The sequence below is a fragment of the Hemicordylus capensis genome, chromosome 2, assembly GCF_027244095.1.
Source record: "Hemicordylus capensis ecotype Gifberg chromosome 2, rHemCap1.1.pri, whole genome shotgun sequence".
In the NCBI taxonomy this organism is placed as follows: Eukaryota; Metazoa; Chordata; class Lepidosauria; order Squamata; family Cordylidae; genus Hemicordylus; species Hemicordylus capensis.
The window spans coordinates 386823142-387387055 of NC_069658.1; the positions used below are offsets into that span (position 1 = coordinate 386823142).

At 43.9% G+C, this 563914-nt stretch overlaps 6 protein-coding genes, 2 long non-coding RNA genes and 1 other non-coding gene across 53 annotated transcripts; 4 read left to right on the forward strand and 5 right to left on the reverse strand.

The window, feature by feature from the left end:
* The first annotated feature begins 599 nt into the window (after positions 1 to 599).
* MYOCD (myocardin) lies at positions 600 to 307086 on the forward strand. 24 transcript variants are annotated; one of them, XM_053288183.1, is made up of 15 exons: positions 600 to 1126; positions 164438 to 164537; positions 167246 to 167483; positions 274743 to 274808; positions 281750 to 281805; positions 286100 to 286175; positions 287205 to 287366; positions 289523 to 289698; positions 292105 to 292230; positions 293823 to 294091; positions 295401 to 295554; positions 296265 to 297218; positions 299746 to 299859; positions 301154 to 301211; positions 304407 to 307086. In XM_053288183.1, the coding sequence occupies exons 3-15, from the start codon at positions 167333 to 167335 to the stop codon at positions 304976 to 304978; spliced, it is 2934 nt and encodes a 977-aa protein (XP_053144158.1). In that variant the 5' UTR covers positions 600 to 1126; positions 164438 to 164537; positions 167246 to 167332; the 3' UTR covers positions 304979 to 307086. The 24 variants fall into 24 exon arrangements, with proteins under 24 accessions (XP_053144158.1, XP_053144159.1, XP_053144156.1 ...); XM_053288184.1 differs by having other exon boundaries at positions 600 to 1061; XM_053288207.1 differs by lacking the exons at positions 600 to 1126; positions 164438 to 164537 and adding exons at positions 203156 to 203262; positions 285847 to 285975 and having other exon boundaries at positions 167346 to 167483.
* LOC128341739 (uncharacterized) lies at positions 203264 to 226869 on the reverse strand. The gene is made up of 3 exons (XR_008314532.1): positions 226777 to 226869; positions 225696 to 225778; positions 203264 to 203532 (listed from the first exon to the last, which is right to left on the reverse strand). It is a non-coding gene; the product is annotated as an uncharacterized LOC128341739 (long non-coding RNA).
* A 798-nt stretch (positions 307087 to 307884) lies between the features above and the next one.
* MAP2K4 (mitogen-activated protein kinase kinase 4) lies at positions 307885 to 386536 on the reverse strand. Of its 14 annotated transcripts, none has more exons than XM_053288208.1 (14): positions 385945 to 386398; positions 381602 to 381664; positions 376211 to 376243; positions 363434 to 363536; positions 355943 to 356038; positions 338425 to 338599; positions 330129 to 330248; positions 327384 to 327503; positions 325495 to 325546; positions 323600 to 323727; positions 318977 to 319054; positions 316820 to 316968; positions 311989 to 312034; positions 307885 to 310319 (listed from the first exon to the last, which is right to left on the reverse strand). In XM_053288208.1, the coding sequence occupies exons 1-14, from the start codon at positions 386024 to 386026 to the stop codon at positions 310206 to 310208; spliced, it is 1359 nt and encodes a 452-aa protein (XP_053144183.1). In that variant the 5' UTR covers positions 386027 to 386398; the 3' UTR covers positions 307885 to 310205. The 14 variants fall into 14 exon arrangements, with proteins under 14 accessions (XP_053144183.1, XP_053144197.1, XP_053144189.1 ...); XM_053288222.1 differs by lacking the exon at positions 381602 to 381664 and adding an exon at positions 378834 to 378943 and having other exon boundaries at positions 385945 to 386377; XM_053288214.1 differs by lacking the exon at positions 385945 to 386398 and adding an exon at positions 384909 to 384939.
* A 3674-nt stretch (positions 386537 to 390210) lies between these two features.
* TMEM220 (transmembrane protein 220) lies at positions 390211 to 400758 on the forward strand. Of its 2 annotated transcripts, XM_053301766.1 has the most exons (6): positions 390211 to 390779; positions 393856 to 393885; positions 394406 to 394466; positions 395679 to 395802; positions 397233 to 397292; positions 400235 to 400758. In XM_053301766.1, the coding sequence occupies exons 1-6, from the start codon at positions 390636 to 390638 to the stop codon at positions 400362 to 400364; spliced, it is 549 nt and encodes a 182-aa protein (XP_053157741.1). In that variant the 5' UTR covers positions 390211 to 390635; the 3' UTR covers positions 400365 to 400758. The 2 variants fall into 2 exon arrangements, with proteins under 2 accessions (XP_053157741.1, XP_053157742.1); XM_053301767.1 differs by lacking the exon at positions 393856 to 393885 and having other exon boundaries at positions 390212 to 390779.
* Positions 400759 to 417512: 16754 nt separating this feature from the next.
* On the reverse strand, positions 417513 to 430795 carry ADPRM (ADP-ribose/CDP-alcohol diphosphatase, manganese dependent). Of its 2 annotated transcripts, none has more exons than XM_053292619.1 (4): positions 430657 to 430795; positions 426032 to 426677; positions 419031 to 419147; positions 417513 to 418177 (listed from the first exon to the last, which is right to left on the reverse strand). In XM_053292619.1, exons 2-4 carry the CDS (start codon positions 426657 to 426659, stop codon positions 417756 to 417758), a joined length of 1167 nt encoding a protein of 388 aa, XP_053148594.1. In that variant the 5' UTR covers positions 426660 to 426677; positions 430657 to 430795; the 3' UTR covers positions 417513 to 417755. The 2 variants fall into 2 exon arrangements, with proteins under 2 accessions (XP_053148594.1, XP_053148595.1); XM_053292620.1 differs by lacking the exon at positions 430657 to 430795 and adding an exon at positions 430533 to 430578.
* LOC128343488 (protein SCO1 homolog, mitochondrial) lies at positions 430671 to 442427 on the forward strand. Of its 5 annotated transcripts, none has more exons than XM_053292622.1 (6): positions 430671 to 431271; positions 431868 to 431958; positions 434852 to 435049; positions 437462 to 437554; positions 437705 to 437820; positions 439895 to 440004. In XM_053292622.1, exons 1-6 carry the CDS (start codon positions 431059 to 431061, stop codon positions 439919 to 439921), a joined length of 738 nt encoding a protein of 245 aa, XP_053148597.1. In that variant the 5' UTR covers positions 430671 to 431058; the 3' UTR covers positions 439922 to 440004. The 5 variants fall into 5 exon arrangements, with proteins under 5 accessions (XP_053148597.1, XP_053148596.1, XP_053148598.1 ...); XM_053292621.1 differs by lacking the exon at positions 439895 to 440004 and adding an exon at positions 441584 to 442427 and having other exon boundaries at positions 430677 to 431271; XM_053292623.1 differs by lacking the exon at positions 439895 to 440004 and adding an exon at positions 441584 to 442427 and having other exon boundaries at positions 430680 to 431271; positions 431865 to 431958.
* A 21902-nt stretch (positions 442428 to 464329) lies between these two features.
* LOC128343480 (myosin-3) lies at positions 464330 to 500485 on the forward strand. The gene is made up of 41 exons (XM_053292611.1): positions 464330 to 464399; positions 464722 to 464772; positions 466729 to 466940; positions 467582 to 467725; positions 467933 to 468089; positions 468325 to 468352; positions 468459 to 468573; positions 470303 to 470395; positions 471159 to 471222; positions 471300 to 471398; positions 471640 to 471743; positions 471828 to 471966; positions 472496 to 472614; positions 475202 to 475351; positions 475813 to 475983; positions 476391 to 476700; positions 476866 to 476942; positions 478055 to 478142; positions 478238 to 478355; positions 478796 to 478919; positions 479002 to 479138; positions 479652 to 479907; positions 482246 to 482488; positions 482834 to 483010; positions 483828 to 483973; positions 484064 to 484154; positions 484515 to 484904; positions 485037 to 485163; positions 488025 to 488143; positions 489390 to 489586; positions 491350 to 491533; positions 492986 to 493151; positions 494338 to 494462; positions 494933 to 495241; positions 495329 to 495532; positions 495875 to 496000; positions 497321 to 497491; positions 497586 to 497690; positions 497777 to 497872; positions 497994 to 498131; positions 500337 to 500485. Exons 3-41 carry the CDS (start codon positions 466737 to 466739, stop codon positions 500358 to 500360), a joined length of 5835 nt encoding a protein of 1944 aa, XP_053148586.1. The 5' UTR covers positions 464330 to 464399; positions 464722 to 464772; positions 466729 to 466736; the 3' UTR covers positions 500361 to 500485.
* LOC128343490 (uncharacterized) lies at positions 464382 to 521473 on the reverse strand. Of its 3 annotated transcripts, none has more exons than XR_008315564.1 (6): positions 521363 to 521473; positions 520745 to 520850; positions 517585 to 517643; positions 501812 to 501893; positions 474940 to 475103; positions 464382 to 464748 (listed from the first exon to the last, which is right to left on the reverse strand). It is a non-coding gene; the product is annotated as an uncharacterized LOC128343490 (long non-coding RNA). The 3 variants fall into 3 exon arrangements; XR_008315563.1 differs by lacking the exon at positions 474940 to 475103 and adding an exon at positions 501567 to 501667; XR_008315562.1 differs by lacking the exon at positions 474940 to 475103.
* Positions 505261 to 505333, reverse strand: TRNAR-CCU (transfer RNA arginine (anticodon CCU)). The gene has a single exon. It is a non-coding gene; the product is annotated as a tRNA-Arg (tRNA).
* Positions 521474 to 563914: the final 42441 nt, after the last annotated feature.

Consider the following 563914-nt stretch of genomic DNA (forward strand, 5'->3'; position numbering starts at 1 on the left):
CACAGACATAAAAGCGCACAAGAAAAATGCGCTCACGGAGCATTGCTCACATGGAAAAATGCCCACACGGAAAAATGCCCACATATATACTACGCTCCAATGCAAGAATTTTTCCATGTGGGCATTTTTCCATGTGGGCAACTTTCCATGTGGGCATTTTTCCGTGTGAGCAATGCTCTGTGTGTGCATTTTTCTTGTGCGCTTTTATGACAGGGGTGGGTGGGTTTCTGCACGCAATTTTCTTGTGGGCTTTTTTCATGTGCGTTTTTCCCCCATAGAACCCCATCTATTCTGGCCTCACCACTGTTCCCTCTAACAGAGATCCTCAGATATTGTTGACTACAACTCCCATAATTCCCAGCCAAAGGCCACTGCAGCAGGGGATGCTGGCAGTTGTAGTGAACAACAGCTGGGGATCCCTGTGGGAACAGTGGGCCCCACTATGGTTCCCTTTTGCCATATGAATGTGTGGGAGGTCAGCCTGGGCTTGTCTTAGAGAGCAGCTTGCTTACAGGTGTGATGATATATGGCCCTGTAACTTTAAGATCTATGTTGGTAACCACCCACTTCCTGTCCTGTCTAAGCAGAGAGGCCCTACTTTCCTTTGCTTCCTCCAGTCAGCTTTTTGAGTTAGCCTCATTGCAAGCAAGGCAGCTGCCTGCTACTGCGTTCTCATGTGTCTGTCTGATCCTTCATCATGAGAACAACCTTCTAGGAAGCCAGATCACTAATGTGACGGCCTCCTCAGGCCACAAATAACAGCACTGTAACAGGACTGTGGTTTCCCTGTTCCCAATTCCAGATGACCACTCACAGTCCTTGAAGAAATCCCTCTTGCAGACATGCCAGAAGAAAGGATTTTAGGTGCTGCCATCTGAACAGAAAATGCCTTGTTGTGTCCCTGGCATATGGGCTGGTTGATAAATTTTAGTCTTCCAAAGGCACATAATCTCTGCTCTGGAGTTTCCTCACTACCCTCCACCACCCAGGGAAGTATGAGGCCTACGACCGTTCCAGTTGTGGTATTGCTTTCCAGCTTCACAGCCTGTGCAAGGATCAAGGTAAAGCTACGTTCTTGGCAGCAGAGTTGCTGGATTGTTCCAGTCCCTTGTGGCTGCAGGATTAGGTGAGCAGCCAAGGAGCAGAAGCTGATGTAGGTCTGTGTGCGAACTCCCCCTCCCTCTTCCTCCTGCAATTGTTTGCTGGCCTTGAACTGTTTGTGTTGGATCGTGAACACTGTAAACAACTTTTAAATAACAACAACAACACAACACAACTGCTGGGACTTAAGGGGGAAGGGAAGAGCAATATTTGAATCAGTTGTCAAGCCCACGATGAAAGAGATCTGTTCTGACACAAGCCTATTCGTGTTGAGCAGGTGGCTCGTGGAGGGGGCTCCTGGTTTCGTTGGTAAGGGTCTGGGGCTCCATCTGTTCTAGGACTCATCTAGAATTAGTCCCATAGCCTCTTTAATTCCAAGGCTCTGCACTGGATCATATGCAATAGAAAATAAGTTAGTTCCTCTAAGTATGTACAGAGTGCCATTCATAACCGGGACACAGTTCATTGCCACAGTTAGTTCCCATGTAGGAAGAATGCTATCTAGCGCAGACTTCCAGACAAGCCTGAGACCCAGCACCTTTCATTTGTTGTTGTTAGCATTTCTAGGTCTGTGTTGTTAGCATTTTTAGGCCGTTCATCTTTTGACCTTAAGGTGGTATACAGAGAATGAAAACATCAGTCAGCAACATTAAAACACTTAAAGTAAACTTAATTGCTGCTAGAACTGACACAGGGGCAAATAAAACAATGAGGCTGTTCTCACGAGCAGCCAAGCCTGGGCTTGGCGGCCTGTGAGAATCCTGCGCCGAAACCCAACAAATGTGCCCTTAATCCAGCTGCCGGGGTCATGTGTCAGCGCAAGTTACTTGCAGCTCATGCTGACACAGAGACAGGCACAAAAAGCGCCTGTCCCCTGGGGGAATCCTCTAGGGCCCTGTGCTCAGTGCACTGTGAGAGGCTGGGAAAACGGGTTCCAGCCTCAGAGCAATCCACCCTGCTCTGTGCTGCATGGGGATCGTGTGGGAGCACGCTTTGCACTCACACCAAGCAAAAAGTGACTATCTGAGCGGGATGGCATGGTTTGCGAAGGCGTCCTCCTGCCTGGTAGGTTGTGTGAATGGCCCCAATATTTGCAACAGTGGCTAAAAGGTTGTCTCAAAAATCTGTCATGGTCCAAATGCTTGAGGACACCTGCTGTCAAGTCTCCCCAAAAGGCAATTCTGGTTTTGATACAGAAGCAAGACTAAGAACTTAAAAGTAGGGGTACTGATTAGAATGCTGGTCTAAGACCAGGGAGACTTGGGTTCATAATCCAAATTCAGCCACAAAGCTCACTAGGTGACCTTGGCACAATCACTGGCTGATATCCAGACTGAGTTCCTCAGTAGTAGTAGTACCCAGGACTGGAGTTAGTAACTCCTGAGTAACTCCAAGTTACTCTAAAGGATGTCTAAATTTCAGTAGGACCTCTAGTAAATTTAGTCAGGATGTCAGGTACTATCCCTCTTACTTTTAATGCAACATAGAATTTGAAATGCAACATAGATTTGAAATGCCTTAGGCTACATCCTAAGCCCGTTTACTAGGGAGTAAATCTCACAGAATGCAGTTTGTTTCTGAGTAAACATGCTTAGGCTCAGCCTGCACATGCCTTGTTTCTAGGATTTTTATTTTATGTATAGTATTGTGTGTGTGTGTGTGTGTGTGATAGCCTCAGCAATTCTCCAGGAAATATTCCCTGTTCTGTTCATGAATACATATTTGTGTGCTTGTTTATAAACAACATTATAAAAATAGGGAGAGAAATGTCAGCATATAACATCATTTTCCCATAATTAAAAGATGTTTTAGAGCAGAAAAATGTCCATTTTAGGTGCAGGGGACACCGATCGTATAAATAAACCGTAAAGATAAACATGAATATGGTTACCTCGTTGTTCGCATGCGCCTGTACACCCCGCTTTGAAACAGGCTCCCACACTATAAATTTAAATAGCACAAAACAAACGAATTCTCCAAATGCTATTTATACTGGCAGTATGGCCAATGATGTCATTGTCGTAGCAATCACAAATTTGTTTTCTTGCAGTAAATGTGATGGCTTTTCCCATTAATCGTTTAGTATTGGTCATGTTCTGTGCAAGACTTTACAACCAGCTCATGTTCTGCTTTGGCTGGCCACTCTCTGGGTCCTGTTCTCATCGCCTCGCTTCACCCTGAGACTCTCCTTGTGCCAGCTTTTCCGCCACAGCCAGGCCTTCTGGCAGTTTGCCACGTGATAACCAGTTGACAAGCTTGATACCCATTCATAGTAGGGAGAATTTGCACTGATTAGAGTGGCACACATCAGGTGCAAAGGAAATCGGGGCGGGGGGGGGAGTTGTCTGGAAGTTGCTCTAGAAATGTCCACAGTCCATTCCAGAACAGCCTTGACTGAAGCCTGAAAGGTAGACGCTGCACAGTTCCGCCTTTCTAAGCCTCCATGTTGTCTCTGTGCTTTGCTGAGAAAGGCCGTTGTAGTGGATGGGCTCCACCGCTAATGCGGCTGTCTTAATTCACAGTTACCACAATAGGCAATAATAGTATCTGAGTGACTTAGAATAATATTTGGAAGAATTCATCTTAACTATATTAGTCTGTTAAGCTTTGAAATCTTTACAAGGTCCTTAATTCCAGAGACACTGCTCAGCCTCGTGTGCCAGAGGTTTTGCAATCTGGTGACATGCAGGCAGCAGGGGCCTCGCTGGGACCTATCCTACCATCTTTGTAACTGTTCAGAAACTATTTAATGCTGAAAATCTGTTTCTGTTTAAACAGAAACGCTCACTGTAGTGTTCTGAAACCCCAGCTTTGTGGTGTCCCTGTTTTGCTGTGCAGTGTTTGGGTCATTCTCGGCTTGGCATGTTCTTGGAATTATGAGATGTTGCACTGGCTCATTGTTTTTAAATTTCAAACATATTTGCAAGGCTTTTTAGGAAAAAAAATGCTGTAATTATTTAAAGCAACAAGGAAAATGCCTTCTAGTAAAGATATGATCCAGATTCTATTGTACTGTGGAACAAAAACCACAGATGAACAGTCATGCCTGCTACATTATGTGCTTAGTTCAATACCAATTGATTCCTTAAAGAAGGAGAAAATCATTTGGTACCAGATTCCACTCCCTTCCTCCTATAATGTGTGGCTACTGTCCCAATTCACTACTTATAAAGGACCTTCCAATGTTAGGCAGCCAGGGAAACAGGGGAAAAAAAATCATTGTGCATCTTTTATGATGTGTTTTGATTTTGCATTTGTTTTCATGCGTTTTTTAAAATGCATATTACACATATATTTTATTATTTATTCCTGGGAGGTATATACTGCTTTTCAAGATTTCACTTTGTAGTTTCCAGGAATTTTTTTTTTTTAAAGTCACAGATCCTAAAAACAAGCAGCAAGACAGTTAAAAATATAGTTAAATAGTTAAAAATAAAAATAAAATAAAAACTAACACCACCAACCAAGCCCTTACAGTGAAGCCACAAAATTATAAAAGGTGGCCAAAATGTTGTGTTCTTCCAGGGGTCATTAATGCAAAATAAATGTTTTAATAAACCACTCAAAAGAAAACAGCAATGCCAAGCCTTCTAGTGAGGAGGGAACAAACAATTTGGGTGCTACATCCGAGAATGTTGAGTTTCATGTATTTTGCTGAACAAAGCCTCGATGGGTGAGGAACCTTCAATAAAGCTTGCAGAGATCTTAACATATGGGGCGGTCATTCCAAAGACAGGGTTTGTAGGGCTTTAACGGTCTAACCAGTACTTTCGTTTGAACCTGGATCCTCGAACCAAACCAGCAACCAGTGCAAGTCAACTAAAAGAGCTCTGCACCATCCCCTGTTAACAAGCTGGCATCTACATTTTGCACCAGTTGAAGTTGCCAAACTGTATTCAAGGGCATCCCAATGGAGCTCATTACGGTAGTCAAAATGGTTTAGCAAATGTTTGCCTAGCAACTTATTGCACTATTCTTTCCTTATGATGATCCAGTTTCACATGGAACCCTGCTATGAGATGACTGCAAAAGCTGCCTTATGGGGCAAGGCTACAGCATCTGAGCCTGGTGCATTTTAGTTTAGAAAAGAGGCAACTACGGGGAGACATGGTAGAGGTTTATAAAATTATGCATGGAGTAGAAAGAGTGGACAGAGAGAAATATTTCTCCCTCTCACAACATTTAGAACCAGGGATCATTCCATGAAACTTAAGGCTGGGAATTTTAGGACCAACAAAAGGAAGTACTTTTTCATACAGAACATAATTAATCTATGGAATTCTCTGCCATGGGGTGTGGTGATGGCCACTAGCTTGGATGACTTTACAAGGGGCTTAGACAAATTCATGGGGGGACAGGTTTATCAGTGGCTACTAGTTTGATGGCCATAGGCCTCCTCCAGCCTCAGAGGCAAGATGCCTCTAACAACTGTTGCAATATCAGGAGAGAGCGAGCATGCCCTCACCTCTTGCCTATGGGCTTCTTGGAGGCATCTGTTGGGCCACTGTGGGAAACAGGATGCTGGACTAGATATGAATATGATGAATATATATAGATAGGCCTTGGGCATTATCCAGCAGGGCTGTTTTTATGTTCTTCCCTCACCTTGACAAAAAACACTATGCGAATCGACCTTCAAAAACCTTGATTCCAGAAGTCAATAGAGTAGACAATTGGTAAAATTCTATGAGACTTTTCAGGGATATTCCTACTTGGGAAGAGGGTGTTGAACTGGAGAAAGGTTTGGGAGCAACATGAAGAAGAAACAAGGCCAAGAGAATAATATGCTTATTTAGCATGTGTACAACAAACTTCAAGTGCTCAAAGCACTTAATATACATCCTCTCTCATAACATTCCAGGTTGACCAGCATTCCCATATTGCAGATGGATGGGAGGCTTAAAGAATTGTGACTTGTCACCTACATGAGTTCCTAGACTAGTAGAAGTAAGATTTGAACTAGGAATTTCCCAGCTTAGTCACTCTGCCCCCCACCAGAGTTTCAGGAGGAAGGTGCTATCACTTCTTCTCACTGCTTTATCCACAACCAGCAAATAGACTTAGACTTTTGATTATGAGTTGTTTCAAACATGATTTGTCAGGTATCAGTTACCTAGAGTGCTGATGTAAATGCTGCGGAGACCAAATAGTTGTGGCTATAGCTTATGCTCAAGAAGCTAGATCCCAGCAGGACTAACATGTATTATGAATTAGTTTTACCAAATGAGATAAACTTCTAGAAGACAGAGGGATGAAAGAAAGAAAGAAAGAAAGAGGAGGAAAAATGACTGTGACTTTGCTACGATGTCTGTGCATGAATATTTTTACCCTGAAGGAATGCAGATGCATTTTTGCTCCCTTAGAGCACAGTTTTCAGCAGACCAGCAATGATGCACTGTACACAGACCATATTAAAACACAGTGTTCTCCCAAGAGTTTTCCACAGCATTTTCTTCTAAGTACTTGTTTTGTAATGGGCATTTTATTTGTTTTTGCAAAGACCTTAAATAGTACATGTCTTGGTTCAGGAAAATCAATGTGCTGTTCCTTTATGAGCTGGAATGAATTTTATTAAAAGGCTCTTTATTTAGGAAAAAAATGTGTGCTTAGTCCAGATCACCTCTTTTCAGTATGATATATTGTCTAGTAAGGGCAGAAAAAGAAGCAGTTTAGGGTGTGTCAGTAATGAGCATTCCCTGGTGTTGCATTAGGTGGCAATCAGCATTTCTAGTTCTCAAAATGGCCACCATGAGAATGGCTGTTCTGTATATAATATGTTGAGTGGATTGCTCCAGTTGTGTAGCCGGTTTCTGCTCTGCTATCAGATGTCCCAAAAATTACTGCTGGTGTTGTGATTCAATGTGATCAGTGCAATTATACCTATTATAACTGTCACCAGGAGCAGCTACCATGCACAGTCTGTCAGGGAGCTTCCAGACTGCAGTTGTAAGGTGTAGAAAAGACCCTACGTTTTCTAAAACACATCCAGTTGTTGTACAAGCAGTATGACTATGGGATGAGCAACACGCCCCCCCTTCTGAAAACTCACAGATCACCAGTCAGTCTGACCTAAAGAAACTTCCTTCTTGGATCCAGCAATATGAAAACAGATTCTGTACCTGTAAGAAAGACCTGTCAATGGCACATCTCAAGATAAAGATTTTGTAGCATGTTAACAGCTGTCTAAACCCACTTTATTCCAGTTCCAGATTATGCTCTTTGGAAGCATGAAAATTCCTCATACAAAATGCCTAAAAGATTGAGCTATGTTTTAAAGATTGCCATGCTCACAGGCTCATCATTACTCTAGAGAGACAGTTCGAGAGTCTTTTCTATTCTATGGAAGAATGTCTAGGAACACACCACCTTGTTTAAGGAAACCATAAGGATAAACATGCTTATCTGTATCTTGCATTAAACAAAACAGAAATAGACAGTTCTTTACTGGTTTCAAAGATGAAACTGACTTTTATGAGAACTTTCAATCAGAAATCACTTGTACAGCGCACATAAATTAAAATCCAGTATACTGAAAAAGGCAGAAAGCCATTCAGCACTTGCACATTATGCTACACAAGCCTGTAATGAAAACAAGAACAGGCACATCACAGCTGCCAATTCAAGGCTGGGATTGTGTAAATAGCTGAAACTTTTCACAGAGGTTGTAAATTGCAAGCCATGGAACACTTTCCAGGAATAACAACTTGCTTTTCCAAATTACAGTTGTTCACTTTCAAAGTGGCCTGTCTTTCTCACTCTCCCTTTCTCCCTTCTTTTCCAAGGGTAGGATGCTCTGCTCTCACAGTTCCCTGTTTTATATTTCCCTGTGAATTTCCTCTAGAAAGTTCAATAAAGAAGTTGTAGCTCTGCAGTTAATGCCAGGACCCAAAGCACTGTCCTGGGATTTTTTTTGGTTCTTAGCCTATCATATGAGGTTTAGTGACTATTTTCCACTGTGCTTTCAATACTATTAATTTTTAACCTGATACATTTCTAAGGGCCCGGTCATGACAAATTGTTCATGTTGTGGAAAAACTATTCCTGGATCAGGCTTTTGGTGGGCATCCACAGGAATGTTGTTCAGGGTGGTAATGAGATGGGCAAAAGAAATCAATAAAAATAAAATTAGATATAAATATAGATACACATGCGCGCGCACACACACTCACACACAAATATATGCATACAATATGTAAATGGAAATCTAAATGCATAAAAGGCCATGAGTCTGGGAGAGGGGCTGCCTCTTGTTCCCCCCCCTCTAGTGGACACACACAGTTTGAATATTCCTGGATAATAAATAGGAGAAGCTTTTGATATACTAGAGAACTAGTATATCAAGAAGGCTAGGCAAAAACCTTTCTTCTTGGGCGCTTTCCAGATTAGACCCTGCAAAGGGGTCATGTCGGATCTTGGAAGTGTGCTTTCACACTTCCTGCGTTGTGGCACTGCGGTCCCTAGCTGGACAGCAGGGTGCCGTTCACATTGCCAATGCCCTGTCTCAAACTTAATTGCTGCGGTGTAGAGCTAGGACGTCATATATCTGGCATAAGGAAGTTGCTGTTTTGGGGGGGTTGTTAGTCGCTGCGAGACTGCTCTCCTTACTGTTTGTGTTTTCAATGTGACTTGCCCGACTGGAGGCATTTTGCTGCTGTTGAGCAGTTAGTCTGGAAAGCGCCCTAGCATCTCTTTGCAGATTAGTTTTTATATGAAGGAGCTCAGGCAAACCCCCCTACCTGCAGTCTAAAATGGTAGAATCCAGGTTTACCATGTGATAAGCTATATGTATAGACTAGGCTTGCTCAACTTAGTCCCTCCTGCAGATGATGTCCTACAACTCCCGTAATTCCTGACTATTGGCCACTGTGGCTGGGGACTATGGGAGCTGTAGTATAAAAAACAGCTGGGGGCCAAAGTTGAGCAGGCCTGGTATAGCCTAAGCCTCGATAAGATAAGCTTTGACAGAGTTGGGCTACAAGATCAGCTCGGAGCTTTTTTGCATTCTTTGCTAGTTAAATATGATGAACAAGATTTCCAAGAGGCCACCTGCAGGCCAACTAAAGATGATTTAATTCACATGCACCTGCAATGGCCAGGGCAACCATGACACATGAAAACATGACTGCCTGGGAATCCTGAAAGTGAATGCAGTAACACAAGGCTTACCACAAGACTGGAGACTACAGACAATCACCTTCCCTTATAGTTCGAGCCACCAACTAGCAGGTTTTAAAGTGGTTAGCATGTGGTTTCCAGTTGTCTCTTCTCACTCCTGAAGTTATTCCAGTGAGAGTACCTGATCTCAGCCGATTGTTTGGATAGTACACTCTTGCTAAGAAAGATATAGAGATGAATCATGTCTTAATGCAGAAGGAGAACAGGATGGCCTTTGGGTCCTTTCCAGTCCTGCTGTCCTGTGATTATGATAACAAGGTTTGATTAACAGCTAACCTGTTTGCGTCTTGTGGCACAGCCACAGTGCTTTCTGCTGCTCTAGATAGATCTTGTCTTGGGTTGCTTGAGGGTAAAACAGTCATCTGGAAAATGCATTCTCGTGCGCATTTCCACGCCTATGCCCAGTGGTTTAACATCAGGTCCCAGGAATGCTTCCCCTCTGCATTGCAGGTTTTCAGGGGGTAAAGATGTTTCTATTTAATGTGGGTTGCTTTGCCCCTCCAGAAGGATTTCACAAATAGTTGGTTTATTGTGTCAATTGCTGCCCTTTGTGAAGAGGAAAAGCAGCATCTGGAGAACATAATGGGTTCTTGGCAGAGCTGTTTCTGGGAGGCCTCTACGTCACCTCAGCCTAGCGTGGCAATGCGCTCTGGCTCCCCACAGCCTTGCTATGGAGATTGGGAAGCTGTACCTGGGGGCATGATTTGATGGCTGAAGCCAAGCCACTGCAGGAGGCAGGAGTTGCTGGCGCTAAGCCGTAGCATAAGAGTACAGGCTATTGTGTGGTGACCTGCGGCCAAACGGATACCATGCTATGCTCTTGGTGAAAAACAAAGGAGCACGGGGCTGGAAAGCACTGGCTTAGCCTCTGTGAAGAGGGGCTGCCAGACCTCTCCTGTATCCCCAAGTTGGTGCAGGTTGGGAGTTTGGGATTTCCATCCGGATGTGCTCCAGAGAAGGAGGTAATGGACTTGTGGCAGGGGTGGGGGTGGCACTGGTATGGGCAGCAGTTCCCTTCCACTTGAAATGAGGATGGAGGGGATTTGCAGGACTCCCAGAAAGGGGCTGGACTGCTGGGAATGGGGCATCAGGATGTCATTTAATCCAGGCTAGTTCAGGGTATATATAGGAACTAGGGATGTGCACGAACTGTGGTTCGAACTGCGGCCCAAGCACATTTTGGGAGTGGGGCCCAGGAGCTTTAAGAAAAAGGAGAGCAGGTCTTTACCTGCTCTCTGCCACCCCATGCATCTTCTTGCTGGGATGGCGTGCATCCCAAGAAGTCCCACATGGCATCAGCACACACATGGCGCCCTGCCTGCTGATGCAGCGTGGGGCTTCTTGGGACATGCACCGCCCCAGCAGGAAGCTGTGTGGGGTGACGGAGAGCAGGTAAGGACCTGCTCTCCTCTTTCTTAAAGCTCCTGGGCCACACTCCCAAAATGTGCATGGGCCACAGTTGGTTCGTGCACATTCCTAATAGGAACACAGGAAGCTGCCTTATACCGAGTCAGACTGTTGGTCCATCTAGCTCAGTATTGTCTACACAGACTGGCAGCGGCTTCTCCAAGGTTTCAGGCAGGAATCTCTCTCAGCCCTATCTTGAAGATGCCCAGGAGGGAACATAGAACCTTATCTTCCTAGAGTGGCCCCATCCTGAAAGGGAGTATCTTATAGTGCTTATATGTGGTCTCCTATTCAAATGCAAACCAGACCCTGCTTAGAAAAGGAGACAATTCATGCATGCTACCACAAGGCCAGCTCTCCTTGGCTAAAATGAGTCAAGGGGTGAGACTCTGACCAGCTTCTATAAGGAGGCATTCCTTGTGCACTAGTTAAAAGGTAGCAGTCATTTGGTAAATGGTCTGTCAAGTGGTCAGATGCAAAGGGGGATGGATACTCTGCATATAATGGATGTGCAGAAGAATGGTTGTTGGCAGGTGCAGCTTCCCATGCAGGAGTGAGGAAAGCTACTCTTGCTTCAAAATGCCTTCGTTTTCTATGTTCCTTATTGTATTCCTATCCTACCCTAACCCTAAAGAGTCAGGGTGGTAGATATGGCCCCTGCCCCCATGTGACATCATGGTTGCTGCGCTGTCACCAGAGTGCCGTCCATATTTCAGATGCCTTGATTTGGGTTTTATTGATGCGTTTTGGCCCTATAACATCGTAAAACTGTTGCCGGAAAGTGCTGTGTTTTTCCATTGTACAGAGGCTTGCCCCGTGTTTGATGTGTTGTAGTACAATATGGTCTGGACAGCAGGAGTGGAGCCAGGCTGGCGGTGGCCCGTGTGCAGCGGCGGAGGCGCCCCTTGGCCTCGCTTCCGCATCCGACGTCAGATACAGGTGTGTGGTCTCCCTTCCAAATGGGGCCGCACGGCCCCATTTGGAAAGGAGATTGAACTGTACTACTTTGAACAGCGCGGGCCGGAAGCTGTTCCAGCCACGCTGCCAGTGCAATGTGGGCTGATCTCTCTCCTAAAAGGGGCTGCGTGGCCCCGTTTGGGAGGGAGAGCGATCAGCCCTGCTGCATTGGCAGCGGGGCCAGGAGCGGCTTTCCCTGCCTTTAAGGCCAGGAGAGTCACCCTGGGCATGCTGCCAGTGCAGCATGGGCCGATTTCGGCTCCAAATAGGGCCACGCAGCCCCTTTTGGGACCGAAATAACGCCCCCGCATCTGATGTCAGATGTGGGGTGTGTGTCTGGGGCCACGCTCGTCCAATGGTGACTCCGCCCCTGCAGGACAGTTCACTTGGATTTGCTGATTTTTACAGCTCTTTCCACCCATTCCTGAAAAAATGTTGCTGTTCCTGTAAAAATGTTTTTTTTTTTTCATTTTTCAATGCAAGTTCTTGGGCAAGGGTGCAATCTGCAAGGGTGCAACTCGTTTCTCATTTGCTTTGGTTTTGATCGCTCATGTTTTTCATTAAGATTTTTTTTTTTACACATTCACACTGTGAATTTGCTGGCTCATTCAGCAGATCAAGGATCTGTTGATATGTAAAACCACACAATATATTTTGCTTAATATATTGTCTCCTCTCGGTTTTTCATTTCTGCCTTCGGCCCTAGGTTTTGGTCACATTTGTCTCTGGAATTTGATATGTAAAGTTTTTTTGTTTTGTTTTTTTAAACCACAAATATATCTAATGTATTTCTGCTCCATTTCATTTCTGCTTTCGGCCTTGGCTTTTGATTCCAATGGTCTCATGCCCCACATGTTTGTTGCTTCTGCTTGCACAAAGGAGAAAGTTGTTGCACCTTTGCACAAAAGCACTGAGAAATGTTTTGTTTTTTAAAAGCATTCGTCATGTCAGCAGCCCTCCCCCCTCCGCAACCCCATTGGCTGGAAATGGAGGAGGAGGAGGGTGCAGTGAATGCAATCCAGGTGGAATATGGACATCTCCTGGCTGGAAAATCCACTGCAGTGGTGGGCAATACGGGCAGCCAAAACTCTGTCACATTGCATGGAAAACTGCATCAAAGCCGCTGTGCTTGCGGTTTCAAACCACTGCCTAGTTCCACTGAACTTTGCAACACTTTAACTATTGCAAATCTCAAAGTCCAGAAAATGCCCTGGTTAAATGCCAGGCTTGCATGGTGCCAATCCAATATTTTCTGGCATCTAACAACTGGAAATCAGGAGTACAGACAACGTGTAAACCTCCCTATTCCAGGCCCGGCAGCTTTGCACTGGTTGCGAGAACCTGCCCTATGTGAGAGTAGGGACTCACAGATGGTCTTTGGATGTATCACCTCATATTGGTATGAAACAGAAAGCCTGCACTTTAGGCAGTGGCTTCAATCTTAACCCATGTGGATAGGGATCTGAAATATACCAGGCTGGCTAGCTAAAATCATTGAAGCATGCAAGGCAGGGCTTCTCAAACTTGGGTCCCGAGAAGTTGTTGGATTTCAGCTTCCATTGCCCCAGCTGGGCTATTGTGGCTGGGGATTATGGGAGTTGTAATCCAACATCGGAGGATCCACGTTTGAGAACCCCTGATGTGATGAGATTGTAGTTTTTCTGAGGACCAAGTTTTATGGAATGATCTTTGTATGAGTTTCTGTTTCTTAAGAGACTTCACTACCACCCAACCATCACCCAAAGCAAGTAGCAGCCAAGTAATTGGAAACAGGCTTCATCCATTTAGCAGCATCAGCAGAATGGGTGCTACGTACCTAGAATTTAGGCAGATAATTTCAGATCCTCAAGAAAAGTACTTTACGATGTTCAGTGTTAATGTCCAGAATTTTGTACTTGATAAGGCAAACGTGGAGTCTTCAACTACAGAAATCAGGCTATGTATGAAGAAGAAGGATGAGAATTGTGCCTGTAGAGATGAAGTAAATTTACAAGAGAAAAGTTTCTTGGGATCAAGCATCCTATGATAACATTTCTTAGAGCTTCATGTTCATTATAAACTGTTTTTCTGTTTCTTTAGCAAAAAGGTTTTCAGCCTTTAGGCCATTACAGTCCAGGCCCAGCTCTGAAGTGTTAGCCATGACAATTTCCTCTTTCTGTTGTTGATCTCCTTTTGCTAGATCTTCCTGCTGCACCCTTTCTGCCTTTGTATTCTGCTAGTTTCTCTGTGGTATTGAACAGTCACAGCACTTGTCATACACTGACAGCTGATCCTGGGTGGCTTGCAAAGCATTAAGGGACAGCAGATATTGATAAGCAGCAGGCTGGCGACCTCTAGAGTCTCCTTGTGAAAAACATATCTACAGAGGGGAGCCGCAGAGTTTGCTGCTTTGTGCCTACATAGATTCCAGTTTCGGTAGTGGCAAATAACATAAGTAATTGTCAATTTAGCATCCAAAGGGCTTATTTAATTTGTGCTACTTAAAAATTAGGCTGAACTGGTCCAGAGTAAGGTAGCCAGTTGCTGGATGGGAAGTTCCATCCGCTCCCCTGCCCAGCAGTAAATAATAGACCTCTGCCGCATATTAGCATGTAACTGAAGCCTGGTCTATACATGCATCAGAATGAGATGGTAGAGACCTGGAGCAGGGTTTCTTAATCTTGGGCCCCCAGTTATTGTTGGACTACAACTCCCAGAATCCCCAGACATTGCCTTTGTGGCTGGGGATTCTGGGAGTTGTAGTCCAACAACATCTGGGGGCCTAAGGTTAAGAAACCCTGTCCTGGAGCATTCCCAGATGGGGCTTTTAATTTGCATCTTTACCAGAATGAAGGATGTGCATTCACATATCAGCCAGATGTACCCTGAAGTCCATGCGGCATATCAGAGAGCACTCCATACACAATTCAGGTTTTCCCCTCTGTATTGGAGCCTAGCTTGATTTATGTCCAGGGTAAAAAAATAAAATCAACTTTTTGCATCAGAGTATCTTATATGCCCCAAACTTGCAATCAATCCATGTAATGCCTACTATCTGGGAAAGCTCCTGGGGTGGTTGAGTAGGAATCTCCATGTGATCCCTTTTTGAAAAATCTCCATGTGAGAGAAAAAAAGAACAGTACCTCGCTGCAAGTAAAAAAAAACAACTAGCATTTTAGGCAAAAAGATTCTAACCCTGTTTGTGCTTTGCTGTGCTAGAGATCTACCTCCAGTGAAGTGTATATAGGGGATTTTTTTTTTTTTAAGAAGTGATCCCTCATCTTCTGTCTGAAGTGCTACAATCCATTCTACCATCACCCCTGTAGAATCCAGAGGAAAGAGTTGTGGTATGCAAAGACAAGACTGTGGAGTTGAATCAGGAAGATTAACGGTTTAATGAGGAAAATATTATTTACATAGAGGCAAATGCAGACTGCTTTTCAGTGCTCTTGCTGCTGGCTGTTTGTTAGCCCCACCTCTACTCCAGGACTGGAATGAAGTAACTAAAGCAACATTCAAAAGCTGGCCTGGATCTTTCATTTTGGACAACCAAAAACCTCAACCCCTAGGACCAGAGCGCCTTGTTTCCACCTCATTCTGTGCCATGTCCAGACCTTAAGGCCTACACATGCAGCAGAATGCAGTGGGGACGAGATGGCAAAAAGGAAGAGGAAGTGGAGTACACTGTACCCCTTCAGACCGCAGGTGGAGGATACCATTTTTTAAAAAAGTTTCCTCACATTAAAAAAAAGCACACTAGCAATTAAGAAGGGAGGGAAACCCTAGCATTTCATGGAGAGAGGTTCTAGTCTAGCCCTTTGCCTGCTGTGCTTATTTTCTGGGTGCAGGAGATCTTTAACACAGGGGAACATGCAAAATGTGAACCTCCTTATTTGCAGTTTGAAGTGGTCCAGTCGTTCCTGCCCCCTTGTTCTGTTGACTAGACTTAAGCCTCCTTAAAGCACACTCACACCCAGATACATATTGTTGGATGTATGGATTTTTAAAGCAACAGAACTGCCTCCCCTTTGGTAATGAATGGCATGTGAGCAGAAAACCAGTTGGGGAAATTAAATATTTCCTGCTTAGCAAAGCTATTGGATGGGATTGGACTACGTGTGTGCCACACTGAGAGGAACCAGTGAGACTTGGACATTGCAGAACATCTTAAACGGACAACTGGTGCGGGAGGAAATTATGCTTGGGAACCTCTAGTTTAGATAACACCATCCATCATGAGAGCGTATGAGGAATGCTAGGGATTGAACTCGAGACCTTCAGCCATAGCTACCACTGAGCTATTGCCTCTCAAGGAATGCTTCATTTTTATGTTGTCATTGAGGTGGGCTTGTAAGAGAAACAGAAATATAAAGGAAGCTAGCGTCTCTCTGTGAGGAGAATCTAAGACTGTTATGACAAATGACAGTCAAAGGCAAGAGGAACTTCAGCGCCCCAGGGAGAGAAACTGGTCTGGCCCATAAGAATGACGGTCCGTGGCGTACTTTCTAATCAAGTGACTGGATAATGTGGGATGGATATGGGGAAATCCTGCCTTCCTGGCAATAAGATCTGTGAGTCTGTGGAGTAATCTCCCAGGGGATGGCGAGGAATCCCCGTTGCGTAGTTTAAAATTGGATTGGGGCTTGGGAATCTGTTGCAAGGGGGAAATGGCTGATGCTGTGTCTGTGTGAAAATCTAGCTGATTTGGAAAAGAAATGTTTACTAGACTGGCATGTATTTTTTTATCACTTGGGGGTGGTTTTGTTTGAGGATGAGAACTTTGGGTCAGGGAAATCAGTTCTAATGGGCAAAGTTCACTTCAGATGGAACTTCAGTGACTTTTGAAGCGTTATGTCAGGCAAGAACACAAGACTAGCCTTGTTATTCAGAAGGAATGACAGTTTGTTTAGCTCAGCATCCTCTCTCTCACCATGGTTAGTCAATGCAGTCTACATACCTAGCAAGTGTGAACTATATTATTTCCAGAAATGTGGGGGTGGGGGGGAGAAGAGGGGGGATAACAGCAAAATCAACATTAGTATCCTAGCTGTAGTCAGTATGTTACATGCAGGACACACTTGGGTTCCAAGACGTGGTCTGAGGGCCCATGATACAAGCACCGTGCTGATGGCAAGCAGGTCTAGGTCTGGTCAGTGCCTGGATGGGAACTGAATGCATGCCATCTGGAGTTCCATGATGGAAGAATATAAATGATCATAAACAAGTCAAATAAAATATTGCACAACTAAACAAACTGCCAAGGTTGCAGAAAAGCTCTGCACTTACAAAACTTTCCCAACACTGTTCTGTGGTGGGCTGGTCCCTCAGACTATCTTGACAACAATTCATGAGCAGAGCTGATGTATATTGAGTTCAGTTTGAGTGTTGTTTTTTCAAATGTTGATACAATGAGGAGCCACTGAAGTTTGTCACCCATCTCTCTCCAAAACTACATCCCGGCGAGCAAGTTCCTCTTTATGTTGAATAGGATCATCTTGTGAACACACATTTTACAGCTCTAAGAGACCCAAGACTTGTAACCATTTGGACTAACAGCCATTGATAACCTTATCCTTCATGAATTAATCCATTTTATTTGTATAGCTATCCCTTTATTAAATGTTTTGCACAGCGGCAAATGAATGTAACATGGATGTACATGGATGTAAGTTCTGAGTATTGTATGTGTGCAATTAATAAAACTAAGCAGCAAAGTAACAGGAAAAAGAAGGGAGTGGGAAAGGGATAAATTCCATAGGAATTTACTAAACTTCCAGAAGGGCAGACTGGGCAGTCCAAGCTCCAGTGTTACCTCCCAACAGGATTAGCAGACTCCTTCATGCTATGTCCTGAATGCCTGCTCTAATTGCTCCTTGTCTTAAGGATGCAATTATTAGACCACTTCTGAAGAAGCCTGCCTTGGATCCCTCAGAGTTGAGCAACTACAGGCCTGTCTCCAACCTTCCATGGCTGGGCAAGGTGATTGAGAGGATGGTGGCCTCCCAGCTCCAGACAGTATTAGAGGAAAATGATTATCCATTTCAGACTGGCTTTGGGGTGGAGACTGCCTTGGTTGGCCTGATGGATGATCTCCACTTGGGAATTGACAGAGGGAGTGTGATTCTGTTGGTCTTTTTGGACCTCTTTGCAGCTTTCGATACTTTCGACCATAGTATCCTTCTGGAGTGTCTGAGGGGGTTGGGAGTGGGGGGCACTACTTTGCAGTGGTTCCGTACCTACCTCTTGGGCAGGAACCCCTGGAGACAGTTGTTCTTCAAAATCGGAACTTTTGTATGGTGTGCCTCAGGGCTCCATATAGTCTCCGATGTTGCTTAACATCTACATGAAACTGCTGGGATAGATCATCAGGAGATTTGGTGCAGGGTGCTATCATCAGTATGCTGATAACACCCAAATCTATTTCTCCATGTCAACATCATTAGGAGAGGGCATAACCTCCCTAAATGCCTGCCTGGAGGCGGTGATGGGCTGGATGAGGGATAATAAACTGAGACTGAATCCAGAGAAGATGGAGTTACTCATTGTGCGGGGTCGGAACTCGGGAGATGAGTTTGATCTGCCAGGTCTGGATGGGGTCACACTTCCCCAGAAGGAACAGGTACGCAGTCTGAGGGTTCTTGTGGACCCAAGCCTCTCCCTGGTGTTCGAGGTTGAGGCAGTGGCCAGAAGTGCCTTCTATCAGATTTGGCTGATACACCAGCTGCGTCCATTTCTTGAGATAAGTGACCTCAGAACAGTGGTACATATGCTGGTAACCTCCAGACTGGATTTCTGCAATGCACTCTATGTGGGACTGCCTTTGTATGCCGTCCGGAAACTACAGTTGGTCCAGAATGCAGCAGTCAGGTTGGTCTCTGGGTGATCTTGGAGAGACATATTATTGCTGTATTTGAAGAGCTACACTGGCTGCCAATAAGTTTCCAGGCAAAATACAAGGTGCTGGTTATAACCTATAAAGCCCTAAACAGCTTGGGCCCTGGGTAATTAAGAGAACGTCTTCTTCGTCATGAACCCCACTGCCCATTGAGATCATCAGGAGGGGTCTGTCTGTAGTTGCTACCAGTGGCTATTTAGGGACGGGCCTTCTCCACTGCTGCCTACAAGCTTTGGAACATGCTCCCTGCTGAAAGAAGAGCCTCCCCTTCTCTGACAACTTTTAAAAAATATTTAAAGATGCATCTGTTCTTCTGGGCTTTTAATTAACTACTGTTTTAATAGTTTTAACATTTTTTAAAAATATTGTTTTAAAATTTTAAATTATTGGCATTTTTAAATTTTTTTCTGTTGTCGTCTGTCTATCTATATAAATCTCTAAGGCGTATCTGTGGCTAATCCCATGTGTGGCAGCTCTCGCTTGAAGCACCGTGGTGATTTGGCAGGAGATTCCATATGCAGATAGGGAGGAGGAGCCTGTGCGAGCAGAAGCACCATGGTGATTGGGCAGTAGGGATTCCATATGCAGATAGGGAGGAGGATCCTGTGATGGTTAATGTGAGTTGGAATGCAACTGTTACTGGTCGGAAGATGTTCTTGATTGTAGAGGAGAGGAATCTATATCAAAGGATAGTGGGCAGGGGTCTTCGAAGAGAGGGGCTGTGAGGGAGGAAAGAGCCCCTTCAGGAGAAGGAGGTTGCCGCTGTGTGAATTAGATGACGAAAGAAGATGAACAAGATCTGTTAACTCAGGAAGGGAGAGAGAGGGAAAAAGAAAAAGAAAGGAGAAGAAAGGAGAGGAAGAAAGACAGAGGGGAAGAGTGTGGAGGAGAGAGAAAGAGACAAAAAGAAGGGAGGGGAAGAGAGAAAGAGAGAGAAGGAAGGGCAAGGGGAACGAGCCATGGCAGTGCCTATTGGCAACAAGGAAGGGCCCAGTCAACCACTGCTGCTTTTGGGGGCTACCAAGGCCATTGGTGGAGGGATGCCGGCCAACAAGGGATGGGCCCGGGCCTGTCAGTGTCCTGAAGGGAACGAGCGGCCATGGCAGCAAGGAAAGACCCAGTCAACCACTGCTGCTCCTGTGGAGAAGAGCAGGAGTGGGGCTTGGGTGAGGGTGGTGAGGTCTCTGGGGATAGGGGGCTGCAGCTTGGCCAATAGGCACCACAATGCTGCAGCTGTGACCAAGAAGGGTGAAGGAGATGGAAGCAATGGGATGGAGGAGCAGGAGATCTCTGAGGTGAGGGGGGCTGTGGCAGGGAGTGAGGGAAGCAATGAAGTACTAGCATGCAGATGCTCTGCGCGGGTTAAGCTTGTTTATTTTGGTTTAACTAATGTTTTAACCTTTTCTGTTGTCATTTATTTTGCGTTGTTGTAAACCCCCCAGAGACATAAGTTTTGGGTGCTATAAAATATGTTAAATAAATAAGGTATGTATCTTTTGCTTTCTGACTGATTCACACGTGGCACTCTCAGACTTTCACAACTTGTTTTAAAAGTCCTGGGGGTGGGGCGGAATAAGTATTTCAAAATGGTTTCTCTTCTGTGTTTATAAACATTTTCTCCTTCTTCAGTAGAACATTTCGTACATATTTGCAACATGCACATAGTTGTGGACGGGGTATAGCAAGTTAGGAGTGAGCCCTGGGACAAAATATGAACAAAAGGGTGGTGACAAAAAGACAAAAGAGTGGGCCCTGGGGCAAAAGATGTGAAGACAGACTCCTGCCCCCACCCTTCTTCAGAAAGGCAGGAAGGTAAGAGCAAGCTGTCACCCAGCTGGAGAGCCCTCTCCCTCAGGGGCCCAGGGAAATCCACCCCCTCTTCAATTATAGCTGTGCCCTTGGTTGTAGAAGACAAGAGCACAACTCAGTGGCAAGGCACGTGCTTTACATGAAGAAGGTCCCAGGTCCAACCCCTTTCATTTCTAGGTAGGGCTAAGAAAGACCTGGTAAAGCTGCATCCAGTCAGGGTCGCTGAGCCAGAAGGGCCCATGGCCTGACTCAGAAAAAGGCGTCTTCATATACTCCTGTCTCCATGCTTATGCCTAAAGTTGCCAGTCTCAGCCCAGAGAACATGTATACTCTTTCAAATGCCCCAAGGCAGATGAACCAGCTTTGGCTTCTCCTACCTGTTCCGGTGGTGTGCCCTCTCACCTGCTTTTTGGCATACTTGAAAGTCCAACCCATTACAGCACGTAAGTGAGGAAGATCTAGGACGAGGAAAGGAGAGGCAGGAGGAATCAACATGGCTGCATCATATGGGAGCCAACATAGTGTTGGACTAGGACTGGGAAGACCTGAGTTCGAATCCCCATTCAACCATGAAACTCACTGGGTGACTCTGGGCCAGTCATGTATCTCTTAGCCTAACCTACCTCACAGGGTTGCTAGCTAGCTAGCTACCTAAATAAATAAATAATAATAAAAAAATCTGTCTATCTTCCATGGCATCAGGGACTGCAAGGGCATCTACACGATTGGGTGGAAATCTGGCAACCCTGCCTAAGCCTAAGTGGGTCGATGTCTTCTTAAACATTTGGCAGCTGTCGTGTAATTGTTCTTTTGGACCAAGGCACGAACCCCTGGCTTGCTCCTCCCTGCTTCCTCTGGAGGGCAGTGATATTTGGTCAGGAAACAGTGTGCATTGCACAGATGCAGGATAGTGGACAAGCCATCCTTCTGAAGTGGGGAACGTGTGTGTGTGTGTGTGTGTGTGTGTGTGTGTGTGTGTGTGAATGGTGCCGTATTATGCCGATTACCAGCACTGGCCTCTGGGTATGGGGTGGATGGAATCTGCCTGGCTGGCTGCTGCCACTGGGGCTCCTCTTGCTCGCTTTCTCCTTTGGAAACCAAGACTCCGCTAGACCTTCCAGATTTAAAAATAGACCCTTTGCTTATGGAAAATTAAGGATGGATAAGCGGCTCCGCAGGATGCCTCTTTGCTTCTAATTATATTGTAAATCAATTGCTGTGTTAAAGAAAGAATCCTGGCAGGCAGCTCCATCCTCGGTGCAAGAGGAGCCTTTGTAACTTAAACAAGATGCTTTGGCAAATCCTTCAAGCCTGATTTTCATCAATGGGAGAGCAGGGGAGCAACTGGATGATATACCAGGTAGGCTTCTGAGTTGCCTGTGGCCCTCTAGGTTGTGGACCTGCAGTGCTAGATTTCAGAGAGTCATGTGGTCTGCTTATCATTGCAGGCACAGGAAAGCCACAGCCACAGGCATAGGTTTTGGGGAAAGCTGCTCAAGCCTCTGCCATGGCCATCATTAAACAGACAGAGAAAAAGATTGGAAACGCAGAAATGCTATCCAGAGAGAACATAAGAACAGCCCTGCTGGATCAGGACCAAGGCCCATCTAGCCCAGCATCCTGTTGCACACAGTGGCCCACCAGATGCCTCCAAGAAGCCCACAGGCAGGAGGTGAGGGCTTGCCCCCTCTCCTGGTGTTGCTCCCCTGTAACTGATATTTAGTGGCATCTTGCCTCTGAGGCTGGAAGTGGCCTATAGCCACCAGACCAGTAGCCATTCGTAGACCTTTCCTCCATGACTTTGTTTAAGCCCCTTTTAAAGCAACCCAAGAGAGTGGCCATCACCACATCCCATGGCAAGAATTCCATAGCTTAATTATGTACTGTACGAAGAAGTACTTCCTTTTGTCTTTCCTAAATTTCCTGTCCTTCAGTTTCATGGGATGACCCCTGTTTCTAGTGTTGTGAGAGAGGGAGAAGAATTTCTCTCTGTCCACTCTCTCTACTCAATGCATACTTTTATACACCTCTATCATGTCTCTCCACGGTTGCTTCTTTTCCAAACTAAAGAGCCCCAGATGCCCTTATGAGCCCCAGCCCTGCTCATAAGGAAGGTGCTCCAAGCCTCTGATCATCTTGGTTGTCCTCTTCTTCATCTTTTCCAGTTCTTCAATATCCTTCTTAAGATATGGTGACCAGAACTGAACACAGTACTCCAAATGTGGCTGCACCACAGATCTGTATAAGGATATTATAACACTAGTATTTTTATTTTCAGTCCCCTTCTTAATGATCCCTAGAATGGAATCTGCCTTTTTCACAGCTGCCATGTACCTAGTCGACACTTTCAGTGAGCTGTCCACCATGACCCCAAGATCTCTCTCCTGGTCAGTCACCAACAGCTCAGATCCCATCCGTGTATGTGAGAAGTTGGGGTTTTTTTGCCCCAATATGCATCACTTTACATTGGTTTACATTGAATTGCATTTGCCATTTTGATGCCCACTTACTAAATTTGCAGAGATCTTTTTGGAGCGCCTTACAATCTGTTGTAGATTTAACTACCCTGAATAGTTTAGTGTCATCTGTGAATTTGGCCACTTTGCTGGTTACCTCAACTTCTAGATCATTTATGAACAAGTTAACAAGCACTGGTCCTAGTACAGATCCTTGGGGGATCCCACTTCTTACTTCCCTTCATTGTGAAAACTGTCCATTTATTCCTACCCCCTGGATATGATTTCCCCTACACTGTGACCTCCAGCACCTGCACATGAAGCAGTGTGGTGATGCAATCCCACTTAGCAGGGAAACTTGTGTGACTAAAGCAACTGTATAGATTGAACATGTGGATTGTTTCCACATGTTTGGCACCTTCCATCCTGGTGGGCCACCATTTGTGAAAGATCCGTGTGCTTCACCCTGGCCATGTGGCTGCTTTATTCATGTATGTTCCTCAACAGTGTGGGATAATACTACAGGGAAGCAGCTCCCATATTGCTGTGGGTGCATGTGGGTGCGGGGCTCTTCATCCATTCAAGGAGCAGCAATTACCAATAAAAGGAAAATAGAGCTGTAATACATCACTGTGTGCAGGGCCAATTAAATGAGCATCTGTCTCAAAGGGAAGTGTGCTAAGGTTTGAGCTCTTGCTTCTGCCATGATACAGGTTGGCTGTATCGTGTCTGTGGGTGGTCATCGTGTTATAAATCTAAATGCACACGTCGTGGGACATAATCCTTTAGACTATTCAAAGATGACATCATCATCAGGCAGGGTGAACTGAAGGGGGGCGAGTTCTGTGTCATCTCCCCACCCCCTCCTTATCAGGGAGCCCTCTTCTGGTTGAGAGGGCAGATTTGTGTAGCTGCAAGTTGCTGGATAAATGCAGAAACTGCCTGGAAGTGAATGGAAAAAGTGAAGTGTTTTGCTCCTCCAAGCAGACGACTCAAGCAGACTAAAGTACAGAAAGCTCTTTGCATTCTCAAACCATTAATAAATTCCTCACTCATCTCAATCTAAACAACTGTACAAAGGTTCACATTTGTCAGAAACTGGCTAATCCAGGAGAAAGCAGGCAGCTGCCAGCATTAGTTTGGGCTTCCTTCCATTCAGCGAGGCCCAGCATCTGCAGTCGGCATCGCTGGGCATCGCTGGGGCCCCTGCACTGACAGGGTGGGTGCCCACACTGCTGAAACCATGCCTGCCATGCTGCTGCTCCTTCCCCCCCTCTCCACCACTGCTGCCTGCTTACCCATTCTTGTTCTCCCACGACTGCAGCTCCTCTTCTCTGCGGCAGCACTAAACTGGGCTGACTGGAGGGGGATGAGAGGATGTGAAGTGGGATGGGAGTGGGCGTAGGCTAGCGTGGTCCAGTGTATGGCTCTGGAGAAGCCCCCTTAGAGGTAGCAGCAGCAGCAGTAGTGAGCTTGGGAGGGGAAGGGTCTAACAGGTCTTGAAGAGCCCTGTGTGAGTGAGCAAGTGAGGAGTTCTTGGAGGTTCCGTTCAGTGCTGCCCTTCCCCTCTCACCTGTCTTGCTCTTGCTCTTTCCATTTTGCCTGCTGCTTGGTGTCTGGGCTCTCTACTAGTCACTGCTCACATTTCTGAGCCCACTGAGGAGGACCCAGCACTACAGCGCTCTTGCCTGGACACATAAAAACGTGCTGGCTCTGCATTCAACACAGAGGAGCATAAAGTTATTCAGCACACGGTGAAAAGATGGGTTTGGTACAGTCAGGTCTGGCCCCACACTACACTTTTGGGTATTTCGTTGCTTCTGCATTTTCTCCAGAGGCCGTTGCTTTTGTCATTCCACCACAGCTTCTAAAGATCTCCTCCAAATACATTACCCACTCTTTTGTGCCTGGAGTGCATAATTATATTCTTACATTTTCATCAAATCCCACCTCAAAGGAAATGACATCTTCAAATTACTACTCTGACTTTATTTACTTCGTATAGCTGCATTTGCTTACAGTTGTATTGTTTCTGTATCCTTGTATTTCCCTTCCCACCTAGGATAGTTTTTCTACTCTTTTCCTAAGAGCTTATGAAATATGTAGTGCTAGACTGAGATAGAGTTCCAGACTGTATCAGTCCTGTTCTATTCTGTTTTAAATCCGCCTCTGTTCAATAATTTTTTAAAAAAATACCCACCCACCCCCGTAGTAAACTAGCATGTAAAGAAGAAAGGGTTAGGGTATCCCCGATACACTAGCTTTTCCATGTGGATGGATTGTATTTGTTTGATTGATATCCCACTTTTCAACCATCAGATTTTCAAAGCAATCGGCAACATTTTCAAATGAAGCCCCCCACCGCCCACCCTCTCCTGATATGGAGCTTCATTCTGCTGTAGCTCATCCCTTTCCAACATCTTACAATAATACTTAGTGTTTGTATAGCACATTTTGAGTGTGGCAAAGTGTTTTACATGAACTACCTTGCTGTAATCTAACCCTGTAAAGTAAGTAAGTATCCCCATATTGTAGCGAAGCGAGTGGCTTCCTAAGGGCCACCCAGTGAGATCATGGCAAAGGTGAAATTTGAACCAGGGAAGTACTAATGTACAGATCAGTTTCTTAGCCACTATGTAATGAAAACTGTCCAGTCAACCCATCAAGGGTTGACAGGACCTATCCTGTCCCCACCATTTTGTAACTGATTAAAGAAAAACCCCACTATTACCCTCCCAGATCTACACATCTGTGCAATCTATCTGCTGCATGTCTTTCTCTGTGCCAACTGTGGTTGTGAAAGTGCAGCTGAGTGGATTGGGAAGCCAGTAGCAAGGCCATAAATGTGACCAGAAATAGCAGCCATACCATCCTAGTTCCTCCTGTCCACGTTACAGACTAGAGTGTGTGGGGGAAAATACCTTAAAACAAGAAAAGCTGGAGGGAAAGTGTTCAAAAGAGCTGACCAATAATACCGGTTATGTTTGCCCTTGGGCAACCAGAATGTAGAGCTAGGGACTCAGCAATGTTTGGGTGCTTTCCTGTGCACTTTTCACTTTCGCTTCCACCTGATGATATATATCTGAGTTCAGATGGCCACATCGTTTCTTATTAAAAATATTTAAATACACATTTCCAGCAAAAAAACATTCTCAAAGCAGTTTAGACAGCAAATAGTATGAGAAAATGGCTCCCTCTCCCCAAAGATCTCACAATCTGAAAAACACACACACACACACACACACACACACACACACACACACACACACACAAATCATAGACAATAGCCACTGAGACAGACCATGCTCGGCTGAATAGCAACATTTACTCTTCCCTGCTAAATAGAAGAGGGCTACCACTTTTTAAAAGTTGCCTCTTTGCTTGGTTAGCAGGGGTTATTCAGAAAATCAGTGTAACGTGAAATCTTCCTACACTGCATATAAAGTAAAAGTACAGATTTACAAAAACCTTTTCAGGTTATTTGTGGTCTTCACCAATTCACATTATTGTGTATTTGCAGGGGTGTAGCTATCATTGAGAGGATGGATTCAAAGAACTTAGCGCGCCTCCCCCCCCAGCTCCTGAGGGTCCCCCAGATCCACCCCTCCCTATTTTCTTCATTATCTCCCTCACTCCGAGGGCCCACTGGGGAGAGGGGTGAACACAGGCCCTCTCTCCCCTAGCTACACCCCTGTGTATTTGTATAGTGGCATCCACGTACACAATGCTTTATAAACAATGAGAGGACAGGTCTTTTTCCTGAGAGGCTTGCAAACTAGATATCAACACAAGGGGAATAACAGAGGCAAAAAGAGAAATAGAGGCAGGAGTAAGCAGGAAAATAATGTGCTTGAGCTTGCTCAGAATAGGAAATGGGGACTAAAGTGTTGTGTCAAAGCTTCATGGAAAAGGTGGATTTTAAGAAGCAGTCGGAAGGAAAGAAGAGAGCAGGTATCATGCTTTGAACAGGTGGGAGTGGTAGAGTTGGAAAAGCAAAGATCACAGGGAAGAGAGTTTCAGGATATGAGACCTGCAAGGTAGAAAGGGACAAGGCCATAGAGGGCTTTGAAGGTATAGACTAGGATGGGGTGGGCAAACTCAGCCCTCTAGCTGTTGTTAAACTACAACTTGCATCACCCCCAGCCATAATTTATTGTGGCTCGGATGATGGGAGTTGTAGTTCAACAGCAGCTGGAGGGCCAGGTTTGCTCACTCCTAGACTAGGAGCTTGTGCTAGATCTAGGAGTGGCCAGAGTGATGAGAAATGAATGATTTTAGCAGTGGGGTGGCATTCTAGAGTGCAAAGGAAAAAACCATTCTAAGCAAATATCTGGTTTCTAAGAATCATTCTGAGCAAAGACAATGATCCTTTCCTACTGCTACAGATGTGAAGCTCAGACATCAACAGAAGAGAATGGATACTTGGTTTGTCAGAAACACAATGGCCGAATTTGGACATAACACAAAACCGGAGTTACACAGGGCAGAGGTTGGAACTCCTTTACATCCGAATGCTTGCAACCATGGTTTCGCAGTAAAGCAACCTGTGGTTTGCCGCACCAAACTCCAATTTGAGCCTTCAGTTTGACCACTGAGATTGCTGAAGCATATGTTTGGATGCGGATGGTGCCATAATTGTGGTTCCAAACAGTTTTTGAAACGGCAAAAATACAGGCAGCAGTGCAGATCCGCCTAGCATAGTGTTCACTCCATTTCTGCAGTGCTTCTAGCTGGCCACCTCTCTGAGCACCAGCCCTGTCCCTCTTGTCTCTAATGCAGCAATCCAGTTGCTCGGCAACAGAGATGCTGCCACTTCCCATCCCAAGCTGGTCAGCCTGTCAAGCGGCAAAGTCACACAGGAGCATTTATTTATTGTTAAATGTATATACCGCCTTTCAGTAAAACAATCCCAAGGCAGTTTACAAAAAATTAAAGAGCATTCCCTCTTCCCACTCTGTCCCGTGCTTCCCCCCCCACCCCCGGCAAGCAGGAGGAAAAGGGGACAGATGACAGGACAGGCATTAAGTGCTTCACTCCCCGAGAATAAAGCGGCAATGATGTATGTTCACAAGCACAAACACTCCTATATGGTGCAAAGGGTTTACAGCGTCTAGGCCTGGTTGCTAGGATAGATGACATCACGGTCAGACCACAAACCAAACTGTGTAATTGGCTACAGTTTCTCACATGGGAATCAATTAAATTAAGAATTGGCTTTTCCCTCTCTTTTGGGAGGAGGGGTTTTTCTTCTTTTGTGAGTTTTCTTTGGAGGTTTGGAGGAGAAGAGAAGGTAATGAAGTGTCTCTCTGTCTCTCTCCCTGACGCCTTACTCAGCTTGAACTGAAAAGGTGACTTGGAGGCCTGTGGAGTATAACAGCCCCAAGAATCAGGATAAAATGTATAGTAGGTAATTGTAATCACTTTGTATTAGCTTATTCTTTTTTTCTCTGTATTGCCTGGGTATCTTAATAAGCTGAGGCCTATTTTTCTCCCCCCTACCCATTTGTTCCAATTTATGTCCTATTTTAATAATAAAGCTTTTTGAATTGTTAATACTATTTCATGAGTGCTCAGTGGGGAAAGGTGGGCCCCCAGTCACATGCCTCCCAAGTCCTAGGCTGAAGGGGCCACAGTTTTCTAATATATTTCTCCCACATTACAGTTTCAGGTCTTTGGTGAAACTATGAGGGAGACTGGGTATTCTTTTTAACTTCCCAGGTTGTGAGCAGGTGGTGGCAGCAGTATACCAGTCAGGGCCTGCCCAGAAGGTTCTGGGGGATCGGAACACCACACACACTACAATTCCAGGTGGCAAAATAAGTAAGGCACCGCATTACAGTGCAGGGACGGAAACATATGGAACATAGGAAGCTTCCATATACTGAGTCAGACCATTGGTCCATCTAGCTCTGTATTGTCTACACGGACTGGCAGCGGCTTCTCCAAGGTTGCAGGCAGGAGTCTCTCTCAGCCCTATCTTGGAGATGCCAGGGAGGGAACTTGGAACCTTCTGCTCTTCCCAGAGTGGCTTCATCCCCTGAGGGGAATATCTTGCAGTGCTCACACGTCAAGTCTCCCATTCATATGCAACCAGGGCAGACCCTGCTTAGCTAAGGGGACAAGTCATGCTTGCTACCCCAAGACCAGCTCTCCTCTGGTGGGGGCAGGGATCCTGGATCATGTTTAAAAGGCAGCCCCAACCAGTGATTCTTTTTACCCCCCACCAACCAGGTATTATTGAACAGCCATTCTCTATTTTTTGCACAAAAAGGTTGGGGATGGGGGACCCAGCCCCTTCCCCTTAAGGGTACCAGTGTGGCCCCTAGGCTTACTCCTGAGAAGGGCCAGGAAGCAGCATCAACATTGCTCCAGTGAAAGGAGCAATTCGACATCTGTGATGACGATGGATGCTGATCCTGAGCAGACCTCTCACTCATTGAGTGTAAAGCCATGGGGATACCCCCTCATGACTCATGAGAAGAACTGACTGTGGGGACAGGGGTGTTAGGCAGAATTGCTAATATTGGGTAAAAACAAAAACCGTTCTCCCACGGACTGGTATTTCACAAGTGTGTCAGGCCAAGGGGGCTCTATCAAACCTCGTTGCTCTGTGCAGGAAAGTCATAGGCATGGGTACCCCGGTTACTAGTCTTCCTGTCTTGGCAACTGCTACTCACCAAGTAGCTGTCAAAGCATGCCCCCTGCCAGCCCGTCTGCCCAAATGGACATATGCATTCTTGCTTGTGCCCCAAAATGGTAGCCCCGCTCTCCTGGGGTTGCTGGAAATTGGGGCTCTCCTCTCTCACGATTCTACACAGTGGCAGATCTGTATATGGTGCAACGCCAGTCTGAACCCGGAAATTTTGAATGGGAGTAAAGATCCGTCCCTGTACCTGGTGTTCCCCCTGTCCACACAGGAGGATAGACTCTTGACACATGGAGCGTCCCAATCTCCTTTAGGTTTATACAAGACTTCACAGGGGAGGAGGGGGGTTGCAGTGCAAAAGTTATATCATTAACCAGAGAGAGGGGGCCCCATGCAAGTGGGCCCCCCTTCTTTGTGTTAGCTCAACTCATGAGCATGCAGTCCCAACAGAAGACTGAAGATGTTTAACCCAATGGTCCTCCCCAGTAGACTGGCTCACTCATGAGAATACTAGCCCACTGCCAGCAAGCTTCCAGGGGAGCAGGAGTGTGGTTTGGTCTGCATGAACTGCTTTGCTGGGGTGAGCCCTTGCAAGAGCATCCTAGGTCATGGCAGGACAGACCCCCCCCCCCGGATCCTTTGCCTGCCCTCATATACATATCTCTTCCTAGGAAGTAATCATGTTCCCTTCCCTTTCCCTAGCAACAGAAAAATAGTGCCCCCCCCCAGATTCCCCCCCAAATCATGCCTGTGCGGGACAGTTTTGTTTTGTGGCTCTCAGGAGTCAGGCATTGCAATTGCTTTCAGAAGAAGCACTGGCATGGCATAGCATGGCATTTAAAGGCATTCAAATGCCCTTTCCCTGCTGAAGGCAGGCAGACCATTCTAAAAAGGTACAATCATGCTCGGTACGCCCCCTTGAAGAGCGTGGCCAATGGTAGCTACTCTTGTAATGTGCTGATGCTTTGCCTGCAGTCTGGTGATGGAGCACTATGCCCACAAATGCTATGGAGCCTGCTTGGATTGGCCCCAGCGGACCAGGAAGAGGGAGGTGCTCCCCTCTCCTGAACGCAGAGGTTGCCAGACGAACGTCTGCAATGTGATTTACAGCTTCAAACTGAAACCGCGGGTTCATCAACCTCCGGTTTCACGTTACGTGTGAATGTGGCCCATATTTCTTTAGGGATTGTCCTGGACTGGGTTTGCCCTCCTATATATAAAGAGAATTCCTCCATTCATGATCAGGAGATTGTTTGAGCCAATGATAGCTTACCCCCTGCCCTTGGCAAATAACAGCAATGCCCTCCCCAACCCATTCAGGACCATAATGGGAAGGAGAAGATTAAAACACCCTCCTCCTTCCACTGTGGTCTCAATTACCAATCATAGTGAGACCCCATCATGGTCTTGGGGGGGGGCGGCGGCATTGGGTATTCTGACCAATCATGTGGAAAAAGTGCAGACTTCCAAAGCATCTGTTCAAAATGATGCTTGTTTGGTTTGGAATCATGCAAAATGGCTTTTCCAGCAAAATGTTGGGGGAGGGTGGGATTACTCATGTCTCATGTTTATCAGAATAGTATGCAATACATGAGCTGAGTATGCACTGAGGGAAACATGCATTTTCTAAGGAGAGCTAGACCCTATGTAATATCTCCTGTACTGGCAATCTCTTTCAGTCAAGGACTGTTGCAAATGGTGTCATTCTTTTTCAGCCAGCCTATAACCAGGGGAGAATCGGGGTGGGGGAAAATCCTGGAACACTGAGTCTATTTGAGTCTATTTGTTTCTTGTGGAGTGCCATAGGACTGGGCGGAACCTCAAGGGTCATCCGTTCCAAATCTCCGCCACTCAGGCAGGATTAATTGTACCTAAACCTTCCTTGACAAATGTTTGGAGATTTATCTTGTTCAGAACACTGCTCTTCTTGCCTTCATGTGACAGTTTTCCATTGTCTTGCTTGGAGCATTTCCCTGGCTTTGTATAGACTGAATATTAATTACACCAGATTTGGGTGCAAATATTTGGCTGCAGAATGTGAAGGCAATTGTGCAGAGACGGAGGGTTCTTCATATGTGACACTAAGAATCTCATTTTCAGCTTCTCCCATAGATATCACTCTGGAATTTTGGTAGAGCAGAACTGATTCGTTCGGTTCTTTTGGGGTGGAACGTAATGGTTCAGCTCATCTCTACAAATAAGATAAATCTAGCAATGACACTTTCTATAGACCTATACATCATAGCACTACGTTACAGACTTTTCCTTCAAACGAAGGGTATACGAATGGATCACTGCAAGCAATGGTGTGTATGTTTTGTACAGAGTGTATGTATCTCTAGGATTTTCAGTGTACTAAATCATGTGACTGGAGGAGAAAGACAAATGTCACACAGATGAACTGATACTAAATGGCCCTGGGAGTAGAATAACCTTGGTGACATGTTCTACCCCGCTTTTGTCTTTCCCACGCAGTGCAAAAATGACACAGTCTTCTCTCTCTCTCTCTCTCTCTCTCTCTCTCTCTCTCTCTCTCTCTCTCTCTCTCTCTCTCTCACTGTTGTGAGGAGCATGAAATCCAGGCTCCTTCTGATCTGCTGGGCATTAAAGGATTCAAAGGCTATGTGGATGGGGGTATTTTTGCCCATCCAAAGCTGTGAGTCATCATTCCAGGGAAGCCAAATGCTTATTTGCAATATATTGATGTCATTTGTGTATAGCAGATAAGATTATTCATTCTGTATGAAATGAAAACAGCCAGTTGTTCTCCGCCTAACTGCTGTGTGAACAGAATGGATCTCCAATCCAGAATAAAACTGTCATAACTAAACATTTGCCTCCCCCAATAAGTGAGCTTTAGTAATAAAGCAGACTCTGCTTGCCTTAATATGGCAAGCAGAGCAGGGTAAATATGGAACAGAAAGAAAATCAGAAATTAGAGATGACCATGACAGCAACACACATATGCGGGTAGTGTTATTTAGTGTTAAAACATTTCCCATCTCATGAAAGGATAGTGAAAACTCTCTAGGATTAAACACACACACCACCCCAGAAATATTCACTTCTCTATTAAATATAAAACTACTCTTCAAGATTAGCATTAAAACATATATTATTGTTAAAAACCAAAAGGCAAAACACCTAACTGAAACGGTAATATTTTGTTTCAGCTGTCAGGATGTCAAGTTCTGGGTTTTGTCCTGTCCCCTGCCCCCCGCAGAAATGAAAGTTGCTGGGTATTGCAGATTTTTCTTCTATTATTTTGAATTAAAAAAAAAATGCAAAATAGAACTGTCAAGAAATATCACAATCTCTAATCTAATAATACTCAGACAATAGTATCAGTATAGTCCTAGATACAAAGATCCAGAGAATACACATACCATAAGAAATGAGAAAAAACCCACCATGCTGTGCAGCAGAAGAGATATTTCAAAATAGCCACTCACAAAACTAACTTACTCATAGCACTGTGAGCCTCTTTTGGATGTTCATTGACTTGGCCTAAGGTTGCTGAATTAATCATTGTTGTAAGGAATTGTCCCTTTCAGACTTTACTTTGTGTTATCCTTTTCATAGAGAGCAACAGTATTTCTAATGGTGGTGGGATTGGGGTCTGAATCCTGCCTTAGCCTTGGGCATATACTATTTCTGGTCTTTGTCTCTCAAATTGGGAACCCTTTGCATCTATGAAGAAGGGTAGGATGCTACCTGGAAAATAGCTGACTAAAAACATCACAGTGAGAGGCTCTTCTAGTATCTATTTGTAAACTCCTATTTGTTGTCATTTTCCTGTTAGGGTGGACATAATAATAACCACCAGTGGTCCTGCAGTCAATGATGCCATGTTTTTTGGCTGGAAAGCACAATAGAGACTACACAGAGCAGTCCAAGACATTTTGCTGCCTCAGTTGAAGAACAATATCACACCACACACACACACACCACACACACACACACACACACACACACACACACACACACACACACAAATCTGGGGGTGGATGCTCAGCATTTTCAGGCCATGCTGCTGAGGCAATGGCAGAAACATGTGAGAGTACTCTCAGACTATGCCACCACTCCAGGCAGTGGCAGCTAGTGGGGAAAGAGGGAAAAGAAGAGATGTGTACCCAGGGGCGTAGCTAGGGGAGAGGGGGCCCTTGTTCATCCCTCTCTCTGGCGGCTCCCCAGAGTGAGGGAGATAAAGAAGAAAATAGGGATGGATGGAACTGGAGGGCCCTCAGGAGCTGTGTTCTTGAAGCCTTTCGCTCAATTATAGCTACACCCCTGTGTGTACCAACAACAAGATGAGGTTGGGAAACTGAACAGCATGCCCTAGTGGGTGATGAAGGGTAGTGTCAGAAGACAGGCTTGTGGGATTTGTGGTTAGAGACCAGTTGGGGACTGGTGCTTGCAGCCTCCTTTTCCCCTCCGTGAACCTAAACCTATGGCAACCATCTCACCCTGCCTCATGGAAGGGCCACCCCTGAAACTGCATAAGGTCATTACAACCTTCTGTTTTATAAGCATGTGTTCTCATAATCTGTGATGTTTGCAGTTTCCTTCCTTCCTTCCTTTGCAAAATTGTCTTGACAATTGTTGTATTCTATCTAGTTATCTTTTGTGTTTTGTTGTTTGAATGTTTGTCCCAATGGGGATCCTGTAGAGAGTGTGAGGGGTGGAGTCAGAAAGGAAAAGGGAGGGAAATGAGAAGGAGAAAATTGAGTTGTTGCTGAATAAACGTTTAGTTTAATTGAAGTAAGTTTTCTTTGTGTATATGAGGGAAGCAGCTATAAAACAACAATGAAAGCAAACCAGACACTGATTTGCAATGCAAATTCAGGTTGTGCCTACACTTGTGCAATTTTTCATCTAACATACTTTGATGTGTATCCAACCAGCATGATTCTTACTGTGTGACATACATGCCGCACTTCTGTCTGTGTTACAGACATGGGCATTGCTGTGTCAGCAAAGCTAGAAACTATCAGGAGAGGTGTAAGTGAAGCATGGTCACATGCTACACTATTCCTGCTTTAACATGAACCATCTGCTGTACTTCCTTCTTCAGCCTATGTGGGATCATGACACATGTAGACATTGTCTATGGATTTGTTTATACATTACATTCCAGGATCTGATTTTCTGACCCACAAAATCAACAGGTGTTGGTTGTATGCTTTCTGTTACATGTAGCTATTAAATAAGAGTGGAAAGTGCCAAAGCCTCTGTAGTGTCTGCTGTTCAATGCATTGTATGTCCCAGCCAGGGCTTGGTTTGTCTAAGGGCGGCTCAGTTCAGGAATCTTTTTTCAGCACCAGCACTGAATTTTGGAAAATAAATATGTGAAGTAACAATAAAGAAAATGAGTTCTAAGCATTCACAGAGTGCCTTTTTCTTAGTGGGTTACAATGTGTTACAATGGCTCAAACATCATGTCATCCTAACAAGCTTGGGCTTCAGCACTCCTGTTTTAGAAACTAAGCACTGCAGATGTGCACAGAATGCCATTTGCGTTCCGTTCCAAGCTCGGAACAGAACGCAAATGCCTGGAACGTTCTGTCGGAATGAATCAGTCAAGCCAGAGCAAGCACAAAATGAGCTCAGAACACTCGAAATGTTTCAAGCGCCATTTTGAAGTCCAAAATGGTGATCAGAACATTCCGACTCAGAACGTAGTCATTCTGTTCTGAGCTCAGACAGGCCTTTCATTTGAAGGACATTCTGTTCTGAGCTCGGAACCCTTGAAACAGCCCATTCTTCTTCTTCTTCTTCTACTACTACTACTACTACTACTGATATTTATATACCGCTCTTCAACAAAATGGTCAAAGTGGTTCACATAGGAAAATTAAAAATACATAAATAAGATGGCTCCCTGTCCCTAAAGGGCTCACAATCTAAAAAACAAAACAAACACATAAGGCAGACACCGGCAACAGCCACAGGAGAGATGCTATGCTGGGGCTGGATAGGGCCAGTTGCTCTCCCGGCTAAATCTTAGAGAATCACCGCTTTAAAAGATGCCTCTTTGCTCAATTAACAGGGGTTAGACGCTCAGAACATTCTGCAAATCCCTACTAAGCACTGTCCCCAACTGAATGTATTTAGTTCCCTTTTTTCCTGACAATATGTGCCAGTTGTGGGTCTTAGCTAGTAGAATTCTGACTTTCATTATGGTTGATCTTATAGCTCTTCTAGAATCTAGTCTTGTACGTTTGAGATCTAAATTTTCATGAAATATGAAAAATTATTTGATGTGCTCTGAACAGCTGCCTCCTACTGAGCCAGAATATTTATTTGAATTTTTATCCCACTCTTCCAAGGAACTTGGAGCTGCTTAAGTGGCTCCCTCCCCATTTTATCTTCACAACAAGCCTGTAAGGTAGATTAGGCTGAGTGTGTGTGACTGGCCCAAGGTCACTCAATGAGCCAGGTCTCACGATCCGTGAAACCCGGTTTCTTCGGGTGAGCGGGGAGATCGGGCTAAGCCCGCTCTCCCTGCTCACGAGCAGAGAGGGAGCCCTGGGCAGCTGGATCAGCCACCCACACGATTACCGGCTCTGAGACGGAGCTGGCGGGGGCTGGGGAGCTCGGGGGCCGTGTGGTCCCTGCAAGCCCCAGTATGCCCTGCGCAAGTGCACAGGGCATACTGGGGAGACCGCCGATCTGGGAGGCAGCTTTTCGCCTCCCGGCTGGGGGTCTACTCGTGTATAGACGCAGCGCGAAGGCGCACCGCGGCTACTCATGATTGTAAAAAGCAGGTTGGCGAAGCGCTCGCTTCGCCAACCTGCTTTTTACCAGGGGTTCCAGAGCGGGTTACCCACTCTAGAACCACCGGGCTCGCAGCCGAGCCCGGTGGTTCTGACGATTAATAATAATTGGGCTGGGCTCTCCTAGCCCGATTTTTGTTAATCGTGAGAATAGCCCCAAAGAGTTTCATGGCTAAGTGGGGTTTGAACCTGGGTGCCTCAAGTCCTGGTCTGACTACTACACCATTGGTTCATCTAGTCCAGTATTTCTTCCTTTGATTAGCAGCAGCTCTTCAAGTTCTTCGGTTTGTCTCCTTTGACTGGCAGCACGGCAGCCTTTCAAGGTATCAGGTTGTTCTCAGCCCTGTTATTTGGAATCAATTGTGGAGAAACCAGCAACTGAGTCCGGGTTCTTCTGCATGTAAAGCATATGCGCTACCTCAGAACAACAGCCCTTCCCCTGTTAATACTTCCAGCATTCTGTAGTGGGCCATGCTGGCTGCTGGAGCTCACAGAGCTGACTAATTAGCTCCACTTGCTCTCCACTCCATTATGATGATCTGTTTTCTCCCATAATGTAGAACAAGGGTGCTTAGTTTTATATGACCAATGCTTATTGGGTTTTAGCTATTTAAATGTATAATGCTGGAAAATATGACACACCAATAGCCCCATAGGCTTGTATGTGGCACTGAAATTACTCACCATAAACCCATCCTTTTTAATGTCATTGTGTCATGATTTTCTGGTACCGAGCTACAGTGTGGCCCTATAGCATTTTGAACATGAGTCAGGGAAACTTGGACTCAGTTCCTTGCTCGTCCACAAAGCTCACTTAGGACAGTTTCTAGAATTTGGCCTAACTGGTTGCAGGTTGGTATAAGTGCAAAATTGAACAACCTCAGCTTCTTGAAGGTGGCGGGATACAGATATGTGAGAAACGCAGATATAATAAGTAATGGTTTGGATGTGGCAACACTGAATGGGGTGAATGACACATCGAGTCTGGGAATCCAGTGTCTTCATTGCTAACATACAAAGGCTTTCCCTCCCAACCTGGGGTCCTCAGATGTGGTTGGATTGCAGCTCCCATCATCTCAGCCACAATGGTCTTTGGGAAGCCCTGCCCTAGAGATCACACTAGATCGCCTTCTGCCCCATTGAACGCCCTGCAATGTCATTGATAATTCTTACTCCCCATTTCCTACAGAAGACATCCTACAGCATTATGAAACTTTGGTCAGAGTCCAGCAATCTGTGTTAGCTGACATTGCAGGCAGGAACTTTTGCTCTTTCTTGGAAAATATGGCTCAGTGAGACCTAGCCTTTGCTTCCTTCTTTCCATCCCCAACCAATCTGTAGTTTTAATAGAAAGCCCAGAGTTACCCATTGGCACTATAAAGCCTTGTCCCAAATAAATTTCCCTCGAGATAGAGGATGTGAAAGGATACTTTGCAAGGGAAGGAGTGATTATGTCTTAGCCCCCACCCCCACCCCACCCCACCGTGTGTGTGTGTCTATGATTCTTTGCAATATCTATTCTAAGGGTCTCCCATGCCAGACTCCCTGGGAAGGAGTGGAGGCCTTGCCTCCCTGGGCTGCTGGAATTCCCGGGAGACCTTATGGATATACACACAGTGTTCCAGAGGTTCCGGTGGACGCAGATGTTAACAGGATAAGATGCATTCACTCCCTCCCATGTTTCTTGCTTTCAGTTCTTGGTGGCATTTTGGAGTAGGGTTGTCGCCATCAGAAAAAGAAAAGTGGGCAGAATAATCTGAACAAAACTAGCATATACTGTAATTTTTGATTTCAATAAGATTCTTTTAAAATTCGTATGAAAAGGTTTACAGTCCTAGATTGAAATCTTAGTATTCTATTGGTCACACAGAACTACAAATTGCACAAAGCAAACCTTTAACTCAGGGGTATCAGACTCAATTGGAAGGTGGGCCAGATTGGATTCTAATGCATCTCCAGGGGCCTTCACCCACCTTACGCGCATTCTCACACCTGCCTTGCACTGCCTTCCCTTTCACTCATGCATGCAAGGAAAGTTGCTTCTTGCCACTTTCTTTCTTCATGTCTTCATCTTCCTCCTTCTCCATTTCTCTCTTGCTCTGTTCCTTCCTTTCCTCCCCCGCCCAGCCCTCCACTCACTCAGAGGAAGGCAGCTTTAGCCACCAGCTATTTTTGCCCCCCCTGATTTCTCTCATTCTCTTCCTTTCTTCCTCCTCCTCTTCTTCCCTCCCTCACCCTCCTGTCTTCCTTTAACACCTTTTTCTTCTGCACCCTCTTTCTTCTGTCTTTGTCCTCCTCCATCTCTCTCTCTCCCTCCCTCCCTTCCTCTCTTGCCCGCCTGTTTTCCTTCTGTCCCTCTTTCTCTTACTCTCTTCCTTCCTTCCTCCTCTCCACTTCCTCCCTTGCCCTCCACTCATTCCTTGCACCCAGACCCAAGGAGACGCGGAGACAATTGCTGTGGTGTAATCGGCCAATTTTTATTGAGGCTTAGATGTACTGTGCCTTCCAAGAGGTGGACTGTTGCCGGCGCAGGCGCGCTGCCAGCTCAGCTCTTCCAGCCCTGCCCCCGGAAGCGGCAGGGGCCAATGGGAGCCGGCTCCCAGTCCCCGCGTGCTCCCGAGTGAAAGGGGGCTGGGGGCAAATCAGCCGCGCCGCCAGAGGTGGTGGTGGGCGGCTTGCTTCTGCCTCAATCCTATGCACACTGAAGAGACTCGAGGATGCAGGAGTAGGGATGTGCAATTCGCTTCACACATGAATTGATTAACGGATTCAACTGCGAAACAAATCGCCCCTTAAATGAAGGGGCTGATTCGAGATCAAATCAACCCCAATTTGGTGCAAATCAATTTGTGCAATGTGTGCGGCTGTTTTGGCAGGCATTCCCCCCCCTTGCTGATTGGTTTTCTGGCACTGGCTTCTGATCGGCTTGAAATATCCTTGCTTCTTGGTTGGCTTGTTGTCATTCAAATCAAGTGTTGGCATGGGCAACTGTGTCCCCATTGGCTGGGAAGAGGGAGGAGGGAGGGGAAACACGTTTGGAGGGAATTTCAAAATGTATTAAAAGCGACTGTGAGGCAGAGAGAGCCCTTAGATCAGGAGAGGAAGAAGGAATCAAGGAAGGCTTGATTTTGTGGTTTCTTTTCTTTTCTCAGCACTGAGTATAATGCTGTGCTATTGCTTGCTGCTATAATTATCTGGTTTTGTGGATCTCAGATTGACAAAGGGTACCTTCCTTCCTTCCTTCCTTGAGCTGTGGTTTGGTCTGTTTGTGAGATGGTGTGTGGTGAGAAATACACAGTGGCAGCTCAGCTCTATGTGTCTCTGTGTTATATTTCTTGGTGATTGCTCTAATGACCTCCATGTCTGGTCTTGACTAATTAGTGCTTTGCTCACTGCTCTGGTCTGCTCTACTATCTTGCTTGCTGCTGAAGGTGCTGCTGTTGCAAGTAGGATGGAGTCATAATTGTGTGTGAGAGAGTAACTTGTGCCAGTGATGTTACTGCAGTGCAGGCACTGTGACTGGCAGTGGATTCTGGGTCAGTGATTCTTTATGGGCCATCTTTGGACTGTGTATTTGGCACAATGTGTTGTTCTGTGTTGGGAGGGACTGTGCGTGCTGCTTCTGTTCTGGAGTGTTATTTTTGAAGGCAGAGTTGCAAAATGTGTGTACTGCACTCTACTTGTTTCACCCATGGGGAACAATGGGGAACTCGAATTATCCCATTGTTCCCCATGGGTAGGTCCTACAGACCCAAAGTTGATACAGCATGTTGGGTGCTACCTAGCACACAACCCACAAAAGAAATGGGCGAGTGGAAAATTTCTAATTTTTTTGTAACCTTAAGCTCCATAGGGCTTTTTGGAAAAGTTTTTTTTTAAAAAATTACCTGCTTGCCTGTTTCTTTTGTGGGTTGGGTGCTAGGCAGCAACCACCATGCCCTACCACCCAACCCACTTTGGTGCCCCTAGGACCAACCCATGGGGAACAATGGAGTGATTCGAGTTCCCTGTTGTTCCCTAAGGGTGAATCACAGATTGTTTTGTGAATTTTCAATTTGATTTGTCGAACTGGCTGGCAATGTCTGGCAGGTTTGATGAATTGATTCAAATCTTTGCAATTTGATTTGAGGTTGAATTGAAGAGCAAAAAATGATTTGTGCATGCCTCTATGCAGGAGGGAGGAGTCTGGTGACAGTGCAGGAGGAAAGAGAAATTCTTCCTTCCGAGTTTGGGGTGGGGGAAGAGAGGAAAGCTGGTAGTGGCGGCGGCAGTAGCAGGAATGAAGAAACAAACAAACAAACAGGCGAACTGGCCAGCTGCAACAAGTGGGGAGCAATGCCGCCACTTCAGCATTTAGCAGGGGCGGGGGGAAGGAAATGTGGTCGGCCAGGGTTGACACACAGCTGTTTGGGGACCAGAAAAATAAGCTCCATGGGCCGGATATGGCATGCAGGCTGGCAGTTTGACAGCCCTTCATTAGCTGGTCCAACTATTATTCAGATTGCTAGAAGCACAACCATTCAAGTCCCAGGTACACTTCAACAAGCTGAGTGTTTAAGAAAAATAATATTCTTGAGTTTGAATATGGTGATCATGGTTTTTGGAGAATTTCTTCTTTTTCTTCTTCTGTATTACATCTCCAGAATTCCCCCCCCCCCGCCCATTCTTTTCAGCAATCAGTGGCAGAAAAATAAATATTTTACTTTCTTCTTGTCTAAATTATTAAATTATAGGCAAGATGGGGTAAACTGAGAGCTCATCCCTTTTTTACACATCAGGAAACATGTTCTCACGTTGTATGGCATGCCTCTCTGAGAAGCTTCAGATAGTCACCTGCTCCGGCAAAGATAGCCTATGCATGAAAACATCTCTCTGGAGGTCTCATATATGCAAATGCATGTTGTGTGTAGAGTATCCCCTATGTCTGGCAACTGATTAGGGTGCCTGTGTGACACTCATCACAAGTGCAATGCTGAGCTGGTGATCAGCCCCATCAACTCTGACAGCCTTATTTATTTAAGATATTTATATCCCACCCCTCCAGTTCAATACCACCTGGGGTGGCTCGGAAAAATGGTAGAACAGTCAAAATGGTAAGACATAATAAAACAACATAATACTATTAAAATAAGTCAAATAAGTAAAAACAGGACCCCAAAAATTATAATGTTAAAAATAAAAAAAGTAGACACCCACTAAATCGTAAAAAGCCTCACTAAAAAGAAGGGTTTTCGGATGCTTTTTAGAAACCCTGAAGGAAGGAGAATGGCAAAGCTCTTCCAGGAGGGCATTCCACAGCCAAGGGGCCACAACTGAAAAGGCTCTGTCTCTAGTTCCTGAAAACCAAATCTCAGTCAGTGGCAGGGTGGTGAGCAAGGCCTGAAATGCTGAACAAAGGGCCCTGGCACGTTCATATGGGCCGAGAGAGCGAGCGAGAGAGAGCAAGCGAGCAGTATATACAGTACATCTGATAGATAAATTATAGATAAATAAATAAAATAAAATATGGACGAATGCAGTCCAACAGATAGACAAATACTAGATTACTTATTGGATGGACAGCCAGAGGGATTGAATCCAGACATCTCTTTTCCTTCTCCTAATCTATTCAGCAGGGAGTAGAGATCTATGTGCTGTTGAAGCACTGGATCAGGACTTAAAGGAGCGTGTATCTGATTCAAAAGTTGAAGATAACCATTTGGAGACAGAGAGCTCCAAACTTGGATCAGACAACTTTCAGCACTTGGGAGGGAGAATGGAGTATTTTCATCCCTGGTGGCATTGTGCTATGATTGCTGTTTTATAAGAGCCGCACTGAGATCAGGAGGTCTCGTGGCCTTGTTTGTGATGTATCAGAGGATTTTTTTTTTTAATGGACCTGCATGTGCTGCTTTTCAGCATCAGATGTAATGTTTAATCCCATTTAATAACAATAAAAGTCTCCTTCACAGGCACATGCTGGAAAAATGGGACAGATTTTACTAAAAACAATGAATGTGAGCAGTTCATGGTCTTCTCACGTTACACAGAGATTTATCCGATCTCTTGCATAATTTAATCTTTGCATCTGTGGGACCACAAATGTTTTACATTTCTAACATTTATGGGCAGACATAGAAAACATCTGTGCGGGCCCAACACAATAAAACATCTGGAAGACGTCTCTGCCTTTTTATGACACATGTAGCATGATCTTTTGTCTGGAACAAGTGTGCTGCTCCCACTAGTAGCTTTATGTGTTCCTTACTGGCATTCTTCTTGGGCTGAATGAGCACTGAACAGAGCTCCCAAATCAACCTGCCCCTCAAAGGAGAAGTATGTTAAAAACCAGCAGAACAGACAATAAAGGGGTGTTCCCCCCCCACTCCCAGTAGTACACAAAAGTGATTGCAGAAGCAGATGATATACAAATGATCTAACTTACATTACTACTGCCGTTTAACATTTATTTCTTGGCCAGCTGTTTGCTGAGGCACTATACATTACATAGAAATGATGTGTGGTCCTTGCCCAGAAGGATAACAAGTTGGAGATATGGATTAACAGGGGCTCCACAGGCAATTGTAGAAGGCAGCATTCCTGCAAAGGCCTGAATGGTTACATCCCCATTTGTCACATGCCTATCGGCATTTGGAAATCCCCAAACCAGGAGATTAACAGACCCGTCTGAACCATGAATACTTAGAAGTATGTTCTGCTGATTTCAGTGGGGCATCCTAGTATACATGATTAGGGATGTGCGAAACGTTTCGGATACAAAACGTTTTGTACCCAAAACAGCCTGTTTCGGGTGTTTTGTAGACAAAACAAAACACCCACTTTCCAGATCCAAAAGTTTTGTATACAAAACAAAACGTCCCTGTTTCGGCTACAAAACATTTTGTTGTTTCGGACCTCCATTTTGTGGTGATCTCTGAGTCAGTCTCCATTTTGTGTTTGACATCTCTTTGAATTTCCCACCCTTCCAGCCTTCTGATCAGTGACCTAAATCATGGGCTGACCTGCTGACAATTCCCTCCTTGTTCCTCATTGGCTCTTTTGCTTCTTCCCACTCTTTACTGACCCCACATTGGCCGGGGAAGGGTTGCTAACCTATGGGGTGCTGGGTTCTGCTGTTTCTGTGGTGTTCTGAGTGTAGATTCTCTGGTAGCATATGAGAGTGGATTCTTGTTTTTCACTGAAAATCTCATATGCTACCAGAGAATCTACAATGAATACCTCAGAAACAACAAAACCCCCAAGGGCTTGTGGGTGTGGGGGTGGTTGGCACCCTATGTGCACTACACAACCCCTCGCTCTGGGCAACCCCAGTGCCCCCCAAGTGGAATTATGGGGCTGCTGAAACCTCAATTATTCCCCATGGGAGAAATCTTAAAGACACGTAAACTTCAACAAATCACAAAAGATCAGCCCTTTGCCCAATTCCTTTGAAAGAATTCTGGAAGTTTCCTTGCCCCCATTGGGCACTACCACTCCCAACACTTTGCTCTGGGCCATCCCTTTCCCCTTGATTTGAAGTGATACATTTGCTGGAATCCCCATTATTCCCTATGGGAAAATTCTTAAAGATGTGTAAACTTTTAAAAAATCAACAACAAAATCAGCCCTTTGCCTAATTTCTTTGAAATTTGTGTGGTAGCTTCCACCCATTGGACACTACCACCACCACCCACTCTTTTTGCCCTGGGACCCTTTTTAAAAATCCAAATCGATTCGGATTCAGAAAATTTGGCTACAAAACAAAACAGGGCTGATTCGGATTCAGAAAATTTGGGTACAAAACAAAACGGAGATGTTTCAATTTGGATACAAATCGAAACAAGAAAATTCCAAAATGCACACCCCTAGATTATGTTGGCAGCCTAATGGCCACTTCACACCTTCACCAAAGTATTAATCCTGAACCTGCTCACACGCCTCATTACTGGTACAATGTTTGGGTTGGGTGGTTTTTCTTAAATGTAAACTGATTGATGTAAAATTGATTATAGAAAATGGTGTAGAAATATATTAACTTAAATTATGCATGTACTGGTGTTTTTTGGGTGTGTTTTTTGTGGTTTTTTTACTATCTTTACTACTTCATACCAGCCAGCATGTCCCTATTTTCCCATTCACCTGAATGGGGAAATAGAGACATGTTGACAGGTATGCTACTTCCCCTTTATTTGTGTGGGAAGGGTTGCATTGCATGTGAGGCTGGCATATGTACATACCCATGTATATGTTCTGTCATACCATATGTGTGTGTGAGAGAGAGAGAGACAGAGAGAGATAATTGAACCTCCAGCTTCTTTATTTTCAAAGCCACCCCTCATTTGGCTCATATTTATGAGTCTTATCCTGAAAGAAACACAGAACTTCATTCAAAGGCACTGACCCAAGCTGGTGTTTGACTTGCTGGGTTCTTGAATGGAAATGACCTGCCTTGGAGTTTGGCTGTCCTCTTACTTGGACTCTGCTGTGCCAGTCTGCTGAGTCATGGCACCAAGATAACAGCATGGCCCAAACACACAGGAGTTCCAATGCTCTTCTTTTCCAGAGTTAACGTATTTCATAGAGAGCCTTTCAAGGAAAAGGGTGGCAACCAGCACATGGGTTAGTTAAGCAAATTAATAACAGCAGGAGAGATGGAGGTTATGCAAACAAAGATTAGAGGAGAAGAGTGGAGCTTCAGTGCCTTTCTCCTTTCCTGCTATCTAGGCAAAAGGTGATATCTAAGCACTCACCCTCTTCCATCCTCCTCTGTGGAATACAAATATGACACATATTTATATAGAGGATAGATGTAGCTCATCCACCTAATGGTGCAGCGGGGAAATGGCTTGCTTAGCAAGCCAGAAGTTACCAGTTTGAATCCCCACTGGTATGTTTCCCAGGCAATAGGAAACCCCTATATTGGGCAGCAGCGATATAGGAAGATGCTGAAAGGCATCATCTCATACTGTGCAGGAGGAGGCAATGGTAAACCCCTCCTGTATTCTACCAAAAGAAAACCATAAGGCTCTGTGGTCGCCAGGAGTCAATACTGACTCGATGGCACACTTTACCTTTAGGTGTAGCTCAGGGAGCTAGACCCATGCTCCTTATCTCTGTCCTTTACAGCCAGTACGATTACAGTGGCAATTTAGCTAGGGGAGGGGTGTGTGTCTGAAATGAATCACTGTCCCTTCAATAGATGAAATGATAAATAGTGGAGCAGGGAAGTGGCTGGTCACCCAGGTGCACCTCAGCGTAGTAATCAATCACTGCTGTAATGATAATGCATCTTTTGCTTTTCTGTTTCACTTCCCACCAAAACCAGCAACATCTGTTCAAAAATATGCCACTGCCCTAAAATGTCCTAAAATGATATCCATGTTGTGTGTAGACAGAGTGAATAGCAGAGATGAATGAGCTTCCCAGGATCTCATCAGATAGACTTGAAAATGAGCAGATTTATTTCTCAAACAATCAGAAATTGCTCAGTTCCTTATCTGAGCCCATTCAATGCTCAAAAAGCAGCCTTCTGGTAAAGACAGAGACCAGTGTCTCGCTTGCTTAGCTCTGAAGCTTGTTTTAGGGGTGCACTGATGCACTAGGGAATATGGGGTGGTGGAGGAGGAGGAAAGTCACTCCCTCACAGGGGTCCCTCAAGGTCAGTGTAGTTTTACAGCTTTCCTTTAACTGTGTGTATGTGTGCTTTAATAAAGCCAAGGATAAAAGTATTTACATAGAATACAGTAAATGCCACTTAAAAATAATAATAAAAGTCCATTCAACTCACAAGAGGAGGGGGAAATGTGACTGATCTAGTGTTCGGCCTCCTGCTGAGGATGTTTATTATGAATATGGTGACACACTGGGCCTGACCTGGGCTCACACACAGCAGTCACATTTTAAAAAATGGTACATCTGTCTTCACCCTTAGACGTGACCTATCACTTTTTAATTTTATCTACCACCTCCTACTTCTGTTTTATTCAGGTCACTTTCAACTAACATACTACAGAATGTTTATTTCTTCACTGAACTTTCCTAAGCAATGAGTAATTAAAATAAGCAAAATTTTCAAGAGCGAAAAGCCACTTCAGACCAGATCAGAGTGTCTTTGCGAGACATGATACAAATGGGGGTAGATGGAGGGGGGAAATGACTTTTTAGAATTAAATATGGCAGTTTTGAATGCTGTAGAACGTGTTGCTTTTAACATGCATATAAACACAGGATCAGGTTATTGAAAAAGCCAATATAGCTCCACTGGCTTGAATTACAGCATGGATTAGTGTGGGATGGGGGAAGTATAGTAAGAACCGAAGCAAGTAGGAGGAGTTCAAATTCTGTATATTTCAAAGGTTCTAGTGCTGGATTCTGTTGCAGCTAGCGTCCTTTCCAAAGTTTCACCAAGCTACTGTCCACATCCAAAACCTTCATATACAGCTCATGGCTCACTACTGATTTCCCCTATTTCCAGATCCAGGGTGCAGATTTCAAGCCAGTCATGTTAAAGCTGAACCCTTTAGCATGTCAATCCTTCTTCAAAAGTAGTGCTTTGTGTAGTGTATTCTGCGATTCTGTACACAAATAGATTTAAGTACTGGGTGTAGAAGCAGCATCCTGATCATGCCAGCTTTTCAGTTAGCCCCACCCCACAACATCAAGTTTCTAGCCTTTATGGTCATAAATATGAGTTTGAAAATGTATGGCCAATGTTTAGTCCAAGGCTGGCCTTCATGCCTGGAACTATATATCTATATATCTATATATCTATATATCTATATCTATATCTATATACACACACACACACACACACACACACACACACACACACATTTCATTTCATTTCTATACCCCGCTTCCAAAAGTGACTCAGGGCGGTTCACACAAAAAAATAACAAATAAATAAGATAAAGAAAATGGATCCCTGTCCCCAAAGGGCTCACAATCTAAAAAGAAACATAAGATAGACACCAGCAACAGTCACTGGACGTACTGTGCTGGGGGTGGATAGGGCCAGTTACTCTCCCCCTGCTAGATAAAGAAAATCACCGCATTAAAAGGTGCCTCTTTGCCAAGTTAGCATGTTGTTTATATGTGTGAACACATGCACACTCTAAGAGGAATAGTTCCATTTTATGAGCTACACTTTCAAAGGTTGCCTTAAAAAACCAAATTGCTATAAAGAATGAAACATTTATGACTAGAAGAACTTTGGGGCTTTTCTGGAAAATTGAATGAGCAGCTTCTCATTACCCACATGATGTTGGAGGAATGTGAAAGGAGAGATTTGCGAGGCGGGCCCACCTCGATTTCTGGTCATAAGAACCTGGTTGTTTGGGGCGATGTCAGGTTGGCATTGTGCCAACCTGGAATTTAGCAGAAATGGGTAATCTAGGATTTGATTTAGGGTTGCTGATTTCTGTTGAATATCAGATTGGCAAACATCACCTGTTCTCTCCACTGTCACTAACCACAATCTAGTTAACAAGAACATCACCTGAGAACTCCTTAGTGTGCATTCAGTTTAAATTAGGTCCATATTTGCCCCTCCCCTCCTTCCTGAAGAAATGATAGATTCAAGGTCTGAAATACTCTGTAATGTCACAAGGCCTCTGAGTTAAAAACATGTTGCCAAGTCATTGTGGGTTTTATTATTAAAGCATGAAATTTGCCAGCGTGTGAGGGAATGACCTAATAAAGATCTTCCTGATAAGGGACCAGTGCCAGCTTATGTTCTGCTGGCAATGGCAGGCGTTTTAGTATCTTCATCACAAAGGGCAAACAATATCTGATGGGTTGGACATACAAGGGATGAATTCTTGGTTTTGCTTCATTGTGATCTCAGTAGAAGTTTGACATTTCTCCCAATCACATGCCAACCATCACCGTGCTTCAGTCCCTTTTCACCCTAAGCAACAGGGGCAGTTGTCCCATGAGGTGGGATGGGGTGGTTGTCAAAAGTGATGAATTTTGGGGGCACCCTGGGAACAGGGATGCCCCCTACCATCTCCTTCTGCCACCCCCACCACTGGAGCAGCTCTTTGAGGGGTGGTGACACAGCCCCTACTTTCCAAAAAGCCACCCCAAGACTGTCCTTTGCTGCTGCCGCTGCAACCACCTCCTCCAACATCGACTCCACCTCCTCCTCCTTCTCCTGGTCCTGTGTGTGGCAGTAATCTGGCCACCCTGTAGGGAAATCTAGGATGATAGCTCACAAAAGACCAAACTGGGTAGCAGAAGCGAAACACAGCTCGGAAATATCTCTCTCTCTCTGGCTCAGACTGAAAGCTGTTGACACTAGGGATGACATACGTTGCCTTCCAGCGGCTAACTGCAAGCTGTAGGCGTGCTTTATAGTTCAAGCTGATAACTCTCAGCTGGCAGGGATTCAAGGCTTATCAGCCCTCTGCAAGAGGTGCTTATTTCTCCTGATTGATTCTAGCTGTGCCTGCTGCCTTGTGACCCGTCTCTGCTGTGGAGTCAATGGGGGTTGCCTGCACAGCTCATCCTCCTGTTCGTCAGTCCCTGTCTCTGCTGCCTCAGACTGCTGCGCCTGCTCTGAGACATCAACTGGACCTGCCTCAGCCGTCTCTTGGGAACTGACAGCCAGACTCTGCCCCTCAGGCACCCCTGCATCAGCTGAAGGGCTGTCAGCATCCCTTTCTTCCTCGCTATCAGAGAGCGAGGGCGTGACAGTGTACACCTTCCCACACCAAGTTAGTAACAAAAAGAAGAAGTGATGGAACGGCAGTCAAGTACAGTATATGCCGTTTAGAGTGCCTTTTATAACCTACTACCCTTTTGTAATTTCCTCTTTCTTTTTATACTATCTTGTCAGCAGTGCATGCTGAAAGCAGTGGGGGATGTGCCACGCTAGGCTGCAGTGATGGCAAGTGTTGCTGCAGAGGAGGAGGAGGAGGAGGAGGAGGAAGAGGAAGAGGAGGGTATGAGTGTTCATCTTCATTTGTATGCACACCTAGGGAAGCAGCAACCATTACAAAAAAAAACAAGAGATGTGTAGAGGGAAGGTGGCATTGGCACCCTGCACATTGAAGTCTTGGGCCACTACTGAGCGATATAGCAGCAAATAGATATAGTGGTCAACTTGGCCAGCGGAATATGGACAGCCTGTATTTGTCATCTTGCAAGTTGGCTTTCATCAGGAATTGAAAGTCTGAAGCCAAGTGGGAGATAAACAGAAGCTTCTTTAATGTACTTCTAGAAATAGCTGATGCCTTCTTGAATGTGTCTCAACACAAATGTGTTAAAAAGAAAAAACCTGTCATTCAATCACACAAAATTGTGTGGATGTGTGTAAGGCTGTTCGCAAACACTGTAGAGCCACACTGGTGATTCAGTGGGAAAAGGCAATCTCTCTCTCTCTCTCCATCAGAAAATGCTCCTCCTTGCACATAGAAAACTCGCATGTTAGAGATAAGGCTATTCTAGAACACTAAGGTTTCCAGGAAGCAGAAGGTAATTGTCTAGAAACTGTTTTGCTTTGGGCTGCTCCTGGGTCATTGCAGGGACCTTTGGGAGAAAGCCCATTTGCCAGTGGAGAGGGCAGAAAGAGAAGTTGGTGTATAGTTTTCATGGTCAAGAGAATCACATGGCAGCTCCTCCTTCTCCTGTTCTCCCCACCAGCCTCTGGGAGCATCCCTTAGAGGCTCCATGTTGACACAGGGGCCTGTGGGGCACACTCCAATTTTTAGATGAGGGATGGTGCCAGGGAAAGCAGTGGTGGTGCAAGTTCCTAACTGCTTCGTGCTACCAGTACTGGGGGCATCCAGAGGACAGTCAGCCTGGCCAGATTGGCTTTCTGAAGGGTGTGGGCTCCTGGCCAACGCCTTCCCCTGCCCTTGCCGTGGAAGTGGACAGTAGCAGAACTTCTGCCATTGTTCTTTACACCACTGTTGGAGGAAACTAATGTTTGAAGTGTGCTGAAGGTCTATCTCTACATTTATATTAGGCAATGAATTCAGATATAGAATCCTCTTATGCAAGTTGGTTTTTCGGAGTGGTGGTTCTTTTGTGTGTGGGGGGTGTCATTTGTATAACGATAGGAATTGTCTGTTGTTTACAGATCAGTCTTCACTACTGTTATTAGCAAAAGGAGATCATGTCATGAAAAGAAACCTGGAACCAGATTGTGTTGCGTTCTTCCTTGAATTAATATTTTAGCAAGTATTCCCAAATGGCACAGGACAGCGAGAGAGATCTTTGAAAATATTTTTGTACCGTTTCATGGCATCCAAATGGATTGACATGGTTTTAAAGATAGTTAAGGAATACAAAAGAACAAACATTTAATTAAAGAATAACCTTGCTGGTATGGTTTAAACCCAGCAACAATTGCTATCTGCAAAACATCAGTAAGGGGGGGAATTGCACGCGGTGTTTATAATGCTTGCTGTAGTTGTTAGGACATTGGTTGGTGCTGGCTTCTTATCTTAAAATCTTTATTTGGACATGCCTTAAGACTGTGGCAAATTTTATGCTTTTCATCCTAAGACCCACAAGCCTTTCACAAATCTGTGCAGTCTTATAAACCAATAATAATTCTTTCCAGCAACAAACAGGCTTTTCCTTATTTCATTTCTTCTGCCCTAAAATGTTGGGCTAGACATATGGGATATACTTCTGCACTGGCCGCTTTAATTATATAGTCATATGCCTATTCTTTTACTATCGTCATCTGTACAAGGATCTAGAGAAGGAACAATGTCAATGGCTTTTGTGGGGGTGGAGAGGGAGGTTGCAAAGGATGCTTCAAACAGGTACATAGACTGATTCAGGCACATTTCAAAACCTCTAGTTTTGCCTGAGAGTGTGTTGCTTTACTTTCCCACCAGGTCCATCTGTCTGTCTATCACAAACCTCTGACACTGATTTGCTAACAAATCATGTTAGAGTAACCTGATAGCTTTCTTTGGTAAAATACATAGCTTAGTAGACAGAAAGTACAGTTGACGTAACATACCTAGATTTTAGCAAGGATTTGACTTAGGGCGAGCTAGATGTGCACACAAACATGTCTGTAGAGGCATGCTCTGGACCTGAAGTGCCCCTTTTAAAATTAAAAACAGCCATGCGGGCCTCCAGAGTTGAGCAGGACCACATAAAGGGGGGGGGGAGAGAGATTAACTGTCTCACCTCTTATTGTTTTCCTCCTGAAAATTGTCTCTCCAAAGCAACTATTTGCCCTCATCCTAAAATAACCTGAAAAATGTGGACTAGAAGCAGTTTTTCTAACTGTGTGTGTGTGTGTGTGTGTGTCTGTGTGTGTGTATGTGTGTGATTGTCCTTGACCAGCTGACAACTATCTAGCAATAGTACTGCTGAAAAGGACTCGCCATCTCCTTTCCCTTTCTCTGTTTTGCCTCATTGCGTCAAATTTTAAACCGTGTGCTCTCCAGAGAAGGGACCTTTCCTCTTGCATGTTGTGAAGTGCCATATGAATGAATAGTGCTATTTAAAATGGGAACAACAACAGAATGTGTATTGACCAGATGTTATCCTGGCAGAAAAGACCAGTGTCCTTTCCAAATCAGGGGGAGCAAATGGGACCACTGTGTTTAGCACTGGTACAAACCTCATTTTGAGTGTTGTATTCAGTCCCTGCTGTTCAAGATGTATGTTGACAAATGGGAAGATTCACAGGATAGCTATGAGAATGACAAATTGTCAAAGACCTTTGGAAAAAAAATTAAAGCTTACGCATCAACTGTGTATTTAGACTGTTGCTGTAAACCACCTCAAGCTTGTGGAGAAATGGGATACAAATGCAATAAACAAATAAAACAAATGAAGAAACCAACTTGGTTGCAGATAGTTTTGCAAAGCCCAGTTGCTCTGTCCATATTTCTCACTTGCTCTGTCCCTTCTTTCACCCACCCTTATAACTTGTCCATTTCCTTCCCTGCTGTGTATGCTAAAGATTATGTCATGTAGACCAGTCAGTGTGGCTGGTCAGTGCTAGACCAGGAATTACCAACCTTTGATGCTCCAGCTATTTGAACTACAGCTCCCATCACCCCTAGGCACAATAAATTGTAGCTGGGAATGATTGTAGTTCATCAACAGCTGGAGTACCAAGGTTGGGAACCCCTGTGCTAGGCTAATGCTGGGGAGACCTGGGGAGACCTATTCTGTGATGGAGTTTGCTGAGTGGTTTGGGGCTATTCGCTGTCTGTCAGCCAAACCTATCTTACAGGGTTGTTGTGAGGGTAGGACCACTTGCATACTCACAAGGGGGATGAGATAAAAGTGTTTGAAAACAGGGGTGGAAATGTAGGGAAAGTTTTTAAATCCACCATTGGAATGTGAAGTGGTTATTTTAATTTGCATTAATAACTGTCACTATAGAACTGTGGGAGTAGTAGTTATTCCCTAATGAATTAATCCCTAACAGAGGAGTATGATATTGTGTATGCATCCTGTCGCCATCATATAGTCTTGAAGAAAATGGAATGGAGCAATGAATAAATGGATTTCTTCTTGTCAGATTTTTTTCCCCACCATCAGGGGTCATTATAGCAGAGGACTGCATCCGTGAGTATGGCTTCCTCTATTCTGTAATACTCCTGGCATTTGATTTTGGGACCTGCCTCAATGATTTGCATTCAGGAGTAGATCTAAAAGAAAAATAGTATTATTTTAATCAAATTAGTGCTCACAGCAATGCCGTTCAAAGTGACTTGGAAAGTAATGGTTTGTGATGGAAGCACCTTTCTGCCGTCGGTGCTGTGAAGTATTAAATCGTGTCAGAAGGCCTATTTTGAACAGCTTCAAACGCTTTGGGCTGCTCGAAGAGTTTCTCGATTTCCAAAACATAGCCAGCCAGTTCATACAGGCTTCTTTGCAAAATCTTTGCAAAGAGAATAGCATTTGAATGTGTAGCATACATTGCCGGTCCTTCCAGAAGGAATCTCTTGATCCGGCTCCGTGTGATTTGGCCTGTTTGTTTCAGTGGGGATCTGATGCCTTTGGCATGGCTGGGCCAACACATTTTTTTTCTTGTTGCTGAACCCAGCTATGTTGATAATGGGAAAGCATGATTGCCTACATTTTGTATGTAGGCAATCTGCTACATAAACGGAGATACATATGCATGAGATATTTGACATCATATTCCCTCTAGTGAGAAGGCAAATAGATCCAAGAATCCTGCTTAATAAAAGGGAGTCCCTCTGCAAAATTATTTGATTTGTGTTTTTCATATTGTTACAATCTAGCATTTACTGTGTAACAGAGGCATATCTAGGGAAAATAGCGCCTAGGGCAAACACTGAAATTGCGCCCCCTGTCCAAACATCTGACACCCATCTTTCAAATAACTTTACCATAATATAAACTCAAAAATACAAGTCAAGCTTGTTAATCTTTTAGCAGTGGATGTAGCCAGACCAAAAAATGCTGGAAAACTACAAATTTCAGTATGCTGGGGCTCATGAAATACCCAAATACTATGTGGAGGTATACTTGGAAAACTAAACAGAAGTGCCTGTCTAATTCTCTACTATGCATTGTAGCATCACTGTTATATAAGTTTTAAAAATAAATGGAGAATTTGACTTTTCCCAGATATTCTGAAAATAATTAAAGGATATGCAGAGTAAACTGTGTCACTGCTTGGAATATGTTCTAGTATTTCAGAAAGACAGTTAAAATGAGAGAAAGAGAGCAAGAAATTCCCAGTGGGCCTTAATACTAAGGATTTCACACTGATTCAAAGAAAAACTCACCATTAACAGCCATATGATTAAGACATCACATTTAACTCACTTATCACAAGAAGCAAAGTAACATAGGAACATAGGAAGCTGCCATATACTGAGTCAGACCATAGGTCCATCTCGCTCAGTATTGTCTACACAGACTGTCAGCGGCATCTCCATGGTTGCAGGCAGGAATCTCTCTCAGCCCTATCTTGGAGAAGCCAGGGAGGGAACTTGGAGCCTAGATGCTCTTCCCAGAGCAGCTCCATCCCCTAAGGGGAATATCTTATAGCGCTCACACTTCTAGTCTCCCTTTCGTATGCAACCAGGGCAGATCCCGCTTAGCTTAAGGGGACAAGTCATGCTTGCTACCACAAGACCTGCTCTCTTCCCATTTCTCTCTTCTCATTTTGTAAGAACAAATGAATTCAATCCTAGCTCATAAGCTTCATCTCAGTATTCACAAGCCCTGATTCTCTGTACATAGTGCCAAACTAAATGTGTGTACAGTGACTTGTTTTATATTAAATTTAAAAATTATTATTTTTAATCTGTAGCCCCTTCAGGGGGCTTCCCCATAGGGGGGTCCTGAAAAGGTTCCCCCTCCCCCCACTAGCCTCAAGGGCCTCGCAGGGACCATTTGAGCATGTGCAGTGGCCATTTTTTAAAATAAGATTTTTTTAAAAAAAATAGCCGCTGAAAACAAAATAGCCACATGCTCAAATGGCCTCTGCAAGGCCTGGCATGGCGTAGGGCCTCACAGAGTCCATTTGAGCATGCGTGGTGGCCATTTTGTTTTCGGTGGCCATTTTTTAATTTGAAAAAATGGTGCCCCCCCTTCAAGTGGCACCCGGGGCACGTGCCCTGCCTGCTTTTCCCTTTTCCCCTGCTGTGTAATACACATTACCTGTATCTTTATTATTCAAAACTCCTACTGATTCAAAAACATGATGCATCGTGGAAGGGGTCTTCTATAGTTTCAAAACTGCTAATATTGTATGTATCCCATGTTATTCCACCCTTCCTTCTAGGAGCTCAGGGTGGTGTACATGGTTCTATCCTCTCCCTCCTTTTATCCTCATAACAACCTTGTGAAGTAGGGAGAGGCAGTGACTGGCTTCAGGATTTGAACTCAGGCTTTGTACTCCTAGTGCAAAACTCTAACCACTTTACCATACAGGCTCTCGCATGTTCAGTACCCCAATCTTTGACTCCTCTTAACTGTTCAGAAATAACATATTTTGCTGTATTTGTACAGTTAACATGAGTGTACAATAATTGTTGATTGTACAGTTTATGCATGGCATAGCTATCTGTGTTTTCCTAAACTGCCTTATGTGCTAATTGTATATTTGCTTTAGCAGTTGCTGTTTCTAGGAAGGCTGTCCTTTGCGTGTTTTGGAGGGCTTTGTGATAAACAGTCTGTTTGACTTAGAAGGGATGAAAGTGCATGTAGTTAACTTAGATCCATAAAGGTAGATAGATGGATCCATACACATTTTCTCACAGTGAAGTGATTATTTGGTACCAAGCTTCAAAATCCATCCAGCACAATAATGTTGACTCATGATTTAAGCATGCGGTAATGAACTACTCTCAAAAGTGGGAATTAGGAGATTTCCATGAGATAACTGCAAAATGTTGCTTTGTGATGGGAGAACTGGTCCTGTGAATATACTGAAATAAATGATTTAAGCTAGCATGCCCCAAAGACCAATATATAGAATTAATTTCACAAGCACCAGATGGGATAAAATCTTGTCATAACTACAGTGGCTTCCACTCTGTCCTCAAAATAAAGATTAAGGGAAGCAGTTATGGTTCATGTGTTTAAGTGGGTGCCTGTATAATTGAATTTCATGCTCATTATTTCCCTCTGAAGTGGTGTACACAGGCAGTCATTTGAGAGGAGGAAAGGAGCTGCCTAGGCATATTGTGAGGTTGTCCAGTTGTAACTGACAGGTCTCCTTTGAGACCATGAGCAATATGGAAAGTCCACAGGAAAAGAGGACTAAGCAAAGGTCCCTTCTGGTGTAATCGCTCCCTCCCCCTGAGAGTTTGGCAATGTTGCATTTGTGTGTCAACTAATGACCCTGATTTCTGTCCTTCCTGAAGGTTTTTAAGTATTGCTTATTAGCTTGGGTAAAGAAGCTTATGCAGCCTCATCTGAAAACTGTTTTGTCAGCACAAGGATTAATTGTAATTAATGATCAAAGCACAGCGGTGCCTTTGTAATTACAGAGGGCCTAGGGCTGAGTCAGGATCTGTTCAAAAGTATCTTCCAGGGACCCCCAAGCATGTCGTATATCCAGGGCCAGCAGATGTGCCAAGAGGAAATGTAGTTTCTGCTAGGGCCTAACCTCTCCTTGTTGTGCTTATTTTGCTACTGCTGCTAAGATATTTCCAAAGACCAAACAGAAGGCAAACACCATCATAATACTCTCTCTGCTAATATGGCAGTTCCTTATGAGCAAGGAGAGGCTTTCTAGTGGAATGCTTGAGAGGGAGGCTGATTGGTGTGTATCTGCTATCCGGTTCAGAGACCCTACTTTGGCAGTGGCAGGAGTGGAAGATTCAGCCTCAGTCTGAAGGTTCAGCTAGGTGAGAGTTGATTATGTTAGTGTAGGTAGGGGCAGCTGCCTAGGGCTGGCCAGAGGCTTTGAAAGTGAAATCTGGACAACTGTGAGAACCAAGTGGACTTTGTTGGGCCTTGGAAGTGAGCTAGGGTGTATGGGAAAGTTGTTGTTCAGGGCAAGCACTGAGTGGAGTGGAAGAGAAGGAAGGTCAGCAGACCATAGGGAAAGAGAGGCCAAAGATCCAAAATTGCTTGAAAAGTCTGCAAAAGGGAGCCAGCATAAACAATCCAGTAACACATTTCTGAAGAGCTGATGTCAGACAGTATGACCACCAATCTGTTTTGTCATGTTTGAATCATTTGAGGTCATAGAAACCAAAAACTGTCATAGAACCAAAGCCATTTGAGGTCATACACCAAAAACTGTGTTCTATCCAGATTTGGGAGCTGTGTGGGTGCCCAATTTTCTCTTGTGTGAAAGCACGGTAGGAGAGAAACCTAGGTAGAAGTGATTCACCCAGTTCAGATGTAACACAGAACTGGACCTTCAGTTCCGCGCCTCCTCCCCCCACTTTCCTATCTGCGTTGGGGAGAGAAGCCTCTCTGCAGTCAGCAAGACTGTAGAGAGGCAGAGGAGCTGGCTGTGTGGACTTCCTTCTTAACAGAAGGACAGCCCGCACAGCCAGTCGGGCCAGAGTGAAGGAGGAGGTTCCTCCCTCAACTCTGGTTCCATGGGGCCAAAACTGTGATGCCAGTGTTCAGATGTGACGCTGGCACTGCAGAAATGGAGTTTGTGGAGGCGAAACTGCACTCAAAGGTTCAGAGTGGAGTTTGACAAGGGAAATCACAGGTTGCTTTTCCCCCGCAAACTCCATTTGCCTACATTCAGATGTTTGGGTTGGAAAATTGGAGGTAAAGAGATCTCCAGTTTTCTGTTACATCTGAACCGGGCCATTGTGTGGAAATAAGGTAGGAGGAAAAGCTACCCAAGTTTTCCTCCTGCTTTGCTTCCACACAACCCAAAATTGTGCACACAGCTTTTTGATTGGTGGAACACAGTTTTTGATTGTTTTAATGACCTCACTATTTATCATATCTATTAGTCTTTAAGATGACTCAGGACTTTTTTTTTTTAACATTTGCTATAAAAGGCTAACACTGTAACTCATCTGGAATTTGTCCTAACAGCCAAGCAAGATTAACATTTAAATAATTAAACTATTAAATCCAATCACAAAGCTCAGCCCATCTTCAGGCTGGGCTAAGTTTTACAATAAATCAGATGAGAGTAGCTCTTATAAACAAAAGTGATCAAAAAGATGAACATTTTCTGCTCACTTTTAAACTATAGCAGTATGATATCCTCTAATGTTTTTGTTTGTTTGTTTGTTTAGGATGCTTATTGGCTGCTCTTCAGCCAAAGCTTTCAGAGCAGCTTACAAAAGATAAAAACAATAAAAATACAATTAAACTGCAAGTAACTATGTTCTACTTTCTAAATTCATGTGTACCAAGCGTTGATCTGATCTTGAGTCCCACATGGGCCTTCACTATAGGATCTTCTTAAGTGAGAGTTATGCGAGACAGAGAGTGAGGAGCAAAATGTTAGGTTGCCTTCTAAACAATTAAAATATTGGCACCAGTTGAGGGTGCCTGCAAAGGCCTATGCCCAGACATTACCACTCTCAAACGTTTGTGTGAGCAATTATCCAAGATTAAATGGAGCATCCATCTGCCAAGGCAGTATATCTTGGAAAAAGGAGGATGAACAACTGGTGATAGCTTGTGAGCATCCAGATATCTGAACGGCTATTGCTGGAAACAGAATGCTGGGTTAGAGGATCATTGTTCTGTTCCAGCAAGGCAATTATCATATTATTTGATTTTATTGTTTAATTTCATTGCATTTATATACTGCCCATCCCAAAACACCCATAGTCCAGTTAAAGAAGTGAGCCAAAGACAGACACTACATAGGAAGCTGCCATATATTGAGTCAGATGATAGGTCCATCTAGCTCAGTATTGTCTCCACAGACTGGCAGCGGCTTCTCCAAGGTTGCAGGCGGGAATCTCTCTCAGCCTTATCTCAGAGATGCCAGGGAATGAACTTGGAACCTAGATGCTCTCCCCAGAGCAGCTCCATTCCCTGAGGGGAATATCTCACAGTGCTCACACATCAAGTCTCCCATTCATGTGCAACCAGGGTAGACCCTGCTTAGCTAAGGGGACCAGTCATGCTTGCTACCACAAGACCAGCATGGGAAGCCTTGCTGATTTATACATTTCCTTCTTCTTGATGCTCCCCTTCGCAGGGCCTTTGTAGTGGAAGAGCATCTGCTTTGCCCCCAGGTTCAATCCCTGGCATCTCCAGAGAAGGCTGGGAAAGACTCCTGCTGAAACCTTGGGGAGCAGCTGCCAGTCAGTGTAGACAACACTGACAGTGGTTTAAGGAGGGCAGTGGTGCCCTCCCCAACCCGGTGGCACCTCTTCTTCTTGGCGGCATGCAGCTGGCAATGCCCCTTCCCCTGTGTGGCAGCAGCCTCCTGACAGAGCAGCCCAGGGTGGGCTACCCTGCTCCCGCCACTCAGCTGGCCACCGGGCATGCATGGCAGCCATCTGAGTGGCCAGCAAGGCAGCTGAGTGCTGTGCCGACCACTCAGCTGGCTGTTGCCGCAGGGGAAGGGCAGCCTACCCTGGTCAGCCTACTTCGGGCTGCTGGACGGGGCAGGGGCACTGCTGGGTGCCCGCAGTGGCAGCAGGGGAGAAGGGGCACCATGAAGCGGCCCCACTGGCAGCTGCGCATGGGTTCCTTGGCACTGATCTGTGCGCAATTACCGCTCTACCCCTGAATACTGAGCAAGATGGACCAAGGGTCTGACTCAGTATAGGGCAGCTCCCTATGTTCCTAAGCGTGGGAATAGTGTGTCCAGGTTGTTGTCTGATTCACTTTACTAATGCAGAATGTACTAACTAATGGGGACTGCACAAACCACAGTTGAATGGCAATGATGTCATATTTACATCTCTTTTTCTGTCAAGGATATAGATGTTTTTCTTCAACAGAGTCAGGGGTGTAACTATCATAGGGCAAGGGGAGACAGTTGTCTGGGGGCCCACTGCCTTGGGGGGGCCCCCAGAGGCAAGTCACATGACTGACTCCCCCAGCCGCGCACCCGCCCGGGCTTCCTTCAGTTGTGTTCATCCTCCGAATCTGATGTGGGTGTTAAGACCTGGAGCTACCAGAACAGCATGTCTTTCTCTAGTACCATGAAATGACTTGCATCGTCCACAATTTACAAAACCTTAAAAAAAATAATTTAGGTTGATGTGCTATTGTGGCACATAGGGGAGAGAGAGAGAGAGAGAGAGAGAGAGAGAGAGAGAGATTTTACTATGCTTTTTGTTACCACTATTCAGCCTCATTTAAGATTTCTTTACTTTATGAGTTGAGCTTCAGTGAGAGAGGGGCGGCATTTTAAAATCTTGTCTCCACTCCAACCTTGCTACGCCCCTGAACAGAGTCCATTGAAATTGGGATAATTCTGCATAGCAGCCAATACTGTAGTGTAGTCAACTTGCCTTGTTAGCCGTTTGGTTTGGGAGTTCTCATAGTACAGGAACATGTTTCCTGAGATTCTTAAAAACCGGTGCAAATGGGTCACCACTTCACTTCAACAGGGCAGCAGATACAGGTGGGGCATCACAGTGATCCAATTAATGGTTGGCTTGCCCATGTGCCCCTTGAAACAATCCAATTGTCAAGAAAAGCGGGGGCAGAATTGGGTATGGGGCAAAATTCAGAACCAAAGGGGTGGAAGTCAAAATGTCCTGAGATTAACCATCTCTGCCTGTTTGCCTGGAGGGATGGCGGGGGCTGGGGGAAGGAAAATGCTGGAGAAACAAGGCTATTTGTGGCAAACTTGCAGCCCTCGACTTATTTATCTCTGTTTATGCAGAGTGGCTGGTTGCTGCTAGAGTTCAAGAGGGAATGGGCTGGGTGGCAGTTGAGTCTGTCTCTCTCCCTTCTTTTCTCTTTGCTAAGCTGAGCATACATCATGTCAGAACTTTTTACAACAACCCTGTAAGATCGACAATTATTATCACCCCCTTATTGCCGATAGGGGATGGGCAGACTGAAATAGTGGTTACCTACCTTATATATTCATGATTTATTCATGAATAAATCCATGAAGGCAAGATTTGAAATAGGGACTTCTAGTTCACAGTCCAGGATCTTATCCTCTCCATTGTGCCAACTCTGTCATGCAAGTGAAGCACCATCATGATGATTTATCATGCATAACTGTCAAGACTGTGCACTGTTACTATAGAAAACAGATAGTGTGGGATAACTAGTACTTTTAATAGGAAGCAAATACTTTGGGGGTGTAAAGAATTTATGAGACTGTCCAGCACCACGGCTCTTGACTTGGAATTTCCCAATAAACCAGGTTGGTTGGGTTTTTACTGCAGAAAGAAAATTGGAATGGATTTTGACTGTCCTGGAAAATAAGAACATATTGTCCCAAGCCCAATAATAAATTGTTCCCCAAGATTTTGAACCTTAGTCAACTTCTTGAATCCAATGATGGACATTTTCAGTGTCCTGTGTGCTGCTTTAATTGAGTGCCGTAGCATTATCTCCCTTCTCATTACAGGATATCCATCTCAGAATCCAGCACACTTCACTACCAACAGCATATTTTTTCCTATATCTCCTGTGTCTGCAGTCTACCTAACCATTGCCAGTTCTTCCCCCAGCTGTGTCACAAAGTGATTTGTCTCTCTCGCCATGCTTACAACTTGCAAATATTTGCCAGCTGGTATCATGTCCCTTCTTAGTTGTCACTTGGGCAGGCTGTAAATATTTAGCTTTAAGATTTTCCCCTCATCAACTACCTCCTCTTGCCTCTGAATTCCCTTTGAATTTCCCACAGTCCCTCCTGGCACCATCGTGCCCAGTTCTGCATGCAGCAAGCTGGCTCTGTTGAAACATAAGGCCCACAGTCAAGGCTCAAAGGAGACTCTCAGGACTCCGCTGTATTTAATTTGCCCTGTTCTGGCTGTCACTTGTCTTTATTGCTGCTCTGCCTGTTTTTGCCACATAAACCACTGGACTTCCCTCTGCCCTGAAAACCATTATCCCTAATCATGTGACGTGAGACCTTGGGTTAGGGTGGTATAAAAATGTGCTGAATGAATGAATGTGCGAGATCCAATTGTCATCATTCAATGGTAAAGCGAATGCACTCTGCAGATGCTCAGATGCATTCTATCCCTTTATCAGTGATACTGCTTTCTAGGGATGATCCTTGAATAATAACAGATTCTAGGATTAAGCTCGGGCTCAGTGTAAGCCCTGGCATAAACTAATGGCTGAACGGAAGGCCATGAGTTTGTGTTCCTTAGAGAAGACTGTGCATTCCAGCTAACGAAAGAGGAAGCCAAGCTTTAGGCCTGCACTGTATTGTTGCCAGCAGATGTTTGACCAGCACCCTTGCACATGACATTTGTTTGTTCAAATATCGCACAATTCATGGCCTCTGAAGGAGAGTGTTGAAGCCATGACATTGAGCAGTCAATGACTGACTCCTGGGTCTGGCAGGCTCTCCGTTGTGCTGAGATATGGCCTCTGGCCAGCCCTTCACATAGCAAACGGCACTGGCCTAACTATGCTAGCAATGCAGGTGACAGACCTTGGGCTGCTGCTGACCCATTCATGGCTGCTGGGCTTTATGTAATTTATGCTCCCAGAGGTAACAGTGTTCAGTCTCGTCTCTGGGCTCCGCTTCTTTCATGTGGTTTCAGTACTAAGGAGATTAGATCAGTTTCTATAGGCACAATTTTTTTTTTTTTGTTTAATGGAGACGATAAACTTTTAATGAACCCGGGCGCATTAAAATGAAATGTAAGCAATAGGTGACTTTAGCATTAGTTCAGAGTTTCCTGCAATCTGAATCAAACCAGCGAACTGTCTCAGATAAACAACAGTCAACACCTAACACATTTTATAAGCCAGATTTAAGCACATTAGGAACCTTCTTAGAGGGCACAGGGGGAAAGTGTTTTTCTTTTTCCTCTTCTGGATTTAGTCTAAAGCTACTCTTTGATAGGAACAGCTCTGTGTCCCACAGAAATGGCTAGGAACAGAGGCATAAACATCGCTAAGTAGAGGGTTTTACATTGTGCACAAACAGGAAAGCAGGGGAAGGGTAATTTTGATGCTTTACTGCAGCCGCGTCTGCTAATCTGCAATATGTTTGGTCTGCCAGGGGGATTATTATAGGGGTTTATTGAAGACATGCCAAAAAATCATGTTAAATAAACTGTTTATAGGCTGTAGCTCCAGGCGGGGAAGCGGAATCTGAAAGCTTCAAGCTCAGAGCCTTTCACAGGTCTCAACAAAAATAAACCTCTTGACACTTTCTGCTGGACACTGCAGCTTCCCCATGTGTGCACTGTGTGTTGTATTTAAAAGCATAAAACAATTAGTGCCCTCTCTTTCCTTTGAAAGAGCTGGAGAGACAATTATTGTAGTTTAATCTCTGCCCCCAGATATCTATGGGATTGATTTGTTAACCCTACAAATGTACCCTTTTATTAATGCTGCTCGATTCTGTGGCAAGGGATGATTCCTTTTCTGCCGTTGTCATGTGAACAATGCCAGTTGAAGGAGCCCTAGTTTGTTAATTGTTACTGTATGTTTTGGTAAAACAAACCACTAAACAAAAATGAGATCAGGAAGTAAGAGAAGGAAATCACACATTGCAGTTTTTTGCTTTGAAAATTCATTGACATGATGCACCTGTTAAAGGCATCAATAACTGGGAAACATTTGTGGAGCTGATTCTATAGTTATCTGGGATCTTCTCTGATATTACAAGACTGCAATTACTATGAGACCTTAAAAACCACAATACTAAACTTGACTTCAGTGGGTGATTGGCAGATCACCTGTGCCCACATCCTGAGCATATTAGCAAAAAGAAAATGTGTGTTGGAAAACTGGAGCAGTGGTAAATGAGCCTCCTAATACAGATGCAGCATAAGCAGCATTAACCAGAACTGCGCTGCAATGTGCTGGTTTTTTTCTTATCCATTAGAAAGTCCTCTTGGTGGTCTAGGAACACATTCATTTCGTCAAAGTGATCTGTTTTTAAGAACAGCAAATAATTCTGGGGAATGGAAATGAAATTATTTTTCCCTACTGAAAGTAGTTAAAGAAACAGTATACTTCTGTTAAGGATAAGTAGGGTTTACGGCTGAACAATAGAAGAAGTTGCCCAGTGTGCTAGTTATAGTGATTGATTAAGTGCTGCCAAGTCGGTGTTGACTCCTAGTGACCACTTAGATAGATTCTCTCCAGGATGATCTGTCTTCAACTGGGCCTTTAAGGTCTCTCAGTGGTGCATTCATTGCTATCGTAATAGAGTCCATCCACCTTGCTACTGGTCGTCCTCTTTTTCTCTTTCCTTCAACTATTCCCAGCATTATGGACTGCTCAAGGGAGCTGGGTTTTCACATAATGTGTCCAAAGTATGATAGTGGTAGGCTACTGTGGTGGGCCACTTTGTGAAACAGGATGCTGAATTGATGGGCCATGGGCCTGATCCAGCAGGGCTGTTCTTATGATAGAGCCTGGTCATTTGTGCCTCAACTGAAAATTCTGGATTGATTTGTTTTATGATTCATTTGTTTGTTTTCCTGGCTGTCCATGGAATCCTCAAAAGTATTATCCAGCACCAAAGTTCAAAAGTGTCAGTACTTCGGAAGTTGGTTATAGTACAATTCATGATAATTATGGGAGGAAAAGGAGAGATTATAGAGTGGCACTAGCCACAACTGCTCCTTGCTCAGAGTAAAGTGAATTGTTCTACATCTCAAGATACAGACACAGACACACAGACACCTCTTGCACCACAATTTAAATGTATCATTTTTGTTATTTTCAAAATTCAGTAAGGAAAATTGTGAGATTCATCGCTGAAGTAAGAATATTATAGTTGGTTTGTATGTTTACAGGACTTGGTGCTGTAATATTTTGTGCAAAACTAGCAAAGACCGTACAAGGTGAGAAAACAAGTACGTACTGTATGCATTAATAGTTGGAAACTTAATGAATTTTGAAGATTCTTCAAGTTTTACTGCTCTTTTTAGATTCTATACCTTATTTTTATACTCTACAACGTATACCCCCCGCCCCATTGCCACATAAAATTTAAGTGGTTATTGGGTGTGGGGCAAGAGGATTTGTACAAAGTTGTTTATATTTTTAAAAATATCTTGTTTAGATTATTTCCAGTTTGGCTTCAAAGCTTCATATATTCTTCATTACTGCTTGCCCATATTTATTGTTTGTTAATCATGACTGGACACCTGACAATTTTTAGACTGAATGCCTGAGAATAAGATTGTGAAAACATGTACCTATAGGGGAGGTGCCTCACCTTCACTCCTCCAAAGATACACTTACGATTTCTGATGTAAATTCAGATGGTCACTTTCTCTTTGGTCCTCTCCCCAAAAGGCTGTCTAATTTGTTTTCCTTCTTCTCAAGTGCCTCTCTCAAACATTTGTATGACATTTAAAAATATTCACAGTTTACCAAAACACACACACACACAAACACCCTCTTGGAAAAACTGCTCCAAGGAGTGGGGAAAGGTGGCTTCGTTATTTACAAAAGGGCTTCTTTGGCAACCCTGTAGGTTAGGCAGAACAATGGTCATCCAACAACTGGCCCATGGTCTCCCAGTAAGCTTCACAGGGGTTTGACCCTGAGATTCCCATATCCAAAGTCAACAATCTAACCATTCCACCACACAGCCTTTCTGTTTCCAGATAGGATATACTTAGGTCTCTGCAAACGTTGTTGGTCATAGCATAATGTTTCTCTTTTCTTGCACATTCCTTCCCTCTAGAGTAGACACTGGGTAACAGAAAAGAGAGTCAGTGTCTCATCACAAGGAACTACCAGGTTGGGAGGATTCTAGATCTTTGTGAATAAGCTGAAATCGCACTTGGAATGCACAAGTGTTTTGCTTCTTATCCAGACACTATCCCAAATAGCCAAGCATGAGGCAGCCAGCAAGGATCAAAACGTTCATTGGAACATGAGCTTCAAAGCAATATTACAAATATTTTATCTGAGCCGGATCAGTGTCTAACTACAGGGTAATTTAGACTGGAAAGAGAAATGAGTGCTTGGAAACATTCTCTGAGGATGTCGGCTCCTCCGATGCAGACACTGCCTCAGAGCCAAGCGTAAGCAAGGTAGTGCTGAGAGGTGATGTTCAGTGTCTGCAACACACTGTAAAACAAGACCACAGAGATGGCCACCATGCCCGACACGTTCTTTCAAGCTATAATAGGAATATAGAAGGGGATGGAAGATAGAAGTCCTCTGAGGAGTGAGAGTGAAGGATGCTACCTTGTGAGGAAACAGAGAGGTCTCTCTATTGTTTTCTGCAACATGGGTTCCTTCTGTCCCTTCCATCTGCGGTTGTTTAGGAACCTCAGCTCTCAATTTGTCCTGGATCAGCCTGGATTCCAGTAAGGGCTAAAGCCGGCTGTGGTGGAGTGCTGCTGAAGCAGGGGAGGACTGTAATCAGTAAAGCACTTTCTTCCACCTCCATGACTTCTAAGTGGTGTCCTCATTCTTCACCCTTTTCACCAGTGTGAGTACTGTGTTTGCTAGATCACAAAATCATCTGCAAGAAATCTGCAGATCAAGAACTCCAATCACCTGCTACCAGGCAGGTTTTCCATTGATGAACCTACATAATCCCTATTGCAACATGTCACAAGGCTAAACAAAACACAACACACCAAGGAGCTTGAAGAAAAATCCCTCCCGAGGAACATGCTACAGGGTGATGGGGGTGGGAAGCATCCTGGGTCACTTTAGCCAGAGGAAAATGTCACTGTATCCAGGTTTCGGTTTCTGCTCCTATCTAGGTCAGAGGTAGGCACTTATTTCCCGTCTAACCTTCCTAAAGTGTTGATATGGCTAGTTTGTGGAGGGTGAGCTGGATAGTCCGAAAGCACACAATGAGTTGCCAGTGAATGAGGAAAGACTAAAAATAATTTGCTTTTCCCTGCTGCTGCTGCCGCCGCCACCACTACCACCATTCTCTCAGAGTAGCATTACTGTTTCCTCATTGGAGCCTCCTTCCAGATCCTAACACTTGCAAGCAGGGGAAGCAGGCTCCAAATTCTGTAGACTAGGTAGTGTTTGTTTTGGATCAAGAGCCCCAATCAGCAACACATCAGGAAAGCGAATGTGACATGTACACGCGTCACAGCTTGCTTGCATTTCCTGAAACAGCTCTCACCATCCTCTCAGGCGCAGCCTGATCTCCATGTGCTTGTAATTAGCAGGCAGATCTTAACCATCTACAATGTTTGCAATCAGTTCCAGGGGAAAAGTAGAAAAGCAGATGTTGGGGCAATTGTTGAATGAATCAGGCTGCAGAGCATCCAAGCAGCTATTGTAGTTTCGTAACAGAGCCATGCAGCTGAAAAGGATGAAAAGACCAGTTAGACATGAACATTTACCCACCAGCGCCCCCCCCCCAATCAGTCTGTTTGATCCAGATCTCAAGGTGCAACAAACATAGAGCAGGTGTGCTGCAGAAAGGGGCTTGCAGAACAAACAGCACAAGATGACTCATGCAAAAAAGCCAATCTGTACTGCATGTGAGTAAGCAGACACAGGTTGCTTGTTATCAATTTGATCCGTGAGGAAATGTCTTCCTAACCTGAAATACGGGAAACAGGAAGACCTGAGCCAATGCCATCCTCTGAGCTATTCCAATGGGAAGTTAAATTGGGAGCAGTTCCATGCCACTTGAGACATGGCTTTTCGTCCGCAAGGCTGGTATTGGGAACCAGAAGTCAGCTGACTAATGCAGTAGGCAGATCCAATGTGACGTTCAGGGTGAGCACCTTGGAAAGGAAAAGTGCTACTTTGATAAAGATATAAAGAAAGGCAAGACTTACAGTTATTAAAAATTTAACTACCACAAATCAAATATATGCCCATAACATAATATAACTTATACCTGTTCCTCTATACTAATATTATATTGTTGTTTACATTTCTTACTCAACTTCCACAAGTCAAATAAGTGTTTCTGGGTATTCAGATTCTCTGACTATTGTGGGAAACTCCTCCATCCAGAAACAAATGGCAGACAACTGTCTTTATGCATTGTCCATTGATTTTGTTGTCCCTGTTCTTCAGCTTGTCAGTATCCTGCCTTTCTATCTCTTCTCCCTTCTTCAGCTTTTCCTTCTGCAACATACTTTCCTTTCCCAACTCTTTAAAACTCTCTAGAGTTCCTTCCCCGGCTCTGATTCCAGCCATTGGCCAGTAAAGATGCCATACTTCAATACTCAGAGCATTTGCTCTAGCACTGCAAAGTCCAAAGCCAATTGGAGAGTGTGTTACATAGCACTGATATAATTTAAAATATTTCTATGCCGCCCCAAACTTGCATCTGCAAGTTTAGTTCATATGTGCCTTCCCATCAGGGCCCATCGCCTCTCCTCATTGCATGGGGGACAAAACTTTCATTTGGAGTATAAAAGTACAAAAGCAAAACAGACAATGAGGTCATTCACACAACCGGAAATTGAGTAGGACAAGTGTCCTACCAAGGTTTGGGAGCTGTGTGTGCTCCAAATTTCCATTTGTGTGGGAGCAAACAACTAGGTAGGAGGAGGGAGAAGTATTGTGTGGAATCAATATAGGAGGGAAAGATGGGCAGACAGTACTGTCCTGCCCATCTTTCATACCCAGCATTTGACCAAGGTAGGAAGAAAAGCTGTCCTGCCCAGCTTTCCCTCCTAACTTGATTCCACACAGTCACTTCTCCCTCCTCCTACCTAGTTGTTTGCTCTCACACAATTAGAAATTGGGAACACACACAGCTCCCAAACCTGGGTAGGACCTTTGTCCTACCCAGCCTTTGGTTGTGTGAATGACCACATTATTTAGTATATCAAGTTTCTCTAACAGAACAGGAAATTTATCACTGGCAGCATTCTTGAAGATTTTACACAGCCACACCATTATATGAAGAAGTGTGATCACTTGGATCATTGAATGTTAAATAATATCAAGAGTGCTCCATTTTTAAAAAAGGATAACCACTTAAAGTCCAGAAGAAAACACTGGGCAACATTCAAACTAAATTATTCATGACTAAGCACCATTGAAATCAATGAGATAACTTAGCCATGTCTAACTTAAGTTCTATTAATGTTGGTGGGACTTAGCAGTGACTCATTTAGTCTGGATGTTGCCTACTGAGTGGTTTGCCCCAAGATGAAAGTAGTATTTTAAGTATAAACTCTATAGTTGTGTGTTTGAAATGGTGGTGGTGGCATATGTCAGCCGTAGCCAAGGGAGAGTCTCACATTATTGCCTGGGAATTTAAGTACTGGTTACTCTTTCAGTAATGAAGACTTCTGTGTCTAGCCCAGTTCTGAATATTAAACTCCCACTTTAGCATTCTACCCAGCAAGCATACTTTTGGTACCACATGTGGGCAGAGTGGCTTATGGTGGGAGAGTGATTTGGACAATGTTCATGGGAAGTGTTTAGTGCCCCTGTTCTCTCATCTTCCATTTATCTGCTCTAAATTTATCATTGGAAAAATAGTATTGAGGCTCACTTACACATATGTGTAAATATCATTGATTTCAATAGTTAACCCCCCCCCCCCCCCGCATCTAAATCCAACTCTAAATGAAAGCAAAAAACAAACAACCAGGTGTTTGACTCCTTAAGGATGACATATATATTTTGCTGGGAGCAAAAATACAGGTCCTGTGTGTATCAACATAATTCTTAAAGAGTTCTCCAGTAACATCTCTAATACCTACTCTGTGCACAATACAAGAATATTTCTCTCTCTCTCTCTCTCTCTCTCTCACACACACACACACACACACACACACACACACACACACCACATTTGTGAAATGAAAACATCTGCACTAGAGCAAGAAGTTTGTTTAGTTGCATGAAAACCATGGATTTGTGCAAGAGCACAGCTGCCATGGTCCTATGACACAAAAATAATCATTAAAACAAATGAGGTATACCACATTTTTGGAATTGTTGCACATCCACAAGCATACTTGTGGTAGTGCAACACTAGACTGGAACGGAAGCTCCAGACTTGGCACAACTAGCTATTGCAACAGGTTTGCAACCGTGTAATAAGAACAAAACACAAGAACAGCCCTGCTGGATTAGGCCCAAGGCCTATCTAGTCCAGCATCTTGTTTCACATAGTGGCCCACCAGATGCCTCTGAGAAGCCCACAGGCAAGAGGTGAGGGCATGCCCTCTCTCCTGATGTTGCTCCCCTGCAACTGGTGTTTAGAAGCATCTTGCCTCTGAGGCTGAAGGTGGCCTATAGCCCTCAGACTAGTAGCCATTGATAGACTTGTCCTCCATGAATTTATCTAAGCCCTTTTTAAAGCCACAGAGGCTGGTGACTGTCACCACATCTTGTGGCAGAGAATTCCATGTGTTAATTATGTGTTGGGGTTTCATGAGATGACCACTCTTTTTAGTGTTATGCAAGGGGAAAAGTTTTCTTTATCTACTCTCTATTTTTATTTTTTATTTATTTTTGCATTTATATACCGCCTTTCGTTAAAAAGATAACCCCAAGGCGGTTTACAAAAGTTAAAAACATACAATAAAAAGACAATAAAAATATCATGTTAAAAATATAAAAACATAAAAAAAATACAACAAATAAAAACACAAAGAAGCTGCAGTAGAAAACGATCATGTAAAAGCCTGGGTAAAAAGCCAAGTCTTTAAAAGCTTTCTAAAAGCCGTGATGGAGTCCGAGGAACGAATGGCCACTGGGAGAGCATTCCAGAGTCTGGGGGCAGCAACAGAGAAGGCCCTGTCCCGAGTGCACGACAGCCGGGCCTCCCTCATTGTCGGCACCTGGAGCAGGGCCCCCTCAGATGTCCTTGTCAAGCGGGCAGCAACCCGTGGGAGCAGGCGGTCCCTCAGATACCCCGGGCCCAAACCGTTTAGGGCTTTAAAGGTCAAAACCAGCACCTTGAATTGGACCCGGAAACGAACCGGCAGCCAGTGCAGCTCTTTCAAAATGGGGGTGATATGTTCCCAACGGGCAGCTCCGGATAAAACCCTAGCTGCCGCGTTTTGCACTAGCTGCAGTTTCCGGATATTCTTCAAGGGCAGCCCCACGTAGAGCGTGTTACAGTAATCCAGCCGCGACGTGACTAAGGCGTGGGTAACCGTGGCCAGATCTGCCTTCTCGAGAAAGGGACGCAGCTGGCGCACCAGCCGAAGCCGTGCAAAGGCACCCCTGGCCACCGCCTCCACCTGAGCTTCCAAAAGCAGAGCCGGGTCCAGTAGTACCCCCAAGCTGCGTACTTGCTCCTTCAAGGGGAGTGCAACCCCATCCAGAACCGGTAAAATCTCCTCATCCCGATTGGCTCTCCTACTGACCAACAGTACCTCCATCTTATCCGGATTCAATTTCAGTTTGTTAGCCCACATCCAACCCATCACGGCCTCCAGCCCCCGATTCAGGACATCCACCGCCTCCCTAGGATCAGATGACAAGGAGAGATAGAGCTGAGTGTCATCCGCATATTGCTGACAACTCAGTCCAAATCTCCGGATGACCTCTCCCAGCGGCTTCATGTAGATGTTAAACAGCATGGGGGACAAGACCGATCCCTGCGGGACCCCACAGGCCAACGGCCACGGGGCCGAGCAGTAGTCCCCCAGCACCACCTTCTGAACCCTCCCCTCAAGAAAGGACCGAAACCACTGCAACGCAGTGCCTCCGATTCCCATACTCGAGAGGCGGCCCAGAAGGATACCATGGTCGATGGTATCGAACGCCGCCGAGAGGTCCAGCAGAACCAACAGGGACGCACTCCCCCTGTCTAGTTCCCGGCGTAGGTCATCCACTAGGGCGACCAAGGCAGTCTCAGTCCCATACCCGGGGCGGAAGCCAGATTGAAAAGGGTCCAGATAATCCGTATCATCCAAGACCCTCTGCAGCTGGGACGCCACCACACGCTCCATCACCTTGCCCAAAAAGGGGAGGTTAGACACAGGTCTATAGTTGTCCAGGCTGGAGGGATCAAGGGAGGGCTTTTTTAATAGAGGTCTTACCACCGCCTCCTTAAGGCACGATGGCATCCTGCCCTCCCTTAATGAAGCATTAACGATCACCTCCAGCCATCTACCTGTCCCCTCCCTGGCAGCTTTTATTAGCCATGAAGGGCAAGGGTCAAGAGCGCACGAAGTCGCCCGCACACTGCCCAGGATCTTGTCCACATCCTCAGGCCGCACCAACTGAAAAGAATCCAACACAACGGGACCAGATGGTACCAAAGGCACGTCTGCCGGAACTGCCAAAACTCTGGAGTCCAGGTCAGCACGGATGCAAGCGACTTTATCTGCAAAGCGACAGGCAAACCGATCACAAAGAGCTGTAGATGGCTCCTCCCCCATTGTCTGGGGGGATGTGTGGAGCAAGGTTTTCACCACACGAAACAGCTCTGTTTGCCTGCACTGAGCAGACGCAATGGAGGCGGAGAAAAAGCATTTCTTTGCCGCCCCCACCGCCACGGCATAGTCCCTAAAATGGGCTCTAGCCCGTGTTCGGTCGGATTCGTGACGACTCTTCCTCCAGCGTCGCTCCAGCCGTCGCCCGAGTTGCTTCATCGCCCTAAGCTCCGAGGAAAACCAAGGAGCCGAACGGGCTCCACCAAGCCGGAGAGGGCGCTTGGGGGCAACCGTGTCAACAGCCCGGGCCATCTCTCCATTCCAGAGATCAACCAAGGCCTCGACAGGGTCACCAGCTCTGGACACTGGAAACTCCCCGAGGGCCGTCTGAAATCCAAGCGGATCCATAAGCCTCCGGGGGCGGACCATCTTAATCGGCCCACCACCCCTGCAGAGGGTAGACGGAGCAGTCAAACTAAACCCCACCAGGTGATGATCTGTCCATGACAAGGGAGTGATCTCAAATTCCCCCACCTCCAGATCATTTATTTCCCGGTCGGCAAAAACCAGATCCAGAGTGTGTCCCACCACATGGGTAGGGCCCGATACCAATTGAGACAGGCCCATGGTTGCCATGGAGGCCATGAAATCCTGAGCCGCACCCACTAGGGGAGCCTCAGCGTGGACATTGAAATCCCCCAAAACAATAAGCCTGGGGGAACCCAAAGCCACCTCCGAGACCACCCCCGCCAGCTCAGGTAGGGAGACTGAAGTGCAGCGGGGTGGTCGGTACACCAGCAGAATCCCCAGCCTATCTCGGAGGCCCACCCTCAAGGACAAACACTCAAAATTCTGAGATTGCCTGACCGGGCACCTGGAAACGGGAAGAGTCTCACGAAAGATGACTGCAACGCCTCCTCCCCGACCCTCGAGGCGGGGCTGCTGCACGATCTGGAAACCTGGAGGACAAAGCTGAGAGAGACCAACCCCGCCCAGCGGATCCAACCAGGTCTCCGTCACGCATACCAGGTCAGCATGCTCATCCACAATCAGATCGTGGATAAGAGATGTTTTTGTGTTAACTGACCTGGCATTCAGCAGCAGCACCCTAATCCTCGAAGGAGTGTTCCCAGAGCTCCCTAGGGTCAGAGGGTTGGGAGAAGGGCCGGAAAAAGGAACAGGCCTCAATTGCCTGGACCGATTTCCCCTGTAACGGCCTGCCGAACTCCCACCGCCATACCTCCCTCTGCCCGCTACCCGTGATATTGCCGCCCCCACTCCAGACCCACTTTTTCGCTCCCCCAGGCACATCTCCCCAGAATAAACCACCACGGCTTCTTGGCTTAATAAAAAACCAAGACCAGACTTGCGTGATCTCCTGCTAGCTTCTTGATTGTGGGAAGACAGATCTTCAGGGCAGAAGGAAAGGATCTTCAGGGCCCCAGGCAGCTCACCCCACGGCTGAGAGCCCTTGTGCTCTCGCCCTTCGGCTCACGCCAAGAGGCTCACGCCCCTGGCCCAGCCTGAGCTTTAAAGCAGCAGAGTCAGCCCCACAGATGGAACACACCTGAAGAAAGGTAGGGCAGAAGCAGAAACACAGTCACTGCCAGCCCAAGATCTTCCCTCTTCCCTTCTTCAGGCCCTGGCCCAGCCTGAGCTTTAAAGCAGCAGAGTCAGCCCCACAGATGGAACACACCTGAAGAAAGGTAGGGCAGAAGCAGAAACACAGTCACTGCCAGCCCAAGATCTTCCCTCTTCCCTTCCATTCTATCCAATGTCATTACAGTAACATCAATAAGTTTCATTGCTCTGGAGGTCAAGCATATTTCCTAACTTCCTGTCATGGCATGGTGGGTGAGGGGCTGGAGAATGCAGGCTCATTCACTCCAGAGGCCAGGCCTAGACACATGGGCCTTGCCTGCTGGCCCCGTCCTTTTGCAGTGTTGACACTGTGCCGATTTGGTCAGAGGCGCCTCTGCCTCAGCGGACTAGCCTGGCAGGAGCCCAGGGAATGTGAGAGTTGCACAAATTCTCGCGGGATGACAAGAAACTCTAGCAAGATTTTGGAACATGAGTCCCAGATCTTACAAGACTTTCCAAGACTGTACCGGACTATGTAAGAGCAGGCCAGATGATGATGAGGGGCTGGTAGTTGATGAGGGCTGCTGCTGGGCAAGGCCCAAGGAATCGACAGGCTGAGAGCCAGGGAAGGGGGCTAAGGTGTGGTAACCTCCCCTCCCTTGCAGTGTCTATCTCTGAGGCGATTTTCCTTTCCTCTTTCCACCTGGACCAAGCCGGAAGGTCCAAATGTTGCTGAAACCCAGGGACCTCAGACTAAGGTTGACTGCTGGGGATTAGGGAGCAATCCAACAGTAAGACCGTACACTGGTGCAAATGGCAGAACTAGGAAAAGGGGATGAGATGTCCATGGACTTAATGCAATTTGGCCAACGGCTGGTGGAATAACCGGTCATTATTACCAGGGACTTGGTGCCGCAGCAGCACCTAGCCCAGGGCCACCTAAATAAAGGCTTGCATGATGGGTTGGCAGCTCACCATCCAGTCCCCATAATAGGCAGAGGGGGTGCTATGGCAGGGGAACCTCCAACCCCATTGTTCCACCTTACAAAACTGACACTGGAAGATGATGTAAAGGCCTTCCTTGTGACTTTTGAAAGGGCTGCTCAATGGCCTAGATCTCAGTGGGCTGCCATATTAGGACCCTATGTGATGGGACCTACACAGGCTGCCCTCTAGTCCCTCCCTCAGAGGTGTATCTAGGGAAAATAGCACCTAGGGCAAGCACTGAAATTGTGCCCCCTGTCCAAACATCTGACACCCATCATTCAGATAACTTTAACATAATATAAGCTCAAAAATACAAGTAAAGCTCGTTAATCTTTTAATATTTCAAAAACTATTTAGCAGTGGACGTAGCCAGACCAAAGAATGCTGGAAAACTACAAATTTCAGTATGCTGGGGCTCATGAAATACCCAAATACTATGTGGAGGTATACTTGGAAAATTAAACAGAAGTGCCTGTCAAATTCTCTAATATGCATTGTAGCATCACTATTACATAAGTTTTAAAAATAAATGAAGAATTTGACTTTTCCCAGATACTCTGTAAATAATTAAAGGATATGCAGAGTAAACTGTGTCACTGCTTGGAATATATTCTAGTATTTCAGAAAGACAATTAAAATGAGAGAAAGAGAGCAAGAAATTCCCAGTGGGCCTTAGTACTAAGGACTTCACACTGATTCAAAGACAAACTCACCATTAATAGCCATATTAGCAAGACATCACATTTGACTCACTTATCACAAGAAGCAAAGTAAGAACAAATGAATACAATCCTAGCTCATAAGCTTCAGCTCAGTATTCACAAGCCCTGATTCTCTGTACATAGTGTCAAACTGGATATGTGTACAGTGAAATATTATATTTTAATTTTTTAACCTTTAGCCCCTTTGGGGGGCTTCCTAAAGGCCGTGGGGGGTCTGCAAAAGCTCCCCCTCCCCCTGCTGGCCTCAAGGGCCTCGCAGGGACCATTTGAGCATGTGCAGTGGCCATTTTTTAAATAACTTTTTTTTAAAAATGGCCGCTAAAAACAAAATGGCCCCTACGCATGCTCAAATGGCCTCTGTGAGGCCTGGCATGGCCTAGGGCCTCACAGAGATCATTTGAGCATGCGTGGTGGCCATTTTGTTTTTGGTGGCCTTTAAATTTTTTTTTTTAATTTTAAAAAATGCCCCCCCTTCAAGTGGCGCCCAGGATACATGCCCTGGCTGCCCCACCCTAGATATGCCCCTGCCTACACGGGATACCAATGATACAGTAAAATGGGTTATACTGGATAGATTCAAGATTACATAAGAGATGTATCGCCAGTGGTTCCGCAGCCTGCAGTCCAAGCGAGGTAGTCAACCCCAGGTAGTCATAGCAGCACTTAAAGATCCCACTCTGAAGTGGATGAAAGTCCAGATGGAATGGGAGACAATGATAGTTGACAAGGTGGTCCTGGAACAGGCCTTACATATAAAGCCCCCAGAGGTCCGAGCCTGGATGGCACAGAATAAACCCACAACCCTAAAGGCCACTAGGGATGGGCCCGGACTGGTCCGGAGGCCATTGAAAAGGCCTCCAGACCGGTCCGGACCTGGGCGGTTCGGTTCGGGTGGGGGGGTACCTTTTAAGAGCGGCGGGAGGGTTTACTTACCCCTCCCGCCGCTTTCCCGCTGTGGTGCCGTAATCCTATGAGTAATTGGGGCGGCAGGACACCTCCCTTCTGCCCCTTCCCCGACGTTGCTTGACAAAAATCCCAGCAGTCCTTTGTGCGCAGTTCTTCCCCCTTAACTATATAGCATGCAGCTTTGATCAAATTCAGAAGTGTGGCTAGTATACATCTTTAGTAGGTAGTATTTTAAAATTATGAAGCATCTCTTTCTTAGATCAAAGTTTTAAGTTAAGTATTTTGACAGGTATTATGTACCCCTCCCACTGCTTTCCCGCTGTGGCGCCGTAACCCTAAGAGTAATTGGGGCGGCAGGACACCTCCCTGCCGTCCCTTCCCCGACGTTGCTTGACAAAAATCCCAGCACTGGAGCGGCAGGAGGGGTACATAATACCTGTCAAAATACTTAACTTAAAACTTTGATCTAAGAAAGAGATGCTTCATAATTTTAAAATACTACCTACTAAAGATGTATACTAGCCACACTTCTGAATTTGATCAAAGCTGCATGCTATATAGTTAAGGGGGAAGGACTGCGCGCAAAGGACTGCTGGGATTTTTATCAAGCAACATCGGGGAAGGGGCAGCAGGGAGGTGTCCTGCCGCCCCAATTACTCATAGGATTACGGCGCCACAGCGGGAAAGTGGTGGGAGAGGTAAGTAAACCCTCCCGCCGCTCTTAAAGGTACCCCCCACCCCAGTGCCGGACCGCAGTTGGCAGTTCCATGCACACCCCTAAAGGCCACCACAAGGATGATGGAAAATGTTTTTGCAGCAGAAGCCACTGGAGGGACTGAAGTAATGGAAATCAAGCAGGGGTAGGGGGAAGTACAACTAACCCCCGATCTGTAAACCGGAAGGGCAGTATACCCCAGGGTCCTCACTCCAGTACACCCACCACGGAGACAGGAGAAAATGCCCACCCAGCCTGAGGAGACAGGACATGTCCGGGCAAGGGGGCTGGTGACACCTGAAAAGGGGAATTGGCAGAGGTGAGAACCAAAAGATACAGGCCCCAACAGTGTGCCTGACTGAGAAGAAGTCCATACTCTCCTTGAGTCATGGGCCCAGGGGGCCTTGTTATACCTGAGGAAGTTTCTGCACATGGAATGTGACTGGTTGGACTTTGCAGATTGGATGGAACCAACAAGCGAAGTGAATAAAGCCGCAATTTGTCTGCTGGTATGGGTCAACCAGGTGCTGGTGGAGGTCCTCTTAGACTCAAGATGTTCAGTATCAATGATATTTACTTCAGCGATACCCCCAGATCTACCCCGTAAAATCATGGGTCGGATGGTTTGTGTGCCTCTACACAAAAAGCATGGTACAGTTGAAGGTGGAGATACATGATACTATATATCCCTTGGACTTGATGGTTGTGCTGGACTTAACCTGCTCTCTGCTGTTGGGTAGAGATGTCCCATGGTTCTGGGCCCTGCTGAATTTGGCCACCAAACCTGTGGGTTTGACTGTCCTGGTGGTGGACCCTACAGCTGAGAATTCACCTTGCGACCCTGTTGATGATCCAGAGGAAGGACCAGCATCGTGGGCTGTTGAGAACCAACCACCAGTGTTACCCTATATACCATCAGACCCCTCGCTACAGACCTTATGTTCTAAAGCTACAATAGTGGAGGGAACCGTACAAGACCAGCATCCAGCCAGGCAGTAGCCCCACATCGAGCAATGTGGACAGGTATGGTGGGTGACAAAGGGGTTACTGCAGGGACCAGAGCTGACCCAGCTCTTGATGCCTACCAGTTATTGGTCGCAAATCTTATGATACGCACATGACCGAACTTGGGTGGGACATCAAGGGGCACATGCCACCTTGGCCCGGGTCTTACAGGGTTTCTTTTGGCCCTCAGTATATGAGGAAGTGTAGCAGTATTGCCGCTCATGCCCTGATTGCCAAAAGGCCACCAATAAACCATCCCCATGGACCCTTTGCAACTGCTGCCTTTGGTGGGAACACCATTTGGATTGCTCTGGACTTTATTTGGTTTTTGCTCTGGATGCCCCAATCATTCCACTGCATACTGGTGATTATGGACTACGCCACAGAATAGCCAGAAGCCGCACCACTGTGGGCAATGGCAGCAACAGCAGTGGCTAGAACCCTAATGCAGTTATTCTCAAGGTAGGGCTGCCACGGGAAATACTAACTAAGGGATGACCTTCCAGTCTGAAGTTGCAGCAATTGTGGACGGCTTTGGGGGTGAAGCAACTATTCACATCGGTATACTATTCACCTCCAAACTGATGGCCTCATGGAGAGGTTTAATCAAACATTGAAACTGATGTTGGCCAAAGTAACCAGAAACAGACCACACCAATAGGATCACTTTTTAGACCCCTTGTTATTTGTAGTCCATGAAACACCTCAAGCTTCAACAGCTATGCCCTGTTTGAACTGCGGTTTGGTAGACAGCCAAGGGAAGTACTGTCATTGATCAGTGAGAAATAGCCCCCGCAAAAAACTGATTCAGGCAAATACCTTTGAGATTTACAGGAATGCCTCCATGCAGTCCAGGAGGAGGCATGGGCCAACCTACAATCTGTCCAAGAATATCAAAGGCAATATAATAACAAGCAGGCCCAGGCCTGGACTTTCTCAGTGGGATCCCTGGTGCTGGTGGACTCGAGGGCTATGCCCTCCCTGAGGCCGGACCAGTGGCAGGGGCTGTTCTGTGTGACCCATAAATTGGACCCTGTCAATTATGAGAGAGCCTGTGGGTCAGGACCTCACTTACTCAGATGTTTTCACATGAATTACCCAGAGCAGTGGGTGCCTCAGATGAATAAAGGATGAAGATCCTTGCCTGCAAGCCAATGCCAGGAAACACTGAAAGCCCTAACCTGGATCCAGGCTTAACGACAGAGCAAACTGATCATTATGTGCCCTATTACTTGAGTTCCAAAGGCTGTTTTCAGCAGTTGGGCTAGATATACAGATATACCCCCAGGGATAGTAGTCCAAATGATCTGGAGGCTGCTACCTCGAAAATGGTAGGAGACAGTAAGCTATGAAGTGCAAGAAATGTTGGCCCTGTGTGTAGTGGAACCTTCCAAGAGTCCTTGGAGGAGCCTGATCATGCTGGTACCGAAACCCAACAAGTTCACATGATCTGCATTGACTTTGGAGAACTGAACAGAGTAGCAACCTATCCTAAGCCCCATGCAGATTTCACGATCGAGCAGTTGGGGCAAGCCCAGTGTCTATCCTTGACTTACCTCATGAAAGGGTATAGGCAAGTACCTCTGTGACGCCAGGACTGAGAAAAGATGGCCATCGCAGCATCTCAAGGCCTCTTCCACTTCAGAACAATGCAATTTGGCCCACATGGTGCTGCTGAGACATTTCAAAGATTGGTCAACCAAATGTTAGTGCATTGATAGGATTATGCCATGGCATAACTAGACAACATCATAGTTTACAGTATGTCATGGCCAGACCACACACAGCACCTGAACACCATCTTCCAAGCCTTCCAGGAAGTCAGCCTGATGGCAAATCCTAAGAAAACAACCCTTGGGGCACACAAACTGAAGTACTTAGGGTACTTCATTTAGTAGGCCAGGGCCAGATAAAGCCCCAGCCGGCCAAAGTAGAGGCCCTGCGCTTAACAGAACCACTGTGAACCAAACACCAGTTAAGATGTTTTTTGGGACTTGTTGGCTATTACAATAAGTTAATATGACATTTGCCAGCAGGGCTGCATCTTTAATGGACCTATTGTGCAAAAAAGAGCCAAACACTCTGCTGGACTCCAGAAGCACAACACGCCGTTATCGAGTTAAAGCCAGCCCTTTCAGGCTCCTCTGTACTGTGGATCCTTAATTTTAACCACCCATTTCTTTTGCAGATGGATGTCTCAGCCACAGGACTCAGCACTGTCTTGTCCCAGTAGATAGGGAAGAGCACCCAGTAATCTTCCTCATTTGAAAGCTGTATCTCCCAGAATGACGATATCCTATGGTAGAGAGAGAAGCATTAGCAGTTAAGTGGGCTGTCTTGACTCTCTGGTACAATCTGGATCACAATCCCTTTATTCTAATTACAGTTCAAGTCCCTCTCCAGTGGTTTTACTGTACGAAGGACCACAATCCATGTATACTCCGGTGGTACCTATCACTCATGCCTTTCAAAATACAGTACTGGAAGGGGGGAAACCAACCTAAACGCTGACTAATTCTCCTGTCTCTTTGAGATTGAGGTCAGGCCCCCAACCACTTCCTTAGGTGGGGGATGTGTTGTGGTGTGGTGGGTGAGGGATGAGCGAATGCGGGCTCACTCACCCCAGAGGCCAAATGAGCCCAGCCTAAGATCTGCAGGCTTTGCCCACCAGCCCTGTCCTTTGGCAGTGGTGTCACAGCGCTGATTCAGCCAGAGGCTCCTCCGTCTTAGTGGGCTGGCCCAGGAGTCCAGGAAGAGAGTAATGCAAACTCTCTTGGGATGACCGGCAGCAACTCTCTCGAGATTTCAGGGCAGAAGTCCCAGATCTTGTGAGACTTGCCTAGACTGTACAGACTATGTAAGAGCAGGCCGGCTGATGATGAGGGACCGATAGTTGAAGAGGGCTGCTGCTGGCCAAGGCCGGAGGAATCGACAGGTTGAGAGCCAGGGAAGGGGGTTAAGGTGTGGTAACCTTCTTTCTCTGGCAGTGTCTATCTCTGAGGTCACTTTCATTCCCCTCCCCACCCCCCGCCTGGACCGAGCCTGAAGACACATACTTCCAAAGCTCCTTGCATGCTAATTCCTTTCCTGGCAATAGCACACAGTTCCTTTTGTTCCAAGGCTCATTGTGAACTTTGTCCTGAACCCCTACTTCTCTTTGGCCTCTCCATTTCCCTCTTTTCATCTTCTGTATTAATTTCCCTCAAATCCTTGTCTTCTTCACCAGTCATATTCCCAAGTTCCTGCTTCCCAGCTAACTGCCTACTCTGCCTTGCTTCTTTCAGTCCTCCTGCCCATGCGCCCTATTCTTATACAGTTTTTTGTAGTATGAACCCCCTTATCTGGTTTGTTAAGAGCCTATTTACATTGCATAAATTTGGAGGAAGTCTTCTGAATGCCCTAAATCAGGGATGTGCACAAAATGGATTTTGCATTTCATTTCAAACTTGAAATGAAATGGAAATTCCTGGAATGTTTTGTTGAACTGGTCGAACCAGTTGTTCCAATGGAACACACTCAGAACATTTCAAGTGTTTCTAGCATTCTGAGCGAACTTTGGGAGGGCCATTTTTCCAGGGAGACTTAGCATCAGCTTGCCTCAGAGGACTGGTTTACCTGGTAGACCAGTCCTCTGAGGTGGGCCAATGTGCTAAGTCCAGGGTGCAGGCCTGGCCTACCAACTTCATGTGGCGGGTAGACAAGCCCTCTGAGGCAGGCCGACGCATTATGTCCAGAGTGGAGGCCTGGTCTACCTGCCGACCCCAATCAGTAGACCAGCTCTCCCCAGAAAAACGGCACTCCAAAATGGTGCTCGGAACACTTAAAATGTTCCGACTCAGAATGGGGTTATTCCGTTCCAAGCTCGAAACAGCTCGAAATCGGACCTTCATTTGAAGGGTGTTTTATTTCAAGCTTGGAACGGCCTATTTGCAGTTGGAATGTTCCGAGCTTGAAACGTTTTGCCCATCTCTAGCCTAATGAATAGATTTTAAATTGGCCCTGATTACTGTTCCCTCTAAGGCATGTGCACATGCGTGCACTCACAAGTTTTTGGATGTCTGCTCAGTTCATTTTAGATCCCGGTCAGGTTGAATCAGGAAGGCCCCATTCTGAATGCAGGTGCGCACACACTGCCTTGATACTGCCACCCAGAACAAAAGTCATTCCGCACGATGAAAAAAAATTAGAGGGACCGCTGCCCCTATTATGAATCAGCAAGGCTTTTAAATTCTTCACATTCTTAATGCCATGGCAGCAGTGTTTGCTCTAAGGCAGGCATCCCCAAACTGCGGCCCTCCAGATGTTGCTGAACTACAACTTCCAGCATACCCAGCCACAAAAAATTGTGTCTAGGGATGCTGGGAGTTGTAGTTCAGCAACATCTGGAGGGCCGAAGTTTGGGGATGCCTGCTCTAAGGCGTGCGCGTGTACTTACATGTTGATGTCTGCTCAGTTAAATTTAGATCCCACACACTCAGGTTGAATCAGGAAGGCCCCACTCTGAATGCATGTGCACACACACTGCCTTAATACTGCCACTCAGAACAAAACTCATTCCGCACACAGATGAAAAAAATTAGAGAGAACATTGCATGGCAGGGCCTGGAGGTTTCTTTACTATGCACCCATCACAGGAATATTGGGTCTCAGATTGATGCCTCCAGGTTCAAGGGGAGAGGGAAACTACACTTTCTCAAATATAATGATCTCAAACCTAAAGCAAGGGGTAATTTTTTGCAGATCTCCATGTCCCAAATAACATTTATTTATTTAAGGAGGTGGAAGAGGCATTTCAGGCGGCAGTTGCTGCAGAGGAAAACAGGAATGGAGGAGAAGTTTTCCTTCCTGCCCATTAGCTACGTACTTCCCTGCCTTCCAAACTGGAAAGTGGTGATGTTGATGGGGAGGAGTTCATAGCTGATGGGCAGTAAGGAAGCACTAAGATACAGTTTGCAGATGTCAGGGAAGAGCTCAACTTTCACACCTCCCATTTTGAGAGCCATGAATCTTATAAAACTCACACAGGGAATTAGATCTTTTCCGAAGAATAAACATTCTGGAGACTTGGGTTTTTAAACAGTCCCCAGGAGCCCTTGTCATCCTGTCCTGCTCTTCTCTGACTAATCTCCTTTGTAAGTGTTGGGTCAGGATCAACAATGGTTTTCCACTAAGGTCATTTACTTTCTCTGTTTACACTGCTAATTTTATCACAGCTTGGAGTGGCTAATGGCATTATTTATGTGCTCAGTCCGGGTGATGAATGTTAGTGCTAAATAAAGGCCTCCTGGCAGGGCAGGTATGGGGCTGATAATGGCAGGTCTAAAGCTGTATAGCTCAGAGGAATTAACGCTGCTTTTGCAAAGAGTTTGTGTTTACTACAGAGCAATTACTTAACAAGGAGGAAACAGTTCTTCCAAGATATGGAATGTGTGTGTATATATATATATATGAAAGAAACTATATTGTTATGGATACTAGGAAGAAATTAAAGAATGGTCTGCCCCTTTAAGGGGTAGGCTTGCCCAGAAATAATCAGGAGAGTGCCCAGTTAGGAATTCTAGAATGCTGTGCTGTAAGTGGACTGTTTAGGTTAATTGATACATATTAGCATGCCTTATTTTGACTATATGGGGGAGGTCAGAATCCTTGTTCCTTGCTGTTATAGAAGGAGATTTGGTACTCAGATCTAAAACAGTGGGGAACAATGGGTATGTGTGGAAACAGGGGGACAGAAACCAAAAGTGCACCCAGAGACAATATTCATATGAGTGAATATGAAGCTTCACTGAGACCTTTCTCAGTTTCTAGGAATTTAACAGCAGGGATGTGCATGACATGGATTTTGTGTTCTGTTTTTAGCTCAAAATGAAACACAAATGGCCAAAACGTTCAATCGAAACAACTGTCCAACTTGTTCTTTCAGCAGAACAAACTCAAACCGTTTCAACTGTTTCAGCAATAGGGAACAATGGGGGAACTTGAAACATCTCATTGTTCCCCATGGGTAGCTCCTAGGGACACCAAAGTGGTGTGTGGTAGGGCATGATGGGTGCTACCTACTACCCGACCCACAAAAGAAATAGGCAAGCAGGCAATTTTTAACAAATGTTTAACCTTTCCCCCGAACCCTGATATGATTCCCCATTGTTCCCTATGGCTGAAACAAGCTGCAATCACAGAGTGCACTTCACGCAAACTTTACACTGCAATTTGCAATGCATTTTGGAACCCTGCCTTGCAAAACACTACAGAAACACACAGTAAAAGGGAATCTGTCCCTCCCAACACAGAACACACATTTCAAAGACAATTCAAAAATGGCCAAAGAAGAATCACTGACCAAGAATCCACTGCCAGCCACAGTGCGTGTGCTGCAGTAACATCATTGGCACAAGTTGCTCTCTCACAAACAATTATGTTTACTTCCTAGCATTGTAACAGCTGCCACAGCAGCACCCTTACTTAGCAGCAAGCATAGCCATACGCTCAACTAGAGCAACTTCAGACACATTTTGACTGAGTACAACAACTTGGAAAGCAGACCAGAGCAGTGAGTGAAGCACAAGCTAGTGTCAAGGCCAGACATGGAGCTCATTACAGCAGTCACCAATAAATAACACTCAGAGAGCTGCCACTATCCATTTCTTGCCACAACACTATCTCACAAACAAAAAACCAAACCACAGCTCAAGGAAGGCAGGTACCCAAGTTCTGCCTTTGTCAATCTGAGATCCAGCAAAACTAGATGGTAGGGATGTGTACAAATGGCTAAGAGAGCCACCACTGAGGCGGAGAGCAGTTCCCTTTAAAATCAGACAAGCAGCTTCTTACCTGTTTGCCCACCTCCCCACTGTATTTCTGGTGGCAGCACCTGCTCTCCAAAAGGCTGCATGAAGCTGCAGTGCTGTTTCCTGCAACCTCTGCTCACTGGTCATGTGTGTGCCGATGCCGTGCAGAGGCTGCAGGGAACAGTCCCACAACTGCGCACAGCCTTTTGGAGAATAGGTGCTGTCGGCAGAAAAGCAGCGGGGTGGTGGAATAGCAACTAAGGAGCTGCTTTCCTGTTTTTAAGGGAACTGCTCCCCGCACCACCGAAGTGTTTTGAACGTCAGTACCCAAGCTGGATCAGTGCTTCCCAGAGGAAGTGCTGTACCAGCTCATGAACATCCCTACCAGACAGGGGCGTAGCAAGGTTGTAGTGGGCCCAGAGACAAAATTTTAAAATAGCCCTCACCCCCCACTGAAGCTCAGCTCATGAAGTAATCTTAAATGAGGCTGAATAGTGGTAACAAAAAGCATAGTAAAATTTTATATATGCATGTGTGTGTGTGTAACCTATGTGCCACAACAGAACATCATCCTAAATTATTCTAGGTTTTGTAAATTGTGGACTATGCAAGTCATTTAATGGTACTAGAGAAAGACATGCTGTTCTGGTAGCTCCAGGTCTTAACACTCACATCAATTTCGGAGGATAAATACAACTGAAGGAAGCCCGGGCGGGTGCGCAGCTGGGGGAGTCAGTCATATGACTTGCCTCCGGGGGCCCCCCCAAGACAGTGGGCCCCCAGACAACTGTCTCCCCTTGCCCTATTATAGTTATGCTCCTGCTACCAGATAGTTATAGCAGCAATAGCACTGTGTATTATACTCAGTGCTGAGAAAAGAAAACCAGAAAACCCAACTTTCCTTGATTCCTTTCTCCTCTCCTCTTCAATATACTATAAGGGCTCTCTCTGCCTCCCAGTCCCTTTGAATACATTTTGAAATTCTCCCCAAAGGTCTCCCTCCAGCCAATGGGGTCACAGTTGCCCATGACAACACTTGATGTGTATGATAATAAGCCACCCAAGAAGCAAGGAGATTGCATCCAATCAGAAGCCAGTGCCAGAAAACCAATCAGCAAGGGAAAAATAGGCCTCTAAAATGGCGCTCTAAACATCAAAATATTTCAGTCGAAACAGGGTTGTTCTGCTTTGAGCTAGAAAAAGGCCCCTTATTTAAAGGGTGTTCTGTTTCAAGCTTGAAACACTTGAAATGCTCCCATTCAAGTTAGAACGTTTCACTGTCAGAACGTTCTGCACACCCCTAGTTAATACCTAGTACAGTTCAACTGCTCTTTACTGTAGTTCTTGACTGAAATCTACTTTCTTACCACTTAAATATATAGGACATAAAGTACACTCCCACATATGTGGGAGATTGTTCTCTTCCACAAAGGCAAGTCAGTAGTTTCTACATGGTGGTGGCAAAGCATTGTGTTACTCATGGAGAGCTAAGAGTCCTTATGCACTGACTGTAAGAATTTAGTCCAGTTTTTTTTTAATGCAGAGTTTGTATTGTGAACATTTTATTTTTCTGTACTTTGTTTTGTTATAACTTATGGTTAAAACAATACAAACATCTGTCTATAAACACTCTGTTCATATTTCAGAACTACTTTACTGCAGCAACTGCCTCTTGTCTGTCTAAAGAACATTTGTTCTGCATTTCCTAAAATGTAGCAGTTTATAGCTGCAATAATTTCTATTATAATTGCAATCATTTCTATTCATCTTTTTTTCTGAACTGCACAAATTTATTATCATCTCTGCTACTCTGCTTTTAATCTTGCATTTGTCTATATTTTTCATTAAATGTGCCATAAAGTTTACATAGAACTCCAGCTGAAGTTTGCATTTTCAATAATTAGACACTGTAATTACTTTTATCACATAGAGCCATTCATTGTACACAATCGAAAGTTAGATATCCTGTCACTTTGCGTGCTTCCAAGTGTGATAAGGTGGACTTGCATTCCTTTTTGTAAAATCTGTCAACTGACTGCCGACTGTTGTGTCCTATCCAGTAACCTTTTGCAGTTTGTTTCTTTGGACATTTGTCCCAAGGGGGATCCTGTAGAGAGTGTGGGGGAGGAGTCAGAAAGAAAAAGGGAGGAAGAGGAGAAAAAGAAAAATGGAGTTGTTGCTGAATGAAAGGAAAGGTTGTGCCATCGAGTCGGTGTTGACTCCTGGCAGCAACAGAGCTGAATAAATCTTTGGTTAAATCCACATAAGGTTTCCATGTGTGTATGAGGGAAGCAGCTGTAAAACACTATAGTACTTTTAAAAGAAATGTCTATATATACACACACACTATTTAAAAATACTTAGTAAATACCCTTTTGATCACTCATCTTCCTGATTGTGTGTTGCTGTGTCAATGAGCTCAAATTCTATTTACCTATGAAATGTGATGGAAAGTGTGGATATGGGTGTGGATATGGGAATCTTGGCTATGGAGCTTGCTGAGTGCCCTGGAGCATGTTATTATTTCTCAGCTTAACTTACCTTACAGGACTGTTGTGTGGCTAGCACACTCATCTGCACTCCTTGGAAGAAAGTTAGGATACAAATGCAGTAAATCATATATCCCAGCCAGATATGCCTCTAACTGGAAGTACATCAGATTATAGAATTTGCCCTTAGTTGCAGCAGCATGGAGATTACTTCAGTTTGATTTGCTGAATTCTTCAAACCTTTCCCATTGTTGCTGTTGCTTGTCTTTTTATTTGCTAATATTTGTTTCCCACAGGTGGATTTCCCACTGCATGTAACGTTCACAATCACCACAGTGTGTGATCTCTGTTTGGAGGAATCTGGACAGTGTTCTAATTCTAGTTTGTTTGTTTTTTTGAGTCCATCCATAGTACATCCAGCGAATCAATCTGTTCGGTGATTGCAGGAGTAACACCTTAGTGGGAGGAATCTGGGCTGTTCTGCATTTGGTGGGTTCTGAGTGCCTGCCCCTCTTTTTGAGTCTTTGGCTTTTTAAACATGTGAAACTGTTTCCTACTGAGTGAGACTGTGGGGCCACAACATTGTTCAGCTATCTGCAATCTTGTAGTTAATGCTGTGGATTAAATCTGGTCTGCGGCCTTATTATGTGTACATAGCATAGCTCTGTTACTGAGCTATGGGCCCTTTAATTTCATAGGAGGGGACCCATACTGTGCTTGCCAAGTGGCACTGATACCTTATGGCCTCTGGTGGCCAATCAGGGAGGGAATCCAGTCAACATACAGAAAGGAAGTGATTTTAGTAGAGGTACTATGGAGTTGTCTTTCTGGTTCTAGTTGATCAGGGATAGAGATCATAGGAGCTGTGTTAATAAGAGTATTAGGTTCAGACCATTTCTGGGAGATTGCCATTTAAATCCTGCTAGCACTTCCCATGAGTCCTTGAGGGCATGTCTAAAAGAGAGGGGAGGTTACAAGAAGTCTTTAAAAAGTCTTGCTCTGAATTAAAAATTCTGAGACCCCCAAACTGTGCTACAGACTCATTCCTGCTTGTCTTTCTGGGCATGTCTTGCTTCTGATGTCGTATGGACTTGTCCCCCTATGACTGATCTATCAAGAATACGTAGGTGTACTTAACAAAGAACTTCATAGCCTGGGGCACAGTCAGCCATGACGAACACGCCAAGCTGCGGAGATTCAGGACACTATTTTTAAATGTCCGGAACATTGTTATTTCAAAACAAACATCTCTCATTTCTGGCAAAGATACCAGGTCTTGCTCAGGAGTGTTCAGAGTCCGTGCTGGCAGACGTCAGACAAGGTTGGCTTGGGATGATCCCCAATAAAAGGCAGCCTCTGGGGAAAGAATGCCTGACTTTCTGTCACAGTCAGAACAATGGGATATGCCCTGAGGATTGTTATGAGAGTTGCTGGCTGAGACCAAGAAGAAAAGTCATTCAGCCCCCAAATATCTTTTCTCATTCTTATTGAAGCGATAAGGATAGTAATGGCTACCCTTCAGTGTATAGGATGTTCAGTTCAAATCCTGTCAGTCAAAGTCTTACTGGACAGTCTTGTACACATTCTTTCTCCTAGCATCACTTTCCCATCTCAAAATGAAGAAAAACCCAAACTTTCGAGGCTTTTAGGGTATAATTCTTGCTATACAGCGGTGCAGATTCCGCCCCCCTGCAAGCATTTGAGGAGTTCCCCCCTCATTTTACTGAACGTCCTCCAACAAGCCTAATAACAGCACCAAAGTATATTCTTCTCCCCCAAAAGTGTCTTTCCTCTCCCCCTCAAAAGAAATTAAGCAAGGAGTTACTCAGACTTTCCCTCTGCACTTCTGCAATGATACAGTTTTCTTTATTCTTCCTTTCCTCCTTTCTCTTAAATTCTTTGTCTGTGCCTTTGTTACAGCTCCCAGTATATGTAATTGATGAAGGCTGCCATTGGAAATGTGTTGAACATCCATATCTCTGGAAGTCAACATTTGAAAATCAAAACAACGTAGATTGTTTTCTCATGACCTTGGAGTTTTCATTCCCAAGCCCTTTTCACAGATTAGGCAAAATGTGTAGCAGTGGGATCACACTTACCTCCTCCCAGGCCCACATGTAACATACAACTGACACCAGAGTGCAATGTGTAATCCTACCCTCTCTCACCCACCATAATCCTGCATGTCCATGCCCCCTAATATTGGTCTCCATATAATACTATTTAAACATGTTTTCAATATAAGTCCCTAGCTACAAGACCATTAATCAATTACTGACTGTGTAACTTGCCCGTGAGATCAAGAGTGGGAACCACAATAGTATATTTCCAGCCCCCTGAAGTTGCACTTTCTAGCTTCTTATCAACTCTGCTGAGTCAGGGTTAGGCAATAATATGGCTCCTGATGCACCCTGAAGAACGGGCTTCCAGGCATATGGCTGAGTTTCATTATAGCCATCTTTTAATTGCTTTCCTCCCTTGCTTCTGGTTTCTGTGCTACGTACTTTGATGCTGATGCTGCTCATCTGCTGGGTAAGGCTGCTTTGATGACCTTTGCTACCTAGCCATCCATCCTATCTGCCTAATTAAAATAATAGAGTAGTAGAATAAAATATACTATCCTCTATCCATTTTCATTGATTGGTGACTATGCTATGTCCTGTTGTACAGGCAAAGGAAGGAAAAGCCCTCCTGTTACTCAAAAGAACAATTGCAAGCCTCTTTTATTGATGATATCCTGGTTCTAGCCTCAGATCTGTTGGTTAGTTTGCTACTGGATCTTGACAGTAGCAGTAAATAATTGATGCCAGTTTTTCCAAGTTTATTTTGCCAAAAACATTTTTAAAAGAAAATCTCAGTGAAGAAATAACACTAAAATTTCATTATAGCAGAGAATGTAGATCTGACCTAATATGGCCAATCCTTCACCCCAAAAGGGTGCATTTATCAGTACCTTAGTTCTCCTCTATTGAATTAAGAGTAGGGACTCTGCCACACCTATGTTGTTGATAAATCAAGGTGGTTAATTACATACATGCATGCATTTATGTACTTGTACGGAGGAGCACAGCTATTTCTATTCCCCACCCCCAGAAATTTGGTTATTAAACCAGAGAAACCTTATTTTTTCATCTGTGGTAGCTCTCTACTATTTCTCCAAAAGTAGCTGTGCATCTCTTCCTCTCTTTCATCACTGGCCAGTCTCTAGGTTCTGCCACATCCTTTTGAACATGTATTCAGTGATGATGGCTTTTCCAACGTTTATTTTGGTTTCTCCAATGTTTTTCCTACATAATAGGTGTGAGGACAAGTGAGAAAGTCAAGAATAAAAGCATAGAGAATCGATTAATTGTTGATTAGGGTTCCAAATTTCTGGTTGAACTTGTGGGCTGGAAGTGAAATTTCTGCAAAACAAAATTTGAAAGATAAATTCAAAGGGAATTTCAGGGCTCCTCCCAAGAAGACACATTAGAGAATTTTCTCAGGTGGTTTCTTCACAGCCAAAAAGAATATTTGGAAGCACCTTTCAAGAAGTTCTTCTGGTGATAAAACACCTGGGGTGGTGGATATATAGGCAGAGGTCTGTCCGTTTCTGCTTTCTCCCCTTGTATTCTTCTGACTTTCCTTGGGCATCTCCCCTTCCCCTCAGCCTCTGGCTTTATAACTTAAGGAAGATATTGGTGTCAGCAGATCTAATAATAATTTTGGAAGCCCTTTCATTATCTTTTAGCCAGCTGGCTGTGCCTGCTCTGGATTCTATAAGCAAAATTATGAACATACTTATTAAACATGCTTTTCTTTATCATGCAAAGATGCTGTACAAGGAGATGTAGTAGTTTTACAGAAGGAGACAAAAAAACAATAGTTAACACTGGTCGTTAGTTGTACTTTACAAGGAGACATGTAGCCGCCAGATTTGATTGACTTGAAGCAAGGGTGAAATGAGTAAAGTTTCACTCCAACTCTTTGCTTATCCAATCCTTATCTTGAGTTGAAGTTTTCAGATCAGAAGAAAACTGGCTGTAATAAGAATAAATTCAACTAGGGAATGGCTTTGAGACAGGCAACTGCATTGGCCCTTCTGTCTTCATACGTTTTCTGTGTCTTTGAACCTACAGTCACCAGATAGATTACAATTTGTTGTCAAGATGCTATAAACGTAATTGTGGGTGGATTTATTCTGCTGAGATACATCCTCTCTTCTATTTCCAGCAAGTAAACCACACTCCAGCCACACTCCAGCCACACTTTCTGTTTCTCTTCTCAAGAAAAATATGTCCCAGTGGTTTGAAAACAAACTGCTGACAACATAGTTATGGGGTATGTGGGAAAAATTTGGGGTCAGCAGCACAGAGGATTTTTTTAATCTCTTCTTTGGAAATGGTCTTTTAAAATGTCAAATAGAATAACAAAACCATTGTAAGGCATGGAAAAATGCATCTTGGAAAACTGAGGGCGGCATAACACTGAGAGCCCTTTCTCACAATCAGTGAGAAAGGGTTTGAGGGTGCGTGGGGAGGAAGGCTTGAAGAGCTTGCCTCCCTGCAGACAATTGTTGCTCAGGATCTGGGTGTGGAGATCATGCGCCCAGACGTGCAGCTGCTCCTCTGGCACCTTAGAAGGTCAGGGGCTGGGGCACGCTGTCCCAGGCCCTCCCACAGAGGCGTATCTAGGGAAAATAGCACCTAGGGCAAACACTGAAATTGCGCCCCCTGTCCAAGCATCTGACACCCATCTTTCAGATAACTTTATCATAATATCAGTTGAAAAATACAAGTCAAGCTCGTTAATCTTTTAATATTTCAAAAAATATTTAGCAGTGGACTTAGCCAGACCAAAAAATGCTGGAAAACTACAAATTTCAGTATGTGGGGGATCATGAAATACCCAAATACTATGTGGAGATGTACTTGGAAAACTAAACAGAAGTGCCTGTCTAATTCTCTACTATGCATTGTAGCATCACTATTACATAAGTTTTAAAAATCAATGGAGAATTTGACTTTTCCCAGATACTCTGTAAATAATTAAAGGATATGCAGAGTAAACTGTGTCACTGCTTGGAATATATTCTAGTCTTTCAGAAAGACAGTTAAAATGAGAGAAAGAGAGCAAGAAACTCCCAGTGGGCCTTAATATTAAGGGTTTCACACTGATTCAAAGACAAACTCACCATTAATAGCCATATTAGCAAGACATCACATTTGACTCACTTATCACAAGAAGCAAAGTAAGAGCAAATGAATACAATTCTAGCTCTTAAGCATCAGCTCAGTATTCATAAGCCCTGATTCTCTGTACATAGTGCCAATCTGAATATGTGTACAGTGTCTTATATTATATTATTATTATTATTTTTACCCATAGCCCCTTTGGGGGGCTTCCTAAAGGCTGGGTGTTTTTTTTTTGCAAAGATTCCCCCTCACCCCGCTGGCCTCTAGGGCCTCGCAGGGACCATTTGAGCATGTGCAGTGGCCGTTTTAAAAAATAATCTTTTTTTTAAAAAGGCCACTGAAAACAAAATGGCCACCGCGCATGCTCAAATGGCCTCTGCAAAGCCTGGCATGACCTAGAGCCTCACAGAGGCCATTTGAGCATGCACGGTGGCCATTTTGTTTTTGGCAGCCATTTTTTTAAAAAAAATTTTACAAAATGGTGCCCCCCTTCAAGTGGCGCCCGGGGCACGTGCCCTGCCTGCCCTACCCCTAGATACGCCCCTGCCCTCCCATAATGCACCACACGAGTGCCCTGTGCATTATGGGGATTCTCCCAGCAACAGGCAGCTGCCCGTCCGTGTTGCAGCACCGGCTAAAAGCAGCCAGCGCTGCACATGATTGCAAAAAGGAGCGAAGGGAGCACTTAGTGGGAGTGCTAAGGGAGCTCGTTTTTGCTAAGGGAGCACTTGCTCCTTTAACCTCATTTAGGAGGCAGGTCTCTTTGGCAGGTTTCCTGCTGAGGCACCGCTGGGATTGGTTCTTACAAGCAGACAGGGCCAGGATTGACAAGATCTGATTGACCAGCCAGAGAGCAAAAGCAACAACTGTGACTTGATAAAGAACAGCCAGACTACAGTCTTAAAGCTTCTCCCTCACCGTTAGTTCTTGATTCTATTGTGTGATTGGCCAGCCCAGATTCATTCTCTGTTCTGACTATGGACTAGCATTTTAGAAGATGTGTATATGGAATACCCAGTCTGGTGACGCTGCAAAGCTGCATGTGCAAAACCCACACTGTCTCCAGTTCCTCAGGAGCTGTTTCACATGTGCACTATTCACATGTTTCATGTACAGGTGAAACTTGGAAAATTAGAATATTGTGCAAAAGTCCATTAATTTCAGTAATGCAAATTAAAAGGTGAAACTGATATATGAGACAGACGCATTACATGCAAAGCGAGATAAGTCAAGCCTTAATTTGTTATAATTGTGATGATCATGGTGTACAGCTCATGAAAACCCCAAATCCACAATCCCAGAAAATTAGAATATTACATGGAACCAAGAAGACAAGGATTGTAGAATAGAACAATATCGGACCTCTGAAAAGTATACAGTGTACTGTGCTTGATTGGCCAGCAAACTCACCTGACCTGACCCCATAAAGAATCTGTGGGGCATTGCCAGGAGAAGGATGAGAGACATGAGACCAAACAATGTAGAAGAGCTGAAGGCCGCTAATGAAGCATCCTGGTCTTCCATAATACCTCATCAGTGCCACAGGCTGATAGCATCCATGCCACGCCACATTGAGGCAGTAATTGCTGCAAAAGGGGCCCAAACCAAGTACTGAATACATATGCATGCTTATACTTTTCAGAGGTCCGATATTGTTCTATTCTTCAATCCTTGTCTTCTTGGTTCCATGTAATATTCTAATTTTCTGGGATTGTGGATTTGGGGTTTTCATGAGCTGTACGCCATGATCATCACAATTATAACAAATTAAGGCTTGACTTATCTCGCTTTGCATGTAATGTGTCTGTCTCATATATCAGTTTCACCTTTTAATTTGCATTACTGAAATTAATGGACTTTTACACGATATTCTAATTTTCCGAGTTTCACCTGTATGTGTTACACTATGGCAAGACACTGCAGGGAATATTGTTGGGGGGGGGGCTGTTAAGAGGGTATGTCTATTTTTATCACAGAGTTAATAAGTAGGCTGCTTACTAATTGTGCTGATTGTAGTTGTTGCCTGCTGGGATAACAGCACTCAGCATATGCTCAGAGGAACATGTTACAAAATATCAAAATATTGCTGTAATACTAATCCCCAGCTTTTACTGTTGCCACCAGCCTGCACAGGTCATGGACTGGAGCATGGAGGACCTAGCCAAATTGACCTGTGCAATATCTTGGACTGGACTTTAGGTCTCATGCCCCCATGGCGTGAACATCATAGACCAATTTCCTTGCTGGAGTACAGTTGGAGCTGCTATGTTTGTTTGTTTGTTTATTTATTTATTTATTTATTTATTTACATTTTATATCCTGCTGTTCCTCCAAAGAGCCCAGAGTGGTGTACTACATACGTAGGTTTCTCCTCACAACAACCCTGTGAAGTAGGTTAGGCTGAGAGAAGTGACTGGCCCAGAGTCACCCAGCTAGTATCATGGCTGAAGGGGGGGGTTGAACTTGGGTCTCCCCGGTCCTAGTCCAGCACTCTAACCACTACACCACGCTGGCTCACGCTGCTATACCCATAACTATCCTTGTAGACCAAAAGTTTTTCGCTTTAATTAAATTTGCTTACTTTTTAAAATTGATAAATCCATACGGAAGGTCTCTCCTGGTCATTTTGGCTGGGCATCCATGCCAGCCCATTTGAGTCAACTCATTTAGCAATGATTTTTGTCCCCCTCCATCCTGGCCTAGCAGTTTGCTGTATTTGCCATGTTTGTCAAATAGAGTTTTTGTGTATTTTGTGTTATTTTTGTGTTATAGCACAAATATTGCAAAGGGAAATCTTTGAGAAACCACATAAGGTTGAGGGGAGGTGGGGTGAAACAACGTGATCGGATGCTGTTTTACCATAATACACAGGCACTCCTGGTCTAGTATCCTATTTCTGGGCACACAGTTTCCAGGAAAAGCACTTCTTTGGTCCAAGGGGAAGGAATGGTCAAGAGTTCCAAGAAAAGTACTCCCTCCATATATGTGAGTCCTCTGCAAAAATGTTTGGGTGCCACAACTGCTTGGCAAATGCCAGTCTGGAGCGAACTAATGTGAGACCCTAGTTGCCCTATAAATTTCCAGCAGCACCTCTTGCTCCCTAGATATGTCACTCTGCACGTAGCAGTACTTCTAACATGCATTTGGCTTTATTGTAACCATTTCTTCTTGACAGGCCATTATCCCTTGTTGTCATAGAGACTGGTAAATATGAAAATGTGTTATACATTTTTATCAGTAAGTGTTCTGTGTTGTTATCATGATTGCTGATAAAAGTGCTGGCTCCAAAAGAGACGTTGCTGGATACAGGCAGTTTTCTTTGAGTGATGCCTGCTTATTGATAACTGCACATTTTCTACATTTTCCCAGCATGCACCAGAAACATGACTGCGTGCTTATTTCCTGGAACTCCAGGAGGTCTCATGCTTCCTCAGTGATATAATTACCATTTTGGTGTGGATGCCATTACATTTCTGTTAGCTATTAGTGATGTGTAATTCAAGTGAGTCATCACCCCTTGGCACAGTGGAAAGAAAACACAAGATACAAGTGACAACAAAAACTCCACACCAGCACAAGGGAAGCCATTTGGAGTTCATTAACTCAGAGGAAACGTAACAGGAACACAAGTCATGATGGAGTGGTGAGATAGGGGCTGGCACTTGGATGGCTTGAGGGCAGTTCGAAAACAATTCTTCACCCTTTCGCATTCAGTAAGAAGATTTCAGCTTTGATTCTAGCGTCCGTGTATGAAGTTGTGACAGGTGCCTCTTCTTTTCTCTTCCATGCTCATTATTTGGGAGAGGGGACACGTTGTTCATGGCTGTGCTTGTTTCCATAGCCCTTCTCAAACATTTTTCCTGAGCACATGTTCAGGTGGCAAACAGGCTAGCCACTCCCACTGGGAGGCCATGCATGCAGTTATTCATGTAAGGCAAGCATTTAATGCACTTTGCAGACAAGTGCTAAATGCCCAGGTGCCCAAAGGGGGAGAGAGGAAGCTGCCTTATACTGAATCAGACCATTGGCCCATCTAGCTCTACACAGACTGGCAGTGGCTTCTCCAAGGTTGCAGGCAGGAGTCTCTCCCAGCCCTACCTGGAGATGCCAGGGAGTGAACCTGGGGCCTTCTTTATGCAAGCATGCAGATGCTCTCCCAACGTGCCGTGGTCCTATCCCCTAATGAGAATAACCTTCAGCCCTCACATGTAGTCACCCATCCAAATGCAAACCAGGGAGGACCCTAATTAACAAAGGGGGCCATTCATGCTTGCTACCAGAAGACCAGCTCACCTCCCCACATGACTAACTGGCACATCAGTGTGAGTGTATGGCTAGCTGCCACACTCCTGTTCCCTCCTCCTGCTTTGTTTGAACACGTGGGTGGGGTCAGTGACTGAAGAGGGCTCATGATTGGTGTGAAAGAGTGAGTGGGAAGGTAGTCTCAGTTGCTGGTCTTTGTAAGAAAGACAAGCAGTTCCCAGCCATGCAGCAAGTAGATCCCCATCTCAACTGCAGTTCTAGCAGCGAAGCCCCTTCTACCTCATTTGCGGCTAACTCATGGTGACTTAATTGGGGGTCCTGTTCCACTTTTTACAAATGAGCAACTTAAATGTCTGTCTGTCCATGCCAGCTTCACTGGGTTTGTATAAAGGGATCTAAGCTGTTATTTATTTCTGTATTCATTTATGTATACAGAACCATAATAAGCCAATCAAAACAAAACAAAACAAAACCGCTCCCTGCCCCAAGGAGCTTACAATCTAAATTTAGATGGGGGGGCAGGTTTAGGGGAAGAAGAGACCAAGGTAACAAACCAATAGAGAGAGGGAAGGAATAGGAGAGGTAAAGGCAAGGAGCAGCAGTAGTTGAAGTTCGAGGTGATTACAGATTACCACTTTATTTGTTTGTTTGTTTGTTTGTTTGTTTACATATTTTATATCGCCCAAAACTTATTTCTCTGGGCGGTTTACAACAGATAAAAACAACATTAAAACATTAGTTAAAAACAAAACAAAAAATTTAAAACACAACAATTTAAACAATGGTCTAAAACAACATTTAAAACAATCAAAACAATATCAGTTAAAAGCCTGGGTGAACAGATGCGTCTTTTAAAAGCTGTCAGAGATGAGGAGGCTCTTATTTCACTAGGGAGTGCATTCCAAAGCCTCGGGGCAGCAACGGAGAAGGCCCGTCCCTGAGTAGCCACCAGACGAGCCAGTGGCAAATGCAGACAGATCTCTCCTGATGGGCGGTGGGGTTCATAACGAAGAAGACGTTCACTTAACATATATCTGCACCTGGTGTGATATAAAATTTGCCTTAATTTTTGGCAGGTTGATGCAGTTGACAAGTTGCCTTGGGTTAATTTGTACCTGCATGTCATTGGGTTTTATGGTTTGAAAACAGTTTCCCAACAATGGGTGCACTAGTTGGTGGAGCTGGGGGAGTCACTGGATTCTCTAACATAATATAAATAACCTCTGTGTAGCTCCTGTGTAAACATAAGAGCATCCAGAAAGGCTCTTGCTCTGTTTGAGATTGCTTTCAGCCTTCTACAGCAGTTCTTTCCCCCAATACTTCTTCCAGTCATCTGCCCTTTTCTAAGACGACGCAGCCCAGAGAAGCAGCTGTATTTCCTTGTTATGGCCACAATGGAAGCTATTCCTAATACACAGACTTCCCTTTAAACGTTCTGTGTTGGCCTGTGCTTCCTTGTAGGGTGAGCACAGGGCAGTGGAGCCAATGGTTTCTGCTGGAGAGGTTACAGAGTCACCTTCAATAGGGATCTGCACTTTGTTAAACTATTTGAAAGGAGAGCATTTCTGCTGTTTCCTTCTGTGAAGGGCAGAAGAAAAATGACTGTATTATGGCTGTGTCTAGGATAGGGCTTGGCTGGATGCCAATGGGATTTACAACAGCAGGGTGAAAAGTCTAAAGGGAAAACAGTTCATCCTGCTTGCGGACAGTTCGGATGGGGTCTTTGAGGAACAGAGTGGAGGCTTGTCTGGCCCATGCCAGTGAAAAGCTGTCAGAAAAAAGCTGCCCCTTCTTTTCAGGCCACGAAACATGATGTCAGCTGGACCCACCTCATCTTGTAAGAGGAGGTGAGAATGAGACAGAGTTTGAAGAAATGGCAAATAGAAAAGGGATAAATCCACTTATTTTGGATAAAGGGGTCATTGAGCAGTGGAGCGTCCTTTGCAAAGGAGTAGTGCCCACTTTGAGGAAATTGTTTCTAACATCTCACATTCAGGTTGCTAAGGGGAGAGTAGACATATACACAGTAGCAAAACATGGGCTGAATCTAGATTGAAGGCTCTTCACGCTATATCATGGTTGTTTTTCTGCGTTTGGCTATGCCCAGAATTGCTATTGACTTTCCACACTGGTGGGTTTCGTGATTCAGAGGCCTAGAGCACAACCTCTCCTTTCCTAAGGGGGAAGGGTGCCTATTAGGAGAGGTTGTGCTCTAGGCCTCTGAGGAAAGGAGAGGTTGTGCTCTAGGCCTCTGAATCACCACTACTTCTCTCAGGAGATAGCAATGGCCAGGACAAAAGCCACTAAATAAATCCACTAAATAAACAAATAAATAAAGCTATGTATTACTTGGCAACACAGAGGCCTCTTCTTCCCAATGGGAGGGATTCCCACCAGGTCCTTCAGCTGGTCCTTCAGCTTGTCAGGAGAGCTGGTCTTGTGGTAGCAAGCATGACTTGACCCCCTAGCTAAGCAAGGTCTGCCCTGGTTGCATTAGAATGGGAGACTGGAAGTGTGAACACTGTAAGATATTCCCCTCAAGGGACGGAGCCACTCTGGGAAGAGCATCTAGATTCCAAATTTCCTCCCTGGCTTCTCCAAGATAGGACTGAGAGAGATTCCTGCCTGCAACCTTGGAGAAGCCACTGCAAGTCTGTGTAGACAATACTGAGCTAGATGGACCTATGGTCTGACTTGGTATACGGCAGCTTCCTATGTTCTTGTGTTCAGCTGGGGGACAGGAGAATCAGATTTGCCCCTTTCAAGCTGTCAGGAATTGGGCAAAGGAAATAACCATATATCTGAGGCAAAAAATGGGTCATATAACTGTTTAAAAGAACACTAATAGCTGAGGAACTAGAAACATAGTCCACAATTCATTGCCCTTCGAAGCAAAGTCTGAGGGAAGATGTGTGTCTGACTACAGGATATGGCACTAAACACTAAGGGAGTTCTGACGCGCAGGTAAAACTGGGCTAACAAAGCCAAACCCGGTCTTGCCCATGGGTTTGACCTCCAGGATCTTGCCCAATTTTGGTGGTGCCTCAGCAGCAAACCAGCCACTCTCTTAAATGGGGTTAAGAAAGCGAGCAATCTCTTAGACTGCGGGCCTCCTGGCTGGCGTCGAGAGGCTCCCCATAATGCACCATAATGCATTATGGGAGTTCGGGGGGCCTCCCAGCCCCCAAACCTCCAGCTGCCAGTATCAGCCATCAAACAGGAGTCAGAAGACCAAGATTGTCTGCGGGGGAGGGAAGTGTTTTATGTCTTCCTCCCCTGCAGCATTGAGCCCTTTCTCCATGATCATGATAAAGGCCTTGCTATGTTTAGAGCAGGGATTCTCAAACTTGGGTCCTCAGGTGTTATTGGACTTCAACTCCCATAATCCCCAACCAAGGGCCACTGAGGTTGGGGATAATGGGAGTTGAAGTTCAATAACAACTGAGGACCCAAGTTTGAGAATCCCTGGTTTAGAGGGAAGTTGGCAACCTTCTGTCCTGCTGCTGCTGGGTGGAGCACTCTCTTGCTGATTGCTGAGTGTTTCCATCTGCTCCACCCCCTCTCCAGGTACCTCCAGTCCCTTCATAAGAGGACAGACTGGGCTTTGAGCTCTTGGTGCAGCCACAAGGGCAAGAGCACAAGGGCTCTTGTCTTTGAGGCTCTCAGCCATGTGGGGAATAGCTGAGGGATGAACAGCACTCCCTAGGGACAAAGAGCACTCCCCATACCTGTTTGGGGTTTTAGCAGCTGCAAAGAGCCTACCTGATTAGCCCTGCCCCTGAAACACAACAGCTGGTAATGGTTGTGATCAGTGGCCAAAGCACTAGAAGGGTTTATCTAGAACAGGGATTCTCAACGTGTGGGTCCCCAGATGTAATTGGACTTCAACTCCCATAATTCCCAACCAAAGACCACTGGGGCTGGGGATTATGGGAGTTGAAGTCCAATAACATCTGGGGACCCACACGTTGAGAAACCGTGATCTAGAATATCGCCTCTGTTAAAATAGGAGATAGTTTTTATGTCTTGTTGCTCTTAAGGTGTTGCTCTTCACAATATGTGTCTGGGGGGCATGTTACTTTGGAGGAGGCCCTTCCAATTGAAGTGGTCTTTGGCAGAGGGCAATATGGCGGTGGGAGCAGGACATGCCAGGTGAGGGGAAGGCACACTGGCTATATCAAAGCCATCACTTCCTCCGGTCCTTCTCGCATCCAAGGAGACCTCAGTAATTCCTGGAGTTGCTGCTATTAAATGCCAGGCCCATAAACGCAAAGACCACAGCCATCCAGGAGGTTATCCTGGATGAGCACGTTGACCTGGTGTGCTTTACGGATACCTGGTTGGATGAGAAGGGAGGTGTAAATCTCTCCCAGCTGTGCCTACCACATTTCTGGGTGCAGCATCAGTCAAGGCAGGGTGGACAGGGAGGTGGGTTTGCCCTGGTTCATTGGGAGATCATCACCCTCACCAGAGGCATTGCCCGCCATTCTGACCAGTTTGAGTACCTCTGTGCAATGGTGGGATCACGAGACAAAGTTGGATTTGAGCTGCTTGAGGTGATTTCAGATGTGGTATTGAGGACCCTGAGGCTGTTAGTCTTGGGGGACTTTAAGGTCCATGCTGAAGCTGCCTTGTCTGGTGAAGCCTGGGACTTCATGTCCACCATGACGACCATAAGCTTGTCTCAACTGATTTCTGGTCCCACACGCGTGGCAGGCGATATGCTCAACTTGGTCTTTGGGTCACTGGTGGACAGTGGTGCTCCAAAGATAGTCCAGGAGGCCTTAATACTGTTGTTATGGACAGATCCCTATCTGGTGGACTAAGAATGGACCCAATACACCTTTGCAGCAGTGGCGGACCAGCCAGGATGGCTCTGGGGGATTACTACATCACAGATGTAGTTCCTCCTCAGCTGAAGGAGGCAGTCATTAGGCCCGTCCTAAATAACTATCGACCAGTTTCTAACCTCTCCTTCTTGGGCAAGGGGTTGGAGAGCATGGTGGCATCTCAGCTCCAGGCAGCTCTGGATGAAATTGATTACTTAGTTCCTTTCTAGTCTGGCTTTTGACCTGTATACGGGACATAAACTGCCTTGGTTGCCTGGTGGATGACCTATACCGGGAGATAGACAAAGGGAGTGTGACTCTGTTGGTTCTCCTGGACTCTCAGCGGCTTTTGATATCATTGAACATGGTATCCTTCTGGGTCATCTCTCCAGGTTGGGACTTGGGGCCATGGTTATATGGTGGCTTCACTCCACTCCTACCTGGAGGATTCTACTCAGAAGGTGGTGCCTTTGGCCTATGGGGTGCAACAGGGGTCCATTCTGTCCCCTATGCATCTACATTAACATCTGTGCTGAACATCGGGCTTACCTGGTCCATAACAGCCTCATCCATATTTGCCCACTATCTCATGACAGAGTTTTTCTTGTTGTAAACAAATACACCTTATGGAGCAGTAGTGTTTTGCTTAATATCGTGCTGCTAATTCACTGCAAGTGGATCAAACAGCCCCTTTGATCAAACAGCTCTATTGCTGTGAGCCAGGACTGAATTCTGCTAACTGGACAAACCCCTGCTAAGTGGGCAAAGAGGCACCTTTTACCGTGGTGATTCTCTTTATTTAGCAGGGGGAGAGTAACTGGCCCTATCCACCCCCAGCACAGTACTTCCAGTGACTGTTGCTGGTGTGTGTCTTATGTTTCTTTTTAGAATGTGAGCCCTTTGGAGACAGGGAACCATCTTATTTGTTTGTTATCTCTCTTTGTAAACCGCCCTGAGCCATTTTTGGAAGGGCAGTATAGAAATTGAATTAGTAATAATAATAATAATAATAATAATAATAATAATAATAATAAACAACTATCAAAACGGTTCAATCACATTATGAAAGGCGGTGATATTGAACAATGGCTAACAACTGGGAAAACTCATCTCATCATGAAAGACCCAGCAAAAGGTGCAGTTCCAAGTAATTATAGACCGATAACCTGCCTGCCAACCATGTTCAAATTATTAACTGGAATAATAGCAGATGAAGTCATGCAACACTTATTAACTAACAAACAGCTTCCAGTTGAACAGAAAGGAAATTGCCCGAACACCAGAGGCACAAAAGACCAGCTGCTGATTGACAAAATGATTTTAGAAAACTGCAAGAGAAGAAAAACAAATCTAAGTGTTGCATGGATTGACTACAAGAAAGCCTTCAATTCATTGCCTCACACATGGATACTAAAATGTTTAGAAACAACTGGTATCAGCAAAAACATTCAGATATTTATAAAAAAAGCAATGAGCATGTGGAGTACACAGTTAACAATCAATGGCGAGGCACTTGGACAGGTTAGCATTAGAAGAGGCATTTTCCAAGGGGACTCACTATCCCCTCTGTTGTTTGTAATCGCCATGACCCCACTTTCACAAATACTAAACAAAACAGGCCTCGGATACCAAACATCTAAAACATCAAGTCAAATCAACCATCTGCTGTACATGGACGATCTGAAGTTGTATGGAAAGTCCCAGTCAGAAATCGAATCACTGCTAAGCACTGTCCGTATATTCAGTAGCGATATAGCAATGGAGTTTGGACTAGACAAGTGTGCTGCATTAATAATGAAAAGAGGAAAAATAAGAAAAACAGAAGGAATAGAACTACCCAATGGAAGCAAGATCAAGAACCTGGAAGAGAAAGAACATTACAAATACTTGGGCATTCTCCAGGCTGATAACATTGCACACACTGACGTTAAAAGAAAAATGGGAAGTGAATACATCAGGAGAGTTAGAAAAATCCTCAAGTCCAAACTCAATGGCGGGAACACCATACAAGCCATAAACACCTGGGCTATACCTGTTATCAGATACACTGCAGGGATAATAGACTGGACCCAGGCAGAGCTAGAGACGCTAGATCGTAAGACCAGGAAAATCATGACCATCAATCATGCTCTGCACCCCCGCAGTGATGTCGATAGGCTATACCTCCCTCGCAGCTCAGGTGGAAGAAGAATGCTGCAAGTCCATCAAACAGTAGAGGAGGAGAAAAGAGGCCTTGAAGAATATATCAAGGACAGTGAAGAAGATGCACTTAAAATGGTCAAGAACAAGAAACTATTCAACACCAATGAAAGAAAGCAGGCCTACAAGAAAGAACAAGTCAAGAAACGAGCAGAAAAATGGAGAAATAAGCCCCTGCATGGTCAATATTTGCACAATATAAGTGGAAAATCAGACATCACCAAGACCTGCAATGGGTTAAGAATGGCAACTTGAAGAAAGAAACAGAGGGTTTAATACTGGCTGCGCAAGAACAGGCACTAAGAACAAATGCAATAAGAGCAAAAGTCGAAAAATCCACCACAAACAGCAAGTGCCACCTTTATAAAGAAGCAGATGAAACTGTGGACCACCTCATCAGCTGTTGTAAAAAGATCGCACAGACTGACTACAAACAAAGGCATGACAAAGTAGCAGGGATGATACACTGGAACATCTGCAAAAAATACAAGCTACCTGTAGCCAAACATTGGTGGGACCATAAAATTGAAAAAGTTGAAGAAAATGAAGATGTAAAAATATCATGGGACTTCTGACTACAAACAGACAAACATCTGCCACACAATACACCAGATATAACTGTAGTCGAGAAGAAAGAAAAACAAGTCAAAATAATCGACATAGCAATACCAGGGGATAGCAGAATAGAAGAAAAAGAAATAGAAAAAATCACCAAATACAAAGATCTATAAATTGAAATTGAAAGGCTGTGGCAGAAAAAGACCAAAATAATCCCAGTGGTCATTGGCACCCTGGTTGCAGTTCCAAAAGACCTTGAAGAGCACCTCAACACCATAGGGGCCACAGAAATCACCATCAGCCAATTACAAAAAGCAGCTTTACTGGGAACAGCCTATATTCTGCGACGATATCTATAACAATTGACAATAAAATTCAGCCATCCCAGGTCCTTGGGAAGGACTCGATGTCTGAATAAAACAAACCAGTCAATAACACCTGTCTGACTGTGTAAACAAGCAATAATAATTCATAGGTGCAGTCCACCTTAACACAGTCTCTGGTGGCTGCTGCTGCTGCATACCCTACAAAATTCCACCAGTTAAAATAGAGAGATGCCTGTGAATGTCAAGGGTGTGTGTGGCCAAGCAGCCCTGGAGGCAGGATGTACAATTCTGACTATACCACGCCATCCATGAAAAGCAGGTAATAAACCGCATGCAAAACATACTATTCCAGATTGCGAAAGCAGGTGAGCCAAGCCCACACACCCCAACATTTTGAGGATGAAAATTGGGATGGATTTGCAGCAAGCAGCCATTCTTAATATCAAGAATTGTTGCCCAAGCTCCTGCCACACACATTGCTGGAGACTGGATTCCACTGTTATATGCTCTGCATTGCATAGCACTTTAATGTGGTGTGCCCACTTACATGCCGGTGCACTAGTCTCAGGATGCATACACACACCCACTTGGAGATTAATTTCTAGAAACTCTGGGGAGAGAGGTGAATCCTGAAGCATCTCACAAGGGTCGGGGGAAGATAGCAACTCACAAGAAAAAAAATTGGACCAGGTATTCCCAAGAGGCAGAAACAGGGACAAAATATGGACAGTAAGGCACAGATGGCAAAAAACAAGGATTGCCCATAGAAAATAGGAAGAGTTGGAGCCTATGTTGCTGAGCTTTGCCAGCCATTCTGTCATTGAGAGGTGCTGCAGAAATTCTAAAGCATGCATGCTTCGGTGGCCTAGAGTCGGTTTACTTGGCTGATACAAGGGTGAATATCTTCATGCTTTGATTGATTTATATTTCATTTGTCAGCTTGCGTAGCTTTATGCAGCATTGATTATTTAGAATTAGCGTTGGTGTGCAGAATGTTTGGATTAAATTAAAATCATAATTGTAGATGCTGCTGCTAAATATTGAGGTTTTTCTCACACACACCTCACCCAGTGGGTACTAAGGGCAACTCTTCCTGATAACCCATAGGCATAGGGAGATGGAAGAATTACTTGCGGCAAACATAAAGAATCTTATAAAGCAGTACAAGTAATTATGGATCACTCCTGCTTCCTCTGAATTTCCTACCATATTACACTCCTTTAGATAAAAATACGAACTCAAAATAATATACTTTAAGTGGAAGTATTTATATTTTAAAATCTGAATAGATATTGCCTTTGCAGAAATTGCCTCCAGGGGCCAGGGGGAGGGAAGTAAGAAGAGGAGTGTGTGTGTGTGTGTGTGTGTGTGTGTGTGTGTGTGTGTGAAAGAGAGAGAGAGAGAGAGAGAGAGAGAGAGAGAGAGAGAGAACTTTTCATCAGTGGGAGGAACAGTGATCATGGTTGAGCAGGTTGTTTAGGTCTGAAATTAACCTCCACAGGTGTGCTCCTTCAAGCGGGGAAGTTTGTACTGGAGCCAAACATGAACATGGCGGCAGACAGTTGGTTTCCTGTGATAAGAATAGCTTGGCTGGATAAGATGAGCCTTAGCAGGGCCCAGGTTTTATGTAGATCCTGTGGAAGCTTTATAGAAATGGAGAGGAGGTGGAGGATTTTTCCCCAAGTTTAGTTTTATTAGTTAAATTTTTTATTGTGAGAGAGAAAAATTTCTGCTGTGTATCTGTGGAACACACATAATAAACCACCAGAACATTCTGTCTTGCAGTATTGAATTGTGCCTTATTCTGTCAGTTTGGGAAATTCCTGGGGTAACTTGAAAATCCTTGCATCTCTCATTCCATTGAGCCTTATGTGCTCAGACAATACTCTTCATCTAGAAGCTAGTGAGTATATCTCTACCACGAACTTAAATGGACTGAGCAGCCATTTCTTTCCCTAAGAGACCGTTGGGAATTCTTGTTCTCTAAAGGGGCTCATTACAGAATTAGTCTAGTCTAACCCCAGAGGTCATTCAAATGGATAAGAACTGAAGTGAGTTTCCTCCTTTCCCCCAGGAGCTGTCTGTTCACCACTCAAACCAGGTGTTGCTACTAAGGATCTCTTTTATGACACAGAAGGTCCTTGCTCCTGATGCAGCCAAAGCAACAGTCATATGCTGATCTTCAGTCTGAAGGGAGAAAGGAGACTCATCACAGGAGACGTTCACTGCTTGATGACATTGTGAAAACATTAATTTATGTGAACAGATTTCTACATGTCTATCCTTTGTCTTCAGATCACATGGTGTAACTTTGATGAATGCTTCTAGACCTCTCACTGGCTTCTGATATGTGGACTGTATAATGTGAAATATCAGGAGGCATAAGGTCTGGCCATTGATTTTATTTCTCTCAGTTAGATGTTGATGTTTTAGTTTTATTCATTTATTTATCAGATTTGTACACCACCCCAAACTTTCATCTCTGGGCAGAAACCGAACATAAAACAAGAAAATAAAAACTGTAAAACAATTTTTAGAAGCTTGGGTGAAGATATAAGTCTTTAGGTACTTCTTAAAAGTTGTCAGAGATGGGGAGGCTCTTATTACAACAGGGAGTGCATTCCGGAGTGCATCCCGGAGTGCATCCTGGAGTGCATCCCGGAGTCTCCGGGCAGCAACAGAGTCCCTGTGTGGCCACAAGACAAGCCCTGTGTGGCAGCTGTAAGAGAACCTCTCAGGATGATCTCAATTGGCGATGGGGCTCATGGTGAAGAAGACGTTCTCTTAAATACCCAGGCCCTAAGCTTTTTAGGGATTTATAGGTTATAATCAAGACCTTCCATTTTGCCCGGATACTTATCAGCAGCCAGTGTAGCTCTTTTAGTATAGGAGTAGTATGGTCTCTTTGATATAACCCAGAGACCAACCTGGCTGCCACATTCTGTACCAACTGCAATTTCTGGACTATGTACAAAGGTAACCCCACATATAACACATTACAGTAGTCAAGTCTGGAGGTTACCAGCAAATGCACCTGAGGTCGTTCATCTCAAGAAACAGATGCAGCTGGCATATCAACCAAAGCTGATAGAAAGCACCTCTGGCCACCACCTCAACCTGAGATACCAGAGAGAGGTTTGGATTCAGAAGTACTCTCAGACTGTGTATCTGTTCTTTCTGGGGAAGTGTGACCCCATCCAGAACAGGCAGATCAAAATAGTTTCCAGAGTTCTGACCCAGCATAAGAAGTACCCCCATCTTATCTGGATTCAGCCTCAGTTTGTTATTGCTTACTGCCTCCAGGCAGGCATTTAGGGAGGTTATGCCTTCTCTTGATGATGCTGACATGGAGAAATAGATTGGGGTCTCATCAGCATACTGATAACGCTCTGCACCAAACCTCCAGATGATCTCTCCCAATGGTTTCATGTAGATGTTAAAAAGCATTGGAGACAGTATGGAGCCCTGAGGGATACCATACGAAAGTTCGGATTTTGAAGAGCAACAGTCTCCAAGCAACACCATCTGGAATCTGCCTGAAAGGTGGTAGTGGAACCACGGCAAAGCATGCCTCCCACCCCCAACACTCTCAGACGTTCCAGAAGGATAATACGGTTGATAGTATTGAAAGCTGTCCAAAGATCCAAAAGAACCAACAGAGTCACACTCCCTCTGTCAGTTCCTAATTGGAGATCATCCATCAGGCCGACCAAGACAGTCTGTACTCCATGTTGATGACACCAGCCCTGTGCTTCAGTAACTAACCATGGATTGGCCTTTTTTTTTTTTTTTGCTGTGAACTAATGTGGATGATTTGGTCAGCTCCATGAGGTTCTACAGATTAAAGCTGAATACAGAAAAGGAGATTTACCTGTTATGGATTATGTCTAGTCCTACCCTGATAGATCAAGCTGGCTGAGGGTTTCCTCTAGATTTCATCCATATAGCAACTTTTCCTTCCCTCCCACTCATTCTTTATAAAGAAATGTATTTATCTTTGGGATTTCAGATTCTTAAACCCATGCAGCCAGATTGGTTTCTTTTCTTTGCCACATACATATAGATTATGACTTCTTACAAACAACCAGCCTTCTTGCATCCTTTTCCATTTAGCTTGTTTTTCCAGGGGCTTTGTTTACTAATTCACTGAAGGGTGTTTGGCATTCCCAAATTTCTCCACTTGTAGATAAAAGGTTGTGTGAAGTGGGCTGTACATTGTTAGCAGAGTTAACAAATCACATGGAGCGAAGAGGTTATTTTAGAATACTTTACTCTATAAACAACTGCAAACAATCCTGAGCAATATGGTGCTGCAGGGTAAAAAAAACCCAGGGATAACAGGAAGTTAAAATAATATAGGAAATCATATGGGCTGAAGCAATGGAAAATAATAAGAAATAATTCTAATTAGCAGATTACCCGTTAACTAACACTGGTAATGGCATCTCTACCTGGTGTCTGGAAGGACTGTTCATGTTCCAGATTCCTGCATATTGTTTTAGGCCCCAGGTAACTGGACAAGGAAGCACCTTCCAAAGTTAGGGTGTGCCTCTTACACTGAATAGTGTGTGTGGCAGGGGAGAGTAATTGTCCTTGTTCAGCCAGCATCTTTTCAGTTGCTATTGCTGGTGTCTCCTTTGTATTTTCTTTCTAGACGGTAAGGCCTTTGGGGTCAGAGAACAATTTTCTCATTCTTTTTGCTATGTAAATCGCTTTGAGCACTTCTTGTTGAAAGGCAATACATTATTAATAATACCACTCGCATGCTATCTTGTTTCCGATATAATTTTCCTGATTGTGGCTGCTCTAAAATACTAATGGAAATAGCTGTCCACTATTTGCATTGACAAACATTGCCATACTGGCTGACATCTTGACTGACGAAGTGCTTCTTGGGACTGCAAAGGCACGATGGGTGCTCTCACGCAACTTCCCCTGTCTGCCTGCGCAAGTGCAGTAGCACAAGCGTCTTTAGACTCTGGAGTGCTCCCCACACTCTGGAACCACTGTGAAAGACTGGAAACATGTCACTGACCCTCAGCAGATCGATTCTGATCTTGCAGAGCCTTTCTGGAAGGCAGGGAGTGCTCCAGAGTCTACACGCTCTTGTGCAGCTGTGCTCATACAGCAGGAGTTGTGCGAGGACTCCCATGACGTCCTCTAGAAGCATAAGCTCTTGGGGTTGATGAGGCCATTGCTCAGTGGCAGAGCATCTGCAGAAGGTCCCAGTTTCAGCCCCTGGCATCTCCAGGTGGGGCTGGGAAATATTTCTACCTGAAAACTTGGGAAAAGCTGCTGCCAGTCTGTGTAGACAATATTGAGCATGATAGACCCATGGTCCGACTCTGAACAAGGCAACTCCCTCTGTTCCTATGTTCTGCTTTGTTAGGATGTCAGCCACTCACTTTTCTCTTTGTGGCTATGTGTGATTTATGGACCCCTGTATCAGCAGTTCTAAAACCTAATCTTATATTTTACTCATTTATTTAAAAGGTCTAGCCTGTTATTTCAGTCTATAATGAGCCTTAGAGATCACGTACAACAATCCTGTGCTATATAACAAACATGCAATAAGCTAAATATTATTAAAACCAAAATCCAACTTTTAGCAGAATGGTAAAGCTATTTGTTATAGTAAAATCATGTACATAACCAGCTAATTCTTTTTCAGCACTGCCTGGATCAACTAGCCCTAAATGCCCTGCCAGCATCGTGTAGACAAGGACCAGGGAGGCCAGAGTTCAAATCCAGCCATGAAAGTCACTGGGTGACTCTGGGGCAGTCTCTTACCTCTCAGCCTAACCTTACCTCACAGACTTTTTGTGAGGATAAATATAACCATGTACACTGCTCTGGACTCGGAGAAAGTGTGGGATATAAATGTAAATAAAATAAAATAAAATAAAATAATAATACAATAAAATAAAAGACAAAAAACTGCCTAGCCAATATTTATTTATTTTTTAAAATCATGACTGGCCTCTCTTGGACATTCGACAGAGTTAGTACCTCCATGAAAAGGCTGGCTTTCTTATTACTTCCTCTGATGGTAAGAGAGTAGAAAGCAGGGCCTCTCTAGATAATCATATTGCACAAAGGAGCTTATATGGAAGAAGGTGCCTTATGTGCCTTTTGTTTCTTTTCTTTGAACATCCAGCTCAATGTGTGGTGACAAAAACATTCATTTTCACATTCTTACCTTCTTACTGGTTACAACCAAATCTTTTAAAATGGTGATCCCTTACGTTCTTCAGCATTCTGAAATGTAAGGTTGTCCTCCAACATAATCTGAGAACTACTTGAATAGTTTGCTGTGTTATCCCTCTAACAAATATAAGGATAACTTAAAATTCCCCACTGTTGTCTTTCATTAAAGTTCATTATCAATTGAAGATTCTAAAAATCCATTAATATTATATTGATGTCTTGATTTTAAGATGTTTAAATTGTTTAATGGTATTACTAGTTTAACCCACACAAAGCATCTGCACGCTAGTACTTATTTATTTATTACATTTGTACACCGCCCCAAACTTTCATCTCTGGGCAGTTAGTACTTGATTGCTCCCCTCACCCCCTGCCACAGCCCCCTCACCTCAGAGATCTCTCCACCCTCACCTGAGCTGCACTCCTGCTCCTCCTCCTCCATCCTGTTGCTTCTATCCCCCTCACCCCACTTGGTCACTCCTCCATCCCCTCACCCCTCTTGGTCACAGCTGTAGCGTTGCTGCTGCCTATTGGCCAAGTTGCAGCCCTCTGTCCCCAGAGACCTCCTCACCCAAGCCATGTTCCTGTTCCTCCCCACAGGAGCAGCAGCAGTGGTCAACTTCCTCGCTGCTGCCGCTCATTCCCCTCAGGCTACTGGCAGGTCTGGGCCCGTCCCTTGCCTGCCTGCCTCCCTCTGCCATGGCTGCTCGTTCCCCTCAGGCTGCTGTCAGGTTCGAGCCCATTCTTTACCCTTCCTTCTTTCTCTCTCCTCCTCCTTTCTTTTTCTCTTTCTCTCTCCTCCACTCGCTCTTGCCCTCTGTCTTTCTTCCCTCCCTCCCTTGCTTCCCCTCTCTCCCTCTCTCCCTGAGTTAACAGATCTTGTTCATCTTGTTTCCTCATCTAATTCACACAGTGGCAGCCTCCTTCTCCTGAAGGGGCTCTTTCCTCCCTCATGATCCTTCTCTTTGCAGACTCCTGCCCACTGTCCTTTTATATATATATATAGATTCCTCTCATGTACAATCAAGAACATCTTCTGACCTGTAACTGTATTATTTATTTATTTATTTATTTATTTATTTATTTATTTATTTATTTACATTTATATCCCGCTCTTCCTTCAAGGAGCCCAGAGCGGTGTACTACATACTTAAGTTTCTCTTTCACAACAACCCTGTGAAGTAGGTTAAGCTGAGAGAGAAGTGACTGGCTCGGAGTCACCCAGCTAGTTTCATGGCTGAATGGGGATTTGAACTTGGGTCTCCCCAGTCCTAGTCCAGCACTCTAACCACTATACCACGCTGGCTCTCATTCCAACTGTATTCCAACTGTCCTTAGCCATCACAGGATTCTCCTCCCTATCTGCATATGGAATCTCCACTGCCCAATCACCACGGTGCTTCTGCTCGCAAACTCTCATGAGAGCTGCCACACACGGGATTAGCCACGAGTACGCCTTAGAGAATTTTATATCTATATATGTATACCAGCTGGGCCGGGCGCAGAACATCTGCTACTCCAGCCAGCCCACCCACCGCCACTTTTTCCTCCCTCCACAGCATGCTCGGCTTTCTGGCCGGCCAGCTGGCCAGCCGCTTTTCAGCTCCCCCACTCCACGCTTTCTGTCAGTCTGACCGGCCAGTTTCCTCTCCCCCTGCCCGCTTCTCGCTCCCACCCCATGATTTCTGGCTGGTGGGCCGGCCGGAAAGCTGGCTTGCCACCTCCTCCTGCCCTCCCACTCCCGGAAGCAGCTGCCAACTCCCACTGGCCGGGCTGGGTCGGCCCGTTGCCACCTTCTCCTCCTGGTGGCTGGCCTGGCCTACTGTCGCCTCCTGCTGGCTGGGTTGGGCTGGCCCTCTGCTGCCCTCTCCCGGCGGCTGGCCTGGCACGGTGTTGCCTCCTGCTCCTGCTGGCCGGGTCGGGCCGGCCCGCCGCCTCCTGTTCCCGCTGGCCAACCCGGCCAGCATCCCTATCCCCTCCCCCCCAATTCCTGTTGCCAATCCTATCTGCCAGTTGCTCGCGAATTTTCGGGAGAACTGCCACACATGGGATTAGCGACAGGTATGCCTGAGAGAATTAAATATATAGATTGTTATTTGTTAGCCTTGCTGCATATTTCAGCAAAGGTGATATAAACATTTATGTAAGAAGAAGAAGAAGAATGGTCTTTGGCTACTCTGGTTACCTTTTCAGAGACTGACTCATTTACTTCTTTCTCTGTGGAACTCCTGGCTGTCCTAGGGAAGCATTTGATACTAGCAACTGCATGAGAGCAGGATGGAAGAAGAGGATTCCAGCCTGACACTGAAAATATGGAAGGGGGAAGGCCCAGGACATTCACCTTTTTGGCGAGAGGCCCAAGTACGCATGCCGAGTGTCTAAATTGCAGAGTTTATGCACAGTACAAGAGACTCTGCACTAGAAATATACTTCAGTAGTTGAAAGCTTGAGTAATACCAAGCTGGCATTTAACTGTTCAAACAGGAGATAAGTAGCTGAGGCAGGGTTCTTAGAGAGCTTCCCCTTATCTCTTTTATCGATGTCACAACTGAAGAAATGGAGAATATAAAAGTTATTTATTAGTGTTTTGTTCTTACAATACTTTAAACACGTACTGACCCCAAGATACCACAGCACTGGTTCCACTGTGGATTACAGTATGTGGGGGAGAAATAGGATGTAGGCAATTGACATGAAGAGGAATCTTTGTGACCACTTTCCCTGGCTTTGTTATGCTACTGAGGAGGAGAAAACAGGGAGATCAGGGTTAAGGAATCTGTAGTTCAGCCCTAGAATATCTTTTTAAAATTGCAGTTCAGTCTTGGAATGTATACTTCAGAGCATGTGCAGAGTGCCATATCTCACTCCTGAATAACACTAGGGTTGTGCGGTTTTTTTCCTGTTTTGTTTTGGTCTGAATCCAAAACACCCCTATTTCGTTCTTTGTTCGGAATCAGCCAGTCTGAAACAACCCAATTTTGTTCTTTGTTTGAAATTGCAAAATCCAAATCCAAAACATTTTGGATTTTAAAAAATGGCCCTGGGGCAAAACTGGTGGGCAGGGGTGGTAGTTCCCAATGGGTGGAAGCTACTACCCAAATTTCAGAGGAATTGGACAAAAGGCTGATTTTTAGTGAATTTTTGAAGTTTAAGATTTTCCCCATAAGGAATAATGGAGGTTTCAGCAAAATTATGGCTTCACATTGGGGGGAAAGGGGGTGGCCCAGAGCAAAGTAGGGTGGATGGTAGTTCCCAGTGGGGGCAAGGAAGCTGCCAGAATTATTTCAAAGTAATTAGGCAGAGGGCTGATTTTTAAAGATTTAATGGTGATTACACGTCTCTAAGGTTCTTCCCTGTAGGGAATGTTGGAGGTTTCATCAGCCCCATAACTGCACTTGGGGGGCACCAGGGTGGCCCAGAGTGAGTGGTGGTGTAGAGCACATAGGGTGCCAACCACTCCCATGGGTTGTTAACCATGGGGTTCTAGGTTCTATTTTTTCTGAGATGTTTTGAGTGTAGATTCTCTGGTAGCATATGAGAGTGGATTCATGGTTTGTCGTTGAAAATCTCATATGCTACCAGAGAATCTACAGGCTGGGCTCAGGCTGGCAACAAGGCAACCATAGGCAATGGCATGGCATTTCTCAAGGGGGTGAAAAAAATTCTTCTGGAACAAAAAAGCAATGCAGCAGATAAATCCATTCCCAGGCTGGCATGCAGTAGCCATAGCAGGCTGGCAGGCTGGGCTCAGGCTGGCAACAAGGCAGGCAGGCAGGCATAGGCAATGGCATAGGCAATGGCAGGCATGCCATGCAATGCAAACTAGTTCTCTCTCTCTTGAATGAGGCAGAAAGGCAGAATGGCGAATGAGTAACTAACTTGTTGAATGAATTGAAAACCCCTCCTTAAACTCCCTCCCACCCTTCCTGGCACCGAGGGGTAGTAACTATTGCAGAGCATGCAGCGGGGTGAGACAGTGGCCCAACCCGCCATCCTCCTGCAGCCCGTCAGCTGCTGACCTGGCCTCCGTGCACACATGGAGGCCATTAGAATGTATAGCACGGTGCTCTTGCCTTCCTTCCTGATGGACCTGGTGGAATGGTGGGTCGGGTCTCCATTTTCAATTCATGTGCATCCCTAGACTGGATTACTGCAGTGTTCTCTATGTGGAGCTGCCCTTGAAGGTGGTTCAGAAACCTCAGGTGGCCGAAAATGCTGCTACAAGGATGCTCATGAGTGCTATTCCAGTGTTGTACAAGAGCCCTCCAACTGGAATTTGCACAAGTCCTGGAACAAAGTCATACAGCAACCAGATACTTTTCAGCCGTGTCAAAAACGGCTGTGATTTAATTTAATTGGACTTTTCTCCTCCTTTACAGAAGCTGAAGATACTTAGTAGTTTCTCTGTGACTTCCTCTGATACACTGAGTATGCTTGCTGTCTTTGGGACAAGATCCTTGATTGACCTGCTGGTTTGCCCCAACATAGTTTGCAAGCTGACATCCTTGCTTCTCCTATTATTTCCTTTAATAAAGAAGATATTTTAACGGCTGACATCCAGATTAACAAAGTGCTGGTGTGGGGAGTGCACAGCATATGCTATGGGGGAGGGGGGTGATATTTGTCAATCACCCCTTCCTTCTGGTCTACTGTGCCCCTACAATATGTTTCTGAGGGTTGCACGGCCCTTAGGGATGTGTTTTTGGGAGACATGTAGAGGAAAGGGGAGATTGTCAAAAATGACTCCTCTCTCTTGTGCCTGTGGAATCTTTTTTTGGTGTGCATTACATTAGTCTGGATGGCCGCCATTGTATCTAAATAAGAACTTAACGGTGCAAAAAACAATGAAGCTCACAAATGATAGGCTTACTGACTTAGGTCAGGGAATATAATAGCTCTTCTTCTGTTTCCTTCATGTTCCTCTGTCAATTGATCTTCATAGTTAGCTGCTAACCAAGGCAGATTAGGTTAATTCTAACACATTTTGAGAAACACAACTGACTTTGAATAATGCATAGACCATTTACTTCTTCATGTCCTGTAAGAGAACCAGAATTATTTGAGAGTAAATGATTTGTGGGCCATTGCTCTTACCAATATTTCTTCCCATCTTGGCACACAATAAAATGAAGGGTGTGGCTCATTAAACCAGAAAGATGCTAACGTTGCTGAATCCAAATCACTAATATTGTTATGTCTGCATTTGTAGAAAGTTGCAACTGCAAGAGCAGCTGCACATTAAAGGCTGGGCTTTAGATTCCTGATCTAGATAAACTGAGATCAGGAGCTTGCATGTTCTGTTCTTCTGTAACCCACCATTTACCCATCTGCTAGTGTTAATATAACAAGCTTGCTCTTCCAAGTTCCCACAGCCCATTGCTACCAACCTCATCTGGCTCACGGGTTTGTAAAAGCAATCTAGGTTATAAAGAGCTAATTAGCTCAGGACATCCAAGTCAAGAGGCTTCTGCCTCTCACCCATTACATCACTCCCACAAGCACATCCAGGCATACTGCCAAGTCAGATTCGTCTAAACACGAATGAGTAGCAAATAATCAGTGCTTGCTGTATACTCTGGATTGCAAATTAAGTATGAAATGCAGAAACTACCTACTGGACCAGCTTTGATAATGTGTGCATGTTGAAGAACAAACACTGAATTAACCCCACCCCACCACCCCTGGCGCGCACTCTAGGACATACCCGAATGCTCCTTTGGGCTTCATCCTTGTGGATTTTTAAAAGCTAATCATTTAACTTCAGGGTGACATGCAGCTTGCCTTGGACAGTCTCCTGTAACAATTAGGACTATGTTTGTTTCTAAAAGTGCTTTCTGAAGTATTTGGTGTTGTTCTGGGTGTGTATAACACAAAATAGAAAATTAACACAAAAAATAAAGAATAAAAGATTTATTTTATTTATTTATTATTTATTTATTACATTTATATACTGCCCCATCCAAACAGCTCTGGGCGGTGCACAGCAACAAATATAAAACCCACGAATCAATCCTTTAAAGACAATCATTACAAAACAATTTAAAACCAGTATAAAACCATTAACAATTAAAACATTTAAAACAGTTTTAAAAACTGTTGAACTGACTACAGGCAATGCCAGCATATATTAGCCTAAAATTTCATCTCCAGAAAGCCAATAAGCAGGGGTGACCCTTTCATAAGGCAAGACGAGGTGGTCACCTCAGGCAGCAGATTATTGAAGCACCAGCTGGGCAACAAATGCCCCCCCCAAAAAAAACCCCCACAAACCAGTTCTTTGGAACTATTATGACCCTTTCGAGGAGTGACTCTCCTCATACTCCTTGCAAAGCTTGCAAGAAGCATGAGGGGAGGCTGCTGGCAAACTCCCCCTCCCCTGCACCTGTTTGCAAGGCTTGGTTTTGAAAGGAGGCTGGCCCCACCTCTGGCAACTTGCCTCAAGCACCACAAAACCACGTGCCACCCCTGCCAACAAGGATTTTATTTGGACAGACTAAGACCAGGAGAAGTGTCACAGTTCTGAGGCTTCGCAGACAAGGCCAAACTCTGCATTTCTGATGATGATATCTAAGAACCACTAGTCATACTCTGGGTCAGTTCAAATGATACCAGTCTCGGCACACATGAGAAAGGTGGCGGGGGAGGGGGGATGCCAAGACTGTCTGTTGAGACAACCTCTGGATATTTCAATGCCCTTGGGCGCATCTTTTTATCATGTGTGGGGGGTTGTTCATTCAAATGGCCCCTAAGCACATAGGGGCTATTTGGATGGCCACCCTGTAATCATGATCAAAGGACAAGTCAGGGTGTCTGTGGAGTATGTCCCAATGGGCATGCTCATGGCACACCCCCTCTTCCTTTACATGTTTAAACTAGTCCTCCCAGATTTTAACTCTTGTGAGAGAGAATATATTTATTTTATTTTTATTTTTTAATTTAACATATTTTTATACCACCCAAAACAAAGTAAAAACAGAAAAAGTAAAACATTAGTTAAAACAAAACAAAAAACCCAAAAGTTAAAATGTTACAACAATTAATTTTTTAAAAAAATAACATTCCGAAGCCTCAGGGCAGCAGCGGAAAAGGCCCGTCCTCAAGTAGCCACCAGACAAGCTGGTGGCAACTGCGGATGGACCTCTCCTGATGATCTCAATGAGCAGGGGGTTCATGATGAAGAAGACGTTCTCTTAAATACCCAGGGCCCAAGTCGTTTAGGGCTTTATAGGTTATAACCAGCACCTTGTATTTTGCCCAGAAACATATCAGCAGCCAATGTAGCTCCTTCAGCACGCGAGTAATATGGTCTCTCCGAGATGACCCAGAAACCAATCTGGCTGCCGCATTCTGGACCAACTGTAGTTTCTGGGCTACATAAAAGGGCAGCCCCACATAGAGCACATTGCAGTAATCCTGTCTGGAGGTTACTAGCAGATGTACTACTGTTCTGAGGTCATTTGTCTCAAGAAATGGACGCAGCTGGTGTACCAGCCATAGCTGATAGAAGGCACTTCTGGCCACTGCCTCAACCTGGGACACAAGAGATAGGCTTGGATCCAGAAGCACCCCCAGACTGCATACCTGTTCCATCAGGGGAAGTGTGACCCCATCCAGAACAGGCAGATCAAACCTATCTCCTGAGTTTCGACCCCACACAATGAGTACCTCCGTCTTATCTGGATTTAGTCTTAGTTTGTTATCCCTCATCCAGCCCATCACCGCCCCCAGGCAGGCATTTAAGGAGGTTATGCCCTCTCCTGATGATGCTGACATGGAGAAAAAGATTTGGGTGTCATCAGCATACTGATAGCACCCTGCACCAAATCTCCTGATGATCTCTCCCAGCGGTTTAATGTAGATGTTAAACAACATCGGAGACAATATGGAGCCCTGAGGCACACCATACAGGAGTACAGATTTTGAAGAACAACAATCTCCAAGGGACACCATCTGGAACCTGCCCAGGAGGTAGGAGCAGAACCACCACAAAGCAGTGCCTCCCACTCCCAACCCCCTCAGACACTCCAGAAGGATACTATGGTCGATCATATCGAAAGCTGCCGAGAGGTCTAAAAGGACCAACAGAGTCACACTCCCTCTGTCCATTCCTAATTGCAGATCATCCATCAAGCTGACCAAGGCAGTCCCTACCCCATAGCCCACCCGAAAACCAGTCTGAAAAGGGTCAAGATAAGCAGTTTCCCTCAAGACTGTCTGGAGCTGGGAGGCCACCACCCCTTCCCAGCCATGGAAGGTTGGAGACAGGCCTGTAGTTACTCAACGCTGAGGGATCCAATGCAGGCTTCTTCAAAAGAGGTCTAATAATTGCCTCCTTAAGACTAGGAGGCATCCTGGCCTCCCTCAGAGAAGCATTTTTAATTTCTACCAGGCCTTCTACAGCACCCCCCCCCCCCCGATAGTATAAACCATGTCGGGCAAGTGTCAAGAGAACAGGTGGTAGCTGCACTGTTCTAATCAGTTTGTCCACATCCTCAGGAGTCACAAACTGGAATTGATCCAACCTAACCACACAAGAGGAGTTGCTGCACAGCTCCAAATCAGACACTGAAGTAATTGTGGAGATGGAGTCTAAGGGAAAGATGATGAACCCTTTCTCACAATCCCATGAGTGGGCTTGAGGACAGGTAGCGGGGAAGTTTGCAGCAGCTTACCTCCCGCACAGATGATCTAGAAGATTTGCTGGGCACGAGGATCATGCGCCCAGATGAGCTGTTGCTGCTCCGGGCAACGTGGAGGTTCGGGGGCCAGGATGTGTTGTTCTGGCCCCAGAAATCCCACAATGCACCGGACAAGGGTGTGGTGCACTGTGGGAATACCCCCCAGTGATGGCCGGGAACTTGCTCCTGTATCGTCACTGGCTGGGAGCAGCCAGCACTGACACATGAACCCACAGCCTGGGTTAAGGGTGCACTTAATTATCTATTGTTTACACAGTCAGACAGGTGTTATTGACTGGTTTGTTTTATCCAGACATCGAGTCCTTCCCAAGGACCTGGGATGGCTGAATTTTATTGTCAGTTGTTATAGATATCGTCGCAGAATATAGGCTGTTCCCAGTAAAGCTGCTTTTTGTAATTGGCTGATGGTGATTTCTGTGGCCCCTATGGTGTTGAGGTGCTCTTCAAGGTCTTTTGGAACTGCACCCAGGGCGCCAATTACCACTGGGATTATATTTGGGTCTTTTTCTGCCACAGCCTTTCAATTTCAATTTGTAGATCTTTGTATTTGGTGATTTTTTCTATTTCTTTTTCTGCTATTCTGCTATCCCCTGGTATTGCTATGTCGATTATTTTGACTTGTTTTTCTTTCTTCTCGACTACAGTTATATCTGGTGTATTGTGTGGCAGATGTTTGTCTGTTTGTAGTCAGAAGTCCCATAATATTTTTACATCTTCATTTTCTTCAACTTTTTCAATTTTATGGTCCCACCAATTCTTGGCTACAGGTAGCTTGTATTTTTTGCAGATGTTCCAGTGTATCATCCATGATACTTTGTCATGCCTTTGTTTGTAGTCAGTCTGTGCGATCTTTTTACAACAGCTGATGAGGTGGTCCACTGTTTCATCTGCTTCTCTACAAAGGGGGCACTTGCTGTTTGTTGTTGACTTTTCTACTTTTGCTCTTATTGCATTTGTTCTTAGTGCCTGTTCTTGCGCAGCCAGTATTAAACCCTCTGTTTCTTTTTTCAAGTTGCCTTTCTTAAGCCATTGCCAGGTCTTGGTGATGTCTGATTTTCCACTTATATTGTGCAAATATTGACCATGCAGGGGCTTATTTCTCCATTTTTCTGCTCGTTTCTTGACTTGTTCTTTCTTGTAGGCCTGCTTTCTTTCATTGGTGTTGAATAGTTTCTCGTTCTTGACCATTTGAAGTGCATCTTCTTCACTGTCCTTGATATATTATTTAAGGCCTCTTTTCTCCTCCTCTACTGTTTGATGGACTTGCAGCATTCCTCTTCCACCTGAGCTGCGAGGGAGGTATAGCCTATCTACATCACTGCGGGGGTGCAGAGCATGATTGATGGTCATGATTTTCCTGGTCTTACGATCTAGCGTCTCTAGCTCTGCCTGGGTCCAGTCTATTATCCCTGCAGTGTATCTATCTGATAACAGGTATAGCCCAGGTGTTTATGGCTTGTATGGTGTTCCCGCCATTGAGTTTGGACTTCAGGATTTTTCTAACTCTCCTGATGTATTCACTTCCAATTTTTCTTTTAACTTCAGTGTGTGTGATGTTATCAGCCTGGAGAATGCCCAAGTATTTGTAAGGTTCTTTCTCTTCCAGGTTCTTGATCTTGCTTCCATTGGGTAGTTCTATTCCTTCTGTTTTTCTTATTTTTCCTCTGTTCATTATTAATGCAGCACACTTGTCTAGTCCAAACTCCATTGCTATATCGCTACTGAATATACGGACAGTGCTTAGCAGTGATTCGATTTCTGACTGGGACTTTCCATACAACTTCAGATCGTCCATGTACAGCAGATGGTTGATTTGACTTGATGTTTTAGATGTTTGGTATCTGAGGCCTGTTTTGTTTAGTATTTGTGAAAGTGGGGTCATGGCGATTACAAACAACAGAGGGGATAGTGAGTCCCCTTGGAAAATGCCTCTTCTAATGCTAACCTGTCCAAGTGCCTCGCCATTGATTGTTAACTGTGTACTCCACATGCTCATTGCTTTTTTTATAAATATCTGAATGTTTTTGCTGACACCAGTTGTTTCTAAACATTTTAGTATCCATGTGTGAGGCAATGAATCGAAGGCTTTCTTGTAGTCAATCCATGCAACACTTAGATTTGTTTTTCTTCTCTTGCCATTTTCTAAAATCATTTTGTCAATCAGCAGCTGGTCTTTTGTGCCTCTGGTGTTCGGGCAATTTCCTTTCTGTTCAACTGGAAGCTATTTGTAAGTTAATAAGTGTTGCATGACTTCAACACTTATTAAATAGACCGATAACCTGCCTGCCAACCATGTTCAAATTATTAACTGGAATAATAGCAGCATTGCACTGCGGGTGTGCTGACCCCTGCGATTTCCCCAAATGCAGGAAACTCGACTGCATAATTTGTGGTCAAATTATGCAGTCGAGTTTCCCGCATTTGGGGAAATCGCAGGGGTCAGCACACCCGCAGTGCAATAACTGCTATTATTCCAGTTAATAATTTGAACATGGTTGGCAGGCAGGTTATCGGTCTATAATTACTTGGAACTGCACCTTTTACTGGGTCTTTCATGATGAGATGAGTTTTCCCAGTTGTTAGCCATTGTTCAATATCACCTCCTTGCAAAATGTGATTGAACTGTTTTGATAGTTGTTTATGAAGGCTTGTTAGGTGTTTAAGCCAAAAGCCATGCAGTTCATCGTCACCTGGCGCAGTCCAATTTTTAATTTTCTTTGCTCTTTCACTTATTAATTCTGGTGTTATTATTAGATCTTGCATTTGTTGGTTACATTTTTTGACCTCTTTCATCCAGCCTGCTTTTTTATTATAATCTATTGGATTGTCCCATAATTTCCCCCAGAATTGCACTGTTTCTTCTTTATTTGGTGTTTCTAGGTTTCTTGCAGTTTCTCCTTCTATGCTTTGGTAGAAACGTCTCTGATTCTACTGGAATTGGAGATTCTGCCTGTGTTGTGTAATTCTGGCTTCATACCTGCTAATCTTCTTTGACACTGCTGTTATTTGCTGCTTTATTATTTCCAGGACTTCTCTAATTTTCCTTGAATCTAGATGGTATTTTTGGATCAGATACTGTTTGGTGTTTTCATTCTTCAGCTTCTTGTCTTTCATATCTTTCAATTTACTAGCATCTGATCTAAGCCTGGAGATTTTATTTTCTAATCTAATCTTCCATTTAGGTGATGTACTGCTTTCTTTTTTGACAGGTCCACTGATCTTATATCCGAGCTCTTGTGTTGTTATTGTTGCTGCACTGTACATTAGTTGGTTTGTTTCTTGCAAATTCTTGGTTGTTATTTCTGCAAGTGCAGCATTGACATCTTTTAATGCCTGAGCAAGTTGTTTTTTGGCAACTGTTTTTAGCGCTGGAAGTCGAACCCTGGTGGTTGTTTGTTTCATGTGCTCAGTTATTTCTTGCTTTAGTTCTTGTTGTTTTTCTGTTAAACGGCATTTGGGTTTTTGAGGTGAAGGCAAAGGGGAGGTTGCCTGGTTTTGATTTTGAAACAGTTCAGCAGCAGTGGTATCCTCTATTTCCAACACCTCCTCCACCTGTGCCTGAGGAACTGCTTCAGTTGGTGGCAATTCTTTTTCCATATCTTGAGCTTGCGTTGCTCTTTGCAGTTTTTCCAGCTCAACTTCTGTGAATACTTCATTTCTTATTATGAATCTTCTCTGGTCTGCTAGCCTTTGTTCTGTTATTTCTGTATCTGGATGCTTCTCTTTCCAAATTTGGTACATTCTTTTTAAATAACCTCTTCTAGTTGGACTAGACTTGTAATAGCAGATCATTATTTTCTTGTTGGCATTTTTCGTATATTTTTTTCGGTTAAGCGACGTTTCTTCCAGTAACTTTGCTGTCTTCAGCCCTGGTTGCTCAACTGAAGATCCTGAGTCCTGTTGCCCACTTGCCACCAGATGTCCAGGGACTATACCATCTGGCGCGGTCCCTGTTGACCTGGGCGACGACCGATCCGGTATAGATTTATTAAAGTTACGTCTCACCATATTGTTGATGGGAGAGGCACTTTTTGTCTGGCTCCTCTGGTGAGACCTGTCCAGTATGGTTGGACCTCTGGCATAGCTCTCACCTTCCTCAGAGCACGCAAGCCCCACAACCACGCCAAGGTAGTGCCTCACTGGGGGTATTATTATTATTATTATTATTTACATTTATATCCCGCTCTTCCTCCAAGGAGCCCAGAGCAGTATACAGTGGTCCCTCGACTTACAAACTACTCGACATCCGAAATTTTTGACTTACGAACGGAAAAAAGTGCCGCACGCTTACAAATTTTTCGACATCCGAACGGCACTGGGGTGGGGGGGTTCCACTTAAAAAGGGGGGGCTTTACTCACCCCTTCCATGAAAGTAAGCTACTGTACTGTACTGTATTCCTTGTAGTAATCGGGCAGCAGGGTGCCGCCCGCTTCAATCTCCCTCGGCGCGGGCTCCCGCTTCTCGTAGCCATAATTGGGGCAGCAGGATCGCTCCCAGTCCCTGCCGCCCCCTTCAAGCTCAGTCCCCCTCGGCTGGCGGCCGCCCCCTGAAGCTCCCCAGAGGTCCCCCGCCGCTCCCTTGTTTCCAAATCTAGCCCCATTTAAGAGGACGGCAGGAGAACTCCCTGCCGTCCCCTTCCCCCTTGCCGGCTGGGCTGCAACTGGCTTCTAGGAAGCCTTTCACGTGCCTGCGCAAAAGGCTTCCTAGAAGCCAGTTGCAGCCCAGCCGGCAAGGGGGAAGGGGACGGCAGGGAGTTCTCCTGCCGTCCTCTTAAATGGGGCTAGATTTGGAAACAAGGGGGTGGCGGGGGACCTCTGGGGAGCTTCAGGGGGCGGCCGCCAGCCGAGGGGGACTGAGCTTGAAGGGGGCGGCAGGGACTGGGAGAGATCCTGCCGCCCCGATTATGGCTACGAGAAGTGGGAGCCCGCGCCGAGGGAGATTGAAGAGGGCGGCACCCTGCCGCCCGATTACTACAAGGAATACAGTACAGTACAGTGCCTTACTTTCATGGAAGGGGTGAGTAAAGCCCCCCCCCCTTTTCGCTCCAGAACGAATTAATCCGTTTCCAATGCATTCCTATGGGAAACCGCTTTTCGACTTACGAACTTTTCGACCTACGAGTATGCATTCGGAACGGATTAAGTTCGTAAGTCGAGGGACCACTGTACTACATACTTGAGTTTCTCCTCACAACGACCCTGTGAAAGTCGGTTAGGCTGAGAGAGAAGTGACTGACCCAGAGTCACCCAGCTAGTATCACGGCTGAATGGGGATTTGAATTCGGGTCTCCCCGGTCCTAGTCTAGCACTCTAGCCACTACACCATGCTGGCACCTTGGCTAATCGGCGGACTCTCTAGGTGGGTTTGCTGCCAAGGCACTGTTAGGCGCTCCCAGTGATTTTCACAGTGGTTCTCCCATGCTGCTTCTTTTAATGTGGTGGCTCTTACTAGGACCTCCTCCCACATGCTGTGAATTTGGTTTGTGTCCAACTGTCAGTGCATGAGTTACAAACGGGTATTGCCTATACTTTGAGTGGCTGCCATCTTGAACCAACATGGATTGGCAAAAAGGTACCCCATCGGTCTGCCCTAGTAGAGGAACCCCTCCCATGTGCAGCAAATTCTTTTTGTATCATACTGTAAACATTATTAAAGGGGCTCACATAGACACATATGGACATGGTGATCTCATTAGCCTTCTTACCTTTGAAAAGTAGGCTAAGTTTGGAAAGTTACTTGGGGCCAGAATCACTGCCCATCTCTTTCACAACCAACAAGTGCTTCATTCACTACCTGTGTAATGGAGTGAGGTGGCACTGTGGCAGTCCCTAGACACACCACACACACACAGAGAGAGAGAGAGAGAGAGAGAGAGAGAGAGAGAGAGAGAGAGAGAGAGAGTAGCCCAGGAACCTTTGTCCCCCTGCCCTTGGACATGCCACTTTTTCACAGGATTCTTTGGGGAAGCTACAGCGGTTAAGCTGGAATAAAGTAGATATGCATTTGTAGTATAGATATGCCCTGAATCCAGACCTAAGCCTAATGCTTTAGACTGGGGGAGGGGGGATCTCCTTCACAACACCCACGGATGTTTTGGAGGGGTTATGTTTTATTGTAATATATGGACATCGCTGGAAGAGAGGAACATTCTTTATGATGGTGCTAGCATGACCACAAACACTCTGCTTTCATGCTGAGATAGTGCAGAACTGGCTTGCAACACACACCCTGCCCCGCCCCCACATCAAGAGCTAGTGGCAAAATGCCACAACCTGGCCTTAGACAGCAAATGACTCACCAGACCTGTTTAGTGTCCACTGTTTATGCCAGCTCTTTCCTTGTTCCGTTTGCTCCGTGGATCAAGGGTGACAGTAATGGAAAGGCCTTTATAATTCCACATTAACAATGTTGGCAAAGAAACGCAGCACGTTTTTGAGAGTGACGGAAGCCGCATCTCGAATGTGGTGCAACTTCCAGAGCCTGAGACTAACCATGGTGTGTGCTCAGCAGCTCAGAGAGTGTATAAATTCACAGCCCTAGCAAAAAAAAGGTAAGCCTGCTATCATATTTGTGTCCTGACCCTGATTGTGCTCATGTTATTCAACAAAAAGGGCCCTAGACTAAACTATGCTACTCATAAAGATAGAGCAACACACGGCTGAAACGTGTGGCTAGCATGCCAGCATTTTTCAGTCAGGTTTGCAATACTAAGTTGTCTGACAGGATATGAGAGTTGGATTGTATTTATATTGTGCGGGTTTGTTATATAATTAAAGGCCTGTAGAGTAAAGTGAACGGAATACCAAGGGAGGGAGAAAAAATCTTGGATAGGATGAAGCATTTTTTTCAAACTTCAGCACTTGTTGCATCTTATCTTTTAAGTAAATGAGAGCAGATCATGAGGCAATTCTCACGATCACCGAGAGTGGGTGAATGGGGAGGACGGGGAAGGCTCCAAAGGGCTTACCTTCCCCACAGACAATCCAAGGCTTGGTGGTGAGAGTGCACTCCGTGCTCCCACATGAGCAGCCCTGCTCCATGAAGCATGGAGCAGGGTGGAGGGATTCAGGACTGGAAACTTTTGTTCTGAGCTCCAGGCATCCCAAAATGCAATGCACTACAGGCGTGTTACATTGGGGGATTCCCACATTAGATGGGTGCTCTTTGCTACCATCTGATGTAACTCAGTCAGAGGAGACACACAATACATGGCAGCCACGTTAAGTGTGCGGGTGCACCTTTAACCTCGGTTAATGACCGTGTTGTTTAGGCGGGTTAGGCGAGCGGGAAGCATCGTGATCTGTGGAGATCCCGCCACTTCTCAAGACCAGCCTAACCCAGTCTGGGCTGCCCCAGGCTGGGTTAGGCTAGTCATGAGAACAGCCTCCATGTATTCAGCAACAGAGCAGATTCATGCTCCATGTTTTTCCTGTGGTTAATGCGATTACCATGTAGTTACCTAATATTTCAAAGCTTTCCTTGTAAGAAACATCTGTCAATAAGAAGGGAAGTGCTTCTGCAATAAGTGTTAGTGGTATGTGCTATTTTCATTTGCCTCTGTGCTTTGATTAGCTTTGAAAATAAACCCACTATCTCTGACAATTGTGGTTCATTGGCCAACTGTGGTTCAGCTGTGGTTCATGGGTGGGGTGGGAATTAACACCAGATGTGATCCGGACAAACTTAAATACTGTGAAATTCCATTGCCTTCAGTGGGAGAATGAAGCATGTGCTTAACGCTCTCTCATTGAAATTACTGGCACTTGCTTTCCCTTTGATTACATCATGCCCATTCTTTCTATCTTAGTCAGTTTATACACTTGGAACAATAAGGTATCAGAAAGTACACACTGAATCACATGGAATAACTTTTCACCATCGTTTTACAATTACTTCCACAGGAACTTCATTAAAATGTCAAGCTTAATAAGAAACAAATTCATCATAGCCAATAAATTAAGTGAATATCACATTAAGAAGACAAAACCAGTACCTTAAATAGTATGGATGTCAAATGTCCATGAATTTGTGTACCCCTATTTTATAAACCATACCTTAATTCTAGATTGTGATTAGCTGTATATTCCCCCCTGCCCCCATGTCACTATGTCTTTTGCAAGCATGTCATGGTGGGGTTCATATGAAGAACTGGATTTCCGGAATGGGTCCCAATCACTACAGTGGCTGTGAAACTTATAGGTTGTCAGACATCCAGTTCCGCAGAGGTAATTCTGCACACAAGACTGTCAAATGATTGCAAAAAATGGATGTATAAGGCTGCCATCTCTTGCCTTATATTGTGGTGTGATGTGGTATTTCTCGCAAGTGATAGCATCAATCAACCCGAATTTTAGTTACAAGGCTTGCATCCCTTTCTGAAAATTAACAGGTAAATAGTCACATGTAACTTGCCACTTAGCTCTAGTATGCCAGTCTTCCATAATCTGTAGGTACTTCATCATGCATCTTCAAGGGCAACTCTGGGGGGAAGCACCCCCCAGACAAGTGGTTTGCCCTCCACTGTGCCCCCCATGTCTGGTTCAGAAATCTAGCATGCAGTGTGACTCTCCTCCCACGCCCCCTGGTGCCGCTTTTGTTTATCTTCCAGTGTGGTATAATTGTGAGAATCTTGAGTTTGTATGTAGTAAATCTAGTTTCAGGTCCCTGATCACTGAGTGGGCTTTGGCAAGTTGCCGTCTTATAGAAAAGCCTACCTGGCAGGGTTTATGAGACTAACTTCCTGCTCTGGGTCCTTGTAGAAAGATGGGGTAATATTAGAGGGAAGTAGTGGAAGACATAAAGAAGTGGAGCACATAGAAGTGCATTAAAAAACCCACAAACCAACATGGTATAGTGGACAGAATTTAGACTTGAACCAAGGCGTCCTGGGTGCAAATCTCAGTTCAGCCATGAAGCTGTCTGATTGCTATCGACCCAGACATTTTCTCTCCACCTAAGCTATCTTACAGAGTTGTTGCGAGAATACAATGGGATAACCCCCACGTATGGCACCCTACTACAAACATTTAGATATGCCACTTTTCAGCAAAACAGCTCAAAGTGATTCACAAAGATAAATAAATAAGTAAGTAAGTAAGTAAGATGATTTCCTGTCCCCAAAGGACTCACAATCTTAAAATAAAATACAGGGAGACATCAGAAAAAACCGCTGGAGAGAAGCTGTGCTGTGGTTGAATAGGGACAGTTGTTTCCCCTCGCTAAATATAGAAGAATCACCACTCTAAAAAGTGCCTCTTTGCTCAGTTAGCAGGTGTTACTGAACTCGGGGCACCCTGAGCTCCTTGGAGAAAGAATGGGATAAAAATGTGTTTAATAATAAAAAGTAAAGGTATCACTGATGTTTTCCCCAGTATCACTGTTTACTGTCCTCAATGGCTTCATATACACTTACAGTGAGAAATTTGGTAGGAGATAGCTGTAAGAAGTAATTGGTTGTGACTGGATAGCAGAGATTTGTGATCAAAATTAATGTGTGACAAGTTTCTGTTACTGACCTCTTGTCAGCTCTTTTTTTATTTCGACGTAAACCACTTTGAACATTGAGAAGAGCAGTGTAAAAATATTTTAGTAATTAAAGTGGGAAGGCTGGAAATGTTCTATGGTAACATGTCAAGGTGAAATCTTTCTTGCCATGGACAGGTGGGAGAATAGAATGGAAAACCCTGGAACTGATTCAACCAAGATGTTTCCCCATCCAAGATTTCAGGGGCATTCGTTGTGAGATTCATTTCCCTGTATTCCCAGAGAGTCTATTCTGATAATGGATCTTGGTGGGACAAGGGAGGTGCCCATTGCATATATGTTATACCGAAAGATGTCAATCCCCAGAAGTTATGATTGTGCAACTGTTTCTGTCACAGGTCTTGCTCCTTATTGAGAAAAGCCAATACTCTTCAGTCTGTCAGATGGCACTTAACCGCTGCCATTTCTCTGGATGAACGAACATTTGTGTTATATTTTCCAATAGCAAAAACTGGGGTCACCAGGGTGTCTGCTGTTTCTAGCCAAATCCAGATGGGGTTTTCCTATAAACAAGTGCACACAGAATATTTATACAGGCAGTGGCACCTGACGCCTTAGCACTCAGGACATTCTATTGAGTAGCCACTCATACTATAAGTCACGGCCGTGCATTAAGTAAATATTTTAATATAGCCATGTCACTGTTTATTATAGAATGGCATGGGCCCAAATGCTTGCCTAATGCTTGGTTAAAAAGTCAGTTTACACCATCCTTTACAGTGAATCAAAGAATGCATAAACGGGACTCTTTTGTTACTCAGAGCTCTGTTTACTTTACTTTTCTGTAAACCTTTTGAAACACTTGCTTATAAGAGCTGATAGAACCCAGATTTTTCCCTGTACCAAAGGTGTCCTTGATGTCAGAAAGGTACCACACAGAGTAATCAATGGAGTTTCCACTGAATAAGCACCAGCCTTTCCTCTGCCCCTCCACAGCTTTGTTTAGAAAACAGTGCAAGAGGAAAGAATGAAGAAGAGCTGAAGCCTGAGAGTTTTAAAGAGTAGGAACAGGCCCTGATAGTTGAAGTTGCCCATTCTTGCCTTGGCATAGGGCGGCAGCTGGTGTGTTCAAAAGTCCCAGGTTTGCAAACAAAACATCTTCTGGAAAAGCCTCCAGGGACTTTTACACACAGCAGCTTTACCGCAAGTTAAACTGGGAGGCTTTATTGCAAACTCGAAGTTGTCCCAAAAAAGCAACACAAATCATGGATTTTTTTACCCCAGATATAAATCGGGCTACACTCTAATGCACTGCAAAAAACCTGAATTGTGTGCAAACTGCTCCCCAATAATTCGCAGGGACTTTGGGGTAAATTGGCAGATATGTGAACACACACCCCCATTCTAGATGAGATGCTAGTAAAAGGGCTTGAAAGGCCCCATGTGACAAACCTCCAGGCTAGGTACAGTACTTGTTTCCACTGCTGTTTGGGGCCTTTTCAGTGTCATTGATCCTTGGAAAACATTGTCTGGTTTGTAACAAACTGAGCAAGCAGAAACAGAATTAACCGTAATTCTAAATATATTTTATTCCCTAGGTATTTGGTGTATAAGCTTAGGCTTTCTGGGTGAGATCAGTGACTTGACGAATATAACATCAACTCCTGCTGCTTCCGATACCAGCCCATTCTGGATGCTTAAGGAAGTATGTAGCAGAGAGTGCAAATGATATATTTAAATCCTTAAGGCTTTCTCATGGGCTCTAGCTGCTTTTCCCTAAATGTAAAGCTACCTGAAGATAAGAAACCTTGTGTGCATGGTAAATCATTTATTTAGGGAACAAGTGAAGTATAAAACAGCTTTTAGTTGGAACCTAAGAAAACTGAAGGGACTGCCCTGTACTGCTTGTTAATATGTGCTTGAAGTTCGAGAGATCTGTCTGGGAATATCCACATGCAAATCTGAGGGTTATTTTATTTCAGTTCTGCTTTCTACAATAGACTTTCTGAGATGGGAGTGCTCAGAATTGTATACAGGTTAAAGGCATGGCTGCCCGCTGGTCTACAGGTGAAACTCGGAAAATTAGAATATCATGCAAAAGTCCATTAATTTCAGTAATGCAAATTAAAAGGTGAAACTGATATATGAGACAGACGCATTACATGCAAAGCGAGATAAGTCAAGCCTTCATTTGTTATAATTGTGATGATCATGGCGTACAGCTCATGAAAACCCCAAATCCACAATCTCAGAAAATTAGAATATTACATGGAACCAAGAAGACAAGGATTGAAGAATAGAACAATATCGGACCTCTGAAAAGTATAGAGTGTACTGTGCTTGATTGGCCAGCAAACTCGCCTGACCTGACCCCATAGAGAATCTATGGGGCATTGCCAAGAGAAGGATGAGAGACATGAGACCAAACAATGCAGAATTGCTGAAGGCCGCTAATGAAGCATCCTGGTCTTCCATAATACCTCATCAGTGCCACAGGCTGAGAGCATCCATGCCACGCCGCAATGAGGCAGTAATTGCTGCAAAAGGGGCCCAAACCAAGTACTGAATACATATGCATGCTTATACTTTTCAGAGGTCCGATATTATTCTATTCTTCAATCCTTGTCTTCTTGGTTCCATGTAATATTCTAATTTTCTGAGATTGTGGATTTGGGGTTTTCATGAGCTGTACGCCATGATCATCACAATTATAACAAATTAAGGCTTGACTTATCTCGCTTTGCATGTAATGCGTCTGTCTCATATATCAGTTTCACCTTTTAATTTGCATTACTGAAATTAATTGACTTTTGCACGATATTCTAATTTTCCGAGTTTCACCTGTATATAAGCAGGGTCAGCTTTACCACTAGCTCTGGTTTTCTATTTTGGCATGGATATTTTGTGGCATGGGTAAGGGCATTTTTACTATAAACTAGAAGGGCATTCCTTTCTGAAACCACCTTGGTTCGTGAGACATATGTCCCCACATATTATTTATTTATTTATTTACTTATTTATTTATTTATAAAACTTTTATACCGCACTTCCAAAAGGCTCAGTGTGGTTTACATTAAAACCCCATTAAAATCAGTTAATAATTAAAACGAAAATTATATAAGCATAAAACAATGATTAACAATTAAAAACATCATAAAACAACAATTAAATAGTCAACAAACAATTAAATGTTACCATGCTGTGTCTTACTGCTGGTGGTGTGCCATGTTTGGATGCAGAGTTAATTGGAGTACTGGTTGTTGGGTCGGAGAGGGAAGAAGTGGAAGGGACAGCCGTTTTGGGTCAATGGGAGTGTTTTAACTTGTGCCCCCTCTTTTGCAGCATAACATGATGCTGTTGTGGCAAGACCAATGCCTCTGTGAGCATAGAATTTCAGCTGAACCTCCACTCATGCTCTGCCTCCCCCCCCCCTGCACTAATGGAGTTCCACAGCACAAAGGTTATGCCAACAGTTACCTCCCACTGGCACAAAAGTATTACCACACTGATGTATTACTGGGGGGGGGGAGTAACACAGTAATACTGATGTATTCCTGGGGGATGTATTAATGGGGGGGAGTATTACCGCCCCCCCCCCTTGGCATAACATCCTGCTCCATCAGCACAGAATGGCAATTTGACTGTGATCCTATGCCACCCAGCAAGCATAACTTGAGGACAGGATTGCCCTGTAAGACACACATAAACATGACTTTAGTTCTGAGAGGAATATCTGAAGAGTTGGAGGGGAAGACTTATGGAGACAATTCTATAATCAGTTCTAATCAGCTATAATAATCAGTTTTAAATGATTAATTGTTTTAAACTGTTTTAAACTGTTGCCCTGATTTTCAGGGCTTTTAGCTGTTTTATTGGTTTTATTTTGTTTTAATAGTTTGATTTTAATTGTTAATTTGTTTTTAATTGTTTTTCTTATGTTGTGAACCACCCTGAGCTGTTTTGGAAGGGCGGTATATAAATCTAATAAATAAATAAATAAATAAATAAATAAATAAATAAATAAATAAATTTCTCACGATTGCCAGGGGTGGGCTGGGAGGATGGGGGGGGGGAGGCTGCTCTTAACCTACCTTCCCCCCAGACCAAACCGTCTGTCGTCAGTGCGCCCACGTGGGCAGCCCTGCTCCATGCAGCTCCATGAGGAACAGAACAGGGTGGAGGGATTTGGGGCCGGAACTTGTTGTTCTGGCCTCCGGATATCCCACAATGCAATGCACGACACACACGTTGCATTGGGGATTCCCCCGTCAGATGGGTGCTCTGTGTGCCCGTTTCAATGTCTCCTTGGGCTGAACTCAGCCCGAGGAGACACACGATACCTGGTAGCTGGATAAGGGTGCAAGTGTATTGTTAGCTTCAGCTAGCCGCCAGGTTCCTTAAGAGGGTTAAGCAGGTGGGGAGCGGAGGGAACCGCGAGGATCCTGCAGCTTCTCATGAGCAGCCTAATCGCGACTGGGCTGCCCCAGGCTGGGTTAGGCTGGTTGTGAGAACAGCCTATGTTTACAGAAACATGGTTAAGTGGTTTACTGAAGGACCAGGTTAGGATTTTTTTTTTAAAGTGTGCCCTCAAGTCGATTTTGATTCCTGGCGCCCACAGAGCCCTGTGGTTTTCTTTTGGTAGAATACAGGAGGGGTTTACCATAACCTCCTCCCACACAGTGTGAGATGATGCCTTTCAGCATCTTCCTATATCGCTGCTGTCCAATGTAGTACCAGCGGGAATTCGAACCTTCTGCAACAGGCAACCTTTTGCCTGTTAGTCAAGCATTTCCCTGCTGTGCCATTAGGTGGCCTCCAGGTTAGGATTAGCCGTGCCTTTTATGTTGAAGTTAAGGTATCAGATATCTAATTGGAAACCACAATAGCTTAGTTAAATTTTATAATGGCTGGAAACAGCTTTTCCATAGAGCTTTGAAGCAGAAACAAGAATTACAGATTAAGTGATTCAAATATTTCTGACACACAAGAAGACATAGAAAATCTTTTATTTTTAACTTCTGTTCTGCAGAAAGACCAAGTAAATTATATATAGGGATTCCCTATTGCTCATAGTTGTAAGAATATCAATGTTTGTATACTCATTGAGAGAGATGGTCATTTTTTGATCACTTGAGAAGGTGGTTTCACATGCTTCACTGCCATATATATCACTCAATTGGAAATGATTAATGCTGTCTGTGACCAAAGAATAGGTTTGTGTTGTTTTTTAAACCAACAACCCCAAAACACTATGGGGCTATTCTTACGATCACAAAAATTGGGCTAGGAAAATCCTAGCCCGATTTTTGTGATCGTAAGAACCACTGGGCTCACAGCCGAGCCTGGTGGTTCTGGAGCGGCTAACCCGCTCCTGTAGCGAGTGCTCTGCAAACCCAGGCTATCTGCTCGTGAGTAGCCGCGGTGCAGCTCCGCACCACGGCTACTTGAGAGCAGACCCCCGGCTGGGAGGCTTAAAAGCAGCCTCCCGGCTTGGGGGTCTCCCCAGTATGCCCTGCGCACTCACGCAGGGCATACTGGGGCTTCCGGGGGCCGCGCAGCCCCCAAGCTCCCCAGCCCGCAGCCCCTGAGCTCCCCAGACCCCGCCGGCTCCGTCTCAGAGCCGGCCATCATGTGGGCGGCCAGTCTGGCTGCCCAGAGCTCCCTGCCCGCTCAGCGCCCTAAACCGGGTCTCACTGATCGTGAGACCCAGTCCTATATGTTGCTTACCAAAAAAAAGTTTGGTGACCAGCACTTGAACAATCCTCAGGTTTGTGTTGTAGGTTGTGGGTGTCAGATTAATCTGCTTGGGGTCAATGTGTCAATGTGTGCAAAGAGCAAGCACTGAAGAGATGGTTCCTTTACATCCTGTTCTCTCCCCCGCCTCACGACCCCTTCCTCATTGATGTATGAACTTACAGGAGCTATGTTGTTCACTGTGAGAACAATGCCTCACATTTGGCAAACTCCTACCTTTTATCTGAGGTATTGTGAGAATCGTGGGGGAGGGCATAATTCAACCAGCAAAGGAAGATGGAATGCTCCTTAATTAAACATTATACAAGATGCCCTAGACAAAACACTTGTAAAATACAGTATGGCCAGGTTTTTTTGGTCATAGCAACCCCTCAGTTGCACTTGGTGAGGAGATATGAGGTTGAAAGCAGTCCTGTGACTTCAGGGGCAGATTATGCTTTTTGCCACCCATAGGCAAAAAGGCTTTTGCCTCTCTTTTACCTTAAACAAAAAAAGCTTGCCTTTTTAATATAAGGTAATGGTGGTGGACTTTCTCCTCGCCCGTTCCACCTGCAGCCTCCGCTGCCCACAGAGGGGGTGACAAAATTTGAGGAGGGGCAAAATCTGCTGCTCCTCAAATGTTGCCACCATAGGCAAATGCTTACTCTGCCTCTCCACTAATCCACCACTGTGTGACTTACTCATACGTTCAGGAAGTAGAACTGTGGAGATAGTTTGATATCCTGCCTTTATATGGTGGATTTTGGCTGATAAAGTTGTGTATATGCAGGACCACTGATACTTATTCACTGGTTTGGGGTTACTGTCAGCCTGGCTCATCTTTCTGCTGTTCTCTTCCTTACGGAGCAAAGAGAAATGCATGATGATCACTTGGAGTCTTGGAGAGTTGAGATCTGGAGCCTTTGAGGCCTAATATCAAGGCTGATTTGAGCAAGGGCTTCTTCTGAATGTTAGTGCTTAGCTTTGGAATGAATGAAGAAAACTGTGTCTCTGAACATGTGCAGAATGTTTCTCTCTTTCCACTTAATAGCCACACCTAACCTCTACACATTTGAGAATTCTAAATCCAATTTGTTGGCAGGTTTGTTGTGCCCCGACATCCCTCATTTCAGAAACGTTGCCCAGTCCATATTTCAAAGCATCAGTAGTTTGTCAGAATATACGCCACTGTGAGCAAATGTTTCTTCAGCCAAACTGCAAATACAAGTCTAGGCATGGAAGTTTGGGGGAAAAGGTGGCTAAACATGGAGGCTGTTTTTGTGAAGCCGAATTCTCACAAAAAGCAAATCAAGCAACAGGGTTGACAGCTCAAAAGAAAAAGCAGCACAGCTGTTTGCATGGTTAATGGGAGTCTGGTGCATGTAGCAGTGGCACTAACATACACATTCTGAGTTTGGATGGAGGTTTAGGTAGCATGGAAATATTCCCCTTAAGTTAGCTCTGCGTGTGTGTGCTTTTAGAATGTTGAGCTGTATGTACCCACAGGGGTGCACTTCACCCTGGCTTCTCCTTTCTCACATCTGCTTCTGCTTATGCAGTCGAAGTTGCAGATCTGTGTGCAATTTTAAAACATCGGTTCTGCAGCTGATATGAATCAGAAAAAATTACTCCTCTGTGGGTTTCTAAGGTAACTGACATTTCTCTCCTTATTGTACTCTGATATGAACAATAACCATAATAATACTTAGCCATGCAACTACAGATCTTCTGTTAGAAACACTTTGTGGAGTTAAAGAAGGGACTCTGAGGTCATCTTATCCACACCCTTCAGGAAAGCCAGGTGAATTATACCTAAGCCATCTGCAACTATTGCTGTGTGAGCTATTTTTAATACTTTACAATGAAGGGGGTTGCAAAGAAATGCCTAAAGGTATCTTGAACTATTAAAAATGTACTAGTTAGGAAAATGGATGTCCCAGATCATTTCATTGTTGTGTTGCTTTTGGGGGATAATTTCGGGTTCGCAGTAAGCCTCCCCGTAAACTTGTGGTAAAATCTGTTGTGCGTGGAAGTCCCAGGAGGCTCTGCAGACATGGCTGTTACCCCAAATCTCCGGAAGTGTGTGTGTCCACACACCAGCCAAACTTACCCTGAAGTCTCTTCAAGGTCCTTGGAAGCACTCCACACACAGATCGGGCTTTGTCTTCCAAATTTTAGCTTATCTCGATTTCTGCTTAAGTTTTTAAAATGCTGGCTTTAAGCTTTCTGAGTTTTCAGAAAGAGGCACTGACATAGAATCATTAACATGATAATAGGGGTGTGCACAGAACTGCGGAGCTGCGGTCCGGCACTGGGGTGGGGGGTTTCTTTAAGGGCGGGGGAGGGTTTACTTACCCCTCCTGCGCTTTCTAACTCCAGCGGCCGTATTCCTTTTAGCAATGGGGCGACAGGATACCTCCCTGCCGCCCCTTCCCCTGCTTGTCTGCGCGTGTGCCCTTATTTCTTTTAGCAGTCGGCGTTGCTAAACGCCGTTGGTTCTCGGATCCCCTGCCACGCGTGTTTGCTGTTTCCTCGAGGTGTCGGAGGCTGCCTGCGGCGGCTGGATAAACAAGGGATTCTGTCAGATCTTCCTGCTGCCCCCTCCCCGAACGTAGCTTCTATGTTCGGGGAGGGGGCGGCAGGCAAAAGGCTTTTTAAAGCCTTTTGCAGCTATGTTCGGGGAGGGGGCAGCAGGGAGCTTTGACAGAATCCCTCGTTTATCCAGCCGCTGCAGGCAGCCTCCGACACCTCGAGGAAACAGCAAACACACGTGGCGGGGGATCCGAGAGCCAACGGCGTTTAGCAACACCGACTGCTAAAAGAAATAAGGGCGCACGTGCAGCCAAGTGGGGGAAGGGGCAGCAGGGAGGTATCCTGTCGCCCCATTGCTAAAAGAAATATGGCTGCCGGATTTGGAAAGCGTGCGGGGGGGGTGTAAGTAAACCCTCCCCCGCCCTTAAAGAAACCCCCCACCCCAATCCGTCCGAACCTGAACCGCCCATGTCCGGACCGGTCCGGAGGCCTGTAGAATGGCCTCCGGATCAGTCCGGGCACATCACTACATGATAAGAGGGAAACCCTCTTTAGGAATGCAGATGTAGGCTTTAGAAATCTCTCTCCCTCCCATTGGCTAGAAGGGAAACATGGAGGCATGCCATGTGAACTTGCACCAACCCTCCCCCCCCCAAAAAAAGCAGAGGGGAGGGGCTGCTTCCCTCAATGCCGCGAGTGTAATTCGAAGTGGCTTCCCTCAACATTTACCCCGCAGCATGAAGCCAGGTGGAATAACTCCCAGGGGAGCTACTTGTTTGTAATCTGTGCTCCTCCAGTCTTTTGGATCAGCTGTGCAGTACCCAAGAGCAGATGCTCACCTAGCCTGCCCAGCATGCAGGAGACTGGGAGGCTATAGCTTTACCCTGTCTAAAAGATAGCATGTTAAAGTGTAGGTGGGTAGTTTGAGATTCTTCCATCAACAGTTATAGAAAGCCATCATCATACAGCTCTGCATAGCATAAGCAAGGCATATTTGCTCTCAGCAGAACTCAGCTCCTCTCCCACTTAAGCTCTGCACAAGTTGAACTAATCAATCAGCTTTTTGAAAGATCTCGTGTTTTCTGCTAGTTGAGATGAGGATTGTAAAAATTTTCACACGGTAAATGGTGACCTAAGATGATAATTTACAAACAGGACAGAGCATACATGTGTGTCTCCTGTTTGTCTTAAAATATTTTACTGCAACGTGTCTTAACATGTACAGGATTCCCATTTTTGGCTATAGTCAAAGGAGTTCCATGAGTGTGTTCAGCACTTTCTGCTATTCTGCTAGGTTTTTCGGCTAGCTTTTAAAATAAACACTCTGGAATGTGGTCTGCATGAGTTCAGTACCAGTATGGGGAGGAGAGCTAGTCTTGTGGTAGCAAGCATGAATGGTCCCCTTTGATAAGCTGGGCCTGCCTTGATTAACATTTAGATGGGTGACTATATGTGAGCACTGTAAGGTCTTTCCCTGAAGGGCTGTGGCCATAACTCCATGGAAGGATATCTGAGATCCCAGGCTCCCTCCGTGGCATCTCCAGCTAGGGCTGGTAGAGACTCCTGCCTGGAACCTTGGAAAGCTGCTGCTGCCAGTCAGACAACACTGAGCTCGATGGACCAATTGTCTGACTGGTATAAGGCAGCTTCCTCTGTTTTTATGTACTGGGATCTAGTTTTACTGCCTTAACTTTTGGTAGTGGCCAAAGAGTGGAGTCCATAGGAACAAAGGAAGCTGACTTAGACCAAGTCAGAAGGTTGGTCCATCTAGCTCAGGACTATCTACATAGACTGGCAGTGGCTTCTCCAAGGTTGCAAGCAGGAGTCTTTCTCAGCCCTATCTTGGAGATTTCAGGGAGGGAACTTGGGACCTTCTGCACACAAGCGTGCAGGTGCTCTTCCCAGAGCAGCCCCATCCCCTAAGGGCCTGAGGGGTATATCTTATAATGCTCACACATGTAGTCTCCCATTCAAGTGCAAATCAGGGTGGATCCTGCTTAGCAAAGGGGACAATTTATGCTTGTTACCACAGGATCAGCTCTCCTAGTCTTCGGAGGAGCCTAAGAAGCTCATGATCAGTGAGAAGAGCTCCTCTAAGGTCTGTGGGGAGAGTGGATTTCCCCGACCCTCTCTGCAGATGATCACTCACCCTTGGCTGGGTGGGCAGATCGCCTGCCCAGATGAGTTGCAGCTCTTCTGCAGTCTGCCCGCGGCTCTCCCGTCAGCTCTGGGGGACATAGGAACATAGGAAGCTGCCATATACTAAGTCAGACCATAGGTCCAACTCAGTCAGTATTGTCTACACAGATTGGCAGTGGCTTCTCCAAGGTTGCAGGCGGGAATCTCTCTCAGCCAGGGGTGTATCTAGGGTAGGGCAGGCAGGGCATGTGCCCCGGGCGCCACTTGAAGGGAGGTGTCATTTTTTTAAATTAAATTTTTTTTAATGGCCGCCAAAACCAAAATGGCCACCGTGCATGCTCAAATGGCCTCGGCGAGGCCTGGCATGGCCCAGGGCCTCACAGAGGCTATTTGAGCATGCATGGTGGCCACTTTGTTTTCAGCGGCCATTTTTTAAAAACAAAATTTATTTTTAAAAATGTCCATCACACATGCTCAAATGGCCCCTGCAAGGCCCTAGAGGCCAGAGGGGGGAGGGGGAACCTTTGCAGACCCCAGCCATGGCCTTTAGGAAGCCCCCCAAAGGGGCTACAGGTAAAAAACTTTTTTAAAAAATTAATATAGTATAAGTCACTGTATACATATTTAGTTTGGCACTATGTACAGAGAATCAGGGCTTGTGAATACTGAGCTGAAGCTTATGAGCTAGGATTGTATTCATTTGCTCTTACTTTGCTTCTTGTGATAAGTGATTCAAAAGTGATGTCTTAATAATATGGCTATTAATGGTGAGTTTGTCTTTGAATCAGTGTGAAATCCTTAGTATTAAGGCCCACTGGGAGTTTCTTGCTCTCTTTTTCTCATTTTAACTGTCTTTCTGAAAGACTAGAATATATTCCAAGCAGTGACACAGTTTACTCTGCATATCCTTTAATTATTTTCAGAGTATCTGGGAAAAGTCAAATTCTTCATTTATTTTAAAAACTTATGTAATGGTGATGCTACAATGCATAGCAGCGAATTAGACGGACACTTCTGTTTAGTTTTCCAAGTACACCTCCACATAGTATTTGGGAATTTCATGAGCCCCAGCATACTGAAATTTGTAGTTTCCCAGCATTCTTTGGTCTGGCTACGTCCACTGCTAAATAGTTTTTGAAATATTAAAAGATTAACGAGCTTGACTTGTATTTTTCAGCTGATATTATGGTAAAGTTATCTGAAAGATGGGTGTCAGATGTTTGGACAGGGGGCGCAATTTGAGTGCTTGCCCTCGGTGCTATTTCCCCTAGATACGCCTCTGCTCTCATCCCTATTTTGGAGAAGCCAGAGAGGGAACTTAGAACCTAGATGCTCTTCCCAGAGTGGCCCCATCCCCTAAGGGAAAAATCTTCCAGTGCTCACACATCGTCTCCCATTCAGATGCAACCAGGGCAGACCCTGCTTACCTAAGGGGACAAATCATGCTTGCTACCACAAGACCAGCTCTCTTCCTGGTCGGGTGCAGGGAAGTGCCGCTGTGTGGTGCCCCACTCCCTGGACTCCCAATAATGCACCATGCAAGTGCGCGGTGCATTACTGGGATCACCCCCCGAATGTGCCTTCAAGCAGCTGTGGCAGACACACAATCAATTAAATGCGCTTAAGGGAGTGCTCAGTCCCTTAACCTCATTTTAGAAGGCAGCTACATAGGTGTGTTTGCCGCCATGTAGCCACCGGGACCAGGCTAAGGGAGCCCAGCCTAGTTTTGCATGCTCGTGTGAATAGCCTCTAAATCTACTATGTTTAAATTTTTAAAAGTTACCAGAGATATGGATTTTGCTACCAGTTCAGAAACAGCACCTTGTTTAATAACTAGCTTATAGGTGTGGTAATATGTGTTTACCCATTTCACTCCATTATGAGGTTCTTCCAGGGCCTGGTTGGATGTGTATGCTGCTGCAGCTATGTGAGAGCTAAGCATGCCTTGGTCTGATTAGTGCCTCTGTGGGAGACTGCCTGAGACCGCTATGTAGATCACCTTGAGAGGAAGGCTCTCAATGAGAGAAAGGCTGGATACAAAGAAAATAGATATTTGCAACTCTGACACTTTGCAGATGCACTCAGTTCGTTCTGCCTTGACATGAGAGGTTGAACGCTGAAATCAACCCAGTAGGACTCATTAGTTAATTTCAATATTTACTGACCTTACAGGCAGCGTTGGCATGGAGCCAGCTTGTGCATGCAGCAGAAACTTCCTATTTCCCACCATGGAAAGTGTAATATATGCATCAGGTTTTTGCTTCTGTAACCAACATTGGGAGGCTATGTATGTGTGAGAGGCTCTCAGTGGTTTCTGTAGGGCAAAAAAGTGCTCAATGTTTAGGTCAAAGAGAATAATTTCTTGTCTACATTCGGAGAAGGGATAGAACTCCTCTTGATCTGTCCTATTACGCAGAAAGGAGCTGTACATTTCAGCAGTTTTGTGCGTGTCGAGGGGAGGGGGGTCGTTGTTATAGAGCGGCTTATGTTCCAGGAAGCCTTGTGTCTTCATTATTCCTTCTGCATCCGATTTATCTTAACATCTTTTAGCCACCCAGCTCAGTCTCCTGAGGAGCAGCCCATCTGTATGGCTCGGAGAAGTTGTTTAGGATGCCGTTTGGCTTTGTGGTGTTCCTCATTCCATGTTTGCTGTACATGGATTAGTGTAAGATTAGTGGAGTGTAAATCCTTAATCCCCTGGGTATCTGGCCTCTGAAATATATTGTTCTCCATTTCCCCCAGGGCAGCAGTGTTCCATCTTGTAATTGTAAAGTATTTATCTGGGTCAGATTAAAAACCAGTTGATATAATTTTAAATTTGGCATCTCTCGACTGCCTTTGTTTAGACCAGTGTATAATTTGGTTAATTTTAATGTTTTTTTAAAAAAACTTTGCCACAAAAAAGCAGATTTTTTTTTATTTAAATATTTATAAGTAGCCCTGTGGAATGTCAGTTGGCAGCAGACGGAAAGGGTGATTAACCAGAGGGTGCTTTAAACATCTTTCTAACATTGGCTTTGCCGTGTCTGTGTTTTGTGCAATAGTTTCCATTGCTTGCCTCTTGGTGTCCACTTCTGTAAGGCCTGTCCTGAACTCTTCTTTGCACCAACTTTACAGGATGCACAGACTTAAACAGGGTTTTCTTCCCTCATAACCAAGTTAAATTGTAATTTGCTTTCTGGTCTTCCAATGGTGCCAAGCCGTGTTTTGGGTACGTAAAGGCATTTTGCATTTCATTCAATTTACAAGGTTACAGCTAATACCAAAGAGCATGCATGGTTTATGTCAAGAGCATTGCATGTTGCCAGGTCATGATCTTAGCATAGGGTTTCTGATTTTGTTTGACTCTTTTCATAAAGCCTTCACTCCTAGAGCCGTGGAACTATGTGACGTTAAAGACATTTATAGGTCTTTTTAGAGAACAAAGGTTCTAGACTCCACAGGTTTTTTTTTTAATAGAGATAACTGAAAAACCATAATAAACTTCAAGTGAGTAATTCTTAACTTGGTTTCTCACTTCTGCCATTAGGATGGAGGTGGACAATATGGGTTTTTACTGTGAAACTGTAGTTTTGAAGATTGCAGAGGTTTTTTTCATGCCTTTTCCCAGCCATTGTTACTGTCATACAGTACTTCTTAAAAAACTCATAAGGACATTGCCCCCACTTTGTTTTTCCAGGCTGTGAGCTGATGTACATGCTAGCAGAAGACTTTAAAAAAAAATTCTGGCCAACATCCGGACTAATTAAGCATTAGTGCTACATGAGAGGCAGTGCTGCTGCTGCTGCTGAGTTCTAGACGAATGCAGCACCAGGGTTTGTACGCACATGGGATTGGGTGGGTGGTGGTGGGAGTGAATTTCAGTGACCTCCCCTTTCCCTGGAATTCCTCTGTGCCACCTGAAAATATGTCCCTTAGGGCTGTGCAACCCTCAGGGACATATTTTGGGGTGGCACTGAGCACTTACAAGGTAGGGGAGGTAACTGAAATTCACCACCTCCCCTCAAGTGCACACTGGAGCTGCATTAGTTGAACCTATCAGTAGGGATGTGCACGGAACCAGCAGGGGACGGCTCGAGGGTACAGGGGGGGGGGACCTTTAAAGACTGGGAAGGGTGCTCTTATCCCCTCCCCCCACCCCCACACACACATTTCCCCCGCTGGCACTGCAGTTTAAAAGCGTCCGGCGGGGCAGCAGTGTACCTCCCTGCCACTCCGTTGCCACCTCAGACTGGAAGTGACCAGAAGTACCCGGTGCGCGCATGTATGACATACACATGTGCTGGCTACTTCTGGCCACTTCCGTTCTGAGGAAGCAACTGGGGCGGCAGCGAAGTATGCTGCCGCCCTGGCGGACCCTTTTAAACTGCAGCACTGGGGGGGGGGGAAACGGGGGGTAAAGAGCACCCTCCCCAGTCCTTAAAGGTATCCCCCCCCACCTTTGAACCAGCCGAACTGCTTGTCTTTCAAACCTGTTCAGAGGCCCAGAAAAGGGCCTGTAAAAGGGCCTCCGAACAGGTCCGTGCACATCCCTACCTTGCTGTTCATAAATGCCTTATTTGAAAAACAATGGCAGAAATAAAAGGCTTTTGAGAAAGAAGAATAGTGCTGTATCCTAATGCATATTAAAATGCTCTTTTAAGCCCATTGTTGCTTAATGCTAATGTGCATTAAAATGCTGTTAAAGCTCCTGTGCTGTGCACCAATGCATAGAAACACCTTTTTAGACACCTAGCAAGGAGGGGGAAAGCTAATTGGTCAGATTGTTCTCTTTCACCTTTGACTCTTAGTGTAGCCAAAATAGTTCTACAGTTATATTTAACAGAGCCTGGTCATTATATTAAAGTTAAAATCAGTGTGATGGAATATAGTGGAACTATAAGCACTCTGACAAGGCGAGACAGGTTTCCTCCTTCCTCCAGTATAACTATCAGAGGAATTCAGAGCTCTTTGCTCTCTCTCCTTGGTTCATTACAACTCTTCCTATGAAGTGCAAAGGTTTCTGTATGCCTAGTACTGAGTAGCCTAGTACTGAGACAATATCCTGCTTAGGATGCCAAGTAAAGATGGCTCCAGTCCCCTGCTTACCAGATGCTAAATTATGACAGTATCTATGTTACCACTTACTGAGCTGCTTATCTGGGAAGTTACTGTATAGATAATGGCCATTCTACCATACAGATTGTTTACCTCAGAGTAATTAGTTATCTGGGTAAATCCCCTATGTGATTCTGCACAGTGGTAAGAAGCCTTTTATATTGCATCAGGTGTAGATGTGTGATGAAATGGTTCTCTGTGTTCACCCTAATGTAGAAAGGTTCCTGGACTATAAAAATCACAGGAGAGGAGGAGATGGTAAGAAATGAAGTATACTCCTGTATATATAATATAGAACATAGGAAGCTGCCATATACTGAGTCAGACCATTGGTCTATCAAGCTCAGTATTGTCTTTACAGACTGGCAGTAGTGGCTTCGCCACGGTTGCAAGCAGAAGTCTCTCTCAGCCCTATCTTGGAGAGATTCTAGAAGTGGGTTTCTTAAAACCTGATTTAGAACGTAAATGCTACGAACACCGCACTTCACAGTATTTGTTGCAACCCGATCACCCTATCGCTCTCTTTAAGGAGAAAAAAGTCCCTTTCCATTAATGGGAAACAATGTGGCGCTTATACCATCAAGTATTACCACTTAATGCGGCTAAGCCATGGCTCCCAGAGGACCAGCAAGAGTGCCCTAAGATCACTTGCAAACAGAAAGCTAGTAAGCTAGGCAAAACATTCAGGGAAACCCACTCACATTTCTTAAAAGAGTGTGTGGTAGCCAAAAGAGTGTGTCAGGGAGTAAGCAAGCTGTTAGAGTGGCCTGATTTGGAAAAACAGACTTGGGAAGAACTAACCTCGGGTTTGAGCGATAGAACCTCCTTTCGAGGTCCCAGAAAGAAATCTTCAAGGAATCAGGATGGAACGGGTGCCCTCATACTAGGGAGTTGGAAGTTCCCCTTCTCATAATCAGGTTAGTAAATCTGTATGTCATTTATGCATTGCTCCTGTATAGGAATAGGGAGGGAAGACGCGACCAAGAGGTTCACGCAGATGAGACAGTAAATCTCTTCTGGAAAAGTTTGTATGGTTATGTGTAAAAAGACAAGAGTATCTCTTCTAAACAGCAATGGGACAAATTGTGGAAATGGACGTCGGACGTAGCCCCCCCGATTACCTGATGTGCCTTGAAATCCCCCACCCCCAAGTTACAGTACTACCTGCATATACTTCATAACCTTGTGGGTTTCCAAATCCTTGTGTGTAAATCTTTGTAGATATATCATGTACAAACAACCACTTTGTATATAATTGTGCTTTGGCAACGTACTGTATGCTTTGGTAGTTTGTTGGTTCAATAAAAAAAACTTGTCCTAAAAAAAATCTTGTCCTGTCTTGGAGAAGCCAGGGAGGGAACTTGGAACCTAGATGCTCTTCCCAGAGCGGCTCCATCCCCTAAGGGGAATATCTTACTGTGTTGACACTTCTAGTCTCCCATTCATATGCAACCAGGGCAGACCCTCCTTAGCTAAGGGGACAAGTCATGCTTGCTACCACAGGACCAGCTCTCCTCTCATCTATGCATTAAGCAGTGAAGGGGCTGCCTTGGCAGTGGTCATTTATCAACACCAGAGTTGCAGGCTGTTTCCAATGAACCTTCTAAGCCTTGAAATGATTTATAAAGTCATTGATGCAAAGAAGCAAAATAAGTCCATGCGCACATGTACCTCCAGGGCTAAATCATTATCAGCTGTCATTATGAAGCTGTTTTTATTTATATGCTTAGCACCGATGGTGTGCTGAGCACTGCGTGAGATATGCTTCCTGCCATGAGCCAGAGAGATGAAGCAAATACAGGCACGGAATTGCACTGCAGCCTGGCCTGATGAAAATAAGATAGTTAGAACATTGACTGAAGAATAGTTTGGGGTCCTGAATAGAGCTTTTGTATATAGATATCCATATGCCAATATATTCTCTGCCTTCTGCTGCCTTTTCTCTATAGCCTAGTTTTTCTGCACCAATGGCCACCTGAGATTGGTTCACACGTTAATAGAGACTGCTTTGTATAGTACAGTACATGCTTCCTATGGATAGTTGCTTTTAGGACAAAGATACAAAGCTTAATAGCCTCTCTTTTTCTATATATGTGTGTGTTCCATAGCCATGGCTGCGTTGTTTTTTTTAAAAAGGCTTTTTAAAATGAGGTCATCAAGATCTGATAAAAATGCCAGTTCTCAGCATTCTATCACATTCTCGAGCAACCAAAAAACGGAACCTCAAATGGGGCAATGCCCGTGAAAAGATGTGAATATGGCCTTAAGTTCAGTTATTCATTTCTGGGGCCACCAGCAGTTAGAATCAGATTGCCATTTACATTTGTGGAGAAAGTGTGATGATGCACTTGAGGATACCATTTTGGTTAATGTACAATGTGTAGATGTGTTATGCGTTTGTACAGCATCCCATGGGCTGCTTGCAATATTCCTTTCCTCTTTCCTTGCAACGGAAATAAGAAAACCTTCTCCATTGCTGCCCTGAGGTTTTGGAACGTGCTCCTGCCTCCCTGCTGAAATAAGAGCCTCCCCGTCTCTTACAACTTTTAAAAAGGCAGTCAAGACACATTTGTTCTTTGACGTGGTCTCTGTCCTTTACACCAATGGGCTATGAGCCTGCGCAGAGACCTTGTCGGAACCTAACAAGCTCAATTCTCCGGATTTAGGCGGGAACCCCACCCCCCAGCCGCTATATGCGGCTGCACCACTCCACATCCCCTCAGTCTTCGTCATCTACGCTTCAGTAGACATCGTGGAATCTTTGGCTCAGCAACAAGTAGGACTATTCTTGAATCCTCTTCTTGTTTTTTCTCCTGTTTCCCTGTTTTCATGCCTATTGTTGCTTTCTTTATTTCGCACAGTAGTGTTTTTTTTTCTTGGCATTTTTATTTTTATGCCCCCCCCCATCTTTGTGGCTCTGATACTGGCCGGGACGGGGCTTTGTGGCCAGCTGGCTGAACATTTTCTATGCCAGGCACAAAGAACTATAAGAAATTTGTTCGCTGTGGATCTAAGATCCCTTCCCCCGATACTCATACCAAGTGTCTTCTCTGCCTGGGGGAATCCCACATTGTTGAGACCTGTCTTCACTGCCAGAGGTTTAGAAAGCAGGCTCGAAAGAATAGGGCTTCTCATTTGTGCACTGCCCTGTGGGACTTGGCCCTCTGTTCTTCAGAGGTCTTTTCATTGAAGCAATCATTTAAAATGGCTTCTTTCGATGCAATCAGAGTGCTCGGACTCCGCTCCTCCGGTGCCAGAACTCCTGGCCTCGGTACCGGTGGCGTCGATGCCTGCCTCGGACCTATCTGTGGTTTCAGCCCCTTCTGCACTGCTGGAGGACTTGCCTAAGTGAACTTTACCTCCGGTACCAGACCTCCCTTAGGTCCCTTCGTTCCTGCTAAAGAAGAAAAAGAAGAAGAAGCCAACGCTAGTTCCGCATCTGCCGGCATGGCAACACCTTCTGCCTATCCCCCAAAAGAAGAAGCCTCCACCAGTGTCTTCTTTGGAGGCTCTGCTGGTTAAGAAGCCAAAAAATTGGCGTCTTCAGGGCATGGCACAGCAATTGTGGACCAGGCGTCAGAAGGTCACCCAGCCATGGTACCGGCTCCTCCGATACCAAGTTCTACTGACCCTCACCTTCCTACTAGTTCTCCGGTGGCCTCGATATCTCCCAGTCAGACGCCTACTGTTCCTTCGCGAGACGGCAACTCTCGGTAGCAGCCGACAAACAGGACTATGCTACATTGGACTATGAACCCTATTCGCCGGACAAACCCACTGCGAATGCATCGTGGCTGCCTTGGCATCATTCGTCTCCCATGTGCCGTGTGGAGCAGCCCCCCCTTGGGGATAGGAGAGCGCGTTGGGACTCGGAGGAGCGCTTCTCCGAGTACAGATATGGGAGAGATTGGGATCGACATGGGCCTTTATATGCTGGTCGATACCATGTCTCTGCACAAGGTTCCATGTATGTAGCAGACAAACCCTCCTCCTATGGAGATTGGTGCTGGGACACCATCGTTTATAGGCAGTATCCCTCTGATTATCGTTCTGACTATGGGAAGCCCCAGTACGGATCTCGGTACCATCTCGGTTCTGCTTATGGATAAGCCGTGATTGGCATAAGGCCCCTTCGCATTAGGAAGGGAGGCCTTGCTCTTGCTCTTGCTCTTGCTCTTGCTCTTGCTCTCCTCAACGAGACCTTCGGGACTGCACTAGGGGGCACAGATCAATGTCGGAAGTTCCAGTTTAGTCTTTGATGCCACGATCTGCCTTGGTACCGTCTGTGACGGCAGATGGGTCAGTACCGGAACCATTGGGAAATCAGACAGAGCTCCCAGCTGTCCCTCTGGTCTTGGCCCCAGAATCAGTGGCACCTCCTGAGACGGAAAGTGAAAGGGAACCTGACACTTCAGACTCTGACGTAGTCTCCCTGGGGTCGTCCCCTTTGGACAATCAATCGGACTCTAACCCTATGTCTCCATTGGAAGATCTGAAGCAATACTCGGCCTATGTGGCCCGCATGGCCTCAGCACTCAGTGTGAGCCTTGATACACAGCAGAAAGGGGAATTGGACCCTTTATTCAGTCTCATTGATGTTGAGGCTAAGGTACCAGCCTTTCTGCCACTTAACACTGCCTTATTGGGAGTCATGTGTGGACACTGGAAAAAGCCAGCAACTCTTTTGCAACCGAACAGGCATTTGGAGAACTTCTATAGGGTGCAGATGCAGGAGGATATGACCTTCTTGAAGAATCATCCTACCTCTAATTCCATTGTGGTGGACGCATTCCTGCAGAAGTCTAAAGCTCGCAGTCACTCTGCGCCAGGTGATAAGGAGGGCAGGAAGTTGGACTCCTTTGGGAGGAGACTCTACTCGGCGTCAGCTCTGCATTTGCAGGTGGCCAACTACCAGGCCTATAATGCCAGGTATAACCATTTTTTGTAGGGAAAGGTGGCCCCCTTTTTGGACCTCCTTCCCCAGGATAAGTGTGATCCGGCGAACGCCTTCCTGCGCGAGGCTGTCCAGGTGGCAAAGCAAGAACTTTACTCAGCCACTCTGTGGAATGCACAGCGAAGGTGATGGCCATGTCTGTGGCTCTCGGGAGGCATGCCTAGCTGCATTCCTCCAGGCTGACCTATGAGGCCCGTGCTAGGATTGAGGATCTCCTCTTCAAAGGCTCTAGCCTATTCGCGGAACAGACTGATGACACTTTACAGAAGGTGCAGAAGCTGAGGATTATGACAAAATCTATGTCCTACCCTTCCTCTGCTCCTAAGCTGCAGAAGCAACCCAGGAGGTCCCCTTACCAACAGCCTAAAGCCCCTTCGCAGCAACAATCCTCATTGGAGCGTTCCTTTCGGGTTAACAGGTTCCAACCCCGATACAAGTCCAGGTTCCAGCCCAGTAAGCCTGCCTTTCAGAAGCAGCGTCCACATACCTTTCAGAAAAAGCAATGACTATTGGGCCTTTCGGACCCGCATGGCTCCCTTTGCGGTGAATTGGGACAAGGTGACTGTGGATCAGTGGGCCCTCACAGTCATACACATGGGTTATGCCCTTGAGTTTCACCAGACACCACCATTGTCCGGGGTTGTGACTACTCCGTCAACCCCAGCGTTGGATCAGGAGGTCTCTGCTCTCCTCTGGAAGGATGTGATTGAGAGGGTTGCCAATGTGATGAGCCCCAATTTTTATTCCCATTATTTTGTTGTTCCAAAATCAGACGGCGGTCAGCTCCCTATATTGGACCTCAGAGGCCTAAACAAACACCTTGTTTACAAGCGTTTCCGGATGTTGTTGGTACCGACTGTTTTGGCCCTGTTGGAAAAGGACATGTGGATGGTCTCCTTGGACCTGAGAGACGCATACTATCATATCTCCATACGCCCTCAACATTGCCGTTTCCTGCGTTTCCAGATCGGGAGAATCACCTATCAGTTCAAGGCCTTACCATTTGGCCTGATGACGGCCCCAGGGGTCTTTACAAAATGTCTGGCCCCTGTGGTGGCATATCTACAAGAGGAAGGGATCCAAATCCTGCTGCACTTTAGGCTCGCTGTCGGCCTTTAAGAGAGCCCTAAAAACTTATTTGTTTGGCCTGACCTTTCAAGGCTTGTAAAGTGTTGTTGTTTTTCTAAAAACATTTTAATTGGTTTTAAATGGTTTTAATTGTTTTTGAATTGTTTTTATGTTGTTTTTAGCACTGTGTTTCGAATTGTGTTTTTTTTTAAATGTCTTTTTGAAGTTGTACACTGCCCAGAGTCTCTGGATGGGGCAGTTTATACATGTAATAGATAAATAAATAATAAAATAAATATCTGGACATGTGGCTCATCCTGGCAGGTTTGAAGCAGGCTGCTTTGAGCACTCTCAGCGCAGTCATAGATACTTTGCAGAGCCTGGGCTTGCAAATCAACTTCAAGAAGTCCCAGCTGGATCCCATCTGCAGGATACATTTTATAGAGCTGATCTTCGACACCAGCTTGGAGAAAGTCTTCCTCCCGGAAGCCTGCATAGAGACACTTATACAGCTAGCCTCCGCTTTCCTGGCTGGAGAGCCACAGACCATGGATTCGGTGCAGCGCCTGTTAGGCCATATGGCTGCCACCATGTATGTGCTTCCACATGCACGGCTTCGGATGCGCATCATTCAGAGGTGGTTCCTAGATGTATTTTACCCCCTTCGGGTCCCCGCTCAGTTCGAGCGCACGCCTCCTCGGTTGATGTCATCCACCCCAATCCAAGATGGTGGTCGCGTGAACGTCTGAGGCACAAGCTGGCTAATTTGTGGACTGTCTAACCCATTTGAACCAAATTGGGTACAGCTGCAATGAGTGACACACAGGGATACCTCAATGGCATAGTTTGTGATGGTGCCATCCACACCTGTTTAAGACGGCAGACATGTAAATTTTGGAGGAGCAAGTTGGCTAACTTGTGAACCGCTTAACTAATTTTAATCACATTTGCTACAGCTGTAGGGACACATAGGGACACCTCAATGGCATAGATTGTGAAGATGTCATCCAACCCAATTCAAGACGGCAGACACGTAAATTTTTGAGGCGCAAGTGCACTAACTTGTGAACAGTCTAACTGATTTGAACCAAATTTGCTACAGTTGTATGGACACATAGGGATGTCCCAATGGTGTAGTTTGTGATGATGTCAACCACACCAATCCAAGATGGTGGACATGTGAACTTTTGAGGCGCAAGTGCACCAACTTGAGGACTGTCTAACTGATTTGAAGCAAATGTGGTACTTTTGTAGTGAGTGATACACAGGGACACCTCAATGGTGTAGTTTGTAATGATGTTGTCCACCCTGATCCAAGATGGCGGACGCATTAACATTTGAGGTGCAAGAGATCTAACTCATGGACCTCAATTTGAACCAAATTTAGTCCAGTTGTAGAGACAGTGAAAGGAAAGTAGGCTGATTAGTTCTTACTAGAACAACTTGTTTCCATGTGCTATGGGAAGGGAATACACAGCCTTAGATAGTAGCAAGCATTTTTAACCTGTTTCGCACAGATGAAAAAACCCACATACAGTACATTTGGGAAATGATTGGACAGCCCCCCAAGGAAATATAGGTAACTGTCTGTTTTTCACTCAGCCCAAGTACTGGGTTGTCTCTGTTTCCAGATTTTCTGGTGCTTTTTGAATCCTTTAAATTATTTTATTAATGATGTTTGTCATTGTGGCTTTTGTTTCTTCCTCTCCCCCTGGCCTGGTAAAGGTTTGATTTGCATTAATTTTCCGTTTCAAGTCCCTGCCATGTTTTTCTTCCTGTTCTTTAAAAATATAGTTTTAGTGTAGTAAAAAAAAAATCTAACGAAACAAACCAGCAAGTAAACACAGGCAAAAGTAACAAACCAGCAAGTAAGCAAACCAGCAAGTAACCCCCCCCCCACACACACACACCCTGCGTGTTAGTCTCTGAAGTCTCTGCTGAGACTTCCTTGGATCCCGCAAAGGCAGAAAGTTGTACTGTGAATGAAAATTTGTTAACATTTTAACAATTTGGCCATTATGAACAAAGTAGTATCAGAATGTGACACAGGGCTGGTTTGCACATTGGTTTTATTTGTGGAGAGAGTAGAAGCAAACCTCCTTCATTCTCCCCTATCATGGATAGAAGCTTCAGTGTGAACCAGGACATTTGTACTGTCCACCTCATTTTGTGATATGCAGATTGTGTGAATAGTGCCTGCTTGCATAGTTATGTATATAGGCCCTGGTTCACACTGAGGGTTCTGTGGGGAAGGAGGTAGTTCAAAGCTCACTCCTATGCACCATTGTTTGCTGAACCTATTTTCCAAGACCTTGAGAACTGGGCCATAGCCATATTATAGTCCACGGCCTTCAGTTACTCTTTAGAGTGTTATACATAGCACAGCATTCAGTTTTTGTTGTGTGTGTGTGTGTGTGTGTGTGTGTGTTTTAAGAAGCAACCTCATAACCTAAAGCACTGCCTTTCCCCACATAAATGTGCCTGCCAGTGAAGTTCTTCTTTAGATGTTAGGTGAGTGGTTACAGGAGAAAAGGCCTGTGAACTAGTGCCTCTACTGTGGAATTCCTTCCTCCGGCATGTTCACCTGGCATCTTGTAGATGCCAAACACCTTTGTCGTGTTCTCTTGGGCCTCTAACAGCTTTCTGTGATGTCTGTCCCCTTTTAATTGCCTGAACTGCTATTTGTATTGGGTGGGTGTTTTCTTTTGGCTGCAGGTTTATTGTTGTTCTTTTCTATGCTCTCTTATTCTGCTGTTCTATTGTTAGTATTTTCATGTCATTTTAAATTATCTGTTATAAGCCACCTTGGGCCTGTTGCAAAAGGCAGAATAAAAACACCTCAAAATAAAATGCAGCAGTATTTTTAACATGTCTAAATAACTGTAAGTTGAGGCACTAGTGATTGCCTCAGTTGCTACAGATGATGTTCTGCAGATGCCGGTTCACATGCAGCTGGAGCTGCTGATCATCAAGACTGTGAGTGGCTAACATACACTAGTGCCCTGACTGAATCAGTTCCCCATGTGAAACCCAAGATATTATCCAATGAAACCTATTTCTGTATCTCTTTTGAATTTCTTATTCTCTGGGGCTAAAATGGCAACAACTATCAATGCCAAACTAACATAATTTGGTCCTTGTGAACCTGGGGTTCAAAGGAATTTTGTTTCCTGCCATGGAATGTGTTATAACAGGATTCTGGGGCTATTCACATGATTGAAGAAAATCAGGCTAGCCTCCACTAGCCTGATTTTCTTCAGTCGTAAGAACCACCGGGCTCGCAGCCCAGCCCGCTGGTTCTTGAGCGGCTAACCTGCTCAAGTAGCCCGCCCCTTAGCCCGGGTTTGCGGAGTGAGTGCTCCGCAAACCCAGGCTATTGGATCATGAGTAGCTGCGGCGTGGCTCTGCGCCGTGTCTACTTACGAGGAGACCCCTGGAAGGGAGGCGAAAAGCTGCCTCCCAGCTCCGGGGGACTTGCCAGCATGCCCTGCGTGCTCACGGAGGGCATGCTGGAGCTTGCGGGGGCCAATTGGCCCCCGCTCCCCCCAGCCCCCCCACTCCATCTCGGAGCCGGCAATTGTGTGGGTGGCCAATCTGGCCGCCCAGGGCTCCCTCCCCACTCGTGAGCTAAGCCCGCTCTTCCCGCTCACCACCCCAAACCAGGTCTCACGGATCGTGAGACCCGGTCCTCTGTCTCTCATGACAATTTTATAGAGCAATATTGGATGATCTTTTAGTTATGGAGCACCAGGGCAGCTGTGACCATAATATGAATAATTCTGAAGACCATGAGCCGACAGAATAGGTGGGAGAAAGTGTCATGCTTGAATGTCGTTCTCATGGCCTGAACTTAACTGGCATGGAGAGGGCTGGAAGGAAGACAGAAGCTTTCTTGTTTTCCCCCAAGCGACCAGCGCCACTCCCAGGCTTCCCATCACTGCACGCCCACATGAGTGGCGTGCAATGGCTCCAGGAGCACTGGGAGTGGGAGCAGGCTGTATCCCACAATGCACCACATGAGGAACGCGGTGCATTGGGGGATTTCCACGCTGCCGGGTGCTCTAGCCCTTCTACCTCAGTAAAAGGACCGATCCTGGCGCTCCACTCAAGGACCTCAGGACTCATTTTAGTGCTCCACACAAGCAACCCTACCCGGGTAGGGCTGTGCAGGCCCAATAGGGCTGCTCGTATGAGTAGCCTCATGGTCTCTTCCTAATCTGACAGAGGCTTTTCAGCTGCCTTTTTCTTCCTTTCAAAGCATCCCAAGTTGCTTGTTCTTTGTATTGGCAATGGTTGGTGAGGTGGGTAGGCCACCTCTCTAGGGCACAGAAAGAATCTGCAACTTTATGGGGAAATGATCCGTAAGTTCTGTATAACAGTCCTGTTAAATTGAGCTGTGTCTGTTTCATGGAGGAGACACCAGGGAGTTTAATGAACAGAACCTTCCAAACTTGAATATTATCTACCGAGGAAAAACAGATAACCCCAGTTCCACACACATTCCACAACAGTTCCAGGCAAGCCTTTCACATAGGCAAATCATTATGAAAGTCCAGACCAAAACGTTGGAGGTGGGGAGCAGGGTGTTCCCTGTTGTTGAATCTTGCACATATCCAGCAGTGACAGCTGCATGGACTGGTCATCTTTCTAGCATTGTCAGTGGGGAGGAGTTCATCATTGTCAGGGGGGGAAGTCCAACTGGTCCCTTCTCTAACCTCTCAGAGAATCTGGAAGCACCCTTGCAGTCTACTACATGGTACACAGCAGCTAAAAATCCATGGGTTTTATCAGCAACATTCTTGCAAGCAGAATCCCAGGAACACAAACATGCCACAATAAACATGCAAAGAATGTGATAAGTTGCATCTCTCTTTCTCTTTCTCTCACTCTCTTTCCTGGCTTTTCTCTACTGGTTTTTAACTATTTATGACAAGCCATGATTGCTCAATAGCCACTCGCCATGCAATGCTAGGAGACATATTTACTTCCACTTGAACCTCTACTAAGACAAACAGGAAAATACTGGAGACAAGTGGATGAATGAACCTTTGGTCTTGGCAAGTGTGTGCTGTGTCTGCTTCTACCCAGCAAAAGTAGTTGGGAAGATAAGGGGACTTACAAGTGCATATGCTATGCACAATCCAGCCAGAGTAAACTACCTAAACTCCACTAATTTAACTGGGGGAAAGGGGAATGTTTAAGCATATGCTTAAATTTTCATAGGATTTAGCTGTACTTGGTTGTATTGTGATCCATGATTTAAATTGCTCTTGTGGTAAGCATGGCATTAATTTGTCTCCTCTGAAGCAGTTGTCTTTCCCATTTTATTTTATTTTATATCAGTTGCATTGTCCTGCAAATTATTTAATTATTTGGGTTCAGATTAAAAGTTGTTTTAAAAGCTAAAAACTTAAAAATAATAAAAAGCTAAAGAGCCTACCAGATATAACAAAGAATGGAGCATTAAAAAGCCTCCTTAAAAAGGTGTGTTTTAAGTTGTTTTTTAAAAATGCTGAGGGAGGGAGCATGGTGAAGCTCTTCAAAGAGGGCTTTCCACAGTTGAGGGAAAGCAAACCCAAAAGACCTGTCTCTAGTCCCCGCCAACTGGATCTCTGTTAGTGGCGGGGCCATGAGCAGAGCCTGAGATGATGAACAGAGGGCCCTGGCAGATTCATATGAGCGAACACGGTCCGACAGGTACCCCGGCCCAAGCCATGTAGAGCTTTAAAAGTCAAGACCAGCCTGGAAGAGGACTAATAACCAATAAAGCTGTGGAAGGATGGGTGTGATACTCATGAAAGGACTTGCACCCACGAGCATCCTTGCAGCAGTATTCTGAACCAGCTGAAGCTTCCGAACAGTCTTCAAGGGCAGCCCCACATAGAGCACATTGCAGTAGTCCAATCTGGATGTTACCAATGCATGAGTGACTGAGGTCAGGTCAGACTTCTCCAAGTATGGTCGCAGCTGGTGTACCAGCCATAGTTGGTAAAAGGCGCTTCTGCACACCACCACCACCTGTGCCTCCAAGGACAACGTCAGGTCCAGAAGCACTCCCAAGTTGCGGACTTTGTCTTTCAGATGGAGTGAGACCCCATCCAAGACCAGATTTACCTCATTACTCGGATGATCAGTTCTACCAACCCAGAGCGCTTCTGTCTTATCTGGATTAAGTTTCAGCTTGTTTGTCCCCATCCACTGCCTCCCTGGTGTCTGCTGACTTAAAAGATAGGCAGAGCTGGGTGTCATCAGCATATTGATGGCACCTCAGCCCACACCTATGGATGAAACCTCTCCCAGGGGTTTCATGTAAATGTCAAACAGCATGCGGGACAGAATAGATCCTTGTGGCACCCCATACGCCAAAGGCCAAGGGGTGGAGCAGGCATCTTCCAGCACCACATTCTGAGTATGACCCTCCAGGTAGCCACAGAGCCACTGTATAACCATGCCCCCAAGTTCCAACCCAGAGAGACGTCCCAGAAGGATACCATGGTCGATGGTATCAAAAGCACCTGAGAGGTCCAGGAGGATCAACAGAGTCACACTCCTTCTGTCTATCTCCCCACGTAGGTCATCCACCAGGGCGACCAAGGCATTTTCAGTCCCATATCCAGGTCGGAAGCCAGACTGAAAAGGATTTAAGTAATCAGATTCATCCAGGGCTGCCTGGAGCTGAGATGCCACAATGCTCTCCAACACCTTGCCCAAGAAGGGAAGGTTTGAAACTGGTCGAAAGTTATTTAAGTCATCTGGATCCAATAATGACTGGCTTCTTCAGGCAAGGGGGGACCACCCCCTACTCTAGAGAGGCATTCACCACCCCTGCCACCCATGGACCCAGTCCCTCCCTAGAAGCCTTCACCAACCATGAAGGGCAAGGTTCGAGCACGCACATGGTAGGCCTCAACCTTCCAAATAGCCTGTCTACTTCCTCAGGCAACATAGTCTGAAAACGATCCAATATAACAAGACCCGATGGTGCATTGGCAACATTCAGTGCCAGTGCCGTAGTAATCTTGGCATCCATGTCAGAACGGATATGAGCGATTTTATCTGCAAAATGTAAAGCAAATTGGTCACAGTGGGCTACTGAGTGTTCCGTGTGATGGTCTTTGGGGTCCTCACCTAGGAGAACCCAAACCACTTGAAAAAGATCCACTGGATGACATTAAGCTGATGCGATGGTGGCGGGAAAGTAGGCTTTCTTTGTTGCCATCACCGCCATAGAGTAGGCCCTAATATGGGCTCTAGCCTGTGTTTGGTCACATTCATTCTGAGTTTTCCGCCAACGATGCTCAAGCCATCTACCAGCCTGCTTCATTGTCTGCAACTCACCTGTTGCAGGGCTGCTTGGGCTTGGTGGATCAGGAGAGGGCACCTAGGTGTGACCGTGTCAATCTCCTGACCCATCTCCTCATACCAAAGGGAGACTAGGGCGTCAACAGGATCATCCATTCTCTTCGCAGGAAACTCCACCAGAGCCGTCAGGAATCCATCAGGATCCATAAGCCTCTGGGGGCAGACCATCCTAACTGGTCCCCCACCCCTGCAGAGCTGTTGTGGGTCCACCCTCAGTTCAATCTTCACCATATAGTGATCTGTCCATGATAACAGTGTTGAGGCCTCCTGGACTATCCACAGAGCACCACTGTCCACCATTGACCTAAAAACCAAATCAAGAGTATGGCCTGCCACATATGTGGGACCAGAAATCAATTGAGACAAGCCCATGGTCATCATGGAGGACATGAAGTCCTGAGTTGCACCAGACAAGGCGGCCTCAGCATGGATGTTAGTCCCCCAAAACTAACAGCCATGGGGTCCTCAACACCACATCCGAGACTATCTCATGCAGCTCAGACAGGGAGACAGCATGGTGGGCGGTATGCCAACAGAATCCCAACTTTGTCTTGTGATCCAATCACTACATGCAGGCAGTCAAACTGGTCAGAAAGGTGATGTGGTGAGGGCAATGGTCTCTCAATGAATCAGTGCAAACCACGTCCCTGCCCACCCCGCCTTGGCTGATGCTGCACCCGGAAACCCGGTGGGCACAATTGGGAGAGATTGACATCCCCCCTCATCCAACCAGGTCTCCGTAATGCATGCCAAGTCTGCGTGCTCCAGAATAACCTCCTGGATGGCTGTGGTCTTTGCATTTATGGACCTGGCATTTAGTAGCACCAGCTTCAGGCAAGGTGGGCTGCTGGGAGAGTTACTAGGTTCTCCTTGGATGGGAGAAGGGCCAGAAGGCGTGATGGCTTTGATATAGCCAGTGCGCCTTCCCCTTACCTGGCACATCCTACTCCTGCCACCATATCACCTTCTGCCAAGGACTACCTCAATCGGAATGGCCTCTTCCGAAGTAACACCCCCCCGCAACACATATTGTGAAGACCAACACCTCAATGATAAAAAAATATAAAAACTCCCTCCTATTAAAACATAGGCAATGCTCTAGCTAATCTGGTAGCTTCTATGCAGCTGTTAAAACTTCAAGAAGGCATGGGGAGAGCTGTTGTCATCAATGTTCCTGCTCAAAAGCCCACCAAACTTGCTGGGACTCTTCAACCCTCTGGCTACTGCAGTCAACTAGCCATTCCCCACTCGGTTGAGAGTCACAAGGCCAAGAGCTCTTGTGCACTCGCCCTTCGGCTCACACCAAGAGGGTCACACCCCTGGCTCAGTTGGATGTTAAATAGCTGTTTCCTGGAAGGGGTTGAGCAGAAGCAAACACTCAGGGCCCTGCCCAACAGAGCTCTCTTCCCATCTCCTGCCCTGGCACGGATCATGTGGAGAAATTAATGATTTTTGTTCTCTAATTAATGACCACATTTATGATCTAAAGACCAAACTGAAACCAGTGGTCTTAATTGAGAAGCTTGAACTTTAGATGCCACATTACAGCCCTCTCAGAGCTCCAACCTCTTCATCCACTCTTGAGGTATTGAAGGAGTAAGGTATCCAGTGGTGTACATTTTTTTCTAAAATCTGCAATATGTCAGATTCTGTAGATGTCTTATAAGCATCTGGACAATTCAGTAAGATATTTCTGGAGGAAGGGTATATTTAGATGTTATATTTGCAAAAAGAATTAAAGTGTCTTGCTCAACTATCAAATCTTTTAAACTGGCTAGCCCATACTTTCCAAAGAACTCATGAGTCTGAATGCATATTTTAGGATTGCATCAAAGATTCTCTCTCTCTCTCTCTCCCCCCCCCCGAATCTACCATATTTCTGTACTACCTGATATATACATCTCTAAGCAGTACGCAGAGTTTAAAAACACAGCAAATATAAAAGCTGTTAAAAATCACAAAACAAATAAAACAATCTCAGAAGATAAAACACATTAAAAATATTAAAATTCAGATAAAAGCATGGGAAAACAGGTACGTCTTAAGGGTTTCCTAAAAACAAACAGAGAAGGAGATTCTCTTATTTCAACAGGGAGCATATTCCAGAGTGTTGGGGGCAGCCACAGAGAAAGCCTGCTCCCGAGTCACCACTAGATGAGCTGGTGGCAACTGTAACCATACCTCTCCAGATGATCTTAGTATGCGACAGGGTTCATGACAAAGAAGGCACTCTCTTAAGTACCCTGGACCCAAGCCACTAAGTGCTTCATAGGTAATAACTAGAACTTTGTATTTTGTTCGGAAACATTTCAGCCGCCATTTCAAAATCAGTGTTATATGGTCCCTTCGGATTAACCCAGAGACCAGTCTGGCTGCTACATTCTGTACCGATTGTAGTTTCTGGACTACATACAAAGGCAGCCCCAGGTAGAGTGCATTACAGTAGTCAAGACTGGAGGTTATCAGCATATGAACCACTTTTTAAAGGTCATATATCTCCAGAAATGGATGTAGCTGACAAATCAGCCAAAGCTGATAAAAAGCACTCCTGACCACTGTCTCAGCCTGAGAAACCAGAGAAAGTTTGGGATCCAGGAACACTCCCAAGCTATATACCTGATATTTCAGAGGGAGTATAACCAGGGGCATAGGTAGGGTAGAGAGGGCCTGTGTTTGTCCCTCTCCCCGGTGGCCCCTTGGAGCATGAAGAAAATAGAGAGGGATGGCTCTCTGGGGGCCTCAGGTGCTGGGGGGGCAGGTTCTTTGAACCCATCTGCTCAATTATAGCTACACCCCTGAGTATAACCTCTTCCAGAACAGGCAGATCTAAACCATCTCTCAGGTCCCAACCTCCCACGGTCAGAACCTCTGTCTTATTTGGATCCAACTTCAGTTTGTTATCTCTCATCCAGCCCATTAATGCCTCTAAGCAGGCATTTTGGGAGGTTATGCCATTTCCTGATAAAGCTGGTATGGAAAAATAGATCTGGGTCATCAGCATATTGAAAACACCCTGCACCAAACCTCCGAGACAATCTCTCTTCTTCATGTAGATGTTAAATTATGGCTTTAACCATATGTATTTATCAATGTTAATGTTTAGCACAGAAACTAAAGCAAAAATCCCAAGAATACTTATTTAATTAGTTATGGCATTACTATTAACATTGTATTATGGCATTATTAGCCTATCCTGGGATAGGACAGAAAGCTAGTATTATCAAAGGTTTGCTCACATTACAGCAACACTATTTTGTGGGGGCTTTTTAAAGAAGACATTTTCTTTCAGTGTCTCAAACATTTATAGCCCCTTTGTATGTCTTGGTATTAAGCAGAATCAGAAACACTGTAGCAGAGTTGTCTGAAACTTTTACTCAGAAGATTTCATCTTGCTTGGAAGCGCCCGTGTAAAGCTACCATTGTAATGAGACTTTATGGGCCTTAATATTTATAGGCAGAGAAGAGACAGGACACGTCCTGTTCTGTGTATAGTCTTGCAATTTATATGTTGGCAGCAGTGTATGATGGGAGATGTGTTCTGAGGCTCACAAGTATGCTTAAGCTTTGTAAATATGTTCGGTTCAAGCTGAAGTGAGGGAACAGCGTGGAATGTTTTTAGGCCAAATCTGACATGGGGGAGGGAGAGAACCGAATAAGCTAGTGCTACTTGAGTGTACTGTGAATGCAGGCGTCTGTAAGGGCATGCTCTGACCTCCAGGCTTTCAGAGAAGGGCCCTGCTACAGTTACTGAAAATTAAAATGTTGCACATGCTCCAAGTTTCAGAATAATGTTACTTTACCAATATAAAAAGCCTTCATGAAGAGCACCGATGCTGGTGGTCCCAGAACTTTGACACTGCTTTGCTGGCTCTCACCCGCTATTTTTCACAAACATAAATAATCATAATCCATATAAAACTGTCATATCGGTTCAGCATGGACGTCACCAAAGCCCTGGGCTAATTCATCAAAGATTTAATGTTCAGCCGCACAAAGTTACATTTTTGTAAGCAGATGCAGTTTCCCGGATTGTCCTGTCATCACCAATAACTTTCCATTGGAAAGATGCATCACATCAACAGCTCCAAAATGCTAAGGAAGATGAATATTTGAAAACAGTAGAATAAACAGTTCTTTGCTGCGCATTAGTTCCAAAAGAGAGAGAGATGATTTTGGATGCTATGAATACAGCTGTGGGTGGAAATCTATGCTGCTGGATAAATTGACTCTCTTCAACATGCAAAAAAATACAACAGAAATCTTAACCAGGATGAGGATCATGCAGAAAGGTGGCTCAGTAGAGCCACAATCAAAAATATATGCAAACAGACTTTGTAAATTGGCTACCACCACCAGTGCCTGGATGACTGGCTGCACATTGCAGGACAAGCTGTATACACGCAGACCCTGCGTGCTTGATCTGTACCGTGCAAAATGGTACCTATCTAAGTGTATGCAGTTTGTATATGTGTAAGTTCTGTGTACATGAGCAATAATTTATGTCTGTAGGTCAGGGATGAGTTCTGCATCGTGATCCTGTTCTCAGTTCCATGCACTGAAGCTATTTGGGTGGACCTAGGCCAGTCACTCTTTCTCAGCCCAACAACCACATAGGGTTGTTGCGAAGGTAAAATGAGGGGAGGGCTACGTACGCCAGACCTTACAGGAAAGATGGGATATAATAAATTTTAGAAGAAGCCAGAGTCAGGACAAGGCATTTGTATGCCCTAGGTAAAGTTTGAACATGACTCCCTCAATGAAACGGTGATGTACACCATTTTACCTCTTAAAACTGGTTCCTGCACCTGTTCCCAACTTCCGCCCAAGATTCTCTACCCAACTTGTCATTGACATTTGAAATTGGTTGGAGAACCTCAAGTGAAAGTTGGACGCCAAGGTCAGGAACTGATGTTGGAACCGGAGGTTGGCAAGTTCAGACAACAGATCTGCTGGGAGCATGCACTCCCTGGTAATTTCTGGTTCCCATCTTACACCTTTTATGCAGGCATATGAACCAGCCCTATATATAACAGGATGCTGATATCCCTCGCTGCTATAAATTACAGATTTATAGCTTTCCTGAGAAGCAGTCGGATCCTTCATACATTCCAGGCTGTACGATTCGTGAATTTGTAAACTTCTCTGAGCCATTTTGGAAGTGCGGTATATATATCGAATTAAATAAGTAAATAAATATTGTTGAAAGGAAGATAGGATGCTTGTTTCATATTGTCGCTATGCCCATCCATCTTTCATAATGGTTCAGGTAACCCCTTCCACCCCCACCCCGCAAACCACCAAATATCCGTGTGGTACTTTTCACTGAAAGGATTTGGCCTTCATTTTAAAGCCTGGGACATGAGACATCACAAAATAATATATGCCACAGAGGAAACCATTTATTGCCATTTGTTGCACCTAGGATTGCCACATGTCCAGAATTGGCCTGGACAGTCCAGGAATTGGATGTCCAGGATGTAGAAAAGTGTCATACTGGATATGAAATGTCCAGGAATTTAAGCAGGAAAGTTGCTTTAATAAATGTTACACTTCTTTTCCTGGTGCTTCTTTCCAGGCATTGTACTTATGTAGTATCAGTGTGTAAAAACCCCCTATTCTTACGCTTTCACCAGTTCTGCTGAATGGCTAGTTTGGATCTTTCTGTATGGCTCAGTAAACCCTCTCCCCTCCATCCTGGATCATCCTCAGAGTTAACAAGTGGGCCTCTGGGTTTAGCTGTGAAGTATATGGACAGAGAGAGCTTCCTTTTCTCTAGTGGCCATGTTGGAGGTTGCACTTCTCAATATAACACTCATTGCCTGAAGCAGTGCCTGCCGTTTTGTGAGGGCTTTTCTTAGCTAACGGGAAGTATTTCCTGTGTGGAATAGCAGGAAGAAACGCAAGGAGCAACAGGTGGTAAAACACAACAGTCTGTTATATTAGAACCTGGAAAATGAAGCTCTGCAGAAGCTTCACCCCCAACTCCGGTTCCCCAAACGATATGAGTTCCTAACCCTCTCCTGTGCAAAGAATGCTATAGGGGGAAATGTGGAAAACAGCTGCCAAGCTCCGCTGCTGAGCACTCTTTCCAATCCCAGGCAAAATTAGGGGTTTAAGCCTTGTGCCTGCCCCCCCCCGGCCACTTGATGGCTGTGTCCAGGAATTCTCTCCGGTGAATGTGGCAACCCTACCTACACCCCTATGCGTACTGCTTTCTAGGCAGCTACCTTGCTCACCCACCTCTTGTCCAAGTTCTGCAAGAAGCATTCCCTCCTGTACGTGAGAGAACAGAGTCTTTATTTCTTCTAAGATGTTGCCAGTGCCAATGTTGCACATGGACAACTTAAAGGCTGCTTCTTGCATGTGTGTTATATTACTTGGGCATGAGTACTATGGCAGCTATAGCCCTGTTCTCTTGATTGCAAAGAGGGGGCACTCAGTGCATGAAAGTGAGAACAGGGTCACAGTGCAGGCCTCACCGCTGAGAGGAGGCTCCTCAGTAAGGGCAGGTGGGGGCACTGCCCCTGCCATCCGCACCAAACACACCATCTAAGTGCTCCCTGACACTGCAGAATGATTTTCTCTCTCTTGCTTTCTCTCCCTCTTCTCTCTCTCCCTCTCCAGACCCCTCTTGATTTCTGAAGGAGTGGACACTTACAGTGCTTTCCAGCAAAGGGCTTCCTTTGTCTCCTTGTCTGGTGCTTTTCAAAGGGATGTGTCTCAGGTAGGGCATCTCTTGCAACACCCTACACTGCAGTACAGAAGAGCCACTGCCTGTTTAGCATAATTAGGGCCCCCCAGCCAATCAGGATGGGCCCGTTTTATTGTTCTAAGGGTTTCAGCTCGCAATGCCCACAAGCAGTCAGAGGTCAGAAGAGCTGATGAGCAGCGATTCTGCCCAGTTGCCCGCACCAAGCAGGCTACATGGTGTCCAGTCTCTGAGATCATCTGATATCCCGTGAAGCAAATTGTCATTCAGCCGTGCAACTCAGTGACTCTGGGCCAGTCGCATCTCTCTCAGCCTAATCTACCTCACAGGGCGACTGTGAGGATAAACATAACCAGGTACACAGCTCTGGCTTCTGTGAGAGGAGGAGAGGGGGCCCCAGTCCCAGCTAGAGAAGCAGCAATAGGCAGGAATGGTGATGATGACACCTCTCACTGGCTGCTTCTTCACCATCTTCACTTCCTCCTTATTCTTGTGGAGTAGTTGTGGTTCTTCTGCTGGCCTCTGTGATGGAAGAAGGGGCCCAGATCCAGCTGGAGAAGCAGCAGGCAGTAGAGATGGTATGATGACACTTCGCCTGGCTCCTTCTCCTTCTTTCTTTTCTCCTAGGGGGACAAGTGGATAAGTTGAGATTAAGCCAGTTGAGTTTTCTAACATACCTCCTTGATCTTGTCAGGAGGTAGGTGGGGAATGGCAGATTCAGGAGAGCAAAACCACACAAACAGCCATTTCACACAATGATAAGAAATGGGCCTCAACAATGTTTTCTCATTACCACCAAAAGCCATATTATTCTGTCCTGACATAATGGACAGGGAAGGGTACAGTGCTAGGCAAACTGGAGAGAACCAGGTTCAAATCCTACTCAGTCATAAAACTTAGAGGGTGACTTTGGGCCAGTCTCTATCTCACCTACCTCACAGGGTTGTTGTGCTTTTAAAAGGGGAAACCACATACACCACCTGAACTCCTTTTGGTACAGCAGGATAAAAGTAGAATATAGTTCTTTTATTTTGTAGGGATAGCCATTCTGCTGTTTTGCATTGCTGTATGTTGTGTTTTCAAGGGAAGCAAAAACTTCCAGTGTTCAACTAATCAAAAACAAACAAACAAACAAACAAACAAAACCGCCACCCAATTATTTATGACATGGTAAAGAAGTAGAAAGAGAGAGCTTTGCTGCTCTTTGCAACTTTAAAATCTGGGCTGTGAGTGGGGAACACACAGGCAATGAATATATTTTAATACATTTTTTGGAAGCTGTGACATTCACAAAATGGTATGGATGTGGTGGAGGAGGCAGGACTAACAATGTCAAGGACAGTATTCAATAAGAAGTATTACATTTCCTCAGGTACCATCCTGGAAAATGTACTATCTCCACAAAAGGAGTGCAGTCCTAAGGGAAGATGTGTGGAACATATACAACAAAGGAGTAACAAATATGTATGCAATGGGTTAAAAACTCTTTGTCTAGATTGGCCATAGAAGTCTAGGAGCAGAATGTACAGGGAATCTAGAGAATGCCAGGTCACAGTAGCGATACCAGGTTTGTGGGGGCCATTGGTAAAGTTTCTTGGTGGGCCTCTTTAATGGCAATGAGGAAGTAGGGCTGCCATGCTGGCAGTCACCATCTTTCGCTCCCACAATGCAGTGCTCCTACCCCAGCTGTTAGTCAGGGGTTAGCCAACTCAGGACAGGGGTTGGCCAACTCAGGTCACCATCTTTCGCTCCCACAATGCAATGCTCCTACCCCAGCTGTTAGTCAGGGGTTGGCCAACTCAGGCATTAGCCTATGACTGGTCCCTGAGGCCCTGGTGAAAAAGAGATTTTCAGCAGCATGGCTGCTGAAGAATGCTCCAAATCATTGCCACTGCTGCCACTAAGATAACTGCCCTCACAAGGGGTTGGTAGTAGCGGCAGCAGCCAGCTTGGCCGTAGTGGCAGCAGCAGTGGTTTGGCATGCTTCTTGGCAGCTGCACTGGTGGCCACCATCTCTATTTCATCAGGGCCACAAGGGTTGGTCGCAGGCCCTTGACCAGGGTCCAAGCTGACCAACCCCTGACGTTGGCCCTGGTAGGACAGGAGATTTGGCTTTGCTGAATGAAGATCCGCAACAAACTAAACCTATACACTTATTTTCCCCCCTCAGAATTCTGCAATTTCTCAGGTATTTCTCAATATTCTGCAATTTGAGCTTTACTTTTTAAAATCTCAATGTTGGTAGTAAACTTCAGGGGGGAAATGAATTTTGGTAGGTATACATTTTTTTTTTTGTTTAATTCATGTTTGTTGTTTAGTGCCATGGTTTATAACAGACAGAGGTAGTAATACATGTTGGTCATTGAATGGTCTCCTCACCAAATTCAAGTGAGAAAACAGAGAGGTCAAATGGCAAACTGGCTCCTAGTTAAGGCAGAATTACTGTTTGTAGCAAGTTCTGGTCCGCAAAGACAGTTATAGAGAGATCTGGCAATATAATATTGCTGAATCTAAGCTAGCAGGGGGAGGGAGGGGACAACATTCTCCACTGACCAACTGACATTGAAACAAATGAAGTCACATTGTGTGCAAATCTAGCCTCAGGAAACTCACATATTCCAAGACCTGGAATAAGTAGCAATTACTGTGTCCCCAAGGCAAATATCTTGTGTTTTCCTTCCTTTAGTGCCATGTCAGGTGATTTATGACTTGTCTGCTTACAGCTTTTCATTGGAATCCTGGTCTTTGGGAAGCACTGAAATTTCAAAGTAGAGGACCAGGAGTTTGGCAAAGTCCCTTCAGGCTTGGTGATGAATGGTGTGACTAAACAGGAGCCTTCAGACCAGAAGAATGCACCCAATGGAAATGCAGGAGAAGTGTTCCACAGTGTTCCCAAAGAAACGAGAGACCTAAGCATCCAGTCATGTGTCCAGGTCTCTTCATTTGCTGAGAGGAGGAATGGTGAGTCTCATTTCTAACGGAGCAATTGGAGAGAAAGGAAGTGTAAACAGCATGGCAGACATCCAAGGAGGAGGGTAGAATGATTATTTTGACTGACTAATTGATGATACAGTTTTTACACCGCATTTCATAAGGCATCCCAAGGTGGTTTCCAAAAAGTTAAAATACAATAAAACTCCATAAAAATCACATTTTAAAACTATTAAGTAGAACACAGGGCCCATTACGAGTCCTTAAGGCACTTGTAATGAACACAACATGAGGAGTAAAATGTTATTTCAGGATATGCAGAATTGGTTGCCATTTGACATTATCCTCTGGATGATTCCTTTTTGAGAAGCAAAACTACCATATTTACCTGAATCCAAGACAAGGTTTTTTCCTAGTTCTTGCTTGTTAAATATGGGGGTGCGGGAGTTGTCTTAGAATCAGAGTCCTCTTTCTTTTGAGTTAAGACAGGTATAACCTGTATTTCACCTCTATTTTTAAAGCATCATCTTACATTCAGAGTTGCCTTCTATTTGGGTAAATACAGTATGTGTTGAGAGGTGGAAGTGGTTGTTACATCCAGCATGCCCTGTCTTGTGAATTCAGATGAGAACAGAGTGCAGGACTGCAGAACTGTCTGGCTCTGGCCGCATTCAGACGTAACATGAAAGCAGAGGTTGATGAACCCGCGGTTTCAATTTTAAACTGTAAATTGCATCACAGACATTCATTCAACTGCAGTCCAGCAACCTCTGGTTCTAAGAGAGGGGAGCCCCCTCTGCTGTTCGGTTGCTGAGGCTGATCCCAGCAAGCTCTATGGCTGGACTGTGGGCATAGCATCAGCATGTCAGCTGAGCAGCTGTGATTGGCTATGATCTTGAAGAGGGCATGCCAAGTGCAATTGTGCATTTTCAGAGCATCTGCCCATCCTCAGCAGTGATGGCACTGCTCCCCTCCTAAGACCCCTGCACCAAAATACTCCTTCACAAGCATGATTTCAGGGGTTGTGGACACCATTTCCCCATTACTCAGGAAAGGTAAAATGAAGAGTTCCTCAGAGGGAATATGTATATGAGGGAAGGCAAAGGATCTGGGGTGGGGGGTTCCATCCTGCTGTGAGCTAGGATGTTCTTGCAAGGGACCACCAAGGGCAAAACAGTGCATGCAAACTAAACCACACTCCTGCTCCCCTAAGCTTGCTGCAATATATTCCTCTCATGAGAGGGTTGTCTACTGGGGAGACCATGGGGTTGTAAACTCTAAGTCATTGGACTGCACACTCATGAATTGAGTTAACCCGACAAAGGGCCCTCTGCTTGTGTGGGGCCCCTGCTCTCCATTTAAAAGATTGAACTTTTGCACTGCAACCCCTCTCCCCTGGGAAGCCTTGCACACACCGAAAGGAGATTTTGACGCTCCATGTGTCAGAAACTGGCTGCATGCGAAAGCAGGGGTAACACTGGGTGTTGGTCGGACCTGTACTGCCTTCCAAAATTCCCAGGTTCGGACCAGGGTTGCGTTGTATGTGGATCTTCCACTGCAGGGATTCTCAGGAGAGAGGAGCCCCAATTTCCCAGGAGAGTGGGGGTTGCTGTTTCAGGGCACAAGCAAGGGCGCACATGTCCACATAGGCAGACAAGCTGGCAGGGGGCATGCTTTGACAGCTACTTGGCGGTTGGTGGGGTATTTGTCCTCATGGCTGTCCTCCGTAGAGCAATTTGCTCGATGTAGAGCCCCAGTGGCCTGACACTCTCGTGAGAGAGCGGTTCGTGGCAGAAGGTTGGAGGCAGTGGCAGTGATCATAAACTAAGCAGCAGCTGGGTTAGGGGGATTTCCCTCCTCCCTCATTAAAGACCTGGGTCCAGCTGCTTGGGAGGAGGGAGCCCTGCGGTCCAGCTGCTGCTTAGCACAGGATCCGTGCCAGGGCCTCCCTCTAGCCTTGTTTTTAACTCACACACGATCAGAAAGTGGGAGTGCCCACAGCTCCCAAACTTGGATAGGAGGCTTCTCCTACCCAATCCATAACTGTGAGAATGAGCTATGATGTTACAGTGGTGTGGTTGCTGCTTCTCCATGGCTCCATCCCATGTCACTTCAGCAGTAAGAGAACTGGGGTGGAGGCATCATGTGTGAGGGACTGAGAACCTAGTTTCTTCACATGCGAGGGTGTCCTTGTACTGCCCCCGGTGATGATGCTGGTATGGGAAGTGGCCTTGTAAGTGGTCCCTCCCGTGGGATTGCCCGCTTGACCACATCAATAGAATGATGTCGGCAGCAAACACCAGGGAGTGGCTTCTACCACACTAAGATATCATAAGGATGTGACCTTGTGATGCCACTGGGTGGTCCAAGTCAATACCTTTAGTTTAGTCTGCCTCACAAGATTGTTGTCATGCTAAAGTGATTCTCTGTGCTCTTTAGCGGAAGAGCAGGATGGTGAAATAGCTCCCCTCCTCCTGCAACTACCAGTTCTCTGGCTTGCTGAATGAAAGTCAAAGGAATTAGAAGTATCTATCTGCAGGGCTGGCTCCAGCTTGCAGGGTCCCTTGGCAAACTGCCCTGCATGGTCAAACTGCCTTCCTATCCGGGTGGTCCCCAAGACAGTTGCTCTGCCGCCACACAAAGGTGGTCTTGAGGATCAGCAGTGGGCCCTGCTGAAGGCTTTGGGCCCTTTGCAGCTGTCCATTAATGGCAACCCCTGACCCTGGCCCTGTCCATCCGATTTGAGTTAATGTAATATGCGGAAAGGTTGCATATTTTCAAGGACTTTGTGCCTAAGTAGTAGATTGGATCACAGTTTATTACACAAATGGAGTTTTTTTATTGCTCAGCTTTGTTGAGATGCCAGTTGGGACAAAGAACACAATGTGCCTCGTGGTCCCTATCAAGGAGAATTAAAAAGCATTAAGTTCTGCTTAAATGATGAAGCGTTGGGGAAAGTTGTAATTAAATCCAGAGGGAACGTGCTGGACTTGCTGGGTCTTTCAGTCTATAGCTGTGCTGGAAAAGTCTTATAAGTTAATCAATAGAACAATGGCACAGATGAGTGAGTCCAAAGCAATAATGTATGACAATAACCAGGGAGTGCATAGGGATTTGATCCTAGGAGGCTTCAAGCAAAAGCTTGAGCCCCAAGAGGGTCACTCCCTTGGGAAGCAGCCTATGTTGCGTGCATATGTTTCAGTTTAATTCTATATTGCAGTGAAGAGTGTGCTTATTACATTATTATCTTGTCCCGAGATCGCTTTAGCTCTTGTTCCACGTAACCAGGTAGCAGGTGTACATACAGGGAGATTTTCCGCGTTAGCTTGGGAGCTCAGATCAAATAAATATTGCAAACAATGTATTGAACTCAGGTGACAGCTAATCCCTTGATGAGATATCATCCCGCAGCCTTGAACTTTGCAGCCGGGACTTTAATGCCACTTAAATCAGAATGTAAGAACTAAAAGAATTCCGGGAATGTGGTGATATAAATTGTATTTTTAGAGCTGTGAATGACTTGTGAGAGCGAAACGGCACGGTGACTAAAGATAGCACAAGTCAGTTTTTCCATGATTTATCGCAAGAACTTTCACCCTAAGTAAAAGTCATTGAATGTTGCGATAGCAGCACATACAGGCTGGCAAGATTTCAAACCAACTCATTCATCGCATATTTTGTCACAGGGAAACATTTCCATAACATACGAGAACTCCAAACAGCATTTCATCTGTATACAAGTACCACTCTTGGGTGCATAACTTAGAAACGTCATTTCAGCTATTAAGTGGCTCATGGTGCTCCAGAATAAGTCTCTGTACAAAAGACTTAAGGAGCATTCCCCTTCTCAGTTCAAAACTATGCACCTCTGGTTTAAAGATGTTCTTGCATCCTATCATGAACTGGCAGAGCTCGGATGTCCTATTCAGAAGACGAGAGACCCTTCCTCCAAAACATCTACCAGGACTGGAGGCAGTCTTGTTTGTGCCTTCAAAGTGCCTACCTTAGTAGATCCTGAATCACTGTGTGCTCTGCCGCATGAAAGAGAGAGATCTAGCATGTGGCTGCAAGCAGTGGATGACATCCAGTGCAAGGATGGTGTGCTGGTGCTATGGAGTGGGTGGGTTCAGAGATATCCCCTTTCCTCTGAAACCCACAGTTCCCTGAGGGTTATGTAGCCAGTCGGGGAGTGACAGAGGCAGTGGGCTGCGGTGGGTCTGTTGCTTTTATCTCCGGCTTGTGAGCTTCCCAGAGGTATCTATTTGACCACTGTGGGAAACAGGCCTTGGGCCTGATCTAGCAGGGCTGCTCTTAAGTTTTTAATAGATCCAGAAATTGGTTGCGAATTTATTTTGAATACACCCTTATTGAGTCCTGAATGCTGTGTGATCTGTCACAAGGGTGGCTCCAGGGAGGGGGCGAGGGTGACAAGCGCCCCCTCAAACCAGTAATTTGGCCTCTCACCTGCCCCCATTTCTGTTTCAGAAATCTAATGTGTAGGACACAGCTCACCAACCCATACATGCATTTTGCCCCTTCTATGCCACCTTTTACTGGTGCTGCCACTGTACATAAGGAATTCCCCCCACCTTGGCTGCCCCAGCATTTCCTTTGTGCAGAAAACTTGAGGGTTGCCCATGCATCTTAAAGAGTTATTATGATTTCTCAGTCCTTCTGCCTCATTAAAACAGCCTCTTTTGCCCAATGCCTTTCCTTTTTGAAATTCCCATCTCAGAACACCAGTGTGTTCATTACCATTTTCTGCTGCTGAACTGAGGTGCCAAACCACCTTCTCTTGCCTTCTCCACACCTTCTTGTATACCTTTTATAGATCTTAGCCCTGAGGTCTTGATTATTTGTCCTTCCTTCATAATCATGCCTGTGGTTCAGCAAGAAAATATGGAAGTAATTGCATTAAGTATGGTTTTATTTTGTGAGCTTAGACAAGGGACATCTCTTATTGTCCTTATGTACCATGACTGTTTGTCTTCTCCCTGATAGCCTTTGGCATTTCTTTCCTGAGTGCACTTTTTTTGAGTGGACTTTGAGTGATTTGGAGAATTGTGTCACGTGTAGGTCTAACATTCCTCTCTTCATCTGTTATTCTATCTTGACTGCTGGCACAGTAGTATACTAATTGCTGGGTGTGACACATCCCCATTCATATCAAACAGTCTTGTTTCTAATTAAGAAATGGACACCACAGAGAATTGCCTAAATGGATGTGCACATATGTTTATTCAGCAAATAAATAACGCAACTAGGCATCATAATAATGCAACAAAGGGCATCATTTCAGATATCATTGATGGGGTGGTGAATATTCACAATTAGTATTTCCTGTAACAGAGATTCTCAGATGTCATTGACTACAACTCCCATCATTCCCAGGCAATGGCCTTTGGCTAATGAGAGTTATAGTCAGCACAGGAGCACAAGTGGCTGCCTTATACTGAGTCAGACCATTGGTCCATTTAGCTCAGTACTGTCTACCCAGACTGGCAGCGGTTTCTCCAAAGTTACAAGCAGGAGTCTCTCTCGGCCCTATCTTGGAGATGCCAGGGAGGGAACTTGGAACCTCCTGCATGCAAGCATTCAGATGCTCTTCCCAGAGTGGGCCCATCCCCAATGGGGAATCTCTTACAGCGTGCACACGTCTCCCATTCAGATGCAAACCAGGGGAGACCCTGCTTAGCAAAGAGGACAATCTGGGGATCCATGTTACAGGAAACACTGTTCACTGCTGTGTTTAAAGGCCTTTTCTTTGATATATATGTAACATTAAATTGCAAAAGAAGTGTATATTAAAAATGGTTATTGGGGTCACTATGGCCCACTATGATGGCCGGTCACTGCTCCTGTGTTTCCAGCAGCCAGAGCCAGTCATCTGAATCAGCCAGTGCCATGTAAACAATTGGAGGAGGGAGACAGAAGAACTGACTCGTTACTTTCAGTGCTTTCTTTGTGCCCCACTCTTGCTGGCCAGGATGAGCTCCTCACCTCTGTGTTCTGGCCTAAAAAGACACTAGCAGAGGACATGCTCCATCAGAGCTCAGAGACCTGTGCCAGAAGCAGTGAATGGCCCCAGTGACATAGTGCACAGTGACAGCCATGAAGCCCCAGGCGACTTACGATTTGCCATGGTTAATCGTTTTTTCTCCCCTAGATTCCTTATGTGAGTACGACGAGCGTAGCTGCTCTCCACCCCACTTAAGAGCCCTGCACATGTTGTTCTGCAGGCTGTGCTTGCAAGCCGCCAAGTCAGCTTTCAAAAAGGCTTGTGGTTACTAACAAGGATGTTAATAAAGCGGGAAGAATCATAATAATAGCGCAAACATGACAGATCCCTTCCTGATGGATACATACATCTCATAAACATCATTGTCGCCGCAGTGTTCACGCCAGAATTCCTGAAGGTGTTTTCAAATGAAGTGCAGCCTTATTGCTGAGGTTACTGGGGGCTGAAAGAGCAACACCCATCTGTTTGCAATTGTAGAGCTGTTTGCAAGAGCACACGAGGTGGCTCTTTGGGTCACTTGCTGCTTCTACTGGAGTAGAAATAACTGCATCCTCCTCATGTAACAAATAGCTCCAGCGCTTAATATCTGAAATGGGAGGTGCTTTAAGTATCATTCTCTGACCTGGAAACATTCCCCTTGTGAGTGAAGAAAAGACACTCTATACATGCTCATCTCTACTCTGGTTTACTGTCACTTCAGATTCCAGGGCTGAACTCTTATCACTGAAAACAGATTCTGGAGCTGAACTTTGGTTCAGATTAGGTCATAGAGGTTCCCCCCTCCTGCCCCATTCTAATAGTTGCGTTTTAGCATAATCTTCGTTAATGTACTTTATTGGATATTTACTACTGCTAAGCTGAGATTTGACCATTATGCTAAGTATGCAGTTGATCACAGCCCTAACCAAACTGCTACAGCCAGTTATCTGAAAGTATATAATTATGGAGAATGCACCTACCTCTCCAGTTTTCTGCTTTGGAATCCTTTAGAATTCCACATAGTTTAAGTAGATGTTGCCTTAACACTTAACAGTGGAATCCCTACACTCTCTGGGTGCTTGCACATGATTAGAAGGGGGTGGTTTGAGACCTGGAAGAGTACTTACCCCATATTGGGCAGATGAGCAAAGCCTCCATTGGGCTCTGCAACCCCTCCTTGCAAACGAGTACCATAGCAGTGAGCTTGGATTAGGGAAGTCCCCTGGGAATTGGGAGAACCTTCCCACAAAGCACCATGTGGCCAGAAGCTGGAAACCCCATGGCGTCAGCAGCCATGCTCTGATTGGCCACAAGGGGGCAGGAGGCAGTCTCAGCCTTATTCAAGCCATTGCTAGCATGGGACCGGAGAGCATGCAGTGCAGAGCGGCACATTCACAGCTAGCAGCCCTTGAGCCACAGCACTCTCACACAAACATGGTGGCCAGCTGCCAGGACCTGAAAACAACAGGAAAAGCGGACACACAATCAACAAGCTTAGATATTGGAGCGCTTCACTAATCTGGGTTAAGAGCAAGAGTTACAAACAGGGTTACCCAGATTCAGACTACCAGGGCTTGGTGCATTTACCATGGTTCACATGTGCACACAACCCTAAATTAGAGGCAGATAACCCAGATTTAGCTGCTTGTGTGAAGAGGTTTTCTGAATCATTGCAGATTTCAGGTGTGGAAGATTTTCAGGTGTAGAAGTAGCAAAATGGAGAGCAGTGCTGCTGCATTTTCTTTGTAAATCAGGGTGTCTGCCCCAGTACCCATTTTTCCAATTACCTGAGTGTAGATCTATGCAAGAATGTGGTGCAAAAGTCAGGGAAAGTGGTGCATAAAGTGCAGCACAGGAGCATGTGTCCTTTTATTTATCCCTGGTTATGGCAGTACAGGAGGACCTCAATATTCATTGGGGTTCTGTTCCCGGCTGCAACTGCAGATACGGAAACTGCAAATGTTGTGTCATTGGGGGACTATGGGATCGTGGGGGTTAGGTTCCCGGTTGTCGGGAAAATCATCAAAAATTACCGAAAATCAGCCAGATTTTGGGGGAAATGCGGAGGGAAGCTGCCTATCATGCATTGCTGCTCCCCCGAGTCGTGTTGTGCCCCAGAATGCCTACAAATAGGCCAAAAATCACCAGATTTTCCTTTCCTTTAAAAAAAACAGAGCCATTTTGGGGCTCTAAAACACAAAATGGCGGCCGGAAATGACCTCCACGGTCATTTTCGGCCACCCCGACCCACAGATACTTGATGTCAATGTGTTTTTTCTTCTCCCCCCCCCATGTACACCGAGGTCGGGTGTCTTTTACCTGACCATGGATATGTGAATCTGCAGATAACAAATCCACAGATATCAAGGCCTTCCTGTATATGGAGCTCATGCCAGGACCGAGTAAGGCAGCGATTCAGTTCATGTTCTCCCACTGAGCTCTATGCAAAGCAAGGAATTGCAGGGAGATAAACCTTACCTAGGAACATAGGAAGCAGCCTTATAGTGAGTCAGATCATTGGTCAAACTAGCTCAGTGTAGTCTACAGTGAATGTCAGTGGCTGACCAAGGTTTCAGGCAGGAGACTCTCCCAGCCCTACCTAGAGATGCCAGGGAGTGAACCTGAAACCTTCTGCATGCAAGCAGATGCTCTACCAATGAGCTACAACCTCATTCTCTAAGAGGAACATCTTGCAGTAGATAATGCTTATATTTAGTCACACGTCCAAATGCAAAGCAGGGTGGACCCTGCTTAGCAAAGTGGGCAGTTCATGCTTGCACAAGTCCAGCTGTTCTCCTAAATAAACAGATAGAAAGCTAGACAGACCTGCAGGATCTATGAATCTAAAACTTTAAATTAGTAGATCATGTGATGACCCTAAGCCTTTCCTTGTCCTTTAATCTGAGCAGTTAAGCAGATCTGGTGTGCTCAGACAGAGAATATTAGATCTGGATTGTCAAACAGATCAGTGGGCCAGCAGCAACCAGACAGCCCAGGACAGATTTAAGAGAATTTGGGGGGGCCCAGGTGATATGGAGGGCCTGGACTTCGGCGCGGAAGTCCAGGGGTAAGAGCGCCTCTGTCTGAGTGTCTTTGTCCTTGTAGTTCAGGGACCATAGAAATATCAGCCCATATATTACTTTACTGTAATTTTTACAGGGACATCGTCATGTCTCTATTTTACCTTTTTAAACAAAATTACCGGGTTGTTCAAATTCCTTCTATTTAAGTTACTTGCCGTCTGACCTGAATGATAGGATCTCTTCCAGCATAGCCAAGTTTTGCATTATTGCAAATAGAGTTTGCCACGAGGTGACCTCTATTCCTATGTAATGGTGGTCATTACATTGTTATGTTATTATTGTATGTTTTAATCCTGTGTTGTGAGCTGCCCAGAGAACAATTTGTTATGGGGAGGCTAACAAAAAAAATTATTTATTTTTTAAATTATTATTTATTTTTTAAATTATTAATATTATTATACTGTTTACACACAGTCTACCAGATGTTATTGACTGGATTTGGTACTTTAATTATTGGGCCCTTTCCAAGGGTCTAGGATAAAAGAAGAAAAATGAAAGATAGCATTGTAGTATTTGTGCTGTCCCGAGGAGTGTGGCCTTCTGTAGTTGATGTGTTGTAATTTTATCGATGCCCAAGTTGTCAAGATGGTGTTCAGGTTATTTTGGTACTGCATCAATGGCACCAACTACTATTGGCACCACTATTGTTTTCTTTTTCCGCTCAATTTCAATCTGAAGGTCCTTGTATTTAGTTATTTTTTGGGGTTTTTTGCCAAGTCATCTATCCCTTGGGATTGCAATATCAATTATCAGAACCTGATTCTTCTCAATGACTGTCAAATCTGGCATATTGTGCGCTAAATGCCTATCAGTTTGTATTCGAAAATCCCAAAGGATTTTTGCCTCCTCGTTTTCTGTGACCTTCTCAGTCGGATGATTCCACCAATTCTTGCTTGCTGGCAATTTGTAAATCTTGCAAAAGTCCCAGTGGATCATCACAGCAACTGTATTGTGTCTTTCCTTATAATCAGTCTATGTGATGGTTATTAATCCCATACCCATGGTGAGAAGAAGAAAAACAAATTCTATACCAGATCGTTGTCACCCGTGTCAACAAGGGGCGCATCAAGTGCTAGAGTACCTGGGCACTTGTTGAAAAATGGGTTACAGGACTCAGGATCTTCAGCTGAGCAACCAGGGCTGGAGACTGTAGAGCTACTGGAAGAACAAACTCATCATCATCATCATCATATCTCTGATCATAATCTCTGGATGATGATGATAGTTGTGATGATCTTGTGTGTTCTTTTTTGTATGCTACCTATTTGCTAGAACCTCACTTGAATTTTGGCTGGCCAAAGCCACCCAGCCTTGTTTTATCTCTTTTTGCCCTTCTTTATGGTGCTGACCCTGATACCTCTGACCTAGTCAAGCTTCAGTGTCTGACCTTGTCTAGTAAAGAACTGTGCATGGCCCTGATCCCATCAGCTGTGAGCAAACAGTGGGAAATGTGTCTCTCCATATTTGCCCAGCTTAATGCACATGAAGCATCATATGGTTGTTATTAAGAATAAGATATTATGCTAAGTGGGCAAACTGTGTGACTTGTATAGCAGTCAAAGCTTGCAAAGTAGCCAAGCGATGACATTAATCTCTTTAGTAACTGCGAGGCATTTGGCTTGTTGCATTTGGGCATAAATAGCCACTCTATTCTCCATTTTGCCTTGCTACTCCATTTTGTCCCAGGACTCCCCCTCCCACACAAAATGAGCTTTTTATTTTTCCTGATCAGAGAGCTCTTCTTCTTTCTCATTCTTATAGATGGGTGCATTCCTTTGCACTCTTAGCAATTGCAAATCAAGCAAACTGGGCCAAAAAGAGTGTGCTTCTGCTATCAAATGTCAAAATACAATCACCCTGGCAAGCCTCCGGCAGAGCATTAAAAATAGCTTACTAAGTTACACTGTGAAAATCACTAATATAACAAGACTTGTGTGTCTGATCCTATTAATGGGGGGAAACTAATATGATGATTTCATGCAATACCGATGGAAATCAATAAAGGGATATTTTGGGGGTAAGAAAGCACGCAATTCTATTATTTAAGGCATTTTGTACAAAAAGTTAGAAAATAACATTTAACTTGCATGTCTCTTGTCCAATTCAATAAAAGTTATTTTGCATTATCAAGGCTTTTGCTCCAGTTAAACTAAAATGAGGCGTCAGAGCAGTTGGATTTTGGGGCTCATCCAGTCAAGCCGAAAAGTCAGTTCCAAGGAGATGAAAGATGTTCTCCAGCTATCATCTTAAAGTATTTAATTGTAGAGAGTGTATCTACCTATCAGTACCTCGGTGAATGCATTCTGTGCTCAGGCAACAGAACGAACTAAGAGTAAGGATCTGGTGGAGGGAAGCTACAGAGGACAAAGAGTAGGAGCAAAACCAGTCATGTGTGTATTGAGCATCAAACTTCTCAATAATCTGTGTCAAGAAAACACACAAACTAGGCAAATTTGTTTATGGCTTTGTTTGTGTTTGTTTAATTTATTTTGCTTCCAAAAATCACAAACTCACATCTACAATTAAAAAAAGCACTGGTGATGTTAGTGCAGAGCTTCCTATCGAGCCTTCTTAACATCTTCTTGTAAGTTCCTCTAGCACCTTCCTAAGCTCTTCCCTAGTGCAGAGCTTTCTACAGAGCCTTCTTAACAGTTCTAGATAAATTATCTTGCCAGAAAGTGAGAGGGATAAGGGACACCCCCCTGATAGCAAAGTGGACTGACCGGATGTTCTTCTGGTCACCTGACAGGGTGAGTAAGGCATGATTCAAGATACAGCAGAAGTATAAAATTGTACATAGTGTTGTTACACTGAAAGGAGGCCTTCTCTCTTATGAACAGCTCTGCCCTTTGGGATTGAGTTCTCTCTATTCAGGAAATAATGTCTTGTGGAGAGCGGGGGCAGAATACAGCTTTTTCAGGTATAGGTTCGCAGCTATGGACTGCCACCCAAGAAGAATTCCTAGCTGTGTCCTTGTACTGCTTTAGGAGGGTCCTGCAGAATAACTCTTAATAACTCTTGAGGGTTCCTAAGACTTAGTATGGATGGATACTTGTGGATGGATAGTACGGATGGTCATTATGTGGGTGAATAGTTACTTCAGGCTGGCTAAGGCTGATTTGGCTCATGTTTTCTGCTTTATTCTGTTGGACAGTCTGTTAACTATTTCCCCCTTGTAAACTGCATTGATTGCACTAGCTAAAGCACAAATTATAAGTAAAATAAATAGTTAGGTGTGAGAAGAAAAAAGGGGGTAAGAGGAGACCATAGGCTTGGGGATGAGAAATGCGAGGGACTAAGGGAGAAACCCAGAATGAGGTGGGATGCCAGGAGGTATCTGTGGTTGAGCCCACATGCCTTAAGTTTTCTGTTGCGTCTTCCAGATGTGATGTATGAGAAGGTTTCCCTGAGGCAGTACAAGGCCCCTACAGAAGACAGACACATGGGTGAACCTGTTGCACGACTTTCACCTAACGTCTGCAAAATGAGAAATTGAGCTGTGTGTCGAGTGAATGAATGTTTCAGAAAGGTACAAAATTAACCAGCTCCCTGGCTGGGGTGGATTTGCATGCCTGGAAACACCTCTTAGAGACGAGGGGACTTGCTGCTCCCTTGTTCCATCTCTTCCCTATACATCTCTCTTGGCTTTAATCATTGACACAGGCAAGGATGACTTGTAGGTTTTTACTTCTCCAACAAATCAACCTTCTGTTGAGTGATCTAGCTCCAGCCCACTGGAGTAAGAGATGGGCACAAAGCTATCTGATTCTAGCAGAACAAAACAAATATTCTGGCCTTGCAATCTCCTGACCATATATAGACTTAACAAGCCTTTTGGATGATATGGCTGATATCTCTGATCAGTACAGAGCAATTAGTTATGAAATGTCTGTGCCTCCAAAGGGTGGTTTAAAAGGACATGTTTTAACCATGGTTTTCTTCTGTGTGCTTGTATGTGCAGCTCAGTTCACAGGGTTCTTTATATTGACACTGAAAGCAGGCTCATTGTAACTGAGCAGTGTTTAGAAACAATTGGATCTGCACAGAAGGAGCAGAACTCTCCTTTCAAATCTGACAGCTGCAAATACACACACACACACACACACACACACACACACACACACACACACGGTGAGCCTAGTGAGTGGGTGCTATGTTCACTACTGTATGAATTGCTACAGTAAAAGTGCCAGTTTCCATTTCAAAGTGATAAGTTATATCCTTAATATAATTGTGGTGGGAGTTTCTTAGCTATTTTGGAAATGAATGTAGTTTTTTTACAGGATCACATGTTTGAAATAAATCTATTTGAATGCAACTTCCTAGGTCTAGAATGACCTAGCATGAATGCATTTTTTAATTTGGTGCCCAGAATATTTGTTTATTTGGGCTACTCAGTGTCGGCCCTCCAGCTATTTTTGGACTACAGCTCCCAGCATCCCCAGTTACTGGTCAGTAGTCAGGGATGATGGGAGTTGTAGGCCAACATCTGCAAGAGGGCTGAAGTCGAGAAGCCCTGGACTAGAGGTTCATTTCTAGGCTTGTTGCATTTTGCCAACCCCTGTTCAAGACCAGATCTCTGGCTATAAGATCACAATCTACTTTTTCTTCAGCCAAACGAGGTTTGAAAACAGCTCTGTGAAAAACAATAATGCAAAGCTTTTCACATCCAGTAGGATGTGGAGTGGCTTAAATAACCTGATTGCTGCTATACCCTGTTTTGTAAAGAGTCAAAAAGTTTGCCACTGCATCAATTTTTTTTCTATGTTAAGCATTTTAAATTTAGAATATACCTTTTAGCCCTTCCAGAGACTTATCCTTATATGTTGTAGGAAAACACTGATTCTGGGAAATAATGGCATCAGAATTCCCTGGAAATTGAATTCAGAAGAACAGTGTGGGAATGCAGCTGAACAGAGAAAGTGAAAGCAAGGCATCAAGGGTCAACACATGCTTTGTTACTGGGAATGATGTGCAACCTTAAAGCAAGAAAGCAATCAAAGTACAGTTATAGGTACAGGAATATGCAGTTTGGAACTACATGTTGAATGTCTGAGAACAAGCATATGATGACAGAGCCACACCCTGAATCAAAAGAGACTGTCTCTTGACTTTGGTGAATATCTAATTTTGCAGTTGCTTTCATTGATCAACATCAAGGCTAACCTTCCACCAATGCAGCAGGATTTTTTCTCGCATGGGGGAGAGTGATTTTTGGAGATCTCTTCCTTCTGCAACCACCTGTGCCCCCTGAAACTATGTCCCCCGCGGGCAGGGGGACCTTTAGGCAGATAGTTTTGAGAAACAGAAGTGGTTGCAGAGGGAAGATCTCCAAAATGCCCTCTTCACCCCCACCCCCACCCCCACACAATGGAAATTCTGCTGCATCATTTGCTGAGGCAAACTGTTGTTTGCCACACTCAAAAACAATAAAAGCAAAGTATGGATCAGACAACAGCAGGGATCCTGTTGCTACTTTTTGTTTGTTTGATTAACAGCTGTTTTCTTTGGACTGTCTTGGAAGCTTAGAGTGCTGGACTAGGACCGGGGAGACCCGAGTTCAAATCCGCATTCAGCCATGAAACTAGCTGGGTGACTCTGGGCCAGTCACTTCTCTCTCAGCCTAACCTACTTCACAGGGTTGTTGTGAAAGAGAAACTCAAGTATGTAGTACACTGCTCTGGGCTTCTTGGAGGAAGAGCGGGATATAAATGTAATACTACTACTACTACTACTAATAGTAATAATAATGTAGACCTGCCTACATTATCTCATGGATAATTTAAGATTGTGCTATATGTGGATTAGGAGTGTATCCCTGGAGCAGAGCCAATAGGAAACAGTGTCCAGGAAGTATGTGCGTTCTGTAAGATTATCCTCTGATGAATGCTCTTGCAGGCGGGGACCTGGTCAGTGAATGCCAGAAAGGGATGGTGTGGACAGTTTACAAGTTGTTTGCCAGGAAATGACCGGTGAAAGTAGATCATTTTCAGATGTCAGTGGAGTCTGCAGACAGAGTATATCATTTAGGGAGCAGCACGAAGTGCCCGTTCAATATGTTTACTCTAAATCACTGTCTGCTGCTCTATTTACACTTTCTCTAATGGCTTTTGAGCTCATAACAGAGAGTGTAGATTGTTGGCTCAATATTTTTGCATACCATCCAGAAACAAACTTCTCATTTGAAACTAAAGGGGATTTTAGGGGCATCAGCAATGTACTCAGGTACAGATAACAAAGCTTTTTAAAAACGTGATGTACTGCATCAACTAGGAAGTGTGCCTTTATGCTTCAAGAGCAGTTTTTCTGTCTGAAATATAGGTTAGCAGGGTCTCAGTTATTGCTCGTTCCCTCTTCCATGTGTTCTTCCTTCGTAATTAGTTCAGGAGTGACTTTAGAACAGTTAGTTGCCAGGGGTGTGTGGCAAAAATGGCAAAGAATGTTATTAGGGAAGCGAGGATTTTGCTATACATTATATACTTATAGAGGCCGGGTAATTAATGTTAATAGTTTATTTACCTTATTAATGAAGCTTGCTTGACACTTTCAAACTTATTCAGGAAATGGGCTAGATTCCTCTCAGAAAATACTGAGCTGGCTCTCACGATCAGTGATACCCGGTTTGCAAGAGTGAGCAGGGCGGGAGCCCTGGGCGGCCGGATTGCCGGCTCCGTGATGGAGCCAGCAGAGGCTCAGGGAAGCTCCAGCATGCCCTGCGCGAGCGTGCAGGGCATGCTGGTGAGACCCCTGGAGCTGGGAGGTGGCTTTTTGCCTCCCCTCTGGGGGTCTCCCCATGAGGAGCCGCACCGTGGCTACTCACGATAAAAAAAAACACCGCAAAAGAGCAAGCGCTCTGCAAACCCAGTTTTAGGGGTGAGCTACTTGAGCGGGTTACCTGGTGGTTCTCACGATTGCAGAAAATCGGGCTAACGGAGGCTAGCCTGATTTTCTGCAATCATATGAATAGCCCCATCGTCTTTTTAGAGTAGGCCAAACCTTCCAGTCTGCTTTCCAGGCTCGTTTTAGTCTTCCTGTTCAAGAAAGCCCATGTGCCAGGCAATGACTGGGGTGGGGAGAGAGGTCAGTACCAAGCTAGCTGAAATCTGCAGGGGAGATGACCCCCCCCCCCGCTGCACACATGCTCTCACCCAGCTCAGTTCCTGGCCAAGAAGGAAGAGAAGGGATTGGCCTGGGCTGGAGGAGCCTCCTACCTACCTGTCTGCATTAGCTCCTGCTGCTTGTTCTGGGATAGAGGAGTGAGTGAATGAGACTTCTGCTGTTTAGAGACTTTTAAAAATAATATAGACTATAAAACCATAATATACCATGACTGTATTATCTGATACATTGGTGTAAAGTTCCAGTCTGGTGGATGGAGGAGCAGAAAATATTTTGGAGGGAGTGGCCACTACCTCTTGCTACCCCTTGGAGTCATCCCTGGTATGGATGTGTGTATTTTGTACTTGGGTAGCCATACCCAAGTATAGAATGTTTTAATACAGATAGCCCCCTACTGAGATGGGTGTCTGCTAGACTTTGCGCAAATTCTGAGAGAGAGAGAGAGAGAGAGAGAGAGAGAGAGAGAGAGAGAGAGAGAGAGAGATTATATGTGTGTGTGTGCGTGCGTGTGCGTGTGTGTGAAACAAAGAGTGAAACAAAGAGTTTAATGTGTATACACACACACACACACACACGTACATACACATCTTTGTTTTATAGGAAGCATTCTGTTCCTGTGCACGTTAATTATGATGTGTAAATAAGTTAATATGGAGGAGGCTGTTGGTTTTAATGCTTACAATTGAATTGATTGCAATGGGAAGAAATTTTCCTCAGAGCTGATGCTTTTGTGACTTGGCTGTTTGGCGACTCAGCAAAGAATTGGATGTTAATCTTCTATTTCTTAGGGAAATGTTTTATTTTGTTCATGTTTAATGTATGTATAACTGTTGTATTTCAGATATTTTGTCTAATGCCTCATGAAGATTAGCTATCAGTGCGATGTCACACTAACAATTTACATTTTCATTGATTTGTAGCAGCCACAATAGTCTGAATGATATGATTATGTCCATATGTTCAATACATTCATAATAGACACTGCAGAATGGGTGGTGTTTAGTAGGCTTCTTCTTAGGGGGAAAAATGGAGCAGGGCTATCTTTATTGATATTCTGCTTGGATGAAACCTAATGTGAGCAATCTGGCTCAGGAATCTTATTCTTATCATATAAAGGACCTGTAGTCTGAAGTATCCTGAAGATACCTGCCAGATTGAGTCTGGCTAGGCAAATTAAAAACATTGATTGGTGGGAAAGCTTTTGATGTCACAATAGCTCTATCATAGAGTGGCTTGAGACAGACATTGGTGTGTCTCCTCCTTTCACTTTTCCTATTACTGTCCATAGCAGAAGGCATAAGGAACATCTAGGAACATTGTGTACCTTGTTGAAGCTGCATGGAGAGAAGACATTTTGCGAATGTAGCCTCCTATAACTCCATGGAAATTTGAGAGGGACCTCTCTTTGTTTCACACTGGAAGTCTGGAATTGTCATTCTTTGTTCACTCACTGTTTACAAAAAATCCAGACAATGTCATTGTCAGTCCATTGCATTCAAATGCTTTCTGGGTGGTCCTCCATCTTTTCAGACCTGTTTTAGGGTAACTTTCAAAAATGCAGTGGATGGTGTAGTGCTAGAGAGGCTTTTCAGGATTACTGTGTCTTTAATGAAAAGCTTACTGCTTGCAGCTTCTGCCTCTTATTGCTGTTTCTTAGCCAAGGCAGTGGGATTACTGACAAATAATCTCCTAATTGCCTCTTGAATATCCTCTCTTAATTGCCCCTTGGTGTCAGTTCCTTTATTGACATTAAAGGTAAAGTTGTGCCGTCAAGTCAGTGTCGACTCCTGGCGGACACAGGCCCCTGTGGTTGTCTTTGGTAGAATACAGGAGGGGTTTACCATTGCCTCCTCCTGCACAGTATGAGATGATGCCTTTCAGTATCTTCCTATATCGCTGCTGCCCGGTATAGGTGTTTCCCATTCCCATAGCCTGGGAAACATACCAGTGAGGATTCAAATTGACAACCTCTTGCTCCCTAGGCAAGTTACTTCCCCGCTGTGCCATTAGATGGCTGGTTTATTGACATTAAGGAGGCTTTAATTATGGATTTCCTCTTATTCCTTTCATTTTTTTTAGCACTATTCCATGAAATAACTGTGACCGCTTTTTCTATTTCTTATGCTAATATTCCACAGGAAGATTTTAGTTGACTTGCTGTGTCTACAGAAGCATTTTTATTTGTGTCTCTAAATTAAACTCTGTTTCCTTCTGTTTGCTAAACCTCTGAAGAGAGGTTATGTACTTATCAAGTGCTTCCTGGTCTTGACAGCCAGCATTTCAGAAATGAAATCTCTCACAAGCTGACAAGAAAATGTGTGCAAGGTTCTTTTAAACATGTTTTTGGAGTTTGCTTTTCTCCTTCTTTTCTCCCCTTTATTTCTAATCATTAACTTAAGATGCTCAGGCCCAATAAACAGGGAAGATATATGTGTTTTATGCTAAGAAACCTGAAAAGTTGCAAAAAGCTTTGTTTAATGAAGAATTTTTCATTTAATATTACAGCAGAGGCCAAAAACCAAAATTCTTTCCCAGAGCATGGCCCCTTGATAGTTTTGTATAGAAGGCAACCACAAAACTTTGGAATCTCAATGGAATTTCACATCAAGCCAGCAGAAGAGGATACTTAGTTTTAAAACAAAAACAAAAAAAAGTGGTGGCTTGATATAGTGTACCATGTGTCAAGGTTACAGGTTTTATGTTAACAAAATTGGTAAGATCAAGTATGATCAACCAACAATGACCTGCAAAAGACTGGCAGTGTCAGTTCTGCTTTACCAATCCTCACTGCCTCCCTCTAGTGGTGGAGGTGATGTGCTCAGACAGTCATCCTGCAGAGCATCTGATGTGGGGACAGAGTACTGCCACACTGAATTATTCACATTAATTTTCTCAAATATATATGTGATGTTCTAAACTTAGATGTGCATATGGTTATCTGAATTATGGGGAAAGTGAACTGCTCCCCAAAACATGCTATAGATGTATGCATTATCATAGTGCATCTGTTGTAATCCTATTCGAATCAAGGAATTATTTCAACATGCAGCATCCTACAAGAAACAGCACAATCAACAGTAGCAAATTGCTGTACTGAGCAGGGGGTTGGACTAGAAGATGGCCAAGTTCCTGTCTAACTTTACAATTCTATGATACTTGAAAAGAATCCATGAGTAAAGCCAAATTCCATATGGATTTTTTGTTAATATAGATACTGGGCTACATTCTGCACAGTCCCCCGTCAATGGTGGCGACCCCCAGGGCTGCTGTGCAACTTCAAAGGCAGCCCTGATGATGTCATGATAGGCTGCTGCAGAATGCCTTTAAAGTGCTTCATACAGCAGCACAGCACTCCTTTCCATTGGTAAAGGCATTCTTCAGTAACTCCTTTGCTACACTATGGGCACTGCCTTTGAAGCCACTGGGAGGGCTGTGCAAAATCTAGGTCACTATTTATATTGTAGCGACTATCTGTTGGGGGCAGTTGTAAATTTGGTGGTTCCTTGGTATAGGAATTCTGAGACGACCCCTTAGGGACAGAAAAGTGATTTTTGTCTAGTTTTGCTTTCCATGTTTGTTGTTGATAACTTTAGTCTGTCAAGGCAGAAGCCAGGAGAGGCCCTACTTCTAGTTACAATAAAGCTCTCACCCTCTTATTCCACAGTATGACAGATAACAAGAGGACTTAGCATGGTTGGATAACGTCTTGATGGGTTATCTCATCTTTCTTGTCCGGTTGCTTTGGATAAGGCAGTTCTGTCCGGCAGAAATGTATAGCTCCCGGGGTTTTACGTCCTGGCTGCCACTGATTACTGCAGAATTGGCCCACTCTGATACTTGCCAGGGATCTCCCTGATACCCCTTCTCCCTCCCAAGTGCAGTGCTTTGGAAACACGTTCTTAAATGGTGAGGGCTCAGTCAAGTCCTCTTGGCCATTTTGCAGGACAGAAACTATTTGAAATGTGTATGCTACATAATGTTACTTAAAATAGCCTATAACAAGTGAGGAGGTGGGGAGATTAATGGCTTAAAACAAAATAATGAAAAGGTCGCTCAGACCGTAATGGTCAAACCCTCCCTGTGCTGTCTCATACCCATATCATTTCTGTTTGATGGTGACTCAGACAATGATCCCTGGCATTTATCGTTCTTTTAGACTTGATGAAAAATTGATTGACTCCTTTTGCCCAAGAAGTTGCATTAAATAAGAAATAAAATGTTGTTTATGGGCAACGTTGCCTTCTCGTAATCAGAAAGGGACAGTTGTATAAGAACAGGGCATCAGTTTTTAATACTGCAAAGTACCTGCATATTTGACATGGCAAGCTGCAGTCTTTGGTAGTTATCCTCTCTGGAATGATTCCTGGAGTTAAACAGAAACAGCAGGGCACAGCTTCCCTTGTTCCCACCTCTACCCAGCCTCCAGTAATGCCTGGGAGCTCTGAATGAGAGAGATTAGTAACAAGGGGTTCTGACTGAGCAAGTGTTCACAAGGGCCCTTAAAAGATGGACGGCTGGCTTCAAAACCCTTTGCCAGTTAACTGTTCCTTGAGGGAGATGGGTGATTTAATTACTCATTTCCTTTCATAGCCAGAGCAATTGCTCATGCATTTATTTCAGTTTATTTTTTGTTATCTCATTTTGCTATAACAAAAATTAAAATAAAGAAATGAATGAACAATGACTCTGGCTATAAAGAGGAAATAAATAATGAAAATTCCCTCTTCTCCCCAGCATGAAACAGGAAGGAACTAATTAAAGGTGGTGGTAGTACTACTACTAGTAGTGAAAATATGTATATACTGCTTTTCAGCAAAAGTTTTCAATGCAGTTTATGTAGTAAAAGGCAGGGTTTCTCCCTCACTCCAAACAAAGTGCTGACTGAGAGCAGATTAGGGACATGCATACGCCCTTTGTGCTCCTGGCCACACACCCTGCATTGGCATGCATGTGACCCAACATGGGGCATAGCTGGTGGTTAGGAGGGCCTATGTGGCTGGTGAGAGGTATATGAGCAGTATATGACAGTTTTCCATGTTCCTATGTTCCTATGAGGAAATAGTTTCCTGTTCCAAAAGGCTTCACAAGCTTAACACACACTTACAAACACCACACCAGCTTCTGGAGAGACACAAAGTTGGGCTGGGATTTCCTGGAAGGTGTGAGCTCTTTTATACATATTATTGTCTCGCGGATTTAAGCTCTGAGATTACAAAAATTCTAGCCAAATTTTTCTATATTGCCATTAGGTTAAGGTCCCAATTAAGCGCTTAACTGAGAAAGCTGTCTATTGTTTTTAAGTAATTTATTATGAGTGATTGTATTTTGTTTTACTGTGTTTTAGCATTGTTTATTGATCGTTGTATTGGACATTTTTGTTACTTCTATTTTTGCTGGCCAATGGCTGCAATAAAGTTGTTGTTGATGATAGTTAGCAGTAGTTATTAAAACTAGTATTCTCTCTAATTTTTTTCATCTGTGTGTGGAATGTTGTTCTGGGCGGCAGTATCAAGGCAGTGTGTATACACAGGCATTCAGAATGAGACCTTCCTGATTCAACCAAATTCAACTCAAATTAACTGAGTGGACATTAAAAAAACCTGTATGAGCGCATGCACACACGCATGCCTTAGAGGGAACACTGATTAAAACCCAATTCAGTAATGCCCTGACAAGCTGCCAAAATGAAGGAAACTATTAATTAAAGAGTCAGTAGCGAAGAAGCAGAAGCCATTTTTAAAGAAGGAGCAAGGGGGAGCCAGCTAATTAAAGAGTCTGTAGCCAGAAAAAGCAAAATGTTTGTGGAACTGGGACTGCTTCAGAGTAGTACACAGGGTCTTGCTTCTGGGGATGGATTTGTGAGTTGTTATGGAGAATACAACATTATATGATGTGTCAACATGGAGCCAGCTTTAACTTCTTTTCCGGGTAACTGGAGAAGAGCAATGCCTCAGTAGGGGTGTGCACAAAATTGGGTTGCCCAGTTCGGTTCGAGACCAGACCGGACTCAAACTGGACTGGGTATGTTCGGTTTTGTGTACCTCGAACCCGCCCCCCCCGGTACGATTTGGATTTGGGGGGGGGGGAGTTTGCAAGTTAAATTTAAAAAACAACAACAACACTTTTTAAACAGAAGTAGAACTCACTGCCACCACGCCAGGAACTTCTCAGAGGCCATGGGTGTGTTTGTGTCTCCAGAAGTTCTCCCTCAGCCCGATGGCTTTGATTTTTCAAATCACCCAGTTCGGGCGGTCTTTGGCCCATTTTGGGCCTCACCCCCATGGAGGTGGCCATTTTGGAGGCCGCCACAAATACTCAATGGGCCTCTGTGTGGCTGGGTCATGGCTTGAAGACGGTACCAGGCGATTTGAAAAATAATGGAGGCTGGCGGGGGAGGGGAACTTCTGCAGACACACCCCCACCCCACCCTCACCCCCAACCCTGTGGCCTTGCAGTAGCAGCAGTGAGTTCTGTTTCTGGTTGGTTGGTTTTTTTAATTTAAAAACTCATAACCCCCTCGAACAGGCTCGGGGGTTCAGCTCAGTATTGAACTGGGAGGGGTTAAGTCCAATATCGAGCCATAGATCAATGTCAAACAGGTTTGTTTCCGAACCTGTTCGCACATCCCTATGCCTCAGCTGTGCTAAAGAGTCCTAGGGTGGAAGCAACCAAAGCATGGTAAAGGATACCCTTCCAAAGCAGGTTTAGATAACTGGGTTGCGATTCTGTCCTACACTGGCTATGAAAAAGCAATATCCCAAATGAACAGAACACCCATCTTAACTGTTCAATGTACAGTATGTCAAAGCTTAATAAGTTCCAGGGTAGATAAAAATCAATGATTTAAAATAAATAAATAAATAAATAAATAAAAATCTGATTTTTTAAAATTTAAATCGGTTTTTTTTATTTAGATTGGATTTTTAATTTAAATTGGATTTTTTATTTAAATCAGATTTTTAAAATAAAATGCTTTTTGAGGAAAAAATCTATCTAAAGATAGTTTTCTATGAAGATGCTTTATAGTCCAAAGGTTATTCATCATGAAATAAGGATTAGTTTTTAATTATGTAGCATGAGGCTGTATATACAGTATGCAATGTTGAAATTTTTTGGTAAATGAATTCCATTAATCCATTCACAATGTCATGCTCTTCCAGAGGTTTCTGTAAGATTATTTTGGGCAATTTTTCTATCTAGAAGAGGACCAAAAATGAAACCTTCATCTGGTTGTAAATATTAGGATTATACCAGCAAGAATGAGTCCTTATGTAAAAAAAACCCCATGATTTAAATCGAGTCTTACTGACTAGTGATTTAAATCATGATTTAAATTGTGATTTAAATCGATTTGATTTAAATCAAACCCACCCTGAGTTCAGACTCATAATAATTGACTGTTTTTGCTTCTGTGAGCAAGCGTCAACCTTTTGTGTTGCAGCAACTTTTAAAACAATTAATTAACCTGTCATTAATGGTGTTTGGCCCTTCCTCCAAACACTGAAGTCTGCAGCCTAGAAGTATTGCTGAGCCCAGCTCTCTGCCTAGATCCCTGGGATGAGATTATGGCTTTGGCAATTTTATTCTCCTAACCTGATAAGTCTTGATATGAGAAGGACCCTTCCCCCATTTTTTAGTGATAAGTTCAAAGTAAACAAAATCATTCTAAACAGGCTGTCATATATAGCCCACTTAAAATGTTTTTTCCATTAAAAAAAAAAAAACCACTCTTACAAAATCAAACATTTTTTATTTTTAAAAAGAATCACAGTACAGCCATTGCAAAGGTAGTTTTTTTGGTGGGAAATGAAAGAAATTGCAGCGCATTTCCACGTCTGGTGTCAGCAACAGTTTTGGAGCTTGTGGCAGACTGCTGCCAGGAATGTGTGTGTGTGTTGTGTGTGTGTGTATTTTTCTCTAAGGCATGCCCGTGGCTAATCGTGTGCATGGCAGCTCTCATGAGAGTGTGAGGCTGTGAGCAGAAGCACCATGGTGATCAGGCATTGGAGATTCCATATGCAGATAGGGAGGTGGAGCCTGTGAGGGCAGAAGCACCATGGTGATTGAGAAGTGGGGATTCCATATGCAGATAGGGAGGAGGAGCCTGTGAGGTTAAGGACAGTTGGAATGCAAATCTTACTGGTCAGAAGATGTTGTAGAGAAGAGGAATCTATATGTATAGTGGGCAGGAGTCTGTGAAGAGAGAGGTTGTGAGGGAGGAAAGAGGCCCTTCTGGAGAAGGAGGCTGCCATTGTGTGAATTAGATGAGGAAACAAGATGAACAAGATCTGTTAACTCAGGAAGGGAGAGAGAGAGAAAGAAAGAAAGAGTGGAGAAGAGAGAAAGAGACAAAAAGAAGGGAGGGCGAGGGACGACCACTGCTGCTTTTTGGACCTATTGAAGCCATTGGCGGAGGGAGGCACGCAGGCAAGGGACAGGACGGGACCTGTCAGAGGCCTGAGAGGAATGAGTGGCCATGGCGGTGACAGTAGCAAGGAAGGGCCCAGTCAACCCTTGCTCCTGCGAGGAGGAGCAGGAGCGGGGCTCGGGTGAGGGTGGGGAGGTCTCTGGGGATAGGGGGCTACAGCTTGGCCAATAGGCGCCAGCAATGCTGTGGCCGCGACCAAGAGGGGTGAGGGGGGTGGAAGCAACGGGATGGAGGAGGAGGAGCAGGAGTATGGCTCCGGAGGGTGGAGAGATTTCTGAGGTGAGGTGGGGCTGTAGCAGGGGGTGAGGGGAACAATCAAGTACTAGCGCACACATGCTCTGCACAGATTGCCTGCTCATCTGTGCCCATAAGAAAGAGAGTAGAGTAGCTTAATATAACGCTAGTGCGGGAACCTGGACGGAATGGAGGAGTTCTCCATTTTGCAAACAGATATGAACTAGCTTAATCTGTGCAGAGCATGTGTGTGCTAGTAATTGATTGCTCCCCTCACCCCCTGCCACAGCCCCACCTCACCTCAGAAATCTCTCCACCCTCCCCTGAGCCACACTCCTGCTCCTCCTCCTCCATCCTGTTGCTTCCACCCCCCTCACCCCTCTTGGTCGCGGCCACAGCATTGCTGGCGCCTATTGGCCAGTGTACTTCAGCACAGCACCCCTCCAGTGGTTGTTGCTGGTGTCCTTTTGTTCCTTTTTGCAGTATGAGCCCTTTTAGGACAGGGAACCATCTTATTACCTTTTCTGTATAAGCCGCTTTTCTGTGTATGCTGCTTAGGTATTGAAAAGCAGGATATAAGTATTCTTATCAATAATGCCAGCTGTAGGCTAATTGGAAGGGCCATGGCATTGCAGAGCTGTTGTTCTAGCAACTTCCCTCACCCATAAACCAGTTCCAGCTTAAAAGGGAAAGTGGCCCAAATACATTGCTGCACACAAGCCTTCAATTATACGGTGTCCTGCAAGCATCAGATAAAGCAATAACAGAGAAAAAGGTCATAACAACACCAGCTATGTCATGAATAGCAGCCACAAGTAGCGGCCAGAGACTTGATCCAGTCTAGGGCTAGAGAGATGAAGAGATAGAAATGCTGTTGGCTTTGAGTCCTTTTGTAGTGTGTTCCAAGCAACTGTCAACTGCTGAAATTTTGAACGACTGGGACCTCCCAAAGGAAAATAAAAGCTTCAGAGTGGCCAGCTGCAAGAAAACACTGGATCTTTGAGGATGCACTGCTGAGGGAAATGAACGAACAGAGAAGATAATTGGCCATTTCTCTGTAATGTCCTGCAGAAGGAATAGATATAAACAGTGGTTCTGCAATGGTTGTGAACTTAATTAGTTAAAAACAATAGAGGAGTTGCTATCACAAAGAAAAGAAGTAGGTAAATGGTAATGTGTCAAACACTGCATTCTTTTGGAGAAGAATGAACTCCTACAGCTTGTTACTGCTAGACACAACCAGCTTTCTTTTACTGGCACTGGCGTCCTCATTTCTGTGCACTGAGACCTCATAGGCCTGGAAGAAAGTATCCAGACAAGTGAGAGGGGCCAGGTTATTATATATAGAGGCTGTTCTCACACGCACCCTAACACAGGCAAGGGAAGCCCAGCCTGGTTAGGCTGCACATGAGAACTGCCAGGATTGGGCCCGATCCTGCCTAGCCCTGCTTTAAAATCCGGCTCTTAACTGGAGTTAAGGGCTCGAGCAAGCCCTTAACCGGAGTTCTGGGATCATGTGTTTTCTGGGGCTACATTCAGCCCCAGTGGACACAGAGATTTGTTTGTTTGTTTGTTTGTTACATATATATCCCGCCCTTCCTCTGAGGAGCTCAGAGCAGTGCACATGGTTATTTTTATCCTCACAGCAACCCTGTGTGGTAGGTTAGGCTGAGAGATACGTGACTGGCTTAGAGTCACCCAGTGGGTTTCATGGTTAAATGGGGATTCAAACTTGGGTCTTCCCTGTCCTAGTCCAACACTCTAACTACTACGCTGTGCTGATGGGCACCTAGAGTGGCTAACTCCTGGGGGAATCCCCCAATGCATTGCACATATTAACTGCTAACTGAGCAGAGATGCACCTTTAAAAGTGGTGGTTTTCTTTATTTAGCAGGGGGAGAGCAACAGGCCCTATCCGTCCCCAGCTGTTCCTCCAGTGGCTGTTGCTGGTGTCTATCTTGTGTGTGTTTCAGATTGTGAGCCTTTTGGGAACAGGGAGCTGTTTTACTTTTTTATTAATATCTATTTAAACTGCTATGGGAACTTTTGTGGGAAAGCGGTATATAAATATTATTCATATAGGTATGTCGTGTGGTAGATATCATTGTGGGATATCTAGAGGCTGGGATGCCTTGTCCTGGCCTCTGGAGCTGCCATATCAGTGCTTTCTAAGCACCAAGCAGTGCCATTTGAAAACCACTTGCAGCCTCGTCCTCTCCATCTTTACTTGGAATTAAGTTTCACTGCGTTCAATGGAGCTTTTCTTCAGGTAATTGTGCAAAGAACAGCAGGTTTAGTATTTCTGGAGGTTTTTTCTTTTAATCAAAATTTTGTTCAGGTTAGTGTTTCCTCACAAGCACCCCAGCAGGGTAGTTCAGGATTCCAGCTGGTCTTATGCCCTCTTTCCTGGAGGGGCAGCCAAGGTATTGTGCTGCCTGAAGTGAGATGCCAAATGCTGCCTTGCCCTACATCCCTGATGGAGGTCAGGCCCCTTTCATAGGAACATAAGAAGCTGCCATATACTGAGTCAGACTCAGACCATAGGTCCATCTAGCTCAGTATTGTCTACACAGACTGGCAGCAGCATCTCCAAGGTTGCAAGCAGGAATCTCTCTCAGCATCTCCAGTCTTTCTTGGAGGTGCCCAGGAGGGAACTTAGAACCTAGATGCTCTTCCCAGAGTGGCTCCATCTCCTAAGGCAGGGGTGGGGAACCTTGGCCCTCCAGCTGTTGTTGAACTACAACTCCCATCATCCCCATCCACAGCTGGGGATGGTGGGTGTTATAGTTAAACAGCTGGAGGGCCAAGGATCCCCACCCCTGCCCTAAGGGGAAGATCTTACAGTGCTCATACTTCTAGTCTCCCATTCATATGCAACCAGGGCAGACCCTGCTTAGCTAAGGGGACATGTCTTGTTTGCTACCACAAGACCAGCCCTCCTGTCCTCTTTCAAAACTGGTTCTTACAACCCATGGAAGTGGCCTGGGAGGCAAGGAGGAGAGAAGGTTGCCAGGAGTTGCTTCTTGCAAGCTTTGCAAGGATGAGATGAGAGATAAGCCGCCTTCTTTCTCCTCCCTGTGCTCCTTTCAAGGTTTGCATGGATTAGATTGGTCCCAAAGAGCAGCTGCAATGGCCGCGGTGGGGGGCATCTTGGTACCCTGCTGGCACCCCAGTAATCTGTCACCTGAGGTGACTGCATCACCTTGTCTCATGAAAGAACCATTCCTCTTTCCTGACTTATACCTGTTGTCCAAATAGCAAATTAAGTTTGTGTCCCGCTTGACCTGTACCTCATTGACTCTAGGTTACCAGTTTCTCATTACTGTCTTTCCAAATTTCCAAGACAGTTTTCTCATAAAAGACGTGTGTCTTTTATCCTTAGGGCAGAAGTGGCTCCTCTGCATCTGTTTCGGTTGCTGGCATCTACATCTGTGTGAAAGAGCTGTTGTTGCTCTCTTTCAACTCTGTAGCTCAACTGAGAGCCACAGATTTGGCGCAGCGGGGAAATGCTTGACTAACAAGCAGAAGGTTGCCGGTTCGAATCCCTGCTGCTACTATATCAGGCAGCAGCGATATAGGAAGATGCTGAAAGGCATCATCTCACACTGTGCAGGAGGAGGCAATGGTAAACCCCTCCTGTATTCTACCAAAGACAACCACAGGGCTCTGTGGGTGCCAGGAGTTGACACCGACTTGATGGCACACTTTACCTTAAAATGAATGGTGTGGTCACACACTCCCTTCTCTCCTTCCCTTTCAGCTTCCTATTATTGCTAACCATAGATTGCTGTGACAGCTGAACCAGCAAAGTATGGTTTGTGCTTGCTATTAAAGCATCATAAACCATGATTTGATGTGTGACTTGGGTCTGGAGCATGATTTGCCCATTTGGTGCAACTCTCTTGGGCCAAATGATGGTTGGTGTTATTTATTTATTTATTACATTTTATATCCCGCTCTTCCTCCTAGGAGCCCAGAGCCATGTACTACATACTTAAGTCTCTCCTCACAGCAACCCTGTGAAGTAGGTTAGGCTGAGAGAGAAGTGACTGGCCCAGAGTCACCTAGCAAGTATCATGGCTGAATGGGGATTTGAACTTGGGTCTCCCCGGTCCTAGTCCAGCACTCTAACCACTATACCACGCTGGCTCCCTTAAACAGAAGGAAAGCTTCTTGCATTCAGAAGGAAGCTGAATGCAAGAAGGGAAGAGAGCACATGAGCCCACAGCCTCATTTGTGATTGCTGAAACCAGAAAGATAATCTGAATCCATTCCAGTTTTGACTGGAATAGGCTAACAATTCCTGAGTTAAAAATACAAGTGTTTACCCTGTTCATCGCATAGTCCATTATAGATATGACAAAGTTTAGCCAGCCAATGTATATTATGTTTATTTTTATATGTGCCTGATTTTATATTCTGTTCCAGGTTTCTCTTAAGTAAACCTCTTTGCTTTGTTTAAGAATATTGAATTTTGCCTCTGGAATTCACAATTCTAGACTTAAGCCTACATAAGCCCTACCGCTTAGCTTTAAACATTACTTTACCCTTCAGAAGTAGGTAGCAAGTTTCAGAAGATGCAGTGTCTAACCAGTAAGGAGGTGTGTTATGAATCTTTTGCCACCAGTTACTGAACAATCTGTGTTCTAGGAATCCTACCTACCAATAGCTTATCTCAGCATTTGGTACTGTTGTAGGGTTGACATGTCCCCTGGAATTTAGGGTAGCCCCCAGATTTTGGCTCCTCCACCTGGCTGCTAAATTCCACCCAGATTTACACGGATTTCAAATGAACTGCCCAGATAGACAGGATTTTACTCTGGATCCGTTCACATGGGAGAGCAGAGAAGGAGGGGGAAATATACAAATCTGTCAAATAAATAAATACATAAAATGCAAATTAGTTACCGCATGATTTGCATAATATGCAGATTAAGCCACCTGGATTTGAGAACCTTGAATATGGCAACCCTATACTGGTGTGAAATCTTGTCAGTCAGTTCAGTTCTTGTGTGTTTCACATAATGAGGATGGGGATCTTGATGTTAGAAAGATGTGAAATCAGTGAGATCAGTCCTTCATCTTATTTAGACAGCAGCTCTGATCCTCATGTTACATGTTTCCCTGCACCCCTTATAACCACTTACTCAGGGCCAATGTCAGGGATCAGCACTTTTGGACAATCGCTGAGGGCCTAAGCCAGGGGTGGGCAATGTGCAGCCCTCCAGATGTTGCTGAGCTACCACTCCCATCACCCCCAGCCACAGTTTATTACAGTTGGGGATAATGGGAACTGTAGTTCAGAAAAATCTGGAGAGCCACATCTTGCCTATCCTTGGCCAAGGGCCATTAGAGGGCCCACTGTTGATCCCTGAAGGGCTCAGACATTCTTTGTGCAGCAGTGCAACTCTCTTGGCCAAGGAACCTATCTCTTGTTGTTTTCTCCTGCTCTCCCCATCCACAAATGGGAACTTTCTCACAGAGGCCCCTGTGATGATGCAGCCATGTCTGCAGGAAAGGAAGGGGGAAAGACTACCAACTAACCTCACAATGCCAAGAAAAGCCAAGGCCCATCCATGTAAGAGGGAGCCGTGGAGGGCCCTTTCAGATCTGGAGCCAGTCCTGGGTTTTCCATTATGTGGTGTTTAGGATCAGAGCATAATAGCTGAATCTTTCATCTTGAATATGCCAGGCAGAACACATAGTTTTCCATGTCCATCCTGGTCAGGGGCCAAGACTGTATAATATCACACTTCATTTTGCACTTCTTCTGGGCTCCTCAAGTCTTGAGACTGTTCTCAGTATCAAGGGTGACTTTTCCTGTGTTTTCCATCAGAGACAGCACCAAGCATTCTTTCCAAGGTGTGCTGGCTCCAGCTCAGCTGTTGTGTTGATCTTAATAGCCTCCAGGTTCTTCAGGAAGCTGAGGATCCTACTGCTACTGTTGACAAACTATTGCTCAAAGAATCTGGAGGCTTCTTTCTACTCGCTAAAAGGTCTGGGTAATGAGAAAGGGCTGAACAATACCTTTTAGCTGCAGGGCCTGGCAGTGGCAATGCAACCTGAACTGAGCAATCCACCCAGCAGAATTCTTTGCAGCATTTCCCTCCTGCAGAACGCTAGAAAGACTCTAAATACTTCAGATACAGACACAAATTAGTTGCACATCTGACCCTCTAAGGAAAGGCAACAGACATATACATTGCCAACAACCTTGTGTAATACTAAGCCCTTAAGAGATACAGCGGGCCTCATCCATACTGGCTGTTTACCATGGCTCAATTACAGGCTGAATCTGCACTATTTGCATAAAATATCTGAAACTGATGTAGGCTGCACTGGCCCTGTTGGTTTGCACTTCAGATTGACCTAGTTCAATCAGTCATATCTTTTGATACAAAAAATGTGTATGGGCAGAACTTCCATTCATTGGATTTTCTAATTGAAACATGGGGGTGGAACCAACTGTCTCTTTGTGGTGCTGCTTGCCTAGTTGGTTTTCCTCACCTTTGCCTTTTGTGTAACTGAACCACCGTTGAGAGAGATTTTTTTTTAATAGCTTGATTTAGGAGAATAGCTGATAAGTAACCTTTATCTATGCATCCAAGGAACATTATGATATATAAATATGGTGGTGGGGAGGTGTGTGCTAGAAAGAGCAGACACAAGGAAACATAAGATAAATTAAAAATATGGTATTTGGATGCCAGCCAACACTATGCTATATTCAGGGTATTTAAAGTATAGTGTAATGATTGCCTACTTAATGGAGAAATGCAAGCAATTTGGAAAGGGTAGGGTTTTGCTTGAATCAAATACTCCAGTAGGTGCCAATGAGAGTTTCCCCCCCTTTTCAAAAAGTATGTGTGAAGTTATTGGGTGGCAGTTGAGATCGGAACCACAGCAGACACCATAGTCCTCCATCTGCCAGCTATTTAACATTTAAAAAACCAATGTACTTAAGGTTATGTGCAGTTTGATTCAGAGGGCCAGTTCACACAATGGGTGGGTCCAGATGAGATGTCAAAAGCCGAACCTTTGATTCTTCGATTTCAGCAGCAATCGTGGTGATACCTGTATATGCCAACATTGGTTGTGTTGTCCAAACCTGCCAGTGTTGGGTTTGGACATTCAGCCCGACTAACAGTTCTGGAACTGACATCTCTAACCAAGATTTGAAGTTGATTACAGATGTTAGGTCCAGAACCATAAGTCAGACTGACTATGCTGACGTTGGCGGGTTTGTCAGCATATCTTCCCCCACCCCACACCAGAAGTCAGGCTCACTGCCAAACTCCAGAAACCAGCAGTTCCGCTTTTGGCATCTTGTTTGAACCCACCAAGTGAAATCGTTAATGGTGATAATTGCAAGAAAGCAGCTTTCTACTTGATGTTGGCTTTTCACATATGAACTGCAGGTGTGGCTTTAAAAAACCTGAGAACAAAAAAGATAATGACTCATTATCTTTTTTTTGTTCTCAGGTTTTTTAAAGCTAAATGCTAATGTAAAGTAAGAGGTGCTTGAGACATTAAGAGAAGTAGAGGTGGAGTTGGGTGGGATAGGAAGTGCTTTCTGTTTCTGGGTGTTGCCACAACACCCAAAGTGAAACTTTCACCTCTCCTCTACAGAGGATTGTACAAACTGTCACCTTCTTTGCAACCTGTGCATTTTGCCATAGCAAGGGGAATTGGGGGAGAGGCCAAGTTCCATTTTGTAAATTAGTGCAGAAACAGTTCTTGATTATAATTCTGAAATAGTTAAAAGGCTTCCAAAGAGAAGACAGAGGGAAGGAGTTTTCTTCAGCCACAGAACAGACAGGAGAAGTGCAACATTTAGAACAAGGAATAATGTTATTATTGGAAGAATGAGTGGAAATGTCCTGCGAGGAGATGAGTTGTTCAATCTCTTTTCAATCGAAAAACCTAGATAAGGTTGTGCTAGAGATCAGGCGACTCCTGTCTCATTATCAGGATGTGTGTGTATGATATATATGTCTGGACATGAAGATATATGTGTACTTTATATGAGCCACTTCAGATGCAACATACATTTTGCAATGACAGATCACTTTCAAAAGTGTTCAAATATGTGAACACATCTATCTATCTATCTATCTATCTATCTATCTATCTATCTATCTATCTATCTATCTATCATATTTATATACCACCTGATATGTATGTGTCTAGGCGGTGTACATAACCCAAATTACAATATAAAAATAAAATAAACAATTAAAACTCTTTCACAGAATAAAACAATTAAAAACCATGTATAGAATAAAACAAAACAATTAAAATTAGTTTTAATTAAAAGCCTGAGAAAACAGGTGTGTCTTAATGGTTTTTTAAAAAGCAATCGGAGATAGAGATGCTCTTATTTTGATAGAGAGGCCATTCTAAAGCCCTGGGGCAGCTACAGAGAAGGCCCAGCCACAAGTCGCAACCATAACCAGACCTCTCCAGATTATCTTAATAGGCAGCAGGGCTCATGACAAAGGAGGCACTCTCTGAAACATCCTGGACCTAAGCCATTCAGGGCTTTATAGGTAATAATCAGCACTTTGTAGTTAGTTCAGAAATATATTGGCAGCTAGCACAATTCTTTAAAAATTGGTGTTACATGGTCCCTTCAGGTTGTCCCAGAGACCAACCTGGCTGCTGTATTCTGTACCACTTGAAACAGTATGTGGGGAACCCAAAATCTGTCTGGAAAAAATCGTATACTGGACATTTTCCCTAATAGGTACTCATAGGAACACTTTAACAAAACCAATCTGTGAGCTCAAAACTTTATATCAGAAGATATCTGTACATGATAAGTTAATTAGCTGGCTTTTGAAAACTCTTTCAACTGCAGGCTCTATCATTCTGTAATAGCAGAAACTGGCAGTACTCCCCCCCATGTGGTTTGGGGTGGGGGTTGCTGCCCATTTTTCCATGATAATAGAGCCCTCTTTCTGGTACAAAAGTAAAACAGCTCCTCCCTTTCGGTAAGATTGTTATGGGGGCCATTTCAGACTAAGATTTCCTTTAATGCATGTTTTACACTGCAAAGTGCACCTTGTGTGAATAAGTAGCAGGACAGTGCAGTGTGACGGGCAGGCTGCAGAGCTTGGTTTAATCCATAGAGTTCTGGATTGCAAAGAAAGGGGACATGTGCAGCCTCTTGTGATGTGCTCTTCCCCTGGCACAGTCACTTCTAACAAGTTTTACGGGAATTGATAAAGTCAGACAGCTGGATGGAAGAGCTTAAATACGCCAAACTTAAACATGCGATTGAGGACATAAATAACTGCATTCCCGCTTTCATGTTTATCATACAATTGCAACACAACCATATTTGGAATAACTATTCTAATATTTGAATGCAACACTATTGGAGTTTAGCTATTATGTTTTGAATACATTATTGAGGAGATTGAATGCTTCAGATGGCCTATTATTCCTGCCTCATCCACCAATACTATGCGGCTGTAACTTTAAGAGGGTATGGTAATGGTCCAGTGGTTAGAACACAGAAGTATTAGACTCAAATAAGGCTCAACACAAGGCTCAGCAAGATGCCTCTTGGAAGTCCACAAGCAGGAGATGAATGTAACACCTCCTGCTGTTGACCTCCAGCAAAATCCCTGCTTTCTCTTTCCATTTCCATTCTGTTAAATGAAGGTGTTTCTTTATCCATGGAGAGAGGAGAGGTGGACATTTCTGGAATAATTCTCACTCCTTCTGAAGCATCACTCTCATGAATATTCAAGCGAACTGCTTACTCTTTTATCCCCTAAGTTATGAGAATTTTGAGCATCCCAAGGAATGGGAAGTCAAGAAATTCAAAGCAAGTGCAAATATATCTAGTTCAACAGATAACCTGTGACACTCCCTACCCTGGAATGTTGTAAAGGCTGATAGTATACTCATGACCAAACAGGAGAGCTTGGGGGAAGGCGGGATCCTACTTACCTTCTCCCAGATGATCTGCACCTCTTCAGGGCTCCACCACTCATGTGCCCACATGACTCACGCAACATTGGATGCCTGAAGTGGGATTGGGGGGAGAAAGTCTACTCACATCCCACAATGCACCACATGTGAGGCAGAGAGGCAACCCTTGCCAGTGCAGCAGGGCTCCTCACCCTGGCCACTCAGGACTCTGTGGCTGTTGCTCCCGGCAACCATTTTCAGAGCCATGGTGCTGCAGATGGATTGCTTCCCCCTCCTACCTCACTTTTTGCCTGGATAGCTGATTAGGGGGTACCAGGTCTGCAGCAGCTGTGTTGGAAGTCCTCCTCATCTTCCAGATAACACGGACTGATTGGGTAAACTGCTCTCTCCTACCCAAGCAGCTCATGCTGTGTGAACGGGCTCAGTATGTGTACTTAAAAGACAAATGCATGGATGCCTGTTAAAGACAAAGGTGCCAAGCCTTTCTGTATATCACCCAGACCCAAAGTGACTGTTGTTGGGGTTCCTGGAGCCCTTGCTGTGATGCATGAAGAGATGTGAGTGATCTAAAAGAAATTGGGAATAACTGTCCCCATCAGTTTATGCCATCATTGTCAAGGCTGTAGGGAGCTTAGTTCACTTGTTCTCAGCTGTCTTAGTTGGCCTCCACTTTGTTTTTCTGTACAAGTTTATACAGCCTATATGGTCCCTTTTCCATACACATACCTACCATTGAGTGCATATCTTGCTAATCAAACTTCCATCAAGGCTTTAAATGGTAAAATGTGGTTAAATGTCAGTGTTTAAAATGTCAGACTAGGAGCCCTTCCTCACAATCCCGTGAGTGGGCTTGAGGGCGGGCAGTAGGGAAGGCTATAGCAGCTTACTTTCCCCACAGACAATCCAGAAGAGTTGCTCGGCACGTGGATCATGCGGCCAGGCCCCAGGCAGTGCATCTGAAGTACATGTCCTGTTTGCTGAGTCGAATGGTCAGCCCACAAGATGGTAACAATCTTTGTTTTTCTCTTTTATGGAGGAAAAAATGGCTAACAGCTTATAGTGGCAAAATTTCTTGATAGCTAATAGGTGTACATCAAGATGCTTCTTTTTGAGAAACGGGGGAAAACTGGCAGTGGGAGCTTTGATAGGACACATCTTTGCAAGAGGTTGCAAGCATTTGAGATTTGCATTGTCCTTTCTGACATAATTATGAGAAGTGCCTTTCATTTAAATACTAGTATCCTCTTCAGTTTCACAGAATGGAGTCGGTGGTTCCTGAAAGGCAGGATAAAAATGTAATTAATAAATAATACAGTCATTATTTAGGTGGAAGATGGATGCCCCAGCTTCCCTTCCTTCCCTTTTCTGCCAGTTTCACCTCACCTTTCTTCCCCATGTCTGCTGCTTCTTCCTTGTCCCCCTTGCAGGCTTCTCATACTTGGGTCCCCTGATGTTGTTAGACTACAACTCCCATCATTTCATGATGGCCTTTGGGGATGATGGTCTTTGACCATTCTGACACGATGGGAGTTGTATTCTAACAACATCTGGGGGCCCCAAGCTTGAGAACCCCTGGAGTAAGGAAACCATTAATGCAGTGCTCTGTTTTGAAATCTCTTTTCCTAGGAAAGCAGGGGGTTAAAAAGTAACCTTTAAAATGACCCTGCCTCTGCTTTCTCCACATTTCCCTCTTGCTCTTAAAACCAGAGTTTGGCAAAGGATATCCTTACCATTATCTTTTAAAAGACTGAGTTCTGCAATTAATTCCCCTCATTCTATTGTCTTTAAAATGTTGGTCAACTGAGAGAATAGTTAACCTTCTGGACTCTATTTCCAGCACACGCTGCAGGGCTGAGCAGCGTGCCGGGCTGAGACGGATGGACTCCAGGCCTGGATTTCATTATGAAGGAAATGGAACCTAATGGCATGTCAGCTGGAAACCTTTTCCTAGGCAAATGTGTGCACTCACACACACCTTTTGGATCCATTCTTGCACATAAATAGGATCCTTGAAACATACCAGCACACTGGTATAGTGAAAAGAAAACACTGTCACCCATGTGTGTACACATACACACAGAGGCCTTACCTTCTGTCACAAACATATCTCTTAAATTAGGGCTGCACAACTTTGACCCTTCAGATGTTTTTGGACTACAACTCCCATCATTCCCAGCCACAGTGTCCAATAGTTTGGGATTACAGGAGTTATAGTCCAAAATCTGCAAGAAGGCTGAAGCTGGCAGCCCAGTCTTAAATCCATTCATTCACTATCATTTTCACATTGATAAATTGAGGTCGTTCACACTACTGGGGCGGTGAGCAGTGTGGGATGGCTGGTTGTACTCACTTTGCCCCAGATGAGCACTGGTTGTTTCTAGGACTGTGGATGGCACTCCCAGAAGATCCTCACTATGTGCTACAGCACTGCTGCGCACAGTGCATTGGGGGATTCCCCCAGGACAGGGGCACTTTTGTCTCGCACACGAGCAGCAATCCCAGGTTAAGGGAGCCCTCATTCCCTTAACCTCAGCTAAAGGCTGGGCTAAAAAGCCAGGCTAGGCAGCACTGCCACACCAGGATTGGGCCCAGTTCTGGTGGTTCTCACGCGCACAGTGGTTCTCTGCACTTCTGTAGCCTGGGTTAGGCACATGAGAACAGCCTAATTCACTGTCATACGACTTTCATCAGATCACAGTCACCTTCACACTAGTACATGTGCTTCCACTACATTAACAGTGTTTTCTCATGAACATGTACATCAATGCATTCACACATTACTATATTATCACTAGCATTTGCACTTTCCCCCACAGTTCCTTTTTAGGTGATGTTGTCATGAGCACAATACTCAGTGATTTTCAAATGTGTTATTATCAATATGTTTTCACATACAGAGTGCCTCCAACCTCATGCTCACACTTTATACTGCCATGCATTATGACCAGATTTTTTCAGTGAGTGCTTGCACATTTTCTGCATTGACAAGATCTTTTGCTGCATATTGTACATTCATTATGGCCTTCACTGAAACCCAACATTCTTAAAAACTGGGCATATATAATATACACTTCTGTTTCTTTCCTTGCTAAAGACAAACAAAGCATTGGTTAGAGACTGTGAATTCCTTGGTTTGAAGGCTCTCTTCATATGCCTAAATTGAGAAGGGTAATACCCTACTATCATTTTCTACTTCCTGACCTAAGACTTGGCAGTGGTATAGAATCTGACCCACTGACCAACAGTAATATAAACAAGAATGCATGATTCTTATATTCAGCAGTAAACCACTGTGCTGTGGGTGGAGCTGCTGTTGGATTGGTCCATGTTCATATAGTCAGGTCAGGTTCATTGTTTAGGCCAGGACTGCACAACTCTGGTCCTCACAGCTGATTTTTTTTAAACTACAGCTCCCATCATCCCCAGCCACAGTCACCAATAATCAGGTAAGATGGGAGTTGTAGTCCAACATCTGCAGGAGGGCCAAAGTTGTGCAGCCCTGGCTTAGGTGGGAGGTAAGTTTCTGAGGTTTACAGCCTTCCAAGGATCCTGAGGCTAGGTCCTGCTTTCATGTTGTATGCATTGGAAGTGTAGGTATGTAAACAGCAGGCATCCCAGGGCCAGATTCTTGCTTTCTTCCACACACTTCATCCTTCCCTTCTCTGGGTTATATGCCCTGAAGAGGAGGCACCATAGACGAAAGTGGGCAGTAGGGCAGTAAAGGTGGGAAGGGAAGGAAACTGAGTATGATAGAGCAGGTTCTTATTCTGCTCCTCAGTTTCTCTTCTGCACCCCAAACAATTCTTTAACAAAGGACTTGAGCCGGTGACCTATCCTAGCACATGCGATCCAATTTTCTAAACACAATGCCAATTCTCTTTTTGAGTAACTAACTAACTAACTCAGAACAGCCAGTTGAATTTGTTGACACATCTCAGAGAGATCGCTCCGATAAATGTACTGAATCTAAAACAAAGACTGAGAGCATGAAATCCCTAACAGGGGTTTAGATCAAAGATAACGTAATAGTACACAGAGCACTCAGAGATGTTGGGAGCCCTTCCAAAACCATGTAACATTCATATTCGTCAGTGCTGCGGACAGCATTCAGGGGGCTGAAAGAGCTGACAAGATCTCAATTCTTGGATCTGTTCTGGTCTTCCGTACCATAGTCCTACATTGTTTCCAGTACCATGTCAGTGCCCTGCTATGATACCATGGCCTCAGCTTAAGCACAGTCACATGTATCTAGGAAAGAAATCTAAAGTAGGTAGGTCTCCTTGCTCTCTGTCCATGGATACTGGTGGTCTTTTGTAATGCTGCTTGCTTGAGTCTGCTGTGTTTCCATGCAAAGTGAGATTAGTTACAGCGAACCAAAGAGAACAGTGTATCTCTGTGAGAAGCAGAGATGAAAAATTGCTAGATAACCACTGTGGTCTATGGGAGTAATTGTAAGTTTTGATGCCTATTTTAAATGATCACATAGAATAGACTAGTTCTTGTCTAAGGAGATGGAGACCCTGCTGGATTAAATCAAATGGCCTATCTATTCCAGTATCCTAGTTCCCAATGTGGGCAACTAGATGCCTCTTGAAAGGTTAGAAGCAGGGCATGTAGGCAGCCAGGTAGACAGCCATCTCCCTCTCTTGCTTCCCAGCAACTTGGAAGTAGCAAACCATCAAGATTAGTAACCACTGATGAACTTGGTTTGATTGATTAAGTGCCGTCAAGTCGGTGTCGACTCTTAGCGACCACATAGATAGATTCTCTCCAGGATGATCTGTCTTCAACTTGGCCTTTAAAGTCTCTCAGTGGTGCATTCATTGCTTTCGTAATCAAGTCCCTCCACCTTGCTGCTGGTCATCCTCTTCTTCTCTTTCCTTCCACTTTTCCCAGCATTATGGACTTCTCAAGGGAGCTGGATCTTCGCATAATGTGTCCAAAGTATGATAGTTTGAGCCTGGTCATTTGTGCCTCGAGTGAAAATTCTGAATTGATTTGTTCTATGATCCATTTCCCCCCCCAGGCTGTCCATGGTATCCTCAAAAGTCTTCTCCAGCACCAAAGTTCAAAAGTGTCAATACTTTTTCTATCTTGCTTCTTCTAAGTCCAGCTTTCGCATCTATAGAGTGTCATGGGGAAAACCATGGTCCAAACGATTCTAATCTTTGTAGGTGTAGACATGTCACGGCATCTAAATATCCTTTTCATTGCAACCCTACCAAATGCTAGTCTGCGGCATATTTCTTGACTGTTGGGTCCTTTACTGTTGATGGTTGATTCTCGAAGGCAGAAGCTATCCACCACTCCAATGTCTTCATTGTCAGTTCTGAGGCTGGTGGCTGTACCCGTTGTTATTAGTTTAGTCTTCTTTACATTTAGTTGTAGTCCCATTTTTTTCACTGTGCACCTTGACTTTCATTACTAGAGCTTGCAGATCATCTGCATTCTCAGCTATCAGAGTGGTGTCATCAGCTTAGCACAGGTTATTGATGTTTCTTCCTCCAGCTTTAAAACCACACTCATCTTTTTCGAATCCAGCTTCTCTCAGTATATGTTCAGCATATAAATTGAATAAAGAAGGAGAAAGTATACAGCCTTGTCTTACTCCTTTGCCGATCTGGAACCAGTCCATTTCACCATGTTCCATCTGGACTGTGGCTTCCTGTCCTGTCTGTAGGTTTCTCATGAGAACAATGAGATGTTCTGGGACCCCCATTTTCCTAAGGATACCCCACAACTTGACATGATCAACGCAATCAAAGGCTCTTCTATAGTCAATTCTGGAGTCATAAACGTGTCTTCCATGAATTTGTTGAATCACCTTTTGAAGGCATCAAAGCTAGTGGCCATCACCACATCTCATGAGAATGAATTTCATAAATTAATTATATACTGCTATAGGAATGGTTAGTTATGATTTGAGTAGTGTTCTGTAAAAAAAACAAAACCTAACTTATTTATTTTAAGTCCTGTATACTGCTTTTCTCATATCTGAACCAAAGCACAAACATGTCAGTATGCAAGCGTTATAGTTTTGTGTATTTTATGTATTTAAGTAGGTATAGGGTTTTCTTTCTTTTTTGTAATGCCAAATTTTGGCAGTTTTTCCTGTGTTTAGATTTAATATTCTGAGATGTAATTAATCAATTGTTGGTCATTTGTAATGCTTATTCTGGTCAGTGACCAAAATAAAGATTCATTCATTTTTTCTTTCAACATGTCAATAAAACAAGAAATATAAAACAAAAATTTAGCAACAATATTGCATTGTATTGTATTGTACTACATTTCTGTGCCACCAAATCATAAAATCTCATGGTGGTTTACAACCAAAAAAACCCAAACAAAAACAATTAATAGTGAAAAAACAGCAAAAACAATTTAGAACAATTAACAAAAATGGCAGCAAAAACACAAAAACCATTTCATGATCAACACACTCCAATCCAGAAAGAACAACAACTTTACTACATGAAATATAAGCTCAAATAGTTCCAAAAGCCTTCCATAAAACTTTAAAAATGCAAGGATTCAAAGGCAACATTTAAAAATTTAGAATGTAGAACTGGAATGTTTATGTTTTGGATTTATGTATTTTCTAAGACAGCATTCCGTCTAACCAGTTTTTGTCAGGACATCTTTTAGGATGTACTGTATTCATCAACTATCTTGTGAAGATGATCTGGAAGAAGTGATTGGGTGGGATGCATCATGCCTGAATTGCTTTGAAGAATGACAGAAATTAAAGGTTACAGCTTGCCAAGTCTCCAGCTCATGTTTAAGGCACACTGCTCTGCCAGTTCCAATGGAGGGCACTGACTGGCACCACTAGAGAATCTGAGCCATGCTCTTAATTGATCCTGTGCCCTAGCTTTCTCAGCACCAGCCATATCCACTCTTTGGCACGTCAGTTCCATTTTACTGCCTTGGCTGCTCCATAAGGCAATCAGACTGTTTGCTGAGGTGCATAGTGCAGTCCCAATTTTATGCCAGAACACAAGGTGAGCTGTAATTTATTTAAAGCTAACTAATATTGTATTTGACTTCCTAGATGACAGGTTTTCAGTATAATTGCCAAGCGCAAAGATAGATTCTTTTTTTTAACCCAATATTTGAACATTTAGCGAGTGGTGGCGTAATGGAAGCAGCAACCATAACATATAATAATCCCTTGATTTTTTTTTCTTGGTTTCTTACAACAATATCACACAGGCAGATCTTAAACATCTCTTAAAGGAACAGATACTTCCTTCAGTAATGCCCTGAAATCCTCAGGATTGTAGGTGATAGGAGTAGCAGCTGGAGCAATGCATATACCACTCAGAGGATATCCTGGCTAAGGAAGATCTCTTTCTATATCAGGGGTTGGTAGACTGAAGGTTTCTGGGAGCTGCTTTTTTTTTTGTCAGACCTTTGGGAGCAACTACCATGAATTAGCAGCTCAAGAAGGAGTAACTAGTCACTTGTGTGGCTTGGGGAGGTGGAACCAGTTGCTAAATGGCATCTTGTGCAAAATTTACATGGATATTTATTTTAATTTTATTTTAATTTATTTTATTTTAACATCACAATCCCTGAATTCTAGGAAAGTTTTGCTGTAGAACATGAGATAACTTTGTGGGGGAAAGGAAGTGAAGAGAAACTAAAAGCAATCCTGCACACCAAGGTACATAGTGCAGTCCCAAACTATGGTGCAGCCACATCTGGAGTACTGCGTACAGCTTTGGTCACCGTATCTTAAGAAGGATATTGTAGAACTAGAAAAGGTGTAGAAGAGGGCAACCAAAGTGATCAGGGCTTTGGAGCACCTTCCTTATGAGGCTAGGCTGCAGCATCTGGGGCTCTTTACCTTGGAAAAGAGGCGACTAAGTGGAGACATGATCGAAGGGAAAGGAAGCATACCCTCCAACATTTTACATTTCAAAATAGGAAGATGGCTGTGAATGTGTAGAGGTTGGGCCAGGCAACCTGAGACGTGATGTACAATGTGTAGGGGGCATGGCCACACACTGTGGGAAACATGGTATAAAATTCTGACTACAAGCACATTACAAATATAAAGCATGTAATAAAGTCCATGCAGAGAAAATTATTGCAGATTATCAAAGCAGGTGGAGGTAAGCAAATCTTTGTTGGAATCTTGGCATTGTGGCAGAAAAGGCCCCACCCTTCATCTCTGCCTGCCACACAGTAGATTCAAAGTTGGTATGAAATAGGGTTTGTCATCTGCAGCGTTACTTACCCCACTTCTGTTTTGCTGGGTTATGTTGTGTTTCAACTATTTGTACAATATCTGTGATCAGAGACAACAGTGGGACAAAAAGTGTGTGTTTGTGTGGACACCAAAGACAACAGAGCTTTTACCACACCATTTACTCTCTTAAAAAATTGGGGCCATTCACATAACTGGGTGGGTGGGTTGGTGGGCAGGTGAGAGGGAAGGCTGGTTCAACTCACAATTTCCCCAGACGAGCATCTGACTGTTGCTGAGATTGTGGACTGCGTTCCCAGACGATCCATGCTGCATGGAACAGCGCAGAGCTCCGGAGACAAGGACAACACATCTTGGCATCCGGATATCCCAAAATGCACTGTGCGACAAACACTGTGCATTGTGGATTCCCCCAGGCTTTGTGTCCACTGGGGCTGAACGTAGCCTCTGCCAACACATGATCCGGAGCCCAGGTTAAGGGCTCGCTCGAGCCTTTAACCCTGGCTAAAAGCTGGGTTTCAAAGCTGGTCTAGGGCAGTTGGGCTATTTCAAAAGCTGGGCTATTTCAATACTGAAATAGTGCTGCCCTGCTGTGATCGGGCCCAATCCCGGCAGTTCTCGTGCACACCTAGCCTAGGTTAGGGGTCATGTGAGAACAGCCTTGTTGTCTTTTCCCAGCCATATTTCTTAGCACATGCTTATTATTATAGGACCCGCCATTTTATTTAGTAATACTAATGTGCTCTCTCTGATAAATATATTTATCTCTTTTCCTTCAGAGCTCAGAGTATCAGAGGGAATGAGATCTCTATGAAACACTGGGAGTTCTAGCAGATCATTACTTGAAGCAAATGAGGCAACCTAGTCATATTCTCTGGTACTTTCAGTTTATACCCAATAAACTGTTTTATACGTAGTAAAAACCCGTTTTGTCAAAATCTGATGCTACATAGCAATCAACATCTAGACTAATGTAGCCTGTATTCAGAGAACATACATCATGTGCTTCAGGGCATGTGTGAGTTTTGTCTATCTTCTCTTTCCTCTGTAGCTGGAGTGTGACTCCCAGAAATATGTCCCTGAGAGCTGCACAGCTCTCATAGATCTGCTTTCAGGAGTCCAAATCTGCTACAGAGGGAAGGGAAGATCAACGAACATAGCCTCTGCCCCATAGTGCATGCTCTGCATTCACTGCACATGGTGGTGTAGTCACCATTAAATGGGGTGGGGGTAATGTCCCTGGGCCACCAGTATTTGTGGGCCAGCAAAGCACCCCCTTGCCCCACTCCCATACCTAGCCAGCAAACTAAGCTCTCACCAGCTGGGAGCATGAGGCGCAGCCCTCACCTTCTCCCAACTGGCACCTTGATCACTGGTTGTTGGGTACTATCTCTCCCCTGCTCTGAGCTGCTGTGGCTAGTGCATGTGGGCAGTGGCAGAGTCTATCTTTGGGTGACCAGCAAGCCCTTACAAACGTGGCTTCACACATGTGTCATTCGTCTGAATATTGGCCATCATCTTCTGAGCTGACCCGGGCGCTTTCCAGATTAGTTGCTCAACAGCAGCAAAATGCCTCCGTTCGGGCAAGTCACATTGAAAACGTACCCGAAAAAACAGCAACTTCCTTACACTGGATATACAACGTCCTAGCTCTATATTGCAGCAATTAAATTTGAGAGAAGGCATTGGCAATGTGAACGGCACCCTGCTGTCTGCGTAGGGACTGCAGTGTCACGATGTAGGAGGTGTGGAAGCACACTTCTGAGATACGACGTGACCCCGTTGCAGGGTCCAATCTGGAAAGTGCCCCGGACATATAGCTGTGCAGTGATCTTCTGTTTTTCCTTTTGGAAAGCCTCCATATAAAAGTCACATTGGCTTAGCAGTTTTCTCATTCAGTATGATAGAATGGCAGCTACACACAGTGTAGGAGTACGTTACTATACTGAAATAAGGTTTAATCATTTTGTTCAGAGTAAACTTAAATTCCAAGGTGGAAGCTAGGATTACATGTGTACCCACAGGGCTCTGTCAGTGGCAGAACCTGCTGGGATGTTTAGCTTCTCCACTAACTGGTGCAATATGGGACTTTCAAACTCTACTAGTAGGAGTGCTGTCTCTTAAAACAGTGTTGAATGCAGGAAAATGAACTTCTGGTCTAGCCATCACAAAAGTACCATGTTGAATAGAATTGGCTTCATATGAAAAATTACTTGGAAAGAAAGAGGATATAAATGTAATTAACTAGAAATTCCCTCCTCCCAAAAAATAGATTCCTCTGTATTCAAAATATTATAGCTTCTTCCCCATTTTCATAACAAAATTCAGTTACAATTTTTTGAAGGGAGAGGAGTTACTAAAGGGGGGGGGAAACATTAATAGAAGCTGGATAAAAATTCAGGCTATGAAGATAGTTTGCATATTATGGAATGCAGCAATGAAAATATCTATATTTTGACAAAGTGAAAAGTGCACATGGGATTTTTGACCAGCTCAGCTAAGAATCTGAGCCAAGGATTTTGCATGGTCTCCTAGCAGATATGGATAGTTACAAATACAACTCTATTCAGAAAATTTAAAAAGGGCCACTTACAAGTAGAGGTATTGGTTTATGAAGGGTTTACAGTGGTTTGCATCCTGCATACTTAGGGTACATTTGCCTACATGATCCATAAGCCTTGTAGTTCTCACTTGATATTTTATCCCCATGGCTCAGGATACTATTTTGTGTTTCTCTGTCATCTGAATATGGAAGCCATATTCAGCTTGGCTACTAAATTAGTCTGTTTGGCAATTAAAGATTTTGAAGTAACTCCTTTGCTTGTAACCAAGTCGTCATCATATTCAAATCAATATTACATTATCCCAACCAGTGAGATATTTTGAGGCTGTTCAGTGTAGTTAGAATAATTACATCACCGCAATCACCACAAAACCTTTACAGGGTGTACAGCATCGGTTATATGGGTTCTGCATGGGTGGCTAGGTTTTAAGTTAGTGATTAACACTGCGGTTGTTTAATACAGCTAAGTAACAGATATAATACCAGTATTATACATTAATATTTTTATTCAAACTAGACAGTGCGGTTTAAAATAACATACCCAAACTTTATTTCATTTTTAGTTTACTCAGAACATATTTCAGATGTTCTGATTCTATAGTTTGTCCTGGAAAAGTCAGCCATTTGCACAGTATTATTTGCAAAGCCTGGATGTACATCCCCAAGGGATGTTGTCAAATGTTTGAAATGTGGTGTAGTGTGTACCATAAGTAAATTTACTTATAAATAAGTATCCAAGGCTGAAATGGCAGGCTGACATACATAGTTTTAATTTGTCTCTATGCTCACCGGTGGCTTTTGCACATGTGCACTGTGAATGCACACAAAGCAGCTGGATTTCACAAATGGATTTAAAAATATAGTACCAGAAGGGCAATTTGAGAAGCATTGCTTTTATCAGGTGAATATCTTATCAACTAGTACTTGTACAAATAGAAGACAACAGATGGGGGAGTGTGAATTTGTCAACCCCCTTCGTTTTGCAGTCTCCTGTGCCTTCCAAAAATATGTCCTTAAAGGTTGGGGCCCCTGCAAGGACATATTTTTGTGGGTTGCAGGAGGGATGCGGAGGGAAAATGGATCAGTGGAGATTGCCACTTGGCCTTGTGCAAGAAGACCTTCTATTTAGGATGCAGCCCATAGTTTATTCTTTTTAATTGCACTGCCTAAACCTAGCACTAAATAAGGCTATTCACACAAGCAGCCCAACCCAGGCTAGGGCAGCCCAGCCTGGGTTGGGCTGCTCATGTGGAGTGCTAGGATCACTCCTGATCCCTGCACTTATGCCCTTGGTAGCCCTGACTTTTAACCCTGGCCCTTTACCAGTGTTAGAGGGCACAAGTGCACCCTCAACCCCAGGTTCGGGATCGTATGTGTGCTCCGGTTGTGCGCACACAGAGTCGGGCGCCTGGAGTGCCTGGCGCATGGGGGAATCCGCCAATGCACCGAGCTTGTTGTGCAGTGCATTATGGGATATCTGAAGGCTGGGGCTCATTTACCTGGCCTCCAACAACCCGCACTGCCCTGAGCAGCGCAGATCATGTGGGGGTGTGCCGGTGTGCTGAAGAGGAGCTCCTTGCTCGTCTGGGGGGAAGGTAGTTTCAATCCTGCCTTCCCCTCCCCCCCCCACCCTATCCCTGTTGTGGTCACAAGAACAATCTTTTGTATTTCATTATTTTTCCAGAAGGTTTGATAAGATTTCATTGTAAAGATATATAGGTTCTGTTATTAGCATCAGTAGGGACAAAGCGGATAATGTTCACAAAAGTGGAATTTTTGATTAATTTAACTACTTGAAATTCAGCTTTGAGTGTTTATGTACTTAATTTAAGAGTGCTCAAATTTGAAGAGTGAAAAATTGAAAGTCCTAAATGACTGAAATATGGCATAACTGCTGTTAGCTTGGCAAAGAGGCATTTTTTGAAGAGGCAGGTTGCTCACCTTTAGCAGGGGGAGTGCAACTGTCCAGTATAGTGTACAGTCCATCATAGCGTCTCTCCTGTGGCTGTTGCTGATGTGTCCCTTGTGTTTCTTCCTAAATTGTGTGCCCCTTTGGGATAAGGAACCATTTTCTTATTCTTTTTGCTATGAGAACATTTTTGTTCAAAAGTGGTGTATATATATAATTGTAAAGAAACATTTTGGTCCTTTGAAATTTCAAAACATAGTTCAGAATTTGAAATCATGTTTAATGCAGTTTTGAACTAAATTTGAATCCTTCTCTATTTTGAATTCATATTAACTATTATTTAGAAACCCAATTCCTTATTTAGTATTGTTTAAGGACTTTGCAAAAAAAAAAAAATCAATGAAAAAATACAGAGGGCTTTTCTTTTTAATTTATATAGTAGCATAGAACAGAGGAAATAACATTTCTTGTGCTATTCAGTCTGACTCCTGATTTCCATAAGTCAATTGACAAATATTATTAGGAAGAATTTAGCAAGCAGAAGCCACTAAATACGACCTTCTGTAATTATGTCGTTCCATAAGTAAAGCTCACATAGGAATTATCTGATCTGGCTTTAGTCTGATAATAAAAGGCTGCAATAAGCAATGTGTTAGAACAACTGTGACTCAATTCAGTCACTGTGAATTTAAATAACTATAAAATCTATTGTCATTTTCCTGTCTGTATGCTTAGTCTAATAATCCCATGTGTGGAACTGGAGACAAGAGCGTATTCACCTACAAAGAAAGGCATACTTTCTGTTTGAAGAAAAACAACAATCCATTCAAGAACTCCATGCTTTTTTGCCATACTTCCTTCCACACAAGAGTCACTTTCTGCATTGGATGAGACATATGAGTTTTAGATATGGTGAAACAGAGACAGGTCTGAGACTCTGTGGTGGTTCTAAATGTGTGTATTATATTCTTATCCCAATGTTCCTCTTAGGAACTTAGGGCTGGGCATATGGTTTTCCATATTTTAGCCTCACAAAAGTAAGGCAGAGAGATAGGTTTGGACATAATACAAAGGATTACATTCTGGTTTCATATTTGGACCTCAGGAGTGCCTGTTCTCCCTTCTCCTGCCAGAATGAGAATCAGAAGTGTTCTGTTTCTGATTAGAAACGAACCAAGATAGTTCATTATGTCCAAACTGAGCAATCCTGGCTTGTTCTAAATTGCAGTAAACCAGGATCTGAACTGAGATTGAATATCCGGTTCAGAATCAGATCCTGGCTTATTTTGAGAACTTTGGTTAGAATAAGCCAGGATCACTCAGTTCAGATATTAGTGATCCTCATTTGCTCTTAACCAGATATGGAAGTAGAATACTTCTTGTGTGAGCAGGGCAGAGGGGAAGATGTGCTCGAAAAGCTCAGGGACAACACATGAAGCCAGAATATAATCCTGCCTCTGTGTTACATCTGAAGCAGCCCACAGTGACCAGTTCCAAGTCACCCAGTTAGCTCCATATCCAAGTAGCAATTTCAATCCAGGTTTGACACTTTATCCACAACACCACACTGCCATAAAAACAAACACTAAGCAACTCCTTATTCTTTGGTTGTTCTCCTTGTTTTTTGCACATATGTGTGCACGTATAATGTATTTTCAGGGTAAGCAGGAAGGAGAAAGCAAGCAGCTAAAGCACTATTTTCTATATGAGTTTTCTGCAGGCATTGTTATGTCACATTTGTCATGTTCTTCACTAAAAGATAAGAAATAACAATGTTATTTGGGCATAAGAACATTAGAAGAACCTTGCTGGATCAGGTTCAAAGCCTATCTAGTCCAGCATCCTGTTTTCCATATTGACCCACCAGATGCCTCTGGAAAGCCCACAAGTGGTAGATAAAGGCTTGCCCCCTCTCCCGCTGTGGCTGCCCTGCAGCTGGTATTCAGAGACCACCTGCCTCTGAACCTGGAGGTAACCTATAGCCATCAAAACCTAGCAGCCATTGGTACAATTGTCCTCCAAGAATTTATCTAAGCACTTTTTAAAAACCATCCTAGCTGGTAGCCATCATCCCATGACAAAGAGTGCAATAGATTAATTATGTACCATGTGAACAAGTACTTCCTTTGTCGGTCCTCCTTTCTTTCTTGTCGGTCTTCCTTTCTCCCTTTTTCGGGAGAAAAATCTGTTCCAGGATTACTGACTTGAGAGTGTTGTTGATTGTTATTTGGGGTATTTTCATGGTTTAAGTGCTCTCCTAGGATTCTCAGTTTCAGTTATGCATAGGACATAAAGAGGTGGCAGAGAAGGCATAGGAACATAAGAAGCTGTCATATACTGAGTCAGACCATTGATCCATCTAGCTCAGTATTGTCTACACAGACTGGCAGCGGCTTCTCCAAGGTTGCAGGCAGGAATCTCTCTCAGCCCTATCTTGGAGATACCAGGAAGGGAACTTGGGACCTAGATGCTCTTCCCAGAGCGGCTCCATCCCCTAAGGGGAATATCTTACAGTGCTCACACTTCTAGTCTCCCTTTCATATGCAACCAGGGTGGACTCTGTTTAGCTAAGGGGACAAGTCATGCTTGTTACCACAAGATCAGCATGTCCATATGGGAAATATGTTTTAAGAAATAACCCTTAGAAAGCCAGGTGACACAACATCTCCTTGGCACGTCAGTGTCTTCTTGGCATTTCTTCCTAAATGGTCTCTAGCTAGCTTGTCAACTAGCCTCTGCAAGATGATGAAAAGTTATTGTGGTAGTGGCTGAAAATACTGGATTAGGAGGCCATTGGCATGGTGCATCTGTCCTGTGTCAAGCTTGGTTAGCTGTATGAGGCCCACCCCACAGACGTTTGGAGAGCCCATCTAGGCAAGTGCTGGATCCAGTGCAAGCTTGAATCCATTCTCCTATTGTTCTCTCAATTATCAAAGTGGAATTGATGAGATGTCTTGTGGGGCACTGCAGGGCCCCTTCTTACAAGCCCACAAAAACATGAAGTTGGCCCTGGTCATCGACATGACTCTGTATAAGTCTGTGGAAGCTTTTAAATTTAAGCTGAAGATGTTTAAGTAGATCCAATCTCATTTACTAAGAGAACACAGTTTAATAAAAAGCACACACACTACATTGACGTAACTAACCTGTCCTTCAAAAGCATAATTTCCTGTGTGTCAAAAATACCATGAACCTGGAACTCTTACGGCATTCCAGAAGTGAAATGGTTGAAGACAGTTCTTTGTATTGTCTACAGTTTTTCACATCAAATAACAGTGATGAGCACAATGGCAGTCAGCATACACCACATGGTATTAACTTTTTTATTAGTTTTAGTTTTCCCTGTGAACATAATATTTTTGCTAATGGGAAAAACTCCTTTATTTTATTATATTGCAGAAGAGGGGTATGCAGGAACGTGCCATTTTCCCAGTGGTCTTAGCAGCACCCATTCGTTCTGCTTGGATTGGCACACAGGTTAGAATGGTATGGTGGAGGGGCTATTTTCTGCATTGCCATTTTTTCCAAGGCCTTATGCTTCCCTCCTTTGATAGATTTATTCATCACATTCTTTAGCAAGCACATGCATGCTAGCATTTTGTCAATTACTTTCACCTTTTGGACACCCACAAGCTAAAAACAGCAATAGCAATAAGTAAAAGTATTCCTTCAAAAACAGAAATTCATTTTTGTCAAAATTCCCATCTATAAATATCACAGAAAAGGACAGGAAAGTTTAGATTGGCTAGGTAGTGTGGATGCCCTGCTGGAGTGCCAGCCTTCAGTGGTACAAAAAGGAGTCACATTGCAGGGGGATATTTAACATCCTGTTGAGAGTTTAATGAAGTCACCCCTTGCCAAGTGAAAGCACCTTGCCCTACATAATAAGTTCTTGTGCCAAACAAAAGGCCACTGGAATGTTGAGGGAGTTTAAAACCAATCCGATTGGACTAGGAGCAGAGCATTCATTCCATAGTTGTGCTCTGTACCAATAAGATACTAGTAGCAAATAGTCACTTCATGTGTATGAGGGTTTAACTGTTGAGAAGGAGGAATATTCCACACAGAGAAAACAGGATATCTCTTTCTCTTTCTGAGATATGGTGCCTGGTGTGAGATGTCAGTGTTGTGGAACTTTTAGGGTACAGTGACCATGGTGTGATCAAATTCAGCATATATGCAAGGAGAGTATTGCCAGGTAAGTTTAATACAAACACTTTGAACTTCAGAAGAGCAAATTTCTTTAAAACGAGGTGTTTGGTGAAAATAAAACTGAAAGGGAAAATCAGGAGTTTCACTCCACTCCAGAATGCATAGAGTTTATTTAAAACCACAATAATAGAAGCCCAATTAGAATGTATACCAAAAAGGAGAAAAGGTACCACCAAGTCCAGAGGATGCCAGCATGGCTTACAAGTAAAGTCAAGGAAGCTATAAAGGGGAAGAAAACTTCCTTCAGAAATTGGGAAGGCCTGTCCAAATGAAGGGAACAGAAAGGAACACAAACTTTGGCAGAAGAAATGCAAGGAGACAATAAGGGATGGGATGAGAAAGTTTTAGGAACATTTAGATAAAAGTATCAAGGGGAATTAAAAAAAACCTTCTTTAAATACATCAGAAGCAGGAAAACTACCAGGAAGTGAAAAGGGATTATTAAGGAGGATATAGAGACTGCAGAGAAGCTGAAAGTTATTTGCATCTGTCTTCACAACAGAGGATACTGAGCATGTACCTGTGCCTGAACCAAGCTTCCCAGGGACAGAGGCTAAAGAACTGAGTCCGATAGTGGTGATGAGAGATTATGTTCTAAACTGTCGGGCAAAATAAAAAATTTAACAAATTGTCAGGGCCAGATGGCATCCACCCAAGAGTCCTTAAAGAACTCAAATGCAAAATTGCCAGCCTCTTTGCAAAAACATGTCTTATCATCCCTACAATTAGATTCTGTACCAGAGAACTGGAAATTAGCAATTTGATTGCTAATTAAAATGATTTTCAAAAAAGGATCTAGTGGGGATCCAGGAAATTACAGGCCGGATAGCTTAACATCTGTTCAGGCAAAATGATGGAAAGCATTCTCAAGAATAAAAATTTTAAGCCTATAGAAAAACAGTCCCAGCTGAGGGAGAACCAGCATGGCTTCTGCAAAAGTAAATCTTGCCTCCCCAATCTTTCGAAATTCTTTGAGAGTGTCAGCAGGCATGTGGACAAAGGTGATCCAGTTGACATAGTATACTTGGACTTCCAAAAAGCTTTTGACAAAATTCCTCATCTAAGACTCTTGAGAATACTTAGAAGTCATGGGATAAGAGGACAGGTTCATGTGTGGATTGGTAACTGGTTGAAGGATAGAAAACAGAGGGTAGGTATAAATGGACAGTTCTTTAAATGGAGGGAAGTAAGAAGTGGGGTCCCCCAGGGATCTATATTGGGACCAGTGCTCTTTAACTTGTTTATAAATGATCTCGAAGTTGGGGATAAGCAGCAAAGTAACCAAATTGGTAGATTACACCAAACTATTTAGGGTAGTGAAATCCACAACACACTGTGAGGAGCTCCTAAAGGATCTCTTCAAACTGGAGAAGTGGGCAACAAAATGGCAAATGCGTTTCAATGTTAGCAACTGCAAAGTGATGCATATTGGGGCAAAAAACTCCAACTTCACATATACACCAGTGGGATCTGAGCTGTCTGCAGTGGCGTATCGGGGGGAAACGGCGCCCAGGGCAAGCTCTGGCCCTGAAATGGCCCCCATGCCCCCCGGCCCCCACATACCTGTGAGGGCGCGACGGCGCCTCCCAGGCAGCAGATCGCCGGCGGTGGCAGCAATTCGGCGGCGGCGTGCAGTGGGTCGCCCACCGAGTGTGGCGGCGGGTCGCCTGCCGAGTGTGGCAGCAGGGGTGCGGCGGCGATTTGGCGGCGATGGGCGGCGGTGGCTGGCGTGGCGGCGATGGGCTGTAGCACCACCGCCCGCCACCGCCAAATCGCCGCCGCACGCACGCCGCCACACTCGGCGGGCGATCTGGGGGGGCAGGGGGAAGCCACTTTTTGGCGCCCCCCACGTGGCCCGCCGGGGTGGTGCCTGGGGCACGTGCCCCCCCCTGCCCCCCCTATCGTTACGCCCCTGGCTGTCTGTAACTGACCAGGAAAGGGATCTTGGGGTCATGGTGGACAGCTCATTGAAAGAGTTGACTCAATGTGCGGCAGCTGTGAAAAAGGCCAATTCCATGCTAGGAATCATTAGGAAGGAGTTTGAAAATGAAACTGCTAATTGTTGCAGAGTAATTACTTATTCTCTAAAAGTAATTGAACAGGAAGCCAACTTAATGTGAGAAACAAGAGTTTGATATCATTAACTAATCATAGGCTAAGTAAAAACAATAAACAGACTAACAGTTTCTTATGGAGAGAGAGGGAGAACCTTTCAATTTGAATTAAAGGTAACAAGTGAGGAGCAGACAAACAAACCGTGATTCTACCCCCAAGCCAATAGACAGAGACATTCACACAGAGAAGCTTGCCCCATACAAAGAACAGAGACGTCTAGGGCAAAATCCCAACACTAATATAAGAATGCCCTTATATAAATCTCTGGTATGGCCACAGCTGGACTACTGTGTATAGTTCTGGTCACAAAGAACATTGTTGAACTGGAAAAGGTGCAGAAGTAGGCAACCAAGATTATCAGGGGCTTAGACCACATGAGGAAAGGCTACAATACCTGGGGCTTTTTAGTTTAGAAAAAAGTTGACTGAGGGGCAACATGATAGAGGTCTATAAAATTATGCATGTTATGGCTAGAGAAATTTTCCCCCCTCTCTCACAATGCTAGAACCAGGGCTCATTCCAAGAAACTGATTGCCCAGAAATTTAGGGCCAACAAAAGGAAGTACTTTTCACCACAACACATAATTAAGCTATGGAATCCCCTGCCATAAGATGTGGTGACAACCAACAGACTGGATGGCTTTAAAAAGTGTTTAGATAAATTCATGGAGGCCAGGTCTATCAATGGCTACTAGTCTGAGGGCTACAGGCCACTTTCAGCCTAAGAGGCAAGATGCCTCTAAATACCAGTTGCAGGGGAGCCACAGCAGGAGAGAGGGCATGCCTTCACCTCTTGCCTGTGGGCTTCCCATTGGCATCTGGTGGGCCACTGTGCTAAAAAAGGATGCTGGGCTAGACAGGCCTTCGGCCTGATCCAGAAGAGCTGTTCTTATGTCCTTATATACAGAAGCTGAGTGATGATTGTCAAGCCCTGCACAAAACTTTAGTGAGAATATTCGGAATTCAGCTCCTGGATCTGCTATCTCTTAACTACTTGTCATCTTAGACAAAATTATTTCTTTGATCATTGTAGATGACAGTGGTGTAACAATCTCTCAGAGGCCCTGTGTTCAAAAGTAGAGAGACAGGCCCCCCTTCAACTCTGGGGGAGCCCACTGCTGGCAGCTTCAGCCACTGGCAACTCCTGAGGTCAGGGGCCACCAGGCAACTCACCAAGTGTCCATCCTGGTGCACCAGGCCCTAGTGCCTCAGAGCAAATCTGTTAGCTTCAGTAGCTGCTCTCCTCACCTCGTTCCTTTTCCTTTTCCTGACTGCTCCTTCCTTCTGTGGTCCGTGCCTGACTTTGACCTTGCATCTGCTTCTAGCCCTTTTGACCTGTTTCCTCTTTTTGAAATCTGATCTTCTGCCTGGATCTAACTATGCACTTGCTGTTGTCATTGCATCCTGGTCTGCCTCTAGAACTTGATCTTGCCCCCTTTAGACCATGCCACTGTCTGCTTTTGGAGCTGACACCAGACAGTAACCACCGTGTAGTAAAAAGTTATTTTCTCTGGGGTTTCCAGATTGGCCCTAGTGCTTCCTTTTATAAGCAACTGAGATCTTCTGTGGACACAGTGGATGTAATGCATCCTGATATTGTGATTTCTGATGGTGAAGCAATGCAAAAGAGGGAATCTAAAGAAAGCCCTGATTGAAACTTTATCTATAGATAAGAGGCACAATACAGTGTAAAGTACAAGTACTGCAAGCTGTGTTGCCTCACAACACAGAAAGCATTTTCAAGACTTCCATTAGAGAGGTCTCTGTTTTTCATCACTCCTGATTTTTGGGGTGGGGAGATTCCAGAGGGGCAAAATACACTAGAAAGTTGGAGAAAAAACTAAATAATTAATCAAGGGATTAAATAGCTCCAATTTGCTATTCCTTTTTGAATATTCACATTCCAGCTTTATTTGAATGTGAACAAGGATTGAGCAATTTGCTCAGTTTATAAATTGCTACATGATAGTTTTCATTGTAATTCATACTTTCATCACTTTCAGTTCCATAACTTGTTAACAGAATATATAGAGTCTTCGCCTTACTTCAGCATTTGCATTTCAAGTATTGCATATATGTTCAACTAGTCACAAAAGTAACTCTGAATCTAGATAGAGACCATGGCTGACATCTGTGGCAGCCCGTATGGATGGGATGGGGGTGGGGGGAAATCAGCCACTGGTCGGCTCATTTCCACTCTTCTCACCCCACCCCAGCTGCCTCAGTCTCCCTCGCCCTGCTGCAGCGTTAACTCCAGACACATGGACTGGTCATTTGCCCAGCTCCCCAACCCAGTAAATGGCCAGCCCATGCTCCTGGGCTTAACGCTGCAGCAAGGCAAGAGAGAGGGAGGCAGTCGCAGTGGGGCAAGAAGAGTGGAAATGAGCTGCACCTGTGGCTCATCCCACCCCACCCGCCACCCCAGTGATGTACAGGCCAGTGATGCCAGTGATGTACAGGCCATCACTGACAGACATCATGGCTAATAAAGCATGGACTCTCCACACAGGGCCCCTGCTAACTGGGCAAAGAGGCACCTTTTTAACATGGTGATTCTCTTTACTGAGCAGGGGGGGGACTGGCCCTACCCACCCCCAGCACAGTACCTCCAGTGACTGTTGCTGGTGTCTATATTATAGTTTCTTTTTAGACTGTGAGCCCTTTGGATATAGGGATCCATCTTATTTATTTATTATTTCTCTGTGTAAACCGCTTTGGAAACTTTTGTTGAAAAGTGGTATATAAATATTTGTTGTTGTTGCTAGCCCCGGCACTGCTCGCCACACCTTTTGAAGCATGGTCATTCTTGCCCTCTTGTGCAAGAGCACGGGTATGTTTCACAGTTTACCCAAGCTCCGGAGCTACTCTGTTAGAACAGAAACATGTTGCTGAGGGTCAAGCAATGTGTTTCTGCTCCAACAGAGCAGCTCTGGAGTATGGGCAAGCTCTGAAAAGTATTTGTGCTCTTATATAAGAATGCATGTGCAGCTACTAGTGTGATGGCTAGTGCTCTGTGGTTCTGATGTTTGGAGTGCCCACACATTGTTAGTCAGGATGTCTAACATCCTTTATTTTGTGTATGAAGCAACCTCAGACTAATTGTCGTTTAACTATAGTCTGGCCCTCAAAAGAAAGGAACGCTATCTGCTATAGAGACTTGCTTCCAACTATGAGTGCCTCTCTCTTTTTAATTAATCTTTTAGGTTGTGGCCCCTCAACTTTGGAACACTCGCATAATATGTATGTATGTATGTATGTATACGTATATATTTTGCAAAAAGCTGCATGGAGAGTCAATCCCAGTCAAGACCAGGATGCCTAGGGAGAGGGAAATCTTTCCCCATGCCCCGCTTTCCTACTGAAAATCACCAAAAAAGTTTGCAAAAGAACCAAAATGCCTTCCTAGAGCAAGGCTTTATTTGGGCTTCTCTCATTAGTGTTATTTACTTCAAATACTTTAGCATGGGGGACTCATGCTAGTGGGCTAGAGGAGAGGGGGCATTATGCAGCACCATCGCTTTACGTGACACTTGACAAAATAACAGAAGCGAAAACAAACAGAGGTGCACCTAGGTAATTTTGGAGCCTGGACCTAAAGGCCTTTGGAGGCCCCCCTCCCTTGTAAATGAAGCATAGTTATGCTCCACTGGGTGACCAAAGCACCCGGGACAGACTAAAGAGGATTTAGGGGACCTCAGGGGCTGTGGAGGCCCTGGACTTCGGCCCCGAAGTCCAGGGGTAAGAGCACCTCTAAAAACAAAATGGAAGCTTCTGCCCCAAGAATCATACAATTTAAATTTCAACAATGCTGGTGTCCATAAAGTGTGAGGAACTAAAGGAGATTCTTAGAAGTTACAAGACATTTGAAAACATCAGAGGGTTTCTTAATGAGGTATCTTAATTTCTCAGAATTTTTCCTGTTTGGCATGTGCATGTGCGCGTGCGCGCACACACATACACACACACTCTTTCTTTCATAGAGCCCTTGTGCCTCTTGGCAAGAGCAATGCTCAGCTAATCTCCATGTTAACGTCTGCTGGCAGCTCCATGTGAAGCTGACACCTGTCACAGAGATATCAGTGGCAGCTTCCTAAACAGGCCTCCCCTTAAACCCTTCCAGCTTCATGGCAAATGAAATGAGGCCTCCCTCCCTTATCTGCTAGCTCTACAGCTCTGGGAGGGAACTTGAGGTGTGGGAAGGTAACCTTATCACAGCAAGTGACAAACAGCCTGCACGAAACAAGCTACTGGGATGAGGACAGTTTAGGACCATGCAGTTCCAGTAGGAGACAGGGAGTGGGGGTTGAACTATGGGACTAAATAGGGAAATCCCTCCCCCCACCGCCACACTCAGCTCTCCACTTACAGTTTACAAAATCATTTCCTCTCATGTTAGCCAGAGTCTCCTTCACCCTCTATTCTACCTTCATATATGCTGATCCATATTTTTCTTTCCTTTAGTCTCCTTAGCACAGTCATGCTTTTCCTCCTCTTGTTCCATTGTATGCTACAAAATACAAAGCAGGGGTATGCCTTTATTAGGAGCCTAAGAAACCAAGTAATGATTTAAAGGCACAATTTCCCATTCTTCATCTTCTGCCCCCGCCACCTCACACCATAAAACTCCATCCAGTTTTTATCAGTGTCTCCCCCCCCCCCCCGACAAGTGCTGTTCTAGATCTAAGAAGTAGAATGTGATGCTGTGCTATCTGTTTAGGGGCAGGGCTGTTCCTACTGGGGTGCGGGCTGGGGGCAGATCAGCATGTGTAGGGCCTCCTTAACATTTCATATCATTAGAGAATCATACTGATTGATGATATACAGTGTAAAAAGTGTGCGTGAGGTTTTTGGACATGTCCAACCAGCTTGGACATATAATGCATTTCTAAACAAAAACACCACACATGCTTCACAGTTCTCAGACCTTCTGGGTTGCAAATCAAGCATAGTGCATTCATAAATAAATAAATAAAATATTGTTTGTTCCAGAAGTTTTTGTAATTTTCTGCCATGAAACAAGCCACTTATAGGACTTTTTGGATGGGTTTTTTTTTTAAAACCAACAATTTGCCCAATCCACTTCAATTTAAATATACATATTCTTCCCATTCTGCCCTACATCTCTGCTCAATACCAAAGCCCTATGCCAAGTCATTCCAGGACAGGTGATCTAAACGCAGGAACAGAAGGGGGGGTACCCTTTTTTATGAAGGCAAAGGGCCGATTCTTCTATATGGGGGTGGAATGATGGTCTGGGCCTGGGGCTTCAGTTCCAGACATTTTTTATATTTTTCTGCCATTAAGCAAGTCACTTATAGGACTTTTTGGATGGGGTCTTTCAATTTTTTTAAAAATTAAAAACCAACAATTTGTTCACTCCAATTTAAATATACATATTCCTCCCACCCTGCTCTACATCTCTGCTCAATCCCAAAGCCCTATGGCAAGCCAGTCCCTAAATATTCAAGGTGGGGAGATAACCACAACAAGGAATTCACATCATACCTCCATTACTAAGGCTGGGCTGGGCTGGCTGGGCAGAGGGTCTGCAAAGAGCTCTGGTGCTGGACACTCTCTGCCTCCCTGCCTGTCTGCTTCTTTCCTGAGCTTCAGGCTTCAGGGAGGCCTGCATGGAAGCCTCTCTGGAAGCCCCACCCACCCACTGAACAGCTGAGAGGTGGGAGAGGAGGAACTCTAGCAGTTTGCCTGGGAGCCTTTCAAGCTGCACACAGACACAAAAGATGGGCTATGGGTGGGCTGCAGGGAAAGATAAGTGGCTGGGACTGGGGGAGAGAGGAGGGCAGGCTACACAATAGGGATCTGCATGAACCAGTTTGCAGGCCATGTTAGAAGCCTGCAAACCGGTTTGCTGGTCTGACAGACCGTTGCTGGGGGGGTGTTGCTTTAAGGGTGGTGGGGTTGTACTTATCCCTCCTGCCGCTTTCCCCCCTCCGGTGCTCCATTTTCAAGTAAAACCTTTGGGGCAGCAGCGATTCTCCCTGCTGCCCCTGCCTCCTTGTTGCCTGCTAAAAGCGGAAGTAACTTCCGTGCATGCACCTGGCACCGCCGCTCGTGTCACACACATCACTGTGACGTGCGCAGCGCATGTGTGGCACATGCACGGTGGCAGGCGCATGCACAGAAGTTACTTCCACTTTTAGCAGGCAACAAGGGGGCAGGGGCGGCAGGGAGGACCACTACCGCCCTGAAGATTTTACTTGAAAATGGAGCTCCGGAGAGGGAAAAGCGGCGGGAGGGGTAAGTACAACCCCACTGCCCTTAAAGCAACACCCCCCCTGTGTTGGACCATGCCTCCACGGTCCGTGCACATCCCTACTACACAGCAGTGTGCCCAGAGCAGGGCCTGTGCCAATGCGGGACTAGGGGCAATTGCCCTGGTCGCCCCACCCTAGGGACGGCCCTGTTTAGGGGTCCCCCATCTAATTTTTCTTTTTGACTGGAGGGGAAGAGATGGTATCCAGGGGCAACCCAAGATATTGTGCTGCCTGAGGCAAGGTGCCCGATGTTGCCTGGTTCCATATCCCTAGTGGGAGCCAGTCCCCTTTGGCTCCCAAAACCAACCCATGCAAGCTTTGAAAGGAACTTCCTCCTCTTCTTTTCTTGTGCTCTTTGTAATTTTTGCAAGGAGCGTGAGGGTAGGTGCTCTTTGCAAAGCTTTCAAGGGTTATATCAGTCTCAAAAAGCTGCTTCAGTGGCAACAGCAAACAGCCCTGCTGGTGCGCCAATAATCCGCCATCTGAGGCAGTTGCCTCACCTTGCCTCATGAAAGGACTGCCAAGATGTTATAATTCATCATGATGATTCCTAATTTGAGATATCGTGCTCACAGAGAAGACCAAGAGGAAAAGCTGGATGTGGACAATTGCTTCAGTTTTGGAAGAGGACAAAGAGGATGAGGTCATAGGATAACCTCCAAGAGTGTGTAGCTACTAAACTAAGAACCCCATAAAGCAATAATCCATGGGGGTCTGTCACTGGGAGTGGGATAGCTATAAGTTTGCTAGGAACATCCCAGGGAAAAATCTTGCCTTGGCACTACAGGAGCCCCTGGTGGCGCAGTGGTAAAACTGCCGCCCTGTAACCAGAAGGTTACAAGTTCGATCCTGACCAGGGGCTCAAGGTTGACTCAGCCTTGCATCCTTCCGAGGTCGGTAAAATGAGTACCCAGAATGTTGGGGGCTATATGCTAAATCATTGTAAACCGCTTAGAGAGCTCCGGCTATAAAGCGGTATATAAATGTAAGTGCTATTGCTATTGCTATATGAAAGAGAGAAATCTTGGTTTAGGGATCAGAATATAAATTAACAATTGTAATATATTTCATTATCTCATATCATTCTTGTATATGTTCTTGTTTTAGTATAATTGGATTTTTATGCTGGTTTCTTTAAGGGTTATTATTCCACCATTTGGTGTCCTATAGTGTATCTTATGCAAGTTTACTCAGAAGTCAGTTCTACTGTGTTAAAGTTTCTGGAGCTTACTCCCAGGAAAGTGTGTTTAGGAGTGCAGCCTAATTTCATGGAAGCAATGAATCCTTGAAAGTCTGGAGACTGAAATTTGCTTTCTGACACAAGGAATACTGAGACAGGACTAAGGACAGCTAAGAGGAGCTTATTTACTATGTATTTATTTAATACATTTCTATACCGCCCAAACACAAGTTCTCTGGGTGGTTCTCTGGGCTTCTTATTCATCAGTCACCGACATGCAGGTGATTCTCAATCACTTGCGCTGCTGTGGACATTTACAGCAATGCCTGCGGTATTGTACAAGAGTGCTTTTGCACTGATACCTAAAATTGTGCAATTGCAATTGATCAGCACTACATCCATTAGAAATAATGGGCGCTTGCCAGGGTACACTAAGGGAAAAGAGGGACTGGTAGAAACAGGATTGAGTGCTATGATGTGAGGTGGTAGTAGATGGAGAGGATACATGAATGGAAGAGGGAGTATAAAATGTGTTGGAACAGGGGAAAGTAAAATGTTGCTCTGTGCTGAAATGCTTAGAGTCCTTAAAGGAGCACAAAGGAGAGTCTGACCACAATTGGATGAAAGTTAGGAAACTATGTCAGCCAGTGTTTTAACCCCCTCTTTCTGTGGCTGAGCATACCTTTAGCAAGTATTTTTCTTCTCAAACAGTGCCAATTTTGGGGGAAATCCCAAGCAATCTCTTTGACAGGATGCTATTGATGTATCTAAGAGAGATGCCTCAGAATACTTTCAAATGGCTGCTCCTGGGAAGTGGGGAGGCATCAAATGGGTGGGGAGGAGGCATCGCTGGTGGCAGAGGATAAGTTGTGTTACTATCAATGCTTAGATACAGTTGCTGAGTTACCTACTCCCATTCTGCTGTCCATTGTGTGTTCCTGGGAGCCCTAAAACCAGAGCTAGATCTTTACATGTGGTAAAGGAAGAGAGCTGGTCTTGTGGTAGCGAACATGACTTGTCCCCTTAGCTAAGCAGGGTCTATCCTGGTTGCATAAGAAAGGGAGACTAAAAGTGTGGGCACTGTAAGATATTCCCTGTAGGGGATGCTCTGGGAAGAGCATTAGGTTCCAAGTACCTTCCCTGCCATCTCCAAAATAGGGCTGAGAGAGATTCCTGTCTGCAACACTGGAGAAGCCACTTCCAGTCTGGGTAGACAATACTGAGTGAGATGGACCAATGGTCTAAGTATATGGCAGCTTCCTATGTGTGCAGCATCCCTTCCTTCTCTCTCATCAGGTAATGAAAAATGTGCAACAGGCTATCCTTGAGTTCTGCACTTCCTTTCTCCATCTTACTTCATTGACCGCCACTTGCAGAGGTGGGAAAACTCCCACGAAGCCGTCATCCCATATATTTTGGACTTACAAGGCAAGGGGCTAGACAGGAGGATGAAGCTCAAGGCTGTTGTTTTCTGGTTCAGCCATGTATGTGCCATATCATCTGCTTCTGTCCTGAGGTTCCTTGGAAGTGTATCAAAGACAACTTGCTCATCACTGCCCACTCTTTCACTGCACAGTGCAGCCCTAGGGGAGCGTTGGGTGTGGGGTGCTCAGGCTTCTGCAAAGTGATGGTGATGCTTGTGCTCCACATGAACTAAGCATCCCCCCACCCCCACAAAAAAGTATCCCAGGATTTTCTGCAACACTCAAGAGTTTCTGTGGCAACTGCCAGTGGTTCCATGTGAAAACTGTTCCAAAGTTTGAAAGGCACCACATTAGTTCTCTTGAATTAGCAGCAGTCATTGCTAGCAGCATCACTGATCCCAGCAACCAGGGATTAGTCTAGTTCCTGACTGGATGTGGCTATGAAGCATGCAGAATTAGGGCCAAACTATGTGTGACACACATAGAGGTTTTCGCTGATGTTCCCCACACCCATCGCTACCAAAAAAAAATGCAGCTACAGAGGCTGCAGTCTGCCTTAGAAGACTTGGATAAGGACTTTTATATTCTTTTTTCCCCTCTGGTGGTGTTTCTGCATTCTGCTGAAAATCACTCCTCACCAGCTTCTCCGCACCGTGGGAAAATTCCCTTTCTCCCCCACTCCCAGGTCTTCTGAGGTGGACTGCAGTCTCATCAGCTGCATTTTAAAGAGGGAGAAAACCCGCTCAAAGAAAAGTAAGCACAACACAGTCTCAAGTGTCTCTTGGCCCTTGACTCATAAAAATGCTGTTGTCACTGCAGGAAGGAGCCATTCAGAAGCATCCTCTGTCGATACACACTTCTGTCATCCCATCTTTTAAAAAAAGCTCTGAACGGGGGTGGATGGGTACTGGAACGAGCGTAGGCCCAGGGTTGGCCACTCAATCCTTTTAGGTCCTGATGAGTTCATACTAAACCAACAACAAAACAAGTGTTCTGTGTCTTTCTAAAAGAAATAAAAATAATATTTCCAAATGTCACTTCCAGTTCAGCCAATTTAGGCTCTCCAAAGAATTCCCACCAAATTTTATGTCAACTATTTTAAGGAATGGTTTAAAATTAAAAACCTTTTACTAAGTTTAAACTTGACTTTCCCAAGAGACCTGCGATGTTTAAAAACACTTTTGCCATTTTGAAGAGTTCAAAATAACATTCCAGAAGAGATCTTTCGAAAGACATCCCTGCAACGAGTCTGTTCTTTGGGCTTCAGCCTGCCCAGCTTGTGGTTAAGTTATAACATTTGTTTCTCATTTAGTCGTAAAACTGGCGCTGAAATTAAAATCTCATAATTAAATATAATTAAGTGAAGCTGCTATGTGCTTAGCGCTTGCTAATGGCTTTTCCAGTTTTGTTAGCTGGAAACATTTGTTTGATCAAATACAGTAGCTCAAGGTTCTGGTAAAGACACCCTACTCTACCGTAGAGCTTGTTTCTCGCACTTACTTCCACTCTCACTTACTTGCCACTCTCCCCGCCCACCCAATAGTGAGAAGTTCTGTGTAGAAAAATGTATATGTAGTCAGATGGGATGTTTGTTTTGCCCTGAGTGGTCAGTTGCAGGAAAACCCCCAGAGAAACCCATTTGTTTCTCTCTTTTAAAAATAAAATAAAAAATCAGTGATAGAGTGAAAAAACATAGCTATGTTCCCACACACACACAAATTTAACTGGCATGTATTTCCCCAATGAATCCTGGGAATTGCAGTTTTAATGAGTGGGAGGATTCTCTATTGGGAGTTTTCTGTCCTCTCTTGCAGAACTACAGTTCCCAGAGTTCTCTAAAGTAATTTATACCCTTGACTATAGTGGATATGCTCCTAGCATAGAGAATGCTATGTGATGGGAGTGTGCCTTGGTAATTGTGGCTGGAGATTTATTCAGGACTAATTCTTGTTTTTTTCTTTTATCTGTAACAGTTAACTTGCTTAGAGGCTTGGACCTGGCTCTTGAATGCCTTTTCTAGTGTCTATTATTCCTTCTTACTTGGCTCTGGTTCAAGATTTATGTCTTGTTTTTGCTTTGTCTTCAGTCCTTGCATTTTTGTTTGACTGTCTTTTGTTTTAGGGAGTCTTCCCTATGGTATGTAATCTCAATAGAGAGTCTTTTCTATTGAGATTACACACCATAGATATGTAAGGTACTGTATAGGTAGGGCTTTTTCTGTACACGTGGCTCTCATTATTTGCAGGGGTTCCATGCTGGCCTACAACTGCTGATAACAAAACCTCAGATAACAAAACCTTGAGCCCTTTCTCATGATCCGTGAGAAGGGCTTGAAGGAACGAGGGGAGGAAGCCTGAAAAAGCTTACCTCCCCCTCAGACAATCCTCTCCTCGATGTTGAGTGGGTGGATCAGCCGCCCAGATAATTGCTGTCTTCTGCCAGCAGCAGGGAGCTCTGGGGGCTGGGACGCCCCTGGAACTCCCATAATGCACCACGTGAGTGCGCCATGCATTGTGAGGAGTCCCTTGATGCCAGCTGGGAGGCTGCTGGTGTGTGGGTGCTGTGTGGAGCTGCACAGCACCGACACACGATTAGTCAGCCCGGGCTAATGGCACATTTGCATCCTTAACCCTGACTAACAGCTGGGGCTCCCCTGTGGGTTTGCTGCTGTGCTGCCGACGGGAGCCACGTGGCTCCTGGAGGTTCTCACATGCAGGCAAAGCTGGACTGGGCTTCCCTAGCCCAGTTTTGCCTGCATGTGAAAACCGCCTCCTTGAGTCAATGGGAATTGGGAGGTTAGGTTCCTTGAGGTTAAAAAAGGGCGAAAAAGTGGGGGGAGGCAGTATGAAGAGAAAGTACTGTGCTATGTTCTCTAGGTCTCCAGCTGCCCAGCAATGCCCCACAAAACCCCCAATTCCTCTGATTTTCCATGGAAAATCATGGGAATTATTTTTTTTATGGGGCCACAAAATGGCTCAGTGCTGTAAAATGGTGGCTGGAAATGACATTGGAAGTCATTTCTGGCCATCCAGGAACTGTGGATAGGCGATTTTCAGCTATTTTTTGAACCTCAGATAATGAGGTCAGGTCTATATTGTCTGACTGTGCAACTAGGGGCGCCAGGACAGTGGATAATGAGGGCCATCTATAGATCTCCTGTTTTCAGAATGAGCACAGTCAGAGGTTGGCTTAGGAACCTTGGGACCCAGTTGCATGCAAAACTGTTTGGGCTGTAGCATGTAGTAAAAAAAATGCTAAATAAATAAGCATGTGTTCATTTTCTTTTCTTCTTTTTTGTCTGTTATGATTTGATGTGTTATGTGTTTTTATTGTGTGTTTTAATCCTCTGCTGTGAGCTGCCAAGATAACAATTTGTTATGTGGGGCAGCTAACAAATAAAGTTTATGTTTCTTAAGTTTATTAAGCATTCATGCCACTTAGCAGTGCAAGCATATGTGCACACGTGCTACTATCCATACCTCACATACTTAGCTTACACATCCATATACACCAACAGTCACACATGTAGTTAACTTTTGCTACCTGTCTGTAATTTCTGTATGGCTTCTCCCTCCACCCGTTTTCCCCAACAATACAACTAGTACTGTGCTGCCTCGTGGCTTGACATGTTCCCTGCATGAAGTGAAATCAGGAAGCATGTCAGGTGTAGATGGGTCTCTTTGCTGCTTGGGAGGAACATATGAACATAGGGAGCTTCCTTATACAAAGTGAGACCATTGGTCCATCTAACTCAGTACTGTCCAAACTGACCAACAGCAGCCCTGCAAGGTTTCAGGCAGGAGTGTTTTCCAGCCATACCTGGAGATGCTGCCAGGGGAGTTGAACCTGGGTCCTTCTACATACAAATCAGATGCTCTGCCACTAAAGCCCCAACTGGCAGGCTGGAACAGAGGTGGAACCAAAATGTCTCCAAAGTGGAATTCTAAAGATAATTTCAGGGTTCCTCCAAAGAGGAACATCAGATAATTTTCTCAGACAGTTTCTCCATACCCCCCAGGTGGTTCTCAACAGGGGGCCTGGGAAATAGCATATTGCATGCTGCTTTCGATGCTTGCCTCTGGCTACTGCCTCCACTATGAACTTAATCTCCTGTAGCCTTGTTTGGCTTTCAACTCTGGCTTCAGATCTGAGACAGGACCTGTCACAGGTCCTTGACATTCACCAACCGAATGGTGCCCAATGGACCACTTCCAAAAACAAAACAGTTCCTCCTCTTCCACCTCAGTATGCCTTAATGGAAAAACCCTTCAATTTATTTTATTTTTTTATTTTTTTTAGAAACTAAGCATAGAACAAGAGATGATTTTATTAAGAGAGGCCTTTAAATAACTCCACGGTTCAGGATAATGAAATTACCTGCACTAACCCCACAAGAAAAGCCATTCAATTGCTCTCCCAATCCTCCCTCATTTTTTACTCACTCTACTGAATAATGGTTTGTTTATTTGATTTAATTTTTAATTTTCCAAAAAATTTTCAACAGTGAGCCCTGAAATGAAAAGTTACCTTCAAGAATTGCTTATTCACCACATTCTGCAGCTTTTAAAATTATTTTCACTCACAAGTTTTCACTTTCAGCTAACTGAAAATGTGTAGCTATTGAAATATAACATTAGATAATCAGGACACAAATTGGTTCCTGAAATTCAGTTTATTTGGTATTCAACATGTAAGTCAAAGGAGAAATCACTGAAGTTGCATAAGAAGTATCATTTGCACATAAACATGCACACATCTTTGCGGTAACTGCAACTTTAGGACTTTCCCCATAAGAGCTTATTTGACTATTATTGCCTTCTGAAGATGCTTAAGGTTTTGCACTTGTAAATGGTTCACTCTATGAATGTTTGAAAGGTGGCCTTTTTCTGTGAGGCCAACCTAAATTATGGTGGCAGAGAGCTTACTAAGCCGCACCATTATACATTTTCATACAGCTAATTAGGGCCAAACTGCATACAAACTAGTTAGGGCAAGCAAATTGGTGCTCTAGAAGCATGCTTCCTATTGGAAGCACCTCTTTTTTGTCAAATACGGCCACGTTGGGGAGGGGAACCCCGATTGGTTCTCCTTCAACCTACATTCTGCCTGATCCTCCCACTCCACTTCCAGCTTAAAGAGGCAGGAGAACCAATGTATGTAATTTAAAATGGGCAGCTGTTTTCTAGTCAGCAGCCTCCGCTTGTGCCAATATGAACCATCCTGCTTCTGTCCAACATGGCCTCACAAGGCCATTCGGGAGGGTTCACTCTTTCCCCATGTGCCATTTCCCCACCAAAAATCACCTTCTGAAATGGCGGTCTGAGGAAGTTGCCATTTCAGGGGGTGGAAAAATGGCAAGTGGGGGGAAAGTTAACTTCCCCTTCTCTGTGCATCCCAGTCCCAACTGGGGCCCTTCCCCCACCCCACATGGCTGCATTTGCCAGAAAATAGGCACTTTGGGTTGGAAGGACACCATGATTGCACATTTGCATTGTCATGTGACTGGGGCATTTTCTGCCAGCATTTTGGAGAAATTGAATGAATAACCTGTCTACATAATATAAGAACTCGCTTGCTAGACTGGGCTACTTCAGCTAGTCTTGTGTTTCCAAAAAGGGCTAGTCAGATATCCTTAGAAACTTACAAATTTACAAGGGAATGGCGGAAGTGACGACTGTCCTTCATTATTTACAAGCAGCATATGTAGGCTGTGATCCAGAAAACTAATTCTTGCCTTTTTGTTTCTTTTAAGCCCCATGATGTATCATAAACTGTCCCTGAAACTTCCCCCAGTTTTGAAAGCAATTTGCCTTATGGCATGGGGAACTGCAATTTAAGCAACATAAGTGCAAGTCACATTAATGACTCTTTGGATCCTAGCCATAAACATATTTAAGACACCAGAAAGCATTCCAAACAAAACTGGGGGAAAGAGATATAGGCAGGGAATACTTTATATTATTTGATCCAAATAGTCCTTAGCAGCTTCTAGGAAACTAAGAATTCAGTTAAAACTCCTTTTAGTATTAGGTTTAAAATACGGCAACCTCATTAATTTTGATGGATGAATCAATGTTTCTCAGTCATGTAACTGCATTCCTGAAAGGACCTTTTTGTATTCCGATTCCTGACTAGTGCAGATTCAATGAAACCCAAATGAGTCTGTAGAAGAAAAGCTTATGTCCAGAAACTGCAGCTTGTCCAGAATGCTGTGGCCAGAGGGCCAAAGTACAGCCTATAAAATTGTAATATAAATAAATATAAATGTACATGTTTCTAAGAATACATTCTGGCTAACAGTAGCAGTGTTCAAACTGACCTTTACATCCGCTAGCTTTTAGAATATTTCTCATTAGAATTTTGTTTCATATCTGGAGGATGTCAAATTTGGCAACATTTGACACTTAACAAATGTTAGAAATTCTGAGTTCAGATGGACCTTCATTCTAGCCTCTTCTCCATGCCTACCCTCAAATAATTGCTCTGTATGCACAGGAGGGCAAGACCTCACAAACCCTCTGTTCAGCTAAACTAAAACTGAAAGCGTCAGGAGATGCTCGGCCTGGAATCTTTTTTACCTTCTCTGTGTATGCAGAATCAGGACAGGCAGCTCAACCCAAGAAAAGCCCTAATTGTTGATTGCAAACTTGAATGACCTGGAGGGCTGTGAATGTCTTCCTCTGGGTTATCTCCTGTTTCTGGTGTTGACAGTAGCCGTGATTTCTTGCTATCACCAGAAATGGTGCCCGGAATCTCTTGGCAGCAGGAAGGGTGTTTGCTGCAATGATCAATGCTGGTGCCTTTATCATTTGATGGGAATGCCAGATACTTGTTCCATTTTGCTGCTGAAATTGTAAGAGGTTTACTGTCATTGCTCACTAAATTGGGATGCACAAAGAGCGAGAGGGGATGCTGGACAGGCAGCCACCATATACTTTGCTGGGAAAACCCGAGCCTCAGAAGCCTTATCTTTTAAACAATAAACATCAAAATCTGAGCAGCAGATGAGAAGCAGATATGGTTGTGGGAAAAGATTTCCCCCAGAGACAGAGTTTATTGGAGCAATGTCCATTGAAGTGGAGAGCAAAAATTCTGGAGGAAAAGAGAAGCTGAGATCTTTTGAACAAGCAAGATAGCACAGTTATAATATACTCAATGTGGTTAAATTGAATGTTATAGTTATTTACTGTATCCCCAAGACTTGGTGAGTAAGGCAACTCATCATGGGATAGTATGTGGAAAATAGTTCATTCAGATTAACTTTGCAAGCAGTGGCTCAATTTGCCCGATTTACCCACTTCTATGATCCAGTGTTTCTTCATGCAGACTTTGCCTTATGAGCCTGGTCATATTAAGTTAGAGTGCAGTGCTTGAATTATGAGGGCAAGTGGGGGGGGGCGGACTCCCCCCGCATTCTTTAGTCTTTGGTGGAAAAAGCTGGGCAAGACTCTTCTTAGGGCCTCTCTGCATAATCACAGAAAGAGCACAACACATTTTAGCCTTGTGACAGAAGTACAATATATTCCTTCTCTCATAACTCATTTACAGCCACACAGTGTCCGGTCCACATGTCAACCAGGGTTTTACCTTGCTACTGTATGGGAAGTTAATCATGCTGCTGTTCAGCCCTCTTATTTTTAGCCCTCTTATTTTTAAAAATGTGACTAGACATGTGCTACCATGCAGGACTTGTGATTGTTTTAACCATTTATATCCCACTTTTCAAAACCATTAAAAGCATTTTGCCGCAAGATCCCAAAATACAGATACCAGCAACAGCCACAGGAGGGATGCTGTGCTGAGGTTGGATAGGACCAGTTGGTCTCCCCCTGTTAAATATAATAGAATCACCACGTGACTTTTGCTCAGGTGATGTCTTTTGCGCAGTTCGCAGGGGTTAGCAGTTAGCAGTTATTGATGAAGTGCCGTCAAGTCACTGTCGACTCTTAGCGACCACGTAGATAGATTCTCTCCAGGATGATCTGTCTTGAACTTGGCCGTTACAGATGATATTAATGCTGACAACCCCTAAAGAAATTGTTCCAGCATTACTGACATTATTCAATGAATATAAAGATAGATTGCAATTATTTTGTTTAAACATACTCCATCAGGAACAGTAATCCCCACCACAAATAAGTTTCTTTGTCCACAACCCATATAAAATATTTAGCAATTAAAATCCTTATAGTTAGTCACAACCCCCTTGTGAAAGAGTATCTTTGGGGGAATTATCAAGCAGTTATGGTACTATCTCAAGATATGAGATGCCTCTAATTTGTCATGGTTAGGAAGAACTGATGGTGTCAAAATGACAGATCTACCCAAATTTAACTGATGTTTTCAAACCTTTATTATAACAATCATCTCCATTTTTTAAAAAGGCAAGCCCTGCTTGAAGGTTCCTCTGCAGAGGGAAAATCCAGTTTACAGTGAATAGAAGTGTTAAGCAGGGTGGCGATTGCATCTCTATTATTAGAGATATATTTAATAATATAATATTATTAAATATTACTATGATGATGTTTATCAGTTAAGCCAGTTAATGTGCCTGAAAGAAAATTTCAATATTCATTCATTCATTCATTCATTTATTGTTTGATTTATATATTGTCTTTCATTAAAATAATCCCAAGGTGGTTTACAGTATAATTACAGTGCATAATTAAAACAATACAGAATTAAAAGTGCAAATATTAAATTTAAATATAAAAAATACTACATCTCTATTTTAAAAGTTTGAAAACCTAGATAAAACAGTAAAACACAAAGCACAGAGCAGTAATAGCAAAAACAGTTCTCTCATATAAAAGACATTGAGGCTATTCTCACAATTGCCCAAAAGCAGGCTAAGGGAGCCTAGCCCACTTTTGACCAATCATGTGCTGCAACGGGAGCCGCGTGGCTCCCGGCAGCAAACCTCCATAAATACCCCTCCCCTTAGACAAGGCTAACGGAATGAGCGCTCCGTTAACCTCATCTTTTTGGTTATGTCCTGCCATGGCATGGCTCCACACCATGGTGGCACATGAGGATCCTCCCACCAGGAGGCTGCAAGCAGCCTCCCAGTCTCAGGGGTCTCTCCAGGATGCCCTGCACGCTCGCGCAGGGTATCCTGGAACTTCCGGGGGCCACATGGCTGCCAATCCCCGCAGACCCCGCCGGCTCCTTGACGGAGCTGGCAGTCGTGTGGGCAGCCAATCCAGCCGCCCAGGTCTGCCTTTGGATAGTCTGTGGTGAGAACGGACTAAGCCCACTCTCCCCACGGACCTCCTTTTGGCGCCTCACACTGCTCGTGTGACTTGCCTCATTCTCTTATATAAAAGCCTGGGTGAAGACCCAAGTGTTAACTTGTTTCCTAAAAACTGTGATGGAGACTGAGGAGCAGATGCCAGCTGAGAGAACATTCCAATCATACGTTTCAATGGAACACCCCACACACCAGTTCTCCTCACCAACAACTATACTTTTCTTGTTACCCTCTGTGAAATACACAAGTCCTTCATAAAGACAACATTTCTTGTAAGAAAGATCTAGGTTAAAATGTTCGCTCCCTTGAGATCAACCATATTTCCCTTTCTAGATTAACCTCTAATTCCCATAAACAATTCCAAACCTGGGAACTCCAAGGCCTTTACAGACTTAAGATTTATTCTTTTTTAGGAGTCCCTTCTATTCTCTTGCACCCAAATCTACAAAACTGAAAGCTATTAAACTGGTATCAAGTCAGTCAAATTGGGTGTTTTAATGCAAACCCAACTGTTACTCAGCAAGTCACTTAATGAATTTGAAAAATCCATGATTCCCAGTTCCCACAAATCTAATGGCATAGTATTCAAAAGTTTATGTGGTGCCACTGGTGGTCTGAACAGCCTGGGAAATGGATCTTGGCTGCTATGTTAAATCAGAACATTGGTTTCAAATTTGTCATACGCAGTGAGAGCTGTCTCAACTAGCATTAAAGAAAACTCTCTAAAACTTCTCCATTGATGGTATCTCACTCCCCTTAAACTCTGCCACATCTATAAATCTCTTTCATCACTTTCCTGGCAAGATTGTGGAACACCTGGATCCTTTTACCATACATAGTGACATTGTACACATATTCTGGGACCAGGTCTATGAAGAAATATATAAAATCATGTATTTTATCCATAAACCTACGCCAAAACTCTCTAAGTCTCTTATGTTTCTTTTTAGATTGTGAGCCCTTTGGGGACAGGGGACCATCTTATTTATTTATTATTTCTCTGTGTAAACCGCTTTGGAAACTTTTGTTGAAAAGCGTTATGTAAGTATTTGTTGTTTAATAAGCATATTTGATGACTGACTACAAAATCAGCTTTACAATGACTTCATCACTATGTTAATTCTTGCTAAGAAATTACCCAGCAGTGGAAAAATGTAGGCCAATTTGCCATTAACTGGGGGTACTAGTGGCTGTGGAACTAGCCTTAATGGAGAAACTGACTTGCCAAATAGATTAATCCAAGCACATGGCTTTGCCAGACTCCTTCAGCATGGAGTGGTACCCATTCATCTCTTTTGTCAATGGAGATTTATTTATTTATTTATATTTCCTACATTTCCTACCCTAAACCCCTGCTAACTTGGCAAAGAGGCACCTTTTAACATGGTGATTCTCTTTACTTAGCAGGGGGAGAGTAACTGGCCCTATCCCCCGCCCAGCACAGTACTTCCAGTGACTGTTGCTGGTGTCTATTTTAAGTTTCTTTTTAGATTCCTCTGTTGCCAGATTTGGCTTTTTTAAAGCCAAATTTTGGGTTACAGCCCATTTGACTCACGAGTATACCCCTGAGGTTCTGGCCACCAATGTGAGCCCTTTGGGGACAGGGAGCCATCTTATTTATTTATTATTTCTCTATGTAAACCGCCCTGAGCCATTTTTGGAAGGGTGGTATAAAAATCAAATGAATGAATGAATGAATGAATTTCTATACTACCCCATATAAAAAAAATCCCTGGGTGGTTCACAATCTAAAAACTATTAAAACATTGACACAATTAAAACAATTTAAACGTACAAATAAAAACTCTAAAACCTGAAGCTTTAAAACTATAAACTAAAAGCCTGGCTAAACAGGTGTGTTTTCAGTTCCTTCTTAAAAACATTCAGAGAAAGGGAAACTCTAATTTCATTAGGAAGTGCATTCCAGAGTCCCGGGGCAACTCTAGAAAAGGCCCGGTTTTGAGTTGCTGCCAACCAAGCTGGTGGCAACTGCAACCGGATCTCTCCAGATGATCTTAATAGGCAGCAGGGTTGATTATGAAGAAGGCGTTCTCTTGAATACCTTGGACCCAAGCTATTTAGGGCTTTATAGGTAATGACCAGCACTTTGTATTTCACCTGGAAACTTATTGGCAGCCAGTGTAGTTCTTTTGAAATGGTTGTAATATATCTCTTCCAGCAACCCCAGAGACCAACCTGGCTGCTGCATTCTGTACTAACTGCAGTTTCCTAACTATATACAAAGTTAGCCCTATCTAAAGCGGATTGCAATAGCCAGGTCTGGATGTTACCAGCATATGCACCACTGTTTTAAAGATGTTTTAGAAATGGACGTAGCTGGTGAATGTAGTTCAGTTGTTTCCTTGCAAGAATATAAGATATTGAGCTGACCTTATCATAATGTTTTGGATTAAGATATTTGCTTTCTGTTCATCTATCTGCAGCTAGTATATGCAGTTATTTTAGTAGCTTGTTTAATAACTGTTTTTGTTTTCTCCGCATTCTCCTTGTATTGTGTAATGGTGGAAAGGGTACAAACAGGTCTGTCAGTCTCTTCTACAGCTCACCCTTTTAAGGCCCCAAATGGTGGGAGACACCTGACTCTGCTGAGGCGCCCATCAGCTGATGGTGGGTTACATTTGGGTCCACCTGTTATTTGGCTCCGTCCGTTAAACAGCTAGGACTTTTGAGACTCAAGTCAGATTGTCACTTGTAAACTATATTGAAAGTGTGAACTCAAATTTTTATTTTCTTCCATAAGCAAGTGACAGAGATTTTATTCAGTTTCTGTGAGAAAACCAGTAATTGTTGAATCACTGAATCATAAATGGAGCAGAATATGAGGACTGTGAGACAAAGCTGGCTTAAAACAAAGCATTTTAGGAAAACACATGCTGCTGAAAATGAGCCCAAACTCCACAATAGACTCCTGCTGACAGGAAAATTCATTTATCCTGTCAGCCAAGGCCAGCTCCAGAGTCCAGGGGGCCTTTGGGCTGCCTCTACCTGGAGGGGCCCCAAGAGGGTTGTCTGCTACCACTACATGAAGACAGGGGCGTATCTAGGGTAGGGCAGGCAGGGCACGTGCCCCGGGCACCACTTGAAGGGGGCGCCATTTTCTAAAATTTTTTTTCTGAAAAATGCTCACTGAAAACAAAATGGCCACCGCAATACTCAAATGGTCCCTGTGAGGCCCTAGGCCTTGCCAGGCCTCACAGAGGCCATTTGAGCATCCGTGGCAGCCTCCAAAATGGCCACCACGCCAATCTTTGCAGGCCCAAACAGGCCTGCAAATCAGCCCAGGATGCTGCAGCAGTGAATTAAGAGGCCGGTGGGGGGAAGAGGAACCTTTGCAGACCCCCCCCCCCCGCCGCCTTTAGGAAGCCCCCTGAAGGGGCTACAGGTTAAAAAAAATTAATTTAATATAAGTCACTGTACACATATTCAGTTTGGCACTATGTACAGAGAATCAGGGCTTGTGAATACTGAGCTAAAGCTTATGAGCTAGGATTGTATTCATTTGCTCTTACTTTGCTTCTTGTGATGTGAGTCAAATGCGATGTCTTAATAATATGGCTATTAATGGTGAGTTTGTCTTTGAATCAGTGTGAAATCCTTAGTATTAAGGCCACTGGGAGTTTCTTGCTCTCTTTCTCTCATTTTAACTGTTTTTCTGAAATACTAGAATATATTCCAAGCAGTGACACAATTTACTCTGCATATTCTTTAATTATTTTCAGAATATCTGGGAAAAGCCAAATTATCCATTTATTTTTAAAAACTTATGTAATAGTGATGCTACAATGCATAGTAGAGAATTAGACAGGCACTTCTGTTTCGTTTTCCAAGTACACCTCCACATAGTATTTGGGTATTTCATGAGGCCCAGCATACTGAAATTTGTCATTTTCCAGCATTTTTTGGTCTGGCTACGCCCACTGCTAAATAGTTTTTGAAATATTAAAAGATTAACGAGCTTGACTTGTATTTTTCAGCTGATATTATGGTAAAGTTATCTGAAAGATGGGTGTCAGATGTTTGGACAGGGGGCGCAATTTGAGTGCTTGCCCTAGACGCTATTTTCCCTAGATATGCCTCTGCATGAAGACTGTAGGCACAGAGGAAGCCTCCAGTATCAGCTGTGGGCTCTTCTGAGGACCTTTGGGCCTTAACAGGTGCCTAGTGATGCGGACCCCTGATACCAACTCTGTCAGTGACTCCCTGTGTGAATGTTAGAGAGCTCCATTAACATTGGAGGAATGCCATTTGTCACTCATCATAAATTACATCATAAAATAAAATTAGATCACAGATAACATTATTTATTTTTATTTTATTTAACATATTTGTATACTGCCCAAAACCTATGTCTCTTGGTGCTTTACAACAAAAGATAGGTGTCTGTGACATTTGCACAAACACACTCCACACATCAATTAGAACAGAATAGTAGTATATGTGCAATGTGATAAAAGTATTGAAATTTCAAAATATTCCATTTCAAATTTTGATGCACTTTATGTGAATCAAAAGTATAACATTGAGGGAAGGCAAATGGGCTGTGTGCAATGAAGAAGAAATGCTAACTTATTGAGCAAAATAACTGTTTTTGTATTCTGCATTTCAGTTTTGAAGGCACGATTTGGAACCATAGTGCCTCTTTTATGAACTTTGTAGCATAATGATCTCAAATTATAGACATCCATTCTGTGGGTCTGTGATATTTTGAAATGAAGGGCAAACATTGTCCTTTTTAAAATCAACATCTGGCAACCCTTGTTGTAAAATACATACTATCTATTGGAGGAACCCTATAAAGTTGTGAGAGTCAAAGCCCAGTATCTCAGAGCTGGCTGCAGAATGTTGATTGTGATTGACTAATCACATGTGTTGGATTTATCGTGTCAATAAAAACTTGTGTTGGATATCACAAGAAGATTTTGGGCTTTAAGGCTGGGGGAAGCTAGAATAGTCTCCTTAGCGCAATCGAGCAAATAACCTCATTGGCTTTAAAGCAAGTAGGGTATTGCACTTCTGAGGAGTTTCATGTTGTTGTTGTTGTTGTTGTTGTTATTATTATTATTATTTATTCGATTTCTATACTGCCCTTCCAAAAATGGCTCAGGGCGGTTTACACAGAGAAATAATAAATAAATAAGATGGATCCCTGTCCCCACAGGGCTCACAATCTAAAAAGAAAGATAAGGTAGACACCAGCAACAGCCACTGGAGGTACTGTGCTGGGGGTGGATAGGGCCAGTTACTCTCCCCCTGCTCAGGAAAGAGAATCACCACGTTAAAAGGTGCCTCTTCGCCAAGTTAGCAGGGCTCATGGGGCTCATCACCTGATGGCTCAAAACCATTCCAAAATTAAGAGGACAAGAATGAATCGCTTGAGGTGTACACACTTAAATATTTACGACGATCAGCTCACCATGTCAGAGTAAATGTTTGAAATGGCTTAATAAAAGTGCCTTCCATCCTCATAGAAATGTGGGAGCAGTACAGTCAGTTTTTAGTGGTTGTTCTAGGGAGGTGGTGTCAGGAAGACAGGACAAGAAAGGGTGCCCAGAAAGTTCCCCTTTTGAGAATGCCAAGCTCATTAACTTATCAACATCCACCAAAGCTCATATTTCCCCCTTTAAGCTAACAGCAAAAGACATTATTTGCCAGATGGATTTGGGCACAGACCTACCCACGGGGTGTGAGATCCTTAATCCATGTCCCCTCCTCTCCTTCAGACACACCCCAGGAAACATGCCAGACTATTATGACCACAAGCCCGCAGTGAGATAATGCATCTTATCTGCCTGAGCAACTTTTAATGTGGTCCTCTTGATTAGTGTTTAGAAACCAAGCAAACAATTGATTTAAAATAATTGGTAAATTATGATTAAATAAAAATGTTTATACAAAGGAGTTTGTCATTGATATGATAAAATAAATATTTGCAGAAGGAACTTATCCTTGGCCCAGAGCCTGGTCCATGAGCTCTATGAGATTGACCGTGGTCTCATTTTAATAAGGACCAGAAGGCTTTCCAATAAGACATAGTGCCCCTCTCCATGTAGCCACCCAATGCATATCAAGTCCTTACGGAGCTCACGATGGCATAACTTCATTTTGGATCATCCTGTCAATGCCTGTCATTTATCCCACACCACCCCACCACCCCCCAAAAGAGAGCAAGCGAATGGTTTAATATTTTGATCAGGAATAAACACAAATTGAAACTTACAAATTTAAACAGCCCCATTTACATTATTTCTAGAGGGCAGAGAGGGAAAAGAAGTCTTTGGGCATATTTTCTAAACTCAAAAAGGGTAAACGCCGCAGATTCGCTGCTTGGGAGATGGAGTGGGACTAGATTAATCTATTCATGACCTCCCTTTCTTTTGCCAGACTTCTGAATGTTGGGGTTGAGCCTGAATTGGCTGCTTACACCTCTGTCATTACATGTCCTGCAATGTAATCCCTTCCTCCATTCCTTATCAGCAGTTGGTGTTTGCATTTTTATTCATCCCCCCCCCTCTTCTCATTTCGTTTGGATTACTGTAAGGTGCTGAAAGGCATCAGCTCATACTGCTCAGGAGAAGGCAATGGTAAACCCCTCCTGTATTCTACCAAAGAAAACCACAGGGCTCTGTGGGTGCCAGGAGTCAAAATCAACTTGATGGCAAACTTTAATTTTACTTTTCATGCACTCTACCTGGGGTTGCCTTTGAAGATGACCTGGAAGCTTCAGTTGGTCCAGAATGTGGCGGCCTGCCTACTTATGGGCACTAGGAGATATGATAGTATGACACCTCTCTTGCAGTCACTGCACTGGTTACCTATTTGCTTCCGGGTACAGTTCAAAGTGCTGTTTCTCACCTTTAAAACCTTTCAGGGCTTAGCACCTGTTTTCCTTCAGGACAGCCTCTCCTGGCCCGTCCTGTCACATCCTGTGAGATCCTATCAGGTCCTTCTTTAGGTCCCTGGTCTTAGAGAGGTCCATAGTACTAGGGCCCATGGAAGGGCTTTCTCTGTTGCTGCCCCCCTACTCTGGAACTCTCCGCCCCCCAGATTATTTCTGCCTCCTCCCTTTCAGCCTTTAAATCTTTATTGAAGACATGTCTTTTCTGCCAGGCATTTGCCCTTTAATTAAGAGTTTTTCTTTCTTTCTTAAATCTCCAATGCTGTTCTTGCTGTGTACACTGCCCTGAGTCTGTGGACTGGGCGATATATTAAATCTTTAAATGAATGAATGAATGAATGAATGAATGAATGTCTTGTGCCAGTGCACAGATAAAATGTACAACAAAACGCAAATGAATAATGTAATCCCAAGCCAAAACAAAAAACAAAAACGTTAACACTTTTTTGCTTGGGATTGCTATGGCTGGGATTGTGCTGTGCTGCCTGACATTGCCATGGGAATGGGCATTCTGGGTATGTAATGGGAAATAAAGCACTGTGTGGAACCACAGCGATAGACCATGGATAGACCCCTGCTAACTGGGCAAAGAGGCACCTTTGTAACGTGGTGATTCTCTTTATTGAGCAGGGGGAGAGTAATTGGCCCTATCCACCCCCAGCACAGTACTTCCAGTGACTGTTGCTGGTGTCTATCTATGTTTCTTTTTAGATTGTGAGCACTTTGGGGACAGGGAGCCATCTTATTTATTTTTTATCTCTCTATGTAAACCGCTTTGGAAACTTTTGTTGAAAAGTGGCATATAGATATTTTGTTGTTGAAGAAGAGCAATGCCACAGATAGAAACATTAGGAGGCCTTTACACATTCACTCAACATAGCTTCCAAGCTATTCAGGATTTCTTCCAGCTTGAATCCATCATGCTCCTGTTCAGATTCTGAGAGCATTCTGTAAGTAATTGAGAAAGAACCATGCCTAGTTAACTCTGGTTTTGCAGAAACAAAAATATTACTGCAGTGTTTAGTAGTAGTTTTAGACATTAGAAGCTAATTAAAAAATCTTGCCATTCTAGAATATAGAGCACTTTTTAATAGGACGTCAGAGTCCCTCAAAAACCAACCAGCATTAGGAGAGAGCGATTCAGATAATTTTGAGACATTTATTCACAAATTATTCACAAGCTGCTTTTGATGCTATTCACCTCAAAGAGTCAAATACGTGTTGCCTTACATGTATTATTAAGAGGCTTGCTTAAGACTGGCAACATTTCTTCCTTAAGAAAAAGCAGCCATGGAGGGGCCCAGGCTAGACCGGCATGTGCGGGAAGGGGCAGTGTTAACATTTTCTTCTTTGGTTGTTTTCCTGCTGAAAAACACCCTTCCAAGGTGCTGTTTGCTGCTGAAGTGGCTATTTGCTGCAAATTCCTGTTATGGGGGCAAAGAACAAGCTGGGGGCAGCTTTCAAAAGGAAAATAGTGCAGAAAGAAAAGAGTGAACCCCTCTCTTCCCCCTACCATGGTGCAGTCTCAGTTGTGATTAGTTCCTGCTGCATCTTCTTTTTGCTAAAGTAGATAAACTACCAATCTTAAACTAGTCTCTTGATAACACTTTTAAGGTGACATGTTGTTTGGACCTTTGGCTGTGTAGAATCTGGGTAGAATCAATTCAGCATCTCAGTTAATTTACTCCTCTTCCCCTTCTCCTCCATAAATGTTCTGCTTCTTCAGAACCCACAGCAATTGAATCTCTCTGTGGCAGCATGATTCTGAACATGGCACCTGGAAACATGTTTACAGTGCAGCTTATTTCTTAGCAGATATGTTTTGCTTGAACCTGTAATATCTCCTCTATAGTGGTTCCCCTCATACTAGCTACCAACATCCCCAGTCATGGTAAAATCTAGGGCTTCCCAAACTTGAGTCCCCAAATGTTGTTGGATTACAGCCTCCATTATCCATGGCCATTGTGGCTGGGGATGATGCGGGTGGGGGGGTGTAGTCCAACAACATCTGTGGACCCAGGTTTGAGACTCCCTGGTTTAACTAAAGCCCTGTGCAGATAATAATGAAAAACAAATGTGTGGAGGAGGTAGAACTGGGAACGTGCCTGCTCGCCCTGTCCATTGTTCCCTCTTAACAGGGATTCCCAGAGTTGTTGACTACTACTCCAGCATCCCCAGCTGCAATGGCCTTTGCTTGAGGATTATGGGAGTTGTAGTCAACAACATCTGGGAATCCCTGTTAGAGGGAACACTGTCCCTGTCCCCAACCACCACATGTTCAAGGCCCCATCTGCACACAAACTTGTGCATATACACCAAAAAATATGCATGTCCCCTACATAGGAACCTAGGGCATTGATTGCAAGTAGGAATATGGACATGGGTGTTTACACACATAGATGCTCCTGTGCAAGCAGGACTCTGAACGTGTTGGAAGTTGAGGGCGGGACCAACAGGCAGGATCCTGCTTCCACCACCCTAGTCCTCCACATATTTGTTTGCACGGTACAAGGCTCAAACCTATTGGCAAAGCAAGTGCTACAGCCAGAATGATACTGATTAACATACGTTTGTAGATTAAGACAGCCTGGTCACTTCTGTAAGCATCTTTTCCAAGCAACCAAAGAGGAAAATCTTTGTAAATGTTAACAGGTGGGTTTTTCTGTTGGGTGTGGATAGGTGAGAATAATAGCTTTTATGGATATGAATAGCAAAATGAAATGGGCATGATTTCCTTCACTTGCCTAGCATTTTGTTGGTAGAAATTCAGCTTCTTTGGTGAGGACTTCATGAGTTCTCGAACATGGCTTCTTTCTGACAGCATCACATTCTTTACTTGTACCTTGTCTTTCCCTGTTCCAACAAAGACACAAAAAATCCCCATAATAGACCTGTACAAAACTATGGTGTGGCCACATTTGGAGTACTGCGTACAGTTCTGGTCACCATACCTCAGAAAGGACGTTACAGAACTGGAGAAGGTGCAGAAGAGGGCAACCAAGATGATTAGGGGCCTAGAGCACTTTCCTTATGAGGGGGAGAGGTGTTTGCCAGCCAAAAACGTGTGCCTTGCTCACCTTGTCCACCAAAAATTGAATGCTGTCCAAAACAATTGCAGAGCTTGAAGTAAGGTGCCAAATGTTGTTTTGCCTCATGTCCTTGGTGGGGGCCATAGGCCTTTCAAAACTGATCCTTTCAAGCTTTGATAGTGGCATGGGGACAGGGAGGAGGGAACATTGCTACCAGCATCCCCTCTTTGTTCAAGTGTGAGGAAGGAGTGTGAGGAAAGGAATTCCTTGAAAAGGTTGCAGGAGTCAGAGCTTTTTCAGTGGCAGTGGTGGGAGACAATTTGCCACCCCAATAATCAGCCACCTGAAGCAACCACCTCACCTTACCTCAGGAAAGGACCACCCCATCAAACTTTATTGATACGGTCACAGACCAGCATACAGTACAGGTCGAACAAAAGAAAATAGATGAGTAAACATGATACAGTAACACAGTCAGAACTATTCCTATACTATACAGAGTAAATTTGTATCCCTTTCGCTACATGAGCCTACTGTGTGGAAGCTAGTATTTGTTGCCTTATTTTGCTAGCAATCAAACAAAACTTAGCAATAGTTAGGGATATCTCATCTTTCTGGAGCCACCTAATGGTGCAGTGGGGAAGCAACCTGCCTAGGAGAATCAGGAGGCTGTTGGTTCAAATCCCCGCTGCTGTGTTTCCCAGAATGTGGGAAACTCCTATATCAGGCAGCAGTGATATAGGAAGGTGCTGGAAGGCATCATCTCATACTACACAGGAGAAGGCAATGGTAAACCACTCCTGTATTCTGCCAAGAAAACCACATGGCTCTGTGGTCACCAGGAGTCAACACTGACTCAGTGACACAATCTTTCTCTATCTCTCTCATATTTCTGGTCAGACAGCAATAAACTGATATAAAATGAAACCATGTGGCCTGGAAAATTAAAAGCTGAGAGATGTAATGATGACAGAAATCCCTATATAACTCACAATGCAGTAAAACATGGGATATGGTCTCAATGGCACCTGATGCACAGGGGCAAAGTCTTTGAATCTATGGGATTTTCCTGGACTTTCTTTCAAGTACTGTGGTGGGTTACACATTAAAACAAGCTAATGTGAACAACCTGATATAGATTGGTATTGTAATTTGGGTAAAATATCTAGCAGGGTTAGAACTAAATGGTTGGCTTCAGTGGTCCCTCTAATTTTTTAAATCTCTTTGCGGAATGAGTTTTGTTCTGGGCAGTAATATCAAGGCACTGTATGTGCACATGCATTCAGTGTGGGGCCTTCCTAATTCAACCTGAACAGGATCTAAAATTAACTGAGCGGACATTGGAAACTTGTGAGTGCACGCACGCGTACACGCCTTAAAGGGAACAGTGGTTAGCTTCCGAGAAATACTCCCTTGGGAATCAAAGCTTGTTCTATTTCCATGTCCATGTCAGAAACACACTGTCTGAGTGCAATTTTGGCCCAGACATATCCCAATCTTAATAAAGTCCCTAGGTTGAAGCTGTATAAATTTAACTTTTGGCAAACTGCTCTTTTCCAGGGTAAGTTAAAGCGAAGAGGGCTAAGCCCATAGGATGGAAATGTAACCTTACCCTAAATTCTACCTTGGGGATGCCTGCTTCCAAACGAACAACTGTGTTAGGTATGCATCGAGGTACTTGAAGAATATTTCTTAGAATTTTCGTTTGTACTCGCCTCTAGTGCAGAAAGATTACGGACTAAGCTGCACTCCATAAAGAAGTTGAGAAGTTGTTGATTTGGCCAAAAATAATTTAACCACTGCAAGGACAAAATGCATGCCACCAGAACGGAAAAAGGATTTCATGGCTAGTACAGACTTTTGGGCATTTTGCATTACATACTGAAGGTGCATACTCCACTGGAAAACAATGCCCAGGAGAAATTACTGGTTCTAATTTGTGCCCATCCAGAGACCAGTTCCGTAATCTTGGGCGCTTCGCAAAGGTAAGTATCTTAGTTTTGCTGTAATTAATCTCTAGTGCTTGTTCTTGACAAAATATGGCCAGGGAGCATAAGGCTCTTTGAAGGCCCACTGGGTCTGTGAAAGAATGACTATGTCATCTGCATAGAGAAGAATGGTGAGGTGTCTGTTAGCCAACCTTGGCGGATGAAAAGCCAAATTGTTCATATGGGAAACTATAGAATTGATGTAAGAATTGAACAATGATGGAGCCAAGATGCAGCCTTGTCTAACTCTTCTGTGAGTTGGAATTTCTTTTGTATAACGACCAAAAGCACTACAACAAACCTTCAATCAAGAATACTAATATAGTCTGTATATTGAAAGGAGTAATTGGTGGTCCACTGATGTGTCTGAGAGCTTGTCCCACAGTTTATCTCTAGAGATTAAATCAAAAGCAAATCTAAAGTTTAAAAAAACAAAACGGTGTATAGGGTGGTATTCGGCTTAGAAGAGTACTTTTCAACCAAATATTGTAGAATTAAGGCCTGATCTGTTGGAGAGCAGCTGACCCTAAAACCAACTGGCTCCTCAGCCAGTATCTGTTCTTCTTCCAACCCATCCAGGAATTTGTTAAGCAAATGAATTGCATACATCTTGCTTGAAACATTCAGGAGGCTAATGGACAATAATTTGCTGGCAAGTCTCTTTTGCCTCTCTTCTATATAAAGATTGCAAGAGTCGGAGCTTTTTCAATGGCAGTAGTGGGAGGCAACAATAATCTGATCTGCCACCTGAGGTGACCACCTCACCTTGTCTAGTCCAGCATCCTGTTTCACACAGTGGCCCACCAGATGCCTCTGGGAAGCCCACAGGCAGGAGTTGAGGGCATGCCCTCTCTCCTGCTGTTACTCCCCTGCAACTGATACTCAGAGGCATCCTGCCTTTGAGGCTGGAGGTGGCCTTTAGCCCTCCCAACAGTAGCCAATGATAGACCTCTCCTCCATGAAGTTATCCAAACCCCTCTTAAAGCCATCCACGTTGGCTCTTAAAGCCTCAGGAAAGAACCACCCTGATCTTATATTTGTCAGACTCTTACCAAATTAAGGCTGCTAAACTATGCAGACTTACCTGGAATTAAGTCTCAGCGAACACAATGGGACTTACTTTCATGTAAATATGTATAGGATTGTACTGTAGGACAGTACAACAGTTCAAATAGGCCTGTGTGAAGCTAGTGGGTGGCTCTGTGATCTGTCAGAGCAGTTGTATAGCCCCCACTGGCTCCGTGATGGAGTCGGTAGTCGTGTAGACATCTGATCCAGCTGCCCAGGGCTGCAGGCTTGATCATCTGCAGGAAGAGCAGGCTAAGCCTTCTGCCTCTACATAATGCATACACGATTAGTGTGAAGCGCCTCATAGTTTGTTCCTAAGACTGTTGAAAAACTGTCTTTAAAAGTAACCAACAATGATACACTATTACAGGAGTTCCCAACCTGTGGCACTCCAGATGTTGCTCAACTACAACTCCCATCATCCCAAGTTACAATTTATTGTAGCTGGGGGTGATGGGAGTTGTAGTTCAGCAGCATCCTGGAGTACCACAGGTTGGAAACCCCTGTACTATTATTTCGATTACCCCTTTTTATCTGGTGTGTTATAATATGTTTAAAGATACTTGAGACTGCAAATCTTGATTTCTGATCTGATGACCATTTAATATCTCCTCCCTTTTCCTCCTCGTCTCCTTTCTTTTCCTCTCTTCTGTTCTATTTTATCTATTTTGATTTGTGTTTTTCTGGGTTTTGCTTTAATATTGCATAATGCATATGTGAAGGAATGACTCCTTGAAGCTCTTCTCGCGATCAGTGAGAAGAGCTTCTGGCGGTTTTGCGGGGAGAGCGGGCTTAGCTCTGTCTTCCTGCAGTTGATCAAATGTGTAGCCCTGGGCGGCCGGATCAGCCACCCACATGACTGCCAGCTCTGTCATGCAGCCGGTGGGGGCTACGGGGATTGGGGGCAGCATGGCCCCCTGCAGTCCCAGGATGCCCTGAGCGAGCACACGGGGAATTCTGGGGGGACTCCAATACTGGGAGGCTGCTTGTCGGAAAGAGCAGGAAGACAAGCTTAGCGGAGCACCCGCTCCATTAACCTCATTGAAGGGGAGGGTGTTTTAGGTGGGCTAGCTGCCTTGGGAACACCAGGCTCACCCACAAGCCCAGTGGTTCCCATGATCACTGGAAAGTGGGCTAAGCCCATTTTCCAGTGATCATGGGAATAGCCTCCTTGTGTGTTCCTTCTAAGTTCTGTAAAGCTGTAAAGCATAATGCGTACCAGTGGTCCCTCTAATTTTTTTTCATGTCTGCGGAATGAGTTTTGTTCTGAGTGGCAGTATCCAGACAGCGTGTGCTCATGTGCATTCAGAATGGGACCTTACTGATTCAAACTGAGCGGGATCTAAAATTAACTGAGCGGACATCAAAAAACCTGTGAGCGCACACGTGTGCCTTAGAGGGAACAGTGATGCATACATTAAAAAATGTTATGAAGTGGCTAATATTAAAAGTGGGCTTCAAAAAGCTATGCCTGGAAACCCATCTTCCAAGGAACTCAGAATGATATACATCAAGTTACCCATTTTATTCTCAGTGCAACCCTGTGAAGTAGGTTAGGTGAAAGATAGCTACTGACTTGGCATGGGTGTGGGGGGAAAGCTGCAATCCTCTACCATTTACCTGGGAGTAAGCCCCATTTAATTCAGCAATTGGGATTGCCCCCTTTAGCCCTCACACAGGATGCCCATGCGGCATAGGATAACTCAGTGAGTTTCATGGGTTAATCCAGATTTGAAACTAGCTCTCCCTTTTCTGAGTCCAGTATTCTATCTAACTACATTTCACAGGCTCTTAGTAAATGCTTATGAATTGAGTCATAGTTTTTACCAGATTTCTCAGATTTCTCAGTGTAAAATGAATGTCTTCTCCCACTCTTTTTCTCCTTTTTAATTTTGTTAGAATTTCAGCTGAATTATCCCCCAAACTGGGAACCATATTTCTCCAACTAAACAGCCTGGTCTTATTTTTTCAGATATGTCTCAGTTGATCATGAGGGTTTGTTACTCTGAAAGGGGTGACAGCTCCATTCTCCAGGATTTCCATGCCCATTTCACAGATGATGTCATTGCTTACTTGCTCAGTGCTTTTAAACAGTAGAAATGTATTCTTTGTGTGGTGCACTTGCCTGATTGTTGCCTCCATTGCTGCTGGGTCGTGTTGAGCAAGTTATTGTCTATATTGGCTATATTTCCCTCCTGTCAAATAGGGATAACGGAAACTGGCGTTTAGTTGTCATGAGAATGAAAGAGAAAAAGAAATGCCTTATTTGTCCTGAGTGTCAGAGATCATGTAACATTTAAATGTATATGGAATACTCAGACCCTGTATAGGATTGTGAGAGGCCTGAAGGCTAGATGTTCATTTAAGCTTCCCCCCACTCAGTTAGAGTGAACAGGTTTGTTAATGCTGATGTGGCTCCTTTTATATGTGAGGCTCAGAGCAGTTGTGCATCCCCACCCCCAGGGCCTGTAGTCAGGGCTGGCCCTGGGGTTTTTATAACCCTGAGCAAAGTTTGATTTGGCACCCTACCTCGGCCGAGAAGTGCAGAGCCCCAACTTTAACGTGAGCCGTTGCTCAGCCTGGCCTGACTTCTGCTGCCGGCTTGTGTGGTGGAGGGAAAACGAGTTGAGGAGCTCAGAGCCTGCCTGATGCCCACCCTTCCTTTATTGCCGCTGCCTGCCTCCCCTCAGCAGTGCAGGCCCTGCAGTCCTCAGGGCCAGCCAACCCCTCTGTCTCCCTGAGAGGCAGCTTTACTGGTGCTGTGAGGAGCTTCCCTCCGTGACCAACCAGGCCCAAACTCAGCCAATCCAACCGTCACGCACACCACTTAGGTTCTGTTTTGGGCCCACTCACTTAAGAAACCGAGATGGAGATTCCTGCTTGAGCAGCCACAGCAGTAACAGATTGCAGAGGGCAGGGAATGGGGGTGGGGACGGGGACAGGGAGGGACAGCGTGTGCTAAGGGTGGATGAGGAGAGAGGCAAACCAAAGACCAGCCAGAAGGTGGGCCCTGCCCACTTGACTTCCACTCAGCTGCTGTGGCACCCCCTAAAAACAGTGCCTCAGACAACCATCTGGGTCTGCCTAGTGGATGGCCAACCCTGCCTGTAATTAGACAACATAATCTGAAGATTTGTTAATTTCATTCCATCTAGACATTTCATTTTTGCCCCTTATATTGCAGAGAATGAGAAATTGGCATTTGCAAAATCTGGGGATGCCGCTTCTTTGTAGGAGACTTCTAAACAGGGATGGTTTTACTGAGAAAATTGTTAATTTGAGGCATGCATCACTCTCCACTGTTCTTAACTTACACTTGTACAGTTCTGGGAAACAGTATAGGAGCGGTTGGGGTCAGGGGAGAGAGGCAGTACAGGTGGCCCTTGTTATCTGTGGAGGTTCCTTTCCCACCAATTTCCGCGGGTAACAGAACCATGGATGATGATGATGATGATGATGATGATGATGATGATGATTTTACATTTTATATCTCGCTCGTCCTCCAAGGAGCCCAGAGTGGTATACTACATACTTAAATTTCTCCTCACAACAACCCTGTGAGGTAGGTTAGGCTGAGAGAGAAGTGACTGGCCCAGAGTCACCCAGCTAGTTTCATGGCTGAATGGGAATTTGAACTTGGGTCTTCCCGGTCCTAGTCCAGCAGGCGGCAAAAAGAATAGAAACAGTATACCATGCTCTGCAGGTCTCCAGATGTCCAGCAATGCCCCCACCCCACCCCCAGTTCTTCTGATTTTCTACAAAAAATCATGGGGATTTTTTTTTTTAATCAAAAGAGCTACAAAATATCTCTCTCTGCCAAAATGGTGGCCAGGTATAACCTCAGAGGTCATTTCCAGCTACCCTCAAACCACAGATAGGTGAATTTTAAGTATTTGTGAAGCATGTATACTGAAGTTTGGTCTCCATTGCCCGACCATGATACATGAAACCGCAGGTGTCAGGCCTGCGGGTGATGAGGGTGTTAATGCAACTGGGCCAGTTTCATTAACAGTTAGTTTGAGGACAGCAAAGTGCTCCTCTGTGCTGACTCAACCCCAGTGCCCAGAATGTTGCACTCCTCCCTGCTCCTTCTCTTTCTCCCAGCCTCCGGGGATCCCACATTGCACCGCGCAAAAGTACGAGAACATATAACCCACATTGCAGAGGTAGGATGGGCAGAGAAAGGTGGCGCACTATACTCAGCACTTGAACCGACCCCCTTTCCCCCTCTAGCTCCTACTCTATCTCAATGTGTGTTCTGGAGAGTTCTCATGAGGACATTCCAGATAGGCCCACCAGCAGTACATTGGCTTGGAGATTTGGGAGCACACTACAATCCTAAAGAGGGATGGAATCTGTAGTAGCAAAGCCAGCCTGCCCCACCCTGCACTCAGTGCACATTTTGCATCCCTTCCTTGATAAACACAACAGATTGCCATTTTTTTGCATTTAAATATTTATGCTAAGCAGAAAACATTTTGCATGATCTTTTAAACAGCCGTGTCATCTCGCTCTTTTCATTCTCTAATCTTTCAGTTCTGAATCAGAAGTGAAGATTTTTAGCCTATTTACTAAGAAGTAAATATTATGATGAAAACATCAGACAGCTTAGTAGTGACTTTAGGAGAGTGGGGAAGCATTTTCTGGTTGTGCTGTCAATTGCAAAACATCCCGCAGGCTGCCAATAACATGAGGGAATTTTGTTCGTGCGCTCCTAAGGCCTTGTGATTGTAGAATCATAAGGGCTGGAATAAATGCTAGCCATCTCATCCCAGGTCCCTCCTGTCATCTCCTTAGCAGTGTGGACACTGCTGCTGCATGTATGCACAGCTATGTAACATCAGAAGCTCCAGGTCCTGTGGGAGAAACCTGGAGACATGGAACTTCCAATGCTACTGGATCTGCCCAAGCTAGCACTGCTCAGCTCCTAGCCTTCCACAGATGTTCCTGGCTCCCAAGGTTGGTACCCAAGTGACACAGCAAGGACACATGAAACTGTGGCTGCTATGCTGCTCATGGCAAAGTTGGAAGGGTACCAAGTGCCTGCTCTGTGAGACACGACGCTCTACACCTAAAGGATATCTGAAAGAAGCTTGTGTGCCTTCAGCAAGTAAACTATAGGAAGGAGATTCCACACCATCTCCTTAGGCAGTCTATTTCCTTCTCCTTAGGGATTCTCCTGACAAAATTTGCTGTTAGAGTTCTTTCTGGTGACCATTTTTAAAGAGACAGTGAGGTTGTGCACATGACCATGGATTTTCCTAACAAAATTTGCTGTGAGGATTCTTTCTGATGACCATTTTAAAAAGGCAGTGAGGTTGTGCACATGGCTGTCTTCAGGCAGGGTGAGTGTGGGGGAAGCAAGGTTTCTGGGGGAAGCAAAGTTTCACCTACCTTCCCCTGAGATGATCTGTAGAGCTCTTCCTGGGCACGCTGCAGCATGGCCACAAAATCCGTGCTGCTCCAGGCAGCATGGATCGCTGGAGGCTGGTACTCGTACTCCCAGCCTCCAGGAACCCATCAATGCACCGTGCGATGAGTGCGGGGCATTGGGGTTTTCCCCCAGGAGTTGGGCACTCTAGGCAGCAGACTCTCTGTATGCTCAGGGTGTGTGCAGCCCGAACATTCACATGACCCTGGCGCTGGAGTTAAGGCTGTGTTTGTGCCCTTAACCCTGGCTAAAGTTTGGGGCCGAAAGTAGGGTGAGGTGAGGTGGCCGTGCTGGGATCGGGGCTAATCCCAGCACTGCACACAAGCAGGCTAACCCAAGCCTGGGTGAGGCTGCTCCTGTGAATAGCCTTACAATCACTCGTGTGCTTCTGTTGCATCACTTGATCATTTCAGTTTCATTTTGTCCATATGATTCCTGGATTTCAGTATCGTTCTGTATCTTTCCCCACCATCTGCACATATCCTATTAATTTAACTACAAATGGGTTATTTCCTGATAAAGTAGGCATGTTCCGTGCCTTGCTCATTCTATTTTCTGTTGATTCCTATGTGTGACCTGGTGGTTGTGCAAATGTTTTGGTGCAGTTTTGCCGAACAGCAACAACAAAAGGAAGGAAGCAGAGTCCCCCACTGTGATCTCAGTAGGCTGTGGGTAGTCCAGGGGGGCATGAGTGAGTCTTGGCCACCTTGCAGTGCAAAAGGCAGTGGAACAGCAGCCTAGATGGCAATAGAAGAGTGGCAAAGGCACTGCAAAAAGTAAGAATCAGTGTAAAGAGATGCTGTTTACTGCATATATTAAGCATGGGGAGACCAGCTAGTGATGGCCACAAGCTGCAGTATGAACTGTGGATGAGTGTGTGATAGAAAACACTGGAGAGCTCTGGTGGATGTGGCCATAGCTCAGTTGGACCACACACCTGCTTTTGCATGGAGAAGGTCCCAGGTTCATCTTCAGATAGGGCTGGGAAAGACTCCTGCCTAAAACTTTGGAGAGTTGCTGCCAGGCAGTGTCGGCAAGACTAAGCTAGATAAATGAATTATTCTCTTATGGAGTCTGCCAAAACATTTAAGTACAGAAGCCATTCTGGGGTTTCATTCGTTTTTGATAATTAGTTGAAGTGTGTGCTTTTTGTGCATTATCGGTGGGTTTATTAATAGGAATATAGGGACCTGTTTTATTCCAAGTCAAACCACTCTTCCCATCCAGCATTTTCTGTCCTGGCTGGCAGCAACTCTCCAGCTCTTTCCCCGTCTTACTTAGAGATGCCAGGGATTGGACCTGGAATTCTCTATGTGCATATTATGCACTCAGCTACTGCGTTATGACCCCCTCCATACAATCAGTAGTATTTATTATCAGGATAACGTAAAGCAAAGACAACCTTAACCACACAGCCACTCTGCCAATTAGAAGTCTCCACTTATGCCAGTCAAATGCTGTCCTCAGGATGTAAGCTATTAAAATCCACTGCAGGAACTGTGCCGCAGAGCTCTTCCTCCTCCTTGAATTGCTGGTAGCTGCAGCTCAGTATACTGGAAAGAGTTAAGCAGGAGTCTGTTGATATTTCAGAGCAGCTCTGAACCCCTGCAGTCAGAGGGAGGGAGCCTCTTGATTGGCCAAGTTCCTGTTGGTAGTAATAGCGGATCAGATATCAAACTTCTGTCTTTCCTAAAGACCCTTTAGGGATAGTCTGCTCCCTGCTAGACTATGACATCAGTCAGGACACCCGGTGATGTTGCTGATAGTAAACTCTGAGAAAGGAGGGGAGGGTGTTGAATAGAAAGGAGGGGTCTGCTAGCTAAAAGTTAATTAGCCCAACACAGTGCAAGGGCACGCAGTAGGTTTGTGTGGAGGGACAGTGCTGGATGGGACCAAACTTTTCCTAAGTCACACTTCTGCTGCTTTCTGCAATCACCTAGACTCCAAGGAGGGCTAGATGAATTGTGATTCATTGGCTGTGGTCAGTTTCTCTTCTTGGAGCCGGTTAATGGTTTAAGTTGAGGGGCTTTCTGGCACTGGGAATTATCACAAGGCATCACCATGACACTTCTGGGGTCTGAGCATTCTATGCTGATTCGGAGCAAATTCAGATCAGGTAGGGCTAACATGTCAAGAATTTATCCTAAAACTTTCCTCTGCTGCATGCCTCGGATGGAGGCTGTTTCTCATTAAGCAGCATGCAAGTAAAATAACCAGGGAATCGTAAAGCTGTCATGAGCTTGCTTTCACGAAGGCTACCCTGCAAATGAAGAAATGCATTTTCCTTTCTGTCTGCTTCCTCTCTTTCTGTCCTTCCACTACTTGCAATTTATGTTTGTGGTCTAGCTTATTCAAAAGAACAACAACCCTACAGTTCTGCTCTCTTTCCTAGCCTAGGCTTTTTAATATGTATACATAAGGAACAGCATCCAACTTCCATAAGGGCTGTTGTGACAAGCAGTATGTCCCCTTCTGTCTGTACAAGTCAGGTGTATATGCCGGCCTTGATGCTTTACTCCAACATCCCGGCAGCCAGCTTTGTTCCTTTAGGGTTGTGACTAATTGGACAAACATGAATTTGCAGAAAGGCATCAATTTTTTTTTAGAAGTACAAATAACAAATGGAACATGCAAAATATTCAAAATGACATCATCAGAGAAATAAAGCTAGAGCCAAACGACTGATTGCCACTTTCTGGAGCTTTGCAACAAAAAAACATGTACCAGATCTTCAGAGTTGGTTGAAGCCCCCACGAGGGGCTCCTGCTTTTAGGAGCTTCAGCGTGAATAAAGGTGAGTGATGGTGAACAGGGACAGGAGGCAGTCACCTTGAACTCAGTCCCTCTATAGGGCAGAAGCTCTGTAACGTTTAAACATGCTGAGTATTATATAGAACAATGGAGAGGAGGATGTACGTGTGTGCTTATACTTGCTCTAATTAGCTTTGTTTATAGCAATTACTGTTATTATTTTTAAGAGTTCTATTCTTGCTACTCAAGGATGTCTCTACTGTATCTGTAACAAGTTAATATACTGAATAACCACATTCTGCATCCTTAAGCTGCAGTTTTCCTGTATCTTTCCCCCATTCCAGCATGTCACCCACTTAACAGGGAGAGGGTGGCGGTGGGTGGCGTTTGATCTCTAGTCCACCACAGATAACGGGAAGATCAGAAACATATCATACTGCTGCTAACGCACTTGCGTATTATCAGGACGTTTGAGGCAGCTGGGTGGTCAATGGCAGTGTTTGCTTAGAAAATATAAAGTTGGCAGCTAGATGAAAACTCCGGAGTTGTGTGTACAAATGCAAGGGGCTTTGTCTTTGTCTGGCTGGGGTTCTACACAGTTTGGGTCTAGTGCTTTGCTGTGGTTTCTGTATCTCTGTGATCTTACATTTCATGAGAATAAGTCATTCCTCAGAATCCATTGGTATATTATGCTAATGGTACAGTGCCATTCACTGGAAAGAAGAGGGCTTGCTCTTTACACCAGTAATTCCAAAGCAATACTGCCACCTTCCTGAAGTGAGGAGGACACAGGGGAATGCTTCTGGACCACTGCATTCTTTTACAGTGAGCCAGTATTGTTTTTAAGACTCATTTCTGTGTTATTTTTAAAGACGGGGGTGTTGGGGGTAGAGAGATTACAGAGCTGATGGTAGGACCGTAGGACATATTTTTCAAATGATTCTATGCTAAAAGTAAACTTTATTACTCTCTGAGTCCCATAAATTTTGTTCCTTTTAGCATTTCTAATGGAGTCAGTTTATAAGGCACTCTTCCAATCATGGGTCTCTTTCCCACAATTTAATTACCACCTCTTTGTCTTGGGTAATGACATATAGGATGTCGTTGTGACTGTGCCCAAATTATTCTGGTGCCAGTTGAAAACCCTTTTTGTAAGGTGAAACCCTTACTGAGGAAAGTGCCCACAGTTGTTGCTCTACAGTACAGAACATTGGTACAGCACAGGAAATGGTGAGAATCTGAAGGACACCCCACAGATACGGAGGAGATAGACAGTGTGCTTGGTGGTTAATTTGGTTATTGAGTGGGATAAACTGGCAGTGTTGGGACAGGGAAGAAAATACAAAGCCATTAACCTCCAAAGCACCTTTGCTCCAGAGTCTCTTTTGTATCATCATGTTATGTGCACAAAGCCAAACACTAGCAGTGGTTCTGGTGGGAACAGGTGCCATTTATCTCAACTTGTTCCTCTCTAAAATGGGCTTGTAAGCAGAACGTGGGCTGCTTGTTCCATGAGGAAGAATGATGGTCAAGATACATGTACTCATGATGGATTCCTTATTCTAGGACCTTGTTTGAGGAATGTGGGCTGTGCCTCAGGACTATAAAAATTGTTTCCCTAGTTTTGAAAAATAGTTTTGAAAGTTATCAACAGTCTCCTTTGTGACTCAGACATTTTCATTTTTGAATGGTTAAATGTCAATGTCAACAAGGGAATTGTCTAACATAATGGTGAATTCTTGAAGTTCTATAGGATAGCTGCCCCTCCGCCCCGCTGCTGATAAAAACCCAAACTGCTCACTGCTCAAAGCCTTGTCACTATAACATAGTGGTGAAGCAACAGAGCGAGATGTTGAGAAACAAGGCAGCCTGGGTGGCTTCCTTTTCATTGAGATGGTGAAGCTGTGTCTGGGTTGTGCCACTTCAGGTGGGGTTCATGTAACTGAATGTTCTTCTTTGGGGACCTGTTCTCTGTACTTAGAAAACTAGCATGTCAGGGCAAAAGCTTCTTGCAATGCATCTAGTTTTCTACGTGGAGCAATTTTTGTAGCATTCAGTTGTGTGAGCCTCCACTTGCCGCTTGACATGGTATAACCCAGTCATATAAACCCAGCTTTACCATTTCAGTGATAACTAGCTTTGTATGAAATGCGGCAATATGCACCCCATGTTGAACTCTCAGAGTTAAGCATATGCTTAATTCTCCTCATGTAATCAACTGAACTTATAAATGTTCATCTTTGGCTGAATTATGTCTACTATCGTTATCTGTTTCCCTCCAAAATGGAAGGCAGTCACATAGCTTTCCATTTTGGTAGCCTTGTATGCTTGCAAAGTTGTTGGTAGGTGGCATATTCCTACTTATGACCGCACTGTACCCTTGCTACTAGTCACTGTCTTGTGCATACGCCTGCCTATTTATTCTAAGCATCTGAGCTCCTGCTTTTCTGCTACCGTCACCTCAAACCACTACTAGTAATTAATATATATACAGAGTTAACAGCCTGCTGCAAGGCTGCCTGCTACAGCATCTTTGAGACATGAGGGCTGTAGTTCAATAATAGAGCACACGCAGAAACTCTCAGGTTAAATCCCCGAGATCTCCAGGAAGCATTGGGAAAGACTCCTGCCTGAAACCTGGAGAGCTGATGTCAGTGTAGACAATACTGAGATGGATGAATGGTCTGATTTAGTAGAAGGCTAAATGTACTATGTTCATCTTCCTCATGGTAATGGGGCAGGAGGTATTGTAATAAAATATCTGTTTATGAGATAGTAATAATGTGTACTGGGAATTTAGAAGGTAGCTTGTTTATTATTTTTCTGATAATGTCCTGCCTTTGGGGCATATTGAACTCTCAAGTTAGCTGATTTAAACAATCATTACAATTATTGTCATATTATTATATTTCATATTCTATTCCACTACGTTGAAGGATTTCCCTTCCATTTCTTTGCCAGGCAATCATGTAATGCTTTCTGTGTAACAATTCTGGGAGGCTGTGTCAAGGTTGATTTAAAATAATAATAATAGTACGTACGTATTAAATAAAGAGTTGCTTGTATTTAAAAGGTCCATGCCACTTGCAGGCTAGGTAAGATAGGAGGATGTAGATAGACTTTCTATAAATTCTGGGTAAGAGGTCTTAATGGAGAGACCATAAAGGAAAGAGTGATCAAAATAGACTTGTTTAGCACATCTGCAGTGTGATTGTACACACGCTTACTTATAGAACTGTAGAGTTGAAATATGGAAATAAATTCCACATAGAACTGCAGTTTTAGTTTGTGGCGGCGGGGGGGGTGGGATTGCTAGCGTTAACAATGGCAGGTGATGGGGGAAACTACCTACTCAACCACTTTCTATTGGTATAATTGCACAAGATGTGGTGATACATGCTGCTTACTACAGGTTATCTCTCCACCAACATAAATGATCCATACAGAAATTGAAATGTGAATTGGAAGATCAACTGTGAGTGTATCCAGCCAGGAATAAGTCTTTAGCAGCAGTTCTTCCGTCAGTCCAGGGATGTTCATTGTAATCTGCCTCTGATAAGCAACTCAGAACATGTATTGAGAACCTCCTTGGACTATAGGTTGCCATATAGACTAGGGCCCTGGCCACCATAGTAAGTGCTGATAACTTTTTTTGCCTTTAGTACTATAATGTCCTGCCCATGGGGCTGCCCTAACCGTTCGGAAATCTCAGCTGGTTCAGGAGGTAGCCACTCAGCTTTTGTCTGGAGCCATTGCAAGGCTCACATAATATTGATTGTAGGTGAGCTCTGCTGGCGACTGTCTGTTTCCAGGCCAAATTCAAGGTGCTGTGCTTTGACCTTTAAAACCCTAAGCAGCCTGCGGCAGGGTATTTGAAGGAACATCCTCTGCAGTAGATGCTTCCTCCCTGGAGTTAGGATCAAGTGGAGAGAACTTGCTAGAGCGTATGTTTGGTCATCCTCTCTCAAAGGTCTTTCTCCAAGGGGGCACACAAGTTGTGGCACTTGATCCCAAGAGCAATTCAGCAGGCTTCCTCTATTGAAATGTTTGTGCAAATGGTAAATTGGTAAATTGCTTTTTGAGCTGCATGGGTTTGTGTAGTTGTTTGTTTTTTTAAATTTTCTTTGTAACTTGCTGCTATCTTAATTGTAAATGTGTATGCAGGTTTTAATTACAATTGTACTTTTATAATGAGGGTTGTATGGTTTTAATTGTTACTATAGGCCATTTGGAGGCCCTGTGCCCCCAAAGCAGCATTTACATCTAATTATACACAACAAAATAGATTATAGCTTTTGGTGGGATCCTGGCAGCCTCATGCCAAAGGAGAAGCAGCAAGGATTTATTTACAATGAAAACTTTTCTCCATATGAAACTTACAGCAAATCAAGTTTCTACTTTGAGTTCAGTATAAATCTGATTTGTCCGAAATCTCAGCAAGTTTGCAGGCACCAAGTGTTTCTCCCCTCCTACTTCCTTTGAGTTAAGAGACGAGGATTTGTGTGCATGTTTATTTTGTCTATTTTGCCAAAGATAAATACAAAACCTAAGGTCGTCCTGACAAATTCCACTGAAACAATGATTCTTCTTGCCTGCCTGCCTGCCTGCCTGCCAGGCTCCAAATATCAATGGAAGTGCTTTAAATCAAATGAGACGAAGTATGGGGGTTAGTCCAAGAACTCTCTTCCAAGAGAGGAGAGTTCTAAGGCTTCAGGAGAGTTTTAAAGATCTATCTTTTTAGCCTGGCTTTTAATGATACCCTAGTTTGAATTTTAATGAGTTTTAATCTGGTTTAAATGTTTTCTGATTTTAATTGTTTCATTATGTGTTTTTGATGTTAATGTAAACTGCCCTGAGACACTTTAGGAAGGGCGGTATATCAACTGAATCAATCAATCTATCAGGATAAATAATGTTTTAACTCTTCCCCAGGAAAATTATCCACAGAGTTATTTCTCCAAAAACTACAAGTTCAGTTGTTAGAGTGCTGTGACTGAAACATGCAAGCAAGGAAATGCCTAATAGTAGCCATCTCTCATTCCCTAGTTACCTAATGAGGAGAAACCGATTGAGTAGCTGCCATATTATGATTGGTTATACAAGGAAATGAAGTCCATTCTAGTGCTTCAGTCATACTGGGCAACTCCTCTGAGATGATTGTAGAGGCTAGCTTTTAGGCCAGAGTGTCTTAAAGTTCTGCTGATGATTGGCTGGCTGGCTGGCTGGGTGGTTGTTTGTAGTTAAACAGAGATCTCAAAGTTGCTGTGGTGGGAAAGTATCTTAAAAAGAGGTATGTGCTTTGGATGGTGGAAATAGATACATATTGAGGTCATTCACACAATCAAAAAGGCTCCCAGTTTTTGGTTGTGTGGAAGCAAAGTAAGTCGAAAACCTGGGTGGGTAGAAATGCTTGTGTGGAAGTAAGGTAGGAGGAAATGCTACCCAGGTTTTCTTGCTTCCCTGCTTCCATGTAATCACTTCTACCCAGATTTTCCTCCTACCTTGCTTCCACACAATTGAAAATTGGGAGTACACACAGCTCCCACACCCAGATAGTATCCAGTTTTTGATTGTGTAAATAACCTAATTGTGTTAATGGTGAAAGTTACAGATATTGAGGCTGTCCTCACATGCAACCTAACCCAGGCTAGGGAAGCCCAGCCTGTTTAGGCTGTGCGTGAGAACTGCCAGGATTGGGCCTGATCTTTGCAGTGCAGCATCGCCTAGCCCGACTTTTAGTGAACGGAGTCAGCACGCCACTAACCTAGGTTTTGGGATCATGTGTCTCCATGGGCTGCGTTCAGCCCAAGGAGACACAGAGATGGGCTCTAGAGCTTGAAAACTGGAATCCCCCAGTTCAGTACGCTTGACACGTGGTGCATTGTGGGATACCCAGAGGCTGGGATGCGTTTGGAGTTATGTACTGCCTGGCACAGTAGTGGTTCATCTGGGACTGCGGTTCATGCACCCAACAATGTTTAATGGATCGTCTGGGGGGGAAGGCAAGATTTGTGCAGCCTTCCCTCCACCCACCTGTTCCCCTGCCCACCCAGTCAAGTGAATGGCCCCATTGAAACCTAAAACCCCTCAGGCAACTTGCTGTTTTGCTTTGTGGGGCGTGGTTGATGCAAGTGCCTCTTACAATAAATCCTTCTTTGTAAAATGTTCATGAGGTGTCCAGGGTTGTCTGAAGAATTTTTGTGCCCTGCACAGGATAGGTTAAAGGATCCCTATGTGAACTTAGAGTGTTCCCTGGACTCATTCAAAGACCACTGGTTGCACACTCTGTTTGCATGGAAAGCGATGGAGTTTAGATTAACTGCCCTTCTGACATGTTCCTTACATTGTGCCACTCCTGCATTGGCCTCGTCTGCTTGTATGATAGACTTGACCCCATGCTCATTTTCAGTGCAATAGATGGACGAAGCATTAGAAGGTACACTGCTGCTCCATCTGCTTCAGCCTGAGCAGCTATTAGGAGCCGGTGTTAACCAGGACAAGTGAGAGGGACAACTAGTAGAGATGTTTAGGTTGCCGTAGCACCAGGTTTGGCTAAAAGTTAAAGAAAGGGTTGTCTTCTTCCGAATCGAGTGGTTGATTGGTGGTAGTGTTTTCCGGGTTGTTCCAGATGCATAATACCAACAAAGCTGAAGGTAAGGTAGATTTTTTAAAAAGGTGCACAACTATTGCTTGAACAGTAACAGATTTATGGAAGAAACATTGGAATGGGCATAATATGGGAATGCAAGGGCAACATATTTTACTGAAGAAGGGAGAAGAAATACAAAGGTTTACATATTAATATCAATTTTCATTAATTGACCCACCTGAAAAAGCTTACACCTATTTTCCTGTGCACATTACTGCCTGACCAGTTAAGAAAAAACCTCATAATCCTGATCATTCATTCATCCATTCATTCAACAGCTAATCAAGTAACAACAGAAGCATCATTGTGAGTGAGTCTAAAAGAGGTACGGTTTTGGAGCAGTTAGGGTATATTTCCCAACCATCTTTTTCCATTTTGTCTTTTTTGTTACCAAATACACACAAGACAAAAATGGCTCCCTTCTGGATCTGTGCTTAAACCTCTTTGGAGTTGGTCTTCACGGCATAAAAGTACTTCTGCTGGCAATTAGCAGCACATCAAATAGTTTGAAAACATGAGAAGGGAAAAAAAATATGTTAAATTTATTCGTTACTTATTTATCTTTGTTGGACTTTATTTGTTCTCCTTCTTTAAGCTCTATGCAGTTCTTTAAGCACTGAGAATAAGGAAATCTTGCAAACCAAACAAACCCTGGCAACAAGCCATTCAACTATTTAAATCCCTACCATATGAAGCACTTTCCAGTTTTTTGATTGCATAGGTGTCAGCTCCTCTGTAAATAGAAATGTTGGGAACCGGTACTGTATACTGGACTGGTTAGTCATGATGGCTAAGCACCATTAAAATCAATGAGACAAGTTAGTCATGACTAATTTAAATCCCATTAACTTCAATGGTACTTAGTCATAACTAACTTCGTCTGGACATTGCCTACATTAAAAAAGAGGGCATGTTGAAATTATTATTATTTTAAATGGAGTTACCGTTCTAGGGTCTCTCACTTTTAAAGACATTCCATTGAAATTCCTGGGATCTGCTTCGAAGCACGTATATTTGAGGTACAGATCTGGCATTCATATCATTGAAATTAAAGAGTTAGATAGAATTACATGGCAGCAGCCCATCTCAGACTTTCTTCCAGGATTGGAGATCCTTTGCAGTGGAAAGGAAGTATTTTGATGTATTTGCAGTTTGTTTTAGTGGCGTCAGAGCTTTGCATCTGGTTCCTGAGACCACAGAAAACAGGCCACACTTTCTGCAAAGCCCAGACCTTTGGCATCTGCCTCCCCCAGCTCTCTATCTCTTTCCTCCCATGTTCTCCTGCAGAAGTGACATCTTGTAAGTGAGCAAGTTTCTTGACTGGTCCTGATTAAAGCAGCACGCAAACAGATGCTCTAATCCCTCTATAGTGTTAAGCCTGTGCAGGCATAAACAAATCATGAGAGCTTTTCAAGAGGGTGCTGGTGCCCCACGGAAGCCATTTGTCTCCAGTGCTCATTTCTGAGAGATTGTTTGTGGAAATTGAAGGATTTTTGTTCACTCCCTTAGAAGATCTGGTTGTGATGGGAAAGGCAAGCTCTGTGTGCAGTTCTGTGCTGACTTTGAGGTTGAGATACTTTCATATTTCTGAAGTGTTACATCTTCATCCATTAATTTAAGTGCTTGGGTGATGCTTTCCATTTATCTGATAAATCATTGATAGGGGACCTGTATAGTTGCTGCATTTGGTTAAATATTGGAATAATATTTAACTAATATTATTAATATGAAATATTGCAGAAATGAGGGGGGATATTTCAGTGGAACTTCAACATGCAGCTTTTGCTTCCATCCTCAGCTAAGCCTATGTGATGTGTACATGTTAAGACTACTGTGAGGAAACCCGTTTTTAACATTGTTTTAAAATTTTAAATAGTGATGTTTTACGTTTTTCTGTTGACCTTTATACTGTTCTATTGTAAACTGCCCAGGGACGCAAGTTTTGGGTAGTATAAAAATATGTCAAACAAACAGACAAACAAATAATATAATAGAAATAAATCTATAAATCTCTTTATTTCGGTCAGCAACCAGCATGGGATTAAAACAAATGTAGAAGAGAAAGCAATCAAACTTCTACTACAAACAATAAAACCAAATAAATTTTAAAAAGTCCTCCTGAACATAGACCAAGGTACTGAAAGTGGATCCACCAGAACTACTAAAAATACATAACTAAGAATAACAGGAGACAGCAGTATTTTTTACTTATGAGATTATTACAGACAGATCAAAATTTAAACAGTTGCCTTCCTGACTCCTGAATCTGAGAGGGGTTAAACAATTCAGGAACTCAGGAAAATTTTGTTGTTAGATTTACTGATGATATACAAGTGATCCCAATACCTGCATGCCCACCTGCAGTTAGGCACACTGTAGCTGCAAAAGTTGTTCTGGCCTTAAATCCATCACCTATTTTCCTGTTATTAAGTAGGGATGGGCCCGGACCGGTCCAGAGGCCATTCTAAAGGCCTCCAGACTGGTCTGGACCGGTCCGGACCTGGCCGGTTCGGTTCAGGTGGGGGGTTCCTTTAAGGGCGGGGGAGGGTTTACTTACCCCTCCCGCCGCTTTCCCCCCTCCAATGCACGTATTCTATGTAGTAATTGGGGCGGCAGGATACCTCCCTGCCGCCCCTTCTCCCACTTGAGTGCAAAAGGCTGCACGGAGCCTTTTGCGCACGCACACGTCGCGCGCGAGCTTCACGTCTCCCCGGCGTGCGTGCGTGTGGCCACACGCACACGTCAGGGAGACGTGAAGCGCGCGTGCGATGTGCACGCGCGCAAAACGCTCCGTGCAGCCTTTTGCACTCAAGTGGGAGAAGGGGCGGCAGGGAGGTATCCTGCCGCCCCAATTACTACATAGAATACGCACGCTGGAGGGGGGAAAGCGGCGTGAGGGGTAAGTGAACCCCCCCGCCCTTAATGGAACCCCCACACACAGTGCCGGACCGCAGCTCTGCGGTTCTGTGCACACCCCTATTCTTAAATGGAACACAAATGGAAGGCTGCGCTACAAAATTTAGCTACCTATCTGGTGGTGCTGGAATTACTTCCTTCCAACAGCCTGCCAATCATCTGAGGAGAATTAAGGCCTGGGGGGAGAATCAAGACCTGAGGACAAATAATATGGGATGACATCATTGCTCAGTGATAGATCCCATGTTATGTTTTGTTTCATTCATTCATTCATTCATTCATTCATTCATTCATTTGATTTGATTTGATTTCTATACTGCTTTCTATACTACTGATTTGATTTCTATACTACTTCTATACAAAAATGGCTCAGGGCAGTTTACACAGAGAAATAATAAATAAATAAGATGGATCCCTGTCCCCAAAGGGCTCACAATCTAAAAAGAAACATAAGATAGACACCAGCTACAGTCACTGGAGGTACTGTGCTGGGGTCGATGGGGCCAGTTACTCTCCCCCTGCTAAATAAAGAAAATCACCACGTTTAAAAAGTGCCTCTTTGCCCAGTTAACAGGGGGGGGTTTCATGTAGAAAATCCAAGTTAGCATCTGCAAGTGTGGCAGGGAAGGCCCCCTCTTTGAAATCCTGGAGAAATGCTGCCAGTCAGTATACTGCGCTAGATAGACCAATGGTCTGAATTGATATAAGGCAGTTTTTATTGTTAAATTTAAATCACTCCACATGGAAGCTGTGATGATAGCCCTTTGCAAAATCACTACACATATACAGTGAATGCTTAAGGGATGTGTGGGCTCATATCTTGAAACAGATTTGTTACTAGCAGGTGGAATTGCATATGGGAGATGCCCAGTAGGTGTATGATTGGTAAGTACAGCCCTGTTCCCTCCTCATTCACTCACTAAATGGGAGAGGAGGTTTTGGAACAGGGCTTAAGGAGCTTAGCTACCTGTGTGTAGCATATAGATGGGGCAACTTTGATTGTGCCATTACAGATGTCCAAAATCAATGTGGATTTATTTGGAGTGGCCTCTCTATGGTGCCTGTAATGTGTAACCTGCTTGTTGGCAAGGGCTGGCTGAATTGCATTTCTCTGTTGCAGGTTTTCAAAAAAAGGTCTTTCTTTAATTTGCCCCCTTCCTCACTTTCAATTTCAGTTTCCCTAATTTTCAAAACTTCAAATATAATTATTGTTTGATCTGAAACTCAGAGACAGATTTGATATGTTTGATTTGCAATCTTGTTAGATATGAATCGGTTATAGAGACAAAGAGCTTCTTCTCACGATCATTGAGAAAGGCTAGAGGGCTGTCTGCAGGGAAGGCAGGTTAAACATACCTTCGGTTTTGCACACGTGTGTGAATAGCCTCAAAGTGTATGCCAGACTAGCAATGTACACTTTTTCTTCCCCAAGGCAAACTTATAACTAATAGTGCTACTGAAACTCATAACTGACCTGTTTATTGTATGTATCTGTGTTGCTGGCAATTATGTCTTTTAATAAAAAGCCATGATCCCAGCATGCTGGAATTCTTGCTATTTTCATAATTAAACCAAGATTAGTTAGCTCTGCATTGTCTGCATGGCTGGCATGAGTAAGCAGAGGCAAACTCTGGTGAGTTCTGGTGAGTCTCTGGTGTTAGCGCATGCTGAGAAGTGGCTTAGTTTAACCCATAAGTTACATAGTGAAATGAAAATGCCCTGGATGGCTGAGACTAAAATACAGCTGGGCAGGGGATGGGTAGGCAGAGAAAACCCATGATCTACTTGGAGGAGGGGCAGGCTATAAATGTAACCCATAGTAGTACAGTGCCCACCAATTCTGCAGCTCATAACATGCATCAGGGAACATAGCAATAGGCTAAGGCTGCAGTGCGTGCTTCCCTGGGAGCAAGCGCCATTGAACACAGTGGGATTTACTTCTGAGTAAACATGTACAGAATTGTAACTACAGTTGGTGACGCAGTTAATGTTGCTCTGCTTAACTGATTCTGCTGTGGGGAACTGGGAAGGATGGCACATGTGATTAGGTTTGGTCAGGGGTATAGCAAGCCTGGAATGGGCCCTAGGACGAGAAGTGAAGATGAGCCCCTGCCCTGTGGGGGAGTCAGGGAGGCAGAAGGAGAAAAGCGAGCTGTTGCCCAGCCAGCAGGCCTCCCTCCTTCAGGGGCCCAAGGCCATTTGTCGCCTTTTGTTCAATTATAGCTACGCCCCTGGCTTATTTGAAAAAAAGTAAAATGGCCACCTCTCCTCCTGTGATTCCCATTATGAGGACTTCCCCTTATGAGGCTCTTCTTGCCCTTGGGAAGGCTTCTCCTCCTCCCCATCAGGAGCTGCTTCTGCTGCTTGCTTAGTTGCAGCCACCTCCATATGCAGCTCTATATTTTCTACAGGTTTGTAAACAAAAATTGATAGTGATCAGTCAGAGATCAATGGTATGGGAGAGGCACGGGGGAGGAAAACACCATCACATCATTGCCTTGCCAACAGCTATGGCACACATGTCAGGAATGAACATGTGCTTCAGGAATGTGCATGTGCTAACAAATGGGAGTGAACCGGAAATCTGGAATATGGAACAGCTTTCAACCTAGTTTTCCTTATTTAAGCTAGCAAATCATGCTTGTTTTTGAATCCCAGTGGAATGGGCTCACCCATCATTTATAGATATCCCAAGCACAGAAGGCTCACCATAGTGCGGTGAGGATGGAGGAGAAACCTGCTTCCCGTGCAGCTGGCTTTATTCTTTGGGACTGAACCAGAAGCAGGGGAGCAGGCTGAGGTATTTTAAGTGCCAGAGGGTTCAGCATGAATTATGTATAGTTATAGTAGAAGATGCCCTGTAAGTTCCTGCACAGTCCTTTGTTTTGAGCTAATTCCCCTCTTTTACTGAAAAGGCCCAAGTCGCAAGGAAAATGATTCATCCCTGCATAGGGCGAGTCAATGGCTTATATTTAGAATAGTCGTGTCCTCCTGAGCAGCAGAGAACTAGCCTTTGCCCTCTTTTAAGTGACAGCTCTTCAAGTATCTGAGGAGTATTATCATGTACCCCCTCAGTCTTTTGCAAGCTAAGCACACACAGTTCTGTTACTGCAGCTTAAAATAGCATAAGGCTTTTTTGCAGCTGCATCACAGCACAGATTCACATTCAGCTTGTGATCAACTGCAGTCTGGAGTCTCCCCGCTACATGTACTGCTGCCAGTCCAAGTATCACCCAGCCTATAGCTGTGTGTTCGATTTGTTTTCCTAAGTGCAGAACTTGTAAATTTCACTTTGTTAGTTCAGCCTTTGCTGTCAAGGTCATTTTGAATTTTATTCCTGTCTTGTGAGGTGCTAGCTATCCCTGTCAGTTTTGTGTCATTTGCAGATCTGATGAGGATACTTTCCACCCCTCCATCCAAGTCATAGATAAAAATACTGAAGAGTACCAGGCCTAGATCAGAGCCTTGCAGTAGCTTACTTGACACTTCCCTCAAGCCTGATGATGAGAAGCCGTTGATGAGCAATCTTTACGTATAGATTTGCTAACAACTGTGAATCCACCTGACAGTAGTTTCATCTAGCCTGCATTTGACCAGTTTGCTAACCAAATTGTTATGGGGAAGTTCAACCCAGTGGATCCCATCCTGGCTTTGTCTGACAGAGTATGCAGATCTATAATTTACAATCCCTTCCATATCTACCTGGACTTTTACGCACAACAGGTTTTACCACGAGTTTATGGGGATGCTTTACTGCGAACTTGAAGTTGTCCTAAAAAACTGCCAGAAATGGTGGATTTTTTACCCTGGATATAAATCGGGCTACACTCTTAACGCACAGTGAAAAACCCGAAGTGTGTGTGAACTGTTTCCTGATAACTCGCAGGGACTTTGGGGTAAATCTAGCCGATATGTGAACACACACCCTCCATTCCAGAGGAGATGCGAATTAAAGGGCTTCAAAAGCTCCTTGTGAAAAGCTTCCATGTAAATTTTTCTTGGTCACATTTTTCTCGTATTAAGAGAAAAGCACATATCTAAGTGAACCATGTTTTCCAGACCAGAAGCACTTTTTGTAACACTCTCCTGAAGCGTGGTCTTATGCTACCCTAGGAAGGAACCTATTGCAGTAATCTTCTCTTCTCACCCCTAAATGATGTGTGTAATATATATTACCATAGGTTGTTGTGCCAAATGAAACAGAGGCATTAATTCTGAACATTAATAAGCAATACTATGAAAAGACACAGTCTTATCTTCTTTGCAGCTCAGCAACATTAGTTACAGATTTACTTATTTATGTGTTTTTGCCATGTTGTGGAATTGCTCAATTTTGTTTCTGCATCCAAGGAGAGGGAGCAAGGAGAGGAAATGGTCATTTGAGCATACAGCAGGTTCATGTGCATAGTTCTAGCTGAAAAGAAAGCTGCATTCCAGTAATGGAACAAATCTTTAGCAAGGGTGACCCTTTTCTGCATGTGCTACAGCTTTGAGCCTTCCCTCTGTAGCAGCCGAGTGGAAGGTCTCATGAAAGGTTTGGAGTTATTGCTGGCAGAAGCTAGAGGTCCTTTCCTGAAAGACACACTCTCTCCCAGTTTTACAGTTGCGGCTGCAGCAGCGAAGAAGCCGAGAGCAGCTCGCCAAGCAGGGAATCATGCCACGTGAGTATTTTTGGCTATTTCACTGTCTCTTTACAACACTGGACGGGGGGCATACACAGCCTCTGCAGAAGGCTCTGCTCCATACAGTATTGCCCGGTTGGTGACTATCTGTGATTTTCAGAAAGGCAAGAGAGATCTCTACAGGCACGTCACTTTAGCACACACCCCGTTTTGGCACTATGGAGCATTACAGGGATCAGCTGTTCTGAAAAAAAGGTGGGGAGACTGGCAGACTTTCCCTCCCTAGTAGTGGTCCTGAGTAATGCTGCCACAGTTTCCCCCTCTCTTTGGTAAAGATTGAGTCATAGATTGAGTTGGGCAGCTGGTTCAGCACCGAGCACTGGGCAGAAGGTTTGCCATCATATATTTGGCTTGTTACTAAAATCACTGTTAGACTAACCTCTCCAAGATTTGTTTAAAATAAAAATAAAAAATTCTAGGATTCTAATGACATTCTAATGAGCTCTCAGACTCCAAAAGAGCCTCAAGAAAGAGCTTCGGGAGCTCACTCCTGAAGTAAATTGTGATGTATGTGATCTGCATTGCCCATTTAGGGTGCACTGGGTGCCTCACTGAAACCCTACGAGGTAGGTCATTATTATTCCAATTTTTTGCAGATGGGGAAACTCAGACTGAGAGAGATTACACCTTGCTCAAGGCCACCCAGTGAGTCCATGCTCAAACTAGGATCTGAATTCAGATCTCCCCGCCCTAGTGCTCTGTCTGCTGGATCACACTGACTCTTGACTGAGCCACCCACCGTTACTACATGAGCCTTTGGGTGCCACGTGGTGTTAGCCTTTGCTATGGCTTCTCTGTTCACCCACCTCCTGCTCAAGGTTCTTCATTGCTGGCATGGAGTGTCTGTCGCTTCACTACACGTGGTGCATGCAGCGCTTTGGCATTTTCAAAAAGGCCTTTCAGTGTATGTAGTACAGGTACAGCATGTGAAGTATTACGGGCTGGATCCACACAGACTGTTTATGTAACGCAGTGCCCAGAGTTCTTGGCAGTTTTATTCCTCTCCTGCTATCAGAATTAATTGTCGTGTTCTGCAAAAATGAGGTGTCATCCGTGTTTGCCAGCTGTCAGGAGATGATCCGACACCCCATAAAATGTGCAAGTTTACCCCCTAAAAGGCATTTTAGCTCTCAAAGAGAGGTAGAAAGAAAATGGCAAGAGGTATAGGATGGAGAATAACAGCACTCGCTTTAGGCCCCCAGAAGCAAAAAGCATTCTCAAGACCTGGCTCCCAGTCTTTTAACTGGCCTTCATCTTCCACTTCTCCACAGTCCTGAACATCTTTCTTTCTAGGGCACAGTGCTTGACCATGGGCTCCATCATAATTAAGGAGAGGACACTTCGATGTCTCCCCTTCCAAAAATATGTTGGAAAGCAGCCAAGAAATAGGCAAAGATGTGCATTTTTAAATTAAAATCTCCCCAAATGAAGCTAGGGAAGTGTAACATCTGAAATATCCCTAAATGCATGCAGGAACATAGTCATATGTTGTCACTAAGTACTTTTGTGCCTGACTACAGTCTGACCTTCTGACCACCCACACAAAGAGGAAGTTGATGATTATGTATATGGTTGGCAGGTAGAGATTTGACCCATAACCCTGCTAACTGAGCAAAGAGGCACCTTTTAAAAGTGGTGATTCTCTTTATTTAGCAGGGGGAGAGCAACTGGCCCTATCCATCCCCAGCACAGCATCCCTCCAGTGATTGTTGCTGGTGTCTATCTTCTGTTTCTTTTTTAGACTGTGAGCCCTTTGGGGATAGGGAGCCATTTTGTTTGGTTTTGTTTGTTTATCTCTGGGTAAACCCATTTGTAAACATATGTTGAAAAGCAGTATGCAAATATTCATAATAGACCCTGCTTGTAGTCATTGTAAGTGGCCTGGGAACTCCTTATGCCTTGACATGATTGATATTAAGTAGGTGTGCTGGATAGACCACTAGGAGCCACATATAAAGGTAGAGCAGGACAGAAATATAACAAATAAATCACTCGTTATCTACACAGAAGCAGTATTAGCTCTTGCAGTCCTCCCTCTAATCTCCCTTCAGTGTTTCCTTTGTGTGTGTTTTCTTTACCTTTTCTATAATGGCATCTTTTCTCTCCCTCTCTCATGTAGCACATGACAATAGCAATACATACGCATCATGAGTTAGTGGTGTTACTGGGGCTGCAACATCTCAGCCTATATTCTGCGACGATATCTATAACAACTGACAATAAAATTCAGCCATCCCAGGTCCTTGGGAAGGACTTGATGTCCGGATAAAACAAACCAGTCAACAACCCCTGTCTGACTGTGTAAACAAGAAATAATAATAATAATAGCAGCAACAACATTGATAATAAAATTCTGGCATCCCAGGTCCTTGGGAAGGACTCGATGTCTGGATAAAACAAACCAGTCAATAACACCTGTCTGACTGTGTAAACAAGAAATAATAATAATAAAAAATATACCACCTTTCAACAACAAAAATTCTCAAACTGGCTAATAGAGACAGAGAAAAATAAGGAGAAGACGGTTCCCTGTCGCAAAAGGCCGTACAATCTGAAAAGAAACGTAAAGTAGACCCCACCAACAATCACTGAAGGGATGATGCTGTGTGGATTTGGATGAGGACAGTTGGTTTCCTCTTGCTAAATAGAAAAGAAGCACCACTTTAAAAGGTGCCGCTTTGCTCAGGTAGGGATTAATTGATTAAAATGTGATTAAAAATATTTTTAAATTTTATTTATTTATTCAATTCATATACCGCCCTTCCAAAAGTGGCTCAGGGTGGTTAAACAGGTGTATTAAAAGTCTGCAAATTAAAATATTTGTTTTAAATAATACATGTATTTATAAAAACTGCAGATGGCAAACACAGTCCTGCCTTCCTGTTTTGTGAGAGAATAGATGTTTCCTTTAAAATGATACCCGCTATGACACTTGCACACATAATCTGACAGCAAAGAAAATATGCTGTTTTCTTTAGAACTATTTTTCTCATATACAAATTTATGGAGATTTAATCAGTTGATTAAAACTCCTACAATTAACAACAAATTATTTGAGTCCCAGACCTAAATATTAGAATTACTGATTTGCCTTAATTTTACCAGGCATACACAAACATTGACAAAACTGTAAGCAAGCCATTAGCCCAATAAGTTTCTCTAACACCATACCAGACATCTGGTGGGACTCTCCTTCTCAAACATGCAAACTTCATTTCAGTTCCTTAAAACAGAAAATAATCATTTGCTCTTTTAAAAGTATAGTGAAGCATGACTAGCTTCCTAATCACCTTTCTTTGTGATAATAATGCGTTTCACCTTTCTGTAACCAAGAGTGATAGGACTTCGAAATGAAAACATGCTCATGTTTTTATTGAAACCTCACCATTTCCCCCTGCCAATGCCCTTAAAATCTTGACATTCAGCAAAAGTAGTTTAGGAATAGGTTTTTGACTGGGGTGTGTGTGTGTGTGGGTGTGTGTGTGAGTGATCTTTTCACCTGTCATTATAACTCAAATCTTTAACTTCCTTTGCCAACAGCACTTCCACAAAAGACGAGCTGAAAATTCAATACTCAAGATGAGTATTTTCTCAAAAGGTCCCGTGACCTGTCCTATCTATACCTTTTATTTGTTTTGCAGAATAGAGAACCCACACTCTTCCTCTTGGCAAAGATCTTTGTATTTTGTGTTCATCATTCCTGTCATGGAACCCATATAGTTTTAGGGCTCTGTAATGTGCATAAACTGCACTGTTCAGAATAACAACTTTGGTTTTCTTCCTTATACATTTCTTTTATCTGAGGTCCTATCAAAACACTTCTCACCATCCCAAATAATGCTGCACTACAATACCAACCTCTGTGGCTGCAACACTGGGAAGCAGGAAGGCGTTTCTGGATCATTGAAGTTTGTGGGAATCTGTTTGATATCCCATCTTGCTTTTTATCACGGGGCTTTCTCTGTTTCTACTTACTACCGTACATTCTCTGTTATTTTTCTTTCCTCATGCATGCACTGTGTGTCTCCTCTTTTAGTCACTTTCTAAGTTGTTCCTTGGGTTTCTGTTTTCTATTAAACAAATCTCTATCCTGCTTCAGGATCCAGTTAACTGCAGGAGGCAGACAATAAATTAGCTCATCCAATTGCGTCAATGCAAAGTGACTCATAGCTCTGACAGCAAACCCATCTTATGAAGGGAGGTAACAAGAAGCATGCAGGAACTGAAGAAGTCATTAGCTGAAAGCAGTTTTTTGTGGGGGTTTTGTCTGTATTTTCTCTCTCTTAAAAATCTGAGCATGCAGTAACTAAAAAAAATGGCTCTGTTGTTTTTGAAATCCCATGGCTTGACTGTGCTCCCAGTCCCATTTGTACAAGGAGGAGAATAATCAATCAATCAATTAATCAATCAGTTAATTAATTAGAATCTTACTAAAGCTTTGCCCTGAATTTTGTCCACAATCCTTTTCTTTTTGAATTCTGGACAACTTTCATTGTATAAATAAGCTACACTTTAGCCATGAGATAAAGTTCTAGGAGTTTTAAGGAGCAATGGGAAGAGGGAAGTTTGTTCATGCTGCATAGAACAAACAAGACTTGGAGATGGTCCAGAGAGTGTAACCCAACGAAGCCCAGTGTTGTGTACATCTTCACCAAGCCTACAAGGGACAGCCTCCCCCATTGATAGGAGACAGTCCTCTAAGAAGTTTATAACAAAGGGAGATGGGGTGAGAAACCCATCAGTCTTCCTGGAGGAAGAGGAGAACTGGAACCTGTGATCCAGATCCCCAAACATATATTATTATTTCTTGTTTACACAGTCAGACAGGTGTTGTTGACTGGTTTGTTTTATCCAGACATCGAGTCCTTCCCAAGGACCTGGGATGGCTGAATTTTATTGTCAGTTGTTATAGATATCGTCGCAGAATATAGGCTGTTCCCAGTAAAGCTGCTTTTTGTAATTGGCTGATGGTGATTTCTGTGGCCCCTGTGGCTCAGGGTGGTTTACACAGAGAAATAACAAAGAAATAAGATGGAGTTGCCACAGTCAGACCATTGGTGCATATAGCCCAGTATTAGCTACACTGACTGGCAACAGCTCTCCTGGATGTCAGAGGCAGGTCTTTCCCAGCCCTGAAGATGCTAAACCTAGAGCCTTCTGTATACAAAGCAAATGCTCTGCCATGGAGCTATGGCCCTTCCCTTTGCTTTCCTATCTGGTTGCACTTGCAGTTGTTTAGGATTCCACAAGTTGTAGTCCAGCCCAGTGTTTCTCAACCACCAGTCTGCGGTCTGGTGCCAGTCCGTGAGGCATCACTAATAAAAATCACCCCCCCCCAAAAAAAACAATTTTGGGCCAGCGGGGGCCAGCAGGAGCTCTCCGGAGTTCATTTCCAAGCAGCCCTCATTGCTGGATAATGTTCATTTCGCTTCCTTGAAATGAACGTTATCCAGCAGTGTCGGCTGCCTAGAAATGAGCTCTGGAGAGCAGCCCAAAATTGTTTTTGGGGGGTGCCGGGGGTTGGGGGGGGTGACCCCCTTACTAACTGCTGGTCCGGGAAACTGTGCATGAATAATGTACCGGTTTTCCATGACTCCAAAAAACATTGAGAAACACTGCTCTAGCTTATTCCCCCCCACCCCAACAGACAAAAGAAAAAAAACCTCTCTCTCTGTCTCCCCCTGCCTTCTAGCATGACCAAGGCACTGATCCCACAATGCAGATAGGAAGAGCTATGAGCTATGCAGATAGGAAGAGGCCGGATTTTGTGGCAGGATTAGCACCCCATGATGTCCCAGTCCAGCCCTGTATTTTCTCCCATATAAATAAATGGCTACCATTCGCTCCTCTATGGACAAGTAAAGCACTGCTCTTGTCAAATGAAGGCAAAACCTGCCCTCTCCCGCTGATACAGGGGAGTCTGGCCTTCACTGGAATCCCCATATACATGCACAGAGATGCACTGCATATCCCAGGAGCCCTTGCAACATAAAAGACCACCCACCCACACACACACCTTTCAGTAATGGACATTTTGAACAATACAGTGTAGAATAGGTAAAGTGGGAGACGCTTCACTAGAGAATTCTGGTAACTCATCCTGGCAATGATATTATGCCGGTGGATGAATTAATTTGTGGGAGAAATGAGTGGGGAATTAAGAAAAGAAAGGAACCTGCAGTTTATTGTTCCTCTAGATTCTGTGTATGCTAACGCCAACGTGACAAAATAAGGACTAGGTCCAGGTTTTATTAGCATGTTTCCTGGACATGACTGAGCCATGCGGACCACTTCACATTCGCAACTAGATTGTGCCACCCTGACGATGATCCTAGATACATTTTAACTGGAAGTAAATTCCATTGAAATCAATGGGACGTGCTGCAATTAAATGTGTGTAGGATGAGTGTGCTGTGTATTGCTCGGGAATAAATAGATAAGTAAAATACTAATCTGCAAAACCAGTAGATGCATATCTCTCTCTCTCTCTCTCTCTCTCTCTCTCTCTCTCTCTCTCTCTCTCTCTCTCTCACACACACACTCACACACACACACACACACACACACACACACCTCACAGAGTGTTGTTTAGATACTGAATAGGCTGCACTTCTCTGCTAGTCCACACCTCTCTTGGCAAGATAGTCACCATTTCTTTCCACCCAATCCCTAAATTCCCTTTCTTAGGTTATCATCTATATCTTTGCTTTGCAGTGCCCTCCCAGTTTCTCCTCCTACAGCCTGACCTGGGAAAGCATCTAGGGATTTCTGTGGGATATCCTCATTTATTTTTAACCCGTGTTGTAAAGAAACTGGCTAATTTCTGTGCCTCGTTTTGTAGAACTTTGCTACAACTGCACGATACTGAAGGTATGCCCATTGCTATGCTAACCATGCTTTCTGTCTGTTTCTGATTTCAGCGCTGAAAAGCCCCTCTGCCTTCCATGAGCAAAAGAAGAGATTGGAGAGAGCCAAGGTAACACTGGGTAGGCATCTGAGTGGGTGGATGGAGATGGCAGCACTTTCTTTGGTTGATATCCCCTGCTAACTTGGCAAAGAGGCACCTTTTAACGTGGTGATTCTCTTTATTTAGCAGGGGGAGAGTAACTGGCCCTATCCACCCTCAGCACAGTACCTCCAGTGACCATTGCTGGTGTGTCTCTTATGTTTCTTTTTAGATTGTGAGCCCTTTGGGGATAGGCATCCATTTTGTTTATCTTATTTATCTGTTTATTATTTCTCTTGTAAACTGCCCTGAGCCATTTTTGGAAGGGCAGTATAGAAATTGAATGAATGAATGAAAATGAATGAATGAATGATTGTCCCCTTAGAATACTGGAGAGTCAGAAGAGCCATGGACAGAAACTTGAATGAATATCATGACTGCGGGATGCATTTCAGCAGGTGCTGCTCCTTTGCACACCACATGGATCAGAGCAATAGAATATAGGAACATAGGAAGCTGCCTTGTGCTGAGTCATACCATTAGTCCATCTAGCTCAGTATTGCCTACGCTGACTGGCAGTGGCTCTCCATAGGTTCAGGCAGGAGTCTTTCCCAGTCCTACCTGGAGATGCTGCCAGGGATTGAACTGGAGGCATTCTGCATGCCAAGGAGATGTTGTACTTCTGAGCTACGGCCTCATCTGCAGAACAATAGAGTGTTAAATTTAGGATTTGGCATGTATCCCATGGGACATTGAGTACTTTGTACTCTGCAGGTGCTGGAAAAAATAAAAATAAACATGGACTGTAAAGTCTGCAGTCCAGCACATTAGCCTTCTCTTCTTGTGACACTGCAAAGTGCCTTTGGCCTGTTGTCCAGTTGCTCTGGCACCAGTTATCAAGCAGCATTTAGGCATCGTTAATCAAAGCTAATGGCAAAGATAAGATTAAGAGGCCATTTCCCCCACTCTGCCCCAAGTGGAATTGCTGATGATCATCAGGTCACATTTAGAGGCAGCTGCAACAATTCCATGAGCAACTCTTGCTAAGCATTCCCCCATCTCAGGGTTATTGTTGAGAATGCATTTTCTGCCTTGCTGCTGCTCTTCTGCTTAGATGATATAAGCAATGATATTACTGTGGAGACCAAAGATCTTAATGCTCTAATCTTTCTGAGATGCTGTGCTCAGAAACGTGATAATTCTGTGATATTATGTGATAATATAAGCCACACCGGAGTGCAGTGCAACTCCTCAGTCTGGAAGCTTCAAGGCATATATTAGGTACATACATACATGTATTATTATGTGCCACTTTTCATCTACAACATTTCAAAGCAATTTACGTAGAAAAAGAATAATGATAAAGATGGTTCCCTGTCCCCAAAGGATTCACATAGGGTAGACACCAGCAACAGCCACTGGAGGGATGTTGTGCTGGGGGTTGAATAGATCCAATTGCTCTTCCCCTACTACTATAAATATAAAGATCAGGGATGTGCAAAACATTTTGATGTCGAAACATTTTGACTCAAAATGGGTTGTTTCGATTGTCTCGAGCTTGAAACAAACTCCCTCTAAATAATATTTTGAGCGCCATTTTGGAGGCCTGTTTTTCCCTTGCTGTTTGGTTTTCTGGCACTGACTTCCAATTGGCTTGAGATCTCCTTGCTTCTTGGCTGGCTTGTTATACAAATCAAGTGTTGTCATGAGCAACTATGCTGCCATTGGCAGGGAGGAGATGGGGGGAACACAAAAGCAGGGAGTTTCAAAATGTATTCAAAGGGAATGGGAGACAGAGAGCCCTTATAGTGTGCCTCTCTTGAAGAGGATGCATCAGCAGAGGAGGAATGAATCAAGGGAGGTTTTTCCCAGCACCGAATATAATATGCGATAACTATCTGGTTTTTCTGGATCCCAGATTGACAAGAGAGGCACACTGTGAGGGCTCTCTCTGCCTCCCAGTCCCTTTGAATACATTTTGAAATTTGCTCCAAAAGTACTCCCCCCTCCCCCTGCCAATAGGGGCACAGTTGCCCATGACAACACTTGATTTGTATGATAACAAGCCAACCAAGAAGCAATGAGATGGCAAGCCAATCAGAAGCCAGTGCCAGAAAACCAATCAGCAAGGGGGGGAAAGGCCTCCAAAATGATGCTTGAAGTGTTGAAACATTTCAATCGAAATGGGGTTCTGCTCTGAGTTCGAGACAGTCCCTTTAGTTAAAGGATGTTCTGTTTCAAGCTTGAAACACTCAAAATGGCCCATTTCGAGTCGAACTTTTCAACATCAAAAAGGTCTGCACATCCCTACCGTGGCTGGCAATGGATTCTAGGTCAATGATTTTTTGGCCATTTTTAGACTGTTTGAAATGTGTGTTCTGTGTAGGGAGGGACAGGTTCCCTTTTACTGTGTGCTTGTGCAGTGTTTTTCAAGGCATGGTTGCAAAATACATTTCAAATTGCAATGCAAAACTTGTATGTGCGCTCTGTGGGTGCAGCGTGTTCCAGCCATAGGGAACAATGGGAAAATATGAAACACTTAGTTGTTCCCCATGGGTAGCTCCTATGGACACCAAATTAGATTGTATGGTAGGGTATAATAGGTGCTACCTACCTACCACCCAACCTACAAAAGAAGTGGGCAAGTGGGTGATTTAAAACAATGTTTAAACTTTCCCCAAAACCCCCATAGGATCCAGTACTCGAAACGTTTTGAATTTGTTCCGTCAAAACAGTTGGGCTTGGCCGTTGTTTCGACCATCTGTGTTTCATTTCAAGCTAGAAATAAAATGCAAGATCTGTTTTGTGTACATCCCTAGTAAAGAGAACCACCACTTTGAAAGGTACCTCTTTGTCAGGTTAGCAGAGCTAGAATTTCTTCTCCTCCATGCTTAATGGACTCAAGCCTTCTCTGTGTTCTTGAATGTGTTTAGCTTGTCCCCTCAGTCCAGGCGGGTAGAATTTCTCTGATAATTCAAAGAGAAGAATGGGTGACCCAGACAGCAAGGACAGGGATGATGATTTTCAAACTGCCCACCCTCAGCTAGCAGGTGACAAGGTATTTAAATTAGGCAGAGACTCCTCTTGCACCTGCAGACATCATTGGAAGAACAGTTTGGACTCTGTCCTCTTTGAAGCAGTGATCCAGATCTTGAGGGAGGGCTTAGAGCTCATTGGTAGAGAGTTGTGCTTTGGGCATATGGGGGATGAGGTTCAACCGCTGGCATCTCTAGTTAAAGGAACAAAGGCAGAAAGGCTGGAAACACCTTGGAAAGCTGCTATTAGGGGAGGCAACGCTGGGCTATTGGGATACCAGCTTCATAGGTTTTTAGAAGTCCTCCTCAAGGTGCTCGGAAATGGTAGTTGTTTACCACACAATCTGTCTAATGAGAATACTGGGCTTTGCTTGCTTTCCCCCTCCATCCATGGCACAACATAAGCTGGTTAATCTGTGTCAGAGAGTGGTGGAACCTGATTTAGGTCATGAGGCTGGACGTTTGGGTCATCTTTCAGCCCTTAAGATTCCAAAGAAATTCCAAAGAAATATGTGCATGTCTTTTTAAGAAGCCCCATGTACAGGTTTACACATTTACATACATAGGAAGATGCCCGTGTGACATTACTTTCTATGAGTGTCCTGCAAAAAATCATAGTTAATGTGAGGATCTATAGGCCCCTGTGAAAAATTAATGTGCTCTGGAGACTTCAAGCAATCTGAAGTATCTTTGAAGTGCTGTATATTTCAATGTTTAGGCATAGGTTAATATCTCACTGTCTCTCTTCAAAGGCTTCTACTGGCTGGTTGCCTAGAAAAAAAATGGATTATATGAGTCTAAAGCCCCAAACTGGATTCATTCACAGAGCAGAAGTAGAACCAAACTAAGCCTTTGCTGAAAGTACTGGGTGGGGTGAGCAACATCAGAACATTTCCTAGATGGTTTGGCTGAGGAGGAAGAGTGGGAATTTGTGCTCTGTCATAAGTAAAACTGAATGGTGCTGGAGTTGTTCAGTTTTAGCACCACATATTCCATGCTGGTGCTTAGTATCATGACCCCCTTCTACCATTTACAGGTAACTTCCCTTGTGGGGGAACTTGCAAGGAATTCTGGGTTGCAGAAACTGAGCCCTTTAAAGATCCAAGGCCTAACAGACCTTCAAAACTGAGTGAATTTCCAAAGAGGTTGTAGAGATATATTTTGTGTAAGTAGAGAAACAAAGAAGTTAAATAAACAAAATATTGGTTAGGCCAGGTCTAATGGAAGTATCTTGCAAAAACATTGCCCAATACAGTCACTTGAATGATCTCTCTTCTTATGTCCTGCAGACTGAAGATTATTTAAAGCACAAGATCCGAAACAGACCTGAGCACTCGGAACTGGTTGATATGCACATTTTGCAGGGTAAGACAGGCTGAGTTGCTTTTTTGCGTGGAGGTTCTGTTGCACTGTTGTGTCCTGTGTGGGTGGACCCTGTCACACTTTCCAGCTCTTCTTTAGATACTTCTTGGAGCTGTGGCAGTCCAACTGTGAAAGGTGCTTCTAGGACTGATACTTCTTAAAAATACAGTTTTTAAGACAGTACCCACTTCAGTGCTGGAGCAAGCAGTGGCTTCACCACAATCCAAGTAAGACTCCACATTCTTGAACTCTGCTTCAGGAGGGATGTATAAAAGCACCTTAAATGTTGTCTGCATGATGGGATTCTGCAGCCAGAGATACTTTTCTCTGCCCACGGTTGATTTTTGTTTGGGCACAGTAGGGATGATTGCTTTGTTATCATGGATGGCATAGCCCAGGCCACATAGCTGGAAAATTGTGGAAAACATGTTGCCTCTGTTTTCAGTTATTGCTTCTTGCAGAGGCCTAATTTAAGCAAGGCAATGTGCATGCAACAGTAACTTACCTGCACACTGTCCAGCACCACATTTAAAGTCTGTTAACTGGTGCACCATCTCTACATCTTCTGCCGTTTTTACACGCCAGTAAGACGGGATGAGTAATCTGTGGCCCAGTCTTTGAATTGTGGTGTTGGGTCACACAGAACTGTGTACAGGCAAGTAATTTTTGTATGCCCAGCATATAGTTTCAAGTGAACGAGAGTTGTCAAAGCAGCAGTAGAAGAAACTCCTGTACAAGCACCCCCTGAATCATTGCCCTATGCATGGCAAATCGTGGATAGCTTTCTGTAAGCAATTGTCATTGTATGGTTCAAGTGAGATGCTTTGTGTTCCTACTGCATCCAGGTTTATTCTTGTAAAGGAATTGGAAGCATTTCCTTTTTGTGTAAATGTTTTGACCAGAAACTTAGCCTGTGGTGTTTTTTTTTTTAAAGTAATAGAAGAAAGTGAAATTGCTATTTAATATTGTGTGCCTACGGCACAGAATGGTCACTCTGTGCAAGACCTGATATTTGCATTGTTGCCTTTCCAGATTCAGCTGCAGAGGGGTCTGTTCAAGTTACTCAGATGAAACTAAAAAGAGCCCGTCTTGCGGACAACCTGAATGAAAAAATTGCTCTTAGGCCAGGTCCTCTGGAGCTGGTGGAGAAGAATATCATTCCTGTTGACACAGCTGTGAAAGAGGCTATCAAAGGTAATACTAGGGAAAGGATCTCCAGTGCCTCTTGAACAATCTCCTGTTCAGTATGCAAAAGGCCACTGTGAATACAGCTTCTTCCAGCTTAATGAGTCCCCCCACCCCACAGAACCGTTCCCTTTGGAACCGTTCCCATGAAGGACTATGGAGCCATGCTGAAGAGCCAGCAGAATTCTAGGATCCTGCTTATAGTTTATCCCCAATGACTCCAATCCAACATGTCTCTTAGCTAGCTGAGCAGGAAGACACTTGATCAAAGCCAGATATGGCCCCTGGAAAGATTACAGTGTGCCGCAGGAATCTTCCTTCCTTCCACTGCTTGCCCTCCATCTTCCAGAGGCTTTTGTGATAGAGCCTGTCTTCCCCAGCACTTTGCTTATCAGCAGAAGCCAAGGGTCAAGCGCTTTTGCCTGCTAGGTTGCGGGATATTGCACTGGAACACTTTGCAGAGCTCCTTGAGTATGCTGAGTGGCAGAGAAGGATCATCTGGTATAAACCACACACTGATTCTTGAAGAAGCAAAACTTGTCAAAGAAAGAGCCCTTTCCTGTGTTCTTTCTCACAGACTACTGTATGAAAGATTCAAACATTAGGGGTACTCTAGAACCATGTAGTTTTATTTAATAGACATAATGAGTTTTTGAGTCACATACTTGCTGAGTTTCTTGGAGCTATTGGCTGACATGCTGAGGAAAACTACTCAAAGTAGTCTTATTGAAATTAAAAGGAGTTAATTACTACTCTGAATAATTTTCCTCAGTAATTCCTGAGAAATACTTGTCTGTACGCATGTCAGCCATTCTCACAAATAATGAGCAAAGCCTTGAATATCTATAGTTTGAAGCAAATAAATTATTATTATTATTATTATTTACATTTTATATCCCGCTCTTCCTCTAAGGAGCCCAGAGCGGTGTACTACATGCTTAAGTTTCTCCTCACAACAACCCTGTGAAGTAGGTTAGGCCGAGAGAGAAGTGACTGGCCTAGAGTCACCCAGCTAGTATCATGGCTGAATGGGGATTTGAACTCGGGTCTCCCTGGTCCTAGTCCAGCACTCTAACCACTACACCATGCTGGCTCCTCGTGTTCCAAAATAGGAGACATAAACAGTTTTCAGAGCTATGAAATTCTGGAATAAAAATAAGAGACATTTAATGAAATGAGCCCCTGGTGGCGCAGTGGTAAAACTGCCACCCTGTAACCAGAAGGTTACAAGTTCGATCCTGACCAGGGGCTCAAGGTTGACTCAGCCTTCCATCCTTCCGAGGTCGGTAAAATGAGTACCCAGAATGTTGGGGGCAATATGCTAAATCATTGTAAACCGCTTAGAGAACTTCGGCTATAAAGCGGTATATAAATGTAAGTGCTATTGCTATTGCTATTGCTATGTTCCTAATGCAGAACTATGCTTGCAGGTTCTGGATACCTATTACGCTCCTGCCATAAGACGATCTTGAGATTTCCATTGGTGCAAACTGTGTCACCAGTCACAGAATATAGTAGCCCTAGCAGAACCATGAACACTAAAACCCCTTTTTAAACAAACAAACAAACAAATCTATCTCATGGCTGTAGAAAATATCCTGGAAATGTGTGTTGAGTTTAGCTGAAGAATCAGAACCCGATAAGTTTGAGACTCAAGATATTAGTTTTGCCTAACGTATTATTTCTGTTAAACTGGAGCTTAAAATAACTTCTGCACCAGAGCAAGATATTTTTGAGTAACGTATTCCAATGGCTTAATATGGAATTTATTAGCATGCAGGTTTAGGAATCCCACTGCCCCTCAGTTAATTACTTTCTATGATGGTTCTCAATTGACTGTGGCAATTGTGTGGATCGCTGCATTTTAGGAGTGCTGAGGAGTGCAATTGCTTTTGAGCTTGAGTAATTCACAGTAGACTGTGAGTACATTTCAGGGCAGCTTCACACATGGCATTTTATTTATCCAGCAGCAGGGGAAAATGTATACTCATTTGTGAGGATTACTTATTTGCCTATTTTGCTACATGGACATCTTGTACTGACTGCCAGTTGCAACTTTTTTGATAGTCCACACGGAGTGAGGATGGATGGATGGATGGATGGATGGATGGATGGATGGATGGATGGATGGATGGATTGATTTCCTCCCTCCCTCCATTCCTAAGGTACGCAGGCAAACTTCTCTAAATCCTCCGATGCTTTTGCATTTGAAGAAGACAGCAGCAATGATGGGATGTCTCCAGAGCAGATCAGAAGTGAGGATTCCCAGGGATCCACAGAATCAGCAGCAGGAACCAAAGTTTCAGAAGCAGCGTTTCCCACAGCTTCAGGGACAACTCAGGTAGACCAGAGTCTTTACTACTGCAGACAGTTCAGACCTCATGAGACTTTGTTTGGGTCAGTTACGATGGTGGATTTTAGAATGTAACCTGTCAATAATCTTTCCTGTATGGATTTTAGTTCCACTGCTAGAGCTTCTATTTAGCCTGACAGCCAGTGCTAGATGAGGAAATGTAGTCCTTTCTATCATCTAGGATGATCTAGAGCAGGGGTTCTCAACCTTGGGTCCCCAGCTGCTGTTGGACTTCAACTCCCATAATTCACAGCCTTTGGCCATTGTGGCTGGGGATTATGGAAGCTGAAGTCCAACAACATCTGAGGACCCAAGGATGAGAACCCCTGTTCACTGGAGGATAGAGAGCTAGGGGAGGAAGGCTCCAGTTCCACCTGTCTATAGCAGGGCTGCACAGTTTCAGCCCTCCAACTGTTGGGCTACAAATTCCATCATCCCTGACTGCTGACTACTATGGTTGAAGATGGTGGGAATTGTAGTCCAGCAGCAGTCAGAAGGCTGAAGTTGTACAGCCCTAATCCATAACATGGAAATAATAGTTCTACTTTATCTGCCACATCACTGAGAAACTGGAACAATTAGCTAGCACATCACCCAGCATTTTAATGTTGCTGCTAGCTGAATTCAGGACATTTGAGACCAATTATTTGGTGTGCTATAGATGTTTTTGTAGCAATCCAAGGCTGAGCAGATCAGTGGCTGATGGGCGCTTTGAACAAAGCCTAGTTGACAAGCAGAACTCTATACAGTGTGTCCAAGGGTGAAGATAACTGTAATGCTGTATAAAAGAGAGCATTGGCAACTCCCTTAGCCACAGGGCGAGCCTGGCTTCCACCTGACTTCACCACTGAAATGACACTGAGCATACAAATTGATCAAATGCTGGCTCAGCCGTCACTCTTGCCACTGACCCCGTGCCTCAGGAGGGTTTTTTTAAAAATGGCATCAGATTCATGCATGCATTTCCTTGTTAATTAAAGGGAAAAGTGGAAATGTCTTTGAGGATTGGGAGCTTCTTGGTGACACCATGAGTTCATTCACACAATCAAAAACTGTGTTCTACCCGGGTTTGGGAGCTGTGTGTGCTTCCAATTTTCAGTTGTGTGAAAGCAAGGTAAGAGGAGAACCTGGGTAGAAGTGATTGTGTGGAAGCAAGATAGGAGGACAAGCTACCCAGGTTTCCCTCCTACCTTGCTTCCACACAACCGAAAATTGGGAGCATGTGCAGCTCCCAAACCCGGGTAGAACACCGTTTTTGATTGTGTGAATGACCTCCATAAGTGCCCTCCAATCAGTGCAGTGTATTTAGTCTCTACTGAAAACTTGCAGAACCATTTTCTTTGAGAGCGAAAGAGGGGAAATGTACATTTGACCTAAGGGCAGTGAGGGCACTTCCAAATCAGCCCTCATGCTGTGAAATTTTTACATTTACCTTCACCCTAAGTTAGCATCCATATCATACAATCAGTGCAGGGGCCTATACTAGAAAAATAGCTGGCCCAGGAGGAAAATCCCTCTCTTCCAGAGGCAAAAAGCTCTGATTATGGTCAAAAGAGGCCATTCATGCCAACTCTCTCTGAGGTCACTGTAGCTTAGGGAGGAAATCAGCTGTAAGGTCAGCCTCTGGTGGTTACATAAAACGCTGGGTGTACTGCAAAGGATCCAAGCCATTGTTAACCCGAACACGACATATTCTTGGCTTGGGCTGCTCTCCTCCATTCTGGCAGCTTTGTTACACAATACACTTTGCATAGGGGCACCGTCATTTTCCAAGCACTTATGGCAGGGAGCCCAGCAATCGTCCATTTGGTTTCCCTAATAACACTATTCTGATAAATGCAATTGGTCTCAACTGTGTAACACTGTGGGAGGGAGAGCTGAATCACCAACAAAAAAGCAGATGCGTTATGAGGGAGAGTGAGGAATTGGGGATCTCCTTGATAAATTGCATTGATTTTTTTTTAATGTATGTGCGTATAGACTGTATATTACCCCCAAAAAATCTGCACAATGATTTGCGGTACAACTAACATATCTATCTACAAGCGGTCTTTGTGAAATGCCACACATTGCAAGAATCCAAGTTCCCAACTGGAAATACTTTGCGTTCATGTGTCTTTCCTGTTTCCCTACTGGGAAATGAAGAGCTGGGGAGTTGCAGGTATAATTTCAAGTGCAGATAGTGGGTTTTGCTCTGTCTAATACAAGCACTACCTAGGCTGAGTTCCCTCATGATGAATGCAGTGTGAGAGTTCCAATAATCACACAATAGGTTTTGGAACTACATTTAGTCACCGAAGATTAAAATGAAGAATTGCTACAGATCATTGCTTAGCTCCGCACACAAATAGTCCTGCATTGCCAAGTGTATGTTCAATGGGTTTCTGATTTCAGGATCATTCCCATGCCTCTGAAAATGATACAGCTGATTCGACATCTCTGCAGAATAGCCAGCCAGAAAGTCCAAAACAGCTGAATGGGCAGCAGACACCTCCTGTTCCCAATACTTCATCAGCGAAGGTATGGCCTTCCCCCTGATTCTTTCAGCAAGACGGTAGACTGTAGTAGCTAGACAACAAGAATACCTTTCAGCAAGGCTACAACTAGTGCCAGCCCTCAAAACATAAACTGTCATCAATGAAGGTCTGGAGAAGGAGAATCAAAGACTACACTGATGTGGACTTTATTTGGGGATGGGAGTCGGTGGGAGTTGCTGTGTGTCCTCATGTCACAAAACTGAGTCCCTCTAAATCTCGGGGCCAGTTTAATTACAGCTTTATTTATTTGACATCCTGTCACTGCGTGCATGCAGCTCCGCTTCAGCAACACAGGTGGTCATCTGCAGAGGGGTTTGTGATATTTGCCAACCTCTCCTTCCTCTGGAAATGCTCAGTGCAACCTGAAAATGTGTCCGTGGGGGTCACACAGCCTCCAGCAACATGTTTGCAGACTGCACAAAAAGATTCCAGGGCAGGGGTGGAGCCACCCTGGGCCGCCACCAATCAGGGGCCGCAAGAGCGGCCCCAGACACACACCCCGTGTCTGATGTTAGACACAGGGGGTGTTATTTCAGTCCCAAATGTACTAATGTATTTCATTATTTAGGAGAGAGATTGGCCCATGCTGCATTGGCAGTGCGGCTGGAACAGCTGCTCAACGCAGCGCAGGCTGTTCCCTTTTCCAAACGGGGCTGCTGACGAGGGAGACCATGTCCCCTGTGTCTGACGTCAGGCGTGGGGCGTGGCTAGCCAGACCCCTGTGCCTGATGTAAGACATGGGGGGGTGGGGCCAGGGGGCCGCGGCTGCACACGGGCTGCCACCAGCCTCCCTCTGCCGTTGTTCCCGGGAATGTGCAATAGGTACAAATCAGCACCCCTCCAAATGTGACTGCTCGCACTGCTGATGCAGGAGAGAAGCTGTTGCAGGTGTGCATTTCTTGACTGCGTGCATGCAGTGTTAAGACTTCTGCTATTAAGAATATTTATATACCATTTATATTTTTACATTCCAAAAAGCTGAAAAAGATTTTGAGCTAGAAGGATCACTGGCCAGTCTTCAGGCTGCTTCATACTTTGAAATGTTGTACTAGGGTTAGGGGTACCTGAATACAAAAATACATGAGTTCTGTGTCCCTTACGGATGGGGTATTTGTGTCTTTTTAGATGTATGCCCCTTTAAAATCCCCCAAACCAGCAGCTGGTGAAAGATCAGGCTGCTGCCTCCACCAAATATTCTAGAACAAAATGTGCCTAATAATATAGAGACACACCTTTTAAAACGGACATGATGGCTGTCTATTTTGTATCCGCACCTGAGTAAAAAAATCAAGTGGAAGTGGCAGCATCTTAGTCTGCCATCTCTTAAGTTCCCATGCACAGTTCCGAGGTTCTCTCCAAAAGCTCAACCACTGTCTGGCTTACCGGATTATTTTGAGAATTCTGAGAAGAAATGACAGTCTTCAAAATGGCTGATGAACCTTGGTCACTATAGCTTACTGACGGGCCTAGCTGGTTGTTCAGATTAAATAAACCCACTCAAGCATCTATCTAAGGCTCTCTATTGCAATCAAGTTTACTGTTTTGTTTTGTTTTTTTAATCTTGGCAATGCACAGTCGAAATCATCCAGCGACAGCAAAAATCGCCACAAAAAGCCCAAGGAGACGAAGCCAAAAGTGAAGAAGCTGAAGTATCACCAGTACATTCCCCCTGACCAGAAAGCCGAGAAGTCTCCTCCTCCCATGGACTCTGCCTATGCCAGGCTCCTGCAGCAGCAACAGCTCTTCCTGCAGCTTCAGATCTTGAGCCAGCAGCAGCAGCACCAGCACCAGCACCGACATCAGCAGCATTTCAGCTACCCTGGGTCCCATTCCACTCAGCTGAAGTGAGTTAGTAATGATGGAAGTCACCACACCGGGGCCAACTGAGTGGCAAATGACGTTTAAAAAGGAGCAAAGATGGCAACACCACCCCCCCCCCCCGGTTGTGCAGTTGGGTTATGGAAACTGCTTTTGCCCCTGATCTAGCCAATCGCTTTTCAACTCCATTGATCTGATTTTGATGGCAGAGATGAGTGTGTGCTTAAGATTTTGCAATTAAGTACACCCTTAACTTTTTCACAGAGAGTTAAAAGTGTTTGTGTTTGACAGGGTCACACCTTTCATGCCAAAGGTAGTGATAGGATGGACTGATCATTTCTTGCCAAAGGAACAGAAATGCTTTCTGTTCTATAAAGCCTTGTTGACACTGGGTTTTCTCTACAGCAAGCTTGCTTGCCCTCACTTTTACTGAATGGGCATCCACCTCTGGCATCCTACATGCACTGGCTGACATACTGTGCAACATTACACCTGCAGTGGAAAGTAATGTTTTTGCAGTTGCGCAAGAGTGCTGTTGCGCAAGTGCAAAAATTGTGTGAACGGAGTCACACAACAATGTAGCCTTTACATACAATGGTGGCATTCTCCCACTCTCCATTTGTCTGATTTTTGTCCTTGCTCAATTGCTTTCTTGTGCAACTGCAGAAACATTATATTCTGCAGCTTTCATAAAACTGCACAGTATGTCAACCACTGTGCTTTACCATACATTGGTTATGGATGGCAGTGTGATAGATCCACTGTTGCTCACGGTGCATGTGTTTATTTTTTCCATTCCACTATAGTCCTTGGTTTTGCAGAGTTTGAAATGCTGCAAAAGTTCTGCCTTCAAGTGTCTGAGGCAAAAAACCACCACTGCTAATACACAGCCGTAGAGTTCAAAAAGTAAGGGAGTTCTTACTTACTCTAAGGTAGTTCTTACTCTTAAACAGCCCTTCCAACTCTTCCTCTGTGATCCTGGAGGACCAGATGTGTAGCACTGACAAATATTTTCATGGAATTCAGTATGGCAAGTAGGAGGGCTAGCTGATGCTTGTAGGTGAAGCATCCGGTTAAAGAGGCCAGGTTCTTAAAAGCTTCACTCAACGACTGGATGGCAGGCTTGCTGCACAGAGGTGAGCCACGGGTGGGAGCAAACCCTAAGAAATGTTTTTCAGTGTTTCTTGAACAAGTTTAACTAAGATTCTTTAAAGCTGAATCAGATGAGTTCAAAGACAAAATGTTATGTGGATTGGGCTGCAGATTCATTCTCTAATAACACAGTAAAAAAAGGTGGACAATTAAAAAATATATATCTGCCCTTTTGTATTTTAGGCAACCAAATGAGCAAATGGCCAAAACCTCAAGTTCTTCCCCAACGACTATCACCAACAGCCCTCTTTCTCCTGTGAAAGGCACCTTTTCAGGACAATCCTGCATTTCTTCTCTCAAACCAGGTCCTCTCCCATCCAATCTGGATGACTTAAAAGTGAGTATAATGGGTTGTGCTGGGGTAGATGCAGAGAGTAAAATTTTTGTGTGGTGCTGTGATGGTGGGAGGTGGGAGCGTCCATTTTCTCCAAATGTCCAATTCAGACCACCATTACCTCTGTTTCACAGCCACTTAAAACTCAGGGAAAGTGTGGCGTGATCATGCTGTGCTGTGAACATTGACATCTGTGCCAAACCCCTTAGTCAGTATGCAAAAAAAAACAACTATCGTTCAAACATCAAATGATGAAATCTAGCTTTTCATTAGAAAATATTTAATTTTGAATTTGATTTGACTCAAATTCATTGCAGTACAGCTTTAGAAAGCACAATGTACCAAACAATCTCAGGTTTATAGAAATGTAATACTAGATTTTGATTTGCTGCTGTAAACCATGCTGAGTGTCATTGAGACAGAAACGCAGTGTACTAATTCAGCTTGACTTAATATAATTAGATATGCTAATTTAATGGTGTACAGGGCAGCACATGATAGAGCTGGCAGACATCTAGTCCAGTTAATGGCAGCCACTGTAGAGCCCAAACCTTTCCCGGCCCAAATGTTGCCACTATTAGTTAGTGCAAATAATGACCTCAAATTAATTTGGGGGGCATTATTTGCATTATTTGCTTGATTCTGGTAGGTTGCTACTCTCCTGCAAAGCTGGAGCAAAAAGAGACATTGACACAGACTGGCTTTCATTGCAGGTATCAGAGCTGAGACAGCAGCTCCGAATAAGGGGCCTTCCCGTATCGGGTACAAAGACAGCTTTGATGGAACGTCTGCGGCCTTTCCAAGAGTGCAGTGGGAGTTCAGTGCCTAGCTTCAGTGAAATCACGACTGTCACCTTCCCAGTGACACCAACAGGCTCTCTCTCCGGCTATCAGTCACAGTCCTCAAGCAGCCTCTTGTCCAATGGCTTTTACCACTTTGGCAGCACCAGCTCTACGCCTCCCATCTCCCCAGCTTCCTCCGATCTGTCACTGAGTGGCTCCTTGCCAGACACTTTCACTGAAGGACCCATGTCTTCCCCGCAGTTTGTTTTGCATCCTTCTCCTGTGCAGGTTGGATGTGAAGAGAGTCTGATGGGAAGTGTTAATGGAGCTGGCATCCAACATGACGTGGAAAGGGTTGACACAGAGAAAGACAAGATGCTGGTGGAAAAGCAGAAGGTCATCAACGAGCTGACCTGGAAGTTACAGCAGGAGCAGAGGCAAGTGGAAGAGCTGAGGATGCAGCTCCAGAAGCGCAAAAGGGGCCACGGTTTAGAGGAGAAGCAACCCTCATCACAACATTTCTTTGGCTTTCCAATCAAGCAAGAAAGCACAGTGTCCAGCTGCCCATTTGCATCTAAGCAAGCAGCCCTGAAAGGCCAGGCCAGCAGTTCTGACACATTGAGTAACTGTGGGACATCTCAGCTGCCCCGCCTGGTAAACAGCCACTGCATGGAATCTTCAGGACCAAATGGCGTACTGTCCTCCACATTCCTGAGTCCGCAATGCTCTCCTCAGCATTCTCCACTGGAGGCCGCAAAGAGCCCACAACACATCAGCCTTCCACCCTCACCAAACAGCCATTACCTCCTCGCAGTGTCCCCTAGCACTCAGGGAGAAGGCCGCAGTAGTTCTCCACAGCCCAGCAGCCTTCTGCGCACAGCTCCGGTAAGGAAGCGTAGAGTGCCGACATTCTTCTTGTGTAGGTTAGAAACTGGGTATGGATTATAACTTATGTGAGGGTGGCAAATCCATGTTAAACTTCCCCAGGATAGAACAATGAAAAGAGGAACATTCGGAGCTCCCCTGGATCCTGCGTAGACCTAAGACAAATAAAAAAACATTAACCCAGAAGAGTTACTCTATCTTTCTTTCTTTCTTTCTTTCTTTCTTTCTTTCTTCTTATTTATTTATTTATTTTTAAACTTTACTAGAAGAAAATTTAAAATGCAAAACAAAATTAATCCAAACACAAATGGCAAAACAACATACAACAAAGCCCAATTCAGCTATCCATCCACATTCTACTATTATCTGGGGTAACCCAGAAGAGTTTCTTGACAGTTGGCAGTTCATTGGCACTGGCAACTGGCAGTGTGGCTGTAATATTGGCATTACTCACTGCATTTTAGGAGCACTAAAGGAATGGCTGGATACAGGAAAAAACAGAGGGTTCTCATCCCAGCCCCTGAAGATCATATAATATGGGATCTAGAAGTCTCTCTGGACTATAGTAGCAGAACGTGATAACTAAAGTGGAATCAGATAGCCCTTAGTTTTTACCTAACTACTAGGCCTAGGTACCACCAAAAGGATCAGATCAGTTTGGATCCAATCCAATCCAATCCAATCTGATTAAATAATGTGAGGAGACCGACATAGCTTCCCCAACACAATTGGAAATAGGCTGGAATTGAATCAATATTTTCCAATATGCCTATCAGGAAACAAAAAACACCCCCACTTCCCAAGGGGGGTTTTAAGGACTTCACCCCTGAAATTGAGGGTGGGGGATGAAAGTAACCCCCCACAAAAGACCCGCAGGGCCAGTGAAACCCCTACCTTTGTCCCCACTCCATGATATTGGGGGTGCAGTCCTTAAAATCCAGAGTGAGAGCTAGCTTGGAGAGAAAGTCTGTCCAAGGCAGCTGTAGATCTGAACTTTAAGAACTGTATCCCCAGAATGAGGGAGGCATGGGAGGCAGCAAAGGTAACCCTCCACAAGGCACCTACTGGCCCACTGAATATGGGTGGTCATGTGCAGGGGATGTGATTTTTGCCAGTCTCTCAAGATTCTGAGGGACACAGTTTTGTGATATGAAATCAACTCATGATTTCAGAGGTGCAGTCCTTAAAGTCCACCCTGGGAGCCAACTAGGGCAGACTTTCTCTCCAAGCTGGTACCTGGGGTGAATTTTAACGACTGCTGCCCTGAAATTGTGGTTGGGGGTCAAAGATAACACCCCATGAAGTACCCCCTGGGCTAGTGGGTGCCTTATGGGGAGGTTACCTTTGCCTCCCTTTGCCTATTAGTTACCACTCCCCAAATGCTTGCTTCTAAGTCACATGAAGTAAAGAAAGGAGCAGTCTGGTGGGACTTCTGCTCTCAAGGAACACAGCTCCTGGGTCCCACCTCCCATGTTCTTCAGTTCCTGCCGCCTCCTTCTCTTCCCACAGCCTGCCGCTTGTGACATTGCTGGGAGGGAGAAAACCCTTCAGAATTTGGAAAAAGGACTTTTAAATGCCGTCAAAAGAAAGCATGCAAATCAAGCAAATATATGTGAGATGTCACGAATTGCACAATTTGAACCAAATGCAGAGTCTGCATTTTCTAGTTATAAAATTTGGTCCTTATAGTGTAGCTGTATGTGTATTGTTATTCCATGTCCTGAATGCAGGGATGCTGCCTTTGCCAGCCTGCTTCTAAATCATCCTCTCGGCCAGTAATTCTAGAATACTGGCTGTAGGGGCGGGGTGGAGGAGGAGGGGTGAGATTTGCATCCAGAAAAACGAGTCATGTCCCCTGTGGCACATTAAAGGGCCTCCTTGAGTCCACTGTTGCTGTGTTCCAGTCCCAAACAATGAGATACAGAATAGGAAAGGAAAGAGAGCTTTTGACTTTCACTGATAAAATGCACACAGTCTTGAATTGCATGGAAGTTATGTCACTGATTTTCAGGGAAAGATTATGTTCTGCATAGGGCCGTATGTATAGGGCAAAGTTGGTTTAATTTATTTAGAAGCCCCTAAGAATCCTGGCACCTCTCTGTCTATCTACACACACACACACACACACACACTTACTTTTGATGCTTCTTAAGTCTTCCCAGTCTGTGTGCAGTGAGAATCCCTTGAGCCAGGCAGCCTGTGAAAAGTAAAGTGGCTATTTTCAGTTGCACTTGTTCTGTTATGGGTTGGAGGATCCAAGATTATTTCATAACTTGCCTTTGTAGAAGGTCATGACCACTGCAACCACAGACAAACTGAACTGTACCCTCATAACAAAGGAACTGGGATCCCAGGCTCCACTATTATCCCGAGCTGTGTAGTATTGGTATTGGGCCCATCATGTTGACTGTTACTTTACTCCAAGGTGCCAGAGGTAATTTTAGGTCTGAGGGCTTCTGACACAAGAGCAGCACAGCCTTTACCCACGTTTGTTTTGATGCCTGTGTTTGATTTTGCTTCCATATAGGTGTCAACACAGGGAGGCCAGAAGTATTCCATTCTGACCCCCAGCTTTTGTAAGTCAAATGCCGCCCTACCAGAGGGAAAGCAGCCTCCACCCTATGCTGATGCTGTGAAGCAGGTACGTGCGTGGTGCTTGCGAGGGTATGTTTTGTTGGGTTGTTACTTAGTGGTGTGTAGCAAAGCTCTTTGCAGACTTCAGTGCATTGTGTGGTCCATGAGTAAAACCAGCACACTTCTGTAGAAAAGGGTGTTTACATAATCAGTTGTCCTGGAATTAAAGAAAAGAAGTCAAGTCTTCAGAGGCTGAATAAGCAACCCCTGTAAAGAGCAAAGGCTATTAACTCACTTCCCTTTTCATTCCAGGGTCAAGTAAACAAATGCAGGACTGCAAACTTTGTTGGGTGGGCTTCTACATTTCTAGGAGGAACATTCACTCTATTCCCCCCTTCTGTTCAACACATGTAAAGTGTTCCTATCTATACCCTGTATTTGAAGGGGCCTGTACCCAGGTTTGGTTTTTAAATGAAAACTTGTACAGTCATTCACACAAAAACAGGCAAATGTATGCAGACACTTACACACACACACACACACACACCCCATGTCTGAATAGGGCTACAGTGCTCCATGGCTGATCTGAGTTAGCCAGTGACAGAATGTGGCGGTTGCCTTATTCAAGTAAGCACATTTGTGAGCACTAGATAACAATTAGCGGCTGGTGGCACCAGGCCACACTGTTGGTGGAGAAGGGTGAAGAAAGCAAAAAACAAGACAGGGACGAGGATGAGGATGGGGTTGTAGCGCAATGGAAGAGCATCTGCTTTGCATGCAGAAGGCTGCAGGTTCAATCCCTGACAGGTAGGGCTGGGAGAGACTCCAGCCTGCTGTCTTGGAGACCTGCTGCCAGTCTGGGTAGACAATACTGCGCCAGATGGACCCATGGTCTGACTTAGTATAAGGCAGCTTCCTGTGCTCCTAGCCTGTTGAAGCTACAATCCTAAGCATACCATGGATCTCCTTGAGGTTTTCTTCTGTGTAAACCCGATCAGGTTGAAGAAGAGATGATTTTTCTGGTCAGATTGGAACATGTATGTTACTTTTTATGTACATAAATGGCCCATTAAAAGGTGCATGTGCAGGGTGTCACAATTCATTATGCACCCAAAGCTGCTGAAGTGCCCCAAGAGATATTCTGCAACACCCCAATTACATGGTTGCTTACTTACATACCCGCCAAGATAGACTCGTTTGGAGCTCCCAGAGAGCTTTGGGCACTCTTTTGTACGGGGTTGAGACTTCCATTTACTCCTGAAGGCATATGGCTTTGCCATCAGTGCAAGTTCGTTTTTATAATATTGTAGCAAGTGGCTCCTGTTGCCTGTTTCCTAACTGGCCTGCTTTTCTTCCTGCAGCAGATGACCCGAAGTCAGCAGATGGATGAGCTGTTGGATGTGCTTATCGAAACTGGAGGTAGGTGATGCCCAGGAGATGAGGCTCTTTGTTCTGCTCCAAAATTGTTGCTATTGTTGTTCTTATTACTAAGAATGTTTATTCCCTGGGCGTTTTCCAGATTGGACCTTACAACAGGGTCACGACGTAGTTGCTGAGTGTGCTTCCGTACTTCCTGTGCGGTGACACTGCTGTCAGCAGGGTGCCATTTTATTTATTTGCTGTTCACATTTCTGATGCCTCCTTGCAGATTTTATCACTAGTGCTATAACATCGCATGCCCGTTGCAAAAACCAGCTGTCTTTTTCCGTTCTAGGATGGCTACAATGCTGTTTTGGCGTTGTAAGTGGTGTGGTGTTTTGATGGCTCAATCTGTGCGGTGGGGTGCTGGCTGTGCTGAGCTCCTCTCCCAAGCTTGTCGCCACTGCACCCACCCTTGCCGCTGCCCATGGGACTGCTTTTGCCCCCTCCGCCCTGCCAAGAAGAAGCTGGCTGGGCAGGGAGATCGCTCTGCCTCTGTGGAGCTGCCTGCCGTCGCCCAAGCTTCAAACCTCACCACTGGGACCCGGCACAGAATTAGGGCTGCCCCCCTTGGGGAGCACTGATGTTCCTGCTACCGCCCCTGTGCCTGGAGTGAGCAGCTGAAACGCGGGTGATGGTGGTGGTGGCACTGGCGCTCTTCAGCTGCCGAGCAAGTTGGAAACCAGGAGGTGGCAGAGGCGGGAGTCTTGCCTGGAGCTCAGCAGCCAGTCACTCCTCCTCCCGGAGTGACACAGCAGCCCAGAAACGCCACCTCCCTGCCAAGGAAACAGGGGCTGGGGGAACTGTAGTGAGCGCAGCAAGATGGAGTGTGAATCACTCACAAACTGAACTTGTCGGGAACGGGGGAGGGGGAGGAGGAGAGGAGGAGCAAGTCTGGACTGGCATCATTGGCAGAGCTGTGCACATGTAGCATTTTTAAAACAAAATTGTTCTGGGTTTGTGCAATTACTGCTTTGCTCAAAGCCTCCAAGGGAAAAAAAAATATTAAACAAAAGCAAAGCCTCACAGGTCATCACCCCACCCCCTTCTCTGTGGCCTGATTGGCCCAAAATGGGGCACAGAAAGCACACAGTATGGACAGTTCCTGCTGGGAAAGCACATCCTTCCACACAGACTATGTAAGGAATGGCTTCAACCCTTTCTTTATGTTTCCAATGCGATCCTGCAAGGCTGAAGCATTTTACACTGCCCCAACCGCTGTAGAGTGTGCAATCTGGAAAGCACCCAGGCTAATATTCTCTGCAACCTTGTGGGGGTGGAAGAAGAGCTCCAGCCTCGCAAGGGGCAGGTAGACGAACTGCACGCGAGGTTTGCCTCGCATCACAGCACGTGGGAACAGGGAGGGGATGCATTTTTCGCTTCACCTCCCTGCAGAAGCCCTGCCTGTTTGTACAAATATGTCCTTGCACAGTGTCTGTGTGAAAGGAAAAGGAAGACCATGCAAGACCCAGCAGTTGAAACCATTGTGATGTGTTAGTACAAGGGAAAGTGCTTATAGCTGGTGCCCAGAGATGAGAAGGTGTGCTTGTAGTATGAATGCAAAAGCTGAAGTTCAAGGCTTGCTGAAAGCAAAATCAGCGAGAGCGCATCACCAGGGGATGTGGGGGTTAAGGGCTTGTTAGGAGTATTACAGAACCTTTGTGGGGCAGAGGGAAGAGTAGAGGATGTGAGGGGGCATTAAAAAAACTGGGCAGAAAGAAACCCAATTAAAAACCAACATATAGAAATCAATGGGTGTGAATCTAGCAATTTATTTTAGCACAAGGATGGGTACACTTTTGTGAGCTAGCAGTTTTTAGTGCAATCAAGAAGATATTTAGAGGTTGGGCGAGAGGATGGAAATCATTTAAGAGTGGGCATTCCATGCAGGTTGATGTCACCATTACCCGGCCCCAAGCAAGCCTTGCAGAAAGCTTTGACTCATTTGATATCTTGCATTGGCCTTCTTACCACCTGCCGCACCCACTATAGCACATACCGGTAGCATACATGACACGGAGAAGGAAAATGGGTTTATCATGGGTCAGAGAGTGCAAACAGTTGTGTGACTCCAAGTACAGGTTCTAGAATTCCAATTTTCCAGGTTCCATTTAAAAAAAAATATTTATTTATTTATTTATTTATATCATATCTATGTACATTGCTTTGGGAACTTTTGTTGAAAATCTGTATATAAATATTTGATGCACTTGTATAATTCCTTAGGTTTTAAAACCAAACTTGTCCCCATTGCTGCTTGCTGGCAATGCTTGCTAACAGCTAAGGCCCCAAAGTGGCTCTTGTGGCTCTTAGATGGGCTCAGAAAGAGCATGGTTAGGAGCAGCATGTCCTGCCAGAGGCTACAGTTTAGTTCTCTCTCTAGCTAGCAGGCATGGGCAGGACATTTGGCTGAGGTACTATTTACAGTAAGCCATGTAATGGTGCAGTGGGGAAATGACCTGACTGGCAAGCCAGAAGTTGCCGGCTTGAATCCCCAGTGGTATGTTCCCCAGACTATGGGAAACATCTATATTAGGCAGCAGCGATATAGGAAGATGCTGAAAGGCATCATCTCATACTGTGCAGGAGATGGCAATGGTGAACCCCTCCTGCATTCTACCAAAGAAAACCACATGGCTCTGTGGTCGCCAGAAGTCGACACCGACTCGCTGGCATACTTTAACTTTACTATTTACAGTGACCAAATGATCCAAAACAGCCGTCACAGGGACCGCTCTCCAAGCAGAATGTGTTCCCTGTCAGTCGGAGATTTGTATCTTGTTTCATCCAGGAAACCACTTTGAGAACCTTTTTTGTTGAAAAGCAGTGGCTGACATTCTCTGCAGGCTTAGGAGGGCTGACCAAGAGCTCTGCCTTCGCAAGGAGGGGTAGATTAGCTGCACTCAAGGCTTGTTGCCAACCTGACCTAGTATGCTATCAAGTAGGGTTTTATCTAACACATCCGCTGAAAGCACAGGGAAAACGTGACCTGCTTCCTGAAGCTGCTCCTCTTTTGCTCCAGGGGGTGTCTCATACACTAAAGAAAAGAGTCAAAAGCCCAGTTGTCTGCGATCCCTAAACATCAAAAGCAGTGACCCACTGAGGTGCTGCATTTTGTAACCTGTGCACAGATAACTTAGTAGTCCAAGTCATCATTGATCTGCTCTTGACGTGTAACTTTTGGTTTGCAAACAGAAATGCCGGCAAATGCCAAAGATGACCGCCCTTGTCTTCAGAAGGTGCCTCAGATAACAGTGTCTTCAGGGAGCTCTGGTACATCCTCGTTACTCAAGGCATCCGCTTCATTTGAGCAAGGCCCCTCAAGTCAGCTGTCTTTTGAACACTGCCCTGGCAGCAATGACAGTCACTTGGAAATTTTGTTAAATTCCCACAGCCCCATGGGACGGGCAGGTGAAATCACCCTTCTGAAAGCGGGTGGTGAGGAATCTCACTTTGAAGGGGTGATGGAAGGATTTTCCAACAAAGCCACCGATGAACTGCTCACACCCCACGAGATTCTGCCAACTCCCCTCTCACCCATGGAGACTCAGCTGTCTCCCTCTTCTGGTGAAGGATCTGGTTTGCACATGAGTTTCACAGAGTCTCCTTGGGAAACAATGGAATGGCTGGATCTCACTCCACCTAGCTCAGCCAATGGTTTTGGTTCCCTCACCACCACAGGGCCCAGCATCTTCAACATTGATTTCTTAGATGTTACTGATCTCAACTTGAACAGTACCATGGACCTGCACTTACAACAGTGGTGAACAGAAAAAGCCCCATGGAGGGGGATGCAGCCAGCCCCACAATGATTTCTATGAAAAGGATTGAGAGACGACACCATCCGGGGAGAAGAAACTGGAGTCAACTTTTCCCAGGACATAATTTTATCTTTTCATTACAAACAAAATCCACCCCAAAATAAAAACCGCACAGATCTTACACAACCCACGCTTTCCTCCCCAGTAAGCAAATCTGCCAGAAAGCTTAGCCATGGTTTCCCAAACCTCTTCTAAGGAAAATTATCTTTACAATGGAACTGTATTTGACACACACACCTGCCTACATTACCTGTAGCCCATGAATCACCCCTTATCAAGCTGTATTATCCCATCTATTTTGGAAATAATTACTACCTATTACAGATTACTACCTATTACAGGTAAAGCTCAGATTCACTTATGGCTCACAGCATGTACTGTCCAGGAACCATTTGTTTTTTATCCTGCTGCTCCTGCTGGAAGCTTTATTTTCAAAAGCAGTTAACCTCAGGGCTCATGCAGGTTCTACAACTATGGGGTTGTAACCATGGGGTTATTGATCTCACTTACTATCTTGCCCCTTCTGTTTGAAAGGTTTTCCTGTCCAGCCAAGGAAGTGCCTTTGTGGGATAGATAGCTAGGCTGACTCATGCTTCATGATGTGAGGCTAAAGAGAAGTATTTAAAACATTGTAATTATGCTGTTGAGGGGTCTTCAGTTTACATTTGCTCAGTCTGCTTGTGTGCTGTAAATTAATACAGCTCAGTGAAGCATATGCCAAAGCATGTTAAATGAAAAGTAAACCTAATCCTTATAGGGTCACTATGGCCATTTTACTGCAGTACAGAGCCCCAGAGAATGGCAAGACCACAATAAACCTGTATCATCACACCCACACGCCCACACAGATTGGAGAATTTCTTTTGTGAAATGAACCTGTAGCTTTTTTCTCTTGTTTCAAGTTGGAACACTCCCAAGGACACCCATCCTAAAGCACACTTATCTCCATTACCTGTGCTATGCAAGGAACAGTTCCATTGCAATAACATTCAATCTCCTTTTGACTTCCACAGCCTAATGAAATAGTTTCCATTTACACTATTGTGGACTGGAAGTACGCACAAAGTATGACATTTTAGTGCCTTATTGACCTTTTCTGGGCTTCCTGCTGCAACCTGTCCATTGTGTAGAGAGCTGGATGACAATTTCATGCAAGGCCTTCTGAAGAACAGCTGTGAATCCACACACCAGGAAGGAGGAGCATGTTCTAAGCTAGCTGAATATTTTGCAGTAGTAACACATCCACTGGTATTTTTATTTTTTCTGTAAAACACTCTGCTCTGCAATTCACAAAAAATCTATCAACACTGGTTGGGCAGGCAAGATTCCCTCTTGCTTCTACGAAACAGAGGCAATTTTTATGGACCTAGCCACTTCCTGAAACTTTGGGGCGGAGGGGGGGAAAAGTGAATACTACAAACCAAAGAGAATTACAAAAATATTTACCCAATGAGTGGATTTAAGATTTGTGTTACTGGAAGGAGCATTTGTTGGAAATCAAGACAGCACAAAAAGGACTATATGTGCCCTTGAGTGAATTTTTGGCTGAAGGTCAGCCTGAACTGTAGCAGGGGAGCTGTCTCTGCAGACCTCAATGTGTGTGAAACTTCAGCCTCATTAAGGTGGCTCCACTTCGAAGGTTTAAGTTGGGGAAGCATTACAGCAGGCTTTAATATTGCTGCATGTTGTATAAAAAATGTTTGTAAGGTCACTATTTAAAGCATGATTTTTCTATTGTACAAATGTTCACAGGGCACTGGTAGGATAGAATAATCCTTCACATGTTTGTTTTCTTCTACTTTTAAAATCTGAATATGCAAGAAGTTAGAAGTCATTCCATGGAGACTTTTTTAATAGCACTTGAATCCAGAATAGTTTTAGGTGCTACACTGTCATGCGGTACAAGGCTTTAATGATAGCTTTATCCTCCTTATTTAAAAAGGATGCTGTCAATTACAAAAAAAACCCACCAAAAAACACCACTGTAAATAAACACATTGCCTTACAGCTGTGACCAGCACTGCCATACTTATTAAAAAATCCTCGTGACATCACTCAGAGTGCTTGTTTTGCAGTTTTTCTTATCATGCACAAGTTTTGGAGTAGAGTTGAGTCCCTGCTGTTCTGCAGCTCCTTACAAAATACTGATTAAGATTTCTTTGGAGCCCTAGCCCAAGGGCTCAGGGTGGGTTGTAATATGTCACTTTAGGGCCCCATCTTGTTCAGTAGAGTAGTCTGAGACACAGACATAAGACCAACAGTGAACTCTATGGTCAAGCAAATATTCAAAGCCAGGCCACATCTCAGCTAACAATTTTGTCAGTTTCTAGTCCTCTTGGTTCCAAAGGAGTCCCCTAGTCTAAAGTAAGATTCCCCCCTTTAGTCCACTCAGAAATCAGGTTTTTTTTTAAACAAAAAAATCTCTCCCCAAAGAAGCTGTGAACAATTTGGAGAATGTATGGGAATTAATTTACAATAGTTTGGATGAAATGAAATCAAAATAGGGGCCAATTTGCTGAACAGTGGTGATGAAGGTCTTGGTGTTAAGACTGGAACCCAAACAAGAGCAAATCAGGAAACACAATTCTGGAACACATTGACAGATGTATCACACCGCAGCCTGTTGGCTCACTCAGGCAGCATTGTCCATGTTGCTGTTCATCTAGCTAAAGGCAGCAGAAGAGTATAACTGACTCAGGGCACCAAGGGACAGCTTAAGAAGCCAGCAATGATCGGGATCAGCTTCGCCACTTGTGCTTCAAGAGAGGAGTCGGGGAAAGCTTCAGGCCCCCACTGTCCATTTTGGTCCTTGCAAGCATCAATAAACAGGAAATCCTGGTCAGAGAACGGTGGCATTTTAAAAAACATTTCAGTTAGCATTTATTGATTTCCCTATCATGCGTCTGACCTCATAACAAGAATAACAAGGTCACAGTCGCATCCTTGATTTATTACAACTGACCTGCAGGCGGGGGGGGGGATAGAACTATTACATTAACACTTTGATTCCATGTAGAATATTTTAAATATAAGAGGAAGAAGTCAAATCAAGAGAGGATAAAATAGTTGGAAGCTCTTAGAAGCCATTCTGTTGTCAAACTCCATTTTACTTACAGACGATAAGGCAATATCCCTGCACATCAGCTTCTCAATAAACTTTTATACATTTTTTTCTATGGTACAAGAAGAAGAAAAATTAACCAGAGCTCACAATGTACAGTTCTTACACTATTTTCACAGCTTCTGAACACTATACATCTTTATAAACATACACTGTAATATAAATGCTGCACCCTTAATAGTATAATATGACAATCTATGATTAATATGCTAGATCTGTCTGTCTCTTTCTCAACCATCCACTGAGCCTGAATGGGACGCTACTACCATTTCCTGATCGATGGAATGGAATTTTTCTGCGAAAATACAGGAGGGTAGCACAGGGAAAGTGGGGGCTTGGGCTGTCCAGCTTTTGACAATGAGAAGGGGACATAACGAGGAGAGAGGCACATGCCAGCCGGGAGGCTCTGGAGAGGACTGAAAGCCCTCCGCTGAGGACTGCAGGGAAGAAGGGCTGCACTTGAAGAGCCTCCACTGGCTTCCATTTGGATGCCACAGTACATTTTAATCCAGCCTCTTATTGGGGTTAACCATGTTCTTGCACGGATAGTGTGTTTGCCAGTAAAAGCCTATTCACTAGCTGGCAAACTCGTGGAGAGTTTGTTAACTGGTGACAGCAATGGATTCTTTTCATCACTGACACGCACACTGGCAAGGCTTAATCCCATACAATACTCCTAGTCATATATGTAGGGGCTGCCTGTTGGAAGTCCAGATAATTGTGGATACATCATAATACCACTTTCCTTCCTCTCTCAATAAATAGGTTTTATATTTCTGTCAAATATTTTGAAGAACTGGACATTCCATTTCTCCCATTTATTGTTTTGTTAGGAAAGATTTCTCAGAAGAACTAAATTTTATTTCTGTAAAGTCACAAGAGACTGAATTCACCCACAAAATAAAATCAAGCATAGTTAGTATCCCTTTTGTAGGGGCCTGGGAGCCCAACAATCCAAAAGGAGATGAGGGAAGCTTATTTAATCAGATGGTGGGTATCAGACATGAAGCACAGATTCCAAGTCATACCTGGAGTTCTGTGGGAAGGTCCTGGATTACAAATTTGGAGAGCTGGGTGGAGGTTAATTACAAATATTTAATGATTAATAACGTAACATAGCTTTTCACAGCTGAGGCTGCCCAGTACCCTTTCAGAGGTGAAAGTTCAGCCAGCTAATGAGCATAATGTTGTTAGAAATCAGGGGTCACAAGCCAGTTGAATTCAGTTGAGTAGTTTAATAATTCCTCAGATCAAAGTCTTATCTCACCAGGTAACAATTTACAGGATGCCTAGTTCTACTGAAGAGTGGCTTGCTTGGAAAAGATAAGAATCTCTTAAGAGTGTGTTAGCCTCTTTCAATGCAATGCATTTTTAATTATTTTTTTTGGTAAAGACATGGTCTATTTTACATGATCACTTCTCCTCCCCCCACCCAAAACATGAAGTTCTGCTGAGCCACACTGTCCTCAAAACATATACTGTGACTATAAAACAACAGAATTTCAGATCAATTAATCTATTGCACTTTGTGAAGATATATATATATATATCCCTCCTTTGCCTCTGCTTGCTCCAGAAGTTGCTCATTTGGCTGCACTAGTTCCTCTCTCCCTAAGCAAAGTCTCTTTATGTTCAGAGAGACCAACACCTGACCTCCTTTCTTTTAAATTATCTGTAACAATTGGAAGAGTTTGAGAAAATAAAAATCATTCCAGTAGCTGCTGAGAAGTCTCTTGAGTCTAGAAATTAACTTTAGGTGCTATCCAATCATGGTCAACAAATAAAATGTTACTTATTTCCACATTTTATGAATATGTCCACAAAAAGAGCAAAATGAGGTCTCTCTTTGACCGACACTAACACTGTGTGATCAGGTATTACATGGATGCACTTTATAAGTGACAATAATATACAGACAGAATGGAAGAAAAACACCAACATTATTGCACATGGTGTCTGGGTGAGCGGTAAAACACTGCAATATGGGGTGAAGATTCTGTACATCCTGCTTTCTCTCAGCATTTGCACTAGAGTTTTGATGTAGCAGCAATATCAATCGACATACATTGGCGAGCTGGGAGTTGTTGGCATTTGATCCAGGATTTTACAAACGTAGCACGCAACATCCACGGTTCGTTCCTCATACATTAGAATGAACTGATGTTTCTGAAAGATGAAAGAGAAATAACACACGTAATCCTCACTTCTGTGACGCATGAGCATAAGAGGTGCCTGCAGATGTGTCAGCTCCACAAAGTGCTTTCATATGACTAACATCTCAAATTCTAGGAGCTGCTATGCTGCGGGAATTGCTCATCAGATTCAGCAGAAGGCTCCTGGCATGTACAGTTTGGTGCACGAGTCACTGCCCCTCCAGCTGGGCTCCCCTCTCCCCATCTTGTGTGATACTGATACCTCGGAGCTAGGGCAGGTAGTGCAGACACAAGTGTCCCATGTAGTAGTCAGGGAGGAGGACTGGAATTTCCCGGCAAGAAAGGCAGAGAAGAAATGGGTCCATCCTCTGGCTACAGTTTAAGGTTCTGCTTGCACCTCTAAAGCTCAGTCCAGTCATCAGGGAACAATCATGGAAAGCTGAGTATGTGGATATGTAAATTGCTTTAAATGGGGAGCCCCGACGCCATTTGTGTTTATTTGTGGAATGGTTTGGCTCTCACCACTATCCCTAGTGTGAGCAGCACATTTTAAACTGCTACAGCCGAAGCATTCAAAGTCCAGGGAAATCACAACACTGGGCCAGTTGGAACAAGCACTGCCTGGCACATTTATTCATTCATTCAATTTCTATACCGCCCTTCCAAAAATGGCTCACACAGAAAAATAATAAATAAATACGATGGAACCCTGTCCCCGAGGGGCTCACAATCTAAAAAGCAACATAAGATAGACACCAGCAAAAGTCACTGGAGGTACTGTGCTGGGGGTGGATAGGGCCAGTTACTCTCCCCCTGCTCAATAAAGAGAATCACCACGGTAAAAGGTGCCTCTTTGCCCAGTTAGCAGGGGTAACATGCAAGAAGGTCAGGGTGCACCCACACCAATGTGCGTTAATTGCATGCGGGAATTGCATGCCAGTATGACCTCCTGTGGTATCAGAGTGCTGCACTCGTGGTGCTTTCCCGACCTTCTTGTGTGCTCTGGGTGGCACTCGTCCAAACTGGCCCATTAGGTATAGTTCTAGAAACCACCTGCTGCCTGTGCCTGTGTTGAATCTAGCTTTCTGTATAGAATATATTGGTCTTGCAGAAACCAGACCCTCTCAGATTTCAGCATTAAAATGTTCCGCCTCTCTTGGACAGTTTCAAAGGTGAGCAGTATGCTGTTAGTTATACTTTGACCGTTCCACCCGCAATTCCAGCAGGAAACCCCCACAGTCGAAATGGACTGTGCACATTAAAGGACTTCATGTAATTTGTAATTTCCTAACTGCAGAATTTTATTTTCTAGGTATAGAACTTTACAGTTTGCAATACAACTGGGAAGGCAAGATAAAAGCAGAATTGTGGTCAACAAAGGACATGGTGCAACAGTAGTCTTAAATCTGTTTGCACTCCATAGAGAGAATGCAGCTCACACTCACAACATGGAAATAAATAGCAATGTTTCTCCTAGAGAGTATCTTAATTTGTATCACATTGAGCTTCAAAGTAGTAAAGAGGGAAGCTAATGACTTGTAGCCAAATTTAACCTCATGTAGTCACAAATTCCTTTACTTAATGCTTTATTACAGTCCTTGGCCAGTACAGAAATGCAGTAATACAGAAATAATATAGAGCTATAAAATGCCATTTAAAACGCAATGATTCTTAATACTCACCAGAAGCTCCTTATACTTTGGCCTTTTGGACTCGTCCTTTGTAAGGCTAAAAAGATCCAAAAGAGGGTTAGAGCGTAAGATAAACCCCTGAAGTGAAATGCTGGAGAATACAAGTTAAGAACACACTACATGCTGTCAGCACCCGACAACAATATGCAGTAGGCCTGTGCAAATTCAGATTTGAAAATTCAGATTTTATCCAAGATTGTGCAAAATTGGTAAAATCCAAATCCAACTTTTTTCTCATTCAAAAATTGGTTTGTTAAAAGTTCAAATTCCAAAATATCAAAATTAATTTTGAAAATGTGTTGGAATTTTGGAATTCGCAAAATGGCACCTGCAACATGTTTTGGCGGGGTTATCACCCAGGGTTCAGTGAAGTGGCTGAGATCATGCTCTTTAGTGTATTTTTCGGGGGGGGGTTGGAAGGGGGCGCTTGAGAAAAATGCAAAAGTTTAAAAATTCAATGTTTTTAGCTTATGTTTTCTGGGGGGAAATAAACCTAAAAATGGTAAAAGTTGGCTTGTTTCAAGCCAGAGCTTTACAAAAAGTACTGGATCTGAAGCCCCTCCTTGGACCATCATTCCACCCCCATTTGGAGGTATCTGCTCTTTACCTTCATGAAAAGGGGTAACAACATGCTCCTTTTATAGCTCCTGAATTGGCTGGGCATACAGTTATGAAGTCTGGCACACATAAAAGTCACATTGGCAGGACACGGTGTTATTTTCCCCCAAGGCTATGGATAACTTCTTTGATTTGAGGGGAATGGGGGTGCGGGGGACTAAAAGTAGAAAAAAGGGCTAAAACTGGCTTGTTTCAAGCCAGAACTTTACAAAACGTTCTGGGTCTGAAGTAGGGATGTGCATGAGCTGGTTGGGTGCCTCCTCTGGGAACTGCCGAACTGGCTCGGGCACCAGCGTTTGAACCAGTTCGGTAGGTTACCTGCTCATCCCCACCCCACCCATGTGCCGGTGGCAGCCACGCTCCAAAACGCCACACAGTTGTGGTGCTGCTCCCTGCAGCCTCACTGCCATGTGCATGCCAACGCCACACGGAGGCAGCAGGGAACAGCACTGCAGCTGCACAAGGCGTTTTGGAGAGCGGGTGTCACCACTGGGACAGCAGCAGGGTGGGGACGAACAGGTAAGGAGCTCCTTACCTGCTTCTTGAGGGAGCTGCTCCCCGCCCCGCTGCCCTGAGCCGCTGGAGCACATGCCTAACTTGAAGCCCTCCCTAGGACCATCATTCCACCCTATGTGGAGGAGAAAGGACATTCCTTTGATTTTAAACTAATTTTTGTCTTCCCCATTGCAGAAGCACACAGTCAGGAAAAGTGAAAGTACTCTGAATGCTTCTGTTTTTTGTGGCCAGAAGTATTTCTCACTTTCCTTAGTAGCCATTAAGGGGCTAAAAGGTGTGGAGTCCTTTTAATCCCTTTCATAAGGTCTGCCTGTTCCTGCAATGGGGAATTAAAAATTAATATAAAATCAAAGGAATGTTCTTTTTACTCCACATGGTGGTGGAATGATGGTCCTAGGGAGGGGCTTCAGATCCAGAACATTTTGTTAAGTTTTGGCTTGAAACAAGCCAGATTTCAAAAATTCACTAAAAAATCAGGGAATTGGTCAATTATTTTTAAACTAGTGTTTTTAAGCCCATTATAATAACGGGCTCTAGTGGGGGGGAGGGTGCTAATTTGCTCCTCCTCCCTTCTCCTCCCAGTTGCTACTTCCTTCCTCCCAGTTGCTAGGACAGAGTCCCATCACCTGAGACCCTCAACAGCAGCCGCAGGAGCAGCAGCCAGATAGGTGGCTGCAAGTTGGTTTTGGGCTGGAGGGGCTTCTCTTCGGCTGGGCCGCACGCCCGGCGGCGGCCGCTTCTCGTCGGCCGTCCCGCCCGCCTGGCGGCGGGGCTTCTCCTTGACCGGCCGCCTGGTGGCGGCCGCTTCTCTTCAGCTGGCCCGCCCGGCAGCCGCCGCTTCTCTTTGGCCGGCCCGCCCGGCGGCCGCCGCTTCTCCTCGGCCCGCCCGCCCGGCGGCCGCCGCTTCTCCTCGGCCGGCCAGCCGGCCGGCCCGGCAGCGGCCGCTTCTCCTCCACCAGCCTGCCCGGCGGCGGCTGCTTCTCCTCGGCTGGCTCGCTTCTCCTCGGCCGGCTTCTCCTCGGCCTTGCCAACATGGTCGCCTGTGTCTGGGCGGCTGTATCTTTTTCGGCAGTTCTGAGCATGCGCTCTGCGCATGCTGAGAACCGCCGAAAAAGACACGGGCAGCATGTGACACACTCAGGGTCTTTATTATAGAGGATACAGAGGGCCCTGGCATTCCTCCCCAAATGTGGGGCAAGTTTCAAGGCTCGAGGACCAACCTGTGGTTTTTGGTGTCTCCCCCCGACCCCCACCCGAGGGGGAAATTAGAACTTAAGTCAGAATTCAGATTCGGATTCTGAATCTGATCTGATATCCAACATCATCCAGCCCCACAGAATCTGAATATGACATTGCTGATGTCGGATCAGGTCCGATCCGAATCCAAATTTTCTGAACCTGCACAGGCCTACGACGTAATATTTTTAATAATGTTGAAGTCACCTCTCTGCCCAAAAAGGTATCTGAAGTGACAAACAATGAAGAACAATAGTTCAGATGTACAGCCTCCTCTACACAAGAGAAGGACAAGGTCATGGCAAAAATGCACCCATCACTAAAAGACATGCCAACACAATCTTGGCATGTGCTTTAATCACATGTGAGGGATGTTCATCCAAATTGCCCTTCTACATGCACTCCAAAACCCTGTGAAGAGGGACAATTTGGATTAACTCCCCTCACATGCGATTAAAGGACATGTCAAGATTGCCTTGTCACATCCTTTAGTGATGTCAGTCTCACTACTGCCCCGTCCTCCTTGCATGTAGAGGAGGCTGTTCATCAGAACTGGCTCAATTAAAAAAAAATAACATACAGTTCTTCAATAAATGCTTAAAAAATGCAACCAAACATAAAATGTATTCTGATAAATAAAAATACTGATATTCAGTATAAATAGATAAAGCTTCAATACTCTAGCTGTTTATCCAACTTTTGCAAAGACAGTGACAGAGAGGAGAGCTGGTCTTGTGGTACTAAGCATGACTTGTCCCCTTAGCTAAGCAGGGTCTGCCCTGGTTGCATATGAGTGGGAGACCAGAAGTGTGAGCACTGTCAGATATTCCCCTCAGGGGATGGAGCTGCTCTGGAAGAGCAAAAGGTGCCAAGTTCCCACCCTGGCATCTCCAAGATAGGGCTGACAGAGATTCCTGCCTGCAACCTTGGAGAAGCCGCTGCCAGTCTGTGAAGACAATACTGAGCTAGATAGACCAATGGTCTGACTCCTATGTTCCTATGCCTTCTCTGCCACCTCTTTATGTCCTATGCATAACTGAAAATGAGAGTCCTAGGAGAGCACTTAAACCATGAAAATACCCCAATACAATCAACAACACTCTCAAGTCAGTAATCCTGGAATAGATTTTTCTCCCTATAATTGTCTTGCTTTTTAAAAAAAATTCTGGGCAGAGGAAGCACAAGGCCTCTCAGCACTTCCCACAGCACCCATTGAGACCTCTGTGCTTCCCTCACAAGACCCAGGCATTATGGATTTCTAACAATTTATATTTATTTATTATTTATTTATTAAAATATTTTATACTGCCCAAAACTTACGTCTCTGGCAGGTAACAGATAGTAGTCTTAAAAACACAAACACTATTCTTTGGCACCCTAACTGTATTAACAAAAACAAAACAAAAACCCAAAAAAGGTGTTAGAGGTGCTAACAAGCCAGCAGGTGGCAGCAAATCCATATGATGATGCTTTCGAAAAGTGATTTGGGAGGACAGGCTGAGGGAGTTTTCCCATGAGGTTTAAAGTGCCTCTTGCTTCAACTGGCTTTCAAAACTGGCCAGAATGCTCATTCCCTGGCTTGCCACTGGCTTGCTACACTGCCAGAGTACTCATTCTCCTTGCAAAGACTTCTCCTCTGCTTTCCCTTCTGCATGAAACCAATTGCTGGTTTCATCTTCAAGGCATCTCAACATGTCCAAACTCCTACATGGCTCCAACTGAGCACTGACATAGGACAATATTCAAAACTCTGGTAAGCTGTTCACACAATACTAATTTTGCCCAGAGTATGCCGCGATGTGATAAACCCAGCCAACAATCTTCATTTAATCTTCATTTAAGGTGTCACCACTACTCTATCACAGGTCTGCAAACGCCCAGCACTGGGCATTAGTTGGCCTCATTCTGAAACAAGGATGTGCACAGATTCATGCAATCCACTGCATAGTCTACCCTAAGACAGTCAAATCATATGCCCAAGAGGCAAAACCACAGCAGGCTGCCTCACTCACTGAAGCATTCAAACAGAGATCTCCTGGGAATAATTAGGGGCTCCAAAGGGCAACAGACGGCAGAAAAAGCCTCTCTAGCAGCCGCACCCCTGCCACCTCCACTGCTCTTTGCTACAGATGAGGTTAGTAGAGAAATGCATGTTGTCTGCTAGAGTGGCAACTGAGTCAGGACTTGGGGAAGGAAACATCCACATGTTTCTCAGAAGGTCTCCACTTCAATCATAAATGCAGGGAGTGTAGCATTTATTTAAGACCTGCAAGGTGCTCTGTACACCTTAGTTTTCTCTAGCCCACGTAGTTGTCCCAAAGTCAGGCTCTTCCATGCAGGGAAACACACCAACTCTCTGGTGCTACTGCCATATTCGCATGCCCTGAGCTGCAGTCTGAACCATTCACTTGCCATCAGTACCCAGAACAGACCTAGAGTGGGACATACGTACCACAAGTTGACAAAGTTGATGAAGCTTGGGGAGAACTCCCGTTCCTCAGAGTTGCTCAGCTGTGGTGGGTCTCCCTTGACGACTTGGGTCAGCTGATCAAAGACACTGTTCCATTTGGGATAGGGGAACCGTCCTGTTGCCAACTCGTACTACACCAAAGAGACAGCAACAACACGGGCTACATGTAAAGCTGACAGGGAACTAAGCTAGGGTGGGGAGATTCAGACCCTGCACCAAATCCAGAAAGCCCCTGAGCCAGAGACTTCTCCTCATCAACATAAGCCCCAGCCACATGCCTTGAAAACACACACATAACCCACACAAAAGGATGTTCTGAGACAGGGCATATCTCAGCAGCTGAGAGCTTGCTCTAGTATTACACATCTACAGTGAAGATGCTGCTTTTTGATTTATAGTGGGTTGCCGATAATGTCTGGTTTCATTTTTTGTCTTTTGGAGTGGGATTTAATTTCACGCAAGCTGCTTTGGCCATTAAATTTAATGGGAAGGTGGGGTTTAAATGTTTACAAGAAATCCGCATTCATGGGGATGGCAATTTTAGCAGAATCCACTGCAGCTCACTTTGAGAACAGAACACCGGCTTACAGGCAGGGCAGCATGCCGCTGATCCAAGAGAGGGGAGCACACACTGGTTCCATGAATCTCCTGAAGCCCATGCATCCTGCTACTGAGCATGGGGAGGCTCCTGGACTGGGGGCCCGCTGCGCTTCCTGTAAGCCACTGCATTCTAGCGCATGTGAGTGTGCGCACAGATACAACACACAGCCATAGCTGAGAGTTCACGGTGGTGGATATAAACAGAAGTTCACAACTAAGAATGGCAATTGTCTGGTTAATGTGCATCCTACCTGTGATTTCTCTTTATGCCCGCTGACTTCCAGACTAATGCTGTGGTGGTGTAATGAACAAAGTTGCACATGCACAAGACCACACAGGTGTGCAGGAGGCTTGCATGCTGCTTTCCTTTCAACTCAAGCTTGTGCAGCTCGTTGTGCTCCTGCTGCACTTGCACAACAAGGATAGCAGAACAGGGGCTGACATCTGGACTAGTGTTGTGCTGCCACAATGAGAGAAGGTGCACACACTTAGGAAGTTTGCAGAGCTGCACAAAGTTGTGGAGCTCTGCCAGGCTGTGTAACCGCTAGTGGAAGAGCTGCTCCGGGATGCAGACAAGGTTGTACAACACATTGGGCAAGGACTAGTCTGGAACAGGCGTCCTTTTCTTTGTGCCATGTACTGATGTTAGTGCAACAGCACTGCACAAGCACCACACTAGCCTGGAGCACAAGCTCTTGGCTTAGCAACACTGGCACAAGTCCAGCGTTCGTCGGAATGTCAGCCTCTCCGAGTCGGCAGGAAAGCATCAGGCAAGCCTCCTGTTTGGGGCTGCACATTCTTGCTACTCAGTAGTAAAGCCCAACTTTTAGGAACCTCAGAAGTCAGCAGCAGATCAGCCAAGAAGCCACTGCAGGGCTCCCGCTGAAGTCTCCTCTGTCTAGTGAATGGTAGCAGCCTCAAAAGGGCAGGGGGTTCTCTTGCCCCCCCTTTAGGCTCAAGCCCAAGAGCTCAGCTGCAGCCTAGCATATACGCCCACCCCCTCTCAGGCTGCACTGCTTTCTTGGGTGGGCCAAGTCAAGGACAGGGGCTGACATGCTGGTGTGTGCATGCCCTGCCCAAGAAGGCACTTGGGCAGCTAATTGAAAGAGCACCTGGGCCCTTGTGCAGGGTTGCTCCCATTGGCTGCCAGGATAGGCCACCTCAACAGGGACGGGAGGGTTTTGTGGCGCAGCACTGCTGGGGAGAAACGACTATAGCACTGGGAACCCAGCCGCTGCCCTCCCCAGCAGCACTGCTGCATCTGTGTGTCCCTCGAGCACCCTTAATGGGGCTTGCTTTCACATGCGGAGCAGACCCAGCGGGTTAGAAATGCTGGCATCCCCTGGCACATGTTGGCTGCTGCTCACAAAAGGGGCCAAGGCAACCCAGAGATGCCTAGCATGCAGGTAGGCGGTGCCAGCCCCACAAGAGACAGGCTAGTCTATCCCTTTACATGCCTCAAGGGATAGAACGGTTTCATAAGAAGCTGGAGGGGCTTGACTGCAGCAGCATGCAGAGCCCGACACCTTTCTCACGTACCAATGTAATCCCTAAGCTCCAGACATCAGAGCGAACGTCGTATCCTTGCCTGGATGCGCTGGGGTCTATCCTCTCTGGCTGCAAGGAGAAGAAAAGGCAGCATTACTCTTCCTGCCATGCCTTCTGAACCAGGCTTTAGCTGCACTGTCCAGAACACCATGGGAAACAGGCAACCAATGACCCCACCATCAGCCGTGTGGATGCACCCAAGTGCCTCTGCTGCTGGTCAGCTGCCAGTGAAAGCCTACTGAAATAAGAGGCTCTCAGGGGCAGTGGGTCAACAGCAGCAGTTTAAGACCACCGTCTAACATGATGCAGAAAAGATGCAGAACATGATGCAGAAAAGAGGACTACTCGGAGTCAATTTCCTCACCACGTCAGCCAGCGTATACACATCACTTCAAATACTTGACAGTAGTGATGTCCTCACTCTGTCCCTGGTAGGAGCAATTGTCTTATGCTAGAGGGAGATACCCGGAATGCGTCTCCTGCCAAAGGTGATGAGCACTTCCAATGCTAATAGGACTGGTGATATGAAAAATGAACCCAATATTAAAATAAGGCTGCACTAGGCACTTTTATTAACAACCCAATGCGAAGGACTGATGTGTGGCTTGTCCCTTCCAGGTTCAAAAATGCCTGCCAGGGAAAAGGTGGGGAAGGGCGCAGCTGGTCCCAGAGAGGACCTTCTAGTCCACTTCCCTACGCAGTGCAGGGATCTGCTAGTAACCCTGACAGATGGCCACCCAGCCACTGTTTGCAGCCACCTGCAGTGAAGAGACGAGCCCACCATGGTGTGAGGCAGCAGGTTCCCTTGTCCAACAGCTGTGCAACCCAAGTTCCTGGGCAACTGTATACATTAAATCTAATCTATTGGAATAAATTTGCTTATTTTGCATCATTTATTCATATGGAGGGCAAGGAGCCATGAGAGCCATTTAAGCCCTGCTGCTCCCTGACCGCCAGACATCTTGGGCTGCCACCTGCCCTCCCTGCTGCTCCTCCTCCACCACCATCATGCCTCCTGAGATTTCGCCAGGCTTTGATCCACTGATTTTCAAGTGGACCTTCACAACAGAAAGGGTTAGAAACCTGCTTCTGGTTGGATTCTGTGTCTCAGCATCACATGCCATGGTTTTGTGCAGCCAAACTGGAAAGACAGAATAAACAATACCCCACCTTAGCCCTTTTTTGCAACAAAGGCAACTAAATGCCCTTTCCAGCTGAGGGATTACTTTCCAGAACACGAACTCCACCACACAAGGGGCTAGACTGTGGCATTAGGAGGCAGAAGAGCGAAAACTTCAGTTACTCTACCACAGAGATGGCTGCATCACAGTGTTAACAGGTGTGGGCTCACAAACCTTTTGGGAGTTCTTTGAGAGTGTCAACAAGTGTGTGGATCAAGGTGACCCACTTGATATAGTCTACCTGGACTTCCAAAAAGCTTTTGACAAAGTTCCTCATCAAAGATTCTTGAGAAAACGTAGCAGTCATGAGATAAGGGGACAAGTACATGTGTGGATTGCTAACTGGCTGAAGGACAGGAAACTTAGGGTAGGGATAAATGGAGCATTTTCACAATTGAGGGAAGTAAGAAGTGGGGTCCCCCAGGGATCTGTACTGGGACCGGTGCTTTTACATTTATTCATAAATTATCTAGAAGCAGGGGTAAGCAGCGAGGTGGCCAGATTTGCAAATGATACCAAACTCTTTCGGGTAGTGAAATCCAAAATGGATTGTGAGGAGTTCCAAAAAGATCTCTCCAAACTGGGCGAATGAGCAACAAAATGGCAAATGTGGTTCAGGTTAGCAAGTGTAAAATGATGCACACTGGGACAAAAAACCCCAACTTCAAGTATACGCTGATGGGATCTGAGCTATCAATGACTGGCCGGGAGAGGGATCTTGGGGTCATGGTGGACAGCTCGCTGAAAGTATCGACTCAATGTGCGGCAACTGTGAAAAAGGCCAATTCCATGCTAGGGATCATTAGGAAGGGAACTGTCACGAGATTTAGGTCCAACAAATGAAAGTACTTTTTCACACAATGCATAATCAACTTGTGGAATTCTCTGCCACGAGATGTGGTGTTGGCTACTAGTTTGGCTGGCTTTAAGAAGGATTTGTATAACTTCATGGAGGAGAAGTCTATCAATGGCTACTGTTCGGAGGGCTATAGGCCACCTCCAGCTTTAAAGGCAGGATGCCTCTCAGTACCAGTTGCAGGGCAGTAACAGCAGGAGAGAGGGCATGCCCTCAACTCCTGCCTGTAAGCTTCCAGTGGCATCTGGTGGGCCTCTTTATGAAACAAGATGCTGGACTAGATGGGCCTTGGGCCTGATCCAGCAGGGCTGTTCTTATGTTCTTCCTTACATAATATATCTTGTGGCTCCCCTCTTGAGAGCCATGGAGTTTACTATATACTACATTTAGAAGTTCTCTGGAAGTTTTTGACAATCGACTGAAGTCTAGGTGACAGCCTACATAAAACATACATACATACATTCTATCTACCTACCTACGCACATACACACACTAAAATTATGACAATGTATTTTATGCATTATTCTGTGTACAAGACAGTCACACAGAGGGCAATATTAATCTGTTGAGCCAGTCATCAGATATTGGTGTCACAACCCAAGTTGATTCTGCTCCTTTGACTGATGCCAGCATTCCAGCAAGAATCTATTTTGTTTCCCACTATTTGCAATTTTGAATCTGGCATCACTTCCCCTGAAAAAGCTGAACAGATACACACAGCTAAAAACAATGACAAAGAGACTCCAGCTTCTCAGAAAACATATGTAACCTACTGCATATTTAAATGATAATGTCAGTAGGTGATGTCTCACTCAGATGAGCCAGTTCTTCTTGGCATTTAGGAGCCAAGCCTTACTGATCTAGAATCCAACAAGGAAGCTGCACCATCTGGAAGTTACCCATATTCTTTAGCTGTAACTCACCCAGAAGGAATTTCACTACATTCTCTGCTCACTGCCTGCCTGAATCCTTGTATAGTAACACTCTCTGGTGGGTTTCTGGAATCTCAAAAAAGCATTCACTCCTACTCTTTCCCTGCCTCCCTTCTTTCTAGGCAAGGTACAGGTGGGAACCAGAGGATCTTACAAACTCATTATTACACATTCCTGCAGCAAATGAGCATCTAAGCACATGTGCACAGAAAAATGATGCTTCTGATCTCTTCACCAGCAGAGGGACAAGTCTGCTAAACCATGTATATGATTTGTTTGCTGCTACAGAGGCTGTTCAACATGGGCTGGGCATACAGTGATGTAATGTGCTAAGATTAGACCAGAGAAGTCCCACATCAGATTAACCTCATCGATGTTTTTAGCATGTGAATAAGCAAGGAGAGGTATGATTTCAGCCTCAGCCTTCACCTATACAAATGACATGAATGGGCCTGCTCAGAACTCAGGCATTTCAGAAGCTGTTCTTCTTTGACTACATCAAAATTACAGAACTGAGATTTGCTGCTCTCAGAAAGGCAAGGGATGTCCCACCTAGAAGCCAGTAGGGCTTCCTTCCACCCTGCCCCCAGCAACATAACTGCTAAACAATTCACATTTATGCTGTTGGCAGATCACACACAGACTGTTATAGCTGCCCTTATGTGGCTACCTTTAGGCAATGCCTACTTTGCTTAGCAGCAACAAGCTATCTGACCACTGCAAAAGGAATTTGTCTCAACTCTCCCAAAGTCTCTCTTCTTAACCTGGGATCAGTTTGACAAAAACATGAAAATCAATTATTGATTTTCAAAATAAAAAATCAACTATTAAGCTCCTGATTATTACATTTAAAGCCTTATATGGTTTGGGATCGGAGAACATGAAAGACAGTATTTTCCCACCTGGGTCTACCTGGCATGTAAAATCTGGCAGGGAAGTCCTTTTGTATGTGCCATTATCTGAGGTTCATCTGGTGGTCATGTGAGACAGGACCTTTTCTGCAGTGGCCTTCTCCCTGTGGAAGAAGGTTCCTAGCAATACTGCATTTCTGCAAATTGTGTTACAGAAGAATAAGTCCATTATTTCTAGTGGAATTACTTGCATGTAACATCATCTGTGCAAATGCAATCTTACTAGGCTGACATACTCTTGCATCGTATGCAAATCCTTGCAAATAAGAAGATATATTTGGGACACTATTGTGCAAAGATGACTCAAGGAAGCAACTCTAAGAAAGGCTCAGCACCTCTGTGCCCTTCTGACCTTAAAGGTGCCAGGCCTTTCGAGTGAAAGACTGGGCAGCACACCGCACACTGATGGAAATGAAGATGGCAATATGAAAAGAACAGGGCAACTGAATGAGAAAATGAAGCGATGTGTGTGCTTCATCCAGCGGGAATGCTAGATGAGCAAGCTCTGAAAGAAGCAGCCCATTGCCTTAAACAGTCCTCCTGTTCTCTGCCAAGGTGAGCAGATTAACAAAGTTTTCGATCCGGCACATAAAGGTCATCTGATTCCAGGCTGGCAGAGGGAAAGTCTAAGAGTTGACTATTTAGCTACAGCCTGTACCATACAGGGAGTGAAACAAAGAATTCCATTCCTGTTCCCACTTCACATCACTTGCAAGTTTTCAAATCCCACTTACTGCCATGTAGGGCCGGCACCCAGCATCTCTGGTTTTGGCAATGGAGTCTACAAGTTGTCCACTGATGCCGAAATCACAGAGTTTAATATTTCCATTTCTGTCCAGAAGAATATTGGAAGGTTTAATATCTGCAAAGGACGTGGACAAACACATGCATATTTAAGAAGTAGGTAAGCGCCAGCTGAAGTGCTTCAGTTTCAGACCTGCCAAAGGCTACATAGCAAAAGACACAAAACAGGGCTAAAGACAATGGCCAATATCCTGACTCAATCGGCAGAAATCCACCCCGCACACAGGTGCCCACACTTCAGCAGCGGGGACACGACCATTGTGGCCAGGCGGCAGCTCTAGTCAGGATGCCGGCCACTGACATATCGTGCCAGGGTATGTCAGCCCATTGAGGGCATGCCAGCTGCACAAATGTGGCTACGCAAGGACAAGCCCATTATTTTCAATAGGCTTACTCTTGCACATTATTTGCTTTTTTTTTTTCATCTGGGGAATTGGCACAACCTGCTAACCCTGCTTCCTCAATTAATAGCCTGTTTTGCAAAGAGTAACTCTGCTCTTCGGTGAAACCATGGCATGAAACCTGCATATTTGAGGCACAGTTACAAAATGAGGGAGAAACTACAGTTTGTGATCGAGATACACAAGGAGGACACCCATTGCTTTGCAGACTTAAAACCAGCAGGGAGAAATCACAGCATTGAAGTGGAAAGGGGAGGTTTGACTCTTTCCCCAGTTCAAAACCCACCAATTCCTAAAGCTGCTAGTAGCTATGAAGGGAGAAAGAGAAGAGAGATAATATGGGTACCTGTATGTTTCCCTCTTGTAGTGAACAGCAGATTCAGTGTGTGAGTTAACACAGAGAAAATGGAGCAGGAGGACTTAATGCAAGGACCTCCCTCCCCACATATGAAGCTGCCTTTTACTGAGTCCAACCATGGGCCCATTTAGCTCAGTACTATCTACTCTGGCTGGCAGTGCGTCTCCAGAGCTGCAGATCCCCTGCATGCAGGCATTGCTCTGCCACTGAGCTACCACCCCATCCCCACCTGGGAGTTCTCCTCCTGGGTCAAATAAGAGCCAATGGGGGACCCATGGCAGGGGCAAAGGAAAGAAGCTCTCTCCCCTGATCCAGATATGCCCCACCCACCTCTTCTTTAGTACAAGGAGAATGCACCAGCAAAGAAAGGCAGCTAAACTAGAGCTGGACGTAGCAAACTGGCAGGTATCCATTGGAGAATTACCAAGACAAAAACGTATTTTGAATCCAGAATACAAATCTGAAGGATATGGAAGGGTTTGAAGAATGAGTGGGCAAAGGGGTTAAGAAGAATGCCTTCTAATCCATTAAGATTGAAATCTTTATTATTATTTTGTCATGCAGATTTCCCAAATAAGACCAGGAAGGAAGATCCTCTAGTTCCCAAAAACAACATTGCTGAGTTTGCTTGACATCAAATTTGGATTTTAAAAATATGTAAAATATTTACAACCACCAGTATAAGGGATCATGGAAACTGATAGAGAAAAGCATTTTGGGCAGTGGCGGAGGGGGGGGGGAGAGTAGGGATACAACACACTTATCTTTTTTGTGAAATACAATCTGCACTCCTAAGAACACTTAGTGAGAGTAAATCCCACTGAAGTCAGTACAACCTGAGTAAACGTGCTTAGGATCACACTGCTAGTTTTAAACTACAGTTACTTCAAAAAGATTTTCTTAAACCATTTGCACAGTACTCGTGGAAGTGCCCCACAACGTGGAAAAGGCTTCAAGTGGACTCTGTGTGGTGGCCATTTCATGTGAAGCAGCACAAGGTTTGAGAGCAAGATGAAAAACAGTTTGAAGTTCTTTCTATAGAAAAGACAAATCCAGACAGGCCTACCTCTGTGAATGATTTTCAAGTTTTCCTTTAAGTGGTTTAGTGCTTTCACAGTCTAGGAGAGAAGAAGGATTTTTTTTTTTAGAGAGAGAGGAAAGGAAGATTATAATCCAATTCCTGTTATGACTCCATTCAAACCAAGATATATATCAGGCAGTTCACAAGACAAAAAATGTGCAACGATTCCTTCAAGCATGTAATGACAGGGGCTGACATGAAGTGCAAATCAGAGCCAGTGCACACCGTGTCAGGGCTGCTGCAGACACACAAGACAGCTCTGACGTCGTAGAGAGTGCGCAGGTGCATCGTCATTCATGGGAGTAACTGTGACAGCGCCACTTCCACAACTGAGTGTTCTGTGCAGCATCGGGGCTGCCTTATAGGTCTGCAGCAGTCCTGATGCAGTACACAGCAGCTCCGTATCACTGTGCTTCGTGTCAGCCAATAACATGTGGCAGGGCAGCTAAAACAATAGAAATGGATGGGCAAGTCTTCTGAAATGTGCATGGAGAACAGGTAAGGGAAGGAGCAAAGTAACAAGTAACGATAGGAGTAGATGGGAAATAGGCATCGGTCTGTCTCTCAGATAGACCACTGCTTTAATCACTCTCCAATCGATTGTGAGAGAAGCTGAAAAGGAAGATTCTCAGACTTCCTAGCCTATGTTAAATGTCTGAAGCTGGGTGAGAAAGACTGGAGTATAAAAATAATTGCTATGGAACTAATCAAAACATATTCTAAAGGTCTCCAGTATCTCAGTGGCCTTCTGTTGTGCTTCTGCAATACATTCAGCCTGACTGCAAGTCTCTTCTACGTCACAATTCTATTTTGTCTCCATCACCTAGAGAAGGAATTCTAAAGTGACTTCTATTCTCCCATTCTCTCTGCTCTCACTTTCCCTTGTTTGGCAGGTCCTGAGGCCACTTCCTTTTTATGAGAGATGCTCAAGAGTAAGCAGGATCAGGACTCGTCAGAGGACAGGGGGAGCACCTATGTGGACACTAGGGAATGGGGTCAAGAATTGTGTGGTGGTAGGAGAGGCCAAATAATGGCTTTGAAGATAAAAATACAATCATCGCAAACAAAGCTCCACTGGAAAAACTGGTAGTACCAGATGGCAGTCCCACTCAAAAAATGGCTTCATCCTCTGTTGACACTGAGTAGCTTTGTCATTTGAATCATAAGCCAAGGACAGAAGCTCCATAAACCAGAAGTCATGCCACCAGATCTGGATGCAATGTGCCAAGTCCATACAAGAGGAATTTCAAAAAATATTAGTACTGTACTGACACCACTAAACTTACCTCTCATCTCTCAATCACCACTGAACAATTAATCAAGAGGCAGAATATGTATACACCACTTAACAGGCACTGAATGTTGCAGTGAAGGAGAATGTGGCAAGAGAATGGTACACACTCAAAGTCCAGATTTTTTTCAGTCCAATATAAAAACTAATTGACTATAATAAGGCTCTTGTCAGCCTTATTATACCCAGTGATATAATATTATATCCAGTGATTATTTGATATAATCTTATCTTTATTAGATGCATTGAAATTATCACTGATAGTAGTCTGTGGACCAAAATCTTTAAATGTATCATGAATGCACAAGTTATTTCAAAAGTTGCTGTCTACATTTTCCATACAGGAAAACCAAAGACACATGTCAATTCTGAGGCATGTGTTTAAACTGCCAAAATCATTTTGCTTTTTTTAACAACCCATAACAAGTCTTTTTGTTTTTAAAGTCAACAGACAACTAAAAGAACTCTACATTGCAACATCAGGTCTAAAGAAGCCAATTCAGCTCCTGACCAGAAACTAGACTGAAAAAGCAAAAAGTGCAAAAACAGGGGAGTGAAAATTCAAAGTGGGGCAGAAACTTACAGCTAAAGTGATTTTGCCTAGAATTTCTTCTGGAATAACATCATCTAATACACTATATACATATTTGTAAAATTTATCAAACGAGGTAGACATGAGCTCCATACAGATCCAACAGTCACCCTGAAAAAGAGAGAAAGAGAAAAATCTCTATTACTGCCAGGCTGAGGCATACAACTGATCAGACGTAAAGCGGCAGCAGGAAATGCAGTTCTCCACTGCACAAATTCTTGCTAGCAGACTGGGAAGACAGGATTTGCCTACATCTTTCTGTGCACAAATTCAAAATCACTAGTTGAACCGCAAACATATGAGGCTTATTCACATGACCCTAAAGAAAGCCAGAGGAGCCCCCAGCCAGGGTAGGAGTGAGTCGTGCATGCTCCCGCTCAGCGGAGAATGATCCCTGTGAGACTGCTGGGTAGGATGGCTTTGTCCATCCTCGATAAGATGCTGGGGACGGAATGTGGGTTAGCCACGCTCATCCTACCCAGCTGATAGATGATCACTCTCCCACCCTCCTCCCTTGATCTTGGAGTTCACAGGACTGCCGGTCAGGATCGTGCCTGGCTCTCCTACCCTGGCTTGGCAAACTCCTCTGGCCTTGTTTAGGGCTGTGTAAACAAGTCTATTACTTAGGTTGCGAATTTAACTTCCTCAGGCTAAACCCTGACTATCCCAAAGTAGACCCTCTAGACATTTATTGTTAACTACTTTTGTATCAAAAACCTGCCTGTTATTGATGCCAAGCTTGCTGGCTTATAATTTCTTGAGTTCTTTCTCCTTCCTGCCAGGAAATACCCTTTTCTTATATTCCAGTCTCAAGACTTACCTCGTCCTCATCCTATATGTGAGTTGTCACTGGCTGGCTGGCTGACATCCAGATGAACAAAGTTTGTCAAAATCCACCATGTGCACGCACACACACATACACCCTGTGACTGTCAGCAGGGCCATTCTTAGAGGCGTGCAGTGCCCAGGACTATTGGGGGTGTGGGGCCCCAGAAAGGTTTGGAGGTGCTGTGTGAAGTGGAGGTGGCACAGAGTAATGCCACCATCCTGAAAGGATAGCAATCACACACCCCAAAAGAGAATAAAGGCAGGGAAATGGGGTCATTGCTGGCTCCTGCACTGCCATCCCTCACTCCCCCCACCAGCCTCCAGCAGGCAGAGGAAAGCTAAGCCAAGCAGGGCAAGGCAGGCACGAGCACAGGGCAGGCAGAGCAGCTGGGTCTTGCCCTCCCTGATGTGAGATGGAGGAGCAGACAGGCACCAGTCAAGAAGCCAGCAAAACGCGGTGTGTGTGTGTGTGTGTGTGTGTGTGTGTGTGTGTGTGTGTGTTAATACGGCTGGCTCCCCAGGCAGCACTCACACTGGGTATAGGGAGATTCAAGGCTGAAACCTCCCCGTTGCCACAGCTATACTCTACTAGGGTCCAATGTTCCCTCTAACAGGGCTTCCCAGATGTTGTTGACTACAACTCCCATAATCCCCAGCCACACACAGGCCACTACAGCTGGGCATGCTGGGAGTTGTAGTGAACAACATCTGGGAATCGCTGATAGAGGAAACACAGCTGGGGAGGCATGGGGTAAGAGGTGATGCCCTGATTCACCCCCCACCCACAAAAGGATGCCACTGATTGTCAGTGCTGTGTCAGTCAAATCCATCAGCAGCACTGGGGCTTCTCATGTAGCACCGGGGCTTTGTTAGTCTTGATGTCAGCCTTCATCATTAACATTGTGTAAGCAAATAAGCTTCTCCTATATACAATGAAAAGTAATCTTTCATTCTTCATGTTTTTATATATAATGTGCTGCAGAGCTGGGGTTTAAAACTGTGATCGTGGGAACCTTCAGTTCTTTGGAAGCTTACTGGATTCCTTAGTGAGAAGCGTGGCAAGCAAACCGCCCAATTAAAAAGAGAAAGGGAGCGGGGCCTTTCCAGGACTAATAACTTTCCCGTACAATGTACAGCTATGGCGTAGTGTCAGGGGTGTTCAGGCTTTACTCTTTATTCACCTGTAGCAATAGGGTGGGTTTGGACTATCCCAGGTTAGTCCAGTTCCTGGAAAGTGTGCACTTCCAGCGGGTGTGTCATCCAAACCCTACAAAGTCCAGTTCCCGAGCCTTCCACTGGACATTTGCCTGACATTCTCTGCCCAACTTCAATGTAGGGCACAAATGGACAGAGAACGTCAGGCAGATGGCTCAAGATCCTTTGGCGGGATCAGATGACATACCCCACCAGGAGCATGCACTCCCCGGGAACTGGACTTCCAGGCAATCATCTGAACCCACCCATGTGGAGATGCAACAAGCCTGATCAGTTGTTGCACAAAAATACACTCCAGAATTCTCTGTGACATGTAAAGATCCCATGCTAAATGCTTAGGGGGGGCTGGCAGAAAGGTTGAGGTGGAAAGTGATCCCTGAAAGTAGCAAGTTTGAAAACCACTGCTGTAGAGCATCAGAGTCTAATGAACCTTCTGACAAAGACAAAAACAAGGCAGTTCAATTTCCATCCCTGATTTAAGTCAACTCTTAAGCCTGATGCAGATGCAACATCTCCTGATCTCTTAACCATGGAATGCCGTTCTGGCTTGCATGTTCCTCCTCTGCCAAACTAGTTTATTTGGGAAACTGGCAATTAAAACCCTTCACTTAATGTATTTCATTACCCACTAAAATTCCTGAAACACATTCACTAGGCTATCTGGTACAAATTAAGCAAATTTTCAGTACCCACCTCTCTGAAGAGTGCTCCATAAAACTGAACAATATATGGGCAGTCACTACTTCTCATAACTACATCCAAATCCATCAAAAGTTGTTTCTGTTCTTTTTCATCCACCGTTGACCGGATTCTCTGAAAAAATAAAGGAAGAGATATCATCATCAACTAAGGAGGCGTCAATGAGTCAATGCTAGCATTTACAATGTGCTATAAACTGATTTTTATGTCAACTTCAAATATTCTAAACCAGTACAAAATCCTAGTTTGCCAAAGATCTAACAGAAATGATCAGTGGTATGAAGTTAATCAAAACTAAACACATTTTAACTAGATGTCAGGCTCAATTAATGTCTGTAATAGTGTTAACAAAGGAACAACCTGCCATGAGTGAAGGATTTCAAACACTCCTTGTAGTTTCACCCTATGTATTTTTGCAGTGGTGTGTTGCTAACAGATCATTAGAACATTATACCAAATACTACTGCATTCCCCAATCCCCGCCCTAATCTGAGAAGGAGTGAGCCGCATGGATTGAGTAACAGAGAACTAGATACCCCAATGCATTGATAATGCTACAGTTCATATAGCAGTCCTGCAGCAATTTGTTCGTTAACAGTTATACAAGTAATTGTTCATTACAAAACCCAGCCCAGTCTAGCCCACTCCCAGCCCTTGCAAGGGAGCATCAGTTGATTGATTTATTGCATATCATACAATCTTGCAGGTCTTGCCTGAAAGACTGGTGATGGTGCAAGCTTGAACTCGGCAGAGCTGTTGATTTAACCAAGTCAGCAGAATGAGCTTGAAATATTCAATATTTTAATAACTGAATTCCCTAAGTGGTTTGGAAAGCAAATTCAGTAGCGTTGTTGATAAATAAATAAATGTTAAATACTGGTGACCTGTGCTATTCAGTAAGACATGCTAGATTGCTAAAGTTCTTCTTCAACAATATATCTGTAAATAAGAAAAGCAATTCACTGAACACAGGTATTTTAACTGCCCTATTTAAAAGCTGCTGCAAATCATTATTTAGATAATCAAACAGATACAGTAATCCATGTGTTCAGATTTGGGAATAGTTAGTAATAACTTTAACTTTAGTTAGCAAAGTTACAATAAAAATGAAGGCAATGCCTGCCTCTGCAGGGGAGAAAGCTCATGCGAGCAATTTCATACCACCACAGCAAACATGGTTTGTGTCAGGCAAGAAGGAAACCTTGACTTCTCATGCCTTGACTGACAGCACCCTCTGCAGTCACGGGTGTGTACTACTGACGTTCTAATCAATGCCACTCTGCTCTTTGATCCTTTTGTTCAGGACCAGATTTTGTTAGTTTGGGGAAACTTAAGAAAACAAATACTTCAGCAGAAGACAGACATAGGCATTCCTTCTCTGTGGTGATCAGCAGTTCTTGCAGATGTTTTCATAATACATTTTGATAGATAAAATGCAAGTGATTTTTAATCATGTACATTTGGTACAGAAATATAACCCGACAGAAACAAGTACACTGATTTGTCCCTTGTGGAAATGAATACATTTCAACTAAGCAAAGAGTGATTTCAAACAGTGTATAAAATTGATTTTCTGTCATAATATATAGAGTCCAAAACAGTGATAAATCTCAGTACACTTTCTGTTAGATGCAAGGAAAACCATGACACTGTCCAAAGAGACAGGAGCTAATATTCAGACTAACCTTCTGCAGCAACGCCAGGTGACTTCTACTGTGTGAGAGGGGAGGGCAGATTTTTTGCAATCTCCCCCCCTTCCTCATGCAGCACTGGTGTCTCCCCAAACGATCTCCCTGAGGGTCTCCCAACTCTCAAGAGCATAGTTCCAGGAGGCAGGGGTGGCGGCAGAGGGAAGGGGGGATGGCCAAGAATGGCCCTTCTCCCCCTTGTGCAATGGAAACAACCTAGCATGTCCACAAAAGGTTAGTCTGGATGTCAGCCAGCCAGGAGTACAGACAAAATTACTACTGCATTATAACGACGCAGCACACCAAAGCGAAAGTCAGGAGAGCTCCAAATGGTGTATTCCTAACAATGAAAGCTGTGCAATGATAAATGCAAGCACAACATTAAAAAGGTACTATCCGCATGAAATGTGAAGCAAAATCACAGCACAACTTACTCTAGCAAGGCAGACGCATCAGAATGCCAGCACAACTTAATCCTGTAAGGTGGACACATTAACATCTTGACGTAACATCCTAAAGTGAGCATCTGTACTGTACTGGCACGGCATCAATGGGATGGAGGTGGGGGGGGGGATGAAAGCCACTCAGGGAGCAGCTACAGATGGCAACATACTTTCCCTTCGTGTACGTGTTAGATTACCCTGACCCCAGAGCATGTTGGGATCGCCGGCTTACATAAGGAGCAGCGTCATGCCTCTGTAACACTGTGCCCTGGGGCTGCTGCGGATTCCTAAGCAGCCCCCAAAGCAACAAGAGGTTGTGCAAGCAGTGCTGCCGCCCCCTTGCTTATTTGCTGTAAATGGAGAAGCCGAGGGCAATACTGCTCGCGCAGCTACTCCTTCGGAACAGCTTTGGGACTGCCTACAGACCTGCAGCAGATCCCAGGGCACAGAGTTATGGAGGATAACCCTGTGCATCATGTAAGCCACTAGATCCACCAGAGAGCATCCACTTATGGTACAAGTATTGATGCTATCATGAACATGTGTGGCCATCCGTTTTCTAACAGGCTGGATACTCCCTGCTTTTACCATGCAACAGAGCTCAATCCGTCTATTCCCTAGGGGTTAGGGTGGGAATACCTTTTTCAAGTGAGTTCCCCTATAGTGTATATACAGAGGACTAATCAGCAAATAAGAAATTCTAGGCTAAATTTTGAAATTGTTTACATCTGCATTAGAGGCACTATCGTACTATTAGAGGCACAATTGTACTGCAAACCTCACCTTCACCTTGCCACTTCAATAGGTTGACAAATTTCAGCAGAGAGTGGTAACCATTCGCAGCTAGACGCCACACCCTCATCTCCTAAATATGCTACCTACAAGGGCAAATTATGCAGCAGTCCCTTAACCCTGCCTTGAAATATAGACAGCCAGGAAGAAGACACAGCTGCATGGCTGTGGGGGAAGGGAGCAGATGTCTCTGGGGAGTTGAAAAGCAATCTATGGAACCTTTCACCTCCAGGTCACTGGTTGGAATTCATTTGACAGTCACTCTGTGGTACAAAGGGCATGACAAGTTTGCAATTAATCCATCGCCAAGCGGTCTTATCACAAAAACACCCCCATTGCTATAGGAACAATAGCCTGCCACTGTCTCTAGGCAAAGATGCTGAGAGTTAGGAGAGACAGAAATACCCAAACCTTCCCCATTGAAGGAATGCCTCTCCGAGACACTTTAGCAAATTACAATAGCAAGAATAGGAAGAATTTGCTCTGGAGACAAGTTCTCTGGGCAAAAGTATTCCAGAGCTCTAAAATAAATACAAGTAGCAAGCAGTTCAACTGTTTACCTAAAAAGCTATGGGTAGTGAAGGAACAACCCACTTAGCAGATTGCCAGCTATATATATAGAAGATGACATGGCAGTTCTAAACAGCACCTGAAAGTATAACATCTGCCACCAAAGTCTCCTTCTTTTGATGTCTCTCAACTCTCTGATAAAACCTAAGCTGCACATGCATCAAGAACCTCCACCATGGCTTTATGCCAGGGCTGCATAATTTTGACCCTAAGCTATTGTTGGACTACAACTCCCCTCATCCTTGACTACTGGCCTCTGTGGTTGGGGATGATGGGAGTTGTGGTTCAACAACAGCTGAAGGGCCAAAACTGTGCAGCTTTGTTTTGTGCATTTAACTATTTTTGGCTGCTGAAAGTTTCCTAGTCCTTTTGCGCAAGACGTTCTCTCTCCTTTGGAGTCCATGGCAAACCCATGGCTCCATCTGCAAAATCAGCTCTATAATCTTCTCCTTGATTTCAGAATCCATGCTACACTGCCATAGATTATCTGAAAGTCCATCTCAGCTGTTTTTTTGACTTTGATCCCATTTCCTCTCCCAAATTCCCCTCCTGATATTTCAGAACCATAATTTGCACGTTGGATGAATGCCTTTCCATCTATGGTTGCTAGTATTTAGCTTACCCTCCATAGGATCCTGACCAGCCACCTAATGGTGCAGTGGGGAAATAACTTGACTACCAAGCCAGAGGTTGCTGGTTTGAATCCCTGAAGGTATGTTTCCCAGACTATGGGAAATATCTATATCAAGCAGCAGCGATATAGGAAGATGCTGAAAGGCATCATCTCATACTGTGCGGAAGATGGCAATAGTAAACCCCTCCTGTATTCTACCAAAAGACAACCACAGGCCTGTGTGGTTGCCAGGAGTTGACACCAACTTGACGGCAAACTTTACCTTTACCGTAGGATCCTGCTTTTCAGAATATCATTAAAGGGGTTTGTGAACTGAAAATATTCTTTCCTGACTTTCCCTTATTTATTTATTTAGCTAGCTAGCATATTTGTTTACCACCCACTACCGAAGTATCTAGGCGGTTTAAAACATTTTACCATAAAGCAGATGCTTTTAGAGGTTCAAAATGGACAGGAAGTGTTTTAAATAAAAACAATGTAAAGCATATTGAATAGTCTAAAAGATAATTTAAACTAATGGTGCAATCCTAAACACGCTTACCAGGGAGTCAGCCCTACTGAACACAGTAGGACTTATTTCTGAGTAAACACACATAGGATTGCACGGTAAAGCTATCGCTTTGAAAATTCACCGCATTCAAGATTCCCAGAAAAAAGACAAATGAACACAAAGCAAGGTTGAAGAATCTTAGAAAGAAAGCAGAGTCAAAGAAGAGAAAGGGATCCTTCAATCAGCTAGAAGAACAGAATGAAATTCATAGGGAACAAAAAAGGAACGTGCTGGAATGATCGAGAAATCCTGTACAATCCACAAATATATTAGAAGGTCTGAAAAAAACATTTTGTGTGCCCCAGAAAGTTCTGTAAAAGTGATGGGCAGCAGACATATACATAAAGGAACCTCTAAGGCCAAGCATACTTCAAGCGAGCAAGCAAATGAACAATGTACATTCTAGGGAGCATGAAAAGCTCAAGGCTGTTCCAGCTGTTGTTGTTTGTTTGTTTGATTGATTTTGTTTGTTCGATTTTTAGACCGTCCTTACAAAATAGCTCAGGGCGGTTCACAAACATCAAAGACCCTTTAACAATTCAAGAGCACTGGAAGGCCAGGCTGAACAGGTAGGTCTTTAGGGCTCTCCTAAATTCCAATAAAGAATTCAAATTACGGATGTCTGCAGGGAGCGCATTCCACAGTCCAGGAGCGGCTACAGAGAAGGCCCGCCTCTGGGTCGCCACAGCAAATTTGCTCAGAGGACACCACAATGCAGAGAGGATGCACAGGGAGCCTCATTTGCAAGGATGCCCTTTCCACTCAGAATTTCCTTACACACAACTCTCTAAATAAAGTGCATATGCTTATTCCAGCACAAATGCCAGGAGAGCTGTGGCACACAGGGCATGTAGGTTATTCACCCTAATACTATCCATCAAGCATATGGAGAGAAAGAAATATATTTAAGACTGCCAACAAATGGGGACCAACAACAGCTGCTGTCCTTAAGTTTTTCTAACCTCATGGGAGTGATGTAGTATTAAACATTTTACATCAAGGGAAAGACCGATATTGAGAAAATATTGAGTATTTGCTGATATGAATTTGATCTTTGAGCCAGCTTTTATTTCAGAAGGATCGAGTTCTTCTGAAATACTTTACTTCTAAGGAAGCTTCAAAAATGCATGGGGAAGTCAGAGCCTCAGTTATGAATTAAGGAGTCTTCTACATTTGCTGGCTAAGATATAAGTTGCTGACTCTGAAAGGCTTCCTAAACTCCAGTCCAAGAAACCATTTCCAAACCTCTAGTTGTCCTTATCATTTTTCACTACTATATGACCCCCATTTGAATAGCTCTGTCTCCATTTCAAATTCAGGCAAAATGGAAGATTCCCAATTAATAGCAGAGGGGCAATGTTCAGAAGGTGCTGAACATCCAGGGCTGCTTCACACACTACATTTTTAAGTATACATTCCGACTATCCCAAGGATATAAAAAGGGTGACTGTGTCAAACACATCAGTCACACAGGGTAGCTAAGGAGCCATTTCACACTTTATGTGACACACAACACATCAGGGAAGTGTGAACCTTCCCTTGTTCACAAACAAGGGAAGTGTGAAAGGGAGATGTGCATCTTTAAGTAATGAAGGATTAACTAACTAAGGGCATGTGCTAGAGAACTGCAACTGGCTGTAACTTCCTGGCACCAGTCCACTGTTGATTTAGGTGTGCATGACTCCACTTTCACACTTCCTGTGTTTACAGCAGCAAATTCTGGTAGAACCTGGCTGTATAAAGTGTGAAGCAGCCCATTACTGGATGCAGCTCCCTTTGGACTATGTATTTGGCAATAAATGTGTAAAAACCACAGATTTACCATCAACACGGAGGCACTGCTACACAGAAAAATCAACAGCATTCCCCACTCCAAACTCTGGGAGAGGAGAGAATAAGAGACAATGCATTTCCTCTCTAGCCAATACCCACTAATGTAGCTCAAGAACATTCACACTGCTGCTGGAGAAGGGAAGGAGGGGTAAAGAACAGATACCCACAAAAATATTGGCCAAGCCCTCTTTCACTCCTATACTATTATTATTTATTTATTATTTTTTACATTTATATCCCGCTCTTCCTCCAAGGAGCCCAGAGCAGTGTACTACATACTTGCGTTTTCTCCTCACAATAACCCTGTGAAGTAGGTTAGGCTGAGAGAGAAGTGACTGGCCCAGAGTCACCCAGCTAGTTTCATGGCTGCATGGGGATTTGAACTAGGGTCTCCCCGGTCCTAGTCCAGCACTCTAACCACTACACACATGCTGACTAGCAACATAGGGATGGTGAAAAATGTCTTTCCTTCTTCGAGGCTGCCTGCTCGCTTACCAGGAAGGAAGGTGCAAGCAGGGAGAGCAGTACTGGCTGACAGCTGGGTTGAGCCTGGGGCTCACCACTGCCCTGCCACTGTTATTTTGTAGCACATTGCTGCTGAATACTCTTACGAGGAAATGAACAAAAAAGGAGAACACGCCTGTAACTAATAATTATTTGTATTTGCCAGGGAAAGCAAAACAGCTGCATTGTTAAAAAACAAAAATGGTAGTTTCTTTTTCTGCAGATAAAAAGGTGATATTTAGCATCCATCTCAACCCACAGCTAACTGGCTCAGCCAGAACAGAAGACAACAATACAGAATGCTTTCCCAAAAGATTATGTCTGGGCCAGACTATAAAAGCTTTAATGGAGATAATGGTCCGCTTCCGAGTATGGACAGAATTCCTGAAAAATGTACATAGGAACATAGGAAGCTGCCATATACTGAGTCAGACCATAGGTCCATCTAACTCAGTATTGTCTACACAGACTGACAGCGGCTTCTCCAAGGTTGCAGGCAGGAGTATCTCTCAGCCCTATCTTGGAGATGCTGCCAGGGAGGGAACTTGGAACCTTCTGCTCTTCACAGAACAGCTCCATCCCCTGAGGGGAATATCTTACAGTGCTCACAAATCAAGTCTCTCATTCATATGCAGCCAGGGTAGACCCTGCTTAGCTAAGGGGACAAGTCAGTCTTGCTACCACAAGACCAGCTCTGTAGAATGAGAACTCTTACAAAAGCAAGATAATCTCCAGTAACATAACTGAAAGAGCACATGGGCAGCAGCTCCAGACAGCAAGAAATCTCTCCCTTCTCACACCTCACAATTTGTGACTGCCAGAAAGAATTTTCCAACTGCTGCAGGGAGGCTTAAGCTGCAAAAAGCTTAAGATAATATCTTACTCCACAAAAGACTGAACAGTCTGCTGTAGAACTGCATTTCCACCAGCATGAGCTGGATTTAAACCAGTGACCTAGAGGTGAAAAGTCTTTCAGAGCTGTCACATCATTTGAGGTGTGTGTGTGTGTATACGCGCGCACACATGAACACAAATTTGTTTCAAAAGAAAGCATAATTTTTAAAGGTGTTGTCTCTAAAATTTAATATATCATATCAGATAAGCCATTAATACACAGTACTGTCAGCCAATATAATCCTATAATTCCACCCCCCTTATAATGGGGAGGGGGGAAGCAAAGGGCAATTGCTGGGTGCAGGACGGATGAACATTAAATTCTCCATCATGTTTTGCTCCTACTGTTGGAAGTACAAAAATAATTATGGGCATCACCTACTTTAACGGCCATAATTTGCCCACTTGGTTTGTGGACCATTTTGTTGACAGAACCATAAGCGCCTCGTCCAATTTCTCCAAGGTCTTTCAAGTCCTCTGCAGTAAAATCCCAATGCTGTTCAGGGGAAATCTTCAATTTTCCTGATGATTCAATGCTGTGTGTTCTCAGTCTCTCCCTGTCAAAAAATTTAGGAAGGAATTTTTCCACATTTTAAATAGTTTGAAAATTTCTCTTTTCAGCAGCATTGCTTAAAAGCATTTATCTAGAGGAGTGAACATAAGGCTAATACAAAAATATAAGCTCCAGGAAGGAGTAGGACATGGGGCACAAGATAGGATGCTGGGATCAGGGTCACTTAAGATAACTTGAGGCAGCTGCTACCACAAGACCCATATTAAGCAATTGTATTTTGGTTTCCGTGGTTGTTCATGAATTCCTGTATAAAACTATATCACATTTCTAGCCAGTTCTATGAAATGCAGAATGAAGCACCAGCTATGCTAGGAAATGTGTGACATCTTCAACTGTCTTGATGCGGCATTATTGGCTACTGACAAACTGCCTCCTCCTTTTATTGCCTATGTTGATAACACCATTAAAAAACCCCACCTGTGGTTGCTCAGTTTTTGAACTGCAAAGTAGAAGGGAGTTATCCCCTCACAACTGCAAAAATACATGCAAATCCAATATTTTGTTATTTATAAAGAAAAATAATAGTACTGGTAAATTGTTTTAAAAGCACCCACATGGCTGCTGACACATGTTTAGGGGAAGTACACTCTCCCCCACCCCACCACACCCTGCCATTATGGCAGGAATGTATAGCATTTTCTATCTGGGACAGACAAGCAACAGACTTCTACCGCTGTTTTAAGGTTCTTTCTCCTGGGAAGGAGCTTTGCATTAAGAAGCTTGCTGTATTTCTACTTTGCTTGCTAATAATCAGCAGTGCTTGCCTAAGACAAATATGAACGTCTCACTTCTTAAGCTCATTTTCTTAGCTATCATTCTACTGTCATAAACTATGGCAGAAGAATAAAGACACAATCCTAAGCATGTTTTCTAGGAGGCAAGTCAAAAATAACTTAAGTGGGACTTGATTTCAAGGAAACGTACTTGGGACTAGGCTGATAAGATCCAGGTCCCCCAGTTCCCAATTTGGAAGTATTTCAGAGTCTGCATTTTGAAAGCCTCCCTTTCCTGCTCTCAACTACACTGAACAAAGAAAGAGAATACTGATCATTTAATCAATCATTGATTGATCATTTAATTTGGATATTTGTAACATTATAACAAACTGTAATTATAATAAGGGCTTATTTAAATGTGAGAAACACTTGTTTAAATAAAATGATGTGCAATCAATCCAGTTACTTAGCAAATGCAAGAGAAACACTGCCATATTGGTTTAGGCTGAACTTAACCCTGAATGCTGAATTCAGGAAAGGTGCCTATGGAACCACTGAAGCGTTGTGTTATGCATGGGCAAGAGAGCCTGGCCTAAGGAATCTGGTTTTTAATTCAAGTCTGGCTTAATTCAAATAATGTCAAGCCACAGTTTGGCATTGTATGAATGAGCCATGTGCTTTCTCTCCATTCTCTCCCCACTCATCCCTCTTTCACAGCAAAGTACAGTTTGCTATGACATCCAAACTGGGCGAAACCAATATTTGTGCAAACCACAGAAATGAAAATCAGGGTTTCCCATAAAAAAGGAAGCTCAGGGGGGCATGATGGAGCAGAAGGGAGCTCGGGCTCCTTCACATAACACCAAGTCCTTATGTCCACCAGTTCCGGAAGGTGCTGTCCTCTCTTAATTTCTCTACCATCCCCTGCTGTGACTGTTTTGTTCTCTAATACAGTTTCAAACGATACAGGATGGACATAGGAATAATAAAGGAATGAGCACAGAAATCTGTTTCTCAGCATCTCTGAATTCCTGTGTGTCAATTCTTTAAATAATAAAGCACCTAGGTTTGCAGTAGAATAGACTTTTATGCAAAGTGTAAGTCAATGAAAAAGAAAACAGAAATGAAATAAAACATCGAGAACAGCTGAAACTAAAAAGAATAGGAAGTCCATTTAAAGCTTTGCCATTTGCAACCGCTAAAGATAGAGCAATTAGCCTTGGAAATAGCATCACACTGTCATTGAGAATTAATTACTTCCACACTGCTGGCACATTGCAGCTTATCAGTAACATGAAAATAGTCTACATTTTAAGGAGGAACCTGAGAGGTGTCAAATGATGCTGAGAAAAAAAGCACCCAAAACTCTAGGGCATCAGAAACTCCCATTCTATATGAAGGTGCAATGAATTTCCTCTAATTGCCTGCTGAAGTTACAGGGCTGAATATATTGAACTTGTTCACAAAAAGGGGCATTATTTCCCAAGTCTCCTAGTTCTGGAATATTTAAGATTCAGACAAATAACAGGTGACAGAAATAGTGACATCATCATAGCATGACTAATTTTTTGGACTGGTAGCCAGTCATTTAAATGCTCCAATATATCACAGGCTCGTGGCTCATCATCACCTAGCTGAGACCAAATTTCCCAACTTTTCTGCAATATCTACATCTGTGACATGTCAGCAAATTCAAATGGCTAGCATCTCCTTGCCCCAACCACCCCTTCATTGGCACAGTAAAACTATCACCAATTTGGACCACCTTAGTTTAATACAGAGAAGCAATTAATAAACAAATGTTGGATCTTGTATCTTAAAAGGTTATTTGTGTTTATGATCTTCCTCTGTATAAACACCCAGATGAAGTGCTTGTTTGGCTCCATTTAAAACACATCTCTCTCAGTGTGATGTGCATACAAATGTAGTAACTACTTAATTTTTCTTTACACACAACCCTAATTTTAAAATTTGAATGCTAGCAATCTATTTAGTATCAGGTGCTTATGGTTTGGAGGAGATGGAAGAAAGGTGTCAAAACACATAATCAGAGCATATTTCTATACCAATATATAAAACTCAGTCAGGGTTTTATCCACCGCCATAATTTATGCCATAGTGCCACCATATATCGACACAATCTCTGCTAAGGGCAGATGCTACACTTGTCTGATCTGAACACCAGGACAAATCCCATTTTCAATATGCAGCTGTGTACAGCTCCTTGAGTCAACAAGCCCTTTGAGGAATGGGATTTACAGTCCGAAAAGCTAAACTACAGTCTCCCAGCCCAAGAAAGCACAGCCAAAAAGAAAGAAAGAAAGAAAAGAAAGAAAAAAGACCAATTCTAATTATCAGCTTTATTGACAAAATTCAGACCTAATTATCATTTGTTCTTAATGCTACATTAAGGCTGTGAACCTTAACCTCAGGGATCGGCCAAGTCATGCATCACTCATCAGAGGGCCCACCTGGCCACCCCCATCTGCAAATGGAAGCATCCCCTACATGTTCTAGGGGACACTTCTAATTGGGGATAATGCTCGTGCCCAAGAGACTCACAGAGCAGCTTCACCTCTTTCGGCGTTCCCCACTGGCCAATGGACTTTTTTCCACAGGCTCCTGCAACGTTTGTTGGCCAGTGGGGAGGGTGGAGGAGGGAGATAATGCCACTAAACAGTAGCAGCAGTTCTTCTTCTGCTTCTCTACTTCCCCCACTACATCAGTGAAAGATCGGGGGTGGGGGGATAATATTCTTCTTTTCCTTCCATCAGAGGATAGAAAAAAAGACGAGGCTGGCAAAAAATTTCCTCTCCCATTTGTGTATGAGGAAGGTGGGAGGAGCCATTATCCATCACTGATTATTCTCTCCCTCCCTCTCTCTCCCTCTCTCTCTCTCACACACACACACACACACTCACCCCCCCATCCATTTGCAGGTCAACTTGAGGGAGTAAGCAGGAGCCCAACACGCCCTGGGTGACCCAGGACAGGGCTTTGTTCCAAGGCCCCTTACAAGTGAACGAATGGGACTTATTTCTAAGTAAACGTTACTTTGATGACACTGTAAAATTGCTACAGACTGAGACAGTTCAAAATAAATTTGGATTTATCCCTCTCCTACTGCCACAAGCTGTTATTTATTGCAGCTTGATCACTCCTGAACCAAAATTTATCCAGGGTTAAAGAGTGTGAACAACTACGGTCTCCCATGCAGACTGCTCACTTTCAAGGAAAAGGCAGTAAATCAAGATGCCTACAAAGAGATGCAGTGAGCAGGAGCGGCTGGTGAGGGCAGTGCTGGTGGCGGGTGGGTGGGGGGAGAGACACCTTTAAGGAGTAATAAGCAGGTACTTACCAGCATGTAAGCAGCACCTGCAAGCTGCCACGCTCCACCTGCAATCCTGCACAGGGCGGTGGCGCTCTACCTGGCAAACACACCCTTAACCTGGCTCCCAGGATTTTGTGTCGGTGCTGGCCACTTGTAGCTCGCGCCGACACAGAGACGGAAGCCTAGAGCGCTCACCCTCTGGGGGAATCCCCCAGCACAGCACTCGGCGTGCAGTGCACTGTGGGATGCCCGGCGGCCTCAGAGTGATCTGCCCTTCTACACACTGCACGAAGAAGTGGGGATCATATGGGACATACAAGTCTGTTAACAGGTGACTTGTTAAGAGTCTGAACATGCTAGTTACTGAGACAAACCAACAGTATGTCAGAAAGGGGAACATAACCCAGCAAACCACACACTGAAGGTGAGATCCCAGTTCTGATCACTGCTATTCCACATGGACTAGCAGAATTTGCCTAGGAGAAAGAGAAGAGCCACCATTATGTGAGAACAACAACAGTAGCTCTGAATCCCCACATCAAAAGTACCTTCTGTTAATGTGGTACTTAGCCCACAGAGAAGCTAAGGAATCCTCAGATAGCAATAAAACTTTACAGCACTGCCAGAGGGGTGCCACAGACATTTTCTAAGCAGTCATGCAACTAGTATGTACAATGCAGCCAAATCATACTTTGGGTTTTAGAGCACTGCAAGGCTAATATTCTAGCACAAACAAATCACATTGCACTTCCTTAGCCCTACATAAGACCATAAGAACAGCCCTGCTGGATCAGGCCCAAGGCCCATCTAGTCCAGCATCCTGTTTCATACAGTGGCCCACCAGATGTCTCTGGGAAACCCACAGGCAAGAGCTGAGGTCATGCCCTCTCTCCTACTGCTACTCCCCTACAACTGGAATTTGAGGCTGGTGGTGGCCTATAGCCCTTAGACTAGCAGAAATTGATAGACCTGTCCTCCATGAATGTACTTAACCCCAATCCTAAATTTCTTGGCAATCAGTTTCATGGGATGACCCCTGGTTCTAGTGTTATGAGAAAGGGAGAAAATTTATTAACTTCCTCCACACCATGCATGATTTTATAGACCTCTATCATGTTGCCTCTCAGTCATCTTTTTTCTAAACTAAAAAATCCCCAGGTGTTGTAGCCTTGCCTTGTGAGGAAGGTGCTCTAGGCCTCTGATCATCTTGGTTGCCCTCATCTGTACCTTTTCCAGTTCTACAATGATATGGTGACCAGAACTGCATGCAGTACTCCAACTGTGGCTGCACCATAGTTTTGTATAAAGGCATGATAATATTAGCAGTTTTATTTTCAACCCCCTTCCGAATGATTCAAAGCATGGAACTGGCCTTTTCACAGCTGCCACACATTGAGTCGACACTTTCAACAAGCTGTCCACCATGACCCCAAGATCCATCTCCTTGTCAGTCACTGACAGCCCAGACCCCATCAGCGTATATGTGAAGTCGGTGTTTTTTGCCCCAATATGCATCACTTTACACTTGTTAACACTGAACTGCATTTGCCATCTTGTTGCCCACCCCCACAGTTTGGAGATATCCTTTTGAAGCTCCTTGAGATATACATACATATATATATATATATATATATATATATATATATATTTATATTTATATTTATATTTATATTTATTTATTTTCTTTCCCCACTACCCTAAATAGTTGGGTGTCATTTGCAAGTCTGGCCATTTTGCTGCATTCCCCAACTTTCAGATCATTTATGAACAAGTAAAAGAGCACTGGTCCCAGTATAGATCCCTGGGGGACCCCACTTCTTACTTCCCTCCATTTAGAGAACTATCCATTTATTCCTATTGTCTGTTTCCTGTCCTTCAACCAATTACTAATCCACACATGAACGTGCTGCCTTATCCCAAGACTGCAAAGTTTTCTCAAGAGTCTTTGATGAGGAACTTTGCTGAAAGCTTTTGGAAGTCCACGTATATTATGTCAACTGGATCACTTTGATCCACACACGTGTTGGCACTCTCAAAGAACTCCAAAAAGTTAGTAAGGCAAGATTTACCCTTTGCAAAAGCCATGCTGGATCTCCTTCAGCAAGGCTTGTTTTCCATATGTGTAACAATTTTATCCTTGAGGTTGCTTTTCAGCAATTTGCCTGCAACAGATGTTAAGCTAACCGGCCTGTAGTTTCTCAGATCCCCCCTAGATCCCTTTTTGAAAATGGGTGTTACATTGGCTACTTTCCAGTCCTCTGGTACAGAGCCTGATTGTAGTGATAAGTTATATATTTTTGCAAGGAGGTCGGCAATTTTACAATAAAGTTGTTTAAGGACTCTTCAGTGGATGCCATCTGGCCTTGGCGATTTGTTAATTTTTAATTTTTCCAGAGAGTTTAGATCATCATCTCTCATCACCTCTATCTGACCCAGTTCTTTAGCCTCTGTCCCTGAGAAGCTCGTTTCTGGCACAGGTATATGCTCAGTATGCTCTGCCATGAAGACAGATGTTAACAACTCATTTAGCTTCTCTACAATCTCTATATCCTCCTTAATAATCCCTTTCACTCCCTCATCATTTAACAGTCCAACTGCTCCCATGGCAGGTTTCCTGCTTCTGGTGTATTTAAAGAAGTGCTTTTTATTCCCCTTTATGCTTTTAGCTAAATGTTCTTCAAACTCTCTTTTCAATTCCCTTACTGTTTCCTTGCATTTATTTTGCCAGAAGTTGTGTTCCTTTTTGTTCTCTTCATTTGGGCAGGCCTTCTAATTTCTGAAGAAAGTCTTCTTCCCCTTTATAACTTCCTAGACTTTACTTGTTAGCCATACTGGAATCCTCTAGACTTGGTGGTAGCTTTTCTCCTTTTTGGTATACATTCTAACTGGGCTTCTATTATTGTGGTTTTAAATAAACTCCATGCATTCTGGGGCAAAGTGACTCTCCTGATTTTCCCTTTCAGTTTTCCTTTCACTAAACTCCTCATTTTAGATAGGTTTCCTCTTCTGAAATTCAGAGTGTCTGTGTTAGACTTCCTTGGCAATTCTCTCCTCGTATACAGGGGCGTAACTATAATAGGGCAAGGGGAGACAGTTGTCTGGGGGCCCACTGCCTGGGTGGGGGGCCCCAGAGGCAAGTCACATGACTGACGTCCCCAGCCGCGCACCCACCCGGGCGTCTTTCAGTTGTATTCATCCTCCGAAATTGATGTGAGTGTTAAGACCTGGAGCTACTAGAACAGCATGTCTTTCTCTAGTACCATTAAATGACTTACATCATCCACAATTTACAAAACCTAAAAAAAAAAAAAAATTAGGATGATGTTATGTTGTGACACATAGATAGACAGAACAAACCTATCTATCTATAAATTTTACTATGCTTTTTGTTACCACTATTCAGCCTCATTTAAGATTTCTTTACTTCATGAGCTGAGCTTCAATGACAGGGGGCCCATTTTAAAATCTTGTCTCTGGGCCCACTCCAACCTTGCTACGCCCCTGCTCGTATGTATGCTGAATTTGATCAGACTATGGTCGCTGTTGCTTAAAGGTTCCATGACATTGTTTCACATATTATGTGTGAATTATGTATGCCCTATTCACGCATTATGTTCAAAGCAGGTACAACCTGTGTAGAATGTACAAAGGTACAGGTCTGTAGACAGGTACAGGCATTTACATGTTAAGATGAACACAGGTACAGGACACTTCCTACCTGTACCATGCATTTGAAGGACCTGTACTCAGATTCATTTTTTAAATGAATACAGGTACAGCCATTCCCTCAAAAACATGTACAAGTGTACAGACATCTGAGTGCAGGTACAACACAATGTCTAAATAGGGCTCTTATTTTTAAGGACTTGGTAAGTGAACTTGATTTGTGGAGAACAATTCTCATTACAATTCTCAAATTTCACAGGTGACGATTAAAAAAAGTTAAAGTTCTTGGCAGACTGTTATGTAAATTGTATATGTGGCGATAACTATACATTTTGCAACAGACAATGTAATCATTAGACAAATGTGTTTTTAAAAAGCATGTTTAAAGCCTTCAGGCTAAAGGGTGTGGAGGGGGGTGAGACAGGTTTAAATCCTTCATGCTAAAAGGAAGAGATTAAATAAAGACCACAATACTCAACCTGAAAGTCAGACTGATATTGAAACATAACCATTCTTGTAATATCTGTAAATATTTACGCTACTAAAACATTTGCCACATTTTATACTATGACAGAAAGGCAGGAGGGGGGGAGGGAGAGAAACTACTAGCAACTGCAAGGCTGCAGAAATATTTTCACAGGTGTGAGACCACCAGCATTCAACACTCAGACAGGGACTGATGTTGCTTTTCCAACAGGAAAGGCAACAAGATCCTTGCCCTGGCAAGCACACACAAAATAGCATGCACTCTTGAATGAGGCTTTGCGTTCTCACTTTCTGTGTGATGCAAACTTGTCCAGATTTTCAATACTGACACAGAAGATGAGCAGGCAAATAGCATTCATTCAGCTGCAGACACCTGAAACTGAAGCAGAAAAGCAAGGGAGGGGGGAAATTGCTGTCTTTTTTCACAATGAGGGGAAAAAATCAAATTATGTAAGAATTTATCTTTATTTCCTATCCCTAAAATCTTATTTGTGCTCTGACAATTTGTATTCTGTATTCAATACAAATATTGTATAAAATATTTTAGGAAAAGAGATTCTATCTTTAGAACATGTTATGTTAAGTCAAGCCTACAATATTGTTTAGAATAGGGTATTAAAAATACAACTTCCCTTATATGAGACTAAGTTTAATTCACCTAAACTTTTGGGTTTATGAGTAAGCTTTCTTGTTAGTGAGTGTGATTGAACATTAGAAGAGTCTCCTTAACTGGAACTATATGACATTTATTCCCAAACTTCAGATGGACAGCTTTAGGTTCATACCCTTCCATTTATCAAGATAGGGACTGTCCTATTGTAACAACAGTTAGACTATTGCATGGTCATCTGACTGTTACCATTCACCTTCATTTTATTCACATATGGGTCTAACTTTTAAGGAAAACCCCTGAAATCTGCACTGCTCTAAAGCAAATCGTGTAGAAATAATGATCTTTGTGGAATTTCGATCACAAGTAGTTGACCCTGGCCCTTTGCAGTCCTCCAAAAAACTCAATTAAAACAGCTGAGCAGTAGCCGTCATCTCTACTGCATGCCTCATCTCAGAAGTCTGGTCAGCTGCACAGGGTGCCTCAGAATCCCCGAAGATACCATGTCTTCCAAAGTCTGCTGTAATCTTCAGTAAATATATTTCAAATATATTTTCAAGGTACCACATCTGCTATGGGTTATTTGAGAGTTAAGTGGATTGGGGGCTGAAATGTTACCAAGGTGGATTGGGGGCTGAAATGTTACCAAGGTGCAAAGGCTCTTCAGTTCGTTGCCTCGGCATGGGTGACCCACACCTCAGGTCTCCTAGTTGGAGGTCTTCTGGTCCAGCCCCCCCAGCTCACTGCAGGAAACAGGCACCGCATCCCAGACAGACAGCTCTGCAGCCTCTGTCTGAAAACCTCCAGTGAAGGAGAGCCCACCACTTTGTGTTTTGTATTTAAAAGGACTCTGTCTAACTCCCTTGGAGAAATCTAAGAATGTTTGGATACAATCTACACTCCCTTTGGAGGAATTGAAGAAACATTTTTGGAGGATATTTTGAAGAACTCTATACACCAGGGAGGATGTAAAGTTTATCACGTTTGGGACATAATTGTTCTTTCACTTCTGAGGAAGCTCATGGGGAAACAAGGACTTATCGTGATTCATGTATATTCAGTGTTTTATTATAATAAGTGACTTATATTAATGAAGTGATTCAAGAAGTTCCATTCATATGCATATTGGCATTGTTTCTATTTCTTGCATTGGGTGGTATTTTTTTCTTTGTTACACTGCAGGAAACTGGCACCGCATCCCAGACAGACAGCTCTGCAGCCTCTGTCTGAAAACCTCCAGTAAAGGAGAGCCCACCACTGCAGGAGGCAGACAGTGCCCCTGTTGAACAGCTCTTGGAAAATACTCCCTCATGTCTCGCCTTAGCCTGCTTCTTTGTAATTTCAACCCATCGGTTCTAGGCTTGCCCTCAAGAGCACCAGAGAACAAGTCTGCTTTTTCTTCGTCAGTGTGACAGCCCTTCAGGTATTTGAAGATGGCTATCAATTCTCCCCTTGGCCTTGTCTTCTCCCGGCTAAACAGACACAGCTCCTGAAACCATTCCTCATGGGGCTTGTTCTCCAGACCCCTCTATCCATCCTTGTTGCCCATCTGAACCTGTTCTGGTTCATCCGTGTCATTCTTAAAGTGAGGGGCCTAGAACTGGATACAGAGGCTGATAACCAGAGAAATGGAGCAAGGCTGCAATGGGAGCTGTGTCCTCATGGCCGGAGTCTGTGTCCGCTCAGCCAGAGGTTTCCCCACTGCCACTGTGTCTGCCATACAGGGCAACAATTTTGGACAATCCATCCTGCCTTCAAAAGTGCTCTGTGCCTTCTGAAACTATGTCCCTGAGGCTCATGGCTTCTGACGGCAGGGAAGGTCACCCAAAATTTCCCCCACCGCGCATGCCGAAGCAATGGCAGTGGCAAAGCCTCCAGCTATGAGGACACAGTTCCCACTGCATCCTTGCTCTACTGCTGTAGATGTCAGGAGTCCAAATGAGGTGTGTGGCCAATGAAGAATAGAATGGAACAATTACTTCTTGGGAGTGTGACGTTGACAGGTTGCATTTGCTTTTTAGCAGCTGCATCACGTTGCTGGCTCATTTTCCATTTTTTCTCCACTAAGAAACCTTCGCTCCTTCCTTGTACTGTTGCCAAGCCAGGTCTCCCTCATCCTGTACATGTGCATTTGGTTTTACTTATCCAAATGCAGGATTTTACATTTCTGTTTGCTGAATTTCATCTTGTTGGTTTTAATAACACAGCATTAAAACATGAAAGAAAAAAACGCAACACATTAAATCAAAAGAGACCAAAGGGGGGGGGGATACAAAAGACAAGATAAAGCAATATAAAACTCTTTTAAAATCAGTTAAAATCAAATTTAAAAATCAAAATTTTAAAGGCCTAAGTGAACAAAAAGATCCTTTACCTGGCGTCTAAAGGAACAAAGTGACGAAGCCATGCAAACCTCACTGGGGAAGTTATTCCATAAATGGGGTGCAACCAACAAGGCCCTCTCCTTAGTAGCCACCCACCTCACCTGGTTTGGCAGGGCCTCCAAAGAAGATCTTAAGGTCCAGGTTGGGACATATGAGGCAAGGCGCTCTCTCAGGTAACCTGGTCCCAAGCCATTTAGAGTTTTAAAGGTTAAAACCTTTGAATTGGGCCTGGAACAGCCTGGGAGCCAGTGCAGCTGATGTAATATGCTCAAAATGTCCAGTCCCAGTTAATAATCCTGCAGCCCTATTTTGTACCAGCTGCAGTTTCTGGACCATTTTCAAAGGCAGCCCCACGTACAATACATTGCAGTAATTAATGTATTAATGGTTACCAGAGCTTAAGTAACTGTGGCCAAGCTAACTCTGTTCAGGTAAGGTTGCAGCTGGCATATCAGCCAAAGCTGATCAATGCTACCCCTACACCCCTCACTCCTCTCTTAGACCTACTGGAGGAGAGCTGGTCTTGTGGTAGCAAGCATGAATTGCTCCCCTTTACTAAGCAGGGTCCACCCTGGTTTGCATTTGAGTGGGAGACATGTGTGAGCACTGTAAGATATTCCCCTTAGGGGATGGGGCCGCTGTGGGAAGAGCACCCACATGCTTGTATGCAGAAGGTTCCAAGTTCCCTCCCAGGCATCTCCAAGAAAGGGCTGAGAGAGACTCCTGCCTGCAACCTTGGAGAAGCCCCTGCCAGTCTGCATTGACAATACTGAGCTAGATGGACCAGTGGTCTGACTTGGTATAAGGCAGCTTCCTATGTCATTGCCAATTTAATAAGCATTTCCTCTACTCCTTCCTCCAAGTCATTTATGGAAATTCTGAACAACACAGAGCCCAAGACATAGCCCTGTGGCACTCAATTTGAAAGCTCCCTTCCTTACTTATCAGAAAATTATGTTCCACATCCAGTGAGCCACACACCCCACCTTCTAGTGACTATTTTATAGGAGGGCAGGGGCTGGAAGTGTAACCACATATAGGTAACCCTGGCCCTATCATAAGGAGTACTGTACAGCAAGACATTTCTCATTGTGGAATGGAGACAAACATTGGAGAGGCAGGAGGGCTGGTGGATATGACTTGTGAAGTTTAAAAGAATGCAAATCAGTTTCAAAAACAATGGCCATCATCTTGACTAAGAAAGTGCTGGTGCTGTGGGAAGCGGGGGGGGGGGGGGGATTCTGACAACCTCTCCTTTACCTGGAAGTGGCCTGTGCCATCTGAAAATATGTTCCTAAGGTCTGCACGATCCTCAGGGTGGATATTTCCAGGAGGCACAGAGTGCTTCTGGGATAAGGGGAGGATGTGGGCTGGTTCTGATTAATGTGGCTCCCACTGGGACCATACACACATTAATGTTGTGGCTGCGCTGAGAATGCACCTGTCCTGATGTCAGTCAGGGATGTGCCAATGTGTTCTCGGCATGTCCTTTACTTGCATGTAAAGGGTCATAATCTGAATTGCCCCTCTACACCTGCTGCAAAGTCCTGTTTAAACAGATATTGCACCAGCACATCCTTGAGTGATATCACAGCCGGCATGCTCTTGGCACGACCCCAACATTAACACATGTAGCAGGCCAGTGGGGGCCATTGAACCAGTCCTGTCAAAATTTGCATTTAACATGCACCTCTGCTGCATTAAAGCAACCAAATCAGAAACACCAGGACTTCTCGTGTAGCACTTATGCTTCATTAGTCAGAATGCCAGCCAATATTTTCCACATACAAGTTGTATAGACTACAGTAACAGTGGCTAAGGGACATGTCTGCCCTTAGGAGGGCATAATAAGAGCTCATCCTCGCAAGGAGTGACTTAATTAACAGCGAGTGAGGTTTGCTTCACGGCACTGAGCATGCAGAGGGAGAAGCAATTTTGCTGCAAATCCAGAAATTTGTCTCCCTGCAAAAGCCCTTTTCACATCCAAGAATATGTTCATGACTATCATGCAGCCCACACAGACATATTCCTGGATGTGAAAAGGGCTTTTGCAGGGTGGAGCTAGAAGCAAAAATTGCTACTCCCGGCCCAGCGCTGTGAAGCAAGCCTTGCCTGCTGTTAGTTAAGCCAGTCCTAGCAAGGATGGAACTCTTGCAACATGTTGGCCAGTGACTAATGGAAGCAAATGTACTTTGTGCAAGTTATCCTACCATAACTATCTGAACTGTCAAGAAAATGTAATGTACCATCTTCCTCTGCACATGGAAAGCCTCTGTAAGGTGGAATTTGTAAGAAAAGCACATTTTGGCTGTGTTCACTTCTACTAAGCCCCAACTGTCTTGCAACTGTGACATCTCCTAAGATAACTGGTTTTCAGAACCAAAAGACTGTCCTTTGCCATGCCAGCAAAGCATTTAAGAAGTTACATTTAAAAATTAAATTTACAGCTATAAAAACAAACATCACTTTGCACAAGCAAATGCTTGACAGCATGTCACATAGGAACCATAACTCCTTCTGAACTACAGGCCCTAGAATTAACTGTAGAAGCGTGCACACGTGCATGCACACCCATGTGCGCGCACACACACACAAACACACACACACACACACACAGTTCTGCAGCAGGCCCCTGGACTAGCCAGCCTAGACACTCTAGTTTGGTAGTACACAAGTTTGCATAAATATCACCAAGTCAGGGAGCGAAACTATTTAATTTTTTGGTTCAGGTTCAACAATAACTGATGTTCTAGTTTTGTTCCAGTTCAAGCAAGTTACGTGACTGGGTCAGCAGACATAAGAAATCAGTTCAGATCCAGTTCACATGAGGAAATTTAAATAAGGTGGCTGAGGAAAATTACTCAAAGTAGTCTCAATAAAATTGAAAGGACGTTAGCCTACTTGTCCTTTTAATTTCAATGGGACTACTTTGAGTAATTTTCCTCGTATGTCAGCTGGTGCCTTTATTTATAATGATCATTTGCCCAGTAGGGTGGAGGTTTAAAACTGCTACAACTAAGGCTCTAGTCACACTGCAGTCTTCAAAACCATTTTGAACTAACTTGAAAATTTTTGGGGAGCAGCAGTTCTGTGAGATGGCTAGTAACTTTTAGCATCTCAGCAAAGTTCACAGAATTATTTCAGAATGGTTCAACTTCAAAACCATTTTGAAGACTGCAGTTTTTCTGAAGCCTGTATGTCGGCAGTCAGTGCAATGAGGCATGCATATGAAACAAAAAATACATTCTGTTAGTACTTAACAAAAGCAAGCTTATTTTATTTATACTGTTTAATTTTAACTGTACAGTCAAAAACATATATGTAAGCTGAAGAAGCAACCAAAACAATTGTAAAGAGGAAAGAAAGGAGAACTAAGTAAAATAAATAATCACAGAACTGTTGCTGTGATAATCAATTTGTCAAGATTATAAATATTTTCAGTGGCTCTTAAGGAAGAAGCGTCCTACCCCCACCCCCACCCCATACACCAGCTCCACATTGGCTCAGCTAAGGAAGGGCTTTTTTAGGCTTCCTGTGCCTGAGAGATTGCTCATATACCTCTCTGATTCTCAGGGTCTGGATGAAGGATAGGCTACTGCACTGTCCACTATCTGCCTGAGGCCCTGAAAGCCTAACCACCACCATACAATCAGACCCATCACCTACAGAGGCTGGCTGACCACTGCATGGGGAGATACTCTGCAGGGCATAACAACAATGTCCTGCCCACTTTCCTTCCTCCAATTGCAAACCCTTAGGTCTGTCAACTCCTCCCCCATCCACCAAAATTTATGTTCAAACTTCACACCTATTAATTTGAATGACCCTGCTTTGAATCTATTTTATCTTTGCTTTTCCTGTCTATCTGCAATAATCTTCCTGTTATGCTGTCCCAATTTTGGGCTCACAGATTAATCCCTACTTCTACCTCCTTTTACAGTTACATGCATGTTCTCATTGTACTGTATACAAGTGAAGGTAGACCATTTCCTATAGACACCAAATATGTCTTATGTTCTCCCCTGTCTTTCATTGTCATAGGCACACCTATAGAGTGCCAATGGAGCTCAACAAGCAACCCCTCAAGGCACAGCAAGTGAAGGCTGCAGTATTTTGACTCTGCAACTTACGAATGTTGTCTGTTCTTCCTTGCTTATTCAGGGTACTGAGTGTGTTTACTGTAACTCCTCTACCTTGCAAAGCGAAACATTTAAGATTGTTATCTGCATTCATATTTCCTTGGTGTCACCAATTAACTTTACCACATGTGGTATGCTTAAGCTATATTTCTGGAAGCTGAGATTTTAAGTTACAGAAATGTTCAGAATTTGAAAGAAAGTTTTAGTGGGCAGGGCAGAATTATCATTGTCTCCAACAAAATTAATTACTCCTATTGTTGAAGTTAAAGTAAACATGTTGTCACCATATTCTCAGTTGTCTCCTGGTAATCTATGTTTTGGACTGCAAGATAATTATTCCTGGCAAAATGAATTTGATTGCAGTTTTGGAAGTCATTATCTTCACCAACAACAGAACAGCAATTTTTAACAGACTACTAAATCTTTTCTAATATATCCACTAAAGAACAGGTTGCATACCTTAGAAGGTACAGTATTTGATTCAATTTGACAATCATTTCTAGACACATTTTCTGAGTGCCGATATTTGGCTGTTTTTCACTCATGCACAAGAATGTATTTTCCTCTTTCCTTAAACTGGTCATATTGCTCAAATATAATATATATATATTCAATTATAGAAAATTGCTGGGTGTGGAATGTGTGTATATAGGGGAAGGATTCTGTTTACTTGGGAGATGTTGAACTTGGTGTTTGTTAAGGTCATTCACATGACCAGCTATAGCAGGACATGAGTGGGAAAACCTGGGTAATGAGGCTCATGCAGAGCTTCACGACCCACTCCTACCTCGCATGCCCCAGAGCAGGGCTATCCTGTTTTAATACCCTTCTCTTAACTAAGAGGGACAAAGTCCCATCTTACCTTAACAGCCCCAATTGTGTATGTGATCGGGGCTGCATGCAGCTGCTCCCGATCGCACACACAGCCTGGCTTCCTGTACACCTCAGAGTGCCACTTAAAGAGCGGCGAGGAAGCTAGGAGCTGCAGCATTGCCGTGGACATCTTCTCTGCTGCCTGTGCAAATGCATTGTGGGATACTGGAGGACTTCCTCCTCCAGATCCCTAAATCAGTCAGCTCCGCTGTGCTAATCGTGTGGGTGCACACAGAAGAGTGGCTAGTCATGTGGGGGAAGGCAGGTATACTCCTGCCTTCCCTCCAGCCCTCCCTAGACACCACAGATTTTGGTTGTGTGAATGACCACATTGCGTAGCAGTGATTTTTGCCAAAACTTAATTCAGCATGTATTGCTCAAAAGAGACACAGCTATCAAAGATAATGGAAGGTAAGATCAGCAAGTTCATTTTTAAAAGAAAATAGGCAGAACATAGTAACTCAGGGACTGGAAAACAGTCGTGTCTTACTCATTATGTGCCACATCTGGCAAACTAAGCTGCTTTTCATGGCCCTGAAGCCTTTGGAGATCTCCAGTCCAGTCACATCTTTCTTCTTTTCTATTCCTATGTCCACTGCAACCTTCATCATCTTCACCCCATTTTTGCTAGCAAGCCTTATCTTTTAATTAGCATAACATGCTCCTAGAAGGGGATAAGGCTTCTAAAGGTTACACCAAATAAATAACCCATTGAAGGTGTTCTGAACAGCAGGCCTGCTATCTGCAACAGCGTCATCACACCTGCACCACTCTCTTCTACCAAGGATTACTATTCTTGAGTTGTTGTTTTTCCTTCAATGAGGCAGCTTTTTGTATCAAGCCATCCTGAGGATGCCAATGCTAGACTTTTTAAAATTCACCGTCTTTCTAAAGCCAAAAACAGTAAATAGGGACAGAACATAAGGAATCACAGGCATGAACACAGGAATAAAATTTCATCATATAAAAAGAATGAAAACGTATATTGAAAATATTTGATAATTACTTTTACAAATGCATTAATTCACTAATGGAATGACAAGCTTTTGCAAGGTACTATAATTGTGTTGATGCCTTTTTTCTGTTATGAAAAAATGGGGCTAACAGACAGTTACGCTTACTGTAGCCTGCTGGAAAGTTTCACGATCATCTCCGCTTCTCTCCTTTTGAAAGTGAACGGGGCAATGTGATTACTACCCATTGTTGCTTGTGTATCACTTCAGCCAGGAAGAGAATTGTAAAAATGACAGGAAAACACATTGCTGTTATCACGTAACACAATAACACATACACATATAGTCATCAAGACGACAGGCTGCCTTTTGAGTAATAGAAGAAATGAGCATATTTCACTTCTTTGCTAAGGCTAGTCCATAGCTCTCCTAGGTTGGGGAAAAGTGGCAATTTTAAAACCTTGTAAAACCATTGTTGGCAATGGAAGGCTACAATCCAAAGGACACTTACTTGGAAGCAAATTTCTCCAAAATCAAGTGGATTTGCTTCTGAGCAAACCCATTTATGAATAGCATATGAGCCTTGGTTTCAGATGCAATGCTTTTATTTATCAAATCAACCACCTGCAATAAACTTATTAATTAGTAATGCTGAACTTCATGGCAAAATTTGCCACATTGTTTACCACCATCTTGCTTTCCAGTGCTTTGATAAAGGACAATTTCTTACCTGAAAATTTAGTGCTTGTGTCTTGATCCACCAATCAGGAATGGTAGCTATTGCCTTTTTACCTAGGGTGGAGTACATTGCACTCTTTCCAAGAACAAATGGAAGAGCTAGGGGCTAGCTTTCACCATCCATTTCGCAGCTGCTAAAAGAACGCGTAAGAGCTTCTGGATCTGAATCTCTCACAAATATTTCCAGGTAAGAAATCCCTTACTTTAACTATCCCTTTTAAGGCGTGATCCAAGGGTAGGAAAAACTGAAAAGAGATCAAACACTTCTGCATAACTAGTAATCCAAAGGCAAGCTGCTCAAGAAAAGGGACACATCAGAATCCCTTAGAAGCAAGAGTTCTCTGCTAATCAAGCAGCACCTTAGATCTCTACTGTACTGCTTCTGTTCAATGCTTCTTCTTGGGGAAGAATTTCTCTCTCAAAAGACAATCCAGTCAGAGGCTCATCACAAGTAAGCAGAAGGAAAGTAGGTTTTTCTCTCATTCATATTGAAAAACTTAGCACAGGGTTAAAAAATCAAAATGGATAGAAAACCCAGTCCTGAAGGTGTCTTCCTGATGAATAAACCTAAGACCATTATGGTGAAACCGATGAAACATAAAGCCCTGGGCAGCTGCAAGAGCTCCAGCATAGTTCCTAAAGCAACATGTATTTGTAGTCTGCATCCTTCTGAAGACAGACATGACAGGGATGGTTATAAGATGGTGGAGACAAGCTCACCAATCATCAAATGTTGCCATGCTTCATCATTCTGGCAATCCCCTAGTCTCAAGACTATTGTGACATACAACACACTGCAGCAACTGTCATGGAGAGCCATCACCTCAGTATAGTAATTCCATCATTCTTATCAAGAACTTTAATGCAATCAGTTCTCTCTGCAGATATGTATTGGCAAAATACTGCCTGAACATAGTGGAATAGAAGATTTTACCTCATTCCTCTTGTCTCAATTATGATCTTCAGTTGACAAAAGAACTGATTGGGAAGGCTCTTTCTTGCATTGCCATTGAGGCACTCGCAGTTAGTTTAAAACCCCCCTCAAATGGGTGGGGATATGTGTGTCAGTTCTCTGTTGAGAGCTTTAGAATGTTCAGAGGTTGTTCTATGCAGGCACAGAACCATACGTGGGACGACACAAAGACCATAAAGAAGAAGTCACTCAAAAGCTTAAGGGGAAAATGATCAGTTTAGTACTTTGTCAATTTTAGAGACATGTAATCAAGAATAGGTATTCTGCAAGACTAATTTCATGTTCTACAGGGCATGGTTAATGATGTTAAAGTCTCCTTTGTTTTGATGTCTGGCATGCAAAACCCATGAACATCTAACCTAGGTAAGTTTGGTCCAACAGGCCAAAATAACACCTCTTTCAGCAAACCAAGCTCTAATTGCAGCAATGTACCCTACAGGTGAGACATCTATTCAACCTGGATGTTCTCAACAATACTGTAATACTGATGGTGTTTATGCAAGAAAAACTGTCATTGTGGTGACTTGCAAACACAAATTCCAAGCTTCCTGGATGGATCCTTTTCCCACCCCTCACTATTGTCAATTATGTTATATAAATAAAAATGATTAAACAAAAATAAATAAATACATACATTCTTCTGCACTTACCAAAAGAATGGAAATGTAAAAGATCTAAGAGGAAGCATGAACTGGTGGTGCTCAAGAATTAAACAGAAGTCTCTGATCAAACAGTAACGCTGGCCACCTTGAAATTAAGTTTGTTTTTTAAAAGTGCCTGTTTTGAAGAGATCTGGTCAACTGTTGATATATAATGAATACCAAGTCCCACAAGACTGCTTTAGCTGCTGCTAAGGCCTATCTTAATCCCAGTAAATAGCTCAGAGCCAATTAGTAAAAATCCCTACCTGGCCCCTTACTTTCAAGGAAGTCATGTATATTATTTCCTGATTCTCTAGTAGCCAGTGTGCAACACAGCTACTTGCTGCTGTCCTGGGAATGAGTTCCAGTTCCTAGTTGTGTCCTTATGCTGCAGAGAGGACCCTGACTCCTGATCCTTTGCAACTGGTTAAGAAAGCACTAAAAATAGGAACTATTCATCATTAGAATAGAATAAATATTGTAAGTAATATTTCTAGGCTCAAAATAAGTCATTGCTGCAGCTTCTAATACCCAAAACAGGGGTAATATAGGTTTGTTTTTCACATAAACACACATAATAGTTGTCTCAGTGCAGCCCTGCAGTACTGTATTCAGAACTTGTTGCGCAATTCTGTATATTTTATCTAAATTAAGCAATATACTCAAATATATGAAAAAGTGCATACTGACCTACCACCTTAATAAGCTTTCAGAATAATTGACAAGAAACCTATAGAAAAAGTCCTTCTGACCCTAATACCATCGCACCTGAAGAACAGATTGTCAATCTAGAGGGAGACAGAAGAGATGGAAGCACACGTAAAATAAAAACTGGTCTAACATAGGAGTTAAGTGAGCTCTGCCCTTTTGTGGAAGATGTGTCCATGTTAAGCCTCCATATGCAAAGACAGTTTTGTGAATTCCGTTTTGATCTGTTCACAGGACACAAATTGAGCTTATCTTACATTCCCTACCGCACAGCAGACAGAATAAGCTGACTTATTCCACATAACAACTGACTCGTGGAATATAACTCAAGCCCCTTTCCGAGCATCCATTGGCAAGCTCGTCAAAACGCACATCACTATTAAAATGTCAGATTAGAGTAACCATTAAACATAAATATGGCTTCTTAAAAATTGTCAAGTTGGAATTCTAGAACCAATTAAGATATATTACACATACATTATAGCATTTCAACCACAAAGACAACACATGAAACAACTTTTACAACACAAAAACCTCTTCTACCACTAGCCCAAGTTGCAGAAGAGAATTCAAATGGACAGACAGTACAGCCTGACTAAACTCTGTCCTGGAAATGGGGATACTGGCACAGTTTGAGACAAAACATTATGCTTAATTTACATATAGCTGCTGTACAAAATGGGCATCTTCATCTTCAACAAACCGATATGCAACTCCACAGAAAACATACAATGATCCTAAAACCAGGTCTAAATTAACAGCCCAGCAAGAAAACCTCTATAATTCCAAAGTATATGCATCCTTACTGAAAACACTTTTGACCTAAATTGTCTATCTGGTAAATTGTCTTTTTGTAATCTCCTCAATAGCTGCTTTTCTTTAGGGCAGCAAAATTTAGGAGAGACTAGAGCCCTATTCAGACATTACGCTGTAGGTGTGTTCAGGTGTCTGTACACAATACAAATATTTTTCTGTTCATGACTGTACAAGAGTTCATTTTAAAAGTGAACCTGGGTACAAGTCCCTTCAAATGAAGGGTACAGAAAGGGTATTGCTGTATGTGTGTTCAGTATAACATGTGAAAAACTATCCATGTGTAAGACATTTGACAATTAAAAAAAACCTGCCTGTTTAAGATCAGAGTTATCTCATTTTGGCACAAGTTCCACAATGCCAGGAAACTGGAACCTAAGGCTGATGCCTTAAATAGCCATGCCATGTGATCAATAATGATGTTGTACAGTGTTACAAATTGTACTCACTTACAGTTTGCCCTCCACGCACCTACACTTTCTCCTTGGTCTTTGAAGACCAAATCAAGATGAGGAGGATGGAGTACCTGGCACCAGCAAAGACGCCTCATGTTGTCCATGCGGGTGCATGGAGGATAACCACTTCTCAGAACCCAACCACCAAAAGGCATACTTTCTAGACTAGCCTGAAAGATTACATCAGTCATTTTCAGCAAATCTGAAAGAAATGTATGATACGCCTGTCTAAAAATTGATCCGGGTGCTTCACATGAGCACCTACACCCGTAGGGCTGTGCAAACAGCTGAGTAGGGCTGCTCGTGTGAACATCCCCCTTGTCTAGCAGACCATGCATGCCAAGTTTCAAGTTATTAGCTCGACAAACATCATATTTATCAGCAATAAATGTTGAGGCTTATAGTGGCAACTTTTCTTTTGCTACTTCCTTTAACTTCTGTGTCCTTTAATGCATACACTGTACACAGACTGTACGTGTGTTGAACGTAATGTGTGAATAAGGCTTAAAACTTGACATAAAGAACTTTAAAGGTGACTCATTCCTTTCCTCATGATCTCTTAACTGAAAAACCCATTGGTGCAGCCTGGCCAGGCCCTGATCAAAACCTGTCAACAAAGTAAAATAACCCTAATAGGCAATTAACTTTTCCGCAGAATGCACAGATCATTAACCACTTCCTTTTACATTATTTTCAAGAGCAGGAAGATCCAGCAAATTGTCTGACAATTTCAAAGTTTAGAAGAAAAACAATAGATCAAAGCTTCCAGATGGGAGTATCTAAAAGATAGAACCCTAACCTTCATAGGAAAAGTTCTCAATCTTCAGATTTACCCATCTAGATCAGGCTTTCCCAGTGTTGGGTCTCCAGATGTTATTGGACTTGAACTCCTATAATCTCCAGCCCCAAAGGCCTTTGGACGGAGATTATGGGAATTGAAGTCCATCAACTTCTGGGGACCCAAAGTTGAGAACCCCTGATCTAGATGAATGGAATCACAAACTACAATAAGCAGTCCCTCCGTAAGCAGTTGTATTTAGGCTGCACTTGTCTTTAAAACTAAGAACAACCAACTATCAAAAGAGAATACAAAGGATTAGAAAATGAAATTTAAACTAATAAAAATAATTACCTCAGTCACAGGACATATGACCTTCTATACAAGACATCAATGTAACCTAAATATCCAAATCAAGGAAATGTGCCATTAAAGCAATTTTAACCCATCCTAGCAACCAGCAAAAGGTCTCAGAAAGGATATGAGAATCCTCATTCAAAGGATTATAGTACTAATCTGTTAATAAAACAGGTCCTGAAAAGAAAAAGGGAAATCACAGATCTGAGGTACACGATAACTAAGGACTTTGCTGTTGAAACCTGTATTTCCCAAAAAGCAGGAATAAAAATCATGAAGAAGAAAAACACTGAAGGTACAGGCCCTCTCTCATTTCACAATAGCTGCATAACACAATGATTATACAGTAATACTAACAGATTTCCTCTCACAGACTGCAGAGTGGATATACTTTTGAAACGGAGACTGATTCTGTGTTCTCGACACAGAATGTAGGGTGTGAAAACTTGCTTGTCTTTTTCACTGGTTAGTGCATGACCTAGAACAAGTCCAAGCTCACAATACTCTTCGAAGCTTAATTATCACAGAAAAAAAACCTATCTTCCCCACTTGCTAAACCTACTTTATCACAATAGTCTTAAGCACAAAGTAATACTTTGTGGCTTGATGAATCTGAAATTAGGCGTGTTATGACTTAATGCAGGAAACTGAGAAAAGAGCTACTATCATCTAGAGAAATTCCAAATCTGAAAGTCACTGGATGAAAAACGACACTAGTAAAGAAAGCCATTAGAAGTGGATGAAGGGTTAATTACTAAGAATAAGTCTCTTACTAAGGGAAAAATCCATCAAAAGAGAAAAAGCCAAAGAAAGAAAGCTGTGATAAACCACTGCAGAGAGAAAGGAGTCGTGAGGCTAATGCGAGAAGACAGCTCATGTATTCTAGCATGGATAGCAGGTCCAGAGTCCTGAAAATTCATATGGTTGTTTATGAAGGGTGATATTATTGTATACCAGTACACACCAGGCTAAACCTGGCAATTCCTCTCTGAATGAGGACGTGAAACCTTATAAGAATGTCTGCTTAAAATCTCTGCATGTTCTAGCTTTTAGAACTAACTGCATAAATATCAGGAAAGCTTTCTTAAGTCCAAAAATTACTTGGAAAAACAGGGAAGAACAAAGCTGCTATGTTCATGAGAAACAGAAGGATCTGAGCTAAATGAACAAGCATCAACATACACAGCAAAGCAAAGGCATACTGTACTGTACAACCCAAGGCAATGTAGTCCAAAGGAAGTACAGGCAGCCGAGGAAACAACAGGCACAAAGTTCTAAGGATCTTCATGGGCTAGATGTTTGAAATCTTAGAAGGTAATTTGAAGAACTGCTGATTTTATTATACTTGCAGGCTGCGAGGTCACCCATCAGTCCAGATTGGTGGATCTGAGGATACAAGGCTTATATTTCAAGAGGCATTCTACTGTTGGTTAAATATCCAACTGCTCTACATTCCATGTAACACTGAATCTGTACTTAAGGCAGTTCACAACAATTTTGCTGGGAAACTTACTGGCCGACAACCTAACTCTATGTGACTACTTCTAGTCACATGCATGCAGGACTAGCCCCTGAGCTTCCAAAGTGTGGGTGCTCTTGTGTAAACGTAAAGCTATTTTTGGTGTTTTTCCCTATGCTCCAGAAGTGCTCTTTTGCAGAGGAAACACGTCCCTGACCTTCAGGGATGTGTTTCCATTGTAACAGAGCACTCACAGAATGCTGGAGAGCACCAAAAGTAGTTGCGGTCTTGCACAAGACTGCCTGCACTTTGGAAGCATGAGGACTACTGCAGGGGTTAGCGCTGCATGCACACTGTTGACAGAAGGACGCATGCAGAGTTAGTCATGTTGTCATTTTGTGATTAGAACTTAACCAGGTTGAAAAGAAGCAAGCATTGATTAAAATAGTCAGTGAATTAGATTAATCATAAGTGATGACTTACCAGCTAATCAGAACTGCTTTTACCTACTGTTCAAGGCAGTAGTCTCATTTTAAGATAGTGAGTTTAAAAATTACTTTTTTCCTTCTAACTTACAAAAATACATATGAAACAGTTGTGTAAACAGAACATCCTATAACTCAGTCCAGACTACATTTTTTCTGAATGGCCTACAACATAAGCAAGACAAAGGAAACTGCTTTATCTGCATACTTCACAATGGTTCCAGCTAAGGGGACTTCTAGCTTTATACTCACATGTGTGGATTCTGAAAAGGGACTCCAGTAGGGTTCAGAGTAAATCGCGCTGTGGATTTGAATGGTGGGTTTGCAAAATTCAGCTTCAGTGCTCTGCGCTTACCTGAGAGATAAACAAACAAAACTCTTGTCGGCAAGAAAATATAGATTGCTATATAGAGAGTAAATGTAATAAACCAGTACCAAATAATAAAAACTTCCTTCCAACATATAAGAATATTTCAGAGACAGCAATGAACATACTTTTTAATGACAATGGTCACAACAGCAAAAAGGAAAGCAACTGCACAAAGACCGGTGGTTGTGATTGAGCATGTCTGCCTCTGAAAAACTGCTGTTTTGCACCATAGATTCCCCATATGGTCATTGTAAAGCGAGGGACAAGGTCAGTTCTATAACTTTTTGGGGTTAAAAGCCCAGCAGAGAGAGAAAGGGAGAGTCCATCTAGCTCCCACCCAGTGCTGCCTGGAATGAGAGACCAGGTGGGTGCTGGGGTTCCTTCTGCTGTTGCCTGCCTGCTTTTGCTTCCCCTGTGGGGCTGCAGCCTCAGGTTAACATCTGTGGGAAGTGTGGGCAGGATTGGGATCAGCCCCTGAGTGACTCAGCTGTTCCTCGGGTCACCTGCTCAGTTTTGGGCTTTAAAGGAAGGCTCCTTGTGTCAGCAGGCCCACCACCAGTGGGGTTGCCACTGAAGGGGCAACACCAAAGGGGGTTACCCCCTTGGGGGAGCCACCTTGGGGGAGAGCGAGGGCTAGAGGACATCCGTTTAATCAGTTTTCAAGCTGTTTTAGACTTGGGCTGAAATTGCTGTAATGTGTTTGGGCTCATCTGAAGATGAGGGGACAGGGGATGCCTTCGTTGACTGTGGGGCAGCCATCCTGCTGGTGGTGGGGTGTAATGGCTCAGACTTCAGAATCAGAAGAATCAGAGCAGGAGGACTTGCCTGCTAGTAAGCCACAGCAACAAGAATTGGCAGAGAAACCAGACTCTGGAGCTGAAAATTCTCAACAGCTGCTAGACTTGGTTTCTGATGAGGAAGAGCCTGGGATTTCCCCTGTACTGAGATGACATATCAAGAGACAGGCTCAGTGGGACTCACACGGGTGCAGGAGATCACAAGAAAGAAAGCCAAACTGCTGACTCAGGGAAGCCTGATTGGTTGCTGGTTCTGTGGAATCATATATATTCAACAGTCTCTCATGGCTGAGTTGCTGGTTGCAACTTTGCTGGCAGCTTATAGTGTGCTCTTGCATATTATCTGTGTTCCAGTTTATCTTGTCTGTACTTCCCTGCATTGTTCCCTTAATTCCTTGTTCTGTATCCTTTGCTTGTTTCATTCCTTGTTTTGTCTTTTCCTTCCACTTATTACTCAGTTATTGTTATGGGGGGGTACCTAGTTTAAGTTCAGGGGACTTTATTCATTTACTGTTTTATTTGCTAGCCTTTTATTTTCCTTCATCCAGTTTTGTTGCTGCTTTCTGTTTACTTTCATGGGGTTGTAAATCCTGTAGGGTTAGCCGGGCTCTCAGTTTACGACATGGGGAATAGAAGATGTAATGTTGGCAGGTTCCAGGGGAAGGGTAGTCAGAAATTTAATAGCGGTCTCCCCTTCCGGCTGTCCTGCTAGCTCTCTGACCTCAGGGAGCACTGCCAACAACCCACATAGCTTTTCCCTGCTCCTCTGTAATGCCAGGTCAGTCCAAAATAAATCTGAACTCATCCATGATTTGATCATGGATGAAGGGGCCGACCTGGTATGTATTACTGAGACTTGGTTGGGGGAGGCTAGTGGTCCAGTTTGGTCCCAGCTTCTCCCTCCAGTATATTCTGTAGAGGAACAGGTGAGGGGATGTGGGCAGGGAGGTGGGGTGGCTGTTGTCTATAAGGATAACATCTCCCTTACCAGGGTCCCTGTCAGGGTATTGGACCATATTGAATGTGTGTACTTGAGTTTGGGGACCAGGGATAGATTGAGACTTCTGTTGGTGTACCGATCGCCCTGCTGCCCAGCGGAATCCCTTACTGAGCTCACGGTCTTGGTTGCGGAACTCGCGTTGGAGTCTCCCAGACTCTGGGGGTTGGGGGACTTCAATGTTCATTTCGGGACCAATTTGTCCGGGGCAGCTCAGGAGTTCATAGCAGCCATGACAACTATGGGCCTATCCCAAATGGTCTCTGGACCGACACATATTGCAGGTCACATGCTTGATTTGGTATTTTACTCTGATCAGGGTGGTGTTCCGTGGGTGAGGACTCCTGTGATTTCCCCATTGTCATAGATGGACCACCATCTAGTTAAGGTAGGACTTACGACAACTTCCCACTCCCAGGGGCGAGGGGCCCATTAGAATGGTCCGCCCAAAGAGGTTATTGGATCCATTAAGATTCCAATAAGCCTTGGAGGGATTTAATGTTGGCTTTGCTGGTGATCCTGTTGATGCCCTGTTTGAGAACTGGAACAACTTGCTCACCAGGGCAGTAGACACGATTGCTCCCAAGTGTCCCCTCCAACCCGCTTCAAAATTGGCCCCTTGGTATACGGAAGATCTACGAGGGCTGAAACGGCAAGGTAGGCGACTGGAGTGCAAGTGGAGGAAGACTCTACTCTAATCTGACAGACTGCGACATAGAGCACATCTAAAGATCTATGCTCAGGCAATACGTGCGGCAAAGAGGCGGTTCTTTTCTGCCCGTATTGCCTCTGTGAGTTCACGTCCAGCAGAGTTGTTCAGGGATTAGTATCTGCCCCCCCCTCCCTTGAACCAGAATTTGGAGGCATCAGTTACCCGCTGTGATGTGTTTAAAGAGTCTTTCCCAGATAAAATCTCTCGGATTTGGGCCGACCTAGATGGAGACTCCACAATTAATATGATGTCTGAGCTGGAGGTGCCCGACTCCTCTTATGTGATTCGACTGGATCGGTTTCAGTTTGTGACTCCTGAGGATGTGGACAAGCTGCTTGGAGCGGTGAGGCCTACCACTTGTTCTCTTGACCCTTGTCCAACATGGCTTGTTCGATCTAGCAGGGAGGTTTTTGTAAACAGCCTGGTGGATATCATAAATGTTTCTCTGAGGGAGGGCAGGATGCCTCCTTGTCTTAAGGAGGCAACTATTAGACCTCTTCTAAAGAAGCCTGCATTAGATCCCTCAGAGTTGAGCAATTATAGGCCTGTTTCCAACCTCCCATGGCTGGGCAAGGTAATTGAGAGGGTGGTGGCCTCTCAGCTCCAGGCGGTCTTGGAGGAAACTGATTATCTAGACCCATTTCAAACTGGTTTTCGGGCTATGGGGTGGAGACTGCCTTGGTCGGCTTGATGGATGATCTCCAATTGGCAACTGACAGAGGAAGTGTGACTCTGTTGGTCCTTTGGGATCTCTCGGCAGCTTTCGATACTATTGACCATAGAATCCTTCTGGAACGTCTGAGGGTGTTGGGGGTGGGAGGCACTGTTTTACAGTGGCTCCGCTCCTACCTCTCGGATAGATTCCAGATGGTGTCGATTGGAGACTCTTGCTCTTCAAAATCTGAGCTTAAGTATGGTGTCCCTCAAGGCTCCGTACTTTCTCCAATGCTTTTTAACATTTACATGAAACCACTGGGAGAGATTATCAGGGGATTTGGAGCTGGGTGTTACCAGTATGCTGATGACACCCAGCTCTACTTCTCCATGTCAACTTCTTCAGGAGCTGGCATATCCTCCTAAATGCCTGCCTGGAAGCAGTAATGGGCTGGATGAGGGAGAATAAACTGAAGTTGAATCCAGATAAGACGGAGGGACATTGTGCGGGGTCAAAACTCTAGAGATGATTTTGATCTGCCTGTTCTAGCCAGGGTCACACTTCGCCAAAAGGAACAGGTTCGCAGTCTGGGAGTATTTCTGGATTCACACCTTACCCTGGTTTCTGAGGTTGAGGCGGTGGCCAGGGGTGCGTTCTATCAGCTCTGGCTGATACGCCAGCTGTGCCCATTTCTCGAGATCAATGACCTCAAAACTGTGGTACATCTGCTGGTAACCTCCAGACTTGACTTTTGTAATGCGCTCTACGTGGGGCTTCCTTTGTACGTAGTCCAGAAACTTCAGTTGGTTCAGAACGCGGCAGCCAGGTTGGTCTCTGGGTCATCTCAGAGAGACCATGTTACTCCTTTACTGATGGAGTTACACTGGCTGCCAATAGGTTTCTGGACAAAATACAAAGTGTTAGTTATAGCTTACAAAGCCCTAAACGGCTTAGGCCCTGGGTACCTAAGAGAGCGTCTTCTTCTTTATGAGCCCCACCGCCCATTGAGGTCATCTGAGGAGGTCTGTCTCCAGTTACCACCAACTCGCTTGGTGGCTACACAGAGATGGGCCTTCTCAGTCGCTGCCCCGAGATTGTGGAATGCGCTCCCTGCTGAGATACGATCCTCCCCATCTCTGGCAATTTTCAAAAAACACCTGAAAACCCTTCTCTTCACCCAAGCTTTCTCAGCTTCCTAAATTGTGGGGGTTTTAATTTCTGGTTTATTCTAAAATTCAAAGCCCGATTTCAGGGGTTTTAATCACTGTAATTGTTTAATTGTTTTAAAATGTTTTTAAATTGTTAACTGTTTTTTAATTTGTTTTAGCTCTTTACTGTTTTAGTGGTGTGTTTTAATTGTAAACCGACCTGAGCCATTTTGGAAGGGTGGTATACAAATCAAATCAAATAAATGAATAAATAAAATAACAGCAAAACAACCACAACAATCACCTCTTGAAAATTTTGCATTTTTCACTTATTTCTGGCTGACATCCAGAGCAGCAATCTGGGGGACGCAACTCCACACAGAGAGGCTGCTCTAAACTCAGCCATGTTATGCAGCAGCAAAGTGCACGGGCTGTGAGACCCTCGGGCACATATTTATGGAAGGAAACAAGCATTTGGGGGCAGGGGAGAGCAGTGAAAATTGCTCCCTCCTACCCACGGCACATTTTATTTTATTTGTTACATTTTTATACGACTTTCTGCCTTGACCAAGGCACCCCAAACAGTTTACCATGTTAAAAATAAACACACATATACTCTGCAGTTCCAGATGACGCTGGCTGAATTCAGGGCAGCCTCTCTGTGTGGGGATACAACTCAGCTGTGTCCCTGGCTGACATATCAACCCCCCCCGCCCCCCCCCCCCACACATTATTACTCTCGAGCAGCAAGTTGTAAAGTGCAAGGTATGCACATGGGTAATTAGAAGTGGCAGGATTACAGCCTTGGTTGTAGCTTGGAATTACCAGCAACTGACATAATCATGTGACAAAAACTGGCCAAGGTTTCTGACATAAGGGAAATCCATTATGTTGCTGCCTACTGAAGTGAGAATAATACTTCAACGAACAGAAAGAAGAAAACACGTTAGGAGAAATAAAATATAGAAATAACACTTAGCAAGCAAGAAAAGTTCTCTGAATCTAAGCAATGTGAGTAATGCGGTGGATGATGAAGAACTGGTTGGGGGAGACAGACTCGCTGTCATGTAGGCTAGAGGGCGGAGTTACTGCGAAAGTGTAGCAAAACTTGGAAGGTTCCCAAACTAGGCTTCTGCCCATGTGCGAAGCCCATTTGTATGAGGTACAGTGACTACGCAAAAGAACTGTGTTCTACCCAGGTTTGGGAGCTGTGTGCGCTCCTAGCCGCCCAGAGATGTAAGTTTAGGTGGGGTATAAATTTAATTAATTAAATAAATAAATAAATAAATGTTTGGTTGTGTGGAAGCAAGGTAGGAGGAAAACCTGGGTAGCTTTTCCTCTTACCTTGCTTCCACATAATCACTTCTACCCAGGTTTTCCTCTTACCTTGCTTCCACACAACCAAACATTCATTCATCCATTTATTTAAATTTATGCCCCACCCAAACTTACATCTCTGGGCAGGTAGGAGTACACACAGCTCCCAAACCTGGATAGAACACAGTTCACAGAAAATTGGAAGCATACACGGCTCCCAAACCCAGGCAGAAGACAGTTTTTGATTGTGTGAATGACCTCAATGTGTATGTCTGTGTACAGAGAGAAGTGTGTTCATGTGTTTAGGTTAACCTATCTACATGCTTCTACACATTTAAACGCTTAGAGAGCAAGTGTATATGTGCATTTTTGTAACTGTTAGTGGCTCTTTCCTTGTCTTACAAGCTACATAGTACACCCGAAAGTATTAATTGCATTAATGGGTGTGAATTTGCTATGCAGAAGGATATGGCTCCTTAAATCTCCATCTGTAGCATGTGAGTTAAAGCCATCATTACGTTAAGAATACTCACAATTTATTTATTTTTTACTTGTCAAGTATTCTGTAATGAAATGTACTAATGGCATGCCCTTCCTACAGCAACTCTATCCCAACAGCAACAATATTCATGTCAGTGATGCGGGAGCTCCGAATATGGCAAGACATCAAGGAGGCAAAGTGGGACAACCTGAACCACAGAGGTACAGACTTTCACTTAGCAAACACCAATGCAAAATGAAATGTTTTGTGCAGACAGAAAAAAGTAATGTGGTCTAATTTAACTCAATTTTAAACTTTTGTGTTAGAATTTCAATTCAAATTTAACCTGCCTCCACTTTTAAAAAAACTTTCTTTGTAGTACTAGGATGGGCTAACAGTGTATTTTTAACAGCTTATTAGTATTCCTGAGATTTTAGAGGAATGGTTGGCACCATAATCCTAAACATGGCTTTAAACTGGAAGTCAGAATTTATTTCCAAGTGAGCTTAGGATTGTAGCCTAAGACTCCCTTCTGGTTGTAGGGCACGTTCTTCGCATATTTCTGCCTAATAAGGTTGGCCTTAGTTTGCCCATCCGCACTCTCAAAAGACAACAGGGACGGTGCTTACATCACAATGCAAATTGCTTTATACTATTCTGTAGAGTTACTGCTAGCTGACATCACACATTTGCTTTCAGCTCCAGATGTAAACCAATAAAAAGACATCATTTACTTGCTGCATTAATCAACTATTAGATTTAGCTCTTCTAAACACTGCATCTCATATCAATGTACAACTTAATCAAGAAAATCCAAAAAATAACCAATTAATGTTCCAAATTAACCATCACAACATGGCATCCTTTTTTTTTTAAATGAAAGTTCCTTTTTAATTGCATTGCCTCTTTTACTATAGGCATACAGTATACTGTTATCACAGTAGCAGTTGACACAAACTTTTCATTTCCAAATGAAAGCTCTATCCTTCAGCATCAGAAGACTTATTCAGAAACACTTTCAGGGCCTGACCTATCTAAAACCCTTTTTGATGACTGGAATACAAGAAGTTAAAATCTGATTAAAAACACAGGCCCACATGCTGCACAGTATAACGTGGGCTTATAGAGAAGCACCAGTGGGGCTGGGTTTTTGTGCAAGAGTGCAAATACCTGAAATTGTGTGTCCGCACTCTGGAAGCACTAGTTAGACTGGAAAGATGCTTGACCGCCAGCAATGGGTTTCCAAAATAAATAGCACTTCTGGAGTATGAGTGCACAGCTTCAAATATTTGCGCTCTTGCACAGAGTGCGGCATATGTAACATGTGGGCCACTGACCAGCATCCTAACGAGAGCTGTGCATGTGGAGTCAAAAAAGGCACGTGCACAGCAATAGCATTCCAGCTTCTGAAGCACAGGGGCTCACATTGGGGGAGGGATTTTCACCAACCTTTCCTTTCCCCAGAGGCTCTCTGAAAAGCACAATATTATGTCCCTGAGGGCTGTGCGACCCTTGGGGACTTAATTCAGTGCAGCACAGGACACTTCATGGGGAAAGGGATCTCAACTAAAATCACACACACTCCATGCATGAGCCCTGAGCTTCAGAAGTGGGGATGCTATCACCGTGCATATGCCTTTTTTAATGCACATATGCAGCTTCAGTTAGGATATCGGCCACTGTTCCTGATGAAGCCAGTAACAGCAAAATTATCACTAAAACAAACAAAAATACCAATTCCTAAAATTTACCACATATTGTTTTAATACCCTAATCTGTAACTACAGATTTAAATGGGATAAATGACTTGCTGAACTCAGTTCACAGAGCCTGTGTACACACACTGAGGCTGTTCTCACCAGCAGGCAAGAGCAGCCTAAAGCAGCCAAATCTGCTCTTGGCTGCTCCTGAGAAGCAGCAGGAGGCTCACTATGTGCTAAGTATATGCAACAGCAAGGGCTTTGAGTAAGTAGATTGTACAATTTTAGGTTGAGGCACAGAGACCACTACTCCTACACAGAGTTTGATAGCCTTATCTGTCCTTCCAGAAACCATAGTAATATCCTTACAAATCTGACACTTAACACACTAATTTCATTATTAGAATTCTGCTCCAAGAGCAACTTTGGAGAAACAAAATAAAATGATCATGTTTCAAGAATAAAGCCTTGCTTTAGGGTGCTTCTTGGTATCATATTAATTACCATAAGTGCACCCAGTTCCAACACAGCATGGGGACTGTGTATTTCCATGCTGATCCCTGACACTTCCAATAGGAGACTAGGAGATTAGTGGGATTAGCAAAATGACAACAGTCCAGACAAGGGACTGAAGAGGGAATGCTGTGTGCAATCAGCCCAACTATACCTGTTTTTTTGTGGGCACAGCTTCCCACATTTATTTATTTATTTTGTGCATTTATATACCACCCTATACAAAAAGTCCACAGGCGGTTCACAATATTTATTTTTTATTATTTATTTAAAATATTTCTATACTGCCAAAAACTTGAGTCTCTTGTATCACCACAATATCCTGGGCAGTGTCTAATTCAGCTTTCAATTACACAATCAATAGTTTAGAAAGCTGACACATGTACATTCTGTTGCCTCGCCCCTTTGCCCCAGCAAGGCAACTGCTGCAGGTACCTCCAATTTTTTGTTGTCTTTAAAGTCAAATGAAACAGAAGCACTGGGTCGGGGGGGGGGTGGTAATAGAGAGACAAGAATGAGGCAGTATAGACCTAAGCAGAAGTAATCAATGATCTGCGGAGATACCAGGAAAGTGTCATTCTGCTTATACTTAGCCAAACACATTGGTTTTTGCACCACCCTATTTATAAAACCAGAAAGCCAACCATTCCTGTTACGACCCAGCAGTTTTTACTATTCCTCTGGGCAGACCAATAGAAGATGTATGTAATTTTGCTATTTAAAAAAAAATAAGAATAAAACACATGCACACACAGAAAACACTTTGCCACTCATGAGAAACAAGGACCTTCTTTAGCCAAAGCAAGGAGAGGTTTTGCTAAGAGAATCTCAGTTTTCATATAGCTGAAAAGGCTATTCTAGCTGCCCTAGTTATGGATAAAAGTTTGGACACTTGTCAGCAGTGTGACCTAAAGAATCTTGCTCTTAATTCAGCCAGAGTGTTCCTGAGCAGAGTGCATGTATTGCATAGAAGGAGGTAGATGTTATTTTCACTGCTCTCCCGTTAGTGCTCTTAACCTTCCAGAAACATGCCCCTGAAGGCTGTGCAATCTTCAAGGACATATTTTTGAAAAGCAAAGAAAATTTATAGGGGCAAGAGAGAGCAATGAAAATCACTACACACACACACACACACACACACTGCTACTGGGCAACACCTGTCTGACTTCAAAGCAGCCTCTCTGCAGGGGGAAGTAGTTCTGCTGTGTCACCCAGTGTCTGCTCTGAATGTCAGGTAGTGTGTTACAGCATTTATCTGAAACTAACTTCCACCCTTGAATTCAGATTTTGGGTTCTCTGAAGCAAGTAAAGGTAAAGTGTGCTGTCAAGTCGATTTCAACTCCTGGTGCCCACAGAGCCCTGTGGTATTCTTAGGTACTTGCTTCAGAATCACCTTAAGTGGGGCAGCGGGAAAATGGTTGACTAACAAGCAGAAGGTTGCCAGTTCAAATCCCTAAGAATAAGTCAAGATTGGTAGCAATATCCAAAACCACCAATCTTAGCTTATTCTAACCTAGAAAGAAAGTAGATGCTTGCACTGAGATGGGAAGGGAGAGTGCACTCCTCTGGGGCTGAGGGACATCATGTGAAGCTCAGCTTTAACCAAGTTTCTGCGCTACAACTGAACCTAGGTTTCTGCAAGCAAAATATATGCTGCCAAATCTTAATATTAAAACCTCTCTGTGTTAATAGCTACCTCCAAAAATCATAAATATTGTAGGTTGTAGAACAAAAGACTAAACCATACTTACATGGAATATTTATAAATATTCCATTTATATTAATTTAATTAACTTGCAAGAAAATGTATTTGTGATTGTGGGACTTGCCTCATTTTTTACCTGTTGTCAAAAGCGGTTATTTTGCTCTTTCTGCTCTGCTGGTTTTATAATTGCTATTTTTATTTATCATTTTATGTTTTTAAATATTATGTACACTGCCTTGAAGTCTATAAATACAAATAAAATAAACATTGTAAATTCTATACACAGAATCATAAAAGAGTTATGAGGTTCTAAAAATCATGACCGAGTGGCCACAGAATTCATGCAAATTTAATGAGCTTTCTTTATCATAAATAAAATATGCAAATCAGCCATGGCTCTCCTACCGATGGCTTTCATGACTGCCCAATTTATCCAAATACCACCTTTTTTTTTGCTAGAACTGCAATACTTTGAACAACTTCATTCATCTTTTAAGAAGCCATCTGCTAATCCCCCTCGTATAAACAGAACTCTCATCTGACAGAAGTGACATATTGTAGGAAGAACTATGAAGTCATGAGACAAAAGATTCCAGCAACAGGCAGAATACAAGAAGCCAAAAGAAAAGGAGGCTAAAGAAGGAATACTTGTTTTATGCAAGCATCTTGCTGGCAACAACCATAACTCAGATAGCATTTTTATGAACAAGGACTTCTACACCCATGGGTCTGCAAGAGGCACAACAATAATTCTGCATAGCAGATATGTTTTCCCTGTCATAGCACCAGAAGGCCCATAAACACCATGCAATTTCTCTCAGAAACCGGCTCTCTCTCACACAGTCTTTTTGGTTCAGTCGGGGCAATTTTTCCTTGTATATAGACAGAGGCACCAGGCTGAGCTTTCCAAAATCCAAGTGCCAGAGTTAGAATATAATAGAATACAAATATTTATATGCCGCTTTTCAACAGATGTTTCCAAAGTAGTTACACCACCATTTATTCTGCTGAAAATTTATCTCAAATTGATTGGAAAATATTATTTCCCACTGGAATCAGAGCACTAGAATAAGAGTGATAAACTAACTGTATTGTTTTCTGGTGGTGCTCTTGTAGACACAAACCAGCCTGTGTTGCATTATTTTTAATGTTGTTCCAAAGAAGCAGCCTTACTCCTTCAATTCTGAGTTGTATGCTTATAATCATTTTAAGACCACTAGGGATCATTTTTAACAGAATCCTGAGACATAAAATCTCTACACAAATTACTGAACATCAGCAGTAATCTTATAAGCATTTCATCACTTCTACATTAATATGCATGTTAATTAACTTCAAATAAAAACAAATAATATATGCAGTCAATTAAATGCAAGATGAATTTTAAAAAGCTATACAAGGTTTACTCAGTAGAGAGAAAAATTGCTAGCGATGCTATGTTTTGGTCTCCAACAAGGTTCCCACTAAAGCATGGCAGGCAATCATAAAGACATAACGAACACAGCAATTTAAAAAATGAAAGTCATACAATAATGAAAAAATTAATCATGCAGAGCTTCCATTAGTCATCCAAACTTGGGTTAACAATGACTGACAATATTCTGACTTTTAGAGACTTCAGTTTCACTGGTTGTAGTCAGTAATGTTTTCAAAAAGTTATCTCCATCACTCCATAGGTATACGCAAAGAAAGATAAGATAATCTAAAGGGAGAGCTCAGAAGAAGGGCCCATAGCTTCGCAGCAGAACAAATGTTTTGTATGCATAAGGTTCCATTCTGAATCGCCAGTTAAAGGAGACTGTCTACAGCAGGCCTAGGAAAGACCTCTTCTTGACATCTTGGAGAATGATTAACAGTCAGAGTGGACAGTGCTAAACTAATGTGCTGACAGTGGCTGATAAACAGAGGAAGGATGCACTAGTGCAGCAAGAGAGTAGCCCAACAGAGCTTCCCAACTAACTGCACTGGTACAGTGCAATTATCAACACCATCCCCTTCCCCAGGAATCCATCTGCGCCACCCAAAAATTTGTTCCTGAAGATTGCACAACCTTCAGGGACATATTTTTGGGTGGCACAGAGGGCTTCCAGGGGAAGGCATAAAACATTGTTGCTTCCCTGCTGCACTGATGTTCTTGTTAGTTGGGAAGTTTTGTTAAGCTGCTCTCTTGCTGCACTGGTACATTCTTGCCCTGTATGTCATCCAGTATGAGATAGTATAATTTGATACCTAGAGAGGAAACCCAGGTGCCCATTTAAACAATTGTTTCAGTACTAAACAAATATTTCCCCACTAAGCAACTAAAGTCAGATACCATCCAAAACCAGGTATCTCTATTCCAAAGAATTCTACTCCCCCACCACCACATAAGGCAAAAGTTTCCCCCTCATTAATTTAATAATAGGAACATCCACCTGTGAACCCTCTAGTTTATCATTTATTATATGACTGAGACATTAAAAGTACTATTTAGAGATCAATAGTATAAAACTTTGGAAACTAGGTGAAAAATGGAAGCTCTGTCCATATATTAATGCATGGCTGGTTAGTTAGATCAACAGTGGACACATTCCCAATACCAAGAATGATATAAATAAAATAAAATAGCAGAATACTATAAAACATGTAGCTTACTTTGTGCTTTTTCACAGAAGTTTATCTGAAAGCCTAAAGCAAAAAAGATAAGTTCTAGTTCATTTACTGGCAATTACAGATTCGCATAACCTTTAAAATCACATTTAATGTTCATTGTAAAAATCTGAAATAAAAGATTTTACATAGGCAGGATTTCTGCCTAAGTTACAAAGAAAGGAGTCCAATAATCTCAGTTTTCTTGTCATATATAGAGCCTTTTGGAAAAGTCTGAGGTGTACTGTCCAAAGAGATAGTAGAGGAACAGATTGTGTCCAGATCAGATCAAATACAGAGGTTAAGTATTAGTCTGTTGTTAACTTAAACAAAATGTTAAGAACAAATAGAGATTTTGCTAAGAAGGTTCTCATATGGTGTCTTCTGTGGCAGCAAGACACATAATTAAAGTTAGAGAAGTAGAAACTGGAAAATAACATACAACAGTACATGTTCTTCTAAAGTTCTGATTTGCACTTTAAAGGATGGGCAATACTGCCTCAATGTGACTGTGCAGGTGGTATTGTCATGACTAACACAGCTTTGTTATCCACACAATTAAGATTATATCTAACTACAGTTTTACATGGCAGTTATATATGAGCAGATGTTATTTCTCCTACTTATATAAATTATGCAAATAAAGCTATATTTGCATAATATATGCTGCTTCTGCTAGCTGTGGGATAATGCAGTCACAAAACACATAAAGCTCTGTTCAACTGCTCTTTTAATATAATATTGTAATATATTATGTTTGCCATTTACAGAAGCGAAACTGAGGTTATGGTAACTTGCAGAGGGCTACTGAGCAGCAGTGCGTAAAACTCTACTTCACCCCAAAGAGTCCAGTTCTAATACTCAGCCCAACAGACCACTGATTCATTGCCTGTACAAAGAATATGTCTACAGCAGATTCACTTCATAAATTCATATAATTGGGTCTGATTAAAATAGGAGCCTTGTAGGTCAACCCATGGGATCTTAGACTTCATCACTTCAACACTCTGTTTCCAACAGTGACCAGCCATATGTCATGGGCAGTACACAAGGCAAGCCATGTCCTGTTTGTCCCCAGTCATGAGAGAAACACTAAGATTGTTTACACAATGGTTGGGGCTGGGGAGAAGGCACGTAGGGATGTGCACGGAACTGGTGACTGCTGGACTGAAGGTGGGGGGTGGGGATCACTTTAAGGATTGGGAAGGGTACTCTTACCACTACTACCCCCGGCACTGCTCTCAAAAACGGTCCCACCAGGGCGGCAGCATACCTACTTGCCGCCCCGGTACGCGGCGGACCGGAAGTGGCTGCTGTGCATGCGCACGAACTGCGGCCACTTCTAGTCCGTGACATACTGGGACAGCAAGGAGGTGCGCTGCCACCCCAGTGGGACCGTTTTTGAGAACAGCGCCCACGGGGTAAATGCGGGGATGGGTGGGTAAGAACACCCTCCCCAGACCTTAAAGTTATTCCCCACGTTTGAACTGGCTGAACTGCCAGTCTTTCAAAACCGGTCTGGAGGCCTCCGAACCGGTTCCATGCACATCCCTAAGGGCAGGATACTACCTACCTTCTCCCATACAATCCGGAGCATGGTGAATGAGCAGCGGGGGGTGGGGGTAGCCCAGCTGCCAGATATCCCACAGTGCACTGAGCGAACAGTGCAGTGCACTGGATATCTCCCAGCTGCCAGGCAGCTCCTTCCTCTTGGTTCTATGGCATGGCTGCCTGCAGCCTGCTCGCCCACACAACCAAACAGTGAGTTAGGAAGCGCATGCGCATCCTCTTACCTCACTTTTAGCCAGGGTTTCAAACCCAGGCTACCTAGCAGAAGAGCACTGAGATCAGGAGCAATCCCAGCAGTTCTTACAACCAGTCCTACCCAGTCTAGCACTGCTCTACCCAGGCAGTGTTGGTCATGAGAACAACCTCACTGGCTAACATCCAGACTAAATTTACTAGAGGAAGTCCTATTGAAATTTAGTGGTCCTTAAAGTAACTCCTAAGTAATTTAGTCAGGATGGCAGTCTTTAATCATGGAGGCTCCGTTTAGCCTGTCACAGGTAATATCCAGGGATAGATGCATGCATTGCTATTTATTATACATATTCTGTACAAGATAAAGTAGCTGCCTCCTATGATATAAGTAGAGAACACTTTATGAAAGCACTGGCAACACACTGACAGCTCTATTTGTCTTAACTAGCCATTTTTCTACAACAGTTGGGAGAAAGAATCAGGCTGGGCTGTCCCCTACACCTGATCTATGTAGTCTCTCTCATACAGGAGAAATTTGGAGATTGGAGAGAAAAGCTGCCACTTACAAGGGCCAGCTCTCAAACCTTTCCTGGCACCTGACAAACACCCTTGAGAATAAAAGTTGCGAGCCGTTCTTTCCATCCTGTGCCACGGTGAAAGCTTCAGACTGCAAGAAATTTTGCTCCCATTTAAGTAGCTTTACATATAAAATGAACATGTGTGGCTCAGCAAATGGCAAGAGTGACACCCTTTGATATGTGACAGCAGAGGGGCATGGTATATGCTCTCTGCCCCCACTAACACTGCACTGTCATAGGCTGTGCAACCTCACACAGTGGGCTTCAGAAGGGAGATCAGCAGAAATCACCTGTTGGTGCAGCTTAGTGTAGATGCCAGCACTGTCGCACCAGCACAGTGCTAGTCCAGATGTCAGCCACTGATATCTTCAGGCCATACTGCTAACGTATTTGTTAATTCCTAAAAAGATACAGTAGTAGCAGCTAAAATATCCTCCTCCTCATGAAGCAATCTAGTCAACAGTATTTAGCTGCTGCTGACGTTTTGTTTTCTAATTATTAATTGCTGGTTCTGACTGGACGTCTATAACTAGCCCACTCAAGAAGTTCATGCAAATATTCAGTTGCAAGTTGAAAAGAAGAGATTGGAATCACATGCAAATTAAAAGGAAAGAATCTACTCTCTGGCATTTGACAGACGTTTGGGAGCACATTGTGCCCACTCACACAGCTTAACACTGGACATAGTTTGCTATCCAGTGCTAAAAAACTCCCTAAAGTTCAACCATCTTTTCTTGAGGAACAAAAAAGCATCACCAATGAACAAATCCAAAAGATATGGTTCCAAAAGAGGCCATCTAAATTTGAAAGGAGAGGAGGGGGTGGCGTAAGCAATTAAAAAAAAAAAAAGGCAGACAAATTGCCTGGAAGGCAAAGCAGGGGAAGGAACCAGGATGGTCTCAAAGTAAATTAGACCCTACTCTTTTAGAACATATCACTCTTACTACAATCAAGAACTTTTCACATCTACAGGGAGCAATACTCCATTCACAGCTGTGACTATAAATTTCTACTGGACAGGACACTTCACCCAAGCCGAGTTGTACAGGAAAATGAAATAAAACAACTTTCCACAAATCTGAATTTTTACATTTTATGCTACTTGCAAAATTTGGAGTGAAGAATCTGATGGGAAAATAAAGGCAATGAAAAGGTAGGGGAGAAAGAAGAGACACAAAGAATATGAAGCTGTTCTCATGCACAGCCTAACCAAGGCTAGGGAGCCCCAGCCGAGGTTAGGCTGCACGTGAGAACTCCCAAGATCAGGCCTGATCCCAATGGCCAGCACTGCCTAGCCTGGCTTTTAAGCCCGGCTGTTAGCTGAGATTACGGGAGCAAACACTCCCTTACCCCCCGCTACCTGCTCATTTGCGAGGACGGGCTGCTTCCAGCCTGGCTGCACACAGAGACGGGCGCCTAGAGTGCCTGTCTCTTCAGGAATCCCCCAATGCAGCATGCATGTTGTGCGGTGTATTGTAGGCTTCAGATCAATCCACCCTGCTCTGAGTTGCACAGAGCAGGGCTGATAGTGTGGGAGCGTGCTTCACATTCCCACCAAGCAACCAACAATCATCTGGCAAGTGGGGAGGAGGCAAGGTTTGGGAAGCCTTCCCCACCACCCATCTGGTAGGTTGTGTGAATGGCCTCTAAAAGAAACAAAAGATAGTAGCAATGAGGAGATAAATATGAGTTAGAATAGACCAAGAGCTGAGAGGATGTGTATGTTAACCAATGGAAACTTTCTGTTCAGTGTGCCCAAACCAGTTTGATGCCTCCTTAGGGAAGCACCGAACCAGCTCAGGCACCTGAATCCAAACCGGTTCAATGGGACAGGGATCAGTTCCTTTAAAAACCAGGTAAGCAAGTCCTTACCTGCTCCTCTGCCACCTCACCACTTTTCCGGGTGCAGCACTCACATTTTTAGCGGCTGTGTGTGGCTGCAGCGCTGCTTCCAGCAGCATGCCAACACTGCGTGCACGTTGCTGGGAGCAGCACCACAGCCACGAGCGGGCTTTTGAAAAGTGAGCGCCACACCTGGAAAAGTGGTGGGGTGGCAAAGGAACAGGCAAGGAACTGCTTACCAGGTTTTTAAAGGAACCAATTCTCACCCTGCCTGCAGCTGCCCAAGCCAGTTCAGGCACATCCCTAACGGAAAGCAATATAGCATATAATTCATACAACAACATTTGGACCCTTTAAGAGGTATCCCAACATGTATCAAAGACTTCCTATAACAATAAAGACTAGAAACTGGCTAAGGGTGTGTTCACATGACCACCTGAAAGTTGGTAAGCCCGAAACCCAAGGTTCCTGGTGATCACGTGCTCTCGAGGGTTGTGTTGTGTGAAGCTGTGAACCTCCTGTTCCTGCACTGCACTGCATTACTGAGATTCTCCCAACTTTTCCCACCCAACTTAAATTTTGGTTACAGAAATGAGGTGGAATTCAGGAGAATCTCGGTAATGCAGTACAGGAACCAGCAAATTGGGGGCTTCATATGACACTCCCTGGCTGCTAGGAACAGCAAATTTCAGCAGGTTGTGCAAACCCACCCTAAGATTCAAAAACAGTCAATGGACATGTGCATTTCAGCCATGCAAATTTCTAAGCCTCTTTTCCTCTAGCATGTCCCCCTCAAACCTTAGTATATTCACTCTCTAGAATAATCTTAGAATGTGATCTGCCTCACCCTGTAATATTCACATCATATGGAGGAAAAACACAGCCAACTTTTTGAAAGAAATTTTTGTTTAAACAAATCAAGAACCTGTGAGGAGATGGATCCGAATACTGCTTCAAGTCAAGGAGTCAAATGTACTGACTCCTGAAACTTTATTACATTTTTCAAGCACTAAATTATCCCTAGGAATGCACAAAAACATTTTCCAAGTAAAGCGAAATAGCAGTATGCAAACATCTTCAGAGAAATATAGTCTATTCAATCAATATGCAAGAAGTCATTCCAATAGGAGGTTAAGAAGCTCTTAACCTGGCTTTAAATTAATAATACCAAAGGTTATTAATAACACCAAAGCTTTCTTTCTACATAGACATTTACCTTTGTCCCATACTGGACACTTCCTGTACTGGCCTTCACCATAAATTCTACAAAATCCAGATGCTGCAGACACAAAAGAGCTACAAGTGAGCTGAACTTCAACTCCCATAATCCCCAGCCCCATGGCCTTTGGTAACCCACATCAGAGATACACATGCATACCTCACACATACACATGCATCATGCTTTAACCAATCTCAGATCTTATGATCAGTTAACATCTTGTTGAAATCAATCATATAGTGTAGCAAAATCAATTGTATAGTGAAACAGGTTTTACAAGAGAGGTTTATGAAGTAGCTTTCACAACTGAAGTAGCTTTCTGTATTAAGAACTATTTAAGAACTATTTAAACTTGTATTTGCTAGTTCTGCCACTGTTCCCATCCAAATGCAACTGGATAGCAATTACGAACAAAATCTTAAGAAGAAAATTAGCAATCATCATTCAGCATCTCTTAACACAGTAAAGAACCACACTGAATGAGAACCCGAAAAGATCAAGATGTTGCCCTCCTAAATTATTAACAAGTATCAAATATAGTGAAAGTGTTAGCACTTTAGCACTGAATCAATACTTTTAAATTGTTACATAACCTACTATGAGAACACAGGTTTCCTTTCAAAATAACTGATGAATATGCATCGGGTGACTTAGATCAATGATTTAAATAATGATTTTCCATATTAACTTAAAACGGTTTGCTTAGTTTTTGCATTCCAATTAAACTAAGTAATGGCTCATTACATTCGCCATTTAGATTTCTTGTATGGAAAGTAGCATATGAAGCAGAGGCCATAATACACCTTTCTAACATGGATGAAAACTTCCTACATTACTTTCTCAAGAGCAGAGGTTTGGGTCATCCTTTAGTCATATGAAGAGATCTCGCTCTATGCAATAAATGAAGAAAGAAGAACATGTCCCAGAGTATGACTGTATTTTGAGTCATGATTGTAATCCTGCAATTTATTGCTGTTCCAAAAATGTCTACTCATGAGAAAAATGCAGGGTGGGTCCCTTGCAATAAGGTTTCTCTTGCAATGAACAGGTTTTAAACCCTAACCCACATTATTATTTCAGCCACAGAAGTAATCTGAAATATATTTCTCTGAAATCCTATTCAGACATTATGTTGTACAAGAGCACAGATGTCTGTAAGCTTGTACTTTTTGTGTGTGAATGATTGTACCTGTGTTCATTTTTAAAAAATGAAACTAGGTACAGGTCCCTCAAATACATGGTATAGACAGGAAGTGTACCACTGTACCTGTGTTCAATGTAACATGTGCATTACATTGTACACTCATACAACATAATGAGGTTGTTCTCACAACCAGCTTTAGGAGCGGGTTAAGCCTGGTACAGAGGCTCATCTGGAGCTATGGGAACCTCTCCTACTCAGCACCTGTCTAAGTGGGTAGCCTAGCTTTTTGGACTGCACTTAAACTAAGATAAGACAGAATCCTCCATTGTCCTACCTCAGCTTTTGATCGTGTGGGAAATCAGAGCCACCTCTGCAGCTCCTGGGAGCTGGTGGCCATGTTTACAAGAGATTCCAGAGGGAAGCAAGGCCAGGGAGAGGTGTGGTGCCCTGCCTTCCCCTCAGCCCACCCCACTTTGGTTACGTGAATGGCCTTGCAGTCTGAGTAGGGCTCCACTTCACATGGTAATATGGGTAGTGGTATGGAATTCTGTTCTTCAATATGGGCTGTTCTCAAATAGCCAAGGGAACAAGCACCCTTTGCCATGAGACCAAGCAGATCGATGAGTAATCAGAACAATAATTTCACAATACAGGGAATACCCAGATCCTGGGGAATTAGTACAAATTACATTCTGCATTTCCTGAGTTATCCACTTTCACTACATACATGAAAAAGGAAAGAATATATTCCTGTCATTTCCTTTCTGTCACAGAAGGCTATGTGGGAATAATTACAATCTAGAACAGCAAAGGAAATTTCAGCATTCTGAGATCCCAACCTAAAAGACCAGCCAGACAAGCAGGCAAGGAAGAGGCACGAAAAGGGAGTGTTTTGCTACAAGAAACTATTTAAGATCTAATCACTTGATATCTGACAGTGTCTAAGAACATGTCAGCAGCACCTGGTAAACTTTTTTCTGTTACACACAGTAACTCAATGACTGTCATGCAGATGCTAGACCAAAAATAATACACTATGACAAAATTGCAGGATGTTTACAGAAGTATCAAACCTGCAGAAGAAAAAATCTCCATCCATTGCATCTAATCAAGAGTAGTAGGAGTGTGAATAAAAATCAGACTGGTGTCTTATTCAATCTAGAACAGTTGCAGAGACATGTCTAAACAAACAAACAAAATTCTAATCTAGGAAATCTAACAACACATCTGTAGTTTCTGCAATGCTGATCCTCTTTTTAAAAAAACCTCTCTTGTTTTTATATACGTCTAAAAAGACCAAGAGACTAATCTCCAATGCCAGTTCAGTTTTAAACCTGAATTAAAACTGAAACTAAAAATGCTAACAATGCATGTATAAGGACTGATTCAAGCACAACAAAATCCCTATATGGGACCCACTTCCAGGTTAAAAAAGAGAGAGAGAGAGAGAGAGAGAGAGCATGAAGCCAATACACAGATTGTCATGTGACATCAATGTATATTTTGTTGGGAAGGGGCAATCACTGCTCCTAGCATACGGAAATATGAAGCTGATTTGTACTGTTTCACCACTGATCCATCTAGCCCAATATTTGTCTACTCTGACTGGCAGCAGCTTTCCAAGGTCTCAGATACATGCTTTCCCCAGCCCTGCTATAGGAGATCCTTTTAACTGGAGATGCTAAGGATTAAACCCAGGATCCTGTAAATGCAAAGTATGGCAGACTTTCCAAGGTGGCTGGTTCAAAGCTGCAGTGGCAATGCTGAGAACTCTCTACCCCAAGATCCATAGGGGAAGAAATGTTACAGTTAAACCAATGTCATCCTTTGCTGGCCTCTCAACAGTATAAATTTGAGTGCATTTTCATTGCACTGAACAAGTTACTAATTCCTTAGAGTGTGACATCTTAAGATATACATTCAGCTTGATTTTTAAAAATATTTTTCTTAATAAAGAGATGCTAGGCTATGCTTCTCCAGAGTCAGGTACACTGGTAACCTGGAAAGAGAGTTCTTATAGGTATGTTCAGAACTAAGTAATGGCAATATACATTTGTTTCTCATAAATACTTACTCCCCATGTACGCAAAGAACCTGAGAAAATGGCATTCCACCACACCCCACATTCATGCCCTTTGCCCCTCTTTAACACAAACACACCTTGGGATAATCCCATGCTCCCATTCACTAAGCATTCCTCATGTATTTACATATTCAACCTAGCACATTCAACCTAGCTCTCTAACACCTCCTGTCTAATTTATCTGTAACAATCATGTTCACGCTCCTAGAAGATGGCCCCACAGTCTCATGCATCACTATACAAAGGCCGTTAGTGAGCACCCAGCATGCCTTCTTAACCCTACATTCCCCTCCCGGGGCACTTGTACATAATAGGAGGCATCCTAACACCCCTTCCCGACCCTAACGCATGCGCTCTCTGCCATACATACCTTGTCAGTCAACTCACGTCGCAGCCTAGGGAATGCCTAACTTGCACTCTCTACCTTTGCACTCACCCGCCTTGCATTTTACATATATTAATTCCGCCGCTTCTCCCTAGCGATCACACCTTGGTGACGACGCTCCCCCACCCCCGCAGGACTTACACCCCGGGAGGAGTCCTCAAGCCTGCCCTACTCGCATGCCCGGAAATCACTCCCACATCCCTTCGGAGAGGTTTCTTCCAGAGATCTCGAAGGTGTCTTCTGTCCAGGTTTCTCTGCGACCATTTTCCTCCTCTCTCAGCTCGGTGTGTATTTACACCACGTCCATCGATCTGCATGCAGCTTCCCTGCACCACATCCCGTCTATTGTCGCCCCTAACCCCGTCCCCGGTCTGCATCTATTTACACACGAAGCTCTTCCGCTCGTCTCCCGACACCACACCCCCTCCCCTCTCGAAGCCACATTCTGCAAAGCTGCGGCTCGGTCGAAGCGGGTCTGCCCGGTTTTGCCTCGGGACACAACCCGGCTGGACTGGACCACCTCCTGCTCCACGGAGCGCGCTCTGAGGCCTACCCTCCTCCTCGGCAGAGGCCTCGCTCCTCCTTTGCCCAGCTCGGGCGCTCCCTCTTGTCCCCGCAATCGGGCGGCTGGTGCAAGGAGAAGGCCGGGGGTGGAAGCGCGGCCTAGAGCCTGCGGCGGGGGGTGCCGCTCCGGGCCCGGTTGCCGCTCCCGAGGCGCGCTCCCTTACCCTGCATGCTGCTGACTGCCGTGTGCGCCGCCTGGGACCCGCCGCCGGAGCCAGAGCCGGGACCGGGGCTGGGAGCCGCCATTGTGCAGCGCGCCAGACGCGAAGGAAGGGAGGGAGGAGGAAGGACGGATGGACGGACGGCGGGAGCGAGGGAGGCTGCAATGCAGCAGCAGGAGCAGCGCAGCGGACCGACCCCCTCCCCGTCCCGCGCGCTCGCCCGCCCGCCTGCTCGCCCGCCCACTCCCGCCTCAGCGCCAGGCAGCTGGCGGGACACCCGGAGCCCCAACTCGGGACAACAGGCGCCAGCCTCCCTGGCCCCGAGCGACCCAAACCGCCGCCAGTCCTCCGCCTCCGAGCTGGTGGTGGGGCCCCGCTTCTCTCCGTCGCTCCCTCCCACCCTCTCGGCGTAAGGATAACCCCTCCCCGGCAGCGGGCGGAACGGATGATGCCTCTGGCTTCTTCGCCTAGAAGAGAGGCGGGGAGGAAGAGAGGAAGGAAGGGAAAGAAGCCTCGCTCTGCTGCGCTCCAGCCCGCCAAAGTTTTCTCCGCATCACCAGCTGCCTGACCTACCCATCCGCACGCCTGGAGAGAAGTGGGAATGCTGCTGCTGCTGCTGGAAGGAGAGCTGAGCTGACCTTTGGTACCTTCTGCGTGGGGCTGGCGCTCTGCAGAGCGAAAAACTCTGCTCCATACACAGACTGACTGCGTTGGCTCTACCTGTGGAGGCTGTTTTTGGATCTGACGACCCTAGAAATTCTCTGCAGCCATCCTAGCCACGAGCAGACTGAAGAGAATTAGGACACAACACCACTGTGTGTCTGTTACCATTTTGCAGCATCAGTCAGTCTACAAAGGTGGCTCACACAGTGTTGGTTTATCCTGAGCTGAGTGAAGTAGGTTAGGCCGAGGGAAGGAGGAGGTTTCATGGCTTGGTAGAAAATTGCTCTTGAAGTTTCTGTGTGAATAGAATCTCAGCACCAGGAGATGGCAATGGTAAACGCCTCCTATATTCTACCAAAGACAGCCACAGGGCTCTGTGGTCGCCAGGAACTGACACCGACCCGATGCACACTTTACTTTACTGCTCACATACGTCCCCATAATTTCTCTTCCATAGGGGTTGCAGATGGAGGATTTTCAGCCTTGCTGCACTGACCTCACCACAGAGGAACTTCTAAGTGCTTGCCACAGAAACACTGTGTAATGCAGTCTGGGGGTGCCTTCGGGTCAAAATGATGTTATGAATAAGTATCAAACAGGAAGCCCACAATCAGGGCATAACAGTAATAGTCCTCCCCTGCTGTTGCTGTCAGCAAATCATATTCAGGCACATGGAGTTCTAAATTACCATCACAACTAAAAGCCCTCCATAGAACTATCCTCCACTGATATGCCCATTCCTCTATTAAAGCTATCTCATTTAGTCATCACTAAACCTTGTGGCAGCAAATCCCATAAATGGATGCTGTGTTGTACAAAGAAGTACTTTCTGTCCTGACTACTGCTGATCAATGTCTTTGGATGACCCTGGATTCTAGTATTGTGAAAGTAGGAGACAAACTTCTCTCTGTTTATTTTCTCCATAGCATACATAACTTTATGTGCCTCAGTCTATCATGTTTCCCCCTTTAGTTGACTTTTTCTAAACTAAAAATCCCAAAATACATTAGCCTCTCCTCACAGAGTTGTCCAGTCCTCTTTTCATTTTAGTTTCCCCTTTCCAAGCTCTACAATGCCTTAAAGTGGGGGGGGGGGGAAGCATCTACACAATACTCTAAATGTAGCTCATCATACTGTAGATTTGTAAAAGGGCATTCTTATTTCCTATCCCTTTTCTAACAAACTATTAAATGAATTTTTTTAACAGTTGCTGTAGACTGTATTCATTTTTTCATTGAGCTCCCACCATGGTCCCAAGATCCCTTTTCTGACTGTCAATTCAGACCTCATCATTTATTTGTTTTTCTTTATCCCAATAGGTACCATTTTACACTTTCTACATTGATTCAATTTGCCATTTTGTTGCCCATTCACCCAGTTTGGAGAGATCCTTTGAGAGTTCTTCAAAGTCTGCTTGGGTTCTCACCACCCTGAATAATCTGGTGTTGACACTTCGTTGCTCACTTGTGTAAGGGTGTTGGAAAGTTGGCAACAGCTGCCTCATGGTCTGATGCATCCACCATTGTACCCACCCCATTGCTGCTGCCACCACCACTTACCTCCAGGAGAGGGTGACAGGTGGCATGTATGCATTCTAATGCTAACCTTGCATCAGCATCTGAAGCATGTCAACACAAAGGGTGTGGCTAGCATCAGACCACAGCTGCAATGCCCTTCACCCTCTTCCAGTCACTTAGTGGTTCCTTTGCCAGACTGGTGCTTCTTTTTTCTCCACTGAGCAAGGGAGAGAAAGGAAGCACCCAAGCGGTGAAAGAACCATTTGCAGTCTGGGAAAGGGGCAGGTGACATGTGCATATCCGATACTGACCATGCCCCCTGTGTCAATGTGCTTCTGATGCCAGCACAAGGGGCATGGTCAGGATCAAAACATGGAAGTGCTGCCCATAGGCTTCTATCCACTGATGAGCAGTTCATTCGCTGGCTAGGTGCTCTGAGGAGGGGCGAGGAGGCCCCCAGGCAGATTCTGGACACTGATGGCCCAGAGACACTTGTTCTCTCCATTAAATGGTGGCTACACCACTGTTTGCCACATCATTTATGAACAATAGCATCTTTTCAAATACAAATCATTGGACTACTTCGCTCTGACTTCTCTCCATTGTGACAACTGCCAGTTTACCCCTGCTTCATACTGTTTTGTCAGATACATACTGTCTTATCCCATAACTACTAAGTTTACTCAGGTATCTTTGGTGAAGAATTTTGCGCACTTACTAGGAAGCATATTCCATTAAAATCAGTGGGTCTTCCTTAGGAACTTGCTCCATTGCCTTAATTGTTCTTATAAAAAGTGTTTGTATTTGCATTGTCCATTTATAATGTGAATCTCTTTGTTTCCTTCCTATTCTCGGTGGTCACAAATATCTCCCATCTTTCCGCAATATTTTAATGAATACTTAATGTGCCTGAATACTTAAGATTCTATTTGTTAAAAATTATGCTTAACTTGCAGCGGGGTGGCCTCCAAAAAATTGGTCCAGGCTCCAAAATTACCTAGATGCACCTCTTGGAGCGAGCACAGTATTCCAATCGCAATAGCACTATATGCTATATATAACGACATATATGGCTGTTTTATTTTCAGTCATTTTCCTAACATGGAATTTACTATTTTCACTGCTGCTGTGCACACTAAGTTGTCATTTTCTTGAGTCGTCCACCACAACCCAAAGATTATTTTTAGTTTCTAGATCAAGGCACTTCTGAATATCTGATGCAGACACTGAATCAAATTGTCACATCTACCTCTGTTGTCTCATCTGATTAACGGAACTTCTCCAAGGTCACAAGCAAAAATATAATCTCTTCTACCTCAAATATTATAAATTATGATGGTGTGGATTGAATTTGGGACTTTATGCATATAAAGCATGTGTTTAGCTACTGAACCTTGATAGGAATATTTGTGCATACCCTAGATCATCTCCACAGGCTAGCCTTTTAACTGCATTCAATAATGCTTCCAATTTTCATCCTTTCAATGCATGCGTTGACTGAATTACAGATTCTAATGCATGTTAATAGTTGTGCAATTTTTTCAAATTAACAAAGTACAAATGTGTGATCTTGCTTTATATGGTGCATAGCTCTAATTGTAAACTTACCATTGATTTTAGTTAAGCAATATGATTCTCTCTGATCCTCAGCTCTTAGCTTAGATATAAGTCCTATTTATTGTAAAAACAAGAGATGCAGGATCAGCGCGCCAGTGTGTGTTTACTACCAGAGCATGAATTTCAAGAGCAATTTGAAGAGATTTCCAAAATAGCTAAAATTCAGGATCAAAATGAAAGATAAAACTTCAAATTAACCTTGCAAGAAGCATCTTTAATTCACTTCGGGTATAAAAGGTCACATTTTAACCTCTATTAAACCAAGTGGCTTACATAAAATACATTGCAATAAGAATAACGAGAATAAAAATTTTATGCTTTAAAAACCCCCTCAAAACACTATCTTTGGGTGTTGAGTGCATCTTCCCGTGTTTCTTCTTGTGATAATCCTGCTGCCAGCTGAATTTGCTGCTATTTGAGTGCTTTCAAAAAGGATCTTTTAGACAGCTGCCCAGTGGGGCCTGGCTGCTAAGGTGGAAAGGCTGGCTACTCGAAAAGGAAGATGCAGCCAAGACCGCCTTGAAACAGCTGAAGCTCTGGCAGTTGCGAAGATCCAGGCTGATTTCCCTTCCTCCAGCAGCCCAGACCTGGGAGTTAAGAGGAACTGACTATATAGAAGATCACAAACAGGGCATCCAAGTTAGCTACATGTCAGTAATATATGCTGAGGCAGTTGTAGACAACGTGGGTTAGGAACTCTCTACGGAACAGAGCGATTGCATTGCCTCACGTCGCAGCTTTTCGCTATGTTCACTGCACAGGCTACCCTGCCTTCTGCAGTTGGGGACGCTGGCGGGTTGCTTCAGGGTCAGTGTGCCTGAGGCCGATTGTTCTCCCCTTGAGGCGGGAGAGGAAAGGAGGCGGGCTCGCTGCGACCGAGCAGGCAGGAAGAGAGTAATGGAGTCCGGTGCAGATTCGACAGCCAAGGCCGCCAAGGGCCCGCCTTCTCCTCCTTCCCAGGGTGCCAGCGCAGCCCGCCGGCTCTGGAGATTCAGCAACCTGATCATGGCCGTCTTCTTCGGGCTAGCGGGGGCCGTGCAGGTCGGGAGAGCGGCATCGTGCTGGGGGTAGCCTGGGCCAGAGGGGCATGGAAGTATCCTGAGAAGCTGGCTGCGTGGGGGGGGGGAGGAGGAGGAAGAGAGGGGACGGAGGAAGAGCATGCAGATGTAGCGGGTGGCGGCGGCGGCGCTGAGACGCGAGAGCCGACCAGGGCGGCGCGGAGATGGACGGGGGAGCAGGGCTGGCCTGGCGCAGCAGCGGGAGTTCCGTGCAGGAAGAAGCGGGGGGCGGGGCGAGAGGTCTGTCTGTGGACCGACGTCTGGTGGAACGCCTGGAGTCGGACTCAACCACGGAGGCGGAGCCAGTCTTCAGGTGACTGCCCCCCCACCCCCGCACGCACGCGCCACCCTATGTAGTGCGAGGGGTCGGACTCTGGAGAGTGCCCTTGGTGGCAAGCTGGGGCATGGCTGAAGACGTGTTGGTGCTGCTGGCATGGGATTGGCTGTGTGAGGGAGCGAGCGAGCGAGCGAGGAGGGATGGGATGGGATCTTAGGGGTGTCTTGGAGGGGTGGCAATTCAGATAAAGGGGGATGAAGTTGTACGAGTCGATGCAGGTGATAAGGGACTCTTGGTAACATAAAGTGTGCCGTCGAGTCGGTGTCGACTCCTGGCGACCACAGAGCACTGAACAGGAGGGGTTTACCACTGCCTTGACAGTCAAAGTTTGTCAAAGCCATTGTTGACTTGTACAGCACTTGTGGGGAAGCAACCGCAATAAGAAAAATAGAACAAGAAGTTTTCCAGCTGCTAGTATGGGATCAAGGCTAATGCCACTAAGGGGGAATAATCGGCTCCTGTTGCTCCACAGACATAAATAAATAACGGATACACTTGCCTTAGTTGCTGTTTGTGAAATCTGTATAATCAATATCCAACTAGCAGTACTTTGGCTGAATAAAGTTGACATGAAGTTTAAGTCCAAGAATTTTGCTAACTTTGCTCCATATAACTGGGCGGTCTACAGCTTTAAAACACAAACAATTAAAACATTAAATCAATTAAAACAGTTAAAATATAGATCAAAATATCTTTAAAACAAACTTTAAAACTAAGAAATAATGCCTGATTAAACAGGTATGCTATATTCCCTTGATATGTAGGCTTTTAGGTAGGCTTCACAGGCTTTTAATTGAAATAAATTTAAAACTCTTAATTTTTATATTGTTTTTGTTGTATTATGTAAATTCTTAACTGTTTTATAGTTTGTTTTAAACTTTGTACACCACCTAGAGATGTACATATCAGACTCTCTGTGTGTGTGTGTGTGTATATATATATATATATATATATATATATATATATGTATAAAATCATGGCACTAAGGCCAACTATCGGCCCTCTTCTTTCTACTGGCACGGAACACGACATCTACTCAGTAGGCACAGCACTAGCATGCCCACATTCGGAGACACTTCTTTCTTTTGAAGGAAGAAATATAACATACCTGTCCATTCCAGGGAAATTGATGAAAAACATCCTCTAGGATAGAATTGTAAAGCACATAGAAAAACAGGCCCTGCTGGGGGAGAACCAGCATGGCTTCTGCAAAGGGAAATCTTGCCTCACAAACCTTTTGGAGTTCTTTGAGAGTGTCAACAAGTGTGTGGATAAAGGTGATCCAGTTGACATAGTCTACCTGGACTTCCAAAAAGTTTTCGACAAAGTTCCTCATCAAAGACTCCCGAGGAAACTTAGCAGTCATGGGATAAGAGGACAAATACATGTGTGGATTGCAAACTGGTTGAAAGTTAGGAAACAGAGGATAGGGATAAAAGGAGAGTTTTCACAATGGAGGGAAGTAAGAAGTGGGATCCCCCAGGGATCTGTACTGGGACTGGTGCTTTTTAATTTATTCATAAATGACCTAGAAGTAGGGGTAAGCAGCGAGGTGGCCAGATTTGCAGATGATACCAAACTCTTTCAGGTAGTGAAACCCAAGACTGATTGTGAGGAGCTCCAAAAGGATCTCTCCAAATTGGGGGAGTGGGCAACAAAATGGCAAATGCGCCTCAATGTTAGCAAGTGTAAAGTGATGCACATTGGGACAAAAAAACCCCACCAACTTCAAGTATACACTGATGGGAACTGAGCTGTCCAGGACTGACCAGGAGAGGGATCTTGGGGTCATGGTGGACAGCTCACTCAAAGTGTCGGCAAAATGTGCGGCAGCCGTGAAAAAGGCCAATTCCATGCTAGGGATCATTAGGAAGGGGATTGAAAATAAAACTGCTAATATTATAATGCCCTTATACAAAATGATGGTGCTGCCACACCTGGAGTTCTGCTTACAGTTCTGGTCACCACATCTAAAAAAGGACATTGTAGAACTGGAAAAGGTGCAGAGGAGGGCAACCAAGATGGTCAGGGGCCTAGAGCACCTTTCTTATGAGGCAAGGCTACAACACCTGGGGCTTTTTAGTTTAGAAGACGACTGCGGGGAGACATGATAGAAGTCTATAAAATCATGCATGGTGTGGAGAAAGTGGATAGAGAGAAATTCTCCCTCTCACATAACACTAGAACCAGGGGTCATTCCATGAAATTAATTGCCAGGAAATCTAGGACCAACAAACGGAAGTACTTTTTCACACAACGCATAATCAACTTGTGGAATTCTCTGCCACAAGATGTGGTGACAGCCAACAAGCTGGATGGCTTTAAGAAGGGTTTAGATGACTTCATGGAGGAGAGGTCTATCATCGGCTACTAGTTGGAGGGCTGTAGGCCACCTCCAGCCACAAAGGCAGGATGCCTCTGAGTTCCAGTTGCAGGGGAGTAACAGCATGCCCTAAACGCCTGCCTGTGGCTTCCAGCAGCATCTGGTGGGCCACTGTGTGAAATGATGCTGGACTAGATGGGCCTTGGACCTGATCGAGCATGAAAGAGTTAAGGGCATGATAGCTAGGGGGAAAGCTCTGTGGTGTCCCCCTTCCCTTGATGCCCTAAGCACATGCTTATTTTGGTTAATCCAGGGCTGTGTCTTATGATTTGAAGGATTCTTACGATATGTAAATAATATCAGAGTCTATGGCAATGTTTCCTGCCTTCTTTGTTGCAGGTCAATGACCCTGATCCGGGACTCTGGATAGTGAGTATGAAGTCAGGGGCTATTCCAAGTGCTGAAGAACCTGACATTTATAGAGGTGTTTCTGTGGTAGTCCCAGGGAATCTCAAGACCTGTCATCTACCTGAAACACTTTTTACAGTGGTTATCATCGGCTTTGGGCTGTTGCTTGGTAATAGTGTCTTCCTATATGCTCCTTGTGATTATCTCATCAGGCTGCTTAGTTTTGTTGCATTGGTAAATTGGTCATCAAATGAGCAGTTTTTCCCCAGCAGAACTGTTTCTCTTAATATTTGTGATCCAGGGAGCTTATTTGCGTACATAAAACTCCCTTGTCTCTCCCTTTTCCTGTAAGGCAAGCATCTATTCCTTTCTGATATCTTCTGATACGTTTATGTTGGAACTTCACATCAGTTTTCTCTGATCAGCTCCTCTGCTTTATTACTCTGGTAATCTGGGTGCTTTATTAATCTGTAATACTTTGACTTCTCCTTGCTGCTACCTTCATTATCTACAAAGCAGATTTATTGTATCTTGCTCTCAGGTTGCTTACTCTGTACCTGCAGCTCTTACACTGGTTGTCAGCATTAATCCATCAATTGCAGGTATAGTATGATTCCTTTTTCATATCCCCAATGGAGTTTGGCCATAATGGCCTGCATCACTTCCTTTTTGTTTATGTTGGCTGACATGATATGTGGCCTCAACGGGGATAGGAGGGTATTGCAGTGATACTGCTTTGGACACATAAGCAACAGCACCACTGGGGAGGACAGTGGTTATGCTACGAGTATTACCATATTCCCTCCATTGCGATGAATGGGAGAAACCATGGTAACACTGATAGCGCAGTCGCTGTCCTTCCCAGCAGCACTACTGCTTCTGTGTCCGAAGAAGCACCACTGCAATGTGCTGCAGTCCCCGTTGAGGCTGTGCATCATGTCAGCCCCTATTTTTAATTATAATTTGACCATCACCTTTGCGTCTCACCTTAATAGCTCACTTAACCCACTGAACGGCTGAACCACACTGAATACTGCTTAACATGTGTTTATTGCCAAAATCCTGTAGTAAATGCTGTACCAAATATTGAAATGGCATGCATACTTTCTGCCCAGTGGTCTTATATTCTTTTAATGTATTTGCGTGAACTTTTTAATTTTTGTAAACATTTTTGTTAAATAATTCAATTTGTGTCAATTCTTTTCCAGTTTGTTTACTTCTCACACTTGTCCTCACTCTAGCTGTTCCTAGATATGCCCATCATTCCATCTCCTTCCCATTTCTCACTAGACCATTTTTTAAAATCTTGCATAATCATAATGGAAGCTTATATTTTTTTCCCTTGTCCATTGCACTGAAATATCTTAATATCTTGCTGTTGCAACATTTAGAAACTGTAATGCCCCCGAATTGCTTCCAAGTCAGTAAACATCTGTGTTTCTGAAACTAGTTTCTCTATTCTGCTCTTCTTCCTCCCTCTTTTAGAGCAAAAATGGAATGAGGGGTTCTGCCATTTCCTCAAAGGCTTCACACCTTAACACAGTCTTTTCTGTAAGTCAGGAACTGGCCTGCAAGTTGTTTCTTGAAGTAATCTTCAACATATGTTAATGATTTGCAAAGTTCTGTCATTTTAGTTATTTTATATTTGCATGAATACCTCCTCTTTTTCTCTGACCTATACTGCACCTCAGCTATGAAGTCACTTATGCTCTTCTGCTGTTGTCTAGATGCTTTTGAAAAAATCTTCCAAGAAAAATGAAATCAATATATAGTATCTGTTGTGATTTATACCAGTGTCTTACCACTTTCCCCAGATAACATTGTGTGGAGAAGTCTATCGGATCTACATTCAGCTGCTTGTGTTATGGGTTCTGCCATCTTAGGGTACTCTCTGTTTGCTAATTCTCAAAAGAACATATTGCATGAGGAAGAAGGCCGGTGAGTAATGAGATATTTTCTGTACCAGTTCCATATTATCCACCTCAGACGATAATTAGAGGTCTTCTAAACCTAGCAGGTGGAGTCTCATGAGTATGACACTATTTGTTCCTCTTAAAAAAACAAAACAAAAAACGTTTCTAGGCTCTCTGAAGGTACTATCATATCAAGATTCTGTACAGAAAGAAATCCTAACAGATTTTTCCTAGGATCTGAATTCAACGAGGCTGTGTACAGATTATAGCTTTTCAGAGCACTAGAGGTGTTATTGTAGAACCATCCTTGCTCAAGGTGTATGCATGCATTGTTCATGTACTACCATGGGCCGATTCAGATGAATTTCAGCCCACTGTAAGAAGCTTCAGGTCTAGTCAGGTGTGGGAGTGTGTAAATCGGCATAGACGCTAAACCAGAAGCACCAGTTACATTCCAAAACACGGGTCTATTGTTGAGGAACTATTGTCTAGGAACTTTTTTTCGCTTTTCCAGGATAAAGCATGAAGTGCCATTAAAACCTGAAACCCTAGTTTGACCAAGGACACAGGGCTGATTGTGGCGAACCTCAGTTCGCCACCCCTTTTACAAGTGATAATGCTGGAGCCTCGTGGCGAGCATACCTGCCGTTAAGTCATTCAAAGATGTGCCGACACATTCTCACATCTCACTTTAAGGGGTGATCATTCGAATGACCCCTCTAGACACACTGTTTAAAACAGGGTTTTGCAGCGTGTGTAGTGGAGCCATTCACGAGTAACTGGTGCCTCTGGTTTAATGTCCATGCCAATTAACACACTCCCACACCTGACTAGACCTGAAGCTTCTTGCAATTTGGTCTGGTCCAGGGTGGATTTGATTTAAATCAAACTGATTTAAATCACGATTTAAATCACGATTTAAATCACTAGCAGGGTGGATAAAAATCAATGATTTTTTTTAAAAAAATAAAAAAAATCAGATTTTTTTGATTTAAATCGGATTTTTTGGATTTTTTAAAAAAAAATCATTGATTTTTATCCACCCTGCTAGTGATTTGAATCGTGATTTAAATCGTGATTTAAATCAGTTTGATTTAAATCAAATCCACCCTGGTCTGGTCAAAATCATATTTTTTAGAAACAATTTCTTAGGACTAGAGGGGCCCAACTGCAAATTAGGAAAATGTCTTAGGACTAGAGGGGCCCAACTGCAAATTAGCAAATTAGGAAAATAGAGCAAAGAGCCTTCTTCTTGCTCCATTATATTTTATGGTTATTGGGCTACTGAATCTGGTCTAGTGCTATGGTAACTATAAGTGAGAATTTGTTCCAGGAAAATTATCATTTGCTATTCCTCATAGTAGACTTGTTTCTTGTTCTTTGCTGATTTTCATATCTTGTGTATGATTTATTTTATGGGCAATATTGGTATGACAATCTAATTTTTTTAAACAGGGAGTTATTTGGTCTGGTGATTGTTACTGTCTGGATGAGCCTTTGTCGTAGTTCAGCCAAGTGAGTTTTTTAACATGTTTATTTCAACTTACTATTTATGATTCTTGAAAGTTATATGCTTGTTCCAGCAGGATACATTGCAGTCTTCTCCCTCAAGGGCACTTGGGCTGTGTGACGCCCTGCTATAGATCAGTGGTCTAGTTCTAATCAGGGAGTAGGGAGTTCCTTCATACATTTTAGGAAAAGCATTTTACATTTGTCCTCCATGTGTCTCCCAACAAACTCTATAATGTGTGGAGGAGAGACACATCTCAAAATGTGTGGCACACACATCTCCCCTGCACGCTATGATGCTTACCACAAAGGGACATGGGCCTAATTCAGATGTCATGGGAAACTACCATTTCCCACTATGAGAACAATCTTTGGAGAGCCATGGACTTGTGTACTCCCCGTTCTTACCCTTTCACACATAAAAAGAGGAAATGTCAAGCTTCCACTTTTGCTTTTGACTAAACCAGTTTCCCATCACACACAGAAACTCATGCAAGTGTTGTTTATTCAGACCACAGAGACATAACAAACCAGGATCTAAAACCATGTTTTGAATCTGGTTTGTTTTATATATGTAACAAAAAAACTGGCTCAGTCAAAACCAGAACTGGAAGCTTTATAACATTCTTATTCACACAAAAAAAGGTAGCAAGCAGCACATACAAGCCCATGGCTCTCCAAGGCTTATTCTTGAGCAAAAAAAATCAGTGTTACATTTACCTGTAACTGCAGTTCTTCAGGTGTCTTCTGTGTAGCCACATTAATAGGTATTGCACTTCCATCAGCTGGCGACCTGCAGGGCATATTCCATGCTAAATGAGCAATCCCCTGCTAACGGAGCAAAGCGGCACCTTTTAAAAGTGATGATTCTCTTTATTTAGCAGGGGGAGAGCAACTGGCCCTCTCCCTCCCCAGCACAGCATCCCTCCAGTAGCTGTTGCTTGTGTCTATCATCATGTTTCTTTTGTAGATTGTAAGCTCTTAGGGGACAGGGACCTATTTTATTTTATTTATTTATTTCTATGCAAACTGCTTGGGGAACTTTTGTTGAAGAGTGGTATATAAATATTTGTCGTATTCATATATTCCTGACAGCCAAATAGCACTTTTAGAGGGAGAAGAGTTCAGTGAAAATCTCTCCTCCCTCTGTGCACACATTTGGCTGCTCAGCAACACTCTCACTGAGCTCTGAAGCAGCTTCTTGCACAGATGCAGCCCCTGTTCTGCACTTCTAATAGTGCAAAACATGTGAACTCGGGATGTGCACAAGCCAGTTTGGTGCCTCCTCTGGGAAGCGCCAAATGGCCTTGGGCTCCAGAGGAATGGTTCCCTTAAAATGAAGGTAAACAACTCTTTACCTGCTCGTCCACCACCCCACACCTTTCCAGTGGCACCGCCCATGCTCCAAAGGGCCATGTGTGGCTGCGGTGCTGTTCCCTGCAGCCTCCATGTGGCGTAACATGACATGCGTGCTGATCACATGCATGCTGCCACCACACGGAGGCTGCAAGGAACAGTGCTGCAGCCGTGAACAGCCTTTTGGAGTGCAGGCACAGCTGCCAGAAAAACAGCAAACAAGCAGGTAAGGAGCTGCTTACCTGCTTTTTAAGGTAACTGCTTCTCACCTTGCTGGCAGCTCTCCGAGCCATTCATGCACAACTCTAATGTGAACCACTGACTTGAGACAATATCACAAACTTCTGTTCACCCAAGACAACTACTGATTTTGTTTAAATATAAGCACATCAATGAATTGCTGGCAATAATTTCTGGTTAATGCCACTAAAACCTTTTCCCTTGCAACTTCAAAATATGGCTAGGACTAAATACTCGTAGTGCATGTCTGCATGGAGCTTTCCTAGCATCAAATGAACTTATTTAAAATGTCCATTCTACATAAACCATTCTTGTACAGAGGTCAGCTCACACAAGACAAATTTATTTATTTATTTATTTGATTTGATTTCTATACTGCCCTTCCAAAAATGGCTCAGGGCGGTTTACACGAAGAAATAACAAACAAATAAGATGGAACCCTGTCCCCGAGGGGCTCACAATCTAAAAAGAAACATAAAATAGACACCAGCAACAGTCACTGGAGGTACTGTGCTGGTGGTGGATAGGGCCAGTTACTCTCCCCCTGCTAAATAAAGAGAATCACCACATTAAAAGGTGCCTCTTTGCCAAGTTAGCAAATCATCATGACTGAAAGCTATCCTCAGCTTATAGGGGAGTGATGAGTTCAGTTAAGTTCCAAGGAAAGATCTCATTTTTTAAAATTTCAGATAAGTTGATATTTTCAAGAAAACTGAATGCTGTATCTTCATGTATAAATACCAGTAAGTGTCTTCACGGTTTACAATTTGCTACTAAGGTGATAACATTTGCAATAGTTCATTCTTTCTTTTTTGCAGCAGAATTGCACGGTTTTCTCCCCTCAGTCATGCTCTTGACTTATTTCTAGGCAATAAACACATACGTAAATAAGAGGAAACCACTCCTGCACAAGATGTTTGCACAGGGTCCCAGTTCATTTTAGGCTAATAACTCTTCATCAGGGATACAAACTCAACAAGAAATAACCAAATTGTACATTTACAGACAGACATGAACCTCTTCTTTTAACTGGGACACAACAGTTGAAGAGGAGGTTCATATCTGTCTGTGAATGTGTAATTTGTTCTTGTTGGGGTTTTTTGCTGAGTTTGTATCCCCTGATGAAGAGCTGTTCAAAATGCATCGGGACCCTGTGCAAATATCTTTTCCATTAAAATGTATTTCTCACATCTGCTAGGCATTGTTTTTGTTTTGTTGTTTCTAGGCAAGGCACATAAGAACATATTTTGAATTACTGGTTTCAGAAATAATTTCATTGCACTCTGTGTCTGAGTTTCTGTTAACTTGATTTGATTTTCAGTAAAACCTCTGCCTTTCTTTTTCTCTTTCAGAACTCTGGGTGGGATTCGCTTGGCTATTGCCATTTTTCTCTCTGTGTTTCCCTTTGTAATGTGGCTGTACATCTATGTGAATGCAGAGATGCGGGCATCTTGGCCATCTCATTGCAAAACAGTTATTTAAGAAGGTGGAAATGAACAAATCAGTGTTTTAGTGCCATTTGCTCATGGCTGAATCTTCAATGATGCAAAATCGACAAGAGCCACAGGTGTGACCAAGATCAGTGTGTTCCCTCAAAAAGCCAAGTTTTAAGATTATCTATGAAGTTTTGGAAAGACTGAAAGTTTGGGGACAACTGGAGAGTGGAATTCTCTAAGTCTTGGCCTAGATTTCCAAGGATACCTACAAAGAGTTGGCTCAAATGAGACTAAAATGAATTCCTCTGGAAGCAGCTGGATCCAAGAGGAGATCTGAGCTTCCCATTGAAGTCACTAGAGCTCAAATTCAGAAGCAGCCTGGAAGGGACTGTGATAGTTGTATATGTTTATGGAATGTAAATAAAACTAGTAGTTTAGCAGTCTTATTTCAGTCTCTGACCAGCAAACAAAGTAGACAGATAAGCTTGAAACATTAATAACAATTCATCCTAAACAATAACATTTGAATTAGATATTAGAGTCTAACTCTATTGGCCATCACACAAAATTTGGCCACATTATATGTAACACCAGAGTCATGATCAGCAAGGAGAAAACAAAACACTCATCTGAACGGCCTGGAAAAATTCTTAGTAAAGGAGCGATAAGAGAAATACAAGAATCTTGATTAAAAGTACAATATAATAAAACATGGGCTATAGACTCAACTTTTCCATCTCCACACAGGCATACCCTTTCCTGATAACACTTAAATCTACCCTCCAAAACTGCTGATGGGAGAGCAAAACATGCCAACGAGAAATGCTCTTCTATACTTTGGCACTGTTAACATGGTAAGGTCTCAATGGCAAATGTGCTTCAGAGTTAGCAAGTGTAAAGTGATACATATTAAGGGGGGGAAACCCCAACTTCACATATATGCTGATGGGATTTGAGCTATCAGTGACTGACCAGAAGAGAGATCTTGGGTCATGGTGGACAGCTCATTGAAAGTGTCGACTCAGTGCGCGGCAGTGGTTAAAAAAAGGCCAATTCCACGCTAGGGATCATTAGGAAGGGGATTGAAAATAAAAATGCTAACATTATAATGCCCTTATACAAACCTATGGTGTGGCCACATCTGGAGTACTGCGTACAGTTCTGGTCACCGTATCTTAAGAAGGATATTGTAGAAGAAACAGAAGCAATATATAATCTGCCAGAAATTTTCATTTTAGAAACAAACATATCAACTGAGAATCGACTGCAGGACACTCCTGCCAAATACAGCATCAGTTCGTGCTCTGATATCAATTGCATAATTGTGGCGCCACAAATGTGGCAAGGACCAAGTGGCTGCCTGGAATATAGCATCCAAGGGGACCGCACAATCAAAGGGGACTTCCTCCACTCAGCAGACTTCTGAACGTAGAAGGATAATGCCCTTTGAACGTCCAAACGAGGCAACCTTTCCACATTTGTAGAAGGATCCGGAGAAAACACGGGCAAAGTGAGCGGGGATGAGCAGTGAAACATAAACACCACCTTGGGTAGAAACTGGACATCTGGCCTAAGTACGGCCTTGTTCTTACGGAACTGCAGGTACGGCTGGTCAACCCTCAGGGCTCTCAACTCACTGACCCTCCTGGCGGAGGTAATGGCCACCAAAAAGGCAACCTTTCAGGTGAGGAGATGAGGATCAATAGAGGCCAAAGGCTCGAATGACAGCCGAAGCAGACCAGCCAACACCATGAACAGGTCCCAGGCAGGTGACATGACAGGATCGTCCAGGAACAAATGCGTTAAACCTTTTAGGTTTTAATGATCGGGTCTTTAAACCAAGAAGCCTGGTCAGTGGGAGAATGTGCCACAATGGCCGCTAAATACACTTTAAGGGAGGAAAGCTTTAATCCGGACTCCTTAAGTGACAACAGGTAGTTACATATATCTTGTACAGATTGATTACATGCATCAAACCCATGTAGGGAAGCGAACGAACAGAAACAGCGTGGTGTAGTGGTTAGAGTGCTGGACTAAGACCGGGAAGACCTGAGTTCAAATTCCCATTCAGCCATGATACTAGCTGGGTGACTCTGGGCCAGTCACTTCTCTCTCAGCCTAACCTACTTCACAGGGTTGTTGTGAGGAGAAACCTAAGTATGTAGTACACCACTCTGGGCTCCTTGGAGGAAGAGCGGGATATAAAATGTAAAATAAATAATAAATAATAAACAAGTCCACTTGTGATTGTAGGCCTTGCGTGTGGACTGCTTCCTGGCAGCTACCAAAACTTACCGCTCAACAGGAAGTCGGCAGGACCGTCCATGCTGTCAGATGGAGGGTCTGAACGTCCGGGTGGAACACCCGACTGCCCTCCTGTGACAGCAGGTCTAGTAAGGCCGGCAGCCGTATCCAGTCCACCACCAAGCGATTCAAGGTCAGAAACCACGGCCTCCTGGGCCACCATGGGGCTATCAGAATAGCCCTGGCCCAATCTACCTGTAGTTTGCTCAGAACCTTCGGAAGCAGGGGAAACACATAGGAGAGGGCCTGTCCAAGACATTATTAATAGAATCCATGCAACCATCAAATTTGAAACGTCTTACGATAAGGATAGAATACTTTTAAAAAATGTTTTTAAACATTTTATAACATTTTATATTTTGCAACAACATGCCCAAATTGCCCCCCCACCCCCATACACCCCCCCCAAGAAAGAAGAGGAAGGAGAAAGAAAGAAAGAAAGAAAGAGAAGAGGAAAAAAGGAAGAGAAGAAGGGAGAATCACCATTGCACTAGAAGATGTGGATAGGTCAGAAGAATTCTTATTCTAAGAAAAGATTAAGAAAGTTATCCCAAATTTCAGGCCATTTATCCAATTTATTTACTTTTAAGAGGGCCCATTTTTCATGTGCCGCAAGCTTAAGCAGGTCCTGTACCCAATCCTCGCACCGAGGGGGATTGGGAGATTTCCACAGCCTCAATATCAACCTCTTGGCAACCAGCAGGCTCCGCCAAAGCCATTGTTTAGAGATGTATTTTAGTCCCCAGCTGGTTGGAATAAACCCCAACACTGCATTTCAATCCTTCAGTGCAAGAGATGAATCCAGCACTAAGTTAATTCGCATAGTGACTTCTCTCCAGAAGCCTTGCACTATGGAACATATGTGTTAAATTGGCCTGTGGATTACTGCATCTCCAACAGTTACTATTTGAGGACATTTTTAATCGCATAAGGTATAGAGGAGTCCAGTAGGCCCTGAAAATAATCTTCTGCTGGATGAGGCGCAATTTAAGATCCAATGTACTGCATTGAACACTACTTAAAATATTTTGCCATTGCTCAGGTGACAGTTTATCAGAAAGTTCCAAGTTCAATTTGTCCCTAAGTAAATCTAACCCAGGGTCTTTGTCTCTATACACACTGGCATATAGGTACTTTTTTAGTTTTGGGAGAGAGGCCATCTTAATGGCAAGCCCAAAGATAGCTGGAGTTGATGGGGTCGCCAAGGTGTCTGGACCGAATTGAGCTGATATGGTATGTCTCAGTTGCATATATTGCCAGGCATATGCCGGTGGTAGATGGAACTCCTCTTGCAGGAGTGCAAAGCAAAGGGTTTGTAGCTATCATTTACATTTTCCAGCTGTGATAACCAGTAAATCCCTTTATCAATCCAATGTTTCCACAAAATTGGTTGTTTGCCTATCAGTATATGTGGGTCACCGCACTGTCATATCCATGTGGGCATAGGGATCTAAGTTTAGTTGCCTTGCCAGTTCCTTCCAGGCGTGTCGGGCTGCTAGTACAGTAGGGGATTGGTAGTGGGAATGTTTAAGATATCTGGAGCCAAGTGCTTCCCATCCCTCCAAGGGTTTCAGTTCTGCTAGATCTACTTGAGCCCATTCTGGCCTTTCCCCATCTGTGTTGGCATGCCAATGGGTAGCTTGTGCAATTAAAAACGTGTTATGGCACAATCTAAGATTCACTAGGTTGAAGCCCCCTTTGTGTGCGGCCAACTGGAGTTTATTAAAAGCAACCCGAGGCCTGCCATTACCCCAGAGAAACCTCCTCACAGCTCTTGTCAATTTCTCTAAAGTATCTTTGAGGAATAAGCAATGGAAGCCCTCTTAAAGTATAAATACATCTGGGCATAACATTCATTTTTACAACAGCTATCTTACCCCACAAACTCAGCGGAAGGTCAGCCCAGCGGAGGAAATCTATCTTAATCTGTGAAAGTATTTTATCTAAGTTAGTTTTGACAATTAGATTAGGTTGTTTAGTAATTAGAATACTTAAGTATTTCACAGAGTCTGTTTTCCAAGTAAAGGGCCAGGGCATAAGGGATAGGATACATTTTTTAGATGTAGAGATTACTAAGGGAAGAGATATGTTTTACACTGACTTATACAGAAAAAATACAGATGACAATTCCTTTCTTAAGTATGACAGCTTTCACCCCAGACCCCTTAAGACAAATTTACCATATTCCCAAATGTTAAAAATATGCAGAAATTGTAACACTCTGGGATTATTTAAAAAACAGGCCATAATTCTACGACGACAATTACTGGAGAGAGGATATCTGGATAGAATAATCAGGCAAGCTTTTTTATAAAGCTAGAGATACAAACAGGGAGTCTCTATTAAGGATCAATAACAGAGATCCTAAAACATCACATAGGATGATTATCCCAATTTGGAACTCATTCCAAAGATATAGAGGGGATCATTAAGAGACATTGGCATCTTTTGAAGGATATCCCCATATGTAAGGCACCCCCTCTGTTTACCCATAGAAGGAATAAAAACACTGGGGATCGTTTAGTGCACAGTAGAATGCCCAGTCAACTTTCTCCTGAACAAGGACAGAAATATGGATTCACAGAACAACTGCCTGTGGGAGGTGCTCAGTATGTTCGCAGTGTGTTAGACTAAAATCCTTTTCTATTCCACCATCTACTAAGGAATATATACTGAGAGATAGATTTACATGTCAAACTAAAGGAGTTATATACATAATCAAATGTCCATGTAATAGGTAAAACAATCAGGGCAGTGAAACAGAGGATCGTTGAACATAAGAGCTGTATAAGGAGAGGTATTTTACAGGCTCCTCTGGTTAGACTTTTTAAGGAACATGAACATAGTGCTGAAGATATAAGATTTTGGTGTAATGAGAAAAACAAGGGATATAGTAGAAACACTAACAAACAGCTTTTTAAAAGGGAACTGTTCTGGAGCCATACTTTCAAAACCTGGACCCCAATGGGACTGAATGAGGATATAAATTGGGGGGTTATGTTATGAAATCTTGGCATGACATGATATTTTCTTTCTGCTTGGTGTGCTTTGATGTGGATGTACTGTGGACTTAGCTACACTGTATAGATTTTCAGGAACTATCTTTATGGTAAATAAGAACTTAAGTTTTTGTAGAACTGGGTCCTCTAAGAGCTACATGGTGACCACAGCAGCTGGGGTTAAATTGTTCATTTTAGTGTATATTCTGCATCAGAGCTGAGCATTCATGCTTACCATTATCTGAAGAAGGCAAGAGATAAAGGCTTACAATACAAGGTTATTTTTCACTTGGAGAATGTTATGTAAGTAGTGACATTAAATCTTTATAAGCATGTATGGATAAATTAAAGATGCCTAGTAAGAATCAATATTTTGAGTGGCTTCATGATGTGATATATTTGTGTAGTGATGCCTTGGAGGAAGAAGTTGTATGAGTGCTGTTTTAAATGCCACTGAGGAAGACCAAGAAGGTTGAAACACATTTGGCAGATATATACGAGCTACATTGATTATACACACTTCAGACGAATTCCAACTACAAGAGGATAAACTTTTGGCAAGGCTTAACACACACAACAACAGTGTGTTGCACCCAGACCCAAGGAGACACGGACACAGAAAGCATTATGGAGGAATTGGCCACTTTATTAGAGGTACAAGTTTTAAACAGTTTCTGCAGAGGCACAGCAGCTGGGGTTGGCATTCACAGTAGCAACAGTGCGGACCAGAATGGGGCATCCACCACGTGGCGCTCCCCGCCCTAGAAGCTCCTGGCACAGACACCTTGGCTCCAGGCGGCCCACCTTCCAGAAGGAGGCGCCCTTCGTCGCCGACCTAAGGTCAGGTCTCAGCAATTGACGTCACCCGCCCGACGCTGTCCAGCCATACGGGAGGGTGTCGGTTGCAGAGAGGTAGGAGCAAGGCAGCATCCCTGATCTGTAAAGCCTCAGGGGACACGCCCCTCCACCTTACAGCTAAACGCTTACCTAAGGTGCCGCACCGCATTAGCCGTTCACCTCCGCGCTGTGCCCGCCACAGCGGTCGTCAGCCTAGCTTGATGCACCGCCACCCCACAGGCCAAACAGCACTGTTGCCAACCCCAGCCGTAGATTGTCTAGAAAATACCTCATACCCAGGGGGGACAAGTGCACGCCGTCGCCCCTGCTGCCGGCTCACTGCTGGTAGCCCCACCCCCGCGACGGAGCCGGGCCAATGGGAGCTAGCTCCTGGTGCCACATGCTCCTGGAGGTGGGGCTGAGGCAAACAAGCCGCGCAGCCTAGAAAGGCTGCGATCGGCTGGCTTTTCTCCACATGCATTTTGTAGAAAGTGAACTGTTGAAAGAATGGAAGTGTAACTGTTTTATGAGATTATATTTTACTTGATTATTGTTATCCATTATTGTGATTTTATATGATTATCATTTCTATAGGGAAAATAAATTCCTGGCTTTCCTACTTATAATACATTAGTATTTATGAGATAATAGAGAGTGGGTGGGTTGTTTTTTACACTCCAAGACAGAACAAAGGCATCACCCAGAGAGCCCTCCCCTATCCCAATATTGAGCACATTGAACATTGTCCAGGGAGGCAAAGAGGTCTAGAGTGCGAACACCCCCATTTCACAAATATGTCTCTGAGAACACTGTGGTTGAACACCCACTTGAGGAAGACCACCTTCATTCTGCTCAGGGTGTCCGCTTGAACGTTCAAGGAGCCCTGTATATGAACCGCCTTGGTCAACACTGCATGTGTCACACACCAATGCCAGAGGTCCATAGATAGGAACAGAAGACTCCTCGAGGACGTCCCTCCCCGTGGGTTGATGTAGGCTTTTGCTGTCGTATTGTCCGTTTGTATGGTCACTGAGTGGCCTCTGATCATGGGCAGGAAGCTCTTGAGGGCATTGAAAATGGCTAACAGCTCCAAATAATTGATGTGATGGGAGCGCTCCCTGGGGGACCAAAGTCTGTTCAGGCACAGCCCATCCAGGTGCGCTCCCCACCCAAGCTCTGAGGCATCCGTCGTGATCACCCAACGGGATCTGGGAGCCTGAAAGGGAGCACCGAAGTTTAGAGGTTGGAACTGAGTCCCCCACTCTGCTGTCACATGTACCCATCGAGGAGGGATGCGTTCTAGATGGCCTGAATCCCAAAGGGGATTGAACACATCCAGAAACCACCTCTGGATAATCTGCATGCAAAAGCGTGCCTGTGGTGGCTGCCATGTGACTCAACAGGCGTTGTACATAGCGCAGAGATTGTGGGCCTCCTGCCAGGAAACTCATGACCAGCCCCTCGAGAGTACATATATGGGCACCGGGCAGAAAGACTTCTCCAAGGCCGTATTGAATATCAGCCCTATGAACTGTATCCTGCAGGTGGGTTCCAACTGAGATTTCTTGAAATTGATTTGGAAACCCTGCAGGGTGTCCACCACAAACTCCAGAACCACCCGCCTGGTGCTTGCCACGATGAGCCAATCGTCTGAGTATGGCAGCACCTGCAAACCTCTCTCCTGCAGGAAAACCACCACAGGGGCAAGGCATTTTGTAAAAACCCTCAGCGCTGTCGTAAGATCAAATGGCAAAGCTCTGAATTGATAGGAGATCCCTCCCCCATCTGGAAGCGCAAGAAGCACCAATGTTGAGGGCAAATTGAGATGTGATAACATGCATCTTTTAGGTCCAAAGAGACCATCCACATAGTTTTCTCCAAGATTGACATGATGTTCGGTATCGAGAGCATCCGAAACTTCTTGTACAGCAGATGCCTGTTCAGGGCCCTGAGGTCCAGTATAGGTCTCCAACCTCCATCTGGTTTTAGCACTATAAAGTACCGGGAGTAGAAACCGGGACTGTCCGGATTGGCGACCTTCTTGATCATGTCTTTTAATAAGAGCTCGGTGACCTCTTGATCCAACTTCGGAGTGGATGGAGTAGTCACAACGCCACGCACTCAGCTGAATGCCTGGCCAATGTGTACAGCTCCTGCTTCGCCACTTGAAAACCCTCTCAAAAGAGCACCTTGGCCTGCTCCCTCTTGTCCTGAGTGGGATTCAAAAACGGGCCCACCTTTCCCCACAAAAAGTGGTTATATCTTGTGTTATATGCCTGATAATTAGCCACTCTTAAGTGGAGGGCTGAGGCTGAATAAAGTTGTCTCCCAAAGGAGTCCAATTTTCTCCCCTCTCTCACTGGGTGCCGACTGGCTGTGGCCCCTGGTGCGTTGCAAAGATGCCTCCACCATGATAGAATTTGGTGCAGGGTGGTTCTTCAAAAATGCCGTATAATCCTGCAATTGTACTCTATAGAAGTTTTCCAGGCGCTGATTAGGTTGAGAGTTGCCAGTTTCTCCCATGGCCCTTCATGACCTTCAGTAATGCCGAATTGAGGGGTAGTGCGGCCAGTACCTTGGCCTCTGAATCGATCAAACTGAACAGCTGATCCAGTTCTCCTTTCTGCTGGGTACCGAGGCTAACACCCAGGGCCAAAGCCATACGTGTCACGTAAGCTGAGTACATAGGAACACAGAACATAGGAAGCTGCCATATACTGAGTCAGACCACTGGTCCATCTAGCCCAGTATTGTCTTCACAGACTGGCAGCGACTTCTCCAAGGTTGCAGGCAGGAATCTCTCTCAGCCCTATCTTGGAGATGCTGCCAGGGAGGGAACTTGGAACCTTTTACTCTTCCCAGAGCGGCTCCATCTCCTAAGGGAAATAGCTTACAATGCTCACACTTCTAGTCTCCAATTCATATGCAACCAGGGCGGACCCTGCTTAGCTAAGGGGACAAGTCATGCTTGGTACCATAAGACCAGCTCTCCTCTCATAATAAGTATGAGTATAAGTATAAGTACATGTACATAAGTAGAGTTTGAGGTCCTCAGACGGGGAGATCGGTTTTAAATCATATTACTGGATATTTATTTAATTTATTTTTATTGTTGCATTTATATACTGCCTTTCATTAAAAATAATCGCAAGGTGGTTTACAAAAGTTTAAAAACATACAATAAAATGACAATAAAAGTATTAAGCTAAAAATATAAAAACAAACCAAATTTAAAATCTGTAAAATACAAGCATAAAAACGATACAACAAGTAAAAACACATAGAAGCAGCAATAAAAACAATTATGTAAAAGCCTGGATAAAAAGCCAAGATTTAACAAGCTTTCTAAAAGCTGTGATATCAAGGGGAGACGACCCTTGTGAAGCACTGTCCAACTCTGAGCTGGCATCACTATCATCCTCTGATTCAAGAGGAACCAGAGAGTCCTGAGCTAAGGGTGATTCCTCCGGAGAGGCTGGCTTGGGAGACTGCTTGGTATCGAGGCAGGTACCTCCGCTGGTTGAACCAGGATAGGGACAGCCGTCTGCTGCAACGGAGTAGAAGGGGGCAGTTCACGACGCTCGGTACGGTCTCAGGGGAGCGCTGGGGGGAGCAGGAATGCGGCCTCCCTTCCGAGTGAGACTGTGGCTGCCGTCATCCTCTCACGGTACCATGTGTCTCATAAGAGGGAGCCTCCATATAATGGTATCTAGGTCTCTCAAAGTTGGAATAGTCTGAACGATAGTCTGCCGGGTACTGACCATATGATCCAGAGTCTCGGTGCCAAGTTGCATAGGAAGGCGCAACCACCACCAAGGGAGATCAGTTCTCCAATGATCAATAGCAATCCAAGTAGATGGAGTCACAACAGTCCCAGGCCCGATCTTGCTTTTACTCTAGCGAGCGCTCTTCTGAGTCGCAGTGATTGCTGCAGTCCTTAAGAGCGATGCGGTCCTGGCGACTCTGAAGGGGTGAATGATGCCTAGGGGAATATGCTTCCCTCTCCGATGAGGCATAGCCAGGTTCATCCAATGGTACAGAGAGCTCCCTGCTTGACCGAACCCGGGTGGGTACTAAATTCAATGAGTCCTCCTTGTCGGGCAAGGTAGGTCTAGCTGGTACCGAAGGCTTCGGCGTTGGACGTGCAGGATCAATCCTACGTTTCTTGGCCACAGGGGCCTCTGAATTGGGAGCCGATGGGGCAGTCTTCCACTTAGGTATTGGGGGAAGATGTTGACCTGCCGGCAGATCATGATGCAACTTCGACGACTTCTTTTTAGGCATCGAAGTCACAGGAACTGAGGGTGATTTCGGTACCACCATCACCGAACGCTGGTCAGGATCTTCTGTGTGCGACTGCTCACCCGATGGAGAAGAAGGGACAACCACAGGGGTTGTCGATACTGGCACCAAGCTCAGGATCTCAGCCTCTACTGGAGCAGATACAGAGCGTTCTGATGTCACAGATGAAGCCATTTTCACGAATCGCTTCAATAAAAGGGTTTCCAAAGAACAGAGAGCCAGGTCCCACAGGGCTGCACACAGGCGAGAAGCCCTATTCTTGCGAGCCTGCTTCATGAATTTTTGACAGTGAAGGCAGGTCTCGACAATGTGGGATTCTCCCAAACATAAGAGACACTCGGTATGAGTATTGGGGGAAGGGATCTTCGATCCGCACTGAACACAGTTTTTAAAGTTAGTTGTTCCCAGCATAAACACTGAAGGCCGGCTGGCCACCACGCTCCGTCCCAGCCAGGATCGGCGCTCCGAAAGAAGGAAAGACCGTAAGAAAAACAAAACGCCAAGGAAAACCTGCTAACTACGTGAAGAGATAAAGAAACTAAGGAAGAAAACGAAGAAGCAGGGAGAAAACAAGGGGATAGATAAATCCTACTTGTTGTTGAGCTTCAGACTCCATGATGTTTACTGAAGCGCGAATGAAGAAAGACTAGGGATGAGGAGTGGCGCAGCCGCATATGGCAGCTGGGGGCGGGGTTCCTGCCCAAAGGAGAATTGACCTTGTTAGATTCCGACGAGGTCTCTGCGTAGGCACATAGGCCATTAGTGTAAAAGACAGAGACCACGTCGAAGTACTTTTTCACATAGTGTATAAATTAATCTATGTAATTCTTTTCCATGGGATGTGGTGATGGCCACTAGCTTGGATGGCTTTAAAAGGGGCTTAGACAAATTCATGGAGGACAGATCTATCAATGGCTACTAGCACAATGCCTCTGAATACCAGTTGCAGGGGAGCAACAGGAAGAGAAAGGGTATGCTCTTGCCTGTGGGCTCCCCAGAGGCTTCTGGTGGGCCACTGTGTGAAACAGGATACTGGACTAGATAGACCTTGGACTTGATCCATCAGGGCTGTTCTTATGTTTCAAGGTACCTAGTTGGTTTGGAGTTACATATTTGGTTCTCAAGGTAAAACCTATTTGTAACATAACTTAGATCAGTGTTTCTCAACCACCGGTCCCTGGACCGCTGCCGGTCCCCGAAGGGTTGAGTGCCGGTCCCTGACTGGGAGTCAAACCCCCCCCCCCAACTGAAATCAAGGCACTCACTTACTCAATTTTGCACATGGCACGGAAGAGGAAGAGTATCACGGAGGCATGGGACCCTTCTTGTGCCTTGCCTCCACGTGCTGCTGAGATCTTCCTACAGCTATCTTATTCCCCATCTTTACAGCTTCAAACTGTATGCGATGCGGGGGCATGGAGGAAAAAGTATGGCAGTGGGCGCCACTTGAAGGGCTGCTGGTTCTTGCATGCTCATTGTTTGCAGCCAAAGGTTGGTTGATTGAAACCCAGCTGCCTGTTGTGATCGAGGCGCCTTGAGAGGGAACGCTGTTTCCCTCTTGCATCAGTGGGGTTTGCTTGTATGTTGTTTTCATTGGCCCCATGTAGCTTTTGAATTTTTCTAATGGCCCAACATCCCCTCTCCACTGAGTAATCACAAGCACCTCCACTCCAGACATACTGGAGACAAATTTGTTCACCCAGGCTTTTAGATTCAGGGGTTCTCAACCTTGGGTACCCAGACGTTGGTGGACTTCTACTCCCATAATCCCCAGCCATAATGGCCAAATGCCATTGTTGCTGGGGGTTATGGGAGTTTAACTGAGGGACCCAAGGTTAAGAACCCTTAATATTCCATGTTTGCAAAAGATTCCAAATTTAATTATTTTAATGCTTATATTATTTTCATTCTAAACTGCCCAGAGATGCAAGTTTTGGGCAGTATAGAAGTCTGATAGATAGACAGATAGATAGATAGACAGACTTGAAACCCCTTTACTAACTGCTGGTCCGGGAAACTGCACATGAAGAATGTAGCGCTCCTTGAAACTCTGCACGAAGAATTTAGCGGTCCTTGACTCCAAAAAGTTTGAGAAACACTGACTTAGATCATTTTGGCATGCTATATCTAGCAGCCTATGTTTGAGGGCCAACTTGTCACATTCATGGCCCCACATTATCAATAGCTCAGGAGAGAATCCAAGTAAATAGAGTTTCTCTGGTATTATTTATTTTATTTTATTTATTTTATTAACATATTTTATACCGCCCAAAACTTACGTCTCTGGGTGGTTTACAACAAAATAAAAACAAAGTAAAACATTCATTAAAACAAAAATGAAGAGTTTAAAAATTACAATTTAAAAATTTTAAAATAATATTTTAAAACAGCATTAAAGCCATTAAAACAATATTAATTAAACGTCTGGGTGAAAAGATCCGTATTTAAAGACTGTCAGAGATGGAGAGGCTCTTATTTCACTAGGGAGTGCATTCCAAAGCCTCGGGGCAGCAGCGGAGAAGACCCGTCCCTGAGTGGCCACCAGACAAGCCAGTGGCAGCTGCAGACGGACCTCTCCAGCAGATCTCAGTGGGTGGTGGGGTTCATGATGAAGAAGGCGTTCTCTTAAATACCAGGGCCCAAGCTGTTTAAAGCTTTATAGGTTATAACAAGCACCTTGTATTTTGCCTGAAAACACATCGACAGTGTAGCTCCTTCAATACAGGAGTTATATGGTCTCTCCGAGATGACCCAGAGACCAACCTGGCTGCCGCATTCTGGACTAACTGTAGTTTCCAGACTACACACAAGGGCAGCCCCACATAGAGTGCATTGCAGTAATCCAGTCTGGAGGTTACCAGCAGATGTACCACTGTGTTGAGGTCGTTCACCTCAAGAAACGGACGCAGCTGGCGTATCAGCCGAAGCTGATAGTAGGCACTTCTGGCCACCGCCTCAACCTGGGAGACCAGGGAGGGGCTCGGATCCAAAAGCACCCCTAGACTGCATACCTGTTCCTTCCAGGGAAGTGTGACCCCATCCAGAACAGGCAGATCAAAACCATCTCTCGAGTTTCAACCCCACACAGTGAATACCTCCGTCTTACTAGATTCAGTCTCAGTTTGTTATCCCTCATCCAGCCCATCACTGACTCCAGGCAGGCATTTAGGGAGGTTATGCCCTCTCCCGATGATGCTGACATGGAGAAATAGATTTGGGTGTCATCAGCATACTGATAGTACCCCGCACCAAATCTCCTGATGATCTCTCCCAGCGGTTTCATGTAGATGTTAAACAACACTGGAGACAATATGGAGCCCTGAGTCACACCATACAAGAGTTCAGATTTTGAAGAACAGCAGTCTCCAACTGACACCATCTGGAACCTGCCCAAGAGGTAGGAATGGAACCACCACAAAGCAGTGCCTCCAACTCCCAACCCCCTAAGACACCCCAGAAGGATACTATGGTCGATAGTATCGAAAGCTGCCAAGAGGTCCAAAAGGACCAACAGAATCACACTTCCTCTGTCCATTCCCAATTGGAGATCATCCATCAGGCTGACCAAGGCAGTCTCCACCCCATAGCCAGCCCAAAAGCCAGTTTGAAATGGGTCAAGATAATCAGTTTCCTCCAAGACTGTCTGGAGCTGGGAGGCCACTACCTTCTCAGTTACCTTGCCCAGCCACGGAAGGTTGGAAACAGGCCTGTAGTTGTTCAAGTCCGAGGGATCCAAGGTAGGCTTCATCAGAAGTGGTTAATAATTTCCATCATGACTGAAAGCCATCCTTCAGTATCAAAAGTTCCAAACCCACAGGAGAAAAAATATGCTTTAACCATATATTACATACTGCTAGCCAGGCCCTCCTTTCCACTCTTAAGATACCCACCTCTAAATGTAAAATCACATTAGGCACGGAGCAAGGCACTTGAAATAGGCTTCTCAGAAACTTGGTTTGGGTTGTTTCTAAGGCCACGAAATTGGAATATAGGGAGGTCTGAGCACCATATAGGAGATGCTTTAACATTGTATAGTTTGATAACAGCCAGGATAAACTGTCTACCTCTAGTTTGAAAAAAAAGCCAGAATTGCTGAAATACTTCTTTGGGCATTTTGCATTACAAAACGCTTTCTGCGCATTTAAACTAACATTTGCTTGGAAAAACCCCTAAAATATTTAAAATGGTCTGCTTGCTCAATTTTAAATCCATCAACACTCCAATCCAATAGGGGAATTTGCAAACATCATAATTTTAGTTTTTTGATAGTTAACCTGCAAGGTATCTTCCCTGCAGTAGCATGCAAGAGCCTGCAATGCTCTTTTTAACCCAATGGGAGACAAAGATAAAACCACAGCATCATCAGCGTAAAGGAGCACAGATGTGTGTGTAGATGCTAATCTTGGAGGGTGGTAATCTAAATTACTTAGCCTCTCCACCAAAAGATTTATATAAAAAAATAAACAAAAGTGGGGCTAAAATGCAACCCTGCATTACACCTTTGTGGGTAAGAATCTCCTCTGAAAGCTGTTCATGTGCATTTCATCTAATTCACAAATGGGTATTCTCCTTTAATTTGTAAATAAGAAGCAAGAGGAGGCTTTGAGTTTTCTCCATAATTTCTCCTGTGAAATTAGACCAAAAGCCAACAAATCCACAAAAGCAGCATATAAGGCCAAATGAGAATTTTGAGTATATTTCTCTACCAAATGATGAAGCACCCAGCCCTGGCCTAAGGGTGAGTGGCTGGACCTAAAGCCGGCTTACTCTTCCACTAGAATCTCTTCTGTTTCAAACCAATCATGCAATTGCTTATATAAATGGTGGGCACAGATCTTACTAATGATGTTTTATAGGGTGATAATTAGTGGGATAGTCTCTCCTGACCCTTTTAATTATGGAGGTTATTATGGCCAATCCCCATTCTTCGGGAATACGGGCCATCCAATTAATAAAGTAAAGAGAGAGGCTAAAATAGAGACCCATCATTCTAAATTATTTTTAATTAACTCAGATGGGATAAGATCACTCCTAGGGGCTTTGCCTGGTTTTAACTGAGTTATCAAATTAGCTACCTCTGCAGCCATAATTGGGGAGCAAAAGCAGGGAGGAAAGCAGACCCAGATTCCACCTCAAAGGAACTTTATACTTCTTCAGTGTATAAATCACAAAAATGGGCTTTTCAGACTGCAGTTGAAATATGGCAGTCCAAACAGGTTGGACCATATGCAGGTCTCACCACAAGGCACCCAAACCTAGCTGAATCTTTCAAAACTACTAGTGATTGATCAATATTTTTTTTTAGGAGTCTGTCTGGATGTTTCTTAGGAGTTTGTCTCTTAACAGCAGACCTCACATTATTAAGCATATTCTCCAGATTAATTTATAATCCTGTGGTATGTGCTGAGATGTTATGCTCGATATAGCCTCCTCTACATAATCATAAATGAACTTTTGATCTGCTGTACTGGGGAAGGGAGGTTTGGATATGATGTTAGTGTTACCATGCTTGGACCTGTCTTTTATACATGTGTGCATTTAGTTTGCAAGTCTGGACACCTGTTCCATGGAGGTCCTTCTGTACCTAGAGTCTTGCTGAGAGGACAAGATGGTATTATCTGGTAGAAACACAAAGCAGCCTGGGCTCTGGGTATGCCAATTCAATCAGTGGCAATGAGTTGGTCTGACTGTATTAGAGAGGGATCAGACTGGTCCATGGCTTTAATTTGGACTCTTACTTGACTGGATGGCAATTTAACTTCTAGAAAAAATGCAACTACCACCAAAAAAAGTGTGGTTCCTGACTTTCCCAGGGTCAAAGTACAGGGCACAAGCTCTGGTCTACATGACTAGTTTGCCTGCCCAAATGGAGGCTCAAATCCAAGATGGGGAGCAGGTGGGGGGATCAGTGAGGAGTGCTTTTGTAAAAATTGGCTTATTTCTCTCTTGTAGCCAAGAGAGCTAAGGACCATGAAAGCTGATGTGATTTAAGATTTAGTCATATGGGACATGATAGCAAGACCATTTATGGCCATCAGTTATACCTTAGTCACAAAAGGTTTACACTCATACTGTGTAGAGCAGGGCTGCTCAACTTCGGTCTGCCTGCAGATGCTGGCCCACAACTCCCATCATCCCTGGCTATTGGCCACTGTGGCAGGGGATTATGGAAGCTGTAGTCCAAAAACAGCTGGGGGGCCTAAGTTGAGCAGGCCTGGTGGAAAAAAAGAGTTGAACTTTGTAAAGAGGCAAGAGAGGACTGAGACGAAGGATTTCCTGGTCTAACTCTAGTTCCTTAGGTCTACTCTAAGAGTTGACTAGAAGGGTAATTTTCTCAGTTTTGACTTCTACTCTCACTGTAGCCTGGTGACCCAATAAGCCTAAGCGGGCAATGAGGGTCAAGAAGCAGGAGAGTGAGAACTGAATTTCACATACTGATTGAATTTACCAGTGAATTTCTACAGATCAATCAAGGGGCTACTCTGTGGGCCGCTAATAGCGAGGCCCTTAATCTTTCTTCTTAAACCTAGATGTAATCAGCTGCCAGAAACAGCACTGTATATGACTGCAGGAGCTGTTGCTTTGGCCTGCAAACTGGTATCTTTACCATCAGCCAGCAACTTCTGTCCTCTTGGCCTGGACTATGTCACCAACTGCCAATACCTTTGAGTGTGTTTCCAAAGCAACTGTGAGCTGCTCTGGGAGTCATTGTGGCTGAAAAGCTGGGCTGAATAAATAAAAAATTCCTTGGCTGAAGACTTCTAGTAAAGTATAATGCATTGCAAGCATGATAAGCTAAAAATAAATAAATAAATCTTATGAATCAAGTTTTAGGCACAACACTAATATATGATAAAATTAGCAATCTGATATAAATACACTGTTGTTCACATTTAAATTTTTTAAACAGAAAGCAGAACTGATCGAGTACTTTTGAGTTGGAGCTGTAGAGTAAGTTGCTTTCCCCCTGTCAATTCACTGAGCAATGTTGATACTTAGTTCCCCTGTCGAACTTGAAGGTGCGGGCACCCTTCTACACATTGTCCATCAAGTACTGAACATGTACTGCAGCAAGCTTCAGACAAATAATTACTGCAGCTCAGTGTGTGTTGCATCAGGGCCTCATTTTCTCTGTAGTACATTACTCGATCTGGTACTGTTCCTCTTCCTTTTAATATCATTCTGTCGTCATAGACATATATAGTTCCAAAGGCATGGCTCCTTGGAGAAGTTTCTATAATCCCTTCAACAGAAAGATGATGGATTCCCTGAGAGTCTAAAGAGTAACCACCGCAATGGAGGTGGCCTGAAAGAAAACACACCACAGAGTGATGCGAGTGGATGACTGAAAGAGCAGCCTTATAATTCCAAGCAAGGCAAACAAGGTTAGTAGAATCTGGATGGATTGGTTGGTGCGCTGCAACAAAAAGATGCACAAACAGATGAAACTTCCCTGCTCTCTCACCAGCATCCATCCCCACTATTTCCCTCTAATGGAATCTCTAATTTGTATTTTCTTTCCCTCAAGCATAATCTTCTTTATTTTGTATTTTCTTCCCAAATGAGATCCGATTCATAAGATAAAAAACTGGACCTAGCCATGAAACAAGTTCAATGCACATTGCAGCTGGCTGTGTAGCTAAGCAGCGACCTAGTTTCTTGCTTCCATGGCAAGGTCCATTTCAAGTTTGCATGTAGTACCTTTTTCTATGCAAGACAACCAATCCGGAAAATGACAACCAATCCGGACTGCACAATCATTATCAGCTCTGCTGTACAATGCCCATCACATAAACTGAGTTTACTCCAAGGCCAGTTTTGCATTGTGCGAATCATAGGAACATAGGAAACTACCATATACTGAGTCAGACCATTGGTCTATCTAGCTCAGTATTGTCTTCACAGACTAGCAGTGGCTTCTCCAAGGTTGCAGGCAGGAATCTCTCTCAGCCCTATCTTGGAGAAGCCAGGGAGGGAACTTGAAACCTTCTGCTCTTCCCAGAGTGGCTTCATCCCCTGAGGGGAATATATCTTGCAGTGCTCACACATCAAGTCTCCCATTCAGATGCAACCAGGGCAGACCCTGCTTAGCTATGGGGACAAGTCATGCTTGCTACCACAAGACCAGCTCTCCTCTCCTTGTAAAGTAGCATTATGGAATTTCTCAGACTTGTAAAAGCTGGATCTCCTTACATACATTTTGGAAGGAATAAAATATAACATTACAGTGGTCATGCATTCAAATACTTTAGAATGTTTTAAAAGCCTACCCGCAATCACTACTCTCTCTTGATTTTTGTCAGCATATGTAAGAACTTCATTGACCCAATCCAGCTGGTCTTGACTGAATCCTCCATTGAACTGTACAAAGTGGGGATTTACAAGATCTGTAAAGAAAGAAAACCAATCAGCTGCATTACCAAATAATTTGCTTATGATTGTTTGAAATACCTATCTTAGGGGGAAACCCTCCAGATATTTCCTTCTTATAGGGTTTCAAGTTAACCTGTTGCTTTTTTAAAAAAGTAACAACTGTTCTTCCACACATTTTGCTTTAACCATATATCAGCAATTATCCCTCTTTGAAGACAGAAATCCTATTCTGTGTTGTCATGCAAAAGAATAGGGACTGACTTTACTTATACAGATCATGCTGTGTAATTCCATCCTAATCATTTGTGCCTCAGCTGCCAATGTTTGCATAGAGAGCAAAGATTTCCTTAAAAGAAAAATTAAAAAATCTACTTTATTCAAAAACTGTATTTACAAATACACAGATACTTTCAAACTGCCATACGTAATATATCTTGTGTACTCACATGCATTACCCAATTTTAAAGACACTGAAAATGAAGAGCTCTCTTTTCCCTGGGAAAAACTTCCACAGCAAAAGCATGTTAGTCTGTTGCAGCAAACACAACAGAGTCTTGTAGCACTTCAAAAACATCTGCACCCAATGATGAAGCAGACTATAGTCCACAAAAATGTATGACATTAAGATTGCTTAGTCCCTAAGGTGCCATAAGATTCTTCAATGTCCTCCCACTTAGGAGTTGCCCTAATGCCATAATATGTTGCCCTGCCTATTGCTGAATCTAACCTGGCAGGACTTTTTCATGCAGCAAAACTGCCACTCAGAAATAGACAATCTGTGGGTATGGTCCCTTCCCATACTCTTTAGCTCTCTCTGCATGTATTTAGAGAAAACATGTGGAAAGGAACATTGGCTTACTGTGAAGGGTTCTTTTTTCCTGTGTTCAGAGCTCATCAGAGAGGTTGTGCACTGAGCATGCTTGAGACAGAACTGGATCATGTGATGTTAATTTCCTGTTGCTGGAGGGCCTGTAGCAAAGAGTGTAAAAAGTCAGGAGGAGAGAGCTGAGTGTGGTAGGTTCTAAATGCAAAAAAAAAACTCAAGAGAAAAGAGAATTAGACCGTTCCCCAACTTCAGTAGAGAGGAAAGGTAATGAAAGAACAGCCTGACAACTATAGCCCTGGGAGCTGTCTTTCCCATATACAAAAGAGATGGGGGGAAATGCATAACCACCCAATATACCCTCAGGAGAAAAAACTTCTGAACACATGCATCCAGGAGGGCCTGATAAGCTCCGAACACAGAGAAAAAGAACCCTTCATGGTAAGCCAATGTTCCCTTTCCCCCTGTGTTGGAGCTCATAAGAGAGGGGCTTGCCCAAGCGGAGAAGAGATCAAGAGAGAGGGAAGGATCTATCAGACCACTTGTTAGAGAATTCTATGACTGAAGGCAACCTGGGGTGTAGAGAAGCAGGAGATTTTATAGTGTTTAATGAAGGGGGTGATGGAGGACCATGTGGCCACCTTACAAATTTCTGTGAGAAGAGTGTGGGCCGGAAATGCTGCTGATGTGGCTGCACTTCTATTGGAGTGAGCTGTGACACCCAGGAGGTGGAAGGTTAAGAGTAACATAAGCGAGGAGAACACAAGATTTTATCCAGCTTGCCAGGGAAGCCCTGGAGGCCTTGTTACCTAAGGAAGATGGGTGAAAGGAAACAAAGAGGGAATCCGACTTGCGGAGGTCCTTAATGCGTTTGATATAAACACGCAGCGCACGCCGGATGTCTAGCTTGTGCCAGAGCTTCTCCCAGGGGTGGGATGGAGAGGGGCAAAAAGAGAGCAAGACAACATCCTGGGATCTATGGAAGGAGGAGTTGACCTTTGGGATAAAGGTCGGGTCAAGTCGGGACCATGGAGTCAGGTTGAAAAAGACACAACTCTTTATGGACAGAAAGGGCTCCTAGCTCAGAGACCCTATGGGCTGAAGTTACAGCTATAAGGAAAAGGAGCTTGTAGGATAGCCGTTTGAGCAGAATGGTAGCCAGTAGCTCAAAAGGGGGCTTGGTCAATGCATTCAATACCTTGTTGAGGTTCCAAGAGGGGAAGCTATGAATAGGAGGTGGAGCGACAGTGGAGGCCCCCCTAAGAAATCTAGCAATATGAAGATGGAGACCAGGCGAGGCATTGCTGGATAGTTGAGAACTGATGCCAACACGAACTCCTGGCGTTTCAGGGTGGTGGGACAGAGATGAAGGTCTAGACCAACTTGCAGAAAAGCCAGTACTTCTGGAGCTCCGACTAGGAGCAGGTCTTTGTGGTTTGCCCGTGCCCAGCAGAGGAAGGCAGCCCATGTAGCCTGGTAGATTCTAGTGGTGGACAGCGGACAAGAGGCCAGGATAGTACTTTGAACGGACTCGGAACAGCCTTGGGAAGCTAATTTCATGCACTCAACATCCAGGCACAAAGTTGCAGCCACTTAGGATCTGGATGAAGTAGAGGGCCCTGGGAAAGAAGATCCGGACGATTTGGCAGTGGCCAAGGCGGTCTGACTGAGAGGTCTAGAAGACCGGGAACCAAGGCCTCCGTGGCCAATGGGGGGCTATGAGGATCAACTCTGCTTGTTTTTGAACCAGCTTCCTGAGAACCCTTGTGATAATGGCTGTTGGAGGGAAGGTGTAGAGCAGGGACCTCAGCCATGGTGATGTCAGGTCATCGATCGACTCTGCTTGAGGAGAGTGGTACCTTGTGAAGAAGCGAGGGAGCAGGTGGTAGGAGGGGGACGCGAAAAAGTCCACCTGAGGGGAACCTAGAATGTGAGTGACTTGATAGAAGACTTCTGGATGGAGAAACCACTCTGCTGGATTTACTGACTGGTGACTGAGCCAGTCTGCCTGTGTGTTTTCTGTGCCTCAGAGGTGTTTGGCTGCTATGGATGTCAGATTGGCTTCCACCCATTGGAATAACAGGTCGGACTCCTTCATCAGAGCTCAAGACCGAGTGCTGCCCTGTCGGCTGATGTGTGCTTTGACGGTAACATTGTTGGTTCTGATGAGGACGTGTTTTCCTTGGATGAGCCGATGAAAGTGGAGGAGCATGAGACAGACCTCCTTAAGTTCTAGCCAGTTTATTGACTTCTTTGCCTTGGCTGGAGACCATCGGGCTTGGGCTAGGCATACTAGACAATGGGCTCCCCATCCAAGGAGGCAGGCATCCATGGTGACCATGGTTCAGGCAGGTTCAGATAGTGGAAGACCCTTGAGGAGAGCTGGGGATAGCCACCATAGGAAGGACTTGCAGACCATTTCGGGAAGTACAACCCGCTTGTGGGTAGTTGCCTCGATTAGCTCCTGGAACAGGAGGAGAAACCACTGGAGAGGATGAGAGTGCTAACTGGCCCATGGGGTATATTCCGCTTTGGGAGGTTTGTCTGAAAAGCGGTATATAAATGCAAAATAAAATATAAATAAATAACTAAATTCCACGTACTGTATGCTATCATAGAGGCTAGAGCTTGGGTGAGAACCATGATATCCATGGAGTGCTGGTGCAGCAGGGAGTGTAACAGGGACGCAATCTTGTTTATCCTTTCCTGTGACAGCGAGATGGAGTCCCGTGCGATGTTGAACCAGGCTACCAGGTGGATGAACGACCAGGAGAGGTTGAGGTGGCTCTTCTTGTAGTTTATCATGAAGCCATAGTCTCTGAGGCACTGGAGAGTGTTGTCGACATCCCTCAGTACTTGCAGGAATGATGGAGACCTGATGAGAAGATCGTCTAGAAAAGGATGGATGTGCACTCTCTGGAGGCATAGGTGGGCACCATGACCTTATAAAAACTCGGCCTGCAGAGCAGAGCCCGACGGGAGGGCCCAGTATTGGAAGTGGAGATTGTTGTATACGAATTGGAGGAAGAATCTGTGTTCCTGTCTGATGGGGGTGTGAAGTAGGCCTCCGAGAAGTCCACCGAGGCAAGATAGTCTCCTGGGTGGATGGTTTCTTTGATGGTGTGGAGGGACTCCATCCTGAATTTTTTCTTTCAAATGAAACGATTGAGATGTTTCAGATCCAGGACTGCCCTCCAGGATTCCATCCTTCTTTGGAACAAGAAAGAGAAGGGACTAATATGCCTTGAAATCTTTGCGTAGATGGTACTTGTTGATTGCCTGGATCTGAAGAAGATGGTGGATCGCTTGAATAATTTGAAGATGCTTCTTCATATTGTTGGAGCGTGGAGAAATGATGAAACGGTGGGAAGGAGGGGAGGAGAAATCTAGGGCGTAGCCGTTAGATACAGTGTCCAAGACCCACTTGTCTTGAGATGTGGACATCCAGGTTGTGGCGAATTCCAACAGCCTTCTGCCCACCGGGACGGAGTCATTGTTTTCGAGGCGGTGGGGCTGATGAGAAGGATCGGGTGTTGGATCCCCGGTTATTACCTCTGTATCGCTGGTGCCACTGAAGTCTGCTGAAGCCTCTGAAGGTTTGGGTGTGGAATTCTTGGAATTGATTGGCTGGAGTCCCTTGGAACTGTCTGTTGGGATGAAAGGACTGAGGCAGATTACGGAAAAACCTGCGCAAGTCTCTGCGATTGGATGGCATGGCCTTCTTTTTATCTCTGGTTTCTACAAGAATCAGGTCTACAGTGGGGCCAAAAAGATGGGAGCCTGAGGAAGGAGCAGATGTTAGAGTGAGCTTTGACTTGGCATCCACATTCCAGCTCTTTAGCCAAAGAGATCTGCGTATGGCTACACACGCAACCATTGTTCAAGATGACTGGCTAATACAGTCCAGGCTGGAGTCAGCCATAAGGGCCGCTGCCTTGGCCATTTTATTGATGCCTTGGCAAAGCTTGGTATTTTCGAGCAGAACAAGGGCTACTAGTTCTTTAGCCCAGAGGACAGAGGCACAGGCAAAAATGGAGTTGGTGGTAGCTGCCCTGATGGTCGTAGCTGAGGCCTCATGAACCTTCTTTAGAAGTGAGTCACATTTCCTGTCTTCCTGGGTTTTTAACTGTTCTTAGCCTTCAGTATTGATAATGGAACCAGACACCATTTGTGCCACTGGGGAATCCACCTTTGGGGTGGCCAGAAGTGACATAACATCCTGAGGGAGGCTATAATGATTTTTTAGGAATATTGCCAATTGGTTTGGATGATGCAGGGCACTGCCATTCTGTGCACATAACCTTGTGAAACACTGTGGCAGTTGCATTGAAACTTGAAGGGAACAAATTTTGACCCAGGGAGGGAGAAGACTCAGCTGTTGCAGAAGGGGCTACATCACTGATGGTCCTCTTAGCTTTAGAGAGGAGAATATCAAAGTCTGAAGAAGAGCAGATAGGGACTAGAAGCGTGATTTCCTCATCAGATAATCCCCATCCTCCTTATTGGATTCAATAGGGTCCCCTGGATCTTCTGGCCCTGAGGGGGAGGACTCAGAATCAGACACAGGTAAGTTGGGCCTGGCTGGGGGAAGCAGAGGAGGTGGGAGTTGGGTGGGGAAGAGGAGCAGGTGGGACCTAAGGAGGCGTGGGTGCCAGTGGTATAGGTAGAGGAGTTGCAGGAACGCCAGGGATAGTAGCAGGGGGGGAGGGGGAGTAGGGGTTCCTTTTGGGCGCTTGGGCCTGGGCACCTCTTTGGAGGAAGAAGTAGAGCAATTGGGTCTCCTTTTGCATCTGGGCAACAACCTAGGAGAAATCAACCCCCTTTCAGAAAAAGGAATCGTGTGCCTGCGTGGGCTTGAGTCTGGTGACGAGGAGGAGAGGCGATCTCTGCCTCGTCTTATTGTGGGGAGGGGGGCTAAGGGCAAAGGAGCAGCAGGTGAGATTGGGGCAATGGGAACAGGATTCCCTGGGTTATCACTCGGAGCCGCTGGTGGCTCAGGCGCCTGAGGTGCAAGACATTCCTTCTGAAAAATGCCCTCAGCCAAGCCATGATATGCGGAGCAAAGGGAGGGGAAGAATCACTTACTGGCCCTGGAACGATTGTCACTGAGGAAGGCGAAGCCTTTGGTGGAAGTCCAGATGGAACAGAGGGGATTGCTGGTTCCGAAGGCAGCGCAGAGGGAATACGTGGGCTAGCTGTAGGCTAGACCTCACGGGCGAGGTCAAAGATGCCAGGGGATCGCCTGAAGGGCACTGGTCATCTGCTTTAGGCTGTTGTGGCTTGAAATGGCGTGGTTTCGATTTCTTACAAACTGCTTTTATCAGGAGCCGCTCGCTGAGTTGCATGAAGCTCTCTAGTTGGGGAGAGGTTGCATGGTTGCGCTTTTTCTTCTTAATCGGGGGCTGATCCCCTCAATGTCTGGATTTCTTGGGAGCTTTTAAAAAAGGTAGCTCCGTAGCCAGTGCCTCTGTGGGCAAAATGGCGGGCACGGTAACAGCCAATACAGTCTGTTCACAGGGCATGATCACAGGGAGATCTGAGCTGCCCAGGTCCTGCGGCAGCTGTGAACCCTCAGAGAGGGAGCCCTGAAGGAGCTCTTTGGCATGAGCCAGCTCCATAAGTATTAAAAAAATCAACAAAAGGAAAAAGAATTTAGGAAGACCAATCAGTCGAATTAGAACTGAAGAAGTTAGTTTAGGGGAAAAGGCAATTTGGAAACCAGATTTAAGAGCAGCTCCCTTCCCACCCTCACACAAGCTACCTGTAGATAGAGGGAGGTGGAGGGAGATAAGATGGCAAACGGAAAGCTACAATCAGAAAAAGTTAAGAGCTCTCTCCCAGACCTGTAAGCTCGAGCAAGACAGAACTGGAACTGGGGCTAGGACGCCTCCAGCAACAGGAAATTAATGTCACGTGATCCAGTTCTGTCTCGAACATGATCAGTGCACAACCTCTCTGATGAGCTCCAACTCAGGAGGAAAATGCTTATTTACATGAATGAGGAATCCCTCTTACTAGTGTTACCTGCAGTGCGATTTTGGAAGTGTGTTAGCCATACTCAGCATAACCCCATACCTGGTGGAATATTCAGATTATTGTTTGGATTATTTGCTTGCAGTATGCGTAGAGAATCCTGGTATTTTTTGCTAGATGTGTCCCTCCCCAGAACACTTAAATCGTAAGTATCAAGGAGAATGAATCGAAACTTAGCCCTTGGGCAAAAATGATAAGCATAGTAGGATTCTGCAGCATCTCCAGTGGCACTTTGGTCTCTAGCAGAATTGCCAAGCAAAGTCTGATCTTGTAAGTACGTAGTGTTCAGTTCAGACTTTGTTAGATAATCTCTACTGAAGTTATATAATTCATGGTTGCCCCATATATGATGGACTGGAGCCCTGAGCTTCTTAAATTTCTTCATGACTCTTTCCAGTGCTTTCTCTGACATGTCATGCTGTGCGTTGAAGCCATCAATGATGTCCCCAAGCTGTAAAACAAATGAAGGCTGAACATTCATCCCATTCCAGTCTTCAACTGCATTCTGGAGGTGGCATAGGCTGTGCCTGTAGTACCTCCTATGATATCCCAGAAAATCATAACCATCCTCTTGATCAGCATACTGAATATCTGCTATGATTCCAAAGGAGAAGAGAGGCTCAGAAGTTTGTGATGTGGATCCTTGGCTGTGGCTCTGAACTTCATCCATAAGTGTCCAATGGTCTTGCTAAAATATAGTAAAAGGAAAAGAGTTCAAATACTGGAACAAGTGAAACAAGAAAATAGGATATACCATACAGCTATTTTGAGGGGCATTCATGGGGGGGGGGCAAGCTGCTTTTATATGAAAGTAATAGAATAAAATACAGCATTTGAAAGTTCTCAGATAAAGGTTTCAATCTCATAGAGTTACTTGGAGTATGTCTGATTTAACTTCTGAATAAATATGCACAGGGTGGAGCAGGCTAAACAAGTGCAGTTCTCTAACCACTTAATTTAGAACACGTGAAATGACATCAGGAGAACCATTCTGAACTACAGGACTTGACCATGGAGAGCTTCTTTAGTGAACGAATAAGGAAAGGCATTTTGATGCAGATATGTTTCTATCCAGCCCAAATACGGACAGTAGTCCCTATTCTCATAGGTTTTCATGTAGAAAGAGAAAACTGAAGCAAACAAAACCGCCTTGAACTTCCAAAGCTGTGTTAACTGGCAGGAAATATACTCAGTTAATACTAAGAAATACGCTTAGGAAATATAGTTTAATTCATTTTCCTTCTTTTTCAAGGGGTGACCCGACATTTATTCCAAAATTCTGCAGCCCAGTGGATAGCTCCACCTATGACAAAGTGGTCATCTTGCTTAAGTTGGATCTGGGAACCCTTAGGCACTGTCAGGTACTGCCTAGCCTTGCCCTCCTCCAGTCTAGAAAAGGTTATTACTAATACCTGTGACATGCTCAAGGCTCTGCCCCCACCCCAAGGGTCAAATAGTAAGCCAAATAAATAAATACTAGCTGGGCCAGGCACAGAGCATCAGCACCTCTAGTTCGCTGCTGCCAAACTCCCCCTGCCCCTGTCTTCTTCCTTGCCCGCCTGCCCACCTCCGCCAGCATTTCCCGCCCGCCCGCCTCCACCACCATTCCCCGTGCTTCCCTCGCCTGCCTGCTGCTATTTCATCCACCCATCCACCCACTACACCCCCTGCCCACTACTCCCCCCGCCCATCCACTTGCTGCTGCCAACATTTTCTGCCCTCCCTCCCTCTTCTCCCCGCCGTCTGTCCGTCCGCCGCTGTTTTGTTTCCCTGCTGGGTAGCTGCTGCCACAATTTTCTCACTCTTACATGCCCCCATTGCTAGCTGCTTGCAAACTCTCGTGAGAGCTGCCGCACATGGGATTAGTGATGGGTATGCCTAAGAGAAATAGATATAAAGAAGATTACCCGCCCCGCCCCCCCAAAATAGTTGCTACCAGCTACTGCATTAGTAAGCAGCAGGACCTCACAGAATATATCTGCCAGAGCACTGTCAAGGCAAGAACGTTATTCACAAAATATACCCAGACTGTGAGGAACACAAAATTGATTTGAAAGAGTGAAGGATTTCTTTAGAGTCCATGACATCAAGAACTGGCAGTCAATGCCGGAGGAAAATCTAAGATGGAAGAAAGAAATCTAAGATGGAGAAGTGAACCAAAGTTTTACTCCCTGTCTGTGGTATTTGGGAATGATGCTGTGAGTGCAAAACAACAAACAATAGCCTCTCTGTGGCTTGAAGGTTGGATGTGCACAGTAGCAAGAAGAAATGTATCTAGTCTAGAGTATGTGGTCAATGCTGGTCTGAAGATGCACAATGTATGGGTACTCATTCTGACCAAGTGTATTTTCATAACTGATAAGGCTTTGGTATATAATCTGTAACCACCATTTTGTGGGGTTCTTCTCTCTCACCTTGGTGATTGATGGAGACCCAGTACCGTGACCAATAAAGATTTGAATCTGATGGAATGGTGTGGCCTCTGCCTATAAAGAATTTTAGCATTAGGGGAGAATTTCTCCATCAGTTAATAAGAAAATAATGAGGCTATTCACACGGGCGTGCAAAACCAGGGTAAGGAAGCCCAGCCCAGTTTTGTATGTGCATGTGTAACGCCGATATCAGCCCAGTCCCGGTGGCATCGCAGTGGCAAAAATGCCTATGGAGCCACTCTCCAAAATGAGGTTAAGGGAGCAAGTGAAGAAAAGAAAAAATGAGGCTAGCACTCGAGGGGGGATCCTCATAATGCACCACACACCCGTAAAGTGCATCACTGGAGCTCCGGGGGGGGGAGGGCAGAGCGAAACGGGTTGACGTGTCCCGGCATCCTACCAGAGCTACCAGGAGCAACCAGTGCTCATCTGGGCGGGCGATCTGCCTGCCCAAGGAACGGAAACTGCTCGAGTGCAGGAAGGTAATCTCTTCATAGCTTCCTCCCTGCTAACAGGTCATGAGAAAGGGCTCAATGTTTCTGAGTAATAAGAACATGTACTACAACCAGTATTACTCTTCTGTCAGCTTTCTTCCTCACCAGCCTCTCTGTTAGCCTTTATCTTTCAATGGCCATTCTATCTCTCTCCCTTCATCAGGCTTCCCAGAGATAGACGACAGCTTTTAGGAAATGCAAATTAAATTTTCAGTTGTAAATGTTGTAAAGCTTAAAATATCTGGCACTGTAACAGTACAAGAAACAACAGGAGGAGGAGCAGTCTCAGAATCTTTAGTTTGAATCTAGAGGGACTGTCTGGTTAGATGCCTTTTTTTAATTGTTAAATCCTCCAGGTAATCAACAGCTACCTTCCCATAAGGAAGATTCTCAAGATCAGAGGGTAAATCATTTGAGGAGAGATTTGAATGTGCAAGATGAGCCAGGAGAATAGTTCCTGACCCCCGTAAAGAGTCAGTTGAAGCAGAAATTGAAGAAGATAAATCCAGTAATACTTCATTAGTCAAAAGTGAAAATCTATTGGATAAGGAAACAGCTGCAGTATTTACAGGGGGCGGGTGTTGGTGTTTTGTTTTGTTTTTACATTTGTATCTCGCTTTTCCTCCGAGGAGCTCAGAGCGGTTTACATGCTTATTTTTATCCTCACAACAACCCTGTGGGGTAGGTTAGGCTGAGAGATACATGACTGGCTCAGAGTCACACAGTAAGTTTCATGGTTGAATGGAGATTCGAACTCGGGTCTTCCAGTCCTAGTCCAACACTCTAACCACTACACTATGCTGGCTCTGGTTTGTGAGAAATAAAATATTTCTCTATCTTGGGATGTCTGGAAGACTTGTTTTTGTTGCCTGTTCGGCCTTCTGGCGAATTCCTGGAATGATTTTATTTCTCATTATATCCAAAGAGGGTAGAATTTATCAAAAGGAAGTTCCCCCCACCTGCAAGTTAAGCATCATCCTGTGACACATGCAGTATATTTAACACATGGGTTCTTGAGTGCAAAAACAGCAACTGAACTCCCAAGAATGTAACTGTATCAAACAAGTATATTTATGCATTAGCACAAACATTTCAATACACAACATATTCTCATCCCACGTTTCTTCCCCCACTCCAGGTCTAGAGGATTTGTAGGCAAATCATGTTAATTCCATGCCATCCCATAATTCTGAGCTCAACCTCAAATGTGAGAAGGCTACTGTCTATAGCAGAACTGGTTGTACTGGTCCCTCCTCCTGAATGTATCCGACTTCTCTCCCCCACCCCGCTTTTCTGATGCTGCTCCTGGACCCATATGGTTAAAAAAAAGAACCTAAAACCTACTTGTTTAGAGAGGCTTTTGAATGTGTTTTACTACAGCCTGATGGGTTTTAGATTTTTAACTGGGTTTGTTTTCATTGTTTTTATTCTACTGGAGGATCAGGATATAATTTTTTTTTTAAAATGTAGAAACATTTTATTTATATAAATATTGGAGGGAAGAGATAACGAAATATTTCAATAACAACACCGACATATTGTCCGCCTCGGGCAGCAAGATGCCCCTCCCGGGCTTAGGGGCCATCAGCGCTCGGCAGGGGGCGGGGGGGCGTTCACCTTTTCCAAGAGCCAGCACCGTCCGGGGGTCAGCTGGCTGCCTATGGGGCTACCAAGCCACGCCCTCGTTCTATGGGGTGGGTTCGGCGTTGCTATGGAGACGAGAGACACTCTTTCTACTCACCCAGCCTGGAGCCGACCGTGCCGCTAAGAGGGCGCCTCTCTCCTCGCTCTTCCTCTGAGTGCCACTTCCGAGTTAACTTCCGAATCAATTTGCTTCCTCTCTCCGAGGGAGTCCGTTTTCTGCTTCTAAGGAAGCCTTTTCCCATCAGCCATGCTGTCTGCAATTTCCCGGCCCTCTCCTCTGTCTTCCGTCACACACCATCTTCACAGAGCGAGAAAAAGATTCTTAGGAATTCTAAAGGAATTAAGTGTTACACGCCATCGCAATCCTTATTGAGACTTCAGGTTCAAAACCGATCCGGTTTCTCCATCTTAACAATACAAAGCCTATACCGTTCCTTTCACCATAGAGAGGTCAACGGATAGAGCGACGCTACATTGCGCCCATTGAGAATCCCAGCCCATGCTCCTGGCCCTTTTCGCAGTTAACCGGAAATGGTGCCGCTCTAGTCTTCTGTCTCTATGGGCCAGGGAGAAGATGGCGGCGAGATGCCGGCCTTGGCTCCGGCTCCTGTGGGGTCTCCGAGCCTCGCCGCGGTGTACTTTCCACCCTGTTCGGTCCTTATCCGCAGAGCTCCCAGGCGATACACGGCGGGATGGTCCTAGCAAACCTGGGGTGAGTACGTCCAGGCGGAGAGGAGGCAGGCTGCCGCGCCAGTCGGGTCCTCCTCCCGGGGCTCATCGCCTGCAGTAGCGAGCAGGAGGATTTCCTGCATTGTCAGGTGGAGTAACTGCCGAAAAGTGAGAGCGCTTCTGCGCAAGTCGCTTTTCGTGCCATGATGTTGCAGGGCTGCCTAGCAAGACCTGAGAAAAGTTTCCTCTTCTGCAGAACTTCTGAAAGTCCGGAGCAATGTCTCTCTGCTAAATTTATTTATTTTACATATTTTTATACTGTCCAAAATTTGCATCTCTAAATGACTTCTGAGCGACGCAGCTTGTCCTGATATTGATTTAGCAGCCTTCCTTTTGAGGATAATTGGATACTACACTTCAGTTGGCTAAAGGCAAGAGATTGACTGGAAAGGAGCACTACCCTTTTACTTAAGAGAAAAGAGGTGTCATTTGAGGAAAGGGAGTTGAGAGTGGGGAGGAAGTCACAGGACCAGTGAATGTGTGAAAGCATTTGCTGGTACAATGGTTTGGTGAGCAAATAGCATCTAAGCTAATCATTTATTTCCATATGTATTTCTTCTTCTTTCTCTCTCCCAGTAGCCTGTAACTTGGAAGACTCTGGCAATCACCTGTGTGGTTGGTGGAGGATTGCTAGGAGCAATGAAATTCTTTAAGAAAGAAAAAGAAGAAAGTAGGTATCACATTAATGTCTGTCTGTCTACCTTGTTGTAGAGAGGCAAAGGCACTTCATTTCTCCCTAGGTTTGTGAAAACTTGCATATATGGCTGGCACAGGTGTAGGAGAAAAATCTCCTTTAATTTCAGAAGATCTCCAATCTGCTATTCCTCCCCTTAAGTGGTTCAGGGTGCCCACAAGTGACTACTGATGGAGCCAAATGAGTTTTCAAAGCATTATTTTAAATTTGTTTAACATAAAGGCTAGATAAAACAAAAGTTACAATTTAACAATTTGAGTACATTTCCATTTAGGCCCCTAAGTTTAATTGGTTGTATAGGTTTCTATGTATTTACCTTTTCTTGAGCTCTATCTGCTCAAGTCAGGCAGATGGCTAGTGATGAATGGAAAAGACTATGATCAGAACTTGACTTCTGCTTTTATACCCTGCTTGTTTATGCCTTAAAGTTCATGCTTTCCACCCACTTAACATACCTTCTTTCCTTCTCTCTCTCTCTCGGTTTCTGGATAGGGTCCCTTAGTTCATCTTCTTGACCTGGCATTCTGTCTCTTTCTTAATCCGTGGTCAGCATATCTGTTCTGTCCACCTAGTTTAGCAGTATTGGTGCTTGATTGCACATATTTCCATGCTCTTTACTCTGCATGCTTAAAGCTTACTTGAACTAAACTAATGCTGATGGAGGCATAGCCTATCTACTATGTATTAGTCTCCAAACTATGTCTATCCTAAAATGTAGTTTTAATCACCTTCACAAGCATATGGTTAGGTGCATTGCCAGTATGTGAAAGGTTTCTGATGATGATGATTTTTACATTTATATCGTGCTCTTCCTCCAGGGAGCCCAGAGCGGTGTACTACATACTTGAGTTTCTCTTTCACAACAACCCTGTGAAGTAGGTTAGGCTGAGAGAGAAGTGACTGGCCCAGAGTCACCCAGCTAGTTTTATGGCTGAATGGGGATTTGAACTCGGGTCACCTCGGTCCTAGTCCAGAACTCTAACCACTACACCACGCTGGCTCTCTCTAAAAGTGCAGCTTGATCTTTCTCAAATTTCCCCCAATCTGGTTTTGTATTTTGTGTCTGTTGTTGTATCAGTGTGAAGCCTTCAATACTATGCTGCAATCTCATTCTTCTAATCCTCCCATGTCCTTTCCCCTCTCTGTGCCACATTTGTGCTTTGTGCTTCTTTGTTGTTTGTTTGTTTGTTTATTGCTAAATTTATATATCCCCTTTCATTAAAACAATCCCAAGGCAGTTTACAGCAAAAATTTAAACACAAGGTGGTAAAAAAGACACAATTAAAATATTAAGTGAAAAATATTAAACAAATCTGATTAAAATTTTAAAATAAAAGCAATACAGAGTATAAAGAGCAGCAGCAGAGAATCAAATAAATGCCTGGGCAAAAAGCCAAGATTTTCCACTCTTTCTAAAAGCTGTGATGGAGACCGAGGAGCAAATAGCCACTGGGAAAGCATTCCAGAGTCTGGGGGCAGCAACAGAGACTGTCCTGCATGCCTGACAACTGAGCCTTCCTCATTGTTGGCACCTGGAGCAGAGCCCCCTCAGATGACCTCGTTGAGCGGGCAGTAACCCTTGGGAGCAGGCGGTATCCCGGGCCCAAACCATTAAGGGCTTTAAAGGTCAAAACCAGCACCTTGAATTGGACCTGGAAACAAACTGGTAGCCAGTGCAGCTCTTTCAAAATGGGTGTGATATGCTCCCACCGGGCAGCTCCAGACAAAATTTTAGCTACCTCATTTTGCACTAGCTGCAGTTTCCGGCTATTCTTCAAGGGCAGCCCCATGTAGAGCGCGTTACAGTAATCCAGCCGTGATGTGACTAAGGCATGGGTAACTGTGGCCAGATCTGCCTTCTCGAGAAAGGGAAGCTGGCGCACAAGCCGAAGCCGTGCAAAGGTACCCCTGGCCACTGCCTCCACCTGAGCTTCCAAAAGCAGAGCTGGGTCCAGTAATACCCCCAAGCTGTGTACTTTCTCCTTCAAGGGGAGTGCAACCCCATCCAGAACTGGTAAAATCTCATCCCAATTGGCTCTCCTACTGACCAACATTACCTCCGTCTTGTCCGAACTAAGGCATGGATAACTGTGGCCAGATCTGCCTTCTCGAGAAAGGGACGCAGCTGGCGCATTAACTGAAGCCGTGCAAAGGTACCCCTGGCCACCGCCTCCACTTGAGCTTCCGAAAGCAATTGCTGAAACAGATAAACATTCTTAAATGTAACTAGGGTTCACTGAGTAAATGGTGGTCTTTATTGCATGACAATGAGGCAAGTTGAATAAGGAGAAGAAAGGAAACATGTCCCAAAGTGTGTTGCAGGGCCTTTGGGGAAAGAGGCAACAGTGGAGGAAAAATAACATGAAACAAGCTTTTTCTCTTTGAAGATTTTCTGTTTTGAGATCTTTCTGAAAGCTATGAGTCTTGCTGACTTCTGTACAGCTTTTACTGTAGCCTTTCCCATCACATGAATGGATTGTACAAAACAACTGTTAAAAGCCTAGTACAAAAAACTGTGTTTTATTTGGATGCTGGGATGTCTGTACATTTCAATTTCTTGTTCTCATTTTGACTATTGCAGTCCATCAGTCTGATCTCTTAATAAGCACCTCTCATTGCTAGCCATTTTTTAAAAAAATGCTCCTCCTTGCTATCCTCAATACAAACCTTTGTCATTAGGAATCTTATTTCTTTCATATAGCAACATCACTGTACAGGGTTCTGTGCTAAGTAAAATAAGAAAATGTATAACTACATTTTGACAGAAAGAAAAGCTGAAGGATGTGGTTGTGGCTCTGTTTGGAAACTCTAAAAGACCTTTTATATCAGAACTTCAGGTGGATAACATTCCATTTTGGTCTGATTTCAGAGTTGGAGAAGGAGCGGAAACGGACTCTTGGAAAGCCATTGTTGGGAGGCCCTTTCTCACTTATTGATCACCAAGGACAACCCAAGTCAGATCGTGACTATTTGGGCCAGTGGGTCTTACTGTATTTTGGGTTTACGCACTGCCCTGATATCTGCCCAGAAGAACTAGAAAAATTGGTTCTAGTGGTGGATGAAATTGGTAAGTAAGCGATACCGAAACCTGAATTCCCCCAAGATTACTTTTCATGCAGGAAAATTGTGCTATCAATTGCTCTTTCTGCTAGATCATTAATTCTTGTAGGATTTCTGGCTTACATTTATTGTATTGAGCTTCCAGGCAACAACTCTCTCCCTCCCCACCCCTGCCCCAGTAGTCTGTAATCCCCATTGCAGGGAATATAATAGTAACATGGGAAACTGTCTTTAACCAAGTCAGAACATTGGTTCGTTTATTGTTTTTTATTGTTAAATTTATACCCCACCTTTCATTATGAAAATCCCAAGGCGGCTCACAATAAAATTTAAAAACAGGATTATAAAAAAGACACATTAAAACATTGAGCTAAAAATATAAAAACAAATCTGATTTAAAAATTGAGTTCAGTGCTGTCTACACTGTCAGTGGCCCTTCAAGCTTTTAGGTGTGGTTTTTGCCTAGCCTTACTTGGAGATGGCAGAGATTGAACCTGGGACCTTTAGCATGTAAAGCAGATGCTTTGTAGCCCCATCCCCTAATTATGTATACTGCACCATCAGGGTGCCTGACAAAGCTACATAGGCAATATATTTTAGATTGCCAACTCTTTGGGCTCAGAAATCTAAATAGGGAAAATGACAGAGGGAAGGAGGTATGTGGGCAAATGCCTTTGTGTTTGTTGGTTGTGCCGTCGAGTCAGTATCGACTCCTGGCAACCACAGAGCCATGTGGTTTTCTGTGGTAGAATACAGGAGCTGTTTACTATTGCCATCTCCCACGCGGTCTGAGATTATGCCTTTCAGCACCTTCCTGTATTGCTGTTGCCCGATGTAGGAGTTTCCCATAGTCTGGGAAACATTCCATCAGGGATTTGAACCAACAGCCTCCTGCTCTCTAGGCAGGTTGCTTCCCCGCTGCTCCCTAAATGCCTTTACGTTTATATAAAGCTTGGTTACAGTTGGGAGTGGGGATAAGCCAAAAGCCGTGTGCAAAAAAAGTGGGTTTTGAAAGAAAAGTGACACAATTCATATATTCAGGAAGATAGTTCCATGTGTAGTGGGTAGCAGGTAAAAGTGGGTGGAGTTGAAGTGACCAGGAGGTTGTCAATTGGCTGCGGGTGGGGTGATAGAGTTGGAGGAGCAGGAGTTACAGGTGGGGGATAGAACGAGAAACAAGGACTGAAAAATTGAGTGGGGCAAGGGCGTGGATAGCTTCTAAAGGATGAGTTTTTCCTGGATATAGGAAAGGATGGGGAATAAGTAAATATTTATGTAAATAGGCAGTGTGCAGGGTTAATGAACCTGTTAAGTAAAAGTGTTTTACCTTGTTCAGACCTGAGTAACCTAGATATGCATACAGTATGCTAAACTGCCTTTAGTGAATTGCTGCTGCTGCCCTCTAGTGGAAATACCTTCACTTTGCTGTCCATTGAATAGCATCTTTTCATGGTCATGTAGCTCTAGGAGATCGGCATCCATATGTTGCAGAATTTTGAATTTCTGTTTAATTCTGATTTTGTGGCCAAAGTATCTTTGACATTCCATAGTGTTTCCATGCACATCTGCTGGAGTATATGCTTATATAAGTAATTTGCAAAAATTATTCCAGTAAGTGATTTGGTACTTCTTGTTGTAGAATAATGTTAACAATAATTGTAATACAAAAATGTCAAACATGTTTTGCTCCACTCAGTATTGTTGAAAGGGAACATGTTTCTGCTTAAATAATCTTTATTCCTTTTCCATTCTTTTTCTTTATCATTGCCAGTGCCTCCATCTCCTTATCATCACTTTCTTCTTCTAAATTCTTGTTCATCTTACTTAACTTGCTTCAAAATTCTCTATTCTATCTATTAAAATAACTAAGATTAAAACAAGTTTTGAATACAGAGAAAGTGGACATTCTCTTGGTGTTGAATATGAGAGTGTATATTCTTTATTCAAATTTAAGATGTTTTTGTGAACTATTAAAACACACCTCCAACTTATCAAAGATGAATGAAACCAGTTTCTTAAATCAAGACCCATGAGTTGAAGACCAGTGGTGTAGGGCATCTTTATTTAAAACTGAAGGTGAAGCTCATTAAGTATATTCCAAATATTGACCATTGATGCCTGAGTAACTGTGTTGATATTGCTTCATCTCTAGAAACTCTTTGTAGTTCCAGTGCAGACAACATGTTGTCCATTGCAGCCATATTAAAATGACTGGGACACAGTGAAACTGATACAGCATCAGTGTTTTGAAACAATTTTATATTTTGTGGCATATTAAAGATATTCTGTGAGAACTCCATCTTGCAACTGGGCTGTAATCAAATTAACCTCTTCAGTGTTTCTGTGGGTTTGAAGACATTGCTGGTGGGTGGTTGAGTCTGATTACAGAGTTACTGATCATTTTGTTTTGTGGTGACAGATGGGATCCGGTCTCTGCCAAACATCACTCCACTCTTCATCACCATTGACCCAGAGAGAGACACTAAAGAAGCCATTGCCAAATACGTTAAAGGTAATTTTCGCTTTCTTATCTGTTACTGTACTAACCTTGTTGACCTTGACCTCCCATTGTTGCAAAAGTGACTCTAGTCATACAGAGTTGCCTCACTTGGACCATCATCTTTAATGTAGTCTGATTTTGTTGGCTCCATTTTTGTTTAAGAGTTTTCACCCAAGTTGATTGGACTGACGGGTACCAAAGACCAGATTGATCAAGTGGCTCGAACCTTCCGGGTCTATTACAGCTCTGGCCCCAAAGATGAAGATAATGATTACATAGTGAGTACAGCTTCTGCATTTACTTTTCCTAATTATTTCACAGATTGATAAGACTGGGAGGGCCTTTAAAAAGGGTAGTCAGCTCTGCACAAACATTGTGAACTTTGCAATATTAGAGGTAGGTGAGGCAGGTTTAGGCAAAGTCTCTTCCATGAGTTTCTGCTGGCCAAGTGAAGAGAGGAGACACTAAAGGAGTTTTGGGAAAGGAGGATGAAAATGTTACAACAAATACAACAAATATTTATATACCGCCTTTCAACAAAAGTTCCCAAAGCGGTTTAAAGTAAAGTGTGCTGTCAAGTTGGTGTTGACTTTTGGTAGAATACAGGAGGGGTTTACCATTGCCTCCTCCCATGCAGTATGAGATGATGCCTTTTCAGCATCTTCTTACATCGCTGCTGCCCAATATAGGTGTTTCCCATAGTCTGGAAAACATACCAACAGGGATTTGAACCACTAACCTCATGCTTGCTAGGTAAGTCATTTCCCGCTGTGCCATTAGGTGGCTCAAAGCAGTTTACATAGATCTAAATAAATGAAATGGCTCCTTCTCCCCAAAGGGCTCACAGTCTAAAAAAGAAACAGAAGACAGCCACCAGCAACAGCCACTGGAGGGATGCTGTTTTGGGGATGGATAGGGCCAGTTGCTCTCCCTCTGGTAAAGGGAGATTTAAAGAATCACCACTTTAAACAGGTGCCTCTTTGCTTGATTAATGAGGATTAATTGATGAGGATTAACCTCTTTGCTAGGTTAATGAGAATTCCATGGTTTGTTTGGGTAGCCAGGGCAGGGAACAAGGTTTGAGCGGTAGTTCTGAATAGAATTAGTGACCAAGATGAGTATATCAAAATAAATACTGTTGGAGAGGTGGGAAAGGGGACTAGAGGAGAATGAACTTAATTTGTTCATAATGAGAGGGCTTTCCATGTTGGACTACAGTGGAACATAGGAAGCTGCCTTATACTGAGTCAGACCATTGGTCCATCTAGCTCAATATTGTCTATCCAGACTGGCAGCAGCTCTCCAAGGTTGCAGGCTGGAGTCTCTCTCAGCCCTATCTTGGAAATGCCAGGGAGGGGACTTGGAACCTTCTGCATGCAAGCATTTAGGTGCTCTTCCCAGAGCAGCCCCATCCCTTGAGGGAGATTGCTTACAGTGCTCACATGTAGTCTCCTATTCAAATGCAAACCAGAACAGACCCTGCTCAGTGAAGAGGACAATTCATGCTTGCTACTACAAGACCAGCTCTCCTCCCCAGTGCTTCTACACTGTAGTGCTCCTATATCTGGCAGGATACTAGAGGGTCTCCCTTTTATGTTTGTGTGGTACGTAGAGGTCCCTGTTTTGAGATGAGCCTAGAGAAGTTGGCCTAGAAAATAACTTTGCTAGCAGTAGATCTGAAAAAGCAGTCTTTGAGTTTGCTGTTGCTGCTTAAGATGAAGAATCCAGGTTTCTCTTCTCACGATAGTCCAACTTAAAAGGCCACATGTTGTCATCTGCAAAGCTGAGTTATACAGTTTCTTGTCAGCCAACCTTTCTTGCCAAAACTGTCCAATATAAGTGCTATATGTTGTATTATTCATTGTACTATTAAAAACAGTGAACATTGACACTCTTTAGTCAGGAGGGGGAGATATACAGTGAGTGAAATATGCCTTTTAGGGATGTAGACAAACCGATTCGGAGATCCTTTTCCAGACCTCCAAACCGGTCCGGTGGTCTGGCGTTTGAGCCGATTTGGTGGGGTGGGTGGGTTAATCTTTAAGAAGCAAGGAAGCTGCTCTCCCCGCACATGTGCATTTCCCTCGTTGGCACTGTGTCCAAAATTGCTGTGCAGGGTGGCAGCGTACCCTCTTGCCGCCTTGGTCAATGTTGGATTGGAAGTGGCCAATGGGGTGGCAAGAGGGTGCGCTGCTGCCCCATGCAGCAATTTTGGACACTGCACTTGCAGGGGAAAAGCGGGGGAGGGTGGGTGGGTAAGAGCACCTTTCCTGGTCCTTAAAGGTAACTCCACCGCCGCTGAACTGGACCAGTGTCGGTTTAGCCACATCCCTGATGCCTTTATCTCTTCAGAGAGAGCCTCTGGTGGCGCAGTGGTAAAACTGCCGCCCTGTAACCAGAAGATTACAAGTTCGATCCTGACCAGGGGCTCAAGGTTGACTCAGCCTTCCATCCTTCCGAGGTCAGTAAAATGAGTACCCAGAATGTTGGGGGCAATATGCTAAATCACTGTAAACCGCTTAGAGAGCTCCGGCTATAGAGCGGTATATAAATGTAAGTGCTATTGCTATTCAGTCTTTTATACATTCTGTTTCAAGCAGCACTTTGATAGCCATGATCTGCCTGAAAATCCAGCCACCCAAAAGTGTCTCTCTTTGTTGTTGTTTTTCACATCCATAAAAGGTGGGCAGTCTTGTCTAATGTCATGGCCAGTCCTATCTCCAGGTTGGAGGAGGCTCTCAGCAAGGTGCTCCCCAGTGGATCCCTCCCTGTTGGTGGGCTCCACTGAGGTTTGTGGATGGCCTTGGCAGCAGCAGTGGTCTTCTCAGCAGCTTCTGCCAGTCTCCCCTCACCATTCCCCTGACATAGCATTGTTCCAAATTTTTGTGGAAGAGAAAATTACAGCCATTAACATTCAAACCCAGTCCTACCTGGAGGGAGAGATTCAAGGGCAGGCATGGGCAGATGGTGGTAGTAGGCCCTGTCTGGGCCTTGGAGCTCCAGTAGCTGTTGACACTCAGCCTGAGCGTGGTAATGAAAAGGTGAATGAAACTGACATATAGGCAATGTTAAGATCAATATTGATTAAATTGTAATTCCTGAAGTAGCCTTCCTTCTCAATATTTCAGTGTTGCTTCTCATACAGTGGCCTCATCACTGTTGTCTTGAATGTCCATCAAATAATGGGAAAACTCCATGTGGTCTGAAAGATGGGTGGGCAAAAAGGGGTCCTGCATATTCCTGCTTCCAAGAGGGATTTCAAGAAGTGGCCAGTGAGTGGCAGTCTGAGAGATTTCCCCTCTTATACTTCCAATATGGCTGGAAACAGAGAAGAGAGATGTTCACAGCCAGTTTTGCTGAAAAGTGGGGCAAAAGCACATAAACAGGAGATCCATGTGAGGAAAGTCTTTGTTGGTTGTGTGCACCATGCAAGTATGGAAGATGTGGGATATCAGGACTGGACTTGGAAGTCCCCAGTCTTCCATTCTCTTGGGATTGAGGTTTGGCTTCCATGGGGAACTCTGTGAGGTTTCTCTCTTCTGTAGGACTTGGCTGTTTTCATGGGCCTCTCATACGTTGTGTTTGGGTTCTAATTCTTGCATTGGCATGGTAAAGAACCACAATCTTTGATATGTCCATCTAGGTTATATACCAAGATTTTGGTTTTATGAAGAAATCTGGAGCGGGAGAGACTTGGATGGGTCCAATTACTGTTGAATTTCCCCTCCTAACTGAGCAAAAAGGCACCTTTTAAAAGTGATGATTGTCTTTATTTAGCAGGGGGGGGGAGAAACTGGCCCTGTCCATCCCCAGCACAGCATCCCTCCAGTGGCTGTTGCTGGTGTCTGTCTTCTGTTTCTTTTTTAGATTGTGAGTCCTTTGGGGACAAAGAGCCATTTTATTTATTTATATCTATGTAAACTGCTTTGGGAACTTTTGTTGAAAGGCGGTATAAAATATTGTTGTATTCATATTCGAACAGTATGCATCCTGTCCAACCTTCCCAAGATACTCAAGTTTGTCCTGTTTATTCTCTTACAGGTAGATCACACCATCATCATGTACCTTCTTGGACCAGATGGGGGCTTTGTTGATTATTACGGTCAAAACAAGAACAACTCTGAGATTGCTGCTTCAATTGCTGGACACATGAGACAATATAAACAGAGCTAAGGGGTGGGAATTTTCCAGCTATAAGGCAGGCAAGCTGTTAATCAGGCAGGCATACACCATACTGCTAAATGTATCAGGTGATATGTCATGGAGAGCTGACTTTCTGGATGAAGTGTTGTGCAAGTAACATGACTTGGCATCTTCTTCATGGGACTGAATTTGCAGCTAAGGCTATGCCTACAGGCTAAGACTTATCTGGATTAAATAAGAACCCAAATGTCATTCAACAAAATACTTGCTGGGACACTTTTCTTTGAGTGTGCCTTAACCTTGCATTCATTTCTTAAAAGCCTTTTGAGACCACATTGAGGTGGTCTCAGTGAAGGGATCAGCACTTCTGAATGTAAGGTCAGAGCCTTGGAATCTTTCCCCACCTTGCAGTATGTTTTCTTACCATCCTGAACAGATGCATGTAGAGTGAAGTTCTAAACTCCGCACACTGATTTCATGGGACCAGTCTTGTCTGGCATCTGAACATTATTTGGCTAGGACCCACTGCCTCAACATCACTTCCAAGCTATCATTCCCTGCTAGTGATAGAAACTGTTTTGTGGTTCTTTGAAATGGCTACTGTAGGGTGGATCATGGCTGCTGTGGCACACTAAGTAGTATGGTAGGACAGTAACTGAAAATGTTTGAGACAGTAGAATTATTGATCAGTTAAAATTGTACGCAGTGCACATATAATGAAATAAAGTGAAAGAAACCTTGAGTCTATGTTCTGTTGCAATCTTGCATCACTTAAAGTGAATATATCTTTTAGAAGAATGACATACCTGTATCTGTTGCCTTCTATATTGGTTAAAATTCCACTGACCAAAACAAAATTAGTGGTTGCAGATCATTTGGATGAATGCTATTCCCAAGATACCATGCCTGTTCTATATGTCAGACAAAGATATACATTCTACCAGTATGGCACACTACGGCTACTACAATGAATATTTATATACTGCTTTTCAACAAAAGTTTTCAAAGTGGTTTAGAATAGAAAAATAATAAAGAAGGTGGTTCTCTGTCACAAAAGGGCTCACAGTCTAAAAAGAAGCCTAAGGTAGACACCAGCAACAACCACTGGAGTGATGCTGTGTTGGGGTTGGATAGAGCCAGTTGCTCTCCTCCTGCAAAATATAAGACAATCACCCCTTTAAAAGGTGCCTCTTTGCTTATTCGCAGGGGTAGTACACAACCTCCTAGGCAATATACTAGAAGATAAATAAGTGAGCCTTTGAAGTGGTGAAAACATTTGTTAGCCATTGTTCTGCTGTTAGCCATTGAGTTAGATACACAATGCAGAATATACTCTGAATCATGTTCATAATGAACAAATGGTCATGTTGAAAGAACCTTGAACAGCACATGTGTAACTAGATTAAACAGAGATTTCTCTGGGTAAATAGTGGTATCTGTGTTGGTGTGAACTGGTGGTAGGCTGCTGTACAACTCCCCGTTCTGTCCCCCCGGCTTCACTGAGTACTTAAGAGTTCATAGATTTCTCTAGTTTGTGCAGCATCTGTCTGGAAAGGAGTTGTTCCTTTGGAATGTGCCTTGGCAGGGTTTCTCGGGAGGAAGCATTGTAATGTAAGAAGATTCCCATGGAGCTGAAATATCTTCTCTGTTGAGATGCCACATAGATTAAAGGAGACTTTGCCTTTTTTCCAAGTGTCCGCTAAGAATTTACTTGGGTCAGTTTGCACCAAGTGCTTTTGTGACTTTGGTAGAATTTAACCTTCATTCTCAGCTGTTAAGGATTGTTCTGTGCAGAGGCACAGCTCTTTCTCCTGCTTTACATTGTGTGTGTTTGCCCGTGTGTGTGTTCTCTCTCTTCCCCTCCATCTCTCCCCACTTGCTAGAAAAGCTAGTCCCCTGAAGGATTCAAACTAATGAAGTAAATTGACTTTGCTTTTCATCTTTTTTAGAGAGTGTGTGTGTGTATGCCAAAGACTTTTTAAGATGCCTTGCTATTTGAGAAGAGTGCTAATGTCATGTACCATTTAAACATTCCCTTGCCAAAAATACCAGATTAAAAAGTTTAAAAAGAAACTTGAGCCTTCCTCTGCATTTCCCACTTTGTTGTTTCTTTAACATGTGTGAGAGGGGGCCTGTCCAGCATTCCCAGCGTCCTAGCAGAACTGCTTCAGATCCTTCAAAATTTCATACATATATATTTTTTTAATTCTGAGAATATAGTGTGGTGGCTTCTGGGATCAGGATTTACAGGCATTGGAACTCTCTAGCTTGTCAGGCTCAGCAGTAGTTTGGGGAGAGGACACCGTAATGGAAATGGTTATCTTTTCAGCTAAGGGAGTGGAAGTGACAAATAGGTCCTGAGAGAAAATAAAGCTCTCTGGCTATTATCCTTAAAAAATAAACTCCTTCACACATGATGGAAGGTGTGGAAGGAGCTAAAATGAAGGGGGGGAAACCAGAGGACATTTCCAGGAGAATGAGACCATGGAAAAAGCAGCAAAGATTGTATGGTTTGTTAAAAAGCTAAAGGAATAGCAGCCTATGTTGGTAAATAGGTAAAATTGGTTTCTATGGTTTTTTCTCACATGACTTTTTAATATACTTAACTAAGAATCTGTGGAATAGTGGAATTTGAGAAGGACTCGGGGGGGGGGTGCAGGGGCTTCCTTTGATTTTTCTTACCTATGAATAAATACTTTTGACTTATACTAGCTTGAGAATTGCCTCTACAGTTTAAGCTAAACAGTTCCCAAACTATATAGGGCGATGTCAGTCAACTAAAGCCTCTCATTTTACCTGCATGCAACCCACAAGTCAGTGCAGACTGGATCAGGAGTGCAGCAAGCTCACTCAGACTTTCAATAATTTTAGGGCAAACCAAAGCCATTTTATAGCAGTTGATATTCTTTTTATTTAAAGCACATGCATTAGGGATGTGCCCAAACCATGGTTCAAGCACTTTGAGGGGAATTTGAAATGGAACTTTTAAGAAAATGGAGTGCAGGTGCTTACCTGCTTTCTGCCACCCCTTCCAGCTTCCTGCTGGGGTGACACATGTCACATACCATCAGTACGCACGTGTGCATGCACCATTTGCGTGGTCAGCATGGTGTTGCTGACCATGCAAATGGTGCCCACACATGCATGATGCCATGTGCGTGCTGAGACACGCACTGCCCCAGCAGGAAGCTGGAAGGGGCAGCGGTATGATATCCAAAGCATCACATAGTTAAATGTCTTTTCTTGAAAAATAAAGCCAAACATAGAAGCCCTAGTCAGGTGTTATACATATGTAGTTGTAATGCTTCCTGGCAAACTTCACATGGGCCACAAGTACAGTTTTCTGCTGAACAGACAAGTCCTGTACTTGTGGCATTCAGTAGAGAATGGGGATATATATATAGCCTATAAAGAGGGCAGGGCTTGCTGGTTAGCCATGTAAGCATGTACAGTTTACATGGTTACAATGACACCTGAACAGGGCTAGAATGTAAAATAACTGACGTTTGTGTTCTGAGCAATTAGTGGTGACAATGCTGCCTTGTCTACATGTGTTTGTCTTCTGAAGTTCTTGGTCATGCACAATAATTAGATGGGAGTTAATGAAAACTGGCAACTGAAAGCAGAGTGCAATGTTAGGAGGGAAATGAAGAAAGAAGAAGATCTTGAAGAATGTTGAAATAAGGTACAACCCTCTTCAAGGGAGAAGTGACTTAATTCTGCCAATTATGGAGAAGGAATGCTGCCTCCCTTAAGGGGGTGGCGGATGTGTCCTCCTAAAGCTATATCCATTTCAAGTATAAAACCTATACTGGTCACTGGTGAATGCAAGAGATAATTATAGGGCTTTAGTCTAAGTGCTATACAAAACAATGCAACTCTGGATATTCTTAATGCATATCTAATTCTAAAGAGTATGACCTATTCAAGGGAAAGAAGTATAAGCATGGATCAACATGCTGAACAGGAAGTAGTCATGTAAGACAGAGCTGGGTGGCTGCTAAATGGAGACCAAGCAGCCTAAAATTTCTGACTTAATTAGTAGGGTGTGGAAAGAAGTTGGATGCTAATCAGGAAAACACAGCACATGGGATATTTATTTATTTTTGGCACATCCTTTAAAATAGGACACCGTTTATTGCACTGCCCAGGAGTGTCACCCACAAAGCAGGCCATACTCGAGGTGACTTTTCAGCATGCTCAAATTTGCACATGGAACAGGGAGCTTGAAGGCTTGGCAAGCTGCCAGAAGAAGAGTTCTCGTCTCCAGGTAAAAGGTAAATGCACAGTTGTGTGCCTCTTCTCTCAAAACCAGTGCCTGGAGGTTTGAAACTGACTACAGAGATGACATGTGGGGTGGGGGGAGAATGTGCAAATCATCATTCCTTTGGACTGTGGCTTTTGAGACTCATTCTATAATCCTTGCTAGATGGGGCCAAACTTTCCAAAGCACCATGCAAGACAATTAAGTGTCATTACGTTGGTAGTGTGTGAAACTTTCCCTTCAGCTTCTAAGGCAGGAAAGGAAACCAGAATATGGTAGTTCCAACACATTTCAGCACCAATATTGCTGACTTAAGCCTTGCTTTTGATATGAACATTGCTAGGCAAAATCCAGGTTTGTCTTACCCCTTTACCTCTGGGCAGTATGTTGCCTAATGTAGATAAAGACCATGAGGATTGTGTAAGAAGAAGGTACCTGTTTGATGCTTCACGCCTTTCTGCCATGGCAACAGGGGAGGCAAGAGTGTCTTTCAAAGTGTCCATAAAAGCACTATCAATAATGTGCCTGTCTTAATAAAGAATAGTTTCTGTAGAGGGTGTGAGCTGGAGGGGAGCCTGTTCTTAAGTCAACCATCTCATTTCTGTTCTCTGCCCTTGAGTGTTTCACTTTTGTCAGCACTTTCTTGGCTTGGGCCATTAGAGATCTTCTTACACTAAGGGACAACTGCTGCATTCCAAGGGGGAAAATGGATTCCTTCTGGCACGCCTTTCACTTTCCATAAAGTGCTACAAATAACTAGGGAGTCAAAGTCAGTGGGAAGGAGACAGATCCTCTCACTGCTCTTTGTCTGTCTGTCTGAGTCATACCCTAAGCAGTCAGAAGAGGCCACTCAAAGCCATTGAGCGCTGTGGGAAAGCTTCCAGCTATTCTTGATAGCACAATGTAGAAAATGTTGTGCTGTTAAAGCACCACAAGACACTTGTTAAACTTGAGGCTTTACTTCTGAAGTTCTACCACAAATCTGTGTCTGAAAGGGCTGAAATTAATACTCTCACTAAAGAAGTGAACCTAGGTATTTCCCAAGCAAGATTACTGGACTGAATTCCTTGACAAAGGCTCTTGATGATCGGTTGGATGGATGCTCCTTTTAAATAATGTTAATTGATTGTGCCATATTTACATAACTGAAACTTTTATCATGGAATTAGTTTGAGGCATTTATGATATGGGTCAATTCTGGTACTATTTTATGAGGTTTCTTTTACTGTAATATGTACCAGAAAATGATTCTTTATAAAACCCTTGATAATTCTTTCTCTCCCCGCCCCACTCCCACCACCCAGGAATAAGTACAGTGCTATTTCACCAAACAACTCAAAATTCATATTGGGAGTTATTGTTTATTGATATAATACCGATGCTGTGGAATATACATTCCAGTACAGGCAGTATTGGAAATAGTTGGTGTTTGATTTATTTCAGAAACTATTTGATAGAATTAGCCATGTTGTATTGTGCAAGACTAAGAAACCGGTTGTATTAAGCTGGCACAGTAGTTGCCAATGTATATGGGACTATAAACTGTTGCAAGAGGAAAACAGGAAGATGTTAACATTTAGTTTAACCAAGATGGAAGGCTACTCTTCATGCCTTGCAGTGTACGTGTGTGTGTAAAAAAAGTGTAAAGTATTGTGGGAGGTATATTATGCAGGAAGAGGAGGAGAGGAAGCATAACACTGTGTGAGGATGACAAGAAATAGAATCGGAACATCTGATATTTCAATATTGTTTTGATTGCTGAGAATAGGAAGGACCTATAAGTTTTGGAGAAATGTTGATGACAAATTCTAATTAAAATGGTTGGAAAACAGTGCTGTTAACAAGATTTTGTGAGGATAGAGGTATACATCTAAGAGAAGTTGTTGAAGTATGTTTTGTTTTTGGTTGTATAGAAAATAACTTGAGCCCATTTGTGAATTGAAAAGAAGATAGCTCATAAGAGATGATAGTTCTTATTTTAAAAAGTAAAGATGGGAAAGAAACATAATAGTCTAGAATTGAAGAAGTGTCTACTAAAAATTCTAATTTGAATACTCATGAGCTATGGAGGAAATCTTAAATTGATTCAAATGAATATTTTTCATTCCACAAGAATCTTATTGTAATGAAGATAGACAGGGAACAAGCTCATAGGAAGGGTCTGACATATTATGGGTTTACAGGCTATTGTGAGCTTGGTGTTAGTGATTTTTTAGGGTTTTAAAAAAACCCTTCCCAGCTTGTGATTCTAATGCACACTGATCTTTTGTCATGAAGGAGTTGGGAAAATGTGGTGAGAAAATGCTTATGTGGCTCCAATCTCTAGTCTTCAAGAAAGTTGACAAAAATAAAGCTATCAGTGTTTGAAGGATTCTGTTCTAGGGGAGGGCATTTAAGAACATAAGAACAGCCATGCTGGATCAGGCCCAAGGACCATTCAGTCCAGCATCCTATTTCACACAGTGGCCAAACAGATGCCTCTGGGAAGCCCACAGGCAAGAGGTGAAGACATGCTCTCTCTCTCTCTCTGTTGCTCCCCTGACACTGGCATTAGGAGGGATCCTGCCTATGAGGCTGGAGGGTGGCCTATAGCCACCTGACTAGTAGCCATTGATAGACCTGTCCTCTGTAAATTCATCTAAGCCCCTCTTAAAGCCATCCAAGCTAGTGGCCATCTCCACTTCCTGTGGTAGAGAATTCCAAAGATTAATTATGCGCTGTGTGAAAAAGTACTTAGTTTTGTTGGTCCTAAAATTCCTGGCCTTAAGTTTCATTGTATGACCCCCATGAATTTCTCAGATAAAAAGTCTCTGAAAAATGTGTGTCCTCTTGCTTTCAGCCACAATATTTCTCTGTTCATTTCCTTATTGATATGTGTGTGACTGCAACACTTTAAGCTGATACTTTGAGAGATATTCATTTATTCCAAGATCTCTTCCTGTATAACAAATCCACTGAATAAGTGTTTTCCCCAGTTTGCATCTCTCCCACTTTGCATTTGTCACAATATTTTATTTATTGTAATATAGTACTCAAGGCATCTTACAAATAATGAAAGCATAAAGCAATAAAATATTCCATAAACTGTACTTAAAACTGGAGACAGAGAATTAATGGCAGTGTACCTTTAAGATTCAAGAGTTAGTTGACACAGCATTTTAAATTCCTCTTCTAAATCTGTAAAGAAATGCAGTATCGAACCATCTAGCGACTTAGGACAGGCAGCCTTGGCTCACCAGCTGTTGTTGAACTACAACTCCCATCATCCCCAGCCACAATTTATTGAGGCTGGGGGTGATGTGGGTAGTTGTTCAATAACAGCTGGAGAGCCAAAGCTGCCTATCCTAAGTCTGGAAAGAGTTCCATCACTTCAGTACCACCATGGAGAAAGTTCTGGCACATGCATTAGTCGGGCTGTATTCACCAGCCTGACCTCCTTAGGAGGTCGGAGAACATTTCTGCCAAAAGCAGATCAACAAACAGCGAGACTTGTAAAGGAATACTGCATTTCATTTTCCAGAAATAAAGAATGAATTCAAAGAATATGGAGAAGCTATCCAGTAGTAAATGAGGAATTGAAGTGAAATGGAAATACTGGGGAAGGACTGAGACAGGAAAACTAAACTTATTCAAGAATACAAAAATGTATATCGATAAATGAATGGCTTGTCTGTAGTAGAAATTAGTTTCTGCACAAATAAGACTTTGCGCCTAATCATACATTACCTTTAAAAAAAAAAACACAGATTTTGAAAATGGTGTATTTTCACATTCCAGCAAATTCATTATTGTTTTCAGCTACTATTTGTGTTGTGTTTCCATCACTATGGTGATACTGTTGAAAAGAAACCACCAAAAATGTACACAGACAAAATATCTGCAACATCTTCAATCAAGTTGTTTCACTAGAACTGTGCTTCTCTTAAATGGTGGGTGTGATTCCATTGTACACTGGGTTATACAGTCGGTTACAGGAGTGGGCCTTCCAGTGAGTAGCGATGGCTATTGTGGGGTGGGGCGGCAGCGGCCCACAGCAGAGGATAGTATTAAAAAATAGTGTTAAAGGAGATGTTAAAATTTGTTCGGGAGGACTGCTGACAAATGAGATCTGGACTGAGTTTTCTTCATAAAAACTTTGGGAGCCACAAAAAGTGTGAGACACAACCAAAACAGAAATTCTTTGGAAATAGGAGGGGCTGGAAGAATATATCTTACTATCAACAGGAATGAACTGTTAACCAACAGCCCCTTCTCACCTCAGCATTTATGGAACCTATTCAGCAACGGCACTATCCTGTGTGTCAGCACCTTGTTTCCTCAGCCTCGCGCTAAACAGTCTTTCCATGTAGGTAATGACTTAAGTTTCTGCAAAGATTATAAGTTGTGTTGGTTACTTGAGAGGGCTCTAAGGAGCAGGAGAGTTGCAAAGCAAACACTCCAATTAATGCAGGATCAAATGTAACTGAGAAGCTTTAAGGTGATCTCTTTTCCAGGCAACTCCTCTTTATAAAGAAAGCAGTAGTATGAGAGAGCCTTCATGGGAAGTCAAAACAAGTCACCTATGAAACAACATAATCACACTGCCCATTTCCCCCCTACTATTTAACAGCCTTCTATTGTGTATAGAAATCAGTTCTAATGTCATTCTGTCATCCTTCCTGCCAATTCTGTACTATAGCAGATCTTCATTGAGCCACAGTTCAACTTTGTCAATCAGTGCTTTCATCTCACTGGACTGAAATTGCAAGCTTCAGAATTCCAATAAGTCATTTAAAGTGTGTTTTCAATTTGAAAATTTTCAGCAAAAGAAGGTTCAGGGACTGGCTGCAGCCAACAAGACCTTTTTGGTTTCCTATGGATAATGGATGGAATCTGGAGCAAGTACAGCAGCAACTGAACATTTGGTCCTAATGTGGTTTTCATATAGTCATCATCTAACAGAATTGTGTCTAGAAGGTTAACTTGTACAGGAAGTAGTCAAGATTAATAGTTGGGTGGAAATTATTGATGTCCTAATGAAAGTTCTGTAGGCCATCCTTCTCATGGGTCTAAATCAAAATTCCCAGATGTTATTGGACTTCAACTCCCATAATCCACAGCCCCAGTAGCCTTTGGTTGGGGATTATGGGAGTTCAAATCCAATAATATCTGGGGACCCAACGTTGAGAATCCTTAGTCTAAATGATAAAGGGATGATCATGGTCTCTCAAATACAGGAAGAAGACAATGTGGCTTCCCCATGAGGCAAACTGATAATTGCCTCAAGCGGTGAATTTCTGGGGCACCACACAGGAGCAGCAAGATGCCCTCATATTGCTGCCATCTGCTATTAGAGCAGCTCTTTGTCGGGAGTGATCCTGAAGTCATCTGCTACTGCTTCCTCTTCCACCTAGCCTGGTGTGAACTTCCCATCTCCCTCACTGGGCTAGTAATGCAAAAGAGAAAACAGAAAAGGAAACACTGGAAAAAACCAATAGAGTACAATACAGACACTCTAAAGATCGCCTCTTGTACTCTACTGCCTTTTGATTAGTTTCTTTTTTGCTTCTTCCTTTTAAATTACAGCCGCAGCAGCAGCATGCAAAAGAAGTAGGAGGATGTACATCAAGGCAGGCAGCAAAGGTGGTGACAAGTGTAGCCCAGTTTGGTTTGAGTCCAAACTCCCCGGGGTCGGGGAGTGTTGTCACTCCATGACCCCCCCCCATTTAGTTCGGGGTGGGTTTGTGAGGATTCCCCCCCTCATACGCACACACTTTTTCATTTTTCTTTTTTTTTTTAAATTCACTGCTTAGATTTGGCCGTGGGGGGTGTGTGTCTCCAAAAGTTCCTCCTCCTCCCACTTGCTTCCATTATGTGCCAAATAGTCTGGTTCAGGTGGTCTTTGACCCATTCCGGGGCTCACCCCATGGCAGTGGTCATTTTGGAGGCTGCCACGCATGCCCAATGGGCCTCTGCATGGCCTGGGTCATGACCTCACCACGCAGAGGTCCATTGGGCATGTCTGGTAGCCTCCAAAATGGCCACCGTCATGGGGCTGAGGCCCAGAGTGGGCTGAAGACCACCCAAACTGGGAGATTTGGTGCATAATGGAGGCCAGTGGGGGGAGGGGGCAATTATGGAGACTCACCCCCCTGTGGCAAAATCTAAGCCCCTGGACTGGGTGGCAGTAAGTGAAATTTATTTTTTTAAACTAAAATATTAAACAAACTTGTGAACCCCCATGAATGGGGGGGTCGATTCAATATCGGACCATCGGACCTGTTTGCACATCCCTAACTACATCACTAGCAGGGGATGTAGGCGTTTGAGTTTAGGGTGTTTTCACCTAGAGAAGCAGTGGCTGTTGCAGCTGCTTTGTACAACAACAAACCCCAAGAGGTGCCTGTCTGTGTGCAAGGTGGCAAATGTCATGTGGAAGAGCTGCCTTGGGCCTGTTGCAGGCTTTGGCCACTACTGAAGTTAGTGATGTACATATCACTGTCCAATGGGAGCTTCCAGAATAAAGCCACTGAGCTGAATATATAGATGGTCCTCAATCTACATTAATTGTGGGTTAGGATAAATGTATGTAACTTTGTGGCTAGATGGGCCACCACATCAGATTAAAATTCCGACAGTTTGTAATCCACGCACTTCTGGGATAGAAATACATGGATATACATATGCAATGCTCCCACATCCATGATTTCCAGTGCTGGCAATCTATAATAAGTATTTAATTGTGACTTTAGGTGGTGATAATGGCTGAAATTCTCCAGAGCTACAAAAATGGAAGTAGCCCTGCAATGGGATAGTCAAACTTATTCAAGCTTAACTGCTCTATGTTCTTTCCTCAAAGTCCAAGCGGGTGCAGAGGGTGGGAGGATGTGATTTTTGCAACTCTCTCTTCCTGCCAGGGCACTTTCCAGATTAAACCCTACAACAGTGTCACTACGGATCAAAGTGTGCTTCCGTACTTCCTGTGTTGTGACACTGCAGTCTCTGCGCTGGCAACAAGGTGCCATTCACATTTCTAATGCCTTCTTTCAGTGTTTATCTTTGCATTTATAGTACTACAACATTTGTGTCTCAAAAAGGTAGCTGTATTTTCCCATTGTAGGAGTTTGAGATTCTGGGGATTGTTTTCAATATGATTCTGCCAAACAAGCATTTTCTCCCTGTTGTAGCATATAATTTGGAAAGTGCCCAGATGGGTTTTTTAACTCCAGCACTTCGTCCCTGAGGGTTGTGTGACTGTCAGGGACAGATTCCTGGCATTTAAACTTCATCTGGAGAGAGCATTGAAAATCTGTCTCCCTCTCTCTGCACCCATGGAGCTGCAGGGAAAGATTATAGAGCAGTTGAGCTTGTCTTTTTGCATCTCCACAGAGATATTTCCATCTTTATAGCCAGGTGGAGAATTTCAGCCAGTATTTGCTTCAAGTCCAAACTGCTTTATAGAGTCCAAACAAACAGAGTTCAGTCTCCAGTTTACTATTCTTAGGTAAGGTGATCACAGTAGTAGCAGCGCAACTCTAGGCATTCCTACAGGAAATCTGATTTTTTTGGATCAATTTCAGGACCAAGCTAGGCATGACTTTGGCTCTGGTGTGTTTTAGGTCATCCCCCCACCCCACCCCGGGCAAATAGCACATGCAGGGGCCCAGTCTCAAACGTGGTGGGTGGGTAGGTAGGGAGGCTTTAATCCTCAAAATCAAAGAAGGGGGGGGGAATTCCCAAAGGTGCTGATAAATTGTTAATAAATAGTTTAATATTGCCTGATGTGTTTTTAATGTAAGATACTCTTCTTCAGAGGCAACTTAAGTAATAACATTAATCAAAATTATGTTAAACTTCTGCTTACTTATCTGTTCTCATCTCTTTCTCTCAGGATAACACCCCATACCAACAGGCAAAGGAGTTCAAATAACAAATAAATACATGCACACCTGGCCTGAGCAGGCCGAACACCAAATGACAGCACTACTTCTGAAGAGCGTGGGCCAGCAAATAATTCTCATGATCAAAACAGTCTTCATTTTAATGCTGAAAGCATCTTGAAGCAAGCACTGAGTGACAGTGTATTTATGCAGTGCCTAAAATAGTTGAGTTCTGGTGGTGCCTTTAGCAATAATAGTAATACAAAATAAGTGAAGGCATTTTCCTCCTTATGCTATCTATTTCAAGTCTATTTTAAAAAAATTATTTTGAAAACACTTGAAATTATTCATGTAAAATAGCACATTTTGGAAAACATTGACCCCCTATGCCCCCCACATTTAGCTTATGCCATCCTCTGCCAGGGCATCATGACAGAAGCTCCTCTGGAATGAGATGTTGCAGTTCCATTTGTCTCCTTGAGAAGCAATTGCATTCCTGGTATGCAGCATACAGAGCCAAAAAAAGGTCTTCTCCAATGGAATGACAATGCTCCAGCCCAAGACTAAAGGCTTGAGACATTCCAAAGGAGAAGGACAGCACAGGTGGATATCTCTGCAGCCAGCCAATCTAGAGAGGAGGGCAATAGGAAAACACACTTTTATGGTAATTCCAAAATAAACACCAAGGGAGAGTGTTGGAACGCTGTGTTCTGCTATATACAACTGCAAGAAAAGGACAAGGATTGGGTGTTAAGTTTAGCAGGAAATAGTACCAAGTACAGCTGGCCTGAACACTTGCTGCGTGTGAGACTATATAACTGGTTTAAATGCCCTAATGTTGAATTCAAAAGTCCTTTCTGATGCTGAGATCTTTGCATGTCAAACTCTCATCACAGTCTGAAAGACATAACGAAATTCTACTTGGACTTGGTTGATATTGTCAGGTGGCATTGCGTCTGCAGTTCCTGGGGTGCAAGCAAGTAAGGACCTGAGCTGCCATGATTGCAAAATTATACCAGAGACTTTATCAGAAGCAAGGGCATCTTATTTACAGCTTGCAGTCATCTCATTACTTCCTGCAGCAAGAAAGGCCCCTTTCCCTAGCATTCTCAGTGATGAAATCATAGATAGAAGGGATTCCATAAGGCCTTTAACCCCAACTCTTCAGAAAATTAAATCATCTCTGTCACACCCCTCTCCAGCTTTTTCTTTAAAACCTCCAAGGAAGTAGGGATGTGCACAAACCTGTTTGGAGGCCCTTTTAAGGCCTCCGAACTGGTTCAAACAACCAGCTGTTTGGCTGGTTTGAAGGCAGGGGGGGCATACCTTTTAAGGGTGGGGGAGGGTGCCCTTACCCCTCCCACTGCGTGTCCCACCCCCCGCACCGGCACTCCATTTTAAAATGGTCCATCAGGGCGGCAGTGTACCTCCCTGCCGCCCCGTGTCCTCTTTGGCCACAAGTAACAGAAAGTTCCCGGCTCATGTGCATGCCAGGCATGTGCATGCCGTACACATTGCACTTGCACGTCTCACACATTGGGCAGGTGTGTGAGCGCACCATGCACATGTATGTGCCCGGCGTGCGTACGCACACCAGGTACTTCCTGTTACTGCTGGCCAAAGAGGACATGGGGCAGCAGGGAGGTATGCCCCCGCCCCAACGGACACTTTTAAAATGGAGCGCTGGTGGAGGAAATGCAGTGGGAGGGGCAAGGGACCCTCCCGCACCCTTAAAGGTATGCCCCCTCTCCTTCTCGCCACCCCCCGCCAGTTCCGTGCACATCCCTACAAGGAAGTAGAGTGGGTTCCATGACTGATTCTTGTTCTGTGGTGAAAAGCGTTTTGGGTTGGAAGGAGAACATCTTATTCACTATGAGTCCCATCACCCATTGAGATCATCTGGAGAAGTTTGTCTGCAATTTCCACCAGCTCGTCTGGTGGCTACATAGGGAGCTGTCTCTGTTGCTGCCCCAAGATTCTGGAATGCACTTCCTGCTGAAATAAGAGCCTCTCTATCTCTGACAACTTTTTAAAAAGTCTTTAAAAATACATTTATTCACTCAAGCTTTTTAACTAGACTCTTGGTTTTAAATTGTTTTAAGGTTTTAATTTCTGTTATAATTTGTTTTATGTTGCTGTAAACCTCCCAGAGACAGAAGTTTGGGGCAGTGTACAAATATAATTAATATTTATTTATTTTCTTAAGAATGAAATTGCACATTATATGAAACACAGAACGGCTGCCAAAAATGGTATTCTTGTGTTAACTTCTCCCTATAATATCTGGTGTCCCCATATTATTATGGCAACATCATGTTATGTGTTACTCTCTCTGTACCTGCTGCTTCAAATGAATGGATGCTGGTGACAGTGGTAGGAATACCCATAATATAATAACATCACAAGATGGGGTAAGCAGTCTTAAATGTTGGGGAGATCTCACACAGGGATGTCATATTCTGCATAGCATGTAATATGTAGTTCTGGAAGATGGTGGAACATGCTTTGAGTTGCTGATTATTGTGTCCTTTTTGCCCTGGCCCCACCAGGGGTTAGACTCCAGCCTCAGAATCTTGAACTGGCTTTACCGAGGATATTCGAGCACCGGTTAACTCCACAGGACAGTCTCCCCCCTATCCAGTTCTTTCTAGGGATGTGAACAGAACTGGATTGTGTGACACACACGAGCGCGCCAGGCACTTCCTGCTACTTCCAGGCAAAGAGGAGACAGAGTGGAAGGGAGGTATGCTGCCGCCCTGAAGGAGCCTTTGATAACGGCGTGCCAGTGGAGGGGGGCGGAGGGAGGGGTAAGTGCACTTAAAGTGTGAGACCCCCCCTCTTCGAACCAGCCGAACAGCTGGTTGTTCAAACCGGTTTGGAGGCCCTTAAAGGGGCCTCTGAATGGGTTTGTGCACATCCCTAGTTCTTTCGGCTCTCTCTATATCTTTCAGTTCTGTCGGCTCTATATATAGTCCCAAAGTCTTGCCGATGATCTCTCAAGATTGCAGTTTCTCATTGGAAATCTCATTATTCCCGTGGGACTTCAGGGCAAGATCTCACATACCTTGCAAGATCTTGCTTGGAACAGCCGACAAGGAGTCGGCCATCTTGGGGAGCCAGACGGGGCTGAAAACGTCTGTAGTCTGGGGGTGAAAACTGCTTGTAGGCAGCTTGGAGGCACCGTTTGGAGGCACCAAGGCAGCCTCTGAGTGGCAGAACAAAGGCCCACCGCTGTCTTTGCACTGTGCGGTGGTGGAGGAGCCCTGTCACTGGCGTAGCTGATAAGGTTTGGAACATGCATTATAGAAGCTAAATATGCAGCAGGAGTCCTTCATAATCATACATGCACTGTGCAGTTGCTTCCTAAAATTCTAAATAGACATACTCCCAAAGCTACTAAAGTGATTATATAGAGAGGTCTTGAATATTCCATTAATGGGAAGTGCTACTGTATTTATCATAATCCAAGACTAGTTCCCCCATCTCTAAGGTTTTTTTACATTAGAAATCAGAAAGTTGTCTTAAATTCAGACTCCTGTTCCTTTGAAGTAAATGCAGGTATAACCTGTATTTAACCTCTATTTTTAAGGGGATCATCTTAAATTCAGAGTTGTCCAATTCAGATAAATATGGTAATCACCTGTATGAAATTTAAGGCTGAGCACATGCAGCATACTTTCATATTGCAATCTTTGTTGGCTATTTGTTGGGTGGACAACAAAGTGTGTGTGTGTGTGTTAGTTAGTTTGTATGAAATATCTAGGAGGATTTTGCAAGCTTTTTATCTGACCCTGAAGAAATTACTTGCCTCATCTGAATGTTTAGGTATGTTATGGAGCCTACTTCACAGGGACACTTCAGGGACTGATTGCAGGTTGTTTACCAAGCACTTTTTATAGATGCATCTTGTGAAATTTAATTTTAAAATAATTTCAGAACCAACCTATAACATATAATGAAGAATTACATCTGTCCTCCTGGTGACATATAACAAGAACACAGAATAACCTCTACCAAACATTATAATTTTCTGTTGTAAGTCCTAGTTTTGTCCTATACAATAAAGCCATTCACATGAGGGCTGGGGCTGCAGCAGGCTGTGGGGAAGGCAGGATCCTACTTATCTCTCCCCCCACCCCCCGATCCTTTTCACTCCTGGGCTCTGCTGCACTGGGTGTCCACACAAGCAATGTGGTGGTAATCTGTGTAACCAACCGGAGGCAGAAGAAAAGCAGATGGGTTGCCAGATACTCCACAATGCACTGCATGAGGTATGTGGTGCATTGGGACACCTCCCAGCTACTGGCATGCTCCTTCCCCACAGCCTCTATGGGCAAGATGACTGCCAGCAGCCCGCTCACCCACACAATTAAGCGGTGAGGTAGAAGGGCACATGTTCATCATCCTACCTCACTTTTAGCTTGGGTTTAAAACTCAGGCTACCCGGCGGAAGAGCATCAGGATTGGGAATGATCCTGGCAGTTTTCAGTGCAGCCCTACCCAGGCTAGCATTGCCCTGCCTATATAGGGCTGGTTGTGAGAACAATCTCAATGTTATTATCATATTTGTGTCAAGAGTAACTTTTATATACATTTCCTAGTGTCACTAATTACATTCTAGAGTTAGATGTTCTTTGCATTTGATTTCCCTAACGGAAATAAATGTTCCATAATAAATAAAGTTCCATAATGGATACTAGCAGTTACCTGTTGGAACAGAACAATTGTTCTAACAGATTTTTGTAAGACATTCTGTTATTTTAGTTGTGCTCAAATATTGTGAGTATTAGGAGACTATGGAGGCATTAGGTTTTTAAATAAAACCTGGTTTCAGGTTTGCCTGACAGCACTATTCTATGCATGTTTACTCGAGAGGAAGTCCCATTGTGTTCCTTGGGACTTACTCCCAGGAAAGTGGACACAAGAGTACAACCTGAGAGTAAACTCCAGTAGATTTTTGTTTCCTACCGAGCAACCAGGCAACAAACCTTTAGTTACTTACTCTGAGTAGTCCATTGAAAACTGAGGCTTTAGTTGTCATTTTATGTCTGACTGATTTAGCACATACACTGGATGGAATTTGGCTCACTGGAGCCATTTTGGATCATTTTACCGAACACAGACAGCTTTATTGTGGAATATCTTGTATGCTCCTGCTTTGTGACACATCTTGGAGCAGTTTCACATGTTGCAAAATTTCTACACTGTAGGTAATGCCATCTAGAAATTAATATAAAACCTACCCATGTCGATAATAATGCAGGGGTTTTGTTGCTGCATGTACACAGTCCAGCACACAGATATGCTTATTGCTTAGGTCCATTTGACATCAGCTGGATTGTGCCGGTGTATACAATGTATATCATGTATTACAATCTGCATGTAGTGTTCACATTAATTCCTTTCTATGTAGGAATTGTTCTTAGTTTTTGATCTGTACAGAGGCTGTTATACTCTACGCATAGAGGTTCGGGCATGGAGGACTTTGCCTTATGCCAAAGAGCTGGACTAGATTATGGCTACACATTTATCTGGGAGCGAGCCCCATTGAACACAGTGAGGACTATCTCCAAGTAAACATGCATAAGACTGAGCTGCACATCTTACAGTTCTTTTCTGTGACTATTCAGAATTGCTACAGTTACTGTTTATAATCCACATAGTGTTTTTCAATCTTTTGCTTGTCCTCTTGAGAGAAAGTGACCTATCAAAAGCAGATAAGGTAGACATGAAGGACATGAAGCAACCTCCTTCCACTGGACAACATGGCCTCTCGTGATTTAAATTGATTTATGTTTGATCCTAAGAGCTGTTAATCACAACTGAGCATGCTGATTGCTGTACCAGCACAACATCACATAATATTACATTATGCCAACAGTGTTAGAATTCCAAGTACATGACATCAGCACTAATGTTGCCGAATGGCACCAGTCCCATGCAGTAAACTGGTCTAAACGGAATTAAATCCATCATAACCCTCTTAGGACTGCAGCCATAATAGCCCAGTGCTATCATCCAAAGAAACATATTAAGTTGCTAATCAATTCTGTATATTTATTTTGTGTATTATTTGCCCTGCAGATAGCTAGTCTATACCAAGGGATGGCTATAGCTAGGAGCCCACAGGCCACATCTGGCCACAAAGCAATTTTTAAATAATAAAACCTTGTTTGCCCACAATGTCACTTGCAGGAAAAAGAAAACCACAGGGCTCTGTGGGTGCCAGGAGTTGAAATCGACTTTATTTGATTGATTGATTGATTGATTAATTGATTTCTATACCGCCCTTCCAAAAATGGCTCAGGGCAGTTTACACACTTGACAGATCACTTTACTTACTATGTAACAATTGGGGCTACAGGTATAATGCAATACTCACTGCGCTGTGTCAAGGGGGATCCTTAATGTTTGTGGCTGCTGAGTTTCTTCTTTAGTCTTTGCTCCCAAGTGGGCAACAGAAACCTGTGAGAAAAATGGGGAAGGTGAGAAACATTTAGCCTCCAAATTGGCCTTCTGGAACCCAGAACCAAGGCTGTTGCCTGTTTGTTCTGTAGGTGGTGAGAAACGCCCCATTTCACATTCTCCCTTACCTTACCATCAAATTACATAGCCAAGTTCCTATCCTCATGTTTGAAGCCTAGGGTAACACTGATGCTTCTGGAACGTCTCGACTTTCCTTGGACACCTAATACAAAAATGGCAGTGCATTCAAAAGGCACTTGACCACAGTAGACTGCAGCTAAAAAAAGCCAGAGCTCATTCTCCAGGCTTAGAGGGGATTCTAAGAATTCATTTTTCATGAGAGATGTGACTGTTCATGACCATTCTTGAGTGACCTTAAGTGAAAGAAAGGACAGCATGTTTTTCATTTCAGCTGGAGCTGGATGGAACTGGCTTTCTGTGATGCAGCCCTGTAACCTGTATTTTCTGTCACTTTCACCTGCCTCACAAACAAGTCACTCTGCTGGTTAATTTCTCAAAGGAGGACTGCAAACAAGTTGAATTCTTCTCTGGCTTAGTTGCAAGGCTAAGGATGGGGACTCCCCTGATAGTGAGGAGTGTGCTATACAAAGCTGGGAGATTGTATTCGGTATGGGTATTATTGAACCCATGATGTACTGCCAACTGAGACTCAATCCAAACAAGATGGTGGTATTCATTGTAGGAAGCTGGAAAATGGGATAGATCTGCCAAATCTGGAGGGGGTTACACTCCCCCAGACAAAACAGGTTTGCAGTTTGGGAGTACTTCTGGACCCAACCCTAGACCTTTCTCTGATAACTCAGTTGGAGGTGGTGGCCAGGAGTGCTTTCTATCAGCTTCAGCTGATTCACCAACTGTGCCCTTTACAGATACGTATTCATATATTGTTGTAAACCACCCAGAGATGTAAGTTTTGGATGGTATAAAAATATGTTAAATATAATTAAATTAAATTAAATTAAATTAAAATTAATGTATCACAAATTGTGACATTGCTTTCATAGATTTTTAGAGTTCATTCATTCGATTCATTCATTCGATTTCTATACCGCCCTTCCAAAAATGGCTCAGGGTGGTTTACACAGAGAAATAATAAATAAATAAGATGGATCCCTGTCCCCAAAGGGCTCACAATCCAAAAAGAAACATAAGACAGACACCAGCAACAGTCACTGGAGGTACTGTGCTGGGGGTCGATAGGGCCAGTTACTCTCCCCCGCTAAATAAACTAAATAAAGAGAATAAATAAAGAGCTGGCAGGGACCTTGGAGATCTACTACTACTACTACAACTACTACAACTACTACACTGCTTTTCAATAAAAGTTCCCAAAGTGGTAGAAAGAAAAAGAAAGAAAGAAAATAGGATTGTTCCCTGTCCCCAAAGGGTTCACAATCTAAGAAGAAACAAAAGATAGAAACCAGCAGCAACCACTGGAGGGGTGTTGTATTGGGGTTGGGTAGTCTAATCTTGTAGGAAATAAAATGGTTGATGATTCAGTTGTGGTTTGTGGTCCAACCAGTGATCTGTGAAGACTTTCCAGTAGGTTCTAATGAAAACTAAAGTACTGGAGTACTTTTCAAGAGCAAGTAATGATCTACTGCTTCAGATCTCCAAATAATGATGCACTGACTGACGGGTCTGACTGAGTGACTGGTCTTTTGGTAGCAAGCATGATTTGCCCCCTTAGCTAAGCAGGGTCTGCCCTGGTTGCATATGAATGGGAGACTTGATGTGTGAGCACTGTAAGATATTCCCCTCGGGATGGAGTGGCTCTGGGAAGAGCAGAAGGTTCCAAATTCCCTCCCTGGCATCTCCAAGATAGGACTGAGAGAGATTCCTGCCAGCAACCTTGGAAAAGCTGCTGCCAGTCTTTGAAGGCAATACTGAGCTAGATAGACCAATGGTCTGACTCGGTTGGTATATGGCAGCTTCCTATGTTCTTATGACATACACTCTCTTCAGGTGTTAATTGTAACCATATACAGTGTGCATGGTTGCACACTGCCCCATTAATGACTATGAGGAGAGATCCTTTGGGAGATCCTCCACATGATTAGGAACACTGGCTGCCCAGTGCTCCTCCATGTGATCAGGATGACTCAAGACCCTTTGATAAAAATGGTAATTGGCCATTGGCTGCCACTGAGGAAGTTGGCAGCAGCTCCACTTCTTCCTAACTTTCCATCAGTGAATGAAGGGACATGGTGGTGGCTCCTCTTTCTCCTACCCTTCAAGGGTGAAAGAGAGAGGCACTGCTATCACCCAAGATTCTCCCCCACCGCCTGTTTGCCAACAGGAAGAGTGAGAAGAGCCACCACCCACTGCTCACCACACCCCCAAGTGCTTCTCCCCATTTAATGCTAAACTTGGGAGAGTGATATAACAATATCATCTCATACTGCGTGGGAGAAGGCAATGGTAAACTCCTTCTGTATTCTACCAAAGACAACCACAGGGCTCTGTGGTCGCCAGGAGTCGACACCGACTCGACGGCACACTTTACCTTTATCTTTTGGGAAAGTGTAGGGGCCCAGTACAGGGTTTTGCCCCAGGGCCATCCACAAGCAGTCCACAATAGAACAAATTATAAGAACAGTCAATTAAAATCAATATGTATCCTGGTTTCTGTTTTAGCTGAAATTTGTTTTTGGTTTTTTAACCCCCCAAACCACAACCTTACATCCTTACCAGGATTTTGAAGAACCATGGAAGCTAGAAATATTTTTCCTCAAATGAAAACTGTTGATCTTTAAAGTATTTTATATTATATTTTCCATTGACAGCAGCTTGCAAGGGGGCCAGTCTTGGAAAGCATATCTCATGTAGTTAGACTAGCGATTAAAACAGTTAGAGTTCCCCAACTCAGAAGCCTCTGTGAAGTGAATGACTGGCCTGGGAGTTTTCCTGGTTAGTACTTGCCCTTTGTTTCTCATTAGTATGTTTTGACATACGAAACTGCTGCTTCCATCAGCTGTTACCGATTTCTCTTTTCAGTGGTGGCATAGTTGTAATTCTTTGGTGTTCTTAATTAGCAGTGTGTTCAGGAGAGTGGCAAGTCAACAATTAACCTCAAAGACAAAGACAGAAGTGATAATGTTGATAATAACTAGTCCTTTTACTAAATATGCAGGACCTAGTCTTTCAGCCTATAATGCTGCAGGCACTTTGTGCTTTTGTTATTTCCTTTTTATTCAGTTACTTTAAAACTTGCCCTTTGCTGCTACTTTATCCCTCTGTCTATGGTCCCCCTCACATTGATAGGCAGCTGATTCCCCATGGTGCAATCCCACACCATTGCAACCATGTGGGTGGAGCCAACTGAGAAGGAAGGCAGATCCACATGGCTGACATGGTTGCAGAAACACTTTCCAGTAATGTGGGGTTCACCCACATCACAGAAGCATTTCCCACATTGCTGGGCTTGTCTAGAAACTGAACCTTAAATATTAGGAACCTGAGTGTAATTCCCAATATTCGATTTTCTTACTGTGACTTTGCCTGACCCTTTGTTTGGATGTATAATATGTTTTAATGTATGGGTATGCAGTGGAGTGAACCACAGTCAGTTGTGACCTCTCTGCAGAACGTATTCATATTTCACACATGTTTTTGAACACTATGTTGCATTTATTGTGTGCCATACAATGTAATGGATAAAACAGCTCTAATACTGGGCTACTAAGTACAATATATATTGACAGAATTTAAACCAATAACACTACCATTAGTTTCTGCTTCACATTTTCAAAATTCCTTTTTTAAATTGCTTGCAACTGTAGTGCATGAGTACAAAATTGTCATAAACGTTCATGTGTCCAAGACATTGGATGTCTACTGCAGTGATGTAATCTCCAAAGGTTAATTAAATTGGGAATTTATAATTATTGTTCCCTTGCAAGCTATCATAACTGATAAATAACTACTGAACTTGGTCATTTCTATAAATACATTATAGGGGGAAAATAAGTGTGGAAGTGGCAAGCAGGCAATGGGGTTGGTCTCTGATTTCCAAATATAGAGAAGGGTTGAGCTAAGAGAAGAATCAGAGCCTATAAAAGCTGACAGAGATGAAAGGTATCTTGGTGGTTACAGACGGTCAGAGGTAAGTTTAATTATCTTTCTTTCTCCACACCTACTTCCCTAGGCTACTTCCCAAGGCCCCTGCGCTTGCAGTGCACTGACATATACCCCAGAGGCCCCCAGTTTGGGGAACTTTAGGGCAACCAAATAGACAATAAGAGTCACTGCAGAATAGCTGAGCTTAAAGATGCAAGACAAGGGAGTGTTGGGGGAAGGGGGTCCATCTCTGCTATGTATTTTGAGCCTCTACATATGGAAGGATTGTAACAAATTCTCAGCTGTCAGACTGCCTGCATATCCTGGGACTCATCAATGCTCATAGCATGCTGTCTGCTCCTTTGCAGGTTAGACGTTTCATCCAGTTCTTCTTTCTGTTGGGAGCAGATAATAAAAAGGTGAGAATTCAAGTTTTGGTGTATGGTTGTACTTATCTTTACCTTCTTGATTCTGTAGTTTCATTTGCCAAATCAGTGTGCTATCAGTTTATATGAATGGCAGTGCTTTTGTGTGCTTGTATGTGGTGAGTTATCTCCCTTTACTTTGACTTTCCTGCCTACAAGTTGCTGGTAAAGGAATAAAACGATGAAGGATGAATCTCTTAGTTTTCCAGACTCCCCTATCGGCAGCTTCTAGTGTTTAATAGAACTTACTTTCTTCTCCCAGCAGAGAGATATCAACCAGTTATTTGAATCTGCTAGTAGCCAATGCTTAAAAGATGAAGGGTTCTTTGTTTTTCCTTCACAACATATAGGGAGACACACCACCCACCCAATCACTCAACAGAGTGCTCACTTCAGTCTGCATTTCGTTTAGTGTAGGTGGCGTTTCCTGTCCAGGTGCCCTTATCTTACATAACTGCCATCATTCCCCGCAACCCAGCAACATAGGAACATAGGAAACTGCCGTATACTGAGTCAGACCATTGGTCTATCTAGCTCAGTATTGTCTTCACAGACTGGCAGCGGCTTCTCCAAGGTTGCAGGAAGGAATCTCTCTCAGCCCTCTCTTGGAGATGGTGCCAGGGAGGGAACTTGAAACCTTCTTCTCTTCCCAGAGTGGCTCCATCCCCTGAGGGGAAGATCTTGCAGTGCTCACACTTCTAGTCTCCCATTCATATGCAACTAGGGCAGACCCTGCTTAGCTATGGGGACAAGTCATGCTTGCTACCACAAGACCAGCTCTCCTCTCCTCAATAGCAGCATAGACGACACATAGCACATAGAATGATTCCACAATCTTGTGTTGTCGATGCTGCTATTAAAGGAAGAAAAAGGGGGCTGAAAAAAAATTGTTGGCCCAGAAATGCTGAAAGTAGGAATAAGTTAAATTTCATCCCTGACCAGAATTTCTTGTCATGATTGATTTAGTTCTGCACATGCTCTGAGTGACTGCTCTGCAAACCCCACTAGGGAATGAGAGGCATGCCACAAGTGAGGCACTTCCTCAGCAGTGCCCAAGGCATGCATGTCAAACCAAAGCAACCACATCTATCCATATTAGGCTGCCCTGTAACAATCAATGGGTACCAGATGCCTATGTTTGAGGTATTTAAAGAAGCAAGCCTCTTTATAACTTTTGGTCACTGTTGGCGGGTTTAGACAACCACACACGAAAAAGTGGCCCTACTGAATACTTCTGTAGTTCATAGAGTTGTTATCAGGATTATGTGTATTCTGTGCCCCTTAGCCCCAGGCTCAACCTGTATGCCAAAAAACCCTCCTCAGACTAAATGATGCAAACCAGGCAATGTTGCATGTATTTGTTTTGCATAGTTTATCTATGCTGCCCTGAGCTTTTTGGGAGACGCTCAGGATACAGAGTTGATAAATAATGTAACAGGTACTGCCCACATACTTTAAAGTGTTTGCCCCCACAGCTGCATGCCTGGAAACTTGCTTTTTAAAAATGAAAACTGGTGATTAAAGGATGCTGCAGTCTGTGCCAGATTCCAGATTTTGCACTTGTACAACTATCTCATGTTCATCTGACTTGGCTATTGCTATCATTAACTCTAGACCATCAAAGGCAATAGTTATCTACAAAATACAATGGGCACATGGGTAAGAAATATGTGATATAGCAGGAGACATGGCTGCTAGCTTGCAGAACACTAGAGGGAGACTGTATTTATAGAGTTTAGCACACAGTGCCATAATTACAGGCAAGGTAAGTGTGTATGGGAGAAGCTGGGCTTCTTTTTCTGCTTACGCAGGGAATATCAACATGGCTACACACTGTAGTAGATTTAGGAGCAGGGACTGTGATGCTGACTGAACCTGGAGTCTTGCGTTCATGTCTCAGCTTTGAGTACAATGAAAAAGACTACGGTAAGTTGCCTGTTTCTTTTTTAGCTGCAGCTATGAGCAGGGATGCAGAAATGGAGGTTTTCGGGGTGGCTGCCCCTTACCTACGCAAATCTGAGAAGGAGCGAATAGAAGCCCAGAACCAGCCCTTTGATGCCAAGACCTATTGCTATGTGGCTGAGCCCAAGGAGGAATATGCCAAAGGGAAAATTAAGAGTACCGAAGGTGGGAAGACAACGGTTGAGACAGATGATGGCAGGGTGAGCATTTTCCTGGGGTAATGGGATTGGGGAGATCTTCCTTTTTAGCATGTAGGCATCTGATTTTCCAAGAAATAAAGGAATGCTTGGAATCTATCAGTCTCAGGGCTTACCTCTTTGCATCTTTTCCTTGTCACTTTTGTAGTGTGTTGGAAAGACTGCTGAGTAGGAACATAGGAAATTAGATACCTGCACAGTTTTAAAGCCCACTAGGTAGTTTGGGTCAAAACGCCATCTTATATTCTAATTTACCTCACTGGATCATTAGGAGGCTAAACAGAACAAGATTTGTAAAGTATGTTTTCTATTGGGATGGGCAAACAAGGAAATAAAATGTCACCAGAGTTTTCCTCATGTACTAAAGACAGGTGGACTATAATGCCCAATCTCTCTGGACCATTCATTTCAATAGGTCTGGTGATGATGAGTGTAGCATTTTGAAGACTGAGCTTAGGTCCATGACAAGTACCAGGCTTGATTGTAACACTGTATCCCCTAGTTAGACTAAAGATCAAGGTAATGCTGGCAAAAGGGTCTAGGGAACAGTAGGCTCAAATAACATTCCTGTTGGTGTAGTTTCTATTGTAAATTTGCACTCTGATAACGTCCTTATACTAAGCCCTTTCCTCTTTGCATTTCAGACACTGACTGTCAAGTCAGATGATGTGTATGCTATGAATCCACCTAAGTTTGAGAGAATTGAAGACATGGCAATGCTAACGCACTTGCACGAACCTGCAGTTTTATACAACCTGAAAGACCGCTACAGCTCCTGGATGATCTATGTACGTGGCATTGCTCTGTTGCAAAGGAAGAATCCCTGAAGGGAAGTGCCATATTTCCCTAAATCCAGTTTTTCCAAGTTCTTTGATATGAGAAATGGGGATGGGGGGGTCATCTTAAATTCAGAGCCCCCTTCTTAAATTCAGAGTCATCGTCTATTTGGGTAATGTAGGTAGATTCTAACAACCCCTCTTTTGGTTTTCATATAGACTTATTCGGGTCTCTTCTGTGTTACTATCAATCCATACAAATGGCTGCCTGTGTACAACCCAGAGGTGGTGGCTGGTTACCGGGGCAAAAAACGCACAGAAGCGCCTCCTCACATCTTCTCCATCTCTGATAATGCCTATCAGTTCATGTTGACTGGTATGTGTACTTCATAAATGAAAGGGTGTGTGTGTGTGTGTGTGTGTGTGTGGGTAAGGCATTATAAGAGGAGCAATGCTGGGGAAACATTAATTATGCCATAAGTCTTAATAAATATCTAATGTATGTTTCTATTTAAGTCAAATTAATCCAGTGGTTACCACAGTGACTCAGCATCTGCCTATGTTGCATTGCATTGTGAGTGCAAGTTTTCCTTTTCCTTTCCTTTTGGCAGATCGTGAAAACCAGTCTATCCTGATCACGTAAGTAATTATCAAATTCATCCTACTATATATGGCCAAAGTGAAATTGTGATACAGCTAATGCATTTCCATGTGCCTCGTTCTGATGTTTGCTTGTTCTTGACAGTGGAGAATCTGGTGCAGGAAAGACTGTGAACACCAAGCGTGTTATCCAGTACTTTGCAACAATTGCAGCTACTGGAGACGGAGCCAAGAAAAAGGAGTCCCAATCCAAAATGAAGGTGTGATGACCCTAGAAATGTGAATAATATGTGGCATAAGAAAACACAGAGGCCATTCACACGACCGGGCGGGTGGGCAGAGGGGAAGGCTGGTCCAACTCACCTTTCCCCCAGTTGATAGCAGAAATGTTGCTGAGTGTGCTGATTGCGCTCCCAGATTTGCTGCAGCATGGAGCTCCAGAGGCCAGATCTACATGTCCCAGTATCTGGATATCCCACAATGCACCGCACCATGAGTTCAGTGCATTGATGACATCCTCCAGGAGATGGCACTCTAGGCACCTATCTCTGTGTCTGCTTGGGCTGAACACAGCTCAAGTGAACATACAATCCAGGAACTGGGGTCAATGTTGTGCTCTCACCCTTGACCTCTGCTAAAAGCCAGGGTAAAAACCTGGGCTAAGTGGCGCTGCCCTGCCGGGATCAGGCCCGATCCTGGTGGTTCTTACGCGCAGCCTAACACAGGCTGGGCTTCCTTAGCCTGGGTTAGGCTGCACGTGAGAACAGCCTCACAGGCTAACAATTCCTGGTCAGTAATGCTCTTCCATAAAGTGCAGAAGGGGTTGAGCAGCTTTGCAGAATTCCACTTGTCAACAGAATTTTATGGGGTATACAGTCAAAGTATAACAATCCACCATGCACCCAAAGCCCCACCTACAGGATCTACAATGGACAGCAATGGGAATAACCTTTTGAACCACAGATTTCCTTTAAAAGAAGAAATCATGTGAAAGTCTAAGTAACAACAATGATAATTCTTCATAGCATTAATTCATATGCTGATGTATGTAACCTGGGTGCTTGACAAATACAATGCTTACACTACATCACTTATTTAACACTTCCAACATGCAGAATGCTTTGCAGACATAAGCCATTCATTTTCACTGCTAACACTGAGTACCTGGAAGTGCTAAAGAATGTTTCTATAATGCTCTATCCTCTTCTGACCAAAATAGTAGTTTGTGTCATGAAACATGGCTACAGCTAGCAACTCATCACAGGGTGCTTATCACTGACTCAATACAACGGACAAGTGTTCAGGGATGGAAACAGCATGCCATTCCCCAGCCAGTTACCATCAGCAGTTTTAGTTTACATGGACAGAGAATCACCTGGTGTGCTAGCCACATCTTCTTGCTCGGCATCTTCAGTGGCTCTACAGTACCTGTTTCCTTTCAGCCAGGGAATAATTAACATACCAGCCATATCTAAGAACCTGAGATAAGTTACTTATCCTAAGATGAAGGCAAGATGAATCAAGCTCCCCTAATGCTCCAGGGGTTCTTCTCCTCACTTTTATCATGCTTCAGATTCTGATTAATCCCTTGACTAGGCAAACAAGCTAGAGAGAGAAGTAAGTTGTGTGTGTCCCCCCCCCCCCCCGGCTTTTTTTTTATTTTATGAAAAGCTATTATGGAGAGCAATCTTTTATTTATTTTACATTTTTTAATTTTTTTTTTAAATTTTACATATTTTTGTACCGCCCCAAACTTACGTCTCTGGGCGGTTTACAACAAGCAATAGTGACTCTGTGAAGGATGCTCTGTGAAGCATTACAATACTGCAGCTTAAATAATCCCAGCCACAAGTCCAACACTTGCTCACTGAACCAAACTAGTTGCAGAAAACGCATGATATTAAAACTTGTATATCACATAACAGAAATAGCAACTGTCTCCATTATTATGTTTCCTGCTTTTCAAATATCCCCCCCACCCCCGAACAGGGGACACTGGAAGATCAAATCATCAGTGCCAACCCTCTATTGGAGGCCTTTGGAAATGCCAAGACTGTGAGAAATGACAACTCCTCACGTTTTGTAAGTGCCATGTACTTTCCAGGACTACCAGTCATGATTGCTTATTTGCCAATATCAGCTATGATATATTTCTTACATTTTATATACCTAGATTGATCAGGGGTGCAGATCCCCCCCTAAGCATATAAGGAGTTTTCCCCCTGAATTTCCCTTCCCTAAAAACTCAAGATATTTTTCTTCTCCCAAAGGTGTCACCCCCGCCCCCGCATGTAAGTGCTCTCAAGCTTTCCCTGTTTTACACCCATTAGCCAAAGCCCCACTGGAGAAAGCTGTCATGCTTTGTGGTCAAGCAACTGAACACTTAATAAGCAATTCACACAAGTTTCGTTTGCAAATTTGTCAAATTTGCTTCTGTTCTTGGTAAACTATGCTCCAGAGCCAAGACCCCCAAGTGCTGCAGTATGTTTCATTTTTGCTTCATAAGCTTTGTATCTTAAATGTATCTGATTAAAAAAACCCCACACAACTAGTTTGCAATTTGATATGTTGTGGGTTGTGCACATCAAGGATGCAGCAAGATAACAGCCAAAAGTTGAATTTCAGTAGCTTTAATGCACAATGAGAAATGTCAGCTCTTTGTGTGCAAGGTCACCCCCCCTCCCCGGTTCAGGGAAACACTTTATATGTACTGGGAAATTACTGTTAATCCGGTTAATCTGTTAAGCATTTTTAATATCAAGAAATAGACCTAATCTTGGTGCTCTGTATTCTTTGAGAATCCCTGGATTTCATTAACGACTGTTCTCTCTTTGCACTTTGCCAGGGCAAATTTATTCGGATTCATTTTGGTGCCACTGGAAAGTTGGCCTCTGCAGATATTGAGACCTGTAAGTATTTGAACTGCAGTACAGCCTACTGTACATCAAACTGCGCTTGCACACATTCATGTAAATGTCTCTTGCAGATCTGCTGGAAAAGTCAAGAGTAACTTTTCAGCTAAAGGCTGAAAGAAGTTACCACATTTTCTATCAGATCCTTTCCAATAAGAAACCAGAACTGATTGGTAAGTCAGATTTTCATTTATTTATTGTCTTCCTGAATCTCTCAGATGATCTTTTAAGGCATGAAGCAGAAAAGGCTTCTGTGGGACTTGTTCAGTTAGAGCTGCTCAGAAACATGGGGAAATAATATTTTTTACTTTTAAAAAATCTTCTTCTATATCTGAATCTAAAGTGCTCTGAAATGTCTTAATTCACAGGTAGAAAACCTGTGCCAATTATCAGGATCTTCTGTTTGCATTTCAGAAATGCTTCTAATTACAACCAACCCATACGACTATCCATTTATAAGTCAAGGTGAGATCACAGTTCAAAGCATCGATGACCAAGAGGAACTAATAGCTACAGATGTGAGTATAAGTGGTAATCATGACCTTATAATTATTGACTATTTTAGCTCATTGGTGCCTGAACCTTCTTGTTCCATGTTACAGACAGCTATAGATATCCTGGGTTTCACTGCTGAAGAGAAGGTTGGAATCTATAAACTGACAGGGGCAGTGATGCACTATGGGAACATGAAGTTTAAGCAGAAACCACGAGAGGAGCAGGCAGAGCCAGATGGCTCTGAAGGTAATAGACTTCTGTTGTCTGCCATTCAGAGAATTTGTTTTTAGATTTTTTTAAATGCCAGATGTGCAAAGTCTCTCAGGAAAGATTCAAGCTGGTAAATATTTGGGGGGGAAAAAAAGTGTAGTCCCCTTTTCTTGATGGCAATGAGTTTCTTGTGATCATCTCATTGCTAACTGGTTTTATTGTTTTCTGAATTGCTATTGAGATTTAGGGGGAGGGGATCACAGGAGGTTCTGGGTGAGAAGGTGGGCTTGAAATTAAGGTACTCTTGTTCATTCAGTGGGAGATTGTCACTTGCTTCTCTTTGCTTTTAAAAAAATGTTTTTTCTGCTTGTTTTTGAAATTCAACAATATGGTTAAAGGAAAGAAAGGCTTCAATATGGTTTTAAGAAATGCTTAATGTTATCTCATCCTTTACTTTGACCAGAAGTTTGATTGACTTCCTATTGCGACAAACTAGTTCTGCTAATTCTGTCTTTGCTGTTCAGAATCCTGAAAGTGTATGCTTCTCGCATGTTCTCTTTTATAGAGGCTGACAAGACAGGTTATCTGATGGGCCTGAATTCTGCAGACTTGTTGAAGGCTCTGTGTTTCCCTCGAGTGAAAGTGGGGAATGAATATGTGACCAAAGGTCAAACTGTGGACCAGGTAAGTCCATGTAATGGCCAAGAGCATTTGCCAGGTAATATGAAGAGCTCTTATTTAGGTAAAGTAGATGTCTTCCTTTCAATATGTTGTCTAGTTTAGTATTAGCAGTTTTGGGGAAATATAGTTTATCTGAACAGTATTGATGACATCCATCCTACTTGGGTTAAGTAAGTAATAATTTATTATGGTCAATGACCAGTCAACATACAGGTTGTTCTATTCTTCAATCCTTGTCTTATTGGTTCCATGTAATATTCTAATTTTCTGAGATTGTGGATTTGGGGTTTTCATGAGCTGTACGCCATGATCATCACAATTATAACAAATTAAGGCTTGACTTATCTCGCTTTGCATGTAATGTGTCTGTCTCATATATCAGTTTCACATTTTAATTTGCATTACTGAAATTAATGGACTTTTGCACGATATTCTAATTTTCCTAGTTTCACCTGTACACACCAAAACATAAATCAGCACAAAACAAAACAAAATCAAAGCAGTAAAACTTGATAACACCATATCAGGTTATGCAAAAATCTCAGTTACAACTAAGTTGTTCCTGTCTCAGTTTACAGGCTGCTGTACAGAATCTTGCTGTCCCCGCTGTGACAGCTGCATGTTGATCCACCAAAAGATAAGAGATATAATACTCTTCTGATTGACTAGGCCTATTTTTTTTAAAAATGGTTCGAGCCAGATAGTATGGATGCCCCTATAATAGGTGTATGAATGCCCCTATAATAGTATGAATGCCCCTATAATAGGCACAGTGTAAAAGAACATGTAAGACAGACTCAATGTCCCCCGAACCACATGGACATAACCAGTTCCTTAAGTCTGCCATCCAAAATGGCAGAGGGCAAGGCATTAAACCATGCCAGCGAAAAGGCTCTCCTCTGGTTTAAGCTGGTCAAGTGGGTGAGGTATGCAGCTGGCTGGGGATAGTTTGAAAAATCACCTAAAGTGCTACTGGTGATAACCAGACTTAAATCCAATTGCTTCTCCATATCTGCCACGCGCTGTTTAATAATTTCTTTGGCAGCATCATGACCCAAAGCCAATAAATATTGCGGTGAGAAGCCATATCTGCCCAAATTGTCATAGAGGCTCTTGCACCAGGATGAGTGAAACTCATCTTTCAGAACCAAGGGGGCAAGGTCCTGGGGGATGGGGGCAGGTATATGATTTAAGCCAGTAGTTAAATGTACGAAGTCACACCTGTGCCTCAACTCTGGTCAACCTTGTTTCTAAACGCAAGATAGCATTTGATACGTATCTGGGGACTTGAAAAATGGCACAAAGAAATCCAGATTGCACCACTTCTGAGGGCTTAAAATTACAGGTGGGATAGATCTGAACCCCGTACAACATTTCTGTCAGTATTTTAGCCTGATACATTCTAACCGCAGGAGGAATGTAATGTCCCCCATTAGTGTGAAAGAATTTGAGTACAGCAGATGCACTCCTCTCTGCACTTGCTGCCGCGTATTCACACTGTGGGCCTCACGAACCTTTTGCATGGAAAACTAGACCCAAGTACTTCTAGGTCTTAACCTGCTCAACCCTGCACCCATTAATTTGCCATTTATATTCTCTTGGTAAATACCATGACCTTGGTCTTTTGTATATTTATAACAAGCGACTCATCTTCACAGAACTGTGTGAGTTTTCATAGCGCCCTCCTCATACCAACTAGTGTTCTTGATAGTATAGCCGTGTCTTCGGCATAAAGTAAAATCAAGATGGGTCTACCAGCTAGTTTTGGCTGATGGATGTCAGGGTTGTCTAAGAGAAGGATTAAGAAATGAATGTAAAAATTAAACAGAAAGGGAGCTAAAATACATCCTTGCTTAACCCCCTTCTGTGTAGCAACAGGTTCGGACAAGTGGCATTTATTATTATACTTTACTCTCAATGAGGTGTTTTCGTATAGCAAACGGATGAGGTAGAGTAATCGTGGGTCTATGGAGGTATTGGCCAATTTGCTCCAGAGTCGAGATCTAGGGACAGAATCAAAAGCGGCTTTGAAATCAATAAATGCTACATATAAGGAGGAGGAATTGTTGGTATACTATTCTGCTAAGTGTCTTACAACCAGGGCCTGATCCAATGTAGATCGACCAACCTGAAAGCAGCCGGTTCATCTCTAAGGATGTTATCTTGCTCTGCCCAATCAATAAGCTTGTTACAAAGATGTCTAGCATACACTTTGCTAACTATGCTCAACAAGCTTATTGGGTGACAATTAGATGGATTGGAGTGCTGACCATTCTTATGAACAGGGACAATAACAGCTGTGTTCCATTCTTCTGGTATACAACCTACCCAATCAACATAGGAGAAGAGATTTGCCAAAACTGGGGCCCACCAATCGAGATCTGCTTTTCATAACTCCGCAGGGATCAGGTCCACTCCAGGTGCCTTGCCTTGTTTTAATTGGGACCTACTTGGGTTAGCATCACTGGAATGCCATTTAGGGAAGATTGCACCTACATGGGGGACAAACAGGAAATTTGGACAGGTGGTTTCAGGTAAGCAAGCTTCAGGTATAGAGATGTTATGACATTTGTTCACATATTGCCCACAGGTACATCATGCTGTCAATGCCCTTTCTAAATCAGTCTATGAGAAGCTGTTCTTCTGGATGGTAGCCCGTATCAATCAACAACTGGATACAAGGTTGCCTAGGCAACACTTCATTGGGGTCTTAGATATTGCAGGCTTTGAAATATTTGAGGTATGTAGGATCCAGTATAACTTTCAGGGTCTCCTGTAATAACAAACTATCCTTTTTGCCCTCTGCAATCTGTGCTTCAGAATGGCTGGGGGAGAACTTACAGGGGTTGGGGGAGGAAATCATTTTTTCCAGCCTGTAGACTTTCTTTGTTCTGTCAGTGTGATGGAAAAAGTGGGTCAGACTATGCACATCCAATGTCTTTTCCCTTCAGGGGAAGGGAATGGGTATTTGTTCATAGAAAATACCCATAGCTTCACTCCATCCTCAAAGAGGTTGCAATAATTAATTAAGAGATTCTCCAAATGCTCCCTTTGCCTGGTTTCCTTTTTGCCTTTCTTTGAGCAATGAATTAGAAATAATAATTTATTCTTTGAGCAATGAACTGGATTAAGAAAACGCTGCTTACCTGTGTATTTTTGAAGCCAGAGTGATAGTATTAACACAATTTATTCTGGTGTTAGTACAACAGCCTGGAGCAGCTGTGCATCAACTTCACCAACGAGAAACTGCAACAGTTTTTCAACCATCACATGTTTGTGCTGGAGCAGGAAGAGTACAAGAAGGAGGGAATTGAATGGACTTTCATAGACTTTGGTATGGATCTGGCTGCCTGCATTGAACTCATTGAGAAGGTACACTGGACTATTTACCTTGTAAATAAATACCGTATATACTCGAGTATAAGCCGAATTTTTCAGCACCTAAAATGTGCTGAAAAAATCACCCTCGGCTTATACTCGAGTCATCTATCTGCCCGTGCTAAAATGTCCCCCTGTAATAAAGTACATACTGGTCACAATATACCCCACTGATGTCTCAATTAATGTAATTTTATTGGCATTTATTTTGATTATTAAAACTCACCAGCAGCTGCTGCATTTCCCACCCTAGGCTTATACTCGAGTCAATCAGTTTTTTGGTTTCTTAGGTAAAATTAGGTACCTCGGCTTATATTCGGATTGGCTTATACTCGAGTATATACGGTACCTATGTCAGAGGAAGGTATGCCTGAAATGCAACTGTTTGTTTTTCAATTTAGCCAATGGGCATCTTCTCCATCCTAGAAGAGGAGTGCATGTTTCCCAAGGCAACTGACACTTCTTTCAAGAACAAGCTCTATGACCAGCATCTTGGAAAATCTGCCAATTTCCAGAAGCCTAAGCCTACCAAAGGCAAGGCTGAGGCCCACTTCTCCCTAGTGCATTATGCAGGGATTGTGGACTATAATATCAGTGGCTGGTTGGAAAAGAACAAGGACCCCCTGAATGAAACTGTTGTGGGGCTTTATCAGAAATCATCAATTAAAATGTTGGCCAACCTTTACGCAGCTTTTTCTTCCCTAGAGGATGGTGAGTTAAAGGAACTATTTGCATTGTCTTCCTGTTCTTTTACCACAGTTGCTTTAGAACCCGTGCATTCTTTAGGTCTCTGGTGCTGCACAAACATTAGAAGGTTAGCCAGAGGGGCTACTGTAACTACAAGACAGCTAATTGTACTTGTGTCCTGTTTTCCAGCTGAAGGTGGGGGTGCTAAGAAGAAAGGAGCCAAGAAGAAGGGATCATCTTTCCAAACTGTTTCTGCATTGTTCAGGGTAGGTGGCATCATCTTACAGTTACAGACATCCCCAGAAAAATAAGATTGCAGGTAATTTTTCATACTAGAAAGCTATATTATGTTAACAGAGGCACAGGCATGGAATATGGTATTTAATTCATTAAATATCTGTTTGTAAAGACAATTCTCATTAATTGGGTAGACAAACATTGGTGCAAAGTACTATAAGTAACTACATACTATTAGCGCAGATGGTTGAGGTCTATGCATGTCCTGATACTTTATGGAATGTGTGAAATTGGGACTACATCACTCAGTGGCACAATGGATTTTAATCATTCCTGGAGAAGGCAGATTGGAGGCTGGGCAAATTTGACTGTAAATCTAAACAGGGTATAAATAATCAAACCACATACTTCTGTCTTTTGTTTTCCTTCAAATGCAACTAAAATAACATTGTAAATGTGGGGTGTGCAGAATTGGTTTGAATCAAACCAGCACGATTGGACCAGTTTGAGCTTGAACCAGACTGGCCCCTCAAAAAGTGGGGCCAGTACAAGTTAAAACTGAGCCAAGCCCAGTTAGGATCAAACAGGTTTGACCTAGTTTGGCCCGGCTCAAATGGCTATGCTTGCGGCGACTCCTTGGCAGTGGTGGCTCTCTAAGCCCTGCCAGCACCCCACCCCCAGGAGTGTGGGGTGATGGGGCAAATGTGTGTGGTCACACAAATGGCCTCCATGCATGCGTGGAGACCAGAACCGGACAGCTGCCAGCCTGTACTGCGGGGCGGCGGGGAGCGGAGTATAGAGAAGCTGCTGCTACCAAGGAGCTGCTGGTGGTGGTAAGTTGCCCTATCGCCACCTCCCTGCCTTAGAACTGCAGAGGCCGAACCGCCAGCCAGTTCTAACCAACCAGTTCGGCTGTTCGGTTCGAATTTGAACCAAACCAGCTAAAAATGGTTCCATGCACACCCCTAGTGTAAAGCATATAAGCTCTCCTTCCCCAACAGCCTGACAATTTTCTTTTATCAGAATAATATAATTTAAAGGGCATTGTATTATGAGCCTTCAGCTACAGAAAGTTTTCTTTTAACTTTTTGTTTATATAAGGAGCTACAGAAAGTTTAAGGTTACTCTGTCCATATTACAGGAAAACCTGAACAAACTAATGTCCAACTTGCGGACAACTCATCCACATTTTGTGCGTTGCATCATCCCCAATGAAACTAAAACCCCAGGTAAATTATGGAAATCCACATGCCAGATTCTGTAAAGACTTTAGTAGAACATTAGGGAAAGTTGCAGTTATTGTTTGTGTGTTTCTTTTACACAGGTGCAATGGATCACAAGCTTGTCCTGCACCAGCTGAGATGTAATGGAGTTCTGGAAGGCATTCGGATCTGCAGGAAGGGATTTCCAAACAGAATTATATATGGGGATTTTAAACAAAGGTCTGTCAACTAAATTTTCTGCCATCTTGCTAATTTGCACTGATTTTTGCTCCACCACCCATGATGCCAGATATCTCTTATTAGAAAAACATTGTTTAGAAGTCTAGATAACATTGACACCACAGTCTGCTCTTGTTCTGTTAATTTATCCAGGAGTAAGCAACCTTTTGTTCGAGCAGCGTGCTATAATTTTGATTCAGCAGTGTTTACATGTAAAAATTATACCAGTTTTATGTTACATTCTGCTGGCTTTGTTTTTGTTTGTTGAAATTCCCTTTAACATTTTGTTCAATCCAGCAAAATATTTGGATAAAAATGGCCACAATCCTCTTCAACTGGCCATAATCTTGCTGCCTCTTTATGAATAACACAATTAAGAGCTTCCTCTTCCTCCAGAAGTTTCAGTGCTGAAATGACCTGTTTTCTGTTTAAATGGACAGATACCGTGTTCTGAATGCTAGTGCTATCCCAGAGGGCCAGTATATGGATAGCAAGAAAGCTTGCGAGAAACTCCTGGGGTCTATTGATATTGATCATACTCAGTACAAATTTGGACACACCAAAGTAAGTAATTCTCTATGTTGACAACATAGGTACAAACTTTAAACAAGCAAGACAGCTGCTTTTTTATGTATTCTCTTTTTAGGTGTTCTTCAAGGCTGGATTGCTCGGCCTTTTGGAAGAGATGCGAGATGATCGTCTAGCATTGCTCATTACTCGCACCCAGGCTGTGTGCAGAGGATTCCTCATGAGAATGGAATACCAAAAAATGATAGAGAGAAGGTAGGGTGTGTGTTCGTGTGTGTGTATACACACACACACACACACACACACACACACACACACACACACAGACTTTGCCTTTCCTCTTGCCATGCTTTCCCCAAAGTGTTAGGAGAAATATAGCCTTCTAGAGGAACACTGAAAAACACTGCCTCCCTATGCGATCCTAGCGTTGCCGTTTAAATTGAAACTCTTTATACAGGTGGAACTGATCTTGCCATTTCTATTATATGCAGAAATGCAGGCAAATGAAAAGTTTCTAAGATATCTATGCCAGCCTATCTTGGAATTGTGTAATTTTGACGATAAATCAGCTTTTCCCCCAGAAAGAGATTATATGCATTATTGCGTTCTAATGAAAAGGACAGTTAAGTGGTGCCATATTCTTTTGAATGTTTAGTGGGAAAGGAAATTTGGAAGTAGTGTTATTGAGACTCATTAAAGAACTCTAGAATCTGATTTTGGGGAATCATGTAGTTTCTGCAGTAACCCTATGGATTGGTTTCATTTCAGGGAAGCAATCTTCACCATTCAGTACAATATTCGCTCATTCATGAATGTCAAACATTGGCCATGGATGAAGCTGTACTTCAAAATTAAGCCATTGTTAAGGAGTGCAGAGGCAGAAAAAGAAATGGCCACAATGAAAGAAGAGTTCCAAAAAACCAAAGAAGAACTTGCTAAATCTGAAGCCAAAAGGAAGGAACTAGAAGAAAAAATGGTGTCTTTGTTGCAAGAGAAGAATGACCTTCAGCTTCAAGTGCAATCTGTGAGTAATTTACAAATATGATCACTCAGAAATTGTGGTGCCCTAGGCAAATTATTAAAATAGTGTATCACCTCACACCTCCAAGAGTCACCCACAATTGTGACCTGCTAGGTATTACAAGGTATCAGAAGTTCACAAACACATCATAGTTCAGTCCTCCTTCTGTTAGTACCTAGCACAGGGCTGCTCAGCTTCGGCCCTCCAGCTGTTTTTGGACTACAACTCCTATAATCCCCAGCCACAGTCCCCATAGTCAGGGATTATGGGAGTTGTAGATCAACATCTGCAGGAGGGCCCAAGTTGATCAGCCCAGATCTAGCATCTTACATAGTTAAAAAGAAAAAAGTTATGTCTGAACATTGCACTTCTGACTTTTACAGCTAATAACCATCAGTAGCTCTGGCTAATTCCTTGTAAATGTTATTGGTGGGTTCACACATAAGGCAGCACCTGAGGTTCGTGTGAGCTCCCATAGTCCCAGGAGTGTGCATTCCTCCTCCAATCTCTGTGTGCATGCCTACTTATTTTGTAGATTATGATATGCCAAGATTGGTTGTGATGTCTGAACCAACCAATCTTGGCATATGCTCAGGGAACTCAACATCTGAAACTGAGATCTGAAGTAAGTTTCAGATGTTGTGTTCCCTGAAGGAAGTAGGTCAGCTAAGCTGAGATTAGTAGGTTTGGATGTCACAACCATTCTTGGCTTATTGTAACCTAAAATGGAAGTAATAATGTGTGTAGGGATGGAAGAGGAAAGCGGAGTATGTGTGCTCCTGGGGCTGTGAGAGGTTGAATGAACCTCAGGTGCTGTGTTATGTCTGAACCAGCTCTGTTTATGCTAGTGCCATTGCAACAACCTACAGTAACATGTTATATAGACAGCGACCAACATCCCAACTAAGGAAGTGCATATGCAGCAAAGGAAGCATGTGTACAGCTGCTAGACTGTATGTGTGTGGGTCAGGGGCAAGGCTTGTTGATTGTCTTTCCCTTCTAAAGCACTCTGTGCCATTCAAAAATATATTCCTGAAAGTTGTACAGCCCTTGGAAACATACTTTTGGGTGGCACAGAGCACTTCAGAAGGAAAGAAAGATCCTTTCACACGTGTGTGGGTTCACACAGACAATGGTAGTTTAGAACACAGTAGCTGCATGTGTGTTTTCTTGGCTGCACACATGCTGCATGACTCAAGATATTTGCCAGGATGCTACAATGGCCAGTAGCATGAATAGTTTTTTAAAAGGGATTGGTTGGATTTACTAATGGCTGAGACCTGTAACAGTCAATGTTTTACTTCTGAACTGGTTGGTCCCTCTTCATCCTTCGCACTGCTTTTTAGGAGAGGAGAGCTGGTCTTGTGGTAGCAAGCATGGCTTGTCCCCTTAGCTAAGCAGGGTCTGCCCTGGTTGCATATGAATGGGAGACTTGATGTGTGAGCACTGTAAGATATTCCCCTCTGGGATGGAGCTGCTCTGGGAAGAGTAGAAGGTTCCAGGTTCCCTCCCTGGCATCTCCAAGATAGGGCTGAGAGAGATTCCTGCCTGCAACCTTGGAGAAGCCACTGCTGGTCTGTGTAGACAATACTGAGCTAGATGGACCTATGGTCAGACTCAGTATATGGCAGTTTCCTATGTTCCTATTTATGGGAGTGAAGGGGGCAGGAAGACAGGAAGTGCTAGTTGGGCAAAGAGGTACCTTTTAATGTGATGGCTGTCTAATAATTAGCAGGGAGAGAGCAACTGTCCCTATTCTTCTCAGCACATATTCCCTCCCGGTAATTGTTGCTGGTGTTTCTCTTGAGTTTTTGGGTGTTAAAAAGCAAGAAAAAAAGAGAAAGAATATGAGCCCCTTTGGAACATGAATCGTCTTCTCATTCCTTTTGCTATGTAAACTGCTTTGAGAACTTTTATTTTATTTTATTTTTTGGCTGAACAGCAGTGTGTGTAAAAAAAACACCTGCTTAGAATATTGGATTTGTACTGCTATTTCATATTGGGGATTAAAAAACGATAAAAACTAATGAGCTGAAATCCAAACAACTATTTGGGAGCACCTACGGGTATGTGTACAATTTCTGCCTTTCCCTTCCTTGGAACAGTAGATATCCATGCTATATCACATACTGCTTTTGAAACTCCACCATGTCCCCAGTTTTAAAAGCAGTATGTCATACGTTATGACAGGCTATTGTTTGAGGAACACAAGTCTAAAACCAACTTGAGCGCATAGAATTAAGTAGAGCCTGGAGTACAGTTAAAATTGGTAAATGTCAAAAGGTACTTTGGAGGAACATTTAAGAACATGGTATGTTGTTCTTGCTATTTCTCCAATAAGGAAAGTGAAAGTTTGGCAGATGCTGAGGAAAGGTGTGACCAGCTGATCAAAACCAAAATTCAGTTGGAAGCTAAAATCAAGGAACTGACTGAACGAGCAGAGGATGAAGAAGAACTGAATGCAGAGCTGACGGCCAAAAAGAGGAAACTGGAGGATGAGTGCTCAGAGCTGAAGAAAGACATTGATGATCTTGAGTTAACATTGGCCAAGGTTGAAAAGGAGAAACATGCTACAGAAAACAAGGTAATGTCTTTAATACTGCATTTAAAAAGGCATTTCCAGCTTATATGGTTTTCTGCCGGGCATGTGGCAATTACTTCCTACGTAAATGAAAATTTTTAAAAAGTCATAACACACATTTCCTATGTAAATGTAATTAAAAAAATTTTTCATGTTACAAATTGCCATTTTGTTGTGTAAGATGGCTTACTGTGTTGTGTATTTATCTTCATAGTTAATGACTGTAAATTAAGACAAATGCAAAGAGTGAAAATATTTATCTGGACCATGCAATAATGCTGGTTTAAGAATGTCTGTTCTGGGATTCTGGTCAACATTTTACTCAGTCTTTTTATTTGTGTTCTGTAGGTTAAGAACCTGACAGAAGAAATGGCAGTTTTGGATGAAACAATTGTGAAGTTAACTAAGGAGAAGAAAGCCCTCCAAGAAGCCCATCAACAAGCTCTTGATGATCTACAAGCTGAGGAAGACAAAGTCAACACTCTCACTAAAGCCAAAGCCAAGCTGGAGCAGCAAGTTGATGATGTGAGAAAGCTAATCACTGCAAGCTTTCTAAGTTAACAAAACAGGTGTTTGAGCCTAAGCCTGTAGCCATGCCCAAGTGCTGCTCTCCCATGATGAAGGCAGATGAAGGTTCTCCTGCTGGTAAAGGGCTTTTGCCTTTGTTCCAGAACAACCATATCTAAAGAGAGGAAGAAAACTGGGGATATATTTGACCCCAAACATACTTTAAGGCCCCTGATTTGGGAGGAAATACTGTGGAAATCAAACACTTGCAGAAAAATAATGATGAGAAACACTATCCAACTATGCACTGATTGTTTACTTGGTGGTAGGGAATGAAGATTTTTGCCTTCTAGTTTAATGAGATTCACGTGGGAGGGAGAAGTCTCCTTCTCTGCTGGCAAGTGTCATTTCTTTCCTGGAGGCTCACATCAAATTTTGTGCATACTGGCCTATATCCAGATTAGTGTACTAGTGTAAATATATAGTGCAATGGCATTGCACAAAGAAGGGGACCTCTGTACATACGGTATTTATTTCACTAGTGAAATATGTTCACACACTGCTCAACACTTGTATATATGTCCTGGAGAAGGTCTTCTGCTAGTGGTTGTACAACATCATGGAGCACTGCAAACTGCATAGAGGCACATTTTTTAGGTGTGTGTATTATAGCACAGTGCTAGTCTGGATGCAAGTCAGTGGGTTTAATTCCAAGGTAGTGCTCAAATTATGAAGGAAAATGTAGGAAGGCTCTTAATGAACTGCAGATGATTCATCCACCGACTTCTCCCCAATTTTAGCCCAATCATGCATTAACACTAAACTTGTATTGCAGCTGGAAGGCTCCTTGGAACAGGAGAAGAAAATCCGCATGGATCTTGAAAGAGCCAAGAGAAAGTTAGAGGGGGATTTGAAACTTGCTCAGGAATCTACAATGGATCTAGAAAATGATAAACAGCAACTGGATGAAAAGCTGAAGAAGTATGGATGTGTAGTTGCACATATTTAAAATATGAAACTATGCTAACAGGGTTTCCCCCTTAAAATTAAACTGCCTCTCCTGTCTTACAGGAAGGACTTTGAGTACAGCCAGCTGCAAAGCAAAATTGAGGATGAACAAAATATGAGTATCCAGTTCCAGAAGAAAATCAAAGAACTGCAGGTATGAATTGTTAATTCATACTTAGGCTTCCATCCTAGTTTATTTTTACAAAAGTGTTTGGCCACAATTAATTGCTACTTAGTTGTATGTACCTTTGACTGAATCCCTAATCTTCATCAGAAACTTTAACCAAGATTAAATACATCTAACTGCATTTACTCACATTCATCCCTTGCAGTCCTTACCTTTCTCTCTCCGCTGCTGCTGCTGTAGCCTTCCTCACTGTTGATTTAATATTATGACATCCTTGGGGGCAGGAGCTGTCATTTCCACTTCTCTTTATTAAACTTTGTAAAACTTCATCTGCACTGGCAGCATAAGGGCGACTAACCATCAAATACATTTCCTCCTCCTATGTAGGCTCGCATTGAGGAACTGGAGGAGGAAATTGAGTCTGAGAGAGCTACTCGGGCTAAGGCAGAGAAGCAGAGGGCTGACTTGGCGCGTGAGTTGGAAGAGATCAGCGAGAGGCTTGAAGAGGCTGGAGGGGCTACCTCTGCCCAGATAGAAATTAATAAGAAACGGGAAGCAGAATTCCAGAAAATGAGACGGGATCTGGAGGAATCTGCCCTGCAGCATGAAGCCACAGTAGCAGCTCTCCGCAAGAAGCATGCAGATAGCACAGCTGAGCTTGGGGAACAAATTGATAACCTGCAACGTGTCAAACAAAAGCTGGAGAAGGAAAAGAGTGAGCTGAAAATGGAGGTTGATGACCTGGCCAGTAATCTGGAGTCAGTAACCAAGACTAAGGTATTTGAAAGGGAAATAAAGAAGTCCTTCATGGACTCAGATACACATGTGCACTCTTGGGCACAGCCATATAAGCACAAGCACATACACATATAATACAAGCTTATTGTTTCAATTAACTTATTATTACAGGCTAATTTAGAGAAAATGTGCCGTACATTAGAGGACCAGCTCAGTGAACTAAAGACCAAGTCTGAAGAAAACCAGAGAACGGTGAATGATCTAACCATGCAGAAAGCCCGTCTGCAGACGGAGACTGGTAAATAAAATGGCGTGGGAAGGTGCAACACATAAATAGGGTGCAGTTCCCAGCTCTTTTCATCATTTGCAGGAAAGGGGAAGACACTGTGCCTCTCTGGGGAAATTTGTGCCATGCACACCTACAAAGTATTTTTGGCTTAAGTCTTGAAGCTAACCCAGGGGATACCAATGGCTAACAGTCTAGAGCAGGGCTGCTCAACTTCTGCCCTCCTGCAGATTTTGGCCTACAATTCCCATAATCCCTGGCTATTGGTCACTGTGGCTGGGAATTATGGGAGTTGTAATCCAAAAACAGCTGGGGGGCCTAGGTTGAGCAGGCCTGAGGCTAATTTAGAGAAGATATGCTATATGTTAGAGGCCTAGTCCATGGAACTAACTGTCTAAAATTCAGGTACTTCAGTTGGCTGAGGACTGAGGTGACAATCTGGTATTTGAGTCAGGAAGTAGATTTTAAAGGTTTTGAGTCAGAAATTTAGGGACCAGAATTCTAGTTCATTGCTAAAGTAACAGGGAAAGACAAATGACCAGTTGAAATTGCAGATGAAGAAAAACCAAAATGAGAGTATATGATTCTGGATTAGCACTCCTAGGGCTTAATTTGTGCCAATTGCAGAACCTGTATTGTGAATGCCAAGACTGAACCCTGAAACATGTGAAGTGATAATAAGGGGCCATATGTATGTTGCACAGAATGAAGGAAAGAGACATGAGAGACTTGCACTTCTTCATTTTGCATTACTGGAGCAACATGTGAAGTGGGAACTTCCACCCACATTTCAATTGCATGCTTCTCACCGGGGGAAACTGGTGAAAAATCCAATTTTCAACTCAATATAATTATTCTTCAGTGCAATATATTATAAATGCAAAAAGAAGAAGCATGAACAGCTTCTTTTCTTTTCTTTCTTTCCCGCTTCCCTCCATGTCTCTGAAACTACCATGGGCACACTCAGAGGGCATTGCCAGCATCACATCACACACTCAACATGTCTGGAATTAGGGATTCTCTGTGAGGGACTGGGTCTACTAGGAAGAGTTGTGCCCTGATATTTCTAGCATTACAATCCAGTGGCTGACATCCTGACTAATGAAGCACTTGCAGAGGCGTATCTAGGGAAAATAGCGCCTAGGGCAAGCACTCAAATTGCGCCCCGTCCAAACATCTGACACTCACCTTTTAGATAACTTTACCATAATATCAGCTGAAAAATACAAGTCAACTCGTTAATCTTTTAATATTTCAAAAACTATTTAGCAGTGGACGTAGCCAGACCAAGAAATGCTGGAAAACTACAAATTTCAGTATGCTGGGGCTCATGAAATCCCCAAATACTATGTGTAGGTGTACTTGGAAAACTAAACAGAAGTGCCTGTCTAATTCTCTACTATGCATTGTAGCATCACTATTACATACGTTTTAAAAATAAATGGAGAATTGGACTTTTCCCAGATATTTTCAGATACTCTGAAAATAATTAAAGGATATGCAGAGCAAACTGTGTCACTGCTTGGAATATATTCTAGTATTTCAGAAAGACAGTTAAAAAATGAGAGAAAGAGAGCAAGAAACTCCCAGTGGGCCTTAATACTAAGGATTTCACACTGATTCAAAGACAAACTCACCATTAATAGCCATATTATTAAGACATCACATTTAACTCACTTATCACAAGAAGCAAAGTAAGAGCAAATGAATACAATCCTAGCTCATAAGCTTCAGCTCAGTATTCACAAGCCCTGATTCTCTGTACATAGTGCCAAACTGAACGTGTACAGTGACTTATATTATATTAAATTGTTTACCTGTAGCCCCTTCGGGGGGCTTCCTAAAGGCCATGGGGGGGGGGGTCTGCAAAGGTTCCCCCTCCCCCTGCTGGCCTCTAGGCCCTCACAGGGACCAGGGAGTATGTGCAGTGGCCATTTTAATTTTTTTTTAAAAAATGGCCGCTGAAAACAAAATGGTCACCGTGCATGCTCAAATGGCCTCTGTGAGGCCCGGCATGGCCTAGGGCCTCACAGAGGCCATTTGAGCATGTGCGGTGGCCATTTTGTTTTCGGTGGCCATTTTAAAATTTTTTTAAAATAGCGCCCCCTTCAAGTGGCACCCAGGGCACATGCCCTGCCTGCCCTACCCTAGATACGCCCCTGAGCACTTGTGTAATATGTAAAGTTGCACTGGCACAAGCAGATCACATAGCTGTGCTAAAAACCAAGGGTTTGCATAATTGCACAATACTTCCCTTTAAAACAAGTAAGACACACTGCAATTTCACAAGTGCAAGGATTCTTGCAGTAGTGCAACACTAGTCTGGAATGCAATCACAAGTTGTGTGTACAAGCACTTTGTGCTAGCACAGTGTCCTTCCACAAGCACTTTGTCAGGATGTCAACCACTGCCTTCAGCTAGACCTGTAAAACTGTAAACTATGTTTAGGAGAACAACTGTCTATGTGATGTAATGTAAACAAGGGTTAAGGAGGCTTGCTCTATAGCAGGCTTCCCCAACATGAGGCCCTCCAGAGATGTTGCCGAACTACAATTCCCATCACCCCCAGCTACAACCTATTGTGGCTGGGATGAAGGGGATTGTAGTTCAGCAACATCTGGAGGGCCGCAGGTTGGGGAAGCCTGCTCTATAGGTTGCACCTGTACTAGATATGGAACTGCATGTAAAAGTTAAACTATAGTGAATATCAGTGTTATTAGTTTATATATGGCAAGGCCATGGTGGCTGAGGGTGTATGGGAGTTGTAGTCCTACAACATTTAGTGATCCAAGATTGGGAACTCCTGATATATGCCAAATTCCATATATTTATATGAAGAAGTGAAGTTGAAAAAAGTATTTTCTTTTATCAAGGTGAACTGACACGTCAACTTGAGGAAAAGGAAAGCATAATCTCCCAGCTTTCCAGAAGCAAGCAAGCATTTTCCCAGCAAATAGAAGAACTGAAGAGACAACTAGAAGAAGAGAGCAAGGTATTCGTGCAGAGTGTGGACCAGACTGCTGGGGAATATTGATAATAATTTCATTAGCAATTATTATGAGGAAAATTTGTATGGTTTTCAACTGTATAGGTGCAGATACCTACAAGAGCTATGTGGTAATAATATGAAGCCTGCAAAGTTTTAAAGAACATCCCTTTAAATCTAGGGAAAGAGACCAACATTTATCATGCAACATTCTTGCATCCTGTTAATGCATATACACAGGGAAGTGGAAAATTAAACAAGACCCATTCACACACAACTGGGTCACATACTGGCCAACATCCTGATTAATGCTGTGTATCTAAAAGAAGTACATACATGTGTTCCTGCTGCTTCTGCAGTGCAGGTGCTTTTGGGTGCAGAGAGGGGGGAATTTCACCAGTCACCACTCTCCTATTCCTCTGGTCGTGCTCTATGCAGCCCACTAATAGGTCCCTGAGGGTTGTGCGATCCATAAGGATGTATTAGGGAGTTGCACAGAACACTTCTGAGGGGAAGGGGAGATTAAGGAAAATTACCCTGCATATGAGCAACCATGATGTAGGAGCAGCAATTCATTCTGCTGCACATGTGATTCTTTTGGCTTCACGTGCACAGCTTTAGTTAGGATGTCAGCCACAATTTACACTGGCATAAGTCTGAGGCAAAAATGGAGAAAAAATGTGAGTTAGATTCTGGATCAGATGAACAAAGGCAAATGAGAGTCAACAATGCAGTAATTAAGCACAGTAACTTACCATGCTGACATGTTTAGAACAGTGAAAAGAGTTAAGAAGCTTAGGCATTAACTTTGCTAAGCCTTAACACTGTATTAGTTTTCACTGTACACAGTTTCAGTGTATTCCAGTTCATTCTTCATGACTGCTCCTTGCACAGGGTAATCTGTCACTGCTGGGGATCTCATATATTAGAGCAATTAGATTGATATTCTTCCTTCCATGCGACACGATTCAGAAACCCCAAAGCCTTGAGCATTCATAGATGTCATCTATACTGGCAGTTACTCAACTAACTCAAGAAATGAGTTTTATATTAATAAACTGGCCTCTAATTCACACTAGTTTTAGACAGGATAACCTTACTTGGATGCAAAGGCTTTTCCATATATTGCATGAAACACCACAGACTTTGGTTGCTGTCACAGGACTATCGTGAAGATTGTCGCATGAGGAACACATATAACAGGTTATCATCTTGATTCAGTTACAAATGAATGCATGCTATTAATTATTAGGCAAAGAATGCACTGGCCCATGCCTTGCAATCTGCTCGCCATGACTGTGACTTGCTCCGGGAACAATATGAAGAGGAACAAGAAACCAAGAGTGAGCTGCAGCGAGCCCTGTCCAAGGCCAACAGTGAAGTGGCCCAGTGGAGAACCAAATATGAGACAGATGCCATTCAACGCACAGAAGAGCTGGAAGAGGCCAAGTAAGTCTTGGGATGGAAAGGAGCATTTTCACACACTACCTAGGCCTACTTTTTCTCATTCAAAAAGAGTTATTTATTCACATGAACAGCTTTATGTGAGCCAATCATTCCTAATTCCCACATGTGGGAACTTTCATGATCCTCAACCTGTTTCAGCATGGATAAAGAACTCCCATTAATGGAAAAACAATAGCAGAGTCAACAAACTGAGACTGTTCATGTGCAGCACTGGGATTGAGCCCAATCCCAGTGCTGCTCAACCACCTAACCTGACTTTTAACCCCGGTGTTTAGCTGAGGTTAAGTGAACCTATGGTTTGCTTAGCCGTGGCAGGCGATTGTCTGGGCAATTGATATCGGGTTAAAAGGCAACCCCACACACACACCTGGCATTTCTGGCTGCAAGCTGGGAGGAAGGAGTGGTTGCACCGAGCGTGGCAGCTGCTCTAATGTGAGCAGCTGCCATGCTCATGGCGTGGAGCACCCTGGGATGTGGAGAGGAAAGTCCTCCCACTCCCGGATACAGCCTTTGACGCATTGCTGCTTGTGTGGGTGCGCAGCATGGTGAGAGCACAGATGGTCGCCACTCATCTGTGGGGGAAAGCAGGCAAAATCCTGCTTTCCCACCAACCTGCCCTCCCTCCCAGCTGAGATCATGTGAAAGACCTCACTGTGTGAATATGTTCTTAGAGACAAGGTAGTGTTGTACTGAAAAAAACTACATCTTTCATAAATTAATCTATCACACATATTTTAATTACAACAATCTAACATTACAAAGGAAAGCAAAGAAATATAGTATTCCGACTGATATCAGTCCTGACTGTATATAATCCAAGAGGTTTGACATTAAAATAAACAAATAAATAAATAAAACTGAGAAAGCTCTGATTCTTTTCTGAGTTTGTCCATGGTTTTCTGGAGCCTTAACTCTCCCCCATGCGTTGGGATGGATACACTGCTGTCTCTGAGCTGTGATTAATATCTTTGATTTGGGGCAAAAACATAGATTAAACTAGAGGGGCAAGACAGTTAAAAGTGATGTAAATACCGAGTTCATTTAGAATTTTTGAAGAAAAAATGTTTTCTAATGATGCTCATAATTGCTGACTTGGTTCTGAATTGAGCTGAGAGAGTTCCATTGCTTTCAGTTCCATTGCTTTCATTCCTCAAAGCAATGGAATTAATAAAAATATGGTTTGGATATTATTAACTAGTGCAAAATGTACATTATATCAATGAATACCCAATGTTCCTATCCTTTTGCCAGCATAAATATTTGAGGGGGGTAGAACTGGGGATGGGGAGAAGAGGGAGCAGCTGGCTTTTGGAAACTCTGATTGCTTGCAGACTGTAATACAGTGGTGAGTTTGCAGTAAAAGAAGTTGCTATAGCTCTGAGCTGTAGTACCTCTGTCTTCAATGCTGACTCTTATGTTTTATTGCTGTCTTATAGATTTGCTGCAGCATCTCTTCCCCCAAGCCATTAGGTACTCTCAGTGATAAGGGAAGGCTGGGGGTTTTTGTTCAGAAATAACAGGATAACATTTACAGTTACAGTTGCACTGTTGAGGATTTGTGCTTTGCTTTAAATGCTTGGTGCAGCTGAACACCATTAATGGAAGCACAACAGCAGACAGTATACTAGTTTCTGCTTGTCATATAGTTCTACAAGCATGAGTTACACTACCCCAAAGTAAAGGGGGCATGTTGATAGAACACCTAAGGCATTATTGGACATTATTATTATGCTAACCTCTTTAAGGAAAAAACTTGCTCAGCGGCTTCAAGAAGCTGAGGAACAAGTTGAAGCTGTGAATTCCAAGTGTGCTTCACTGGAGAAAACTAAACAGAGGCTGCAATGTGAAGTGGAGGACCTGATGGTGGATGTTGAAAGATCAAATGCGCAGGCAGCTGCTCTGGATAAGAAACAAAGGAACTTTGACAAGGTATGCTTAGAACACAATTCCTCATAATGACTTTACTAGCAATGGCTAGAGTGTGTGTAGCTGCAAAACAGAAATCGCATGGGTCCACATCCCTCCAGAACCAGTTTGAGAAGGTCTGACATACTGCTTTGATGATAAAATTAACATATTATTAAAAAGCACTGGAAGGAAGGGGACCAGAAAGATTTCTGGAGATGCTGCCTACTGATAAAAGCTGTTCTCACAGGCAGCCTAACCCAGGCTAGGGCAGCCCAGCCTAGGTTAGGCTGCTCTTGTGGAGCACCGGGATCCCTACTCCTATGCCCGCCTCTTAGCTGAGCTTAAAGTCGTGTGTATGCCCTTAACCCAGATACCAAGATGGTGTGTCTCCTTGGGCTTCACACAAACTGAGGAGACTCAGACTCAGAGATGGGCCCTAGAGCGCCTCTCTGATGGGGGGGATCCCCCAATGCACTGTGCTCATCATGCGGTGCATTATGGGATTCCTGGAAGCCAGGATTGCCTCTGGAAAGCCAAATGGCTCGCAGGAGTGCCATTCGTGTGCATGGCCGAGCCGTGTGGCAAGACGGCAGTGTGGAGGGCACAGATATTGTCGGGGTGGGGGGGTGGGTTAGGTAAGTTTAGTGCAGTCTCCCCCCCTCAACCACTTAGCTTCTGGTCATGTGAATAGGCTCCTTGGCTACTGTAATAGTATTATACGGGATGATTATTCTATGCTTGCAAAGTTTTCCCTTCTTTAGAGAGGATTATAAAAAGAATATAAATTATTTTTAAATTTTAAATTTAATTACAAATTTTAAATAATTTTCTAATGTTATTAATGCTGTAACAATTATGATTGGTAACATTTGTGGGTTTTTCTTTTCTTTTTGTAACTTGTAATTTGGTGTTGAGTATCAATGTGATATTTTCTAATTAAAAAACAAAAAAACCCCAAAAACCTAGTTCAGGCTTCTTGACTCAGGGCTGATTTCCTCATGCCAGTATTCATCCAATCACCCAGTTACTCAGTATTCAAAGCTTAATGTGTGAACTGCTTCCACTGAAAGGTAGTGCCTTGGTGTGATTTAAGTAATACCAAAACACAGTCTGTGGTGGGTTTTTCAGGGATACAAGCCACGTCTTGATGTTGCAGTGACTGAGGGATGTGCGAACTCTCACTGGCAACAGTGATCTAGGTCAAAGGATGTGGGGGAAGAGAAGGCCACCATATGGGAGTGGGAAGTCAGGGTGTTGGTTTTATCAGCCAGCGCTCTCCACTAGTTTCTTTGAATTATATGTCTCTGAAAAAGAAAAGCTTCCCTCCTGAGAGAAGCCCTGCATGAACTGTCATTCTGTACTTCCCAGTGGTATCTAGAGATGCTATTCAGAATATGGGGCTGGTTTAGCAAAGATAAAGCATAGACAAAATAAATATGACAATTCATTAACCCAAACACATTGCATGTTAAGATTTTGGCAGAATGGAAAGCCAAGTATGAGGAAAGTCAGTCAGAACTGGAAGGTTCCTTAAAGGAAGCACGCTCCCTGAGCACAGAACTCTTCAAAATGAAGAATGCCTACGAGGAAACGTTAGATCAGCTGGAAACAATTAAGCGAGAAAACAAGAATTTACAGCGTGAGTGTTGGGCTGTCTTTCCACTTGTTGGTATTTTGATTCTAGCATCAGTAATTCAAAGTGCAGAGGGTTTGGGGGACAAAGTTGCCAACTTTTCCCTGATAGAGTCTCAGTGTCTTTAGCAGCTGTACTTCAGGCAGAAATTTCCCATCACTACATCACCATGCCATAAAAAGCTGCAGCTACTGACTGTTCATCTTGACTTAACTGTGTGCAGTGCTAAGGCCAAAATCTAAGAGCCTAAGACAGTAGTCCAGACTCCAGGTTTTTAGTCAGGCCAGGATGCCCTCTAGTGACATGGACTTTGATATTATTCGAGTTCAACAAAATACACAAATCTCTGTATATCTAGTCTCAATCCCATGCTGTGAAACCAGAAGTGACTATTCTAGAAAATGGAAGTTCACAGGACTAACCTGATACCACTAATGACTCTGTTTTCAGACATAATCATTCTCTCAGAGAGATTCTTTGCAAGTATTGGTGATGTAATGGATCGGATCACATAATACTTTTTTCATCCATGTGGGAAGTCCTGGTCTACCTTGGGTCCTGGAAATGTGCTCTCATAAACATATATAATGCATGACAGAGGTGATCATCATATGTATAGTTTATAGAATTCCCTGTGATTGCAGTGACCGAAAAAGAGTGTCCCCTTATAATTGCTGTTGATTATGTCTGAGATTATAGTTTCTCTAAAAGAAACATGCCCAAAGATAGTCAGGATTAGGGATGTGCCTGAACCGTGGTTTGAGCACTTTGAGGGGAATTTAAAAAGGAACTTTAAGAAAATGGAAAGCTCTCCGCTGTCCCTTCCAGCTTCCTGCTGGAGCGGCGTGTGTGCCAAGAAGCCCCACACACTGTCAACACACACATGGTGTCTGCACATACATGGATGCCATGTGCATGCTGATGGCGCACATTACTTTTTGGGACACATGCTGCCACAGCAAGAATCTGGAAGGGACAGAGGATTGCTCTCCGTTTTCTTAAAGTTCCCTTTTAAATTCCCCTCAAAGTGCTCGAACTATACTTCAAACTGCGGTTCAGGCACATCTCTAGTCAGGACTACTTGCATACACAAAAAAGGTGCTTTATAAACTGGACCAGAGGGGCGAAATAAGGTATTTCTGAAGCTGCTAGTCTAGGTCACTTATCAGCCATTTATGTGTGTTCTTTCTAGAGGAAATATCCGATCTTACAGAACAAATTGCTGAAAGTGGCAAATATATCCATGAACTTGAGAAGGCCAAGAAGCAGATTGAGGTGGAGAAATCTGACATGCAGATGGCTCTAGAGGAAGCAGAGGTAAGAGGTCAAGACATGGTAGCACAGAAAACTCAAATGATCAATGGTGTTTCTGGGTTGTTGGGTTTGGGTTTTTTTTTTTTGGCAGAGGTCACTCATTCCTTGCATTATCCACCAAACAACACACAGCCTGAGTTGAGCCTGGACCTCTTTCCATTTGCATGGAAGATGGGCAGTTGAATGGGACCATCATCATAACATGAGCTCAGGTGTAATATGGCCGTGTGATTCTCTTGTTGCACATTGTTACATCTACTTAAAAAAACAAAACCTTCTCAACTTAATGCTTTAGTGCCAAATTTTAAGCTCACTCTTTAGGGAGCTTCAAATTTGATGCTAAAGCATTAAGAGGTGTTACCAAAATATGTTGTACTATGGTGTTGTAAGATTAATAAAATGACAAACCCTAGAGAAATACAGATTCCCTTTAACCAAAAATCTGCATTTGTTTTTTCATGTTTCTTTAATAGGCAGCTCTTGAACATGAGGAGGCTAAAATCCTTCGCATTCAGCTTGAGTTGACCCAGGTGAAATCTGAGATTGACAGAAAGATTGCTGAGAAAGATGAAGAAATTGATCAACTGAAGAGGAACCACCAAAGAACTGTGGACACAATGCAAAGTGCTTTGGATGCAGAAATACGGAGCAGGAATGAGGCCATGAGGATTAAGAAGAAGATGGAGGGGGATCTGAATGAAATGGAAATCCAGCTGAGCCATGCTAATCGCCTAGCAGCTGAGACACAGAAACACCTCAGGAACGTCCAAGGGCAGCTGAAGGTCTTTATCTTTCCAACTGAGCCTTTATTCAAGTGGCATCAATTTTTGCAATCATTTCTACTAAACATTTCTTTTCTTTGTCTTTAGGACACACAGCTGCATTTGGACGACGCTCTTCGCGGCCAAGAAGATTTGAAAGAGCAGTTGGCCATGGTTGAACGAAGAGCTAATCTGATGCAGGCAGAGATTGAGGAACTTCGGGCAGCTCTGGAACAGACAGAGAGGGGCAGGAAGATAGCTGAACAAGAACTTCTGGATGCCACTGAGCGTGTGCAACTCCTCCATACACAGGTATGATCTCTCTCTCTCTCTCTCTCTCTCTCTCACTCACTCACACACACACACACACACACACACACACACACACACACACACACACCCCTACCCACCCACCCACCCACCCCTTGTTATGCTGGATCAGGTTCATCTAGTCTAGCACTCTGTGTCCAACAGTGGCCAGTCAAATACCCTGCGTGAGCTCATAAGCAGGGCATGGAGGAGACAGCCAGCCTTTGGCCCTAGCATTTGGTAATCAGAGCATACTGCCTCTCAGTTTGGCAGCAGTAACCTCCTAATCATTCTGCCTTTGGGCAAAAATGATAAAAAGTAACCTCTTATCTCTTTCTTCTTTAGAACACTAGCCTTATAAACACAAAGAAGAAGCTGGAAGTTGATATTGCTCAACTTCAAAGTGAAGTGGAAGATGCCATTAAAGAGGCCAGAAATGCAGAGGAGAAGGCAAAGAAGGCAATCACAGATGTAAGAGCTTCATTTCATTTCTTTTTCCTTATAGCATTTGCCACGTTTAGCTCTACTCCTATCAGCAACAGCCTATGCTAATAGCCTATTTTGAAGAAAAGTACTCCCCTGCAGAAAGAGGCAGGAAGTCAAAGCATCCATCACAAGAAATGTGAACCTGTGCCAGACTGATAGTCATAAATCTATTGGGGAACCAAACTGGGCTGCAGCTCACATGTTCATAAATTGCTGCTTTAAAGATTAACATAAGGTACCCAAACTATTACTGTGATAGCAGGGAAAGTGGGCAGGACAGATTCCATGTCCCTAACTTTGAGGGGGCAGGAAAGAAATCATAGGGGCAGCTATTTTAACAGAGATGTTATTAAAAACAGCAATGGGGCAGAAGCCTAATATTCCACAGCAACCTTGGAGAAAGCTTTGATATCCGGATATAAAGATGTTTACGAGCAGCAGTCAAAGAAAAAGGAATTAATTTCTTGTGGTTGAAACACTATCTTTTGGGTAAAATTCCCTTCAGCTAGCCTCTAATATCTCTCACTTTGTTTATACATTGTGCCCCTACAGTCTTGGGGGCATACTTAACCTCCTTAATCACAGTTACAGTTCAGCTGCTGAAGCCTCCTTTTTGTGAGAAAGTCCCTGGCTGTACTGAATAGAGTGTGGCAGTGCATGCATTTTTTTTGAAATGGAAAATCTTCAAAATTTAAAACCTTAAAACCTTTATCTTGTTACCCAGAGTAAATTTGCAAACAGCTTGGTGTAAGTTCCTCCATCACTGTATTTCCATATCTGGAAAAGCTATACTAGTTGAATGTTGGTCTGCTGTGCAGCTGATAAAGGTACAGAGCCTCTGCGAAAAAACATTGTGATATATAATTCTAAGTAGCCTATCATGCAAATGATGAATCTAAATATCTTGCACAGTCCACATGGGAGTTGCTTTTCCATGACACCATCCCATATAATTGGGGACTGCATGTGAATCACCATATGGATCTTTCCCACAGGCTGCTGATTGTGTGGAAAATATCCACTCAATTGACCCTGTCCACATTTACATGCAACCTCCAACCATGTTGAGTTGCTCTGTGGAAAAATGTCTCCCATAAGGCTGTGTTTGAAGGGTACCACATTCATACTATAAAACATGACATTCATACACTATCATCATCAGTGTTGTAAGGGGCCCCTCTGTGCAACTGCTACTGAAAATTCATAAATGTTTTCATTTAGTTATATAGCTAGCCTAGAAGCTTGTTCACTGGTTTGAATGTTCTTTGACATCTATTGATTTGAGTCTACTTTGCATATTTCAAGGCAGCCATGATGGCAGAGGAGTTGAAGAAAGAGCAAGATACTAGCGCCCACCTGGAGAGAATGAAAAAGAACCTGGATCAGACAGTGAAGGACTTGCAACTTCGCCTGGATGAAGCAGAGCAGCTTGCCCTGAAAGGAGGGAAGAAGCAAATCCAGAAAATGGAGGCCAGGGTATATATTATACACCGAGGCTGAGGGTTGGTTGCATATAAGAGCGCTCTCCACAGCTCAGAGTTGCAAAGTTATGTCTCAATTAACTTCCTAGATCCGAGAGCTGGAGTCTGAACTTGAAGGAGAGCAGAAACGTGCTACAGACGCCATCAAAGGTATTCGCAAGTATGAACGACGAGTCAAAGAATTGACGTTCCAGGTAAGAGGAAAGCAAGTAGCCCATCTTATAGCCCTTCTTTCTCTTGACAAAGCTTTGTATTGTCTAATATGCTGCTACTTCTCTAGGGTGAAGAGGACAGGAAGAATGTGATTAGGCTACAGGATTTAGTGGATAAGCTTCAGCTGAAAGTAAAATCCTACAAAAGACAAGCAGAGGAATTGGTGAGTTATTTAAAAGACAAAAACATCCTTTTGTGTTACTTGGGGAAAAAAATACACAACATTCCAACTTTGACATCAGAGCCGGATTCATTGCTTGCCTTTTTGTTGTTGTTGATTACAGGATCAACAGGCCAACGTCCATCTCTCCAAATTCAGGAAAGCACAACATGAGCTGGAAGAAGCTGAAGAAAGGGCTGATATCGCTGAGTCTCAGGTCAATAAGCTCAGAGCAAAGACCAGAGAAGTTTCTACCACAAAGGTATGCGCTTCCTCACATTAGATATTAATCAGTTTATTTCACATGTAGGACGCAGTTGTCTTTACAAATCACAGCAATGAATGAAAAAGCAACTGAGTCTCTCAGTGGGGAACCAGGGAGCATCTTCCCCTAGAAGTGTTGAAGAATGGAAGAAGCAAAAGGTCTCACTAATATTTCATGGTTCAAATTTCCCTTGGCTTCAATACCTGTGAACCAATGGAACTAAAACATCACAAAGTGTGGCTCTGGACTAGAATTGACAAAAAAATGTTCACCCTGAGTCAAGTGTGTTCCATTAGCTGAGCAATGACAACAAATGAGGGCAAGTCTCCCCACAGAGCCCTTTTAAGATATTAATGCAGATGACCAGATTGAATTGTTCCCTTGAATTGCAGCTTTTGCAGGACAGTTAGTCTTTCATGTTCCAGTTCAATAGTACAAGCATGATAGGGATGTGCAAAATGATTCGGGTGATTTGTAGACAAAACAAATCACCCCTGTCTTCAATTGCCCAGATTCAGGTACAAAACAAATCACCCCAGATGCAAAACCAAAAAATCCAGAGATTCAGACCTCCATTTTGTGGCCAAAGCAGGCATAGGGTGCCAATGTTTGTCACTGAAACCACTTTTTCCCCAACAAGAGAATCTACTCTTAGAACACCTCAGAAACAACAAAACCCAATGCCCCATGGGCTTGTGGGTTTGGGGATGGTTGGCACCTTATGTGCACTACACCACCACTCGCTCTGGTCCACCCTGATGCCCCCCCCAAGTGGAGTTATGGGGCTGCTGAAATCCCCATTATTCCCTGTGAGGAAAAAGCTTGAAGACATGCAAAATGGAGAAATTCTTTAAAAATCACCCCTTTTCACCAATTTCTTTGAAATCTGGGTGGTAGCAGGCACCCATTAGGTCACTACCACCTGACCCAATCTTCTGCCCCTGAAACCCCTTTTCTGCCCCATATCTGCCCCAAAGACATGCCAACTTCAAAAATTCTTCTAAAAATCACCCCTTTGCCCCATTTATTTGAAATCTGAGTGGTAGCTTCCTTGCACCCATTGGGCACTACCACCCACCACAACCCACTCTGGGACACCCTGGTGCCCCCCCCCCCGGGAGTTGTAACTAAGGATGCTGATATCCCGATTATTCCCTGTGGGGAAAATTTCAACTTCAAAAATTCTTTAAAAATCACCCCTTTGCCCAATTTCTTTGAAATTTAGGTGATAGCTTCCACCCATTGGGAACTACCACCCATCCCACTCTTTTGTCCCAGGACCCCTTTTTTGCCCCAAAATAATTCAGAAAATTTGGGTAAAAATCAAATATGGGGTGATTCGGGGAGTAGATTCAGACCCAAAACAAATCAGGGGTGATTCGATTGAGGTACAAATCAAAACAAAAAAATTGATTCGTGCACATCCCTAAAGCAGGATATCCATTTCCCTATTCATACAAACTCACATGGAGGCAATGGGATTTTGCTGAGTCTAGACCACACATTGGACATAACACTGCAATGGGTAATGGACCTTATCTTCACAATACTTCCCAGTAAGAGGTAAACACTGCACAGATAAAACCTATATGCATTGAACTAATGCACGTTGGCCCTATTTAAATGTCAGATTTAGCATATCGTGGCAAGGTTTGCCTGGAGACAGGACAGGTGTGTGCAACCCCACTCCTCACTATGTGCAGACACTCCATGTTTGGAGGAGAACATGGAGAAACATTTGTCAGATTTACCTCAGCAGCACATCCAATTAAAGTCTCAAGGCAGAGTAGGAAGACTGGCTGCCAGTATGTTCATGTGCATAAATCTGATATGGCACATGGTTTCTCCAAACTTGAAACTTTAGCTAGAGTCATTGCTGAGGTAAAACTGACAGGTCTGGAAGCAAAATCTGGAAAAGCTCCACATTAGCTCTAAAAAGAGGAAGAGAAGTCAGAAGAAGCCACTTGTCAGCCCTCTCCTGCACTGGAGGAGCTGTTTTATCCATTCTCTTATTTGAAAGAGAGAAGTACAGAGGGAGAGAAAATAGCAGCTACTGCTGCCACAGACTGAGGCAAGGCCTTGTGGAAGCCTTGGGTCAAGCCATAATCTTGTTTATACAAAGAAAATGGCTATATCTTTACACATTTTCTCCTAAGACTTAACAGGAACCAAGTTTGACTCCCCCCCCCTTTATTCTGACAGGTGGTGATAGAAAGCGAAGAGTGAGTCTACTGCAGGACTGAAGCTGGGAATGTATGCAAAATGTATATGTCCCCTGATGTTGTTTGAAAACTGTAGTAGTCCTGTAATCTTTCCTGACTCTAGTAGAAAATAAATTGTGCTTTGCTTAATGACTTTGTAAGTTTTGTTTTTGTGTGTTATTCTCTGAGCCACCAATAAAGGTGGAGGTTTCCTGCAATACTGATCTCTCTGAAGAATGAATTGCTTTGCAGATGCTTTCCTCCCGTTTCTTTACCCAAGGAGCAGAAAAGAGCTAACTGCAGTCTACAAGCAAACATTCAGATTATGGTTGTGGGCTGCTGCCCACTTATAAATGATAACATTGCATGGCTATGACTGGCTAGGTTAGATTAGCTGTTTTGCTTGCTGCTTAACAGAATTCTGCTGGAGCTACAAGCATTAGCAAAGAGATTTAATCCAAGTTAGTAAATGGCGAAACATGCAGAAGTTGCAACTTGGTGATAAATTAGGAATTCTTCTTTAGTGCATAAAGCTACAGCACTTATGCCCCCCCCCCCCCAGAGGATTGCTCATTCCAGAGAATATAATTGGCCACATATGCCCCCCCTCACAGCTGGCTCCTCCTCTCCACAAGCTCTTGCAGTAATTATTGCAATAGATGGGGCCCTAGCTCCATGGCAGAGCATTTGCTTTTTCATGCAGAAGTACCTGGCATTTCCAGGTAAGGCTGGGAAAGACCCCTGCCTGAAACATTGGAGAACCCCTGCTAGTTGGTGTCGACAGTATTGAGCTAGATGGACTAATGGTCTGACTCGGTATAGGCAGCTTCCTATGGAATGTTGAGATTCCTGAAAGGTATTTGAACGGAGATAATGAAGATTCTGCAGTCATGATGATGAGGTGGCTCGGAGTCTCCTGTACCAACTTGCCAGGCACTTCCAGGTGACTGGAATATACACTCAATATCTTTGAATCTAGTTCTTATCGTGGAGGCTGATATTTACCATCCCAATTGGAGCCAAGACTCAGTTTTGAGATGCATACCACTGCCCCCCCGCAGCCATCAAACTCCCCAGGCGGTAAATAAAAGGCAAGGTGGGGGTGGGGGACACCATGGTTCAGCGCCTTTTCTTTCTCATATGTATATATTGCACACTCTCACATTTACTTTTGCTCATTCTGAGTTCAGTGGGGGAAAAGGATGATAAAGAAACCCTTGCCTTCTCTCACCTTTCCCTTACATCACACATATTCAGGTGTTCCAAACAGATGGAAGTGAAGAAGTACCGTTCTCTGTATGCTCCTTCATCCAACATAGAACTATTTTCTGGCTGGTATTTGATTGAATAAAGAAATTGTGTTCATGAAAGATGCTCAGATGATGGTGTGCAACTCAAAGAAAAACAAGCGTTTGTTCTTATAGCAATCATAACCACGGATATTTCCTCTCATACAGTAATTAAAAGAAAAAGTACCTGTGATGCATTTTTCTTTTGAAGGCTCTTTTGCTGTTGCCTGAAGCTTAGTTGGCCTTCTTAGCTGGAAAGGATATTCAGCCTGGAAAGGATGTAATAAAAGAGGGAAAGATATATTCATGGAGCCACACTGTAGAAAAGCAATAAATGGTAGCCAGTTCTTTCAAAAGTGCCTCCTCCTCCATTTGGCGTTTACTTATCCTCAACATAATAATAATTCTACTAGGTGTGACCTCTGGTGGCTGTGAAAGAGAATTGTCAAATGATGCTGTTTGTCACACAGAAGAAGGTTGGCTGCTTGCATAATGTGTGTGATCTCATTAAAAGGAATTGCAATAAAAATAAAGTAGCATGAATTACAAAACTATGTTAGTGGACTACAAACCCTCACAAATCATATGTTTCAATGTGTATTTATTATTTGGAAGATGTGATTCAGCTACTTATGCTTTCTCTAAGAAAGCAGTAATATAGTTTGGAGGAAAAATCTGAATGATTGCTCTCTAGCAACATGTTTGGCCATATAAAACGTCTTATAAAAGTAAGCCAGATTTTTATTGCTTCCATGGCAGAGGCTTCTTGAAAACAGAACTTGAAAATGATGAATGCACCAGGGGCTCTGATTTTCCATCCACCTGTCAGACTTACTTACAGCAGTGCTTGCTTGGAGATATGCAGTCATCCCCATGGCAACCATCTTGAATAGTGTCAAAAATGGTCTTCCCAAAGCAAAGGCCTTCTGGATTTTTCATGGTGATGAGTCCATCCAAATGATTATCACTATAATGTGTGCTCCAGCCAGCCAAGGAGTTGGAGGAACCAGGACCCCAGAACTCTTCCAACCCAACCACAGCTGCCTCCTAGCACCCCTAACCCCTCTACTAACACATCTGTTAAAGAACACAGGGCAGAGCCCAATTTCTCCTCTGTCACTGGCATTACATTGTGAATCTTTATCAGAGGCCTCTTCTGTGATGGTTGACCTGAGAGAGTAGATGAAGAAAACAGTGCTCTTACTCTGGACTCTCAGTACAGCTAGGATCCCTTAAGCAGAGATATGCTGGGAAAGAAGTAGCAGGGGAGAAGGGGAGTAGGGAGAGTGAAAGTTGATCCACTTGACATGGTCCAGAAGGTCCATTTAGGAAGGTCATCAGTGCTTGTGCCGGAGGTCTAACTATAGGCAGTCTTAGAAGATTCTTGTGATGGTGATTCTATCCCCTAATAAACATAGAAGGCATTCCTGAGGGTCTAGGTTGCCTGCAGTAACCTGTTAAAAAGAACCATGATGTCATAGCGCTAATGACAGCTGTGTGAAACTCTGAAATGGCAGGCCCTATTTGTATGATAGCAACCTCTATGGAACAGCTTTCTCAAATGAAATTAGGAGAGCACTTTCAGATTTCATAAATTACTGTCCAAATAATTTCTCATGAAGTTGATCTGGGCTCAAGTAAATGGTTTATTTTTAATATAAATGGTTTATTTTTAATAATATGGGACAAGAGCACAGCTTGGGGGAAGACATTACTACTCATAACCAAGAATAGATACTGCATGATAAGTAGTAATAACTTTGGTGGGGTTGAAGCAAGTATATCAATTAGCAATAGCAATAGCACTTACATTTATATACCGCTCTATAGCCAGAGCTCTCTAAGCGGTTTACAATGATTTTAGCATATTGCCCCCAACATTCTGGGTACTAATTTAACCGACCTCGGAAAGATGGAAGGCTGAGTCAACCTTGAGCCCCTGGTCAGGATCGAACTTGTAACCTTCTGGTTACAGGGCGGCAGTTTTACCACTGTGCCACCAGGGGCTCATTAGGAATAAGGTTGGGAATTAGGAATAAGGTTGCCAACATTTTCCTGGCAGGGCTCCTATGGCACTTACAAGTTACAACTGCACATCAGGAAACATTTTACCTAGCATGTAGAACAGCCATGGGGAAAGTTTTATCTGTTGAATTTCTGCCTGTTGTGCAGCAGCAGAGGAGCCTTGCCACAAAAGAAAAGCATTAGGAACAGGCCCAGCTGTGCTGCTCATACAGCTGTTAGATACTTAGAACCTACCCCAGTGGAATCAGTAGTGAGGCACTGGCATAAACCCTACTGGACAAGTATGCTTGCTTTCTGCTAGATGAGAGAGTAGAAGCTAAGACGAGAGGTCATGGCCTAGATAGGTGGCAGACTGGATGGACCCTGCTCTTACAGTGGGCTAACGATTCAGTCTGAATACTTCTCAAGACTGCCAATCATAATTTTGCCCTGGTTGTTCCCTCACCAACCAGCTTTCCAACTTCTGTATGAACATAGCCTGCTGTATTAGCAAGTGTCACCAGATGGGGTCTCCCTCACACTGGGCAATGGATCAGCAGACATGGAAGTGGATGCAGGATAAATTACAAATCCCAACAGAGTTGATATGGAGACTAATATTAGAGAACTATTTCACACACACATGTACAAATATTTTGATTTAATTTAAGGTCCCTGAGAAGCAGAAGACTGGATGAGTTGTGTTGAAAGCATGGCTGGCTTTCATGTCTGCTATTTATTATCTTCTCCATACTATTTCTACACCCTTCTTCTTCAGAGCAGACCGGCAAAGTGGGAGAAAGCTCAGATAGTGGAGAACCTAAACCCTCTCCAGCTTCCAGAGTATGGACAACATCACTTGTTCCTCATCAGAGAAATTTTGAAATGGTGACTTTAAGTAGTTTTCAGTAACAAAAACCCCCACATGATTTTGACCTCACATACCCTAGTCATCTTTAAGCACTATTGCAATAATCCTAAATGCAGACAAAATCATCACCATGTGTTGGCAGGAGACAGGGAAACATTCTCTCCAGTTTTGAAGCACATGAATACAGGCACTCCCTAGGCCCATTCACACATTATGTTCAACAAGTGTACAGTGTACACAGGTACAGTCATTCACATGTTATGCTGAACACAGGCACAGAATTACACTCCCTATCTGTTCCATGCATTTGAAGGACCTGTATCCAGGTTCACTTTTAAAATGAACACAGGTACAGTGTTCCTTACAACAAACAAAGCTTCATGACATATGACATTAAGGAAGTCTCCTACTTACAAACGCCAACCCTCATACAAACAAATACATAGGAACATAGGAAGCTGCCATATGCTGAGTCAGACCATTGGTCTATCTAGCTCAGTACTGTCTTCACAGACTGGCAGCGGCTTCTCCAAGGTTGCAGGCAGGAATCTCTCTCAGCCCTATCTTGGAGAAGCCAGGGAGGGAACTTGAAACCTTCTGCTCTTCCCAGAGCGGCTCCATACACTGAGGGGAATATCTTGCAGTGCTCACACATCAAGTCTCCCATTCATATGCAACCAGGGCAGACCCTGCTTAGCTATGGGGACAAGTCATGCTTGCTACCACAAGACCAGCTCTCCTCTCCATAAAGGAAACTTCCTCACCCCAGATGGGACTTGAACCCACAATCTCTGGCTTAGGAGGCCAGTGCCTTATCCATTAGGCCACTGGGGTAATCACTCTTGGAACTGTGTGCATTCCAAATTTGGAATATCTGATTTACAAATGAACTTTTGGAACACGGCCCCAGTTTGTAAGCTGGGGACTTCCTGTATGTACATTCACAAACAGAGCAAGGAGAAATGGAAATCTCTGTTGACAATGCACTGTGAAATGGTGGGTGGCAAGAAGGATGAACTAAACTGTGAAGATGTGGCACTTACAAGTGGAGAGAGAACATTTTGCTGGGTAAGAAACTCTTCCTTTTTTGCTGGTGTAATATTATGCCATTGCTGGTGGCAGGACTGACCTATGAGAAAGCATAGAATTCCCCTGCCACACACTCAACACAACCCATTTTGGGTCCTTACACCAGCAGATTTATGCTGGCACAACTGTAGTGCTACACTAGTACAAAATCCCCGGTGCTGGTGTATCTTTGGAATCAGCTGGTGAAAGGGAATAGTTAGTATCCTCTTCTTATCTGGCCGGCATAAATATAAATTATGCTGTTACCTAATTATAAAATATATAAAACCTAGGTGTTAAGCTCACACATCACTAGATGTATTACTAGATCAGTTCATCAATGGCTCCTTTGTAGCAGACCAATTCTAGTTAACTCGATGCTTGAATTATGGGGGGAAGGGTAGAGAAATCCACAAGCCAACCTGATCAACCTGATGACTTCCTCCAAATCCAGCAGAGATATGCGAATCGATTTGGGTACAAAATGATTTGTACCCGAATCTGGCTGATTCGGGTGATTTGTAGACAGAACAAATCACCCCTGTGCTCAATTGTCCAGATTCAGGTACAAAACAAAGCACCCCAGATGCAAAACCAAAATATTCGGAGATTTGGACCAGGGTGTGGGGGGGGGTACCAGGATGGCCCAGAGCAGGTTGTGGTGGGTGGTAGTGCCCACCCACCACAATGAGTGCCTGCTACCACTTCAAATAAATTGGTGAAAGGGGTAATTTTTACCCCCCTCCCCAAATTTGTGCGTCTTTAAGCTTTTCCCCCATAGGGAATAGTGGAGAATTTCAGCATCCCCATAACTTCACTTGGGGGGCACCAGGGTGGCCAAGAGTGGGTTGTGGTGTAGTGCACATAGGGTGCCAACCACCCCCAAAATGACAAGCCCATGGGGTACTGGGTTTTGTTGTTTTCAATGTCTTAGGTGTTCTGAGAGTAGACTCTCTGGTAAGAAATGAGAGAATCCACTCTCATCTGGACGGTAGCAGGCACCCATTGGGCACTACCACCGGATGCACTCTTCTGCACCCCAAACCCCTTTTCTGCCTCGAATCATGCCAACTTCAATTTTTAAAAAACCCCACACACACCCCTTTGCCCAATCACTCTGAAATCTGGGTGGTAGCTTCCTTGCACCCATTGGGCACTACCACCCACCACAACCCACTCTGGGCCACCCTGGTGCCCCCTACATGGAACTATAAGGCTTATATATAATCTCCATTATTCCCTATGGGAAAAAGCTTGAAGACACACCAACTTCAACGTGTTTTTTTTTTTAAAACCACCCCCTTGCCCAATTTCTTTGAAATTTGGGTGGTAGCTTCCACCCATTGGGCACTACCATCCACCCCACTCATTTGCCCCCAGAATCTCCTTTTTTGGAAACCAACAATTTGATACTATTCCTCCATGATTCAATGAGGGACAATAAAGTGGGCTGACCAAGGCCCTTCCCAGACAGTGGGCAGTGATTTTATTTCGCTTCACCACAGGAAAGGTGAGTGTGTGTTCATACATGGGGTGGGGGGAGATTTACATCAAAGTCCATGCGAGGCATCAAGGTGCCTTTCATACACAATTTGGATTTCCCCCTGAGCACTGGAGCTTAGCCCGCATTATCTCTATGCTAAAAAGTTCCACTGTTTACAGCGCCTTTTTGGGATACTTTATCCCAAAGTTTCTTCTCTGATGTATGGAGGGATCATACTGATAGAGTGCCCGTATTCAGGCAGACTGCCTCCCAACCTGGTGGTTCCTCCCACAGTGCTCCCCTCTCCCCCCTGTGGCACCCCTCCCCCCTGCAGTGCCCTTTTCCCACCATGTGCAGGGAGCCCCCTTCCTCCCCGCCGCACTCGGCATTGGCGGCGGCGGTGATGGGGGCAGCAGCAGCAACAGCAGCAGCAGCCACCTCCCTGAGCAGCCTGGGGGTAGGCCCCCGCTGTTCAGCCACCATCACATGTGGTGGGAAGAAAAGGAGAGCCCTGCGTGTGGGGCAGAAAAAGAAGACACATATGTGTACATATGTACTGAGAGCAAGCAGTTTATGCAAGCACACCCAAGAGTCAGTAAGGGAAGGGTATGTGCAATGGGGGCCTAGATGTGCCCCAGCTAAGCCTAAGACTATATCAGAGTGGAATCTGCATGTGTGAAGAGGTGGCAGTGGCTGAGTGGCAGGGGAAGGGCAGCCTACCCCAGGCTGCCGCCGCCGCCGCCACTACTGCTGCATATGGGAGGGAGAAAAGGGGGGCGGGGTGCCACCACTGGGGGTCCATTGAGGCGAGTGCGATGGGCCTGATGGCAGCTGTGTACAGAATATTGGAACCCATGCACACAATTACAGTTCCACCCTTGGCATGGACACCTGTGTTGAAGATGGCTGGACAGGCTAAGAGAGATGGGTGTGACAGTTGCAAAGGAAGGGCATAGGCAGCCCATGTTTGGGGTGCCTGCACCGCACTCAGCAGCGGCCCCTTCCAGCCCCCCCGTGGTTTGTCTGGCAAGTCATTGGTCCCGTGGAAGTCCAGAAAAAATAAGGGTGTTGTTTTTTTAAAAAAGGTAATTGAAATAAATTTTCATGGGCCCAACTGAAAATTTTCAAAGACACACCACACTTGCACGGGTAGGAAAGAGGAGGAGCGGTGTCCTGCCTCCTCTAGAAAGCCATTGGCCAGAAGGGGCCAGAGAACAACTGGGGAGCAAGCGGTATGAATGGTGCATGGGGAAAAATCACAAGGAACGGAGAGGTACTCTATTAAAATAACACCGATGTGAACAGCCCCCAGATTTCTCCAAATTATCTTTACTGAGCTTATATGCACTTAATATATGCCCTCATAATTCTCTCTACTTTACTCCACTTAATTCCTCTGCAAATGCTGCTGTCTGAGAAAGGCTCAGGTCAGCCTGACCCTGCAAACAGGAAGCAATCAGTTTAAAGGAACAATTACGCTTAAAAGCCCTAATGGTTTTCTCACAGTATCTGGCTGCTGCCTCCTCCTGTTCCTTTCCAGCCAAGTCAGCTCCCTCTGCCCTACAGCTTGATGTGCAGTGTGTTCTTGCTGAGCCACTGAGAATGACCGAGGCCTAGCTACTACCTCTAGCTACTACCGAGGTCAAAATTTACCAAGAACAGGATTCCTCCTCTTACTGGCATGCTTTGCTTTCCATCCTTCCTATCTTCCAGTCTGGCATATCAAGACGTTATCTGCACATTTGACTAAAACACATCATTTTCATATAACACACTTGAAAAATATGGTAATTAAATGCAAATCAGAAGGGAAAGGAAGCTGATTCAAAGGAGATCACAGTACTTCAGATAGGCAGGCAAGCACATATCTATGCAAAGGACAGGCATCTTTCTAATTAGTTATCACATTATGTTCTTGTATATCAGTACAGAAATGCATACAACTATATTCTGGGAAGCTGAAAGGAGAAACAGAGTTCAAAGATGGACAAGTGTCCCCCTGCAAAATTACTTATCTTCTTGTTGCCCTCCTCACAAATGCAAAGGAGCATTTCCTGAACAAGATTTTTTGCTCCCTCAGATCCTACATGGATTGCCACCTTGTTATAACTGGCCCTGCTCCTGTGCCTTTAACAGTAGATTAACATGCAGAAATTAAGCAGCTGAAAGAACAGGTCAGTTACTTGTAATGGAAGTTCTTCAAGTGGTCATCTGTACAGTCACACTATGGGCTCTGCATCTGCACAGAACCATGCTTGGGACTTTCTAGAGCTCAGACTCATGCATGGGCAAAACCCAAATTTGCTTGGATAAGGGGTTTGAGGCCACAGAAGTGGAATGAATTGCTCCTATGGTCTGAGCTGGTCCTGAGAGCAAGGCTGTGAAAGGGTTTGGGTTGCACCCTGCTTTGATTCCCCCAGGTTGCTTATGGGAGTAACTGTATATGGGTCAGGAAACACAAGGACCATGGTAGATAGAACTGAGACTGAAAATCAGTCTATATTGTGCTCTTGAAGTCTGAGCTAGGAAGTTGGTGGCCAGAAGCACATTCTCCCACTAACTACACAGATTGGTAAAGTGCTGACAATGTACAGAGAATTCCACCATGAGCTTTTCACAAGGCCAGTCCTGTGATAAATAGCAATCTCTGGGCAGGAATACCTTTGGTGTCCCCTGCTGCCTGCCCCGAGGCTTGTGCAAGCTCAGTTCATCACCTTGTTCAGGTCGACAGCCTGGTGCCCACCCATCTCATAAGGCCAGGCCAGGCCTGGCTTGATGGTTGTTAACTCTGACTGAAGCTATTCCTGGAGATACGCCCCCTGCCCCAATTAATATCTTCAAGATGGCCTTCAACAATCACCTGGATACTAAAGCTGATTCCTGGAGACTCCAGGCCAATCTTGGAGTGTTCTCAACTATATTCTTTGAAATACAGAAAGCACTGTTTGCAACCATCAGTGGTATTCATCCGCACAAGTCTTACGTTTTAAAAAAGAAATCCATAAACCCACAACTAAAGGGCACAGCAATGGGAAAGGGGAATATAAGGGGAAGGAATAAAACATACAATAAGGAGGTGGCCCAGGGGCATAGTAAGGTTGGACTGGGCCCTGGAACAAGCAGCAAAGAAAGGCCCATGGGCCTCCTCCTCCCACGTGCATGTTTTTGCTGCAGAAGAACCGAAAGGACATGGTGAAAAACAAAACATTCTCAACATGCCCTTTCTCTCGCTTCTATGCAAATAATATCACACATTCCTCATGCACATCAACAGTTTCACACATACACTTAAATGCATGCATTGTCTGCCTCATAAACATTACACACTCTCTCTCTCTCTCTCCATTTACTTCAAGCCACCTAATGGTGCAGCGGGGGAATGACTTGATTATCAAGCCAGATGTTGCCGGTTCGAATCTCACTGGTATGTTTCCCAGACTGTGGGAAACACCTATATCGGGCAGAGTGATATAGGAAGATGCTGAAAAGCATCATCTCACACTGCGCGGCAGGAGGCAATGGTAAACCCCTCCTGTATTCTACCAAATTCAACCACAGGGCTCTGTGGTCGCCAGGAGTCGACACTGACTCGATGGCACACTTTACATTTACTTCATATATTCATACAACATCAACAGTGGAGAATAAAGAGTAAGCTGTCACCCCCACCCCCACACTGCTGTCCCGGGGGTCTTTTATAACTACGCCCCTGAGGAAGCCAAACTTGCCTGGACAAAAAAACAAGCGATAGTTCTTCAGAATGCTACAGCTGTGACAACTGAAGGAAAACTGAATGGGAGGGAACAGTCTACACCCATTTAGTCATGTATGCTTGCTGAGATGGGGCAGGGCTCACACCAACATTATTCAGAATGAACTCAAGGAAGTTCCAGATGAAATTCTGTGCAGATAAACCCCACAGATGTGCTCCCGCAGAGGCCAGAAAGATCATTACTATTAAAGCAGCAAGAGATGAGCCTGTAAAAAATGTTCACAACCCTAGAGCCCATTTTGTTTTTTGTTTGTGGCTCACATCTTTTTCTACCCTCACCACTGGTGACATATTGGTTCTTCTTCAACATAAGCATATATAGCTACCTGATGTCTGGCTGGGTAGTCATATACTCACATTTGGGTGGAGAAGCTGACCATAATATGGTGTCCCTATTATACGGGCTATGTTTCCCTGCTCAAACACATATCTGTGCTTAAAAATAAGGTATTTGAGTACTGTAATGTATGAGAAAACTTATTTGGGGCTCCAATCTATCTATCTATATAATTCTCTAAGGCGTACCCGTGGCTAATCCCATGTGTGGCAGCTCTCGCGAGAGTTCGCAAGAGCTGGCGAGGAGGGAGGGAGACCGAGTAGTAGTAGTAGTAGTAGGTGGTGGTGGTGGTGCTGCTGCCATTGCAAGCTGCTGAGGATGGCTGAACAGATGGTAAAAACAGGGCCACTGGCCTCCTCGCAAGGAGGATGAGAGCTGGTGGGGGGAGGTGGAGGAGAAGGCAGTGGCACCACAAAAATGGTGGTGCCGGGCTCCTCATGAGGAGGATGAGAGCTGGCGGGGGAGGGAAGTTGATGCGGCAGTGGTGGCACCACTGCAAGTGGCCAAGAGCAGGCAGCAAAAATGGGTCTGCTGGCCTCCTCGCGAGGAGTATGAGAGCTGCTGGGGGAAAGGGTGGTGAGGGAGCCTGGCTGAAGGGATGGGAGAAGAACTGGCTGAGCCCTGAAATGGAGCGAGAGGAAGGGAGAACTAGGGGCACAGATGTTCTGTGCCTGGATCAGCTAGTAATTCTTTAATTTGGCTTGTTTGGAGCAGCCTGAAATATGACTGTTGCTCACTATTTAAAAAACCCAAAAATATACCCTGTTCAAAACCATGATTAAATGAATATGGGACTCATTTTCAAAGAGATTAACATGGAATGAATGAGCCACAAAGACACATTCAGAATTCCCACCCCTTCATTCTGTGCCTATCATTCCGGTAAGTAAAAGTAAGCTTCTTTACCTGATTGTGCTTCCTGCATTCACTGCCCAGTTGTCTTAGAGAACAGGCCTGACAGCACAGATAGAGAGGTAGACGTTTCCCTAATACTGTTAAACATAAAGGTTTTCTATTTATCCTAGCCAGGCATCAAATAAAATCGATACTATACACTACATTTTCAAAAGACATGTGTTATTGTTCTGTGTGAAGTTGGGAGCTGTCCCATGGATTTCTGCCTCCTTTCCACCAGAGGGACACAAAGTCCCATGAGACGTGAGCTTGCTTATTTCATGATCTTGGCAGTCTGCAATTTGCTCTCTGTATTGGTGCCCAGTAGCCTGACTCTTTCCAGCTAAGCAACAGGAGAAATCTGAAGCAAGAAGTGCAAGTCCTTATGCCTATAACTAAAACAAAACAAGAGCTGTTTGCAGAAATTTTCACATCACCTAGTTACAAATCAGAAGTTTGCTATTGCCAAATTAAGATCATATGGAAGCATCCCTACTTATTGATTGATTGATTAAATGCTGTCAAGTCGGTGTCGACTCTTAGCGACCACATAGATAGATTCTCTCCAGGATGATTTGTCTTCAACTTGGCCTTTAAGGTCTCTCAGTGGTGCCTTCATTTCTGTCATAATCGAATCCATCCACCTTGCTGCTGGCCGCCCTCTTCGTCTCTTTCCTTCAACTTTCCCCAGGATTTCGGACTTCTCAAGGGAGCTGGGACTTCGCATAATGTGTCCGAAGTATGATAGTTTGAGCCCGGTCATTTGTGCTTTGAGTGAAAATTCTGGTCTGATTTATTCTGTGATCCATTGTTTGTTTTCCTGGCTGTCCATGGTATCCTCTTTATGCCACTCTTTAATAATCCATATGCACTCTTATCAAAAACTTTCAGAGCAGCTTTAGTTCATGGGGCTTCTCTTGGTGTCAGATACATGTTGTTTAGTTCTTACTTGGCAACTGCACACACTTTCCATCATGCATGTGCACTAGGGTTGCCATTATTCAAGCTTCCCAAATCCAGGTTGCCTAATTTGCATATTTGCAAATTATGGGGCAACTAATTTGCATTATTTATTTATTTATTTATTTATTTATTTATTTATTTATTTATTTGACAGATTTGTATACTTTCCCCTCCTCTGCCCTCCCATGTGATTGGATCCAAAGTAATATCCAGGCAATCCAGGCAGCACATTTGAAATCTGTGTAAATCTGGGTGGAATTTAGCAGCTGGGTGGAGGAGCCAAAATCCAGGGGCTACCCTAAATTTGGGGTGGGGGTGGGGAGCATGGCAACCCTAATGTGCATAGCTCAGCTTGAGCTGACTTCCATCACATAGGCATGTGCCAATGTGGTCTTGAGTTTCTTTCTCCACTTGATGGATTCAGCTCAAATGTAGCTTTTAGCATGTAATAAAAAGCTACATCTAAGTAGCTTTTAACATGTACTAGAAGCTACAGCTGAGTATACTAACGTGGTAATCTGACTGCTTGAAAACATGTCCAGAGTGCCCATTAGCCTGTGATGAGGCAAAAATGGGACTGATGGTTTTCCAGCCCAGATTAACTCTTTCAACAAAAGTTGGTTGAGTTAGCATAAGCTAATGGTTTATAAGTATAGTTCAACACATTTCTAGGTCACTTGGAACCCATTTTTAGAGAAATTAGAAGAGTTCACCAAGCTCAGTAGGGGTTGTATGACAATAAGAACACAAGCAGCCCTCCCAGGTTATGTGACCTGGTTACCTATAATGTGAAGCACTGGGATTGAGGCTGATCCCAGCACTGCCCCACTGGGTAGCCCAGGGTTCCTCCCCCAGCTTTTACCGGGGTAAAAGGGCATGAGCGTGCCCTTCTCCCTGGGTTCCTGGTTTTATGTCTGCTTGGGCTGAAGGGAGCCTAGAGTGCCCAGATTGCAGGGGAATTCCCCAATGCACCACACTTCTTGTGTGGTGCACAACTTGTTGTGTGGTGCATTGTGGGATGCAGGAGGCCACAACCTGCTTTCCTCCTGCTCCTGTGCCACTCTCAGAGCCACTGCACACCAGTTGTGTGAGTGTATGGTGTTGTCAAGTCCGAGAGCAGCTTGAATTGTGTGGGGTGAAGGCAGGACGGCTCTTGCCTTCCCCCACCAGCTGGGTAAGCATAGGTTGTGTGAATGACCTTAATATATGAATGCTGAATTATTTAGGCAGTCAATTCAACATGTGCAAGTTCAGCTAAGTTTTCTTGCAAAGATAATATCCCATTCAAGTCAGATAGTGATGCAGTCAGATAGCATCTTCTTTAGATGCTCACCTGCAATGCGGATTGGATCATCCCATACTACAGTGCACTGAAAGGGTTCTGTATGGTGTCCATTATATAGCAGTGGCTGATGATCCCGGTGTGGTGGTTAGTGTGTTGGACACACTGGCAAGAGGGGGCTTAAAAATCACTGTTCAGCCATGAAGCTTGCTGGGTGACCTGGGATCAGTTGTTCTCTCTTATTCTAATCTATCTCACAGGTTTTTTGTGAGGATTAAAGATAACCAAACAACACCAACCAAATTCTTGGTGTTAAATCCACAAAAGAAGAATGGTTGTTCCAGTTTGTTGCTATGGATGTGTAAGAAATTCTTCTCTCCAAGAAGGAAATAGTTTAATTAGTTGAACAGTGATGACACTAATAAAATTTTAGGAAACATGCTTTGAGCTAATGAGATCCTATCAGTATTGAATCGTATTACAACAGTCATCTGGCATGATGAAATGGTAGGTATATGATATTGAGTGCTCCTCTGAGAATTTTAATCTCTTTAGCTCCTTGGCATGTGATTCTGTTTGAAGGCTTTATTTCTGATTATCTGAAATGGTGAAAAAAAACACACCCATTTCCTTCATATTGTGAAGAATTGTTGAACATGAAAGTCACTGGATTGAATAGCTGGTGGTTGCTGCACCTTTGGGTGGAAGAGTTTGCGACTGGATTATCAGGATAAAGTGGAACATTAATAAGAGCAGGATGGAAAATAAATTTCATTGCCATACATGGAGGACAGGAGTCACTCGGCATCAACACCCTATTTCTGTACTCAGCCTGTCGGCCAGCTGGTAAGTGCTGATGCGAAGGTAACTGAGCTCAGGAAAAACATGGGTCCATAATGTCCATAAAGGAACATTACTGGGTGAAGGTTTAAAAATAGATGCAGTTCATGTACTACACCCAAAACCGTCCTCAGAGCAGCTCTACTCTTGAAACAGTGTTGACAGAAAAGAGTTATGTGAGTTTTAGTCTCTCGTGCAAGAATTGCTCCCATTAAGATTTCCTTATGAAGTAACAAGTGGATACACCTTCAACATGAGTGGCAAGTTGCTTCTCAACAGGCCTAGTCATAAACACTATATACCTTAGAAATGAGTGACATGGGATGCCTTTCCGTCTGCTAGTCAGCTAAAAACCTATGTAGGGAATGACTCTAGAAAGTCCATCATGGAGGGGATTCACTTCCGTTTAAAAGTGCATGGGGAAGACATTGCACTGCTGCCTTCCAGCTTCTCATTATGTGATGAAAATAGAGTCATACAAACAAATTGTACAAGCCTATTATGTTGCCACATCCTAGACTTCTGTCCATACTGGAGGATTGGCTGGCTCATTCAGAAGATCAAGGATCTGTTGATATATAAGGCCACACTTATTTATTTTTTAAAAAATCATTGTTCCGTTTCTTTTGTAAGGGCACAATCCTCTCTCGCTTTCATTTCCGCTTTCGGCCCTAGTTTTTGGTCACATTGGTCTCTGCAATTTAATATGCCTTTTTAAAAAATATATTTCATTTCTGTCTTTGGCCTTAGCTTTGCTAGTGCAAAGCAGAGCAGATTGAGTTGCGCTTTCCCCTGCTGGTGGCTTTGCGCAAAGGCACCGACTTTTTAAAAAAAAGAGTTTGTCACGTCAGCGGTTCCCTGCTACCTCCGTGACCCTATTGGCCTGAAATGGGGGAGGAGGCGGCGGCAATGAATACTCCCTCACAGTTTCAATCTGCTGCCTTATACTGTCACACTTTGCAACACTTTAACTGGTGTAAATCTCATAGTCCGGGAAATGCCTAGATGAATGAGGCATTAATAGCTCTGAAGTATCCAGAATGGGGAAAGCCCTAAGAGTCTTGTAAAAAGGTATGTACCTCCACCTGATAGGAAGGGCTCATGTGTGAATGGAAAAAGAGAACAAAAAGACAAGTGGTTCTCCTAGTAGTTTCTGAGTAAAACAGAGAGAGATGCAGGCTGAATCAGGGCACAGATCCCCTGCTAAGCACTGAAGGAATTCTCCCCTTATTTTACTGGACTCCCCCCATCAAACCTAGTAACCCATAACTCCTCTCCACCCTGAATATTTTAAGTGAGGAGTTACTCCTCAAGCTTCTTTCCCTCTATCTGCACCCTGGGTGGAGTCAGTGGGACTGAGACTGGACCAGAAGAGGGCAGAAAGCTGAACTACTTTAGAGTACAGAGTTTACCCTCTGGGGATCAGATGTAACCCGTTGATACTTGTAACAGTGCTCTCCTACAATAAACAAACCAAATATGACCAACCCCCCCCCCAACTTCCTCCTCCAAAAGAAGCCAGAATTTGAAAAGTGTTGCATCCCTGGAACTTCTTACTGCTTGGGGAAATTGAGAGTGTGCATAACACTATGAGCATCTTGGTTCATAGGGTCTCTAAAATATGACAGTGACTTTTGCATTCTAAAACTTAATTATGAGTGCACTATGCACAATCTATCCTACACTCACTATGGTAGTCATTCAAAATTATGCTGAGCATATAAAGAATATTAACCTTGCGGTGCTACATATAACATGCACCACATTTTAAATTTGAGTCCCTGGCCCTTGTGTGTATAACTGGTATACTAATACTCCAAAAGGTCATTCATACGGCCACCCGAGCCGGAGCTGGGGTGGTGGTGACTGGTGTGCAGGCAGAAGCCTACCTGCCTTCTCCCCACATGATCAGAGGCTCTGCTGCCCATGTGCCCAGGCAAGTGGCACAGCAGCGAGCAGCACAGTGAGCGGGAAGAAGGAAGCCCGGCTGCCAGAAATCCCACAATGCACCACATGAGCAGTGCTGTGCATTGTGAAAGTTATTTTATTATTTATTTATTTATTAGATTTATATACTGCCCTTCCAAAATGGCTCAGGGCGGTTCACAGCATGATAAAAACAACTAAAACAAAGTTCCTGCTGCCAAGTTGCTCCTTCACCCTGGCTCTATGATTTTAATAGTTGCCAGCAGCCCGCACACCCACACGATCAGGCAGTGAGGTAGGGGATGCACACGCACATCCTCCGACCTCACGTTTAGCCCAGGTTACAAACCCAGGCTACCCGGTGGAGAAGCGCTGGGATCAGGAGCAATCCTGGCAGTACTCATGATCCGGGTAGGGCTGGTCATGTGAACTACTCATGACCCGGGTAGGGCTGGTCATGTGAACAACCTCCATGTATATAAACAGGAATCTATATCACCATCCATATCAAGTAACTTACTTTTACAGGCCCAGCATCACTTTAAAGTCAGACTTATGAACTGGAGAATCTAGGCGATTCTATGAAGAAAAGATGAAAAGAGTATTTCACCCCACTCTTGGAACAAAATAATCCAAAAATCAAAATAAAGTTGGAGGAATAATATAGGAACATACACATCATGTGCATAACAGGCAGAATAAACTGAAAGAGGACTAAGGACAACTGGAATACAAATGTGATAAAGAAGATCAAAGTGCTTAGAGTCTTTGTGAATAAATGAGGCCAACCATGAGTAGCTCTGTAACACTAAATGGATATGACCTATAGGAAGAAAATCAACAAACTGGAATAACTCAAAGGGACCTAACCAACAGATGGTGGCAAGAAGGATCTGTGGCAGAGAGATATGTATCCGACTGTCACAGCAGTGAATGACACACATACAGAGGCGTATCTAGGGAAAATAGCGCCTAGGGCAAGCACTGAAATTGCGCCCCCTGTCCAAACATCTGACACTCATCTTTCAGATAATTTTATCATAATATCAGCTGAAAAATACAAGTCAAGCTCATTCATCTTTTAATATTTCAAAAACTATTTAGCAGTGGACGTAGCCAGACCAAAATATGCTGGAAAACGACAAATTTCAGTATGCTGGGGCTCATGAAATACCAATATACTATGTGGAGGTGTACTTGGAAAACTAAACAGAAGTGCCTATCTAATTCTCTACTATGAATTGTAGCATCACTATTACATAAGTTTTAAAAATAAATGGAGAATTTGACTTTCCCCAGATACTCTGAAAATAATTAAAGGATATGCAGAGTAAACTGTGTCACTGCTTGGAATATATTCTAGTATTTCTTGCTCTCTCTCTCTCTCTCTCATTTTAACTGTCTTTCTGAAACTACCAGTGAGCCTTAATACTAAGGATTTCACACTGATTCAAAGACAAACTCACCATTCCCCCTCCCCCTGCTGGCCTCTTAATTCACCGCCACAGCTCGTCCCGGACTGATTTTCAGGCCTATTCGGGCCTGCAAAGATTGGCATGGTGGCCATTTTGGAGGCTGCAACGCATGCTCAAATGGCCTCTGTGAGGCCTGGAGAGGCCGAGGGCATCGCAGGGACCATTTGAGCACGTGTGGTGGCATATGAGGCCTGGCGTGGCCTAGGGCCTCGCAGAGGCCATTTGAGCATCTGTGGTGGCCATTTTGTTTTTGGTGGCCATTTTAATTTTTTTTTTTAATTTTAAGAAATGGCACCCCCTTCAAGTGGCACCTGGGGCATGTGCCCTGCCTGCCCCACCCTAGATACGCCCCTGCACACATGTCAAGTTGCACAATATAAACACTTAATCTTGTGCATCTGAAATTAAAGAAGGGAGTGTTTAGCCAGATTATCAACAGGGAGCTAAGAACTACTCACTGTCTCAGTAAGAAGTAGCAGCAGTGTGAACTTCAGGTATTATTATTTATTATTTATTTTTATTTTTTAATATTTTATATCCCGCTCTTCCTCCAAGGAGCCCAGAGCGGTGTACTACATAATTAAGTTTCTCCTCACAACAACCCTGTGAAGTAGGTTAGGCTGAGAGAGAAGTGACTGGCCCAGAGTCACCCAGCAAGTATCATGGCCGAAGGGGGATTTGGACTCGGGTCTCCCCGGTCCTAGTCCAGCACTCTAGCCACTAGTAGCCAGAGCAGCACATCAAACAAGGAAGACATGGGGATAGGTCTTGTGCAAGTCCCAGCTGCCACCAACAGGAGGTTTTTCACACATGGCTCTATGTTTCGGGGTATCTGAAGAGTGAATCTGCTTCTCAGCAGATTCGAGGCATTTTAATTTGAGGGATTAGATGGACCATTCACATAGCCATCAGCATCTCCTTTGCATAGCCACCAGCACCTCTATTAACACCTTCAGAGAAAGCAGAAGCCCTGGAGTCTTTTTCAAAAGCTGCTGGAAGTAGAGGGTTTTTTAACTCCGGACATAACTCGGGCTAAGCCAGAATTCTCAGCCTCCCTTCGGAGAAAAACAAAGCCCTGTCTGTCCTGGTCCCTGATAGCCCGCAGGGAGGTCAGGTTAAATCCAGCAAATAAGTGGACTGGCACACTCCCATCAGGAGTGGATTCTGGGGGAAAGCCCTGTCTGTAAAACATCCAGGTAGTAACCAAGGAGGGGAGTGGGACTATTCTGTAGGGTCCAGGCATCACTGAGCCTCTGTAGAGGTCTTCATGAGCCTGCTCCAGCATGAAGCTGCTTTGTCATTGGCTTATGCAGGACACTACAGGTCATTGGCCAGGGATAGGTTTGCTACTTCCTTATCCAACAGGTGAAGGGAGAGTTTAAAAATGTGTAGTCAGTATCTGCTAAATGTTCAGAAACCAAAGGTGGCTGTGTGGGCTTCCCATGTCTGGTGAGTGCATGCATTTCCCATTAGTTGGCTTCCTGTCCTTACAACTTATCTATCAGTGAATTCCTACAAACTCATTTTTTCACTTTTCAAAATCCTGACATCCCATCATAAGTAATAAAGAATATGTTGGGAAATATGCCTAACTTGCATGAGAGGTTTTGAATGTCAAGTATGACCTCCTTGGCTTTACGGACTAAAGAATAGGAATGGACCTACTGGATCACCTGCCATGATGCAAGTCATCCCATATTTAAATAATCACTGGTAGACCCATCTATTTCTATTTAATTTTTTTTAACTTCTCTATCCTTTTATTTCTTTATTTTCTAATATTTCTATATTATTCTTTTCTCTCCAGTAAAGTGGCAGAACTTTAAAAAGGCTATTGGGTAAAGAACTGGACAGTAGTCTCTTAAAAGTGATCAAGAATCGGAGGAAAATAATAAAATATCCATCTATCTACCATACATGATTAGATATGGATTATGAATTCTGGGTATGTCAAGGCAAGATAAACTTCAGCCAAGCCAAACCACCTAGATCCTGAAATGTATTTCAGATCAGTATACAATAAATGAGAGGGAAGAAAAATGTTGTCCTCTAATAGTTGCTGGGTTACCCTAGTATTAGGTTAGCCCAACATTAACAAAGTTTTGTTGCTGGTATACTCTTGTCCTTTTCCTGTGCTGCTTCCTTAAGCTCTTTTCTCCTATCCCTCTCCCACCATGAACTTCTCAGCCTTGTCATATTACTTACCAGCTGTGTAACAGGAGCCTTTCAGCTGTTTTGATGTATGTGGGGTGAGCATGTCTGCAGTTCATCCTGTCCTTTAGAGACCCTGTGCCCAGATATCTGAGGCTGACTGGAGACAGAGGAGGTTTATTAATTCTCTAACTATGGAGAATTATTTGAGATCTATAGTCCCATTTCCCTGATTTTTCTCTTCCTCTTCAGAATGCTGTTCCAGGGTCCTTTCTGTTTTTGTTTTAATTCATGTCATTCTGCTATTCTGGTAGTGCTCTTAGATACCAGTGCTCTTATTGGCATCTGCTCTCAGTGGCAAATGGAAGACATTGCTTGGTTCAAAACTCCAAACTCAGCTGGTATACATCTCTGCTTAACTTCCGGTTCCACTGTGAGCCCCAGTGGTCAAGAATTAACACTCAAGCTTCTCTCCCTCATCAAATAATTTGAAAATAAAACTTCTCAGTGTTTCCTGATTAATATATTAATGTCCTGTTAGCCCTGGTAACCCCTGAAGTGCTGGAGGAAATACCCCAGCTAAGCACCACAATATCCTGGCAAAAAGAATACAAAGAAGCACTGCTTTTAATGTCTTATCAACTTTTTAAGCACAGAAAAATCTAGCCTTACCATCTTCATGGTGCAGTGCCTAGAAGAATCCTATTAGAAGTGTGTAGAGAGGCATTGAACTCAGGAGGTGGATGGCTCCGGCATTTTTTGTTCACCCACCGCCAAGATTCCTGGGCATTCTCTAGTTACAGGGACTGTGGCTGCAGTCCAAGGATGCGCATTCCTCTTCACACGTGCTATTTGGAAAGACTGATCCCCCCCAGGCATGTCAACTAATATTTAAAACATGGCTGAGCACGACTCTGGCAAGCTGCAAATCCCACAGGGATTGTTTTTAGAAACGCATTAATGCCCCAGCTAAATCAGAGGAGGCAGGCCAAAGCCTAAATGGTTTTATCAGAGTTTGTAACTGCACCACGAACAAAGAGATGTTTTGTCTCATCTCCAGATGACACACACATTGTTTGCGACACACTTCTGCACAGGCGTAGGGCTTGAATGGAGCAAACCAGGCTTTTCTGTCTCCTCGGTTGGCCTCACTTCCCCTCAACTGCCCCAGGGCAGTGATGAGGGATAAGTGCAGCATGTACTTCAGCAATGCCTATGGAGTGAGCCTCTCAAAGGCCTATGCCCTTTCTCTGGGTTGTGAGTCACCTGGCAACCCTAGTTCTACTCGGTTCCCTTCACCTGATTCATATCTTTCTGCATTTTGACAAGTTATTATAATTTTTTTATAAAATATACTTTAGACTCTTAACATGGTCAGCAAAAGTTCTCAGAGTGGTTTATATAGCAAAAGCAATGAGTCAATGGTTTCCTCCTGTCTGAAATGAGCTCACAATAGTAAATGCACACCCACAGGAGACACCAGCAACAGCCACTGGAAGGGGTGCTTTTCCAGGCTGAACAGGAACAGTGCCTCCCCCGCTGCAAAATGTACGAGAGCTATGTTGTATTATATCCAGGATCTTTTATATGTTGTTGCTTAGAAGTTTGTCCTAGTGTGGATCCTGTAGAGAGTGTGGGGGTGGGGTCAGAAAGGGAAAGGGAGGGAAAGGAGGAGAAAATGGAGTTGTTTCTGAATAAACTCTTAGTTACGTCTATAGAAGATTACTTTGTGTTTGTGAGGGAAGCAGCTATAAATCAAGCTACCATTGAAAAGGCACTCCCCCCGACCCCAGTTATGTCAAGAAGAGTTTTGTCCCTAATTTCCACTCAGTCAGAATATTACTATTTGGTTTGATCAAAGTGAATGCTGGTGTTGAAATGAAATTCAAAGTGGAAAATAATGGCTCGCGTGTCCAGAATGTGACAGCCAGGTTGGTCTCTGCCTCATCTCGGAGAGAACATATTACTAACGTATTGAAAGAGCTACACTGGCTGCCAATAAGTTTCCGGGCAAAATACAAGGTGCTGGTTATAACCTATAAAGCCCTAAATGTGCGGCCCCTTCAGGAGCTGCCTAGGCTGGTGCTGTGTTTGACTTTTAGGCAGGAAGAGCCGTTCCTGGCTGAGCCATGAACACAGCACCGGCCATTTAACTCCTGAAGGGGCTGCGCAGCCCCTTCAGGAGCTACTTAGGCTGGCGCTGCATTCACAGTGCAAGCAGAAGAGGCTCTTCCCTGCCTTAAAGGCAGGGAAGAGCCACTCCTGACCGCGCCACAAATGCAGCGGCCATTTAACTCCCAAATGGGGGCTGCACGGCCCCCACTCAGGAGCGAAACCAGCACCCCCTCATCTGATGTCAGATGTGGGAGGCGTGTCGGGGCCATGGGGCGCGGCCCTTGATTGGGCACGGCCCGGGTTCTTTGAACCTGTTTGCCCAATAGTAGCTCTGCCCCTGGCCCCAGGGCAGCTTCTGTGAACTTGTAGCAACTGCTGTTGCACAAGCAGTGCTGCCACAGTTTCCCTCATTTGCCACTGGTTCTCAACAACACCAGAGCTGCTTAAAAGTTCAAAGCAGCAGCCCTGGGGAAAAGTGCCAGCAACAGTATGCTGCACATCATGTCAGTCAGTGAAACTTTAATATTTTGGAAACTGGAAAAAATTTAATTGCTGTGCATTCCTCCTTTGTGTACCTCAGATTCAGAATTCAAATAACTAAAGTGGTAGTAAATTGAAGAGAAAAGGGCAGACTTGAAGTCAGATACGACACATGAAGTTTATAATGAAATAAAGCTTTGTTTCTAAGAATGATACAGGTAGGCTACAGATACTTTGACTACATGGACTTTTGCCCTCAGTCAGCACAGTGTGAGTGACAAGAGGCAGCAAAGCAGTCACAGTGGGATGAGTGCCGGGCCTTGCTTTGCTTATGATCCTGGGAGGAAGCATGCCCACAGCCTGCTCTGCCTTTGCCCACACTGTAGTGGAAATCATCTGGATGCTTTGCATTATGTTGGGAGCAAAACACTGGAGTGCCAAACGTCCTTGTTATGTGAATAACTCCCTCTTCAACAGAGAGTGAGGCATTAGAAATATCCTCAAACAATCCCAATGGTCTTATGTCTGGACTTTGCCTTCTCTGTATTCATAGAATCTATTCCAACAGGGATGCCTTTGGCAGATTCACAACACAAATATATCCAGAGAATTCATGGCCTGTGAGCCTTGTTGGCTTCACAACAATGAGCAGACAAAGGCACAAACACGATGTGCTAATTGAGGGCAAAAGTCCATGTAGTCAGGCTGTCTATCATCTGCTAAATTGCCTAATGGAACAGCTCAGCCATTTCCCTGTGAGCATTTTCAGGGATGCTGAGCACATGCCCTCTTCCTGTGCCATTAACATGCTGCTACTTTATACCTGCAAACCAATACAAGAAAAAGCTGAGGAGTAGTGTACTGGAAGGGTGGTGTATAAATATATAAAATAAAATAAAATAAAATAATAAATAATTAAAATGATAAGAATGAGAAAATGCTACCGTTCTTATATCGAAACACCCCGAAGTTAATACTTCTCAACCTATAGGACAGAAAAAGGTGAAAAGAGCATAAAAATCAACACCATCACCCCTATAAGGTAGACTTTAAGCTCCATCTACTACACCACATGGATCCTAAGACACTGAGTGATGCTTTTATAATGATAAATTACAACTATTACAACTAATTATATTTCCATTTTCCATTCAATAACACTGAAAAATGTTTTTATGCTATTGTCTTGGTGAGGTGGAATTCACAAAATGCTGACTTCTTAGCAAACATATGAAGCTGCCTTTTCTGAGTTGGCCCACCTGACCCAGGATTGTCTACTCCAGGGGTTCCCAGCCTTTGGTCCCCAAAGGCCATTATGGCAAGGAATTATGGGTGTTGCAGTCCAACAACATCTGGGGACCCCAGGTTGGGTCTGGTTTACTCCAGCTGTTGGCATAGCTCCAAGACCTGAAGCAGAGGGCTTTTCCTGTCCTGAATATTCTGAGGACAGAGTCTAGGCCCTTTGGCATGTACCTGAGAGATGTACCCTGAGTGATGACTTCTCTTTTCCTCCAGCCGTGGAGGAAAAGAAAAGGATGACATGGGGTTACCCAACAGAACTATACAAGAAACATACAATGAATCTGAATAATTGGGATATGGCAATGCATGACTTAGATAATAGAAATTATACTTGATATGTTACAGGATCTGCGATGGCTTACCTTCTGATATGAAAGGATACCAGAAAGTGCTCAGCTGGGCTCTGTGAAACAGCAGTAAGATGACTTACTACCAGTAATGGATTCTCTGCATTTATTAGCAATATAATTTCCAATTTGTCCTTGGAATTCACTTCTGTTACCATCCTTCAAAATGGTCGTTCCACAAGGCTCCATACTGTCCAATGCTCTTTAACATCTACATAAAACCACTGCGAGGGATCATCAGGAGATTTGATGTTACACAGTTACCAATATGCTGTTATTATTATTTATTTGATTTCCATACCACCCCTCCAAAAACAGCTCAGGGTGGTTTACACAGAGAAAGAATAATAAATAAGATAAGATGGATCCCTGTCCTCAGAAGGCTCACAATCTAAATAGCAACACAAGATAGACACCAGCAACAGTCACTGGAGGTACTGTGCAGCGGGTGGATAGGGCCAGTTACTGTCCCCCTGCCAAATAAAGAGCATCACCACATTAAAACGTGCCTCTTTGCCAAGTTAGCAGGGGTGACACCCAAATCTATTTCTCCATATCACTCTTATCAGGAAATGGCATTACTTCCCCAAATGCCTACCTGGAGGTAGTAATGGGCTGGATGAGCAATAACAAACTGAAGTTGAATCCAAATAAGATGGAGGTACTGACTATTGCAGGGTCAGGACTCAAGAGATGGTTTAGAGCTGCCTGTTCTGGATGGGGTTACATCCTCCCAGAAAGAACAAGTACATAACTCGGGAGAGCTCCTGGATCCCAAACTCTCTCTGGTTTCTCAAGTTGAGGCAGTGGCCAGGGCCACTTTTAATCAGCTTCGGGTGGTATGTCATCTACACCCATTTCTGGAGATAGATAACCTTGAAATAGTGGTACATATGCTGGTAACCTCCAGGCTTGACTACTGTAACACACTCTAAATATGGCAGCCAGAATGGTCTCTGGGATAACCCGAAGAGACTATATAACACCAATTTTAAAAGAACTGCACTGGATGCCAATATATTTCTGAGCAAAATACAAAGTGCTGGTTATTACTTATAAAGCCTTTAACAGCTTGAGTTCAGAGTATTTAAGAGAGTATGTCCTTTGTCATGAGCACTCCTGCCTATTAAGATCATCTGGGGAGGTCTGGTTACAGTTGCCACCAACTCAGGACTGGGTCTCTTCTGTGGCTATCTCAGGGCTCTGGAATGCACCCACTGTCAAAATAAGAGCTTCTCCATCTCTGGCTGTTTTTAAAAAGACCCTTAAGACACATTTGTTTTCTCAGGGTTTTAATAAATAAATTAATTAATTAACATAATTTAAACTATAACAAATATAAAACAGGATAAAATGATTAAAACAATTTTACAAAATAAAGCAAGCAATTTAAAATTTATTGATTATAAATTGTTTGTTTTATATTGTAAAATTGTTTTAACCATTTTATCCTGTTTTATATTTGTTGTAGTTTAAATTATGTAGACCACCTAGGGATACACATATCAGGCGATAGATAGATAGATAGAAATGGCTGCTGCAATGTGCAGAGCGTGCCCAAGAGCCCTGGCTCCTGAAGTTCCACAGTGAGATGCCATACTTCCTTGTTCAGTGCCTTGCCACACCAAATATCACCCCAATATCAAATGTTATCCCTTTCCTTTCTTTCCCCCAGTGGTGCGTGTTATGTGTATAGCCTTCCATGGCAGCACCCGAGTCACTGCTGCTGTTCCTAACATTCCCCAGTTTTTAAAAATGAGATGGGAATGGATAGAGCAGAAGGGGAAATGTTTGGAGGAGAGGAGAGTGGTGGCTAATGTCTACTGGGAGATATTCCTCCCCTCTATCTTTTTAAAAACCACAGAGTGTGCTTGGGAAAAAGAGTGGCCAGTGGTGGCAGCTGGCATGCCACTCGTCTGAAGATGGAGGCCAGCCAGACGAAGCAGGAAGAGCTGGCAGGCAGAGGTAACTGGGAAGAATCTGGGAAGAGTGGCAAATCTTGGGACGGGAAGGTTTGGGGTTTTTAAAAAACTTTTAGGACTGCCACTGCTGGTGGCGGTGGCGGTGAGAGCTTAAGCCCCTTGCTGCCTCACTACAGCAGCGAGGAGGGTAGGGGTGATGTGGATGAAGCCCCCCCTTTAAACTTCTAAATGCCGCCGCAGTGGCTGCAGGGAGTGGATGAGAGGCAAGTCCCCCCTTCTACATTAAAATGCCGCTGGATGGAATGGGGTGGCTGGCTACAGCGAGGACTGGGAGGGTTGTGCGTGGTGGGGGGAGAGAAAGTTTCCCCATTTTACCTTAAAGCAGCTTCCACTGCTGTGTGTAGCCTCCATAGTGGTGGAACGAGCAACCAACAGTTAACTGGAGGAGCAAGGGAGAGCTCCTTCCAGCTCCCCTCCTCCCTCTCAAATGAGTGCATGCCTGAAAGCAGCCCGTTTTTGGGCTTGTGCTGCGGATGACACACGATCAGGGAAACGGGGTCAGGAGAGCACTCGTTCTCCTAACCCCATTTTCAAGGGTGGCTCCATAGGCGGGTTTGCTGCCGTGGTGCCACCAGGATCAGGCCTGATCCCAGCAGTTCGCACATGTGTGCAAAACCTTAGCCCGGTTTTGCATACACATATGTATAGATAGCCTCAGTGTGTGAATAATGCAACACCTTATGCAATACCACTGAGCAGAAAACTTGCAGAATTATGCTTGAAAAATATTTCCCCACAATAACTCTCTTTCCTGTTTCCTCAGGATCTACAACTTCCATTACAGGTGATGTGACAACTGACTCAGGTAACCTAGAAGACTGGGAAGTAAGTGAGCCAGGATGGTACCTTTCATAGGGTTAACCACAACGACTTAAACAATATTCAGATAAAGTGGGGAGTAAAGAGTATTTAATCTGGAGACTCTCATGTAATCATTTTGCAAGTTTCTATCAAAAGATTGGGAAGATTTACCTAGTAGGTAAATCAAATACTGTGTAATGGGTGGTTTAATGCCAACGGCCTGACAATCTATGTGTAGGGATGTGCACTAATCTGTTCAGAGGCCCTTTTACAGGCCTCCAAACAGGTTTGAACACTGGCCGGTTTGAACTTTTGGCGGTGGGTGGGTGGGTGTGTCGGATATTAAGGGCGGGGAGGGTACACATACCCCTCCCCCGCTTTCCCCCGCCAGTGCTCAGTTCCTGTAAAGTCCTTTGGGGCGGCAGCATACCTCCCTGCAGATGCCACCCCCATCCCCTCTGGGCCAGAAGTACCTGGTGCGTGCTCGCGCATGTCAGACAGGCCCGCAGGCAATCGCGACATGTGCGTGTGTGCCTGGTACTTCCGGCCACTTCTGGCCGAAGAGGGGAAGGGGTGGCAGGGAGCTCCGCTGCCACCCTGAAAGATTTTACAGCGGGGGGCAAGCTGGGGGAGGGGTAAGTGCAACCTCCCCCACGCTTAAAGTCTGACCTCCCATCCCTTCGAACCACCCCCGCCCAGTTCTGTGCACATCCCTACCTACGTGTGGTGCAAGCTTCTTCCCCAGGGCATATATCTTGAATGGGAGTAGGGGTGAGTGGGAGAGGGAATGGGAATACAATCCTCTCCTCAATGTTGAATTTGAAAAAGAAGTAAGAGAAAGAACATGAAATGAACCCAGGGGTATTTATTTGGGAAGTTGTGTTTTAGGAACAAAGCCTTTCACAGCAGAACATAACTAAATTAGGAATGAACATCTAAATCTGTAGCTGCTGCAGATGTGATCATCAGAGTTCAGTTCCTACAAGGCAACAATCTCCTTTGGATGATCACGCAGTCATTGTGCCCAGAGGCACTCTAACCCCCGGACCATGGGGACCCGGTCGGGTCCTCCAAGGTCTGCCGGGGGGGGGGCTCCAAATGGCCAGGGCTGGGGGCCTCCAGCAGCCACCCCACACCCAACCTCCATGTTTTTGTTTTTAAAAAATTATTATTACCGCGGCCAAGGGTGGCTGCCAGGGGGGTGGGGGTGGGGGAGCGGAGCAGCCCTTCTCCCATCTCCCCCACTCCCCTGGCAGTGGCGACGGGGGCCGGAGTGACGCTGGGCCCATCTGTTCAGGCTAGCGTCTTTTGCCAACTGTGAGGTGCGCCTGCACAGTTGAGAGATTGTCGCAAGCCCGTGCTGAAGGAAACACAACATAAGGCTCTCTTAAAATTAAAAAATAACAACGCACTAAAAGATTTATGGCAACAAATAATTGACTCAGTTAAGAACAGGGACCATGTCACCTTCTGGTGAGTGACTGCTGAATGCCCAGACAGGGCTATTGATAGAGTGGACCACCTTATTATTATTTTATTATTGTTTTTACATTTTATATCCCGCTCTTCCTTCAAGGAGCCCAGAGTGGTGTACTACATACTCGAGTTTCTCCTCATAACAACCCTGTGAAGTAGGTTAGGCTGAGAGAGAAGTGACTGGCCCAGAGTCACCCAGCTAGTTTGATGGCTGAATGGGGATTTGAACTCCCCGGTCCTAGGCCAGCACTCTAACCACTACACCACGCTGGCTCTCTCCTTATCTTGGTAGAGGCATGGGAAGAACATTTTAAAAACTTGTATGGGAGCCAGACTAGGATTGCGGAGTCTTTAGACTTTTGTAAATTGATCCTGACTGACTGGCCAGTTGTCTCAGATCAGGAGGTCACTGGACTTATAACTGAACTGAAATCAGGCAAGGCCCCAGGATGCGATAACATACCTGCTGAGCTAATAAAGACTAATGTTGATTGGTGGGGCCCTGTTTCACACACATAGACAGAACTGCTGAAATACCTGAAGACTGGGGTCTTGCTATAATTGTCTCTATTTTTAAAAGGGTGAGGAAGGATGACCTGGGAAACTATAGGCCTACAAGCAGGGATGTGCACCAAATTGCTTCGGCACCATCCCAAGGGTGGCGAGGGGTTCCCTTAAGAGGAGGCGGGAAGTTCCTACTTGCCCCTCCTGGATGCCTCCGCTGCCCCACGCCACCCAAACAGGACATTATGGTGCTGTTCTCAGAAAAACATCCTCGTGAAAGTGGCAGCCTGTGCCACTGTCTCCTTTAAACTGCCCCACAAATGGCATGCTGGCCCCACAAATGGTGTTTGCATGCACCAATCCATTTGTGTGCTGATGCCACTGGGAGGGATGCTGGGGGAAACATCCCATTGCTGCAGCAGGGCAGTTTAAAGGAGACAGCGGCATGGGCTGCCGCTTTCATGGGGATGCTTTTCTGAGAATAGCACCCTGATGGCACAGGCGGCAGAGGGTTTCAGGAGGGGCAGGTAGGACTTGCCTGCCTCCTTTTAAAGGAACCCCACACCCCACGCCAAAACGTTTTGGCTACAGGGAGCCAAATCAATTTAGTGCCTCCTCAAAGAGGGGTTGAAATGATTCGGGCACATCCCTAGCTATAAGTCTATTGAGCATTATCAGCAAACATTATCCTAAACACCTACAATTGAAGCTTCAAGATTGGCTGGAGCAGGATTCAATCTTGGCTGAAGAGCAGACTGGCTTTTGAGCTGGCTGCTCTGTAATAGATTAAAGCCTAGTACTCCAACTAACTTCAAATTTGCTTTGGCTCTGTTCCGAGAGATCTTTTATGGTCAAAGCTCAATGCAGCCTCAATTGACAAACATCTGTTATTTTTGATTCACAAATTATACAGCAATACATCTCTTTGTATAAGACTTAATCCCCATGGTGATTCATCAATTCCGACAGGTGCTGGCATTAAACAAGGATGTGTTCAACCCCCCCCCCCCGCCCCATTATTCAACTTCTATAAACTCACTTGTTAAATATCTGAATAGGGTAGACATGTACCCCGCACATAGGCAGATCTTTATACTTCTTTATGCTGATAAGGAAATGATTTTATCTTTGACACCTGTTGGCTGTAGGAGAGCAGCACTAATGGCACTTTCCCAGTTCTGTTTAGAAGACCTTTTGCTAATTAATTACAAAAAAACTAAAGCAATGGTCTTTGCCAAGAGACCCAAATCTCACAGATGGAGAATTAATAGCAACATGATTGAACTGGTTAAGTGTTTTAAGTAATGGAGTTGGTGTTTCACGCTTCCGGGGGGGGGGGGAGGAATGTGCAGTTAGAATATATAACACAAACAGCACAGTGAAGTGCTACAATGTTCTCAAGGTTCTATCGCTCCAAAGGGAGACAATTTGTCCCAGCAGGTATTAAACAGTTTCAAGCCAAGTCAATGGCCCAGCTGCTCTTTGGAGCTCAGTTGGGCCCGTATTTGAACTTTACCCCCCGTGGAGGCTGTCCAAACTAAATTTCTAAGAATGGTTCTTCAAATGCCGAAAGGTATATCCAACTCGGCCTTCAGGCTGGAGGCTGGGTGAATAAGGTGGAGATTAGAGTGTAGTTGGCAATCTTTAAGTATTGGCTAAATCTAAAATTTCAACCAAGTGGATCCCCCTCAAGTGGATGCCCCCCCCCCCAGTTCTGGAGGATCAGACCCACTCTAAGAGGTTACTCTAAGCCAAGTTAATGAGAAAATTTCAGGCAGTCGGACTCTCTTCTGAATCTTTAACTGGGGTTTGATCAAGCCGATAGAATTCTAGAATAACATCTTATAGATATCAAATCTTAATTGTGTTAAGAATTGGTGAGTCACCTCGGTTTTAGCTCCGGCAAGTAATTTTTATAATTTGACATGCCCAACCCGTCAGAGAGCCTTCACCTTAGCTGGTTATAATGTTTTTTTCATTAGCTGGTTATAATGTTTTTTTTCATCAGCTTTTTATATCAGATGAGATATAAAAAAGATACCCTATCACATGCGCAAGTGTTCTTGTGGATCAGATGAAGTTGAACATTTGGCTCATATTTTATTTCATTGTAAATTTTATAGCACTCCACGTAGCAAATTTATTTTACCCCTTTTAGAGAACTTACAGGGAAGACCAATGGATTTCTATATAACCTATCTTCTTGTAGATAAGGCTGTATTTGTTAAATGCTGTGCCATTGCATATAAGTTTCGTCAAGCCATGGTGAAGACCTGCCACCCCCCCATCAGTTAGATAAAGATATGTCCCTGATTTGGCTAAACTTCCTCTACTTGCAGAGCCATCGATCTCTCCCTTCTGGAGCCATGGAGCTGCTGTGCTGTGAGGGGGCCACCACAACCACGAGGCATGCAGCAGCCGACCCAAACTTACTGTGCGAGGAGCACGTTTTGCGCAACTTGCTGAGGATCGATGAGCGCTACTTGCCTCACTGCTCCTACTTCAAGTGCAGAGGGACATCCAGCCCTTCATGTGGAGCACCTGGATGCTGGAGGTCTGTGAAGAGCAGAAATGTGAAGAAGAAGTGTTTCCCTTGGCTATGCATTATTTGGACAGATTTTTAGCTGTGATGTCCACCAGAAAGTGCCATTTACCGGTTCTGGATGGGGTTGCACTCCCCTTGAAGGAGCAAGTACGCAGCTTGGGGGTACTACTGGACCCGGCTCTGCTTTTGGAAGCTCAGGTGGAGGCGGTGGCCAGGGGTGCCTTTGCACGGCTTCGGCTAGTGCGCCTGCTGCGTCCCTTTCTCAAGAAGGCAGATCTGGCCACAGTTACCCATGCCTTAGTCATGTCATGGCTGGATTACTGTAACGCGCTCTACGTGGGCCTGCCCTTGAAGAATATCTGGAAACTGCAGCTAGTGCAAAATGCAGCAGCTAGGATTTTGTCCAGAGCTGCCCGGTGGGAGCACATCACACCCATCCTGAAAGAGCTGCACTAGCTGCCAGTTCGTTTCTGGGTCCAATTCAAGGTGCTGGTTTTGACCTTTAAAGCCCTTAACGGTTTGGGCCCGGAGTATCTGAGGGACCGCCTGCTCCCAAGGGTTGCTGCCTGCTTGACAAGGTCATCTGAGGGGGCTCTGCTCCAGGTGCCTGCAATGAAGGAGGCTCGTCTGTCATTTACTTGGGACAGGGCCTTCTCTGTTGTTGCCCCCAGACTTTGGAATGCTCTCCCAGTGGCCATTCGCTCCTCAGACTCCACAGTTTTTAGAAAGCTTCTTAAATCTTGGCTTTTTACCCAGGCTTTTACATGACCATTTCTATGCTGCTTCTATGTGTTTTTATTCTTGTGTCTATGTGTTTTTATGCTTGTATTTTATAGTTTTTAAATTAGATTTGTTTTATATTTTTAGCTTAATATTTTAATTGTCATTTTAATTGTATGTTTTTAACTTTTGTAAGCCGCCTTGGGGTTGTTTTTAATGAAAGGCGGTATAGAAATTCAACAATAAATAAATAAATAAAATTTGCAGCTTTTAGGGGCAGTCTGCATGTTCCTAGCTTCCAAACTGAAAGAGACAAATCCCCCTCAGAATGGAGAAACTTTGTATATATACAGACAATTCCACAAGGCCTAAAAAACTGCTGGGATGGGAGCTGGTGGTGTTGGGGAAGTTGAAATGGAACCTTCCTGCAATCACTCCTCATAACTTTACTGAATACATCCTAAGGAAACTGTCCCCTCCCAAGACAAACTGCTCTTGATCTGGAAGCATGCACAAACCTTTATTGCCCTCTGTGCCACAGATCAGATTCACTTTGCAAAACCTTAAAAACATCTGAACATCTGTCTTCAGTTTGATGTCACCATCAAGTAACTCAGTTACATGACCCCTCTGGACCACCAGCTATTTGGTATCTCGGCACCGAGAGATTTTTCTATTGACCCCACTTCTCCAGCATTACCTTTGATGCAGGCATTATTTTCTTCATGTGCTTGCTCTAAATTTCTTGCTAAGAAGTGACAGTTTGATGATGAACAACAAATTAACCAGCATCGAATGCACAATGTATATCTAGCAATTTAGTCTCTATTTTGTCCAGGTCCTGTAGATGAACTGAAGAGGAGTGCTGGTCTTGTGGTAGCAAGCATGACTTGTCCCCTTAGCTAAGCATATGGTTGCATATGAATGGGAGACTAGAAGTGTGAGCACTGCAAGATCTTCCCCTCAGGGGCTGGAGCTGCTCTGGGAAGAGCAGAAGGTTCCAAGTTTTCTCCTTGGCATCTCCAAGATAGTGCTGAGAGAGATTCCTGCCTGAAACCTTGAAGAAGCTGCTGCCAGTCTGTGAAGACAATACTGAACTAGATAGACCAATGATCTGACTCAATATATGGCAGCTTCCTATGTTCCTAAATGTAACTGTGCCGTGATATTGTACAGACTGTACCAACTGAATTGAAAGTTAGCTTTGTACTATAATGCTTAAATCTGGTCAAGTACCGTAATAAAGATATTGATTTGAGTTTAATGAGAGTCACCATATGCTATGGATCCTTTGCATCTCTTGACTGCTGTCTGGAACATCATCATGCAAAATTAAAACTAATTTAACAGGATAGGAATGTCTGGATTTAATGTAAAGACTGCAAATATAACAATGTATTCATAGATTCAAATATTTTCTCTTTAAACAATTAATATGGCTTAATATTTTATTTATTTATTTATTTATTTCATTTGTTTGTTAGTTTGTTTGTTAGTTTATCTACTGCCCCATACAAAAAAGTCAATGGGTGGTTTCATGTTGGATCTTATATTTGTTTATTGGTATGCTTATTTGTATATTTAATTATAATACAAATAAAAGATGTAATTCACTGCACAACTGTCACAGGCACTTACTGACACACACAGTTCCATTTACTATGATGTAATCTTTAATTTCAGTGCTTGGTCTGCAAAGAAGGGAATTGTACAAAAGCAAAACTGACTGGTAGTATGGCAAAATCGTATTTGCTGTCCCCTTAACAACAGTGAGTCTTGGGGCTTTGTCTTTAAAGTTTGGGGCTTTGCCTTGAAACTGGGGCTTTGCCTTTGTGTGGGGCTTGCAGAGATAAAATGACAAGAGAATTCCCCAGACTTGTCTTAGGACTAAATGAGTTACATCTCTAAGCTCTTCACTTTGTAGACTGAGTTTTTTCCATTCTATATGCTGGAACACACATCATTCACCTGCTTTTGTTTTTGTTTTTAAGGGAAGATAAATGTTTCCCCAAAGCCAAACTTCATTGCTCTTCCATCATGTGCACACTTTATAGCACTAACTTTTGTAGTTGAAGTGGTTGTTGCATTATAGTACTGCTATACTTTTAACTAACTGTGTGGTGAAACATTGAATATTGCCTCACCACAATACACGCTGTGTGACTCCATTTAACCCAACATGATGACACTTTGTTTTTTGAATGCCTAATGTCCACAGAAGTAACCTGTAATCACAATCTGTCAAAATCAATGGAAGTTTTGTCAATGAGTTAACTGAAATGTAGATAGTACCTACTGAATTACAGCCAGGACCCTTGATTATGGGTGATAAGAAGAGTAGATTAGCTAATACAGCAATATTATATTTAACAAATAATTACCCTATTTCCTAATTATCATTAAATATTGAAAATGTGCATAATACCTTGCACTAGAAATCCCTCACTCTGAAAGCTTGTGGCAAGGACATTTGCAGCCCTTCTTAAATCCTCTCTCAATCAAATAAATCAAATCTTCTTGATATTTGAGAGCTGATGATCAAGCAGTGTTTCTAAGCAACACATTTTCTAGAGATAGATTTTCACTCTTAATCTTTATGGGAACAGAGGCTGCAAAAAGAAGTCTCATTATAGGTCATTATACTAAGCATTTCCTTATAGGAATTTTGCCATGGAGAAGAAACATGAAGGCAAATAGGCTGATGGAAGTCTGCTCATCCATGTAATTAATCTGAAATGAAAGATTTGTTATTTTTATGCAGGCAGGGGGAAAAACCCAGTCATAATTCAGCAATCAAATAGTAAAAAAAAGTCTGACCAAAGAAGGCCCTATCCATGATACTGCAACAGCAAGATCTATTCAAAGGACAAATCTGTAAGGGCTATAGATGGTCCATGTAAGGATATCATTTCTTTAAATGAACCTGTAATGTGTAAAACAAATGTATAAATCCCAGAGTTCTTATATTTGGCCCAGATCATATTCCCTCTGCAGCTGGCAAACATATGCTGTACTCACTCTCGAGAGCCCCAAACACCCACCGCAAGGAATAACATGTCAGCGAAAAATAAGCTTCTTACGGCTGAAACCTAACCCTAGGGAGCCGTGATAATGACACACATAAAAATAGCTCAACTGTCCAGTAGCTCCCTAAAGACATGCTTGTAAAGGAATTGCTGGTCTCAGGAAAGAGCACCCATTTCCATACCATAGGTACCCTACCATACCACTTTTTTTCATAGTGGACCTCACTCTTAAGCAAGGCATGACGGGCTCCTCAGCAAGTGATAAGGGATACAGGTGGCCCTTGTTACCTACACTCCCAACACCCATGGTTTTGCATAGCCATAGTTGGGTAATAGGGATCCAGCTTCTTTATCCACAGTTTTAAGAATAGGCAAAATTCTCCTATCTTCAGTTCCTGCAGTTGGCCCACGTCTCTAGTACCCCTGCGCAGTGCACATGATGTCTGCACTGGTGCTGTGCAGGGATACTTAGGATGCACGCTGCCCCAGCAGGAAGCTGCATAGGGTGGTGGAGAGCAGGTAAGGGCCTGCTCTCTTCTTTCTTAAAACTCCGGGTCCCCTTTCCAAAATGTTGCTCAAACCGTGGTTCATGCACATCCCTTCCCCAATTCACATTGACTCAAGGTTTCATTATTTGCAGTTTCTGTATATGTGCCTGTAGGTGAGAACAGAAACCTGTGAATAATGAGGGCCACTTGCACTTTTGTGGGTTTTCTCCAACCTACTGATTACTCTGAAGCATGAGGAAAGTGTAATATATAGACAACATTCTTATTTAGAGTGGATGACACCCTGACTAAATTTACTTGAGGAAGTCCCATTGAAATTAAAAAGACAAGCTAGGCATGTCTAACTTGTCTTCTTAATTTCAGTGGGTAAGTAAAGTAAATTTAGTCAGGAGCAGGGGTGTAGCTACAATTGAACAAGGTGAGGGGAAAACAAATATCCCTAGGCCCCTGGGTGAGCGGAGCCCACCAGCTGGGTGATGGCTTGTTCTTTGTCTCTTCACCCCTCTTTGAAAAAGAAAGTAGGGGACCAGGGGACCATTTTCACTTTTTGTTCCAGCCAGGACCCACTCCAACATTGCTACACTTCTGGGCGCTTCCCAGATTAGCCGCTTAAAAGCGGCTAAATGCCTCGTGTAGGCAAAACGTAGTCAAAATGTAAAACCTGCAGGGGGAGCAGTCTTGAGAAAATGAACAACCCGGAAAAATGGCACCTTTTTAATGCCGGATAAACGACATAGCACTAAATCGCAGTGATTAAATTTGAAGCAAGGCAACCAACATATGAACGGCCTGTGGTCACCGTCAGGACTGCGATGTTACAACACAGGAAGTGTGGAAGCACACTTCAGAGATGTGTCCTGACCCCGTTTTAGGGTCTAATCTGGAAAGCGCCATGGTCAGGATGTCAGCCAGTGATGTTACTTCTACAATGCAAGTAGAAGTAAGCTGGTTAAGATTATAAAAATACATTTGGTAAGACTGTGACACTGAATAGATTAATATACATGTCAGAAGAGGACACGTACAGGACAAACATTCAGAAACACAAGGCAGTAAAATATGCATACAGTACATACAAGTACCATATCAGCATACATAGCAACAGAGATGGTAGTGGCAGTACAAGGTTCAATATAAGCATGTTCTACTGTGATCATTTTCACTAACATTACAATATTGCTCAGTTGGATTCTTGCTGCAGCAATCAGGCACTGGGAAAACTGCAGGCTCTTCCCTATAAGGAGTATCAATTATCATTAAATCACTATGATTTTTGCTGCTTTATTCCTACAGTGAAATACTGTAGGATTGAGGTGAAGAGGGAGGAAACACAATTTCTCTTGCAAAGGAGCTTTGTATACATACAAAGCAACCACTATATTGGATGCAGCCACTATATTGTGACTTCTGTATAGCAGCCAGCACTTTCTTGTGAACTCATATTTTATGCAGGATTGCTGTTTGTCTTTTTTTCAGGCAACACCTATGCTTTCAACAGCTGCAAGACAGGCAAAAATTCCAGATGAAACGATTTCTATCACTGCATTGCCAGGTTGGGAAAAGTGAAAAGGAGGCCCGATAAGGGGAAAAATAGCAATCCAAATGTCATAAAAGTAGCAAATGGTATACCCTTACACATTGGCTAAAATAGTAAAGGAGAGAGTCGGAAACCCTTGCCTTCAGTAGAAGGATATCATAGCTGGTGATAATGATTATAAGTCCTCCTAGCTTTGATTTCAGTGCCTCAATTGAATTGAACTTGAGCTCTTCGGAAAATACCATAATCTACCCAGCAAAGTCATTCATATTGGTGCAAAGTGGAGATAATAGGCACACTGATATCAGATTCCTAAAGTTTTTGATCCTTGAAGAAGATCTGCAAGATATTCTTTGTACAAGCAACTATAGGAGATGCAAGACAGGAAATAAATGAGCCCCTGATCTCCATAGAAAGGGAAGCTTAAGCTTCTGCTGCAAAATTGCTCATGATCCACAGCTTAGATCAAATGGCATTAACTAGTTCTCTTTGATTGGGAAGGCAAGCAAGAAGAATTTGAAGGTTGTGCGAGGAGGAAAGAAAAGAAAGGAGTTTTTTTTACAGATGCCAACTGTATATAAACAACAAGAATTTGTTTCTTCATTTCAAGAGGCAGCCAGCATGTGTGGAGAGTCTAATTTTCTCTTATTAGGGAAAGTTTTTAAAAGCCCAGTTCAGCTGTTTGGGAGTGGAAAAGTTGTGCAGCTCTTCCAAAGGTCATCAGTGTGCCTCATGTACAACTGTTGTATCCTCTCAGGTCTCACTTTGGCCTGACAATCTTTCATCCCATGACTTTGAGACTGCAAAGAGCAACAGCTCCTCTGCGTATTTATGTTCCTTGGGGGTGAAAAATCTGAGCAGGCTAAGTCAATGATGATGGAAAGATTAGAAAGCAGATATGCTGTGAAAGGAAGCTCAAATTTTACAAATAAATTTTGCTCTGTGCAGCAGGAAGGTGAACCCAAAACAGGAATGAAAAGACACAAGGTGTTGGATTTAAAGGGGTTGCACAATTACTACTACTTCTACTACCACTACAAATATTTATATACTGTTTTCAACAAAATTTACCAAAGCAGTTTACATAGAGAAATAAATATGATGTATCCCTGTTCCCAAAGGGCTCACAATTTATTGAATTATTATTTATTGAACAACAAAAAGGATCTGCAGCAATGAGGCTGGTTGGTAACTAGTCCCTCTGCAAATACAGATATTCAATACTGGTTAAAAATACAGGTATTTAATACTGAATACAGATATTCAGCTTTTGAGCTTCATGGTGCTGAGTAAATCACCACCCTCCAAAGCCAAAAATTAGGCAGCCCCATCTTAGCTCAGAGCCTTAGAGTGAATATCTGCCTGTTTGACTCTTGGTTCTTCGAAGCTCACACATTAAAGATGTGCTGAGGGAGGCATTTCAGTGTCACCACCTCTTGAACCAGGCAGCCTCAAGTGGGCAAGGCAGGCAGGCCCTGTCCCAACTTCCTGAAGCTAAATTGCCAGAAAGACTGGTCTGGGGAAATCACCTCTTCACTCCCAAAGGGATGCCTTGGTGAAATGGTCTTAGAGTCAGTTTAGAGCAGGCCTGCTCAACTTCGGCCCTCCTGCAGATGTTGGCCTACAATTCCCATAATCCCTGGCTATTGGCTGCTGTGGCTGAGAATTATGGGAGTTGTAGTCCAAAAACAGCTGGGGGTCCTAAGTTGAGCAGGCCTGGTTTAGAGCCATTTTCTTCTTTACATGGTAGTTGGGTGGGATATACTGTGTAAAACCAGTTTTTTTCTTTGGCACTCATGTAAAGTGTCAAGGAAACACTTAGGTCTCTAAACACTTGGGGATGTATGCTAGAGAACTGGGACTGGCCACAGTTCCTGTTGCTGATGTCCAAGGTGTGCTTAGGAATGTGTGGCCATACAAAGTATGAAGTGGCTGAAGCTCTAAGCTGGCTAGAGATGCTCCCTACCCTCTGGGTCTGGGTCTGGGTCTCAGTTCTGTTAGCAAATTATTTATAGTATGGTCTCTTTCTGAAATGGAGCACAACTCACCATCCCTTGTAACATTTCCTGCACATTCCTCTCATTTCAAACAACAACAAATATTTATATACTTTTTTTCAACAAAAGTTTCCAAAGCAGTTTACATAGACAGACAGACAGATAGATAAGATGGATCCCTGTCCCCAAAAGGCACACAATCTTAAAAGAAACATAAGATAGACACCAGAGGAATGTTGTGTTGGGGGTGGATAGGGCCAGTTGCTCTCCCCCTGCTCAATAAAGAAAATCACCACTTTAAAAAGGTGCCTCTTTGCCCATTTAACAGAGATAACAAAAATGCAGTTGATTTGTATTTATTTGTTAATTCTTATATGTAATAGTTTTATAAGTATGTTGTTTGTCACTTTGAGCATTTTACTGAAAATTTATAATTTATTTAAAATATTTAAATCCCACCCCTCCAGTGCAAAATTGCTTGGAACAGCTTACAGTAATAGAAAAAGCATAAAACAGATACAATAGAAACAATATAAAATTAAACAAAACAATAAAACAGATAATACACTAAACAGTATAAAATTAACAGAAGACCAGCTAAAACAGACCCAATTAAAATTAGATTTTAACACCCATCAGAGACAAGCTGTAGTAAATATAGGTGGATCTAAAAGTGATTGAAATTGGTCTATCTGTGGTTCTTAGGGTTTGCTAAATTTGCTAAATGTAGCCATTTTGTGATTCCTTATTTTTTGGGGGTGGGATTTTTCTATAATTTTTTTGTAGGGAAATGGCAGAATTGGGGCTTGGGGGGGCATTGCTGGACAGCTGGAGACTGCACAGCATGGCATGATATGTAATATAGTAATAGTAATAATTTTATTTACAGTCATTGACCAAACAGAAAATGGAAACTAGCAAGCATTAAAATGTGTGTGTATATATATATATACAATTTAAAATTGGGATGATATCCCATTATACCTTTTAAAAGCAATATAACTAAACTTAGCTACAGAAATAGAAACTAAAGCATCTTTATCTGAAAGCAGATGTTTTACAAGGTTGGCATCGGATTGATCTGCCAGTTTACATATTAAAGGAGCAATAAGGCGTTCCCTGGGATATAAATGGAGATTACAGTGGAGAAGAATATGCGCGACAGTTTCTGCATCTCCTGACCCACAACTGCAATGTCGTTCTTGTAAAGGCACAACCTGAAACCTCCCAGCTAGAAGTGCAGATGGAAGGGAATTAACCCTTACTCTCGTGAATATCCATCGAAACTTAGAAAAAGTAATTGTCGACAGATATCTTGCGGGAAAAAGATCCATATTAGTTCTTATAGTTTTATAAAATTCTGGAAGCGCAGCCCAGTTTTCTTGGATCTCAATATCAACAAAGCTTTGTCTCACCACTCTTTTTGCATTTACTAGACTCAGTTCCAGCAGTTGAGTTGGGTCTAAGCCTAGAGAAGTGAGTTTCGTACTTACTGTGACACACCATAGTGACTGGGGGCTAACTGAGAGAAACTCAGGAATTAAAGCAACTGGTCGCAGATGTATTTTCAACCAGAAATAAATAATCAGAAGCCAGGCCCGAGATTCAATTTTTATAAAGCCAGCCTCTGTCCTTAAAGTCACATTTGCTGTACATTTTGGCGTGCCAAATAAATTCCTCAAGAACCCTGATTGGGTTCTTTCCAAAGTGTCAAACCTTGAGTATGGACCTAGCTGTATGCCATACAATAATTGAGGAACGACCTTTGCAGTAAAGAGCTTTAAGGCAGCTGGTATGAAACCTGCACCCTGAGTTCTAAAAAATCTTAAAATTGCTGCTGTGCTGCGTTTTGCCGATTCTGTGACCATGCTTATATGTGCTGATTTCCCAGCATTATGTTGAAAAATTACCCCCAAATATTTTATTTGATTTACCTGTTCTAATCGGTGTCCATCTAGCATCCATACAAATTTTTTACTTTGTTGGTGAAACACATAATTTTAGATTTATCATAATTAATCTGTAGATGCTCGTCTCTGCAGTAAAGTGCTAAGGCATCTAACGCTCTTTTGAGCCCAACCCTGGTTTGAGATAGAATCACCGCATCATCGGCATACATCAGGATTGGGACTTTCTTGTTAGCTAGTTTTGGTGGATGAGTGTCAGATGTCTGCAAACACTTTATCAAGTCGTTAATATAAAGATTGAACAAGTAAGGGGCCAACACACACCCTTGTCGCACCCCTTTCCTAATGGGTACTGGATTTGTAAGATTACCAGCATGGTCCAAACGCACTCTTAAAAAAGAATTCTCATGCATTTTGATGAGCAAGAGTAGAAGCCTTCGGTCCATAGAAGTAGCCACCAATTTAGACCAAAGACGGCCTCTAGGAACTGTGTCAAAAGCCATCTTAAGGTCTATAAAAGCGGCGAACAGAGGTCGCTTATTCCTTTTGACCTGTTTGTCCACAAGATGTTGTAATATTAGACAGTGGTCTAATCCAGATCTGTTAGCTCTAAATCCTGCCTGCTCATCCTCAATACTGCACTCCTGCTCCACCAATTTATTTCTTTAATTTCTGCCTTTAAAAGCCTTTTTTGCCCTTTTCTTGATCACAAGGAACCTAACCCCCAATTCCCATTACCTCAAGGTCTTGTTATCCATGGTTGTAGGGTAGAACAGAACTGCCGCAGATAACAAGGGCCACCTGTATAAATATAATATAATACAGTAATTAATGAACAACCATTGAATCACACATAAAATACAAGTCTTTTAGAGGGCTGGAGAGATACAGCTGTCTTTAAGAAGAATTCAAAATGTACGCAATTAATCTAGTTTTATTAGTATATTTATTAAATATTCCATGTATTTAATGTATGATGATTTTTAACCATGCTACATGTAACCATGTATTATGATTTTTAACCATGCTACAGATCGCATAGCTATATACATTACACTTTATATTTCAGCCTGATATAACAAAATACTGTATGATAATATGTAAGTCCACATTTCATCCAACACATTTTAGTACAATATGATCAAATATGTCCCATCTAACGCATTCTGCCTAAAGGAATTTTCTGTCCCGGAGCAGTCTATTGCCTCAAATCACCCTGTCCCTGAACTACATTAACCAGGCCTGCTGAGGATTCTTTTCTCAATGAATTCCTAAGCCAGTAGCCTCAGCGATTGCTTGGGCAGTGTCTATGCCTGCCAGTTGGCAACTTCCACTTTTTGTAGACGTATACATACTGTGGACTCATAAGAGCTTTCTTAATGCAATTCACAGTGCTCTATACCATCTAGCCATGGCCTGCAGGAACTAAACATGAACAATATACAATTTTCCCTGATACAGAGACGTCTGACTTCATACAACAGTAATTCCAAGGCCTGCCATTTATATGCAGGGTCATGCGGGAAGTCAAGCAACATTCACTGGATTGTTACAAAAGGTGCAAGTTCCCAGATATATTCACGGTAGGTTCAGTGTTCTCCTTTAAACAACAACATAATCTTTGGAGGTTTCCCCATTAATTAGGAACATCATGCCTACTGTTTGGCATGCGGTACCATCATACTGGCAGGTTGACCAAAGAATGGATGTTGAAGAATAACCTGCAATATAGAAATGTGTGTACAGTCTCACTGAATATTTATTCAATTAAACAAACAAAAAACTAGAAGGAACCATACTAGCAAAGACATACAAGCACAGTCAGAATGGACTTCTACCTTTCTTTCACCCATAGGTTTAGTTTTAGCAAGTTTAGTGTTCTTTGAGCAAACACAAGCAAAAATATTATGGAGGAAATATTCCATTCTCATGGAATGTAAGGACAAACATTTAGCAAAATCGATTTTTATTTTGCAATGTTTTGATAAACTTTAAATAACGGGTCAACTGAGTGAGGTAAAATTGATCCTTGTTCTTTTTTGTGCTTCGATCTGTTTTTGACAGCTGATCTTCACTGTTCTCTGTTTTGAGCAAGTCTTTTCAGGTTAGCTGACACACCTCTACATTTTTTGCTCCTTTTATTTATTTATTTTTTTATATGTACTTCCTCTTATTCTTTAGCTGTCTAGTTTCCCTTCAATCAGATATTAAACTGCTCCACCATGTCTAAGAATGTACCTTTTCATACTTGATCTCTTGTTCCTTACACTTTCAAGCAGTACTTGTCCTTCTCCAGTCTTTCTTCTTTCTCCAGTCTTTTTTCTTTCTGTTTTCTATTCCCTTCACTTTATTTCTTCTTTTCCAACACCATATTTCAAAATCCTGATTCTTTTCTTACGTTCTACCTATTGTCTGTGCCTCTTATCCTTGTCACACTATACTCCATATTTATGTCTTTATGAATGTCTTTTTTAGTGTTAGATTAGCATCCTGGTTAAATGTACTCTAATGAAGGATGGTCTTCTGAAGCATCTCTGCCAAGGAGCTACACTTCAAATGGGATTATGATCCACACTTAGAAAATCCAGCATCTTGACTATTTATCAGATGATTTACATTATGATTGGTACACATCACAGACACATCATGCTGATGTCCTTTGGTCCCCTAGGGAGGCCTGAGCTCAATGTAGGAAGCATTGCACTAGACTACTGAAGCAGAGTTTGAATTAGTAGGGAAGCGGTGGCGGGGGGAGGAGGAGGTAGGGAGTCTTTAATAAAATCCACACACGTTAACTCCTATCTCCCCAATTTATCATGACCTCATAGCCTTCAATAAATAGAAAGTAAAAGTTCAATCACAAAGTGTAAGAAGATGGCATCCTCTGCTCCCAATACTTTGAGCACCATATTGAACATCAGCACCCATTGTTCTATCCAGGAGTCCCTGATACCAAACGGTCACTCCGTAGTCCCTGAGCGATATCATGCACAGTAAATGGATATGAGTGCTTTCAGAGGTACTAATAACAATGTGAGAATATGGAACAAGGGGACAAGAAACAGCTAATAAAGTTTTCCCAAGGAATGTCAGTTTCTTTGAGCTGTGGCTGATCCAAGTCGTACAGAGATTAAAAGGGATCTCAAGGAGTCCCTTCAGCCATTAATATTTATTAGCATTCAGCTTGACAGCTGGAAAGTAGATCTATGTAATTACTATACTTTGTTAGAAACATAAGCTAGAGCAGACAAGTCTATTTAGCAGCTTGCTATAATTTCAGGCACAGACTTGGCACTGGCAGAAGGGCTCAGTATACTTAGCTGATGTGGAGCCCAGACTTGTCTCAGAGATGACACACTCTGAGGTGGCTTCCTGGAGGTGGTTTATAGGCGAATATTGCTGAGTCTGAAGCAGCTCATCCATCTGACATAGCCAATCTCTACTGTGTTCCTTGTACACCTGTGCTTGACAGGGTATATAGAAAACAATTTTGTCAGCACTTTATTGTGGGACTCTCAGTACCTTTTGGGCAGGAAACAAATTTATATGTGTATAAATATAAACAAATATACATGTGTGTATACATACGTGTGTGTGTGTATCTATCTCTCTATCTGGCTCACACACCTAAACTTAAAAAGATAATTACAAGCTACATGAAAACCAGTCTTTTCAGACTTTGTTTCAATTGCTTTAAAAATCAGATCTCAGCAGGATATTAATTTATCTGATACTAAGTTCATGCTAGGAGAGACACCCTCCTTATCAGCCCAGAGGAGGCCTTAGCAGTAATCTAAGACCCTATGAGCCTCTGAGGTGCAAATGTGAGAACAAGCAACACCGCTGCTTATGCAAACTTCATATATCACAGCTCTCTTCCCACCCTGCCATACCACCCCACTCATACCATCTTCTGGCAAAGCCCAAGGTGTTGTAAAGAGAAGCTACAAAATAGGACAGAAACATTAATAGTTTCAGCAACTCAATAATGTGTTCATGGCAGAATTGCTTATGGGACTTGCAGCATTTTATTAACACATGGCTGATTTAAATTAATCTAATCATGTGATATGTGTACACCAATCATACAATCCATGCAAGAAGACTAGCTCACCATATACATTAGAATTCCTTCTCATAAACCTGAAATCCAAAATGCAGTCTTCTCAGAAATGTATAACAGCTACATTAAGACACAAATGGAAGTCTCTGAGAGGTATCTCCACAATATAAAGGATTTGCCTTTTCTGCCAGCGTTTTGTAAGAGTTCAAAGGTATTTGATAACCCATTTATGACTGTCATGTTTAAAATATGGGGGAAAATGGTAAAAGATTTTATTTAGATTTTTAGTTGTCCAAATCTTCCTGAGTTAATTACATAATCTCAAGTTTTAAGTTTTACAGGACAAGATACTTGGATTTTTTTATCATTCAGACAAGCCAACTGCTATAGACCTAATAAGGAAAAAAAAGTTAATTGATACACAGTGTTCTTGACTTCATCTTTTTCAACTTAGGTCTTTTATTTCCAATCCAAGAATAATAGTGCAGGCTAAAAGGGAATTAACAAAATTTGAAGCACTAATATTAGAATCTCTAGAGTCTTCTAAAGGCCTGGTCTTTAAATTGTATCATATTATTATTGATCAGATAACTAACCCTCTATTCAGCCTTAAGTTGAATTGGGAGAATGATTTCCAACAGGAAATTAAGGAATCAGACTGGAATCACATATGAAAATTGAAGCCAGCTGCTTCACTATCAGTTCAAATTTTCTTAGTTTTTTTCATAAGTTGTATCTGACTCCTTCAAAATTAGCTTACATTAAGAAGGGTAATTTAACCCTTTGTTTGAATGGATGTAGGGCAAGGGGAACCTATTTTTATTTATGGTGCAATTGCCACTCTGTTTTTCCTTTTTGGTCAGAGGTGTTTCTAGAAATGAGTAAAATTACAAAGCAGAGTGTTTGCTTGAACCCACAACTGGTGTTAGTTAATATATTTTCTGGAGAAAATTTGGGATTGTTATCTAAAGATTTGATTGTATTTATGTTAACTGCTGCAAGCTTGTCCATTGCTAAACACTGGAAAAACAAAACCATGGCTCTTGGATACTTGGTATCAAAATCTGTGGTTCACTGCTCTTGTGGAAAAGCTGACTCATAGCAAGGTCATTCTCATGACCAGCAGTTCCAGGGTAGAAGGCAGTAAATGTACCTCCACAGGCTTGTGTGGAGCCACGGGACTGCTGCCTACCTTGCTGCCCAAGACCAGGGCTACCCACGATTTATACATTGGTCTTTACCAAGGTTAGTTAAAATAAGCCCTATTCCACCACACAGCCTCAAACAAGTGCATGATTGGGCTGTTCGCAGCAGCTCCCAGCAGCCTGGCACAATCTCCACCAGGCAGTGCTTGATATTTTATTTTATTGTATTTATTTATTTAACATATTTTTATACCACCCCAAACTTACGTCTCTGGGCAGTTTGCAACAAAGCAAACAAACAGAAAAAGTTAAAATGTTATTTAAAACAAATAAGAATTAAAACACCATGTAAAACAAAGTAAATAATACAGCAAAAGTTAAAACACAACAATTCAAACCTTAAAACATTTTAAACAATGTTAAAACTATTTTAACAATATTTAGTTAAAAGCCTGGGTGAATAGATGCATCTTTAAAGACTTTTAGTTGTCAGAGATGAGGAGGCTCTTATTTCAGCAGGAGGCATGTTCCAAAGCTTTGGGGCAACAGCGGAGAAGGCCTGTCTCTGAGTAGCCACCAAATGAGCCAGTGGAAACTGCCGACGGACCTTTCTTGATGATCTCAATGGGCGGTGGGGTTCATAACAAAGAAGACGTTCTTTTAAATACCCAGGGCCCAAGCCGTTTAGGGCTTTATAGGTTATAACCAGCACTTTGTATTTTGCCTGGGAACCTATTGGCAGCCAGTGTAGCTCTTTCAAAACAGGAGTAATATGGTTTCTTCTAGATGACCCAGAGATCAACCTGGCTGCAGCACTCTGTACCAATTGTAGTTTCCAGACTACACACAAGGGCAGTCCCACATGGAGCGCATTTCAGTAATCTAGTCTGGAGGTTACCAGCATGTGTACCACTGTTCTGAGGTCATTTATCTCAAGAAACACAGCTGGTGTATCAGCCAAAGCGGATAGAAGGCACTTCCGGCCACTGCCTCAACCTAGGACACCAGGGAGAGGCTCGGATCCAGAAGCATCCCCAGACTGCATACCTGTTTCTTTTGGGTAAGTGTGAACCCATCCAGAACAGGCAGATCAAACTCATCTCCAGAGTTTTGACCCTGCACAATGAGTACCTCTGTCTTATCTGGATTTAGTCTCAGTTTGTTATCCATTAATTATTATTATTATTATTATTATTATCCAGCCCATTACTGCCTCCAGGCAGGCATTTAGGGAGGTTATGCCCTCTCCCAATGATGCTGACATGGAGAAAAGATTTGGGTGTCATCAGCATACTGACAGCACCCTGCACCAAATCTCCTGATGATATCTCCCAGCGGTTTCATGTAGCATCAGAGACAATATGGAGTCCTGAGGGACACCATACAAAAATTCAGATTTTGAAGAACAGCAATATTCAAGGGACACCATCTGGAACCTGCCTGAGAGGTAGGAGTGGAACCACCGTAAAGCAGTGCCTCCCACTCTCAAACTCCTCAGATGCTCCAGAAGGATACTATGGTTGTTAGTATCGAAAGCTCGATAGTATCGAGAGGAGAGCTGGTCTTGTGGTAGCAAGCATGACTTGTCCCCATAGCTAAGCAGGGTCTGCCCTGGTTGCATATGAATGGGAGACTTGATGTGTAAGCACTGTGAGATATTCCCCTCAGGGGATGAAGCCACTCTGGGAAGAGCAGAAGGTTTCAAGTTCCCTCCCTGGCTTCTCCAAGATAGGGCTGATGAGAGAGATTCCTGCCTGCAACCTTGGAGAAGCCACTGCCAGTCTGTGAAGACAATACTGAGCTAGATAGACCAATGGTCTGACTCAGTATATGGCAATATGTTTCCTATGTTCCTAAGCTGCGGAGAAGTCCAAAAGGACCAACAGGGTCACACTTCCTCCATCAGTTCCCAATTGGAGATCATCCATCAGGCTGACCAAGGCAATCTCCACACCATAGCCAGCCCAAAAGCCAGTTTGAAAAAGGTCTAGATAATCAGTTTCCTCCAAGACTGTCTGGAGCTGGGAGGCCACCACCCTCTCAGTTATCTTGCCCAGTCATGGAAGGTTGGAGACAGGCTGTAGTTTCTCAACTCTGAGGGATCCAAGGTAGGCTTCTTCAGAAGTGATCTAATAATTGCTTCCTTAAGACAAGGAGGCATCCTGCCTCCCCTCAGAGAAGCATTTATGATCTCTACCAGGCCTTCTACAACACCCCCCGCCGCCAGATAGTATAAGCCATGTTGGGCAAGGGTCAAGAGAACAGGTGGTAGGTTGCACCATTCTAATCAGCTTGTCCACATCCTCAGGAGTCACAAACTGGAACTGATCCAACCTAACCACACAAGAGGAGTCACTGGACACCTCCACATCAGACACTGAAGTAATTGTGGAGATGGAGTCTAAGTTGGCTCAAATATGAGATATTTTATCCACAACGAATTCATTAAACATGTCACAGCGAGTAATCGATGGTTCCAAATTCTGACTCAAGGGATGAGGGGCACATACTAGCCCTCTCACAACCCTGAACAAATCTGCCAGACGTGAACTTGCGAATGCAATACAGGCAGAAAAGAATTGCTTCTTTGCTGCACATATCACCTGAACATAGATCTTCAAATGCACTCTATGTTGCAATCTGTCGGATTTGAGTCGCGTCCTTCTCCACTTGCGCTCCAGTCATCTACCTCACCGCTTAAGCCCCCGTAGTTCTTCTGTATACCAATAGGCCAGTTTTGAAGCGGGTCAGAGAGGACACTTAGGAGCAATCATGTCTACTGCCCCAGTGAGTTTGCTGTTCCAGTTCTCCACCAGGGCATCAACAGTATCGCTGGCAGAGCCAACACTAAATCCCTCCAAGGCTTCTTGAAATCCTATTGGATCCAATAACCTTCTCGGGTGGACCATCCTAATAGATCCTTGAGCCCTGGGAAGGTGGGAAGTGATTGTGAGCCCAACCTTAGCTAGAAGGTGGTCCATCCTTGACAATGGGGAAATCTCAGGAGTCCCCACCCACGGAACACCACCCTGATCGGAGTGAAAGATCAAATCAAACGTGTGACCAGCAATGTGCATTGGTCCTGAGACCACTTGAGATAAGTCCATAGTTGTCATGGGCGCTATGAACTCATACAGAGCGCCCAGGAAGCTGGGAGCTGCTGCATTGATGTTGGCAGCCTCTCTGCTGCCCACGCAATGTATTATGGGATACTGGAGGACTTCCTACTCCAGATCCCTGCTCAGGACATTGCCTCCTGAACAGGGCTCAGGTATGTGAGTGGCAGTGGCTGGAGCAGGCTCAGGTAATCTGGGTGTAGGAAGGTAGGATCTTGTCTTTCCCCCAGCCGACCCAAATTTTGTTGTGTCCACGACCTCAACATTTGACTGTGATCAGATCAGAGGAAACCCAGTGCTTCTCTTTTGCAGTGTGGTATGAATTTATTTCATTCACAAATCATGAAAATTATGGACATTCTCCTTCTCCTTGTGATGTTAGTGTTTGGAAGGATTATTGTGTGGGTTTGTAATTTCATTCTGTAGGGAAAGTGTTTTTTTAAAAATTGTTTTTGTGTGTGTGTGTTACATTGTACTGGTATAAATGATCAAATGATTGTGTTTTAAAAGACACAAACATGCAATCCATATTACATATGTTCAGATTATTGACAAATTTTAATTTAAAACACTGAGTGAACAAATGTATAGATCGATATAATAATAAGGCAATTCATTTTGTTTCACTGCAAGCCTCCAGGAATGGTATGCACTGGTTTTTGCTGTGGAAGATGTTATCAGGCCCATGCCTATACCATTTTTTCTAGGGAGTGTAGAACTGAAGAACCGATTAAAATAAAGGGAACAAGAGTGGAGCTCTAGAGTGAGATAAATTAAAAATTAGCAAGTCACTGGGTCTGGACAGCTTATAGTCATGTTCTTAAAGAACTCAAGTGTGAAGCAATTAATTTTCTAACAAAGCTATTATAGCTGTCACTATAGCTCTAATCAGACATTGTCATAAAGATATTCATTTAATTATTATAGAACAATATTAATTAATATTATAAAAGTAGAAGAACAAATATATTAAACTTGTCACTCTAGTTCTATTCAGGTGTCTACACAAGTGTACATGTTTTGTGTGATGTGTTTTCCTCAAATGCTGGGTACAGATAGGAAGTGTTAGTACTGTAGTTGCAATGGACATAATGTGTGAATGGGGGTTATGACTGGCTTCCTTAACAGAGGACTGGAAATTAGCTCAGTGTTCCACAAGCTTTTACTTGATTTTTAAAAAATTGTTAAATGTAGATATACAAAAATATGAAAACAACAAAGAATATCAACTAAAGGAGAAAGCACATCTTATTATGGGGCCAAAGTTCTATCATTTTAGATAGGAATATTACCAGTACAGAATCAAAGAGAATCATTCACTTGTGTCACAATCATTCACTTGCGTCTTTCCAAAATATTTTAAGCAATGCAAGAGGCTGGAAGGAGTTTGTATCATGATTTTGAACTCAGACCCCCACAGAATTTATGCTACATTCTGGGGGCCCCAATCCATTACAAATAATATTTCCATGGGTCAATATGAAGAGATCCTTGCATAGTCAGGTGCATACAGTTTGCTGTCGAATAGGGTTGTCAGCAGTCCTGTATTAGTTGGTAAAGTAAAATGTGCCATCAAGTCGGTGTCGACTCCTGGTGACCACAAAGCCCTGTGGTTGTCTTTGGTAGAATACAGGAGGTAGAATACAGGAGATACCATTGCCATCTCCCACACAGAATGAGATGATGCCTTTTAGCATCTTCCTATATCACTGCTGCCCGATATAGATGTTTCTCATAGTCTGGTAAACTATGGAAAACTATTCAGCTATGGGGTGAGGAGGCAGAGCTGGCAAAAGGCAGTGCAGTAGAAGGATGGGCTGAGGGAGAGAAGTGCAGAGCAGCCGGGTCTCATGGGCACCAGGGAGGTGGGATTTGACAGCAGATGGGGCCTAATGGCCACCAGGGACAACAGCTCAGCAAATAGGAAGAGGTTGAGTCAGGCAAAGAAGAAAGGAAAGGGTATGCTTCCGATTACCCCCACATATCACCCCCCACTTTGTGTCCCACATCCAGGCAATGGAATGTTGCAACCGTAGGAATCCCACACTGACATTAGAGGAATATAAGAGGATCTATCTGTCTCTCATCTACAGCCATGCACACACCAGTGGTGGCTGCTGCCTGTTGGGGGTGGGGGAGTGGGGCTGGGGGAGTGGGGAGCTAGGGGTAACCATAGGCAGGGCTAAGAGTAGGCAGTCCAACCCCAGAGGTGCACCTAGGTAATTTTGGAGCCTGGACCTAAAGGCCCTTGGAGTCTTCCCATCCACTGCTGGAGCCCCACTCCCCCACTGGAGCCCTCCCCATTGCAAGTTAAGCATCCTCCTCCTACACACACACACACACACACACACACCATGACACACACAGTATTTTTAACACATGGGCTCTTGAGGGCACATACATCAACTGAACTACAAGAATACAAGAATCTAAAACAGGTATATTTATGCAAATATGCTTTAGCAATAACACATTCCCATCCCTTATATTTCTTTCCCCACTTCCCACTCTGTCTCTAAAGCAGAGGTCACACTCGGCCACCCAGTTCAGTGAGAGCCAGTAGCATGGCATGGCAACCACACCACCCAGGACAGTCTAAAGAGGGTTTGGGGGCTCCCAGGTGGTGTGGAGGCCCTGGTCTTCTGCCCAGAAGTCCAGGGGTTAGAGCGCCTCTGTCCAACCCTGAGACAAGTTAAAAAGCAGTGGAAGGGCAATTACCAGCCCATGGTTATGTTTAGTCTGTAAAGTTGTTTACTTGTCTCAACCAAAATCTCCATCATTCATTCTAGCACTTGGCAGCTAGCTATTTAGTGCTAAATTTGCCCCTTGGCTGGCTGCAAGTAAAGCAGTCATGGCCTACAGTTTTTTGTATCCACAGCTGGGTATTTGACACCTGACCTCTGCATATGTGGAAAAAGGGTTAATTTCCATATATCTGCGGAAGTAATCGGTATCCTCTGAGGTCATTTCTGGCTGCCATTTTAAGGAAAGGAGCCATTTGGGGGGGCTCGTTTGTTTTTTAAAAAGCTTCCATGAAAAATGGCAGATTTTAGACTTGGGGGGGCATTGTGAGACAGTTGCAAATTAGCAAAGCATGGTAGGGCACCCATTATTTCCACCCTTTTTTGCAGCCTCCGGGAACCAACACCCCCTTCCCATTAACATAATGCCCCATTATCTGCTGTTCCTCTATCTGCAGATGTAGCAGCGACGTGGATAACAGGGTTTGCCTGTGCTTGGGAGTAAGCCTCCCTGAGTTCATTAAGGCTTTACATGGAAGCTGTATAGAATTGGCTGCAATTCTATACAACATTTACTTTATCAGATTTGAAAATTAAGCCATGTAGACCATAAAGAATTTATGCTGAAGATCTCTCTTTTCAATACTACTACCATGCATACGCATGCATATGCATGTGCGCGCGCACACACACACACCACTCACACGTTAAAAACAAAAAGCAAAATAACAAACCAACTGCAAACAAAAACTGGTATAAGGATATAGAGAGAAGTGCAGCTTCTTCTTCTTTGGACTTCCCTGGTTTCCCAGCTGTGCCTGTTAGGTCGCTCATAAATAGATTTGTTTATTTGTTTATTTATTTATTTATCTATCATATTTCTATACTGCCTGATATGTGCATCCCTAGTAGGTGTACAAAATTAAGGTGATAATCTCTTAAATTCTCAAAAATTAAAAACATTTCTATATTAGACACACATTTCAGACAGGATAAGTTTGAAATTGTCCAATTAGTAATTTCAGTTAAAATACCATGTTTTATTTAGAAGCTAAGCTCCACCCCCTGCCCCGCCTGAGAGGTGAGAGATTAAGGTAAAGATGAGGGAGCTAGCAACAAGTTTTCCTTAAAGTCCAAGAACAAGGGGGATGAAAGGAGGTGGCTGTTTGTTAGTTATGAAAAGAACCTGCCAGAGGAAGTGTCAGTTCACCATATCCTATCCCTATCCCATCTCTTTCCCAACCCATTTTCTAGATCTCTGAATGTTACTAAGATGTCCTAGTGAAACGGTTTAAAAAAAACAACAAAAAACACCAAAGGGAAAGGGAAAGAAAAAAGCTCCAATGTCCATTGCCTTCTGAGGGCTTGGCTGGGCTTCTGAACCTCTTTTGCTTGCAGAATGAGTACCCCTATTTTGCACAATCTACAAGCACAAAAGACGTTTCACAAAAGATGTGACACGTTTCACCAACACAATGTGCCCTTTCTAATTAAAATGGGGCTTCCTGCTTCCTCCCAACCCCATTCTAAAACTATGCCTGCCTCCAGGGCACTTTCCAGATTAAACCCTACAACAGTGTCACTACAGCTCTGCTAAGTGTGCATCCGTACTTCCTGTGTTGTGACACCGCAGTCCCTGCACTGAAAGCGAAGTGCCATTCACATTTCCGATGCCTTCTTTCAGATTTTATATTCGTGTTATATAGAGCTACAACACGGCATGTGCATCACAAAAAAGTAGCTGTATTTTCCCATTTGAGATTCTGGGGATTGTTTTCAATATGATCCTGCCAAGCCCAAGCATTTTACCCCTGTTGTAGCATGTAATCTGGAAAGCGCCCAGGTGCTCCTGATCAATGATCAGGTAAATCAATCATAGCTGAGTCTTTCCTTATTGGCTGAGGCTCCTGGAGAACCTGGAACTGGCCGGGGGAGGGGGAACCTCTGTGGATCCCCCTGCCTTGGACAACTCTCCAGGAGGAGGTAAGTTTAAAAAAATTAAATTAAAAAAACAAACAAACTCGTGACCACCACCCCCTCCCGGACTGGACTGAACTAGGGGAGGGTTCATGCGGGTGCTGGACTGAACTGGCCCAGTCTGGTTCGGATCCAGTTCAGACTCAAACTGAACTGGACCAGCCAGTTCTGTGCACACCCCTACTCCATACTGCTTCAAAAATGTCCTACCTCCTCCAAAAATGGCTCAAAATGTCTCCACACTCCTAAACTTCTACAACACACTCTGCTGAGGAAATGCACATGCTGCAAACCAAAAATGTAAAGTGCTCCTGCAACAACCATGAATGACTGAAACATCATACCATGACAATTGAAACAAGGTTCTAAGAGGCTGACCACAAATAAGTGAAACTGAGGAACAAAGAATCCGTGATTCTGCCCTATCTATCTATCTACCATATTTGTATACCACCTAAAACAGAAGTCTCTAGGCGGTTTACAACAAAACAAAACAAACAAATAAAAAGATTTAAATATTACAGTAATTTAAATTTTAAAACAATGTTAAAACTATTAAAAACCATCAAACCGTTAAAAGAGTATCTTATTAAAAGTCTGGGCGAACAAATGTGTCCTGACTGCTTTTTAAAAAGTTGTAAGAGATGGGGAGGCTCTTATTTCAGCAGAGAGAGTGTTCTAAAGCCTCGGGGCAGCAATAAAGAAGGCTCATCCCTGGGTAGCCACCAGACAAGCTGGTGGCAACTGCAGATGAACCTCTCTTGATGATCTCAATGGGTGGTGGGGATCATAGTGAAGAAGACGTTCTCTTAAATACCCAGGGCCTATGCTGTTTAGGGTTTTACAGGTTATAACCACAACTTTGTATTTTTCCTGGTAGCCGGGTTTGCCTGGTAGCCGGGTATTTTTCCTGGTAGCCAAGGTTTGCTGCCGGGAGCCACACGATTCCCATTGCAGCACACTATCGCCAAAAAGCGGGCTAGCCCTCTTTTTGGCAATCATGAGAATTGCTTCATGGTCTCTCCGTGATGACCCAGAGACCAACCTGGCTACCTCATTCTGGACCAACTACAGTTTCCGGACCAAGTACAAAGGCAGCCCCACATAGAGCACATTGCAGTAGTCAAGTCTGGAGGTGACCAGCAGATGTACTAATGTTCTGAGGTCATTTATCTCAGGAAACGGATGCAGCTGGCGTATCAACAACCGAAGCTGATAGAAGGCACTTATGGCTACAGCCTCAACCTGGGACATCAGGGAGAGGTTTGTGTCCAGAAGCACCCTCAGACTGTGTACTTGTTCCTTCTGGGGAAGCGTGACAGGCAGATCAAAATCATCTCCTGAGCTTTGACCCTGCACAGTAAGTACCTCCATCTTATCTGGATTCAGTCTCAGTTTGTTATCCCTCATCCAGCTCATGTTTTGAAATGTTTATATTATTTCACTCTTTGAGCAAAGTTGAATGACCAGAATGTCATATGCAACTGTACAACCTGGTAAAGGAGTCTTCAGTACCAAGAGACCCAACTGTAATCTTTGCAGTACAGGCTTGAAAATATTTATTTATTTATTATTTATTCAATTTCTATACTGCTCTTCCAAAAATGGCTCAGGGCGGTTTACACAGAATGTGCAAATGTTGTGTAATGAAGCAAGCATCAGTGTTATGTGGCTTCTCTGTGGAGGCCTATGCACTTCTGAGTAGGGATGTGTGGGCTGGCTCAATTTGAACCATGGTTCAAATTAAGCCAGTCCAGTTTGGCCAGTCAGAGTTCGAACTGGACCAAGGATTTGAACTGGACTGGCCCAGGTTCTAAGAACTGGTTCATGCGGCAGTTCAGGGATACTTGGAAAGGAGAATCCTTGAGGATTCTCTTAACAAGTAAAGAGGGCATCCTTATTCCCTATCCTAAAGGCACCGGGGGGTGGTGGTGAGAGAAAGGGGCCTCCATACCTTTAATGGAAGTGGCAAGGTGGTGGCGGAGATATCGGAAGTGGCAGGGGGCAGCAGTGGGGGCGCCTCCAAGCTCCCCACCAGCCTCCTGAATGACAGCCCGGGCCAGCTGCAGCCCGGTTCGCACTAAGCACATCCCCTTCAAGATGGTGGCCAATCGCTGCCGCTCTGGTGAAATGCTGATGCCTTGTGTACAGTCTAGCTATGGAGCTTGGTGGGATATGACCTCGGTGGCCAAATGCAGGGAGGGGCCACCCTGCCCTGAAACCAGAGGCAGCCAAACTGTGGTTGGATGAATGTCTGCAATGCGATCGGTTTCAAATTGAGACTGTGGGTTTGTCAATCTCCAGTTTCACATTACGTGCTAATTTGGCCATGGTCTAGTGGTTGAGCATAATAGTGACTGCATATTTTGTTCCTTAATCTCTCTTCTATAAGTGTTAGAAATTAGCTTCTTCTTCTTCTATTTTAATACCCAGACGTCCTATTCTGCCAATGATAAGTCTCACAACTGACTGGAAGATGTCACTAGAAGGTGAGAGGTAGAAGTTTTCAGGAGTCTGAAAACCAGACTCAATTACGTTTGTGCATATGGACTGGTAGATGTGATGAAGCCCAAGCCCTCAGGTGGAGGTCATGGTTCTAGCATATTTTGACAGTGTGCTATTGTTGTAGTATAAAGGCTTAATCTCCTAGCTAGGAAAAGAGTTTCATGATGTCATCAGAAAGGTTCCAGTTTGGGTTTTTTAAAAAAACATTCATATCCTGCTCTTACTCCAAGGAGCCCAGAGCTCATCATGTAGCCTATATAGCCTATGGTGCATACTAGGAATAGCACCACAAAGTACAAAACATACACAGGATCAGAACAAACATGGTCCCCAAACACTTCCCATAAAACAAACATGCAAAAAGCAAAGCAATGCATTTTCAGCCATCTAGCACAACAGATAGAAGCATTTCTCTTATTCCTACAAGGTTGTGTGCAGCCAGCTCCAGGCGCCTCAGAGGCAAGAGGCCTCCAAATACCAGTTGCAGGGGAGCAACAGCAGGATTGAGGGCATGATCTCAGCTCTTGCCTATAGGCTTCTCAGAGGCATCTGGTGGGCCACTGTGTGAAACAAGGTGAAACTGGATGGGCACTGGTCCCATATGGAAACACAGGACCTTTTCCCAGCAACACAACCATAAGGATTCTCAGTTTTTCTCACCTCTTTGCAATTAGGAAACAAATGAAAATCTCCCACTGTCTCCCCCACCACAACCCTACAAAAGAATACAGTACCCAGGATGCAACAGCTCCCCCCCAACCCCGCAAAAAACCAAACCAAACCAAAAACCTAACAAACAGGATAGCTGTAGGCTGAGAATCAGACTTTGATTTCCAAGGCCAGCTGGCCAGGCCAGAGCCCACAGTGTGTGTGTGTGTCTGTGTTTTTTTCCAAGAAGATACAATAATTATTTACCTCATGCTCTACTGTAACAGCACCTTGCTTTACTGTAGACTGGGGAAGGACAATGTGTAGTTCAATATCAATTAATCCACACTTCTGCAATTCCTTCCATGGTGGGCGGGGGTGTGGGTGTGGTGGGGTGGGAATTTGCATCTCAATGTGGGTGTTCACTGATCATTGAAAGACATTAGCCTTGACATTTCAAACTGGTCAAGCCAGTTTCCACTAGCTTTTCTCCTTGGTGTACTACTTCTAATCAGGGAATGATAGAGGGGAAGGCTCCTAAGAGGCAGCCGTGCCTCCTAAGAACTTGCTGAGTTGCTACAAAGACAACACAGGACTGACTGTGTTGTTCCACTGACTGATGAACTTGAGCATGCAAGCTTGCTGATGCTACCTGGCAGCTGGGGGTGGGGGAATTGCCTCCCCCAGGAAATCTGGGGCGGCGGGGGAGCTTGAACCCTGCTGTCCCTCCCAGGCAGCCTGGCGGGGGCATTGCCCATTCCAGGAAATCCTGGAGGGGGCATGAGCCCCCACAAAGTTTTCACCCCTGGCCCAGAGTGATGTAACATGGTTATGTTTCTCCTTATAGTTGAAATAAAGCACTTGGAAAAGACAGGCCTGTCTCAGTCCTATCCCTAAACAGAATGCACTTTCCTCCTCTTATTTAAGAGCCTCAGTTTCAGCCAGACCTTGCAGGGTGCAACCATCTTTTCCGACTGGGCTAATCCAGCTCCTGCCTTTGCCGAGATGAGCTCATACCAGTGAAGCTTGGACAATTTCTGTTGCAGGGACTGCATTTTTCTCAGCATACTTACTGTAGTTTGTATCTGTGTGTATTTTCCTTGCTAGTGCACCCATTTTGGAAATTTATTTTATTTATTATTTTATTTTACATATTTTTATACCGCCCAAAACTTACGTCTCTGGGAGGTTTACAAGATAAAACATTAATAGCAATAGCACTTACATTTATATACCGCTCTATAGCCAGAGCTCTCTAAGCGGTTTACAATGATTTTAGCATATTGCCCCCCAACATTCTGGGTACTCATTTTACCGACCTCGGCAGGATGGAAGGCTGTGTCAACCTTGAGCCCCTGGTCAGAATTGAACTTGTAACCTTCTGGTTACAGGGCGGCAGTTTTACCACTGTATCACCAGGGGCTCTTCTTCTTAAAACATTAGTTTAAAACAGCTGAATGTAGCTGAATGAGTGTAAGGTAAATTTCCTGTTGGTAATTGCATATGAATTGGAATGAACAATACAATCCCACCCCCCTCCCCACCCCACCCCTCTCACACACACGTTGTATCCAAACCCCACCTTATATTTGCATTAAGAAAGGGCGTGCAATTTTTGCTTATCCCCCCTTTCCAGCCCCCTGTACCCCTCAAAAAACTGCTCTTGAGGATGAGGACAGGGTTTTTTATTTGTTTTTTGTTTGCTGTGTGTGTGTGAGAGAGAGAGAAGGGAGAGAGAAGGAGGAACTGCAAAAACAGCATTCCCCTCTTGCATGACCATATTATAGTGCAAGCAAAAGACAGAGTTTAGATACAACCCCTTAAAGCTTTGCACACGACCAGGAGACAGGCAGGATGGGGGGAAGGTTGTGCCAAATGTACCTTCCTCCCAGACACTCCTGCAATGCTGGGAGGGAAGTGCAGACCACGCTCCCACATGATCCGTGCTGCTGCATGCTGGGTGGATCTATGGAGGTTGAGATGATGTGTCCTGGCCTCCATGTATCTCACAATGCACTGTGTGATGAGCGCAGTGCATTGGGGGCTACTCCCATGTGACAGATGATCTAGGCGCTTGTCTCTGTGTCCACTTGGGCGGCAGTGTATGCTCTAACAGGAATTCCCATATGTTGTTGACTACAATTCCCATAATCCCCAAGCAAAAGCCATTGCAGCTGGGGATTCTAGAAGTTGTAGTCAAAAACACCTGGGAATCCCTGTTAGAGGAAACACTGTCGGGTGGTCACATGCTGTTGGGACTGGGGTTAAAGGTGTGCTTTTGCCTTTAATCCTGGTAAAAGGTCGAGGTAGGAACATAGGAAACTGCCATATACTGAGTCAGACCATTGGTCTATCTAGCTTAGTATTCTTGTCACAGAGTGACAGAGGCTTCTTCAAGGTTGCAGGCAGGAATCTCTCTCAGCCCTATCTTGGAGAAGCCAGGGAGGGAACTTGAAACCTTCTGCTCTTCCCAGAGCAGCTTCATCCCCTGAGGGGAATATCTTACAGTGCTCACACTTCTAGTCTCCCATTCATCTGCAACCAGGGTGGGCCCTGCTTAGCTATGGGGACAAGTCATGCTTGCTACCACAAGACCAGCTCTCCTCTGGTAAAAATCTGGGTTAGGTGGGCGGGATACTAATTAAACTAATTTAATCAAATATTTAATTAAACTAAACAATCTAAGCTGTCTTGCCCAGTGGTGGGTTGTCCTTTGGTTAGAGGTCTTCAGACAGAGGCGAGGCAGCCGCCTATCAGGGATACTGCAGTTGATTCCTGAACTGAGCAGGGCATTGGACGAGAAGACCTCCAACATCCCTTCCAACTCAAAAACTCTACGATTCTATGATCAGCCAATTGAAAAATGGGTTTTGAAGCTATGGTAGCACTCCAAGCAGATGCTTAAGTTTCAGATGGTTGAAAGCTGACGACACTAGGGGGGAAAGGAAAGAACACTCTAGGTATGATTTTATTATAGACATGTCTATCTCTCACTTGGGAAAGAAGAGGATACAATAGGTGTGTGACACTTCCTTATGACAACTTTACTGTGTTCTGGAAGGTTATGAGGTCAAGCTATGTGCAGGGCACTTGTATGACGATTGTATCAAAATTACATTCAAAGGGTCCTCCCCCCACCCCCACCCCCATCCAGGGATGCCTGAGACCTGAATATGAAGGCTCTTTCTCCACTCCCATCCCCATCCATCTGATTCGGGCAGGAGAACAGGTCATGTAAAATCAGCAAGAGTGTAGCACTTGGTGATCAGAACTGATACTGCTCTACCCCCTGTACATCTTTTCATAGCAACTGTGCAATCTGCAGATTGCATTCTGCATCTTGGTTTGCATGTCAGTATCCAACTGATGCACATACCTGTTCCATGGTATCATACATATTGTAGAGATTGGTTGCATGTCAGTATGAAACAGATGCCCAACAAACCTATTGATATATCTGGCCATTGTATACTCCTTAAATACTTGTAATGGTGTCTGAGGAAGGGGATTATGTGTTTGAATCTAACTGCAAAGTTTCAGGAATTGACTGTGTGCTGTCTCTACTAGGTTGATGAAGAAATGAGTAATTTGAGCTTTATCTTGTTTTCCTTGGGCAAGTCAAATGAAAGAGATGAGTATGAATGGCAGGAGTCATCATAATCTTGATAACGTAACCACGATGCATCCCAGTTTAATAAGTCCAGTAAGCCATTAGGATGTGATAAATTTTCATCAGCTGAGCTTCATAACTTGAATATTTGTTCTGTTTACTCCAGTGATTGCCAGGAGTGGGTGGAGACAAATATAAGTCAAAGAGAAACAATCCCTCCTATTAGCTGTTTAAAAGGTTGTATGGAGGATTTGATTTTAGAGATTGCAGCCGGCAGAGAACTCTTAATCATTTACTTGATCCCCTGAATTCCTAATCTTCAGATTGGCTAATCCTATTACAGATGTATCTTCTCAGTTATAAAGCTAGCTCTATACTTCATGACTTTCTGAATGCTCCTTGATTAAGGACTAGTTTTATGGCCTTGTGGGCACTGGGCAATAGACAGTTGGAAGGTGGTATACCATTGTAGATTATGGAAAAGAAAAATGCCTCTCTCACCTTTCTACAAGCACATGGCCCACTAGAAAGAACTGCTCTGGATTAAATATGGCCAATAGTCCAAGCAAATTTTATTCTGAGACAATTACATTGTTCACGTGTGCAGCCAAGACTGGGCTAAGGCAGCTAAGCCCACTTTTGGCTGCGTGGGTGAACCTGTGGGAGCGAACCTGCTGCCAGTGGCACTGCAATGGTAAACCCTCCTGTGGAGCCAGCCTTTTATATGGGGTTAAGGGTACAAGCGCTCCCTTAGCCCCATTTTTAAAATCATGTACTGTGCCGGCTGCTTTAATCGTGTGCAGAGCCCAACCGTCACTGTGGGGATCCCCACTATGAAATGTGCACTCGCTGGTGCATTATGAGATTTCTGGGGGCCATGACAGCGCATCCTGGCCCCCAACCCTCCATGCTGCCGGGGGCAGCGGAGGGTAATCTAGGTGTGTGTGGAGCGTGCCCAGCAATAGAGGAGAGGTTGTCTGTGGGGAAGATAAGTTTAAGCAGCCATCCCTGCCTCCCGCCCTCAAGCCCTTCTCACTGATCATGAGAAAGCACTTATTGTTTTAAAGGAATCATTGCTTGTCTGGGAAGCAGCAATACTTTGTCATAGAAATAAGCTTGCGACACCTTTCTTTTCTGCATTCAAACCATCATGGCAATCCTGATTAAAGAGTAAACCAGGATCACTGAGCCTTGCAGGGCCGATTGTGAGAGCCCACATTTAACTAGGATAGATCCTGGTTATCCTGACTAAATGTGTGTTAACCACAACAGTTTGACCGGGAGTTTCTGGAAATTCGGTGTTCTGACAATCAGCTCTGCCGGTCTCAGCGATCCTGATCAACTCTGTAACCAAGATCATTGTGACTGTGTGAACACAGACTTATTTTAACTTTAAAAGCTTCCTGGATGTTTGGCTGCCCTTGATCTGATGAGAATGGGTGATCTGGAAGGTTGGTGCAGAACTCTCTACTTCTTATTTAAAAGGTAGCCACAGGGGCCTCCCTGTGGACTTTTTTGTTTGTTTTGGGTTGCTACAATTCTCTCAAGTATGCCCAGGATCTCAAAGCATCCAGAGAAGACCTTTAGAAATGGCATCAGTCTCAAGCTGCTAGCTGGTCTGATTGATGGAACTATGCCTGGCTATCAAGGGATGCCAGACCATGCAGTCAATCTCACTGATAATCTCATGGGGATTTCAGATGAACACAACAGCTGTATACAAGTACAATATGTATATTTCAGGAATCAGTTTACAATCTGTGCTTGGGTAAGAGTTAACCCCATTTTGGATTCACACATTATCTTCAGCTCTTTTCCACACCAGGGTGTAGGATTCATAGTTGTCCTATATTAATAGATCTTAAATATTAGAAGGTGCCCTTCTCATACCTCCAGTATAAAGTGAGGCCACAGAATTATTTTCAAATACTTTTTCATCAGGCCCAGTTAGTTTGTAAACACATCTAGTCTTAATTTGAAGAGTGTTTTTTAAAAAAAGGAATAATCCCAGATTCTAATTTGAATTTGCCCCTTTTTATTTTCATGCAATTGGCTCTTTCACTCCCTTACCTCTTTTATTCTTCTTGTAGTTTGTCTCTGCAACCTCTCCAGTGTCTCAATGCACTTAAAAACAAAAACAAAAAAACTGGATGCAGTGCCCTCAGTGTTGT

Excerpts from the sequence above, each read along its gene's own strand:
- MYOCD (XM_053288183.1), top strand. The coding sequence starts at position 167,333 with ATGAATGGTGTGACTAAACAGGAGCCTTCAGACCAGAAGAATGCACCC. Across the intron at positions 281,806-286,099 it reads AGAGATTGGAGAGAGCCAAG|ACTGAAGATTATTTAAAGCA; the intron begins GTAACACTGGGT and ends TATGTCCTGCAG. Across the intron at positions 295,555-296,264 it reads CCAATCTGGATGACTTAAAA|GTATCAGAGCTGAGACAGCA; the intron begins GTGAGTATAATG and ends CTTTCATTGCAG.
- MAP2K4 (XM_053288208.1), bottom strand. The coding sequence starts at position 386,026 with ATGGCGGCTCCCAGCCCCGGTCCCGGCTCTGGCTCCGGCGGCGGGTCC. Across the intron at positions 338,600-355,942 it reads AAACTTTCCAGCAGGCTACA|GGAGAGACTGAGAACACACA; the intron begins GTAAGCGTAACT and ends ATTTTTTGACAG. Across the intron at positions 330,249-338,424 it reads GGCAAATTATGGCCGTTAAA|AGAATCCGGTCAACGGTGGA; the intron begins GTAGGTGATGCC and ends TTATTTTTTCAG.
- TMEM220 (XM_053301766.1), top strand. The coding sequence starts at position 390,636 with ATGGAGTCCGGTGCAGATTCGACAGCCAAGGCCGCCAAGGGCCCGCCT. Across the intron at positions 395,803-397,232 it reads TTGCATGAGGAAGAAGGCCG|GGAGTTATTTGGTCTGGTGA; the intron begins GTGAGTAATGAG and ends TTTTTTAAACAG. Across the intron at positions 397,293-400,234 it reads CTTTGTCGTAGTTCAGCCAA|AACTCTGGGTGGGATTCGCT; the intron begins GTGAGTTTTTTA and ends TTTCTCTTTCAG.
- ADPRM (XM_053292619.1), bottom strand. The coding sequence starts at position 426,659 with ATGGATGAAGTTCAGAGCCACAGCCAAGGATCCACATCACAAACTTCT. Across the intron at positions 419,148-426,031 it reads TAATCTGAATATTCCACCAG|ATCTTGTAAATCCCCACTTT; the intron begins GTATGGGGTTAT and ends CTTTCTTTACAG. Across the intron at positions 418,178-419,030 it reads AGAGAGAGTAGTGATTGCGG|CGCACCAACCAATCCATCCA; the intron begins GTAGGCTTTTAA and ends TTTTTGTTGCAG.
- LOC128343488 (XM_053292621.1), top strand. The coding sequence starts at position 431,059 with ATGCTCCTGGCCCTTTTCGCAGTTAACCGGAAATGGTGCCGCTCTAGT. Across the intron at positions 431,272-431,867 it reads ATGGTCCTAGCAAACCTGGG|CCTGTAACTTGGAAGACTCT; the intron begins GTGAGTACGTCC and ends CTCTCCCAGTAG. Across the intron at positions 431,959-434,851 it reads TAAGAAAGAAAAAGAAGAAA|AGTTGGAGAAGGAGCGGAAA; the intron begins GTAGGTATCACA and ends GTCTGATTTCAG.
- LOC128343480 (XM_053292611.1), top strand. The coding sequence starts at position 466,737 with ATGAGCAGGGATGCAGAAATGGAGGTTTTCGGGGTGGCTGCCCCTTAC. Across the intron at positions 466,941-467,581 it reads TTGAGACAGATGATGGCAGG|ACACTGACTGTCAAGTCAGA; the intron begins GTGAGCATTTTC and ends TTTGCATTTCAG. Across the intron at positions 471,223-471,299 it reads CTCTGCAGATATTGAGACCT|ATCTGCTGGAAAAGTCAAGA; the intron begins GTAAGTATTTGA and ends TGTCTCTTGCAG.